General features: G+C 45.3%; 1 protein-coding gene across 1 annotated transcript; it reads left to right on the plus strand.

Annotated features, from left to right (window-relative positions):
• The first annotated feature begins 158232 nt into the window (after window positions 1–158232).
• LOC144769040 (glycine N-acyltransferase-like) lies at window positions 158233–462378 on the plus strand. Its single transcript, XM_078653036.1, has 6 exons — window positions 158233–158359; window positions 241531–241644; window positions 250256–250363; window positions 254272–254398; window positions 404606–404786; window positions 461013–462378. The coding sequence occupies exons 2-6, from the start codon at window positions 241564–241566 to the stop codon at window positions 461533–461535; spliced, it is 1020 nt and encodes a 339-aa protein (XP_078509162.1). The 5' UTR covers window positions 158233–158359; window positions 241531–241563; the 3' UTR covers window positions 461536–462378.
• The last annotated feature ends 114338 nt before the right edge of the window (window positions 462379–576716 follow it).

Genomic DNA, 576716 nt, shown 5'->3' on the forward strand with positions numbered 1-576716 from the left:
AAAAGAGGAACCTCTGGTTATTCTAGTTAATGGTGTTCTGACAAAAAGTAAGAAAATCTGGCAAGAATTAGTGGATGTTAGGAAAGTCAACAAGGCAATGTTGTATTTCTTAAAAAATAATCAGTACTATAAAAATGTGTATGTGGGAGAAGAAGAAACAACTGTAGAAGAGGACACTGATGTCTCTGCTGGGCAAATAGAAAAAGTTGATGTCTCTAGAAGTGAAGAAATTTATGAACATTATAGTGTTCATCCATTGCATTCCAAAGAAGTAATGGGGAATGCTATTGACTTGTTTCAGATGAAAAAAGCCGAAGGAAGTTCCATTAGTGTATGGGAAGAAAGTTTGGAAGCTCGTTGTTTTCCACAGTTATTTCCAACAGGTGAAGGTGGACGATATGACGACCGACCTGTTCAAATTCCTGCATCTGAATACCGGACTTTAAGATTATATGCAGAAGATCCAAGGTTTCGTCAATGCATTCTATATTTGTTCCATCTACTGTTTGAGAGTGACTTGTCTGGACTTTCTTATGCAGTAAACCATATACTGAAAAGTGGAGCACATCTACAAAATGTTTCGGCAAGTTATTTTATGGATAAAGTCAAACTGCAAGACAGTGTTTTGGAATCTCAGCTAATTAATCTCATGGCGTGTCAGCGTGGTACTAACGAGTATTGGTACTGTCGTCATGGGGAATTGAAATGTATGCTAAGAAACTTAGGAACTCCTACATGGTTCCTCACTCTTAGCCGTTCTGAGTATGCTTGGGAAGACTTACTTGAATTTCTATGAGAGGCAAATAAAAACATTGAAAATATTGAATACAAGACACCTGGAGAACTGTGCTCTTTGGATCCAGTTAATGTATGCAGGTATTTCAATCATAGGTTTGAAGCTATGATGTATTTTATTACAAACAAAAAAATCCTCCGCTTGGAGAGGTGTTGGATTTCTTTTGGAGAAAGGAGTATCAAGCAAGAGGTGCTCCTCATATACATATGCTGCTATGGATTAAAGATGCACCTAAATTTGGAACAGATTCAGATGAGAAAGTGATGAGTTTCATTGAGCAGTATTCTACATGTGCTGTTTCAAAAAGTACAGAAGAAAACAATTTAAGACACCAAGTTTTACGTTTTCAAATCCATCGTTGTGTGAAATACTGTCGTCGAAAATACAAATTCAAGGACAAATTCTACACGAAATGTCGTTTTGCATTTCCACGTCCAGTAACATTGAAAGGAAGAGTCAACAATTTTATGTCTTCTCTGCGACATACTGTGACAAGGAAATCACCCAAAAATACATACAACCTAAGGAGAAATGAGGAATCCAGATACATAAATGACTACAACCCAGTCATTTTGTCCATGTGGAATGCTAACATGGATATTCAATATGTGGCTGACAACTCTATTGCTGTGGCTCGATATGTGACGTCTTACATCACAAAATCAGAAAAAACAGAACTGTAGGAAATGTGGGAGGAAATTTCACATGAAAAGAGTCTAAGCAAGAAATTATACAGTTACAGTCTGAAGATGTTGTTGCATCGAGAAATTGGAGCATATGAATGTTCTTATCGGTTGTCATCAGCAAGTCTATATGCCAAATCTAGAACCATCATTTGGGTGAGTCTAGGTCTTGCTGCAACACGAAACCGAGTTTTGAAATCTGTACAAGAAATTGAGTATGTGGCGGAGAAAGAACCAGACAGTACAGATATTTTGAAGACAAACATGTTGGATACATACTATCCAAATAGAAGTACTCACCTTGAGAACGCTTGTCTCTATGAAGTTCTGCAAACCTACATTTTTAAAAATGACATCAATAAAGGTGTATATGCTGTAATTGGATGTGAAGGCTGTCTAGTAAAACAAAGAAAAGGCCATTTGATTAATCATCGAAAACTGAGTTGTGATTCTCCAGACAAAAGGGCATTTTATTACTTAGCTCTTTTGCAACTCTTTAAGCCTTGGCGTAGAGAAGAGGAACTACTTGGAGATTTTCTTACTTATGAAGATTCGTTCAATGCAACCAAGGATACGATAGAATGTCCTGTTTTTTCAAATTATCTGCAAATGTTGAACGAGGAAATACAGCAAGAAGCTACAATTGCAGCAGAGATTGCTGGAGAGAGTTCTCAAGACAGTCAGTGTTCTGCTTCATTGAGTCAGGATCCACTAGGAGGACCAATTATACAAAATGAAGCTGCTACTGCCATGGATGAAGTTGAAAGAGCCATGGAACAAGCTCAGGAGGATGGAGTTGACTTAGACAATTTGGAAAAAGTACTAAACGTTGAGCAGAGACAAATATATGACCAAGTCACAGAACAAATTGAGCATGGTTTATCTCATTAGAAAAAAGAGTGCTCATGTACATAATTTGTACCTATCCGACTGTATGTGAGTGGAGAAGCAGGAACTGGGAAAAGTTTCCTGATTAAAGCGATTGCAACATATTTGCAGAAAACAACGGAGTCATCGCTCTCTTGTGTTGTTACTGCTCCAACTGGGTTGGCAGCACACAACATTAAAGGGATTACTTTACATCGCTTATTGATGCTGCCAGTGGAGAATGATAACAAATTACAATTCCACAAGGTATCTGGAGAAGCTTGTTGTGAAGTTTCAAGAGTCCTACAGAAAATAAAACTTCTTATCATTGAAGAAGTAAGCATGGTATCAAATGTAATGCTTGCTTTTGTGCATTTAAGAATGCAAGAAACTCTTAAAACAGACTATGATGTGTTATTTGGAGGCAAACACATCATTGTTTTTGGAGATCTACTGCAACTAACTCCAGTGAAAGGACAGCCAGTGTTTAAAATGCTTACGCATGAAGATACCAGGAAGTGCGTAGGAAGCATTGGAAATGTTAACATATGGCTAAATTTCAAATATGCAGAACTTCTTCAAATTATGCGACAGGCAAAGGATGAAGATTATAAAAAATAGTCTACAAGATGTAAGAATTAGGAAACTAACTGAGCATGGCAAAGAAGCGTTACATGGACGATTAATTTCAAATTTGTTTCCAAAGGAAAATATTCTCCTAGAGAATATTTTTAAGAAAATTCCTGAAAACAAATCTGTCATATGCTTGATGCCAACTCTGCACGAATGTTCAATCTTCAACACCAAAATGTTAAAGTTGGAAAATCAAGAAATTGTGAAACTGGAAGCTATTGATAAAATAGAACATGAAGGAGCAACTATTATTTTGTCAGAAAAGTTGAAATCAAAATTAGATTCTTTAGAGAAGACAATATCTATAACTTCTGGTATGGAAAAGACTCTGTATGCATCTTTTAATTGTCGAATAATTTTACGACGTAATTTACATGTGGAAAGAGGTTTAGTAAATGGAGCAATGGGTCATGTTATGGATTTTGTGAATTACCGAAATAGAGATGGAATTGAAATTATAAAAATAAAATTTGATGGTATTGAAGAAGTACAACAAATCAGTCGTTGTTCTGCTCGTTTTTTGCTAGTGAAATATTTATATGTACGCAGAAAACAGTTTCCTGTTTCTTTGGCATATGCAGTAACTATTCATAAATCTCAAGGTTTAAGTGTTGATAGAGCTTTGGTGAATATTGGAAATTCTGTGTTCAAGGAGGGCATGGCATATGTTGCTTTATCTCGAGTCAGAACTTTATCTGGATTGTACTTGATTGATTTTGATGAGACAAAGATTAATGCAGATCTAAATTGTGTAAAAGAATATAATAGGTTAAGAAGAGAGTATGCTCCAAATTTACCTCAATATCCTCTGTTTGAAAAGCGCGTGGTAGGCCGAAAAAGAAGAAATGAGAAAAATTGTAGTGAAGTTGTAGCAAAAAGAAAAAAAGTAGACGAAACAGTAATTGTAAGCAGAAACTAAATGGATTCAGTTAAAGATGTTGTTGGATTTCAGTTTGAAAATAGTTCTGGTGTCAACTGCAATGCTAATGTAGTGGTTAATGTTGTTTTTTTTCTCCAAACTGTAAAAGAACAGATTGCTGAAAATCGTGATATAACACTTTGTTGTTTATTAAATTCTGTATTAGGGAAATGTAGCAGTGATAGAACAAAAATACAAAGTGTTTCTGAAATTCAAAAGGTTTTAGACATATGTTCTGGTCTAAATCAATTTTCACAGAATATTCAGCAAGATTGTCAGGAATTTCTAATGTATATGCTTGTTGTTTTGCAAAATGAAGGAGTAGATGTAGAAAATCTTTTTGGCCTTTCTTATAAATGGCAACATGACTGTGACAATTGCTCCTTTTCAAGTAGTACTACAGTAGACACTGAACGATTTATATATTTGACTTTACCAGACTGCAAATCAGTGTCTTTTAATAATCTAGTTAGAGCAGCAAATCAAAACATGGTCTGTAGTCAATGTAAATCTGAAATGCTATCAACTTTATTTTTAATAAGATATGGACAGTATGTTATTTTAATGTTCCAACGATGTAGACCTGATGGAACTAAATTGACATTAATTAAAAATGTTGTGGCTTCTCAATTATCAATTTCAGGAAGAACCTTTACAACTGCAGCAATTATTTACCATGATGGTCCTTCAACAACATCAGGACATTACACATGTTATTTAAAATGACAAAAAGGTTGGAAGCTCTGTAATGATACTCAATTGACTTTCAAACAATGTTTGCCTTCTGACTTACTAAATTCTTACCTAGTGTTCTTACAACCGAAGTTTTAGGGAAGGTAATTGGCCTATGAAGATTGCAGCAGTTAATATAACTTAGTTTGCTCTTCAAAATTACTTTCTGAATGAGAGTGATGAAGATAATAAAAAACATGTAGTTCTCATAGAGATAGTATATGTTTATCATATAGTGTGCGCTGTGAGTATTATAGAAATTATTTATAAAAAGTAAGCAAGAGTTGGAAGTAAAACTCTTCTTTCATAATGTAAAAGATGTTGGAGCTTTTCTTTCAGAAAGTCGGGTAAATGAGACATTAAGAATACTCTGGACTAATTTCCATAGAAAAGGACTTTCCATATACTATTTGGCCTTGTGGAAAAGTGGATGAATCAAAAGTGAGTTTAGATATGGTTTTTAAAATTTTACATTATTTAAGAAATTATTCAATGGGTTTTTTAAACACAATCATTTTGATTGTGTTTTTTTTGCCCGCTGTTATATGATGAGTACTATTGACGTCACTGTTTTAAGTGAAATTCAATATATTCTGAGAACAGCAAAAATAAACCATTTAACATGATGTTGAAATTATTATTAAATATATATTACTTTCCCATTCTCTTATGCTCACTCACCTATTTCCACCCTCTATCACTCCTCTTAACTCACCCTCACTGGCCTTTTTTCAATCTCCCTCACCTCCCTTCCCATATTCCACTTTCCTCACGTATTCCTATTAACCACTCCTTCACTGCCCTTTCCCTCTCACCCATTCACTACTTTCCAGCTGTCAGTCACTCTACTTCACTCCCCTTCCCGTTGTTTTCTTTCGTTGTTTCCTCGATAATTCCCCTTCTCTCACTCACCTTATTACACTTCACTCACTCCTTCTCTCACTTCCTCTGTCCTCTCACATCCTCACTCCCTTTCCCTCACTCCCTGTCTCTTAGCTTCAGTCTTTCGATCCTGTTACTCTCTCACCCCTCTTCCATCACCCACACTCCCTTACTTATCTTACTTTGTCTCTTGTATTCTAAAATATATATTATAAATAATCTTTTTTTTTGTCTTTCACAGATATACATTTTAATGGAAATATCATATTAAATTTACATTACTTATAAGGTAAGTTTCATGTACAATATTTATTTTCACTATGCTGTTTTCCATAACCTCAGTACTCTTCTTTGATACTCCCACACCTCTGTTCCCTTATTGCGCTTGCCTCACTTATTCTGAATCCCCAAGTTTACTCTCTTTTTTCACATTTTTCTCTTACACTCACCTTCTTTCAGGCCTTCTCCTTTATTTTCTTTCCTCTCTCTTCTCTTACTTCATTGTTTTATTTTTCTCCCTTCTTTTACTCTCCTAACTCCACTTCACTTACTCCTTCTCTTTCTTTCTCTGTCTTCTTACTTCTACACTCCCCTTCCCTCAATCTCTTTCTGTTAGCCTCATTCTCTCCATCCCCTTAGTCTCTCACTTCTCTTCTGTCACGCTCACTGCCTATAACTCAGCTATACTCCCACACTCACCTTCTGTCAGACATTCTCCTTTAGTTTGCTTTCTCGCTCTTTCCTTCCTTTGCTCCTTCACTCGTTTCTCTTCCCTTACTTTCTTATTCCTCTGTATTAACTCCTTCTCTTACTCCTCTGTCCTCTTATTTGTACACTCCCCTTCCCTCATTCTCTCTCTGTTAGCCTCATTCTCTCTGTCCTCTTAGTCTCTCACTCATTTTCTATCACACTCACTCCCTATAACTCAGCCATACTCCTACACTCATCTTATTTCAGACCTTCTCCTCTACTTTCCTTCCTCTCTTTCCCATCCTTCACTCCTTCCCTCTTTTGCCTTCCCTTACTTCTCTTTCTGAAGTTCAGTAACTGCTTCTGTCAATCCCTCTGTCCTCTAACTTACTCACTCCCCTTTTCTCACTCTCTCTGTGTTACCCCCATTCTCTCTGTCCTCTTAGTCTCTCACTCCTCTTCTATCATGCTCACTCCCTATTACTGAGTCATACTCCCACACTCATCTTCTTTCAGACCTTCTCCTTTACATTCCTTCCTCTCTCTTCCCATCCTTCACTCTTTCACTGTTTTCCCTTCCCTTACTCTCTTTAATCCACTTCACTAATTCTTTGTCTTACTCCCTCTATCCTCTTACTTCTACACTCCCTTTACCTCATTCTCTCTCTGTTAGTCTCATTCTCTCCGTCTATTTAGTCTCTCACTCCTCTTCTGTCACGCTCACTCCCTATAACTTAGTTATACTCACACACTCACCTTCTTTCAATCCCCCTACTTCACTTCCCTTCCCCTCTTGTCCCTTTTTTTGCTCCCTCACTCATTTTCCTTTCCTCTCTCACTAAAATTAGGACTGGGGACGGCAGCGGTGGTTCTCTAATGCTCGAACAATGATCATAATACTTTGTTCCCCGTAACAAAGTAGGGCATCACAATGTTTGCATTTGATGGAGGCCTCATTAAAAACAGGCTGAATATTTGGGATCAGCTGCTCTGGTCACCCCCTCACCGATGCAGTTGTTCCTCCAGTTGAAGTAGAGGCACCATCTCTTGGAGCCTCTCGTGCCAGAGCCCTGACACTCTCCTGGGCATAGTTCTGGGGGTGCCTCCTCTGGACGTGCCGAATCATAGTTTAATTACCAAAACTGTACTACCTTCTGGGGTCTCCTCTGGAAAGTACAGTATGGCAGATCTTGCACTCCATTACATTTCACTGTCTTCTGAAAGTACACAAAATGGCGGCGATAGTGTACATTAGAGAGAGACAGTGAGAGAAAGAAGGCATGAGATGAAGTAGAGATGTGAAATGCACATTGGAGAAAATATAGTGGGAGAAGGGAAGTAACTGTGAGTAAACTTACTATGTAACACAGAAATGTTGCACTCTATACTATAAGTCTCACTTTATACTACAATCATTTCACTACTATCTCATAAATTACAAGTAGAATAATAAAAAATGTCTCAAACAATTTATAATATCTAAATATAAATTTATTCTTCAGAATTTTCATAATTTAGAAGAACTTCTAACATTAACTGATCAGGAATCTCCTCATCAGAAGTCTCCATACATGAGTCCTGGAACTCAATATAGTCCAAACATTCGATTAATTCAGCATCTAAAGTCTCATCAATAAAATCCCCCATTCCATCTCCTCTCAAAAAAAGGTCTTCTTCATGGATAGTGTTATCAACAGGATCATTCAAGACCTCAATAAAACTCGTCTCAACAAAAGTCACAGAAATTTCAAAATTAATATCAATGGTGTCCTCATTGAGATCCATATTCTTTTCAAATTTCGTGCTGTAAATTGCAGGGAAAAAAATCACTTTAATTTATCGTTTTTAGTAATAGATAATATAAAACTAGTTGCATCAAGTATTAAATTCCCCTTACAAATTAACAACTCACCTTTTAGAAAGCAGTAGAAGAGTTAGTACTGTGTAAATTTCACACCAGAAATAGAACACCAAAAATTCCTCACAAATGTACCTCAAAGAGTACTATCACAAAATGGCTGTTTCCCTCTAATTGTTCATGTATATTCATGTAGAAAACCAATGAAACTTCATCACACACAAATTCAAAACCAAAGAAACATTTTAATTGGTTCTAAATTTCAAAAGCTAATTGGCTCTTGGGTGTCTGTAAACATTCTAAATGGTCTGCATAGTCCGCCATCTTGTGACTCTGAAGAACAGACACACAAGAGGTGAAAAATAAAAGCGGAAAACGTTGATAGGGGGCAGGGTAGAGACACCCTGCCCCCCTTATGTTTTATCAGGGGGGCCTAGGAGAACTCCGAAGGGCAAAAAAAGTTTTAGTTTTGAAAAAAAAAATTCACGGAGTAAGCTCAGGGTGCGCGCACTTGGGCGCTTACCGGTACGCGTACCGTGAGCGCACCACGGGGAAAAAAAGTGTAAAAAATTAGAGTGAAAATACAGCTCTTTTTTGAGAATTGGAGGTAGTTCTGAAAATAACTTTTTTTTCTTCTTTTTTTAAATTTTTTTTATACTTTTTCATAACGATTTATATTTTTTTGTATTTTTTTCAGGGGAAAAACAAAAACAGGGATTCCAAAACTGCTCAACAACGGGGAGGGCAGCGGTGTTCCTGTCTCTTCATAGCAATGAGTTCAATAATCTGCTCCCCAAAACAGAGCAGTTCATCACAGTCCCCGCATAGAAATTGTATGCCTGCAAAGACCGGCTGCACGTTAGGGACCATTCTTGCACGTGGTGTTCCCGAAGGTGTTGCTCCACCAGTGGAGGTGCTGCCGCCATATCTTGGTAAATTCCGTGCCAGGTCCCTGACACTCTCCCTGGCAAAGTTATTTGGGTGTCTTCTCTGGTAATGCCTAATTAAAGTGGCATTTCCAAAGCTATATTTCCTATTAGGATTGCCTCTGGATGAAGTAGTGCCACATATCTTGCAGGTTACCTTAGCAGCATTAACCTTTTTTTCCCCCAGGGATGGAATTTTTTTTCCAAATGAAGTGGTCCTTTGTTTTGTGGTGAGGAGGGTCCTCAGGCAAAAAACCATCAGAATAACTGCTGGATGACTCCCTTGCAGCCATTGCTGTAGATCAGAAAACTTTGAGAAGCAGATAATGCACAGAACACCTCTTTCTCTCTCCAAGTACAAAGCAATAGTGAGAGAAATGGGTGGGTTTCTCAATATTTGGAAAAAAAAAGGTTCTGAACCAATGAAAAGTGTTATTTTAAGGTCACATGGCTTGACGCGCTTACGCTACGCGCGCTGGAGCGCTTCCGGGGCGCTTACGTGGCACATACGTGGGTGCTTCCTGGAGCACTTCCGGGGGCGCTTACGCATAGCAGTGACGTTTTGCTCTTTTTTCAGGAATGCGTTTAAAGTTCAAATACGGTTCTTAAATATTATAAATATTACTTTTATATATTATTATTTACTTTTAATACATGAATTAATTGTTTTTTCGATCGCGATAGGGCGCTCTCGCTGCGCGTACCGGTGCGTGCGCCAGTTCGCGTACCGTGAGCGCACCAGTGCACAAATAATAAAAAAAACATATATATGAAAAACATGTAAAAAAATAGCTTTTTATAAATATAGAATTAGGAAATAAATAGAAAAAAATTTAATAATTAATAGATATAATAATTACCTATCATTAAAAAACAATATTTTACTTAAAAATTGTAGTTTTCAAACTCGTTAAAGTTACGAATTAGCTTTTTAAAAAACTTGCAAATTCACTGAAAAAACCATAGGTTTCACACACGTTATAGTTAGGAATTAGCTTTTAAAAAACCTTTGAAATTCACAGAAAAAAAACCATAGGTTTCACACACGTTATAGTTAGGAATTAGCTTTTAAAAAACCTTTGAAATGCACTGAAAAAACCATAGGTTTCACTTTTGTTATAGTTAGGAATTAGCAAGTTAAAAACCTTTGAAATTCACTGAAAAAACCATAGGTTTCACACCATTTATAGTTAGCTGAACATTTTACTCATACAAAACCATTGAAATTCCCACGTTATAGTTAGTTGGACTCACTATAACTTGCGCGCCCGCAATCCACTGCTGATGACATCACTGATGTCATTTGAGATGTCATCAGTGATGTCATCAGTGATGTCACTGACCATGTCATGAATGATGTAATATGTGACATCATCACCAGTGGATTGCGGGCACGAGAGTTACAGTTAGTATAACTAACTATAACGGAGGAATTTCAATGGTTTTGTATGAGTGAAATGTCCAGCTAACTATAACACCCCTAATACCTATGGATTTTTCAGTGAATTTCTAAGGTTTTTTAAATGTAATGTAATGTATTGCGACTTAAATAGCGCACGTATCACCCGAAGGCATCAAGGCGCTTGCCTTGGGAACCCGTCCTGGCTTTTCCCTGTGAGATAACCCCTACTGGGTATCCCCAGGGTGAAAGCCAGGCATCCCGCAGCGGGTGGGCCGCCGTAGTGGAGATTAAGCAACTATTGCCCAGAGTTGCAGCGTGGGACCCCATGATTAGAATAGGCACCGAGGCGAGAATTATCGAGTCCGTGGACATTTTGGGCTCAGGACCCTGCCGCGTCGGGAATTGAACCCTTGTCCCGGGCCAGACCTCTGCATCAGGGTCTGCCGCTCTAATCAGTGAGCCACACTTCTCCATGTGTAACTGTAACCTGCCTGAAACCTATGTTTTTTTCAGCTGATTAAGCACCTGTATAGAGAATATGTGTAACCCGTACCTCACACCTTTAAAATCTGGCAGGGCCACCTCAGCATTTCATACTTTTGAGGGTGTGAAAACGAGAACCTTTGAGCAGCATGGTATAAACTCATTTTAAAGCAGTAGTTCAGTGTGTGAAGTGTGTTACAGATATTGCCAGTGATTGTATGAGTGAGCGACTACACATAATAGTTCATTATTACAGAAGTTGCTCTTTCTGTGTGCTATACTGCTTAATTTAAGGCAGGTAGTGTGCAGCACGAGGGATGTAAGCTTTGTGTTTGTCTATGGCAGGTGAATTGTTTGTTATCTTTGGTTACCAGAAGGCTCCGAGCAGTAGCAAGCAAATGTATTTAGGACCAACGAATGAATAGTCAGACACCATAATTGCAGACGTGCTTGTTATGCAATCTGTTAGCAGGGAACATGTTATCAATCAATCAGGGGCCAGTTACTGCTTGTCACCTGGCATATCAAGCACTTACAAACAAGGACTATGCTTCTGAATGCTTTGTAAAGCATATTATATTTAGGAATATTACTATTGCTATTATGAACATGAATAGATAAGTAAATATAGTTACATATGTACTGTATCTAGTCAGTGGGTGGTTTGTTGGCAGGTGAAGGCTTTATGGTTCAAATGGGCTGGGGAAGGACATTCCAATACACTTGAAATAATTGCTATCTTGTTATTATTATACATAATTTCTACAAAATCATAATGATAAATAGGTGTTTGTAGAGTGCACTTTGTAAATGTAATGGGCTTTGGTTTATCGACATTAGAAGGATGAAAGGCGAAGTTGACCCTGCCAGGATTCGAACTCCCAACATGTTGCAGGCCACCCCAAATGTCAGCAGGGAATGTTTAATGAGTCTTCAAGTGTCTTGAGTTCTCAGCGCTTCTCTGTATTGTTTTCATTACACTTAAGTCTCAAAACTCCTGGCGTTCTCTAGAGCAGGGCTTATCTACGCCCTTTGTAAGCCATATAATAAATTAATTGAATACACATCTCCGCACGCTTGTGCCGAGGCCGGCGCTTGTCGTTATCTTAATCCTGATACAACATCCTTCCATAACAAAGGGAGGCTGTTTATGTCTTCCTAAGTCGAGGACAAGTGTCCGTGGAGACGTTCTTTCTCATCAGCATCTTTAGCGCTTGTCTGTGTTCTGTTATGCACAGGTAACAGGATCCAGAAAGGACAGACACACTCTGATAGCTGGTGTGGTCACCGAACCTAGAGCATCAGGTTCTGGTTCCCTTTATTTAAAAACATCTAGTGTGGCCCCCTTCCACGCTTGACCAGTAACACCCGTGAACGGGGGGAGGTGGCCAAACATAACATTCCTCCTATATTATAAAAGGAGAAAAAGAAACAAAGAAAAGATAAACAGTAAATAGACAGGAAAAGAAAAAGAAATAAAAAAATGTCAAAAAAGAGAAAAAACCCATATACCATTAATACCAATATAGACTTCAAATCAATATAAAGTTTTTCAGACAAGAGGAGGCCACAGGAGGATACCTCCCATGCCTGCGCCGTCCAATGTTCTCCAGACCATCATGTCTTTGTGTCCCATTCATTATTTGACGATCATCAGGAAAATCCTTGGACAATTCTTATGCCGTAGTAGTAACAGCCTCAGAAACCCCAACAAGATCCACAACCACTCTCCGTCCATATTTTTCATTGGCTTCTGTCTTTGTCCTTTGTAAATGCTGGTGTGTCATTCCATAATACGCTTGTTAGTCCCGCCTTGGTAAGGCCATGATGTCATTTGTATCCTCACATTGACTACTGGCCCCTTTACTTCGTTGTTACACGGGGCGTGTACTTATTTCTTTCCCTATCCTGCTGCATTCCGGGTCCACGCTCAGTTTCTGGGGTGCGCTTGTTTCGTTATAGAACTGCTATGGGTGGCTGTGCCCGAGTCCAGCACCACCGCATCTGGACTCCCTGCTGCTGCAGCCCCTGAGGAGGCGCGGTAATGACCCATGCTCTCCTTCCTCACCAGCATCTCGCTGGACGGGCGGCCCCCGCAGGAGGACAAAGGCGCCCCTCTACCTGCAGCCCTGTCGCCACATCCCACGCTCCCTGAAAGCACCCTGCTGGAGCTCAAGGAAAACCACGCCCACGCCAGCTGCCTGCCAGCCCTGCAGGCTGTGGTGGGGATGCCGCTGGCCGTGGATGGCACCAAGGGCTGCATAAACTCATTCACCCCGGGCATGCTGCTGGCTACAACCGCGCTCTTCTGCAGGCAGCAGTTGGCGGGACCCATCGCCTGCTGGACCCCGGAACATCACCCTGGATTTGCAGCAGCAGTCTGATGATCATCAGGAAAATCTTTCTCTATCCTGCTGCATTCCGGGTCCACGCTCAGTTTCTGAGGTGCACTTGTTTCGTTATATAACTGCTATGGGTGGCTGTGCCCGAGTCCAGCACCACCGCATCTGGACTCCCTGCTGCTGCAGCCCCTGAGGAGATGCGGTAATGACCCATGCTCTCCTTCCTCACCAGCATCTCGCTGGACGGGCGGCCCCCGCAGGAGGACAAAGGTGCCCCTCTACCTGCAGCCCTGTTGCCACCTCCCACGCTCCCTGAAAGCACCCTGCTGGAGCTCAAGGAAAACCACGCCCACGCCAGCAGCCTGCCAGCCCTGCAGGCTGTGGTGGGGATGCCGCTGGCCATGGACGGCACCAGGGGCTGCATAAACTCCTTCACCCCGGGCATGCTGCTGGCTACAACCGCGCTCTTCTGCAGGCAGCAGTCGGCGGGACCCATCGCCTGCTGGACCCCGGAACATCACCCTGGATTTGCAGCAGCAGTCTCTGTGAGTTGCGCACATCCACATTTTATTTTACAGTTAGAGGTCTTCACAGTAATGAATTAATCCACAAAACATTAACTTGTTTTTACTCTTGCCTATCGTCTGCTTTTTCGTATATACATTTTAGCTAAAACAATAGCATTTGCATACTCCTATAATGGGTGCCCTACGTAATTTGCCTAAATGTTTCTAGCCTAGATATGTAGGTGTAACATGTATATGTGTGTATGTATATATATATATATTACCTACTGGCGGTCGCCAGTAGGTAGCTATAGTTAGGACCTAGTTTCCATGGGAAATCCACAACATTCTGTTTGGAATAACTTTGGCGCCGGTGGACGAATCTTTGTGAATTTCTCCAAGAAAATGGCCTGTTTTGTTTCGCTCCTTCCCTGAAACGTTGGGGGTGATTCGTCAAGTGGGGACTGAGAAAAAAGGGGGTCCCAAAATGTGTTTTCCCCATGCAATTTTCCATAGGGACCTTTAGCCAGGGCTACAGCCCCAGAACGGCTGAACGGAATTACACAAAATTTGGCAGAGATGTAGAGTTCTGTTTGCAGATTGTGCTTTTTGTTAAATGATGTAAATCCATTCAGTAGTTTCTGAGAAAATTGCAAGTAAAATCATAGCGATATCTAGAGACGGAGTTCAGCACGCATACGGAAATCTGTTCAATTACGAGAGCGAGCTGCATGCTGATTGGCTGTGAACTGTCTGTCAACACTTGAAACCAGGAAGTGTTGGCGCCCATCTTGTGCCTCGCTAGAACCGAGTCACAAGAAAACAGTAAAGCAAAGTTGAGAAATAAGGGAAGGGGGTAGGCAACAAACATTCTGACCCTCTAGGCTTGCTCCGGGGGTCGTAAATGGATGTTTAAGCTCTATTTTTTTTAAAGAAAATCGCGGCATACGCGTATGGAAATACGTACAATTATGAGCAAGAGCTGCATGCTGATTGGTTGTCAATATTCCAAAACAGGAAATGTTGGCAGCCATCTTGTTTGTCGCGAGAGTCGAGTCACAAGAAAACAGTAAAACAAAGTTGAGAAATAAGGAAAGGGGGCAGGGTGGAAACATTCTGACCCTACAGTCTTGGGCAGGGGGATAGTACATGGATCTTTAGGCTCAATTTTTATTTTAAATAAAATAAAAAATGGCGGGGTACTCGTGCAGTACTTGTACGCGGTGGAAAAGGTAAAAAAAACTAGAAGTCCGTTTTGTTTATTAGGTCCCATGGGGGGAAAATTACGGGGGCAATTTTTTGAGCTATATTTCTATGACAGTATGTAAAACTTTCCAGTTTTTTTTCCTGCATCAGTTGTACTCTCTACGCATGCAAGAGCCCTTTTTTTTCTTTATTTTTTTTTCCTTCAAGTTCGCCAAGCAAACCTCTCCTGATTTTAGGTATAAAATTTGCCGCTTTCTTTTTCCGGGTCATGTGTGTCATCCGGTGCTATACTTTTGTAATGTATAATAAACATATTGTATGTATATTTATTTAAAATGTAGTGTAGGGGCCCCAAACGTTGATTACATACTCCGCCCTACCGCCATTTTAGTAGTTTTTCTCCATTATTTTTATTATACCTGTTACTTTAATTTTACCCTGTGCATATTTTCTCTGTGATCGATGAGATTTCGTGCCACAGATACCACGGTGTTTGTCCTTGGTCTCCATTCTTATCAGACTTGGCCACACGTATAGCTAGAAACTAATTTGAAGGACGTAAGGCACAGGCATTACAACACATGTTGGTCAACAAAAAAACATTATTGAGATTATGCATTTTTCATGTGTGGTAAATGCATAAAAGTTGTAAAAGCATGTGTGGAAAAGCAATATGCGTGCTAATGGTTTTGTGGTGACGATCACGCGTGCTTATGAACCGGGTCTGGGCGTGGTGGAGTCTAGGGTACCAGGCGGAGGGGCACGCAGCTGCACTCATACAATATAGAAGTAATATAGGATTTTCAAAACTTAAAAAAAATTATTCCATAATTATCCTAGATTAAGTCTTCTGTTAGTGTGTTCAGTAAATACATGAATATATGTTTTTAAAAAATTTAAAACATTTGCGTCTTTTTTGCACCGGGCACAGTACATGACGTCACACGGAAGCTTTGATGCGACGTGTAACGTCAAAGGGTATTCGTAGCGTATGCTGAGAATGATTTGCAGTACAAACTATGGTGTGATCACTCTCTCACTGTCAAATTAGAGCACAGGGCGCGCTATGAGAATGGTTAGAAGTGGTCTCTCATTGGAGATCCAATTCAGGTGTGTGGCTTATCCACAGTATCATAACGTTATTTTTTAACCTGGTTAAGTTTGAGGTTTGCATGAAATACTATGCTATAGGCAGATATGGATGTTTAGGGAGCGCTTATCTGCATGAAGCTTGGTTATTACCATTTACATATAGGTGTCTGAGGGAGGGAAAAGAAGTCTATGTGAATGGCGAGGATTGCACAATAGTACCAGATCACTCTTTAATTTGTAGACACATACAATTGCATGGCCCCTGTATATAAGATGCACCTAATTTGGACTGAGTGTTGAAAGGTAGTCTGACACCTGCTATCATAACAACATTCACTTTACTGGAAATGGGAGTTATTTACTTTGAAATAAGAGAGATTGTTGTGCAATGTTAGCAGGAATCACTTACATGATTACGGTAACTGAACGTGTGGTTTGATAAAAAAAAGTTGTGTTAACTCCTCCGTTTAGGAAGCTGGATGTTTCCATCTGGCTGTCGATTTCGACCTTGAAAGCAGAGTTAACCAAATGAGTGGTATACGAGCGCTATTGTCTCGAAAAGAGGTCACTCTTTTATCTGTACAGAAACATTTGTCCTTCATGTAGCAAACACCCGCACAGAAGTGCATGATTTATTAAATACAGACGTGCTCTTGAATTTTGGGGAGTTAATTTAGAGTATCTTTAATGTGTTCTTGACTACGGGGTTACCTTACTTTTTTAAAGTTAGAAGCAGTGGCCTTGTGACTTCTGTAGAAAGTATATTTGGTGTCTTTTTGGGATTTTTTCATTCGATTTTTTCCAGCATCTTTGGTGGTTTGCGCTTAATACTCGCATTAGTTGCCGGTCTGCTTTTATTAATTTGTTTACACAAATATGGATGCACATCCTGCAGCAGACGATAATATGTCCCGGCTGTTGCTGCTTCGCAACCGAATGATTAGTTACTATGGAGCGCTGCCTCTTGCAACGTTGAGTGCAGCTTATGGATTATCGTTTCGATTCTCCTTTTTCACATGCGTTCAACCTGTCTTCCATTGCCTGAGCTGTGATTTCGACTGGGCCCTGGATTTGTTTATCTGCAGTACGGTGCCTCCCAACGCGGATTATGACCAGCTGATGAGCCCCTTACTGGTTCATGACGTGCTCTGTTCTGGTGGGGGATTATGGCCTTAGCAGCGACACATGGAATAATGGAACGTTGGAATGTTTTTGTAGCGGCGCTTGAGTTCTTGGTGCGCAGTTACATTGAAGATAACCTGAGTTTTCCTCCGATGGTGATAGAGGCTCCGGTCGTTGAGGAACATGTATGTTCATTCCCACTATTGAATTGGATGGCTGAAATGTTTTCAGATGAGAACAAGTAATATTATTATTATTATTAATTAATTTTATACAGCGCAACAGCTACCCGAAGGTTTCCTGGCGCTAAGAACGCTAAAGATATGTGGGAAAGGAAAAAGATAAATAGTGCAGGTATAGTCTATTGGTTAAAAAGCCATGTTTTTAAGTCCTTGCGAAACTTCTGATACTGAGGTTCGATACGCAACGAGAAAGGCATTGAGTTCCAAAGTACTGGAGCCAGATAGGAAACAGAATGTCCCCCCATTCTAGTTCTTTTGATCCTCGGAATTTGAAAGTTGTGCTGATTAGCAGATCGAAGGGATCTCGAGGGACAATATTGGTGCACTTGCGCCTGAAGATAGTGCGGTGCCACTCCTGCATTGATCCTATGCATGTAGCACAGAGTCTTTGAACTTAATGCGATTATCAATCTTCAACCAATGAAGATCGCTAATGCAGCTGAGACGGATGTTCTTACTGGGAGATTGCAAAGCATTCTGGCAGCAGCCTGTTGGACTACCTGTAACCTGTGTAACACCTCTTTTCCCACTCCTAAATATAGAACGTTACCGTAATCGAGCCTAGATGTAATGAGGGCTTGGACTACCGTTCTTTGAGTGGGCAAAGGAAGCATCCACAGGACTTTTTTCAGCCACTTCAGTATGACAAATGCCAAAACAATGACTTCCTGTTGGAGGCTGTTGCTACATACTGTGCTTACACGCTGTAGGATTTAGACTCTTTGATTTTTCTACGTATTCTTTATTATTTATTTACTGGTTTCTATCAAAAAGCGAATCACTTTTTTTGGGAAATGTGAACTTGACTCTGCTTTTTAGGCTTGGACTCTGCGTTTCTAATTCGCCCACGTTTATATCATGTGCTTTGATCAAGAAAGGGTGCCGTGGGGCTGAGCGTTGCACTCACACCCTGGTAAGTTAGCATGGGTTTATTAGGAGCTTATACGCTATTTTTGCTTTCCTGCTCTGCTTTGCATACGACAAGAACTTGTGATATTGTTTAGAGAAGGCTGAGTATTTTGCTTTATATGCCAATAATTTGGTATGCTAGATTTGTAAACTGCCTCGCTAGTTTTGTGTGTATAGTGAGAGCATGGAAAATCAAGGTTATCTTAAAAACTGTGTCTGTAATTCAGAATGATCCTCACACGTTCAAGAACATTTGTATCTTGACAGTTTGTGGAGCACTGAATGTGATCCACTACTGCTGAGTACCAGAGGTATCGGTCTGCCCATGTAATCCTATGAGACTTTCTGTAGTTATAAACTAATCTGCTAGGTAGGGAGGGTGAAATGTAGGTATATTTTAAATTTGTTTACCTTTAGCATTATAGGATGCTTTTTCCGTTTGTATTACATAGAATGGTAACAATGCTGACAACCTTGTTTCTGATAATATGTTTGGTTGTATTTTCTAAGGTACTTTGCATGAGATTATGGTGTTAGAAATAAACATTTCAAAGTTGCACGTGTCTTTATTTACATCTTGTTTTGGACTGGTGTAAGACTATATTGAACGAATGTTTTTGTTATCCACTTTACTTCATGTAATCTAAGTCGCATGTTCTGGGTTGACTAGTCATTGGTGTTTTTGCTCTAGGGCGAAGAACCAATGAGTCACTAATTGCTGGTTTGGTAGGGGGTATGTGTAGTAAGGTGGGTTTTGGAACACCGTAATTCACTGAGGTCCTAAGTCTTTATGCACAGTTCTGTGTATGAGCAGAATTCCTGAAACAGTAGTTACCACAAAAAGGCTCGATAAAGGGCTTGCACTTTGAATATGAATATAAAATAGAAGAATAGTTGATAATCACAGCTAAGGAATGCAGCAATTAGATGTGTGTATGTGTGGATGATGTGTAGATTGAGTGGAAGATGAAAAACGTGAAAAATAAGAAAGGTTGGAGAGACGCAAACTACCCACTGTCAGTGAAGTGGATCTTTGGATTTCCAGGTCATTGCACAGATAGGGTGTTGGATTTCGCAGTGGGAGCAAGAGAAACTAGTACAACAACTAAGGAAGAAAGCTAGTGCATAAAGTACACACAGTTGGGCAGATTTACAAGGTTGTGGGAAAAATGATGCAAAGTGGCGCAAGGGGCTTGTAAACCTGTCGCAGTGTGTGGTAGAAAAGACGCAAGAAAGAACGGAAGTGTGCAAATTACCCACTGCTATTCACTGTTAGTAGTTACCAAGAAGGCTGAATAAAGGACTTGCTATTTGGTTGTTGTGTTCATTGAGTGGAAGATGACTAAGGTGAAAAATTAGAGAGGTTACAGAGATGCAAACTTTCCATTTCTTTGTAAAGGAAGTGGGTGTTTAGTTTTCCAGTGCATATATATATATATATATATTCACTGAAAAAACCATATGTTTCAGGCACGTTAGTTAAGAATTAGCATATAAAAACCTTCGAAATTCACTGAAAAAAACATAGGTTTCAGCCACATTATAGTTAGAAATAAGAATTTAAAAAACCTTAAAAATTCACTGAAAAAACCATAGGTTTCACCCATGTTATAGTTAGAAGGACTTTTCTCTCATACGACACCTTTGAAATTTCCCCGTTATAGTTAGTTCAGCTAACTATAACTCGCGTGCCCGCAATGCACTGCTGATGATGTCACATATTACATCACTCATCACATGGTCAGTGACATCACTGATGACATCTCAAATGACATCACTGATGACATCACTGATGACATCTCAAATGACATCACTGATGAAATCATCCATGTGAAAGAGTGGCAGACCTCCTCTCACCCTAATATAACCTATAATAACCTATAATACACACATTCAAAAACAGATACTAAAATTTTCAAAAAATAGAGATACAAATCCCAGTTACAGCAACCTATTCAGTAATTCCAACATCTACATACACATCCACTCATCCACTAACAGTTCTATATAGTCACTTAAATGTGTACTCACTCATCATATGTACTCATACACCTATACATCCTGTTACACACCGATACTCATCCATACAGTTACTCACACACATACTCACACATGCAAATAAACTATCAAACATCCATTAGTTGGCATATACAGGTATACACACACCAGTACACTTACTTTTACAGAAACGTACACATATTTACTCTCTTAAACAATCCGTTATAGAAACACATACTTATTTATACAGGAACTTTTTCAATCTGTCACTGTCATATATCCATACTTACATACATCAATAATCACATACACTAGTTTAAAACATATGTACTTACTCATAAAGACACTATTGAGGCAGTCAATCACTCACTAGCACACCCATACACACATTCATTCACCCGTACAGTCCTGCACGCATGCTCTCTTCAAAACACATACAAACAGTGAGTCAGTCATTCATGCATCTGTGCCCTAAGTAATACCCGCCACCAAACCATACAGACACTCATTCTGATTCTCAAAAAACCAACTAATAACCCATATAGACACTCGTGTAGCTACTCACCAACCCATGCAGCCACTTATACACAAAGTGAGACACTGATACAGATATTTACTTATTTAAACATTACTCGCTAATACATGTATTTACTAAGATACACTTAATAAGTCAGTTATACAATGAAATTTACAAAAAAAACATCCATTTAGACACCTATATACCTATTTATTCTTCCATCGACCTTTAGATATACATATATAAAAATATTTATTTTTCAGAAAGACACACATTCAGTGAATGATGTCATCAGTGATGTAATCAGTGATGTCACTGACCATGTGATGAGTGATGTAATATGTGACGTCATCAGCAGTGCATTACGGGTATGCAAGTTATATTTAGCTGAACTAACTATAACGGGGGAATTTCAATGGTTTTGTAGGAGAGAAATGTCCAGCTAACTATAACATGAGTGAAACCTATGGTTTTTTCAGTGAATACAACATATATATTAAACGGCGATAATTTTCACACCGGTCCTTGATAATATGCCCCAGAATTCGAAGAAATTGTTAAGGGACATGTGAGAAGGGACTTTCTAGGATATTTTAGGGCATTACATTGAGAGATAAGTAGAAAAAGTGGCAAGAGAGGCGCATGCATAATTGGATAAGGTGGCAAATGAATGCGGAAATTGACATAACTCAGCAAAGGAAGCTGCACAAGAATGTTAGGATGACGATGGGTGACATTATTGAAGCTGAGATGGTCAAGGGCTCATGTAATAGAATTGATCGAGAATAGTCGGTAATGGAGTAATGCAAAGCTCAAGGTGAAGTGTCAGAATGAGAGTGCAAAGGAAGATGAGGAACGAAGGAGGAGCATCCTTTGAGACAAGTAGAGGAAGGAGTCCCATGGTTTTGATCAGACCTTTTTCACTTTGCAAACTCCCTTCCTTGAGTGGCACACACAGATGGAACAGATTGCGATCATTTCCAAGGTTTTGTGGGAAGGTTTTGATGTGGTATTTGAGATGGTGGTCCAAAAGATTGGCAAACACAAGAACCCTCTAGGGTGTTAGGGAAGAATGCACCTTTGCCCATCTCAAATCTAAATATGATGAAGTCATTAAATATCTGAAAACGTACGTCCTCCAAAAAGAAAGATATTGCCCCAAAATGTTCCGAACCTCCTAAAATCCGAAAGAGTTGGTACATGCCTACTTTGAGAGATTAATTCAGAGAGCAAAGGGGAATGAACACTCCGATTGGAGATATCATGGAAGGGTTTCTTGCCTCATATGTGCAGGGACTGAGGTTTGAGATCAGCAAAAGATTATTCAAGGTTTTGTCAGCTGGCAGAGCAAACCGGTTGACAACATTCTGCAGTACGTAAAATATTGTAGTGGCATGTTGGAAGCCAGAAGAAATAGTCTTAAAGAGAAATATATGATGGCCCAAACCCAGTTAGCACAATGTGGGGGGACAAAGGGATTTAAAATTACACTTCAAGGCCCTGAAGTAGATCCCAGTTGTGTAATGACAATACAGGGAGTTTCCATGTCATATGATGGGAATGCCCCTGGAATGGGAAGAGGTTGAGGTAATATGCCAGAAGCCAGCATAAGTTCCCTTGAGAATGTTGCCCTTTGCCGCATTTGCAAATTGGTGGGGAATTGGAAGCTGGACTGTCGTTATGACCCAGATCGAATCATGACCCACCCAAGCCGCAAATCTTGCGGGACCAGTAGAGCTTCCACCAGTACCTAGACACTCTATGTGAGCCCCAAAGATTCCCAAAGTCTGGCATGCTGCTGAACTCACTTAGCTCAATGCAGAGGCAGGGAGGGATTCCACATTCCCAACTGAGCAACATAGTACCCAGAACCCGATAAAGCCCTAAAGCAGTCTGATACCTATAATATTTGAGACTTCCACTGAATTTGATCAGGGCCAAAAATTATGCCTGTGGGTGGAGGAGGAGTGTGTACTTGGCAAGCCCTGAAAATGAACTAGAATTGACTATATACGGATGGAGAGGCTTAAACACATTCTGTATCTTACCTAATGGACACACATTCCACTCCTGTGATAGTTATAACAGTTGACTTCCTTAACTTACCCCTCTCTGCATACAAAGTTGAATTTGTAGGCATTACCAATCAGCAGCGTACTAACCAAATTGCCACCCCTGTTCCAGTAACAATGGGAAATAATAGAGAGCAACACCTGTTTGTGGTTTGTGATTCTAGTTGTGTAAAGTTGCTAGTTAAACACCTTCTTTGTAAACTCAACTGCGTCATTTACTGCATGCAAGAAGGAGTCAGAATTGAAACACATGCACCCAATTATGAGTTTGAATTAGAATTGTCAGAATCTGTTGTCAGGTTGTGTCCGGTCATTACAATGGAGGACCGACCAGTGAATCATCTAGAGACAGTTAAAGGGGACGTTTAGGATTTCACAAGGAGCTAAATTGGATTGATCAGAGGTGCCAAACCCCTAAAGATCAACATTCAACCAAATGCCATTTTCCTTCAGATGTATTCTTATAAAATGACCCCAGAAACTATTGCCAAAATTACCCCATGTTATTGAAAGCATTATAGAACATGGCATATTAAAGGCAATTATCAGAAGTCAATGTAACTCACCAATCATTGCCTCACAAAAAGCTAACAAAAAGGGGAGGATAGTTCAGGACCTCCGATAAATTAACCAAATTGTCATTTCATGCTATCCTCTGGTACCGAACCCATCTGTAATTGTGTTCCAAATTCCAAATGAGGGCAAATGGTTGAAGGTCATTGACCTCTGTCCAGCCTTTTTATTGGTTCCCTTACACAACGAGAGACAGTTTCTGTTTGCGTTTTGGTTTCAAATGAAGACCCTTGTATAGTGTTACGCCCAATAAGGGTATACTGAATCTCTGTTCTATTTCAAAGAGATACTAAGAACGAATCAAGAGCCTCATTTATGAGGCCCCTAGCACCATCGGAAGCCTCTGTGATATTTATCGGCAGCTCTAAGTCACTTTTTTTGGCTTAATGATGCCTGATAAATATCAGTCCCTTTAACGCAGTGTTCTGCATTAAAGGGGCGTGCAATATGTGTTGCTGGGGGCATTCCCAGCAACAGCCATGGCCTTTTGACACTGCCCCCAGATTAACGAGAACGGGGAGAAATATATTTAGGGGAGAAATATATTTATTTCTCCTCATTTTCCCTTTTTTTATGTGTGCTGCAGAATGAGGAAAAGCCTCTTCTGATTATTTTTGTGCAGGTTTCCCTTCCTGTACAAAAATAATCATCCCCACAAGGCAGGCACCCTTGCACCATTGTGCGAAGGGTACCTGCGCTGGCGCAAGCAGCCCGTTGTGGGCCGGCGCTGGGGAAAAGGACAGGAATGCACCGTATCTTATAGATACAGCGCATTTCTGCCCATTTCTTTTGCCATAGGGAAGCTCAGCAGGAAGGCCTGGGGCGCTGCCCTATGGCAAAACCTCATAAATGAGGCCCCAAGAGTCTCTGCAGCTAGCATACAGTTTCCCTCAGACCTATTCTTATAAAATGACCCCAGAAGCTATTGCCAAAATGACCCTATGTTATTGAAAGCATTATAGAACATGCCATTTTAACCCCTTCCGTGCTCAAGACGAGCTCAGCTCGTCATGAGGCACGGTGCTTGTGTGCTCATGACGAGCTGAGCTCGTCATGACCACACCCATTTACATTAAGGACCATCACAGGAGAAGGATCTGCCAAGCAGCCAAGGTGTTAAAGGCAGTTATCAGGAGTCAATGTAACTCACCAATCATGGCCTCACAAAAAGCTAACAAAAAGTGGAGGATAGTTCAGGACCTCCGATAAATTAATCAAATTGTCATTTTATGCTATCCTCTGGTACCAAACCAATCTGTAATTGTGTTCCAAATTCCAAATGAGGGCGAATGGCTGAAGGTCATTGACCTCTGTCCAGCCTTTTTCTTGGTTCCCCTACACAAAGAAAGACAGTTTCTCTTTGCGTTTTGGTTTTAAGTGAAGACCCTTGTATAGTTTTACGCCCAATAAAGGTATACTGAATCTCTGTTCTATTTATCAGGCAGCACTAATTCACTTATTTGGGCTTAATGCTGCCTGATAAAATCAGTCCCTTGAACGCAACATTCTGCGTTTAAGGGGCGTGCAATGGGTGTTGCTGGGGGCATTCCCAGCAAATGCCATGGCCTTTTGACACTGCCCCAGATGTACGAGAACGGGGAGAAATATCTTTATTTCTCCTAATTTTTTCTTTTTCTATGTGTGCTGCAGAATGAGGAAAAGCCTCTTGTGAATTTTTTGTACAGGTTTCCCTTCCTTAACAAAAATAATCATCCCCGCAAGGCAGGCACCCTTGCATCATTGTGCAAAGGTGCCTGCGCTGGCGCAGGCAACCCATTGTGCGCCGGCGCAGGGGAAAAGGACGGGAATCTGCCGTATCTTATAGATACAGCGCATTTCTGCCCTTTTCTTTTGCCGTAGGGAAGCGCAGCAGGAAGGCCTGGGGCGCTGCCCTACGGCAAAACCTCATAAATGAGGCCCCAAGAGCATCCGCAACTAGCATACAGTTCAGCCCTAGCACATTACATCAGTGATCTTTAAAATGTTCCAATGACAAGGACAACTTGCAAGCAAGACACCATCGCACTGCTCAACCACTTGGCACAGAATGGGCAGAACGTTTGACCAGAGAAACTGCAAAACTGCCAAAAAGAAGTCATGTATTTGGGACATCAGATTGAAAAGAGCTTGCTGCTCCGTAGAAGTGCCTATCCGGAGCTGTTATGATATGAAAAAGAAATTTGTACAGCGCACGTTCACCAGCAGCTTCTTGGCGCTTTAGGACAGGTCAGAACTGGCAGTAGAGCATGAAGATTTTACTCAAAAGCTAGTGAGAACAGCCACGTCTTTAGGGCTTTCCTAAATGCCTGATAGGAGGGGATAAGGCAGAGATCAAGTGGGAGAGAGTTCCAAAGGTGGGGGGCTTGTGAAGCAAATCGTAAGCCCCCAAGCCTTTTGCGCTTAAATGGGCATGTGGAGGGCAGTTTGAGGCCAGCCGATCGAAGTGCTTGGGTAGGGGTGTATCTGTGGAGCAGAGAAGCAATGAAAGAGGGACCTTGGTTGCTAAGTGCTAGGTAGGTAGTACAGCCCACCTTTAAGAGACTACGCTGGACTACAGGTAGCCAGTGTAAACTTCTCAGAAGCGGTTTCACAGAGCGGGACCTAGGTTGCCAAAAAACCAGCCTGCCGCCCTGGTTTTGAGCAAGTTGGAGTTGGTGGGACTGGTAGAGAGGAATCCCAATATAAAGAGAGTTCGCATAATCAATGCGAGACACTACTAGACCCAGTGTGACGTGGACCCGGGCATCATGGGTAAGGAATCTGCTAATCTTTCTGATGCGGCGTAGGTGGAAGAATCACGCCGACATCACAGATTTGAATTGATGTTTCATGGACAGATCCTTACTGATGGTAAAGCCAAAACTGTTAGCCAAGTCTGCTGAGCGGAGAGTGCAGCCCAGCGTGCGTGGCCAGAAGCTGGGATTCCATGGATTATTCAAAGGTCCAGTGAGACCCCCTCAGTTTTGTCTGGATTAAGCTTGAGCTGGTTAGCACTCATCCAGCAGCTAATGAACGTCATTTTGTTCTGGAAGTTCTCAATTGAGGCGGGGGAGGAGTCAATATTAAAGATGAGCTGCAGGTCATCTGCGTAATTGAAGATGACCACTGGTTTCTCCCTAAGTTTGGCACTCAATGGGAGGATGTAAGGATTACATAATAAGGGGGACAAGGAGAAGTCTTGGTGTACCCCACAAGTAAGGTCCTTTGCCTCAGACGTAAAAGGGCCCAGACGAACTGCCTGCTTGCAGTCTTGCAAGAATGAAGCAAGCCACCTAAGCGGGGAGCCCCTAATGCCGGCGTGCTCGATCCGCTGAATAAGAATGGAATGATCAACGGTATCGAACGCCGCCGACAAGTCAAGGAGCACCAAGGCCTGGGAGATGTTTTGATCCGCCACCTTTCTGAGTTCATCATGTACTGCCACCATGACTGACTCGGTAGAGTGCTGGGGTCTAAAACCTGCCTGATGCTGGTCCAGGAACTCTGAACTTTCAATGAAGGAGCCAAGGCAGCTGGAGACATGAGCCTCCAGTAATTTACCGAGGAAGGGAAGCAGGGATATTGGCTGAAAGTTGCTGAGGGTGGCAGGGTCCGCCCCAGGTTTTTTAAGGATAGGTGTAACAATGGCTGATTCAAAGGAGCTGGGGACCGTACCTCGGCAGAGGGAATTATTGAGCAGGTAAAGAGGGACCTCAGGGAGGCCAAGAAAAACCTGGCGAGTAATGTGGGCAGGGCAACTATCAAAGGGAGAGCCCGAGCGAACTCTGCAGAGGAGCGGATGAAAGGTATATTTTGTGAGTGGGGGAAGTTCAACAGGGAAACGGAGTTTATTGGGGGACACCCTGATTCGAATCCCGGGTCAGGTTTAGGGATGCTTGCTTTAATAAGAACTATCTTCTCAACGTAGTAATTGCTAAGGGATTCATAGAGGGGCTGAGAAAACAAGGGAGTCATCGTGACCCGGTCAGGTTTAGCAAGTTCATCCACTATCAAGAAAATCTCCCTTGATTTATTTGATGAGTTAAGAATCTTCTGCGAGAAATACTCCGTTTTGGCAGCAAGAATAGCAACTTTGTATTCTTTCAAGGCTGACAGAAAGTCAAGCTTCTTACAAGAACAGTAGTCGACTCTCCACTTGCGCTCTGCTTGCCGAAGGGCTAGTTTCATATCGGATAGGTATTTGGTGAACCAACGCTGGGCGTCGTGGGGGCGCTTAGTCCTAAGTCTCCTTAATGGGGCAAATGTGTCTCAGACGTCTGCCAGCCAGGTGTGGATATTCTCAGTCTGAGCATGGACCGACAAGGGGAGACTAGCCACCCCAATCAGAGGAGGAATCGTTGTGGCCAGCGAGGGACAGAGTGAGGGGAGGTCAACTCGGCCCCAGTTTCGAGTAGGTGTAGGATTACTTAGCGTGCTGAGGTTATTGAGGACTTGAGAACAGCAAAGGATATGAAGAAATGGTCAGACCAGGCACAAGGGGAGATCTGTACGTTAAGGACGTCCTGATTCAATGACCACATCTGGTCGAGGATATGTTCCTTGACATGGGTTGGCACGTGAATAAACTGGAGAAAGTTAAGACCAGCTAGTAGTTCAGTGAACTCATAGAGGGGGCACTTTCATGGAGAGCATTAGGCCAGTAGTTAAAATCCCCAATTACGAGGATACTGGCGTGGTTTATTGCCAGTTCAGCTATCATGCTGCCAAAGTGGTGCAGGAAGCTGGGCGACTGACCGGGGGGGGCGGTAGAATAAAACAAAAGTGAGAGGAAGGGGATCCAACTCCAGTTTAAAAATAACATAATCTGCAGAAGGTATAGGAAGCATAGTGAGAGACTAAGATTTGTAAGAATGAGAGATAATGGCTGGCACCCCCCTCCGATTTTCCATTGGGAGCTGTTTGCATGAAAGACATAGTAGCCGTCAGAGACGGCTGCCAGGATGTCAGGGGTGGAATCTGCTGTAAGCCAAGTTTCAGACAACAAAAGTATATCCGGCTTCACTGTGTCGAGAAGATAGAATATCTCAACCTGGTGTTTAACCAGCGAGCGGGTATTCAAATACCAAATAGACAGGCAGTCGTGTTTAGCAGCCGGGCCGTTTGGAGGGGGATTGGTTGGTAAAGGGTCCAAGTCAGGGACACTGGTTGGCAGCACAGCAACAGCATGGATGGGGAGGGGATGTTGCGCCGGGCTGGGGCAATCGCGGTTGTCTAGAGTGGGCATAGGCTTGGAAGGGAGCACTCTACCACGTAGAGAAAGCATCTCCTCTGCCGAGTACACCCAAGTGGATGGCCACCCAGCAGGGGGACTGGCCCCTGGTCCCGGCCGTGCATGGATGGGCGCAGACGGGCTTGCCTTAGGCGCGCCCGCTGCGCGTCGTGACCTGCATCGAATTATAAGGAGGGGGTGGAGGTAGGAGCGCTAGACCGCTCACCTCCCTTGACCGGAAGTAGGTAATCCCCAACAAGTGTCGCAGCCAATGGGCTCCCTCCACATCAAGAAGAGAAGATAGAATATCTCAACCTGGTGTTTAACCAGCGAGCGGGTATTCAAATACCAAATAGACAGGCAGTCGTGTTTAGCAGCCGGGCCGTTTGGAGGGGGATTGGTTGGTAAAGGGTCCAAGTCAGGGACACTGGTTGGCAGCACAGCAACAGCATGGATGGGGAGGGGATGTTGCGCCGGGCTGGGGCAATCGCGGTTGTCTAGAGTGGGCATAGGCTTGGAAGGGAGCACTCTACCACGTAGAGAAAGCATCTCCTCTGCCGAGTACACCCAAGTGGATGGCCACCCAGCAGGGGGACTGGCCCCTGGTCCCGGCCGTGCATGGATGGGCGCAGACGGGCTTGCCTTAGGCGCGCCCGCTGCGCGTCGTGACCTGCTTCGAATTATAAGGAGGGGGTGGAGGTAGGAGCGCTAGACCGCTCACCTCCCTTGACCGGAAGTAGGTAATCCCCAACAAGTGTCGCAGCCAATGGGCTCCCTCCACATCAATCGAGCTCGTAATCAGCTCGCGGTGGACCGGGGACTCCAGCGGCGCAACCACCCAACAGGGATGGTAGGGAAGGAAATGTGGAGTGAAGTAAAAAGCAGCACACAGCTATTTCATCAGTTTGAATAAAAGTAAAGTGCAAAAGATTAACATAAAATCACCGCACAGCCGTAAGCAGCAGCGCGTCCAACGCGCGTCCTCCCTGCGCCTGTTTTTGAAGAGGAGGAGGTAGAAGCGCTAGGCCGCTCACCTCCCTCGACCGGAAGTAGGTAATCCCCAACAAGTGTCGCAGCCAATGGGCTCCCTCCACATCAATCGAGCTCGTAATCAGCTCGCGGTGAACCGGGGAGTCCAGCGGCGCAACCACCCCACAGGGAAGGTAGGGAAGGAAATGTGGAGTGAAGTAAAAAGCAGCACACAGCTATTTCATCAGCTTGAATAAAAGTAAAGTGCAAAAGTTTAAAAATTAAATCACCGCACAGCCGTAAGCAGCAGCGCGTCCAATGCGCGTCCTCCCTGTGCCTGTTTTTGAAGAGGAGGAGGTAGGAGCGCTAGACCGCTCACCTCCCTCGACCCGAAGTAGGTAATCCCCAACAAGTGTCACAGCCAATGGGCTCCCTCCACATCAATCGAGCTCGTAATCAGCTCGCGGTGGACCGGGGACTCCAGCGGCGCAACCACCCAACAGGGATGGTAGGGAAGGAAATGTGAGTGAAGTAAAAAGCAGCACACAGCTATTTCATCAGCTTGAATAAAAGTAAAGTTCAAAAGTTTAAAATAAAATCACCGCACAGCCGTAAGCAGCAGCGCGTCCAACACACGTCCTCCCTGCGCCTGTTTTTGAAGAGGAGGAGGTAGGAGCGCTAGACCGCTCACCTCCCTCGACCGGAAGTAGGTAATCCCCAACAAGTGTCGCAGCCAATGGGCTCCCTCCACATCAATCGAGCTCATAATCAGCTTGCGGTGGACCGGGGAGTCCAGCGGCGCAACCACCCAACAGGGAAGGTAGGGAAGGAAATGTGGAGTGAAGTAAAAAGCAGCACACACCTATTTCATCAGCCCGAATAAAAGTAAAGTGCAAAAGTTTAAAATAAAATCACCGCACAGCCGTAAGCAGCAGCACGTCCAACGCGCGTCCTCCCTGCGCCTGTTTTTGAAGAGGAGGAGGTAGAAGCGCTAGGCCGCTCACCTCTCTCGACCAGAAGTAGGTAATCCCCAACAAGTGTCACAGCCAATGGGCTCCCTCCACATCAATCGAGCTCGTAATCAGCTCGCGGTGAACCGGGGAGTCCAGCGGCGCAACCACCCCACAGGGAAGGTAGGGAAGGAAATGTGAAGTGAAGTAAAAAGCAGCACACAGCTATTTCATCAGCTTGAATAAAAGTAAAGTGCAAAAGTTTAAAATAAAATCACCGCACAGCCGTAAGCAGCAGCGCGTCCGATGCGCGTCCTCCCTGCGCCTGTTTTTGAAGAGGAGGAGGTAGGAGCGCTAGACCGCTCACCTCCCTCGACCCGAAGTAGGTAATCCCCAACAAGTGTCGCAGCCAATGGGCTCCCACCACATCAATCAAGCTCGTAATCAGCTTGCAGTGGACCGGGGACTCCAGCGGCGCAACCACCCAACAGGGAAGGTAGGGAAGGAAATGTGGAGTGAAGTAAACATCAGTGCACAGCTATTTCATCAGCTTGAATAAAAGTAAAGTGCAAAAGTTTAAAATAAAATCACCGCACAGTCGTAAGCAGCAGCGCTTCATGAAGCTGTTGTGAAGTCAGGCTGACCAGCCATGCACCTTGGGTAGATAGGCGGCAGGTTGGTCCTGGTTTCCTCTCAGATGAGAGGGACCGTAGCCAGGGAGTTGTCGGCTGAACAGTGGTTTATATTCAGGGCATGGTTGGAGAGGCGGTTTTTGAGGTATTGTGGTTCGATTTTGTGGAGGTCCTTGTATGCGTGAGTGAGCAGCTTGAAAGTTATTTTTTTTCTGATGGGGCACCAGTAGAGTGTTGGGTGATATGGTTGTGCCAGGGCATATCGAGGATTAGTCTCGATGGTCTGGACCCTTCAGAGGATTCTTTTTTTCATTCTGGTGTAGAGGGTGTTGCCGTAGTCCAGTCTGCTGGTGTTGAGGGTGTGCATGCCCACTGTTTCTAGATTCGGAGGGGATCCATCTGAATGTTTTACAAAGTGTGCGTAGGGTGTTAAAGCAGGCTGAGGATCTGGCTGTTCATAGTGAGCAATGAGTCCAATATGAAGCTGAGGATACATGCATGGTCTGTCGGGGTGGGTAGGTTTCTGAGGGTAGGGGGCCACCAGGGAGTTGTCCAAAGCTGTGGGGGTTGAGCTGAGGATTAGGACTTCTGTTTTCTCTGAGTTGAGTTTCAGGAAGATGTCCGTCATCCAGGTGGCAATGGCTTTCATCCCTTTTTGGAAGTTGTGCCTGGTGATGTTGGGTTCCTTAGTGTTGGAGAGGATGCACTGGGTGTCATCGGCATAGAAAATTATGTTGAGCCTATGGTTTCTGATGATGGTTGAAAGGGGGGCCATGTAGATGTTGAAGAGGGTTGGGCTGAGGCAGGATCCCTGGGTACTCTGCATTGCGTCTCTGTTGGTTCTTAGAGGTAGGGCAGGAGTCTTGCTCGCTGTGTTCTGGCTGCGAAGAATGAGCATATCGAGTCTAGGGCACTTTCTCGGGTGCCGGCATCATTGAGTATGGTGTCTAGTGTGCGGTGGGAGACGGTGTAGAAGGCTCTTTATAGGTCTAGGATGATGAGGGCTGTTGTTTTGCCCTGGTTCAGGAGGGTGCGGATGTTATCAGTGGTGGCGAGGAGGGGGGTCTCAATGCTGTGGTTGCTCCGGATTAGGAAATGTCTAGGACGTTGTTGGCTTCGATGAAGTTTGCTAGTTGGGTAGAGACGACCTTTTCGATGACCTTGGCTCTAAATAGAAGCAGCGAGATGGGCCTGAACTTCTTGAGGTCCGTTGGGTCTGCAGAGGGTTTCTTCAGGATGGGTTTGGCTTCAGCGTGCTTCCAGTCATCTGGAATTGTAGCAGTCTCAAGGGAGACGTTGATTGTTCGACGTAGATTCGGTGCGATGGATGTGACAGTCTGTAGAACATTTGGGGTGGACAGGGGTCTGAGGGTGCTATGGAGTGGATGCTCTTCATGGTCTTTAAGGTGTCTTCTGTCGTGAACAGGGCCCACATGAGTAGGGTCTGTTGGGTGGCGTCACTGGGGTAGAGTGCTAATGATGGCCGAGGTGACAAGTGTTTTGGTGACTTTGTTTCAGCTTCTACGTGGGAGGTGGCATGTGTGCTTGTGGGCGGTTCATTTTCTAAAGGAGAAATGGATGCAGTAGTGATTTGTCCAAAACAATTCCGTGGTCTGGCTGACGAAAATGCTGTTTCCTCCTGAGAAGACACAGTTGAGCGTGTGTCCTGCTCTGTGAGTGGGAGTGGGGAGAAGTTGCTCCAGTCCTATGTTGGTGAGGTTCTCTAGGAGGCTGGTGTTGTTGGGGTCGTTGTGGTTGTCCAGGTGGAACTTTAGATCTCTGAGTAGTATGTAGTCTGTGGAGGTGAGGGCATGGGGTGCAATGAGGTTGGCAATGATTTTGGTGAAAGAAGTGCACGGCAAGGCGGTCTGTAGATGAGGGTTCCAAAGAGCATTGTTTTGGAGTTGGTCTGGATGTGTAGATGTTGCATGGGGGCGAGGAGTCATCCGGGTAAGTGGTTGTCATGTGGAGGGGTTTTTTGTGGATGATGGCAATGCCTCCTGCTGGGCGGGTGGGCTGGCCTTTTCTCAGGCTCTTGTATCTGTCTGAGATGGCTGTTGCAATGTTTAGTGCGGAGTTGGCATTGGTCCCGGTCTCTGTGAGGAAGGCAACATCAGGTGCGTGAGTGTTGAGGAGGTCCCAGCTTTCTATGCCGTATCTGTGCAGTGAGGGCACATTGAGGAGGATGCAGTTCAGTAGCTGGTGTGCACTGGTGTCTGGTGGGCTGGGGGCTGCTGCCGGGGTCCAGAGGTGGGTGAATGTACGGCAGGATTGTCATAAGGAGATCAGGCCTTGGGTGTTGCTCTGTGTCAAGAGCTGGCTGGTGTTGCTGTGTAGGAGGTTTAAGGCATGGAGGGTGTTGGGGTTATAATGGTAGAGGGTCGGGGGACCAAGATCCCTGGCGAGGGTCAGGTCAGGTCACAGGCTTGCCTTTGGTGCACCTTCAGCTGGGTGGCAGGAGCAACACGGGGAGCGTGGGAAGAAGGATCAGAAAAGAGGGGCAAAAGACAAAACAGGAAAGCAGAAAAGAAAAAAGCAAAGACAGAAAGTGCAAAACAGACAGAACAAAATAGAACGAGCAAAAAACAGAAAGAGCAAAACAAAAGGAGCAAAAAACAGAAACAGCACAGTAGAAAGAACAAAACATAAGGAGCAAAGAGAAAGAGCACAATAGAAAATGAAAAAAGAGAAGAATGGGCTCAAGGGATACAGAACAGAGCAGACCAGCGGAAGAGCAGAGTGCACTTCACTAGACCACCAGGGATGGGGCGCAGTGAGGATCCTGCGGGTGGAGGAGGGCCTCGAATACCTACCTGGCACCGAAGTTCTGGGCTCAGAGGACAGACCCTCAATGGTGGAGCTGCACAGGGGTAAAGCAGTGACACTAATCCAGAAGGTCAGAGGATTTGCTCTTCTTGGAGTGCAACTGCTGCCATTAGGCAGGGGTCGTGGAGGGCGGTCAGCTGGGAGGCTGGAAAGACATGCTAGGGGGTAGAGCGGGGGTAGCAACGGCAGGGAGCACGGGAATAAGTATCAGAAAAGAAGGGGCAAAAGAGAAAATGGGAGAGCAGAAAGGGAAAATGCAAAGACAGAAAGAGCAGAACAGACAGAGCATAAAACAGAAAGAGAAAAATAGACAGAGCTAAACAGAAGGTGCAAAAAACAGAAAGAGCAAAACACAAGGATCAAAAAACAGAAAGAGCAAAAGAGACGGAGCAAAACAGAGGGAACAAAAACAGAAAGAGAACTATAGAAAGAGCAAAACAGAAGGTGCAAAAAAATAGTAAACAGTCATAATATTGAGGTTTTTTTCCGACCTACAGTAATATCGAGTTTTTTATATCAAGTTACAAAAATATCAAAAAGAAGAATATTCTGGACTAGAATATCGACAGTAAGGTACGAAATATTGAGTCGCTTAATATCGAAGACATTAATATTGTTTGTAAAAATATTGTTGTTAATAATATCGAGGTTTATATTAGTGTTATTTATTTTTGATTGTATTTTAATTGCATGTATTCTATATTTTTGTTTAAGTATTGTATTTAGTTTTTTAAAATATGTATTACATTTTTAGAAGTAATTAATTATTTTTTAAGCACATTTTGCGTTTTAGTACCGTAGCGCGCTGTGGGTTTATAGGGGAATAGGGTGGGAAGTAATTTCAATATACTATTTGTAAGGGATTTTACCGAATCGGAATCGGCCCCTTTGTGTTTTTATTCTGTAGCGGGTTGTGGGTTTATAGGGTAATAGGGTGGGAAGTAATTTAATTATAATTAATTCATTAATATATGGTATTGATTAATATTTATGTATTTAATATTGTATTTGTTAATTGTGTTAATTAGTGTATTATTAATTAGTTATTAATTGGTTAAATATTAATAATTAATTGGTATATATTAATAGATTTTTAGTGGATTGTGGGTTTATAGGTGAATCGGGTGGGAAGTAATTTATTCATAATAAAGTAATTATTAATTTGTATTTATTGGTTCTGATAATTAATGTATTGTTCAGTAATTATTAATTGGTAATTATTGTTTATTAATTGGTTAATTGAAAATTATATTAATTGTGTTCTTTTTTTTAGGGGCGGGTTGTGGGTTTATAGGGGAATAGGGTGGGAAGTAATTTAATTTTAATAAAGTAATTATTAATTTGAACTTATAGGTATTGATAATTAAATTATTGTTAATACAATATTAATTTGTAATTCATTTTTATTAATTGATTAATTGATAATTATATAAATTATGTTATTTTTTTAGGAGCATGTGGATTTATAGGGGAATAGAGTAGGAAGTAATTTAATTTAAATAAAGTAATTATTAATTTTTATTTATAATTGATAAATAATGTATTGTTACTTAAGTATTAGTTTTTTTATTTAAATATTTATTTAATTGATAAATATGTTAATTTTAACCCTCTGCTATGTTGTGTTATGTTATAAGAGATTTATTAAGCGCACGTACACCAGTTGGTTTCATGGCGCTGAGTCTAGGATTAGCCGAACCCAATGGAAAGATTATTCATAGGCCTGCTCAAACAACCATGTCTTAACCTTTTCCATGCTCATGAAAATCCTTGTGTTGCTGTGTGGGGTGAATTTTTGAAATATCTTGTATCATTGCTTGTTCGAAGTCATTGAATATTTTTTTGGGTAGTAATTATTAGTTTGTTCTTTAATTTGTGTTAGGAGGTCTCTATAAGTTGTATATTGTTTATTAGGTAGAAATATGTATATAATAGGGATATTGGTGTTGTGGAATTCACCATGGATGGTGTATAGTTGGTAAAGTGGTTGGGACATATTTTAAATGTTCCATCCATCATTCATGTTTTGCATTGTTCCAGTCTTTGTATATTAGTTGAGGTGACAAAGATAATAATTATTTTTTCATCACTTTTTTGTGTGTAATTGTGAATTCAGGTAGGATTACTACTTCTCTTTGGTCTAGTGGCATTTGGGTGGTGGATTGATTGTTTCAGGCTATTAGGTGTTTTAGTATTTATTGGGATAGCAGGTAACTCGCCAGTTACATGCTCTGGAACATTGGTTAAGATCTTTTTTAATATTTCTGTACTTGTTTGTAGGGAGCTAGTTTTTGCTTCTTTAATATTTTTAAAGATTTTTCTGACATCTATTTTAGTGACGCTGGGGGGTTGGTTATGTTCTTTTACATTTATCACTGTAGTTTCCCAGGTTGTTGCCCTCCCATAGTTGAAATTGGCGTAGTATTTGGTATATTGCCAATAAATATGGCTAGATGATGTTTTTTACTGGCTGTAAGTGCAGCCCATGTAACAGAGCAAAAGTTTCCCTTTTTGAGAGGATATGAATTTAGCCCCTTCTGTCATTTTAAGGGTTATAATATAAATGTATATATAAATATAAATTAGTAAATTCAATGGTTATATTGCCACTGTTACATTTTTATTTCTTTAAATACTTACATATATGTTGTGCTTGTATTTTCTTTGAAGTTATTTGTTGCTTTTTCCTGCTTTAAAGTGAGTGGTTGGACCTTTTGGGGGATGGGATGTATTTATTATTCAGAGTTAAATGTTATTCAAGTTTACTTAAAGATAGTTAATGTTTATTTGCTTTTTTCAGTTTATTTTAAAAAATACAATTGTTGGTGGCTATTTCTGTTCATTTAATGTAGTTTGATTCTTTGCAGTTGGTGAAGGCTTTAGAAGAGAAGAAAACAGTCAGAACATGTTTATTTGTTTTATTTGTTAAGAAGTTTTGTTTTGGAGATTAGTTAGCAACATTTCTAAATTATTTAGATGTTATACTTACTTTGTTTTTATAGATGATTAGTTTATTTTCTTGTGTCAGTAATATGTTGTTGGTAAAATGTTACACAGTTTTTTTCTCACAGGGTTTCTTGTTAGTTAGGTGTGTTAGTTTAAGTTGTTTAGATCTGTAGAAACAAAAAAATATTGATAACAATATTCTTTTTTAAAATCAATATAACTAATATTGAATATACAAATATTGTAAACTAAAACATTGGAATAATGAAAGAAACATAAAATTTAACCAAAATATTGAAACTCACAATATCGACATCATAGATATTGTTTAAAAATAATAAATGTCTAACGAAACATAAACTACACTCATTAAAATATATATCGAAACCTACTAAAACCTACCACATATAAAAAATTATAAATTAAACAAAACAAAACATATATAATTTTTTATTATAATAATATTGATAAAATATAAATTATTATCAAATATGCAAACACATTTATAAATGTCAATTAATAACAATTTAACAAATAGCATTCGCTAGAGTGAAAAAATTATTAAAACTATATTAAATCCAATTAACTTATTTTAAAACATATTGAAGCATGTATATTTCTTAACATATATACATTTAATACAAAATATTATATTTGTTTTCTAAACACACACATAACTTCCAAAATAACAGATGCTATAACGAACAATAAAATAAAAGTATGAACAGCAAAAACCAATAGAAATGTTCAACTAAATAAAACAACAGCATTAAATAAGCCAATTAATTAACAAAAAAATTACCTCACAACCTACAGAGATAGGAAAAGGAAGAAACTTGCAAGATTGCTGTCCCAACTGAAGACCTTTACAACCTCTACATCAAGCAACCTAACTACAAAGTAAGTACAATATCTAATATATCTAACCTTAAAACAAGTAACATTGCCAAATTAATTTACTGTTGTCCAGTATGATTCTGAGGTTGTGGGCATGGTCCATTGAGGTGGGAGCGGGTCTGAGTTTGGGTGGCGATCAGGAGGCATACGAGGGTGAGGTGTTTTTCCCGAAGATCAGAGCTTCTGACTTGTCCATGTTGAGCTTCAGCCACTTGTACCTTTTCCAGCAGGTGTTCATTATCATGGCATTTCAGTAGTTTGTTGTGGTGATGGTGGGGTATTCTGAGAGAGAGGAAATGTTAGGTGTTGTTTGTGTAGGAGAAGTGGTCAAGTTCATGGGCTGGGACGATGTCGCCCAGTGATGTTATGTAGGTTTTAAAAAATGTGGGTGGAGAGAACAACCTTGGGGGATACCATAGATCATGGATACCCACAAACTTTTTCTCTGGGCCAAATTTACAGTGTGGTTGTAGCCGAGGGCCGCAATGGTGCGGGCGGGGTCAGTGGGTGGCGGGGCTAAAGCAAAAATAAAACATGTGACCATGAGGTTGGACACAGTCCCCTGCAGCGGATGCATTCGTTCACTGAGCCGGTGAACAACACTTACAATGCAACTTTTACAACGTAGTGCCTTTACAGCGTGGTATTTACAACGCAAACCATTACAACGCATTGCGCGGGGGGCGCTCTAGGATAGGGAATAGATTTAATTTACTATCCAACACCTTCCCAACTATCCACGGGGGACTGGAGTTGGAAAAGTAAATTAAACTATTCACTATTAAACTATTCACTACCCAGCGCCCCAAAGCACTATGCGTTGTAATGGTATGCGTTGTAAAACTCGCGTAAAAGCATGCGATGTAAAAGCATGCGTTGTAATGTCATACATCCACTGAGCCACCAGACCTGGCATACACACACCTATCTATTGTCTCTCCCTCTCTCTCTCTCTCTCTCTCTCTATCTCGATATATATCCCTCTCTATCTCTCTCTTTCTCTCTCTCTATCGCTCTATCTATCTCTCTCTATCTCTCTATATCGCCCTCTCTATCTCTCTCTATCTATCTATCTATCTCTCTATCTATCTATCTTTATCTCTCTCTGTTCAGGTAAGCGCTAGTGCAGGCGAGGCATTATTTCATCACGCTGCTGCTGCGCTTGCTAATCTAGAAACTTAGTTATTGCCACTTGCTGGTGGACACCTAATTTCAATTGTGGACTGGAAACTGAATTGTTTTAGCTGTCATATGCTCGGCGCTTAAAGCGCGAGTCTGTGCATTTTAATCTCTCGCATTTTATAGAGAACACTTCACCATTTGGAATCGTGGTGCTTAGCGGGCTTCTTAGGACATACCTGCATGTAAAATCTGCAATCTCCACCGCTGTTTGGCGGCCCGTTAGCTGGTCTGGGGGTAGGCGCCATCTTGGGAGGGGAAGTGCCGGCAAGGGACGCCATCTTTGTTGCCGCTCTAGTTGTCGCGGCAGACATAGCACGATTGGGTGCTACTTAAGCCGGTCAGAGCAGGCGCTCGCTCTGTTCAGGTAAGCGCTAGTGCAGGCGAGGCATTATTTCATCACGCTGCTGCTGCGCTTGCTAATCTAGAAACTTAGTTATTGCCACTTGCTGGTGGACACCTAATTTCAATTGTGGACTGGAAACTGAATTGTTTTAGCTGTCATATGCTCGGCGCTTAAAGCGCGAGTCTGTGCATTTTAATCTCTCGCATTTTATAGGGAACACTTCACCATTTGGAATCGTGGTGCTTAGCGGGCTTCTTAGGACATACCTGCATGTAAAATCTGCAATCTCCACCGCTGTTTGGCGGCCCGTTAGCTGGTCTGGGGGTAGGCGCCATCTTGGGAGGGGAAGTGCCGGCAAGGGACGCCATCTTTGTTGCCGCTCTAGTTGTCGCGGCAGACATAGCACGATTGGGTGCTACTTAAACGCCCCCATGATGACGCGCAGCGGTGACGCGCAGCGGGCGCGCAATAGGCGCGCCGGAGGCTCGCCAGAGGCGAGCCCATCTTTGCCCATCAGTGACCATCCGGGACCTGGGGCCAGAACCCCTGGCCCATTTATGCGTTATTCTAGACGCGACCTTCTGGGGCTCAACTTGGGTAAGTCCCATCTCGCCCAGGATTGTCTAAATCTGCTAGCCCTAGAGGGGCTTCTTACTACAGCCAGGGACCCCAGAGAGGGGCTGCGCGATTCCAATGCGCATGCTCTAAATTATGGCCTGTTGAATACACGCTCTTTGCAGGCCCATAAGCTGGAGGTTTTCTCATTACTGGAAGACGGTGAGCTAGATGTTCTTGCGCTTACCGAGACATGGCTGGAGGACTGTTCGGCGCCAGATTTAGTGGCTGCCTTACCAGATAATTATCTGGCTCTCCATTTTAATAGGGAGGGAGCTAAGAAAGGAGGGGGAGTAGCTCTTCTCTATCAGGCCCATCTCCGTGCCGAAATGTTTCTATCTGAAACCTTAGGGGGCGCAGAGGTTATAGGGGTAAAACTCAGACGGGGGGCGGTCTGTGTGGTGTTTTTGGTGCTGTACCGACCACCATGGGCTCCGCCTGAATTCCCGGCTCTTCTCATTCGACTGGTTCAGGACCTGCGCTCGAGGTACGACAAAATGATTATTGTCGGGGATTTTAACTATCATTGGGAAAAATCCCCTAAAGAGGGACAAGCGCTGTAGATCGAGGAAGCATTCTCCTCTTTAGACCTCACTCAGCAGGTGAAGGGACCAACACATGAGAAGGGACATGTGCTTGATTTAGTCTGGACCACCATGCCAGCCCAGGGCTCTCTTGAAATCTTGCCATGTGCGTGGTCTGACCATTCTTTGCTAAGAGGAAGAATTCTACTGAATGGGCATTTGTCCAAACCGGGGGAAGGTTGGAAAATGGCCCGGAAGTGGAGAAACATCGATGGGGAGAAATTGGTGCATCTCCTGGAAGAATCCACCCCAGTGAGGGAGCAGGAGGGTAATATCGATGTTCTTTGCGGACAATTTCAGCAGAGACTGGGGAGAGTCATTGACTTGGTGGCACCCCTTCGGAGGATGAAGAAGGTGGAGAGAGGAGCCGGTGCCCCATGGTATAATGATACCCTACGGGATTTGAAACGTGCGGTGAGGAGGAAGGAGCGAGCATGGCGGAAGGAGTATGACGCCACTGCCAAGAAAGAATATATTTCTTCCTTGTCGACGTATAAATTAGCCATCCAATCTAGGAAGGCTGTTTTCTTTGAGGAAAGAATAGTTGCGGCTAGAAATCCGCAGAAGGAAATCTTTCGGGTCCTTGCTGAGCTCAGGACAAACAAAGAGCAAAGCACTGAGTTCGCCCAGGTGGACTGTCAGAGGTTCCAGGACTTTTTTGTGAATAAGATCTCCAATATTCTGGGAGAAATTGCCGCAACTACACCCCTCGTTTGTCCCTGCCCACCTGATCTTTCCATCTCATCAGACATTATACCGCTAGTTGAGTTCATCCCAATGGCAAAACAGGAGCTACGCACGATCATGGATCGAGTTAAATCTGGCTCTAAGGTCGATCTTTGCCCTCCGGATGTGTTCAAACTGGCACTGCCAGGTATTGAGAGTGAAGTTTTACATCTGCTGAACGCTTCTCTTCTCACAGGACAGGTGCCTCTAGCTTTTAAAGAGGCTCGCCTGATCCCTTTAATAAAGAAACCTGGATCAGACACGAAGTGCCTAAAGAATTTTCGACCCATCTCCCAGCTGCCTTTTCTGGCTAAAGTCATTGAGCAGCATGTGCTGGCGCTGCTCTCGGGACATCTGGAGAGCAATAACCTGCTGGAGCCCAATCAGGCAGGGTTCCGTGCTAATCATAGCACGGAACTAGTTATGCTCTCTATTTTGGATGAACTGAGGAGTCGCGCCGATATAAAAACACCAAGCGCCCTGGTACTATTGGATCTCTCCGCGGCATTTGATACCGTGTGTCATGAACAACTACTGTCGCGGTTGAGATCCTTTGGTATCAGGGGTACAGCGCATGCATGGCTCACATCATTCCTGCAGGGCAGGACACAGAGAGTACAGTTGGGGGATCTGCTTTCCACTTCCTCCCCGATTACTTGTGGGGTTCCACAGGGATCTGCCCTGTCACCCCTACTCTTTAATGTATATTTGCAGCCTCTAATTGCACTTTTGAACAGGATGGACTGCTTAGTGTACAACTACGCTGATGACACCCAGATAATCATCCGGCTGGATGATGGTCCGGGAGCGTCCACCAGGTTGCAGGATATACTTAAAGCTACCACTAACTGGATGTCCGAGAATTCTTTAAAAATTAACCCGGACAAGACGGAAGTGTTGCCTATCTCCATCTCGGGCAACCCTTGGAGTGAGAGATTTTGGCCTGTGGAGCTGGGTGCGTCGCCGGAGCCGGCGTCTGCAGTAAAAAGCCTGGGTCTATACGTGGACGATAAACTCTCCATGAAGAAACAAGTCACCACGGTAGTGGGCACTTGTATAGGCCTGCTGCGACAACTGAGAAAGATCTCTTCTCTACTCACCTTTTCCACCATGAGACACGTGGTCTCAGCCACAATTCTGGCTAGGCTAGACTACGGTAACTCCCTGTATATTGGCCTACCTCAACGGCTGTTGGATATGTTACAGGGGGTTATGAATGATGCAGCCCGGCTGATCTATAAAAAACCTAGAACTGCCCACTCTTCCCCACTGATGCAGGAGCTACATTGGCTCCCGATTCGGCAGAGGGTTGTTTTTAAAGGTCTGTGCATCGTACACAAGGTGTTGTATGGCAATGCACCGAGATATCTGAAATCTCGCCTGTCCCCTTATACACCGAGCAGGACTTTGCGTTCGTCGGATGCGACCCTCTTGTCCCAATCCCGTTTCAAACTGGCCACGGTGGGAGGACGCGCTTTTTCCAACACGCTTCCTGCACTATGGAATAAATTGGCCCCAGAACTAAGGAAGGAATGTAACTTGTTATCCTTCAGGAAAAAATTAAAAACTACTCTGTTTAGGCAAGCATGGTGTAGCCTGTAGGCGCTGTGGTAATATCAAGTAAAGGCTGAACCCCCACTACGTAATTCTGGACAAACAGCGCTTAGAGACCCCGGTGGTTATAACCCGCTATACAAATTAAATAAATAAATAAATAAATAAATAAATATCTGTCTCTCTATCTGTCTCTCTCTATCTCTCTCACCATCTCTCTAGCTATTTCTCTCTCTCGCTCTATCTCTCTCTCTCTCTCCCTCTCTCTCTCTCCATGTCTCTGTCTCTATCTGTCGGTGTCTCTAAATGTCTTTGTCTCTATCTGTATTTGTCTATATCTGTCTCTTTCAATCTTGATCTGTATTTGTCTCTATCTGTCTCTATCTCTGTCTAGCTCTATCTGTATTTGTCTCTCTCTGTCCCTGTCTCTATCTCTATCTGTCTCTCTGTCTCTATCTGTATTTATCTCTATCTGTTTCTGCCTCTATCTGTCTTTGTCTCTATCTGTCTCTATCTAGCTCTATCTGTACTTGTCTATCTGTCTCTGCCTGTCCTTGTCTCTCTCTGTCTCTATGGATCTTTGTCTCTGCCTTTGTCTCTATCTGTCTCTATCTATCTCTATCTGTATTTGTCTCTGTCTCTATCTAGCTCTATCTGTATTTGTCTCTGTCTTTGTATGTCCCTGTCTCTCTCTGTCTATATCTGTATTTATCTCTATCTGTCTCTGTCTCTATATGTCTTTGTCTCTATCTGTCTTTGACTCTATCTGTCCTTGTCTCTATCTGTCTGTCTCTATCGAGCTCTATCTGTCTTTGTCTCTATTGGTCTCTATCTGTCTGTCTCTATTGAGCTCTATCTGTCTTTGTCTCTATTGGTCTCTATCTGTATTTGTCTCTATCTGTCTCTATCTATCTGTATTTGTCTTTATCTGTCTCTGTCTGTCCCTGTCTCTCTCTGTCTCTCTCTGTTTCTATCTGTAGTTGTTCTAATGGAAGGTGCACCAGGAAAAGAGTCCAAACGCTACACAGGAAGTCCTTTAAGTTTCTTTTATTCTTTTTAGTAAAACATGCAGTGAGACATCAGCCAACGCCTTTCATTCTTTACAAAAGAACTTCTTCAGGGCAATGTAAGTCATTAGCAGGGGTCACGAAGATGTCAAATCGTGGTAGTGTATTAACTGAGTCTCTACTGGAAACTCTTTAGTAGGAGCTCCAGTACATAAATAGCGTGCACAATGATTTGAAGGGTCCTGGGAATGTGGATGGCAAGTGCAAGGTACACTCAAATCAGTATCCTCGCACCAGTGAGTAGGGAAGCAAACCCTTGCAGACCAGGGCAAAGGTCTCAAGTTGCACAAGACAGCTATTCTCATTGGCTTGCAATCATAATCAACTTAAACCTACTGAACCAAGCATAAGCATTCCCACAATGCAACAATCAGGCATACAAGCATAAAATTGCAAATGCACACAGAATTAACATTGGCAAAGCAAAACAGTATCGATTAACAAGGATTCTCACACTGCAGATGTTCTATACTCATGTTTTATCTGAGGGGGTAATCAACACCAAAAAAACCATGCCTACCAAGGAAATCTATGAGAATCAATGAAACAAAAAACCTGTAGACTTTAGTTCAGAGTAATAACAATTCAGCTTTAAATGCCTATTTATTTAATTTATGCTTTTTACAATCACAGTAACTTTACATAATAACAATGAGGATATAGCTTTTGTCATTACCTTGTCACCATAACCTGGTGACCACCCTGAAACCCTCAGCTACGGTCACTCCCCACGCAGCTCCCAGCACTGTACACTGTGGTATCGTAGCGCTCGCCTGCATTTATCGCTGTTTATCTATTACTGGGCTTGCCTATCTGCTTGCGCTCACCCGCATCGCCCCCTCATTACTCATTACTTTGTACTGGCTTGACTGTCTGCCGATAATTAATTGTAGCGTATGGCGGTATCATTTGTGGAAGCGTAGCGCGCCATTGCTGTAGTGACTTCGCAGTGCCTACGAGCATTACTACAATTACAGCTGTCCATCGGCATTATTCACTGCTCGTAGCGCTTGAGCTTGTTAAGGCGCTTTGGAACCTGTCTACTGCATAGTGAAATAATTAGCGTCGCGCCACTCTCTGAAAGCGCGCAGCCAGGAGGATTGTCTTGTGCTTGGCTACATCTGATTATATTGGGGCAAAAGTGCAATTGTGCATAGCGTACTTTTCAGGCTGTGCCTCCATTTCAGTTTCGTTTACTGTCCTGCTGCCATTTTGTGCTTTGTTGTTGTCCCTCCCTGCCCGGAAATCCGCCCCGCCTCCCAGCTGACCCTCCCTCGCCCCTCCCCCTCCACTATGCATATATGACAGATGCCTTAGCGCGCAGCGTTCACGCGCAGCGGTCGCGCCCCATACGCGCCGAAGGTGCGCCAAAGGTAAGCCCGTCTACGCCCATCCGCACCTGGACCGCGCCCAGCGCCAGACCCCCTGGTCCTCCCAAACCGCTCCTTTCCCGCATAACGTATGCCGCCTCCACCCTCCTAGCCCTCAACCCTGGACGCACCCCACCATGTTGCGTTGCGGCCCCAGGACACACTCACGGGCCATTCGCCTGCCACTCCTGCAAGTTCACCTGCACCAGATGCCTCACCAAACCCTCTAACCCCAAACACAGCCCCGATTCCAACCACCTGAAATGTATCTTGTTGAACACCCGCTCGGTCCACAGACACGCCACTGAACTCTGGGACCTACTCGACACTGCATCACCGGACGTCGCCTTCCTTACAGAAACCTGGATGAATGCTTCATCAGCGCCCGACATCGCCACAGCCATCCCGGACGCTTACAAGATCATCCGAAAAGACCGCATCAACCAAACTGGAGGAGGCATCGCCATCGTCCATAAAAACACCGTCCGAATCACGACCTGCTCCGACGATAACCTCCCGACCGCCGAACACCTCCACTTCCAGATACACACCGACCCCAGGACCACAATTAGAGGCACCTTCATCTACAGGCCACCAGGAACCCGTAATCAATTTAGCGAAGACATCACCGACTTCATCAGCCCACATGCCCTCGCCTCCGAGAACTACATTCTACTGGGACACCTCAACTTCCACCCGGAAAAGATAAACGACAGCAACACCACCACCCTTCTGGACAACCTGGCCAATCTCGGACTCAGACAACTTGTTGACACCCCCACCCACCTTGCCGGACACACGCTCGACCCTATCTTCACCTCCAGCAAACACATCTCCTTCAATCACACCACAACTCTCCATTGGACGGACCACAGATGCGTTCAATTCAGCTACAATACTACCAAGATCCACAACCCCCCACAACCTATTCCTCATAGAAACTGGAACAAAATCACCACCGACCAACTCTTCACCTCGCTCAACCAAAACCCTCCCGCCATCCCTTCGGACCCAAACGAGGCTGCCACCAAACTCAAACAATGGATCACTCACAGCATTGACGAATTAGCACCGTTGAAAAACAACCAGACCAAACAAGGTAACAAAAAGGCCCCCTGGTTCAACGATAACCTTAAAAAATCTAAGAAACTATGCCGTACTCTCAAAAAAACATGGAGAAAATACCCTACCACTGACAACCTGACCACCTTCAAGGCTGCCACCCGCAAACACCACCAATTGATCCGATCCACCAAGAAATCAGCATTCAAGGATCGACTCGACAACAACACCCATAACAGCAAGGAACTATTCAACATCGTCAAAGGATTTACCAACCCCACCGCAGCCTCAAACGACATCACTCCCTCCCAAGACCTCTGCGATTCGTTATCCTCCTTCTTCTACAACAAAATTGCCGACATACATAACAGCTTCGAAAACAGTTCCAACAAACAATCCTCTCCACCCCCCTCAGAACCTAAACCGCCCTCTAACAACCTCAGCGCCTGGAACCCAATCACCACTGAAGACACTATCCGCCTAATGAATTCCATCCACTCCGGCTCGCCAACCGACCCCTGTCCCCACCACATCTTCAACAAAGCAGACTCCATCATCGCACCCCATCTCCGTGATGTCACCAACTGCTCCTTCAACTCTGCTACCTTCCCAGAAAGCTGGAAACATGCCGAAGTCAGCGCCCTCCTGAAGAAACCCACAGCAGACCCCTCTGAACTTCTACCGCCCCATATCCCTCCTCCCATTCCCGGCCAAAGTCATCGAGAAAGCCGTCAATAGCCAACTCGCCGCCTTCCTCGAATCCAACAATTCCCTCGATCCCTCACAGTCCGGCTTTCGAGCCAAACACAGCACCGAAACCGCCCTCATCGCAGCAACAGACGACATCCGAACACTACTGGACAACGGAGAAACAGTGGCCCTCATTCTACTCGACCTCTCCGCCGCCTTCGACACGGTCTGTCACAGCACCCTCATACAACGCCTCAGCAACATCAGCATAAAAGGAAAAGCCTTGGACTGGATCATCTTGTTCCTAGCTGGGAGAACTCAGAGAGTCCGACTTCCCCCATTCAAATCAGAGGCCACCGAAGTCATCTGCGGTGTACCACAAGGATCATCACTCAGTCCCACCCTCTTCAACGTTTACATGAGTCCACTCGCTTCCATCGCGCGTCAACACAACCTTAACATCATCTCCTACGCTGACGACAGCCAGCTGATCCTTTCCCTCACCAAAGACCCCAACACCGCCAAAACCAATCTTCACGAAGGCATGAAAGAAGTAGCCGGATGGATGAAAAACAGCCGCCTAAAACTTAACTCAGACAAAACGGAAGTGCTCATCCTAGGATCATCCCCCTCTGCCTGGGACGACTCATGGTGGCCTTCGGATCTGGTCTCAGCACCCATACCCACAGACCACGCACGTAACCTTGGCTTCATCCTAGACTCCTCACTCTCGATGACCAAACAAGTCAACAACGTCTCATCCTCCTGCTTCAACGTACTTCGTATGCTCAAAAAAATCTTCCACTGGATCCCCGCCGAGACAAGAAAGACTGTCACCCACGCACTGGTTACGAGTCGACTAGACTACGGAAACACCCTCTACGCCGGAATTACAGCCAAATTACAGAAAAAACTCCAACGCATCCAAAACGCATCAGCGAGACTCATTTTGGACATCCCTCACCAAGATCACATTACCGGCCACCTGAAAGACCTCCACTGGCTTCCCGTCAACAAGAGAATAACATTCCGTCTCCTCACCCACGCACACAAGGCCCTCTACAAACTAGGGGCCGAACGCCTCAACACTCGCATGTCCTTCTACACACCCACCCAACTAAGATCCTCCAATCAAGGCCTCGCCGCAGTTCCGCGTATCCAAAGATCCACCATGGGAGGTAGATCCTTCTCCTACTTGGCGGCCAAAACCTGGAACTCACTCCCCACTCACCTCCGCCTTACACAGAACCACATCTCCTTCAGAAAAGAACTTAAAACCTGGCTATTCAATAAATAATGAACCCCCTCCCCAAGCGCCTTGAGACCCTCTGGGTGAATAGTGCGCTATATAAATTCTTGAACTTGAACTATAACCAAATTTATTCCATTGTACTGAAAAAAAGCTTTCCACATGGCAACCATCTGGCATACAGTCTTATAATGCCTTATAATGTAAAGATTACCGCTTTTAGAGAAGCCTAGTAAGGATTATTGTAGTGCATATCTTCTATCCCCACAGTTTGTTTGGGTCAATCGTCAACACCAAAACCCTCACAAACTACAGCAATCTGTAAAATTCTGTGTGAAAAAGTAACTGTCTACAGGCTTTAGGACAGTGTAATGACAATGCATTCCCTAAAAGCCTGTTGACATGCTTTTAACACTGAGGGGCCGATTCCGATCTGGATTGGAAAGCACTCTGACTGAGCCGGATCCGGAGTGTTTTCCGACTGATCTGGACTCCTGCAGTCCGGCCGAGCGAGTACGATGCGGCTGTATGCTGTCGGATTTGATTCGTTCAGACTCCCATAGAAGTCAAGGGGAGCTGGTCGTACGACACATACATGGGCTCCCATTGACTGAATGGGTATGCCATGGACGAGTGTGCCCCCTGCTGTGGGTACGCGTTGGTGTCATCTGCACCTTACATGCAGTCTCCCCCTGTGTCCAAGTTGTAAGGCTGCGGGTAACAGGGGGTCCAACGCGGACCCCTAACGTCCCACTCTGGGAGCTAATGTGAGCTGGACGCTCCGACTCGATCCGGCTTTCTGAATCGAGCATCGTACCAGCTCGGTCGTGAAACGTCTCCATTGCTTGCCACGCTTTGCTTGTGACCGAGTCGTACGGAGCAGTTTGGACCCGGAAACGATTTTGCGCTTGTTCACATTGTACTTTGACGTTCCGGACCCGTGTACGACTCGGACGGAAATTCAGCCTCCGAATCAGGTACGCTAATGCTGAACCCGATTCTGTGCCCTACCGACCGAGATCGGAATCGCCCACTAAGTAGGTCAGGTCTACACGTTTTATCAAAGTGTTTCATAATAAACAGATCAAACCAATGAAATCTGACATGCTTTTTTCAATGAACTGTTGAAGCAGTTACCCTTCAATATTATCCTTACACTTTACCCAACACCCTTCTAATCAAGTGCACAAAACCTAGGGGAAGCATCATGCATTATAAAATTACAAATATATAGAAACATACAGCTTTTGAACAATATACAGCCTCTCTCAACAGGGTCTAACAAGAATCATGTGATTTTTCAGAGCAAATGGCCAATGTATAAACCATTTCCTACTATGGTAACCTGTGAGATCCCATTCAACAAAATACATGTAGGTGTTAATAAAGAGTAATAATACATGATGCCTAAATGCCCATTGATTTTAACATATGCTCTTCACAATAAATATGTCAGGTCTTGTGTCTTTATCATAACATTTCATAATAAATGGATCAGACCTATAGCCATGATCATTGGCTTGCCATCATAACCAACTCAGTCCTGCTCCATAAAGTATAAACGTTGCCATATGTCAAAAAGTGCAATATGTGCTGTCTTGTTTGTGGACACTAATTCCGTCCGATCAAATACAGTCCTCAGGTGAACCATGATGTGAGTGTATCCTAAGCCCCTCTAACAGTAGGAGTATGAACGTTTTTGGGTTGATCACATAAGGTAATGTGACAGTTGCAGCGTCAAGTCACACTTAAAAATCCATGTATGTTAATGACTGCCCTGCTGTGCTGCTGCCAGAAAAAAACACTGTTAAGTATCCAGTTTTCTAAGACACTTTAATAGCATTACAATGTCATGTGTGTGTCTCTGAAAGTTCAAGCTCAGGTAGCTGGATAAAGAAGATGATCACAGCTTATGCTTTTTTGTGGAAGCACACAACTTCTGCCCAATCAAAACATGTATTACTGACTCCCAACTAATTGGTGATGCCAAAAGCCCTTTCCTAGGGCATCCCATAATTGTCTTATGACAGTTGCTCTGTCAAGTAAGAACCTAAAGACTGCTTAACTGACAAGGGTGTACATGCACTAAGCGGGTGACAAGCGTATACTGGCCTGTCTTCTTATATTTTGTATTGGTGCAGTTAAAGATAACAATAAAATGCAACGTTGTACATACTTTCCGAAATACATTGTAAACCCTGTCCTTTGGTTTTCTCTGGTGGAAATGGGTTTTTGTGGACAGGTTACCACAAATGCTTATATTATCTGTTATGGTGCAATGAAGTAAGAAATAAAAATAAACACAGATAACTAATTTTTCTGTTTTATGTATCCTTGTGTGTGAATCCTGCTCCTTACGGCAATTATTTGTTTAGTTTGTTTGTCCCTAGGGCATAGATTTGTCTGTAAAGTGTCTGTATTTTTTTAAATAGAGTTATTTTGTTGCTGCTCTTGGTTTGCATTCTATGTACCCATCTTTCTCCAGAAAAAATGTGTTTATCATTATTCCCTTCGTTGCTTTTAGCCCTGCAAAACAAAACGTGTCCCTCTCATTTGACTCTATATTTTGTTTTACTTATATCGTTGACTTTCAGCAGTGAGAAATTAAAAAAATGTGCCACTTTGAATTTCTTAAATAACAAACGCCTTAAGAAAGGCACTGTTGTGTTGTGTCTGCTGTTACTGCGCAGTCTACTTTGAGGGACGTTACATCACACATAACTACCTTAAGGGGCATATACTCAAGGATCTATCGCCGAGTTATCGGCACTTTATCACAACCAAAGTCGTGATAAAACTATCGCCCCATTCATCAATTTACCTGCCATAGCCGACGCAAAAAATATTGCCACAGATGACCCCCGCAACTATCACGTGCTGGTGCAAGCTCCAGTCCAGAGGCAACTACCTCAGACCATCACGGCCTCGGCGAGCAAGTCCTGCAGTACTCTTTTCTCGTTGATGTACTCTACCAGCAAACACAGCGGACTAGTAGGTCATATTTACACATTGTAAATGAGTCTTGATTACACTGTGGCAGAGAACATTATGTATGGCAGAGTTTAAATCACTATAATCCCTTCGATGTGGAGCCACCAAGTCTGTGGATAGCATTCCAACCACACGTGTGTGTGGGCCCACGCGGACCACTGCCCTCGGGCCACACTGCGCTCGAGTAGGTCACACATTTGGAACTGAGTCTTGATTTTTCAATGGCAGAGTCCGTATCATTTTACCGGCCTCATCCCAGTCTGTATCCCATCTCAGCCCCGGTGCCACTAAGTCTGTTTCCTGACATTTATGGACACTCTCTGGTTGAACTTGGGTGTCTGAGTCTATGGACTGGGGGTTGTCTTCATCCTCGTAGCTGACACAGACTTGGTGGTCGTAAAGAGGCGGTAGCATTCCATTCCTCAATTTTCCGCTTCCGGATGGCTTCTGCCCTCCGCATCTAGCTCTGGTGCACACCTTCCTCTGTCCCCCACAGTCCCCCGCAACATTCCCCTTGGACATCAACGAGGACCTGCTCAGTCCGTGGGGCCCTACCTCAGTGCACCGCAAGTCACCGTCCCGTGGGAGCGTGCCTGTGCCGGCCGCTCTGCATCCTGGGCCTCTAACTCTGTGCAGCTCAAGTCAGGGACCCCGTCTTCTGAGATATTGGATGGCCTCTGAGACGATGGCATTTGGTCATCAACGCAATGTGTCTGTAACCCTGTGCTGTCAGCTGCCTCTGGCCTACACTGCGGTCCACCAGGACTCACACATCAATTTGAGTCCTGACCGGCCCGGATGTTGTGTCATCACAGGAGGCACACGCCACCACCGCCAGAACCACCTCCAACCGCCAACTGCCAGAATCAAAACAGCTGTACTGGCAGACTAACAGAGGGTAAGACCTTGGACATGTAGCTTTGTCGTCATCCACTCAATACGTCAGAAGAGTGGACTGAGCTGTCGTACGGAGGTCCAGCCTGGATATGTTAATGGTAATTGCGCACACAATTACGCTGAGGTGGTTCTACAGTGTGTGTGTTGTACCCCCGTTTTCTGCTCCCCCTCGTATACATGCCCTGATGAAGGTGCCGTGGTAGAACGGGCCGGGCACCGAAACGCGCGTCGGCGTGGTGACCATCTGTTCTGCCAATAATATCGGGTGTCCCCCCCAGTGACCCACTGAGTGGATACTGCAGAACCACCTCAGCGTAATTGTGTGCGATGGGTGTTGAGGTTTTTGTATTGTATAGACAGAATGAATGGACTGAATGTTTGGAATGGTGTTGAGTGGAATTAGCTATTGAATTTGAATGAATGATGAGAGGGTGCGTTAGGGGGTCTATGTATTGAATTATTTCTATCTGATTTCATCACTGATTTGTACATATATGTAAAGCAAGATGTTTTTATATGTGTTTGGTATCACCTTTATATTTTGAAAAATGAAAATAAAAATGTATATTTATTCCTAAACGTTGTTGAGAAGTTAAATGTGGTGACCGTGGTCCAGTGAGCTCAAAGCTGTGCCCTCTTTGGTAATTTGGGACTCCATATGAGCCCGTAGATTGAAATATATAGGGCAGACTTCTTTTCCTCGAATTTGGCCCTGATGGGATTTAGACACCCCGTATGTGATGTAGTTCAGTTTCCAAGAGTTTTGACCCCACCCACACCTGTTTGGCCACCTCCTCTTGGCATTCAGACACCTGGCTTCTGAATTGCTTTCCCTTCCCTTCCCTCCGCACCACCACACCCTTCCCCTTCCTGCCTCCTGGACGAGATATCAGCTGGAGACGTGCCACCCTCGAGCACCCGGCAGCCTGGGGAGTTTGTCATGCTTGTTGTTGAATGTTATGAGGGTGACAAGTCCTCTTTAACATGCCCACGGGCATGGTTGAGTAATGAGATTATCTGCCACTGCCTGGGTTTCATCTTTTGTGCTTATGCTATGGCTGTTAGCAAAATCCAGCATCGCAGCATGTGGCACCGAAGTAGCCCCAAAGGGTATGCATGAAGGGGAGCTCTTTTGAGTGGAGGGGGCTTTCAAGGGCGCGCGCTCGGCCACCTTTGATTACCCCAACATTCCTCACGTCACAAACCGCGAGACTTCAAAGCTGCCGCTCCCCGCCCCTCTCAGCATGCCTGTGACCATATGAAGTGATCCAGGACAAGCCATTTAATCTCGACTACCCTTCATCCTTACCTCCGAAAAGCGCTACATAATACACTCGGCTTTTGTTTCATGCTCCAATCCTTCACCCTGCTTTGGCCTGTCTTTCGTTCTTGATTATATTGCTGCACAGCACATAAGTGCAAACAATTTCACATCTGCCAGTCTACCATCCACTATTTATTTATTTTACTAATTCATAAAGTGCAGACTAGATCCGATGGGTGTCAGAAGGCTTTATATAAAAATAATTAAAGTACATAAAAACAATTAAGTACATAAGCAACATTGTTGCTACGAACAACTTTGAAGACACAAGTTTAAAGTTCCAAACAAGCAAGAAGTGCATTTAAAAAAAAAAGTAAGTTCGAGTGCCAATGGAGGATGGTCGTGTGAAAAATATGGCAAAGGAAACGTGCAAAAAAGAGAAGTCGATGTGGCATTTAATTAAAGTATTTTAAATCTTTATGTCTATATTTCATATTGTAGCATTTTTTATTTGTGTGCAGATACGTGATTATTGATTAATGTTTGCTAAGCATTTGCAATGCAATAGGTCTTGCATTTATGCAAGTTTAAGCTATTGGCATTGTAAATGACAATGCCTTTTATTTATGTTTAAAAAAAGGCCTTTTAATCTACAATGCCAATAGCTCAAACTTGCGTAAATGTTGTATGTGCAGCTTGGCTCCTTCTATGATTGACCCTGGGCTTCATTTTATCGTCTATCGATAGGCGGAATGCTGTGTCTTTATTTCTTTTTATACCGCATCTCACATACTAAAGCAACCTAGCATTGTTAACACAGTCACATTTGTGTCTGCGGATAACTGATTGACTGCAGTGTAATCACACTTCAAAGGCTCCACTCCCCGCCCACTCGCTCGCACATCAAAGGCTGCTGCTAGTTGGGGCACGCTACCAGGTGCTTAGGAACTGATCATTCTAACGGCTTCCACAACCCCATTGCTCTTAATCTCGCTATATTGTGCAAAAACCCATGTTTGTAATTTACTAGTTCTAAATTAAAAGACCGCACTAAACAAAATGTTTACGCCAGACCGTTTGATGCATTTATTTCTCTGTTTTTCGTTCTTGCTTCGAGCTTTTTTTCATCAAAATCCCATGTGTGCCTGCTATCTTTTTTTCAACGCAGTGCATTCGCCATTGTTCTCTTGGAAGCATGCATTGTGATATTTCCCTACAGTCAGGTGTACATTCTGTGCCTTCTTTTTATCCAACATTTTCTCTGCGGTACAAGCAGCAAGTGGAGCATATGGGCTGCTTTCTCTGCTGGAGAAGATCATTCTACTGTAGATACAGATTCTGGCAGTTTATATGAGAATTCAAGTTCATGCTTTATTGCTGCAGATTCTAATTCTTCTGCAATATCCCCCGGTGTCAGATGGGGAACTGGAAATCTTTTCATATCCAGATTAGGTGCTGAATGCTTCCAGGCATGAATAGTGGAGCAGCTGGCATTGCTTAAAGCGAGACTGTGCTCCGAATGCACCTCATAAACTAGTATTTGAGTTTTGCAACTAGTTTAGTCAACTTATTATATGTTTTCTAGTATTGCTCATCCACGAGTATTCATTCTAGAGCTATGGGTACTATGGTTGGCTTGTATTCCTGATTGAGCTTCAAAATTAATTAATAATAGCGAGCATGACTCATTCATTACACTTTGAACCACTCAATGCCACAGCACCGCTCAACGCCACAGCACCACTCAAAGCCACAGCACAACTCAATGCCACAGCACCAATCAACGCAACAGCACCACTCAATGCCACAGCGCCACTCAACACCACAGCACCCCTCAACGCCACAGCACCCCTCAACGCCACAGCACCCCTCAACGCCACAGCACCACTCAAAGCCACAGCACCACTGAACGCCACAGCATCCCTCAACGCCACAGCATCAATCAACGTCACATCATTACTCAACGCCACAACATCACTCAGCACCACTGAACGCCACAGCATCACTCAGCACCACTGAACGCCACAGCATCACTTAGCACCACTGAATGCCACAGCATCACTCAGCACCACTGAATGCCACAGCATCACTCAGCACCACTGAATGCCACAGCATCACTCAGCACCACTGAATGCCACAGCATCTCTCATGACCACTGAAGGCCACAGCATCACTCATGACCACTGAAGGCCACAGCATCACTCAGCACCACTGAAGGCCATAGCATCCCTCAGCACCACTAAACGCAACAGCATCACTCTGTGCAACCATTCAACAACAACTGGTTCTAATATGTTCTCTCAATGTTTCAAACTTTATTACAAATGTCACAAAAAGATGTTAATATTTCACTTCAGTTCTTGGATTTTCATCACAATAAAATACATTAAACATAATCTTCCCAAAAGTTATTTACAAAAGTTAAAGCTATTGCCATTATAAATTACAATAACTTTTATTTAAGTATTAATTATTAAAAAAAATAAAACCCATTGTTATTTGTAATATTAATACATCTAAGTCATGTAAATAAAAGACATATTGCATTACATATGCTATATGTGTCACGTTTGCAAAAGTTAAAACTATTGGCATTGTAAATGACAAAGCTATTCATTTTGCTATTTTCAAAAACAACATATAAATAAAAAATGTGTCATTTACAATACTAATACCTCAAACTTTCCTAATGCGAGACCTATTGCATTGCAAATGCTTGTTTCAAGTTGACTCCTATTCTGCCTGTCTGTGCCTGTGACTTCACCTGTAAACACGGAGTTGGAGCTCAGCAACCTACACTGCATCTCAGCACAGAGGATTCTGCAAGGACAGGGGACTTAGAGCAGAAAGAATCTCCAAAAAGGAGGAGCTCCAGATCGGTCTCTTGGCCTATGAGGAGAACCAGCAGTTGCAAGACACAGCAGTGGCGGAGAAGGAGACTATAGAGGAGCAGGTGGAGAACCCAATCACAGATCCTATGCTGGATCACTCAGAGAAGGAGGAGGAGGACAACCGCCCTCAGGAGTGGATTGCCTTATCAAGGAAGAGAGCAGTATGTTTTCCCATGGTCTGTTCACAGAGGAGCTGGAGGGCAGAAAAGCTGAAAGGGACCTCAAGCTGCATATGGGCAAATTAACATTGGTGGCAGACAAGGAGGAGGCTGCTGCCAAGAGGGGCCTTGAGGAAAAGAAGTTGAGGCCAGAGGAAAGAACAATGGCCCATGAGCTCAGGCTCAGGCTCAGGCTCAGAGAGGAGTGGAGGAGTGTGGCTCACTGATTAGAGCGGCAGACCCTGATGCAGAGGTCTGGCCAGGGACCAGGGTTCAATTCCCGACGCGGCAGGGTCCTGAGCCCCAAAATGTCGATAATTCTTGCCTCGGTGCCTATTCTAATCATGGGGTCCCACGCTGCAACTCTGGGCAATAGTTGCTTAATCTCCACTACGGCGGCCCAACCGGTGCGGAATGCCTGGCTTTCACCCTGGGGATACCCAGTAGGGGTTATCTCACAGGGAAAAAGCCAGGACGGGTTCCCAAGGCAAGCGCCTTGATGCCTTCGGGTGATACGTGCGCTATATAAGTCGCAATACAATACAATACAATAGGGCAGAGCCAGTAGGGTCTAGCAACAATGATGGCAGCATACCCTCAGTGTCCCCTGGAGAAGTGAGAGTCCGCAGCTGTGGGATGGGAGATGACAGCTATGTGGTGGGAGATGACTTGGACAAATGGTTTCCTGATAATGAAGTAGCCCTGAGGCTGCACAGTGTCCCAGAGGAGTAATGGAGGACTAGCTTGTGGAAACACACATCTACAGTGGGAAGGGACACCCTTCTTACCTTCTTATACAAGAGGTGGTGGATCACCTAAAGTAGGTCCCTAGGATGACCTTCTAGTTTCCACGTGTGGGTTATCTCCTGAGAGGTACCACCCCAGGTTCAGGGACAGTCACTCACAAACCAGTCTTGGGTGGATTTATTGACCTATCTATGCAAGGCATTGAATAGTTGGCTGAGGGGCAGAAAAGTTGATGATTTCACTGGGCTGTACAACCTTATTCTGAGGGAGCATATGCTCAAGATCTGTTTTACAGAGCTGCCCAATACCTGGTTGACAGTTAGCTCACTGACACCTTGCAAAGGATACAGAACTCTGAAGGAGTACCAGGGTGTCTAAGAAGGTCCCTAGGAGAGGCCCCAAGAAGGGTGATTCATGTTCCCCCCAGCAGAATTAGGGTGTGGTCAAAGGAGACACAGACAAGTCCCAGAAAAACATGGAGGGAAATTATTACCATGTCCCTTCTGAGAAACTGGGATGAGTTGAGAGACAAGCAGGTATACTCTGACTTTCCTAAGAAGCCATCCACAAGTGGCCTGTGTGGCCTTCAGGGTATATAGACAGTCATGGGACAGGTGTTAGACCATGCCCTAATCTCCTTTAGTTGGGAGATAGACTCAGTGGTAGAGCCAGTGATTCCTGAGGGTGGAAGTCACCTCTTTGGCCACCAGGTCACAGTGAATGTATTCCCTATCATTGCCCTGGGGGATACCAGTGCCAGCCATTCCATGGTAGTGGAAAAGCAGGTTTCCCCAGAAAACTACACTGGACAGGTGTGTACAGTAACGAAGGTCCATGGGCAGGACTTTTTCCACCCCATGTTTCTGGTATCTCTGGAATGGGACGGGGATGTGATCCTATTAGTCATAATTAGCCACCAGATACCCATTGACTGAAATCTGGGGACCAGTTCCCACCAGCAGTAGAAGAGCTGGAAGGGCAGCCCTGGGAACCCTGGTAGCTCAGGATTCCCAGGGTACCACTCCCAAATGGAGTACATTGGCCCATATGGATGATCAGAGGCCCACTTCTGACCTCAGTTCAGTCTCAGGTGCAGACTAGTGGCTGAGTTGCCAGTCTCAGGCTACCATCCCTGGACTGGTGGGAAGGAAAGTAGAAGAAGGATGCCTTACACCTTGGGCTATAGACCCCCATTTTAAGAAACTTCAGAGGTATGAAAATCCTTGATGGCTGAGGACCTGGTTCTTGTCATCACTGACAGCTGTTAATGGGTTATGTTGGGTGCTGAATTTATGTGCACAGTTATTCTTGGATTGGAATGGGGCACATCACTTTGTTGGCCATAATGGTATCATTTGCCCAGTGGTATGCCTCTGTGAGAATATTATAGGTAGGTGCTGCACAGATGGGGTCGACAGATGAGGAGAAGGGTGGCCCTGGGTCAGTTCAGTGGTACCGGAGAGTTTAGAAAGAGGGATCCAACTGAGTTCAAAGGGGCAAAGCACTGGCAAAGACCTCTGAAGAAGAGGACTATTGCCCATGGTATATCCCCTAAGCAATGAAGCCCATCAATGTCTTGATTAGTCTCTCCTGACTTTTGTCCACAGTGGGATTGTTTTGGACTTAGCCTTATCTGTACGTTGAACTCCAAACTTTTGCCTTCACCCCTACCTGAATTGGGAGTTTAGAATTCAGCAAACAGGGGGGGTGAAGGCTCAACATTTGGAAGTGAACCTGCAGATAGGGCCAAGACCAATAGAAATTGTCTAAAACATGCCCTCTATCACAGTTGACATACCCTGTGCATTCAAGTCTTCCATGTTAAGGCTCACATTTTAGTTCACATTAAACATTAATTTATCTTGTGTTTGTTGATTTTTTAACATCAATCTCTATTTCTAAATGTATCAATGTTTTCTCTGAAATAGCCCCTAACAAATTTTCATTTTTGTGGCTTAATATCCTCCCCAAAGTCACAAAGCGTTTTTTTCATGGCCTCTTTAAAATTTACAATTAAGTCTTGAATCTCCTCACCCTGTGGTTTTCTATCTCTTTTACTGCCTCTCGATAATACTACCATGCATATTTAATCAGGATGCCCAGGAGGTGTATGGCATAGCTCTCAGTGTTCTGTGTTCACGTTTTGAAATTATCATTTTAGTGCTCCCAGGATTCTTCTGACTTCCACATATTTTTATAATGTGATTGCCTCCTACACTTATTGGGATTTCCTGTCTCTGTGTTTTTCTAGTCATTGTACTTTTTGTTGTGTGGACATGCTGGCGGTTGATGCCTCCAGGGGTGGTGTGCTGCTCGCCTGATGCTTCTTCAAACATGTTGATGGCAGGTCACACCGCTCTCACCTTAGCCTATTGTCTGGAGCAAGCATGGTATGCATCAGAAATCTCAGCACTGTCTGGGTATGAACAACAGAAAGGAGATGCTAGGGAATGGAATGGGGCTAAGATATAAAGACAGGACCTAGGAGAGGAAAATGTATGAGGCATTAAACACATCAACAAAGTGAACAATATAAGAGATAAAAATCAACAAGCTACTTCCACCACCTGGCCCCACTGTAATTTAGCAGATGCAGATCTACTACACATGCTGTGGTCCTGTCTTTCTCTACACCAGTGCGGGCAAGGGAACACCATACATCTATCCACCTGCCTGAGATACCTCTTGCCGCATACTTGGGAAGTCTATCTCCTGGGCCTACAAAATAGGGAAAAACATATAGAGATACATTCCATTTCATAGACCTGGGGTTGGCATCTTTAATTTACTTATAAGTCCCTAGTAAAATACACTACGTATGCCCAGGGCCTGTAAATTGCATGCTACTAGTGTGCCGCAGCACTTATCGTGCCACCCACTTAAGTAGAACTCTAACCATAGCTCAGGCATGCCATTGCAGAGCCTATCTGTGCAGTTTATATTGCCATGTCAACCTGGCATGATAAGCATAGCCAGGCCCAAACCTTCCATTCTTATACATATAAGCCACCATAAGGTAGGCCCTGGACAACCCAGAGGTCAGGGTGCAATGTATTTAAAAGGCAAGAAAGATACTTTAAAGTTTTACATGTCCTGGTGGTGAACAACTCTCAAAATATGTTCTTTACTACTGCTAGGCCTATCTCTCCTATAGGATAACATTGTGATTACCGTATTCCATTATATAAGTGTACAATCCAATTGTGAAGAGATAGACTTTCCAAGTATGGTGTCTTTAGAATAACAATTTAAAATAAATGCTTATGGTCAAGTCAGATTTCATATTGCATTTTTTAAAATTGCACTTTTAGAAATTTGACATTTTCTTACTTTAACCATTTGGTGCCTGCTTCCTGTCTCTGATCACATGTCTGAAGAGGGTGACAATTGGGCTTTGTATATTCCTCCTAGAGAGCCACACACAGAGGGAGTTTATGTGTGACATGATGGGCTATCCTGGACAGGATGGGAGGGAGGAACCAGCCCCAGCCCCATTTACATCTGAATAGGCTGTTTCCAGTACCCACACAAATTACTCCTCTGTGCCCCACAAAAGCATGCATTTGAATTATGCCCCATTTCAAAGGCACAACTGGGCATAACTGCTGGACTTCAGACACCGCCACTTCAGTACACTGCTGGACCTGTGAAGACTCTACCATGAGAAGGCCTGCTGTGCTGCTCTAGGACTGTCACTTTTCAAAACTGCTGATTTGCTGGACTCCTGACTTGCTGTGGTTCCCTGCTGCCTGCTTCTCCCTTGCCTGGTTGAAAAGAACATGGCCTACATCACTTGAACTCCAAGCGACTCCTAGGGCTAGCTGGCTAGCCTCTTGACCTGGAGTCTCAGGGACATAAAAGACTTCCAACTTACCTATTTCTGCACCTGGACTCTGCCATCTGTGAGTCTGTCCTGCCAAGATGCATCTACTGTTGAACCAACACATCTTTGCTGCTACGGTGCTGATCATAACCAAAGCATCGCCTCTGCCGCACAGATCAGAATTGGTGCATCACCACTCCTGCGTGGATTGGACCAGAGAATTTACATTCTGAACCACTACCACTTGCTGCACATCCCAGATCAAGGTTCTCACAACTCCATTGATGGTAGCTTCAACGAAAATGCTGTATCCTCCACATAGCAGCTCACTGGAGCCAAAACATGGCCATTGATGCACGTATTAGGACAAGGGCATCACCGCCACTGCAAAAATCGGCACTGACTAATCGCCTCGACTGTACCACGCATCCTCTATGACAATGATCCAGGGTTAAAATAATTTGGCCCAGCAAGCCCCACTGGTCCCTGTACATGGCCCATGCTCCATCCCAGTCAGACTGATCTTTGACTTTTTGTGTGGTGTTTTCACTGTTTTACTTTTTGAGGTGTTACACAAATACTTTACAAAAACAAATGAAGGAGTATCCCCAGGCCGCAGTGTCCTAGTGATCAAATGTGGAGGGAAAAAAATACAAGTAAAGAAAAAAAAAATTCTTTATACACCCCTCACTCACCAACCTGGTTGGTGACATGCTTCATCATCGCGGTCCACCCGAGTGACCAAGTGCCACTCAGGTGTGCTTCGACGCCTGCAACTGCAGCGGAGCTGGTAATTTTGTGAATTGCAAAAGTGATAGTGAATTTAAAAAGTGTACTACATGTACTCCCTATATTCTTTATTCTAGAGTCATGTGGCACAATTAAAAACAGGTGGAGTACTTCTACTGGTGTGGATTGACCAGAAAGTACCACAGTTATAGAGTGAATATGGTCAACATGTTTCAACCTTTCTGCTCTTTGTTAGATTTTCGTCAGGACCAAGTGAGTTGAGTCGGGAAGTCTGCACACGCTAAGGTGCACCCGTCCCAGACTCAGCTGAATGCCAGACCGTGTACTTACGGTTTAGCGTGCTTACATCCTTCTGAGTAAGACAAATCTGGAATAATAAAGCAGAACATAATAGTTGCACATTGGTGCATATTTCTTGAGTGATGTTGCTCCCCAAAAGAGTGCATTCCTTCTCCATCGGTTGTATTCTACGCCACCTACAATGTATAGGTGCACAACACGACTTCACCATCAGACAATTCTGCAACGCTATTTTGAAAGTGCAGAAAATGGCCTGACTTCAGTGTGTGTATTTGTTTAAACATCATACCCATTCCACAGTGCTCATTCATACAGTGGGTGTCATGCGTTCCTAGAAACTTCTTGGAGCACTTGCTCATAGTGAAAATTGTTAAGTGTTCACTACGTGTGATTCTGGCATGACATGTCGTTATTTATAATTCATACCCACTCAACATATCCTTTTTCAAAAGGTGGGTGTCATGCGTTCGTTCAATCTTATTAGGGCGCCTTGTGAATGAACTAAATTGTGATAAGATCAATGCCATTGGTAAAGGCATTACATGATACTACACGTAGTTACTGATATGGGTGAGGGAACCAAGACTGTCTTTGACCGGTGTTAAAAGGAAGTAATACACTCAAAAAAGTATCAGGACTTACTTTAAGCTAGTTGTAGCTGAACCCCATGGACACCGTGGGGGGGCCTGTTAGTGAGCATTCTGTGGGCGAGATAATTATAGAGGCGAGGTCCTTTTCTCGGCCTGGGTCGCACCGCGGGACCCTGTAATTCAATGTCGGTGTAAAGCATTACCGAATGCCACAAGAGCGGAGTCCCACCCCAAACCACTTACTTGTCAACTAATGGCGGCCCACTGGAAACCTGCCAAGCGTCCACATGTATTCCCGAGGATACCGGTGGACTCATTTCCGTCTGTTTAAAAAGGCAGGTTCACGTTGCTGGCGGCGGCCAATCACGAACCACGCATCGTGCTCAGCTGATCATAGTGGGAAATGGAAGGGGTGTGCGCACTGTCATAGTTAAGGGATCGTGTGGAAATGCACCAAATCACTTTATTGTGGCTCTGGGGTCTAGGGGAAAGTTCCCCATAGTAATGTAAAAAACGTTATTTAGTCCCCGATCTGGCACACATATTAATCGATATCGTGCGTGTTTGTTGATACGGGGCCAGAAGTTGAAGGCGGTTGTCTGACGTTGTCAGTATTATCCCCAAAGGTGGAACAAGTTGGGCTAGTGCCAGCGTTAAAAAAGGGGGAATGAAAACAGAGTCATGTATTAGTGTGTGGATAATGTACCTTCAGTGTTACCCAGGACAATGGTACATAGCTGACTCCAGTATTTTTCTTGTAGATAACTTTGTTAGTGTTATACCCAGGGGTTGAAAAGTGGGACTACAGAAAAAAGGGGACAAAGAATTTCTTAGTGTAAAAGATGAAGATAGTCATCCATAGTTGTAGATAGCTGCCTCTGCTGGTTCCAGAGGGTGTGTGAAAAGACTGGTGGGTCGCTGCTTCTGTTGTTACTCAGTGATTTTGCAGGGTCAAAGCGTTTTATTTTGGGCTGCAATGTAACATTCATCTTTGTCTGACAGTGTTCCAGGGTATGTTATCATTCAAGCCGGACACATTGGTGGAAAGTCTGTATACCCAGCGTTGCTTCTTTTCAAACAGGCATTGTGTCATATTTTCCCCTGGTTTTACCACTTCTATTATTGTCCACCGTATGTCATTGGTGGTTTGGTTCATGGTAAGAAAATGTTCAGTCAGTTTGGTGGTTACCTTTTTGCACCTGATCGTGCTTCTGTGTTCGCAAATGCGTTGTTTGACCTTTCTCCCTGTCATACCAACGTATTGTAGACCACACAGGCATGTGATAAGATATACCACATTGTTGCTGTTACAATTTGTGAGGGACCTTTGCGTCCAGATCCTGTTTTCCTCCAAATTGAGTGTTTTTGTTGACGTGGTCTAATGACTCACGCTACAGTTTCCGCACGGATAGTGCCCAGTGACTTTAGGTAGACCCCACACACTGAGTACAGTCGTGGGTTCCTCTGTTGCATAGTGTCTGGGGCAGGTGTTCACCAGTGTGTCCCTGATACTTCTTGCTCTCTTAAAAGAGAAAAGGGTTTTTTCCCAGTGTAGATGCCCGGTATTGAGTATGCTCCGGTGTTTGTTTATGGATTTTTTCATTGGATTTGATAGGGTATTTTATGTGGTTACACACGCTAATGGTGGTTCCTTTTCCCCTCTGACCTTATCCTCTAGGAGCGCCTCTCTGGGTTGGTTTCTTGCCCGCTTTTGACACTTATTTAGGATATGATCTGGGTAGCCTCTGTGTGAAAGTTTTTCAGTCAGGTCATTAGCCTGGGTGCGGTAATCTTGTAATTTATTGCAATTCCTTCATAGCAGGAGGAATTGGTCATATAGCAGATTCTCCTTCAATGCCATCGGGGGAAAGCTCTCGTATCTCAGGGAATTGTTCTTCGCAGTGGGCTTATGGTGAGTCCTAGTTTCCAGGCCCCCTTATTCCTTGGTGATGACTAAGTCAAGGAATACTATTGACTTTTTGTCCATTGCGTGGGTGAATTTCAAGTTGTTATCACAGGTGATGAATTCACTCAGCGTGTATTCTGGTCCTTGCCAAATAGCAAGGATGTCGTCAATGTTTTTTTTCCAAAATACAATATGTTGTGCAAAGTGGTTACCCTGGCCCAGAATGAACTACTTTTCAAAATCAAAGACGTACAACCCCGCTACACTTGGGGCGAAGGTGCTCCCCATGGAAGTACCTCCAGTTTGCAAAAATAGGCTGCCCTCGAACTTGAAATAGTTTTCTTTTAGCGCTAGGGTGGCGCACTCCAGAACACATTGTTTAGGTGCATGGTATGCCCATGTGGTTTCCTCTAGCACTCTACTTAAAACCTCTAGCATTTTATCCTGGGTAAGGCTAGTGTAGAGGCTCTCAATGTCGAAACTGACAAGGATTGTTGCGTCATTGACTTGGATGTCTTTGAGAAGGACTAAAAGGCTTTTGGTGTCACGTAGGTAGGTTTCAGTTTTCTGTACCTTCTCTTTAAAAAACACTCGCAGTACCTAGATAAAGACTCCAGCAGGGACCCCATGCCGGACACAATGGGTCTCCCTGGTGGTGTGATTTTGTTTTTATGCATCTTCGGCAGTACGTAAAAATATGGAATTTTTTCTTCGCTCGTGGTGAGAAAATCCGCCTCAGCTTGGTAATATAGCTGCATGATTCTGCCATATTCACCAATGTCCTTATCTCCTGTTTCAATTCCTGTGTGGGGTCAGTAGTCAGGGGTGAGTAATTTATAGTATCTGATACGAGGCTGAGACATTCAGTTTGGTAAGCTGTTCTATCCTGTACAACTATCCCTCCACCTTTGTCTGCTGGTTTTATGATGATCTCCCTGTAGTTCCTTAGGTTCTCCAGAGCTTGCATCTCGTTGTTGCTCATATTGTGGAAGGGTTTCTTTTCTTCCATCCTTTCAATGTCATTGTACACTGCTTGCTTGAAAGTTGCTATCTCAACACAATACTTTACACATTGCCTCTAATTTAAGCCTGACTGCTCTGTGCCAAGCTACCAGAGGGTTAGCATAGGTTAATTTAGACTTTTGCTGCTTCTTACCCTGATTAGGATTGTGGTTGCTGATTAACAAGGGCTTATACCCCAGTCAACCTACAACTCAATTTCTAACACAATGCAACTCAGAAAGAAGAAAACAGACAATCCAACGTGCTACATTTAATTTTCTTCATGTTGTTTTTACTGTTTCAGGGACTGTGCTTCTCATTCACTGATTCTCTCATAAATAGACTGTTTCTATTCATTTGTATTATGAAACTGCACACAGAACCTTGCAAGGGGAAAAATGTGGCAGTGTTCTTCCAGGCACAAAGGAAGGGATTATCATGGTTGACATTTGGAAATATTTATTTGTACACAGTTTATTATTTCTCCAAGACTGGAAACTGTCTCTTTTGCAAAATGGTAGGATTCTTCATTTTGTGAGGAAGCTGTAGGAAATGGCTAGTGTATTAGTGTTTCTTACGCAGTGCTCACCCGCCTCCCTGCCCGCATCGTTTATTTTTTTTAACATCTACCTAGCTCCTTTGTGCCAGTGTCTTTTGGAAGTTCGTACTAGAGCTAAAAAAAACCTTTGCAAATGTACATATGCAAATATATAACAAAAATTTAATACCCAGAATTCACACAGCCAGCCGGTTACACTGTTTTCTCCGAAGCGCGCATATCAGAGATGCAATTCCAGTAGCTGTAGCAACTTTATATGTCAAAGTACAAACAGCTCTAAGAAATAGATATGCACTGTTGCACCTATCAAGTGACTGACCACATTTAGTAAGATTGAAAAAGTCACCCATGGTAAAAGTCACACATCAAGAGAGACTACACGGCTCGTATAACAATTTAAGCAGGCCAATGGGACTAGAAACTAGAGAAAGGGTGACTAGAAACTAAAACCAGCACCAGGAACTCTGGATCTGCGACCATCCATCACTACGACATGACCACCCTTCTCACACTCAACCCCGAAAAACTCAGAGACTGCCAACAGGCCTCGCCAAACCCGACCCACGGCCAGATCTTCTGCCCCCATTGCAACCAGACCTTCACCACTACCCCGACCTCCAACACCGCCAAGGCCAGCACCAACGACAACCTAAGATGCATCCTCCTCAACGTGCGCTCCATACACAAACACATCATGGAAATCTGGAACCTACTTGACGCTCTCTCGCCTGACATCACCTTCTTCACGGAGACCTGGACCAACGCCTCCCCCACCCCTGACATCAACACCGCCATCCTGGACGGAATCAAGATCCAGAGGAAGGACCAACTCAACCAGCCGGGAGAGGGCCTCGCCATTGCCCACAAGAGTACCCTTCCCCTCACCACCTCCAGCGAAACCTTCACCTCTGCCAAACACCTGCACTTCCAGATTCAGACCAGCCCCAACGCCACACTCCGAGGAACCCTCATCTACAGACCTCCCGATCCTCGGACACCTTTCACCACCGCCATCACTGACTTCATCGCACCCCACGCAATCGCCTCAATGAACTACATACTCATCAGAGACCTGACCTTCCACCTCGACAACCTTAGCGACCCCAACTCCACCATCCTTCGTGACAACCTCACCAACATCGGATTTAAACAACTCATCAACACACCAATCCACCGTGCAGGACACACCCTTGTCCCCATCTTCGCCGCAGGAAACAGCGTCTACTTCAGCCACAAGACACAACCACCATGGACCGACCACCACGGCGTACACTTCACCATCGACAAACCCAACGCACCTCAAGCCAGCTGAACACCAACTACAAAGGAACTGGAGCAAGGTTACAGACGAGTAACTTAACTCCACCCTCACCCAAGACATCCCCCCTTGATCAGCTAACACTAACGTTGTAGCCAAAGGTCTCCACGCTTGGATCTCCAACTGCTCAGATGAGCTCACCCCGCTCCGTAACCCCAACAAACAGCGCCCCGGGAAAGTGGCCTGGTTCACCACCAATCTCCAAGAAGTCATGCGCTTAGAGAAGAACTGGAGAAACACCAAGACAACCCAAAATGTCTCCACCTACAAGGACGCCATGACGGACTACCACAACCAAACCAGAACCACGAAGAGGAACTTCATCCACAACAAAATCCTCGCCAACTCCACCAACTCCAAGCAACTCGTGTCATTCAGGAATTCACAAACCCACTCATCAAAGCCACAAACATTACCCCGTCCCAAGACCTCTACGATAAGCTTTAAACCTACTTCCACCTCAAGATCAAATATCTCTACAACAACTTCACTGACACTCCACCAGACTCCACAGCCGGCACCCTACCCCCCAGAGACACCAGCCAGCCCGATATCGCCAACTGGACACCGATCACGACAGAAGACACCGCCTCGACCATGAAAGGCATCCACTCAGGGCCCCCATGGACCCCTGCCATCCCCACATCTGCCACAGAGCCGCAGCCACCATTGCACCCGAACTACAACGCACAATCAACACCACCTTCCCAGTTGACTGGAAGCAAGCAGAAGTCAGGTCCCTGCTTAACAAGGCCCCAGCTGACACCACCGACCTCAAGAACTACCGACCCATCTCGCTCCCCCCTTCGCAGCCAAAGTTGCCGAGAAAACAGTCAACAGGGAATTGACATGATTCATCGAAGAGAACACCATCCTCGACCTCAGCCATCCCACCCTGTATTCTGAAGTAACGACAGCACTGAGACCACCCTACTCGTCGTCACAGTCAGCATCTGAACCCTCCTGGACCAAGGCCACTTTTCAGCCCTCATCCTGCTCAACCTATCAGCGGCCTTCGACACCGTCTCCCACCGCACACTAGCCGCCAGACTACACGACGCCGGCATACAAGGAACAGCCCTGGACTGAATCCGATCATTCCTTATCAGAAGAAACCAGAGGTTCAGACTGCCACCCTTCCTCTCCGAACTCACGAAAATCATCTGCGGAGTTCCACAGGGGTCATCACTGAGCCCGACCTTCTTCAACATCTACATGGACCCCCTAGCAGCCATCGTCTGACAACACAGCCTCAACATCGTATCTTAAGCTGATGACACCCAGCACATCCTCTCCCTCACCAAAGACCCCACCACTGCCAAATTCAGCTTCCAGAAAGGAATGCAAGAAGTCACAGTCTGGAGGACCAACAGCTGCCTGAAATTCAACACAGAGTAGACAGGAGTCCTCGTCCTTGGCACCACCCTTTCAGCATGGGATGACACCTGGTGGCCGACTGCCCTCAGAAGCCCACCCACCCCTTCAAACCAAGCCAAAAACCTGATTGATTGATTGATTGATTGATAGTGAAAGGGTGTAGAGTTGATTGGAGTAGATTCTTAGAGTGGAGTATAACACATGTGTATTAATTCAACCAAGCAAAAGCTTCTATTTTAGTAGGTTCGACTGGACACAGGAGAGCTACTTACAGGTATTGTAGGACTGACTGAAGCTCATGAGCTACTCGTTAGAGAAGGCTGAACTAAACCAACTGAACTTGCTTGTAAAATAAAAGCATTCTATCCATGCTTAGAAGCCAAGCTCCACTTTTTACATTTAAAATGAATGCTGGTCAAGCTTCATCCTAAATGTTTAACTCCAACCTCATCGCTCTCAACTCCGGCCGACTCCCAGAATGCCATCAAGCCACCCCAAGACGTACCCACGGACCCTTCAGCTGCCACGCCTGCAAGTTCTCCTGCATCCGGACCTGCCCCGCACCAGCACCCGCCAAGTCGAACACCAGCAGCACCCACCTCAAGTGCATCCTGCTCAACACCCGCTCCGTCCACCGACACGCCGTGGAACTCTGGAACCTCCTAGACACCACAGCCCCTGACGTTGCCTTCCTCACGGAGACCTGGATGAACGCCTCCTCAGCTCCAGACATCGCCATCGCCATCCCAGAGGGCTACAAGATCGTCCGGAGGGACCGAAACGCCAACCAGATGGGAGGAGGCATCGCCATCATCCACAGAAGCACCATCCGTCTCACGACCAGCACCGACAACACCCTGACCAGCGCCGAACACCTGCATTTCCAGATCCACACCAACCCGAACACCACCCTCAGAGGCACCCTGATCTACCGACCCCCTGGACCACGCACGCAATTCAGCGAGGACATCGCCGACTTCGTCAGCCCGCATGCCCTCCCCTCCGCTGACTACATCCTCCTGGGAGACCTCAACTTCCATCTGGAGAACAACAACGACCGCAACACCAGCACCCTGCTCGACAACCTCGCCAACCTGGGACTCAAGCAACTGGTGTCCACCCCCACCCACCGCGCCGGACACACACTCGATGCCGTCTTCTCATCCAGCACAGACATCGACTTCAGCCACACCACAGAGCTTCAATGGACGGACCACAGCTGCGTCCACTTCACCTTCAAGAGAACGACGACCCACCAACACCAGCAACAGGCCGCCCGCAGAAGCTGGAACAAGATCACAGCAGACCAGCTCGCCACCTCCCTGAGCCAGCACCCCCCTGCCAGCTCAGCGAACCCCAGCCAGGCCGCCGACAACCTCACGAAGTGGATCAGCAACTGCGTGGACGAACTCGCCCCACTGAGGACCCCGCCTAGCAGACACGGCAGCAAGAAGGCCCCATGGTTCACCGACGAACTCAAGAGCTCCAAGAAGAACTGCCGAGCCCTGGAGAAAGTCTGGAAAAGGGAACCGACACCGAACAACAGGACCTCCTACAAACTTGCCTCCCGGAAACACCACCAGCTGATCCGCGCCGCCAAGAAAACAGCATTCAAGGACCGGCTGGACATCAACGCACACAACTGCAAGGAACTCTTCAACATCGTGAAAGAGCTTTCCAACCCCAGCGCAGGAAACAACGACATCACCCCATCGCAAGACCTCTGCAACTCCCTCGCTTCATACTTCCACAACAAGATCACGGACATACACAGCAGCTTCAACAACCAACCAACGCACACCATGACCGAACAACCAACCCCCACCACCACCCTCCACGCCTGGACCCCGATCAGCACCGAAGACACCATCCGCACGATGAACTCCATCCACTCCGGATCACCGGCCGACCCCTGCCCTCACCACGTCTTCAACAAGGCCGACGCTGTCATCGCACCCCACCTGCGAGACATCATCAACACATCCTTCGACACCGCCACCTTCCCTGAGAGCTGGAAGCACGCCGAACTCAGCGCCCTACTCAAGAAACCAACAGCGGACCCCACCGACCTCAAGAATTACCGCCCCATCTCGCTCCTCCCGTTTCCAGCCAAAGTCATCGAGAAGACCGTCAACAAGCAGATGGCCGCCTTCCTCGAGACGAACGGATCCCTCGACCCCTCACAGTCCGGCTTCCGAGCCAACCACAGCACCGAGACCGCCCTCATCGCCGCCACCGATGACATCCGAGCCCTGATGGACAATGGAGAAACAGCGGCCCTCATCCTCCTAGACCTCTCCGCGGCATTCGACACTGTCTGCCACCGCACCCTAGTGCAGCGCCTCAGCGACGTCGGAATTCAGGAGAAGGCACTGGAATGGATCATCTCCTTCCTCGACGGAAGAACACAGAGAGTCCGCCTGCCACCGTACAAGTCAGAGGCCTCCGAAGTCATCTGCGGCGTCCCCCAAGGATCATCTCTGAGCCCCACCCTCTTCAACGTCTACATGAGCCCCCTCGCGGCCATCGTACGCAAACACAACCTCAGCATAATCTCCTACGCCGACGACACCCAGCTGATCCTCTCCCTGACAAACGACCCCGCCGCCGCCAGAGCCAACCTGCACGAAGGGATGAAAGAGGTAGCCGAGTGGATGACGACCAGCCGCCTGAAACTGAACTCAGACAAGACGGAGGTCCTCATCCTGGGCTCTTCACCCTCCGCCTGGGACGACTCCTGGTGGCCACCCGCCCTGGGCACCGCACCCAAACCGACAGACCACGCACGCAACCTGGGATTCATCCTGGACTCCTCCCTCTCCATGACCAGACAAGTCAACGCCGTCTCCTCGTCGTGCTTCAACATCCTGCGCATGCTACGAAAGATCTTCTGGTGGATCCCCACCGAGACCAGGAAGACCGTCACCCAGGCCCTCGTCACCAGCCGTCTGGACTACGGCAACGCCCTATACGCCGGTACCACCGCCAAGCTCCAGAAGAGACTCCAGCGGATCCAGAACGCCTCAGCCAGACTCATCCTCGACATCCCACGAACCAGCCACATCTCCGGACATCTGAGAGACCTTCACTGGCTCCCCGTCAACAAAAGAATCACCTTCCGCCTCCTCACCCACGCACACAAAGCTCTACACGATCGAGGCCCGAGCTACCTCAACAGCCGAGTCAACTTCTACACTCCCAAACGCCACCTCCGATCAGCCAACCACGCCCTCGCCGCCGTCCCCCGCATCCGAAGAGCGACTACAGGAGGAAGGTCCTTCTCCTACCTGGCCGCCAAGACCTGGAACTCCCTCCCGACCGACCTGCGCCTGACCCAAGACCACCTCTCCTTCAGGAAGAAGCTGAAGACCTGGCTGTTCGAGCAGTAGCGGCACCCCCCCCCCCCAGCGCCTTGAGACCCTACGGGTATGTAGCGCGCTTTATAAGTGTCACTGATTGAACCCTTCACACAAAAACAATGCAAATTAATTGTTTCGCTAGATAATGAAGCAAAAGATTAACACCTTACTAACAATTCTAATGTGGGCGAGGCACTTCTTCACAAAAGTTTAATAGTTACATGCCACTTACTACATCAGGTTCGTCACTGAAGAATACTGATTTAGTGCACTTTGTATTGTGAAAAACAAATTTGATGTAAGCAAAACTTGATCTGATGTGCATGAAGGAGCTGGATTGAAATATTCTACAATGGCTCTAGAACCTCGAGTCCTGTGGGGGCCAGCACAGATCTGGGGTGGTGGGTCGGGAGGGCGCAGGGTATGTAAGTAAAAAAAAGAAAAATTCACTACCTCCTTACCACTCTGTCCCAAGTTGTCTCACCAACAAACAAGAAGCGGTCAGGCTCCCCTGAGCCAATTACAACACTACAATGCAGTGTCTAAAAACAATAGAAAGTGAAATTATAATATTACAGGAAACCCATCTACAAAAGGAAGAATGGGCCAAAATAATTAAAAAACAAAGATGGGTGGATCCATGTGTGTGTACTGAGCAAGAATGCTGCATCAAGGGGGTGGCTGTTCTTTTAAATAAATCACTTAAAGTGAGGATACAGGGACACAAAGGGGAGATGGGTCATTATAAAAGTCAGAATGTATAATAAAACATATACTTTAGCAGGATATTATCACCCTAACGTGGATGACCTGGCACCCCTACAGAGGTTCCAACAGTTTTGGTTGGACATTTTATTTTAATAATAAACCCTAGATAGGATAGACTACTCATAAAAAAGACATCACATTTACCTAGAATGAGGGAGTGGTTAAAACTCCATATTGAGGATTTGGGCTTAATCGATGTTTGGAAAGTAAAGGGAGACAAAAATATTCTAATATACATTTTGAAATAAAAAATATGGTCACGTTTCTAGAATAGATTTTTTTCTAGTAGACAAGGTCTTAGTTAATAGCACTAAAAAGTTAGAATACTTACCTGCACATTTGTCTGATCATTATGCAGTTTTACTACAGATACAAATCGAGAATACCCCCTTGACCCCAAGATGGACAGTAGATCACACTACATCAATAGATCCACAAAATAAGGAAAAACTGAAAACAGAGTCAGAACATTTCTTTTACTAAATAGGGAACGGACTACCAAACTAATGGCATGGGATGCATAGCAAGTTGTCCTTAGGAGAAAATTACTTAGTCTAGCGGCCTTTAAGCACAAGAACACAAAGAACAAAATTAATCAACTAGAAAAAGAAATACAAAATTTAGACACGGCAATACCAAGGGGCATGAATCTACAAGATGTAAACAAACTACAGATAGAAATTAAAGGCAAAAAAGAGGCACCGTCTGGCATCCTAGACTTAATAGTTAAAAGTAAATGGGAAGCAATCAAACTATACCACTATTAGTATGGGGAGGGTTGCGGTAAGAAGCTTGCCTAGAAAAATTAAGACAGATCAAACTCTAAATAAGATCCCAATCATCCAGGATGAGAATGAAACTGCCCCCAGTATAGAAGATTCTGAGATTGAGAAGGCCTTCACAATTTTTTTAAAGACCTCTATACCGAACATACAGTTTCATCAATAGATCAAATAAATCTCTACTTAGAAAGGGTAGTGCTCCCAACCCTGTCGCAAGAGCAAAGGGATGAACTCAATGCCGATAGTACAACTGAAAAGTGCCAAACACAATAAGCAAGCTCAAAAAGAGGAAAGTTGCAGGTCCTGATGCACTACCTAATGAAATATACACTACATTATAAGAAACTTTAGTTCCTCCCATGACAGAGTTACTAAATGGCATCTTCCGAGAAGGGCAGGAGTTTCCAGACTCATTGACCGAAGCAACTATTGGCACAGTGTTGAAACCAGGGAAGGATCCAAAAAGATGTGGCTCGTACAGACCTATATCGCTTTTAAACAACAATTATAAAATCTATATCGAAAACTTAGCTAAGGGGCTGGCACTAGTGGCAGAGCACTTAATACATCAAGATCAAAAAGGCTTCATCAAAGGTAGACAAGATACAAGAATTGACAAAAAAGATGATCGGTGCAATTGATGTGGCAATACATGAGAAATTACCCCTTTCATTTATTACCTTGGATGCAGCTAAAGCCTTTGACAGAGTTAGATGGCCATTCCTACATGCCGTACTGGGGAAGTATGATTTAGGATAAAAACTTTTGGTGAGCCGTAAAATCCTTATGCAAAAATCCAACAGCCAGGGTCCTGGTAAATAGCAACCTCAAAGAGAAAATAAACATTAAGAGAGGTACCAGACAGGGTTTTCCCCTCTCCCTTTGCTTTTCAACCTATGTATTGAACCGGTGGCAAGTGCTTTAAGAGGCAACTGAGAGATAATTCCCTTCAAATATCGAGGATGGGAGAAGAAAGTGACCCTCTAGGCTGATGGTCTAACGATTTTTACTGACAACCTATTAGAGTCACTTCTGGCAACAGAGGACACACCGGCCAATTTGGTAAGGTGTCAGGCTATTTGGCTAATCAATCAAAAACAGAGATTATGAAATTGAACCACCAAAGAAACAATCCATTAGTAAAAGAAAAAAATACTATATTTGGGTGTGGAGATAGTGAAGGATATAAATAAAATAACTCACATACACTTCAACAAAACACTGCCAGAAGTTAGGAAATTACTTAAGGTTTGGGGGGTATTCCCCTGTCATTTAAGGGGCGATCTAATATACTAAAAATGACGATCCACCCAAACTTTACATATATTTTTAACTCCATACCACTAGAATTTAAGAAATAATGGTTAAACAAGTTGCAAGGGGAATTGAGTAGCTTCATATGGGCCTCAAAAGGGGTCAGGATAGCATGTAGAAAGCTTCAGAGGAAAATAGGACACGGGCATAGCTAGTCCAGACCTACTTGAATACCACAGAGCATTCCAATCTAAGAATATAAGAGCACTATTAAAAGAGCATCATACATACCCCACCTATTTACAAGCAATAACCAAGTTAGAAGGTAGCCACTTTTTATATAAATTTGGCTGGAACTAACTACATATAGTCCTTTCGTAAAGTTAGTTTTTGTTCGAACACTGTACATTTGCATATCGTCCAAACAAACCTGTCTTAATCGTCCTCACATAGTGCATTGTGGTCGAGGACTTGCTGGTGCTGATGGAGCAGATGAGCACTTACACGTGCAGTGGGAAGCGCTCAGTTGAGGGTGAGTCGCTGCTCTGCCGGCCGCACGGGTGGCTCTGCGAGGGGTGGGATGTGTCCAGGTCCCCACAAACTTGCATGTGAATGGTAAATGTTTTGTTCTGGTGGATGGCACAGCGCGGACATTTCACAGGCCACTTTTGATAAACTCATTTTTGATAGTCTCTTGTTTGGTTGAACACTTCTCACTCTCTGTATTGTATTGTTCAGTCCATCTACGTGAGACTTTTGAGGTCAAGTGAGGCAGCTGGAGGCGATGTGTAGGCCTCTTGAAGGGAATCTGACATGCAGTGTGCGTTTTGGGTATACGTAACGTAAAAGTCATGGTCAGAGTGTGAACCAGTCAGTGAGACTCCCTCAAGTTCAAATGATGTGGGAGTTTAAAGCCGGCCTAGAACGTCCCCAGTTCCACAGGGTCCGCATTTTTGTGGGGCTGTGACTCGAGTCGCTGCCAGTGTCTGCGCCCTGAGGAGGAACGGCCTGCGTGCACCACAGGAGGTGCAGAGGTGTGCATCACACCCCTGTTGAGCTGTCTCCAACTCCTGGCAAAGGCCTGCAGCGAGACCATTTCCAGGCTTGCAGGAGGTCCGGATCTGGGAAAACTGCCTTTGTTTCCGGAAGCTCTACACTTTTGAATTTCTCGGACTAGCGAGATTGAGGTTGTAATGCCCTGCGGGACACGTTCTAGTGTTCCGCAGGAAGCTAGACTTCCAACCACTCCCTTGAGGGCTGGACACACTACACCCATACACCCATCCATCACGGGTGTCACGAGTGACGTGACCCCGCTAATAAAAGGGCCGGGTGCATGTGCTCATGGCCAGTTCCTACACTACCTCGCCTTGATTCTGTGCCTACCACTTGCGTAATGCTGGCCAAAGGCCCAACACCACATTGACGACGAGGCGGGTAGCCAACCCTGCGTGCCTGCTGCTTTGTGCCTCATCGTTCCTCGTGGGGAGGGGAGGAAATGCGCCATGACAAGCGGCACCCCCACCGAGCCATCCACTGCCACCCGTGTCTGTGGTAATCTGCACGTCCAGGAAGCGAGGACCTAAGACCAGCCATGCCACATTTCCGCCGTCGTTTGAGGTGAAGGAGAGGACATGCTACCCTGGTTAAGGCGAGTGCACCGCGATGCAAACTACGCATCCGCTGGCAAGCTCACCGGTGCCTCCACAGGACCCAGCTACTGCCAGACCGTCATTCAGCAGCCCAGCCGACAGTGAGCCTGAGAACTGCACAAAGTTAGGAGAGGCCGCCCCACCACATGTGTGTGCCTCTGCCGCAATCCCATGCCATCATGACACTCACCCCGTAGGGGGGGGGGTGAGCGAAGAGCCTTGCGATCCTCACTGTGCAGTGCCCGAGAGTGGACCTGCCACCTCCCATCAAAGCACTGCTCCGCCAACTGTGCCCCCTGCGTCCTCTGTTCAAAAATAAAAGAGAGGTGCCACAGCGACACCGGTGTGCACACCCACAGCATACCCATATGCCCATGCAACTCGGCCCGCAGCAGCAGGAAACTTCCTGAAGTGGCCGCAGCGCCACATGACGAGAAGTGTACAACCTACGAGAGCAGTCCCATGAACAACACAAAGAAAACACAAAAGTAACAATAATATGCGCCACCTTTGCCCGAAAGGGGCAAAGACACTGTGCCTACCTCTGACACTCCACATGCCGGGTGAGCATGAGCAAACAGAACCCAACAGCAGCAGCACAAAAGGTACGCCCCCCACCTACTGAGGTGCTCATCGGCGGTTCGGCCTGCCACAATCTGCCCCGGGGTGAAAAGGAAGGAGCAGTGTGTTTCACATGACTTGCATTCAGACCCCCAGCGAGGCCTAGGCAAGAGTGGCTGCCTTCCGCCATACCTACGAGCTCTGGGCAACAGTGTACTGTACGAAAATAAGGGAAGAATGCAACTAGCATCAAGCGCCTGTACGCTAGGAGTGCCTAAAGGCTAACATCCCACAACGTTCCATACCCACCCCCTGAAGATGCGGTATCCTTAATGTGCTCTCTCCTGTGCCTCCAGCTACAGACGGCCAAGCAAGCAATTAGGACCATCGGTGTCTCAAAGTGAAGCTGCCCTGCTGCCCCCCGTAATGGGTGTGGTGCCCCAACTTACCTCTTCATAGTGCTGGTAGCAGGAAAGGTAACCTACCCTCTACACTGCATGTGAGAGCGGCACGCCCGCAAACTGCCATTGTTGGAAAAGAACAGTGCTGCAGTGCCACCTAGTGGCTATTCAAGTTACCGCACCTAAACATAGCACAAGTATAAAGATCACCAAAAGAACACTACTGCGTGCACAAACCCGTCCCGCTGCCCAGCGTGATATAGCAGGAAGTGCCTGTGACATTACCGCACACAACGGCCCCAAGACAGGACTAGGGATGCCCTGCAGTATCATCACACAAAAAGCCCTGCAATAGCTGCATTGAACAGGAAGCTGTTGGGCAAAAACATGTACCTCCAGGTCAAAAACTGCTTTTCATCTCCCATACTGCAGCAACAGACTGTACACCTCAATGAGAGCATCACATGCAGCCTGTACTTCCAAAGAGCGGTACAAAAGGGGGTGGTGATGGACGGAGCATCTGAATCAATCAAACACTCACACCCAGTCAAAAGATCTGGGTTTAATCCGTCACCGTTCTTTAGCCCACTCTGCCACCCCAGTTCAGACGTGGCTATATGCAAATCAGTCTGACCCTGTGCCTCATGGGAACAGTCCAGCCCGAACTGCCAAGCCATGTCTTCACTGGACCGGAAACAAGCTTCCGAGGACCCTTTTGTACCGTGTACTTCCAAAGAGGCACCTGGGAAAGAGACTGTATACTACAGCACTGAAGCCCCAAGCAGCAAGAGAGTGCTGACCCCCAGCAGGGAACTGCAAAGAGCACAAAGCTAACCTAGCCAAGGACACCGTCAAGTGGCCAGCTTAGCCCAGCACACCAAATGGGACCAAGAAAAGAAGAATACCCAACCTCAACTCAACTAACAAGTGAAACCAGGGTCGTCTACACCTCTGCACTGCCCTCGCTCAAGGGAAACCATCGATGCAACACAGGCCCCATCATCAAAGTGGAAGGCCAACCATAACTGCGTCCCCTCAAGCGAACTTTCCCCGTCGACAGCTCAAGAAAAGACTGGTGAAGACCACGCACCACCCGTGGCCGCTTAACGCCACCACCGAAAGCTTGGACATCGCGTCATTTGCTCCTCCCTGTGTACAGGCACCGCACGTGCCAGGAAAGCATCCAAGAAGGAGACTGAGCATTCAAAGTGAGAGGTGTGCGGAAAGCCATGCCAGTGAATCTGACGCACAGACAGGCATCCGAGAGATAGAGACATCTCAACAAAGAAGCACTGCTGAACGCAGCACAGAGAGCAACCACTTCTCTACTGCACGAGCGAAGCCCAGCGGTGGGCCGAAGACCACACCCAGTGTCCTCTCTCACACTGCCTCAAGACAGAGTCGGCCGTGACCCAAGACAGGCAAGAGAGGAGTCGCACACCACACGTGGCAAGCCGCCACAGCTACTTGCGCTCTAACAAACATTGACCGGACGTCACATCGCCCAGAAAGCAAAGAGCACGTCACAAAGTGACAAGCCGAGACAAGCACGTCGGAGCAAAGGCAGAAGCCGGCACTATGACTGCGCCGCCTCAAGGTCCAAGCACAACGCCCTCGAAGAAAAGAAGAGTGACAGCCCTGTCACCCCAAAAACCGGATGAGCACAGGTGGGCTGAACAAACCAACAAAGGGAGAAAACAAAGGACTCACAGCAAGCCAAGAGCACACCCTGACACACCAGACAGCCACCAAGGTGGATCGACGTCCCTGGATACAGCCTCATGGGTGAACCAAACGTAAGTCGCAGCCAGCGCCAACCGCGTCTCATCCTAACGCTTCCCCAGGCGACCGTCCATTCCGAGCATCAGCAGTCTAAGTCAAGCAGCATCCCTGCTCCTGTCCGCAGATGCCACGGGGGTAGATCAGCACAGAGTGTCCGTCCTCATACCGCCTCAAGATGGAGTTGGCAGTGGCCCCAAGCCAGGCAAGAGAGGATCCTCACACTCTACGTGTCAAGCCGTCACAGACACTCCACCTCAGCAAGGTGGAGGCACATGGCTGTCAAGTCCCTCCTAACATCTAACACTCAAGTCACCACCACCTGTCCCAGCAAGTCACCACATGGCTGGCAACCACTATTCATCAACACCTGCGTCAAACACCACTCACAGAACATCAATGGACTGGAGTCCTGCACCTTCGCCACACCAGCCGACAAAAGAAACCAGAGGCCACCTGTGAACCTGGCCTACACTGGAACCACGGCAGCGAGCGCAAGTCTCGGCCAAGACTCATCCACCCGTGGGAGTTGGGCATGGGACTAAGTAACGGCTCCTCGGTGGTCCTGCAGCTGCCCCCAGACTGCACACATGCTGCCCCCAGCGCAGCCCTCCTACACTTCTGCAGCAACCCCGACAACGGGCCTAACTATGGGCAAAATTTACGAATTCACGGTATGCAAATTTGCGCGAAAGCGAATTCACGGTCTGCAAAATCTGCAAATTTTTTGGGGCGTGTTCGCGGGGCGCTTTGCGTGTTCGAGGGTTTTTTGCAGCGCAACGACTGCGAAGTTACCCATGCGGTCGTACATGGGCTCGGCCATCTTGTTTTCACTGTTCGCATTGCGTATTTCCGTTTCTGGGCGCTCGTTGCATGCTCGCATTGGGCATTTCCTACATGGGGGGCGCAATTACGTGTTCGTGTGCGTTTTTGCGTGCTTACAGGGGAAATATCACGCGAACTTACCCACATGGTTGCAATGGGCGCGGCAATCTTGTTTTTCATTCATTGCTATGGTTCTGGGCATGCATTTTGAATACACCCCTAATCTTTGCAATCCTTTGTTTCTTTGAACTTTTTTTGGATCTTTTTTACTCATTAGCTATCCCTCTATTTTTCTACATATATATTTTCTGTTTTTTTCAACTTTTTGTTACTTTAAAAACTACTTTTTTTACCTCTTTTATTTTATTTACTTTTTCCCTATTCTTTCCTATTTTTTATTTAACTTTCCTGCCAGGACAATGGGAGAAGGGAAGTACCAGAAGGGGAAGGGTCCCGCACCCATGCGGGCGCTTAAGGGGGGAGGCAGTAATAGCCCGGGAGATTTTCAGCACGGTGGAGGTGGCCGCACTGGTTTTCTTCGTTCAGCGCCACCTCCCCAAGACCATCGCAGCAGGCAGCAGGCGGCAGGCCCGGTACCGGGTACGGGCTCCGGGAGCATCACAAGCTATGGGGGAAGGTGTGCCGGGCCATGTATCGGGAGTCTGGGGTCCGGCACACCTACAGCCAGGCGACGCACCGGTGGTCCAACATCCTGGACCGGGAACACGACCTGCTCGACCTGCTAGCCGTCGAGATCCCTGGGCTTGGTGAGTAGTAGTAGCTATTTAATCACTACTTTGTTTTCTCCTGCTCTATGTTATCATATTGCAAATGTTTTTTTTTTTCGAAGAGCAAGAATGCTGCCGATTACATTGCAGGTAAATTATGTTTTAAAATCTTCTGTGATTGCAGGTGATCGCCTGCTCAGTGGCGGTGCTACTATGCTTACTTGTTTTCAATTTTGTGCTCATTTGGCCTGAGTGATTATGTATGAGTGTACTTTACAGAACTGCGTAATGCTAGACAGTAGACATTACTTTGCAGGTAAATTATGTTTCAAAATCTTCTGTGATTGCAGGTGCTCGCCTGCTCACTGGCGGTGCTACTATGCTTACTTGTTTTCAATTTTGTGCTCATTTGGCCTGGGTGATGATTATGTATCAGTGTACTTTACAGAACTGCGTAATGCTAGACATTAGAGACTCAAGTCCAATCCTTCCTTTGTACTCCTGCAACTAAGAAGAGATAGTGGTGGTGATCATGACGGACTGTGTCTGTCACTTCGCGTGCTGCGGAGTGCTACCTGTAAGTCCTAGTAGAACCTTTTTGTAGTTAGTTTAGTGAGTTACACAACTTTCCAAGTAGACGGTCCACGAATCCAGCAATACTATATCCTAGTAGACCACATCAGATAGGTCAATCAATTTAGTGCAATTGTTGTCTATTTCCCCGAAATAATGTATTATTATTTTTTTTTAAATGTTAGATTTGGTTGACAACAATCATCCATGTTTGCATCTTTCTTTCATGTTGTCATCAGCTTCCCCCAGGGTCAAGAGGACACAGGAGGAGGTAGCTGCACCGGCGGAGCAGGAACAACACCAGGAAGGCCAGGATAGGGCAGCCGAGGGCTCTTCTGCTGGCCCCAATAAGTTTTCCTGTTAATATTAATAATTATACTTCCCTATCTTTTACAGCACCTATTTTTTCCAAACGTTCCTCATTCTATTTTTTTCTTATTTCGTCTTTGATCTTCTTGTAGACTGTTTCTAAATTCTTATCCTGCCTCTACTATGCCTCCCTGTGGTACTACTAGATTATTATTAGTCTGTCTGTGTAGCTAACTAAGCTTACACAGTTGACAAAAGGTGTTAAACAAAATTCCTATTCTATTCAGCAATAGCTCTATGCACTGAGTGCAGTCCTCTGGGTTGTCCATAATGTCTATTGAAGTCTTCTAAATGTTTATGCTCTGACAATTCCCGACAATAAAATGTCAAAGGCCACCAATAATAAGATTCTAGTTTACGTTTTGATTGAATAGGAGGACAATCCATACTACTACTGTTGCAGGGACTATTCTGTACAAACAGAACTAATGGACAAGAAATAGGGCATTGGTTATAAATTATAATAGGCGCAGTTAGCCTTCCACATACCTCAGTCATAACAGAAGTTGAACCCCTAATCTCCTTACTGACTAGCTAGTGTGTCAGAGACATTATTTAGCTCCCAAATGCAGCGATGATCCCCAATGATTATACAACCCAGAACATAAGACTACTCCTCTCAGAGCCACGGACTCATGCTTGCAAATTGCAAACCCTTTCGCTCACTCACTCATGACCAAAAACCAGAGTCTATGTAAGTTTTAAAGCTTTATTAAAAGTGGCTGATTTCACACATTAATTGTGGGAGAGCCCTCACCTGGTTGGAACTAAAGTCTTGGTGGGGATGAATCGTTGACGACTCCGTCCAACATGATATGATGATGATCTTGTTCTTGTTCTTAGAAGGGAAGCTTCTGTCTGTTATGAGAAAAATGGTGCGTGTTAAAAAGCAAGAATTCATCAGTTGTGCCAAAAAGTATAGCATCACATGTTATGGCTAAGCATAAATAAAAAACAACCTTCCCTGAAGAAAGGGAAATTTGTAGTTTAGACTAGAGTCACAAATTAGTAAATTTGTTTATGTAGTACTAGTAACATTTTTTCATTCCTAGACAAAATAGGGAGTGGTGTATATGGCATCTAAAAATATGAAATATATTTTCTAGGCGGAACATCGGCACAGCCAAGCACCAGTGCCGGGGCCAGCGCGGAGGTGGCCACTCTAGGGTCGGATGCGGTGCAAGAGCCATCAGGAACTGCTGTGGGGGATGCAACAGGAGTGGCGGGCAGTGGTAAGCAAAACTATTATATTCCGTTACTTATTGAGATTGCAGACTGCAGAGTGGGCTCTCTGCAGGGGTGTATATGTTGTACAGTACAAGTACACTTTACTGTTAAGAAGACTTACAAATTTAGAACTAAGTTTTTGTCAACCAGGTAGAAGACATTCACCCTTGACTTCTCATTAACAATAGCATTAGCGGCGCGAGTTGACGAGTAACCAATGGCCTCCTGTAAATTTGACTTCAACTCAGCTGTGAAAGTTTTATCGAGAAGCCAAGTCAGATCAGTGATGAACTTGATGGATGGGATGAACGAAAAGGGATAGAAGGGTGTAAGGAAGGACGAGCGAGTTAAAAGTAATGACTGGCAAAGAATGATACGTGTTTTTGAATGCTGCCCGAGGTGGCTGGGAATATGATGCATGGCCGTTTGAAGGCTGAAGCAAGGATGGGTGGAAGGAGAAAGGAAAGAGGACTGCATGGGTGGGTGAAACAGAAACTGTATGTGTGCGCAATATATCCTCTGGTTCAAATTCAAATGCGAGTCAAGCATGGATGTATGGCTGGCGGTTTCCAAAATAAAATAAAAAAATGTTTTTCCGTGAGAAAAAGTAAGGTTTGCCAGTTGAGACATTAAGGAATGATTGACCTTTACTTTGAATGGATGGATGCCTGGATCATGGTACTCGGTTGCAAGTTGACTGCGCTGGCATTATGCCGGCTTCCACAAGTTTACATAACAATTTCACTAAACAAGAGAGAAGAAGAAGAAGACTGGTTTACTGCCTGAGTCTAATGTAGTGAGTCCATATAGTGCTAGTAGAATTCCTGAAACTCCCATTAATGTTAGAGCAGAGGCCGACAAAGTGGGAGGCTAGATAGATACAGGCCACAAATGTTATGTACTGTGCTTGCAAGTTGCTAGTGCTACTGTGACACAACTTTCTGCTGAATTATTTTGGGTTAATCTTAAAGAGCATTGGTTACAGTTAGTTTTTCTTTCTTCATATAGATGCTCCTTCCAAACTAACATGGAAGAAGCTGGCTAGACGGGCACGGCAACGGAAGCTGGAGGTGATTGTCGCCGAATATCGGTGGCTGGTGGCCCAGGAAGAGGAGGAGACACAGTCTCAGTCGACATCTACAACATTCACGACAGCTACATCCTCCTCCGCTCACCCTGGGTCATCCAGTCAGTGCAAGCCTTCAGCAGTACGGAGTTGTGGTATCGCAGCCACCCGCCACCACCAAGCAGCAAAAAATCAGCTGCCCCCCACAGCAGGTCCAAGGCTCGTCTGCACCGCTTGACCCTCAGGGTGTCCAAGCTTGAGCAGGAGGTGGAGAGACTGAAAACCCTGCTCAAGAACCGCCGCAGGGAGCATCGAGAACACCTGGCCAAAGGACACTGACGGCGGCAGTAGAGGAGGCGAGACTCTCCCTTGCCCCTTTTTTAAAGACTTTTGGGGGGTGGGAATTTAGTGTTGGGGTTTTGGAACTTTTCTTCTGGATATTTCATGGACATTGGTTGGGGTTAGGGATGGGCGTGGGTTGGGTCTTGTGGGTTAGTTTATTTTTGTTAGGGTGTAAATAATTATTTATTTTCAACTTAAACATAGCATACACGTTTTTACTGTTTTGTGGGGGAGGCGGGGGGGAGGGGTTACCTCAACTGTACGTTTGTTTTCCTGAAACTTAACTGGCTGGTTGATTCCAATTTTCTAATCACCCAAATTTTTAGAAAAGTGCCACTGACAGAGTTAGTGAATTCACTTGTCCTACTACTTTACTAGTACTACCGTCAGTCTCTCCTCTCCTCCTACTCCATTATTCTTCCTCCTCCAAAATGCTCATCTTACCTGTGATTCGTGTTTGAGAATAGGGCTAGGCACAGGGCTGGGTGCATGGCAAATGGCGATTAAGGTTGAATCCTGGGTAGATGAAATGTCATCGTTGTGGTGGTGGTAGTGGTACACTACACGCTGGCAGTAGCAGCATATGAAAAAAAAGGAAATGAAACATTGAGTGGCCCGAGCGTAGCATTAGAACAGTTCGATAGATAGTACAGTACACAGTAAGAACATATCCTCCGATTCCTTCACCATTCTTGAAATTTATTTTCTGTTGCTTTGACCTTATTCTCCCCAGCAAGTGTGTGGAATTATTGTTGTCATTTAGTCACACCTCATTGAAACCACACAGCCCAGGGGAAGAGGGTTAGGGTTTGAAAATTGGATGGGAATGGGTTTTTTGGGAAAGTTTTGTGGAGAGAGGAACAAAAACACAGCTTGCACAAACAACAAATGAAGAACAACAAATCTTTGGATACGAAGATATCCATAAATCTTTTAAGGGAAATAAAGGAAGTGCATGCACTACTGCATGCATGAAGTTGTTTGCTAAATGGATGGTTATTTTACTGAAAAGTAGTACTTACTACAACTTACTAACTATGAAGAAACAATGTGACAGTACAGGGCTGCAGTAATTACACAATTTTACTTGCCTATCTGCCTCAGAGAGAATAAACACTTATTAATACATTAAATTAAGTTTTAAAAATAGCAAAGAAACTAATCAAACAGCTGGAGGGATGAATTTCAAGCAGAGAGCAAACAAACGCGTTTAAAGTTCACAAGCAATATCATTATTTAAAAGATAAGGAGAAGTGAAGAGGATACTGTAACTGTATGTTGTAGTTCTCCTGACACTTGTTCAATTTGGGAAGTTGCATGCATCCAGCCATTCCTCTTATTCGCAGTACTCCTCAATTAAATCTGACGCTCCGTCGATCAATCTTGGTGACCAGACACACTGTCCACTGCCGGCCTGGTGGATGCGGAATTGCGGATCGCCAATGGTAAGCCTGAGTTAATCGTTTTACCCATCGCACAGGGTAAAAGCCGGCCTGTAATTGTTTATGGAAAAACAGGAATTGATATTAAAACACCACGGAGAAAAAAATTATAAGGTACGGTGTTTAGTGCAAAAATAACACTTTCAGTTTCAGAGGCGACAGTATTACATACAAGCATCATTTCTAAAGTGCGTACTCTGAGATCTGAGTCTCCTTTTCAAGGATAGTATTTAGAACACAGCAGGCCAGGGCCATGCAGATGGTCAAGGCAGGCACCACTGAGTGAACCAACATGATGATGTATTATACCTCTTTGACACAGACAGAAAAAGCATATCTAATTTTATCTAGTAAGCCACATAGCCGCAATTTTACATGAACTGATGTCTGTTCTCTGACTCCCTGGCATAACACTACACTGGCTCGACCACTCCCATACCACGACTAGACAGACATGTAGGTCTGCTGTGGCTGTTGTTGACTTGTTTACCTGTTTGCCACTCACAAAACGGCTATAGTTCTTCCGTAAACCGATGAATGATGATCCATCCCTCCCACATTGATCATCAAGACTCATCATCATCATCATCATCATCATGTTATATTGACAAACTCAATGGTGTTCATGCAGTCACAGTCTACACACACAGCGAGTCCAAGGAAATTTTCCATATTGAAAAATGCAATGTATTAGCTGGCCTCTGCAGTAGAAGTACAATTTGTATTAAACAAGGTAAAAGAGTACACTTGAGTTACATTTAGTGTGTAAAACATTAAATAATAATAAGAGAACACATAGATAGGATTCACTTCATGCACAACAAACAAACAACAATTGCTTTCATCAGAGCCAGACAGCCTGTGTTGTCCACTGCATGCCATCTCATCATTCATTACCTGTTCTACTTGTCAGCATCTTATTCTTAAGTGAAGGGCCACAGGGCAGCCTCTCGTGTCAATTTCAGAAGGTGCAGTCAGCATAGTGAGTCATTCCAGTCTCACTTCTTTTGAGGGGACTCGTGTACGAACTGAAGCGACAGTTCCTAGATTCTGCGTCATCAGCCATCTGCCTTCAGGGAAATGGATAGGGGGAATCTGGAGGAGGAGGATAGAGCAGCATGACTGGGTTGTGAACTTGTGAACTTCAGGAATGCAGACAGCGGCACCTTCAATTTGGAAAATAGGATGAAGACAGTGCTGCTGATGGATTTGTTGTCTTTAAAGTTTTGTTGTGCTAAAAGTTGCAAATCAAAGAAAGACACACAGAAATAAAAGTCAATAAGGACGGAAGAACACAAAAAGTAAGTTTTTCAAGCCTAGTTGTCACTGTCAGAGAAGTAGAGCTCATCCTCAAACTCTGTGAATTGAACATGGATTAGGTCAGCTAACAGAGAAGAGCTTCAGTCACCTAAGTCAGTGTCCTCTTCTTCCTGCGTGGATTCACGTATTTTGTAATCTGGTGGTATGAAGTGCTGATTCATCTTGATCATTGTTAACCTCTCCACATTTATGGGTGAGAGGCGGGTCCTTTTTGAAGTGAGAATGGCACCAGCAGCACTGAAAACTCATTCCAAAGACACGCTTGTGAGTGGGCAAGCCAAATAATTTATAGCCAGCCTGCTGAGCAGTGGCCAGTGAGGCCTTTTTCCATACCAATACACCAATGGGTCACGATCAATGTAGACCTCTGTTGGGTCATCCAGATAGGCCTGCACCATCCACTAAAGGGCCTCCCTGGATGCTCCACTTTGCGTACCACGTATTGCCTTTGCGTCAACACTGGAGCGAGCAAACACTTGCTGAGGTATCCAATCCGCTTCGGACAATATTATGGCTGGGCCTGGCACAGGTGATGATGATACTGTTGCTGCTGTCGGTAACGGCTGTAAGGGAAAGTGACTGCCTTCGGCCACAGAAGTGGACCTTGACGCCGGATGGCCTGCCGCTTCAGTAGTACTTGTGGTGTTTCCTTCAATTTCCTGCCACTCTTTTTCGAACCGAGTGGCTGACAGAACTAGCCAATGTTTGTACTTTGAAACATCTTCTTCATCAAAAGGAATGAATAGTTTGCTGGTCAGTGCCTTTTTGTACCGTGGATCCATAATAGTGGCACAAATGTAATGTTGTTCTGAATGTATTTTTTAAGCCTTTCATTGACAAGTAGGCGGCTTAATAAGCTCTCCGCCAACTGATATGCGTCTTGTTTGTGAACATCAGCTCGGAACATTGAAGACACCGCCTTCAGTTGTTGCTCTAGCATGCACAACAATGGGATAGCTTTGCCCAAACTACAGTCCTCCCTGCTGACTTCACGGGTGAAGACCTCAAAAGGACGAAGCATGTCTGTCAGGCTTTTAAGTGGGTCCCATTCCTCCGCCTCTAGCCTCATGTCTTTAATAGCAGCAGACCGTATGTTAATAATAGTGACATATTCATTGATTACCAAGTACTGCTCAAACAGACGCTAAAGCATGTAGAAGGTTGAGTTCCAACGTGTTGCCACCTCCTGGATGAGATCTTTGACTGGCACTCTACGGCCACGTTGAATGATCCTCATCTGCTTCCGGGCCTTAAAAGAATGGCTGAAATGTGTGCAGATTCTTCGGCAGGTGATCAGTAACTCGCTGACTGTGTTTTCTCTTTTCAAGAAATCTTGAACAATAATGATAATTCTGTGTGCCAAACATGGCACTCTGAAGTAGCCACCATCATGAATGGCCATAACTATATTATCCGTGGAAACATAACCAATCATGCAACTTCTTGGCACCAGCCATTTAGAGACCTTACTGTTAAACTCCTCCAAAATGTTTACTGCAGTATGCGATTTCTCCATGGCAAACATGGCTACTGTTGCATGTTTCCGACTAGCTTGAAAAATTGTGGCAGGGTCAACACCTGCAGACATCTTTTCTCTAACCCCTGGGAAAGAGACCCAGTGTGAAGTGATGCACATGTAATCCACGGCTTGGCAACTGGTACACATGTCTGTTGTCAGGTGGATAGTGTGAATAGCACTCTTCTGCAAAGCTGACCCAATCACTTCCAGCACATCTTCATGTAGTGCTGGAACCGCAACTCTGGCAAAATAGGACCCGCTAGGAACCTTCCATTTAGGGCAGACTGTTGCCACAAATTCTGGAAAACCCACCCCTTCCACGAAAGAAAAAGGGAGAAGGTCCAGCGCTAGCATTTTGGCCAGCTTTGCGTTATACAGACGTTGGGTGGTTGCGTTCAAATGGTGCCTCCGACCAAAACATGCTTTTAATGGTGATCTGGACCGTTTTCATATGTGATGATGATGACCCAGACTTCTTCAACCCAGTTAGGCTCATTGATGTACTTTTTCGCATTGGTGTCGCTACCAGACTCTTACTGTGCCTCCTGGATGTTGCTGGGGTAGAGGAGCGAGTGGGCGCTACCACTGCATTGCTGCTGCCAGGGGTACTGTGTGTACCAGAAAAAATGTCTCCCGGTTCTTCAACTCCCCCCTGCACGATCAGCTCCTCGTCAACATCATATGCAATATCAGTGGATACATTTGGATTTGTAGTTTTGGCTTTTTTCCGGATATTACTTAGGTGTACCTCCCACTGGATAATGTGGTGTTTTTGGAGATGACCTCTCTGGCCTCCGGTACCATAGTTGGAACCAAGCTTTCCCCCACTAACTACTTGTTTACAAATCAAAAAAATTACTAGGTTAATCACCTTTTGGCTAATACTAAAGAAGTCCCAAACTAGGAAGTTGAGATTTCTGGGGGTGGTGGAGGTACTACTTTCAATGCCAGATGAAGTGGAGGATGGGCGTTGTGGAATTTGGCTCTGTTGTGCACTTACAGCACCACTACTTGAGGTGATGGAGGTCGAGCTGGATGGAGGTCCCTGCCGGTCCTTCTGACTAGAAAATATGGCAGCTGTAGGTCATGTTGGTGTAGTAGTTAGTACCTGTGTTCGTGGTGGTACCAGTGCCTCGCCGCCCACATCCTGCAGGGCAGCATTTCTGGATAGGGTAAAAATGTTTGTCTGCTGCATGCCCGCTGCGGCTGGAGTGACGACTGTGATGACTGCCTCGTCATCGTCAGACTGTTCATCAGCAGAAGAATAAACCACTTCTACTACTTCTTCGTCATCACCCATAAGTGGAAGCCTTGCGGGAACCTTCCTTTTACCAAACTTTGTCGGCTCATGGCGTGCCTCCCTCTCAGACTGCATTGGTGGGTGCCAATCACGATCGAGATAATCAGAAGGAAGGGGGCTTGAAGAAGAACTTGTACAACCCTCCGTGACCTTTTCCTTGCTGGGGATCTAGAAGACAACAACGGATCATCAGGACACGGAGGAGTGGCTTGCTCGGCTGATACCTCCGCATGAATCTCGATTTCCTCATGTGCCGCTACTTCTGGAGGACCAAGCATTGTGGGCAGTTGTGCCTCTCCATGCGCCTCTCCATGCACCTCTCCATGCACCTCTACTTGCGCCTCTACTTGCGCCTTTCCATGCGCCTATCCATGTGCCTCTACTTGCGCCTCTTCTTGCGCCTCTACTTGCGCCTCTACTTGCGCCTCTCCTTGTGCATGTACTTGCGCATGTACTAGTTGCACCTGTGGATGTCATTGCGGCTGTGGTTGTTGAACACTTATCAGATGAGTTACACCCTGCGTTGATTGGATGCTACTTTCTTGTGATGAGTCAACATCACTGGTCGATGGTGATTGAACAATGAAAGTGGCTGGCCTTGGACCTAACTTGGCATTGTGGCACTGAGCTCAATGAAGCGGAGGTGCTGCTCCCAGCTTGGTCCCCGGCGGACCCCGCTGCTGCCGGCGTAGTTTTTTTCCCCCAAAAAAGGGTCTGTGGGCACACCAGTCTCCTTGGTAAGTGGCGCCACTTGCTACTTCTGCTCCTTATTACTGGCAGTGGCACTGGCAACTTTCTTGGTAGAGGAGCTACGGCCACCTTTCTTTGGGCCCATCTTCTTCAGATGTCAGAACAGCAGGCTGCAGTGGCACGAGTTGCAGAGTTGTCTGTGGCCACAGGCGACGTCACGTGACGTTTTGCGGCACACACCGCAGCAGGACTTCTTCCTGGCATTGATGATGAACGATGACTGATTTGTGGTTCTCTTACGCACCTAAAAGCAAAGGAAGCCAGAGGAACATCAGTTAAATAAATGTTGCATTTGTCGTGCTTCAATTAATATTTGCAACTAGGCATTTATTTTTACAACACACCCAAAAAAGGAAAGACCCAAAATAAAAGTTGCAATTCTAATAAAAAATGGATGTTTACATTAATAGAAAAGAGACCACACAGAGAGAGTTGTTTCATGCACCACTGAGTACCCCTGGGCATAATGAATGAAAGCAAGTCAAACTGGGTGTGGGCCTGAGCACACTGCCTGGCTTCAAAATGGCCCCTTGACCCCCATCCACATGGCCAGGCCCTGCTTGTACCAGGCCTCAAAATGGCCCCCACCCCCATGGCCAGGCCCCAACAACATCCCAAAAAGTCGAAAAACACACACAAATCACCACAATCCAATGCCATCCATGCCCTCAATGATGTTTAAATTCAAGACACCCCACAGAAAGACTTGGTCCATGCACCACTGAGTACCCCTGGGCATAATGGATGAAAGCAAGTCAAACTGGGTGCAGGCCTGAGCACACTGCCTGGCTTCAAAATGGCCCCTTGACCCCCACCCACATGGTCAGGTCCTGCCTGTACCAGGCCTCAAAATAGCCCCCATCCTCATGGGCAGGCCCCAACAACACTTCAAAAAGTCGAAAAACACACATAAATCACCATAATCCAATGCCATCCATGCCCTCAATGATGTTTAAATTCAAGACACCCCACAGAAAGACTTGGTCCATGCACCACTGAGTACCCCTGGGCATAATGGATGAAAGCAAGGCAAACTGAGTGCAGGCCTGAGCACACTACCTGGCTTCAAAATGGCCCCTTGACCCCCACCCACATGGCCAGGCCCCAACAACACCCCAAAAACTCCAATAACACTCAAAAATCACCACAATCCAATGCCATCCATGCCCTCAATGATGTTTAAATTCAAGACACCCCACATAAATACTTGGTACATGCACCACTGAATACCCCTGGGCCTACTGGCTAGTGTGGCTTTACAGGCACCCCAAAATTGAAATAAAAAATCCACATATAACAGTGAGCTAAAATTCCATGACATAAATGAGATTTAAGTTCAACAAAACTCACAGAAACAGTTGTATCATGCTCCCATGACTAACCCTTGGCCTACTGTGGCTACCCACAATATGTTTTTTTTTAAGTTGTGAAAACGTTTTAAAATTGTAGTTGCAGCAACTGCAATGCCCCAAAGAAACACCAACTTACTTGTAAAATCTCAAATCCAAAAGTGATACAAAGTCCAAAAAGTCCTCAAATACAAATATCCAGCAGCATCCACAAAAAGTAATCCTTCCAGCTCCAGATCCAAATGAAAAGTGACCAGGACATGGATAAAGCACTGGGAGGAGCCTGCTGGACAGGAACAGGAAGTCAGACACTCCGGGGCACTTCTTTCCTCCCCCCCAAAAAAAAATGGACTCCTTGCACAAAAAAGTGCAACCAAATGTCAATCTGAGGATTTATTCTGATCAAAAGTCATCATTTTCAGAAGGTTTATGCTGCCTGCGGTGGATTTCTTGTGCAGAATTGCAATTTTTGCAAGTTCAGGAAAGCGAGCTGTTCAAATCTCCCACCGGAAGTCAGCTGCGCGCCGCATCTACGTGATCGCAATTGTTTACTCCCACAATGTGTGATCGCGGGCCCTTATGACCTACTCGCGTTGTCAAACTCTCACTGTGCAAGATGGCGGGCCGCGATGACGTACTCGAGGTCGAAAAACTCTCGCGCGATCACGAAGCAAGATCCAAAATGGCGCAGCGCACGCGAACCGGGAGGAAAAACAACTCGGAGGACTCAGAATCACGGTAAGTCAACGCCGCGCGCGCGAGATTGTATTTTTCAAACGCGACCAAGCATAAAAATCCGCCAGCTTGGGAATTGCAGATTTTTCGACAAATTTGCGAGATTCGCAGACCGCAAAATTGCCAAAAATCCGCAAATTCCGCGAGCGGAACGAATTTTCAGCCCACGCTTAAACGGCCCTCCCCAGGCAGGAGAGCAAGAAGAGACTTTGCCCCACCAACAGGTTTCCGGTCACAGCCAAGCGGTTCAATGGGGACAGTTGGTCCAGCAACACCTCGGTGAATTCCCATGTGGGACTCCACGATGCAACCCACTACAAGGAACTGCTACAACCCATCACCGACGTCAGCAAACTGGAAGTCAGGCAAGACATGTCATCGTCAGTGAACTGACGGTATGCAGCGGACATCTCCAAGCCTGCGGTTGTGTCCTGAGTCCCTCAGGTTAAACTATGGGTTCCCTCCGAGAAGGTTCTGCTGCAAGCAAAGTCACCAGCCCAGGTTTGCTATCGTCCTGCCACCTGACTCTAGAGACTGATGGACCCTGGGGTATTTAGTTATCCGTTTGTTTTGTCCCCACAGGTTGGACTAACACTTTGTTTGTTCCTCAATAAAGTGGGGGAGGAATGTAATGTCCTGTGGGACACGTTCTAGTGTTCCGCAGGAAGCTAGACTTTCAGCCACTCCTTTGAGGGCTGGACACACTACACCCATCCATCACGGGTGTCACGTGTGACGTGACCCCGCTAATAAAAGGGCCCGGGTGCACGTGCTCGTGGCCAGTTCCTACTCCTCGCCTGGTGTCTGTGTCTACCAATTGCGTAATGCTGGCCAGAGGCCCAACACCACAGAGGTCACTTGCACAACTGCAACATAAACAGATGCTAAAACAGACATAAACGAGGCAAGAAGCGTCTAAAATAAATTAGCAGATCTCTGACTGCTAATTAAAAGCTCTGCTTTCTCTCCACATGGTTAGCGTCGGGAGACCGAGAAAAAAATGATGCTTAATGCACAGGAGCGTCTGTCCAGCGTCTGCTGGACGACGCATGCCCAATCTAGCTGGCTTGACAAGTCAGGCAAAATAAAGTGTGCGACTCAGCCAGCCAATGAGAAAAAAAGCATTTCTAAATGCAATAGGACTCGTATTACTCGAGCCCTATTGCATTATAAACAAAAGTGTGTGACTCCAAGACAGCATAATCTGGAGTGGGGGGTGGGGTGGGGTGGCCAGAGAAGTTACAGACTGCAGGAGTGAAGGGGGGGCAGAGAAATAAAAGAGTTTGCAAAGTAAAGGGGCTGATCGCTATGTAAGGATTAAAATGATGACATGACCATCAGGAGGGGGGACAAACAAGCCAGAAACAAATCAGAATGAAGCATTTCTGATTAAAACCAATGAAAAACATGGAGGGAAAGTGGGCGGAGCTTCACCCACTATACTGTATACAGCATCTCCCTGACGAGACAGCTCATGCGCTCAAGACCTAAAAAGGGGGACCTGTGGCATGGTAAAATATCTCCCCAACCCCCTGCCCCCGCTTGTTGCGGTCTGATCTAAAGATCTAACAGGTAGGACCAGGACCCCTGATACCTCCAATTCCAGTTTTATTGCACAAGAAATTAAAAAGAAAACAACTGCATTACATCCAATTACTAAATAGTGCACACAATTAAAAAGCACACAAAATAAGAAGTAACAGTAGCCAATCATTTCATTTTCAATCTTTATTGGACCCTTAAAGATGTGCATCAAAATATTATAAAAACATCGAAATGCTAGATGATCAAAATACAAAATTCTTAAAAAACTTTCCAATTAACAATGTACATAAAAGTGCTAGTGCAAGATAAGAATCAGACTGCAAAAGAGCAAGAAAGGACACAATTAACATGCTTAATAAAATTGGTTGCAATGCATTCTAATTTGTGATTATCAGTGCATTAGACTTTTAAAGTGCCTGTGCAAGCTCGTTATCAGAGTTCGCAATATAGCGGGAGCGCTTGTGCCAAATCGCGGTCAGGAATTTAGCTACCGCAAAAACAATCGGAGGAGATAAATCAGTCTTGAGTATTCTATAAGCTGAGATACATTGCCTGCAGCCTACATTTTTATGAAGGGGGACAAGCCAATACTTTCTGAATTATTGGTAAGCATTGCAAAAGAACAGGACATGTAAATCAATTTCAAGCTGATATAAACATGCAGGGCATTGCTTGTTACAGGGGAGCTGAGACCAGGCACTTGTAAATGCTCTTAAAGGGAGGGTGCCATACCTCCACTGCAAGAATAGCTTCCTAGTCAGGACAGGGCAAATTCCATCGAGAACCTGTTCCAGATAGTAAGCGTCTTTAGATTGGGTGAATGAGTTAGTTAGGGACCCCATCTGTTCATTCCCTAGCTAGTTGTTTAGTTTAAAAGTATAATAGTCCTTTGTTAAATCTTTACGTGAGATCTTGCTGCAAGCATTATCTGGATCTATCCATAATTCAGGTTTTCCCAGACTTACAAATTACTTTTTTATATAATTTAGCCAGGGGATTTTCCCAGTGTTTGATAAACTTAAAATCTCTTCCAATTCCAACCTATAAATCCTAAGTCGGCGCCAGAATGTTAATGGTTTTAAACCCAGTTCTTCATCAATCGGTCTCAGGCCCAAGTCGAGTCTAAGAGGTAAAAGCTGGGTGCTTGCAGGCAAAGCTACCAATTGCCTAATAAACCTATTTTCCGTGATCACTAGGTTTCGGCCAGCTGTATGCCCCCACAGTTCCCCGCCATATGTGACTGCCCCCCTTGCTTGCATTTTGTAAATTTCGAGCAGGGGCGCGAGGGGTTTGAAGGTTGACCTCTTTATTACCCTGGAGATACCACCCGTTAACTGAACCAGTTTAAGATTTGCCTTTGTCTGATGTGTATCCCAGGTCATTTTCTGATTGATTGTCACCCCCAAATACTCGAATGTGTGGACCCTCTCAAGCCTCATTGAACCTATGGTTGGATTTGGGCGCGTCGTGGTTGGGGGGCTGAAAATCATGAATTTGGTCTTAAGAGCATTGATCTCCAGCCCCCTTTTCCCACAGAACGCCACGAAGCCATCCAGGACACGCTGTATCCCCATAGGAGATTTTGACAGCAGCAGGGTGTCATCTGCAAACATGATTGCTGGCACCCTGCTGCCGTTGAGCCTTGGGGCATCTATGTCCTTGATTTTAGTCAGATGGGCGATTACCCCGTTGACAAAGAGGCAAAACAGGGTCGGTGCAAGCACACAACCCTGTCTTACCCCTCCAGCAACTGGGAATCTCGCCGAGAGAAGCCCATTATTGCCACATCCGACGCGTGCAAAATTATCTTGATGAAGTCTCATCAGTATATTTAGAAAATCAGGTGGAATGCCCAACTCTCCTAGCACAGTCCACAACTTATCCCGTGGCACCAAATCGAAGGCGGCACGCAAATCCACGAAAACCGTATATAGGCTGCCACCCTCGATTGTTACGGTTTTGATATGATTTGTTACGGTTTTCCAGAATAGTAGGTTAAAACGGAAAATCTGGTCCGTGGTTGAGGTCTTTGTTGTAAACTATATACTTGCATTTCTCTATGGTTATAATTGTACTCTATGCTCTCTGTGCCCTGTTCTAGAATGGTTATGTGCTTGTGAAATCCAGGTTCTGCGAGGTCAGTTGGTTGACTGGTCAGCAGGCGCTGGGTCCTCTTCTGCTGTGCTAAGGAATAAACCTTTATTTACCTTTACTGGTTAATGGCATTTATTCTACAACAGTCTTCTTTCTAAAACCTGCCTGGTAAGGGCTCAGAATGGAGAACTCTTCAATCCAGTCCTGGAGGCGATCTAGTATCAGCCTCCCGAATAGCTTTTGCGACACGTTGATGAGGCTGATTGGCCTGTAGTTGGTTGGGAGCAGAGGTGAACCCTTCTTAAATATGGGGACAATCTCTGCACCCAGCCAAGTACAGGGAACCTCCATGCCCCTCAGGACGGCATTGAAGATCGTAGCCAATCACAAAGGTGTGTGTTGTGTAAACACTCTCCAGTTTTCTACCAGCTATTTTATTAAGTAATTTAGTGGACTTTTGTCAATTTATTTCCGCAATAAAAATTATGCTGCACTTCCATGGGCTGGTTTAAGGTCGGCGAGAAGCATACATAAAACTGAATGGAGAAATTCTTGTTAGCCCGGAGCTGACAGAGGCGGAGAGAAGCATAAATAAAACTGAATGGAGAAATTCTTGTTAGCCTGGAGCTGACAGAGGCTGTGAAGGAGGACTAGACACTAAAAGGGCACGTTGCTTGCATTCGTCTTCGGCAAGGCACCCACTGTGCTGGTTTTGTAGTCTACACCCGCTGGACACAGAGGAAGTGGCAGCATACACTGATGTATGCTCCATAAAGCCTTGCTGCTTCCTCATTCATACTGTGGGGAAGGGAAGGGAGAATACAAAATAAAACCAGGGGGGTCAGCCCATTGATACGGACCTGGGTCGCACAGTCCCAGTTGTTTTTATCCCTACTGAAAGTATTTGGTCCCTGTGCTAAGTGGTTGAACAGTCTGGGAGGGAAGCAAAGAAAAATCACTGCCTGGTAACAGAATTACAGAGACTCAGGCAGAAGAGGGTGGGTGGCATAAATGCTGCCATTGGGCAAAGGTCCACTGTCAGGGGTGGAGGGCTCAAGAGATGCAACTCTCTCACTAAGAGGGGGCATTTTGGTTAGATTGGGAGAGTGGGGTGAGGGAGGAGTAGAAGGTGACCCCAAAGTAATAGATAGAGGTGGGTGAGACACGCCGTGCAGAACAAAAGAAAGGCGCATCGCCTGCCAAAGCAACCACCATCCTTAAAGATGAATCGCGTAGCCTTGAAGAGGGTGCCACGCTGATCATAAGCAAAATATAACAAGTAGGGCATATTCAGGAAAAAAAGAAAGGTGTTCAGCCTCCCGAAGCGGTCGCCATGTTTAAAGATAAAGAGTGGCAGCTGTGAAGCTGGCGCTGCACTGATCAGGGGCAACGCACACACGCTTGTGTGAAGTGGCCTTTTGGAATTGACTCTGAGCCAGTAACTAAACTGGGACAAGTGGAAGGCTACAAGTAATGGGGTCCTGCTCCATGGGAAGGAACAAACAATGAAAAGGAGGGGCAAATAGGAATAAATAACCACTTGGAAGCAAGGATTATGAAATGACACTGAAACGAACATATGAAAAGCAGAGGCGAGCTGTAGCCCATAACATATTTATTACACACATTAAAAAAAACAAGTTTTATAACTGTAATAACCAAACAGCATGATTACTAATAAAAACTTTAAAAAGCAAGGCTCTACTATCGACTCAAATCTTTTGTTTCCTTTATTACCAAGCGAGATCCATTGGAATTGCCAATGCTTGTTACAAGCGTATCAAGAATTGCACTTTTTTTTTATATTTTTCTCAGCTTTTCCTCATTTGGTCTAAATTCACAGAGCCTATTTAACTTCCCATTAATCAAGATTGCAGGCATAACATATATATGAGGAGAAAGTGTGAAGCTAAATCACATTTTTTCCTCACAATTTCCTGATGAAAAACACATTTCAGCAGACTATATGAGGCATTCAGTAGATACGTTTCATGACCTTGTATGCCTACAATAGAAATCCAAGTAAGCCAAGGGCGCTTGCCCCGCAGCTGTTCAAGTGTTTTGTCAAGAAAAATAATTCGTCTCTCACGGCGCCTGCCGCTTGATGAGTCATTAAGGACTCTGTGCTGAATTAATAATGTGTCCCGTGCCTCTTGTGCCCTCCCTGAGCGCTGCACTCGCTCCCAGGACTCATCTCTCAACACCCCAAAGTGAGGAGGGGACGGTCGGGCCGAGTTCACGCTGAGGCTGGGGAAGGAACCAATTGCTTGTAAACACGGGGCAGGAGAGTCCAGTGGTGCTCAGACGACTCAAGATATCAAAGGTCGGTGGTCAGATATATTGAGAATACAATAATCCATTGTGCCACAGATCTTTCTCTCATGTTTCATTATCCCTTCCAGAAGTTCCATCTTCGCTCTCTTCCCTCCTTGTATGTCCTATCTCATACTTCTATTCTCCCCGCCCCCATTTCTCTTTTTCTTTATTTACTTCATTTCTTCCTTCCTTTCTTAGGTTTCTACATCCCCATCAAGTTTCTCCGCCTCTGACTCTCATTCTCTCTGCTTTGTGCTCGTGGACTCTTTTTTTGTTGCTGTTCACCCTTTCCTTTGTCTCCCTCTGTGTATGTTTCCTTATGTCTCTTTTTCCTAGCTCCCTGCCGTCCAGCCTCCAGCTCTCCTATCTCTTGCTTCCTCCTCACCATTTTGTCTCTCCTTGCACCTTTTGTCTCTCATACTCTCTCCCTCTTTTTTCTCGTCATTTCTCTCTTATGTCGACATCTGTCTTGATATTTGTATGTTTCACTTTGTTTTTTCTCTTCTCCATTATTCTTGTGTCGGTGATGGTACCATTTTCCATAAGAACTTGAATCACTGCACAAGTAAACCAACCTTTGACAAAGACGATAGGTTTGGATTTTGCATAGTGGATGTTTAGAGCAAATGGAATATGAAAATGTGGGCTTTCAGAGTCTGAAAAAGTGCCCAAAGTGCTAGGCTTCATTTCAATCTTTGACACACTCATTTCTTTCACCCTGCATTTCTGTAGGTTCTACTCTCTAAAGTAAAAATGAAAAGTTTCACAACTCAGAATATGTGACTATAAACAGCAAAACTATCCCTCAGACATTTCATGTATGACCTGGTTACTTCTCTTCATTACCCTGAGTCCAAGTCTTCTTGACAAAGTCCTCAAAGTTATGTTAAAAATTATTTATACTTCTGCTGACTTCCAGTGGGCTATTCCCGCTCACCAAAGGTGTTGGGTTTGCCTGGTGGCTCGTGGGTGGAACACGGAAGGTTGGAGGGAACGAGAACTGTAGTGGTGGAATGTGTACATTTGAATGTGGGAAGTTGTTTCTTACTGGCTGCCCTGCAGGTTCTACTATAATAAGCTCCAATTAAAGCTTACCTTTTTGGAGTCCTGGCTCCTGTGTTTATTGACCAGGCACATCCTTTCAGAAGGCCTTCAAGAAATCGGAGGAAGTGGACAGATACAACTACTGCTTGAGAGGGAAACATTCAGGTTTTTAAAACATTTCAGAATTTGCTGCAATTAGCCAACAGGTATTATTTGTCAGGGAGCTTGTTCCAGGGCCAGGCTTCAAGATAGAAGAATGAACTGGCACTTGCTCTAGCTCCATAGACACAACCAGGCTGGGCAATGACCAGGGAGAGAGAGGGCCCTAGACGGTATATAAAATGTAATTTTAACACTAAGGTAATTAGGACCTTTACCATGGAGAACCCTGTGAACATGGCATAAGAATTAAAAAAACATTAGCATGTGTATTGGCAACCAGTGGAGAGTTTTCAACATCAGGATGGAAGCAAAACTGGTAAGAAGCAGACATACTAGTCCCAGTTAAATGTGCTGGGCTGTTTGCAGACACATCAATAAGTGCTCATCCATGCCCGCATACAAGGCATTTGCATAGTCCAAACAGCTCATTATCAGAGCTTGAGTAAGGGATTTAGATCTTGGCGGATAGGATACTCCATCCCACATGTTACGGAAATCCCATCTGCCTTATTACAAGTGCATTATAACCTATTGCATTTGTAATACGGTGGAGGGAATATCTGCCATGTTTGTGACAAAGTATCCCATCCCCCAAGATGTAAATTAGGCCTTAACCTTTTCTGCAGCTCAAAAGCATCGAGTTAAAGACCTTGAAGAACATTCACAGGATGCCACAACATGTACTACACACTGCAGCAGCCTGTTCCTTCATGCAGAGATCATTGACATTTAGAAAACAGAGATTTCTGGCCACTTTTTTTGGGAGATGGAGCACATCCCCATTTTCTGGGCTACAAGTCATGGGTCCTGATGGTATTTGCCTGACAAAACAGAATTATCTAAATTTTCTCACCATTTAATTTCAGGGTATTCTTATTCATGCACATGGCCACTGAGCATAGGTTTTAATTAATTTTAGATTTTTGCATGCTCCAGATCATCAGAAATGTATAGTACTAACTATGTGGCATCAGCATAAGATAGAATGTCAAATCCAAACGCCTGCACTATGCTTCCAAGAAGGGCCATTTAATTGTTACATGGGGTGGTTCTTAATCACAATCCCTGTGCTACACCACAAGCTATGGATGTCAGCTTAGATTTATAAGGTGGCATGTGGATAGATTGTGCTGTATCTGATAAAAATGGTTGAAATCAGCCCAGTGCCAAACTCTTGTAGTCTTTTGATCATTTAGTCATGAGAAGCACTATTAAAAGCCACTGAGGGATTGAATAGGATAAGGACTGTGGGCTTGCTCATAGCTAGAATCTGACTAATCTTGTCTGAGACCGCAAGCAGGATTGTCTCTATACTTTGTTTAACCCTAAGGAGACAGTTCCAGGCGGTTGTCCTCCTCTAAGTAAGTAGTCAACTATTGATTAACCAGCTTCCCAGTTATTGTAGCTGGGAAAGGGATTAGGGAGCTGGGACGGGATAACAGGATCATCTAAAAGCTTTATAGGCTGTAGGAGCAGAATAACATGTTTACAGCCCTGCAGGATCGTGGCAGTGACAAAAACAAGTTGATTAACAAAAACGACTAAAAAGTTCCAAATAGGCAGTTATATGGTGTAATGTACAGGAATCACTTGGAGCCACTGAATGATTTGCATAATTTGTTTCACACTCGCTTAGTAATGTCCTTACAACTCAAAAGAGTGCACCCCAATCCTGGCTTCAATTGGTTTTGTAAGTCGTTCAAGATGCTAACCTTGTGGTGGCTTTCAAAGATGTATTTCATTTTTTTTCCTGAAAAAAAGAGAGTATAAAACATAATTTCACATGGCTAGTGATATGGGTTTTGCAAGCAAGAGGTTTTGAGAACTCTTTGACAAAGTAATTTTTTTTACTTAGGTCCCACTCTCCTCAATCCTTTCAGTAAGAATGTTTATATGGTCAGTGTGACTGTTTTTGTGATAACAGTCATGGGAGGATTTAAGCCTAACATTATCAGGTTTCAGTTTTAAATATCTCCAAATGCATTCTAATCTTGTATATGCTCATTTCTGCTCTTGTAACTAATTTGTATACCATATCACCGCAGGTGCTTTGCCAGATTAATCAAGCTTAAAAGGGGTGATCCTACCAAGTGTACCAGATATCCCTTTCTGGGTGTCCAACTTGAGACCAAGACAGGGTTCTTCATTCTCTCCCATCAGGTATTGGGGTTGGCTTTTTCCTAGGGGATTGTTGGCTTCACACCCACATACATGCTAGGTACACTTAGGTACGCTTAGATAGGGTCTGCGTTATAGGAGTATGCTTGATTATAACTATATGCCTGCATATACTCACTGTTTTAGCACCATGGTAGAATTCTACCTTTTATTTACTCTGTTGGTGCTTGTAATCTTATACATCTATTCCTATCTAATGATTGTTGCAGAAAACATGTTTATATTAGAATGACGCTGGTTCAACAAATAATTATTGAAAACGTCCCCATTGTTAATTCTGTGTATCTCTCTGAGACTAAGTGAGTATGAATGGCTTAGCGAAAAGTACTGTACTGTTCCACGATCCCTGAAGGATCAAGGGTTGTCATGTTAGATAGTTGCCAGAAACTATTTGCTCCTTGGTAAGGTTAGGGGGCTTACGGTGGCACTGTGAGCTAGCTGGTCTACAGGTTAACTTATCCTTTGTTGGTATCTGGAATCAGTCCGAACACCAATCCCTTAGTTCATGTTGTATAAACATGCAAATCCTATATAGATTTGTAGGAACTACACAATAAAAGGAGGGAAGCATGGGAGCATCGAGTCCACCTGGCCAAAGGACACTGCCGGCGGCAGTAGAGGAGGAGAGACTGTCCCTTGCCCCTTTTTTAACCACTTGGCTGCTAAGGGGTTTTCCCCTCCCGTGCTGCAGATTTATGTTTCCCATTATACATGACGAGTTGACCTTGTCATGAGCACAGATTCAGTGTGCCTCATGACGAGTTCACCTTGTCATTAGCATGCAAGTGGTTAAAGACTTTTGCGGGGGTGGGAATTGAGCGTTGGGGTTTTGGAATGGGGTGGGTTGGGTCTTGTGGGTTAGTTTATTTTTGTTAGGGTGTAAATAATTATTTATTTTCGACTTAAACATAGCATACGCGTTTTTACTGTTTTGTGTTCTGAAACTGTTTGTTGTCCTGAAACTTAACTGGCTGGTTTATGAAATTTTTCTAATCACCCAAATTTTTAGAAAAGTGCCACTGACAGAGTTAGTGAATTCAATTGTCCTACTACTTTAGTAGTACTACCGTCAGTCTCTCCTCTCCCCCTACTCCATTATTCTTCCTCCTCCAAAATGCTTATCTTACCTGTGATTCGTGTTTGAGAATGGGGTTAGGCGCAGGGCTGGGTGCATGGCAAATGGCGATTAAGGTTGAATCCTGGGCAGATGAAATGTCATCATTGTGGTGGTGCTAGTGGTACACTACACACTGGCAGTAGCAGCATATGAAAAAAAAGGAAATGAAACATTGAGTGGCCCAAGCGTTGCATTAGAACTGTTCGATAGATAGTACAGTGCACAGTAAGAACATATCCTCCGATTCCTTCACCATCCTTGAAATTTATTTTCTGTTGCTTTGACCTTATTCTCCCCAGCAAGATTGTGGAATTATTGTTGTCATTTAGTCACACCTCATCGAAACCACACAGCCAAGGGGAAGAGGGTTAGGGTTTGAAAATTGGATGGGAATGGGGTTTTTTGGGAAAGTTTTGTGTAGAGATAAAAAAACCACAGCATGCACAAACAACAAATGAAGAACAACAAATCTTTGGATACGAAGATATCCATAAATCTTTTAGGGGAAATAAAGGAAGTGCATGCACTACTGCATGCATGAAGTTGTTTGCTAAATGGATGGTTATTTTACTGAAAAGTAGTACTTACTACAACTTACTAACTATGAAGAAAGAATGTGACAGTACAGGGCTGCAGTAATTACACAATTTTACTTGCCTATCTGCCCTCAGAGAGAATAAACACTTATTAATACATTAAATTAAGTTTTAAATATAGCAAAGAAACTTATCAAACAGCTGGAGGGATGAATTTCAAGCAGAGAGCAAACAAACGCACAGAGTCACACTCATAGAAGTTCACAACAATATCATTATTTAAAAGATAAGGAGAAGTGAAGAGGATACTGTAACTGTATGTTGTAGTTCTCCTGACACTTGTTCAATTTGGGAAATTGCATGCATCCAGCCATTCCTCTTATTCGCGGTACTCCTCAATTCCATCTGACGCTCCGTCGATCAATCTTGGTGACTAAACACACTGTCCACTGCCGGCCTGGTGGATGCGGAATTGCGGATCGCTAATGGAAAGCCTGAGTTATTCGTTTTACCCATCGCACAGGGGTAAAAGCCAGCCTGTAATTGTTGATGGAAAAACAGGAATTGATATTAAAACACCACGGTGAAAAAAATATAAGGTACGGTGTTTAGTGCAAAAATAACACTTTCAGTTTCAGACGCGACAGTATTACATACAAGCATCATTTCTAAAGTGCGTACTCTGAGATCTGAGTCTCCTTTTCAAGTATAGTAATTAGAACACAGCAGGCCAGGGCCATGCAGATGGTCAAGGCAGGCACCACTGAGTGAACCAACCTGATGATTTAGTATACCTCTTTGACACAGACAGACAAAGCATATCTAATTTTATCTAATAAGCCACATAGACGCAATTTTACATGAACTGATGTCTGTTCTCTGATTCCTTGGCATAACACTACACTGGCTCGACCACTCCCATACCACGACTAGACAGACATGTAGGTCTGCTGTGGCCGTTGTTGACTTGTTTACCTGTTTGCCACTCACAAAACGGCTATAGTTCTTCCGTAAACCGATGAATGATGATCCATCCATCCCACTTTGATCATCAAGACTCATCATCATCATCATCATGGTATATTGGCAAACTCAATGGTGTTCATGCAGTCACAGTCTACACACACAGTGAGTCCAAGGACATTTTCCATATTGAAAAATGCAATGTATTAGCTGGCCTCTGCAGTAGAAGTACAATTTGTATTAAACAAGGTAAAAGAGTACACTTGAGTTACATTTAGTGTGTAAAAGATTAAATAATAATAAGAGAACACATAGATAGGATTCACTTCATGCACAACAAACAAACAACAATTGCTTTCATCAGAGCCAGACAGCCAGTGTTGTCCACTGCATGCCATCTCATCATTCATTACCTGTTCCACTTGTCAGCATCTTATTCTTAAGTGAAGGGCCACAGGGCAGCCTCTCGTGTCAATTTCAGAAGGTGCAGGGAAGAACCAGAAGGGGAAGGGTCCCGCACCCCGTACCCGGCTTCCATGCGGGCGCTTAAGGGGGAGGCAGTAATAGCCCGGGAGATTTTCAGCACAGTGGAGGTGGCCGCACTGGTTTTCTTCGTTCAGCGCCACCTCCCCAAGACCGTCGCAGCAGGCGGCAGGCCTGGTACCGGGTACGGGCTCCGGGAGCATCACAAGCTACGGGGGAAGGTGTACCGGGCCATGTATCGGGAGTCTGGGGTCCGGCGCACCTACAGCCAGGTGACGTACCGGTGGTCCGGCATCCTGAGCCGGGAACACGACCTGCTCGACCTGCTAGCCGTCGAGATCCCTGGGCTTGGTGAGTAGTAGTAGCTATTTAATCACTACTTTGTTTTCTCCTGCTCTATGTTATCATATTGCAAATGTTTTTTTTTTCTCGAAGAGCAAGAATGCTGCCGTTTACATTGCAGGTAAATTATGTTTTAAAATCTTCTGTGATTGCAGGTGCTCGCCTGCTCAGTGGCGGTGCTACTATGCTTACTTGTTTTCAATTTTGTGCTCATTTGGCCTGAGTGATTATGTATGAGTGTACTTTACAGAACTGCGTAATGCTAGACAGTAGACATTACTTTGCAGGTAAATTATGTTTCAAAAGCTTCTGTGATTGCAGGTGCTCGCCTGCTCACTGGCGGTGCTACTATGCTTACTTGTTTTCAATTTTTTGCTCATTTGGCCTGGGTGATGATTATGTATCAGTGTACTTTACAGAACTGTGTAATGCTAGACATTAGAGACTCAAGTCTAATCCTTCCTTTGTACTCCTGCCACTAAGAAGAGATAGTGGTGGTGATCATGACGGACTGTGTCTGTCACTTCGCGTGCTGCGGAGTGCTGCCTGTAAGTCCTAGTAGAACCTTTTTGTAGTTAGTTTAGTGAGTTACATAACTTTCCAAGTAGACGGTCCACGAATCCAGCAATACTATATCCTAGTCGACCACATCAGATAGGTCAATCAATTTAGTGCAATTGTTGTCTATTTCACCGAAATAATTTATTATTGTTTTTTTGAAATGTTAATTTGGTTGACAACAATCATCCATGTTTGCGTATTTCTTTCATGTTGTCATCAGCTTCCCCCAGGGTCAAGAGGACACAGGAGGGGTAGCTGCACCGGCGGAGCAGGAACAACACCAGGAAGGTCAGGATAGGTCAGCCGAGGGCTCTTCTGCTGGCCCCAGTAAGTTTTCCTGTTAATATTAATAATTATACTTCCCTATCTTTTACAGAACCTATTTTTTCCAAACGTTCCTCATTCTATTTTTTCCTAAATCGTCTTTGATCTTCTTGTAGACTGTTTCTAAATTCTTATCCTGCCTCTACTATGACTCCCTGTGGTACTACTAGATTATTATTAGTCTGTCTGTGTAGCTAACTAAGCTTACACAGTTGGCAAAAGGTGTTAAACAAAATTCCTATTCTATTCAGCAATAGCTCTATGCACTGAGTGCAGTCCTCTGGGTTGTCCATAATGTCTATTGAAGTATTCTAAATGTTTATGCTCTGACAATTCCCAACAATAAAATGTCAAAGGCCACCAATAATAAGATTCTAGTTTACTTTTTGATTGGATAGGAGGACAATCCATACTACTACTGTTGCAGGGACTATTCTGCACAAACAGAACTAATGGACAAGAAATAGGGCATTGGTTATAAATTATAATAGGGGCAGTTAGCCTTCCACATACCTCAGTCATAACAGAAGTTGAACCCCTAATCTCCTTACTGACTAGCTAGTGTGTCAGAGTCATAATTTAACTCCCGAATGCAGCGATGATCCCCAATGATTATACAACCCAGAACATAAGACTACTCCTCTCAGAGTCACGGACTCATGCTTGCAAATTGCAAACCCTTTCGCTTACTCACTCATGACCAAAAACCAGAGTCTATGTAAGTTTTAAAGCTTTATTAAAAGTGGCTGATTTCACACATTAATTGTGGGAGAGCACTCACCTGGTTGGAACTTAAAGTCTTGGTGGGGATGAATCGTTGACGACTCCGTCCAACATGATATGATGATGATCTTGTTCTTGTTCTTAGAAGGGAAGCTTCTGTCTGTTAAGAGAAAAATGATGCCTTTTAAAAAGCAAGAATTCATCAGTTGTGCCAAAAAGTATAGCATCACATGTTATGGCTGAGCATAAATAAAAAACAACCTTCCCTGAAGAAAGGGAAATTTGTAGTTTAGACTAGAGTCACAAATTAGTAAATTTGTTTATGTAGTACTAGTAACATTTTTTCATTCCTGGACAAAATAGGGAGTGGTGTATATGGCATCTAAAAATATGAAATGTATTTTCTAGGTTGAACATCGGCACAGCCAAGCACCAGTGCCGGCGCCAGCGCGGAGGTGGGCACTCCAGGGTCGGATGCGGTGCAAGAGCCATCAGGAACTGCTGTGGGGGATGCAACAGGAGTGGCGGGCGTGGTAAGCAAAACTAGTATATTCCGTTACTTATTGAGATTGCAGACTGCAGACTGGGCTCTCTGCAAGGGTGTATATGTTGTACAGTACAAGTACACTTTACTGTTAAGAAGACTTACAAATTTAGAACTAAGGTTTTGTCAACCAGGTAGAAGACATTCACCCTTGACTTCTCATTAACAATAGCATTAGCGGCGCGAGTTGACGAGTAACCAATGGCCTCCTCTAAATTTGACTTAAACTCAGCTGTGAAAGTTTTATTGAGAAGCCAAGTCAGATCAGAGATGAACTTGATGGATGGGATGAACGAAAAGGGATAGAAGGGTGTAAGGAAGGACGAGCGAGTTAAAAGTAATGACTGGCAAAGAATGATACGTGTTTTTGAATGCTGCCCGAGGTGGCTGGGAATACGATGCATGGCCGTTTGAAGGCTGAAGCAAGAATGGGTGGAAGGAGAAAGGAAAGAGGACTGCATGGGTGGGTGAAACAGAAACTGTATGTGTGCGCAATATATCCTCTTGTTCAAATTCAAATGCGAGTCAAGCATGGATGCATGGCTGGCGGTTTCCAAAATAAAATAAAAAGGTTGTTTTTCCATGAGAAAAAGTAAGGTTTGCTAGTTGAGACATTAAGGAATGATTGACCTTTACTTTGAATGGATGGATGCCTGGATCATGGTACTCGGTTGCAAGTTGACTGCGCTGGCATAATGCCGGCTTCCACAAGTTTACATACCAATTTCGCTAAACAAGAGAGAAGAAGCAGAAGACTGGTTTACTGCCTGAGTCTAATGTAGTGAGTCCATATAGTACTAGTAGAATTCCTGAAACTCCCATTAATGTTAGAGCAAAGGCCGACAAAGTGGGGGGTTAGATAGATACAGGCCACAAATGTTATGTACTGTGCTTGCAAGTTGCTATTGCTACTGTGACACAACTTTCTGCTGAATTATTTTGAGTTAATCTTAAAGAGCATTGGTTACAGTATGTTTTTCTTTCTTCATATAGATGCTCCTTCCAAACTAACATGGAAGGAGCTGGCTAGACGGGCACGGCAACGGAAGCTGGAGATGATTCTCGCCGAATATCGGCGACTGGTGGCCCAGGAAGAGGAGGACACGCAGTCTCATTCGACATTTACAACATCTACGACAGCTACATCCTCCTCCGCTCACCCTGGGTCATCCAGTCAGCGCAAGCCTTCAGCGGTACGGAGCCGAGGTACCGCAACCACCCGCCACCACCAAGCAGCAAAACATCAGCTGCCCCCCACAGCAGGTGCAAGGCTCTTCTGTACCGCTTGACCCTCAGGGTGTCCAACCTTGAGCAGGAGGTGGAGAGACTGAAAACCCTGCTCAAGGACCGCAGCAGGGAGCATCGATACCACCTGGCCAAAGGACACTGCCAGCAGCAGTAGAGGAGGAGAGACTGTCCCTTGCCCCTTTTTTAAAGACTTTTGGGGGGGTGGGAATTGAGCGTTGGGGTTTTGGAACTTTTCTTCTGGATATTTCATGGACATTGGTTGGGGTTAGGGATGGGGTGGGTTGGGTCTTGTGGGTTAGTTTATTTTTGTTAGGGTTAAATAATTATTTATTTTCAACTTAAACATAGCATACGCGTTTTTACTGTTTTGTGGGGGAGGCAGGGGGGGTTACCTCAACTGTACGTTTGTTTTCCTGAAACTTAACTGGCTGGTTGATTCAAATTTTCCAATCACCCACATTTTTAGAAAAGTGCCACTGACAGAGTTAGTGAATTTAATTGTCCTACTACTTTACTAGTACTACCGTCAGTCTCTCCTCTCCCCCTACTCCATTATTCTTCCTCCTCCAAAATGCTCATCTTACCTGTGATTCTTGTTTGAGAATAGGGCTAGGCACAGGGCTGGGTGCATGGCAAATGGCGATTAAGTTTGAATCCTGGGCATATGAAATGTCATCATTGTGGTGGTGGTAGTGGTACACTACACACTGGCAGTAGCAGCATATGAAAAAAAAGGAAATGAAACATTGAGTGGCCCGAGCGTAGCATTAGAACTGTTCGATAGATAGTACAGTGCACAGTAAGAACATATCCTCCGATTCCTTCACCATCCTTGAAATTTATTTTCTGTTGCTTTGACCTTATTCTCCCCAGCAAGTGTGTGGAATTATTGTTGTCATTTAGTCACACCTCATCGAAACCACACAGCCAAGGGGAAGAGGGTTAGGGTTTGCAAATTGGATGGGAATGGTTTTTTTTTGGGAAAGTTTTGTGGAGAGATGAAAAAAAACACAGCATGCACACACAACAAATGAAGAACAACAAATCTGTGGATACGAAGATATCCATAAATCTTTTAAGGGAAATAAAGGAAGTTCATGCACTACTGCATGCATGAAGTTTTTTGCTAAATGGATCGTTATTTTACTGAAAAGTAGTACTTACTACAACTTACTAACTATGAAGAAACAATGTGCCTATCTGCCCTCAGAGAGAATAAACACTTATTAATACATTAAATTAAGTTTTAAAAATAGCAAAGAAACTTATCAAACAGCTGGAGGGATGAATTTCAAGCAGAGAGCAAACAAACGCACAGAGTCACACTCATAGAAGTTCACAACAATATCATTATTTAAAAGATAAGGAGAAGTGAAGAGGATACTGTAGCTGTATGTTGTAGTTCTCTTGATACTTGTTCAATTTGGGAAGTTGCATGCATCCAGCCATTCCTCTTATTCGCGGTACTCCTCAATTCCATCTGACGCTCCGTCGATCAATCTTGGTGACCAGACACACTGTCCACTGAAGGCCTGGTGGATGCGGAATTGCGGATCGCTAATCGTAAGCCTGAGTTAATCGTTTTACCCATCGCACAGGGTAAAAGCCGGCCTGTAATTGTTGATGGAAAAACAGGAATTGATATTAAAACACCACGGAGAAAAAAATATAAGGTACGGTGTTTAGTGCAAAAATAACACTTTCAGTTTCAGAGGCGACAGTATTACATACAAGCATCATTTCTAAAGTGCGTACTCTGAGATCTGAGTCTCCTTTTCAAGGATAGTAATTAGAACACAGCAGGCCAGGGCCATGCAGATGGTCAAGGCAGGCACCACTGAGTGAACCAACCTGATGATGTAGTATACCTCTTTAACACAGACAGACAAAGCATATCTAATATTATCTAATAAGTCACATAGCCGCAATTGTACATGAACTGATGTCTGTTCTCTGATTCCCTGGCATAACACTACACTGGCTCGACCACTCCCATACCACGACTAGACAGATATGTAGGTCTGCTGTGGCTGTTGACTTGTTTACCTGTTTGCCACTCACAAAACGGCTATAGTTCTTCCGTAAACCGATGAATGATGATCCATCCATCCCACTTTGATCATCAAGACTCATCATCATCATCATGGTATATTGGCAAACTCAATGTTGTTCATGCAGTCACAGTCTACACACACAGTGAGTCCAAGGCAATTTTCCATATTGAAAAATGCAATGTATTAGCTGGCCTCTGTAGTAGAAGTACAATTTGTATTAAACAAGGTTAAAGAGTACACTTGAGTTACATTTAGTGTGTAAAAGATTAAATAATAATAAGAGAACACATAGATAGGATTCACTTCATGCACAACAAACAAACAACAATTGCTTTCATCAGAGCCAGACAGCCAGTGTTGTCCACTGCATGCCATCTCATCATTCATTACCTGTTCCACTTGTCAGCATCTTATTCTTAAGTGAAGGGCCACACGGCAACCTCTCGTGTCAATTTCAGAAGGTGCAGTCAGAATAGTGAGTCATTCCAGTCTCACTTCTTTTGAGGGGACTCGTTTACGAACTGAAGCGACAGTTCCTAGATTCTGCGTCATCCAGCCATCTGCCTTCAGGAAAATGGATAGGGGGAATCTGGAGGAGGAGGATAGAGGAGCATGACTGAGTTGTGAACTTGTGAACTTCAGGAATGCAGGCAGCGGCACCTTCAATATGGAAAATAAGATGAAGACAGTGCTGCTGATGGATTTGTTGTCTTTAAAGTTTTGTTGTGCTAAAAGTTGCAAATCAAAGAAAGACACACAGAAATAAAAGTCAATAAGGACGGAAGAAAAGAAAAAGTAAGTTTTTCAAGCCTAGTTGTCACTGTCAGAGAAGTAGAGCTCATCCTCAAACTCTGTGAATTGAACATGGATTAGGTCAGCTAACAGAGAAGAGCTTCAGTCACCTAAGTCGGTGTCCTCTTCTTCCTGCATGGATTCACGTATTTTGTAATCTGGTGGTATGAAGTGCTGATTCATCTTGATCATTGTTAACCTCTCCACATTTATGGTTGAGAGGCGGGTGCTTTTTGAAGTGAGAATGGCACCAGCAGCACTGAAAACTCATTCCAAAGACACGCTTGTGAGTGGGCAAGCCAAATAATTTATAACCAGCCTGCTGAGCAGTGGCCAGTGAGGCCTTTTTCCATACCAATACACCAATGGGTCACGATCAATGTAGACCTCTGTTAGGCCTGCACCATCCACTAAAGGGCCTCCCTGGGTGCTCCACTTTGCGAACCATGTGTTGCCTTTGCGTCAGCACTGGAGCGAGCAAACACTTGCTGAGTTATCCAATCCGCTTCGGACAATATTATGGCTGGGCCTGGCACAGGTGATGATGATACTGTTGCTGCTGTCGGTAACGGCTGTGAGGGAAAGTGACTGCCTTCGGCCACAGAAGTGGACCTTGACGCCGGATGGCCTGCCACTTCAGTAGTACTTGTGGTGTTTCCTTCAATTTCCTGCTGCTCTTTTTCGAATCGAGTGGCTGACAGAGCTAGCCAATGTTTGTACTTTGAAACATCTTCTTCATCAAAAGGAATGAATACTTTGCTGGTCAATGCCATTTTGTACTGTGGATCCATAATAGTGGCACAAATGTAATGTTGTTCTGAATGTATTTTTTTAAGCCTTTCATTGACAAGTAGGCGGCTTAATAAGCTCTCCGCCAACTGATATGCGTCTTGTTTGTGAACATCAGCTCGGAACATTGAAGACACCGCCTTCAGTTGTTGCTCTAGCATGCACAACAATGGGATAGCTTTGCCCAAACTACAGTCCTCCCTGCTGACTTCACGGGTGAAGACCTCAAAATGACGAAGCATGTCTGTGAGGCTTTTAAGTGGGTCCCATTCCTCCGCCTCTAGCCTCATGTCTTTAATAGCAGCAGACCGTATGTTAATAATAGTGACATACTCATTGATTACCAAGTACTGCTCAAACAGACGCTAAAGCATGTAGAAGGTTGAGTTCCAACGTGTTGCCACCTCCTGGATGAGATCTTTGACTGGCACTCTACGGCCACGTTGAATGATCCTCATCTGCTTCCGTGCCTTAAAAGAATGGCTGAAATGTGTGCAGATTCTTCGGCAGGTGATCAGTAACTTCCTGACTGTGTTTTCTTTTTTCAAGAAATCTTGAACAATAATGTTAACCCCTTCGACGCTCATGACGAGCTCAGCTCGTCATGGAGTTTCCATTGACTTCAATGGAAATTACATTGGAGCACAAGCACAGGCTCAGCATCCAAGTGGTTAATGCTGTGCGCCAAACACGGCACTCTGAAGTAGCCACCATCATGCATGGCCATAACTAAATTATCCGTGGAAACATAACCAATCATGCAACTTCTTGGCACCAGCCATTTAGAGACCTTACTGTTAAACTCCTCCAAAATGTTTACTGCAGTATGAGATTTCTCCATGGCAAACGTGGCTACTGTTGCATGTTTCCGACTAACTTGAAAAATTGTGGCAGGGTCAACACCTGCAGACATCTTTTCTCTAACCCCTGCAAAAGAGACCCAGTGTGAAGTGATACACATGTAATCCACGGCTTGGCAACTGGTCCACATGTCTGTTGTCAGGTGGATAGTGTGAACAGCACTCTTCTGCAAAGCTGACCCAATCACTTCCAGCACATCTTCATGTAGTGCTGGAACCGCAACTCTGGCAAAATAGGACACGCTAGGAACCTTCCATTTAGGGCAGACTGTTGCCACAAATTCTAGAAAACCCACCCCTTCCACGAAAGAAAAAGGGAGAAGGTCCAGCGCTAGCATTTTAGCCAGCTTTGCGTTATACAGACGTTGGGTGGTTGCGTTCAAATGGCGCCTCCGACCAAAACATGCTTTTAATGGTGGTCTGGACCGTTTTCATATGTGATGATGATGATCCAGACTTCTTCAACCCAGTTAGGCTCATTGATGTACTTTTTCGCATTGGTGTCTCTACCAGACTCTTACTGTGCCTCCTGGATGTTGCTGGGGTAGAGGAGCGTGTGGGCGCTACCACTGCAGTGCTGCTGCCAGGGGTACTGTGTGTACCAGAAAAAATGTCTCCCGGTTCTTCAACTCCCCCCTGCACGATCAGCTCCTCGTCATCATCAGATGCAATATCAATGGATACATTTGGATTTGTAGTTTTGGCTTTTTTCCGGATATTACTTAGGTGTGCCTCCCACTGGATAATGTGGTGTTTTTGGAGATTACCTCTCTGGCCTCCGGTACCATAGTTGGAACCAAGCTTTCCCCGACTAACTACTTGTTTACAAATCAAAAAAATGACTAGGTTAATCACCTTTTGGCTAATACTAAAGAAGTCCCAAACTAGGAAGTTGAGATTTCTGGGGGTGGTGGAGGTACTACTTTCAATGCCAGATGAAGTGGAGGATGGGCGTGGTGGAATTTGGCTCTGTTGTGCACTTACAGCATCACTACTTGAGGTGATGGAGGTCGAGCTGGATGGAGGTCCCTGCCGGTCCTTCTGACTAGAAAATATGGCAGCTGTAGGTCGTGTTGGTGTAGTAGTTAGTACCTGTGTTCGTGGTGGTACCAGTCCCTCGCCGCCCACATCCTGCAGGGCAGCATTTTGGGATAGGGTAAAAATGTTTGTCTGCTGCATGCCCGCTGCGGCTGGAGTGACGACTGTGATGACTGCCTTGTCATCGTCAGACTGTTCATCAGCAGCAGAATAAACCACTTCTACTTCTTCTTCGTCATCACCCATAAGTGGAAGCCTTGCGGGAAACTTCCTTTTACCAAACTTTGTCGGCTCATGGCGTGCCTCCCTCTCAGACTGCATTGGTGGGTGTCAATCACGATCGAGATAATCAGAAGGAAGGGGGCTTGAAGAAGAACTTGTACAACCCTCCTTGACCTTTTCCTAGCTGGGGATCTAGAAGACAACAACGGATCATCAGGACACGGAGGAGTGGCTTGCTCGGCTGATACCTCCGCATGAATCTCGATTTCCTCATGTGCCACTACTTCTGGAGGACGAAGCATTGTGGGCAGTTGTGCCTCTCCATGCGCCTCTCCATGCACCTCTCCATGCGCCTCTACTTGCCCATCTCCATGCGCCTCTATTTGCGCCTCTACTTGCGCCTCTACTTGCGCCTCTCCTTGTGCATGTACAACAACATCCCAAAAAGTCGAAAAACACACACAAATCACCACAATCCAATGCCATCCATGCCCTCAATGATGTTTAAATTCAAGACACCCCACAGAAAGACTTGGTCCATGCACCACTGAGTACCCCTGGGCATAATGGATGAAAGCAAGGCAAACTGGGTGCAGGCCTGAGCACACTGCCTGGCTTCAAAATGGCCCCTTGACCCCCACCCACATGGTCAGGTCCTGCCTGTACCAGGCCTCAAAATAGCCCCCACCCTCATGGGCAGGCCCCAACAACACTTCAAAAAGTCGAAAAACACACAAAAATCACCATAATCCAATGCCATCCATGCCCTCAATGATGTTTAAATTCAAGACACCCCACAGAAAAACTTGGTCCATGCACCAATGAGTACCCCTGGGCAAATGGATGAAAGCAAGGCAAACTGGGTGCAGGCCTGAGCACACTGCCTGGCTTCAAAATGGCCCCTTGACCCCCACCCACATGGCCAGGGCCTGCCTGTACCAGGCTTCAGAATGTCCCCCACCCACATGGCCAGGCCCCAACAACACCCCAAAAACTCCAAAAACACTCAAAAATCACCGCAAACCAATGCCATCCATGCCCACAATGATGTTTACATTCAAGACACCCCACAGAAATACTTGGTCCATGCACTACTGAATACCCCTGGGCCTACTGGCTAGTGTGGCTTTACAGGCACCTCAAAATTGAAATAAAAAATCCACATATAACAGTGAGCTAAAATTCCATGACATAAATGAGTTTTAAGTTCAACAAAACTCACAGAAACAGTTGTATCATGCACCCATGACTAACCCTGGGCCTACTGTGGCTACCCACAATAAGTTGTGAAAAAGTTTTAAAATTGTAGTTGCAGCAACTGCAATGCCCCAAACAAACAACACCCACTGACTTGTAAAATCTTAAATCCAAAAGTGATACAAAGTCCAAAAAGTCCTCAAATACAAATTTCCAGCAGCATCCACAAAAAGTAATCCTTCCAGCTCCAGATCCAAATGAAAAGTGACCAGGACATGGACAAAACACTGGGAGGAGCCTGCTAGACAGGAACAGGAAGTCGTAGACTCTGGGGCACTTCCTTCCTCCCCCCCCCAAAAAAATGGACTCCTTGCACAAAAAAGTGCAACCAAATGTCAATCTGAGGAGTTATTCTGATCAAAAGTCATCATTTTCAGAAGGTTTATGCTGCCTGCGGTGGATTTCTTGTGCAGAATTGCTATTTTTGCAAGTTCAGGAAAGCGAGCTGTTCAAATCTCCCACCGGAAGTCAGCTGCGCGCCGCATCTACGTGATCGCAATTGTTTACTCCCGGGATGTGTGATCGCGGGCCCTTATGACCTACTCGCGTTGTAAAACTCTAACTGTGCAAGATGGCGGGCCGCGATGACGTACTCGAGGTCGAAAAACTCTTGCGCGATCACGAAGCAAGATCCGAAATGGCGCAGTGCACGCAAACTGGGAAGATAAACAACTTGGCGGACTCAGAATCATGGTAAGTCAACGCCGCGTGCGCAAGATTGTATTTTTCAAACGCAACCAAGCATAAAAATCCGCCAGCTTGCGAATTGCAGATTTTTTGACAAATTTGCACGATTCGCAGACCGCAAAATTGCCAAAAATCCGCAAATTCCGCGAGCGGAACGAATTTTCAGCCCACGCTTAAACGGCCCTCCCCAGGCAGAAGAGCAAGAAGAGACTTTGCCTCACCAACAGGTTTCCGGTCACAGCCAAGCAGTTCAACGGGGACAGTCGGTCCAGCAACACCTCGGTGAATTCCCATGTGGGACTCAATGATGCAACCCACTACAAGGAACTGCTAGAACCCATCACCGACGTCAGCAAACTGGAAGCCAGGCAAGACATGTCATCGTCAGTGAACTGACGGTTTGCAGCGGACATCTCCAAGCCTGCGGTTGTGTCCTGAGCCCCTCAGGTTAAACTACGGCTTCCCTCCGAGAAGGTTCTGCTGCAAGCAAAGTCACCAGCCCAGGTCTGCTATCGTCCTGCCACCTGACTCTAGAGACTGATGGACCCTGTGGTATTTAGTTATCCGTTTGTTTTGTCCCCACAGGTTGGACTAACACTTTGTTTGTTCCTTAATAAAGTGGGGGAGGAATGTAATGTCCTGTGGGACACGTTCTAGTGTTCCGCAGGAAGCTAGACTTTCAGCCACTCCTTTGAGGGCTGGACACACTACACCCATACATCACGGGTGTCACGAGTGACGTGACCCCGCTAATAAAAGGGCCCGGGTGCACGTGCTCATGGCCAGTTCCTACTCCTCGCCTGGTGTCTGTGTCTACCAATTGCGTAAAGCTGGCCAGAGGCCCAACACCACAGAGGTCACTTGCACAACTACAACATAAACAGATGCTAAAACAGACATAAACGAGGCAAGAAGTGTCTAAATTAAATTAGCAGCTCCCTGACTGCTAATTAAAAGCTCTGCTTTCTCTCCACATGGTTAGCGTCGGGAGACCGAGAAAAAAATTATGCTTAATGCACAGGAGCGTCTGTTCAGCTTCTGCTGGCCGACGCATGCCCAATATAGCTGGCTTGACAAGTCAGACAAAATAAAGTGTGCGACTCAGCCAGCCAATCAGACGAGAAAAAAAGCATTTCTAAATGCAATAGGACTCGTATTACTCGAGCCCTATTGCATTATAAACAAAAGTGTGTGACTCCAAGACAGCATAATCTGGAGTGGGGGGGTGGGGTGGGCTGGGGTGGCCAGAGAAGTTACAGACTGCAGGAGGAAAGGGGGGCAGAGAAATAAAAGAGTTTGCAAAGTAAAGGGGCTGATAGCCATGTAAGGATTAAAATGATGACATGACCATCAGGAGGGGGGACAAACAAGCCAGAAACAAATCAGAATGAAGCATTTCTGATTAAAGCCAATGAAAAACATGGAGGGAAAGTGGGCGGAGCTTCCCCCACTATACTCTATACAGCATCTCTCTGACGAGACAGCTCATGCGCTGCAAGACCTAAAAAGGGGGAGCTGTGGCATGGTAAAATATCTCCCCAACCCCCTCCCCCCGCTTGTTGCGGGCTGATCTAAAGATCTAACAGGTCGGACCAGGACCCCTGATACCTCCTATTCCAGTTTTATTGCACAAGAAATTAAAAAGAAAACAACTGCATTACATCCAATTACTAAATAGTGCACACAATTAAAAAGCACACAAAGTAAGAATTAACAGTAGCCAATCATTTCATTTTCAATCTTTATTTCGGTCACTTGAACCCTTAAAGATGTGCATCAAAATAATATAAAACATCGAAATGCTAGATGATTAAAATACAAAATTCTTTAAAAACGTTCCAATTAACAATGTACATAAAAGTGCTAGTGCAAGATAAGAATCAGACTGCAAAAGAGCAAGAAAGGACACAATTAACATGCTGAATAAAATTAGTTGCAATCCATTCTAATTTGTGATTATCAGTGCATTAGACTTTTAAAGTGCCTGTGCCAGCTCGTGATCAGAGTTCGCAATATAGCGAGAGCGCTTGTGCCAAATCGCAGTCAGGAATTTAGCTACCACAAAAACAATCGGAGGAGATAAATCCGTCTTGAGTATTCTATAAGCTGAGATACATTGCCTGAAGCCTAAATTTTTAATAAGGGGGACAAGCCAATACTTTCTGGATTTTTGGTAAATATTGCAAAAGAACAGGACATGTAAATCAATTTCAAGCTGATATAAACATGCAGGGCATTGCTTGTTACAGGGGGGCTGAGACCAGGCACTTGTAAATGCTCTTAGAGGGAGGGTGCCATACCTCCACTGCAAGAATAGCATCCTAGTCAGGACAGGGCAAATTCCATCGAGAACCTGTTCCAGATAGTAAGCGTCTTTAGATTGGGTGAATGAGTTAGTTAGGGACCCCATCTGTTCATTCCCTAGCAAGTTGTTTAGTTTAAAAGTATAATAGTCCTGTGTTAAATCTTTAGGCGAGATCTTTCTGCAAGCATTATCTGGATCTAACCATAATTCAGGTTTTCCCAGACTTACAAATGACTTTTTTATATAATTTAGCCAGGGGATTTTCCCCGTGTTTGATAAACTTAAAATCTCTTCCAATTCCAACCTATAAATCCTAAGCTCTGGAGTAGTCCAAAGTCGGCGCCAGAATGTTAATGGTTTTAAACCCAGTTCTTCATCAATCGGTCTCAGGCCCAAGTCTAAGAGGTAAAAGCGGGGTGCTTGCAGGAAAAGCTACCACTTGCCTAATAAACCTATTTTCCGTGATCACTAGGTTTCGGCCAGCTGTATGCCCCCACAGTTCCCCGCCATATGTGACTGCCCCCCTTGCTTGCATTTTGTAAATTTCGTGCAGGGGCGCGAGGGGTTTGAAGGTTGACCTCTTTATTACTCTGGAGATACCACCCGTTAACTGAACCAGTTTAAGATTTGCCTTTGTCTGATGTGTATCCCAGGTCATTTTCTGATTGATTGTCACCCCCAAATACTCGAATGTGTGGACCCTCTCAAGCCTCATTGAACCTATGGTTGGATTTGGGCGCGTCGTGGTTGGGGGGCTGAAAATCATGAATTTGGTCTTAAGAGCATTGATCTCCAGCCCCCTTTTCCCACAGAACGCCACAAAGCCATCCAGGACACGTTGTATCCCCATAGGAGATTTTGACAGCAGCAGGGTGTCATCTGCAAACATGATTGCTGGCACCCTGCTGCCGTTGAGCCTTGGGGCATCTATGTCCTTGATTTTAGTCAGATGGGCGATTACCCCGTTGACAAAGAGGCAAAACAGGGTCAGTGCAAGCACACAACCCTGTCTTACCCCTCCGGCAACAGGGAATCTCGCCGAGAGAAGCCCATTCTTGCCACATCTGACGCATGCGAAATTATCTTGATGAAGTCTCATCAGTATATTTAGAAGATCAGGTGGAAAGCCCAACTCTCCTAGCACAGTCCACAACTTATCCCGTGGCACCAAATCGAAGGCGGCACCCAAATCCACGAAAACTGTATATAGGCTGTCACCCTCGATTGTTACGGTTTTTCAGAATAGTAGGTTAAAACGGAAAATCTGGTCCGTGGTTGAGGTCTTCTTTCTAAAACCTGCCTGGTAAGGGCTAAGAATGGAGAACTCTTCAATCCAGTCCTGGAGGCGGTCTAGTATCAGCCTCCCGAATAGCTTTTGCGACACGTCGAGAGGCTGATTGGCCTTTAGTTGGCTGGGAGCAGAGGTGAACCCTTCTTAAATATGGGGACAATCTCTGTGCCCAGCCAAGTACAGGGAACCTCCATGGCCCTCAGGACGGCATTGAAGATCGTAGCCAATCACAAAGGTGTTTGTTTTGTAAACACTCTCGAGTTTTCGACCAGCTATTTTATTAAGTAATTTAGTGGACTTTTGTCATTTTATTTCCGCAATAAAAATTATGCTGCACTTCCATGGGCGGGTTTAAGGTCTGCGAGAAGCATACATAAAACTGAATGGAGAAATTCTTGTTAGCCCGGAGCTGACAGAGGCGGAGAGAAGCATAAATAAAACTGAATGGAGAAATTCTTGTTAGCCTGGAGCTGACAGAGGCTGTGAAGGAGGACTAGACACTAAAAGGGCACGTTGCTTGCATTCGTCTTCGGCAAGGCACCCACTGTGCTGGTTTTGTAGTCTACACCCGCTGGACACAGAGGAAGTGGCAGCATACACTGATGTATGCTCCATAAAGCCTTGCTGCTCCCTCATTCATACTGTGGGGAAGGGAAGGGAAGGGAGAATACAAAATAAAACCAGGGGGGTCAGCCCATTGATACTGACCTGGGTCGCACAGTCCCAGTTGTTTTTATCCCTACTGAAAGTATTTGGTCCCTGTGCTAAGTGGTTGAACAGTCTGGGAGGGAAGCAAAGAAAAATCACTGCCTGGTAACAGAATTACAGAGACTCAGGCAGAAGAGAGTGGGTGGCATAAATGCTGCCATGGGGCAAAGGTCCACTGTCAGGGGTGGAGGGCTCAAGAGATGCAACTCTCTCACTAAGAGGGGGCATTTTGGTTAGACTGAGAGGGCCCGATTCACAGAATGAACTTAAGACTCAATCCTAAACTTACTACTATTTTGGTATTCACAGAATGCACTTACTACTTTTGGCATTCACAGAATGAACTTACTACTTTTGGTATTCACAGAAGTTAGGATTTTGTCTTAAGTTTGTCTTAAGACAGACTTAAGACAGACTTAAGACAGACTTAAGACAAAATCCTAACTTCTGTGAATACCAAAAGTAGTAAGTTCATTCTGTGAATGCCAAAAGTAGTAAGTGCATTCTGTGAATACCAAAATAGTAGTAAGTTTAGGATTGAGTCTTAAGTTCATTCTGTGAATCGGGCCCAGAGAGTGGGGTGAGGGAGGAGTAGAAGGTGACCCCAAAGTAATAAATAGATGTGGGTGAGCCACGCCAGTGCAGAACAAAAGAAAGGCGCATCGCCTCCCAAAGCAACCACCATCCTTAAAGATGAATCGCGTAGCCTTGAAGAGGGTGCCACGCTGACCATAAGCAAAATATAACAAGTAGGGCACATTCAGAAAAAAAGAAAGGTGTTCAGCCTCCTGAAGCGGTCGCCATGTTTAAAGATAAAGAGTGGCAGCTGTGAAGCTGGCGCTGCACTGATCAGGGGCAACGCACAAACGCTTGTGTGAAGTGGTCTTTTGGAATTGACTCTGAGCCAGTAACTAAACCGGGACAAGTGGAAGGCTACAAGTAATGGGGTCCTGCTCCATGGGAAGGAACAAACAATGAAAAGGAGGGGCAAATAGGAATAAATAACCACTTGGAAGCAAGGATTTTGAAATGACACTGAAACGAACATATGAAAAGCAGAGGCGAGCTGTAGCCCATAACATATTTATTACACACATTAAAAAAAACAAGTTTTATAACTGTAATAACCAAACAGCATGATTACTAATAAAAACTTTAAAAAGCAAGGCTCTACTATCGACTCAAATCTTGTGTTTCCTTTATTACCAAAGCGAGATCCATTGGAATTGCCAATGTTTGTTACAAGCGTATCAAGAATTGCACTTTCTTTTTATATTTTCCTCAGCTTTTCCTCATTTGGTCTACATTCACAGAGCCTATTTAACTTCCCATTAATCAAGATTGCAGGCATAACATAAATATGAGGAGGAAGTGTGAAGCTAAATCACATTTTTTCCTCACAATTTCCTGATGAAAAACACATTTCAGCAGACTATATGAGGCATTCAGTAGCTACGTTTCATGACCACCTTGTATGCCTACAATAAGAATCCAAGTAAGCCAAGGGCGCTTGCCCCGCAGCTGTTCAAGTGTTTAGTCAAGAAAAATAATTCATCTCTCACGGCGCCTGCCGCTTGATGAGTCATTAAGGACTCTGTGCTGAATTAATAATGTGTCCCGTGCCTCTTGTGCCCTCCCTGAGCGCTGCACTCGCTCCCAAGACTCATCTCTCAACACCCCAAAGTGAGGAGGGGACGGTCGGGCCGAGTTCACGCTGAGGCTGGGGAAGGAACCAATTGCTTGTAAACACGGGGCAGGAGAGTCCAGTGGTGCTCAGAAGACTCAAGATATCAAAGGTCGGTGGACAGATATATTGAGAATACAATAATCCATTGTGCCCCAGATCTTTCTCTCATGTTTCATTATCCCTTCCAGAAGTTCCATCTTCGCTCTCTTCCCTCCTTGTATGTCCTATCTCATATTTTCCCCGTCCCCATTTCTCTTTTCCTTTCTTTCCATCTTTGCTTCCTTCCTTCCTTTCTTAGGTTTCTACATCCCCATCAAGTTAATCTGCCTCTGACTCTCATTCTGTCTGCTTTGTGCTCGTGGACTCTTTTTTTGTTGCTGTTCACCCTTTCCTTTGTCTCCCTCTGTGTATGTTTCCTTATGTCTCTTTTTCCTAGCTCCCTGCCGTCCAGCCTCCAGCTCTCCTATCTCTTGCTTCCTCCTCACCATTTTGTCTCTCCTTGCACCTTTTGTCTCTCATACTCTCTCCCTCTTTTTTCTCGTCATTTCTCTCTAATGTCGACATCTGTCTTGATATTTGTATGTTTCTCTTTGTTTTTTCTCTTCTCCATTATTCTTGTGTCGGTGATGGTACAATTTTTCATAAGAACTTGAATCACTGTACAAGTAAACCAACCTTTGACAAAGACGATAGGTTTGGATTTTGCATAGTGGATGTTTAGAGCAAATGGAATATGAAAATGTGGGCTTTCAGAGTCTGAAAAAGTGCCCAAAGTGCTAGGCTTCATTTCAATCTTTGACACACTCATTTCTTTCACCCTGCATTTCTGTAGGTTCTACTCTCCAAAGTAAAAATGAAAAGTTACACAACTCAGAATATGTGACTATAAACAGCAAAACTATCCCTCAGACATTTCATGTATGACTTGGTTACTTCTCTTCATTACCCTGAGTGCAAGTCTTCTTGACAAAGTCCTAAAAGTTATGTTAAAAATTATTTATACTCCTGCTGACTTCCAGTGGGCTATTCCCGCTCACCAAAGGTGTTGGGTTTGCCTGGTGGCTCGTGGGTGGAACACGGAAGGTTGGAGGGAACGAGAACTGTAGTGGTGGAATGTGTACATTTGAATGTGGGAAGTTGTTTCCTACTGGCTGCCCTGCAGGTTCTACTATACTAAGCTCCAATTAAAGCTTCCCTTTTTGGAGTCCTGGCTCCTGTGTTTATTGACCAGGCACATCCTTTCAGAAGGCCTTCAAGAAATCGGAGGAAGTGGACAGATACAACTACTGCTTGAGAGGGAAACATTCAGGTTTTTAAAACATTTCAGAATTTGCTGCAATTAGCCATCAGGTATTATTTGTCAGGGAGATTGTTCCAGGGCCAGGCTTCAAGATAGAAGAATGAACTGGCACTTGCTCTAGCTCCATAGACACAAACAGGCTGGGCAATGACCAGGGAGAGAGAGGGCCCTAGACGATATATAAAATGTAATTTTAACACTAAGGTAATTAGGACCTTTACCATGGAGAACCCTGTGAACATGGCATAAGAATTAAAAAAAATTAGCATGTGTATTGGCAACCAGTGGAAAGTTCTCAACATCAGGATGGAAGCAAAACTGGTAAGTAGCCGACATACTAGTCCCAGTTAAATGTGCTGGGCTGTTGGCAGACACATCAATAAGTGCTCATCCATGCCCACATACAAGGCATTTGCATAGTCCAAACAGCTCATTGTCAGAGCTTGAGTAAGGGATTTAGATCTTGGCGGATAGGATACTCCATCCCACATGTGACGGAAATCCCATCTGCCTTATTACAAGTGCATTATAACCTATTGCATTTGTAATACGGTGGACGGAATATCTGTCATGTTTGTGACAAAGTATCCCATCCGCCAAGATGGCATCAGCATAAGATAGAATGTCAAATCCAAATGCTCGCACTATGCTTAATTGTTACATGGAGTGGTTCTTAATCACAATCCCTGTGCTACACCACAAGCGATGGATGTCAGCTTAGATTTATAAGGTGATACAAAAGGGGATGATGGACGGAGCGTTTGAGCAAATCAAACACTCACCCCCAGTCAACTGATCTGGGTTTAATCCATCACCATTCTTTAGCCCACTCAGCCACCCGATTTCAGACATGGCTATATGCAAATCAGTCTGACCCTGTGCCTCATGGGAACAGTCCAGCCCGAACTGCCAAGCCATGTCTTCCATGGACCGGAAACAAGCATTCTGGGACCGGTTTCGGATTCATAATCCTCATCAGCCAGGCTATCTTGAATCCAGTGGCCAAGTGAGCAAGGGACTCACGTCTGAGCATACCCTGCCACACTTAGGGCGAACAAAGCGATACAAAAGGGGATGATGGACGGAGCGTTTGAGCAAATCAAACACTCACCCCAGTCAACTGATCTGGGTTTAATCCATCACCATTCTTAGTTGTTCGCCCTAAGTGTGGCAGGGTATGATCAGACGTGAGTCCCTTGTTCACTTGGCCACTTGGCCACTGGATCCAAGATAGCCTGGATGATGAGGATTACGAATCCGAAACCGGTCCCAGGATGCTTGTTTCCGGTCCAGGGAAGACATGGCTTGGCAGTTCGGGCTGGACTGTTCCCATGAGGCACAGGGTCAGACTGATTTGCATATAGCCATGTCTGAACTGGGGTGGCTGAGTGAACTAAAGAATGGTGATGGATTAAACCCAGATCAATTGACTGGGGGTGAGTGTTTGATTTGCTCAAACGCTCCGTCCATCATCCCGTTTTGTATCACCTTACAAATCTAAGCTGACATAGCTTGTGGTGTAGCACAGGGATTGTGATTAAGAACCACTCCATGTAACAATTGAGCATAGTGTGAGCGTTTGGATTTGACATTCTATCTTATGGGTTGAGCACCGAGTAGTAGAAGACTCGGGCGCTTTTTGGAATACCTGTGTCGGTCGAATCTTCAGGCGGACTCAGTGAGACTTTGAAGATTCTTATAAGCGGTGAGCAAGGTGTTTGGATTACCAGGTTGGTGAAACATAAGAAATACGGATAAGCACAGGCGGTGCCTAGCAAAGGAATTTCATCCTGCCTGAAGCAATTTATTTCCGGTACTAAAACTGTAGCCCCTGATCACCCTAGCTGAAATCGGCTTGAAAATTTGTGATACTATGCTGTGGTTTATTGTTATGATTTTTGTTGCCCATTGTCCTGATGAGGCCTGAAACTGCTTGACAGGCCGAAACGCGTCGACAGTTATTACCAATTTCGACACCTCCTTTGATTTGGAAATTGCTTTGATATAATCCCTAGGAGCATTATTGTGGTTAGAAGCCAGAAAGACATTGATTATTGCTTCTTATGCCCCTTTTTACTTTGGTGTTTGAAAAGGAAATAAGGCCAAGAAAAGACATTGCCACTATTGTCCTTGTATATAAATTATTGGGCTTCTTACACAACACATGGATTAAGGGTTCACAACAAAAAGATATTGCGTTTCTTGGATCTTGAAAAGTACTTTCACACAAAATTAAATAATGCGTGATGAGTTGATTTGTATTTATGATGTAAAAATGAAAAAGGATTTCTAAAAGAAAATTACAATTCATAATTATTGTTTGTGTGTTCTTTTTCTTGTTTTAGTTGGTGTTAATAGCCACTAGATGAACGTTATAAATTGACAATAGATTGATACAATACAATTTATGATGTGATGAGACAGATAATTAGTAGTATCTGTCCCTATAAATAACCTTCCTTAAGAAAATACCGTTGGCATCCTCTTTTCTTTAGTTAGCTGTATTCACCCAGATGCCAATTGGTTTACCGGGTACCCCCTGTTGTTAATAAGGACTGTTCCCATGAGGCACAGGGTCAGACTGATTTACATATAGCCATGTCTGAACTGGGGTGGCTGAGTGAACTAAAGAATGGTGATGGATTAAACCCAGATCAGTTGACTGGGGGTGAGTGTTTGATTTGTTCAAACGCTCAGTCCATTATCACCCCCTTTTGTATCGCTAGATTTATAAGGTGGCATGTGGATAGATTGTGCTGTATCTGATAAAAATGGTTGAAATCAGCCCAGTGCCAAACCCTTGTAGTCTTTTGATCATTTAGTCATGAGAAGCAGTATTAAAAGCCACTGAGGGATTGAATAGGATAAGGACTGTGGGCTTCCTCATAGATAGAATCTGACTAATCTTGTCTGTGACCGCAAGCAGGATTGTCTCTGTACTTGTTTAACCCTAAGGAGACAGTTCCAGGCGGTTGTCCTCCTCTAAGTAAGTAGTCAACTATTGATTAACCAGCTTCCCAGTTATTGTAGCTGGGAAAGGGATTAGGGAGCTGGGACGGGATAACAGGATCATCTAAAAGCTTTATAGGCTGTAGGAGCAGAATAACATGTTTACAGCCCTGCAGGATCGTGGCAGTGACAAAAACAAGTTGATTAACAAAAACGACTAAAAAGTTCCAAATAGGCAGTTATATGGTGTAATGTACAGGAATCACTTGGAGCCACTGAATGATTTGCATAATTTGTTTCACACTCGCTTAGTAATGTCCTTACAACTCAAAAGAGTGTGCCCCAATCCTGGCTTCAATTGGTTTTGTAAGTCGTTCAAGATGCTAACCTTGTGGTGGCCTTCAAAGATGTATTTCATTTTTTTTCCTGAAAAAAAGAGAGTATAAAACATAATTTCACATGGCTAGTGATATGGGTTTTGCAAGCAAGAGGTTTTGAGAACTCTTTGACAAAGTAATTTTTTTTACTTAGGTCCCACTCTCCTCAATCCTTTCAGTAAGAATGTTTATATGGTCAGTGTGACTGTTTTTGTGATAACAGTCATGGGAGGATTTAAGCCTAACATTATCAGGTTTCAGTTTTAAATATCTCCAAATGCATTCTAATCTTGTATATGCTCATTTCTGCTCTTGTAACTAATTTGTATACCATATCACCGCAGGTGCTTTGCCAGATTTATCAAGCTTAAAAGCGGTGATCCTACCAAGTGTACCAGATATCCCTTTCTGGGTGTCCAACTTGAGACCAAGACAGGGTTCTTCATTCTCTCCCATCAGGTATTGGGGTTGGCTTTTCCTAGGGGATTGTTGGCTTCACACCCACATACATGCTAGGTACACTTAGGTACGCTTAGATAGGGTCCGCGTTATAGGTGTATGCTTGATTATAACTATATGCCTGCATATACTCACTGTTTTAGCACCATGGTAGAACTCTACCTTTTTTTTACTCTGTTGGTGCTTGTAATCTTATACATCTATTCCTATCTAAAGATTGTTGCAGCAAACATGTTTATATTAGAATGACGCTGGTTCAACAAATAATTATTGAAAACGTCCCCATTGTTAATTCTGTGTATCTCTCTGAGACTAAGTGAGTATGAATGGCTTAGCGAAAAGTACTGTACTGTTCCACGATCCCTGAAGGATCAAGGGTTGTCATGTTAGATAGTTGCCAGAAACTATTCGCTCCTTGGTAAGGTTAGGGGGCTTACGGTGGCACTGTGAGCTAGCTGGTCTACAGGTTAACTTATCCTTTGTTGGTATCTCAATCAATCAATCAATCAATCAATCAAAGCATTTATATAGCGCACTACTCACCCGGAGGGTCTCAAGGCGCCGGGGGGTGTGGGGTCCGCTACCGCTCGAACAGCCAGGTCTTGAGCTGCTTCCTGAAGGCGAGGTGGTCTTGGGTCAGGCGGAGGTGGGCCGGGAGGGAATTCCAAGTCTTGGCGGCCAGGTAGGAGAAGGACCTTTCTCCTGTGGTGGCTCTTCAGATGCGGTGGACGGCGGCGAGGGCGGGGCTGGTCGATCGAAGCTGGCGTTTGGGAGCGTAGAAGTTGAGGCGGCTGTTTAGGTATCCTGGGCCTTGGTTGTGTAGGGCTTTGTGTGCGTGGGTGAGGAGCCGGAAGGTGATTCTTTTGTTGACCGGGAGCCAGTGCAGATCTCTCAGGTGTCCGGATATGTGGCTGCGGCGGGGGATGTCCAGGATGAGTCGTGCTGAGGTGTTCTGGATCCGCTGGAGTCTCTTCTGGAGTTTGGCGGTGGTTCCGGCGTAGAGGGAGTTGCCGTAGTCCAGTCGGCTGGTGACGAGGGCCTGGGTGACCGTCTTCCTGGTCTCGGTGGGGATCCACCGGAAGATCTTACGTAGCATGCGCAGGATGTTGAAGCACGACGAGGAGACGGCGTTGACTTGTCTGGTCATGGAGAGGGAGGAGTCCAGGATGAAGCCCAGGTTGCGTGCGTGGTCTGTTGGTTTGGGTGCGCTGCCCAGGGCAGGGGCCCACCAGGAGTCGTCCCAGGCGGAGGGTGAGGATCCCAGGATGAGGACTTCCGTCTTGTCCGAGTTCAGTTTCAGGCGGCTGTTCGACATCCATTTGGCTACGTCTGTCATCCCTTCGTGCAGGTTGGCTCTGGCGGTGGCGGGGTCGTTGGTGAGGGAGAGGATCAGCTGGGTGTCGTCGGCGTAGGAGATGATGTTGAGGTTGTGCTGGCGTGCGATGGCTGCGAGGGGGCTCATGTAGACGTTGAAGAGTGTTGGGCTGAGCGAGGATCCTTGGGGAACGCCGCAGATGACTTTGGTGGCCTCCGATCTGAACGGGGGGAGGCGGACTCTCTGTGTCCTTCCGGCGAGGAAGGAGATGATCCAGTCCCGTGCCTTCTCCTGGATGCCGACGTTGCTGAGGCGCTGTACTAGGGTACGGTGGCAGACAGTGTCGAAGGCCGCGGAGAGGTCCAGGAGGATGAGGGCCGCTGTTTCTCCGTTGTCGAGCAGGGCTCGGATGTCATCGGTAGCTGCGATCAGGGCGGTCTCGGTGCTGTGGTTGGCCCGGAAGCCGGACTGCGAGAGGTCGAGGGAACCATTCGTCTCGAGGAAGGCGGCCAGCTGCTTGTTGACGGTCTTCTCGATGACTTTTGCCGGAAACGGGAGCAGCGAGATGGGGCGGTAGTTCTTGAGGTCGGTGGGGTCGGCTGATGGTTTCTTAAGTAGAGCGCTGAGTTTGGCATGCTTCCAGCTCTCCGGGAAGGTAGCGGTGTCGAAGGAGGTGTTGACGATGTCCCGCAGGTGGGGTGCGATGACAGCGTCGGCTTTGTTGAAGACGTGGTGAGGGCAGGGGTCGGTCGGAGATCCGGAGTGGATGGAGTTCATCGTGCGGATGGTGTCTTCGGTGCTGATCGGGGTCCATGTGCGGAGGGTGGTGGTGGGGGGCGGTGGTTCGGTCGTGGCGTGTGTCGGTTGAGTGCTGAAGCTGTTGTGTATGTCCGCGATCTTGTTGTGGAAGTAGGAGGCGAGGGAGTTGCAGAGGTCTTGTGAAGGGGTGATGTCGTTGTTTCCGGCGTTGGGGTGGGAGAGCTCTTTCACGATGTTGAAGAGTTCCTTGCTGTTGTGTGCGTTGTTGTCCAGTCGTTCCTTGAATGCGGTTTTCTTGGTGGTGTGGATCAGTTGGTGGTGTTTTCGGGTGGCGAGCTTGAGGGCAGTCATGTTGTCCGGTGTTGGGTCTCTGCGCCAGGTTTTCTCGAGTGCTCTGCAGTTCTTCTTGGAGCTCTTGAGTTCGTCGTTAAACCATGGGGCTTTCTTGCTGCCGGGTCTGCTCGGCGGGGTCTTCAGAGGGGCGAGGTCGTCTGCGCAGTCGCTGATCCACTTCGTGAGGTTGGTGGCCGCTTGGCTGGGGTTCGTTGAGCTGGCGGAAGGGTTCTTGCTCAGGGAAGAAGCGAGCTGGTCTGCAGTGATCTTGTTCCAGCTTCTGCGGGGAACCTGTTGCTGGTGATGGTGGAGCGTGGTCCTCCTGAAGCTGAAGTGGACGCAGCTGTGGTCCGTCCAGTGGAGTCCTGTGGCGTGACTGAAGGTGATGTCCTTGCTGGAAGAGAAGACCGGGTCGAGTGTGTGTCCGGCGTAGTGGGTGGGGGTGGTCACCAGTTGCTTGAGCCCGAGGTTGGCGAGGTTGTCCAGCAGGGTGGTGGTGTTGCGGTCGTTGTTGTTCACCAGGTGGAAGTTGAGGTCCCCCAGGAGGATGTAGTCGGCGGAGGGGAGGGCGTGTGGGCTGATGAAGTCGGCGATGTCTTCGCTGAATTGGGTGCGTAGTCCCGGGGGTCTGTAGATGAGGGTGCCTCGGAGGGTGGTCTTGGGGTTGACGTGGATCTGGAAGTGCAGGTGTTCGGCGGGTGCGAGGGTGTCGTCTGTGTTGGTCGTGATGCGGATGGTGTTCCTGTGGATGATGGCGATGCCTCCTCCGGTCTGGTTGATGCGGTCTCTCCGGATGATCTTGTAGCCGTCCGGGATGGCGATGGCGATGTCGGGCGCTGAGGAGGTGTTCATCCAGGTTTCCGTGAGGAAGGCGACGTCTGGGGCTGTGGTGTCGAGCAGGTTCCAGAGCTCGATGGCGTGTCTGTGGATGGAGCGGGTGTTGAGCAGGATGCACTTCAGGTGGGTGCTGCTGGAGGTCGGCTTGGTGGGTGCTGGTGAGGCGTGAGTCCGGTTGCAGGTGAACTTGCAGGCGTTGCAGCAGAAGGGTCCGTGGGTGCGTCTCGGGGTGGCTCGGTAGCATCCCGGGGATCGGCCGGAGTTGAGTGCGTTGAGGGTGGCGGCGTCGTATGTCTGGCGGGTGGGCTGGGGTCTGCGAGGGCCAGGGGTCCTGGCACTGGGCGCGGTCCAGGCGCGGACGGGCGTAGACGGGCTTACCTTTGGCGCACCTTCGGCGCTCATTCGGTGCTCCCGCTGCGCGCGTCCGCTGCGCGCGTCCGCTGCGCGGTCGCTCTGGGGGCGTCATAAGAAGGGGGACGTGAGGGCGGGTCAGCTGGGCGGCGGCAGGAGTGGCTCGGCCAATGGGCCGGTGGTGGGCGGGGCCTGGGCAAGCGGCGGTGGAATCAGTCCGAACACCAATCCCTTAGTTCATGTTGTATAAACATGCAAATCCTATATAGATTTGTAGGAACTACACAACAAAAGGAGGGAAGCATGGGAGCATCGAGACCACCTGGCCAAAGGACACTGCCGGCGGCAGTAGAGGAGGAGAGACTGTCCCTTGCCCCTCTTTTAAAGACTTTTGGGGGGTGGGAATTGAGCGTTGGGGTTTTGGAATGGGGTGGGTTGGGTCTTGTGGGTTAGGTAATTTTTTTTAGGGTGTAAATAATTATTTATTTTCAACTTAAACATAGCATACGCGTTTTTACTGTTTTGTGGGGGAGCAGGGGGGGGTTACCTCAATTGTACGTTTGTTGTCCTGAAACTTAACTGGCTGGTTGATTACATTTTTGATTACATTTTTCCAATCACCCAAATTTTTAGAAAAGTGCCACTGACAGAGTTAGTGAATTCAATTGTCCTACTACTTTACTAGTACTACCGTCAGTCTCTCCTCTCCCCCTACTCCATTATTTTTCCTCCTCCAAAATGCTTATCTTACCTGTGATTCGTGTTTGAGAATGGGGCTAGGCATAGGGCTGGGTGCATGGCAAATGGCGATTAAGGTTGAATCCTGGGCAGATGAAATGTCATCATTGTGGTGGTGGTAGTGGTACACTACACACTGGCAGTAGCAGCATATGAAAAAAAAGGAAATGAAACATTGAGTGGCCCGAGCGTAGCATTAGAATTGTTCGATAGATAGTACAGTGCACAGTAAGAACATATCCTCCGATTCCTTCACCATCCTTGAAATTTATTTTCTGTTGCTTTGACCTTATTCTCCCCAGCAAGTGTGTGGAATTACTGTTGTCATTTAGTCACACCTCATCGAAACCACACAGCCAAGGGGAAGAGGGTTAGGGTTTGAAAATTGGATGGCAATGGGGTTTTTTGGGAAAGTTTTGTGGAGAGATGAAAAAAAACACAGCATGTACAAACAACAAATGAAGAACAACAAATCTTTGGATACGAAGATATCCATAAATCTTTTAAGGGAAATAAAGGAAGTGCATGCACTACTGCATGCATGAAGTTGTTTGCTAAATGGATGGTTATTTTACTGAAAAGTAGTACTTACTACAACTTACTAACTATGAAGAAACAATGTGACAGTACAGGGCTGCAGTAATTACACAATTTTACTTACCTATCTGCCCTCAGAGAGAATAAACACTTATTAATACATTAAATTAAGTTTTAAAAATAGCAAAGAAACTTATCAAACAGCTGGAGGGATGAATTTCAAGCAGAGAGCAAACAAACGCACAGAGTCACACTCATAGAAGTTCACAACAATATCATTATTTAAAAGATAAGGAGAAGTGAAGAGGATACTGTAACTGTATGTTGTAGTTCTCCTGACACTTGTTCAATTTGGGAAGTTGCATGCATCCAGCCATTCCTCTTATTCGCGGTGCTCCTCAATTCCATCTGACGCTCCATCGATCAATCTTGGTGACCATACACACTGTCCACTGCCGGCCTGGTGGATGCGGAATTGCGGATCGCTAATGGTAAGCCTGAGTTATTCGTTTTACCCATCGCACAGGGTAAAAGCCGGCCTGTAATTGTTGATGGAAAAACAGGAATTGATATTAAAACACCACGGAGAAAAAAATTATAAGGTACGGTGTTTAGTGCAAAAATAACACTTTCAGTTTCAGAGGCGACAGTATTACATACAAGCATCATTTCTAAAGTGCGTACTCTGAGATCTGAGTCTCCTTTTCAAGGATAGTAATTAGAACACAGCAGGCCAGGGCCATGCAGATGGTCAAGGCAGGCACCACTGAGTAAACCAACCTGATGATGTAGTATACCTCTTTGACACAGACAGACAAAGCATATCTAATTTTATCTAATAAGCCACATAGCCGCAATTTTACATGAACTGATGTCTGTTCTCTGATTTCCTGGCATAACACTACACTGGCTCGACCACTCCCATACCACGACTAGACAGACATGTAGGTCTGCTGTGGCTGTTGTTGACTTGTTTACCTGTTTGCCACTCACAAAACGGCTATAGTTCTTCCGTAAACCGATGAATGATGATCCATCCATACCACTTTGATCATCAAGACTCATCATCATCATCATGGTATATTGGCAAACTCAATGGTGTTCATGCAGTCACAGTCTACACACACAGTGAGTCCAAGGACATTTTCCATATTGAAAAATGCAATGTATTAGCTGGCTGGTTTTGCAGTAGAAGTACAATTTGTATTAAACAAGGTAAAAGAGTACACTTGAGTTACATTTAGTGTGTAAAAGATTAAATAATAATAAGAGAACACATAGATAGGATTCACTTCATGCACAACAAACAAACAACAATTGCTTTAATCAGAGCCAGACAGCCAGTGGTGTCCACTGCATGCCATCTCATCATTTATTACCTGTTCCACTTGTCAGCATCTTATTCTTAAGTGAAGGGCCACAGGGCAGCCTCTCGTGTCAATTTCAGAAGGTGCAGGGAAGAACCAGAAGGGTAAGGGTCCCGCACCCCGTACCCGGCTCCCATGCGGGCGCTTAAGGGGGGAGGCAGTAATAGCCCGGGAGATTTTCAGCACGGTGGAGGTGGCCGCACTGGTTTTCTTCCTTCAGCGCCACCTCCCCAAGACCGTCGCAGCAGGCGGCAGGCCCGGTACCGGGTACGGGCTCCGGGAACGTCACAAGCTATGGGGGAAGGTGTACCGGGCCATGTTTCGGGAGTCTGGGGTCCCGCGCACCTACAGCCAGGCGACCTACCGGTGGTCCGACGTCCTGGACCGGGAACACGACCTGCTCGACCTGCTAGCCGTCGAGATCCCTGGGCTTGGTGAGTAGTAGTAGCTATTTAATCACTACTTTGTTTTCTCCTGCTCTATGTTATCATATTGCAAATGTTTTTTTTTTTCGAAGAGCAAGAATGCTGCTGATTACATTGCATGTAAATTATGTTTTAAAATCTTCTGTGATTGCAGGTGCTCGCCTGCTCAGTGGCGGTGCTACTATGCTTACTTGTTTTCAATTTTGTGCTCATTTGGCCTGAGTGATTATGTATGAGTGTACTTTACAGAACTGCGTAATGCTAGACAGTAGACAATACTTTGCAGGTAAATTATGTTTCAAAAGCTTCTGTGATTGCAGGTGCTCGCCTGCTCACTGGCGGTGCTACTATGCTTACTTGTTTTCAATTTTGTGCTCATTTGGCCTGGGTGATGATTATGTATCAGTGTACTTTACAGAACTGCGTAATGCTAAACATTAGAGACTCAAGTCCAATCCTTCCTTTGTACTCCTGCCACTAAGAAGAGATAGTGGTGGTGATCATGACGGACTGTGTCTGTCACTTCGCGTGCTGCGGAGTGCTGCCTGTAAGTCCTAGTAGAACCTTTTTGTAGTTAGTTTAGTGAGTTACATAACTTTCCAAGTAGACGGTCCACGAGTCCAGCAATACTATATTCTAGTAGACCACATCAGATAGGTCAATCAATTTAGTGCAATTGTTGTCTATTTCCCCGAAATAATTTATTATTGTTTTTTTTAAATGTTAGATTTGGTTGACAACAATCATCCATGTTTGCGTCTTTCTTTCATGTTGTCATCAGCTTCCCCCAGGGTGAAGAGGACACGGGAGGAGGTATCTGCACCGGCGGAGCAGGAACAACACCAGGAAGGCCAGGATAGGTCAGCCGAGGGCTCTTCTGCTGGCCCAAGTTAGTTTTCCTGTTAATATTAATAATTATACTTCCCTATCTTTTACAGCACCTATTTTTTCCAAACGTTCCTCATTCTATTTTTTCCTAAATCATTTTTGATCTTCTTGTAGACTGTTTCTAAATTCTTATCCTGCCTCTACTATGACTCCCTGTGGTACTACTAGATTATTATTAGTCTGTCTGTGTAGCTAACTAAGCTTACACAGTTGGCAAAAGGTGTTAAACAAAATTCCTATTCTATTCAGCAATAGCTCTATGCACTGAGTGCAGTCCTCTGGGTTGTCCATAATGTCTATTGAAGTCTTCTAAATGTTTATGCTCTGACAATTCCCAACAATAAAATGTCAAAGGCCACCAATAATAAGATTCTAGTTTACTTTTTGATTGGATAGGAGGACAATCCATACTACTACTGTTGCAGGGACTATTCTGCACAAACAGAACTAATGGACAAGAAATAGGGCATTGGTTATAAATTATAATAGGCGCAGTTAGCCTTCCACATACCTCAGTCATAACAGAAGTTGAACCCCTAATCTCCTTACTGACTAGCTAGTGTGTCAGAGTCATTATTTAGCTCCCGAATGCAGCGATGATCCCCAATGATTATACAACCCAGAACATAAGACTACTCCTCTCTGAGCCACGGACTCATGCTTGCAAATTGCAAACCCTTTCGCTTACTCACTCATGACCAAAAACCAGAGTCTATGTAAGTTTTAAAGCTTTATTAAAAGTGGCTGATTTCACACATTAATTGTGGGAGAGCCCTCACCTGGTTGGAACTTAAAGTCTTGGTGGGGATGAATCGTTGACGACTCCGTCCAACATGATATGATGATGATCTTGTTCTTGTTCTTAGAAGGGAAGCTTCTGTCTGTTATGAGAAAAATGGTGCGTGTTAAAAAGCAAGAATTCATCAGTTGTGCCAAAAAGTATAGCATCACATGTTATGGCTAAGCAAAAATAAAAAACAACCTTCCCTGAAGAAAGGGAAATTTGTAGTTTAGACTAGAGTCACAAATTAGTAAATTTGTTTATGTAGTACTAGTAAAAAAAATTCATTCCTGGACAAAATAGGAAGTGGTGTATATGGCATCTAAAAATATGAAATGTATATTCTAGGCGGAACATCGGCACAGCCAAGCACCAGTGCCGGGGCCAGCGCGGAGGTGGGCACTCCAGGGTCGGATGCGGTGCAAGAGCCATCAGGAACTGCTGTGGGGGATGCAACAGGAGTGGCGGGCAGTGGTAAGCAAAACTAGTATATTCTGTTACTTATTGAGATTGCAGACTGCAGACTGGGCTCTCGGCAGGGGTGTATATGTTGTACAGTACAAGTACACTTTACTGTTAAGAAGACTTACAAATTTAGAACTAAGTTTTTGTCAACCAGGTAGAAGACATTCACCCTTGACTTCTCATTAGCAATAGCATTAGCGGCGCGAGTTGACGAGTAACCAATGGCCTCCTCTAAATTTGACTTCAACTCAGCTGTGAAAGTTTTATCGAGAAGCCAAGTCAGATCAGAGATGAAATTGATGGAAGGGATGAACGAAAAGGGATAGAAGGGTGTAAGGAAGGACGAGCGAGTTAAAAGCAATGACTGGCAAAGAATGATACGTGTTTTTGAATGCTGCTCGAGGTGGCTGGGAATATGATGCATGGCCGTTTGAAGGCTGAAGCAAGGATGGGTGGAAGGAGAAAGGAAAGAGGACTGCATGGGTGGGTGAAAGAGAACCTGTATGTGTGCGCAATATATCCTCTGGTTCAAATTCAAATGCGAGTCAAGCATGGATGCATGGCTGGCGGTTTCCAAAATAAAATAAAAAGGTTGTTTTTCCGTGAGAAAAAGTAAGGTTTGCTAGTTGAGACATTAAGGAATGATTGACCTTTACTTTGAATGGATGGATGCCTGGATCATGGTACTCGGTTGCAAGTTGACTGCGCTGGCATTATGCCGGCTTCCACAAGTTTACATACCAATTTCGCTAAACAAGAGAGAAGAAGAAGAAGACTGGTTTACTGCCTGAGTCTAATGTAGTGAGTCCATATAGTGCTAGTAGAATTCTTGAAACTCCCATTAATGTTAGAGCAAAGGCCGACAAAGTGGGAGGTTAGATAGATACAGGCCACAAATGTTATGTATTGTGCTTGCAAGTTGCTAGTGCGACTGGGACACAACTTTCTGCTGAATTATTTTGAGTTAATCTTAAAGAGCATTGGTTACAGTATGTTTTTCTTTCTTCATATAGATGCTCCTTCCAAACTAACATGGAAGGAGCTGGCTAGACGGGCACGGCAACGGAAGCTGGAGAGGATTCTCGCCGAATATCGGCGGCTGGTGGCCCAGGAAGAGGAGTACACGCACTCTCATTCGACATCTACAACATCTACGACAGCTACATCCTCTTCTGCTCACCCTGGGTCATCCAGTCAGCGCAAGCCTTCAGCGGTACGGAGCCGTGGTACCGCAACCACCCGCCACCACCAAGCAGCAAAACATCAGCTGCCCCCCACAGCAGGTGCAAGGCTCGTCTGCACCGCTTGACCCTCAGGGTGTCCAACCTTGAGCAGGAGGGGGAGAGACTGAAAACCCTGCTCAAGGACCGCTGCAGGGAGCATCGAGACCACCTGGCCAAAGGACACTGCCGGCGGCAGTAGAGGAGGAGAGACTGTCCCTTGCCCCTTTTTTAAAGACTTTTGGGGGGGTGGGAATTGAGCGTTGGGGTTTTTGAACTTTTCTTCTGAATATTTCATGGACATTGGTTGGGGTTAGGGATGGGGTGGGTTGGGTCTTGTGGGTTAGTTTATTTTTGTTAGGGTGTAAATAATTATTTATTTTCAACTTAAACATAGCATATGCGTTTTTACTGTTTTGTGGGGGAGGCAGGGGGGGTTACCTCAACTGTACGTTTGTTTTCCTGAAACTTAACTGGCTGGTTGATTAAAATTTTCTAATCACCCACATTTTTAGAAAAGTGCCACTGACAGAGTTAGTGAATTCAATTGTCCTACTACTTTACTAGTATTACCGTCAGTCTCTCCTCTCCCCCTACTCCATTATTCTTCCTCCTCCAAAATGCTTATCTTACCTGTGATTCGTGTTTGAGAATAGGGCTAGGCACAGGGCTGGGTGCATGGCAAATGGCGATTAAGTTTGAATCTTGGGCAGATGAAATGTCATCATGGTGGTGGTGGTAGTGGTACACTACACACTGGCAGTAGCAGCATATAAAAAAAAAGGAAATGAAACATTGAGTGGCCCGAGCGTAGCATTAGAACAGTTCGATAGATAGTACAGTGCACAGTAAGAACATATCCTCCGATTCCTTCACCATCCTTGAAATTTATTTTCTGTTTCTTTGACCTTATTCTCCCCAGCAAGTGTGTGGAATTATTGTTGTCATTTAGTCACACCTCATCGAAACCACACAGCCAAGGGGAAGAGGGTTAGGGTTTGAAAATTGGATTGGAATGGGGTTTTTTGGGAAAGTTTTGTGGAGAGATGAAAAAAACACAGCATGCACAAACAACAAATGAAGAACAACAAATCTTTGGATACGAAGATATCCATAAATCTTTTAAGGGAAATAAAGGAAGTGCATGCACTACTGCATGCATGACGTTTTTTGCAAAATGGATGGTTAATTTACTGAAAAGTAGTACTTACTACAACTTACTAACTATGAAGAAACAATGTGACAGTACAGGGCTGCAGTAATTACACAATTTTACTTGCCTATCTGCCCTCAGAGAGAATAAACACTTATTAATACATTAAATTAAGTTTTAAAAATAGCAAAGAAACTTATCAAACTGCCGGAGGGATGAATTTCAAGCAGAGAGCAAACAACCGCACAGAGTCACACTCATAGAAGTTCACAACAATATAATTATTTAAAAGATAAGGAGAAGTGAAGAGGATACTGTAACTGTATGTTGTAGTTCTCTTGACACTTGTTCAATTTGGGAAGTTGCATGGATCCAGCCATTCCTCTTATTCGCGGTACTCCTCAATTCCATCTGACGCTCCGTCGATCAATCTTGGTGACCAGACACACTGTCCACTGCCGGCCTGGTGGATGCGGAATTGCGGATCGCTAAAAGCCGGCCTGTAATTGTTGATGGAAAAACAGGAATTGATATTAAAACACCACGGAGAAAAAAATATAAGGTACAGTGTTTAGTGCAAAAATAACACTTTCAGTTTCAGAGGCAACAGTATTACATATAAGCATCATTTCGATGAGGAGCCAGGCTTTCTCGAGGGTGCGGCAGGTCTTCTTGGAGTCCTTGAGGTCGTCGGTGAACCAGGATGCCTTCTTGCTTCTGGGTCTGCTGGGAGGGTTCTTTAGTGGCGCGAGGTCGTCGGCGCAGGCGGCCAGCCACTGTGTGAAGTTGCGGGCTGCTTCGTTGGGGTCTGTTGTGTTGGCGGGTGGGCTCTGGCTGAGGGAGGTGGTGAGCTGGTCTGCGGTGATCTTGCTCCAATTCCTGTCAGGTACCTGTTGCGGGTGGTGGTGGGTCGTGGATCTTTTGAAGCTGAAGTGGACGCAGCTGTGGTCGGTCCAGTGGAGTCCGGTGGCGTGGCTGAAGGTGATGTACTTGCTGGAAGAGAAGACGGGATCAAGCATGTGGCCGGCGTAGTGGGTAGGGGTGTTGACCAGTTGCTTGAGTCCGAGGTTGGCGAGGTTTTCCAGCAGGGCGGTGGTGTTGCGGTCCTTGTTGTTCTCCAGGTGGAAGTTGAGGTCCCCGAGGAGGATGTAGTCAGTGGAGGGGAGGGCGTGCGGGCTGATGAAGTCTGTGATGTCTTAGCTGAATTGTGTGCGTGGTCCCGGGGGTCTGTAGACGATGGTGCCTCTGAGGGTCGTCTTAGGGTCGGTGTGAATCTGGAAGTGGAGATGTTCGGCTGCGGCGAAGGAGTTGTTGGCGTCGGTCGTGATGCGTATGGTGTTCCTGTGGACGATGGCGATGCCACCTCCGGTCTGGTTGATGCGGTCCCTCCTGATGATCTTGTACCCGTCCGGGATGGCGATGCCGATGTCGGGTGCAGAGGAGGCATTCATCCAGGTTTCCGTGAGGAAGGCGACGTCCGGTGATGTAGCGTTGAGGAGGTTCCAGAGTTCCACGGCATGTCTGTGGACGGAGCGGGTGTTGATCAGGATGCACTTGAGGTGGTTGCTGCTGGTGTTTGTCTTGGTGGGTGCGGGGCAGGTTCGGAGGCAGGTGAACTTGCAGGTGCAGCAGGTGAAGGGTCCGTGGGTGCGTCTCGGGGTGGCTCGGCAGCAGGCGTTGGTCCGGCCGGCATTGAGTGCGTTGAGAGTGGCGGCATCGTAGGTCAGTCGGGTCGTCTTGCCTCGGCGGGGAGGGCCAGGGGTCCTGGCGCTGGGCGCGGGCCAGGCACGGACGGGCGCAGACGGGCTTACCTTTGGCGCACCTTCGGCGCTCAATCGGCGCTCCCGCTGCGCGCGTCCGCTGCGCCGTCGCTCTGGGGGCGTCATAAGTAAGGAGCCGGGAGGGAGGAGCAGCTGGGTGGCGGGAGCGGGGCGGCGAACGGAATCACAGGGGGGCGGGGCCGCAGGGAGGCAGCGGCGGGAAATTCCAAGAAGCAGCGAGCGGCACCTTCAATATGGAAAATAAGATGAAGACAGTGCTGCTGATGGATTTGTTGTCTTTAAAGTTTTGTTGTGCTAAAAGTTGCAAATCAAAGAAAGACACACAGAAATAAAAGTCAATAAGGACGGAAGAAAACAAAAAGTAAGTTTTTCAAGCCTAGTTGTCACTGTCAGAGAAGTAGAGCTCATCCTCAAACTCTGTGAATTGAACATGGATTAGGTCAGCTAACAGAGAAGAGCTTCAGTCACCTAAGTCGGTGTCCTCTTCTTCCTGCATGGATTCACGTATTTTGTAATCTGGTGGTATGAAGTGCTGATTCATCTTGATCATTGTTAACCTCTCCACATTTATGAGTGAGAGGCGGGTCCTTTTTGAAGTGAGAATGGCACCAGCAGCACTGAAAACTCATTCCAAAGACACGCTTGTGAGTGGGCAAGCCAAATAATTTATAACCAGCCTGCTGAGCAGTGGCCAGTGAGGCCTTTTTGCATACCAATACACCAATGGGTCACGATCAATGTAGACCTCTGTTAGGCCTGCACCATCCACTAAAGGGCCTCCCTGGGTGCTCCACTTTACGAACCATGTGTTGCCTTTGCATCAACACTGGAGCGAGCAAACACTTGCTGAGTTATCCAATCGGCGTCGGACAATATTATGGCTGGGCCTGGCACAGGTGATGATGATACTGTTGCTGCTGTCAGTAACGGCTGTGAGGGAAAGTGACTGCCTTCGGCCACAGAAGTGGACCTTGACGCCGGATAGCCTGCCACTTAAGTAGTACTTGTGGTGTTTCCTTCAATTTCCTGCCGCTCTTTTTCGAATCGAGTGGCTGACAGAGCTAGCCAATGTTTGTACTTTGAAACATCTTCTTCATCAAAAGGAATGAATACTTTGCTGGTCAGTGCCGTTTTGTACCGTGGATCCATAATAGTGGCACAAATGTAATGTTGTTCTGAATGTATTTTTTAAGCCTTTCATTGACTAGTAGGCGGCTTAATAAGCTCTCCGCCAACTGATATGCGTCTTGTTTGTGAACATCAGCTCGGAACATTGAAGACACCGCCTTCAGTTGTTGCTCTAGCATGCACAACAATTGGATAGCTTTGCCCAAACTACAGTCCTCCCTGCTGACTTCACGGGTGAAGACCTCAAAAGGACGAAGCATGTCTGTCAGGCTTTTAAGTGGGTCCCATTCCTCCGCCTCTAGCCTCATGTCTTTAATAGCAGCAGACCGTATGTTAATAATAGTGACATACTCATTGATTACCAAGTACTGCTCAAACAGACGCTAAAGCATGTAGAAGGTTGAGTTCCAACGTGTTGCCACCTCCTGGATGAGATCTTTGACTGGCACTCTACTGCCACGTTGAATGATCCTCATCTGCTTCCGTGCCTTAAAAGAATGGCTGAACTGTGTGCAGATTCTTCGGCAGGTGATCAGTAACTTCCTGACTGTGTTTTCTTTTTTCAAGAAATCTTGAACAATAATGTTAATGCTGTGCGCCAAACACGGCACTCTGAAGTAGCCACCATCATGCATGGCCATAACTATATTATCCCTGGAAACATAACCAATCATGCAACTTCTTGGCACCAGCCACTTAGAGACCTTACTGTTAAACTCCTCCAAAATGTTTACTGCAGTATGAGATTTCTCCATGGCAAACGTGGGTGCTGTTGCATGTTTCCGACTAGCTTGAAAAATTGTGGCAGGGTCAACACCTGCAGACATCTTTTCTCTAACCCCTGCAAAAGAGACCCAGTGTGAAGTGATGCACATGTAATCCACGGCTTGGCAACTGGTCCACATGTCTGTTGTCAGGTGGATAGTGTGAACAGCACTCTTCTGCAAAGCTGATCCAATCACTTCCAGCACATCTTCATGTAGTGCTGGAACCGCAACTCTGGCAAAATAGGACCCGCTAGGAACCTTCCATTTAGGGCAGACTGTTGCCACAAATTCTAGAAAACCTACCCCTTCCACAAAAGAAAAAGGGAGAAGGTCCAGCGCTAACATTTTAGCCAGCTTTGCGTTATACAGACGTTGGGTGTTTGCGTTCAAATGGCGCCTCCGACCAAAACATGCTTTTAATGGTGGTCTGGACCGTTTTCATATGTGATGATTATGATCCAGACTTATTCAACCCAGTTAGGCTCATTGATGTACTTTTTCACATTGGTGTCTCTACCAGACTCTTACTGTGCCTCCTGGATGTTGCTGGGGTAGAGGAGCGTGTGGGTGCTACCACTGCAGTGCTGCTGCCAGGGGTACTGTGTGTACCAGAAAAAATGTCTCCCGGTTCTTCAACTCCCCCCTGCACGATCAGCTCCTCGTCATCATCAGATGCAATATCAATGGATACATTTGGATTTGTAGTTTTGGCTTTTTTTCGGATATTACTTAGGTGTGCCTCCCACTGTATAATGTGGTATTTTTGGAGATGACCTCTCTGGCCTCCGGTACCATAGTTGGAACCAAGCTTTCCCCAACTAATTACTTGTTTACAAATCAAAAAAATGACTAGGTTAATCACCTTTTGGCTAATACTAAAGAAGTCCCTGGGGGTGGTGGAGGTACTACTTTCAATGCCAGATGAAGTGGAGGATGGGCGTGGTGGAATTTGGCTCTGTTGTGCACTTACAGCACCACTACTTGAGGTGATGGAGGTCGAGCTGGATGGAGGTCCCTGCCGGTCCTTCTGACTAGAAAATATGGCAGCTGTAAGTCGTGTTGGTGTAGAAGTTAGTACCTGTGTTCGTGGTGGTACCAGTGCCTCGCCGCCCACATCCTGCAGGGCAGCATTTCGGGATAGGGTAAAAATGTTTGTCTGCTGCATGCCCGCTGCGGCTGGAGTGACGACTGTGATGACTGCCTCGTCATCGTCAGACTGTTCATCAGCAGCAGAATAAACCACTTCTACTTCTTCTTCGTCATCACCCATAAGTGGAAGCCTTGCGGGAACCTTCCTTTTACCGAACTTTGTCGGCTCATGGCGTGCCTCCCTCTCAGACTGCATTGGTGGGTGCCAATCATGATCGAGATAATCAGAAGGAAGGGGGCTTGAAGAAGAACTTGTACAACCCTCCTTGACCTTTTCCTTGCTCGGGATCTAGAAGACAACAATGGATCATCAGGACACGGAGGAGTGGCTTGCTCGGCTGATACCTCCGCATGAATCTCGATTTCCTCATGTGCCGCTACTTCTGGAGAACGAAGCATTGTGGGCAGTTGTGCCTCTCCATGCGCCTCTCCATGCACCTCTACTTGCGCCTCTACTTGCGCCTCTCCATGCGCCTCTCCAAGCGCCTCTACTTGCGCCTCTACTTGCGCCTCTCCTTGTGCATGTACTTACACATATACTAGTTGCACCTGTGGTTGTCATTGCGGCTGTGGTTGTTGAACACTCGTCAGATGAGTTACACCCTGCGTTGATTGGATGCTACTTTCTTTTGATGAGTCAACATCACTGGTCGATGGTGATTGAACAATGAAAGTGGCTGGCCTTGGACCTAACTTGGCATGGTGGCACTGAGCCCAATGAAGCGGAGGTGCTGCTCCCAGCTTGGTCCCCGGCGGACCCCGCTGCTGCAGGCGTAGTTTTTTTTTCCCCAAAAAAAGTGTCTGTGGGCACACCAGTCTCCTTGGTAAGTGGCGCCACTTGCTTCTTCTGCTCCTTATTACTGGCAGTGGCACAGGCAACTTTCTTGTTAGAGGAGCTACGGCCACCTTTCTTTGGGCCCATCTTCTTCAGATGTCAGAACAGCAGGCTGCAGTCGCACGAGTTACAGAGTTGTCTGTGGCCACACGTGACGTCACGTGACGTTGTGCTGCACACACCGCAGCAGGACTTCTTCCTGGCACTGATGATGAACGATGACTGATTTGTGGTTCTCTTACGCACCTAAAAGCAAAGGAAGCCAGAGGAACGTCAGTTAAATAAATGTTGCATATGTCGTGCTTCAATTAATATTTGAAACTAGGCATTTATTTTTACAACACACCCAAAAAAGGAAAGACCCAAAATAAAAATTGCAATTCTAATAAAAAATGGATGTTTACATTAATAGAAAAGAGACCACACAGAGAGAGTTGTTTCATGCACCACTGAGTACCCCTGGGCATAATGAATGAAAGCAAGTCAAACTGGGTGTGGGCCTGAGCACACTGCCTGGCTTCAAAATGGCCCCTTGACCCCCACTAACATGGCCAGGCCCTGCCTGTACCAGGCCTCAGAATGTCCCCCACCCACATGGCCAGGCCCCAACAACACCCCAAAAACTCCAAAAACACACACAATTCACCACAATCCAATGCCACCCATGCTCTCAATGATGTTTAAATTCAAGACACCCCACAGAAAGACTTGGTCCATGCACCACTGAGTACCCCTGGGCATAATGGATGAAAGCAAGGCAAACTGGGTGTAGGCGTGAGCACACTGCCTGGCTTCAAAATGGCCCCTTGACCCCCACCCACATGGCCAGGTCCTGCCTGTACCAGGCCTCAAAATAGCCCCCACCCTCATGGGCAGGCCCCAACAACACTTCAAAAAGTCGAAAAACACACAAAAATCACCATAATCCAATGCCATCCATGCCCTCAATGATGTTTAAATTCAAGACACCCCACAGAAAGACTTGGTCCATGCACCAATGAGTACCCCTGGGCATAATGGATGAAAGCAAGGCAAACTGGGTGCAGGCCTGAGCACACTGCCTGGCTTCAAAATGGCCCCTTGACCCCCACCCACATGGCCAGGCCCTGCCTGTACCAGGCCTCAGAATGTCCCCCACCCACATGGCCAGGCCCCAACAACACCCCAAAAACTCCAAAAACACTCAAAAATCACCACAATCCAATGCCATCCATGCCCTCAATGATGTTTAAATTCAAGACACCACACCGAAATACTTGGTCCATGCACCACTGAATACCCCTGGGCCTACTGGCTAGTGTGGCTTTACAGGCACCCCAAAATTGAAATAAAAAATCCACATATAACAGTGAGCTAAAATTCCATGACATAAATGAGATTTAAGTTCAACAAAACTCACAGAAACAGTTGTATCATGCATCCATGACTAACCCTGGGACTACTGTGGCTACCCACAATATGTTTTTTTTTAAGTTGTGAAAACGTTTTAAAATTGTAGTTGCAGCAACTGCAATGCCCCAAACAAACAACACCAACTTACTTGTACAATCTCAAATCTAAAAGTGATACAAAGTCCAAAAAGTCCTCAAATACAAATATCCAGCAGCATCCACAAAAAGTAATCCTTCCAGCTACAGATCCAAATGAAAAGTGACCAGGACATGGACAAAACACTGGGAGGAGCCTGCTGGACAGGAACAGGAAGTTGGAGACTCTAGGGCACTTCCTTCCTCCCCCCCCAATAAATGGACTCCTTGCACAAAAAAAAACCTGCGGTGGATTTCTTGTGCAGAATTGCAATTTTTGCAAGTTCAGGAAAGCGAGCTGTTCAAATCTCCCACCGGAAGTCCGCTGCGCGCTGCATCTACGTGATCGCAATTGTTTACTCCCGCGATGTGTGATCGCGGGCCCTTATGACCTACTCGCGTTGTCAAACTCTCACTGTGCAAGATGGCGGGCCGCGATGACGTACTCGAGGTCGAAAAACTCTCGCGCAATCACGAAGCAATATCCAAAATGGCGCAGCGCACGCAAACTGGGAGGAAAAAAAACTTGGCGGACTAAGAATCATGGTAAGTCAACGCCGCGCGCGCGAGATTGTATTTTTCAAATGCAACCAAGCATAAAAATCCGCCAGCTGGCGAATTGCGGATTTTTGGACAAATTTGCTCGATTCGCAGACCGCAAAATTGCCAAAAATCCGCAAATTCCGCGAGCGGAACGAATTTTCAGCCCACGCTTAAACGGCCCTCCCTAGGCAGGAGAGCAAGAAGAGACTTTGCCTCACCAACAGGTTTCCGGTCACAGCCAAGCGGTTCAACGGGGACAGTCGGTCCAGCAACACCTCGGTGAATTCCCATGTGGGACTCCACGATGCAACCCACTACAAGGAACTGCTAGAACCCATCACCGACGTCAGCAAACTGGAAGCCAGGCAAGACATGTCATCGTCAGTGAACTGACGGTATGCAGCGGACATCTCCAAGCCTGCGGTTGTGTCCTGAGCCCCTCAGGTTAAACTACGGGTTCCCTCCGAGAAGGTTCTGCTGCAAGCAAAGTCACCAGCCCAGGTCTGCTATCGTCCTGCCACCTGACTCTAGAGACTGATGGACCCTGTGGTATTTAGTTATCCGTTTGTTTTGTCCCCACAGGTTGGACTAACACTTTGTTTGTTCCTCAATAAAGTGGGGGAGGAATGTAATGTCCTGTGGGACACGTTCTAGTGTTCCACAGGAAGCTAGACTTTCAGCCACTCCTTTGAGGGCTGGACACACTACACCCATCCATCACGGGTGTTACGAGTGACGTGACCCCGCTAATAAAAGGGCACGGGTGCCGTGCTCATGGCTAGTTCCTACTCCTCGCCTGGTGTCTGTGTCTACCAATTGCGTAATGCTGGCCAGAGGCCCAACACCACAGAGGTCACTTGCACAACTGCAACATAAACAGATGCTAAAACAGACATAAACGAGGCAAGAAGCGTCTAAAATAAATTAGCCGCTCTCTGACTGCTAATTAAAAGCTCTGCTTTCTTTCCACATGGTTAGCGTCGGGAGACCGAGAAAAAAATTATGCTTAATGCACAGGAGCGTCTGTTCAGTGTCTGCTGGCCGACGCATGCCCAATCTAGCTGGCTTGACAAGTCAGGTAAAATAAAGTGTGCGACTCAGCCAGCCAATCAGACGAGAAAAAAAGCATTTCTAAATGCAATAGGACTCGTATTACTCGAGCCCTATTGCATTATAAACAAAAGTGTTTGACTCCAAGACAGCATAATCTGGAGTGGGGGGGTGGGGTTGGGTGGGGCTGCCAGAGAAGTTACAGACTGCAGGAGGAAAGGGGGACAGAGAAATAAAAGAGTTTGCAAAGTAAAGGGGCTGATAGACATGTAAGGATTAAAATGATGACATGACCATCAGGAGGGGGGACAAACAAGCCAGAAACAAATCAGAATGAAGCATTTATGATTAAAGCCAATGAAAAACATGGAGGGAAAGTGGGCGGAGCTTCCCCCACTATACTCTATACAGCATCTCTCTGACGAGACAGCTCATGCGCTGCAAGACCTAAAAAGGGGGATCTGTGGCATGGTAAAATATCTCCCCAACCCCCTTCCCCCGCTTGTTGCGGGCTGATCTAAAGATCTAACAGGTAGGACCAGGACCCCTGATACCTCCTATTCCAGTTTTATTGCACAAGAAATTAAATAGAAAACAACTGCATTACATACAATTACTAAATAGTGCACACAATTAAAAAGCACACAAATTAAGAATTAACAGTAGCCAATCATTTCATTTTCAATCTTTATTTCGGTCACTTGGACCCTTAAAGATGTGCATCAAAATATTATAAAAACATCGAAATGCTAGATGATTAAAATACAAAATTCTTAAAAAACGTTCCAATTAACAATGTACATAAAAGTGCTAGTGCAAGATAAGAATCAGATTGCAAAAGAGCAAGAAAGGACACAATTAACATGCTTAATAAAATTAGTTGCAATCCATTCTAATTTGTGATTATCAGTGCATTAGACTTTTAAAGTGCCTGTGCCAGCTCGTTATCAGAGTTCGCAATATAGCGAGAGCGCTTGTGCCAAATCGCAGTCAGGAATTTAGCTACCGCAAAAACAATCGGAGGAGATAAATCCGTCTTGAGTATTCTATAAGCTGAGATACATTGCCTGAAGCCTAAATTTTTAAGAAGGGGGACAAGCCAATACTTTCTGGATTTTTGGTAAGCATTGCGAAAGAACAGGACATGTAAATCATTTTCAAGCTGATATAAACATGCAGGGCATTGCTTGTTACAGGGGGGCTGAGACCAGGCACTTGTAAATGCTCTTAGAGGGAGGGTGCCATACCTCCACTGCAAGAATAGCTTCCTAGTCAGGACAGGGCAAATTCCATCGAGAACCTGTTCCAGATAGTAAGCGTCTTTAGATTGGGTGAATTAGTTAGTTAGGGACCCCATCTGTTCATTCCCTAGCAAGTTGTTTAGTTTAAAAGTATAATAGTCCTTTGTTAAATCTTTAGGTGAGATCTTGCTGCAAGCATTATCTGGATCTAACCATAATTCAGGTTTTCCCAGACTTACAAATGACTCTTTTATATAATTTAGCCAGGGGATTTTCCCCGTGTTTGATAAACTTAAAATCTCTTCCAATTCCAACCTATAAATCCTAAGCTCTGGAGTAGTCCAGAGTCGGCACCAGAATGTTAATGGTTTTAAGCCCAGTTCTTCATCAATCGGTCTCAGGCCCAAGTCTAAGAGGTAAAAGCGGGGTGCTTGCAGGCAAAGCTACCACTTGCCTAATAAACCTATTTTCCGTGATCACTAGGTTTCGGCAAGCTGTATGCCCCCACAGTTCCCCGCCATATGTGACTGCCCCCCTTGCTTGCATTTTGTAAATTTCGAGCAGGGGCGCGAGGGGTTTGAAGGTTGACCTCTTTATTACTCTGGAGATACCACACGTTAACTGAACCAGTTTAAGATTTGCCTTTGTCTGATGTGTATCCCAGGTCATTTTCTGATTGATTGTCACCCCTAAATACTCAAATGTGTGGACCCTCTCAAGCCTCATTGAACCTATGGTTGGATTCGGGCGCGTCGTGGTTGGGGGGCTGAAAATCATGAATTTGGTCTTAAGAGCATTGATCTCCAGCCCCCTTTTCCCACAGAACGCCACAAAGCCATCCAGGACACGTTGTATCCCCATAGGAGATTTTGACAGCAGCAGGGTGTCATCTGCAAACATGATTGCTGGCACCCTGCTGCCGTTGAGCCTTGGGGCATCTATGTCCTTGATTTTAGTCAGATGGGCGATTTCCCCGTTGACAAAGAGGCAAAACAGGGTCGGTGCAAGCACACAACCCTGTCTTACCCCTCCGGCAACAGGGAATCTCGCCGAGAGAAGCCCATTCTTGCCACATCTGACGCATGCGAAATTATCTTGATGAAGTCTCATCAGTATATTTAGAAGATCAGGTGGAAAGCCCAACTCTCCTAGCACAGTCCACAACTTATCCCGTGGCAACAATTCGAAGGCGGCACGCAAATCCACGAAAACTGTATATAGGCTGCCACCCTCGATTGTTACGGTTTTTCAGAATAGTAGATTAAAACGGAAAATCTGGTCCGTGGTTGAGGTCTTCTTTCTAAAACCTGCCTGGTAAGGGCTAAGAATGAAGAACTCTTCAATCCAGTCCTGCAGGCGTTCTAGTATCAGCCTCCCGAATAGCTTTTGCGACACGTCGATGAGGCTGATTGGCCTTTAGTTGGCTGGGAGCAGAGGTGAACCCTTCTTAAATATGGGGACAATCTCTGCGCCCAGCCAAGTACAGGGAACCTCCATGCCCCTCAGGACGGCATTGAAGATCGTAGCCAATCACAAAGGTGTATGTTTTGTAAACAATCTCGAGTTTTCTACCAGCTATTTTATTAAGTAATATAGTGGACTTTTGTCATTTTATTTCCGCAATAAAAATTATGCTGCACTTCCATGGGCGGGTTTAAGGTCGGCGAGAAGCATACTGTGGTGATATGCATTGCGCAACATGGAACCTTTCCATGTCATTGTGAATGTTCCACGTTCAGTGTTCTCTTTGGGACAGTTATTACTTAGACTTCCACCTGCCTGCTGGGACGGCTCTCTCTTTCTACAATAAACTACATTTGAAGAATATATTTCCTGTGTTGAATCGACTTCATTTCACTGGCGACTGAGGACGGGATCTACTCTACGACCCTACCGATCCACCAGGAAGAACTTTCCATTTGTGCCGTTTTTTTTTTTTCTCCAATTCTACAGTCACTCTGCCTACATTTTAAATAAGCAACACAAAACCGTGAGTACATTCTTAAACCTATTTTACAAGGAGTCGTTCGGGAGAGCCGTACCCATTCAAAGACTTTTGTTAACACGACCTACTTCTCAATTTACTCATTTACCATTAAGAAATAAAGAAGAGAAAACCTGAGGAAATCTATCTGCTCCTCTCTAAGATCTCCCTGGAGTAAATAATCCTTAGAAGAGTTTCCCCGGTCCTGAAAGCGCACGCAATTGCTAAATGCGTTAAAATACGTTATTTTCCTCACCGTGTTTCACGAAGTTTACGGGACGCTGCGTTCATAACTATGATGACGTGGTCGAACCTTGAGTGAGTGACGTGACCATCTGCTGCGCATTGTCGACCAATTACAGGAACGTCTTCACGCATTCACGTACTGTGCAAGCGTTCAATCTCCATAGCAACTGACTCCAATGAAACCTCATACCAACCGAAGCTAGCGCTGGACTGTCATCTGCGCCTCGCTACGTGAAAATACCAGCTTAAGAGAGAATTAATGTTATTACACATCAGACACTTCTGCAATTCTCTCGTTTTTGACAAAGATAAAACTCTAAGTCAATCCTCGTGCTGGTTACTGGCTACACATTGGATAATTTCTTTATTTTCACTCGTAATCTAAACCTGCGCTGACACAGATGTGTTTGTCAAGCATTCCTTTTTCCATTTTACAGTGTTAATGTACAGTGTTCGTTTATTCAAGCAATTCACACACTATCTCAAGAGACATAGAAAATACTCGCACTGCCATCTAGTGACAGAAGTTGGAACTTAATCTGAATTGAACATTTTTCTTCATAATTCATTACTTCTGTGATACACACACAATTTTTGCAGTGTGTCACTTCTGTGATACACACACAATTTTTGCTGCATATTACTTCTGTGATATGCTCACAATTTTCTGAAAATAAGTTCAGAGTGTTTTAGAATACATTCTTCTTCACAACCAACGCATATTTTTTTTTGGCGAACAACTATATTATATCTGGATTTTACATATTTATCTTCAAGCAAATTTAACCTAGCAAATTTAATCTACATTCCATCTATACATAAAATCTTTTCTATCTCAATATGCAAAGTGTCACTCCACCTGCACCATTTTTACAAGTACCTGGTAATCTCCCATTAGAATGGAAATTATGGATTAGATCGTTTATGGCTTACTTGGGTGCTATTGATGGCCAAAGATATAGACCGGAAAGAAAAAAGAACCTTATGTACTACCATTTGGGGGTCGAAGGTCAAAATGTTTTTGACCATTTACCTCCATATGATCAACCTGAAGGTCAAGATCCTGATGACTTTGAAATAGCTAAAGCAAAATTAGAAAAATATTTCACTAAAACAAAAAAATGGTTGTGCATAGGTATAAGTTTTTCACAAGAACACAAAAAAGTGATGAGAGTATTGATACTTTTATAACTGCTTTAAAAATGTTGGCCGCAGATTGCGATTTTGACAATTTCACATCACAACTCATTAGAGATCAACTTGTTGCACGTTGCTATTGTAAAGAAATTCAAAAGAAGTTACTTACGTGCAAAGACCCCACGTTAAATAAAGCGGTCGATATAGCTAAAAGCATAGAAACCTCTATGGATGATGTTAAACAACTGGAAACAGCCATGTCTAATACCACAGTATCTGGTGCTGTTTCTAGTTCTTCTTCAACCAAAATTCCTTTCGTTCCACGTAGTAATTTCAGAAGGCCCAATTTATCTAGAGGTGGTAGATTCAGACAATTTGACTCTAGAATGTTCTGTTATAGATGTGGTTCTTCTTTTCATGTTTCTTCTTTTAAGAATTGTCCTGCTGTCAATCAACAATGCGGGCAGTGTGGTAAAATGGGGCATTTTGCTAAGATATGCATGAGAGGCAGGAGAGGAAGTGTAAGAGGAAATTTTCGATGTGTCATTAATTATGAAGGTATTGACGAGAATGGCAACAATTTTTCAAATGAAAGTGATCTTTCACATGAGGACATCATGCATCAGGAATACGTACTGGTAGTCAAGGATTCCCATGATAAAAGTGTCTCTCACCATATTCCTGATCCCGAAGTTGATGTTATCATTGGAAAAAATCACGTTCAGTTGCTGGTTGACACTGGTGCACGCATCGCCATTATTTCACAAGATAAATACACCAAGTTTTGGCCTGATAAAAGTTTATTGCCTCCAGATATTCTTACTGTAGCCTTTGAAGGCAGTAGGATCAATTTAATCGGATTTTTCTGGGCTGACATTAATGTATTAGGAGTAACTATAAAAGGGAAGGTGTATGTGGCCAAGAAAGGAATTAATGTTCTTGGTCTTATCCACCAAGCTGAAATTGGTTTGACTATTAAGCCAGGATTAGCTAATCCGGTTTTCATTGACAAACAGATTAGAGAAGACATTTCTGTTATCATGATAACTGTCACTACACCCTGTACTCATGTTCATAATACTTGGGAACAAAAGTTTAGTAAAATTTTCGAGGACCGTCTTGGAAAAATCACCGACTTTCAGCATTCTATCAGAGTAAAAGACAATGTCGTTCCTACCAAGCACAAATTACGCAATGTTCCTTTGAGCATCAGAAGTGATCTGTCTAAACATTTGAAGTCTCTGTGTGATCAAGGGATCATTGAAAAAGTTGAATCCACCCTATGGCTTTCCCCCATTGTCTTAGCCAAGAAGAGATCAGGCGATTTGAGAATGTGTGTTGACTTACGCACTCTCAATGAAGCCATTTGGGTTGATGGGGTTCCTCTGCCACGAATTGAAGTCCTTATTGCCAAAGTGGGGTCATCTTCGTGGTTTACGAAACTTGATCTTAAAGCTGCCTATCACCAGGTAGAATTGCACCCTCAATCCAGACACCTCACTGCCTTCGTCACTCCAGATGGTGTTTTTCAATTCTGTCGTCTTCCTTTTGGACTGGCGTCAGCCGCAGCAGTCTTTCAAAGACTCATGTCGGAAATGTTTGCTCACAATCCCAATGTAGTTGTCTTTCAAGATGACATTCTCATCTTTACTAAAACAGAGAGTGAGCACGACCAAGCAATTAGTGAAGTTTTCAAAGTTCTCGAGAATAGAGGTTTAACCCTGCAGAAAAGTAAATGTATTTTCAAAGCCAAAGAAATAGAGTATCTAGGACATATCATTTCGGAAAAAGGTATTAAACCTAGACCTGGTTTAGTTAAGAGCATTATTGAAGCACCGGCTCCCCAAAATAGAGAACAACTCTTGTCCTTCCTCGGTTTGTGTGAATGTTATGCAAAGTTTATGAAGGATTTTGCAAAAACCACTGAGTGCTTCAGGTCTTTGTTAAAGAAAGGGGCTGTCTTTGTTTGGTAGAAGAATGTAAAAAAGGTTTTCAGATTATCAAAGATCATATACTTTCAGCTCCAGCTCTACAAGCGTTTGTTGAAGGAAGACAAACGTTTGTCACGGTTGATGCATGTGAGTACGGATTGGGTGCAGTTCTTTCCCAATATTCTGGCGGGAAGGAATACACAGTTGGGTTTGCCTCTCGCACTCTCCGTCCCGTTGAACGGAAATATTCCGTCATTGAAAAAGAACTTTTAGCCTGTACATGGAGCTTGGAGAAGTTCAAATCATATTTATGGGGCAGGTCATTTGTTCTCAAAACGGATCATCGACCTTTAGTTGATATTTTAAATGGAAAAAATGTCAAACGCACGACAGCTCGTTTAGCAAGATTGTCCACGAAATTACTTGAATTCTCCTTTAGCGTGGAATACATACCAGGGGAAAGAAACAGCAGGGCTGACTGTCTTTCTAGGCTTCCCATTCCCGATAATGATGAACAAGATTGGGAGACTGAAGTAGAGGAGTGTTTTGTAGCTAATGTCTGTCAAGAGTCCGTATCTTTTCTGGAAGATGATTGGATCAAAGAACTAAATGATGATGTGGTCCTTAAAGAAGTTTCCTCTCTTATTAAAAAAGGATGGCCGAAGGAGAAATGTCTTTCTCCTGATCTCCAAATGTTTTGGAAGATTAACGCTGAACTTTCAATGGAAAATGGTATAATTGTCCGAGGTGACAAATTGGTCCCTCCATCATGCTTTAGGGAAAAAATTATTTTAGCAGCACATTCTGGCCATCTTGGTGCCACCATTACTAAAGGAAAAGTGAGATCTGATTTCTGGTGGCCAAAAATGGATTCTCAGATAGATGAAATTGTCAGACTATGTTCACGTTGTAATGCCAGTGACAAGGTATTAGTTTTGGAAGGCCTTGTGGAATCTAAGGTTTCTATTCCTGGTCGAGCTTGGCATAAGTTAGGAATGGACTTTCTGGGACCGTTCCATGTTCTCCCCAACAACTCAAAATACTTTTTGGTTATCATTGATCATTTGTCAAGGTGGGTCGAAGTTGAACCAATTAGTATACCAAATTCAAAAAGCGTTATTGATTGCTTGAATAGTATATTTTTGAGAGAAGGTTATCCAAAGGAGATCTTAACCGATAATGGTGTTCAATTAATCTCTCATGAAATGAATTCCTTTTTGAGGTCGTGTGGTATCAAACACACCAGAACTCCTCTCTATCATCCGCAAAGCAATGGCAAGACAGAAAGATTCAACAGAGTTATTGTGGAGTGTGTTCAAGCAGCTTTCATGTCTAGAAGTTGTGTATTTAAAGCAGTCAAATATCTTGTATGGTCTTACCGCACTTTCCCCCATTCTGCTACCAACTACACTCCATTTGAACTCATGAGAGGAAGAAAAGCTTGTTCACGAGTATATCCTTTCTGGATGGTAAGAAATGTTTGTCAAGGTGGCAACATGAGCAATATGTGGGATGCTGCTCACAGAAAATCCTCGGAAGTGTGTTCTAAACATGTTAAACCTGGAAAGAAAATTTCTCACAACATTCAGATTGGAGATTGGGTCAAGGTTAAAAATCCTGTTTTAGTTAGAAAAGGTCTTTCCAAGTTTTTAGATTCTCAGCAAGTAGTGGATACTCGTAAGAATGCGGTTAGATTGACCAATGGCAATTGGTGGTGCACTTCTCTGATTGCCAAAGATCCCTCTGGTTATTCTAGTAATGTTAATTTCAACAATGTTTCAGAGGGGAATGAGGTTAGGAAAAGTACCAGAGTGTCAGTCAAACCTAGCAAACTGCGAGATTATGTTTAACCCTTTTGTACTTTTCATTTAACTTTTCATGAGTTGTATTTTCCTCTCACTGTATTTATTGTTTTTGTGTTTCTCTTATTAAAAGAGGGGAGGTGTGGTGATATGCATTGCGCAACATGGAACTTTCCATGTCATTGTGAATGTTCCACGTTCAGTGTTCTCTTTGGGACAGTTATTACTTTGACTTCCACCTGCCTGCTGGGACGGCTCTCTCTTTCTACAATAAACTACATTTGAAGAATATATTTCCTGTGTTGAATCGACTTCATTTCACATACATAAAACTGAATGGAGAAATCCTTGTTAGCCCGGAGCTGACAGAGGCGGAGAGAAGCATAAATAAAACTGAATGGAGAAATCCTTGTTAGCCTGGAGCTGACAGAGGCTGTGAAGGAGGACTAGACACTAAAAGGGCACTTTGCTTGCATTCGTCTTCGGCAAGGCACCCACTGTGCTGGGTTTGTAGTCTACACCCGCTGGACACAGAGGAAGTGGCAGCATACACTGATGTATGCTCCATAAAGCCTTGCTGCTCCCTCATTCATACTGTGGGGAAGGGAAGGGAGAATACAGAATAAAACCAGGGGGGTCAGCCCATTGATACTGACCTGGGTCGCACAGTCCCAGTTGTTTTTATCCCTACTGAAAGTATTTGGTCCCTGTGCTAAGTGGTTGAACAGTCTGGGAGGGGTGCAAAGAAAAATCACTGCCTGGTAACAGAATTACAGAGACTCAGGCAGAAGAGGGTGGGTGGCATAAATGCTGCCATGGGGCAAAGGTCCACTGTCAGGGTGGAGGGCTCAAGAGATGCAACTCTCTCACTAAGAGGGGGAATTTTGGTTAGACTGAGAGAGTGGGGTGAGGGAGGAGTAGAAGGTGACCCCAAAGTAATAAATAGATGTGGGTGAGCCACGCCAGTGCAGAACAAAAGAAAGGCGCATCGCCTCCCAAAGCAACCACCATCCTTAAAGATGAATCGCGTAGCCTTGAAGAGGGTGCCACGCTGACCATAAGCAAAATATAACAAGTAGGGCACATTCAGAAAAAAAGAAAGGTGTTCAGCCTCCCGAAGCGGTCGCCATGTTTAAAGATAACGTGTGGCAGCTGTGAAGCTGGCGCTGCACTGATCAGGGGCAACGCACAAACGCTTGTGTGAAGTGGTCTTTTGGAATTGACTCTGAGCCAGTAACTAAACCGGGACAAGTGGAAGGCTACAAGTAATGGGGTCCTGCTCCATGGGAAGGAACAAACAATGAAAAGGAGGGGCAAATAGGAATAAATAACCACTTGGAAGCAAGGATTTTGAAATGACACTGAAACAAACAAATGAAAAGCAGAGGCGAGCTGTAGCCCATAACATATTTATTACACACATTAAAAAAAACAAGTTTTATAACTGTAATAACCAAACAGCATGATTACTAATAAAAACTTTAAAAAGCAAGGCTCTACTATCGTCTCAAGTCTTTTGTTTCCTTTATTACCAAGCGAGATCCATTGGAATTGCCAATGCTTGTTTTAAGCGTTTCAAGAATTGCAAATTTTCTTTTTATATTTTCCTCAGCTTTTCCTCATTTGGTCCACATTCACAGAGCCTATTTAACTTCCCTTTAATCAAGATTGCAGGCGTAACATAAATATGAGGAGAAAGTGTGAAGCTAAATCACATTTTTTCCTCACAATTTCCTGATGAGAAACACATTTCAGCAGACTGTATGAGGCATTCAGTAGCTACGTTTCATGACCTTGTATGCCTACAATAGAAATCCAAGTAAGCCAAGGGCGCTTGCCCCGCAGCTGTTCAAGTGTTTTGTCAAGAAAAATAATTCGTCTCTCACGGCGCCTGCCGCTTGATGAGTCAGTAAGGACTCTGTGCTGAATTAATAATGTGTCCCGTGCCTCTTGTGCCCTCCCCGAGTGCTGCACTTACTCCCGGAACTCATCTCTCAACACCCCAAAGTGAAGAGGGAACGGTCGGGCCGAGTTCACGCTGAGGCTGGGGAAGGAACCAACTGCTTGTAAACACGGGGCAGGAGAGTCCAGTGGTGCTCAGACGACTCAAGATATCAAAGGTCGGTGGTCAGATATATTGAGAATACAATAATCCATTTTGCCACAGATCTTTCTCTCATGTTTCATTATCCCTTCCAGAAGTTTCATCTTCGCTCTCTTCCCTCCTTGTATGTCCTATCTCATATTTTCCCCGTCCCCATTTCTCTTTTCCTTTCTTTACATCTTTGCTTCCTTCCTTTCTTAGGTTTCTACATCCCCATCAAGTTAATCTGCCTCTGACTCTAATTCTGTCTGCTTTGTGCTCGTGGACTCTTTTTTTGTTGCTGTTCACCCTTTCCTTTGTCTCCCTCTGTGTATGTTTCCTTATGTCTCTTTTTCCTAGCTCCCTGCCGTCCAGCCTCCAGCTCTCCTATCTCTTGCTTCCTCCTCACCATTTTGTCTCTCCTTGCACCTTTTGTCTCTCATACTCTCTCCCTCTTTTTCTCGTCATTTCTCTCTTATGTCAACATCTGTCTTGATATTTGTATGTTTCACTTTGTTTTTTCTCTTCTCCATTATTCGTGTGTCGGTGATGGTACCATTTTTCATAAGAACTTAAATCACTGAACAAGTAAACCAACCTTTGACAAAGACGATAGGTTTGGATTTTGCATAGTGGATGTTTAGAGCAAATGGAATATGAAAATGTGGGCTTTCGAAGTCTGAAAAAGTGCCCAAAGTGCTAGGCTTCATTTCAATCTTTGACGCACTCAAATTTCTTTCACCCTGCATTTCTGTAGGTTCTACTCTCCAAAGTAAAAATGAAAAGTTACACGACTCAGAATATGTGACTACAAACAGCAAAACTATCCCTTAGACAATTCATGTATGACCTGGTTACTTCTCTTCATTACCCTGAGTCCAAGTCTTCTTGACAAAGTCCTAAAAGTTATGTTAAAAATCATTTATACTCCTGCTGACTTCCAGTGGGCTATTCCCGCTCACCAAAGGTGTTGGGTTTGCCTGGTGGCTCGTGGGTGGAACACGGAAGGTTGGAGGGAACGAGAACTGTAGTGGTGGAATATGTACATTTGAATGTGGGAAGTTGTTTCTTACTGGCTGCCCTGCAGGTTCTACTATACTAAGTTCCAATTAAAGCTTACCTTTTGGAGCCCTGGCTCCTGTGTTTATTGACCAGGCACATCGTTTCAGAAGGCCTTCAAGAAATCGGAGGAAGTGGACAGATACAACTACTGCTTGAGAGGGAAACATTCAGGTTTTTAAAACATTTCAGAATTTGCTGCAATTAGCCATCAGGTATTATTTGTCAGGGAGCTTGTTCCAGGGCCAGGCTTCATGATAGAAGAATGAACTGGCACTTGCTCTAGCTCCATAGACACAAACAGGCTGGGCAATGACCAGGGAGAGAGAGGGCCCTAGACGATATATAAAATGTAATTTTAACCCTAAGGTAATTAGGATCTTTACCATGGAGAACCCTAAGAACATGGCATAAGAATTAAAAAAACATTAGCATGTGTATTGGCAACCAGTGGAGAGTTTTCAACATCAGGATGGAAGCAAAACTGGTAAGAAGCCGACATACTAGTCCCAGTTAAATGTGCTGGGCTGTTTGCAGACACATCAATAAGTGCTCATCCATGCCCACATACAAGGCATTTGCATAGTCCAAACAGCTCATTCTCAGAACTTGAGTAAGGGATTTAGATCTTGGCGGATAGGATTCGCCATCCCACATGTGACGGAAATCCCATCTGCCTTATTACAAGTGCATTATAACCTATTGCACTTGTAATAGGGTGGACGGAATATCTGTCATGTTTGTGACAAAGTATCCCATCCGCCAAGATGTAAATTAGGCCTTAACTTTTTCTGCAGCTCAAAGGCATCGAGTTAAAGACCTTGAAGAACATTCACAGGATGCCACAACATGTACTACACACTGCTGCAGCCTGTTCCTTCATGCAGAGATCATTGAGATTTAGAAAACAGAGATTTCTGGCCACTTTTTTTGGGAGATGGAGCACATCCCCATTCACTGGGCCACAAGTTATGGGACCTAATGGTATTGGCCTGACCAAACAGAATGATCTAAATTTTCTCACCATTTAATTTCAGGGTATTCTTATTCATGCACATGGCCACTGAGCATAGGTTTTAACTAATCTTAGATTTTTGCATGCTCCAGATCATGAGAAATGTATAGTACTAACTGTGTGGCATCAGCATAAGATAGAATGTCAAATCCAAACGCTCGCACTATGCTTCCAAGAAGGGCCATTTAATTGTTACATGGGGTGGTTCTTAATCACAATCCCTGTGCTACACCACAAGCTATGGATGTCAGCTTAGATTTATAAGGTGGCATGTGGATAGATTGTGCTGTATCTGATAACAATGGTTGAAATCAGCCCAGTGCCAAACCCTTGTAGTCTTTTGATCATTTAGTCATGAGAAGCACTATTAAAAGCCACTGAGGGATTGAATAGGATAAGGACTGTGGGCTTGCTCATAGCTAGAATCTGACTAATCTTGTCTGTGACCGCAAGCAGGATTGTCTCTGTACTTTGTTTAACCCTAAGGAGACAGTTCCAGGCGGTTGTCCTCCTCTAAGTAAGTAGTCAACTATTGATTAACCAGCTTCCCAGTTATTGTAGCTGGGAAAGGGATTAGGGAGCAGGGACGGGATAACAGGATCATCTAAAAGCTTTATAGGCTGTAGGAGCACAGTAACATGTTTACAGCCCTGCAGAAGCGTGGCAGTGACAAAAACAAGTTGATTAACCAAAACGACTAAAAAAGTTCCAAATAGGCAGTTATTTGATGTAATGTACAGGAATCACTTGGAGCGACTGAATGATTTGCATAATTTGTTTCACACTCGCTTAGTAATGTCCTTACAACTCAAAAGAGTGTGCCCCAATCCTGGCTTCAATTGGTTTTGTAAGTCGTTCAAGATGCTAACCTTATGGTGGCCTTCAAAGATGTATTTCATTTTTTTTCCTGAAAAAAAGAGAGTATAAAACATAATTTCACATGGCTAGTGATATGGGTTTTGCAAGCAAGAGGTTTTGAGAACTCTTTGACAATTTTTTTTTTTTACTTAGGTCCCACTCTCCTCAATCCTTTCAGTAAGAATGTTTATATGGTCAGTGTGACTGTTTTTGTGATAACAGTCATGGGAGGATTCAAGCCTAACATTATCAGGTTTCAGTTTTAAATATCTCCAAATGCATTCTAATCTTGTATATGCTCATTTCTGCTCTTTTAACTAATTTGTATACCATATCGCCGCAGGTGCTTTGCCAGATTTATCAAGCTTAAAAGGGGTGATCCTACCAAGTGTACCAGATATCCCTTTCTGGGTGTCCAACTTGAGACCAAGACGGGGTCCTTCGTTCTCTCCCATCAGGTATTGGGATTGACTTTTTGCTAGGGGACTCTTGGCTTCACACCCACATACATGCTAGGTACACTTAGGTACGCTTAGATAGGGTCCGCGTAATAGGAGTATGCTTGATTACTGCCATGTAACTATATGCCTGCATATATTCACTGTTTTAGCACCATGGTAGAATTCTACCTTTTATTTACTCTGTTGGTGCTTGTAATGTTATACATCTATTCCTATCTAATGATTGTTGCATCAAACATGTTTATATAAGAATGACGCTGGTTCAACAAATAATTATTGAAAACGTCCCCATTGTTAATTCTGTGTATCTCTCTGAGACTAAGTGAGTACGAATGGCTTAGCGAAAAGTACTGTACTGTTCCACGATCCCTGAAGGATCAAGGGTTGTCATGTTAGATAGTTGCCAGACACTATTCGCTCCTTGGTAATGTTAGGGGGCTTACGGTGGAACTGTGAGCTAGCTGGTCTACAGGTTAACTTATCCTTTGTTGGTATCTGGAATCAGTCCGAACACCAATCCCTTAGTTCATGTTGTATAAACATGCAGATCCTACATAGATTTGTAGAAACTACACAACAAAAGGAGGGAAGTCTCCAAGCCAGTGAAGTCCAAAGTATATGCTCAGGAATGCCTTGATGTGAAAGGATTGCTCAGTGATGTTGGTTTTGCTGAAGCCCTACTATGTTAGAACTCAGAACATTTTCTTAAAATCATATCTTCTTCAGTGGGGCAAACCAGCAAGCTGAATCTGCCTGGCAATTCAACGTCAACAGCTTTGGCTCAATGGCAGTCCTCATTTACCACTGGTTAATCAAGGACAAGCTACCAAAAAGTTTGTAAGTCCCAGCTTTTAGTTTGGACAGGAGGAGTACACACTAACACCAGTCAAGGGTTCAGGCCAAGGGAGGCACCACTTAGCGATTAGCACTCACTCCAGTGAAGGCCAGTACCAGGGTCCATGGCAGGTACAGTTAAGACGAATCAGTTGCAGTAAAACACATTTATTAGCTTGTTGGGTGCTTATAGCTCAATCAAGACTGACCCTTGGAGTCACTTCTAAAGTCCTGAGTGCAAGGGATGCACGTCCAGTCTTCTTCCAGGATTCAGAAAGCAGAGCAGTCTGACTTTCAATCTTCACAAGTCCAGGAGTGTTCTGAGAAGAGTACAGAGGAACCCACGTTATGCCAACTACCAGCCTGTGGATGGGGGGAAATCCTGGCCACTCCCTTACCAATGGGGTACGAGATCCCAAGGGTGACCAAAACCACTTTTGCAGCACTACTATTGTGTTTTTCTATACATTATGCCAGAGTGCCCTTCTCTACCTAAAGGGAGAAAACCTTTTTCCTGACAGAGTGCCCTATGCCCACCCAGAGATGTGGCAGTGATAATGGGGAAACCCTTCTTTGTGGTCACTCCAAACAAGTTCTAGAGCAGCTTCCCCTCCCACTGGGATTAAAGCTAAGCTGACTAGGAAGATAAAGAGAAGGGGACCCTATGTGTGAGCTACATATGCCAATGGCAGGGTAGATCTTTGAAGCTCAGGAAGGGGCGGGGCATAACCTCGGGCCATGCTGCTCAAGGATGAAAAATACCTCTCCACACTCAAGCCTTTTGTCCACCATCTGGGAGTAAACCACATCTCATCACAGAGGAGTCATTCACTAGTCATGCAACAAAGGACACTGGAAGAAAGGCACATTTCACTTAGGCAGGAAAATGCCAACTTTCTAAAAGTGTTTGTTTCAAAATAGTGATTAAAAATGTGACTTTACCTTTAGGTTGGATTTCATATTTCTATTAGAAATACATACTCACATAATGTTGCTAGCTGCTCCCAAACCGTGTTTAAGTGTTACAAATAGTTATATTGTGGCACAGTGTTTCTCTACGAGAAAGCCAGCTCTTCTACAGTGAAAAATTACTTTGGACATTTTTCACTGCCAGGACATGTAAATGTTTAAATATACATGTCCTGCTTATTAAACACCATGCATCCTGCCCTATGAGCATTTAGGGACTACCTTAGCTGAACAATATAAGTAGTCATAGGGAAGGTTTAGGCTGCCAAAAGGTTTATTTTTTCCAGGTGGAAATAGCAATTCAAAACTGCCCACCTAGGCTGCAATAGCAGACCTGTTGACATGTTTTACAGTGCTACTTTAGTGGGTGGTACAATGAGGGCTGTGATCCACTAGTAGTACTCTATTACATGTCCAGGGTGCATGCTGTACCGTATAGAATGGGCTTACAAGTAAATTAAAAGGGCCAATTAGGTATATGCTAGTATTATCATGTTTAAAATGGAGAGCACAAGCACGTTGCCACTGGTTAGCCAGAGTAAAGTGCGTGCAGTATTATTGCTAGTAAAAACAGGTTCAGCTGAAGAAGGAAAAATCTAGTGGAATATCACCCAAAAGATGGTCATTTACATCAGTCTTTTGAGGCAAACAGAGAGATCCATGGAGGCTGAAAATGGTATATTATGAGCAAGCTAGGAATAGTTGCCTCACAGGTTGTGATGTGCAGGAAATCTGCCTTTCTGCATGGTCACCCTATTTTATTCACCTTATGCTGGACCCTATATTGTTGCTGAATTTAGAACTCTGTGCATGTTACCCCTGCTATCCAGTAGTAAAGGGTTTGTGCTCTCAATTTTAACATGGTGGAATTAGCATTTTCCTAATTACTATATTTAATTTACCTATAAGTCCCTTATTTTACAAGCTGTACCCAGGGCCTGGGAGTTAAATGCTACTAGCGGACTGCAAAACCTATTGTACCATTGACTACAAGGGCAATGCAAACATGGCTTCAGAAATACAAGTGTAGTCTTACTGTAATGGTGCAAAACATACACAGTGACATGCCAAATTAAGCCGCCTTTAATAGGTAAACTCCTTTATTTTAAATATTAATGTCAACCCCTAGGAGACCTTGTAGCCTACAAGACAGGTTAACATGCCCTTATGGTGACTAGCCTCCAATAGCAATTTTCACCTTTGGAAGGCTGGCCGGCCCCTGATAGAGACATATACTGCTTCAATGTCTAATCCTGATTGACAAGTCTGCTGGGTTGGCACATAACCCTTATTGCACACTTGAAAGTGAGAACAAGATGCCAAGACAATTCTTGTGGATCCACTCTCTGATTTCTTTGGGGCTCTCACTTTGTCCTACCAGACTTCTATCTCTGTGTTTACTTATAACCTTTAGGGCAGACTTGATAGGAGACCAAAACAATTCTTGTGAACTACTATCTGGTTGCTGAAGGACTCTGCTTTTGTTCTACCAGGCATCTGTCTCAGTGTTTATTGTGGGTTCAGAGGCTATCTTGAACTGGATTTTAGTGTTAGATGTGGGAGAACACTGGGATTATCAAAGTACACTGCCAACATGCATCCTCGAGCACTCAGGGCCCATGTGTAGTGTGGTTGAAGAGTTTTGGCATATTGAAAATGTCCTAACTGGGTAGGGTAGGCTCTAGAAACATTTAACTGTTGCTTACAGTGGGACCAGGAGTTATTCCTACCCACTAGCTAGTGTGAGGAATACATGTGGCACCTCCAGACACCCACTTCAAAAACACTTCTAATTCTGCTCCCTCTTGTAATCAGGGAAAATAAATGGAATCCAAGGGTCATAAGTCTTACCTCCTATTCAATATACAGGGATACAAGAAGCTGTAAGAACTACAGGGGAGGCACCTAAGTGCCTCCCCTGTAGTTCTGGGAGGTTTTAGAATTGTACTCCTGTGATTAATTGGAACTTAAAGCACTAAGTCAGAAAGTGAAATCTTTGACCACAATGAATATGGTATGTGTATCGGTCTACATTTAACCTCAGGCAGCTTTAAATTGCTCCCAGGTTGTGGTCTATCATGACCATTGAATGTCATTGGCACTTTGTGCTTTTTGGTGCTATTTCTACCTAAATCTTTAAAAATTAATATTACCGGTTCTATTTATTGGAGTTTAGTCATTTTGGTGCCTTTATGTTTTTATTTAATTTTACTGTATGTTTCTAATTCAGTTTGGGATTTGCATTGTTTAACATTTGACTTCATTACTGTTTTGGTACAACATATATACTTTCTACATTGCCATAAGGTAAGCCTGGCTGCTCCATGTCACAGATGCCAGGTGGTGGAGCTCAAGTTAATTTAGTGACTTTGAGGGTTCACCCTTACAAGGGATGTGATTGTTCATTGAGGCAAAAGAGGCAATTAATAATAAAATTTCTTACAGATATGATTCTGGACACCTAGCTTGCCACTTGCCTGTGGCCCCCAGTTTATGCTTGTTCCAGACTGATCCAGTGACAACGCAGCCGCCTCGGTTTTCCTGCTGGTGTTTTCCTGACAGGGCTTGCCTACTCACCGTTGGTCTCGCCAACAGAAGCCCCATCTACTCCAGGACCTCCTTAATGTGGGCAACAGTGCAACCACGTGCAGCGTCACTCCTCTGGCATGCCAAAGGCGAGTCTGTCTGCTCCCATCCATGCCTGGACCGGATCCAGCTCCATGACCCTTGGCCCGCCCGCACCCTAAAGATTCAACATCACTGAGCTCTACGCCCTCAACCGGGACAGAGCAACAAACATTGCCACTGCACGGACCCATGCTCCATGGCAGGACCTTTCACCTACACCTACTGACACTTCACCTGCCACTGCACACACAAAGGCTCAACAACCAGGCACATCCCAAACTCACCACAGATACCACCTCAACAAAAACACCAACTTGCATGCTCCCTTCTCAACACACAGTCAATATGCAAGCATTCAACTGAATTATAGACCCTCATCCTCACCCTTGCACCCAACATCGTCTTCCTCACTGAGACCTGGCTCACCCCCATCCATCCCAGACATTGTCACAGTTATCCCCGATGGATATTAAATCATGTACAAGGACCGCACCAACAAGCAGAGAGGAGGAACAGCAATCATCGGCAAAGAGACCTTACAGTGTACCCCCACCAGCGACAACACCACCACCCCCATGGAACATCTCAACTTCAGTATCCACATGGATGACAAGACATCCATCATGGGTACTATTGAATACCTACACCCAGGTCCATGCTCTATCTTCTGCAACACCATTGCAGACTTCATTGCACCCCTAGCCTTAGAATCCAAGGACTACATCTTACTCAGTGACCTAAATTTCCATATCGATGAACTCAAAGACAAAAGCACTGCACTCCTAATCGGAGCAGCCTTGGATTGCCCCAGATCATCCACAACCCTACATACACTGCAGGACACATTCTGGATCAAATTTCCACCTCCAGCAACCGTGTCAAATACAACCATGTCACAGAGCTCACATGGACCAATCACTCCACCGCCACCCCCAAGATGACCAACGACCCCTGCCGTAGGTAGAACAAAATATCATAGACCAGCTATGTGAACATCATAAACACCTCAAATCTGCCACCACCACCAACCTCAAACAGTGAGTGAAAAACTGCAATGGCTGGATCACTAATTGCGCAGACGTCATTGCCCCAATCAAGTGTAACATCCAGAGAAAATCCTCCAAAAAGGCCATTTGGTACACTCAAGAATTCAGAACAGTGAAACAAGACTGCAAACAGTTGGAGAAGATATGGCACTCCAGCAAGGACATCTCCGACAGGGCAGCCTTCAAGACCTCCCTCAACCTCTACCTCCGCCTGCTGGGGGCAACAAAGAAGACAGACCTTGCTGCATTCATAGAAACCAGTGTCATCAACACCACGGAATTTTTCAGCATCGTTAAGGAATTCTCCAACTTGGCTGTCAGCGAAAACAACATCATACCCTCACAGGAGCAGTGCAACAATCTTTGCCCATTTTTCCATGAAAGGATCGTGACCATATACAGAAACTTTGAATCCCAACCCACACCTATGTACTTCATAATAGATACAACACCACCGTAATTGTCACAAACCACACACTGACCACCTGGAACATCCTCTCCATCCAGGACACCACCTCCACCATGAAATTAATTCATCCACCCAGGAGCTCCCACTGACCCATGTCCACATCTTCAACCTTGGAAACCAAAAGACTGGCCAGGGACTCACCACCCTACTCAGCACCTATATCACCACTGCATCATTTCCCATGACCTAGAAACATGTCAAAGTCAGACCACTACACAAGAAACCTTGCGCTGACCCCAGCGAACTCAAAAACTACTGGCCAATCTCCCTGCTCCCATATCCAGCAAAGGTACTGGAAAAGATTGTCAACAATCAATTCATGGCACACCTGGAGCAGAGCCAGCAACTCAAAGCCTCCCAATCTGGCTTCTGCAGCAATCACAGCATTGAAAACACCCTGATCGCAGCCACCAATGACATCCAAACCCTCCTTGACTGAGCGGAAGCAGTAGCTTTGATCTTCCTCGACCTCTCGGAAGTCTTTGACACCTTATCCTACCACACACTGATCAAGAGACTCTACCACATTGGCATCCAAGGGGACGCGCTCAGATTGATCACCTCATCCTCACAGAAGAACTCAAAGTATCCACCTCTCACCTTTTACCTCTGAACCTGCGGTGTCCCCAAGGGCTCATCCCTTGGCCCCACCCTCTTAATATAATTCCCTACACAGACTCAAAGTTTCACTCACCGATGACCCAACCACCACCAGAACCAACTTCCGCAGATGCATGACAAACGTTGCAGACTGGATAAAGAACAACTGCCTGCAAATGAACACAGACAACAAAGACGTACTGATCTTTGGCAACAGCAGCAACACGTGAAAGGACTCCTGGTTGCCATCAGACCTAGGACCCACATCCACTCCCTCCAGCCATGCCAGAATCATCGAAATCATCATTGAAAACAAGGCAGCACCAACACTACACCACCAGCAGCACTGGGGCAGCCAGGTGCAGCATGTCAGCACAGCATTGGGACCTAATACAAAGCAGTGGAGCCTGCCAAAATTAGAAACAGGCTGCATGCTCAAACCAGGAGGCTAGTCGAAGGGAACCAACAGCTGCGGAGCTAAGTTGCGGGGAGCTAGGGATGTAGAGACACCTTTGGTCTTCTTCACCAAGGCCCAGGGTGGGCAGGTGCAGGGGTGTCTTTTGGCACCTGAAACAGCTTACCAGGGCAGATCGTGTTTTGAATGGGTCTCTGCACAGCGGCTGCAAGCTACGTTGGGGTGTACAGAAGAGGTCAGTCATGGTAGACTCAGGCTCTGGAGCACTGGGGAACCTCTCTGGAACTAGTAGGCCATTTTCACTCTGACCAGAGGTATAGGGTGTCGAGGTGGAACCGGGGGCAGTCTTTGTAGTTCTTAGGGTCACAGAGTCTATGCTTTAAAGATGAATACTTTGCGAACAGCTCCACTTTTATCAGGAGATCTTGGGGCATATTATCAAGGGGGTTGTTAGACCCAGCCTCGTGGCGTGGTCCCGCTCCTCCCCACATGGCGAGCCCAGGACAGCCATGACCCCTGTCCTCCCCGATGACGCTACCCTTCACGAGAGCCGCCCCTCCTGGCGACCCCTGGCTCTCTCCCTCCAGAACCCGGCGACCCCTGTTCGCCCCACTCTACGGGTGCAGACCCTACCCGGACCACCATCTCAGGTCCCGACTCCATCTTGGACCCTCCATGTCCTGACCACGTGGCCTCGGCCACCCCCGGCCGCCACCCCAGCGAAGCCCCGACATCGAGGCACCACGATCCGACCAGGTGGTAAAGTGGCAACTTGACGGATCCAGGAGGAGGGGAGTTTCGATGGCCCTCCAACCCTCCTCGGACGCCGGGTTTCGATCTCCCTCCGGCCTCCCTGGGCGCTGGCTCCACCCCCCTGCTGGGTGTCTGGACACTCTCATCCCGGCCCCTCTGACCCGCAGGCGCGAGGTCTGGTTGCTCCAGACTGGCCCTTGCTCCCTTCCAAAGGAGGGGCACCCCGGACTCTCCTAGTCCGCACCAGACGCTTTCTTCACTCACCGCGTGGGTTGCCTTTGCCAAGGCCTGTTGAGTCCAATCCCGGATCCGACACCGCCGACAGTGAGAGCCTGCGTGGGACAGCTTGTGCCTCCATCCTGGTTGTCAAAGACGCCTCCTGGTCCACGTGGCTGCAGAGTCAAGCATCCACTCTTCACCTGATCGCGACGACGACATCTGGTTCCTTCCTGGTTCCACTCCAGTCACTGGCTAGTGACTGTGAACATTGTCCCCTCTGCTTTCAGGTCTCCTTCTTCAACAATCCACCCTTGGATTGCACCGGACATCTTCCTCCTGGTCGCCTGCAGCATCTTTTCTTTCAGGCTCCATTGACTTCAACGCGAGAACCCGACGCACTTTGACACCTATGCACCGCGGCCCGTGGGTGAGGTAACAGGAGCATTTCAGTGCTCAAGGGTAGTTTAACTGTCCTAGTGTCCAGTTCCACAGTCTTTTTAGTCCTACCTAGTCAGGATTGTCCGTACTCACCTTTAACTCGAACTGTACTGTCCATAGACGTTGTTACGCATCTCGCGTGTGAGTTCACACTCTGCACACGCGTTCCGTGGGCCTCCTATTACTTACCTGAAGTTAGTATAGCGTGGTCCCATCGATCCTACATCCTCTGGACAGCTCCATTCCTTTTATTGACTTTCACATTCCACTTACTTAGTATATGGTTTGTCGTGCCCCTAGGGCACCATTGTAATTTTGTGCAACTTGTAGTGTTTTTCGTAAGAGATTGTCATGTGCTTAGCCCTCTGACCTCATAAAGAGTTCAGAGGTGTTGTTATTAATAAATATACTGTTTATTTTCATAACAACCTGTGTGGTGTCCTTTCACTTGGTATTCAAGGGGATACATTGTGGTAAAACAGCTGGCTTCACATGCCAAAAGAGTTTAGCCCAAGACTGCTTTGTCCATGCTACCATTAGGATAGCTGGTCTATAAGGTTGACTTACAACCAATCACCATAAGGGTTGTTTGGTCTGATACAAGGTGATCACTAGAACTAGTGAGCATCATATATCAGGCCAACTTCTTACATTGGTGTGCAGCGGTTGGGATTTGAGCTTGCTGTTGTTTTTACCACGTATAATCTTGAAATATCATTTGAAAGATCACATAAAGTACCTAGGTACATATAACAAGCTTAGAAATACTCTGAGTTCTACTGAACCAGCTGTTGTAGTAGAAAGGGCCTAGCACACCCTGACTACAACTCTTAGCAAGGGATCAATAGGAAAACCCATAGTGTAGGTAAGTGCATCACTTGCACCTCACTAGAAAGCATGTCTACCCATGGAGAGTCTTCAGAGACTCCCCAAGTGGTTAGTGACCCTCCACAGGTCCTTTCCAGATATGCAGCTCTCAGTTTCCAGGAGATGAGACAATTGTGTACCTCCAGGAAATTGAAACAGGGTTCTAGCCCTACCACTCCTTTTCTGTTAGGTCTCTTAGAGACATATGATGCCAGAAGGGCTTCTAACACAGATGTGAGCATGCCAGTCTTAGAGGGTACCCTTGGAGATCCAGACCTCCCTGAAACAGAGAATGTAGAAGAGGAGGAGGAGGAAGAAGAGGACACCTCTGGGGATGAGGCAGACAAAGGTCCTGAGTTAGTCAGCAGACTTACTAGGGCCAACTTAGACCTACATAGGGAAGGATCTGGGGGACCCCCAGTACTGACCCTGAGCAGGCCTAACCTTGGAGTTAGAAGAGATAGGTCTCATTCTAGGGACTCCAATAGATCTGTGCACTCTCATGCATCTGCTCAGAGGAGAATGACTTCCCCTCAGAGGAGAGAGCATGAAGCAAGGATGAGACAGGCTAATCTTAGGATCCAGAGGGAAGAACTTGCCCTTGCCAAAGAAAAGCTTGCCTATGCTAGAGAGCAACCGTTAAGTGGGGTAGTCCCCACTGGTGGCAGCACTATCCCTAGGGATAGAGACAGTAGTTTTGATAATAGACACCTGAGTAAAATAGTGCCCCCCTATAAGACAGGGGATGATATCCACAAGTGGATAACTGCTTTGGAGAGGGCCTGCAAAGTACAGCAGGTACCCCAGAGTCAGTGGGCAGCTATATTGTGGCTCTCCTTTGAAGGTAAAGGTAGAGACAAGCTCCTCACTGTTAGAGATGAGGATGCAAATGATTACCAAGTCTTGAAAACTGCTCTGATTGATGGGTTTGTCTTAGCCACTGAACAGTACAAGTTGATGTTCAGGGATACCCAGAAAACACAGGCTCAAGATTGGACTGACATTGTTGATTGTGCCACTAAGGCTCTGGAGGGCTGGTTACTGGGAAGTAAAGTTACTGATTACACAGGATTGTATAATCTAATTATGAGAGAGCAAATCTTAAATAATTGTCAGAACCAGTTGTTGCATCAGCACTTGATTGACTCAGATCTGACCTCTCCCCAAGAATTGGGAAAGAAGGCAGACAGATGGGTCAGGACAAGGGTCAAGCAGCAGAACCAGGGTGGTGACCAGAAGAAAGCAGACCAGAAGGGTAATGAGAATAAGCAAAATTACCAGAAGTCTTCAACAGGGCCCCAACAACCTAAGGAGGGTGGGTCCCAAACTTCCCAAAAGAAGAAGAATGATGGTCCTAAGAAACCATGGTGCCAATACTGTAAAAGTAAGACTCACTGGTTTAGTGAGTGCACCAAAAAAGGCCAAACTCCTACCACTACTGTCCCTAAGACACCTGCACCCCCTAGTACAGTTAGTAGTGGTAGATGTTCCTCCCAAGGCTATAGTTGGGTTAACCCTGGGAACTGAGGTGGGTTCTGACTTAGTTAGTATTCCTACTCAGGCAGTTCTTGTTTGTACTGGGGATATGGATATGACCCCTACTGTAAGTCTTAGTACTCTGGGCAAATACAGACAAACGCCTTTAATTAATGGAAAAATGGCTCAGGCCTACAGGGACACATGTGCCAGTGTCACCATGGTGACACCAACATTTGTGGACCCTGACCAGATCATGCTAGGTTCAGATTACCTAGTGACCAATGCTAGCAATGTCACTACCAATCACAGTATGGCAATTGTTAATTTCTCCTGGGGAGGGGTAACTGGCCTCAAAAAGGTTGTAGTTAGTTCAGACCTCCCAGTAGATTGTCTTTTGGGCAATGATTTGGAATCCTCACTGTGGTCAGATGTGGAGTACAGGACTCATGTAGAAATGCTAGGTCTCTCCTCACATGTCCTTGCTGTGACTAGGTCACAGGCCAAGAAATGCCCAGCTGAACAAGTGCTGGATCCTGGAAGAATGGACTAGACACTACCCAAGAGAAGGAATGGTAGGGTTAAGGCAGAGCCTTCTCCCTTGCCTCAGGTTGAGGATCAGCCCTCTCAGGAGGCTGACCCAGAGACCCCAGAAGGAACTGTCCTTGAAGAGCTTGAACCTGAACAGGTTGAGTTTCTTGGGACAGGGGGACCTTCCAGGGCAGACTTGAGGGAGGCCCAATTAGATTGTTCCTTTCTTGAACCCCTCAGACAGCAGGCTGCTGCTGAGGCTGCAGGGAATGCTACAGGTGCCCATAAAGTATATTGGGACGATGGACTCCTATACTCTGAGGCAAGAGACCCCAAACCTGGTGCAACCAGGAGGCTGGTCATCCCCTTGTCTCTTAGAGGTTTCCTTCTCACCTTAGACCATGAGATTCCCCTTGCAGGTCACTTAGGCCAGAACAAGACTTGGGACAGGCTTGCCCTACACTTTCACTGGCCTCATATGTCTGAGGACACTAAAGAGTTTTGTCGCTCCTGTGTCACCTGCCAAGCCAGTGGCAAATCAGGTGGCACAACAAAGGCCCCCCTTATACAACTACCTGTGGTGGGGGTTCCCTTTGAAAGATTGGGGATTGACATTGTTGGACCACTGGACCCCCCAACAGCATCTGGGCACGGATTTATACTGGTGGTAGTGGATCATGCCACCAGGTATCCAGAAGCTATTCCCCTTAGGACCACTACAGCTCCTGTTGTGGCCAGGGCCCTACTTGGAGTTTTCTCCAGAGTGGGGTTTCCTAAGGAGGTTGTCTCTGACAGAGGTGCAAACTTCATGTCAGGATACTTGACTGCTATGTGGAAGGAGTGTGGAATCAATTATAAATTCACCACACCCTATCACCCACAATGCAATGGGCTTGTTGAGAGATTCAACAAGACCCTCAAAGGGATGATAAAAGGATTAACCGAAAAGCTCAGGCGAAGATGGGATATCCTTTTACCCTGCCTCCTGTTTGCTTACAGAGAGGTCCCACAGAAGGGGGTTGGTTACAGCCCTTTTGAGCTTCTGTTTGGGCATCCTATAAGAGGACCCCTATGTCTTGTGAAGGAAGGATGGGAGTTACCTCTCAAAAAGCCTAAGCTTGACATAGTGGACTATGTACTTAGTCTCCGCTCCAGGATGGCAGAGTACATGGAGAAGGCATCTAAAAACCTTGAGGCCAGCCAAGAACTCCAAAAAGCTTGGCATGACCAAAAGGCTGTCCTAACTGTTTACCATGCAGGACAGAAGGTGTGGGTGTTGGAGCCAGTGGCCCCAGCAGCTCTCCAAGACAAATGGTCTGGACCCCATACCATCATTGAGCAAAAGGGAAAAGTCACCTACTTGGTGGACATGGGAACTCCCAGGAGCCCCCACAGGGTGCTTCATGTAAACAGGCTCAAAGCATTTGTCAACACGGAGGACATGGGCTTGCTCATGGCCACAGATGAGGGGAAGGAGGAAGAGAGTGACCCTCTCCCAGACCTGCTCACTCAGAACCCTGATGATGGGTCAGTAGATGGTGCAGTCCTTTCTGACAGCCTCTCTGCCCATCAACAAGAGGATTGTAAACAGGTTCTTCAATCCTTCAGGCAAATGTTTTCACTGACCCCCAGTCAGACAAACTGGTGCACCCATGAGGTGGACACTGGTGACAGTCTGCCTGTCAAGAGTAAAATCTACAGGCAACCTGACCACGCCAGGGACTGCATAAAGAAAGAAGTCCAAAAGATGTTGGAATTGGGAGTCATTGAATCCTCAGAGAGCCCTTGGGCTAGTCCTGTAGTTCTAGTGCCTAAACCTCACACCCAGGATGGTAAGAGAGAGATGAGGTTTTGTGTAGACTACAGGGGTCTCAATGCTGTCACTAAGACAGTTGCCCATCCAATACCTAGGGCAGATGAACTGATAGACAAGTTGGCTTCTGCAACTTTCTTAAGTACATTTGACCTAACAGCTGGTTATTGGCAGATCAGGTTAGCGGAGGATGCCAAGGCCAAAACAGCATTTTCTACCCCAGGAGGTCATTACCAATTTGTGGTGATGCCCTTTGGTTTGAAAAATGCACCTGCCACTTTTCAAAGGTTGGTGAACCAAGTTCTCACTGGGTTGGATGACTTCTGTGCAGCATATCTAGATGATATTGCTGTCTTTAGCTCCACCTGGGAGGATCACCTGATCCACCTGAGGAAAGTTTTGCAAAAGGCAGGCCTCACTATCAAGGCTACTAAGTGCCAGATAGGGCAGAGTCAGGTTGTGTACCTGGGCCACCTTGTGGGTGGAGGCCAGGTTCAACCATTGGAGAGCAAGATACAGGCCATACAGGACTGGGCTCCTCCAACCACCCAGACACAGGTCAGAGCTTTCTTGGGCCTGTCTGGTTACTATAGGAAGTTTGTCAAAAATTATGGGTCCATTGTGACACCACTTAATGACTTGACAAGCAAGAAAATGCCAAAGAAAGTTCAGTGGACAGTTAGCTGTCAGAAGGCATTTGATGACCTAAAGCAGGCCATGTGTACTGCACCCATTCTCAAGAGTCCTGACTACTCCAAAACCTTCATTGTCCAAACAGATGCATCTGAGTTGGGTGTGGGAGCTGTTCTTTCTCAACTGAATATTGATGGTCAAACGGAGGCCTTTGCTGTGGTTTGGGCCCTGAAGAAGTTGAGGCCATACTTGTTTGGAACTCACTTCAAGATTCAGACCGACCATAAGCCCCTCTTATGGCTAAATCAGATGAAGGGTGAAAACCCCAAACTTCTTAGGTGGTCCATTTCCCTACAGGGGATGGACTTTACAGTGGAGCACAGACCAGGGACTGACCATGGCAATGCAGATGGTCTCTCCAGGTATTTCCACTTAGAACAGGAAGACTCACCTGGTCAAGGTTAGTTTAATGTCCCTAAGTTTGGGGGGGGGGGTTATGTAGGAGAGTGGGGTCTGCAATCCTATGGTCACCCCATATTTTTGCTTTTTGCTTCACTGGTTTACGACTTTCCCTGGCTGTGGGCCTGCTAATCAGACCCACAGCCTAGCTGTTCTCTCTCTAAATTGACAAGCATGTACTTTAGGTGTATTTACCAATTGGTACTGGGCCACCTTATCAGTCCCTGTACACAGGGCATAGGTGTACCCAGGGCCTACTAGGGGCTGAAGCATGTATTATGCCACCCCTGGCTGGCCATCTAAATCTGACACAACTGGCCGCACGACAGCTGGGGCAAGGTGGTGTAAACACCCTTTGCTGTAGATATAGTATACCTATATCTAACCCTAAAATGGACACATATATTCCTATCAGTCACTCCTATGGAAGGCCTTATCAATCCTGAAGGCAGAGTGCTTGGAATTATGTGAGATGGTGCTCTAGCATGAGCTGAGCCCGTTTGCAGCTTGCGGAACCAAGTCCTAATAGCTGTTCCATGATAACGCTATACCATATACTCTTAAGTGCATTATCAACCTCGCGGTTAAATGCTAACTCTGGTATAACTTTATCAAAACATGTCGAGTAAGGTGTCATACGATTTGGAATACTACCCCCTCGCCAATTCTGGCAACGGGGGTAGCATTCCACCCTTCTAGAGGGACACGACATGTATGTAACTGTGAACCCCGGTTAAAGTTAACTCGAGCCTCAGCATCACAAAATGGATGCTGCCACCACAGACACAAGTCTGACCTCCTGCTGCTGGGATCCTTCCAGCGAGGATGGCCTGGACAAAGGGTTTCCTGCCTTGGGAGGTGCTAGCACCACCCCAGACAGGATTTTGTGTATTGAGGTAGGGAGGCCTGAAAGGAATGAGACATGCCTGGGGCACACAAGGTGCCCTGTGCATACACCGGTTCAAACCAGTTGCTGGGGCATCCCAGCCCCAGCTCTGGCGGGAAACCGGACAAAGGATAGGGGGTGTAACCACCCCCCTTCCTGGTCCCACCCAGGGGAGGGACCTAGTTAGTAGTGCAGCCCCCTTTAAGAGAATAAAGGTAGAAGCTGGTCCCATTCCAAATTAGATTATCCTGAACTATAACTCTGGCCTTCGACGTTCTGCTCCACAGAAGACTGAAGAATCTCCCTTGTGGACAAGGAGTGTCCACCCTGCAACTGCAGGCACCATCAAGCGTCCAGCAGCTTCACTTTGTAGTCTTCCCTCGAGGATCCAGACTTCAGAGCCCGACGAGACCCGGATTCCCAGACCTCTCCGACCTCAACTCACAACTGCAGCAAAGCTGAGACCCGTGGGTGCGACGAGACACGTGGGACCGGCCATCTTGAACGAACCTGCACTTCGCTTCCAGCACGACTCCCGAGGTAAACTCGACCAATTGCTTTGGGGACTGAGAAGCCCCAGCCCTGAGCAGCCCCTGCACCGAAGATCAACCCTCCAGCATCCGCGAGATCTGCGTGGGGCCCTTCTGCTTTGTTGCTGCTCGACGCATTGTCTGGTCACTTGCCGCCTGGCTAGTGGCCTCCCAGACGACGAACCTTTGAATCTTCACTGCTGGTCTGGTTGCTCCAGACTGGCCCTTGCTCCCTTCCAAAAGAGGGGCACCCCGGACTCTCCTAGTCTGCACCAGACGCTTTTTTCACTCACCGCGTGGGTTGCCTTTGCCAAGGCCTGTTGAGTCCAATCCCGGATACGACACCGCCGACAGTGAGAACCTGCGTGGGACAACTCGTGCCTCCATCCTGGTTGTCAAAGACACCTCCTGGTCCACGTGGCTGCAGAGTCAAGCGTCCACTCTTTACCTGATCGCGACGACGACATCTGGTTCCTTCCTGGTTCCACTCCAGTCACTGGCTAGTGACTGTGAACATTGTCCCCTCTGCTTTCAGGTCTCCTTCTTCAACAATCCACCCTTGGATTGCACCGTACATCTTCCTACTGGTCGCCTGCAGCATCTTTAATTTCAGGCTCCATTGACTTCAACGCGAGAACCCGACGCACTTTGACACCTATGCACCCGCGGCCCGTGGGTGGGGTAACAAGAGCATTTCAGTGCTCAAGGGTAGTTTAACTGTCCTAGTGTCCAGTTCCACAGTCGTTTTAGTCCTACCTAGTCAGGATTGTCCGTACTCACCTTTAACTTGAACTGTACTGTCCATAGAAGTTGTTACACATCTCGCGTGTGAGTTCACACTCTGCACACGCATTCCGTGGGCCTCCTATTACTTACCTGAAGTTAGTATAGCGTGGTCCCATCGATCCTACAGCCTCTGGACAGCTCCATTCCTTTTATCTACTTTCACATTCCACTTACTTAGTATATGGTTTGTTGTGCCCCTAGGGGACCATTGTAATTTTGTGCAACTTGTAGTGTTTTTCGTAAGAGATTGTCATGTGCTTAGCCCTCTGACCTCATAAAGAGTTCAGAGGTGTTGTTATTAATAAATATACTGTTTATTTTCATAACAACCTGTGTGGTGTCCTTTCACTTGGTATTCAAGGGGTTATATTGTGGTAAAACAGCTGGCTTCACATGCCAAAAGAGTTTAGCCTAAGACTGCTTTGTCCATGCTACCATTAGGATAGCTGGTCTATAAGGTTGACTTACAACCAATCACCATAAGGGTTGTTTGGACTGATACAAGGTGATCACTAGAACTAGTGAGCATCATATATCAGGAACGATTAGAGGACTATAATCATAAAGAATTGAAACAATTCTGCAAAGACCTGGGCATCGCTACCAATGGACTAAGCACCAAGGAAGACCTCAAGCTGGCCCTACAAGCATGGGTGGAGGCAGGAGCGACGCTGGCCCTACAAGCATGGGTGGAGGCAGGAGCGACGCCACCCCAGGATGAAGAAAACACGGTCCCAGATGGGCACCGAGAAAACCTCACAACCGCAGCGGACGAAAGAAAAACTAACTGAGACACGGGCCTCTCCCGCGAAGACACCCAAGAGCGAGAGAGGAGCCGACTCCACAAATTGGAGCTCGCTCGACTCCGTCTGGACGGAGAACTAAAACTAGCTGAAAAAAAATAGCCCTGGAGCAACTACGACTGCAAGGAGACCTCGAGGAGAAACGAAGGCAAAGAGACTTGGAGGAAAAGAAGATCACGTTCGAGCACGAGCGGGGCTTGAAAGACCTTGAAATCAAGGCCAAAAATGGGGAAGCCAGCGCCTCCGAGAACCGGGGCCCGCCTCCCCCTATAGACAATAAGGTCCACATTCCCAAGGATGTCGTCAAAGAATATTACAAAAACGACGACATCCAACAATGGTTTAAGGCTTACGAAGTAGCCATGACCTCCCATCGAGTACCCACCAAAGACTGGGGCACCGGCTTGTGGGGGAAGTTCGTCAACGAAGGAAGGGACGCCCTGCTAGAGCTCCCCGACACCGAAATGACCTCTTATGAACACATGAAAGCCGCCCTCCATACCCGCTATGGGCTCACCCCCGAGATGTACCGGCAGCGATTCCGAGACTGTAAAAAACTCCCCAGTACCACATGGGTGGAGTACGTGAACTTCTATAGTGGAGCCCTGGAAGGGTGGATCAAGGGCAGACAGGTCACCACATACGAGCAGCTGTTCAACCTCATTGTATGGGAACACCTCTCTAATAACTGCTTTATCGAACTCCGACAACATCTCCTCGACAGCAAACTGACCGAGCCCCGGAAACTCGCCGTCGAGGCCGATCGATGGGTAAGCAACCGGATCCCCTGCAACCCGATGGGAGACTTCGGCCGAGGTCCCCTGGGGAACCACCGGCCGCGGGCCGGCGGAGGAGGCCAGAACAGGCCTAGGGACTTCCCCGCAGGGCTGCCCCCGACCCCCGCTTCACCATCCCTGGCCGGAAGGGGGGCCCCCCTACACGGCCGGGGCCCCACCCGAACATTACCTGTCACAGATGCCAGCGGCCTGGTCACTATGCTAATGACCCCCTCTGCCTCATGAACCAACGACCCGGCTCCACCGGTCCTCCCAACCGCCAGATTGCTGCCGCTGTCCCGGGAGAAGAGAGGGACGAGGAAGAGAACTATGACCACGAGCAGACCGCTATGTCCCTAGTATGCCTAGGAGAAAGGGACATGATTCCCCGGGCCCCGATCCCGGGCAACACACAGAAATATCGCCAATGGGTCACATTAATGGATACCGGGCCGAAGCCCTCCGCAACACCGGAGCCAGCGTGACGGCCGTCCGTTGCCACTTGGTGACTCCCGACCAAATCCTACCCAATGTATTGTGCCCAGTACGGTCGGCGGACAACTCCGAGAGCCTGTGCCAAATGGCCCGTATTCCCTTCGAGTGGGGAGGGGTGTCGGGCATGCGGAAAGTAACTGTCCGAGATGATGCCCCCGTGGACTGCCTCCTTGGGAACGACCTAGAAAGTTCCCCTTGGGCCCACGTCGAGCGGAAAGAGCATCTGGGGATGCTAGGCCTTCCCGAGTGGGTCTGTGCGACCACCCGCTCCATGTCCACCCGAGCCTCCATGGAGGACGCCCGAGTGGCCCGCACCTCCGCCGCCCGCAGTAGCAGAAGACGCCGAGCCTGACCCCGAGCCCCTGGGGCCCCCGGGGGAGAAATCGCTGAACTCGGCAACATCCCGGAACTGGCCCAATGGCGCCAAGAAGGTGGCCCCACCCGAGAACAGTTCCGGCAGGAGCAGAAAACCTGTCCCTCCCTCGAGGGAATCCAAAAACAAGCCGCCACTCAAGCCGCCGGAGATCAATGGGGGTCCCACTGGGTCTATTGGGACCACAACCTCCTCTATAGCGAACAAAAGATTGCCGAACTTGGGGCCGGCCGGGTGCTGGTGGTCCCCCTCCGATTCCGAGACTTCCTCCTGAACCTAGCACACGATGTACCTCTCGCTGGGCACCTGGGGCAGGACAAGACATACAGCCGCCTGGTGACCATTTTCTACTGGTCAAATATGAAGAACGATGTGAGCAATCACTGCCGGACTTGCCCCACCTGCCAAGCCAGCGGGAAGAGTGGAGGGAAGCACAAGGCCCCCCTCCAACCCTTCCCAGTCGTCAACACCCCCTTCGAGCCGGTAGGGATAGACATTGTAGGGCCCCTGGAGCCGCGCACCTTCCAAGGACACCGGTTTATCCTCGTCCTGGTGGACCATGCCACCCACTATCCTGAAGCCATCCCCCTCTGGACGGTGACGGCCCCTGTGGTGGGTCGGGCGCTCGTGCGGTTCTTCTCCAGGGTGGGCTTTCCTCGAGAGGTCGTAAGTGACCGGGGTACGAACTTTATTTCTCGCTACATGAAGTACCTGTGGCAACAATGCGGGGTCACCTATAACTTTACGACCCCCTACCACACCCAAGGGAATGGATTGGAAGAACGCTTCAACAGAACTCTTAAGGGGATGATTATGGGCCTGGAAGAGCCCCTGCAACGCCAGTGGGACGTGCTGCTGCCCTGCCTCCTCTTCGCCTACCGGGAAGTCCCTCAGAAGTCCCTGGGGTTCAGCCCCTTCGAACTATTGTACGGACACCCCTTCCGGGGTCCCCTCAGCCTGGTCAAAGAAGGCTGGGAGGTTGCAGTCCGAGATGCTCCCCCGACGTCTACAGGTACCTCCTGACCCTCCGAAATCAGACTCGAAAGTTCCGAGCCTTGGCCAAAGCCAACCTCAAGGCCAGCTAGGAGGAGATGAAACGCTGGTATGACCAAAACGCCTCTTCCATTGAGTTCGAGCCGGGCCAACAGGTCTGGGTCATGTCCCCGGTCGAACCATGTGCCCTCCAGGACAAGTGGACGGGGCCCTTCAAGGTAGTGGAGCGCAAGAGCCCTGTTACTTACCTGGTGGACATGGAATCCTCCCGGAACCCTCTCCGGGTTCTCCACTCCAACCGGCTCAAGCCTCACTTTGTCCGCACGGAGCTTAGCCTGCTGATGGCTACGGATGGCGGGGCCGAAGAAGACTCAGAGCCCCTACCAGACCTCCTGAGCACCTCCGAGAAAGACGGCTCCGTCGAGGGGGACACCCTCTCCACCACCCTGACCCCAGAACAGCGCCTGGACTGCCGCAACTTGTTGGGACAATTCGCAGACTTATTTTCCCTCACCCCCGGAGTCACCCAGTGGTGCGTGCACGATGTCGACACCGGGGACAGCCCGCCTGTGCGACACTGGGCCTACAGAGTTCCCGACCGAGTTTGGGCCTGCATCCAATCCGAGGTCTCCAAGATGCTGGCCCTGGGGGTAGTCGAACCCTCTAACAGTCCGTGGGCTAGTCCTGTCATCCTGGTCCCCAAGGCCGCCACCCCTGGCACCACCCCTGAACTAAGGTTTTGTGTCGACTACCGGGGATTGAACGCCGTCACCCGGACGGATGCCCATCCCATTCCTCCAGGCCGATGAATTGATCGACCGCCAGGGGGCGGCCCGCTATCTGAGCACCTTCGACCTCACCGCCGGCTACTGGCAGATCGGGCTCAGACCGGGTGCCCAGGAGCGCTCCGCCTTCTCAACGCCCGATGGCCACTACCACTTCAGGGTGATGCCCTTCGGGATAAAGAACGCCCCCGCAACGTTCCAGAGGCTGGTGAATAAGGTGCTGGCGGGGCTAGAAGAGTTCAACACCGCCTACCTGGACGATATTGCGGTATACAGCCTCCACTGGGCCGAGCACCTCAAGCACCTCTGGGAGGTCCTGACGGCCCTCCGACGGGCCGGACTGACCATAAAAGCCAGCAAATGCCAGATAGGCCAAGGTTCCGTGACCTATCTGGGACACCAAGTGGGAAGCGGCCAGGTGGCTCCCCTCCAACCCAAGATCGATGCCATCATGGCCTGGAAGCCCCCGGCCACCCAGACAGCAGTCTGAGGCTTCCTGGGGCTTACTGGGGCTTACTGGGTATTACCGGTGCTTCGTGAAAGACTATGGGAGCATTGTGGGCCCCCTCACCGAACTCACCTCCAAAAGACAGCCCCAGAAGGTGCACTGGACACCTGAGTGTCAGGCCGCCTTTGGGACACCAAAGACAGCGATGTGCACCGCCCCTGTGCTCCAAGCCCCCGACTACAGCCAGGAATTCATAGTACAGACAGATGCCTCGGAGCACGGTGTCGGGGCGGTCCTGTCCCAACTTAACGCCGAAGGAGTTGACCAACCTGTGGCCTTCCTCAGTCCACGTCTGCTGGCCCGAGAACAACGCTGGAGCACCATCGAGCGAGAGGCCTTCGCCGTGGTGTGGGCCCTCAAGAAACTCCGGCCCTACCTCTTCGGCACCCACTTCCGGGTACAGACTGACCACCGGCCCTTGCGGTGGTTGATGCAGATGCGAGGAGAGAACCCCAAGTTGCTGCAATGGCAGGGGCGTAGCTAGAGCTTGTGGCGCCCGGGGCTATCCCTCAGATTGCCGCCCCTGGGGAGAGGGGTAGGGGGGGGTGGAGGGGTGCTGGGGAAAAACGACAGAGACACGTAGTATCGCCGCTAATAGTTACCTCGATCATGCAAGTTACATGCACAATACATGACACGGTCCAAGGCTACACAGTTTAATACACCGGTGACCGGCAGTACAAAGAAGAACACACTGACTGCCACCCTGCAGGATTTCAGGAAGGGCCTAAAAACATGGTTATTCAATTAACGTCCCTCATCAGGAGCACCCCTCCACCCCCCAGTGCCTAGATACCCACACAGGTGATAAGTAGCACTATGCAAATCCTTTTTGTTTGATTGATTGACACCCGATTTCCACACATCGCTTGTGCACTATATTAGTTTTATCTGTAAAACTGGATGTCTTTGCAAGTTAAGTGACCCCTTCAATGGAGATTGTGCTGTCTATAAATGACAATGCGCGAACACACCATGCTTTAATGATATATGTACAACATTGTGAGTTCAGTGATGAAGCATTGATGGCAGCGACACCACTCTGAAAATTATTCGAGCACCACCGGGTGTTCCCAATCCTTGGTTATTTCTCTTGGTTATTACCTTCTCTGAAAATGCTCTGACGTCATCCTGAACATTTCTTTGTAAATATGTATGATTATTACTTGAAATCATTTCTCACATTTTTTTTGTAAAAAAAAAACTGTAGAGTACTTTGTCGTCTGCGTATAGTATAACATTTTAAATAAAGAAATAAAAACGTAGAAAAGACCAGCATTTGCAGGGTTCTATACTTTATGGAATGTTCTGCGACACCCCACTGTACAACCGGCGACCATGTCTAAGTTTCTGCAATTGTAGGGTAATGCCTGCAATGTTCAGCTCATGGTTTGTGCACGTGGAGGGGCGCAGCTGGCACCGGATGTACAGCTAACAGCAGGCCGGGCATAAAGGAAGGAAGAGTTAGTCACATCTGAACTAGGGAATGGTGGAGTGAAAAAGGTGGGAGTGACACACCCCCGCCCCCACCTTCCCGCCAGTCTTCTGCCGCGGTTGGGAAGGCTTTGACTGCTTGATCTGCCATCTGTCCCTCTTCTCTCTCTGCTGTACTCTCACACAGGATGAAGAGCCCACTAGTCTCCCTTATGCTACCGATCCTCGACCTCATCCATCAGTCAGGTTGCTCAGGCCTAGTCCAAAAATACTCCCCCCTCACCACCATAGCTGCCAAGGTTTCAGAATGCTATGTGTGACACTTTCATAATGTCAGTGTGATTATGAGTGGCATTTCCACAAATATGAGTGACACTTTATAGCAAGCAAATCAAGCAATGAAGACAAGGGAAACATATAAATATTAGACATTACACCCATTTAAGCACAGCTGCTAATGTTTCAAATTGCTTGTGTGTGAAATGTTTATAGATTCAGTGGATTTGTGAGAGATATTCAGTGAATAAATGTATGACACTTAAAGTGACTCTTTCTTGCAACCAAAATTATGCAATGAAGTCCCTGGAAACAGACAAAAATCGGAAATCACACTCATTTGTGCAACAAGAAAGTTAAACTCTGCAGCAGATGCTTTCAAAGCTATTATTTATTTTTAAAATAATCAACACCCTCCACCCCGACCTCAGCTCCAGGTGCGGCTGAACCACAAGTAAGAAAGGGATCTCTGTCACAAAAGCAGAAACCCACTGAGCTATCCACATACAATACAGTTCTGTAATGGTGGCAGACTTTCTTTACATCAGGCATATTAACCCTTGGCAATATAAGATATAGTGGGCCAACGAGGCACAGTTCTACTTTAGCTGCATACTGAACAAACCTCGTAGGCAGGTCAGGGGAACAGTGTGGCACTATGGTCGGTCTCCTCCCCACCCCCGCCCCGCACTGTCCGATGGTCCGGGCAGCGCCCACGGTGCAGGACCCCCTTGTGGCTCTCGTGGCATTGATTGATTGTGGTAGTGGAGCCCTACTGTTGCAGGTAATCAACAAACACGCTCATACCAGAATGCTTTATTTTTGACCTCTCTGCAGTTGTGATGCACCATGGGAAAGGATTTGGGTCTGGACAGTACACTGCTTTTTGCTACAATCCTGAAGGACGATTCTGGGTCGGTTCACTGCAACGATTCTAAACAGGGCAGCGCAGCCAAGCCGCCTGCTGAGGCCGCACCACCACTCTCTACTGCAGCAGCTTGGTCCGGACTGGCCATGGGTCACCAATGTACGTCGGGCGGCGCGCTCCCAAAAACCACTTAAACTATGCCACGGGCAGCAGGGCTGACCCGCCTAGAGATGTGTGTGTCACGGAGTCAGTGTACGCCCTGGCTCTTTCAAACAGTTAAAAAAAACATATGATTACATCTGACGGGTAAAAGAAAAGATAACAGGCTGGCTCACCGGAATCTGAACTTTTCTGCAGTACATCGGTGTTCTGCAGACGGCACGCACGCACCTCACGTTTGCAGTTGCCTGCAACGGTCTTGCGCATTTCGGCCTGGTGACGTCAGGCGTAGCTGTAGGGAGACCCGGTCGCGACTCGCGTGCGTGCAGCAATTGCAAGCAGCTTGCTTTCACTTCAAATGGGGGCGTTGCGGCGGCCTTTATAATTTATTTGGGGACACTCACTGAGTGTACCCAAATAAATTATAAAGGCCGCCGCACGTGCGCCGCCCCCGAAACAGTGCCGCCTGGGGCGGTCCGCCCCCCTCGCTCCCCCCTAGCTACGCGGGTGTGCGATGGTCCATCTCCCTCCAAGGGATGGACTTCACTGTGGAGCATCGCCCCGGCAACGACCACGCCAACGCCGACGGCCTGTCCCGCTTCTTCCGCCTCGATGAGGAGAACCCCCAAGAAGATGGGTGACTCTCCCCGCCTTCAGCTGGGGGGGACGCGTGTTAGACCCGGCCTCGTGGCGTGGTCCCGCTCCTCCCCACATGGCGGGCCCAGGACAGCCATGACCCCTGTCCTCCCCGACGACGCTACCCTACACGAGAGCCGCCCCACCTGGCGACCTCCGGCTCTCTCCCTCCGGAACCCGGCGACCCCTGTTCGCCCCACTCTATGGGTCCAGACCCTACCCGGACCACCATCTCAGGTCCCGACTCCATCTTGGACCCTCCACGTCCTGACCACGTGGCCTCGGCCGCCCCCGGCCGCCACCCCAGCGAAGCCCCGACATCGAGGCACCACGATCCGACCAGGTGGTAAAGCCACTTGACGGATCCAGGAGGAGGGGAGTTTCGATGGCCCTCCAACCGTCCTCGGACGCTGGGTTTCGATCTCCCTCCGGCCTCCCTGGGCGCTGGCTCCACCCCCCTGCTGGGTGTCTGGACACTCTCATCCCGGCCCCTCTGACCCCCAGGCACGAGGGTCCGGACATCAAAGGACTCCAGACCTATATCTGGGGCAGCTCTGGAATGGGTCGGGAGTTGTATCCTGGAGTCGAAAGCCCTGCTGACGCTGTTGCGGCTGACCCCGAGAAGAACTCGTTGCTTGAACCCTGAAACCATCTTGGAGTCCTGCTGGCGCTGCCGCGGCCCAACCTTGCTGAAACCATCGTGGAGTCCTGCTGGCGCTGCCGCGGCCCAACCTCGCTGAAACCATCTTGGAGTCCTGCTGGCGCTGGCGCGGCCCAACCTCGCTGAAACGATCTTGGAGTCCTGCTGGCGCTGCCGCGGCCCGACCTCGCTGAAACCATCTTGGAGTCCTGCTGGCGCTGCCGCGGCCCAACCACACTGAAACCATCTTTGAAGCCTGCTGGCGCTGCTGCGGCCCGACCTTGCGGTCCTAAGACTGTCCCGATACCCCTTACCCTCAAGATACCAAGACTTTACGGATCCTCGATCCGCTTGTACATTTTGCCAAGAGCACCAATCGTTATTACTGATAAAGATTCTAAGAAGTTATCCTCTTGTGTGGTATCCCTTTGTAGTGGTGTGACTGCTCTGCTGTCTACGATTTTAGGAGAGGAGCCTCACCCAGGAGGCCTCTCGACGGCGCTCGGCCAACTCCATATGGAGAGGTGGGTCTCGGGGTGGTCAGTCAGACATCTTCTGCCTCCCCAGGGACTGCCTTTCCAACAGGGGTTTATCTCCGTTTTTTTGGCTTTAAAAGCATGGGGATTCAAGGCTGATATATGTGTTCTGCAGATCAGGTATCCTCACTACAGTCTGCCATTAAGGGCACCTGCAGGAGCCAAGGACCAGCTCTGCTGCTGATCTCCCAGAGTGCGGTTGGCTGGCCATGTCCCAGGGGGAGAGCAGTCTGACACCGGGGTGGCTCCCAAACAAAGTACCTAAAAAGAAGGTACCTAGATCCCCGCATCCAAAGTCAAATGAGACGGGTACGAATAACCAGATCAAATGGTCCCCATTCTCAAGCATGGAATCCATGCTTTTTGGTATGACGTATAGCTCCAACAACGTTCCCCAAAAATCAGAAGCCTCTATGGGAGCCTGTGCTGCGGGCGTTAACTAGCCATAGCACAAGCTCCCATAGAGAAATGGGTGATTGTGTTAGTCCCTGCACCATGTGGTAGGCACCTCAAGGTTCCTGCCACACTGTGCATTGATTAACAGGCTTCTCAGCCCCCAATCAGAGGCTGCAAGGAGAAGGGGGCTCTGCTAGGGGCCAAGCATGGAAAGCCTGTTGGTAACCGAGCATCATAATCCCAACAGGGGAAACGCCACTTATTGTAATTAGGTGGTCCGAATTGAAGCTTTGATGAGGCCCTGAAAGCGTCCTACTGAAATCGGGCACTAAATATGTTTATATGCACATATATAATATAAAGCTATTTAAAGATAATAATTGTAACTTATATTATAATTTTATACTCGTCCTTAAATTTACCAAAAAATCTGGAACCCTGAGGGAGCTTAAGGGTTTTTATCCCTGCGGAAAATGCAAGGCCTGTATGGGTAGTAAGAGGACCCTGTCTTTTCAAGTAGACGGTCTGGAAAAGCCTAAATTGATTAAGAAGTTTCTCACATGTACCACAAGCTATGTGGTTTATTGCCTGCAATGCCCATGTGGCTTACGCTACGTGGGGAGTACGATTCATTCAGTTAAAATTAGAATCTTAGAACATATGCGGGCAATTGCCAAGGGGGATGTCACCTACCCTGTGGCTAGACATTTTTCTGAGAAACAGTAATAGGGATCTATTACGTTATTATGGCTTAGATTTTGTGCCTGACAGCGTAAGAGGTGGCGACAGGATCAGAAAGCTCCGTAGGCTTGAATCTAGATATATCATAGACCTTGGAACAAAGAACCCGAAGGGGATGAAGGTAGGGGAGGAATTGTCTGTACATCTGGGGGATTGAATACTTGGGGGCTCCTGACATTCAAAAGTTGGAACACTTTGATGGTGCAAAGTACACATGTGGCTAGTTCATTTCTTTACAATGTTTAGTTTATTATTTACGGACATGTCTAGTTCGAGACTTTTGGTGTTAACTGTATGCAAACATTGTCTGCTACATAGCCGATACACGGCGTAATCCTTGGCAAATCAAGAATGTTTGCATTGAGCCAATATATGGCGCAATTCTTTGTTGTATTTATGTCCTTGTTTTTCAATTAGTTAAACAGAACATAAGTTTTAATGTGATTTGATAAATGTCATGTTAATATGAACATTGATGTTGCCATTATTGTATGAATTGGTGCAGTAATACATTATACTGTAGCATGCAGTTCGCAAAGAGTTTTATACTCGATAAAGTTTTATTGAGAGACTTTAAGATGGCACTTGAAACTGCAAATAGATAGTCCGTTCTTGATTTTTATGAACGATTGACCATGTGATCTGCTTTACCCTGGTTTTAAAATGGCCGTATCGTGGCAAAAACAATGTAAACATACGACTAAGGCATCGCCGAAACGCGCCATGTTATACTTGTCCCTGAATCATGGATTAAAGTAATTTATGGCAACTGCTGTTCCTGTGGAGTGCTTTCCTGATACCTGAAAGAAGAAAGGAGTGAGTGTGATATATATATATATATTTATATATATATATATTACCTACTGGCGGTCGCCAGTAGGTAGATATAGTTAAGACCTAGTTTCCACAGGAAATCAGCAACATTCTATTTGGAATAACTTTAGCGCTGGTGGACGAATCTTCGTGAATTTCTCCAAGAAAATGGCCTGCTCGGCTCCGCTCCTTCCCTGAAAGTTTGGGGGTGATTCGTCAAGTTGGGGCTGAGAAAAAAAGTTGGTACCAAAACGTGTTTTTCCCACGCAGTTTTCCATACGGACCTTTAGCCAGGGCTACAGCCCGAACGGCTTAACGGAATTACGCCAAATTCGGCAGAGAGGTACAGTTCGGTTCACAGATTGTGCTTTTTGTTGAATGATGTAAATCCGTTCAGTATTTCCTGATAAAATCGAAAGTAAAATCATAGCGATATCTAGGCACAGATTTTAGAAGTCTGTACAGTAAGCGTACCTTCCCGAGCACGAGCTGCATGCTGATTGGCTGTCAACTGTCTGTCAACACTCCAAACCAGGAAGTGTTGGCAGCTATCTTGTGCCTCGGTAGAACCGAGGCACAAGAAATCAGAAAAAAAACCGCGAAAAACGCGAAAAGGGGGCAGGGTAGAAACACCCTGACCCCCCAGGCCTGCTTAGGGGGGTCCCACAAGGACCCCCAAGGCCCCAAATGTTATTTTGTTTGTTGAAAAAATCACGGGGTACGCGTACCTTGCCGATCCCCTCCAAAAAATTAAGGCACCACTCTGCAAATGCGCCCCCTGGCGCATTTGCAGAGGGGGAAATAATTCCCCTTGAATACTGGGGGTCCCTGGGGGCCAAGTAGCCCACCAGGAACCTCCAATATTTCTTTGAGAAATTCGCGAAGATTCAACAACCGGCGCCAAAGTTATTCCCAATAGAATGTTGCGGATTTCCTATGGAAACTAGGTCCTAACTATAACTACCTACTGGCGACCGCCAGTAGGTAATATATATATATATATATATATATCTGGGCGGAGCCTAACCACACATCTCATGGTGAGATCTGATTGGCTGTCAGCACTTCATCCAAGAAGTGTTGGCAGCCATCTTGGGACCAATATACATGATAGCACCTCATCAAAAAGTATTGCAGTTAATAGAAGGTTTTAGGACTTTAGTTACATTATAAATCATTTGTTGATGGTACCATACTCATTTTAGGAATTGTGGTGTGTTCTAAGGTGATTTTACCATGTGAAAAAGCCTTCTGCTGGGATATCATGAATCATGTTTGAAAGAAAACTATTATCTCATGCTTTTCCCACAGTGGTTTGGAAGGGGATCTATAAGCTAAACTGAAAGCATATTTTCTGTAAATTCACATTATCTTTCTCAGTCATGTGAGATTGAAGTCTGACATTCTCATTAAAACATGTACATCCAACAAGGACAGAGACTGTCAGTTGATTCCTATGTGTTCTACTGCAGCTACTCAGAGTGTTCTAAAGAACAACTAGAGCGCTAACAGTCCTACTTACTACAACGGTATGGCACACCTGAAGCCATCTTGATTGGAATAAAGTGGTAACTCTTAAAACATTTAATTTAAAAAGGAACAAAATGAGGGGGTTCATTTTGCCATAAAAAGTATGATTAGTGCTGCAGAAAGAAAAATAGGGCACATTTTGAGTGACTTCTCAAATCCTCTTCTATTTCATTAAAACATTCTGACATGCAGTCTCCCAAGATGGCCACCAGAGTGAAAAGAGCCCAAATGTAGCCCAAATATCACCCAGATGTAGCCCAAGTATAGCCCAATGGCAGAATGTCCCAGAGTGTTCTAAAGAACAACTAGAGCGCTAACAGTCTTACTTATGACAAAAGTATGGCACACCAGAAGCCATCTTGATTGGAATGAAGTGGTAAGTCTGAAAACATTTAATTTTAAAAGGAACAAAATGAGGGGGTTCATTTTGCCATAGAAAGTATGATTATTGCTTCAGAAAGAAAAATTAGGGCACATTTTGAGTGACTTTTCAAATCCTCTTCTATTTCTTAAAAAAATTCTGACATGCAGACTGAAACATGCACTTTCAATACCAGCAGCAGACTTGCCTGGCGAGCAGTAGCTTTACTACAGTGATCTAATAAGCAACTAGCGTGCTAACATTCTGAATTTATGGCAAATGTGTGTCACATCTAAATGCCTTCTTGATGGAATCAAAGTAGAAAACTGAAAGTATTTCCTACTGAGGAGACTGTAGTAAATGAGGAAATTAGGAAACTTCATAACAAATAAGTCTCCCAAGATGGCCACCAGAGACAAAAGAGCCCAAATGTAGCACAAATATCCCCCAGATGTAGCCCAAGTATAGCCCAATGACAGAATGACCCAGAGTGTTCTAAAGAACAACTAGAGTGCTAACAGTCTTACTTATGACAAAAGTATGGCACACCTGAAGTCATCTTGATTGGAATAAAGTGGTAGCACTTAAAACATTTAATTTGCAAAGGAACAAAATGAGGGGGTTCATTTTGCCGTAGAAATTATGATTAGTGCTGAAGAAAGAAAAATTAGGGCACATTTTGACTTCTCAAATCCCCTTCTATTTCATTAAAAAAATTCTGACATGCAGGCTTTACTACAGTGATCTAATGAGCAACTAGAGTACTAACATTCGGAATTCATGGCCAATGTGTGACACATCTGAATGCCTTCTTGATGGAACCAAAGTAAACAAGCATTGACAATGCAATAGATCTTGCCCTCGTTTAAGTTAAAGCCATTCTGTTTGTAATGAGGTGGCTTTTTAGCTTTGCTTTTATTAGTGTTTTTCAAACTTTCATGTAAATAACATGCATATGTATGCATATATGTATATGTATGCATGCATTTATATTTGTATTTATATAGATATGCAGATTATATATGTTTATATATGTATGTATATATATATTCACTGAAAAAACCATAGGTTTCAGGTCATATATAGTTAGGAATTAGCATTTAAAAAACCTTGCAAATTCACTGAAAAAACCATAGGTTTCAGGTCATATATAGTTAGGAATTAGCATTTAAAAAACCATTGAAATTGCTCCTATATAGTTGGTTGTACTAACTATATTTCACGCACCCGCAATCCACTGCTGATGATGTCACATATTACATCATTCATAACATGGTCAGTGACATCACTGATGACATCACTGATGACATTTCAAATGACATCACTGATGACATCACTGATGACATCATCCAGTGACTGTGTATTTCTGTAAAGTTTAAATATGTTTTCAATATTGAAGAATGAGTGGATGTATAAGTGTGTGGATGAAAGATTTAGTAGGTAGATGACTGAATTTATGAGTGAGTGATTAAATGTGTCTTAATGATTGCATGGGTTAGTGACTAAACTGTCTGAATGTGTGCATCAGTATGTATGTTGTTGTGTAAGCTACTTCATGTGTTGATCAGTAGCTATATGAGTGGCTATATGTGTTATTGATTGGTTGCCCGAGTATTTGTATGGGAGACTGAGTGTGTGTGTGGGTAGCTGGCATACATAAATGACTATACATAAGAGCCACTGATTGTGCGAGTGGCTGTATGGATCATTGTGTACTTGTATTAGTAATTGTATAACAAAGTAAGTATGTGCTTGTATATGTTTAAATAAGTAAGGTGTTGTGTGTATAACTGTATAGTTGAGGAAATGAAACTGTGATTGATTCTTTGCATGACTGACTAGATGTGTGAGTAACTCCATGGATGAGTGGCAGAGTGTGAGTGTATGTATAGGTGTTTGAGTGCAGATGATAGTGTTGTATTGATGAGTGACTGTATGTATGAGTGATTCTATGGGTAAATGATTGGATGTGTGTATAGATCTAACAATCAGTGTGTACGTATGTAGTAACTGGTATTAGTGTGCCAATGGTTTCAAGAATGGTAGTTTGTGTTTAACACTGGGTGTATCAAAGGTTATATTAGAGTGTGAAGAGGTGCATCGTATTATCACATGAATGATATCATCAGTGATGTGATCAGTGATGTCAATTGAGATGTCATCAGTGATGTCATCAGTGATGTCATTTGAGATGTCATCAGTGATGTCATCAGTGATGTCACTGACCATGTTATGAATGATGTAATATGTGACATCATCAGCAGTGGATTGCGGGTGCGTGAAATATAGTTAGTACAACTAACTGAAACGAAGGGGTCAAAAAGAGCACATTCCTAACGGACATATGTACATTAACAGACTAATAGGTCTCCTAGTTGTTTCACAATATATGGAGATTATCCAATAATATCAACATTTGGACATGACAAACAGGCAAAAAAGTTAAAATTGTCATATTCTTTATTAGGAAATCCATAGGAGTAGACTTGACAAGAAACAGCCGACACGTGTTTCGTCAGTACTGCAGATCAGTACTATGACTTTTTCAAGGCTAAGCGAAGCGAAATAGTCACGGCGTATCCCAAATTAGAGCATGTCCACGTTGCAAGAATTAAAAGTCAGGAACCATAGCCAAAAGGATTCAAGACGGTCATGTAACATCAAGAAACAGAAGTCCCAATATTCGTAGTCAGATCGTTCAAGGTAGTAGCTTTCAGGTCAATGCACCAAAAGCATTCCACTAGAGTCTCGTGGAAGAATGACCTCAGTATATATGTTGTGAGTCATACAAATTGTCTGAATAAAGAGCCCTATGGCCCAGCCCCACAGCAGATAAGGAGCAGTGGCGTGTAAATTGGACTCCACGTGATAATGAAATCAGGGAAACGGAGTCGCTCATCAAAGGCGCAGCAGTGGATTGCGGGTGCGTTAGTACAACTAACTATATAGCAGCAATTTCAATGGTTTTTTAAATGCTAATTCCTAACTATATATGACCTGAAACCTATGTTTTTTTCAGTGAATTTGCAAGGTTTTTTAAATGCTAATTCCTAACTATATATGACCTGAAACCTATGGTTTTTTCAGTGAATTTGCAAGGATTTTTAAATGCTAATACCTAACTATATAGGACCTGAAACCTATGGTTTTTTCAGTGAATTTGCAAGGTTTTTTAAATGCTAAGACCTAACTATGTAAGTCTTGAAACCTATGGTTTTTTCAGTAAATATATATATATTTAATATATTATAAATGTAATTTTTATTTTCAAGTTTTTTTTTATATGATTACAGGGCCCACGCACCGTGAGCGCTCTGAGCTCTTACCCCGACACATTTTTTTAAGTTTCTAAAACATAATATCTACGTTTTTAACGTAGATTTTAAAGGTAGACAATATCTGCTTTAATGTAGAAAATGATTTTTTTAAACTTTTAACAACAGTATATTACTTTTTGAAGTAGTAACAAATCTCGCGAGGGTACGTCGCACGTGCACACAACGTAAGAGCTCCATCCGCGCACCGTGAAAGCTTCGAGCTCTTACCCACGAAAGTTTTAGAAACTTTAAATCGTTATATCTACGTATTCATTGCACAATGTAAAGGTACACATTATCTGAGATAATAAAGAACATGTTAATTTAAACTTTTAAAGACCATATTTAACTTTATTCAAGCAATTATAAATCTCGCGAGGGTGCGTACTACGTAAACGCTCCGTAAGATGACGTAAGCGCCCGTAAACGCAACGTAAGCTTATGTAAGCGCCCGTAAACGCAACGTAAGCGCTCCGTAAGCTTACGTTCAACCATGTGACCTTAAACCAAAAGATTTAATTGGTTTATAATACTTCCTACTCCAATTGTTTAAAAACTCTCCCATGTTCATCATTCTTCTTTGGCTTTCAGAGAAGCAACACCTTTTTACTACAGCTCCTAGCTACAGAAAAATACTTCCAAATGGCTGAACATCCAGAGTCTGACCATTCTTCTAATGAAGAGTTTGTTGAAGAGCACCCTCACCCAAGTAAGAAGAAGGAGCCCATAGTCTGGAAATTTTTCAGTTTTCCAGAACATCAAAAGAAGGTAAATGCACCACTGGTCACCTGCAAGATCTGTGACACAGTGTTATCAAGAGGAAATCCAAATAAGAAATATTCATTTGGAACCCACACCATGGAACGCCATGTAAAAAATATGCACCCCAACAATTGGAGTAGAGCTGTGGTGCAAAGACCTCAGGAGGAGGACTCTTCTCCTAGTACATCTACAGCAAGAACCGGAGTACCACCAATGTCATCTTCAATGGTGGCGAACATTCAGCCAGAACTGAAAAATGTAATGATGCAATGCATAAATTGCAGTAAATTAGTAGCCTTCAGACAACAGTCCATTGAAATAATTTTACAGAACAACAGGACCCACCAAATAATTTTTTTCTTTCAATTTCATAGTTTGTTCCTGTTGAACAATTATTTTGTGTAAAAAGTACATTTTTCTACGTTTTTCAAGCAAAAAAAACAAAAAAAACCAATTCTTTTTAGAACTACCTCTACTGGTTAAAGAAAGAACTACATTTCTATGTTTGTATGTAAAAGTTTGTCATAGTGAATGTCAAAGTGCAAAACTATAAGAATGTGGTACAGCATAAAAATATAAGGTGTTTACCTATAGTATACTGTACTACTTCCAAAGCACTGAAATGTAACATATGTATATAAATATGTTACAACTCAATGGGCCAGATGTACGTAATCTCGATTTACCTATTCATAAATACTGAGGGCCCAATGTAGGTAATCCCAGATTACCACTTCTTAAATACCGAATCATACCGATTCGGTATTTAAGAACTGGCAATTGGGATGTAGGTATTTTTACCGAATTACTACCGATTCGGTAAAATTCGGTAATTACCGACTTGATAATTACCGAATCTGTTTTTGCCATTGATTCCTATGGGCCTGAAGCCCATAGGAATCAATGGCAAATACTGATTCGGTAATTACCGAATCCTGCCAGGGGGAACAGGGTGTCACTTTGACACCCTGAAGCACCCCTGTTTTTGACTTGTGTGCAATGTGACACACATACATGCCCTTAGGGAATGTATGTGTGCCACATGGCACAGGTGTACATGCACAGATGTGCTTGTACACAGGAATTCCTTATTTACCACCCAATTGTATTGAGTGGTAAATGACGAATTCTTAGATGCCTCTAGCACTATCAACAGTGCTAACTACATTAGAATTTACAGATTTGGTATTTTTACCGAGTCTGTATTTACCGATTCGGTAATTTTACCGATTCGGTAAATACAGAATCGGTAAAAATACCAAATCTGTAAATAAATGCCTCCAGCATAGGAAAAGGCATTTACCGGTCAGTAACGGCCAAATTCAGCCATTAACGACCGGTAAATGCCTACCTACATCGCGTCCCAAATCATACCACTTCAATATTTAAGACTAGGTAAATGGGATGTGTTAGACCTGTCTGGATTTTTTGCGCAGTCCCTCCTCATTATTATTTATTTTGTCCCCTTTTTGCCCCTCATACCCTTAATATTTTTGTGTCTACTACTTTTTATAGGTGTTGGTCAAGGGGATAGGTGTTCTTTTTCCCCCCATAATCTTTTACCTCAGGCCCAGTGGCCTGTTCTGACAGGGAAAAGTTGGAGCCACAAAATGGTGGCTACCAACTGCCCTAACTGCCAAGTCCAGAACTCACCCATAGACCAGCATAGGGTATTCCAGAACCTTCTGGTCCATTCTGGACCACTGAAGGGCAGCCTATAAAAGGCGGAATGCGGGGCAGCCATTTTGTCTACCTGAGAGAGTCAGCTGGAGGACAGGCTGTAGCTAAGGGTGGGAAGAGGCTAGACTTAGGGTTGACCTCCTGGATAGGGAAGCTGCCTGACTGAATCACCTCACTATCCCCTTTTGGGTTACTGTCCTGACCCCGCTGTTAAGGGTTACTGGAGACCCTGGGCGCCTAGCTTGCCCCTTGTCTAAACCACATAGGGGAAGTCTTGAGGAGAAGGAGACTGCAGCGCTGCGGAGCGCAGTCCTCTGCCCAGTGAAGGGAATTCTGCTGTGATTTCCTTACTCAGGGAAGGGTTAGATCTTGTGGCCCTCCCCCTTTAATTTGGCCCTCAATTCCAGTCAGCCCTAGATTCAGCGCCTGTTCCCTCATTCAATCATCCCACAGGGAGTCACCTCTCACCTGCTGTGGAGCAGTGGCCAGGAGAGATCGGCGCCGGATTGTGTCTGAGGCGCTTTGGAGGAGAAGGGTGCCAGTTTCATTGAGGCAGCGCCACCTTGGCCGGGACCCCTGGGGCGCCTTCCGCGTTTTAGACGCGTTGCCTGCAGCGACCCGGTTGAGGAGGAAGTGAAGGCGCCTTCGCGCATGCCCCGTCTGTTGTCGATATCCCAGGAAGGAGGGGCACAAAAGAAAGCGGGCCCGGAGGAAGCAGCGTCTTGACTGTGGAGCCTGCGCGGGAAAAAGCGGAAGCGGAGGCGAGCTGTGAGGCGGAGTATTCTGTGTGTGCCTCGCGCATGCCCAGGTGATTAGTGCAACCCTCAGCCCCAGCGAGGAGTAACTGAGGAGGAGCGCCGAAGGTTTCTCTCGGCGGCGGAGACCGGCAAGAATCCCTTTCCCCGGCTCGAGCGCCCACTGTGAGGCTGGCGCGAGCGGGAGGGGGTACAGAGGAATCCGGCGGCCTACAGTCCTCTGAGATCTCTTTTCCCCGCTGAAGCGCAACCAGAGAAGCCAGCGCTAGCGGGAGAGAGGAGAGAGGGGCACCACGTGAGCTTGTTCAGCGCTGAGTCCCCTGTCCCCTGATAAGTGGATTTTCCCCTTTGCACTGACACCACAAGAACCTGCCTGCAAGTAAGGAGAGGTACTCGAAGGGAGGGGAGTAAGACTGCACGAGTAGGGGAATAAAGAATCCCTTCCAGAGGGTGGGGTTACCTCGGTTAGTTCATGAGAGGTGTAACTGATACGTGGCTCTGCTGGGAAAAGCACCTTCACAATTGTCAGCAGTGAGGGAGGTTGGTGCTGAGGGATACTGGTATTGTGCACAGTATAGTAACCATTTGAAATTGCTGATTCTAAGGTATCTTGAAATGTCCTAAGCTGTATATTTTGAAAACAAAGAGTATATTATTTTTATAAAGCAGTACTTATTTTTCCACATTTTGGTGTAGCGTTATTTTTGTGTGATATTGCGTGGTTTTACTGTTGAGTGGTCTGCAACCTTAACACTGTGCCTCTGAAATGTATGTCTTGCCCTAGGCCAGGCTACCCCAGGTTCTAACATTTGGTGCCTAGCGGTGGGATACTGACTTGGTTGCAGCTACTCACTAGTAATTCAACGCAATACACTGACCTACACCAGGAGTTTTCTCCTTGCGGCCCTCCTGATTTGAATTTTGTTTTTTCTAAATTTATTTCTGGTGGTGGGTGGAGGTTAACCTCAGGTCACTTCTTGGTTTTCTCCTGTGAGTGATTTTATTCCATGGCAAAGATGGAGTTGAATTTTAAAGAGCTGGAAGCCAATACTGTGGCCCAACTCAGAGATTGGTGTCAGCATCAAGGGGTATTTTTTAATAAAGGTGCCAAGAAAGGAGAGTTGCTGACAAGCATAAGGGCATGGGTGGAAGCTCATTTAAGGGAGGAACCAGAAACTGAAGAGGGTGACGGGGACACTGTCACTGAGGCTGCATTGTTGAACCAAGTGGGAAGTGGGAATCTGCTGACAGGTCCCAGGATACCTTCAAGGGCAAGCAGCAGCGTCTCAGACAGGGGTTTAACTGAAGCCGAGCTAGAAGATAGGAGGGAGGAGAGGAGAATGAAGTTGGAATTAGCTAGGATGGATATGGAAAGGGAGGAAAGGAGGTTAGCTCATGAGCGAACCATCAAGGAGATGGACCTACAAGCCTTAATACAAAGGCCTCCCAATCCAGACAATGGTGGCAGCGAAAAGAAAGTGGACACCAGGGAATCCAGACCCTATTTACCCAAAGATGTCATCGCTAGCTACACCCCAGGTGATGATATTGCCAAATGGTTGGCCGCCTACGAAGTTTCTTTAAGGGCTCACGGGATCTTAGAAACTCACTGGGGAGGTGGGCTGTATAAATACATGCCACCTGCTGGCAGAGACACCTTGTTGGCTCTGGAGCAGGATGAGCAAACCCACTACCCTGCAATGAAGGTGGCACTGGTGAAAAAGTTTGGACTTACCCCTGAAAGGTACAGACAGAAATTCAGGGGAAGTCACAAAATGAGTACCCAGAATTGGGTAGACTTTTTAGACTACGCCAAGAAAGCTTTGGAGGGTTGGGTCAAGGGCAGCGAGGTGAAAGATTATGAGGGGCTGTACAATCTATTTTTGAAAGAACACCTCCTCGAGAAATGTTTTCCCGAGTTGCGCCAACACCTGGTGGACAGCAAGCTGACCGATCCCCGGAAGCTTGCAGAGGAGGCGGACACTTGGGCAAGTACCCGGGTGTCCTCAAAGGGGACTGGAGGGGATTCTCAAAAAGCCGGACAGGGCGCCCCCCAGAAGAAGGAGGGGGGAGATAAAAAGAAGGAGTTCTCCAAAGGTCCCCAAAATAATTTCCAAGGTAAGGGAGCAGGTTTCACCCCTAGGGCAAACCCGCCCAGAAACCCTAATCCTGGCCAAAGCCAGCAGCCAAGGGTTCTCCACTGTTTTGAATGTGGTGGTGTTCGACATTATAAGGGAGATGTCAAATGCCCAAAGAGACCACCCCCTCCCACCGGAGGAAAGTCACCGGGAGTAGCTAGTATAGCGCTCGGGGAGGAGTTGCCCTTAGATAAGGGGGGTGAGTGGGCGGGTGTCACCTTAGTGTCCCTGGGAGAGCGGGAGATGGTACCAAAGATCCAGGTGCCCCCAAATACTACAAAGTATGGGCAATGGGTTACCATCAATGGCCAAAGAGGGGAGGCTCTGAGAGATACAGGAGCCAGTATGACTATGGTGAGAAGTCAACTGGTGTCTCCAGAGCAGGTTGTTCCTAATGTACTCCACCCCGCCGCGATGGCTGACGGCAGAATGGGCCACTATCCAGTGGCTGAGGTTCCCTTTGAGTGGGAAGGGGTTGCAGGTTCACTTCGAGTTGCCGTAAGCCCTGCCGTGCCAGTTGATTGTCTGTTGGGGAATGACATGGAGCACAACACTTGGAGAGAGGTGGAATACCGGACGCATTCTGCGATGCTGGGTACACCTGACTGGGCCTGTGTAAGCACACGGTCTGCGACTGCCCAGAAAGGGAGTTCGCCTGGGTTGGAGCCTGGAACAATGGCCCAACCCGCTGCCAAAAAGGGACAGAAACGGAGACAGGGACAGCCTGCTTCGGCTTCCACGCCCCATGGGACAGATCGGCCACCTGCGGTGGTAGGCCAGGAGTCCATGGAGGGGGGAGTATACTCTCTGGAGGATTTACCCATCCCTGCTGAATGGCATGTGGAGGGAGGTCCTACCAGAGAGGAATTCTGTAAGGGGCAGAGGGAGTGCCCTACCCTTGAGGGACTGAGGCGTCAGGCTGAAGCCCAGGCAGCAGGTGATGCTACGGGACACCACCATATTTACTGGGAGGATGGCCTCCTCTACAGTGAACCTAAGGTACCTCTACCTGGCTCATCAAGGGCCTTGGTGGTCCCGCAGCAATACCGAGCCTTTCTGCTGGAATTGGCTCATGCGATACCACTGGCAGGACACTTAGGCCAGGACAAGACCTTTGCACGGCTTGTCCTCCACTTTTACTGGCCTCAGATGAAAGTGGCGTCCAACACATACTGTAGGACATGTGTATCCCGCCAGGCCAGTGGGAAAACAGGGGTAAAGCTAAAGGCTCCCCTGGAACCACTTCCTGTCGTTAGCACCCCCTTTGAAAGGGTGGGCATCGACATTGTAGGGCCATTGGATCCACCAACAACAGCTGGTCACAGGTTCATCCTGGTTCTGGTGGATCATGCCACACGGTACCCAGAGGCCATCCCTCTGAGGACTGTTACTGCACCTGTGGTGGCTAGGGCCCTGATGGGAATCTTTACCCGGGTAGGATTTCCCAAGGAGGTTGTGTCTGACAGGGGGACCAACTTCCTGTCAGCTTACATGCGGACAATGTGGAAGGAGTGTGGAGTGACTTACCGGTTCACCACTCCTTATCACCCCCAGTCCAATGGACTGGTTGAGAGGTTTAATAAGACCCTGAAGGGCATGATAAGAAGTCTGCCGGAGAGCTTACGGAGGAAGTGGGACGTCCTCCTACCTTGCTTGCTGTTCTCTTACAGAGAGGTGCCGCAGAAGGGAGTGGGCTTCAGCCCGTTTCAATTGTTGTATGGGCACCCTGTGCGTGGGCCTCTCAGCCTGGTGAAGGATGGATGGGAGAAGTCTCCCAGAAAACCTCCCCAGGATGTGGTGAGCTACATGCTGGCCTTCAGAAGCCAGATGGCCAAGTTGTGGAAGCAGGCTGCTGACAACTTGGAGGCCAGTCAGGCAGTCATGAAGGAATGGTACGACCAAAATGCTCACCCGGTGGAGTTGGAGCCTGGCCAGAAAGTATGGGTGATGGAACCTGGAGAGCTAAGTGCCCTTCAGGATCGTTGGACAGGCCCATTTGAGGTGTTGGAGAAGAAGGGTAAGGCCACTTACTTGGTGGATCTTAAGACCCCGCGGCAGCCCCTACGGGTGCTACATGCCAATCGCCTCAAACCCCACCATGAGAGGCCAGAGGTCATCCTGATGTTGGTGACTGATGGTGCTGAGGAAGCAGAAAGCGAGCCTCTCCCAGACCTCTTTTCATGTCAAGAGAAGGATGGGTCGGTGGAGGGAGTGATTCTCTCCCCATCCCTAACTCCTGAGCAGTGAGAGGATTGCCGCCAGGTATTGGGGCAGTACTCTTCGCTGTTCTCCCTTGTCCCGGGAAGAACCCACCTGTGTACCCATGATGTGGACACAGGAGACAGCCCCCCAGTGAAGTCCAAGACCTACAGGCTGTCGGACAAGGTGAAGGCTAGCATCCATGGCGAAGTTGCCAAGATGTTGGAGCTAGGAGTGATAGAACCTTCCAGCAGCCCTTGGTCCAGTCCGGTGGTGCTAGTGATGAAGCAAAGCTTCGCATATTTTGCGACTTGCTGTATTTATGAACCTCGTCTGTGTGTAACAAGGTAATAATTCGTACGTCTTACTAACGTTATTTTATGTTTAAACGAGGTTCCCCGACGCTTGCATATGTGTTTTACTAAAATAATTTACTCGAGTTATTTAAAATGTCCGCCGCTTGTATTTAGTTACTGCGCATGCGTCAGCCACACTCACGTGTCCTGACGTGTTTGCAGAGTTGGAGGGAAATTTATGCGCATGCGTAATACATAGTTTTGCCAATAATGTGGTACTGCTCGTGCCACTGCTCTTGTGTCTGTTGATATGTAGCTAACATTTAGACTGCATAAGTATATTTCTTAGTGATAAGTTGAAAGTATAAACCCTGTGATGTGTTTTCATAATGTTATTTCTATGTATTAATTTGTTTTCGCTTACTTTTCATGTACCGCGGGGAATGGGGGTCTGACTGCACCAAAAGCCATCTTGGAGGTCCCTTCTACGCATGTGCGACTTTCTGGGGCACCTAAAACCTTGGCTGATGGAACACCGCCAGTTGGCAGTGATGGGCAAGATGCTCCTGAGAACTGACCTGCAACCTCAGCAGGACGGAGTCACATGTCCCTATTCCGAAACAATGTTATATCTCTATTGTATTTCTCTGAGTTTTCTCATGGGAACCCCAATCTTGCTAGGCGGTACCCAGATATGTAAATTAGGCATCCAAATAGTGTGTTATGATTGGTGTGTTACCCAAATCCTACCTTAGGACCAATCAAAATTGGGGATTCTGACACTTTGCAACATTTGGGGGGTGGTACCCTGTCCCAAAACAGTATATCTACCCTGGGTTCACCTAGGGAAATTGTCCGACTTGTCTGGTTTAGCTGACCTGTCACTGACCCATCGTACTCAATAGGTGACTGAAGACACAGAGCGCTGCGGAGCACTCTGTCCGAAATTGACCATAGACTAAGGTTCTACTGAACCTTAAAGTGCTGGCGAAGCACTTTGCTGGGAGTTCGCTGACCCAATCGGGGTCTTGATCGATAGCTGCAGAGAGGGTGGAGCGCAGGCGTTGCTTCCAAACTGCGGGTGCGGTCCTGTCCTGAGCGGTCCTGTCCTGAGGGTTTGCTGTCCTGTCCTGAGGTCCTGTCCTGATTCCTAATCTGAGGGTATCCTGTCCTGTCCTGGGTGTCCATTCTGCACCTGCTGTCCTTTGAAGGGTATCCTTCCTTGAGGGTTTCCTGTCCTTAACTGACCCGTGGCCAGGGTTTGGTTTCCACACCAGTCTAGGTAAATACTGCTCTAAATTCTTTAAACTTGCACCTTTCTATATTTCTGACTTTTGCTTCAATAAAGAGACACCTTGCACATGTTGACTTTTCCATGCTTTTGCTGCAACTATTGAAACGTAAAGTCATTTGCATATTTCTTGATATGTTCCCATGTTACCCTACCTTTTAGAAATCATATTTTGCATTGCAGTTTGTCATTTCCTGATATGGTCTAGAACGGCCTTACTTAAGCTGTCTAAAGAGTTGTTGCCTTAAATGCATAGCATTCCTTTTTTCATCTTATATTAGCATTTAAATGATTACCCTGACTTTATTTCTCTATAGTTATGTACTTTTCATTATCTTGGTTATTGATTGCCTTATTCTTGTAAGTTTGATGCTTGATGAAAACGAACTTTAGATAAAGCTTTTAAACTTCCAGTTGTCCGTGGTCATTTTACAACAGTATTGAATGTCATTTGAATTTGCATTTGCTGCCTTTCCTTTTACAGCTAGGCCCCTGATCCGTTGAGGTCATAGGTACCCATGTCGGTGGATGGTAAGTCAGGTACACTAAGTAATAACAGTAGGAAACACACACAAATTGGTAGCAGCCCGTGAAGTCGCCTGGTCAATGAATAGTGTGAATTGAAAGTATATGAGCCCTGAAGCCGGAAACGGCGAAATCATTGGCTGGGTGACCTCGCGCGCTCTATCACTAGTCCCAAAAGCCGCCCCACCGGGTACCACACCAGAACTGAGGTTCTGTGTGGATTACCGAGGACTGAACTCAGTTACAAAGACTGATGCTCATCCAATCCCTAGGGCGGATGAGTTAATTGACCGGCTAGGAGCTGCCCAATACCTAAGTACCTTTGACCTCACTTCAGGGTACTGGCAGATCTCCTTGACAGATGGAGCAAAGGAAAGGTCAGCCTTCTCCACGCCTGAGGGACACTTCCAGTTCTGTGTGATGCCCTTTGGGCTCAAGAACGCCCCTGACACATTTCAGCGACTGGTGAACCAGGTCCTCTCTGGAATGGAGAGCTTCTCTGCTGCTTACCTGGATGACATTGCTGTCTTCAGTAGCAGTTGGGAGGACCATTTGCAACATTTGCAAGCAGTTCTCCAGGCCCTGAAACAAGCTGGATTGACCATCAAAGCCAGCAAATGCCAGATTGGGCAGGGGTCGGTTGTGTACCTTGGACACTTGGTGGGTAGGGGGTCAGTGCAGCCCCTGCAGGCGAAGATTGAGGCAATCATGGCCTGGGAACCCCCCAAGACACAGACTGAGGTCCGAGCTTTCCTGGGCCTCACAGGTTACTACCGTCGCTTTGTGAAGGGGTATGGCACTATTGTAGCGCCCCTCACAGAGCTCACCTCTAGGAAACAACCTCGACGGGTAGTTTGGACAAAGGCTTGTCAGCAAGCCTTTGAAAAGTTGAAGCAGGCAATGTGTGAAGCACCGGTCCTGAAGGCTCCCGATTTCTCCAAGGAGTTCATTGTTCAAACAGATGCATCCGAACATGGCATTGGGGCAGTGTTATCGCAACTAAATGAAGAGGGCCTGGATCAGCCTGTAGTCTTCTTATCCAGGAGACTCCTTCCCCGGGAACGGAAGTGGAGTGCAATTGAGAGGGAAGCTTTTGCGGTGGTGTGGGCTCTGAAGAAGCTGCGGCCATACCTCTTTGGCTCGCACTTCCTGGTTCAGACTGACCACCGCCCCCTTCGTTGGCTGATGCAAATGAAGGGGGAAAATCCCAAGCTGTTGAGGTGGTCCATCTCCCTACAGGGAATGGACTTCCGGGTGGAACATCGGCCTGGAGTGGACCACGCCAATGCAGACGGTCTCTCCAGGTATTTCCGCCTTAGTGATGAGGACTCCCAAGGGGTTGGGTAGTTCTCCCCACTTTCAGCTGGGGGGGACGCGTGTTAGACCTGTCTGGATTTTTTGCGCAGTCCCTCCTCATTATTATTTATTTTGTCCCCTTTTTGCCCCTCATACCCTTAATATTTTTGTGTCTACTACTTTTTATAGGTGTTGGTCAAGGGGATAGGTGTTCTTTTTCCCCCCATAATCTTTTACCTCAGGCCCAGAGGCCTGTTCTGACAGGGAAAAGTTGGAGCCACAAAATGGTGGCTACCAACTGCCCTAACTGCCAAGTCCAGAACTCACCCATAGACCAGCATAGGGCATTCCAGAACCTTCTGGTCCATTCTGGACCACTGAAGGGCAGCCTATAAAAGGCGGAATGCGGGGCAGCCATTTTGTCTACCTGAGAGAGTCAGCTGGAGGACAGGCTGTAGCTAAGGGTGGGAAGAGGCTAGACTTAGGGTTGACCTCCTGGATAGGGAAGCTGCCTGACTGAATCACCTCACTATCCCCTTTTGGGTTACTGTCCTGACCCCGCTGTTAAGGGTTACTGGAGACCCTGGGCGCCTAGCTTGCCCCTTGTCTAAACCATATAGGGGAAGTCTTGAGGAGAAGGAGACTGCAGCGCTGCGGAGCGCAGTCCTCTGCCCAGTGAAGGGAATTCTGCTGTGATTTCCTTACTCAGGGAAGGGTTAGATCTTGTGGCCCTCCCCCTTTAATTTGGCCCTCAATTCCAGTCAGCCCTAGATTCAGCGCCTGTTCCCTCATTCAATCATCCCACAGGGAGTCACCTCTCACCTGCTGTGGAGCAGTGGCCAGGAGAGATCGGCGCCGGATTGTGTCTGAGGCGCTTTGGAGGAGAAGGGTGCCAGTTTCATTGAGGCAGCGCCACATTGGCCGGGACCCCTTGGGCGCCTTCCGCGTTTTAGACGCGTTGCCTGCAGCGACCCGGTTGAGGAGGAAGTGAAGGCGCCTTCGCGCATGCCCCGTCTGTTGTCGATATCCCAGGAAGGAGGGGCACAAAAGAAAGCGGGCCCGGAGGAAGCAGCGTCTTGACTGTGGAGCCTGCGTGGGAAAAAGCGGAAGCGGAGGCGAGCTGTGAGGCGGAGTATCCTGTGTGTGCCTCGCGCATGCCCAGGTGATTATCGCAACCCTCAGCCCCAGCGAGGAGTAACTGAGGAGGAGCGCCGAAGGTTTCTCTCGGCGGCGGAGACCGGCGAGAATCCCTTTCCCCGGCTCGAGCGCCCACTGTGAGGCTGGCGCGAGCGGGAGGGGGTACAGAGGAATCCGGCGGCCTATAGTCCTCTGAGATCTCTTTTCCCCGCTGAAGCGCAACCAGAGAAGCCAGCGCTAGCGGGAGAGAGGAGAGAGGGGCACCACGTGAGCTTGTTCAGCGCTGAGTCCCCTGTCCCCTGATAAGTGGATTTTCCCCTTTGCACTGACACCACAAGAACCTGCCTGCAAGTAAGGAGAGGTACTCGAAGGGAGGGGAGTAAGACTGCACGAGTAGGGGAATAAAGAATCCCTTCCAGAGGGTGGGGTTACCTCGGTTAGTTCATGAGAGGTGTAACTGATACGTGGCTCTGCTGAGAAAAGCACCTTCACAATTGTCAGCAGTGAGGGAGGTTGGTGCTGAGGGATACTGGTATTGTGCACAGTATAGTAACCATTTGAAATTGGTTCTGAAGTCTGATGAAATGCACAATTGATGTTGGTCACTGATTTGAGATAGAAAGTCTGAAGTGCTATTATTAATTTATTGACAAGTGTACTGTATTATTGAAACAGGTTAACATCTCTGGAAGTGGAATTTCTGATTTGAAGACAACTAAATGTAATGTACTGAAGAAACTAATTGAAATTGCTTAGTAGTTTAAAAGGTATAATTGCTGATTCTAAGGTATCTTGAAATGTCCTAAGCTGTATATTTTGAAAACAAAGAGTATATTATTTTTATAAAGCAGTACTTATTTTTCCACATTTTGGTGTAGCGTTATTTTTGTGTGATATTGCGTGGTTTTACTGTTGAGTGGTCTGCAACCTTAACACTGTGCCTCTGAAATGTATGTCTTGCCCTAGGCCAGGCTACCCCAGGTTCTAACAGAATGTATGTAATTTGTCTTTTGAAACTACCGAATCTGTATAATTCAGTCATTTTACCGAATCGGTATTTACAGATTCGGTAATTGCCATTGATTCCTATGGGCCTTGAGGCCGTATATTATTCGATGGTAACTAACGAATATTTAAGGGCCTGTGGCACTGTTTTCAAAACAAAGAAGTGTAAACAAAAGTGAACACAAAAGGGAAGAGGTGTGAGAAACAGAGAGAAGGACGTGCACTAGAGGAAGTGCAGTGCCAATAAATGAAGGTTTACTAACAGGTAAGAAATGGATAACAGAGTGAAGGAAGGAGAATAAGATCAAACCTAACAAAATAAAGAAAGAGGGAAACTGACTGAGGTAAAAAGGAGGAGTGGTAGAAAGACAGAGCAAAAAAGATTAACAGTAAGGCAGACACATGTAGAGAGAGAGGGAGCAAGAGACTGAGAAAGAGTGAGGCAGTTATTCTGTCACAATAAGAGAGTGATAACAAACTTATTTTTGATTCTCATACTTACCTTATAAATAATGAAAACTTAGACACTGATGCGAAAAAAGATTTTTATTTCTTATACTTACCTTCTAAGATATAAAAAAACTTAAAGACATTTTTTTTTTTAAATATAATATCTGTAAAACACAAGAAACAAATAAAGTATAATGCATACAATGTATATTTCACAATACAAGCGAGAAGGAAGGAGATTAAGAGTCAAGAAAGATAGATGGCACATGCAGAGGGACACATGCCACAGGTAGAGAGTAAGATGGTGCAGGCAGAGAGTGAGATAGAACAAGTAGAGGGTGAGATGGTGCAAGCAGATGGTAAGATGACACACACACATGCATATATTGTGCAGACAGAGGGTAAGAAGGCACACACACAGAGAAACATGGAACAAGCAAAGGAAGACATAGCACAGTCAAAAGAGAGATGGCAAATGAGCGTGAGACAAGGGGAGCGAGGACACAGAGGGAGTGAAGGAAAGAGTGAGAGAAGGGGACTGAGTGAGGGAGCAAAGAAAGACAAGTGATGGAGTGTGGGTGAGTTAAACAGAGTGAGTGTAAGGGAAGGGCAGTGAGACAGTGAAGGGACAGAGGAAGTAAGGCTAACAGAGAGACAGTGAAGAAAGAGAAGTGAGGATGTCAGAGTTCAAAGGGAGTGACAGAAGGAGTAAGTGAAGTGGAGCAAGGTGAGTGAGGGAAGGTTAATGAGTAAGGGAGCAAAAGAAGGAAAGAGAGGTGAAGGGGAGTAAATCAGATGAACTGAGAAAAGGTAAGTGAGGGAAACAAGAAAGGAGAAGCGGAGTGAAGGATAGGAATAAAGGGTACTGACGGAAGCAGCCTAACGAAACAAGGGTGAGGTGAGTGAGAGAAGGACAGTGAAGTTGAAGAAAGACAAATGATAGAGGGTGGATAAAGTCTAGTGAGTGTGAGACAATGGGAGTGAGTGATTGACTACACACAGGGAGTGAATGAAGGAGTGATAGAAGGACACTCAGTGAGGGATCAAAGAACGGAAAATGAGGTAGTGTTGGTAAGGGAAAAGGAGTGACAGAATGAGGTGATGAAGAGAGTCACGCTAAGACACAGGGAGCGATGGAAGGATAGACAAAAAGAGAAATAAAAAAGTTTTTGGGGTCAGTCGTACTTACCTTATGAATGAAATATCTGTGGAAACGAAAAAATAAATCAGTTATAATACATTATTCACAATACAAGAGACAAAACAGGAGAAAAAGGAAAGAGGAGTTAGGGAAGGTAAATGAGGGATAGGGAAGGTGGAATTAGTGCAGGTGCGTTAACAACAGTGAGTATAAGAGAGAGGGAGTGATGGAAGAGTACAGAGAAAGTAAGAGGACATAGGGAGTTTTATGAAGGTGTGTTTGAAGTACAGTTAGGTGAGTGACAGAAGGGAAATTAGTGAGTGAGCAAAGGAAGGAAGCAGAGGTGAAGGGGGTGAAACAGAGGGACTGACTTAACATGAGTGGGTGAGAAGACTTAGAAGAAGGGGAGTGAAGTATAGGGAATGAGGAAAAGTAAGGGAAGCAAAATAAAGGGACAGGGGTGACGTAGGGTAAAAGAATGACAGTAAGTTTGGCGAAACAGAGGTGATAGAGGATGAATAAAGGTGAGTGAGCATGAGACAAGAAGAGTAAAAGAGTGAGGAAATAGAGGGAGTGAAGGAAACAGTGAGAGAAGGGGACTGAGTGAAGGAGCAAAAAAAGTCAGTGACAAAATGTTGATGAGTTAAAGGGAGTGAACATAAGAGAAAGAGAGTGAGAAACTGAAAGGATGAAAGCAGAGAGGTTAAGAGAGAGGCAGTAAGGGAAGGATAGAGAGAAACAGAAATAAAAAAGTAATGAAAATTTATTTTTTATTAGTCGTACTTACCTTATAAATGTAATATCTGTAGAAGAGAGTAAAGAAATCAGTTATAATATATATTTCACAATACAAAATGCAAATTAACTTGTACAACATGTTATATGGTTTATTTTTGCTGTTCTCAGAATATATTGATTTTCACCAAAAACAGTGAGTTCAATACTATTCATCATATCACAGCAGGCAAAAAAACACAATCAAAATGATTGTGTTTAAAAAACCCATAAAACTTAGAAAAAACATATCTTAAATGTTTTCTTCCAAACAGCAATTTCTAAGATACAGTATCTCATTATTATACTCTCAAACTAAAGTCATATAGAAACATATATTAACCACATTTACCCGAAATACGTATTCTACATACCTTTCCACATGGCCAAATGGTATACAGAAAGTCCTCTTTTTTGAAAGTACTTAATAGTAGTTTTAAACTTCCATTTACCCGACTTTCGGAATGAAAAGTCCAACATCTATTTCATCATCTAACAATAATTATATTTGCACCTCTGACTTACTCTTGATAAACATTTCCTATAATACTGATATCACTCACTATGTGATACACTTATACTACCTCTGTGACAACTACCAGTTTACTAATTATCTTGATCACTTTCACTCACAAACTAATTTTGAACAACACACTTACTTTTATTAACTGCTCCAATCTCCATTGTTCAATTACTTTCACAAAAATGTGGGTTCTAAAAACACTAGGTAAGAATTTGTTAAGTCAAAAGGCAAACGTTGTTTGAAAATCAATTGAGTATCATTACAAACTTATGATTTACTTTCCCACATGGCCAAATAGTACGTAAAAATTCCTTGTTTTGGAAAATAATTAATAATACTCTTGACCTTCCAGTTCCCGACCTTCTGCATGAAAAGCAGAAGGATGCACACATTGAATCAGAATACACTCATAGGCATTTAAACCCATCAATTCAGACGGAATCTTTACCAACTCAAGATTATTATGTACAGCTCTAGCAGGCATTCTGTTTTCATTTAATTTATTATAAATATTTACAAATACGCAGATCAGAACCCAAATAAAAACAATTATCAACCAACAAAAACGTTGCAAAATCCTTGCATTCATTAATATTTTCCATTTCACTTTTAACATATAAATCAACTAACCGAGTCTGATTCTTATAATGAGTTCGCCGACAACACACACAAGAAAAATTTGGCCTTTCACTTGAAATAACCTTAAACTTTGTAATTTCATGATCAAAATTTTGAGTACTTACAATCTGTACATTCTCTTCCACATTACTTTCTATTACTGTATCATTTTCTGCAGTGTCCTCTTTTTCACCAAAGTAACAAAACTCTATTTCTTCACAAATCTTCTTCATATCTAATTCAGATCCATGCAAAAGAGCACTGTTTAACTGTTTTAGCTTAAGTGCTGGACTTTTTGCATAATACAACCTTCTCACTATTTTCCTCACTTTGGTTTGATGCACTCCTAACATCCTAAAATGGTGAAAAGTACTCTGACATACTTTTCTAGAAAGACAAGCCAGTGAATGACCATGTGTTGGAACTGGGTAGCCTGGCCTAGGGCAAGACTAGCATATCAGAGGCACAGTGTAAAGGTTGCAGACCACCCAAAAGTAATTCCACGCAATAGCACTCAAAATGAAAACACTACACCAAAAATGTGTGAAAATACGCACGGCTTTATAAAAATAATATATATATCTTGGCTCTTTTGTGTTCAGAATATACCACTTAATACATTTCAGATTGTCTTGGATTTAGCACGTACTTCTTTTAAACTGCAACGCAATTTAGCACCTATTTACAACATTACAGTACATTTGTCATTAAATCAGTAATAACCACCAGCAATTATAGGATAGATAGATCACTTAACCAAAACTGGTAGGTAATTCCGACACTTGTTCTAGTTCACTTAGGCATCTACTGTACTCTATTTACTGCATCATTACTTATCACAGTATTACTTCATTCTTGGCAAGATCAGCACTCAACACAGATTAGAACAACACTTTCTTTTACAGGGATGACATTACAGTCCTCTCTCTAATCCTGTTCAGGAAGAAATTCTTTAAACACCACTTAAGTTACCTTTATATAGAACTGTTGTCAGTAGAATGAACCCTGTCAGGGATTTCTCATAGACGCTGTACTCCCAGAGTCAGAGTCTCAATTTATAACCACTTAACCCTGGGGAAGACAATCCCCCACGTAGCTACCTCCTTACTTGTGGCTGATGTGTAGATAGTTCTGCGCCAGGGGACTTGGATTATCCGGCGTGAGGGGCTGGGGAAACGAGGCTAGAGAGGCTCCCACGTCTCACCAGACTCCTCGGCTCGAGCCTGCTCCTCCGCGCTACCCTCGCGCTGAAATTCACTCAGGGCAGACACCAAACCCCTTCACCGCTGCCGGGCCTCCTCACTCTCCCTCCCTGCTCAGGCCGGCTCCTCAACGCGGCGCACGAGCAGGAGGAAGCGACCGGTTTACACGGCCAGCTGCAGAACCCTCCGGCGCCTCTCCTCAGCGCTGCGCTAGGGATACACTCCTCCGGCGGGCATGCGCAGTAGCGCTCCTGTCGTTTCCGCCTCACCCGGCTCTCCCCAACGTCGGACACTGATCCGGGCCTGCTCACCTCGTTGCCCCTCCTTCCGGGGACATCCGCAGATGACGGGGCATGCGCGAGCCTGACGCTGGAAGCGTCTCTTGCAGGGGCCGACTCACTTCGTCTCACAGAGGCAGATTAAGGCAGCGCGGGCGCGAGGGACCAGTGTTCCCGCTTGGCGCCGCGCTGTCACCACTCTTTCGCCCACAGTTCCTCCCCTCACCTGGCTTCGGGGGAAAACGCTGCACAGAGAGGAACGCTCTCTCCTCAGGGTCACAAAGGCTCCGCCGCCGCTTGCCTCTTCCACAAAGCTTCGGGGACACCCCAGAATTCACACCTGGCTGGAATCTGCTCCCTGCTCAACACTGGTAGGTGAAGCTCTTATCCAGGGAAATTAGGAAAGTCTCCCAGCAAGGGCGTTCCACTAGGGATCAATGGGGCCAAGGCTTAGAGGGGGGCTTCCACCTCAATCAGATTGATCTCTTCAGCAGAAGAAGATGGTTGGGAGGGATTGGTCAGGGGTTGAAGGGGGAACGTCTCCCTGTAGTGGCTGTCTGTCACAGGGACAAACTAACTGCTCCCAGTGCGTCCTCCTCCTCTCACCACTGCCTCACTCCTCCACTCTCTGGTCAGCATAAAATGGCTTCCCCGCATTCCGCCTTATATAGGCTGCCCTTCAGTGGTCCAGAATGGACCAGAAGGTTCTGGAATGCCCTATGTTAGGCTATGGCCAAGTTCTGGATGTGACAGTTGGGGCAGTTGGTGGCCACCATTTTAGGTGGTGCCAACTTTCCTGTCAGAACAGGCCTCTGGGCCTGAGGTAAAAGACTAAGAGGGGGAGAAAGAACACCTATCCCCTTGGCCAACACCTACAAAAAGTCAGTAGACACAAAAATATTAAGGGGATGAGGGGCAAAAAGGGGACAAAATAAATAATAATGAGGAGGGACTGCGCAAAAAATCCAGACAGGTCTAACACGCGTCCCCCCCAGCTGAAAGTGGGGAGAACTACCCAACCCCTTGGGAGTCCTCTTCACTAAGGCGGAAATACCTGGAGAGACCGTCTGCATTGGCGTGGTCCACTCCAGGCCGATGTTCCACCCGGAAGTCCATTCCCTGTAGGGAGATGGACCACCTCAACAGCTTGGGATTTTCCCCCTTCATTTGCATCAGCCAACGAAGGGGGCGGTGGTCAGTCTGAACCAGGAAGTGCGAGCCAAAGAGGTATGGCCGCAGCTTCTTCAGAGCCCACACCACCGCAAAAGCTTCCCTCTCAATTGCACTCCACTTCTGTTCCCGGGGAAGCAGTCTCCTCGATAAGAAGACTACAGGCTGATCCAGGCCCTCTTCATTTAGTTGCGATAACACTGCCCCAATGCCATGTTCGGATGCATCTGTTTGCACAATAAACTCCTTGGAGAAATTGGGAGCCTTCAGGACCGGTGCTTCACACATTGCCTGCTTCAACTTTTCAAAGGCTTGCTGACAAGCCTTTGTCCAAATTACCCGTCGAGGTTGTTTCCTTGAGGTGAGCTCTGTGAGGGGCGCTACAATAGTGCCATACCCCTTCACAAAGCGACGGTAGTAACCTGTGAGGCCCAGGAAAGCTCGGACCTCAGTCTGTGTCTTGGGGGGTTCCCAGGCCATGATTGCCTCAATCTTTGCCTGCAGGGGTTGCACTGACCCCCTACCCACCAAGTGTCCCAGGTACACAACCGACCCCTGTCCAATCTGGCATTTGCTGGCTTTGATGGTCAATCCAGCTTGTTTCAGCGCCTGGAGAACTGCTTGCAAATGTTGCAAGTGGTCCTCCCAACTGCTACTGAAGACAGCAATGTCATCCAGGTAAGCAGCCGAGAAACCCTCCATTCCAGAGAGGACCTGGTTCACCAGTCGCTGAAATGTGGCAGGGGCGTTCTTGAGCCCAAAGGGCATCACACAGAACTGGAAGTGTCCCTCAGGCGTGGAGAAGGCTGACCTTTCCTTTGCTCCATCTGTCAAGGAGATCTGCCAGTACCCTGAAGTGAGGTCAAAGGTACTCAGGTATTGGGCAGCTCCTAGCCGGTCAATTAACTCATCCGCCCTGGGGATTGGATGAGCATCAGTTTTGGTAACTGAGTTCAGTCCTCGGTAATCCACACAGAACCTCAGTTCTGGTGTGGTGCCTGGTGGGGCGGCTTTTGGGACTAGCACCACCAGACTGGACCAAGGGCTGCTGGACGGTTCTATCACTCCTAGCTCTAACATCTTGGCAACTTCGCCATGGATGCTAGCCTTCACCTTGTCCGACAGCCTATAGGTCTTGGATTTCACTGGGGGGCTGTCTCCTGTGTCCACATCATGGGTACACAGGTGGGTTCTTCCCGGGACAAGGGAAAACAGTGAAGAGTACTGCCCCAATACCTGTCGGCAATCCTCTCGTTGCTCAGGAGTGAGAGACGGGGAGAGAATCACTCCCTCCACCGACCCATCCTTCTCTTGACATGAAAAGAGGTCTGGGAGAGGCTCGCTTTCTGCTTCCTCAGCACCATCAGTCACCAACATCAGGATGACCTCTGGCCTCTCATGGTGGGGTTTGAGGCGATTGGCATGCAGCACCCGTAGGGGCTGCCTCGGGGTCTTAAGATCCACCAAGTAAGTGGCCTTACCCTTTTTCTCCAACACCTCAAAGGGGCCTGTCCAACGATCCTGAAGGGCACTTAGCTCTCCAGGTTCCATCACCCAGACTTTCTGGCCAGGCTCCAACTCCACCGGGTGAGCATTCTGATCATACCATTCCTTCATGACTGCCTGACTGGCCTCCAAGTTGTCAGCAGCCTGCTTCCACAACTTGGCCATCTGGCTTCTGAAGGCCAACATGTAGCTCACCAAATCCTGGGGAGGTTTTCTGGGAGACTTCTCCCATCCTTCCTTCACCAGGCTGAGAGGCCCACGCACCGGGTGCCCATACAACAATTCGAACGGGCTGAAGCCCACTCCTTTCTGTGGCACCTCTCTGTAGGAGAACAGTAAGCAAGGTAAGAGGACGTCCCACTTCCTCCGTAAGCTCTCTGGCAGACTTCTTATCATGCCCTTCAGGGTCTTATTGAACCTCTCAACCAGTCCATTGGACTGGGGGTGATAGGGAGTGGTGAACCGGTAGGTCACCCCACACTCCTTCCACATGGTCCGCATGTAAGCAGACAGGAAGTTAGTCCCCCTGTCAGACACAACCTCCTTCGGGAATCCTACCCTAGTAAAGATTCCCATCAGGGCCCTAGCTACCACAGGTGCAGTAACAGTCCTCAGAGGGATGGCCTCTGGGTACCGTGTGGCATGATCCACCAGAACCAGGATGAACCTGTGACCAGCTGTTATTGGTGGATCCAATGGCCCTACAATGTCGATGCCCACCCTTTCAAAGGGGGTGCTAACGACAGGAAGTGGTTCCAGGGGAGCCTTTAGCTTCACCCCTGTCTTCCCACTGGCCTGGCAGGTTACACATGTCCTACAGTATGTGTTGGACGCCACTTTCATCTGAGGCCAGTAAAAGTGGAGGACAAGCCGTGCAAAGGTCTTGTCCTGGCCTAAGTGTCCTGCCAGTGGTATCGCATGAGCCAATTCCAGCAGAAAGGCTCGGTATTGCTGCGGGACCACCAAGGCCCTTGATGAGCCAGGTAGAGGTACCTTAGGTTCACTGTAGAGGAGTCCATCCTCCCAGTAAAGATGGTAGTGTCCCGTAACATCACCTGCTGCCTGGGCTTCAGCCTGACGCCTCAGTCCCTCAAGGGTAGGGCACTCCCTCTGCCCCCTACAGAATTCCTCTCTGGTAGGACCTCCCTCCACATGCCATTCAGCAGGAATGGGTAAATCCTCCAGAGAGTCTACTCCCCCCTCCACGGACTCCTGGCCTACCACCGCAGGTGGCCGATCTGTCACATGGGGCGTGGAAGCCAGAGCAGGCTGTCCCTGTCTCCGTTTCTGACCCTTTTTGGCAGCGGGTTGGGCCATTGTTCCAGGCTCCAACCCAGGCGAACTCCCTCTCCGGGCAGTCGCAGACCGTGTGCTTACACAGGCCCAGTCAGGTTACCCAGCATCGCAGAATGCGTCCGGTATTCCACCTCTCTCCAAGTGTTGTGCTCCATGTCATTCCCCAACAGACAATCAACTGGCACGGCAGGGCTTACGGCAACTCGAAGTGAACCTGCAACCCCTTCCCACTCAAAGGGAACCTCAGCCACTGGATAGTGGCCCATTCTGCCGTCAGCCATCGCGGCGGGGTGGAGTACATTAGGAACAACCTGCTCTGGAGACACCAGTTGACTTCTCACCATAGTCATACTGGCTCCTGTATCTCTCAGAGCCTCCCCTCTTTGGCCATTGATGGTAACCCATTGCCCATACTTGATAGTATTTGGGGGCACCTGGATCTTTGGCACCATCTCCCGCTCTCCCAGGGACACTAAGGTGACACCCACCCACTCACCCCCCTTATCTAAGGGCAACTCCTCCCCGAGCGCTACACTAGCTACTCCCGGTGACTTTCCTCCGGTGGGAGGGGGTGGTCTCTTTGGGCATTTGACATCTCCCTTATAATCCAACACCACCGCATTCAAAACAGTGGAGAACCCTTGGCTGCTGGCTTTGGCCAGGATTAGGGTTTCTGGGCGGGTTTGCCCTAGGGGTGAAACCTGCTCCCTTACCTTGGAAATTATTTTGGGGACCTTTGGAGAACTCCTTCTTTTTATCTCCTCCCTCTTTCTTCTGGGGGGCGCCCTGTCCGGCTTTTTGAGAATCCCCTCCAGTCCCCTTGGAGGACACCCGGGTACTTGCCCAAGTGTCCGCCTCCTCTGCAAGCTTCCGGGGATCGGTCAGCTTGCTGTCCACCAGGTGTTGGCGCAACTCGGGAAAACATTTCTCGAGGAGGTGTTCTTTCAAAAATAGATTGTACAGCCCCTCATAATCTTTTACCTCGCTGCCCTTGACCCAACCCTCTAAAGCTTTCTTGGCGTAGTCTAGAAAGTCTACCCAATTCTGGTTACTCATTTTGTGACTTCCCCTGAATTTTTGTCTGTACCTTTCAGGGGTAAGTCCAAACTTTTTCACCAGTGCCACCTTCATGGCAGGGTAGTGGGTTTGCTCATTCTGCTCCAGAGCCAACAAAGTGTCTCTGCCAGCAGGTGGCATGTATTTGTACAGCCCACCTCCCCAGTGAGTTTCTAGGATCCCGTGAGCCCTTAAAGAAACCTCATAGGCGGCCAACCATTTGGCGATGTCATCACCTGGGGTGTAACTAGCAATGACATCCTTGGGTAGGTAGGGTCTAGATTCCCTGGTGTCTACTTTCTTTTCGCTGCCACCATTGTCTGGAGTGGGAGGCCTTCGTATTAGGACCTGTAGGTCCATCTCCTTGAGGGTTCGCTCATGAGCTAACCTCCTTTCCTCCCTTTGCATATCCATCCTAGCTAACTCCAGCCTCATTCTCCTCTCCTCCCTCCTATCTTCTAGCTCGGCTTCAGTTAAACCCTTCTCCGAGACGCTGCTGCCCGCCCTGGGAGGTGTCTTGGAACTTGTCAGTAGATTTCCCCCCTCCCCTTGGTACAGCATTGCAGTCTCAACGACAGTGTCCCTGTCACTCCCCTCTGACACTGGTACCTCCCCGGAATGAGCCTCTACCCATGCCCGTATGCTTGTCTGCAGCTCGCCTTTCTTGGCACCCTTGTTGAAAAACACACCTTGCTGCTGACACCAGTCCTTTAGTTGGGTCACAGTATAGTTATCCAGCTCTTCCACATTTATCTCCATTTTTGCTAGAGTATAAACTTTTCACACAGGAGGAAACCGAAAGTGTCCTAGGGTCAACCTCCACCCACCACCAGAAATAAATTTAGAAAAACAAAAATGTAAATTAGGAGGGCCGCAAGGAGAAAACTCCTGGTGTAGGTTTAGTGTATTACGTTGAATTACTAGTGAGTAGCTGCAACCAAGTCAGTGATCCCACCGCTAGGCACCAAATGTTGGAACTGGGTAGCCTGGCCTAGGGCAAGACTAGCATATCAGAGGCACAGTGTAAAGGTTGCAGACCACCCAAAAGTAATTCCACGCAATAGCACTCAAAATGAAAACACTACACCAAAAATGTGTGAAAATACGCACGGCTTTATAAAAATAATATATATATCTTGGCTCTTTTGTGTTCAGAATATACCACTTAATACATTTCAGATTGTCTTGGATTTAGCACGTACTTCTTTTAAACTGCAACGCAATTTAGCACCTATTTACAACATTACAGTACATTTGTCATTAAATCAGTAATAACCACCAGCAATTATAGGATAGATAGATCACTTAACCAAAACTGGTAGGTAATTCCGACACTTGTTCTAGTTCACTTAGGCATCTACTGTACTCTATTTACTGCATCATTACTTATCACAGTATTACTTCATTCTTGGCAAGATCAGCACTCAACACAGATTAGAACAACACTTTCTTTTACAGGGATGACATTACAGTCCTCTCTCTAATCCTGTTCAGGAAGAAATTCTTTAAACACCACTTAATTTACCTTTATATAGAACTGTTGTCAGTAGAATGAACCCTGTCAGGGATTTCTCATAGACGCTGTACTCCCAGAGTCAGAGTCTCAATTTATAACCACTTAACCCTGGGGAAGACAATCCCCCATGTAGCTACCTCCTTACTTGTGGCTGATGTGTAGATAGTTCTGCGCCAGGGGACTTGGATTATCCGGCGTGAGGGGCTGGGGAAACGAGGCTAGAGAGGCTCCCACGTCTCACCAGACTCCTCGGCTCGAGCCTGCTCCTCCGCGCTACCCTCGCGCTGAAATTCACTCAGGGCAGACACCAAACCCCTTCACCGCTGCCGGGCCTCCTCACTCTCCCTCCCTGCTCAGGCGGGCTCCTCAACGCGGCGCACGAGCAGGAGGAAGCGACCGGTTTACACGGCCAGCTGCAGAACCCTCCGGCGCCTCTCCTCAGCGCTGCGCTAGGGATACACTCCTCCGGCGGGCATGCGCAGTAGCGCTCCTGCCGTTTCCGCCTCACCCGGCTCTCCCCAACGTCGGACACTGATCCGGGCCTGCTCACCTCGTTGCCCCTCCTTCCGGGGACATCCGCAGATGACGGGGCATGCGCGAGCCTGACGCTGGAAGCGTCTCTTGCAGGGGCCGACTCACTTCGTCTCACAGAGGCAGATTAAGGCAGCGCGGGCGCGAGGGACCAGTGTTCCCGCTTGGCGCCGCGCTGTCACCGCTCTTTCGCCCACAGTTCCTCCCCTCACCTGGCTTCGGGGGAAAACGCTGCACAGAGAGGAACGCTCTCTCCTCAGGGTCACAAAGGCTCCGCAGCCGCTTGCCTCTTCCACAAAGCTTCGGGGACACCCCAGAATTCACACCTGGCTGGAATCTGCTCCCTGCTCAACACTGGTAGGTGAAGCTCTTATCCAGGGAAATTAGGAAAGTCTCCCAGCAAGGGCGTTCCACTAGGGATCAATGGGGCCAAGGCTTAGAGGGGGGCTTCCACCTCAATCAGATTGATCTCTTCAGCAGAAGAAGATGGTTGGGAGGGATTGGTCAGGGGTTGAAGGGGGAACGTCTCCCTGTAGTGGCTGTCTGTCACAGGGACAAACTAACTGCTCCCAGTGCGTCCTCCTCCTCTCACCACTGCCTCACTCCTCCCCTCTCTGGTCAGCATAAAATGGCTTCCCCGCATTCCGCCTTATATAGGCTGCCCTTCAGTGGTCCAGAATGGACCAGAAGGTTCTGGAATGCCCTATGTTAGGCTATGGCCAAGTTCTGGATGTGACAGTTGGGGCAGTTGGTGGCCACCATTTTAGGTGGTGCCAACTTTCCTGTCAGAACAGGCCTCTGGGCCTGAGGTAAAAGACTATGAGGGGGAGAAAGAACACCTATCCCCTTGGCCAACACCTACAAAAAGTCAGTAGACACAAAAATATTAAGGGGATGAGGGGCAAAAAGGGGACAAAATAAATAATAATGAGGAGGGACTGTGCAAAAAATCCAGACAGGTCTAACACCATGCAAACCTGTTTTTTCCCTCACTCTGCAAGGATCTAAGTCTTGTAACATCTTAAACTTTTGTTTTAGACTTTTCTTACTATATGTACGTAAGAAATTGCAAAACAAATTAATAGAATCCTGTCGCACACTACAAATACTACTACAATTCCAAGTATACACCGGAGCCTTAGCACGTCTCCCTAAAACTTCATCAGCTAACACCTCATCTACATTTCTAGGCACAATGTTTTCTTTTTCAACTGGACAACCGTCCTTCACCTCATATGCTCGACCACTGGTGTCAACTGCATGCACCAAAACATTACCTTGAAAGTAACTCTCTTCATTAAAAAATGGCTCACTACTTGAACTATGCTTCCATTCTTCCGAAAAAACATCACAAAAATTAGTTCGATTGATTACACTTTTCCACTTACATTTTGATTTCAAATCATTGATTGCCTTATCTAGTGTACGAACTCTATTGATTACTAAAATATACAGCTTTCTCTTCACTTCAAAAGCCTAATCAACAAACTTTTCTATTCTTTTCTTTTTCTTGTAAAAAGTTGTTTTCCTATTATACTTCTTAAGATTTTTTAATAAATTCAAAACTACTCTGTTACGAAACATTCGTCTACGAATGTCAATAAACTGATTTGTCCTACGATTACCAGCCATTATGATCTCCTTGTACCATTATACCATTTTTTGGTGACCTCTGCTTTTTATTTCTAGTTACACTTTGTTTTTTTTTCCGTAGAAACACTTTCCTGACTTTTTCTGCATTTTAACAATTTCATTAAAAAATCCTTGATTTGCTTACCAGGAGCATTTTTTCTTTTCTCTGAAGATTGTCCTTTGCATGAATCTTCTAATTGAGTCCTCTTGGTCGATAAAGCTTTCTTATAAAGTCTTTTTGGCGGTCTTTCGTAGGCATAATCTATTATGCCTCTGTAGATATTTACAATCTGTTGAAAAGAAAAATCTGATATATTATAGACCACTACTAACATAGCACATAGCAATTACATTAACTAAACATTATAAACACTAGTTCACATCTCTCTTTGTGTGTCTCATATCACTCTCTGCTTGCACTATCTTCCTCTTTGCATGCCTCATTTCACTCTCTCCTTCTACCATCTCTCTGTTTGTATGTGGGTGTCATCTCAATCTCTGCCTACACCATCTGTCTGTTTCTGTGAATGTGCATCTCACTCTCTGTGCCTAAAACGATTTACCATGCTAAATGTTTTTGCTGCAATGACTAGCTTTAAGATTTTTGACAAGCATCACTCTGAGTGTGTATGTGAATTAAGAAATTATATTTATTCTTTTTCCTTAATGTTAGCTGTGTGTGCTTACAGTTTGTATCTTTTACCTTATACAGTAGACTTCTTTTTAAAGTGTTTCTCATGCTTGAATTCAATGCTGGTATAGAGATAGTGCTAATGGTTTCATTGGGCTTGTAAATATGCTCCTTTTTTACAAGCGCTTTGCGCTACCTTTAACATGGATGCAAGCAGTAAATGTATGCAGAGGGATAGGAATAGCAGATAGAAAACAATATGAAATGCTGTGAGAGATGCGTAAAGGATTTTACTAATGGCATCAATTGAGTTACAATATACAAAAAAGAGGGGCATATTTAGAAGCCCCTTGCGCAATGTTTAACATGGATGCAAGCAGAAAATGCATGCAGAGTAATACAATTGCCATTATACTATCTCTATACCAGCATTAATGTTAAACATTGCACAAGGGGCTTGTAAATATGCCAATGAAACCATTACACTATCTCTATACCAGCATTAATGTTAAACATTGCGCATAGGGGCTTGTAGATATGCCTCTCTTTTTTGTATATTCTATCTCAATGTATGCCATTAATAAAATCCTTTACACATCTCTCACAGCATTTCATATTCTTGTCTGTGTGCCAGTTTTATTACTCTGCATGCATTTTCTGCTTGTACCCATGTCAAACATTGTGCAAGGAGCTTGTAAATATGCCTCTCTTTTTTGTATATTCCATCTCAATTTATGCCATTAGTAAAATCCTTTACAGGTCTCGCATTTCATATTCTTGTCTGTGTGCCAATTTTATTACTCTGCATGCATTTTCTGCTGGCACCTATGTCAAACATTGCGCAAGGGGCTTGTAAATATGCCAATGAAACCATTACACTATCTCTATACAAGCATTAATGATAAACATTGCGCAAGGGACTTGTAAATATGCCTCGTTTTTTTTTTATATTCTATCTCAATTAATGCCATTAGTAAAATCCTTTACGGATCTCTCAAAGCATTTCATATTCTTTTCTGTGTGCCAATTTTATTACTCTGCATGCATTTTCTGCTGGCATCCATGTCAAACATTGCGCAAGGGGCTTGTAAATATGCCAATGAAACCATTACACTATCTATATACCAGCATTAATGTTAAACATTGCACAAGGGGCTTGTAAATATGCCTCTCTTTTTTTGTATATTCTTTCTCAATTTATGCCATTTGTAAAATCCTTTACGGATCTCTCAAAGCATTTCATATTCTTGTCTGTGTGCCAATTTTATTACTGTGCATGCATTTTCTGCTGGCACCCATGTCAAACATTGCGCATGGGGCTTGTAAATATGCCAATGAAACCATTACACTATCTCTATACCAGCATTAATGTTAAACATTGCCCAAGGGGCTTGTAAATATGCCTCTCTTTTTTGTATATTCCATCTCAATTTATGCCATTAGTAAAATCCTTTACGCATCTCTCAACGCATTTCATATCCTTGTCTGTGTGCCAATTTTATTACTCTGCATGCATTTTCTGCTGGCACCCATGTCAAACATTGCGCAAGGGGCTTGTAAATATACCTCTCTTTTTTTGTATATTCTATCTCAATGTATGCCATTAGAAAAACCCTTTAAGCATCTCTCACGGCATTTCATATTCTTGTCTGTGTGCCATTTTTATTACTCTGCATGCATTTTCTGCTTGCACCCATGTCAAATATTGCACAAGGAGCTTGTAAATATGCCCCTCTTTATCTTATATTCCATCTCAATTGATGACATTAGTGAAATCCTTTATGCATCTCCGACACCATTTCATATGGTTTTCTATCTGCTATTCCTATCCCTCTCCATACATTAACTGCTTGCACCCATGTTAAAGGTTGCACAAGGCGTTTCTAAAAAAGGAGCATATTTACAAGTCCAATGAAACCATTACACTATCTCTATACCAGCATTGAATCCAAGCATGAAAAACAATTTAAAAAGAAGTCTACCTTATAAGCTAAAAAATACAAACTGTAAGCACACACAGCTAACATTATGGAAAAAGATGAAAATATAATGCCTTAATTCACACAGACACTCACTGTGATCCTTGTCAAAAATCTTTAAGTCACACATTTTATCAAAAAACATTTAGCATGGTAAATCATTTTACACACAGAGCACAACCCATTTAAATGAACACTACACTACAATGCAGAAACCTGACTCATTTTCAAAATACAAAAGGAATGAAGCCCAATATGCTTGTTATGCTTCCCAATACTGCAAACAGCACTGTCTCTATTTTACTCACCTTTAAAATCGCTTTTGAAAATATAGAACAGTGTCAAACACACAGCAGATTTTCTTAAGCAGAATCTCTGAAATGAACCTCAGACACTGGAACCAGAAATGGCACACTTTCCCACTCATTCTTCACACATATTTCAGGTCTTAACCAATGAAATCTCTTCCCACACTATTTTAAAACTAAACTAACATTTCAATTGGTTCTACTTTCCCACACTTTCAAACTCACATAATATTCACCCATCCCCCTAGTGCTCATTCACCCTGTTACCATGGTAACTCCCACCTAAGGAAGAACAGAGTTTAAAAGTTCATTATACTATATTGCAAATGAATCCAGCAAGGTTGTTAGAGCTTTCAAAATAACAGCTAATCGTGTGCAATGTTCCTTTCAATTACCTTTTCTGAACCATTAGAATTAATTCTTTTAAAAAACAAAACTATGCACCCTAATATGCTCTTTTCCATTTTCAGAAAGCACCAATCATTTATTAAGCTTCAAGTGCAGTGAATGTCCTCCTCTTTTTTTCTAAACTGCAATCTTTCCAACTGCCACTTCATTTACAGCCCTCATGGAGAAGTGTGGCTCACCGATTAGAGTGGCAGACCCTGAGGCAGAGGTCTGGCCTGGGACCAGGGTTCAATTCCCGACGCGGCAGGGTCTTGGGCTCAATGTCCACGGACACGATAATTCTCGCCTAGGTGCCTAATCTAATCATGGGTCCCACTCTGCAACTCTGGGCAATAGCTTGCTTAATCTCCACAACGGCCCTGAAAGCGCTAGGATTCCTGGCCTCGACTTGGAGGTGCCCAGTAAGGAGGCATCTCACAGGGAAAGCCAGGAAGGGTTCCACAGTGGTATACAGCACCAAGATACCTTTCAGGTGATTGTGCGCTTTACAAGTATACACACATTTACACACACACATCTGAGTACAACCAGACCTGCCTTGAAGATGCCTTCAGTATGGTTGGTAGGACACCGTTTTGTATTCTGGTCTAAAAGGTATGCAACAAATAGAGGAATTTTAAACCTTGATTTACCAAATGTGGATATTTTATGGATTGGCCAGAGAGGATTGAGATGTCACCAATTGATATCATTGGTGAAATTCTTCATGCATCTCCCACATCATGACCTCATAATTGTGCACTCTGGTGGAAATGACTTATGCACTTTGACTGGGGTTGATCTGGAAATGCTATTTAAGGACATCTTTGGACAATTGATGTCACTTTTTCCTCAAACTGCCTTTGTCTATTCCAATATATGCCAAAGGCAAAAATGGAATTGGTCCAATCAATTTTGTCCACAGATTGAGAAAGCAAGGAAACATGTAAATAAATCTGTTTCTGCATACATGAGAGACTATGGAATGGGTTGTATATACCACAACAACTTGCGTTACAACATGCAAGGCATCTATAGGACAGATGGTGTACATTTCACTGATGAAGGGAACAAAGTCTTTCTCTGTAACATCAGACTCTGCATTGGTACTTACTTGTAGGTACCAAAAAAAACACAATGAACACAACGGCTCTTTTTAGAGCCAACTAACATGTAAACACTCAAATATGATTTTTAACTTAATTTTTTTTATAAATTTTTACCGAGGTCCGCGCACCGAGCACTCCCCGAGCACTCCCCGTGCGCAGACGTATCGTGTTTTCTGATATTTAAAAAATATAAACATTATTTTTAACCTTAGGAGTCCTTGAAGGACGCCCTGAGAAGGCCTAAGGGGTCAGGGACACTCTACCCTACCCCCTTCCCACATTTTTAAGTTATATTTTTCACTCTCTTCTGAAACCACAAAATGGCAGCGATAGGGTCCGCGCACCGTGCATTTACCGCGGTACAAAAGGGGGCGGTGATGGACGGAGCATCTGAACCAATCAAACACTCACACCCAGTCAAAAGATCTTGGTTTGATCCATCACCGTTCTTTAGCCCACTCTGCCACCCCAGTTCAGACATGGCTATATGCAAATCAGTCTGACCCTGTGCCTCATGGGAACAGTCCAGCCCGAACTGCCAAGCCATGCCTTCCCTGGACCGGAAACAAGCTTCCGAGGACCGGTTTTTGGCATTCCAGCCGTGTTCAGCCTGGCTTGCTTGAATCCAGTGGCAAAGTGAGCAAGGTACTCACGTCTGAGCATACCCTGCCACACTTATGGCGGCCAAAGCAGTACAAAAGGGGGTGGTGATGGACGGAGCATCTGAACCAATCAAACACTCACACCCAGTCAAAAGATCTGGGTTTGATCCATCACCGTTCTTTAGCCCTCTCTGCCACCCCAGTTCAGACATGGCTATATGCAAATCAGTCTGACCCTGTGCCTCATGGGAACAGTCCAGCCCGAACTGCCAAGCCATGCCCACACACGGTGCGCAGACCTATTGGAATTTTTTTTAGAAAAAATAAAACTAAATCGAAATGGACATCATCTCCTCTGTAGATACCTTGTATGTTGTAATGCAAGTTATTGTGGTATATTGAATCCATACTGAAATCTTTCAGGAAAGCAGAAACAGATTTGTTCACATGATTCCTTCCTTTCTCAATGTGTAGTCAGAATTGGCGCAGGGGGTCATGAGTTACTTGCTGTTCTATATACTTACTTATGATGTAAACTAGTGCATCAGAGACAGTCAGTGACAGAAAGGATACAGGACATGAAGAACACAAAATTGTATCACTTTGCTCCTAACTCATAAATTACATTTAAATAAGTATAATTTTCAAAACAATTTTTCTTTACTAAATTAAAATTTATTTATCAGAATTTTCAAAATCTAAAAGAACTTGTAACATTTCTTCATCAGAAATTTCATCCATCAAAGTGTTTGAAAATGATTTGTCAAACTCAACGATTTCTACACATTCCATTAATTCCATATCTAGTGTTTCATCAAAAAAATCTGCCATGGTATCTCCTTCATGTTCTTCGTGATTTGTTTCATCTATAGGATCAATATACACCACAGAATACGTTGCCTCAATAAACGTTGCTGTTACTTCAAAGAAGATGTTCGTAGGCTCCTCATTTTCATTCATCATTTTATGTTAGTGTACTATTAAAAGAAAGAGAAACAGCGCTTACTGCATGATTTCCTGCTGTGGTGAGACACACTTGCTGTTCTTTAAACTTACTTATGTTGCAATCTTGTGCATCAGAGACAGACAGTGAGAGAAAGGATGCAGGACATGAAGTAGAGATGTCAAATACACATTTAGGAAAATTTTGGGGGAGAAGGGAAGTATTTATGAGTAAACTTACTATGTAACACAAAAAATTATCAGTTTGCTACTACCTCATAAATTAGATTTAGTTAAGTATAAATTCTCATACAATATTTATTTACTAAATTTAAATTTATTGTTGGGAATTTACAAAATTTAAATGATCTTCTAAGATTGCATCATCAGCAATGTCAATATTGAAAATCTCCCATAAAGAATCCTCAAACTCAATGAACTCCAAAGCTTCCATTAAATCTGAATCCAAGGATTCATCATAGAAATCGGATTACTCTCATCAACAGGAACATCCTCAATAACAGTCACAAAAATGTCTATAACGATGTCAAATGACTCTTCATTTTCAACCATTATTGATGTTAGTGTACTATTAAAAGAAAGAGAAAGACAGTGAGATGTTGCAGGGTAAGAGTGAGATAGGGCAGAGAAAAACTATTAAATTCTATAAGAAGAGTTACTACTGTGTAAATCTCACACCAGAAATTGAACACCAAAATTTCCACACAAAAGTACCTCAGACACTATAGTCACAAAATGGCCGTGTTTCCCTGGACAGTGTATAGTATCAAGCAAGAATTAGAAATATAAAGCACTGCATCTGATGTTGCCCTACTCAATCCATAAGTATAACAGAAAAACATTAAATAACTAACAGAAAACATTTTTCCTATTAACTTAAAGTGAACCACAGAGTTCTTCTTACAAATTAACAACTCACCTTCTAGAAAACTGTTGTACAGTAAATTCTGTCTCAATCTCACACCTCAGAAGTATACCTCAAGCACTAAAATCTCAAAATGGCTGTGTTTCCCTCTCATTTTCATACATATTCAAATACCCAGCCAATCACATTTCATCACACAAAAAATCAAAACCAAAGTAACATTTTAATTGGTTCAAATTATCAACACTTTCAAACTCACATATTCTTCAACCTACCCCCAATGCTCTCTACCGATTACCATACTAACTCTCCTCAAAACACCTACCTAAACCCAAAGGTGAAAGAGTCATCACTCAATGTTGCACTCAACCAACATCTAAACACTGAAACTTGTTATTTTAATGTATTTCTTTTTTGTCTTTTTGAGCCGCAGTGCGCGCATGGTGCGCGGACCCCGCGATTTTGTTTTGGGGATTTTTTTTCCAACCTTGGGGGTCCTTTACAGACCCCATGACAAAACCTACGGGGCTCAGGAATCTCTACGCTGCCTCCTTGTCAACTATTACACTTCTGTTTACAACCACTATCATCTGCCACAAAAACAAGATGTCGGACAACACTTCCTCATTTCCACTGACTGGAATGTTGACAGACGTCAAACAGCCAATCAGAATTCCGCGCACGCACGCTAAGGTCCGCGCACGGTGCACGGACGGTGCACGCCCGTGCGCGCACCGTGTCCCGCATATAGATATATAATTTGAAAGAAGTCAATTTTCTCAATAATTACTGAAGGGATTTTCACCAAATATACAAAAGGCACTTCTGCATACCAGGCTCTACCATGTTGCCAAGTTTGCAGTAATTCCATTCAGCCGTTCGGGCTGTAGCTGTGTCTAAAGGTCCTATGGAAAATTGCATTGGACTCAATTTCACATTCAGTTTCCTCAACAATTACTGGAGGGATTTACACCAAACATACAAAAGGCACTGCTGTATACCAGTCCCTACCATTTTGCCAAATCTGGTGTAATTCCGTTCAGCCGTTCGAGCTGTAGCCTTGTCAGAATGTCCCTATGGAAATTAACATGGGGTAAACACGTTTTGGGACCCCCCTTTTTCCTCGGCCCCTGCTTGACGAATGCCCCCGAAACTTTTAGGGAAGGAGCGGAGCGCAGCGAGGCAAATTTAAGGAAAATTACAGGCAGATCCCTCAATCAACGCGAAAGTTATTCCCAATAGAATGTTCGGAATTTCCTATGGTAACTAGGTCCTAACTATATATACCTACTGGCGACCGCCAGTAGGTAATATATATACACATACATATATATAAATGCATATGCATATATATGCATATATATGTGTATGTGTGTGCGTGTAGAGCGAGGTAGAGAGGTAGAGGTGTAGAGGTAGAGAGGTAGAGGTAGAGAGGTAGAGACTAGTAGAGAGAGAAGTAGAGAGAAATAGAGAGGTAGAGAGTGAGTAATAGAGAGTAGAGAGTGAGTAGTAGAGAGTAGTAGAGTGAATAGTAGAGTGAGTAGTAGAAAGTAGTAGAGAGTGAGTAGTAGAGAGTAGTAGAGAGCAGTAGAGAGTGAGTAGTAGAGAGTAGTAAAGAGTGAGTAGTAGAGAGTAGTAGAGAGTGAGTAGTAGAGAGTGGGTAGTAGAGAGTGAGTAGTAGATAGTGAATAGTAGAGAGGGAGTAGTAGAGAGTGAGTAGCAGAGAGAGAGAATAGTAGAGTAGTAGAGAGTGAGTAGTAGAGTGAGTAGTAGAGAGTAGTAGAGAGAGTAGTAGAGAGTGAGTAGTAGAGAGTAGTAGAGAGTGAGTAGTAGAGTGAGTAGTAGAGTGAGTAGTAGAGAGTGAGTAGTAGAGAGTAGTAGAGAGAGAGTAGTAGAGAGTGAGTAGTAGAGAATAGTAGAGAGTGAGAAGTAGAGAGTGAGTAGTAGGGAGTAGTAGAGAGTGAGTAGTAAAGAGTGAGTAGTAGAGAGAGAGTAGTAGAGAGTGAGTAGCAGAGAGTAGTAGAGAGTGAGTAGTAGAGAGTAGTAGATAGTGAGTAGTAGGGAGTGAGTAGTAGAGAGAGAGTAGTAGAGTAGTAGAGAATGAGTAGTAGAGAGTGAGTAGTAGAGAGTAGTGGAGAATATTCCAAAGTTTGGCACAGCACCACTTGCACAACAAGTCCAATCAAATCATATCACTTAGAGTCCTTATTGAAGCGCTGAATCTTGGTGTATATTCAAATGCTTTTATTTTCCTTAAGTTTATGCACCACAGCTAGCCGACGCGTTTCGTTCTGTACAACAGAACTTCTTCAAGGCGTTCTTATTTCCTTCAAGTTATGTCGGTATCCTGTTGTCATATAACTAGATATTTCTTCCAAATGTTATTCGAGTCGTAAGTACATTCTTATTCAACATGACTAGGTATCAATTTTACCCACACAATTCGGGCAGACTTGAGTAATTTATAGCATCCTCAAAGTCAGTCTTTCAAAAATTCCAAAGTATAGGACATGATAATCCAAATCCAAATGTTTCTCAAGAAAAGTCATTTTCAATTGTTCGGAATATAAGCGTTTGGGCAGATATGACCCACGGACACGGTTGATGCAACAATAGGGAAAGCATTGGACTCAGGAGGGGTAAAATGTGCTATTCGCACTCCATTCAGTGCAACAGTTGTTAGAGAATAGTTCACTCCAAACAAATACCATATTTTATTAACTCTATTAAATAACAACAATTATAAATATTTAAATGTAACAATTATATGTCTAAATTTGAACCAAAATTAAACAAATTACATGGGGGCTGATTACGATGAGGGTGAACCCGCCATCTACAGTCTGGTGGTGGCGGTTTCACCTCCATCGTGAGGCCATTCCCGGTCCACCAGATTTTGGTGGCGGGCGGTGTGCTGGTACCACTCCGCATCCCCAGAATGGTGGCGGTGCCTGTGGATTAGGATGATCCATCCCCGCCAGCCTTTCCATGGCAGTTCCCCCGCCATGGAAAGGCAGGGATGGACTTTGGGGGCCCAAAGTGGGCCCCCCTTAAGCAAGGCCACTCCAGTTTTGCACTTGGGGTGCACCCTACATTTCACTGCACCATGTGGCAGGCACCGCATTGGGTGCTGCAGCTAGCAGGACACGCCACAATGGGAAAAATGGTACTTGAGGCCACCGTGGTGGTGGCCACATTGTAATCTCACCTGTGGGACCACCGTCTTGTAGATGGACGGTCCACATCCCTGGGACAATGGTGGACAGACAGAAGTTCATCCGCCATCGTAATCAGCCCCATAATTATCATAACTTTTTATAATTGTTATCAATTAAACAAATATAATTAATGTCATTAAAATACCAGACTATATTCTTATAATCATAACAGCCAACAATTAAAATGTACTAGAAATTAAAAAGCATAACACAATTAACAGATTGCATAATAAATAACACAATTTTTGATAAATGAATAGCCATGGATAGGCTGGCAGGGATGGACTTTGGGGGCCCAAAGTGGGCCCTCCTTAAGCAAGGCCACTCCAGTTTTGCACTTGGGGTGCACATAGGTGTCCACCCTACATTTTCCTGCACCATGTGGCAAGCACCGCCACCATAGTGCAAGGCAATGCAAAAAATGTTTTTTTCCATTGCGGTGGGTGCTGCAGCTAGCAGCACCCGCCGCAATGGAAAAAATGGTACTTCCACCACCGTGGTGGCGGCCACATTGTAATCTCACCTGTGGGACCGCCGGCTTGTAGGGGGACGGTCCACATTCCCGGGGCAATGGTGGACAGACAGATGTCCATCCGCCATCGTAATCAGCCCCATAATTATTATAATTTTTAATAATTGTTTTCAATTAAAACAAATCTCATTATTTCAATAAAATACCACACTATATTCTCACAATCATAACAGCCAACAAATAAAATGTAGTTGAAATTAAAAAGCATAACACAATTAACAAATTGCATAATAAATAACACTATTTTTATTAAATGAATACATAATTTTAACTGTATTATTACTTGAATAACTTTCCACTCTATACCTCTACAAACAAAACAACACACATCTAAAATATAACTATACAAATATGATAATCCCACAATTTATCATAGATATCAATTAAGAAATTATTAAACCATTAATAATTAATTATAAATACATTATTTCTTAATTAACTTCCCACCCTCTACCCCTAGGAATCCAACAACCCATGCATAAAATATATATACAAATTATAATAATTATAATAACTACACCATTTAATAATTAAGTAATAATCAGTTATATTTGATTAACTTCCCACCCTTTATCCCTACAAACGCAACAACCCACACCTGAAATATAACTATAAAAACATCGCAATTACACATTTTTACATAATTATCAATGAAATAATTCTTAATAATTAACATGAATTATTAATTAATTATGATTAATTACTGTTCCACCCTTTACCTCTACACACTCAGCCCACTCTGAAAATATAAATGACAAATTAATGACACAATTTGCATAATATAAATTACATAATAAAAAATGCTTCTGAATTCATTATAAGTACTTTACTTCCCACTGTGTACACTACAAACCGCACCTAAAATATCACTTAAAAATACATTAATTACACAATGTACATAAATAATTATCAATTAAATAATTCATATTAATATTAAATAATTATAATTCATTTACTTCCCTCCCTTTACCCCTACAAATCCCACAATCTGCTACAACATTAAAAATTGCAATTGAAATTGTAATTAAAATATTTATAAAGCGCACATACACCACGCGGTTTCTTGATGCTAGGAACACAGACCATGGGACAGTGGGGGGGCCGGACAGCTAGCGTGGGAAGGCTTGGACAAAAATAAATGTTTTCAGAGCTTTCCGAAACTCTGAATAATGGGGAGAAAACCTGAGGAGAGGGGGAAGGGTATTCCAGAAAGTGGGCACAAGCGTGGAGAATTTTACGCCACCTGACCTCTTCTTCTTAAAACGAGGGACAGCCAAAAGGGATTGTGAAGAAGAACGCAACTCTCTGCTAGGGCGTTATGCCTTGATCTCAGAAGAAATAAAACCTGGGGCTGTCCCTGCCCCGGCCTGGAAGGTGATGCAACCCATCTTAAACAGGGCACGTTCCCGGATGGGTAACCAGTGCAGAGCTTTGAGCAGCGGGGTGACATGATGGGACTTGAACAGGTTGTACACAAGTCGGGCTGCCTGGTTCTGCACCAGTTGGAGTCTCCGAAGGTTGTAAGTGGGGACACCGTTGTACAAGGCATTGCCGTAGTCTAAACGGGAGATCACCATCGCAGACAGAATGAGTTTGAGGGCACAAAATGAGAAAAAACGGGACACCTTACGAATGGTGCGAAGAGTGAGAAAACACGAGGAGACAACTGAACTGATCTGAGAGTGCAAGGTGAGGTAGACATTAAATTTAATCCCTAAGGTTTTGACCGAAAAAGAGGGAGTAGGAGGGGAACCCAGGGAAGGAGGCCAAAACAGGGGGGTCCAGGGACTGGAGGAGCCACCCGTCAAAACCATCTCGGTTTTGTCGGGGTTAAGTTTCAGATGGTTGAAGCTCATCCAGTCCCTAATAAAAAGCATGCTAGAGTGAAAGTTGTGAATGGAGTCTGGAGAGGAGGATAAATTAAAAACCAGTTGAAGATCATCAGCATAGTTGTAGGTGGTAACATCCATCTGCTGCAGTGCAAAAATAAGAGGGGAGATATACAAATTAAACAACAAGGGAGACAAAGAAGATCCTTGTGGAACTGAGCAAAGCACCATTTGAGAGGGAGCAGAAAAATTGGCCAGATGGACGGCCTGAGTGCGATCCCTCAGAATGGATGCCAGCCAAACCAGGGCGGTCCCCCTGATGCCAGCCACCTTGACACGGGAGAGGAGGATGGAATGGTCCACCGTGTCAAAGGCGGCGGACAAATCAAGGAGAACCAAAGCTTGGGGCCGGCTAGCATCCATGCCCTCTCTGAGGTTGTCCATCACAGAGAGGACTACGGACTCCGTGGAGTGCGCTGGACGAAAACCAGCCTGTCGGGGAGTTAAACAGCCGTTCTCCTCCACAAAGACACTGAGTGTTCCATTGATATGATTCTCCAAAACTTTGCCTAGAAAAGGGAGGAGGGAAATGGGACAGCACCGGGCTTTTTTAAAATCGGAATGATGATTGCCGATTTGTGAAACTGAGGGACAATACCATGAACAAGGGAGTTATTGAGGAAAGTGAACCGGAGGGGAGGGACAGGCCAAATAAATTTATTTTAGAATGTGTGCAGGGCAAATATCAGATGGGGAACCTGACTTAACCAATGAGAGGAGGGACAAGAAAGATTCTTTAGGCAAAGGGGGAAAGTGTTCCAGATGCATCTGAGGAGAAAAGGGCTGTGGATCCGAATAAGAGGGAGAAGGGGGGACAACGTTAGACTTAATAGCTGTACTTTTATCTGAGAAATATTTATTGAGCGAATCGCAAAGGGTCTGGGATGGGGAGGGTTTAAGGGTAACTCTGTCCGAAAAAGCCAGATCTTGCAAAATAAAAAACATTTCTCTCGGCTGATTTTCGGCGAGCAAAATTTTGGAAGAAAAATACTCGGTTTTGTCAAGGAGAATGGACTTCTTATATTGGTTCAGAAGTGTGGTATACTGAATTTTAAGAGTGAGACAATAGGCACGTCACCAGGCACGCACCGCTTGCTGGAGAGCCAGTTTTTCCTCTTTGAGTGCGGTATTGAACAACCTATTAGCGTCATAATTGTGCCTGGCAGAAACTCGCCTGAGTGGATCCACCTGATAGCAGCCTCTGCTGAGCCAATTGTTTAAGGAGTCCATTTGAGAATGAAAAGGAAAGTCTTGAAGATTAGGACAGGAGACAGAAAGGGAGGAAGGGAGGAACAGAGCGATGGCATGTCCACATGAGTCCAATTACGGGCCCAAGTGTTCCTAGGAAGGGGAGGTTGCTTGACAAGGCTAGGGTGCAAGGAAAAGGAAATTAAAAAATGATCAGACCAGATACATGGGGAGACCACCAGGGAGGAAACCGGACAATTGAGCGACCAGACCTGGTCTAAAATATGACCGTGGATGTGAGTGGGGATGTGAACATGGGACACAAAGTTAAAAGAGCAGAGAGAGTCAAAAAATTCTTTAGATGAAAAATCCTCAGCTGGATCAGCGGGCCAATAGTTAAAATCGCCAAGCACCAGGATGGAGGAGTTATTCACTGCTAGAGTAGCCAGCAGGTCCTGGAAGGCATGGAGGAAGTGCACAGTAGTTTGTGGGGGACGATACACAAGCAAACAAGTAAGAGGTGGCGAGAAGGAGGCAGAGCGGACGACTAAATAGTCGACCTTTGCAATGGGAGAGGCTGGTAATATCTGGAATTGAAAATCCGCCCGGGCAATGAGAGCCACGCCACCACCAGCCTTGCCGGTCGGTCGGTCGGCGCGGATGGCGTAATAGGGGGAAGGAAGGGCAGCCAAGAGAGTTGGAAGGGAATCCGGGCAAAACCAAGTCTCTGTGAGAAAACAATGAATCAGGTTGGCGCGTGTCAAGCAAAACAAAGAGTTCATAAAAATGCTTGACCGCCGATCTAGTGTTCAAAAGGAGGATGGAGGTCACAGGGGTCTCAGGGAAAGGAGGGGGCGGCTCTGGAAGACCAGAGGAAGGAAGGACTGGGGCCAGACTGTGGGGAATAGGAGTCGGCATAAGGCCGAGTTTGGAGATCTTGGCAATGATGGAATCTGCCAGAGTCCACGGACCCTGCATAGATCGGAGCTGGGCTGATGAAAAGGTACAAAATTGGGCAGAGTGGAGTGCCCCTAGCCCCGGCCGGCCGCGGACGGGCGAAGACGGGCTTGCCTTTGGAGCGTCTTCGGCGCGCCGCCTGCGCGCCCGCTGCGCACGTCCGCTGCGCGTGCGCATGGGGCATCCCTTTTGAGGAAATGGGAGCGCGATGGCTGCAGCGCTCACCCGTGACCCACCACTGCTCCACCAAAGATGGAGCCTGCAACCCCGTCAGCCCTCCGGAACAAGCGGCACTCAGCCGTGCCGGACCGGGGCTAGGGGAGCGGGGAGGCGGCAGCAAGCAGCGGCGGCAGGTAGGGACAGAGACAGCACAAAAAGTAATATTTAAAAACGATTCAATTGTAAACCCAGGCACAGCCAGCATCCGCGAACCCACTGCCACTGGGTTTGAGCATCTGCTGCGCGTGTGCGTGTTAACAATAACATTACTTTTAGAAGCAACTAAAATGTACAAACTATATTCAAAAAGTTAACAGTACTTATACAAACAATTTATACCATATACAATTAACACATATATTACACTACATAAAGATAATTAAACAAGGATATTCTTTACAACAATATTTTTGTAAACGATATTAACAACACAGATATTTTTGTTATCGATATTAACAACATAGGTATTTTTGATATCAATGATATGAAAAACATAGATATCTTTGTAAATTATATTTACAACGTACTACCTTACCTTAGTAAATCAAAATTATAGTCAACGATATTCCTGCATCACAATATTTGTGTGGCATGATATTAAAAATGCAATATTTGTGTAACTCGATTTTTTTTACTCAATATTTTGTCCCAATGTCCAATCACAAGTTATGTATTTTTTTTCTTCCATGTACCCTCCGTCTAGTTTGGGTGCTGCCAAAGAACCGCCTGACCAAATGGAGTCTGTTCGGAAACTATCACAGTGCTTGTGTAGTGATCTCTCCCTTGACACTTATAATATAACAAGTGAAACTTTTATACAACACGTATTATCAGCTCATGACAGCAGTGGGCTCTAAGACATCAGCCAGGTCACATTACGTATGTTCAATGATACTGCATGCAGTAGGTGCAGTTAGACTTAACTTGTCCCAAGAGGTAGCCCCGAAAAAGCAAAATGCGTTCTCTACTTATACCTATGCAGAGTCAGGGCCAAAATACAGCCCAACAAGGTAGAATCCCACAGAGTGGTAGTGAATATGATCCTATAAAAGACCATCCCAATGAAACTTTTTCACAGAGCCTAGCGTTATTCAAACTTAGCTAGACAAGATGCGCAGGAAGGGCACCATAGGAGACGATACTGTTTGGTTCCAAGACTTCCCAGAGAAGAGATTCCAACAGGTAGAAAAATCCCCAACTCAATTCATAAACACATCTGCTCCTGCCTCTATTTGTGGCCCCAGGGTGGCCCGTAGCATGTCCAGTGTAGTATTCATCATGAGCTTGACAATAAGTGGACCCATGACATGGAGTTCCTGTGTAGGGTCATCCAGCGGTTCTCATGAGGGGGGGGGGGTGTTTGAAGGAAACAATAAACACCCCATGTGAGGAAATTTGGGATACCGAGGTGGGTGGATATACTTGGTTTGGAGGGAATTGGCAACCCCTATTTGCATGGTAACTTACTCTGTATAACTTAATGTTCAGTTGTAAAGCAACACTTCCACTGGGCATAAATGAAAATAGGGGCATAATGCTAAATATTTTGGATATGCAATGGGGTACCTTCACACTGATGGATATGTACAGGCAGTGCGGTGAGTTTGCCTACACTCAGCTCATCCCTGGAAGGTGCAGACTTTGCTTTCTTGTCACAATACACACCACATACGCTGGTCATTCCTAGAGAAGAACTATTGGACTTGCTTCAGCACCCACTAAGGAAGAAAACAACCTTGATGTATCAGGCTCATGAAAAATGAACTGCTGATTATTTTGGGTGGGGTTAGCACAATGACATTCCAGAAGAATTTAGACTGTTCTTGTACTCACAAGTATCAGTGGGAGGGTCTATACTTTTCTTCACCAGGCAGATGAAAGCCAATGCCTGCTGGCTTCAAATCACCAGATAGGAAATGCTTAAAATGATGAACAGCACTGAGCTCGGCCTTAATTAAAACAACTAGGAACTGAGAGCAATCCGCCTCATAGTGATGCAGCATTGGCTCTTGCCATCCAAGCACTGCACCAGTTACAAAGAGACATTTGTGAGGAAGGACGTGCCCCTGAACAGGATTGGTTCCCAAATTGGTTCTCCTGGCAGCCCTAGTAGCTTTCCAGATTGTGCACATCATTGCTACCTTTTCATGATATTCTTGTTTGTGTGTGGCTCTGTGCAATCGGAGAGTTCTTGCTGTAATAACACAATCTTCAAATTGGGTAGAATGTAAATAACTAGGAAAGTAATAATTGTCAAAACCGAAGAACAACAGTCATACAATAGAGTAATTGTCATGAGGTATGGGTTAGATAGTGTGGTTGAAAATTCAACTGGGGGGGATTTTAATATTGAAAATGTTATGTTAATATGGATAACGATCCATTCATGTATTAAAATGAAATTGCATCTATTTGATGAGTTCGCCCAATGTGAACTCCACGTCAACCCAACTCAGAAGTATGTAGTTAGGCAGGTCATGAGACCCACGCCCAAGGTCACTGATTGACAGATCACAGGTGGGGTGGCACGTAGCCAGCTGACAAATGTGAGAGCTGTAAATCCCAGATCTATCCTGCAACTAGGTGCTGAAAAATCAAATGGTCAATGGAGATTGGCCCCAATAAAGCACACATGGCTGGAGGCGTGAGCCTGTGTTCTTGAAACACCATAAAGTCAGATGCCACATGAATCTAGGAACACTTAGCCAATCAAGACACAGCACAGAGTACATGCAGCGATCACACTCTCCCAATGCCGGACAGCTGGACACAATATCTACTGGCCGCCTTGTGTCCACGCAAGGTCGATACCCTCCTGGATTCCTCATCCAATACCTTCATTTATGCCCCCCAATTCAGAGGTACATATTCCTTACCAAAAAACAATTGCCGGAAACATCTTATTGCATTTAATGAACTGTATAAAAGTCTATGTTAGACCAATTGTATATTCAGACAGTCCTCAGTCCCTATGCCTCTGACTGTTCTCCCAGCAGCATTGTTTATTTACACAAACTGTTCTTGTTTTGCCACTCGCCTCGTGTCTTATTTATATCAAGGTATTTCATGTTTAAGCAACAAACTGGTCCCAGGATGCTTGTTTGTTGTCCAGGGAGGATATGGCTTGGCAGTTCGAGCTCAACAGTTTCCATGGGGAGGAGAGCCAAGATTGATTTGCATATAGATAGGTCCAAACTGGGGTTGTGTGGTGAGCAAGAAAAAACAATGGATTATTCCCAGATCTGTGACTGGGGTGAGTGTTTAATTTGTTCAGCATTCAGTCATTTGTCTGTTCTTTTTTAATGTTGTTGTCCTAAGTGGGAAGGTATGCTAAGATATGGGTCCCGTTCTCACTACACTTATTCAACCTGCTGCAGCAATGAAAAGAGAAGATTCCACATACCAGATTCAAGAGCTAAATCAATTTTCTGAAGTTTCCTCTTGTATACCTCTTGCAATGACACAAGGTTTATATCACGAGTTCTTTAGCAGTGAGAGCGCATATTTATTTTTGAAACACTATTCAACGTAGTTTCACTGTTGGTTTTGGTGACGTTTCATGTCAAGGATGAGAGGTATATAGAGATATAGTGATTAACATAAGCTCTCTAGAAGCTGCAACTGAGTCACACATGCAAAAGGGCTGTGCAGGCAAGTTCATGAGGGCCCACTAAATGATGCTGGGGAAAATATGGCACACCAAATGCTTTATGTCACAACACACATTAATATCTGAAAGCGCACCATACTGCTGCAAAATGAGGAGAGGGAAGTGTGGAGTAAAATTAGTGGTCACCACCTTTTATAAACCAGGTCTTCCCCTGAGTCAATTCAAAGACAAAAAAAGAACAATAAGCAAACAAACCCCGAGAGCTTTGTAGAGAGTTATTTCCTTTTTTAACTTGAATATCGATCTTTACACCCCCATTGCCAGCCTGGATTCATCCACAGACCCAGGCTTCTGGACTCTTCAAGTCAATAACGACACTGCCTGAGCACCGACGTGATTGGTCTGAGAGGCCTTTTTGGCTGCTCAGGCAGTGCCTGGGGAGGCATGGCATGTTCTCTATGGGGCTGTGCAACACAGCCCCATGGAGAACATGGCTAGTGCTCATGACGGTCCTGCTCCCTCTGCTGCGAGTCAGCCCCGCACGACCTGGCTGGAGCAAAAAATAATTAAATGATAACTTCTTGTTGTTATCATTTTATTTTTATTTTGCACTGCTTTAGGAGCAGTGAGGTGAAGCTCCTCTGCCGTAGTGGAGGAGCCGCCACTGTTAGTAATCGCACCCTGAATCACACTCTGGCCAGTTGATGAGTCAATATCAGAGTGCTATCTACACTCTTTCATGATATATAATATGGCTCGGCCATTCCAGGATGCTACAAAAACACTTAGGGCCTCATTACGATGTTGGTCGGAACAGCTCCGAACGGCATTCGGTTTGTCCGAATCTGTGTCGGAACCCGCATTTCTGACTGACTCGGAAACATATCCGACTGACCACTTACGATAGTCAGAAACCATTCGGACTTTCAGACTCGGTTCCGACTAGCATTCTGAGAAACTGAGTGGGTCGAGCTGACTCTTACAGGTCTACGGACCACGTTTCTGACCGACGTATTACGATGACGAATTCGAACAGCCTTTCCGACTCAGTTTGTCCGAAACGAAGCGGCTGTCGGAAAACCATCTTTGGGGGCCCGTAGCAGGCTCCCCTTCACCCAGATTCCTCTGGTTGGGGCCCGTGAGGGTACACATGGGTCCTCTCTTTCCAACCATCCACAGTGTGGCAAGCACCATGGGGTGCCCACAACAGGGTGCAAGGTTTTCCGCAACCACACCTTTCTTTAATGGGAACCTGTGTTGTCCATCGGAACGCAGGCTCCCATTGAAGTCATGGGAGTCCGACCAAATGGTGTTCGGTAGCATCATAATCAATCGGTCGGGCTCCCTGAATCCGATCCGGTCACAAACCAATCTGCCAAGGAGACAGTTGGAATGCTTTCCGACCTACATTGTAATAAAGCGCCAAATTAAAATCAAGGAAAAGCTGCCAAAACAGACAGTCTATTAGTAACAAAACTAACTTTCAAAGTATAGTGAGATAAAGGATATCCCGTCTAAATCCACTGCACATCCTATTTAAAACTTCCATAACCTGCCTCACAGTCTAAATATAGTGACAAAACCATGCCGTTCCTCAATTGTAAAACCACTTAAAATTAATCTGCTCTGTATCATAATGGGTTAGAAAATAGTGGTCCCCATAGGGGAAAGCTATTTACCTTTGTAAATGTGATGGAAGTCCACATAATCTTTTGAACTTAGAGCAAACAGGGTCTGAACTTCACATAGTTACCTTGCTCTTTAGTGACCTGTCTAATCTTTTTTTCAGAAAGCTTCATTGTGCTGCATTGGTTCCAGATTCATGATGCTGGCTTTAGAGAGTTCTGAGGATCGCAAGAAGCTAGAGGAGCTTCTTGCACAGAGCGTCCCAGAGTCTATGAAGGTAAGGCAAGAAAGGATTCCTTCTTTATTGCTGACTATCCATTTCACTATCATTGACCGGCCAAACAAGCTACCAGATAAGAGCAATTAGAGTGCAAGGAGACCATGAGAAAGATTACAGGGAGAAGAGAGCAATCTGGGCTGAGGAGGTTAAAGGGAAAATGTATCAAGTGGAAGAAGATATTGAGTAAAAGAGGAAATACAGCAAGTTGAAAACATGGCCATAGAAGAGCAACAGGAGAGCCAGGAGGAGGAGATGGCAAAGCTTGTAGAAGTGACACAGTCAAGAGGGGAGGTATGGATGTTGATACACTCAATTGCAATGGCTTAACGGGAGTGACTTCTATGACCGTTTGACCCCTTATGTTGATCACTTGCTCCATACTTGGCCCTAGAAATAGCATGTGAAATAAATTGAAATCTATCTTATATTCCTTGTAGATGTAAGCTACCACTGCCTTAGGTTATCAGTAAATCAGTCCAGGATATCTGTACCTCATAAAAGTTCCTATCCATGCTGCTATCATGTTGGTGAGACACTCAATGCATTCATTTTTTGTAAAGCAACACAGTGCTATTGTTAGATAAACTTAATGTGCACATACATTTTCAACAGACAATCAAGTCATGCTTTTGCACTACAAAAGATATGTGCTGCTACAACATTCTGTTAGTGAATTGAATCAGAGGGACAGTATTATGGATACAGCGTACAATCCCACTCTGCACAACGGAGCACAGGCTGTGACATTACATTGGATCACAACCAATCCCCTGTCCTCAGTGCAGTCGCAAATCTGTGCTGCAATGTGGAGATCAAGACGAAGGCTGTCTCAAGCTGCTCTTCCGTCTTTCACAGTGCAGGTAGCAGCACAACCTGCTTTTGAAGGGGCTGAGGTCCCTCGCCAGAACGGTGCAGTGAGTGACTGCACTAGTCTGCAGGGAAATGTCGGTGGGGTGCATGGGACTGTCTTAATTCACTTTCAAATGGCGCCTGGGGGAGGAATAGGGTGCACAGATTGGATGCCACCTCAATCTGGCACATAGTTAGTGCTCCTTTGCACCTATGTCTATAATACTTAAATACAACAGTGGCAGCCTAAATACCTGTTATTTATTTATATATTTATTGATGTTTTGTATACCGCTAGCTGGACCCGAGGGTATCAGAACGCTTCACAGCATGTACAGTTATGAACAAGAAGATTTGGGCGGCAAACAAGAGCAAAGCGCAAAAAGGGAAATTCTGTTGTTAGAATGGGAACAATCACATTTAAAATTGAATATCCATCAGAAGATCAATGGATGATAGTAGCTAGGAGACTGGGCACACAAATTAACTTATTTTTTGAAAAAAATCTATTTACAATGGTATTTACAGTTTGATATATATGTGCTCAGTACTCAGGTGATGACACAGTGAGTGCAAAATAAACAGTGCAATAGTGTGTTTGAAAGAACAAATAACAATGGAGCACGTAAGTAATTTCTATAGTAAGTAAAATGAGTCAACTCTTAATGGTACACTCTCTTTAAGGTCCACAAAGATGCCAGACACACTCAGGAAGGACAGTTGTATCTGGCTGTGGGTCAGTTCTTGAACTCTTGGGAGAGTATATTGATTGCTTTTTCAAAAAGTTTATGTGATCCACTGGAGGTTATTTACATGTCAGTGCCAACGTGATCAATCAGATTGATGAAGTGGATTTTGATCGTGAAACTGAGCTATTAGTGTGCTTGGATAGCAGTATTGATGTCCTCATTTATACTGAATTCTGAATGTGTATGGTCTCAGTCTCACTACAATGATTCCATGCTGAACCTCTGTTGCACATTTATGCATTTTAATATGGTACAGACAAAATGAGGAAATGCACTGTTGTGATATAAATAAAAGATGCAATCCAATGGTAGTCTTCAAATAGATTTATTCCTCAAAGAAAGACCTGAACTCTTCATGCCAGACAAAGCTGGACCAACTGCTCACTGAAGCTCAGACCTGACATCATCATGGAACCATGTCAAGCATCATAGGGATGCAACATTCTAATCAGAGAGACATGAAAATCAGACAAATAGATGAAGCAGATAACATATACATATAACACATCTCCCCCCTTTATCAATACAACATAAAAAAAACTATAAAATTAGGCTAAAACAAAACAAACAAAAAAGTACGAAACATAATCGTTCAAATAAGCAGGTAACCTTCTCTCACTGGACATTGTTCATTATCATGTCCACCCTCCAATTCCTCAATCTGCTTGTTTCCACCCCTCTGGTACAATGCCACCCTCCTTAAATTCCACACTTGCCCATTGGTCAATCTAACCCAATTTCCTCCAAAAGCCTTTATTTTAAACGGTCCACTAAACTTGTTTACCAAATTTAAAAATACTCCACGTTTTACTTTCACCCAATCTCCAACTTGGTAAAAGCAGTTTTCCTTCACAGACTGTTTCTCACGCCGTGACTCACCCCTTACTGTTTGCCCACGCATCCAAGAAGGAAGCAATTTTGTGCCAGCCTTTCTCCCACGCATCATAACAAAAGGACTTTTCCCTAGATCATTGTTGACAGTTGTGCGATACGCCCAAAGCATGTCACTCACAGACTCAATTACAGACAAACCAGATCCATGAGCTAACTGCATTGTGCCCTTAACCATGCGGTTGATGCGTTCCACAAGTCCATTTCCTTGCGGGTTGTACAACGCACAACACGTATGTTTTACACCAACTGAATCTAAAAATTCCTTCATCTCCAATGATGTGAGTTGTGTGCCATTATCAGTAAGCAAGATATCTGGAAAACCTTCCCTCTTGAAAATCTCACTCAAAACAGCAATGGTGGCTTTTGTCGTAATGCTATTCATGAAAGCAACCGCTACCCATTTAGATTTAGCATCAACCAAAACAACTGCATACCTCTCATTGGGCCCGAATCACAGAATGAACTTAATACTCAATCCTAAACTTACTACTATTTTGGTATTCACAGAATGCACTTACTACTTTTGGTATTCACAGAAGTTAGGATTTTTTCTTAAGTTTGTCTTAAGACAAACTTAAGAAAAAATCCTAACTTCTGTGAATACCAAAAGTAGTAAGTTCATCTTGTGAATGCCAAAAGTAGTAAGTGCATTCTGTGAATACCAAAATAGTAGTAAGTTTAGGATTAAGTCTAAAGTTCATTCTGTGAATCGGGCCCCATTGTCCTTCAAAAATGAAAATGGGCCAATAAAATCCAAGCAAACCTTTTCCCAAACCCTATCAGCCAACGAAACATGCTGTTGCTCACCAGACGACCCAATACCTACCCTTAACCTTTTTTCTGATTCCTTACAAGTCGTACACCTTTCCACACAAACCTTCACCTGCTGATCCATGGAGGGCCACCAATAAAACTCTCTCAACCTCCTTATAGTCATCGTTTGTCCCATATGACCCTCATGCGCAAGTCTTACCAGCTTATCCCTCAAACCTTGTGGCGGCACAAATTTATCTTCACGCACGACGACACCATCCTTGGTCACAGACAACTGATCCACGATCTTTAAAAATGGACGCACACCAAGTGGGACTGAACTTTCCCTTCTAATGTCACCCTTCACCATTCTACAAACACCCATGAGTGTTGCAGCCCCCTCCATTTCACTAATCCATACTTTCCTTTGAATAGCACCACCCAAGTTCTCTAAGGCATCGTCAACACTCGCCACCACCTCCTTTGTTGAAAAATCAGAAACAATGTCTTCTTTGTCCGGCAGTCTTGACAAGCAATCAGCAACCTTGTTCAGCCAACCTGGAACATACTCTACTCTACAATCACAATCTTGCAATTTAACAGCCAGCCTAGCCAACCTACCCGAACAATTGCTAATCCCTCCTGGCCCTAACACCTTCAACAATGGTTTGTGATCAGTTCGTAACCTAAATCGACTTCCCCACAAAAACACTCTAAAATGACGTGTTACCCACGCCGCAGCCAAAGCCTCCCTCTCTATAACTGAGTAGTTACACTCAGACTCTGACAACGAACGTGATGCAAACGCAACAGTCCTTTCCACTCCACCACGCACTTGTGCCAGAACTGCTCCAATACCTACCCCACTAGCATCCACAGTAAGTATATTCTCCATACCACTCTGAAAGGGAGTCAAAACACCCGCATGAACAATCTCCTTCCTGATCAAATCAAAAGCAGATTGTTGCATCTTATCCCACGAAAACTTCTTCCCTTTCCTTAAAAGTTCCCTCAAACACTCTGTTTTCTGTGAAAAATTCATCCCAAATTTTGAGTAGTATTCTACCAATCCCATGAAGGATCTCAATGAATCCCTATCATGCGGCACCCTTGCATTTGCAATGGCACTGACCAAGTTTTCCTTAGGCCTTATACCATCTTTAGTGACCAAATGACCCAAATACTCCACATATTGTGTCCTGAACCTACATTTTTCACGCTTCAACGTCAAACCAGCCTTTGCAATCCTTTCCGGCACTTCTGAGTGTGCAAGAATATGTTCCCTCTCATCCTTACCAAACACTAAAATATCGTCTTGAAAGACAACAGCCTTATTATTGCCGGATAACACTGAGTTCATCAAGCGCTGAAACACACTCGCAGAGGAACACAGCCCAAAGGGCAGTCTACAAAACTGGAATGTACCCTCCACTGTGATGAACGAAGTGAGTGTTTTAGAACTAGGACTGAGTTCCACCCGATGATAAGCACTCCGCATATCTAATTTACTAAAAACTTTAGCCCCATCCAGCATTAATATTAACTCATTATTGTTTGGTAATGGATACCTATCCGGTATCACACTCTCATTCAAACTCCTCAAATCCACACAGAATCTGAGAGAGATGTCCTGTTTGCTCGTGATCACAACCGGACTTAGCCATTCCACCACTTCCACAGGCTCAATCACCTTGTCATCCAACATTTGTTGTATTATATCTTTTACCTTAGCTCTAGCTGCAATGGGAACTCTTCTGGCAAAGTGCTTTACTGGGATAGAATTTTCCTTTAACTTAATCACATGTTGATAATTCTTGTACTTTCCCAGTCTTGGTTCAAATACAGCACCAAACTTATCCAACACATCCTCCAGATTTTCAGCACTAGCTGCATTCACACTCATGACTGGAAATTCCGCTGTGGGGTCTACTTTAATTCCTAAATCAAATTGATGTGGCCACCCTAAAATTGGTGGTCCTCCCCTGGCCACATAGACTTTCCCTTGGGTTTTTCTTCCTTCAAACCTTATTTTTGCATCCATGCATCCTACCACATCAATGACATTCCCTTGATACGATTTAAGCCTTGCATCAGACCTAGATAAAGACCCGCTCCCCCATGTCTTATCATAAATCACCTGAGGTATGATAGTATACAGTGAACCTGTATCTACCATCAATGAAACTATTTTCCCATTTATCTCGAAGTTTGCCTCAGGCCATGTTCTTCTTCTCTCTATACCAGCAATTTCCATAACATCCACATCACCATCAACAACCACAACTCTTTAATTGGATGTTGAGTCGATCACACATCCCACTTTCTCACACTGTTGCTTGCACATGCGTGCCAAGTGACCTCTTTTGCCACACTTCAAACAGTCTTTACCAACTGCATAACATTGTTTTGAGTCCGCCAAGTGGTATGTACTCCCGCATCTTAAACAATGCTGCTCCCCATTTTTTCCTGACGTTCTGTTAAAATTCCTATTATAGTTGCTCTGAGTGTTGTTCTTTATAGCACATACACTTTCACCATTGTCTTCCACAATTGAGACTTCTTTACTGCCGCTTGAACTTATCTTCATCTCCTCGTTGCATTTTTCTGATTCTTCAACTACTTTCGCAATAGCTATGGCCTCTTTCAGCGTCGGGTCACTCGAGGCACACAGCCTTTCCTGAGTTTTTTTACAGTGGCATTGCACAGTTGGTCACGAATCATTTCTTCCTGCATAGCGCGAAATTTACACTTAGCTGATAGTTCCCTTAACCTGGCAACAAATTCGTCAATACTTTCATTCTGTCTCTAGGGCTGAGTGTAGAACTTATGTCGTCGCATAACCACATTTACATGCTTCGCAAACCTTTTTTCTAGCTTCATAACAGCTTCCTTATAGACATCATCCAAATCCTCTCCATCAGGCAGGTATTTGAAAATGTGTTGCCCTTCTTTCCCTAAATTACCTAACAGTAATACCTTCTTTCTTGCAGAAGAAAATTCCGTGCCATCTAATGCCACTAAATAATTCTCATAACAGTCTATCCAATCCTCCCATTCAACATTTGGTTCACCTGGTGACATCAAGAAAGCTGGTGGAATTACTATTGCAGTGCTAACATCCCTTTTTTAATTGTACTTCAACTTCTCAGCACAAGGTGGCAGCAGAATCCTAGATTTTTTTTTTAGAATGTTCACAACCATCCAATAGGAGCGTATGTGACAAAATGCTCACAAATGAGCTTGTTCACTTCAATCTGCACACTTCCAGGGTATTGTTTACTCCACACTCAACAAAAGTAAGTATTTTTTCTGTTACATATTGTCCAAAAGCATTCCTGACTTTTCCTGCCTTAACCATTGTTTTTGTGTCACCTTCCTCCTTTCCTTCCCTTCGTTTCGAATATAGCACTTTAATGTCCCTTTTTGTTCCTCCAGATCGCCGTGTTATTTATTTAAAGCCTTTATTATTTTGATAATAAGCACATTCTCGCTCTTGTTCGGTCTAAATCTTCGAGACAAAACAGCTGGTTTATAATAGTTTCACGCTTCTTTTAATGTAAATACTCCTTGCGCATTGACCTCGCGCTGCGTGTTTTAATTGTCAAGACTCGAATGCTCTTTACCACCACGCGCTCTCCCACGCGCCTGGCTGCTTCTGCTCTTGTTTGTTTTCAACACACATAAGGAGATTAATTACACGCGCGCTGCCTCTGTGATCTGTTAATTCTCAACAGAGCTGCGCGCTCTGCCATGCGCTTCGCCGCTCGTGCTTTGTTGATATTTGAACAACAGGCACTTAATCACACTCTGTCTTTCAAGTCTATGGCGCATGAATAACTGTCAGTTCATATCGCAATTTCATCCACAGTTGTGCTTTTAAGATAATAAAGCTTCTATACTCGCCGTTCTGCACCTTCTGTGCATTTAAATAAATTTCTCCAATAACGTACAATTGCCTCTGCTCAGACTTGCTCTTTGAGTTGAAATAAAATATTTTGTCACGTCAGGCAGATCTCCTCTAACTAAAATCCTCACTCTTCTTGCGCAGATTATATAAACGGTGTTATTGATGCTTCACATTCTCATTCTTATTCTTTCTATAAAACTTGTTTAAACACAACTTGCAGCAGTCTATCAATTCCATGACTGAAAGAAATTAGTCTAATTACTTTCCTTCTCTTTTTAGACAGAGGATAGCGAACAAAAGTTAATGTCTCTTACCAGCACATGTTCCTTCATAAATAAGCTTCCACGCCTTTTCCTGTTTATATATATATATATATATATCCTTCCATTCCAGCTCATTCTTCTCCAATTTTTTTTAAAACAATCCTAAATTTTCAATGAGTTGGGTTCTTTTCCCTCAGTCCAGGATGACTATCTTCTTTGATAAAATACTTACATCCAACTGCCTGGCCAAACTTAAACGTCACCAAATTTGTTGTGATATAAATAAAAGCTGCAATCCACTGGTATTCTTCATGTAGATTTATTCCTCAAAGAAAGACCCGAACTCTTCATGCCAGACACAGCTGGACCAACTGCTCACTGAAGCTCAGACCTGACATCATCATGGAACCATGTCAAGCATCATAGGGATGCAACATTCTAATCAGGGAGACATGCAAATCAGACAAATAGATGAAGCAGATAACATATAAATATAACATGCACCTCCTGAGATAGCTTTGACACATGTAGCAATTGTGTGATCTATATCACAAAAGCAGCCATGCAAGCCTTTGCGGGCCTTTATTAAATTCCAAAGTGCCAATGGGGCCATTTTACTTTCAGTCCCCTCTGGGAATTTAGGGGAGGAACGGGCATGTGCCCCTTCTTTCTTTACCCCGTGGCACTTTAGTTGTACAGAATGGGCTGCACACGCTTGTGTGTTGCCTCCTATAATGCAGTCCATAACAGAGCTCCGTATTACAGATAAAGGCTCACAGGCAAAGAGGCAGTCTGGAGGCCCACGTCTGTGTGCTTCATTTAGGCGTCCCACGGTCAGCAGTGACCTCTCCGAGTGTGCCCCTTGAAAAAGGGGAAAAGGTCTCCCGGCCTTTCATGAATGCATTTTCCAAGTGCAGACACATGTTCACAGCTGCACTTCGGACAGCACACTTGCTATAATACAGTGCAATGTCCCACTCGGCTCCAAATTCACAGCTGTAAGTGTGCACCACTGGAAAGAGTGAGAGAATGCCACTCCATACTGTGGCCAAAGTGCATCTGTCCACATGAATTGGCTTCTAGCTAGTGAAATAATTTTTTGAAATATTTGCTATGATTTAGGTTTTTTTTCTGTTCCTGCAATGTCTATGAGATACAACTATTGCATTTACTTTTTTAAATCTTAATTCCAGGTCTATGGCTCGATTTTCTACATAAACCGTGGTAATCCTTTAAATATGGAGGTTCTCGTGGATTCCTGGCCTGACTTTAAAACTGTGATTTGCAAAAAACGGCCAGAGGTGAGTAATAGGATAGAGCTTCCTATGAATAGGACCTCACAGTGCCTATTTGTGTTTTAAACAATTATTAAATATGCATTAATGAGAGCTGGTCCCTGTCCCTGTTTGGTAGGTAATAAAATACACTACCATCAGACATCTCCTTGATAGACAATGTGACATGTTTGGAAGCCTTAGCTACAACATGGATGACCGAAAACAACATATAGGTACAACATTGTTGACAGTCTCAATACGGTGTTCTAGGTCAATGGCTGTGAATGATCGTTTCCATTCAGACTTTCCCTCAGAGTGATGGCTGTTGGTTACTGGGATGTTGTTCCAGATCCTGGGCACATCAATGCAAAAGGCCTGCAGCCTTTTATTTTATTTTGTATGCTTCTTATTATGCAGTCAGATTATGTCCTGGCTGCAGGTGTGCCAAGACCCATTACAAATGGTGAACCTGTCTGCAAGATAAGCGGGTATGTTGGTTGTGAAGGCGTCATAAATGATGCAGCTGGTTTTGATGATGATGCTGGCCGGCAAGTGAAACTAATGGAGCTCCATCAGGATAGGCGTGATGTGATCATATATCTTCAAGCCCTGGATGAGGCATGCTATGGCATGTAAGATGTCCTTCGTGGGTGGCAGTGTGGAGTTTAGAAGCACATGTGGCATGGCGTTACTTCCATCCAGATGCAACAATACAAGGGCTTGAAGAGCAGTTCTGAAGCAGAGGAGCCATCCCTGGATGAACTAGAAAAGGCATTTCTTAGGAGACTCCTGTCACTCCCACCCGGCACTATGGTCCAGGGCGTAAGGAGGGAGTTCAACATCACCCTGTGAAACCTGTTGGCGCCCACCCAGGCTTTAAGGTTCTGCAATAGACTCTCTGAGGAGGACGGAGTGGGAAAGATATCCAAACTTTGTTGGGATGAGATTCCAGGCAGTGTAAGAAAGTAGGCAAGGGAAGTAAGGAATAGACTAAGTTGTATTAAGAAACTGCATTTCAATCATGGCACAATTACGTCCTGGTCCCCTTTTCCATGTAAACAAGTATTGAAAGAGTCTGCAGCAAAGGTGGCCGGGACTCTTGACCTAGCCTATCTAATTTAGAAATCTTCCATCAGTTTTTCTGTATCAACTCTAAGCCATGATCTTGTCTCTCCATACCTGACACACTTACCTCATCCCTGCCTACAGAATTATATTTCAAGTGCAAGAGTACGATGTAATCCAATCCACTCATTCGGCTCTAGTTGGGCCAGGGTCCAGGATATCAGCCATCTCTGCCCCTTCCCCTAATGTGATATGTTCTTTACGGCATAAATTGATGGACGGTGCTTTTTATCTTTCCAATCGCATTACGTTTTAAGACCTCTGTTTTTTTAAATATCAAATTGTTCAAAGCATGAATACTGTAGAAATGCTGTCAGAAATGTGTTACTTAGATGTGACAGTAGGAATTGCTCGGTTTTTGCACTCTGTCAAACAGAGTTTTAAAAATAAATTCTAGTAGGGGGATTGGGTTAGTCAGACAGGCTTAAAATCTATGTTACACTGTAACTGTGATTTAGAATGTTTTATGAACAATTGTCCAAATAAACTTATTTTTCTACCTACCTTTTTGAATTTTCACGGGCACACCCCTAGCATAGGTGGAATAGGAGGAACATAATCTGTGATCGCTACAATGGGAGGCAAACCTATGGCTAGGGGCTTAAATGTGTTTGTGGTACCAGACATATATGTATATTGTGGCAGTCTAGGTATGACAAAACTTTCCTGTCTTTGCAAGTGTTATTTAATCCACAAATGTTCTATATCAGTAAGTTCATATGAACTGAACAAGGCTGCTTTTTCTGTTGCACAGTTGGTGGACTGCTTAACCTGCAGCTGTGTGCATTCATGGGGGATTGGTGTCTAAGACAGCAACTGTTCTTACTGGTGTAGTGTTTCTAGTAATAAGTCAAGTCCCTTTTCTCACTGGACAGAGCACTGTCTCAGCAATATTTCATTACAGTTGGCTGTGATAGCGATCTTAGCCATGCATTAGCAATCATGAACTGGTATGTGTATCCTATGCTGCATCTAATTTATATGAGGTACGGTGAGGTGGGCAAGGCGGCCGGGTTAGCATGCAATCTACCTAGCCAAGTGTGCAGCATCCTGCCAGAGCAGCAACCACCTGGGCTGCCAAGCAAGCATCAGCTGTTGAGTATAGTATCACACCTTCCTAGTCTGCACTCGACTTTCTTTGGTCCAAGCATTACCATGCCTTCACTCTACCATTTATGAGGGTCCAGCACTCACTAGCCATTTACAGAGTGCAATGCTTCGCCAGGCTCAGGCATGATGCACAGCTTCCTCTGGAGTGACCTCTCCTTCACCAGCATCTCCTAGGCCAGCCATAAGTCATCAGCATGGAAATTGCCCTGGAGCAAGCTTCCTGGATCTCTTCCACTTGTGCAGCGCAGTGTAAGGTCCTCTCTATATTCCCCAGTAGACTGACCTCCAGTCAGTGCAGTTCAGCTCAGCAAAAGCCTGCAATCCACTCATGCCACGAGTATGCCTCTCCACCAGCAGCAGGTTTACTGTTTAATGGAGCAGAGTTGGCAGCTCCTTTGCGGAATTTTTATGTCCATAGCTGTTGTGCTGGCCAGACATTGTCACTGATGATAATTTTCAGTGTGCCATCCTGAGGTTTTGAGTGGATTTTCAGCTAAATCACAGGAGCTTGAAACTATACAGCCATCTTGGGCTGCATTCCTCAAGCAGCCCCTCAACTATCCACTCTTAAATGCCCCTAGATTTTAACATGCTTTTTACAATAAATATGACAAGCCTACTACCTTTATTGTGATTTACCAAAATAACTAACCCTGGGCGAAGCACTACGCTACGCTCGCGTAGTTTGTGAAGTTTGCGCAACTTCGCACTATGCGATCTGCACGTAGCACAGTGCGAACATGCATAGCGCAGCATAGCGTAGCGTAGTGCAGCGGTCATTTTTTGCTTGTTCGCGGTCCTCAACGTCATGTTTGCGACCGCAAGCAAGCAAAATGACATCCTGGCGAGACTCCCAACGCGGGAAGGTCAGGTTTCTCATTGCGAGTGGTCGTGCATGCTCGCGACCGCTTGCGATGAGAAACTACCAGTTCGCGTTGAGATAGCTGCCGCTCGAGTAAAAATCTACTTGAGCGGCAGAAAATATCTTGCACAGTGCGAACATGCTACTGCGCAGCTCGCGTAGTGCCAAGTGAAGTTTGCGTAGTGCGAAGTGCACTTCGCGTAGCGCTACTTCGCGAACTACGCCCAGGGTTAAAAATACCAAGATCAGGCTTATAGCATTCATCATTGGCACTGCACCACACGCAACACATTTCTCTTATATTGAACACAAGCTTTTCCACAAGGCAAAAAGTGTCAGTGAAAGGACACAAGTTTTGCCCAGTCAAATGGTGTAATCATGAAAAGCAACATGTGTCATGCGTAAAATGGCCTATATGTAACCATCCCATCTTACTGCTGCAAGTGCAAGAAGGGACCATGCATCCACATGTGTTTTTAATGCAGTGCATCATAATTCACAATTGTCAGCAGCCAAGAAAACATTGATGGTTCTCTATGTTTGCTGCTATGTCATACTCATTTCAAAGTTTCTGTATCAAAGGGTCAGCTTCTAGCATATCTTTCTTCTACTTTTCCAGATCTCAATTTTGTTGTTGTTGTAATTTTAACTAGAAATTGGCAAATTTAAAGACCAACCTTTCTTGAAAGGCAACTGCTTAGTGGTTGATGCACAGAGTGTTGGTAGCTCCATCGCCGTTGGTGTTGGAGACTCAAAACTTGAAAGCTGAGGTTCTCAGGAGCACAGCAGTTGTCAATCACTAAGTGCCATATGTGGTTTTCCAATGTTTGTTTAGGAAATGATGGATGATACTAACATCTACATAAACACCTACAATGTCTTCACTAAAGATCCAGAGAACTTTAGGGCAATGCTGTGGACCACCGATGTCATCAACTGGAATCAATGCCTGCTGATACAAGGTATTATTATTATTATTATTATTATTATTATTATTAAAAGAGATTTGGTACCGCGCACATACACCAATTGGTTTCTTGGCGCTCGAGACCGGATGGGAGAAAACAGTCGGGATCAGGCAGCTAACCATGCGCAAGACGGAACAGGTGGGTCTTCAGTAAAGTGCGAAAACAGCGATAGTCAGTGGACAGACGAATAGAAAGAGGAAGGGAATTCCAGGTGGCGGGAGCAAGAAAAGAGAAACAGGCACCCCCGTGTTTCTTGCGGTTGAACCTGGGAGTGATCAGAAGATTGTGGGCAGAAGATCTGAGGTGACGGGAAGGAACATAAGCGTGCAAACAAGAAGAGATAAAGACAGGGGCACAGGTGAACAGGGATTTAAAAATGGTGCAGGCCATCTTAAAAACACACCGTTGCGCAACTGGGAGCCAGTGTAAGGTCTTCAGCAGAGGGGTGACATGCTGGTGTTTAGGCTGCTGGAAGATTAATCTGGCTGCCTGGTTCTGAACCAGTTGAAGTCGGGAGAGGTGACAGGCAGGAACCCCCACGTATAGACAGTTGGCATAGTCTAGACGTGAGGTGATGAGGGCCAGGACAACAAGAATAAGGGCCTCTTGGGATAAAAACCTGCGGATCTTCCCGATACGGCGAAGATGATAAAAGCAGGCCGAGGTGACGGTGTTAATATGTGGCCGCATCGAGAGGTCACTAGAAATGGTAACCCCCAAGCTCTTCACAGTATTCACTGGACAAGGAGGGGAACCCAGAGCGGTAGGCCAAAAGTTGGGAGACCAGGGGGTGAGGGGGCCGCCGGTCACCACCAGCTCCGTTTTACTTGGATTGAGCTTTAATTGGCTAAGGTTCATCCACTCATAAATAAAGAGCATGGCATTTTGAAAATTGGAACAGGAGGAAGGGGAAGGATTGATGGGAAAAATAAGCTGCAGATCATCTGCATAATTGAAAGCAGTAACTGAGAACTGACGAAGAGAAACAAGGAGGGGCTGCATATAAAGGTTGAACAAAAGCGGGGACAGAGCAGAACCCTGGGGAACACCACAGGAGAGTGAGGATAGGGGGGCAGAAAAGGAGGAAAGGCGAACAGATTGAGAACGGGATTGGAGAAAGGACACCACCCATGACAGGGCCAGCCCAGAGATGCCAGCATTTCTGACACGGTCGACCAGGATTCCATGGTCGACCGTGTCAAATGCGGCTGAAAGATCTAGAAGTACAAGGGCCTGGGCCAAGTTCTTATCAGCTCCCTGTTTCAGCGTGTCCATAACTGCCACCACCACTGCCTCAGTGGAGTGAGCAGGTCTAAAACCAGCCTGTCGATCCTCGAGGAAGTGTGTTTCCTCGATAAAAGCACTGAGGCAGCGGGTGACGTAAGTCTCCAAGACCTTTCCCAGGTAAGGGAGGAGGGAAATGGGACGATAGTTTGCCAACGTGGTAGGATCAAGCCCAGGTTTTTTTAAAATGGGGACCACCACAGCGCTTTTGAAAGCCTTGGGGACAGAACCTGACAAAAGAGATTGGTTAAGGAGGTCAAGAGGGGGGCCGGGGCAGGCCACAAAGGCAGCTCTTAAAATGGATGTAAGTTAGTAAGTAGAGTTGAACTTGTGAAACTGGATTTATGGACTGCACTGACTATATTGAACACAAATATGTCTAAATTATCTCCTTTAAAAACTGATGTCCAATATTCTTTGGTACACCGTGTATGTACAATGGATACATATAAATGGAAATATTACAAAACGAAAAGTAACAATTTTCACAAACTGTGTCCTGTGCACCGTGTTCTTTTTCCTGTGCTTGCAATATATATGGATTTTGAAATACGCATCTTGAAGCTCCAAGATGATCAGGTAATTCTGGAGATACATGAAGGCGCCTTGCAATGTTACCATTTTTCATATTTTTTTTTAAAGAAATTCTTCAGTTCTGTCAGTCCTGTCTTCTTCTTTACAAGAAAGAATGAGGAATAATGATTTCACCAGCATGTTGGGATCATATTCACCACTCCTTTGAGAAGACATAGGAGAATGTCCTATTGAAGTTCGCTCAAGTGATGACGTTCCGTTTTTGGGTGGACAGTGTAGAAACTCCAGTGTAGGACCTGAATGTATAAAATGCCTCAACCCATTTAGGTACTAAAAAGGGTAATTCTCTCCCTTATCCTTGGAGATGAGATTGCTGGACTGGGGTAGCTGTGAGGAGTTAAGCTTGTCTTGGTTGTCCTCAAAGGATGCATTAGAGGCGCTCCTTTTTCATCCAGAATATCTACCATATTCTTGTCTTTGGTTCCCATTGAGTGCATAGACCTGGGCTACCTGGGTTGCTTAGGGGATAATATGGCCTGCCTAGACCTCATACGGATTGAAGCTTCTCCAGTAAGCCTGGAATCTTTGTGAGACACGAAACACTGTTAAGCCAGGACAACCATACTGCAAGACACCCAGTGATTTTGCCATATCTGAATAGGTTGTAATATTCTACAAGCCATCATCAGCATGCATTCACAGCAGTACATCTATTATTTTGTTTGGACTTCTGAACATAAGCTTTCTCCCTTAATCACCAGACACTTAATATGGCTGCTCTAGCCAATAGACTGTGTTTGAAACATCCATTACAATGCCAATGATTGCGTCTGATCTTGTTGTACTCTCTTTGATGACAGCTTTAGCAGCCTCACTCTCAGAGACCTACTCTTCCCCCGGCAACTCCGCTGGTAAGTGCCGCTGCCTGTGCTGTGCTCTGTACAGGTAGGGGTTTTAGGCCCTTCTCTACCCACTGGCTCCTGCCTGTGCCTCATCCCTTTTGGTCCAGTGGGAGAGTCTTGCTCTTCTACTGGTTCCACTGCTGTCTGCGCCGTATTGTGCCTGTTTTCTGTCTTTTTCTGCGTTGTAACTGTATTGTGACTGAGCCTGTTTTCAGTCTTCTGCTCTTGCACTTTTGTCTTTGGTTAGCTGTTTTGCCCTGTTTTCCCATTCCTGCCTTTTTTCCCTTCCCACTGCTTCTGACCCCACGGCCTCTCTCCCCTGCCAATTTCCGTCTACCACGTCCCAGCTGTGATTCCCTCCCCCTTCCCTACTTAATGGCGGCAGTGCCCAGCAGGTGCGGTGCCGGCACAGCAAAGGCATGCCAAAGGCAAGCCCATCCACGCCCGTCCATGACCTGACCGGGACCAGCGCCAGGGCCCCTTGATCTCTGACCTCCCACCGCTATGACCCAGCTGCTTTCCACGCACTCACCCCCGAAAGGAACAACAAGTGCCAGCTGTCTACGCCGAGCACCACCCATTGCCAGTTCTCCTGCTGAAACTGCTGAGATTCCTTCACCATCCACAGCACCCCCATGACCTCCACACCCACACCGGACATCCACACCAAATAAGCACTAAAATGCATCCTCCTCAACATACGCTCTTTGCACAGACATGCCATAGAGATATGGGACCTCCTCAACACCTTCTGGCCAGATGTCGCTTTCATCACGGAAACCTAGACGAACGTTGCCACTACCCTACATCACCACCGACATTCCTGACAGCTACAAGATCCAGATGAAGGACCGCCCCCACGGCCCAGGAGGAGGACTCGCCATTGCACACAAGAGCACCCTCCAACTCTCCACCTCCAGCATGAGTGACTCCCTCTCCAACTCCTCTTCCAGATCCAGACCAGCCCCGTAACCATGCTATGGGGAAACCTCGCTTACAGGCCCCCTGGGCCCCACGCCCCTTTCACCACCGCCGACCTCACCTCACCCCACACCATCACCTCCAGGGACTATGCACTCATCATAGACTTGACCTTCCACCTGGATATCCGCAGTGACCCTGGCTCCACTGCCCTCCTGGACAACCTTGCCAATCTCTGTCTGAAGCAGTTCATCACCACCCTTATATACTTCTCCTTCAGCACCACCACTGCACACAAGCCAGCCACGTGTCCGTCATTAAGGAACTGGAGCAAGGTCACAGAGGAGCATCTCAACTCCACCCCGTCCACGACCCCCCTCAGCCATGATCAACGTCAACTCTGCAGCCATGGAACTACACTGCTGGATCACCAGCTGCGCAGATAAGCTTGCCCCCTTCAGCAACCCTGACAGACAATGGCCAATGAGGCCACCTTGTTTACCACCGACCTCCAAGAAGCCAGATGCTCCTGCAGACATTTTGAGAAATGATGGAGAAACAGCAACACCACCGAAGACCTGTTCACCTACAAACATGCCATGACAAAATACCATCAACTCAGAGCCACCAAGAGGACCTTCATCCGAGACAAAATCCTCACCAACACAAGCAACTCAAAGGAACTCTTCAACATCATCCAGAAGTTCACCAAACACCCCAGAGAAGTCACAAACATCACACCATCCGAGGACCTTTACAACAATCCGGCTCCTACTTCCACCTGAATATCAAGGCCCTCTACGACAACTTCAGAGAACAGACTCCAGAAGCCACCCTCTCCTCCAGAAATGACAGCCATCACACCATCACCACCTGGACACCGGTCACCACCGAAGACACTACCACAACCATGAAGAGCACTCAATTAGGAGCCCTCGTGGATCCCTGCCACCTCACATCTTCCACAGAGCTGCCTCTGCCATTGCAACTGAACTACACCCCACCATCAACACCACCTTTGAATCCGGCGTCTTCCTGGATGACTGGAAATGGGCTGGTGTCAAGCTCCTCCTCGAGAAACCCTTTACTGATCCAACTGACCTGAAAAACTACCAGCCCATTTCTCTCCTTCCCTTCACAGCCAAAGTCACCAAGAAATTTGTTGCACAACTGACCACCTTCATCGAGGAGAACGCCATCCTTGACTCCTCCCAGTCTAGATTCCGCTGCAACAACAGCACCGAGACCACCTTCCATGCCTCCATGCTGCCACCGACAACATCCACATGGTACTCGACCAGGGACACACCATGGCCCTCAACCTGCTAGACCTTTCCACTGCCTTCGACACCGTCTGCCACCACACTCTTGCAGCCAGACTCCACGACACAGACATACAGGTAACCGCCCTCGACTGGATCCGCTCATTTCTTGCTGGCAGAACCCAAAGGATCATCCTCCCACCCTTCCTCTCTGAACCCACAGAGATCAACTGCAGAGTACCTCAAAATCATCCCTTAGCCCCATGCTCTTCAACATCTACATGCCCCCCTCGCCGCCATAATCAGACAGCATGTGCTCAGCATAGTATTCCATGCTGATGACACCCAGCTCATCCTCTCCCTCATGAAGAACCCCGATGACACCAGACTCAGGTTCCAGGAAGGTATGAAAGACGTAGCAGTCTGGATGAGCAACAGCTGCCTTAGGCTGAACTCGTAGACAATGAGGATCCTTGGACCCTCCTACACCACTTGGGACAACTCCTGATGACCCCCTGCCTTAAGAAGCCAACCTACCCTGACGGACCATGCCCGAAACCTCGGCATCATACTGGACTCTTCACTCAGCATGACTCGCCAGATCAACGCCATCGCCTCCACCTGTTTCAACTCCCTCTGCATCCTCCACAAGACTTTCAAGTGGATCCCCCTGAAGCCAGAAAGATCGTCACTCATCTGGACTATGGAAATGCCGTCAATCCAGGAATCAACAAATCCCTGCTTCACAAACTCCAGACCAACACCGCAGCCAGACTCGTCCTCGGCACCCCACGTCATGAGCACATGACCCAACACCTGCGAGATCTCCACTGGCTGCCTGTAGAGAAAAGAGTAACTTTCAAGCTACTCACCCATTTTTTTTTTTTTTTTTAAGACCAACGGTCCCAAACTTTATTTAGTTTCACAGATAAGCCAGTAGTTATTCATACAGTGTCATAACAATGAAGTATTGCCACAAACGGTATACAGCAAATAGCACATGTTGACATGTCAGTTGTACATGAGTGAAAATAAACAGTTGCTGGTGGAAGTGCATTAGTCCATAGGTGACGTTGCCAGGAATTGACTCATGTTGCAGTGCTCGCAGTTCGTAGCACTGCAGAAAGGGACCAGTGTGGTCACAAAAGTCAACAGTCATTGTTTGAAGTGGAGTCCCCTGATGAATGTGGCAGCGGGTAGAGGCAGCATCATACCCTCCATTGTCGCATGGACCGCTGGGTGCCCGCTTCCTGGTCACGGGCGCAGCCAATCAGCCTTATGTGAAATGCAAATGAGGAAGGGTGATCGAGCATTATCAAGTGTACAGTATGAACAGCCTCTGTGTCAACCAAAGGGAATAACTGGGTGGATTAACGAGGGGGAGAGGGAAACATTTCAATAACTGTTGGACTAGCATTCGTGTGTGTGGTGTAATGTATCTAGAACCCTAGCTGCGTGTGGTGCATCCTATGTGGGTCGTGCAGGGGCGGGGACAATAGGGGAGGCGGGGGTCGCTGCGGCCGCAAGGCGAGGGAGGGGGGGGGGCGAGCGGCGGGGGGGAGAGAGCGGCGGGGGACTTCTCCGTCGTGTAAGGCCTCAGTCATCGGGGGGGAGGGGGGAACGCGCGCGGGGCGGGGGGAGGCGGGGGGGGCAGGGGGGGCGGTAGAGCCCGCGCCAGGTATGGACAGCAATCAAGTGGGCCTCCTCTATTCTGTGTCGGGACGGTACTCTATGCCGGCTTGGGCGCACGCTCGGTGATATGTGATCAGGGCAGCATCCCAATCCTGGGCGATCGGGTATTTCCGTAGGCCAGCGGCTTCCTCCCTGTGTAGTGACACACTCTCCGCACAGGCCCAGTTGGCAAAAGAGCGACGCCAGTCCGTGGGGCGCGGCGAGGCAGCGCTTTTCCAACGTCGTGTGATAAGACGCTTGGCCGTAATGAGGCCTAAGTCCCAAAAACGTGCCCGCAGTTTGGTCTGCTTGGTCCTCTTGTAGAGTCCTAATAGGCATACTTCCCATGTCTTGGGGAGGATATCGCCTGTGGCCGCCGTCAACATGTCCGGGACCGCCGACCAGTACGAGGTAAGATGAGCGCAGCTCCAGAGCGCATGCAGGAAGTCCGAGTCCAGGAGTCCGCATCTGGGACACGCCGACAAAGCGAGTCCGAAGTAGCGATTCAGTTTGTCCGGAGACAGATATGCGCGGTGGATGATGTAATATTGGATGATCTTGAATCGCGCATTGCGGGGAATAACCCTGGCGCCTGCTAGAATAGCGGCCCACTGTTTGTCCGTCCAGTCTGCGCCTCGGTCGGTCGTCCATTTTTCCCTCAGTCTCTGAGAGGAAAATTGCGTATGACTGTGCAAGGCTTGTGCAAGCCAATGCACAATGTGGGATCCATCGCCCATCACATGTAGGTACTGGACGAGTAGATGAGTGGACGGTTCATGGCTGAGGTCGCCCCACGCCTTCGTCAGCTCATGGAGGAGTTTGGCGTGCGTCAGAAATTGACCCACTGGTAGTTCTGTGTCCGCGGCCACGGCCTCGAAGGGCAACAGCTCTCCGTCATTGTACAGGCCGCTCAGGCCGTCTATGTCTGCCGCAGTCCAGCTGCGCAGCTCGGTCGAGGACAGCGTGCCAGCGCCCAAGGGGGTCCCCAGTAGAGGTAGGTTCGGAGCATAGGGCACCATATGTTTGGTGAGTCTGAGGCTCCGCACGTAGCACCGCCGTGCCACCGCCACGTGGAGCTGTGCAGGGGGGCGGCCCTGCGTCAGTGGGTGGAAGAGTGTTAGCACCTGTACGGGAGATAGGATGGTGACGGCTGTGGCCGTGTCCACTAGGTTCTTGCCGCTCAGCCAGTAGGCGACCCACTGCAGCTGCGCTGCTAAGTAATAGAGCTCCTGATTGGGAACCGCTAGGCCTCCAGCGTCTGTGGCTGCATACAGGGTCTTCAGTGCTACCCGGGGTCTCCCCTTATTCCAGATGAGGCGTCTGGTGAGGGTTTCCAGACCCTTGAATATGCGCGCCGGCACTTACACTGGCAGATTAGTATAATAATAGAGGAGCCGGGGAAGCATTATCATTTTGGTTAGTGCCACTCTGGCCGGCACATTCAGTGGGAGGGAGTTCCAGAACGTGACCTGGGCCGTGAGCGAGGATATGGCTCTCACTAGGTTCCCCTCCAGGAGATCCACGGGGTCACGATATATGAAGATCCCTAGGTACCTGAATACCGTCGGGTGCCATCGGAGCGTCTCCCCCATCATGCGCACATCACACTGTGGCATCTCGCCATCGAACGCATAGACCCCTGATTTGGCCCAGTTAACGTGGAGTCCTGACATGACTCCAAACGTCCGAAAGATGTCTGTGATCGCCGCTGGTATGTGCGCGAGATCTCTGACATATAACAACAAATCGTCGGCGTACAGAGACACCGAGTGAATGCCATCTGCTAGCGGGATGCCCCAGGCGTCTCCGGAGGTGCGGAGCATCTCCGCCAATGGCTCCATCGCCAAGGCGAATAAGATAGGGGAGAGGGGGCAGCCCTGTCTGGTACCTCTCCCGATGCGGATCCTGTCAGAGAACAATCGACCAGTCCGGACCCGGACCTCGGGAGCTTGATAGAGGAGTCCCACCATCTGGACGTAGGCATCGCCCAGCTCGTACTTCTCTAAGACTCGGAGGAGATATGGCCATTCCACCGAGTCGAACGTTTTTTCCAAATCGAGCACGATGCATCCCGAGCGTGGCCAGGTCGGGGTTGCATATCGTTGGACCCTGAAAAAATGGCGTAGGTTGTAGGACGTGCTCCGGGTGGGTACGAAGCCATTCTGATCAGAGTGAACCAGAGTGGGGACCAATGGTGCAAGCCTCCGGGCCAGCGCCGCTGCAAGTATTTTGTAATCTGTGTTGAGGAGCGCTAACGGCCTGTATGAGCCGAGTTCGTTCGCTTCTCTACCAGGTTTCAGCAGGGAGACCACGTTAGCTTCGTTCAGGGACGCCGGGAGTTCAGCGTCTTCCAACGCCGCCTTGTACACTTTCAGCAGTTCCGGTATTAACACCAGTGAGTAGGCTTTATAGAACTCCGCCGGGAGCCCGTCGGGGCCCGGCGCCTTGCAATTGGAGAGGGAGAAAATCACCTCCCGTAGTTCCTCACCAGTGAGCGCAGCTCCTAGCTCCTCTTGTTGGGCAGCGGTAGCAGTCGGGAGTCGCAGTGTCGCCAGGTAGTCCGCGATCTCCACCACCGTGGCCCATAGCCGTGAGCTGTACAGGGACGGGTAATGCGATGTGAACGCTTCATGGATCTGCTTCTGGGTGTAGACCTCAACGCCCTGGGTCGTGCGGATGGACAGGACCGATGCGGATTGCGTGTCTTGTCGTACCAACCATGACAGTAGCCTGCCGGGCTTGTCGCCTGCGCTGTGGGTGCGCGCGGAGTATGCTGTGAAGTTAATGTTCTTTAGGCGCTCCATCAGAGCAGCGTGGTCTGCCCTGGCCGAGATCAGTAGGGAGTCATCGCCCCCTGTCGCCTCCCGTTCCTTATCTAGTAGTGCCTCCTCCGCCCGTGTCAGATCTCTCTCCACTCGTCTACGTAGGCCCGCTTGTACACCGAGGCAGCTTCCCCGGGTCACCGCTTTAAAGGCGTCCCATTCAATTCTCGGGGAGGAGGTCGAGTCAACATTGTTCTCGAAGTACTGTAAGATCTTCCCGGAGATTTCCTCTCGGAATGGGGTGTCAAGCAGGAGATCCGGCTGTAAGCGCCACGTAGGTACGGGTGGGTGCGGGCGCTTCCATCCATATACCAGCGTGTGTGGGTTATGGTCCGAGTGCGTCCGACCTAGGTAGTCAGTGTCGGACACGGAGGGGAGCAGGTCACGGGACATCATGTACCTGTCCAACCGGACATGTAGAGAGTGGGCTCCCGAGTAGTAGGAATACACCCGGGCGGTGGGGTTTCTGACGCGCCAGGCATCTTGCAAGTTCCACTGAGTTGCCCAGTCAAGTAGGGCCCTGGAGGTCGCCTGCACTGGGGCGATTGCCGCTGGGGGGGACGAGCGGTCAAGGGAGGCATCTAACACGCAGTTGTAATCCCCACCCATCATCAAGGGTACGTCTGGCCATGGCGCTATTACTGCTGACAATCGTGTGAAGAATTTCCCCTGTTCCACATTGGGTGCGTATATGGAGGCTATGACGATCTGCTGCCCGTCAAGTCTACCCTGTATGAAGACATATCGTCCCTCAGTGTCAACATGGCTGTGTGTCAGTGCAAACGGGACCCCGGGCCGAACCCAGATCAGGGTTCCTCGCGCAAATGCTGAAAAGGTTGTGGCAAATATCTGTCCCCTCCACTTACGGTGAAGTGTGGCCACCTCAGCGGCAACTAGGTGTGTCTCCTGTAGTAGTGCAATTTGAATCTGATGTCTCTTAAGATAGGAGTATACCTGGTATCTACGGGAGGGTGTGTGCATGCCCCTGACATTCCAGGTACAAAATTTAAACGTAGCCATCACAATGTTTATGGCGTTCAAGCACCCACCCCTCCCCCCCGGCCCCCAACCGGCCCCACCCACACCCGCACAGCAGCAGCGAACAGTGAGCATTTTTACCCTACGCTCTCTCCCACAGACCCAGGGATGCACGTTGCAGTATTTCAGCACCAACACTAGTCTCAATATGAAGAACTTGAACATAAACATAATACCAAAAGGGCAACAACAAAACTAGTCGCCGCCCAAACGCTCTATCGAGCTCAATCAATCCGTAAGTTCAATGGGGGAGTGTCTGAGTACAGCACTTGAATAAGACAAGGTAGTTCGTTACGCCAAAAAAAGCCGTAGTGGCTCCCCTCCACGGGCAATGGGCCAGAAGGGCGCCAGGAGTCAGTTACAGCGTCCTTAGACAGGTCGGAGTTCCCAATGTCACTGGACCCAGGCAGTTGTTCCCATGGTGGGATCTCATCCTCCATCCCCCCAGGGGGGGGGGCACTCACCTCTAGGGGTCCGTCCACCCCTCCAAAGTTATGGTCCCGGTGATGCTCCAGCGGGACAGCTCAAGCTCCCCACCCGGTACCACGGCGGCTCCGCGGCAATCCGGTAGGTGGGGGGGGTTTGGGAGCAGGGCACAGACCCCGGAAAAGGTGGCGTTCATGACTGCCGAGGCCTCTAGGAGCGTTGGTGTGGGCCCCTGATCGGGCCATCTTTGGAAGTGAGCTGACTATTCCGTTATGCGAGTTGCAGTAGTCCAGCCAGGGCCGGGCTGGGGAGGAGTGTTCATGCTATCAGATCCGATGTTTGGGGCGTGACATCTGGCAGGCCCTCTGGGTTCGAGTCATCCGGTAGTCCGTACATGGAGTCGTCGTCCGCGCTTCCGCGTGAACGTGGGCTAGCGTTGGAGATCAGGATAGGCGATTGAGACCCGCTAATCTCCGCAGTCATGCGGACGGCATCCAGTTGTTCATTCTGAATTTGCTCCGGGGTGGGGCCGAGTTCCGTTTCCACGGCCGGTGACCCGGCCCTCGAGGTGCGCCGTTGTCTCCGCCTGTGTGTGCCCTGATTCTGGCGCCGCTCCATTGGCACGGGCCCGGGGTTCGTGTCTACTCCCGAATCCAGCCAGGCCACTGCCACCTCTGGGGTGTCGAAGAAGTGGGTCTTGTCCAGTGCCACCACTCTGAGGCGTGCTGGAAACAACAGTGAGTATTTGAGAGCCAGGCGCCTGAGCCGCTGCTTCACTGCGAGGAAGGATTGACGTCTTCGTTGAACTTGTATGGTGTAATCAGGGAAGAACATCACCTTGGCGTTGTCTACCTGTATATTCGACAGCTTCCGTGTTTCGCGGAGGATGGCGTCCCGGTCGCGGTAGTTCAACACCCGCATGAGCATTGGCCTCGGGTTGGAGCCCTCCGGAGGTGGACGGGATGGTACTCTGTGTGCCCTTTCCACTACAAAGTGTGGCGACAGCGTGCCCTCAGGTAGTAGCTCTCTGAGCCAGGTCTCCATGTGTTCCGCCGTCTCTCTCCGCTCCCATCATTCCGGTAGGCCCACTATGCGCACATTGTTCCTTCTGGCCCGTCCTTCCGCGTCCTCTGCTCTATCCTCAAGGAACTCCACCCGGTTGAGCAGGTCACGGACATGTTCGTCTGTCTGCGCCAGCTTGGGAGTGGTCTCCGCCATCGTATGCTCCAGAGTCGTGGTGCGGTCGGACAGTTTCTTGTGGTCCGCCCGGAGGAGTGTCAGATCCACAGCCACCTTATCGATCCTGTTCTCCAGTGACGTACGGGTTAGTTGCATGGATTCTTCCAGGCGCTCCATGGCCGCCAGCATAGTGTCCAGTTTGGAGGCCGTTTGGTCAGCCTCTACGGTCTTCACCATTTTACCTTTGCCTAGTGTCCCTCCGGTGCCAGTCCTCGCCCTGGTCCCCCCTGACATGTGAGTGGCCTTTGCAGCCGGTCAGTCGAGTGGGTATGCTCTCGCAATGTGCAGTGGTGGGACCGGTGCGTGTGGGTCTCCCGGTCAGGCTCTCCGTGCCGCCCGTGGCAGATTGTGCGTGGCTGCGGGCGAAGGGGAGGACTGCTCCACCGCAGGGCTCCGGGGTTCCGCGCTATACTACCATCCGGGGAGGACGAGGTGGTTGCGCAGTGGCTGGTATGAGATCTCCCAGGTGCGTCAGTCTATGCCGTGAAAGTCCTGTTTGCAGAACACCTCTCGTCTGCGCTATGCGGTGGCTCGCCAGGCCGGGTCACTAAGTCTCTCCGGGTGTGTCCGTCCACTGGGCTCAGGAGGACGCACCTTGCCTGACGATGCTAGACGCCACCAAGCGTCGCGTGGGGATCTGCGTGGTCCAGCACAAGTCCGGTGGGGGCGGGGTGTGCGATCCGTGCAATCTCCGCACTTGCGCCGGCCCGGGAGAGTCCCTCAGTGCTGGGCCGGCCGTCAGTGGGGGCCGATGTGACGCGGCCTCAGTTTGTGTGTGGCACGGTCTAGGCCTCTCGGCGCCAGGCGGGTCCGGTGTTGATCCGTGGCGGCATCCAGGTGGCGGACGGGTACAGAGGCCCAGGAGATAGGGCCGTGCGGTCTCCGGTGGTGGTCTGCTGGGCCCAGGGGTGACGGCGTCTGTGTGGATCTCACGGTGGCCAAGCTCGGAGACCCTCCGATGTCCGTCAAGCCCGGCTGGGCGACTCCAGTGTCAGTAGGTGGGACGGGGTGGTGTCACAGTCCGCCACGGGCTGGCGTGACTTGGATACGTGTAGCTCTCGGGGCCCTCGAGTGGCTGGGCCGCCGGGGGTGTTGGGTGCCGTATCGTGGATTCCTACCCGTGGCCGGGCCTATGTCAGGGCGGCCGGCGGGCCTGGGGGGCCCAGGGAACTGTGCTGGTCAGCGTCCGTATTAGGCCGGCAGGGCCTAGGGGCGATGGTGCCAATGTGGGTCCCCAGCCAGTCCCGCGCACTCCCCCCCGATGTTCACGGAGCCCGGCGGGATGTCCCCAGTGATGGCGGGCAGGGCGGGTTGGTGTCGTGACTCGCCGTGAGTCCAGGCGGCGAGCCTTTTGCTAATGTCCGGGGCCCCTGTATAGTTGGGTCTTCAGGGAGTGTCCGGTTTGCGGGACGTGGGCTCTGTTCCCCGCAGGATTGCGCTTTGGAAACCACACGCTCTGCGGCCCACCTCGCAGGGCCAGATCCCCGGCCTCAGGTGGTTGGGGTCGCCGACCGGAAGTGCACTCAGGGCGGTCAGCTGCCAGGGTCGCTGTCGGTCGGATGGTCAGGTGTTCCGATTCGCCTGAAAATCGCCCAGGTGGTGGATCGGGTACCCGGGTACACTCGGTTCGAGTTTGGGCCCGGTTCCACCAGAAATGCAGGATAAATGGCCCGTGGTAGGGGAGCTTCACTCGGAGCTCAGCCCGGGCACGTCTTTTCACATCTCGTGCTTGGCCACGCCCCCTTCAAGCTACTCACCCATGCCTACAAATCCCTACACAACATCGGACCCCAATACCTCAACAAAAGATTCTCTTTCCGTGCACCCAATAGAAGCCTCCACTCCGCCAACCTCACCCTAGCATAGACCCAGCGCATCTGCAGACCCAGAGCAGGTGGTAGAGCCTTCTCCTACATCTCAGTTAAAGCCTGGAATGAGCTCCCAGTCAATATTGATGCTCCTCTATCGTGCACACCTTCCAGAAGAGCCTCAAGACCTGGATGTTCAGCTGACCTGGAACTGCACCCCCCTAGCGCCTTTAGATCCTCACGGGTGAGAAGAATACTTTAATAGCCCCTGATTAATTGATTGATGTCTTGAGACAACTTGAGATCGTAATGGCCCAAAATTGCCACAGTATGTGTGACTTTGCTTGATGTTGCCACCACGGAACACACTTTTGGTCAAAATTATCCAAGCACATGCCATCCCTATCTGAGTGCAGATGATGGCGTGATTGGGTTCTTTGATCTGCAATGGAACCACAAACATGATAACAGAATCTCATTTGGAATGGCACGTGAGGCAGTCAGGGGCAGACTTTGAAGTCCTGTATTTCTTTTCTAAATAGGTCACCACCATTGAAATTGTGGCTAGCATTTCATCAGTTTTACACCTTCTGACCCAACAAAGTACAGTGTAGGTATGGATCTAATAGCATTACTCAGCTACTCCTTCCAGTTCCACATGAAGCATTACTTCTCCAACTGATATGCTTTGGAGATTGACTTTTTTTGCCTGTATTTCCTTCAGTGCATGGAAATGGGCTGTGTTGTCCAGAGGTGAGTCTGAGTGAACAGGTGATTCTGTCACCTTCCATTGGTATGATAAAATCATTCAGATCCTCATTAGCTCCATCATCTGGTAGTTCACCTTCTTTTTCCAAATCAGAAAACACTGAATCCAATTAATACTTACTTGAAGGGGAAGAGGTGGCAGAGAAGGCATTGATAGCAGAGGATGTAGCGGAGGTGAGGCATGCAGATTGGCTGTCGGGCTGCTACTGAGGGAGCAGTCCTTGAAAGGTGTCTATCATCTGTTGTAAGGTTAGTAGAAATGCAAAAGGAATCTGCTTTTATGAAAGCCTTTGACTGACAGCCATACTCCTGGTAAGGATCCTCTTCATATAATGTTAGTCTATAAAGCTCTAGGACATAACGCACAACCAACTGCATAAGGTCATATTGAGTATCAGAGGAGTCCTGGGTGCCTAAATCCCTTTTTATGTCAGAATCCAGAATTTGGGTGGCAAGTCTTGCAGTCACCTTTATAGATAGAACAGTGAATGGTATAGAAAAGAGCACCTGACGGTGATGTTGTAGACAGGGACGATGGTGTAATGGTGGAGGGGTAGGTGTTTATGTTGTTGAAGTCAATTATAGGAGTAGATATATCCTTGGTGTTGTTGTTGATGGCAGTCTTGTCGCCGAAGGTGCTGTTGCCATTGACAAAGTCCTGGTTGTTGACAGCGACAATGATCTCTTTATAGACATCAATAAGACCTGTCTCATAGATTGCAATGGGTGTGCCGACGATGACTGCATTTTTTCTTGGTCGTGGGCGATGACAGTGAAGCCACTGTGGGTCTTGAATAAGCATTGGCGTAAAATCCGTTCCGCTCGCGGAATTTGCGGATTTTCGGCAAATTCGCAATCCGCGAACTCTAGCGAATTTGCCGAAAATCCGTAAATTCGCACGCGGCGGATTTTTTCTCTTGGAGATACAATTTTGCGGCGAGCGGTGTTCACTTACCGTCATTCAGCGTTTGCCGAGTTGTTTTTCTCGATATTTTGCTAGTGCTGCACCATTTTGGATCTTGCTGCGGGATCCCGCGGGAGCTTGTCGACCGCGATTATGTCATCGCGCCTTGCCACCTTGCACAGCACGCATCGCGAGAGTTCGCAATTGCGAACACGTAGGTGCGGCGGGCAGCAACAATCTCGCACTCGCGAAATACAGATTTTGCAATTTCGCACAAAAAATCCACCAGCAAACAGCATAAACCTTCAGAAAATGATGATTTTTATCAGAATCACTCCTCAGGTTGACATTTGCCTCCACTTTTTTTAGCAAGGAGTCCATTTTGGAAGGAAGTGCCCCACAGTCTCCAACTTCCTGTTCCTGTACAGCAGGCTCCTCCCAGTGCTTTCTTCATGTGCTGGTCACTTTCATTTGGACCTTGACCTGGAAGGATTACTCTTTGTGGATGCTGCTGGATATTTGAATTTAAGGCCTTTTTGACTTTCTTTGGATCACTTTTGGATTAGAAATCAACTTTCACAAGTAAGTTTGTTTGGGGCATTACAGTTGCTGCAACTACAATTTTGGAACTTTTTCAGAACATTAAATAAAATATATTGTGGGTAGCCACAGTATCCAGTAGGACCAGGGTTAGTTATGGGTGCATGATACAACTGTTTTGTTGAATTTAAACATCATTGAGGCCATGGATGGGCTGGGATTGTGCTGAATTTTGTGGTTTTTGTCGATTTTTTGGGGCTGCTGGTGGGGCCTTTTGCCCAGGGGTAGTGAGTGGTGCATGACTGAGTCTGCCTGTGGGCTCTCACTCTCTTTAATGTAAACATCCTGGATGGCATTGGATTGTGGTGATTTTTGTGTGTTTTTCGTTTTTTTGGGGTGTACTGTTGATGTGGACTGTCCATGTGGGTAGTGGTGGCCATCTTGAGTGCTGGTACAGGCAACATGTGCTTGGGGTGCACCCATTTTGCATAACTTTCATCCATTATGCCCAGGGGTAGTGAGTGGTGCATGGGCCTAGTCTTTCTGTGGGGTGTCTTCTTGAATTTAAACATCATTGAGGGCATGGGTGGGCTGGGATTGTGCTGAATTTTGTGGTTTTTGTCAATTTTTTTGGGTTGTATAACTGATGTTCCTCTGTCTTCCATTGCTTTTAGGTGCACAAGAGAACCACCAGTGCCAGGAAGATGTCCTGCTGCGGTGTGTGCAGCACAACGTCACGTGTGGCCACAGACAACTCTGCAACTTGTGCAACTGCGGCCTGCTGTTCTGAGTGACATCTGAAGAAGATGGCCCCAAAAAAAGTTCCCCGTAGCTCCTCTAGCAAGAAAGATGCCAGAAAGGAGCAGAAGAAGCAAGTTACCAAGCAAACTGGTGTGCTGCCTGCCACATTTTTTGGGAATAAACAAAAAAGTACGCCTGCAGCAGCAGCGGGATCTGCTGGGGACCAAGCTGGGAGCAGCACCCCCGCTCCATTGGGCTCAGTGCCACCACCCCCACGCCAACTTAAGTCCAAGCCCTTGAGTGCTGCAGAGGCAGCCAGTCTACTTGTTCAATCACCATCGACCAGTGATGTTGGCTCATCGCAAGAAAGTAGCAGCAATGTCCCTCAATCAACACAGGTTGTTGTAACTCATCTGACGAATGTTGAACAACCACAGCCGCAACAACAACCACATGTGCAAGTACAAGCCCAAGTACATGTGGAAGGAGAGGCGGCGCAAGGAGAGGAGCAAGCAGAGGTGCATGGAGCGGCACAAGTGCCCACAATAGTTGTTCCTCCCGAAGTAGGGGCACATCTGGAAATCGACAATCAAGCCGAGGTATCATTCGAGGAAGCCACTCCTCCTGATGATCATTCATTGTCTTCCACATCCCGAGCAAGGAAAAGATCAAGGGTGGTGGTGTCTACATCTTCTTCAAGCCCACCTCCTTCTGATGATATGGATCTTACTTGGGAACCAGCACCACTGCGGTCTGAGAGTGAGGCTGAGGCACACCATGATCTGACAAAGGTAGCTAAGCGTAAAAGGAAGGTCGTCGAAGCTCTCATAGTTATGGAGTGTGATGACGCTCAACAAGAAGTGGCGTATACTCCTGCTGCTGAAGACTCTCACGACGACGATGCAGTCATCACTTAGCATGAGCGCAAAATCCGCTACGCTCGCGGATTTTGCGAATTTTCGGTAAATCCGCGATCCGCGAACTCTCGCGAATTTACCGAAAATTCCCAATCCGCGAGCGGCGGATTCCGAGGCCAAAAGTTCAAGCCTTGCTGGCCTGTTGTTGTAACTATTTTACGATGGCGCCGGCAAGCTGCCAGCGCCATCGTAAAATAGTTACTAAATTAGCTTCAACAGGAAGCACTAATAGATAAAATCAAGCAGGCGCTCGTGCATCTGCTTTATTTTATCTATTCGAGCTTCCTGTTGAAGCTAATTTAGTAACTATTTTAGGATGGCGCTGGCAGCTTGCCGGCGCCATCGTAAAATAGTTAACAGGCCAGGCAGCTGTGCCCTCTTCCCAAATATACCATCGAAAATCGGCTGTGATGCTGGACAGAGGCCTTTGCATCCTTGACTTTCACGAGCGCAATCCTCGTGCTGTTCCTGTGGCCAGGAGCTTTTATAGCTCACTCAAGGGACCCCTGCGCCCTTCGGCGCTATTGCATAGTAACACACACCTGGTCGCTGTAGACAACTCTCTGGCACTTTAGGCAGCTGTAGTGTAGTGTAGTGAAAGCAATATACATTTAGCCAACGAGGTATGGCACAAAACGGTGGCGTCTTCTTGAATAAATGTGAAGGGCAGGGTTCATTCTGGCACGATGGTCCTGGCACAAAAATTAAACCTCAATCAGAAGCACTTACAGATATCATTTAAGCATGTGCCCTAGTTGAAGCAAAAATTCAGTGACTCATTCATCGGCACAAAAAACAATCGTGAGCGTTGTCAAGGCTGGGCAGCTGTGCCCTCTTCCCAAATGTACCATCGCTAATCAGCTGTGATGCTGGACAGAGGCCTCTGCATCCTTGACTTTCACGAGCGCAATCCTCGTGCTGTTCCTGTGGCCAGGAGCTTCTGTATCTTCTTCATCCGCTGCTCTGATCGGTCTCTGACCTTTTATACACACAAGAGGCATGTGCACTCGCATGGAAGCCCCGCCCCAAATCCGCTAATCCGCAAATACGCGGATTTTGCGGATCCACGATCCGTGAATACGCAAATCCGTGAATCGTGGATCCGCAAAATCCGCCCATGCTTAGTCATCACTAACGTCACTGAAGCCCCAGCGGGCATGCAGCAAACAGACATTTTGACCCTAGCCCGACAAGCTGCTGAGCGTGATGATGAAGTCGACGAGGAGGCAATGGGAACACCACAATCATTGAAGTTAACTAGTACACCACCACCTACCGCTTCCATATTTCTTCCTCGCCAGAAGTGACCTCCATCCACCTCGACCTCAATTAGTGGTGGGCAAAGTGCACAACGTAGTACAGTTCAGCAATACGCATCCTCCACTTCATCTGGCATTAGCAGCATGACCACCACCAGTATCGCCTCCTCTGGCCCCCCCAGACATTTCAAGTCCGCAGTTTGGGACTTCTTTAGTATTTGCACAAAAAAGAAAAACCGAGCCATTTGTAGCATTTGTAAGCTTGCAGTTAGTCGTGGTAAGCTTTGTACCAACTATGGGACTGGAGGCCAGAGAGGTCATCTTGAGAGACAGCACACTGTCCAATGGTTTGCGCACCTAATGGAGATCAAGAAAGCCCGAATTGCAAGTCGAGAAAACGTTGATGTTCCATCTGATGATGACGAGGAGGAAGAAGTGTCACACGCTTCACGTACACCCAGTACCCCTGTCAGCAGACCCCCTGTGAGCCACACTAAGAGTGTGGGACAGAGTGAGACACCAATGCGAAAAAGTTCATCAGCGAGCGTAACTGGGTCGAAGAAGTCATCATCATCATCCCGTAAAATGGTCCAGGGCAACATTAGAACCATGTTGTTTTCAGACGCGCCATATGAACGCAACCACCCAACGGCGCGTCTGTATAACACTAAGCTGCCAAAAATGCTAGTGCTGGATCTACTCCCTTTTTCTTTTGTAGAAGGGGTTGGTTTTCTAGAATTAGTGGCAGCGCTCTGCCCTAAATGGAAGGTTCCTAGCCGGTTCTATTTTGCCCGAGTTGGGGTTCCAGCACTACATGAAGATGTGCTGAAGGTGATTGGGGCAGCTTTGCAGAAGAGTGCTGTTCACACTATACATCTGACAACAAACATGTGGACCAGTGGCGCAGGCACTGATTACATGTGCATCACTGCACACTGAGTCTCTTTTTCAGGGGTTAAAGCAAAGCTAAACGCAGGTGCTGACCTGGACCAAGTTTTTAAAGCTGCTCGGAAACATGCAACACTAGCCATGTTTGGCTTGGAGAAACGTCATACAGCAGAAAACATTTTGAATGAGTTTAACACAAAGGTCTTTGACTGGCTGTCCCCAAAAAAACGCGAGATTGGTTATGTTTCCACGGATAATGGCGCCAATGTAGTTAAGGCCATGGATCTGGATAACTATTTCAGAGTGCCGTGTTTGGCGCACTGTATCAACCTGGTTGTTAGAAAATTCTTGGATAAAGACAGTCCAGCATGCGAGTTAGTGGTCACCTGCCGAAAAATGTGCAACCATTTCAGCCATTCTTTTAAGGCCCAGAAGCATCTGAGGCGCCTGCTACATGAACGTCGAATGCCAGTGAAAGCACTCATCCAGGAGGTGCCAACACGTTGGAACTCAACCTTCTACATGCTTGAGCGTCTGTATGAGCAGTTTACGGTACTCGATCAGTATTTCTTAACACTGGGTACAGCTCAGAAGGACCTGAGGCTAGATGCGGAGCAATGGGAGCTAGTTAAAAGCCTGACAGACATGCTTCGTCCTTTTGAGGTCTTCACGCGTGCAGTCAGCAGGGAGGACTGTAATTTGGGAAAAGCTATCCCATTGTTGCGCATGCTGGAGCACAAACTGAAGGCGGTGTCTTCTAAGTTTCAAAAAGATGAAGAAAAGCAAGAAGCTTTTGTTTTGGCGGAGAAATTATTAGAGCGCCTACTTGGCGATGAACGTCTTCAAAATATCCACTCAGAACAGCATTACATTTGTGCTACTATTCTGCATCCACGCTACAAAAAGGCGCTGGCAGGCAGTGCATTATTTCCTTTTGGTGATGAAGATGTTACAAAGTACAAACATTGGCTAGCCTTGTCAGCCATGAGGTTTGAAAGAGAACGGCAGCAAATTCAAGGAAGAGGCAGTACATCAGCATCAGCAGGCCATCCCCAGTCAAAAGACTCCACTTCTGCACCTGTGGCTGTGGCAGAAGTGACCTCTCAGCCGTTAAAGACACCGGCAACCGGATCATCTGCACCAGACACAACAGAAATATCGAGTGATGAAGAGGATTGGCAAGCTGAGATTGGGTTTGGTTCTCAAAAGGTCCGAGCAAAAAGTAAGCAAAGTGGAGGAAACGTGGAGAACCTTGAGTCGATGGTGCAGGACTATCTGAATGACTCAACAGAGGTCTATGTTAATGCTGACCCATTGGTGTATTGGCATGGGAAAAAAGAATTGTGGCCAGAGATCACCAACCTGGCTATACATTACTTGTCTTGCCCACTTGCAAGTGTGTCTTCTGAACGTGTTTTCAGTGCTGCTGGTGGCATTGTAACTTGCAAACGGACCCGCCTCTCGCCCAAAAATGTGGAGAGGTTAACAATGATCAAGATGAATGAGCACCTCATACCATCAGATTACAAAGTACCAGATTGCACGGCGGAAGAAGACAAGGAGGACAGCAACTTAGATGAGGGAATTTCTTCTGTGTTAGGTGACACTGACCTACTCCTGTCTGAATTTGCAGAGTATGAGGACGAACTCTTCTTCCCTGACACCGAGCCCTGAAAATGAGCCAATGAATCAGAAATTTTCTTTTTCGTACTTATTCACTTTTATTCCTGTGTTTCTGTCTTTCTTTGTTTTGCACAGTTAATATAATTAAAACTTTAATCACCTGTACTTTTGCTTTTTGGTTGTTTGGGGGTCTTCTACTTGTTTTCGCCTGGGTTGACGGCTCTGGGGCCAGTGCTGGGAAGGTCTAATACCGAATAAAACTGGTTTGGACAACATCCATGAGGAAAAAGTTTTTGCATTTTCTGACATTTGGCTCAATGTAGCGTTTTCGGGGGCCTGTTTGGGGGGCTTCCTGGTGTTTGTGGGTGGGTTTCGGGGTCTGGGAGCAACGCTGGGTATGGATAGTTTTGATAGCAAGAGGTTTGAAGGAAATCCATGGAGGCAGAGGGGAGTTAGTGCCTAGATGCAGAGCGCGCACTGAGTGATTTTGGAAATTTTCAGGAAAGTGACTAAGTCCACATTTTGGTACTTTTGCTTTTTGGCTGTTTGGGGGTTTTCTACTTGTTTTCGCCTGGGTTGACGGCTCTGGGGCCGTTGCTGGGAAGGTCTAATACCGGATAATACTGGTTTGGACAAGATCCATGAGGAAAAAGTTTTTGCATTTTCTGACATTTCGCTCATTGTAGCGTTTTTGGGGGACTGTTTGGGGGGCTTCCTGGTGTTTGTGGGTGGGTTCGGGGTCTGGGAGCAACGCTGGGTATGGATAGTTTTGATAGCAAGAGGTTTGAAGGAAATCCATGGAGGCAGAGGGGAGTTAGGGCCTAGCTGCAGAGCGCGCACTGAGTGATTTTGGAAATTTTCAGAAAAGTGACTAAGTCCATATTTTGGTACTTTTGCTTTTTGGCTGTTTGGGGGTCTTCTACTTGTTTTCGCCTGGGTTGACGGCTCTGGGGCCATTGCTGGGAACGTCTAATACCAGATAAAACTGGTTTGGACAAGATCCATGAGGAAAAAGTTTTTGCATTTTCTGACATTTTGCTCAATGTAGCGTTTTCGGGGGCCTGTTTGGGGGCTTCCTGGTGTTTGTGGGTGTGTTTCGGGGTCTGGGAGCAACGCTGGGTATGGATAGTTTTGATAGCAAGAGGCTTGAAGGAAATCCATGGAGGCAGAGGGGAGTGAGGGCCTAGATGCAGAGCGCGCACTGAGTGATTTTGGAAATTTTCAGGAAAGTGACTAAGTCCACATTTTGGTACTTTTGCTTTTTGGCTGTTTGGGGGTCTTCTACTTGTTTTCGGCTGGGTTGACGGCTCTGGGGCCATTGCTGGGAAGGTCTAATACCGGATAAAACTGGTTTGTACAACATCCATGAGGAAAAAGTTTTTGCATTTTCTGACATTTCGCTCAATGTAACGTTTTCGGGGGCCTGTGTGGGGGGCTTCCTGGTGTATGTGGGTGGGTTTCGGGGTCTGGGAGCAATGCTGGGTATGGATAGTTTTGATAGCAAGAGGTTTGAAGGAAATCCATGGAGGCAGAGGGGAGTTAGGGCCTAGCTGCAGAGCACGCACTGTGTGATTTTGGAAATTTTCAGAAAAGTGACTAAGTCCACATTTTGGTACTTTTGCTTTTTGGCTGTTTGGGGGTCTTCTACTTGTTTTCGCCTGGGTTGACGGCTCTGGGGCCATTGCTGGGAAGGTCTAATACCGGATAAAACTGGTTTGGACAAGATCCATGAGGAAAAAGTTTTTGCATTTTCTGACATTTCGCTCAATGTAGCGTTTTCGGGGGCCTGTTTGGGGGCTTCCTGGTGTTTGTGGGTGGGTTTCGGGGTCTGGGAGCAACGCTGGGTATGGATAGTTTTGATAGCAAGAGGTTTGAAGGAAATCCATGGAGGCAGAGTGGAGTTAGGGCCTAGCTGCAGAGCGCGCACTGAGTGATTTTGGAAATTTTCAGAAAAGTGACTAAGTCCATATTTTGGTACTTTTGCTTTTTGGCTGTTTGGGGGTCTTCTACTTGTTTTCGCCTGGGTTGACGGCTCTGGGGCCATTGCTGGGAACGTCTAATACCGGATAAAACTGGTTTGGACAAGATCCATGAGGAAAAAGTTTTTGCATTTTCTGACATTTTGCTCAATGTAGCGTTTTCGGGGGCCTGTTTGGGGGCTTCCTGGTGTTTGTGGGTGGGTTTCGGGGTCTGGGAGCAACGCTGGGTATGGATAGTTTTGATAGCAAGAGGCTTGAAGGAAATCCATGGAGGCAGAGGGGAGTGAGGGCCTAGATGCAGAGCGCGCACTGAGTGATTTTGGAAATTTTCAGGAAAGTGACTAAGTCCACATTTTGGTACTTTTGCTTTTTGGCTGTTTGGGGGTCTTCTACTTGTTTTCGGCTGGGTTGACGGCTCTGGGGCCATTGCTGGGAAGGTCTAATACCGGATAAAACTGGTTTGTACAACATCCGTGAGGAAAAAGTTTTTGCATTTTCTGACATTTCGCTCAATGTAACGTTTTCGGGGGCCTGTGTGGGGGGCTTCCTGGTGTTTGTGGGTGGGTTTCGGGGTCTGGGAGCAATGCTGGGTATGGATAGTTTTGATAGCAAGAGGTTTGAAGGAAATCCATGGAGGCAGAGGGGAGTTAGGGCCTAGCTGCAGAGCACGCACTGTGTGATTTTGGAAATTTTCAGAAAAGTGACTAAGTCCACATTTTGGTACTTTTGCTTTTTGGCTGTTTGGGGGTCTTCTACTTGTTTTCGCCTGGGTTGACGGCTCTGGGGCCATTGCTGGGAAGGTCTAATACCGGATAAAACTGGTTTGGACAAGATCCATGAGGAAAAAGTTTTTGCATTTTCTGACATTTTGCTCAATGTAGCGTTTTCGGGGGCCTGTTTGGGGGCTTCCTGGTGTTTGTGGGTGGGTTTCGGGGTCTGGGAGCAACGCTGGGTATGGATAGTTTTGATAGCAAGAGGCTTGAAGGAAATCCATGGAGGCAGAGGGGAGTGAGGGCCTAGATGCAGAGCGCGCACTGAGTGATTTTGGAAATTTTCAGGAAAGTGACTAAGTCCACATTTTGGTACTTTTGCTTTTTGGCTGTTTGGGGGTCTTCTACTTGTTTTCGGCTGGGTTGACGGCTCTGGGGCCATTGCTGGGAAGGTCTAATACCGGATAAAACTGGTTTGTACAACATCCGTGAGGAAAAAGTTTTTGCATTTTCTGACATTTCGCTCAATGTAACATTTTCGGGGGCCTGTGTGGGGGGCTTCCTGGTGTTTGTGGGTGGGTTTCGGGGTCTGGGAGCAATGCTGGGTATGGATAGTTTTGATAGCAAGAGGTTTGAAGGAAATCCATGGAGGCAGAGGGGAGTTAGGGCCTAGCTGCAGAGCACGCACTGTGTGATTTTGGAAATTTTCAGAAAAGTGACTAAGTCCACATTTTGGTACTTTTGCTTTTTGGCTGTTTGGGGGTCTTCTACTTGTTTTCGCCTGGGTTGACGGCTCTGGGGCCATTGCTGGGAAGGTCTAATACCGGATAAAACTGGTTTGGACAAGATCCATGAGGAAAAAGTTTTTGCATTTTCTGACATTTCGCACAATGTAGCATTTTCGGGGGCCTGTTTGGGGGGCTTCCTGGTGTTTGTGGGTGGGTTTCGGGGTCTGGGAGCAACGCTGGGTATGGATAGTTTTGATAGCAAGAGGTTTGAAGGAAATCCATGGAGGCAGAGAGGAGTTAGGGCCTAGATGCAGAGCGCGCACTGAGTGATTTTGGAAATGTTCAGGAAAGTGACTAAGTCCACATTTTGGTACTTTTTCTTTTTAGCTGTTTGGGGGTCTTCTACTTGTTTTCGCCTGGGTTGACGGCTCTAGGGCCGTTGCTGGGAAGGTCTAATACCGGATAATACTGGTTTGGACAAGATCCATGAGGAAAAAGTTTTTGCATTTTCTGACATTTTGCTCATTGTAGCGTTTTTGGGGGCCTGTTTGGGGGGCTTCCTGGTGTTTGTGGGTGGGTTCGGGGTCTGGGAGCAACGCTGGGTATGGATAGTTTTGATAGCAAGAGGTTTGAAGGAAATCCATGGAGGCAGAGGGGAGTTAGGGCCTAGCTGCAGAGCGTGCACTGAGTGATTTTGGAAGTTTTCAGGAAAGTGACTAAGTCCACATTTTGGTACTTTTGCTTTTTGGCTGTTTGGGGTCTTCTACTTGTTTTCGCCTGGGTTGACGGCTCTGGGGCCAATGCTGGGAAGGTCTAATACCGGATAAAACTGGTTTGGACAACATCCATGAGGAAAAAGTTTTTGCATTTTCTGAAATTTCGCTCAATGTAGCGTTTTCGGGGTGTTTCCTGGTGTTTGTGGGTGGGTTTCGGGGTCTGGGAGCAACGCTGGGTATGGATAGTTTTGATAGCAAGAGGTTGAAGGAAATCCATGGAGGCAGAGGGGAGTAAGGGCCTAGCTGCAGAGCACGCACTGAGTGATTTTGGAAATTTTCAGAAAAGTGACTAAGTCCACATTTTGGTACTTTTGCTTTTTGGCTGTTTGGGGGTCTTCTACTTGTTTTTGCCTGGGTTGACGGCTCTGGGGCCATTGCTGGGAAGGTCTAATACCGGATAAAACTGGTTTGGACAAGATCCATGAGGAAAAAGTTTTTGCATTTTCTGACATTTCGCTCAATGTAGCGTTTTCGGGGGCCTGTTTGGGGGGCTTCCTGGTGTTTGTGGGTGGGTTTCGGGGTCTGGGAGCAATGCTGGGTATGGATAGTTTTGATTGCAAGAGGTTTGAAGGAAATCCATGGAGGCAGAGGGGAGTTAGGGCCTAGCTGCAGAGCGTGCACTGAGTGATCTTGGAAATTTTCAGGAAAGTGACTAAGTCCACATTTTGGTACTTTTGCTTTTTGGCTGTTTGGGGGTCTTCTACTTGTTTTCGCCTGGGTTGACGGCTCTGGGGCCATTGCTGGGAAGGTCTAATACCGGATAAAACTGGTTTGGACAAGATCCATGAGGAAAAAGTTTTTGCATTTTCTGACATTTCGCTCAATGTAGCGTTTTCGGGGGCCTGTTTGGGGGACTTCCTGGTGTTTGTGGGTGGGTTTCGGGGTCTGGGAGCAATGCTGGGTATGGATAGTTTTGATAGCAAGAGGTTTGAAGGAAATCCATGGAGGCAGAGGGGAGTTAGGGCCTAGAGGCAGAGCGCGCACTGAGTGATTTTGGAAATTTTCAGGAAAGTGACTAAGTCCACATTTTGGTACTTTTGCTTTTTGGCTGTTTGGGGGTCTTCTACTTGTTTTCGCCTGGGTTGACGGCTCTGGGGCCGTTGCTGGGAAGGTCTAATACCGGATAATACTGGTTTGGACAAGATCCATGAGGAAAAAGTTTTTGCATTTTCTGACATTTCGCTCATTGTAGCGTTTTTGGGGGCCTGTTTGGGGGGCTTCCTGGTGTTTGTGGGTGGGTTCGGGGTCTGGGAGCAACGCTGGGTATGGATAGTTTTGATAGCAAGAGGTTTGAAGGAAATCCATGGAGGCAGAGGGGAGTTAGGGCCTAGCTGCAGAGCGCGCACTGAGTGATTTTGGAAGTTTTCAGGAAAGTGACTAAGCCCACATTTTGGTACTTTTGCTTTTTGGCTGTTTGGGGTCTTCTACTTGTTTTCGCCTGGGTTGACGGCTCTGGGGCCAAAGCTGGGAAGGTCTAATACCGGATAAAACTGGTTTGGACAACATCCATGAGGAAAAAGTTTTTGCATTTTCTGACATTTCGCTCAATGTAGCGTTTTCGGGGTGTTTCCTGGTGTTTGTGGGTGGGTTTCGGGGTCTGGGAGCAACGCTGGGTATGGATAGTTTTGATAGCAAGAAGTTTGAAGGAAATCCATGGAGGCAGAGGGGAGTTAGGGCCTAGCTGCAGAGCGCGCACTGAGTAATTTTGGAAATTTTCAGGAAAGTGACTAAGTCCATATTTTGGTACTTTTGCTTTTTGGCTGTTTGGGGGTCTTCTACTTGTTTTCGCCTGGGTTGTCGGCTCTGGGACCATTGCTGGGAAGGTCTAATACCGGATAAAACTGGTTTGGACAACATCCATGAGGGAAAAGGTTTTGCATTTTCTGACATTTCGCTCAATGTAGCGTTTTCGGGGGCCTGTTTGGGGGGCTTCCTGGTGTTTGTAGGTGGGTTTTGGGGTCTGAGAGCAACGCTGGGTATGGATAGTTTTGATAGCAAGAGGTTTGAAGGAAATCCATGGAGGCAGAGGGGAGTTAGGGCCTAGCTCCAGAGCGCGCACTGAGTGATTTTGGAAATTTTCAGGAAAGTGACTAAGTCCACATTTTGGTACTTTTGCTTTTTGGCTGTTTGGGGGTCTTCTACTTGTTTTCGCCTGGGTTGACGGCTCTGGGGCCGTTGCTGGGAAGGTCTAATACCGGATAATACTGGTTTGGACAAGATCCATGAGGAAAAAGTTTTTGCATTTTCTGACATTTCGCTCATTGTAGCGTTTTTGGGGGCCTGTTTGGGGGGCTTCCTGGTGTTTGTGGGTGGGTTCGGGGTCTGGGAGCAACGCTGGGTATGGATAGTTTTGATAGCAAGAGGTTTGAAGGAAATCCATGGAGGCAGAGGGGAGTTAGGGCCTAGCTGCAGAGCGCGCACTGAGTGATTTCGGAAGTTTTCAGGAAAGTGACTAAGTCCACATTTTGGTACTTTTGCTTTTTGGCTGTTTGGGGTCTTCTACTTGTTTTCGCCTGGGTTGACGGCTCTGGGGCCAATGCTGGGAAGGTCTAATACCGGATAAAACTGGTTTGGACAACATCCAGGAGGAAAAAGTTTTTGCATTTTCTGAAATTTCGCTCAATGTAGCGTTTTCGGGGGCCTGTTTGGGGGGCTTCCTGGTGTTTGTGGGTGGGTTTCGGGGTCTGGGAGCAACGCTGGGTATGGATAGTTTTGATAGCAAGAGGTTTGAAGGAAATCCATGGAGGCAGAGGGGAGTTAGGGCCTAGCTGCAGAGCACGCACTGAGTGATTTTGGAAATTTTCAGAAAAGTGACTAAGTCCACATTTTGGTACTTTTGCTTTTTGGCTGTTTGGGGGTCTTCTACTTGTTTTCGCCTGGGTTGACGGCTCTGGGGCCATTGCTGGGAAGGTCTAATACCGGATAAAACTGGTTTGGACAAGATCCATGAGGAAAAAGTTTTTGCATTTTCTGACATTTCGCTCATTGTAGCGTTTTTGGGGGCCTGTTTGGGGGGCTTCCTGGTGTTTGTGGGTGGGTTCGGGGTCTGGGAGCAACGCTGGGTATGGATAGTTTTGATAGCAAGAGGTTTGAAGGAAATCCATGGAGGCAGAGGGGAGTTAGGGCCTAGCTGCAGAGCGCGCACTGAGTGATTTTGGAAGTTTTCAGGAAAGTGACTAAGTCCACATTTTGGTACTTTTGCTTTTTGGCTGTTTGGGGTCTTCTACTTGTTTTCGCCTGGGTTGACGGCTCTGGGGCCAATGCTGGGAAGGTCTAATACCGGATAAAACTGGTTTGGACAACATCCATGAGGAAAACGTTTTTGCATTTTCTGAAATTTCGCTCAATGTAGCGTTTTCGGGGTGTTTCCTGGTGTTTGTGGGTGGGTTTCGGGGTCTGGGAGCAACGCTGGGTATGGATAGTTTTGATAGCAAGAGGTTTGAAGGAAATCCATGGAGGCAGAGGGGAGTTAGGGCCTAGCTGCAGAGCACGCACTGAGTGATTTTGGAAATTTTCAGAAAAGTGACTAAGTCCACATTTTGGTACTTTTGCTTTTTGGCTGTTTGGGGGTCTTCTACTTGTTTTCGCCTGGGTTGACGGCTCTGGGGCCATTGCTGGGAAGGTCTAATACCGGATAAAACTGGTTTGTACAAGATCCATGAGGAAAAAGTTTTTGCATTTTCTGACATTTCGCTCAATGTAGCGTTTTCGGGGGCCTGTTTGGGGGGCTTCCTAGTGTTTGTGGGTGGGTTTCGGGGTCTGGGAGCAATGCTGGGTATGGATAGTTTTGATAGCGAGAGGTTTGAAGGAAATCCATGGAGGCAGAGGGGAGTTAGGGCCTAGCTGCAGAGCGCGCACTGAGTGATTTTGGAAATTTTCAGGAAAGTGACTAAGTCCACATTTTGGTACTTTTGCTTTTTGGCTGTTTGGGGGTCTTCTACTTGTTTTCGCCTGGGTTGGCGGCTCTGGGGCCATTGCTGGGAAGGTCTAATACCGGATAAAACTGGTTTGGACAAGATCCATGAGGAAAAGGTTTTTGCATTTTCTGACATTTCGCTCAATGTAGCATTTTCGGGGGCCTGTTTGGGGGGCTTCCTGGTGTTTGTGGGTGGGTTTCGGGGTCTGGGAGCAACGCTGGGTATGGATAGTTTTGATAGCAAGAGGTTTGAAGGAAATCCATGGAGGCAGAGGGGAGTTAGGGCCTAGCTGCAGAGCACGCACTGAGTGATTTTGGAAATTTTCAGAAAAGTGACACATTTTGGTACTTTTGCTTTTTGGCTGTTTGGGGGTCTTCTACTTGTTTTCGCCTGGGTTGACGGCTCTGGGGCCATTGCTGGGAAGGTCTAATACCGGATAAAACTGGTTTGGACAAGATCCATGAGGAAAAAGTTTTTGCATTTTCTGACATTTCGCTCATTGTAGCGTTTTTGGGGGCCTGTTTGGGGGGCTTCCTGGTGTTTGTGGGTGGGTTCGGGGTCTGGGAGCAACGCTGGGTATGGATAGTTTTGATAGCAAGAGGTTTGAAGGAAATCCATGGAGGCAGAGGGGAGTTAGGGCCTAGCTGCAGAGCGCGCACTGAGTGATTTTGGAAGTTTTCAGGAAAGTGACTAAGTCCACATTTTGGTACTTTTGCTTTTTGGCTGTTTGGGGTCTTCTACTTGTTTTCGCCTGGGTTGACGGCTCTGGGGCCAATGCTGGGAAGGTCTAATACCGGATAAAACTGGTTTGGACAACATCCATGAGGAAAACGTTTTTGCATTTTCTGAAATTTCGCTCAATGTAGCGTTTTCGGGGTGTTTCCTGGTGTTTGTGGGTGGGTTTCGGGGTCTGGGAGCAACGCTGGGTATGGATAGTTTTGATAGCAAGAGGTTTGAAGGAAATCCATGGAGGCAGAGGGGAGTTAGGGCCTAGCTGCAGAGCACGCACTGAGTGATTTTGGAAATTTTCAGAAAAGTGACTAAGTCCACATTTTGGTACTTTTGCTTTTTGGCTGTTTGGGGGTCTTCTACTTGTTTTCGCCTGGGTTGACGGCTCTGGGGCCATTGCTGGGAAGGTCTAATACCGGATAAAACTGGTTTGTACAAGATCCATGAGGAAAAAGTTTTTGCATTTTCTGACATTTCGCTCAATGTAGCGTTTTCGGGGGCCTGTTTGGGGGGCTTCCTAGTGTTTGTGGGTGGGTTTCGGGGTCTGGGAGCAATGCTGGGTATGGATAGTTTTGATAGCGAGAGGTTTGAAGGAAATCCATGGAGGCAGAGGGGAGTTAGGGCCTAGCTGCAGAGCGCGCACTGAGTGATTTTGGAAATTTTCAGGAAAGTGACTAAGTCCACATTTTGGTACTTTTGCTTTTTGGCTGTTTGGGGGTCTTCTACTTGTTTTCGCCTGGGTTGGCGGCTCTGGGGCCATTGCTGGGAAGGTCTAATACCGGATAAAACTGGTTTGGACAAGATCCATGAGGAAAAGGTTTTTGCATTTTCTGACATTTCGCTCAATGTAGCATTTTCGGGGGCCTGTTTGGGGGGCTTCCTGGTGTTTGTGGGTGGGTTTCGGGGTCTGGGAGCAACGCTGGGTATGGATAGTTTTGATAGCAAGAGGTTTGAAGGAAATCCATGGAGGCAGAGGGGAGTTAGGGCCTAGCTGCAGAGCACGCACTGAGTGATTTTGGAAATTTTCAGAAAAGTGACACATTTTGGTACTTTTGCTTTTTGGCTGTTTGGGGGTCTTCTACTTGTTTTCGCCTGGGTTGACGGCTCTGGGGCCATTGCTGGGAAGGTCTAATACCGGATAAAACTGGTTTGTACAAGATCCATGAGGAAAAAGTTTTTGCATTTTCTGACATTTCGCTCAATGTAGCGTTTTCGGGGGCCTGTTTGGGGGGCTTCCTAGTGTTTGTGGGTGGGTTTCGGGGTCTGGGAGCAATGCTGGGTATGGATAGTTTTGATAGCAAGAGGTTTGAAGGAAATCCATGGAGGCAGAGGGGAGTTAGGGCCTAGCTGCAGAGCGCGCACTGAGTGATTTTGGAAATTTTCAGGAAAGTGACTAAGTCCACATTTTGGTACTTTTGCTTTTTGGCTGTTTGGGGGTCTTCTACTTGTTTTCGGCTGGGTTGACGGCTCTGGGGCCATTGCTGGGAAGGTCTAATACCGGATAAAACTGGTTTGTACAACATCCGTGAGGAAAAAGTTTTTGCATTTTCCGACATTTCGCTCAATGTAACGTTTTCGGGGGCCTGTGTGGGGGGCTTCCTGGTGTTTGTGGGTGGGTTTCGGGGTCTGGGAGCAATGCTGGGTATGGATAGTTTTGATAGCAAGAGGTTTGAAGGAAATCCATGGAGGCAGAGGGGAGTTAGGGCCTAGCTGCAGAACACGCACTGTGTGATTTTGGAAATTTTCAGAAAAGTGACTAAGTCCACATTTTGGTACTTTTGCTTTTTGGCTGTTTGGGGGTCTTCTACTTGTTTTCGCCTGGGTTGGCGGCTCTGGGGCCATTGCTGGGAAGGTCTAATACCGGATAAAACTGGTTTGGGCAATATCCATGAGGAAAAAGTTTTTGCATTTTCTGACATTTCGTTCAATGTAGCGTTTTCGGGGGCCTGTTTGGGGGGCTTCCTGGTGTTTGTGGGTGGGTTTCGGGGTCTGGGAGCAACGCTGGGTATGGATAGTTTTGATAGCAAGAGGTTTGAAGAAAATCCATGGAGGCAGAGGGGAGTTAGGGCCTAGATGCAGAGCGCGCACTGAGTGATTTTGGAAATGTTCAGGAAAGTGACTAAGTCCACATTTTGGTACTTTTTCTTTTTGGCTGTTTGGGGGTCTTCTACTTGTTTTCGCCTGGGTTGACGGCTCTAGGGCCGTTGCTGGGAAGGTCTAATACCGGATAATACTGGTTTGGACAAGATCCATGAGGAAAATTTTTTAGCATTTTCTGACATTTCGCTCATTGTAGCGTTTTTGGGGGCCTGTTTGGGGGGCTTCCTGGTGTTTGTGGGTGGGTTCAGAGTCTGGGAGCAACGCTGGGTATGGATAGTTTTGATAGCAAGAGGTTTGAAGGAAATCCATGGAGGCAAAGGGGAGTTAGGGCCTAGCTGCAGAGCGCGCACTGAGTGATTTTGGAAGTTTTCAGGAAAGTGACTAAGTCCACATTTTGGTACTTTTGCTTTTTGGCTGTTTGGGGTCTTCTACTTGTTTTCGCCTGGGTTGACGGCTCTGGGGCCAATGCTGGGAAGGTCTAATACCGGATAAAACTGGTTTGGACAACATCCATGAGGAAAAAGTTTTTGCATTTTCTGACATTTCGCTCAATGTAGCGTTTTCGGGGTGTTTCCTGGTGTTTGTGGGTGGGTTTCGGAGTCTGGGAGCAATGCTGGGTATGGATAGTTTTGATAGCAAGAAGTTTGAAGGAAATCCATGGAGGCAGAGGGGAGTTAGGGCCTAGCTGCAGAGCGCGCACTGAGTAATTTTGGAAATTTTCAGGAAAGTGACTAAGTCCATATTTTGGTACTTTTGCTTTTTGGCTGTTTGGGGGTCTTCTACTTGTTTTCGCCTGGGTTGTCGGCTCTGGGGCCATTGCTGGGAAGGTCTAATACCGGATAAAACTGGTTTGGACAACATCCATGAGGAAAAAGGTTTTGCATTTTCTGACATTTCGCTCAATGTAGCGTTTTCGGGGGCCTGTTTGGGGGGCTTCCTGGTGTTTGTAGGTGGGTTTCGGGGTCTGAGAGCAACGCTGGGTATGGATAGTTTTGATAGCAAGAGGTTTGAAGGAAATCCATGGAGGCAGAGGGGAGTTAGGGCCTAGCTCCAGAGCGCGCACTGAGTGATTTTGGAAATTTTCAGGAAAGTGACTAAGTCCACATTTTGGTACTTTTGCTTTTTGGCTGTTTGGGGGTCTTCTACTTGTTTTCGCCTGGGTTGACGGCTCTGGGGCCGTTGCTGGGAAGGTCTAATACCGGATAATACTGGTTTGGACAAGATCCATGAGGAAAAAGTTTTTGCATTTTCTGACATTTCGCTCATTGTAGCGTTTTTGGGGGCCTGTTTGGGGGGCTTCCTGGTGTTTGTGGGTGGGTTCGGGGTCTGGGAGCAACGCTGGGTATGGATAGTTTTGATAGCAAGAGGTTTGAAGGAAATCCATGGAGGCAGAGGGGAGTTAGGGCCTAGCTGCAGAGCGCGCACTGAGTGATTTTGGAAGTTTTCAGGAAAGTGACTAAGTCCACATTTTGGTACTTTTGCTTTTTGGCTGTTTGGGGTCTTCTACTTGTTTCGCCTGGGTTGACGGCTCTGGGGCCAATGCTGGGAAGGTCTAATACCGGATAAAACTGGTTTGGACAACATCCATGAGGAAAAAGTTTTTGCATTTTATGAAATTTAGCTCAATGTAGCGTTTTCGGGGTGTTTCCTGGTGTTTGTGGGTGGGTTTCGGGGTCTGGGAGCAACGCTGGGTATGGATAGTTTTGATAGCAAGAGGTTTGAAGGAAATCCATGGAGGCAGAGGGGAGTTAGGGCCTAGCTGCAGAGCACGCACTGAGTGATTTTGGAAATTTTCAGAAAAGTGACTAAGTCCACATTTTGGTACTTTTGCTTTTTGGCTGTTTGGGGGTCTTCTACTTGTTTTCGCCTGGGTTGACGGCTCTGGGGCCGTTGCTGGGAAGGTCTAATACCGGATAATACTGGTTTGGACAAGATCCATGAGGAAAAAGTTTTTGCATTTTCTGACATTTCGCTCATTGTAGCGTTTTCGGGGGCCTGTTTGGGGGGCTTCCTGGTGTTTGTGGGTGGGTTCGGGGTCTGGTAGCAACGCTGGGTATGGATAGTTTTGATAGCAAGAGGTTTGAAGGAAATCCATGGAGGCAGAGGGGAGTTAGGGCCTAGCTGTAGAGCGCGCACTGAGTGATTTTGGAAGTTTTCAGGAAAGTGACTAAGTCCACATTTTGGTACTTTTGCTTTTTGGCTATTTGGGGTCTTCTACTTGTTTTCGCCTGGGTTGACGGCTCTGGGGCCAATGCTGGGAAGGTCTAATACCGTATAAAACTGGTTTGGACAACATCCATGAGGAAAAGGTTTTTGCATTTTCTGACATTTCGCTAAATGTAGCGTTTTCGGGGTGTTTCCTGGTGTTTGTGGGTGCGTTTCGGGGTCTGGGAGCAACGCTGGGTATGGATAGTTTTGATAGCAAGAAGTTTGAAGGAAATCCATGGAGGCAGAGGGGAGTTAGGGCCTAGCTGCAGAGCGCGCACTGAGTAATTTTGGAAATTTTCGGGAAAGTGACTAAGTCCATATTTTGGTACTTTTGCTTTTTGGCTGTTTGGGGGTCTTCTACTTGTTTTCGCCTGGGTTGTCGGCTCTGGGGCCATTGCTGGGAAGGTCTAATACCGGATAAAACTGGTTTGGACAACATCCATGAGGAAAAGGTTTTTGCATTTTCTGACATTTCGCTAAATGTAGTGTTTTCGGGGTGTTTCCTGGTGTTTGTGGGTGGGTTTCGGGGTCTGGGAGCAACGCTGGGTATGGATAGTTTTGATAGCAAGAAGTTTGAAGGAAATCCATGGAGGCAGAGGGTAGTTAGGGCCTAGCTGCAGAGCGCGCACTGAGTAATTTTGGAAGTTTTCAGGAAAGTGACTAAGTCCACATTTTGGTACTTTTGCTTTTTGGCTGTTTGGGGTCTTCTACTTGTTTCGCCTGGGTTGACGGCTCTGGGGCCAATGCTGGGAAGGTCTAATACCGGATAAAACTGGTTTGGACAACATCCATGAGGAAAAAGTTTTTGCATTTTATGAAATTTCGCTCAATGTAGCGTTTTCGGGGTGTTTCCTGGTGTTTGTGGGTGGGTTTCGGGGTCTGGGAGCAACGCTGGGTATGGATAGTTTTGATAGCAAGAGGTTTGAAGGAAATCCATGGAGGCAGAGGGGAGTTAGGGCCTAGCTGCAGAGCACGCACTGAGTGATTTTGGAAATTTTCAGAAAAGTGACTAAGTCCACATTTTGGTACTTTTGCTTTTTGGCTGTTTGGGGGTCTTCTACTTGTTTTCGCCTGGGTTGACGGCTCTGGGGCCGTTGCTGGGAAGGTCTAATACCGGATAATACTGGTTTGGACAAGATCCATGAGGAAAAAGTTTTTGCATTTTCTGACATTTCGCTCATTGTAGCGTTTTCAGGGGCCTGTTTGGGGGGCTTCCTAGTGTTTGTGGGTGGGTTCGGGGTCTGGGAGCAACGCTGGGTATGGATAGTTTTGATAGCAAGAGGTTTGAAGGAAATCCATGGAGGCAGAGGGGAGTTAGGGCCTAGCTGTAGAGCGCGCACTGAGTGATTTTGGAAGTTTTCAGGAAAGTGACTAAGTCCACATTTTGGTACTTTTGCTTTTTGGCTATTTGGGGTCTTCTACTTGTTTTCGCCTGGGTTGACGGCTCTGGGGCCAATGCTGGGAAGGTCTAATACCGTATAAAACTGGTTTGGACAACATCCATGAGGAAAAGGTTTTTGCATTTTCTGACATTTCGCTAAATGTAGCGTTTTCGGGGAGTTTCCTGGTGTTTGTGGGTGGGTTTCGGGGTCTGGGAGCAACGCTGGGTATGGATAGTTTTGATAGCAAGAAGTTTGAAGGAAATCCATGGAGGCAGAGGGGAGTTAGGGCCTAGCTGCAGAGCGCGCACTGAGTAATTTTGGAAATTTTCAGGAAAGTGACTAAGTCCATAGTTTGGTACTTTTGCTTTTTGGCTGTTTGGGGGTCTTCTACTTGTTTTCGCCTGGGTTGTCGGCTCTGGGGCCATTGCTGGGAAGGTCTAATACCGGATAAAACTGGTTTGGACAACATTCATGAGGAAAAAGGTTTTGCATTTTCTGACATTTCGCTCAATGTAGCGTTTTCGGGGGCCTGTTTGGGGGGCTTCCCGGTGTTTGTGGGTGGGTTTCGGGGTCTGAGAGCAACGCTGGGTATGGATAGTTTTGATAGCAAGAGGTTTGAAGGAAATCCATGGAGGCAGAGGGGAGTTAGGGCCTAGCTGCAGAGCACGCAGTGAGTGATTTTGGAAATTTTCAGAAAAGTGACAAAGTCCACATTTTGGTACTTTTGCTTTTTGGCTGTTTGGGGGTCTTCTACTTGTTTTCGCCTGGGTTGACGGCTCTGGGGCCATTGCTGGGAAGGTCTAATACCGGATAAAACTGGTTTGGACAAGATCCATGAGGAAAAGTTTTTGCATTTTCTGACATTTCGCTCAATGTAGCGTTTTCGGGGGCCTGTTTGGGGGGCTTCCTGGTGTTTGTGGGTGGGTTTCGGGGTCTGGGAGCAACGCTGGGTATGGATAGTTTTGATAGCAAGAGGTTTGAAGGAAATCCATGGAGGCAGAGGGGAGTTAGGGCCTAGATGCAGAGCGCGCACTGAGTGATTTTGGAAATGTTCAGGAAAGTGACTAAGTCCACATTTTGGTACTTTTTCTTTTTGGCTGTTTGGGGGTCTTCTACTTGTTTTCGCCTGGGTTGACGGCTCTAGGGCCGTTGCTGGGAAGGTCTAATACCGGATAATACTGGTTTGGACAAGATCCATGAGGAAAAAGTTTTTGCATTTTCTGACATTTCGCTCAATGTAGCATTTTCGGGGGCCTGTTTGGGGGGCTTCCTGGTGTTTGTGGGTGGGTTTCGGGGTCTGGGAGCAATGCTGGGTATGGATAGTTTTGATAGCAAGAGGTTTGAAGGAAATCCATGGAGGCAGAGGGGAGTTAGGGCCTAGCTGCAGAGCGCGCACTGAGTGATTTTGGAAATTTTCAGGAAAGTGACTAAGTCCACATTTTGGTACTTTTGCTTTTTGGCTGTTTGGGGGTCTTCTACTTGTTTTCGCCTGGGTTGACGGCTCTGGGGCCATTGCTGGGAAGGTCTAATACCGGATAAAACTGGTTTGGACAAGATCCATGAGGAAAAAGTTTTTGCATTTTCTGACATTTCGCTCAATGTAGCATTTTCGGGGGCCTGTTTGGGGGACTTCCTGGTGTTTGTGGGTGGGTTTCGGGGTCTGGGAGCAACGCTGGGTATGGATAGTTTTGATAGCAAGAGGTTTGAAGGAAATCCATGGAGGCAGAGGGGAGTTAGGGCCTAGAGGCAGAGCGCGCACTGAGTGATTTTGGAAATTTTCAGGAAAGTGACTAAGCCCACATTTTGGTACTTTTGCTTTTTGGCTGTTTGGGGTCTTCTACTTGTTTTCACCTGGGTTGACGGCTCTGGGGCCAAAGCTGGGAAGGTCTAATACCGGATAAAACTGGTTTGGACAATATCCATGAGGAAAAAGTTTTTGCATTTTCTGACATTTCGCTCAATGTAGCGTTTTCGGGGTGTTTCCTGGTGTTTGTGGGTGGGTTTCGGGGTCTGGGAGCAACGCTGGGTATGGATAGTTTTGATGGCAAGAAGTTTGAAGGAAATCCATGGAGGCAGAGGGGAGTTAGGGCCTAGCTGCAGAGCGCGCACTGAGTAATTTTGGAAATTTTCAGGAAAGTGACTAAGTCCATATTTTGGTACTTTTGCTTTTTGGCTGTTTGGGGGTCTTCTACTTGTTTTCGCCTGGGTTGTCGGCTCTGGGGCCATTGCTGGGAAGGTCTAATACCGGATAAAACTGGTTTGGACAACATCCATGAGGAAAAAGGTTTTGCATTTTCTGACATTTCGCTCAATGTAGCGTTTTCGGGGGCCTGTTTGGGGGGCTTCCTGGTGTTTGAAGGTGGGTTTCGGGGGCGGGGAGCAACGCTGGGTATGGATAGTTTTGATAGCAAGAGGTTTGAAGGAAATCCATGGAGGCAGAGGGGAGTTAGGGCCTAGCTGCAGAGCGCGCACTGAGTGATTTTGGAAGTTTTCAGGAAAGTGACTAAGTCCACATTTTGGTACTTTTGCTTTTTGGCTGTTTGGGGTCTTCTACTTGTTTTCGCCTGGGTTGACGGCTCTGGGGCCAATGCTGGGAAGGTCTAATACCGGATAAAACTGGTTTGGACAACATCCATGAGGAAAAAGTTTTTGCATTTTCTGAAATTTCGCTCAATGTAGCGTTTTCGGGGTGTTTCCTGGTGTTTGTGGGTGGGTTTCGGGGTCTGGGAGCAACGCTGGGTATGGATAGTTTTGATAGCAAGAGGTTTGAAGGAAATCCATGGAGGCAGAGGGGAGTTAGGGCCTAGCTGCAGAGCACGCACTGAGTGATTTTGGAAATTTTCAGAAAAGTGACTAAGTCCACATTTTGGTACTTTTGCTTTTTGGCTGTTTGGGGGTCTTCTACTTGTTTTCGCCTGGGTTGACGGCTCTGGGGCCATTGCTGGGAAGGTCTAATACCGGATAAAACTGGTTTGGACAAGATCCATGAGGAAAAAGTTTTTGCATTTTCTGACATTTCGCTCAATGTAGCGTTTTTGGGGGCCTGTTTGGGGGGCTTCCTGGTGTTTGTGGGTGGGTTTCAGGGTCTGGGAGCAATGATGGGTATGGATAGTTTTGATAGCAAGAGGTTTGAAGGAAATCCATGGAGGCAGAGGGGAGTTAGGGCCTAGCTGCAGAGCACGCAGTGAGTGATTTTGGAAATTTTCAGAAAAGTGACAAAGTCCACATTTTGGTACTTTTGCTTTTTGGCTGTTTGGGGGTCTTCTACTTGTTTTCGCCTGGGTTGACGGCTCTGGGGCCATTGCTGGGAAGGTCTAATACCGGATAAAACTGGTTTGGACAAGATCCATGAGGAAAAGTTTTTGCATTTTCTGACATTTCGCTCAATGTAGCGTTTTCGGGGGCCTGTTTGGGGGGCTTCCTGGTGTTTGTGGGTGGGTTTCGGGGTCTGGGAGCAACGCTGGGTATGGATAGTTTTGATAGCAAGAGGTTTGAAGGAAATCCATGGAGGCAGAGGGGAGTTAGGGCCTAGATGCAGAGCGCGCACTGAGTGATTTTGGAAATGTTCAGGAAAGTGACTAAGTCCACATTTTGGTACTTTTTCTTTTTGGCTGTTTGGGGGTCTTCTACTTGTTTTCGCCTGGGTTGACGGCTCTAGGGCCGTTGCTGGGAAGGTCTAATACCGGATAATACTGGTTTGGACAAGATCCATGAGGAAAAAGTTTTTGCATTTTCTGACATTTCGCTCAATGTAGCGTTTTCGGGGGCCTGTTTGGGGGGCTTCCTGGTGTTTGTGGGTGGGTTTCAGGGTCTGGGAGCAATGCTGGGTATGGATAGTTTTGATAGCAAGAGGTTTGAAGGAAATCCATGGAGGCAGAGGGGAGTTAGGGCCTAGCTGCAGAGCGCGCACTGAGTGATTTTGGAAATTTTCAGGAAAGTGACTAAGTCCACATTTTGGTACTTTTGCTTTTTGGCTGTTTGGGGGTCTTCTACTTGTTTTCGCCTGGGTTGACGGCTCTGGGGCCATTGCTGGGAAGGTCTAATACCGGATAAAACTGGTTTGGACAAGATCCATGAGGAAAAAGTTTTTGCATTTTCTGACATTTCGCTCAATGTAGCATTTTCGGGGGCCTGTTTGGGGGACTTCCTGGTGTTTGTGGGTGGGTTTCGGGGTCTGGGAGCAACGCTGGGTATGGATAGTTTTGATAGCAAGAGGTTTGAAGGAAATCCATGGAGGCAGAGGGGAGTTAGGGCCTAGAGGCAGAGCGCGCACTGAGTGATTTTGGAAATTTTCAGGAAAGTGACTAAGCCCACATTTTGGTACTTTTGCTTTTTGGCTGTTTGGGGTCTTCTACTTGTTTTCACCTGGGTTGACGGCTCTGGGGCCAAAGCTGGGAAGGTCTAATACCGGATAAAACTGGTTTGGACAACATCCATGAGGAAAAAGTTTTTGCATTTTCTGACATTTCGCTCAATGTAGTGTTTTCGGGGTGTTTCCTGGTGTTTGTGGGTGGGTTTCGGGGTCTGGGAGCAACGCTGGGTATGGATCGTTTTGATGGCAAGAAGTTTGAAGGAAATCCATGGAGGCAGAGGGGAGTTAGGGCCTAGCTGCAGAGCGCGCACTGAGTAATTTTGGAAATTTTCAGGAAAGTGACTAAGTCCATATTTTGGTACTTTTGCTTTTTGGCTGTTTGGGGGTCTTCTACTTGTTTTCGCCTGGGTTGTCGGCTCTGGGGCCATTGCTGGGAAGGTCTAATACCGGATAAAACTGGTTTGGACAACATCCATGAGGAAAAAGGTTTTGCATTTTCTGACATTTCGCTCAATGTAGCGTTTTCGGGGGCCTGTTTGGGGGGCTTCCTGGTGTTTGAAGGTGGGTTTCGGGGGCTGAGAGCAACGCTGGGTATGGATAGTTTTGATAGCAAGAGGTTTGAAGGAAATCCATGGAGGCAGAGGGGAGTTAGGGCCTAGCTGCAGAGCGCGCACTGAGTGATTTTGGAAGTTTTCAGGAAAGTGACTAAGTCCACATTTTGGTACTTTTGCTTTTTGGCTGTTTGGGGTCTTCTGCTTGTTTTCGCCTGGGTTGACGGCTCTGGGGCCAATGCTGGGAAGGTCTAATACCGGATAAAACTGGTTTGGACAACATCCATGAGGAAAAAGTTTTTGCATTTTCTGAAATTTCGCTCAATGTAGCGTTTTCGGGGTGTTTCCTGGTGTTTGTGGGTGGGTTTCGGGGTCTGGGAGCAACGCTGGGTATGGATAGTTTTGATAGCAAGAGGTTTGAAGGAAATCCATGGAGGCAGAGGGGAGTTAGGGCCTAGATGCAGAGCGCGCACTGAGTGATTTTGGAAATTTTCAGGAAAGTGACTAAGTCCACATTTTGGTACTTTTGCTTTTTGGCTGTTTGGGGGTCTTCTACTTGTTTTCGCCTGGGTTGATGGCTCTGGGGCCGTTGCTGGGAAGGTCTAATACCGGATAATACTGGTTTGGACAAGATCCATGAGGAAAAAGTTTTTGCATTTTCTGACATTTCGCTCATTGTAGCGTTTTTGGGGGCCTGTTTGGGGGGCTTCCTGGTGTTTGTGGGTGGGTTCGGGGTCTGGGAGCAACGCTGGGTATGGATAGTTTTGATAGCAAGAGGTTTGAAGGAAATCCATGGAGGCAGAGGGGAGTTAGGGCCTAGCTGCAGAGCGCGCACTGAGTGATTTTGGAAATTTTCAGGAAAGTGACTAAGTCCACATTTTGGTACTTTTGCTTTTTGGCTATTTGGGGTCTTCTACTTGTTTTCGCCTGGGTTGACGGCTCTGGGGCCAATGCTGGGAAGGTCTAATACCGGATAAAACTGGTTTGGACAACATCCATGAGGAAAAAGTTTTTGCATTTTCTGACATTTCGCTAAATGTAGCGTTTTCGGGGTGTTTCCTGGTGTTTGTGGGTGGGTTTCGGGGTCTGGGAGCAACGCTGGGTATGGATAGTTTTGATAGCAAGAAGTTTGAAGGAAATCCATGGAGGCAGAGGGGAGTTAGGGCCTAGCTGCAGAGCGCGCACTGAGTGATTTTGGAAGTTTTCAGGAAAGTGACTAAGCCCACATTTTGGTACTTTTGCTTTTTGGCTGTTTGGGGTCTTCTACTTGTTTTCGCCTGGGTTGACGGCTCTGGGGCCAAAGCTGGGAAGGTCTAATACCGGATAAAACTGGTTTGGACAACATCCATGAGGAAAAAGTTTTTGCATTTTCTGACATTTCGCTCAATGTAGCGTTTTCGGGGTGTTTCCTGGTGTTTGTGGGTGGGTTTCGGGGTCTGGGAGCAACGCTGGGTATGGATAGTTTTGATAGCAAGAAGTTTGAAGGAAATCCATGGAGGCAGAGGGGAGTTAGGGCCTAGCTGCAGAGCGCGCACTGAGTAATTTTGGAAATTTTCAGGAAAGTGACTAAGTCCATATTTTGGTACTTTTGCTTTTTGGCTGTTTGGGGGTCTTCTACTTGTTTTCGCCTGGGTTGTCGGCTCTGGGGCCATTGCTGGGAAGGTCTAATACCGGATAAAACTGGTTTGGACAACATCCATGAGGAAAAAGGTTTTGCATTTTCTGACATTTCGCTCAATGTAGCGTTTTCGGGGGCCTGTTTGGGGGGCTTCCTGGTGTTTGTAGGTGGGTTTTGGGGTCTGAGAGCAACGCTGGGTATGGATAGTTTTGATAGCAAGAGGTTTGAAGGAAATCCATGGAGGCAGAGGGGAGTTAGGGCCTAGCTCCAGAGCGCGCACTGAGTGATTTTGGAAATTTTCAGGAAAGTGACTAAGTCCACATTTTGGTACTTTTGCTTTTTGGCTGTTTGGGGGTCTTCTACTTGTTTTCGCCTGGGTTGACGGCTCTGGGGCCGTTGCTGGGAAGGTCTAATACCGGATAATACTGGTTTGGACAAGATCCATGAGGAAAAAGTTTTTGCATTTTCTGACATTTCGCTCATTGTAGCGTTTTTGGGGGCCTGTTTGGGGGGCTTCCTGGTGTTTGTGGGTGGGTTCGGGGTCTGGGAGCAACGCTGGGTATGGATAGTTTTGATAGCAAGAGGTTTGAAGGAAATCCATGGAGGCAGAGGGGAGTTAGGGCCTAGCTGCAGAGCGCGCACTGAGTGATTTTGGAAGTTTTCAGGAAAGTGACTAAGTCCACATTTTGGTACTTTTGCTTTTTGGCTGTTTGGGGTCTTCTACTTGTTTTCGCCTGGGTTGACGGCTCTGGGGCCAATGCTGGGAAGGTCTAATACCGGATAAAACTGGTTTGGACAACATCCATGAGGAAATTTTTTTTGCATTTTCTGAAATTTCGCTCAATGTAGCGTTTTCGGGGGCCTGTTTGGGGGGCTTCCTGGTGTTTGTGGGTGGGTTTCGGGGTCTGGGAGCAATGCTGGGTATGGATAGTTTTGATAGCAAGAGGTTTGAAGGAAATCCATGGAGGCAGAGGGGAGTTAGGGCCTAGCTGCAGAGCACGCACTGAGTGATTTTGGAAATTTTCAGAAAAGTGACTAAGTCCACATTTTGGTACTTTTGCTTTTTGGCTGTTTGGGGGTCTTCTACTTGTTTTCGCCTGGGTTGACGGCTCTGGGGCCATTGCTGGGAAGGTCTAATACCGGATAAAACTGGTTTGGACAAGATCCATGAGGAAAAAGTTTTTGCATTTTCTGACATTTCGCTCATTGTAGCGTTTTTGGGGGCCTGTTTGGGGGGCTTCCTGGTGTTTGTGGGTGGGTTCGGGGTCTGGGAGCAACGCTGGGTATGGATAGTTTTGATAGCAAGAGGTTTGAAGGAAATCCATGGAGGCAGAGGGGAGTTAGGGCCTAGCTGCAGAGCGCGCACTGAGTGATTTTGGAAGTTTTCAGGAAAGTGACTAAGTCCACATTTTGGTACTTTTGCTTTTTGGCTGTTTGGGGTCTTCTACTTGTTTTCGCCTGGGTTGACGGCTCTGGGGCCAATGCTGGGAAGGTCTAATACCGGATAAAACTGGTTTGGACAACATCCATGAGGAAAAAGTTTTTGCATTTTCTGAAATTTCGCTCAATGTAGCGTTTTCGGGGTGTTTCCCGGTGTTTGTGGGTGGGTTTCGGGGTCTGGGAGCAACGCTGGGTATGGATAGTTTTGATAGCAAGAGGTTTGAAGGAAATCCATGGAGGCAGAGGGGAGTTAGGGCCTAGCTGCAGAGCACGCACTGAGTGATTTTGGAAATTTTCAGAAAAGTGACTAAGTCCACATTTTGGTACTTTTGCTTTTTGGCTGTTTGGGGGTCTTCTACTTGTTTTCGCTTGGGTTGACGGCTCTGGGGCCATTGCTGGGAAGGTCTAATACCGGATAAAACTGGTTTGTACAAGATCCATGAGGAAAAAGTTTTTGCATTTTCTGACATTTCGCTCAATGTAGCGTTTTCGGGGGCCTGTTTGGGGGGCTTCCTAGTGTTTGTGGGTGGGTTTCGGGGTCTGGGAGCAATGCTGGGTATGGATAGTTTTGATAGCAAGAGGTTTGAAGGAAATCCATGGAGGCAGAGGGGAGTTAGGGCCTAGCTGCAGAGCGCGCACTGAGTGATTTTGGAAATTTTCAGGAAAGTGACTAAGTCCACATTTTGGTACTTTTGCTTTTTGGCTGTTTGGGGGTCTTCTACTTGTTTTCGGCTGGGTTGACGGCTCTGGGGCCATTGCTGGGAAGGTCTAATACCGGATAAAACTGGTTTGTACAACATCCGTGAGGAAAAAGTTTTTGCATTTTCCGACATTTCGCTCAATGTAACGTTTTCGGGGGCCTGTGTGGGGGGCTTCCTGGTGTTTGTGGGTGGGTTTCGGGGTCTGGGAGCAATGCTGGGTATGGATAGTTTTGATAGCAAGAGGTTTGAAGGAAATCCATGGAGGCAGAGGGGAGTTAGGGCCTAGCTGCAGAACACGCACTGTGTGATTTTGGAAATTTTCAGAAAAGTGACTAAGTCCACATTTTGGTACTTTTGCTTTTTGGCTGTTTGGGGGTCTTCTACTTGTTTTCGCCTGGGTTGGCGGCTCTGGGGCCATTGCTGGGAAGGTCTAATACCGGATAAAACTGGTTTGGACAAGATCCATGAGGAAAAAGTTTTTGCATTTTCTGACATTTCGCTCAATGTAGCGTTTTCGGGGGCCTGTTTGGGGGGCTTCCTGGTGTTTGTGGGTGGGTTTCGGGGTCTGGGAGCAACGCTGGGTATGGATAGTTTTGATAGCAAGAGGTTTGAAGAAAATCCATGGAGGCAGAGGGGAGTTAGGGCCTAGCTGCAGAGCACGCACTGAGTGATTTTGGAAATTTTCAGAAAAGTGACTAAGTCCACATTTTGGTACTTTTGCTTTTTGGCTGTTTGGGGGTCTTCTACTTGTTTTCGCCTGGGTTGACGGCTCTGGGGCCATTGCTGGGAAGGTCTAATACCGGATAAAACTGGTTTGGACAAGATCCATGAGGAAAAAGTTTTTGCATTTTCTGACATTTCGCTCATTGTAGCGTTTTTGGGGGCCTGTTTGGGGGGCTTCCTGGTGTTTGTGGGTGGGTTTGGGGTCTGGGAGCAACGCTGGGTATGGATAGTTTTGATAGCAAGAGGTTTGAAGGAAATCCATGGAGGCAGAGGGGAGTTAGGGCCTAGCTGCAGAGCGCGCACTGAGTGATTTTGGAAGTTTTCAGGAAAGTGACTAAGTCCACATTTTGGTACTTTTGCTTTTTGGCTGTTTGGGGTCTTCTACTTGTTTTCGCCTGGGTTGACGGCTCTGGGGCCAATGCTGGGAAGGTCTAATACCGGATAAAACTGGTTTGGACAACATCCATGAGGAAAAAGTTTTTGCATTCTCTGAAATTTCGCTCAATGTAGCGTTTTCGGGGTGTTTCCTGGTGTTTGTGGGTGGGTTTCGGGGTCTGGGAGCAACGCTGGGTATGGATAGTTTTGATAGCAAGAGGTTTGAAGGAAATCCATGGAGGCAGAGGGGAGTTAGGGCCTAGCTGCAGAGCATGCACTGAGTGATTTTGGAAATTTTCAGAAAAGTGACTAAGTCCACATTTTGGTACTTTTGCTTTTTGGCTGTTTGGGGGTCTTCTACTTGTTTTCGCCTGGGTTGACGGCTCTGGGGCCATTGCTGGGAAGGTCTAATACCGGATAAAACTGGTTTGTACAAGATCCATGAGGAAAAAGTTTTTGCATTTTCTGACATTTCGCTCAATGTAGCGTTTTCGGGGGCCTGTTTGGGGGGCTTCCTAGTGTTTGTGGGTGGGTTTCGGGGTCTGGGAGCAATGCTGGGTATGGATAGTTTTGATAGCAAGAGGTTTGAAGGAAATCCATGGAGGCAGAGGGGAGTTAGGGCCTAGCTGCAGAGCGCGCACTGAGTAATTTTGGAAATTTTCAGGAAAGTGACTAAGTCCACATTTTGGTACTTTTGCTTTTTGGCTGTTTGGGGGTCTTCTACTTGTTTTCGGCTGGGTTGACGGCTCTGGGGCCATTGCTGGGAAGGTCTAATACCGGATAAAACTGGTTTGTACAACATCCGTGAGGAAAAAGTTTTTGCATTTTCCGACATTTCGCTCAATGTAACGTTTTCGGGGGCCTGTGTGGGGGGCTTCCTGGTGTTTGTGGGTGGGTTTCGGGGTCTGGGAGCAATGCTGGGTATGGATAGTTTTGATAGCAAGAGGTTTGAAGGAAATCCATGGAGGCAGAGGGGAGTTAGGGCCTAGCTGCAGAACACGCACTGTGTGATTTTGGAAATTTTCAGAAAAGTGACTAAGTCCACATTTTGGTACTTTTGCTTTTTGGCTGTTTGGGGGTCTTCTACTTGTTTTCGCCTGGGTTGGCGGCTCTGGGGCCATTGCTGGGAAGGTCTAATACCGGATAAAACTGGTTTGGACAAGATCCATGAGGAAAAAGTTTTTGCATTTTCTGACATTTCGCTCAATGTAGCGTTTTCGGGGGCCTGTTTGGGGGGCTTCCTGGTGTTTGTGGGTGGGTTTCGGGGTCTGGGAGCAACGCTGGGTATGGATAGTTTTGATAGCAAGAGGTTTGAAGGAAATCCATGGAGGCAGAGGGGAGTTAGGGCCTAGCTGCAGAGCACGCACTGAGTGATTTTGGAAATTTTCAGAAAAGTGACTAAGTCCACATTTTGGTACTTTTGCTTTTTGGCTGTTTGGGGGTCTTCTACTTGTTTTCGCCTGGGTTGACGGCTCTGGGGCCATTGCTGGGAAGGTCTAATACCGGATAAAACTGGTTTGGACAAGATCCATGAGGAAAAAGTTTTTGCATTTTCTGACATTTCGCTCATTGTAGCGTTTTTGGGGGCCTGTTTGGGGGGCTTCCTGGTGTTTGTGGGTGGGTTTGGGGTCTGGGAGCAACGCTGGGTATGGATAGTTTTGATAGCAAGAGGTTTGAAGGAAATCCATGGAGGCAGAGGGGAGTTAGGGCCTAGCTGCAGAGCGCGCACTGAGTGATTTTGGAAGTTTTCAGGAAAGTGACTAAGTCCACATTTTGGTACTTTTGCTTTTTGGCTGTTTGGGGTCTTCTACTTGTTTTCGCCTGGGTTGACGGCTCTGGGGCCAATGCTGGGAAGGTCTAATACCGGATAAAACTGGTTTGGACAACATCCATGAGGAAAAAGTTTTTGCATTCTCTGAAATTTCGCTCAATGTAGCGTTTTCGGGGTGTTTCCTGGTGTTTGTGGGTGGGTTTCGGGGTCTGGGAGCAACGCTGGGTATGGATAGTTTTGATAGCAAGAGGTTTGAAGGAAATCCATGGAGGCAGAGGGGAGTTAGGGCCTAGCTGCAGAGCACGCACTGAGTGATTTTGGAAATTTTCAGAAAAGTGACTAAGTCCACATTTTGGTACTTTTGCTTTTTGGCTGTTTGGGGGTCTTCTACTTGTTTTCGCCTGGGTTGACGGCTCTGGGGCCATTGCTGGGAAGGTCTAATACCGGATAAAACTGGTTTGTACAAGATCCATGAGGAAAAAGTTTTTGCATTTTCTGACATTTCGCTCAATGTAGCGTTTTCGGGGGCCTGTTTGGGGGGCTTCCTAGTGTTTGTGGGTGGGTTTCGGGGTCTGGGAGCAATGCTGGGTATGGATAGTTTTGATAGCAAGAGGTTTGAAGGAAATCCATGGAGGCAGAGGGGAGTTAGGGCCTAGCTGCAGAGCGCGCACTGAGTGATTTTGGAAATTTTAAGGAAAGTGACTAAGTCCACATTTTGGTACTTTTGCTTTTTGGCTGTTTGGGGGTCTTCTACTTGTTTTCGGCTGGGTTGACGGCTCTGGGGCCATTGCTGGGAAGGTCTAATACCGGATAAAACTGGTTTGTACAACATCCGTGAGGAAAAAGTTTTTGCATTTTCCGACATTTCGCTCAATGTAACGTTTTCGGGGGCCTGTGTGGGGGGCTTCCTGGTGTTTGTGGGTGGGTTTCGGGGTCTGGGAGCAATGCTGGGTATGGTTAGTTTTGATAGCAAGAGGTTTGAAGGAAATCCATGGAGGCAGAGGGGAGTTGGGGCCTAGCTGCAGAACACGCACTGTGTGATTTTGGAAATTTTCAGAAAAGTGACTAAGTCCACATTTTGGTACTTTTGCTTTTTGGCTGTTTGGGGGTCTTCTACTTGTTTTCGCCTGGGTTGGCGGCTCTGGGGCCATTGCTGGGAAGGTCTAATACCGGATAAAACTGGTTTGGACAAGATCCATGAGGAAAAAGTTTTTGCATTTTCTGACATTTCGTTCAATGTAGCGTTTTCGGGGGCCTGTTTGGGGGGCTTCCTGGTGTTTGTGGGTGGGTTTCGGGGTCTGGGAGCAATGCTGGGTATGGATAGTTTTGATAGCAAGAGGTTTGAAGAAAATCCATGGAGGCAGAGGGGAGTTAGGGCCTAGATGCAGAGCGCGCACTGAGTGATTTTGGAAATGTTCAGGAAAGTGACTGAGTCCACATTTTGGTACTTTTTCTTTTTGGCTGTTTGGGGGTCTTCTACTTGTTTTCGCCTGGGTTGACGGCTCTAGGGCCGTTGCTGGGAAGGTCTAATACCGGATAATACTGGTTTGGACAAGATCCATGAGGAAAAAGTTTTTGCATTTTCTGACATTTCGCTCATTGTAGCGTTTTTGGGGGCCTGTTTGGGGGGCTTCCTGGTGTTTGTGGGTGGGTTCGGGGTCTGGGAGCAACGCTGGGTATGGATAGTTTTGATAGCAAGAGGTTTGAAGGAAATCCATGGAGGCAAAGGGGAGTTAGGGCCTAGCTGCAGAGCGCGCACTGAGTGATTTTGGAAGTTTTCAGGAAAGTGACTAAGTCCACATTTTGGTACTTTTGCTTTTTGGCTGTTTGGGGTCTTCTACTTGTTTTCGCCTGGGTTGACGGCTCTGGGGCCAATGCTGGGAAGGTCTAATACCGGATAAAACTGGTTTGGACAACATCCATGAGGAAAAAGTTTTTGCATTTTCTGACATTTCGCTCAATGTAGCGTTTTCGGGGTGTTTCCTGGTGTTTGTGGGTGGGTTTCGGGGTCTGGGAGCAATGCTGGGTATGGATAGTTTTGATAGCAAGAAGTTTGAAGGAAATCCATGGAGGCAGAGGGGAGTTAGGGCCTAGCTGCAGAGCGCGCACTGAGTAATTTTGGAAATTTTCAGGAAAGTGACTAAGTCCATATTTTGGTACTTTTGCTTTTTGGCTGTTTGGGGGTCTTCTACTTGTTTTCGCCTGGGTTGTCGGCTCTGGGGCCATTGCTGGGAAGGTCTAATACCGGATAAAACTGGTTTGGACAACATCCATGAGGAAAAAGGTTTTGCATTTTCTGACATTTCGCTCAATGTAGCGTTTTCGGGGGCCTGTTTGGGGGGCTTCCTGGTGTTTGTAGGTGGGTTTCGGGGTCTGAGAGCAACGCTGGGTATGGATAGTTTTGATAGCAAGAGGTTTGAAGGAAATCCATGGAGGCAGAGGGGAGTTAGGGCCTAGCTCCAGAGCGCGCACTGAGTGATTTTGGAAATTTTCAGGAAAGTGACTAAGTCCACATTTTGGTACTTTTGCTTTTTGGCTGTTTGGGGGTCTTCTACTTGTTTTCGCCTGGGTTGACGGCTCTGGGGCCGTTGCTGGGAAGGTCTAATACCGGATAATACTGGTTTGGACAAGATCCATGAGGAAAAAGTTTTTGCATTTTCTGACATTTCGCTCATTGTAGCGTTTTTGGGGGCCTGTTTGGGGGGCTTCCTGGTGTTTGTGGGTGGGTTCGGGGTCTGGGAGCAACGCTGGGTATGGATAGTTTTGATAGCAAGAGGTTTGAAGGAAATCCATGGAGGCAGAGGGGAGTTAGGGCCTAGCTGCAGAGCGCGCACTGAGTGATTTTGGAAGTTTTCAGGAAAGTGACTAAGTCCACATTTTGGTACTTTTGCTTTTTGGCTGTTTGGGGTCTTCTACTTGTTTCGCCTGGGTTGACGGCTCTGGGGCCAATGCTGGGAAGGTCTAATACCGGATAAAACTGGTTTGGACAACATCCATGAGGAAAAAGTTTTTGCATTTTATGAAATTTAGCTCAATGTAGCGTTTTCGGGGTGTTTCCTGGTGTTTGTGGGTGGGTTTCGGGGTCTGGGAGCAACGCTGGGTATGGATAGTTTTGATAGCAAGAGGTTTGAAGGAAATCCATGGAGGCAGAGGGGAGTTAGGGCCTAGCTGCAGAGCACGCACTGAGTGATTTTGGAAATTTTCAGAAAAGTGACTAAGTCCACATTTTGGTACTTTTGCTTTTTGGCTGTTTGGGGGTCTTCTACTTGTTTTCGCCTGGGTTGACGGCTCTGGGGCCGTTGCTGGGAAGGTCTAATACCGGATAATACTGGTTTGGACAAGATCCATGAGGAAAAAGTTTTTGCATTTTCTGACATTTCGCTCATTGTAGCGTTTTCGGGGGCCTGTTTGGGGGGCTTCCTGGTGTTTGTGGGTGGGTTCGGGGTCTGGGAGCAACGCTGGGTATGGATAGTTTTGATAGCAAGAGGTTTGAAGGAAATCCATGGAGGCAGAGGGGAGTTAGGGCCTAGCTGTAGAGCGCGCACTGAGTGATTTTGGAAGTTTTCAGGAAAGTGACTAAGTCCACATTTTGGTACTTTTGCTTTTTGGCTATTTGGGGTCTTCTACTTGTTTTCGCCTGGGTTGACGGCTCTGGGGCCAATGCTGGGAAGGTCTAATACCGTATAAAACTGGTTTGGACAACATCCATGAGGAAAAGGTTTTTGCATTTTCTGACATTTCGCTAAATGTAGCGTTTTCGGGGTGTTTCCTGGTGTTTGTGGGTGGGTTTCGGGGTCTGGGAGCAACGCTGGGTATGGATAGTTTTGATAGCAAGAAGTTTGAAGGAAATCCATGGAGGCAGAGGGGAGTTAGGGCCTAGCTGCAGAGCGCGCACTGAGTAATTTTGGAAATTTTCAGGAAAGTGACTAAGTCCATATTTTGGTACTTTTGCTTTTTGGCTGTTTGGGGGTCTTCTACTTGTTTTCGCCTGGGTTGTCGGCTCTGGGGCCATTGCTGGGAAGGTCTAATACCGGATAAAACTGGTTTGGACAACATCCATGAGGAAAAGGTTTTTGCATTTTCTGACATTTCGCTAAATGTAGTGTTTTCGGGGTGTTTCCTGGTGTTTGTGGGTGGGTTTCGGGGTCTGGGAGCAACGCTGGGTATGGATAGTTTTGATAGCAAGAAGTTTGAAGGAAATCCATGGAGGCAGAGGGTAGTTAGGGCCTAGCTGCAGAGCGCGCACTGAGTAATTTTGGAAGTTTTCAGGAAAGTGACTAAGTCCACATTTTGGTACTTTTGCTTTTTGGCTATTTGGGGTCTTCTACTTGTTTTCGCCTGGGTTGACGGCTCTGGGGCCAATGCTGGGAAGGTCTAATACCGTATAAAACTGGTTTGGACAACATCCATGAGGAAAAGGTTTTTGCATTTTCTGACATTTCGCTAAATGTAGCGTTTTCGGGGTGTTTCCTGGTGTTTGTGGGTGGGTTCGGGGTCTGGGAGCAACGCTGGGTATGGATAGTTTTGATAGCAAGAGGTTTGAAGGAAATCCATGGAGGCAGAGGGGAGTTAGGGCCTAGCTGCAGAGCGCGCACTGAGTGATTTTGGAAGTTTTCAGGAAAGTGACTAAGTCCACATTTTGGTACTTTTGCTTTTTGGCTGTTTGGGGTCTTCTACTTGTTTCGCCTGGGTTGACGGCTCTGGGGCCAATGCTGGGAAGGTCTAATACCGGATAAAACTGGTTTGGACAACATCCATGAGGAAAAAGTTTTTGCATTTTATGAAATTTCGCTCAATGTAGCGTTTTCGGGGTGTTTCCTGGTGTTTGTGGGTGGGTTTCGGGGTCTGGGAGCAACGCTGGGTATGGATAGTTTTGATAGCAAGAGGTTTGAAGGAAATCCATGGAGGCAGAGGGGAGTTAGGGCCTAGCTGCAGAGCACGCACTGAGTGATTTTGGAAATTTTCAGAAAAGTGACTAAGTCCACATTTTGGTACTTTTGCTTTTTGGCTGTTTGGGGGTCTTCTACTTGTTTTCGCCTGGGTTGACGGCTCTGGGGCCGTTGCTGGGAAGGTCTAATACCGGATAATACTGGTTTGGACAAGATCCATGAGGAAAAAGTTTTTGCATTTTCTGACATTTCGCTCATTGTAGCGTTTTCGGGGGCCTGTTTGGGGGGCTTCCTGGTGTTTGTGGGTGGGTTCGGGGTCTGGGAGCAACGCTGGGTATGGATAGTTTTGATAGCAAGAGGTTTGAAGGAAATCCATGGAGGCAGAGGGGAGTTAGGGCCTAGCTGTAGAGCGCGCACTGAGTGATTTTGGAAGTTTTCAGGAAAGTGACTAAGTCCACATTTTGGTACTTTTGCTTTTTGGCTATTTGGGGTCTTCTACTTGTTTTCGCCTGGGTTGACGGCTCTGGGGCCAATGCTGGGAAGGTCTAATACCGTATAAAACTGGTTTGGACAACATCCATGAGGAAAAGGTTTTTGCATTTTCTGACATTTCGCTAAATGTAGCGTTTTCGGGGTGTTTCCTGGTGTTTGTGGGTGGGTTTCGGAGTCTGGGAGCAACGCTGGGTATGGATAGTTTTGATAGCAAGAAGTTTGAAGGAAATCCATGGAGGCAGAGGGGAGTTAGGGCCTAGCTGCAGAGCGCGCACTGAGTAATTTTGGAAATTTTCAGGAAAGTGACTAAGTCCATATTTTGGTACTTTTGCTTTTTGGCTGTTTGGGGGTCTTCTACTTGTTTTCGCCTGGGTTGTCGGCTCTGGGGCCATTGCTGGGAAGGTCTAATACCGGATAAAACTGGTTTGGACAACATTCATGAGGAAAAAGGTTTTGCATTTTCTGACATTTCGCTCAATGTAGCGTTTTCGGGGGCCTGTTTGGGGGGCTTCCCGGTGTTTGTGGGTGGGTTTCGGGGTCTGAGAGCAACGCTGGGTATGGATAGTTTTGATAGCAAGAGGTTTGAAGGAAATCCATGGAGGCAGAGGGGAGTTAGGGCCTAGCTGCAGAGCACGCAGTGAGTGATTTTGGAAATTTTCAGAAAAGTGACAAAGTCCACATTTTGGTACTTTTGCTTTTTGGCTGTTTGGGGGTCTTCTACTTGTTTTCGCCTGGGTTGACGGCTCTGGGGCCATTGCTGGGAAGGTCTAATACCGGATAAAACTGGTTTGGACAAGATCCATGAGGAAAAGTTTTTGCATTTTCTGACATTTCGCTCAATGTAGCGTTTTCGGGGGCCTGTTTGGGGGGCTTCCTGGTGTTTGTGGGTGGGTTTCGGGGTCTGGGAGCAACGCTGGGTATGGATAGTTTTGATAGCAAGAGGTTTGAAGGAAATCCATGGAGGCAGAGGGGAGTTAGGGCCTAGAGGCAGAGCGCGCACTGAGTGATTTTGGAAATTTTCAGGAAAGTGACTAAGTCCACATTTTGGTACTTTTGCTTTTTGGCTGTTTGGGGGTCTTCTACTTGTTTTCGCCTGGGTTGACGGCTCTGGGGCCGTTGCTGGGAAGGTCTAATACCGGATAATACTGGTTTGGACAAGATCCATGAGGAAAAAGTTTTTGCATTTTCTGACATTTCGCTCATTGTAGCGTTTTTGGGGGCCTGTTTGGGGGGCTTCCTGGTGTTTGTGGGTGGGTTCGGGGTCTGGGAGCAACGCTGGGTATGGATAGTTTTGATAGCAAGAGGTTTGAAGGAAATCCATGGAGGCAGAGGGGAGTTAGGGCCTAGCTGCAGAGCGCGCACTGAGTGATTTTGGAAGTTTTCAGGAAAGTGACTAAGTCCACATTTTGGTACTTTTGCTTTTTGGCTGTTTGGGGTCTTCTACTTGTTTTCGCCTGGGTTGACGGCTCTGGGGCCAATGCTGGGAAGGTCTAATACCGGATAAAACTGGTTTGGACAACATCCATGAGGAAAAAGTTTTTGCATTTTCTGACATTTCGCTCAATGTAGCGTTTTCGGGGTGTTTCCTGGTGTTTGTGGGTGGGTTTCGGGGTCTGGGAGCAACGCTGGGTATGGATAGTTTTGATAGCAAGAAGTTTGAAGGAAATCCATGGAGGCAGAGGGGAGTTAGGGCCTAGCTGCAGAGCGCGCACTGAGTAATTTTGGAAATTTTCAGGAAAGTGACTAAGTCCATATTTTGGTACTTTTGCTTTTTGGCTGTTTGGGGGTCTTCTACTTGTTTTCACCTGGGTTGTCGGCTCTGGGGCCATTGCTGGGAAGGTCTAATACCGGATAAAACTGGTTTGGACAACATCCATGAGGAAAAAGGTTTTGCATTTTCTGACATTTCGCTCAATGTAGCGTTTTCGGGGGCCTGTTTGGGGGGCTTCCTGGTGTTTGTGGGTGGGTTTCGGGGTCTGGGAGCAACACTGGGTATGGATAGTTTTGATAGCAAGAGGTTTGAAGGAAATCCATGGAGGCAGAGGGGAGTTAGGGCTTAGCTGCAGAGCACGCACTGAGTGATTTTGGAAATTTTCAGAAAAGTGACTAAGTCCACATTTTGGTACTTTTGCTTTGTGGCTGTTTGGGGGTCTTCTACTTGTTTTCTCCTGGGTTGACGGCTCTGGGGCCATTGCTGGGAAGGTCTAATACCGGATAAAACTGGTTTGGACAAGATCCATGAGGAAAAAGTTTTTGCATTTTCTGACATTTCGCTCAATGTAGCGTTTTCGGGGGCCTGTTTGGGGGGCTTCCTGGTGTTTGTGGGTGGGTTTCGGGGTCTGGGAGCAATGCTGGGTATGGATAGTTTTGATAGCAAGAGGTTTGAAGGAAATCCATGGAGGCAGAGGGGAGTTAGGGCCTAGCTGCAGAGTGCGCACTGAGTGATTTTGGAAATTTTCAGGAAAGTGACTAAGTCCACATTTTGGTACTTTTGCTTTTTGGCTGTTTGGGGGTCTTCTACTTGTTTTCGCCTGGGTTGACGGCTCTGGGGCCATTGCTGGGAAGGTCTAATACCGGATAAAACTGGTTTGGACAAGATCCATGAGGAAAAAGTTTTTGCATTTTCTGACATTTCGCTCAATGTAGCGTTTTCGGGGGCCTGTTTGGGGGGCTTCCTGGTGTTTGTGGGTGGGTTTCGGGGTCTGGGAGCAACACTGGGTATGGATAGTTTTGATAGCAAGAGGTTTGAAGGAAATCCATGGAGGCAGAGGGGAGTTAGGGCCTAGATGCAGAGCGCGCACTGAGTGATTTTGGAAATTTTCAGGAAAGTGACTAAGTCCACATTTTGGTACTTTTGCTTTTTGGCTGTTTGGGGGTCTTCTACTTGTTTTCGCCTGGGTTGACGGCTCTGGGGCCGTTGTTGGGAAGGTCTAATACCAGATAATACTGGTTTGGACAAGATCCATGAGGAAAAAGTTTTTGCATTTTCTGACATTTCGCTCATTGTAGCGTTTTTGGGGGCCTGTTTGGGGGGCTTCCTGGTGTTTGTGGGTGGGTTCGGGGTCTGGGAGCAACGCTGGGTATGGATAGTTTTGATAGCAAGAGGTTTGAAGGAAATCCATGGAGGCAGAGGGGAGTTAGGGCCTAGCTGCAGAGCGCGCACTGAGTGATTTTGGAAGTTTTCAGGAAAGTGACTAAGTCCACATTTTGGTACTTTTGCTTTTTGGCTGTTTGGGGTCTTCTACTTGTTTTCGCCTGGGTTGACGGCTCTGGGGCCAATGCTGGGAAGGTCTAATACCGGATAAAACTGGTTTGGACAACATCCATGAGGAAAAAGTTTTTGCATTTTCTGACATTTCGCTCAATGTAGCGTTTTCGGGGTGTTTCCTGGTGTTTGTGGGTGGGTTTCGGGGTCTGGGAGCAACGCTGGGTATGGATAGTTTTGATAGCAAGAAGTTTGAAGGAAATCCATGGAGGCAGAGGGGAGTTAGGGCCTAGCTGCAGAGCGCGCACTGAGTAATTTTGGAAATTTTCAGGAAAGTGACTAAGTCCATATTTTGGTACTTTTGCTTTTTGGCTGTTTGGGGTCTTCTACTTGTTTTCGCCTGGGTTGTCGGCTCTGGGGCCATTGCTGGGAAGGTCTAATACCGGATAAAACTGGTTTGGACAACATCCATGAGGAAAAAGGTTTTTCATTTTCTGACATTTCGCTCAATGTAGCGTTTTCGGGGGCCTGTTTGGGGGCTTCCTGGTGTTTTTGGGTGGGTTTCGGGGTCTGAGAGCAACGCTGGGTATGGATAGTTTTGATAGCAAGAGGTTTGAAGGAAATCCATGGAGGCAGAGGGGAGTTAGGGCCTAGCTCCAGAGCGCGCACTGAGTGATTTTGGAAATTTTCAGGAAAGTGACTAAGTCCACATTTTGGTACTTTTGCTTTTTGGCTGTTTGGGGGTCTTCTACTTGTTTTCGCCTGGGTTGACGGCTCTGGGGCCGTTGCTGGGAAGGTCTAATACCGGATAATACTGGTTTGGACAAGATCCATGAGGAAAAAGTTTTTGCATTTTCTGACATTTCGCTCATTGTAGCGTTTTTGGGGGCCTTTTTGGGGGGCTTCCTGGTGTTTGTGGGTGGGTTCGGGGTCTGGGAGCAACGCTGGGTATGGATAGTTTTGATAGCAAGAGGTTTGAAGGAAATCCATGGAGGCAGAGGGGAGTTAGGGCCTAGCTGCAGAGCGCGCACTGAGTGATTTTGGAAGTTTTCAGGAAAGTGACTAAGTCCACATTTTGGTACTTTTGCTTTTTGGCTGTTTGGGGTCTTCTACTTGTTTTCGCCTGGGTTGACGGCTCTGGGGCCAATGCTGGGAAGGTCTAATACCGGATAAAACTGGTTTGGACAACATCCATGAGGAAAAAGTTTTTGCATTTTCTGAAATTTCGCTCAATGTAGCGTTTTCGGGGTGTTTCCTGGTGTTTGTGGGTGGGTTTTGGGGTCTGGGAGCAACGCTGGGTATGGATAGTTTTGATAGCAAGAGGTTTGAAGGAAATCCATGGAGGCAGAGGGGAGTTAGGGCCTAGCTGCAGAGCACGCACTGAGTGATTTTGGAAATTTTCAGAAAAGTGACTAAGTCCACATTTTGGTACTTTTGCTTTGTGGCTGTTTGGGGGTCTTCTACTTGTTTTCGCCTGGGTTGACGGCTCTGGGGCCATTGCTGGGAAGGTCTAATACCGGATAAAACTGGTTTGGACAAGATCCATGAGGAAAAAGTTTTTGCATTTTCTGACATTTCGCTCAATGTAGCGTTTTCGGGGGCCTGTTTGGGGGGCTTCCTGGTGTTTGTGGGTGGGTTTCGGGGTCTGGGAGCAACACTGGGTATGGATAGTTTTGATAGCAAGAGGTTTGAAGGAAATCCATGGAGGCAGAGGGGAGTTAGGGCCTAGATGCAGAGCGCGCACTGAGTGATTTTGGAAATTTTCAGGAAAGTGACTAAGTCCACATTTTGGTACTTTTGCTTTTTGGCTGTTTGGGGGTCTTCTACTTGTTTTCGCCTGGGTTGACGGCTCTGGGGCCGTTGTTGGGAAGGTCTAATACCAGATAATACTGGTTTGGACAAGATCCATGAGGAAAAAGTTTTTGCATTTTCTGACATTTCGCTCATTGTAGCGTTTTTGGGGGCCTGTTTGGGGGGCTTCCTGGTGTTTGTGGGTGGGTTCGGGGTCTGGGAGCAACGCTGGGTATGGATAGTTTTGATAGCAAGAGGTTTGAAGGAAATCCATGGAGGCAGAGGGGAGTTAGGGCCTAGCTGCAGAGCGCGCACTGAGTGATTTTGGAAGTTTTCAGGAAAGTGACTAAGTCCACATTTTGGTACTTTTGCTTTTTGGCTGTTTGGGGTCTTCTACTTGTTTTCGCCTGGGTTGACGGCTCTGGGGCCAATGCTGGGAAGGTCTAATACCGGATAAAACTGGTTTGGACAACATCCATGAGGAAAAAGTTTTTGCATTTTCTGACATTTCGCTCAATGTAGCGTTTTCGGGGTGTTTCCTGGTGTTTGTGGGTGGGTTTCGGGGTCTGGGAGCAACGCTGGGTATGGATAGTTTTGATAGCAAGAAGTTTGAAGGAAATCCATGGAGGCAGAGGGGAGTTAGGGCCTAGCTGCAGAGCGCGCACTGAGTAATTTTGGAAATTTTCAGGAAAGTGACTAAGTCCATATTTTGGTACTTTTGCTTTTTGGCTGTTTGGGGGTCTTCTACTTGTTTTCGCCTGGGTTGTCGGCTCTGGGGCCATTGCTGGGAAGGTCTAATACCGGATAAAACTGGTTTGGACAAGATCCATGAGGAAAAAGTTTTTGCATTTTCTGACATTTCGCTCAATGTAGCGTTTTCGGGGGCCTGTTTGGGGGGCTTCCTGGTGTTTGTGGGTGGGTTTCGGGGTCTGGGAGCAACACTGGGTATGGATAGTTTTGATAGCAAGAGGTTTGAAGGAAATCCATGGAGGCAGAGGGGAGTTAGGGCCTAGCTGCAGAGCGCGCACTGAGTGATTTTGGAAATTTTCAGGAAAGTGACTAAGTCCACATTTTGGTACTTTTGCTTTTTGGCTGTTTGGGGGTCTTCTACTTGTTTTCGCCTGGGTTGACGGCTCTGGGGCCGTTGTTGGGAAGGTCTAATACCAGATAATACTGGTTTGGACAAGATCCATGAGGAAAAAGTTTTTGCATTTTCTGACATTTCGCTCATTGTAGCGTTTTTGGGGGCCTGTTTGGGGGGCTTCCTGGTGTTTGTGGGTGGGTTCGGGGTCTGGGAGCAACGCTGGGTATGGATAGTTTTGATAGCAAGAGGTTTGAAGGAAATCCATGGAGGCAGAGGGGAGTTAGGGCCTAGCTGCAGAGCGCGCACTGAGTGATTTTGGAAGTTTTCAGGAAAGTGACTAAGTCCACATTTTGGTACTTTTGCTTTTTGGCTGTTTGGGGTCTTCTACTTGTTTTCGCCTGGGTTGACGGCTCTGGGGCCAATGCTGGGAAGGTCTAATACCGGATAAAACTGGTTTGGACAACATCCATGAGGAAAAAGTTTTTGCATTTTCTGACATTTCGCTCAATGTAGCGTTTTCGGGGTGTTTCCTGGTGTTTGTGGGTGGGTTTCGGGGTCTGGGAGCAACGCTGGGTATGGATAGTTTTGATAGCAAGAAGTTTGAAGGAAATCCATGGAGGCAGAGGGGAGTTAGGGCCTAGCTGCAGAGCGCGCACTGAGTAATTTTGGAAATTTTCAGGAAAGTGACTAAGTCCATATTTTGGTACTTTTGCTTTTTGGCTGTTTGGGGGTCTTCTACTTGTTTTCGCCTGGGTTGTCGGCTCTGGGGCCATTGCTGGGAAGGTCTAATACCGGATAAAACTGGTTTGGACAACATCCATGAGGAAAAAGGTTTTTCATTTTCTGACATTTCGCTCAATGTAGCGTTTTCGGGGGCCTGTTTGGGGGCTTCCTGGTGTTTTTGGGTGGGTTTCGGGGTCTGAGAGCAACGCTGGGTATGGATAGTTTTGATAGCAAGAGGTTTGAAGGAAATCCATGGAGGCAGAGGGGAGTTAGGGCCTAGCTCCAGAGCGCGCACTGAGTGATTTTGGAAATTTTCAGGAAAGTGACTAAGTCCACATTTTGGTACTTTTGCTTTTTGGCTGTTTGGGGGTCTTCTACTTGTTTTCGCCTGGGTTGACGGCTCTGGGGCCGTTGCTGGGAAGGTCTAATACCGGATAATACTGGTTTGGACAAGATCCATGAGGAAAAAGTTTTTGCATTTTCTGACATTTCGCTCATTGTAGCGTTTTTGGGGGCCTTTTTGGGGGGCTTCCTGGTGTTTGTGGGTGGGTTCGGGGTCTGGGAGCAACGCTGGGTATGGATAGTTTTGATAGCAAGAGGTTTGAAGGAAATCCATGGAGGCAGAGGGGAGTTAGGGCCTAGCTGCAGAGCGCGCACTGAGTGATTTTGGAAGTTTTCAGGAAAGTGACTAAGTCCACATTTTGGTACTTTTGCTTTTTGGCTGTTTGGGGTCTTCTACTTGTTTTCGCCTGGGTTGACGGCTCTGGGGCCAATGCTGGGAAGGTCTAATACCGGATAAAACTGGTTTGGACAACATCCATGAGGAAAAAGTTTTTGCATTTTCTGAAATTTCGCTCAATGTAGCGTTTTCGGGGTGTTTCCTGGTGTTTGTGGGTGGGTTTTGGGGTCTGGGAGCAACGCTGGGTATGGATAGTTTTGATAGCAAGAGGTTTGAAGGAAATCCATGGAGGCAGAGGGGAGTTAGGGCCTAGCTGCAGAGCACGCACTGAGTGATTTTGGAAATTTTCAGAAAAGTGACTAAGTCCACATTTTGGTACTTTTGCTTTGTGGCTGTTTGGGGGTCTTCTACTTGTTTTCGCCTGGGTTGACGGCTCTGGGGCCATTGCTGGGAAGGTCTAATACCGGATAAAACTGGTTTGGACAAGATCCATGAGGAAAAAGTTTTTGCATTTTCTGACATTTCGCTCAATGTAGCGTTTTCGGGGGCCTGTTTGGGGGGCTTCCTGGTGTTTGTGGGTGGGTTTCGGGGTCTGGGAGCAATGCTGGGTATGGATAGTTTTGATAGCAAGAGGTTTGAAGGAAATCCATGGAGGCAGAGGGGAGTTAGGGCCTAGCTGCAGAGCGCGCACTGAGTGATTTTGGAAATTTTCAGGAAAGTGACTAAGTCCACATTTTGGTACTTTTGCTTTTTGGCTGTTTGGGGGTCTTCTACTTGTTTTCGCCTGGGTTGACGGCTCTGGGGCCATTGCTGGGAAGGTCTAATACCGGATAAAACTGGTTTGGACAAGATCCATGAGGAAAAAGTTTTTGCATTTTCTGACATTTCGCTCAATGTAGCGTTTTCGGGGGCCTGTTTGGGGGGCTTCCTGGTGTTTGTGGGTGGGTTTCGGGGTCTGGGAGCAACACTGGGTATGGATAGTTTTGATAGCAAGAGGTTTGAAGGAAATCCATGGAGGCAGAGGGGAGTTAGGGCCTAGATGCAGAGCGCGCACTGAGTGATTTTGGAAATTTTCAGGAAAGTGACTAAGTCCACATTTTGGTACTTTTGCTTTTTGGCTGTTTGGGGGTCTTCTACTTGTTTTCGCCTGGGTTGACGGCTCTGGGGCCGTTGTTGGGAAGGTCTAATACCGGATAATACTGGTTTGGACAAGATCCATGAGGAAAAAGTTTTTGCATTTTCTGACATTTCGCTCATTGTAGCGTTTTTGGGGGCCTGTTTGGGGGGCTTCCTGGTGTTTGTGGGTGGGTTCGGGGTCTGGGAGCAACGCTGGGTATGGATAGTTTTGATAGCAAGAGGTTTGAAGGAAATCCATGGAGGCAGAGGGGAGTTAGGGCCTAGCTGCAGAGCGCGCACTGAGTGATTTTGGAAGTTTTCAGGAAAGTGACTAAGTCCACATTTTGGTACTTTTGCTTTTTGGCTGTTTGGGGTCTTCTACTTGTTTTCGCCTGTGTTGACGGCTCTGGGGCCAATGCTGGGAAGGTCTAATACCGGATAAAACTGGTTTGGACAACATCCATGAGGAAAAAGTGTTTGCATTTTCTGACATTTCGCTCAATGTAGCGTTTTCGGGTGTTTCCTGGTGTTTGTGGGTGGGTTTCGGGGTCTGGGAGCAACGCTGGGTATGGATAGTTTTGATAGCAAGAAGTTTGAAGGAAATCCATGGAGGTAGAGGGGAGTTAGGGCCTAGCTGCAGAGCGCGCACTGAGTAATTTTGGAAATTTTCAGGAAAGTGACTAAGTCCATATTTTGGTACTTTTGCTTTTTGGCTGTTTGGGGGTCTTCTACTTGTTTTCGCCTGGGTTGTCGGCTCTGGGGCCATTGCTGGGAAGGTCTAATACCGGATAAAACTGGTTTGGACAACATCCATGAGGAAAAAGGTTTTGCATTTTCTGACATTTCGCTCAATGTAGCGTTTTCGGGGGCCTGTTTGGGGGGCTTCCCGGTGTTTTTGGGTTGGTTTCGGGGTCTGAGAGCAACGCTGGGTATGGATAGTTTTGATAGCAAGAGGTTTGAAGGAAATCCATGGAGGCAGAGGGGAGTTAGGGCCTAGCTGCAGAGCACGCAGTGAGTGATTTTGGAAATTTTCAGAAAAGTGACTACGTCCACATTTTGGTACTTTTGCTTTTTGGCTGTTTGGGGGTCTTCTACTTGTTTTTGCCTGGGTTGACGACTCTGGGGCCATTGCTGGGAAGGTCTAATACCGGATAAAACTGGTTTGGACAAGATCCATGAGGAAAAAGTTTTTGCATTTTCTGACATTTCGCTCAATGTAGCGTTTTTGGGGGCCTGTTTGGGGGGCTTCCTGGTGTTTGTGGGTGGGTTTCGGGGTCTGGGAGCAACACTGGGTATGGATAGTTTTGATAGCAAGAGGCTTGAAGGAAATCCATGGAGGCAGAGGGGAGTTAGGACCTAGATGCAGAGCGCGCACTGAGTGATTTTGGAAATTTTCAGGAAAGTGACTAAGTCCACATTTTGGTACTTTTGCTTTTTGGCTGTTTGGGGGTCTTCTACTTGTTTTCGGCTGGGTTGACGGCTCTGGGGCCATTGCTGGGAAGGTCTAATACCGGATAAAACTGGTTTGTACAACATCCGTGAGGAAAAAGTTTTTGCATTTTCTGACATTTCGCTCAATGTAACGTTTTCGGGGGCCTGTGTGGGGGGCTTCCTGGTGTTTGTGGGTGGGTTTCGGGGTCTGGGAGCAATGCTGGGTATGGATAGTTTTGATAGCAAGAGGTTTGAAGGAAATCCATGGAGGCAGAGGGGAGTTAGGGCCTAGCTGCAGAGCACGCACTGTGTGATTTTGGGAATTTTCAGAAAAGTGACGAAGTCCACATTTTGGTACTTTTGCTTTTTGTCTGTTTGGGGGTCTTCTACTCGTTTTCGCCTGGGTTGACGGCTCTGGGGCCATTGCTGGGAAGGTCTAATACCGGATAAAACTGGTTTGGACAAGATCCATGAGGAAAAAGTTTTTGCATTTTCTGACATTTCGCTCAATGTAGCGTTTTCGGGGGCCTGTTTGGGGGGCTTCCTGGTGTTTGTGGGTGGGTATCGGGGTCTGGGAGCAATGCTGGGTATGGATAGTTTTGATAGCAAGAGGTTTGAAGGAAATCCATGGAGGCAGAGGGGAGTTAGGGCCTAGATGCAGAGCGCGCACTGAGTGATTTTGGAAATTTTCAGGAAAGTGACTAAGTCCACATTTTGGTACTTTTGCTTTTTGGCTGTTTGGGGGTCTTCTACTTGTTTTCGCCTGGGTTGACGGCTCTGGGGCCGTTGCTGGGAAGGTCTAATACCGGATAATACTGGTTTGGACAAGATCCATGAGGAAAAAGTTTTTGCATTTTCTGACATTTCGCTCATTGTAGCGTTTTTGGGGGCCTGTTTGGGGGGCTTCCTGGTGTTTGTGGGTGGGTTCGGGGTCTGGGAGCAACGCTGGGTATGGATAGTTTTGATAGCAAGAGGTTTGAAGGAAATCCATGGAGGCAGAGGGGAGTTAGGGCCTAGCTGCAGAGCGCGCACTGAGTGATTTTGGAAGTTTTCAGGAAAGTGACTAAGTCCACATTTTGGTACTTTTGCTTTTTGGCTGTTTGGGGTCTTCTACTTGTTTTTGCCTGGGTTGACGGCTCTGGGGCCAATGCTGGGAAGGTCTAATACCGGATAAAACTGGTTTGGACAACATCCATGAGGAAAAAGTTTTTGCATTTTCTGAAATTTCGCTCAATGTAGCGTTTTCGGGGTGTTTCCTGGTGTTTGTGGGTGGGTTTCGGGGTCTGGGAGCAACGCTGGGTATGGATAGTTTTGATAGCAAGAGGTTTGAAGGAAATCCATGGAGGCAGAGGGGAGTTAGGGCCTAGCTGCAGAGCGCGCACTGAGTGATTTTGGAAATTTTCAGGAAAGTCACTAAGTCCACATTTTGGTACTTTTGCTTTTTGGCTGTTTGGGGGTCTTCTACTTGTTTTCGCCTGGGTTGACGGCTCTGGGGCCAATGCTGGGAAGGTCTAATACCGGATAAAACTGGTTTGGACAAGATCCATGAGGAAAAAGTTTTTGCATTTTCTGACATTTCGCTCAATGTAGCGTTTTCGGGGGCCTGTTTGGGGGGCTTCCTGGTGTTTGTGGGTGGGTTTCGGGGTCTGGGAGCAATGCTGGGTATGGATAGTTTTGATAGCAAGAGGTTTGAAGGAAATCCATGGAGGCAGAGGGGAGTTAGGGCCTAGATGCAGAGCGCGCACTGAGTGATTTTGGAAATTTTCAGGAAAGTGACTAAGTCCACATTTTGGTACTTTTGCTTTTTGGCTGTTTGGGGGTCTTCTACTTGTTTTCGCCTGGGTTGACGGCTCTGGGGCCGTTGCTGGGAAGGTCTAATACCGGATAATACTGGTTTGGACAAGATCCATGAGGAAAAAGTTTTTGCATTTTCTGACATTTCGCTCATTGTAGCGTTTTTGGGGGCCTGTTTGGGGGGCTTCCTGGTGTTTGTGGGTGGGTTCGGGGTCTGGGAGCAACGCTGGGTATGGATAGTTTTGATAGCAAGAGGTTTGAAGGAAATCCATGGAGGCAGAGGGGAGTTAGGGCCTAGCTGCAGAGCGCGCACTGAGTGATTTTGGAAGTTTTCAGGAAAGTGACTAAGTCCACATTTTGGTACTTTTGCTTTTTGGCTGTTTGGGGTCTTCTACTTGTTTTTGCCTGGGTTGACGGCTCTGGGGCCAATGCTGGGAAGGTCTAATACCGGATAAAACTGGTTTGGACAACATCCATGAGGAAAAAGTTTTTGCATTTTCTGAAATTTCGCTCAATGTAGCGTTTTCGGGGTGTTTCCTGGTGTTTGTGGGTGGGTTTCGGGGTCTGGGAGCAACGCTGGGTATGGATAGTTTTGATAGCAAGAGGTTTGAAGGAAATCCATGGAGGCAGAGGGGAGTTAGGGCCTAGCTGCAGAGCACGCACTGAGTGATTCTGGAAATTTTCAGAAAAGTGACTAAGTCCACATTTTGGTACTTTTGCTTTTTGGCTGTTTGGGGGTCTTCTACTTGTTTTCGCCTGGGTTGACGGCTCTGGGGCCATTGCTGGGAAGGTCTAATACCGGATAAAACTGGTTTGGACAAGATCCATGAGGAAAAAGTTTTTGCATTTTCTGACATTTCGCTCAATGTAGCGTTTTCGGGGGCCTGTTTGGGGGGCTTCCTGGTGTTTGTGGGTGGGTTTCGGGGTCTGGGAGCAATGCTGGGTATGGATAGTTTTGATAGCAAGAGGTTTGAAGGAAATCCATGGAGGCAGAGGGGAGTTAGGGCCTAGCTGCAGAGCGCGCACTGAGTGATTTTGGAAATTTTCAGGAAAGTCACTAAGTCCACATTTTGGTACTTTTGCTTTTTGGCTGTTTGGGGGTCTTCTACTTGTTTTCGCCTGGGTTGACGGCTCTGGGGCCATTGCTGGGAAGGTCTAATACCGGATAAAACTGGTTTGGACAAGATCCATGAGGAAAAAGTTTTTGCATTTTCTGACATTTCGCTCAATGTAGCGTTTTCGGGGGCCTGTTTGGGGGGCTTCCTGGTGTTTGTGGGTGGGTTTCGGGGTCTGGGAGCAACGCTGGGTATGGATAGTTTTGATAGCAAGAGGTTTGAAGGAAATCCATGGAGGCAGAGGGGAGTTAGGGCCTAGATGCAGAGCGCGCACTGAGTGATTTTGGAAATTTTCAGGAAAGTGACTAAGTCCACATTTTGGTACTTTTGCTTTTTGGCTGTTTGGGGGTCTTCTACTTGTTTTCGCCTGGGTTGACGGCTCTGGGGCCAATGCTGGGAAGGTCTAATACCGGATAAAACTGGTTTGGACAACATCCATGAGGAAAAAGTTTTTGCATTTTCTGACATTTCGCTCAATGTAGCGTTTTCGGGGTGTTTCCTGGTGTTTGTGGGTGGGTTTCGGGGTCTGGGAGCAACGCTGGGTATGGATAGTTTTGATAGCAAGAAGTTTGAAGGAAATCCATGGAGGCAGAGGGGAGTTAGGGCGTAGCTGCAGAGCGCGCACTGAGTAATTTTGGAAATTTTCAGGAAAGTGACTAAGTCCATATTTTGGTACTTTTGCTTTTTGGCTGTTTGGGGGTCTTCTACTTGTTTTCGCCTGGGTTGTCGGCTCTGGGGCCATTGCTGGGAAGGTCTAATACCGGATAAAACTGGTTTGGACAACATCCATGGGGAAAAAGGTTTTGCATTTTCTGACATTTTGCTCAATGTAGCGTTTTCGGGGGCCTGTTTGGGGGGCTTCCTGGTGTTTGTGGGTGGGTTTCGGGGTCTGAGAGCAACGCTGGGTATGGATAGTTTTGATAGCAAGAGGTTTGAAGGAAATCCATGGAGGCAGAGGGGAGTTAGGGCCTAGCTGCAGAGCGCGCACTGAGTGATTTTGGAAATTTTCAGGAAAGTGACTAAGTCCACATTTTGGTACTTTTGCTTTTTGGCTGTTTGGGGGTCTTCTACTTGTTTTCGCCTGGGTTGACGGCTCTGGGGCCGTTGCTGGGAAGGTCTAATACCGGATAATACTGGTTTGGACAAGATCCATGAGGAAAAAGTTTTTGTATTTTCTGACATTTCGCTCATTGTAGCGTTTTTGGGGGCCTGTTTGGGGGGCTTCCTGGTGTTTGTGGGTGGGTTCGGGGTCTGGGAGCAACGCTGGGTATGGATAGTTTTGATAGCAAGAGGTTTGAAGGAAATCCATGGAGGCAGAGGGGAGTTAGGGCCTAGCTGCAGAGCGCGCACTGAGTGATTTTGGAAGTTTTCAGGAAAGTGACTAAGTCCACATTTTGGTACTTTTGCTTTTTGGCTGTTTGGGGTCTTCTACTTGTTTTCGCCTGGGTTGACGGCTCTGGTGCCAATGCTGGGAAGGTCTAATACCGGATAAAACTGGTTTGGACAACATCCATGAGGAAAAAGTGTTTGCATTTTCTGAAATTTCGCTCAATGTAGCGTTTTCGGGGTGTTTCCTGGTGTTTGTGGGTGGGTTTCGGGGTCTAGGAGCAACGCTGGGTATGGATAGTTTTGATAGCAAGAGGTTTGAAGGAAATCCATGGAGGCAGAGGGGAGTTAGGGCCTAGCTGCAGAGCATGCACTGAGTGATTTTGGAAATTTTCAGGAAAGTGACTAAGTCCATATTTTGGTACTTTTGCTTTTTGGCTGTTTGGGGGTCTTCTACTTGTTTTCGCCTGGGTTGTCAGCTCTGGGGCCATTGCTGGGAAGGTCTAATACCGGATAAAACTGGTTTGGACAACATTCATGAGGAAAAAGGTTTTGCATTTTCTGACATTTCGCTCAATGTAGCGTTTTCGGGGGCCTGTTTGGGGGGCTTCCCGGTGTTTGTGGGTGGGTTTCGGGGTCTGAGAGCAACGCTGGGTATGGATAGTTTTGATAGCAAGAGGTTTGAAGGAAATCCATGGAGGCAGAGGGGAGTTAGAGCCTAGCTGCAGAGCACGCAGTGAGTGATTTTGGAAATTTTCAGAAAAGTGACAAAGTCCACATTTTGGTACTTTTGCTTTTTGGCTGTTTGGGGGTCTTCTACTTGTTTTCGCCTGGGTTGACGGCTCTGGGGCCATTGCTGGGAAGGTCTAATACCGGATAAAACTGGTTTGGACAAGATCCATGAGGAAAAGTTTTTGCATTTTCTGACATTTCGCTCAATGTAGCGTTTTCGGGGGCCTGTTTGGGGGGCTTCCTGGTGTTTGTGGGTGGGTTTCGGGGTCTGGGAGCAACGCTGGGTATGGATAGTTTTGATAGCAAGAGGTTTGAAGGAAATCCATGGAGGCAGAGGGGAGTTAGGGCCTAGATGCAGAGCGCGCACTGAGTGATTTTGGAAATGTTCAGGAAAGTGACTAAGTCCACATTTTGGTACTTTTTCTTTTTGGCTGTTTGGGGGTCTTCTACTTGTTTTCGCCTGGGTTGACGGCTCTAGGGCCGTTGCTAGGAAGGTCTAATACCGGATAATACTGGTTTGGACAAGATCCATGAGGAAAAAGTTTTTGCATTTTCTGACATTTCGCTCAATGTAGCGTTTTCGGGGGCCTGTTTGGGGGGCTTCCTGGTGTTTGTGGGTGGGTTTCGGGGTCTGGGAGCAATGCTGGGTATGGATAGTTTTGATAGCAAGAGGTTTGAAGGAAATCCATGGAGGCAGAGGGGAGTTAGGGCCTAGCTGCAGAGCGCGCACTGAGTGATTTTGGAAATTTTCAGGAAAGTGACTAAGTCCACATTTTGGTACTTTTGCTTTTTGGCTGTTTGGGGGTCTTCTACTTGTTTTCGCCTGGGTTGACGGCTCTGGGGCCATTGCTGGGAAGGTCTAATACCGGATAAAACTGGTTTGGACAAGATCCATGAGGAAAAAGTTTTTGCATTTTCTGACATTTCGCTCAATGTAGCATTTTCGGGGGCCTGTTTGGGGGACTTCCTGGTGTTTGTGGGTGGGTTTCGGGGTCTGGGAGCAACGCTGGGTATGGATAGTTTTGATAGCAAGAGGTTTGAAGGAAATCCATGGAGGCAGAGGGGAGTTAGGGCCTAGAGGCAGAGCGCGCACTGAGTGATTTTGGAAATTTTCAGGAAAGTGACTAAGCCCACAATTTGGTACTTTTGCTTTTTGGCTGTTTGGGGTCTTCTACTTGTTTTCACCTGGGTTGACGGCTCTGGGGCCAAAGCTGGGAAGGTCTAATACCGGATAAAACTGGTTTGGACAACATCCATGAGGAAAAAGTTTTTGCATTTTCTGACATTTCGCTCAATGTAGCGTTTTCGGGGTGTTTCCTGGTGTTTGTGGGTGGGTTTCGGGGTCTGGGAGCAACGCTGGGTATGGATAGTTTTGATGGCAAGAAGTTTGAAGGAAATCCATGGAGGCAGAGGGGAGTTAGGGCCTAGCTGCAGAGCGCGCACTGAGTAATTTTGGAAATTTTCAGGAAAGTGACTAAGTCCATATTTTGGTACTTTTGCTTTTTGGCTGTTTGGGGGTCTTCTACTTGTTTTCGCCTGGGTTGTCGGCTCTGGGGCCATTGCTGGGAAGGTCTAATACCGGATAAAACTGGTTTGGACAACATCCATGAGGAAAAAGGTTTTGCATTTTCTGACATTTCGCTCAATGTAGCGTTTTCGGGGGCCTGTTTGGGGGGCTTCCTGGTGTTTGAAGGTGGGTTTCGGGGGCTGAGAGCAACGCTGGGTATGGATAGTTTTGATAGCAAGAGGTTTGAAGGAAATCCATGGAGGCAGAGGGGAGTTAGGGCCTAGCTGCAGAGCGCGCACTGAGTGATTTTGGAAGTTTTCAGGAAAGTGACTAAGTCCACATTTTGGTACTTTTGCTTTTTGGCTGTTTGGGGTCTTCTACTTGTTTTCGCCTGGGTTGACGGCTCTGGGGCCAATGCTGGGAAGGTCTAATACCGGATAAAACTGGTTTGGACAACATCCATGAGGAAAAAGTTTTTGCATTTTCTGAAATTTCGCTCAATGTAGCGTTTTCGGGGTGTTTCCTGGTGTTTGTGGGTGGGTTTCGGGGTCTGGGAGCAACGCTGGGTATGGATAGTTTTGATAGCAAGAGGTTTGAAGGAAATCCATGGAGGCAGAGGGGAGTTAGGGCCTAGCTGCAGAGCACGCACTGAGTGATTTTGGAAATTTTCAGAAAAGTGACTAAGTCCACATTTTGGTACTTTTGCTTTTTGGCTGTTTGGGGGTCTTCTACTTGTTTTCGCCTGGGTTGACGGCTCTGGGGCCATTGCTGGGAAGGTCTAATACCGGATAAAACTGGTTTGGACAAGATCCATGAGGAAAAAGTTTTTGCATTTTCTGACATTTCGCTCAATGTAGCGTTTTCGGGGGCCTGTTTGGGGGGCTTCCTGGTGTTTGTGGGTGGGTTTCGGGGTCTGGGAGCAATGCTGGGTATGGATAGTTTTGATAGCAAGAGGTTTGAAGGAAATCCATGGAGGCAGAGGGGAGTTAGGGCCTAGCTGCAGAGCGCACACTGAGTGATTTTGGAAATTTTCAGGAAAGTGACTAAGTCCACATTTTGGTACTTTTGCTTTTTGGCTGTTTGGGGGTCTTCTACTTGTTTTCGCCTGGGTTGACGGCTCTGGGGCCAGTGCTGGGAAGGTCTAATACCGGATAAAACTGGTTTGGACAAGATCCATGAGGAAAAAGTTTTTGCATTTTCTGACATTTCGCTCAATGTAGCTTTTTCGGGGGCCTGTTTGGGGGGCTTCCTGGTGTTTGTGGGTGGGTTTCGGGGTCTGGGAGCAACGCTGGGTATGGATAGTTTTGATAGCAAGAGGTTTGAAGGAAATCCATGGAGGCAGAGGGGAGTTAGGGCCTAGATGCAGAGCGCGCACTGAGTGATTTTGGAAATTTTCAGGAAAGTGACTAAGTCCACATTTTGGTACTTTTTCTTTTTGGCTGTTTGGGGGTCTTCTACTTGTTTTCGCCTGGGTTGACGGCTCTAGGGCCGTTGCTGGGAAGGTCTAATACCGGATAATACTGGTTTGGACAAGATCCATGAGGAAAAAGTTTTTGCATTTTCTGACATTTCGCTCAATGTAGCGTTTTCGGGGGCCTGTTTAGGGGGCTTCCTGGTGTTTGTGGGTGGGTTTCGGGGTCTGGGAGCAATGCTGGGTATGGATAGTTTTGATAGCAAGAGGTTTGAAGGAAATCCATGGAGGCAGAGGGGAGTTAGGGCCTAGCTGCAGAGCGCGCACTGAGTGATTTTGGAAATTTTCAGGAAAGTGACTAAGTCCACATTTTGGTACTTTTGCTTTTTGGCTGTTTGGGGGTCTTCTACTTGTTTTCGCCTGGGTTGACGGCTCTGGGGCCATTGCTGGGAAGGTCTAATACCGGATAAAACTGGTTTGGACAAGATCCATGAGGAAAAAGTTTTTGCATTTTCTGACATTTCGCTCAATGTAGCATTTTCGGGGGCCTGTTTGGGGGACTTCCTGGTGTTTGTGGGTGGGTTTCGGGGTCTGGGAGCAACGCTGGGTATGGATAGTTTTGATAGCAAGAGGTTTGAAGGAAATCCATGGAGGCAGAGGGGAGTTAGGGCCTAGAGGCAGAGCGCGCACTGAGTGATTTTGGAAATTTTCAGGAAAGTGACTAAGCCCACATTTTGGTACTTTTGCTTTTTGGCTGTTTGGGGTCTTCTACTTGTTTTCACCTGGGTTGACGGCTCTGGGGCCAAAGCTGGGAAGGTCTAATACCGGATAAAACTGGTTTGGACAACATCCATGAGGAAAAAGTTTTTGCATTTTCTGACATTTCGCTCAATGTAGCGTTTTCGGGGTGTTTCCTGGTGTTTGTGGGTGGGTTTCGGGGTCTGGGAGCAACGCTGGGTATGGATAGTTTTGATGGCAAGAAGTTTGAAGGAAATCCATGGAGGCAGAGGGGAGTTAGGGCCTAGCTGCAGAGCGCGCACTGAGTAATTTTGGAAATTTTCAGGAAAGTGACTAAGTCCATATTTTGGTACTTTTGCTTTTTGGCTGTTTGGGGGTCTTCTACTTGTTTTCGCCTGGGTTGTCGGCTCTGGGGCCATTGCTGGGAAGGTCTAATACCGGATAAAACTGGTTTGGACAACATCCATGAGGAAAAAGGTTTTGCATTTTCTGACATTTCGCTCAATGTAGCGTTTTCGGGGGCCTGTTTGGGGGGCTTCCTGGTGTTTGAAGGTGGGTTTCGGGGGCTGAGAGCAACGCTGGGTATGGATAGTTTTGATAGCAAGAGGTTTGAAGGAAATCCATGGAGGCAGAGGGGAGTTAGGGCCTAGCTGCAGAGCGCGCACTGAGTGATTTTGGAAGTTTTCAGGAAAGTGACTAAGTCCACATTTTGGTACTTTTGCTTTTTGGCTGTTTGGGGTCTTCTACTTGTTTTCGCCTGGGTTGACGGCTCTGGGGCCAATGCTGGGAAGGTCTAATACCGGATAAAACTGGTTTGGACAACATCCATGAGGAAAAAGTTTTTGCATTTTCTGAAATTTCGCTCAATGTAGCGTTTTCGGGGTGTTTCCTGGTGTTTGTGGGTGGGTTTCGGGGTCTGGGAGCAACGCTGGGTATGGATAGTTTTGATAGCAAGAGGTTTGAAGGAAATCCATGGAGGCAGAGGGGAGTTAGGGCCTAGCTGCAGAGCACGCACTGAGTGATTTTGGAAATTTTCAGAAAAGTGACTAAGTCCACATTTTGGTACTTTTGCTTTTTGGCTGTTTGGGGGTCTTCTACTTGTTTTCGCCTGGGTTGACGGCTCTGGGGCCATTGCTGGGAAGGTCTAATACCGGATAAAACTGGTTTGGACAAGATCCATGAGGAAAAAGTTTTTGCATTTTCTGACATTTCGCTCAATGTAGCGTTTTCGGGGGCCTGTTTGGGGGGCTTCCTGGTGTTTGTGGGTGGGTTTCGGGGTCTGGGAGCAATGCTGGGTATGGATAGTTTTGATAGCAAGAGGTTTGAAGGAAATCCATGGAGGCAGAGGGGAGTTAGGGCCTAGCTGCAGAGCGCGCACTGAGTGATTTTGGAAATTTTCAGGAAAGTGACTAAGTCCACATTTTGGTACTTTTGCTTTTTGGCTGTTTGGGGGTCTTCTACTTGTTTTCGCCTGGGTTGACGGCTCTGGGGCCAGTGCTGGGAAGGTCTAATACCGGATAAAACTGGTTTGGACAAGATCCATGAGGAAAAAGTTTTTGCATTTTCTGACATTTCGCTCAATGTAGCTTTTTCGGGGGCCTGTTTGGGGGGCTTCCTGGTGTTTGTGGGTGGGTTTCGGGGTCTGGGAGCAACGCTGGGTATGGATAGTTTTGATAGCAAGAGGTTTGAAGGAAATCCATGGAGGCAGAGGGGAGTTAGGGCCTAGATGCAGAGCGCGCACTGAGTGATTTTGGACATTTTCAGGAAAGTGACTAAGTCCACATTTTGGTACTTTTGCTTTTTGGCTGTTTGGGGGTCTTCTACTTGTTTTCGCCTGGGTTGATGGCTCTGGGGCCGTTGCTGGGAAGGTCTAATACCGGATAATACTGGTTTGGACAAGATCCATGAGGAAAAAGTTTTTGCATTTTCTGACATTTCGCTCATTGTAGCGTTTTTGGGGGCCTGTTTGGGGGGCTTCCTGGTGTTTGTGGGTGGGTTCGGGGTCTGGGAGCAACGCTGGGTATGGATAGTTTTGATAGCAAGAGGTTTGAAGGAAATCCATGGAGGCAGAGGGGAGTTAGGGCCTAGCTGCAGAGCGCGCACTGAGTGATTTTGGAAATTTTCAGGAAAGTGACTAAGTCCACATTTTGGTACTTTTGCTTTTTGGCTATTTGGGGTCTTCTACTTGTTTTCACCTGGGTTGACGGCTCTGGGGCCAATGCTGGGAAGGTCTAATACCGGATAAAACTGGTTTGGACAACATCCATGAGGAAAAAGTTTTTGCATTTTCTGACATTTCGCTAAATGTAGCGTTTTCGGGGTGTTTCCTGGTGTTTGTGGGTGGGTTTCGGGGTCTGGGAGCAACGCTGGGTATGGATAGTTTTGATAGCAAGAAGTTTGAAGGAAATCCATGGAGGCAGAGGGGAGTTAGGGCCTAGCTGCAGAGCGCGCACTGAGTAATTTTGGAAATTTTCAGGAAAGTGACTAAGTCCATATTTTGGTACTTTTGCTTTTTGGCTGTTTGGGGGTCTTCTACTTGTTTTCGCCTGGGTTGTCGGCTCTGGGGCCATTGCTGGGAAGGTCTAATACCGGATAAAACTGGTTTGGACAAGATCCATGAGGAAAAAGTTTTTGCATTTTCTGACATTTCGCTCATTGTAGCGTTTTTGGGGGCCTGTTTGGGGGGCTTCCTGGTGTTTGTGGGTGGGTTCGGGGTCTGGGAGCAACGCTGGGTATGGATAGTTTTGATAGCAAGAGGTTTGAAGGAAATCCATGGAGGCAGAGGGGAGTTAGGGCCTAGCTGCAGAGCACGCAGTGAGTGATTTTGGAAATTTTCAGAAAAGTGACTAAGTCCACATTTTGGTACTTTTTCTTTTTGGCTGTTTGGGGGTCTTCTACTTGTTTTCGCCTGGGTTGACGGCTCTAGGGCCGTTGCTGGGAAGGTCTAATACCGGATAATACTGGTTTGGACAAGATCCATGAGGAAAAAGTTTTTGCATTTTCTGACATTTCGCTCATTGTAGCGTTTTTGGGGGCCTGTTTGGGGGGCTTCCTGGTGTTTGTGGGTGGGTTCGGGGTCTGGGAGCAACGCTGGGTATGGATAGTTTTGATAGCAAGAGGTTTAAGGAAATCCATGGAGGCAGAGGGGAGTTAGGGCCTAGCTGCAGAGCACGCACTGAGTGATTTTGGAAATTTTCAGAAAAGTGACTAAGTCCACATTTTGGTACTTTTGCTTTTTGGCTGTTTGGGGGTCTTCTACTTGTTTTCGCCTGGGTTGACGGCTCTGGGGCCATTGCTGGGAAGGTCTAATACTGGATAAAACTGGTTTGGACAAGATCCATGAGGAAAAAGTTTTTGCATTTTCTGACATTTCGCTCAATGTAGCGTTTTCGGGGGCCTGTTTGGGGGGCTTCCTGGTGTTTGTGGGTGGGTTTCGGGGTCTGGGAGCAATGCTGGGTATGGATAGTTTTGATAGCAAGAGGTTTGAAGGAAATCCATGGAGGCAGAGGGGAGTTAGGGCCTAGCTGCAGAGCGCGCACTGAGTGATTTTGGAAATTTTCAGGAAAGTGACTAAGTCCACATTTTGGTACTTTTGCTTTTTGGCTGTTTGGGGGTCTTCTACTTGTTTTCGCCTGGGTTGACGGCTCTGGGGCCATTGCTGGGAAGGTCTAATACCGGATAAAACTGGTTTGGACAAGATCCATGAGGAAAACGTTTTTGCATTTTCTGACATTTCGCTCAATGTAGCGTTTTCGGGGGCCTGTTTGGGGAATTCCTGGTGTTTGTGGGTGGGTTTCGGGGTCTGGGAGCAACACTGGGTATGGATAGTTTTGATAGCAAGAGGTTTGAAGGAAATCCATGGAGGCAGAGGGGAGTTAGGGCCTAGAGGCAGAGCGCGCACTGAGTGATTTTGGAAATTTTCAGGAAAGTGACTAAGTCCACATTTTGGTACTTTTGCTTTTTGGCTGTTTGGGGGTCTTCTACTTGTTTTCGCCTGGGTTGACGGCTCTGGGGCCGTTGCTGGGAAGGTCTAATACCGGATAATACTGGTTTGGACAAGATCCATGAGGAAAAAGTTTTTGCATTTTCTGACATTTCGCTCATTGTAGCGTTTTTGGGGGCCTGTTTGGGGGGCTTCCTGGTGTTTGTGGGTGGGTTCGGGGTCTGGGAGCAACGCTGGGTATGGATAGTTTTGATAGCAAGAGGTTTGAAGGAAATCCATGGAGGCAGAGGGGAGTTAGGGCCTAGCTGCAGAGCGCGCACTGAGTGATTTTGGAAGTTTTCAGGAAAGTGACTAAGTCCACATTTTGGTACTTTTGCTTTTTGGCTGTTTGGGGTCTTCTACTTGTTTTCGCCTGGGTTGAGGGCTCTGGGGCCAATGCTGGGAAGGTCTAATACCGGATAAAACTGGTTTGGACAACATCCATGAGGAAAAAGTTTTTGCATTTTCTGACATTTCGCTCAATGTAGCGTTTTCGGGGTGTTTCCTGGTGTTTGTGGGTGGGTTTCGGGGTCTGGGAGCAACGCTGGGTATGGATAGTTTTGATAGCAAGAAGTTTGAAGGAAATCCATGGAGGCAGAGGGGAGTTAGGGCCTAGCTGCAGAGCGCGCACTGAGTAATTTTGGAAATTTTCAGGAAAGTGACTAAGTCCATATTTTGGTACTTTTGCTTTTTGGCTGTTTGGGGGTCTTCTACTTGTTTTCACCTGGGTTGTCGGCTCTGGGGCCATTGCTGGGAAGGTCTAATACCGGATAAAACTGGTTTGGACAACATCCATGAGGAAAAAGGTTTTGCATTTTCTGACATTTCGCTCAATGTAGCGTTTTCGGGGGCCTGTTTGGGGGGCTTCCTGGTGTTTGTGGGTGGGTTTCGGGGTCTGGGAGCAACGCTGGGTATGGATAGTTTTGATAGCAAGAGGTTTGAAGGAAATCCATGGAGGCAGAGGGGAGTTAGGGCCTAGCTGCAGAGCACGCACTGAGTGATTTTGGAAATTTTCAGAAAAGTGACTAAGTCCACATTTTGGTACTTTTGCTTTGTGGCTGTTTGGGGGTCTTCTACTTGTTTTCGCCTGGGTTGACGGCTCTGGGGCCATTGCTGGGAAGGTCTAATACCGGATAAAACTGGTTTGGACAAGATCCATGAGGAAAAAGTTTTTGCATTTTCTGACATTTCGCTCAATGTAGCGTTTTCGGGGGCCTGTTTGGGGGGCTTCCTGGTGTTTGTGGGTGGGTTTCGGGGTCTGGGAGCAATGCTGGGTATGGATAGTTTTGATAGCAAGAGGTTTGAAGGAAATCCATGGAGGCAGAGGGGAGTTAGGGCCTAGCTGCAGAGCGCGCACTGAGTGATTTTGGAAATTTTCAGGAAAGTGACTAAGTCCACATTTTGGTACTTTTGCTTTTTGGCTGTTTGGGGGTCTTCTACTTGTTTTCGCCTGGGTTGACGGCTCTGGGGCCATTGCTGGGAAGGTCTAATACCGGATAAAACTGGTTTGGACAAGATCCATGAGGAAAAAGTTTTTGCATTTTCTGACATTTCGCTCAATGTAGCGTTTTCGGGGGCCTGTTTGGGGGGCTTCCTGGTGTTTGTGGGTGGGTGTCGGGGTCTGGGAGCAACACTGGGTATGGATAGTTTTGATAGCAAGAGGTTTGAAGGAAATCCATGGAGGCAGAGGGGAGTTAGGGCCTAGATGCAGAGCGCGCACTGAGTGATTTTGGAAATTTTCAGGAAAGTGACTAAGTCCACATTTTGGTACTTTTGCTTTTTGGCTGTTTGGGGGTCTTCTACTTGTTTTCGCCTGGGTTGACGGCTCTGGGGCCGTTGTTGGGAAGGTCTAATACCAGATAATACTGGTTTGGACAAGATCCATGAGGAAAAAGTTTTTGCATTTTCTGACATTTCGCTCATTGTAGCGTTTTTGGGGGCCTGTTTGGGGGGCTTCCTGGTGTTTGTGGGTGGGTTCGGGGTCTGGGAGCAACGCTGGGTATGGATAGTTTTGATAGCAAGAGGTTTGAAGGAAATCCATGGAGGCAGAGGGGAGTTAGGGCCTAGCTGCAGAGCGCGCACTGAGTGATTTTGGAAGTTTTCAGGAAAGTGACTAAGTCCACATTTTGGTACTTTTGCTTTTTGGCTGTTTGGGGTCTTCTACTTGTTTTCGCCTGGGTTGACGGCTCTGGGGCCAATGCTGGGAAGGTCTAATACCGGATAAAACTGGTTTGGACAACATCCATGAGGAAAAAGTTTTTGCATTTTCTGACATTTCGCTCAATGTAGCGTTTTCGGGGTGTTTCCTGGTGTTTGTGGGTGGGTTTCGGGGTCTGGGAGCAACGCTGGGTATGGATAGTTTTGATAGCAAGAAGTTTGAAGGAAATCCATGGAGGCAGAGGGGAGTTAGGGCCTAGCTGCAGAGCGCGCACTGAGTAATTTTGGAAATTTTCAGGAAAGTGACTAAGTCCATATTTTGGTACTTTTGCTTTTTGGCTGTTTGGGGGTCTTCTACTTGTTTTCGCCTGGGTTGTCGGCTCTGGGGCCATTGCTGGGAAGGTCTAATACCGGATAAAACTGGTTTGGACAACATCCATGAGGAAAAAGGTTTTGCATTTTCTGACATTTCGCTCAATGTAGCGTTTTCGGGGGCCTGTTTGGGGGGCTTCCCGGTGTTTTTGGGTGGGTTTCGGGGTCTGAGAGCAACGCTGGGTATGGATAGTTTTGATAGCAAGAGGTTTGAAGGAAATCCATGGAGGCAGAGGGGAGTTAGGGCCTAGCTGCAGAGCACGCAGTGAGTGATTTTGGAAATTTTCAGAAAAGTGACTACGTCCACATTTTGGTACTTTTGCTTTTTGGCTGTTTGGGGGTCTTCTACTTGTTTTTGCCTGGGTTGACGGCTCTGGGGCCATTGCTGGGAAGGTCGAATACCGGATAAAACTGGTTTGGACAAGATCCATGAGGAAAAAGTTTTTGCATTTTCTGACATTTCGCTCAATGTAGCGTTTTCGGGGGCCTGTTTGGGGGGCTTCCTGGTGTTTGTGGGTGGGTTTCGGGGTCTGGGAGCAACGCTGGGTATGGATAGTTTTGATAGCAAGAGGCTTGAAGGAAATCCATGGAGGCAGAGGGGAGTTAGGACCTAGATGCAGAGCGCGCACTGAGTGATTTTGGAAATTTTCAGGAAAGTGACTAAGTCCACATTTTGGTACTTTTGCTTTTTGGCTGTTTGGGGGTCTTCTACTTGTTTTCGGCTGGGTTGACGGCTCTGGGGCCATTGCTGGGAAGGTCTAATACCGGATAAAACTGGTTTGTACAACATCCGTGAGGAAAAAGTTTTTGCATTTTCTGACATTTCGCTCAATGTAACGTTTTCGGGGGCCTGTGTGGGGGGCTTCCTGGTGTTTGTGGGTGGGTTTCGGGGTCTGGGAGCAATGCTGGGTATGGATAGTTTTGATAGCAAGAGGTTTGAAGGAAATCCATGGAGGCAGAGGGGAGTTAGGGCCTAGCTGCAGAGCACGCACTGTGTGATTTTGGGAATTTTCAGAAAAGTGACTAAGTCCACATTTTGGTACTTTTGCTTTTTGTCTGTTTGGGGGTCTTCTACTTGTTTTCGCCTGGGTTGACGGCTCTGGGGCCATTGCTGGGAAGGTCTAATACCGGATAAAACTGGTTTGGACAAGATCCATGAGGAAATTTTTTTTGCATTTTCTGACATTTCGCTCAATGTAGCGTTTTCGGGGGCCTGTTTGGGGGGCTTCCTGGTGTTTGTGGGTGGGTTTCGGGGTCTGGGAGCAATGCTGGGTATGGATAGTTTTGATAGCAAGAGGTTTGAAGGAAATCCATGGAGGCAGAGGGGAGTTAGGGCCTAGATGCAGAGCGCGCACTGAGTGATTTTGGAAATTTTCAGGAAAGTGACTAAGTCCACATTTTGGTACTTTTGCTTTTTGGCTGTTTGGGGGTCTTCTACTTGTTTTCGCCTGGGTTGACGGCTCTGGGGCCGTTGCTGGGAAGGTCTAATACCGGATAATACTGGTTTGGACAAGATCCATGAGGAAAAAGTTTTTGCATTTTCTGACATTTCGCTCATTGTAGCGTTTTTGGGGGCCTGTTTGGGGGGCTTCCTGGTGTTTGTGGGTGGGTTCGGGGTCTGGGAGCAACGCTGGGTATGGATAGTTTTGATAGCAAGAGGTTTGAAGGAAATCCATGGAGGCAGAGGGGAGTTAGGGCCTAGCTGCAGAGCGCGCACTGAGTGATTTTGGAAGTTTTCAGGAAAGTGACTAAGTCCACATTTTGGTACTTTTGCTTTTTGGCTGTTTGGGGTCTTCTACTTGTTTTTGCCTGGGTTGACGGCTCTGGGGCCAATGCTGGGAAGGTCTAATACCGGATAAAACTGGTTTGGACAACATCCATGAGGAAAAAGTTTTTGCATTTTCTGAAATTTCGCTCAATGTAGCGTTTTCGGGGTGTTTCCTGGTGTTTGTGGGTGGGTTTCGGGGTCTGGGAGCAACGCTGGGTATGGATAGTTTTGATAGCAAGAGGTTTGAAGGAAATCCATGGAGGCAGAGGGGAGTTAGGGCCTAGCTGCAGAGCACGCACTGAGTGATTCTGGAAATTTTCAGAAAAGTGACTAAGTCCACATTTTGGTACTTTTGCTTTTTGGCTGTTTGGGGGTCTTCTACTTGTTTTCGCCTGGGTTGACGGCTCTGGGGCCATTGCTGGGAAGGTCTAATACCGGATAAAACTGGTTTGGACAAGATCCATGAGGAAAAAGTTTTTGCATTTTCTGACATTTCGCTCAATGTAGCGTTTTCGGGGGCCTGTTTGGGGGGCTTCCTGGTGTTTGTGGGTGGGTTTCGGGGTCTGGGAGCAACACTGGGTATGGATAGTTTTGATAGCAAGAGGTTTGAAGGAAATCCATGGAGGCAGAGGGGAGTTAGGGCCTAGATGCAGAGCGCGCACTGAGTGATTTTGGAAATTTTCAGGAAAGTGACTAAGTCCACATTTTGGTACTTTTGCTTTTTGGCTGTTTGGGGGTCTTCTACTTGTTTTCGCCTGGGTTGACGGCTCTGGGGCCGTTGCTGGGAAGGTCTAATACCGGATAATACTGGTTTGGACAAGATCCATGAGGAAAAAGTTTTTGCATTTTCTGACATTTCGCTCATTGTAGCGTTTTTGGGGGCCTGTTTGGGGGGCTTCCTGGTGTTTGTGGGAGGGTTCGGGGTCTGGGAGCAACGCTGGGTATGGATAGTTTTGATAGCAAGAGGTTTGAAGGAAATCCATGGAGGCAGAGGGGAGTTAGGGCCTAGCTGCAGAGCGCGCACTGAGTGATTTTGGAAGTTTTCAGGAAAGTGACTAAGTCCACATTTTGGTACTTTTGCTTTTTGGCTGTTTGGGGTCTTCTACTTGTTTTCGCCTGGGTTGACGGCTCTGGGGCCAATGCTGGGAAGGTCTAATACCGGATAAAACTGGTTTGGACAACATCCATGAGGAAAAAGTGTTTGCATTTTCTGACATTTCGCTCAATGTAGCGTTTTCGGGGTGTTTCCTGGTGTTTGTGGGTGGGTTTCGGGGTCTGGGAGCAACGCTGGGTATGGATAGTTTTGATAGCAAGAAGTTTGAAGGAAATCCATGGAGGCAGAGGGGAGTTAGGGCCTAGCTGCAGAGCGCGCACTGAGTAATTTTGGAAATTTTCAGGAAAGTGACTAAGTCCATATTTTGGTACTTTTGCTTTTTGGCTGTTTGGGGGTCTTCTACTTGTTTTCGCCTGGGTTGTCGGCTCTGGGGCCATTGCTGGGAAGGTCTAATACCGGATAAAACTGGTTTGGACAACATCCATGAGGAAAAAGGTTTTGCATTTTCTGACATTTCGCTCAATGTAGCGTTTTCGGGGGCCTGTTTGGGGGGCTTCCCAGTGTTTTTGGGTGGGTTTCGGGGTCTGAGAGCAACGCTGGGTATGGATAGTTTTGATAGCAAGAGGTTTGAAGGAAATCCATGGAGGCAGAGGGGAGTTAGGGCCTAGCTGCAGAGCACGCAGTGAGTGATTTTGGAAATTTTCAGAAAAGTGACTACGTCCACATTTTGGTACTTTTGCTTTTTGGCTGTTTGGGGGTCTTCTACTTGTTTTTGCCTGGGTTGACGGCTCTGGGGCCATTGCTGGGAAGGTCTAATACCTGATAAAACTGGTTTGGACAAGATCCATGAGGAAAAAGTTTTTGCATTTTCTGACATTTCGCTCAATGTAGCGTTTTCGGGGGCCTGTTTGGGGGGCTTCCTGGTGTTTGTGGGTGGGTTTCGGGGTCTGGGAGCAACGCTGGGTATGGATAGTTTTGATAGCAAGAGGCTTGAAGGAAATCCATGGAGGCAGAGGGGAGTTAGGACCTAGATGCAGAGCGCGCACTGAGTGATTTTGGAAATTTTCAGGAAAGTGACTAAGTCCACATTTTGGTACTTTTGCTTTTTGGCTGTTTGGGGGTCTTCTACTTGTTTTCGGCTGGGTTGACGGCTCTGGGGCCATTGCTGGGAAGGTCTAATACCGGATAAAACTGGTTTGTACAACATCCGTGAGGAAAAAGTTTTTGCATTTTCTGACATTTCGCTCAATGTAACGTTTTCGGGGGCCTGTGTGGGGGGCTTCCTGGTGTTTGTGGGTGGGTTTCGGGGTCTGGGAGCAATGCTGGGTATGGATAGTTTTGATAGCAAGAGGTTTGAAGGAAATCCATGGAGGCAGAGGGGAGTTAGGGCCTAGCTGCAGAGCACGCACTGTGTGATTTTGGGAATTTTCAGAAAAGTGACTAAGTCCACATTTTGGTACTTTTGCTTTTTGTCTGTTTGGGGGTCTTCTACTTGTTTTCGCCTGGGTTGACGGCTCTGGGGCCATTGCTGGGAAGGTCTAATACCGGATAAAACTGGTTTGGACAAGATCCATGAGGAAACATTTTTTGCATTTTCTGACATTTCGCTCAATGTAGCGTTTTCGGGGGCCTGTTTGGGGGGCTTCCTGGTGTTTGTGGGTGGGTTTCGGGGTCTGGGAGCAATGCTGGGTATGGATAGTTTTGATAGCAAGAGGTTTGAAGGAAATCCATGGAGGCAGAGGGGAGTTAGGGCCTAGATGCAGAGCGCGCACTGAGTGATTTTGGAAATTTTCAGGAAAGTGACTAAGTCCACATTTTGGTACTTTTGCTTTTTGGCTGTTTGGGGGTCTTCTACTTGTTTTCGCCTGGGTTGACGGCTCTGGGGCCGTTGCTGGGAAGGTCTAATACCGGATAATACTGGTTTGGACAAGATCCATGAGGAAAAAGTTTTTGCATTTTCTGACATTTCGCTCATTGTAGCGTTTTTGGGGGCCTGTTTGGGGGGCTTCCTGGTGTTTGTGGGTGGGTTCGGGGTCTGGGAGCAACGCTGGGTATGGATAGTTTTGATAGCAAGAGGTTTGAAGGAAATCCATGGAGGCAGAGGGGAGTTAGGGCCTAGCTGCAGAGCGCGCACTGAGTGATTTTGGAAGTTTTCAGGAAAGTGACTAAGTCCACATTTTGGTACTTTTGCTTTTTGGCTGTTTGGGGTCTTCTACTTGTTTTTGCCTGGGTTGACGGCTCTGGGGCCAATGCTGGGAAGGTCTAATACCGGATAAAACTGGTTTGGACAACATCCATGAGGAAAAAGTTTTTGCATTTTCTGAAATTTCGCTCAATGTAGCGTTTTCGGGGTGTTTCCTGGTGTTTGTGGGTGGGTTTCGGGGTCTGGGAGCAACGCTGGGTATGGATAGTTTTGATAGCAAGAGGTTTGAAGGAAATCCATGGAGGCAGAGGGGAGTTAGGGCCTAGCTGCAGAGCACGCACTGAGTGATTCTGGAAATTTTCAGAAAAGTGACTAAGTCCACATTTTGGTACTTTTGCTTTTTGGCTGTTTGGGGGTCTTCTACTTGTTTTCGCCTGGGTTGACGGCTCTGGGGCCATTGCTGGGAAGGTCTAATACCGGATAAAACTGGTTTGGACAAGATCCATGAGGAAAAAGTTTTTGCATTTTCTGACATTTCGCTCAATGTAGCGTTTTCGGGGGCCTGTTTGGGGGGCTTCCTGGTGTTTGTGGGTGGGTTTCGGGGTCTGGGAGCAATGCTGGGTATGGATAGTTTTGATAGCAAGAGGTTTGAAGGAAATCCATGGAGGCAGAGGGGAGTTAGGGCCTAGCTGCAGAGCGCGCACTGAGTGATTTTGGAAATTTTCAGGAAAGTCACTAAGTCCACATTTTGGTACTTTTGCTTTTTGGCTGTTTGGGGTCTTCTACTTGTTTTCGCCTGGGTTGACGGCTCTGGGGCCAATGCTGGGAAGGTCTAATACCGGATAAAACTGGTTTGGACAACATCCATGAGGAAAAAGTTTTTGCATTTTCTGACATTTCGCTCAATGTAGCGTTTTCGGGGTGTTTCCTGGTGTTTGTGGGTGGGTTTCGGGGTCTGGGAGCAACGCTGGGTATGGATAGTTTTGATAGCAAGAAGTTTGAAGGAAATCCATGGAGGCAGAGGGGAGTTAGGGCCTAGCTGCAGAGCGCCCACTGAGTAATTTTGGAAATTTTCAGGAAAGTGACTAAGTCCATATTTTGGTACTTTTGCTTTTTGGCTGTTTGGGGGTCTTCTACTTGTTTTCGCCTGGGTTGTCGGCTCTGGGGCCATTGCTGGGAAGGTCTAATACCGGATAAAACTGGTTTGGACAACATCCATGAGGAAAAAGGTTTTGCATTTTCTGACATTTTGCTCAATGTAGCGTTTTCGGGGGCCTGTTTGGGGGGCTTCCTGGTGTTTGTGGGTGGGTTTCGGGGTCTGAGAGCAACGCTGGGTATGGATAGTTTTGATAGCAAGAGGTTTGAAGGAAATCCATGGAGGCAGAGGGGAGTTAGGGCCTAGCTGCAGAGCGCGCACTGAGTGATTTTGGAAATTTTCAGGAAAGTGACTAAGTCCACATTTTGGTACTTTTGCTTTTTGGCTGTTTGGGGGTCTTCTACTTGTTTTCGCCTGGGTTGACGGCTCTGGGGCCGTTGCTGGGAAGGTCTAATACCGGATAATACTGGTTTGGACAAGATCCATGAGGAAAAAGTTTTTGTATTTTCTGACATTTCGCTCATTGTAGCGTTTTTGGGGGCCTGTTTGGGGGGCTTCCTGGTGTTTGTGGGTGGGTTCGGGGTCTGGGAGCAACGCTGGGTATGGATAGTTTTGATAGCAAGAGGTTTGAAGGAAATCCATGGAGGCAGAGGGGAGTTAGAGCCTAGCTGCAGAGCGCGCACTGAGTGATTTTAGAAGTTTTCAGGAAAGTGACTAAGTCCACATTTTGGTACTTTTGCTTTTTGGCTGTTTGGGGTCTTCTACTTGTTTTCGCCTGGGTTGACGGCTCTGGTGCCAATGCTGGGAAGGTCTAATACCGGATAAAACTGGTTTGGACAACATCCATGAGGAAAAAGTTTTTGCATTTTCTGAAATTTCGATCAATGTAGCGTTTTCGGGGTGTTTCCTGGTGTTTGTGGGTGGGTTTCGGGGTCTAGGAGCAACGCTGGGTATGGATAGTTTTGATAGCAAGAGGTTTGAAGGAAATCCATGGAGGCAGAGGGGAGTTAGGGCCTAGCTGCAGAGCATGCACTGAGTGATTTTGGAAATTTTCAGAAAAGTGACTAAGTCCACATTTTGGTACTTTTGATTTTTGGCTGTTTGGGGGTCTTCTACTTGTTTTCGCCTGGGTTGACGGCTCTGGGGCCATTGCTGGGAAGGTCTAATACCGGATAAAACTGGTTTGGACAAGATCCATGAGGAAAAAGTTTTTGCATTTTCTGACATTTCGCTCAATGTAGCGTTTTCGGGGGCCTGTTTGGGGGGCTTCCTGGTGTTTGTGGGTGGGTTTCGGGGTCTGGGAGCAATGCTGGGTATGGATAGTTTTGATAGCAAGAGGTTTGAAGGAAATCCATGGAGGCAGAGGGGAGTTAGGGCCTAGATGCAGAGCGCGCACTGAGTGATTTTGGAAATTTTCAGGAAAGTGACTAAGTCCACATTTTGGTACTTTTGCTTTTTGGCTGTTTGGGGGTCTTCTACTTGTTTTCACCTGGGTTGACGGCTCTGGGGCCGTTGCTGGGAAGGTCTAATACTGGATAATACTGGTTTGGACAAGATCCATGAGGAAAAAGTTTTTGCATTTTCTGACATTTCGCTCAATGTAGCGTTTTCAGGGGCCTGTTTGGGGGCTTCCTGGTGTTTGTGGGTGGGTTTCGGGGTCTGGGAGCAACGCTGGGTATGGATAGTTTTGATAGCAAGAGGTTTGAAGGAAATCCATGGAGGCAGAGGGGAGTTAGGGCCTAGATGCAGAGCGCGCACTGAGTGATTTTGGAAATTTTCAGGAAAGTGACTAAGTCCACATTTTGGTACTTTTGCTTTTTGGCTGTTTGGGGGTCTTCTACTTGTTTTCGCCTGGGTTGACGGCTCTGGGGCCGTTGCTGGGAAGGTCTAATACCGGATAATACTGGTTTGGACAAGATCCATGAGGAAAAAGTTTTTGCATTTTCTGACATTTCGCTCATTGTAGCGTTTTTGGGGGCCTGTTTGGGCGGCTTCCTGGTGTTTGTGGGTGGGTTCGGGGTCTGGGAGCAATGCTGGGTATGGATACTTTTGATAGCAAGAGGTTTGAAGGAAATCCATGGAGGCAGAGGGGAGTTAGGGCCTAGCTGCAGAGCGCGCACTGAGTGATTTTGGAAGTTTTCAGGAAAGTGACTAAGTCCACATTTTGGTACTTTTGCTTTTTGGCTGTTTGGGGTCTTCTACTTGTTTTCGCCTGGGTTCACGGCTCTGGGGCCAATGCTGGGAAGGTCTAATACCGGATAAAACTGGTTTGGACAACATCCATGAGGAAAAAGTTTTTGCATTTTCTGACATTTCGCTCAATGTAGCGTTTTCGGGGTGTTTCCTGGTGTTTGTGGGTGGGTTTCGGGGTCTGGGAGCAACGCTGGGTATGGATAGTTTTGATAGCAAGAAGTTTGAAGGAAATCCATGGAGGCAGAGGGGAGTTAGGGCCTAGCTGCAGAGCGCGCACTGAGTAATTTTGGAAATTTTCAGGAAAGTGACTAAGTCCATATTTTGGTACTTTTGCTTTTTGGCTGTTTGGGGGTCTTCTACTTGTTTTCGCCTGGGTTGTTGGCTCTGGGGCCATTGCTGGGAAGGTCTAATACCGGATAAAACTTGTTTGGACAACATCCATGAGGAAAAAGGTTTTGCATTTTCTGACCATACGCTCAATGTAGCGTTTTCGGGGGCCTGTTTGGGGGGCTTCCTGGTGTTTGTGGGTGGGTTTCGGGGTCTGAGAGCAACGCTGGGTATGGATAGTTTTGATAGCAAGAGGTTTGAAGGAAATCCATGGAGGCAGAGGGGAGTTAGGGCCTAGCTGCAGAGCGCGCACTGAGTGATTTTGGAAATTTTCAGGAAAGTGACTAAGTCCACATTTTGGTACTTTTGCTTTTTGGCTGTTTGGGGGTCTTCTACTTGTTTTCGCCTGGGTTGCCGGCTCTGGGGCCGTTGCTGGGAAGGTCTAATACCGGATAATACTGGTTTGGACAAGATCCATGAGGAAAAAGTTTTTGTATTTTCTGACATTTCGCTCATTGTAGCGTTTTTGGGGGCCTGTTTGGGGGGCTTCCTGGTGTTTGTGGGTGGGTTCGGGGTCTGGGAGCAACGCTGGGTATGGATAGTTTTGATAGCAAGAGGTTTGAAGGAAATCCATGGAGGCAGAGGGGAGTTAGTGCCTAGCTGCAGAGCGCGCACTGAGTGATTTTGGAAGTTTTCAGGAAAGTGACTAAGTCCACATTTTGGTACTTTTGCTTTTTGGCTGTTTGGGGTCTTCTACTTGTTTTCGCCTGGGTTGACGGCTCTGGGGCCATTGCTGGGAAGGTCTAATACCGGATAAAACTGGTTTGGACAAGATCCATGAGGAAAAAGTTTTTGCATTTTCTGACATTTCGCTCAATGTAGCGTTTTCGGGGGCCTGTTTGGGGGGCTTCCTGGTGTTTGTGGGTGGGTTTCGGGGTCTGGGAGCAATGCTGGGTATGGATAGTTTTGATAGCAAGAGGTTTGAAGGAAATCCATGGAGGCAGAGGGGAGTTAGGGCCTAGATGCAGAGCGCGCACTGAGTGATTTTGGAAATTTTCAGGAAAGTGACTAAGTCCACATTTTGGTACTTTTGCTTTTTGGCTGTTTGGGGGTCTTCTACTTGTTTTCACCTGGGTTGACGGCTCTGGGGCCGTTGCTGGGAAGGTCTAATACTGGATAATACTGGTTTGGACAATATCCATGAGGAAAAAGTTTTTGCATTTTCTGACATTTCGCTCATTGTAGCGTTTTTGGGGGCCTGTTTGGGGGGCTTCCTGGTGTTTGTGGGTGGGTTCGGGGTCTGGGAGCAACGCTGGGTATGGATAGTTTTGATAGCAAGAGGTTTGAAGGAAATCCATGGAGGCAGAGGGGAGTTAGGGCCTAGCTGCAGAGCGCGCACTGAGTGATTTTGGAAGTTTTCAGGAAAGTGACTAAGTCCACATTTTGGTACTTTTGCTTTTTGGCTGTTTGGGGTCTTCTACTTGTTTTCGCCTGGGTTGACGGCTCTGGGGCCAATGCTGGGAAGGTCTAATACCGGATAAAACTGGTTTGGACAACATCCATGAGGAAAAAGTTTTTGCATTTTCTGAAATTTCGCTCAATGTAGCGTTTTCGGGGTGTTTCCTGGTGTTTGTGGGTGGGTTTCAGGGTCTGGGAGCAATGCTGGGTATGGATAGTTTTGATAGCAAGATGTTTGAAGGAAATCCATGGAGGCAGAGGGGAGTTAGGGCCTAGCTGCAGAGCACGCACTGAGTGATTTTGGAAATTTTCAGAAAAGTGACTAAGTCCACATTTTGGTACTTTTGCTTTTTGGCTGTTTGGGGGTCTTCTACTTGTTTTCGCCTGGGTTGACGGCTCTGGGGCCATTGCTGGGAAGGTCTAATACCGGATAAAACTGGTTTGGACAAGATCCATGAGGAAAAAGTTTTTGCATTTTCTGACATTTCGCTCAATGTAGCGTTTTCGGGGGCCTGTTTGGGGGGCTTCCTGGTGTTTGTGGGTGGGTTTCGGGGTCTGGGAGCAATGCTGGGTATGGATAGTTTTGATAGCAAGAGGTTTGAAGGAAATCCATGGAGGCAGAGGGGAGTTAGGGCCTAGATGCAGAGCGCGCACTGAGTGATTTTGGAAATTTTCAGGAAAGTGACTAAGTCCACATTTTGGTACTTTTGCTTTTTGGCTGTTTGGGGGTCTTCTACTTGTTTTCACCTGGGTTGACGGCTCTGGGGCCGTTGCTGGGAAGGTCTAATACTGGATAATACTGGTTTGGACAAGATCCATGAGGAAAAAGTTTTTGCATTTTCTGACATTTCGCTCATTGTAGCGTTTTTGGGAGCCTGTTTGGGGGGCTTCCTGGTGTTTGTGGGTGGGTTCGGGGTCTGGGAGCAACGCTGGGTATGGATAGTTTTGATAGCAAGAGGTTTGAAGGAAATCCATGGAGGCAGAGGGGAGTTAGGGCCTAGCTGCAGAGCATGCACTGAGTGATTTTGGAAATTTTCAGAAAAGTGACTAAGTCCACATTTTGGTACTTTTGCTTTTTGGCTGTTTGGGGGTCTTCTACTTGTTTTCGCCTGGGTTGACGGCTCTGGGGCCAATGCTGGGAAGGTCTAATACCGGATAAAACTGGTTTGGACAACATCCATGAGGAAAAAGTTTTTGCATTTTCTGAAATTTCGCTCAATGTAGCGTTTTCGGGGTGTTTCCTGGTGTTTGTGGGTGGGTTTCAGGGTCTGGGAGCAATGCTGGGTATGGATAGTTTTGATAGCAAGATGTTTGAAGGAAATCCATGGAGGCAGAGGGGAGTTAGGGCCTAGCTGCAGAGCACGCACTGAGTGATTTTGGAAATTTTCAGAAAAGTGACTAAGTCCACATTTTGGTACTTTTGCTTTTTGGCTGTTTGGGGGTCTTCTACTTGTTTTCGCCTGGGTTGACGGCTCTGGGGCCATTGCTGGGAAGGTTTAATACCGGATAAAACTGGTTTGGACAAGATCCATGAGGAAAAAGTTTTTGTATTTTCTGACATTTCGCTCATTGTTGCGTTTTTGGGGGCCTGTTTGGGGGGCTTCCTGGTGTTTGTGGGTGGGTTCGGGGTCTGGGAGCAACGCTGGGTATGGATAGTTTTGATAGCAAGAGGTTTGAAGGAAATCCATGGAGGCAGAGGGGAGTTAGGGCCTAGCTGCAGAGCGCGCACTGAGTGATTTTGGAAGTTTTCAGGAAAGTGACTAAGTCCACATTTTGGTACTTTTGCTTTTTGGCTGTTTGGGGTCTTCTACTTGTTTTCGCCTGGGTTGACGGCTCTGGTGCCAATGCTGGGAAGGTCTAATACCGGATAAAACTGGTTTGGACAACATCCATGAGGAAAAAGTTTTTGCATTTTCTGAAATTTCGCTCAGTGTAGCGTTTTCGGGGTGTTTCCTGGTGTTTGTGGGTGGGTTTCGGGGTCTAGGAGCAACGCTGGGTATGGATAGTTTTGATAGCAAGAGGTTTGAAGGAAATCTATGGAGGCAGAGGGGAGTTAGGGCCTAGCTGCAGAGCATGCACTGAGTGATTTTGGAAATTTTCAGAAAAGTGACTAAGTCCACATTTTGGTACTTTTGCTTTTTGGCTGTTTGGGGGTCTTCTACTTGTTTTTGCCTGGGTTGACGGCTCTGGGGCCATTGCTGGGAAGGTCTAATACCGGATAAAACTGGTTTGGACAAGATCCATGAGGAAAAAGTTTTTGCATTTTCTGACATTTCGCTCAATGTAGCGTTTTCGGGGGCCTGTTTGGGGGGCTTCCTGGTGTTTGTGGGTGGGTTTCGGGGTCTGGGAGCAATGCTGGGTATGGATAGTTTTGATAGCAAGAGGTTTGAAGGAAATCCATGGAGGCAGAGGGGAGTTAGGGCCTAGATGCAGAGCGCGCACTGAGTGATTTTGGAAATTTTCAGGAAAGTGACTAAGTCCACATTTTGGTACTTTTGCTTTTTGGCTGTTTGGGGGTCTTCTACTTGTTTTCACCTGGGTTGACGGCTCTGGGGCCGTTGCTGGGAAGGTCTAATACTGGATAATACTGGTTTGGACAAGATCCATGAGGAAAAAGTTTTTGCATTTTCTGACATTTCGCTCATTGTAGCGTTTTTGGGAGCCTGTTTGGGGGGCTTCCTGGTGTTTGTGGGTGGGTTCGGGGTCTGGGAGCAACGCTGGGTATGGATAGTTTTGATAGCAAGAGGTTTGAAGGAAATCCATGGAGGCAGAGGGGAGTTAGGGCCTAGCTGCAGAGCGCGCACTGAGTGATTTTGGAAGTTTTCAGGAAAGTGACTAAGTCCACATTTTGGTACTTTTGCTTTTTGGCTGTTTGGGGTCTTCTACTTGTTTTTGCCTGGGTTGACGGCTCTGGGGCCAATGCTGGGAAGGTCTAATACCGGATAAAACTGGTTTGGACAACATCCATGAGGAAAAAGTTTTTGCATTTTCTGAAATTTCGCTCAATGTAGCGTTTTCGGGGTGTTTCCTGGTGTTTGTGGGTGGGTTTCGGGGTCTGGGAGCAACGCTGGGTATGGATAGTTTTGATAGCAAGATGTTTGAAGGAAATCCATGGAGGCAGAGGGGAGTTAGGGCCTAGCTGCAGAGCACGCACTGAGTGATTTTGGAAATTTTCAGAAAAGTGACTAAGTCCACATTTTGGTACTTTTGCTTTTTGGCTGTTTGGGGGTCTTCTACTTGTTTTCCCCTGGGTTGACGGCTCTGGGGCCATTGCTGGGAAGGTCTAATACCGGATAAAACTGGTTTGGACAAGATCCATGAGGAAAAAGTTTTTGCATTTTCTGACATTTCGCTCAATGTAGTGTTTTCGGGGGCCTGTTTGGGGGGCTTCCTGGTGTTTGTGGGTGGGTTTCGGGGTCTGGGAGCAATGCTGGGTATGGATAGTTTTGATAGCAAGAGGTTTGAAGGAAATCCATGGAGGCAGAGGGGAGTTAGGGCCTAGCTGCAGAGCGCGCACTGAGTGATTTCGGAAATTTTCAGGAAAGTGACTAAGTCCACATTTTGGTACTTTTGCTTTTTGGCTGTTTGGGGGTCTTCTACTTGTTTTCGCCTGGGTTGACGGCTCTGGGGCCGTTGCTGGGAAGGTCTAATACCGGATAATACTGGTTTGGACAAGATCCATGAGGAAAAAGTTTTTGTATTTTCTGACATTTCGCTCTTTGTAGTGTTTTTGGGGGCCTGTTTGGGGGGCTTCCTGGTGTTTGTGGGTGGGTTCGGGGTCTGGGAGCAACGCTGGGTATGGATAGTTTTGATAGCAAGAGGTTTGAAGGAAATCCATGGAGGCAGAGGGGAGTTAGGGCCTAGCTGCAGAGCGCGCACTGAGTGATTTTGGAAGTTTTCAGGAAAGTGACTAAGTCCACATTTTGGTACTTTTGCTTTTTGGCTGTTTGGGGGTCTTCTACTTGTTTTCGCCTGGGTTGACGGCTCTGGGGCCGTTGCTGGGAAGGTCTAATACCGGATAATACTGGTTTGGACAAGATCCATGAGTAAAAAGTTTTTGCATTTTCTGACATTTCGCTCATTGTAGCGTTTTTGGGGGCCTGTTTGGGGGGCTTCCTGGTGTTTGTGGGTGGGTTCGGGGTCTGGGAGCAACGCTGGGTATGGATAGTTTTGATAGCAAGAGGTTTGAAGGAAATCCATGGAGGCAGAGGGGAGTTAGGGCCTAGCTGCAGAGCGCGCACTGAGTGATTTTGGAAGTTTTCAGGAAAGTGACTAAGTCCACATTTTGGTACTTTTGCTTTTTGGCTGTTTGGGGTCTTCTACTTGTTTTCGCCTGGGTTGACGGCTCTGGTGCCAATGCTGGGAAGGTCTAATACCGGATAAAACTGGTTTGGACAACATCCATGAGGAAAAAGTTTTTGCATTTTCTGAAATTTCGCTCAGTGTAGCGTTTTCGGGGTGTTTCCTGGTGTTTGTGGGTGGGTTTCGGGGTCTAGGAGCAACGCTGGGTATGGATAGTTTTGATAGCAAGAGGTTTGAAGGAAATCTATGGAGGCAGAGGGGAGTTAGGGCCTAGCTGCAGAGCATGCACTGAGTGATTTTGGAAATTTTCAGAAAAGTGACTAAGTCCACATTTTGGTACTTTTGCCTTTTGGCTGTTTGGGGGTCTTCTACTTGTTTTTGCCTGGGTTGACGGCTCTGGGGCCATTGCTGGGAAGGTCTAATACCGGATAAAACTGGTTTGGACAAGATCCATGAGGAAAAAGTTTTTGCATTTTCTGACATTTCGCTCAATGTAGCGTTTTCGGGGGCCTGTTTGGGGGGCTTCCTGGTGTTTGTGGGTGGGTTTCGGGGTCTGGGAGCAATGCTGGGTATGGATAGTTTTGATAGCAAGAGGTTTGAAGGAAATCCATGGAGGCAGAGGGGAGTTAGGGCCTAGATGCAGAGCGCGCACTGAGTGATTTTGGAAATTTTCAGGAAAGTGACTAAGTCCACATTTTGGTACTTTTGCTTTTTGGCTGTTTGGGGGTCTTCTACTTGTTTTCACCTGGGTTGACGGCTCTGGGGCCGTTGCTGGGAAGGTCTAATACTGGATAATACTGGTTTGGACAAGATCCATGAGGAAAAAGTTTTTGCATTTTCTGACATTTCGCTCATTGTAGCGTTTTTGGGAGCCTGTTTGGGGGGCTTCCTGGTGTTTGTGGGTGGGTTCGGGGTCTGGGAGCAACGCTGGGTATGGATAGTTTTGATAGCAAGAGGTTTGAAGGAAATCCATGGAGGCAGAGGGGAGTTAGGGCCTAGCTGCAGAGCGCGCACTGAGTGATTTTGGAAGTTTTCAGGAAAGTGACTAAGTCCACATTTTGGTACTTTTGCTTTTTGGCTGTTTGGGGTCTTCTACTTGTTTTTGCCTGGGTTGACGGCTCTGGGGCCAATGCTGGGAAGGTCTAATACCGGATAAAACTGGTTTGGACAACATCCATGAGGAAAAAGTTTTTGCATTTTCTGAAATTTCGCTCAATGTAGCGTTTTCGGGGTGTTTCCTGGTGTTTGTGGGTGGGTTTCGGGGTTTGGGAGCAACGCTGGGTATGGATAGTTTTGATAGCAAGATGTTTGAAGGAAATCCATGGAGGCAGAGGGGAGTTAGGGCCTAGCTGCAGAGCGCGCACTGAGTGATTTTGGAAATTTTCAGGAAAGTGACTAAGTCCACATTTTGGTACTTTTGCTTTTTGGCTGTTTGGGGGTCTTCTACTTGTTTTCGCCTGGGTTGCCGGCTCTGGGGCCGTTGCTGGGAAGGTCTAATACCGGATAATACTGGTTTGGACAAGATCCATGAGGAAAAAGTTTTTGTATTTTCTGACATTTCGCTCATTGTAGCGTTTTTGGGGGCCTGTTTGGGGGGCTTCCTGGTGTTTGTGGGTGGGTTCGGGGTCTGGGAGCAACGCTGGGTATGGATAGTTTTGATAGCAAGAGGTTTGAAGGAAATCCATGGAGGCAGAGGGGAGTTAGGGCCTAGCTGCAGAGCGCGCACTGAGTGATTTTGGAAGTTTTCAGGAAAGTGACTAAGTCCACATTTTGGTACTTTTGCTTTTTGGCTGTTTGGGGTCTTCTACTTGTTTTCGCCTGGGTTGACGGCTCTGGGGCCATTGCTGGGAAGGTCTAATACCGGATAAAACTGGTTTGGACAAGATCCATGAGGAAAAAGTTTTTGCATTTTCTGACATTTCGCTCAATGTAGCGTTTTCGGGGGCCTGTTTGGGGGGCTTCCTGGTGTTTGTGGGTGGGTTTCGGGGTCTGGGAGCAATGCTGGGTATGGATAGTTTTGATAGCAAGAGGTTTGAAGGAAATCCATGGAGGCAGAGGGGAGTTAGGGCCTAGATGCAGAGCGCGCACTGAGTGATTTTGGAAATTTTCAGGAAAGTGACTAAGTCCACATTTTGGTACTTTTGCTTTTTGGCTGTTTGGGGGTCTTCTACTTGTTTTCACCTGGGTTGACGGCTCTGGGGCCGTTGCTGGGAAGGTCTAATACTGGATAATACTGGTTTGGACAAGATCCATGAGGAAAAAGTTTTTGCATTTTCTGACATTTCGCTCATTGTAGCGTTTTTGGGGGCCTGTTTGGGGGGCTTCCTGGTGTTTGTGGGTGGGTTCGGGGTCTGGGAGCAACGCTGGGTATGGATAGTTTTGATAGCAAGAGGTTTGAAGGAAATCCATGGAGGCAGAGGGGAGTTAGGGCCTAGCTGCAGAGCGCGCACTGAGTGATTTTGGAAGTTTTCAGGAAAGTGACTAAGTCCACATTTTGGTACTTTTGCTTTTTGGCTGTTTGGGGTCTTCTACTTGTTTTCGCCTGGGTTGACGGCTCTGGGGCCAATGCTGGGAAGGTCTAATACCGGATAAAACTGGTTTGGACAACATCCATGAGGAAAAAGTTTTTGCATTTTCTGAAATTTCGCTCAATGTAGCGTTTTCGGGGTGTTTCCTGGTGTTTGTGGGTGGGTTTCAGGGTCTGGGAGCAATGCTGGGTATGGATAGTTTTGATAGCAAGATGTTTGAAGGAAATCCATGGAGGCAGAGGGGAGTTAGGGCCTAGCTGCAGAGCACCCACTGAGTGATTTTGGAAATTTTCAGAAAAGTGACTAAGTCCACATTTTGGTACTTTTGCTTTTTGGCTGTTTGGGGGTCTTCTACTTGTTTTCGCCTGGGTTGACGGCTCTGGGGCCATTGCTGGGAAGGTCTAATACCGGATAAAACTGGTTTGGACAAGATCCATGAGGAAAAAGTTTTTGCATTTTCTGACATTTCGCTCAATGTAGCGTTTTCGGGGGCCTGTTTGGGGGGCTTCCTGGTGTTTGTGGGTGGGTTTCGGGGTCTGGGAGCAATGCTGGGTATGGATAGTTTTGATAGCAAGAGGTTTGAAGGAAATCCATGGAGGCAGAGGGGAGTTAGGGCCTAGATGCAGAGCGCGCACTGAGTGATTTTGGAAATTTTCAGGAAAGTGACTAAGTCCACATTTTGGTACTTTTGCTTTTTGGCTGTTTGGGGGTCTTCTACTTGTTTTCACCTGGGTTGACGGCTCTGGGGCCGTTGCTGGGAAGGTCTAATACTGGATAATACTGGTTTGGACAAGATCCATGAGGAAAAAGTTTTTGCATTTTCTGACATTTCGCTCATTGTAGCGTTTTTGGGAGCCTGTTTGGGGGGCTTCCTGGTGTTTGTGGGTGGGTTCGGGGTCTGGGAGCAACGCTGGGTATGGATAGTTTTGATAGCAAGAGGTTTGAAGGAAATCCATGGAGGCAGAGGGGAGTTAGGGCCTAGCTGCAGAGCATGCACTGAGTGATTTTGGAAATTTTCAGAAAAGTGACTAAGTCCACATTTTGGTACTTTTGCTTTTTGGCTGTTTGGGGGTCTTCTACTTGTTTTCGCCTGGGTTGACGGCTCTGGGGCCAATGCTGGGAAGGTCTAATACCGGATAAAACTGGTTTGGACAACATCCATGAGGAAAAAGTTTTTGCATTTTCTGAAATTTCGCTCAATGTAGCGTTTTCGGGGTGTTTCCTGGTGTTTGTGGGTGGGTTTCAGGGTCTGGGAGCAATGCTGGGTATGGATAGTTTTGATAGCAAGATGTTTGAAGGAAATCCATGGAGGCAGAGGGGAGTTAGGGCCTAGCTGCAGAGCACGCACTGAGTGATTTTGGAAATTTTCAGAAAAGTGACTAAGTCCACATTTTGGTACTTTTGCTTTTTGGCTGTTTGGGGGTCTTCTACTTGTTTTCGCCTGGGTTGACGGCTCTGGGGCCATTGCTGGGAAGGTTTAATACCGGATAAAACTGGTTTGGACAAGATCCATGAGGAAAAAGTTTTTGTATTTTCTGACATTTCGCTCATTGTTGCGTTTTTGGGGGCCTGTTTGGGGGGCTTCCTGGTGTTTGTGGGTGGGTTCGGGGTCTGGGAGCAACGCTGGGTATGGATAGTTTTGATAGCAAGAGGTTTGAAGGAAATCCATGGAGGCAGAGGGGAGTTAGGGCCTAGCTGCAGAGCGCGCACTGAGTGATTTTGGAAGTTTTCAGGAAAGTGACTAAGTCCACATTTTGGTACTTTTGCTTTTTGGCTGTTTGGGGTCTTCTACTTGTTTTCGCCTGGGTTGACGGCTCTGGTGCCAATGCTGGGAAGGTCTAATACCGGATAAAACTGGTTTGGACAACATCCATGAGGAAAAAGTTTTTGCATTTTCTGAAATTTCGCTCAGTGTAGCGTTTTCGGGGTGTTTCCTGGTGTTTGTGGGTGGGTTTCGGGGTCTAGGAGCAACGCTGGGTATGGATAGTTTTGATAGCAAGAGGTTTGAAGGAAATCTATGGAGGCAGAGGGGAGTTAGGGCCTAGCTGCAGAGCATGCACTGAGTGATTTTGGAAATTTTCAGAAAAGTGACTAAGTCCACATTTTGGTACTTTTGCTTTTTGGCTGTTTGGGGGTCTTCTACTTGTTTTTGCCTGGGTTGACGGCTCTGGGGCCATTGCTGGGAAGGTCTAATACCGGATAAAACTGGTTTGGACAAGATCCATGAGGAAAAAGTTTTAGCATTTTCTGACATTTCGCTCAATGTAGCGTTTTCGGGGGCCTGTTTGGGGGGCTTCCTGGTGTTTGTGGGTGGGTTTCGGGGTCTGGGAGCAATGCTGGGTATGGATAGTTTTGATAGCAAGAGGTTTGAAGGAAATCCATGGAGGCAGAGGGGAGTTAGGGCCTAGATGCAGAGCGCGCACTGAGTGATTTTGGAAATTTTCAGGAAAGTGACTAAGTCCACATTTTGGTACTTTTGCTTTTTGGCTGTTTGGGGGTCTTCTACTTGTTTTCACCTGGGTTGACGGCTCTGGGGCCGTTGCTGGGAAGGTCTAATACTGGATAATACTGGTTTGGACAAGATCCATGAGGAAAAAGTTTTTGCATTTTCTGACATTTCGCTCATTGTAGCGTTTTTGGGAGCCTGTTTGGGGGGCTTCCTGGTGTTTGTGGGTGGGTTCGGGGTCTGGGAGCAACGCTGGGTATGGATAGTTTTGATAGCAAGAGGTTTGAAGGAAATCCATGGAGGCAGAGGGGAGTTAGGGCCTAGCTGCAGAGCGCGCACTGAGTGATTTTGGAAGTTTTCAGGAAAGTGACTAAGTCCACATTTTGGTACTTTTGCTTTTTGGCTGTTTGGGGTCTTCTACTTGTTTTTGCCTGGGTTGACGGCTCTGGGGCCAATGCTGGGAAGGTCTAATACCGGATAAAACTGGTTTGGACAACATCCATGAGGAAAAAGTTTTTGCATTTTCTGAAATTTCGCTCAATGTAGCGTTTTCGGGGTGTTTCCTGGTGTTTGTGGGTGGGTTTCGGGGTCTGGGAGCAACGCTGGGTATGGATAGTTTTGATAGCAAGATGTTTGAAGGAAATCCATGGAGGCAGAGGGGAGTTAGGGCCTAGCTGCAGAGCACGCACTGAGTGATTTTGGAAATTTTCAGAAAAGTGACTAAGTCCACATTTTGGTACTTTTGCTTTTTGGCTGTTTGGGGGTCTTCTACTTGTTTTCGCCTGGGTTGACGGCTCTGGGGCCATTGCTGGGAAGGTCTAATACCGGATAAAACTGGTTTGGACAAGATCCATGAGGAAAAAGTTTTTGCATTTTCTGACATTTCGCTCAATGTAGTGTTTTCGGGGGCCTGTTTGGGGGGCTTCCTGGTGTTTGTGGGTGGGTTTCGGGGTCTGGGAGCAATGCTGGGTATGGATAGTTTTGATAGCAAGAGGTTTGAAGGAAATCCATGGAGGCAGAGGGGAGTTAGGGCCTAGCTGCAGAGCGCGCACTGAGTGATTTCGGAAATTTTCAGGAAAGTGACTAAGTCCACATTTTGGTACTTTTGCTTTTTGGCTGTTTGGGGGTCTTCTACTTGTTTTCGCCTGGGTTGACGGCTCTGGGGCCGTTGCTGGGAAGGTCTAATACCGGATAATACTGGTTTGGACAAGATCCATGAGGAAAAAGTTTTTGTATTTTCTGACATTTCGCTCAATGTAGCGTTTTCGGGGGCCTGTTTGGGGGGCTTCCTGGTGTTTGTGGGTGGGTTTCGGGGTCTGGGAGCAACGCTGGGTATGGATAGTTTTGATAGCAAGAGGCTTGAAGGAAATCCATGGAGGCAGAGGGGAGTTAGGACCTAGATGCAGAGCGCGCACTGAGTGATTTTGGAAATTTTCAGGAAAGTGACTAAGTCCACATTTTGGTACTTTTGCTTTTTGGCTGTTTGGGGGTCTTCTACTTGTTTTCGGCTGGGTTGACGGCTCTGGGGCCATTGCTGGGAAGGTCTAATACCGGATAAAACTGGTTTGTACAACATCCGTGAGGAAAAAGTTTTTGCATTTTCTGACATTTCGCTCAATGTAACGTTTTCGGGGGCCTGTGTGGGGGGCTTCCTGGTGTTTGTGGGTGGGTTTCGGGGTCTGGGAGCAATGCTGGGTATGGATAGTTTTGATAGCAAGAGGTTTGAAGGAAATCCATGGAGGCAGAGGGGAGTTAGGGCCTAGCTGCAGAGCACGCACTGTGTGATTTTGGGAATTTTCAGAAAAGTGACTAAGTCCACATTTTGGTACTTTTGCTTTTTGTCTGTTTGGGGGTCTTCTACTTGTTTTCGCCTGGGTTGACGGCTCTGGGGCCATTGCTGGGAAGGTCTAATACCGGATAAAACTGGTTTGGACAAGATCCATGAGGAAACATTTTTTGCATTTTCTGACATTTCGCTCAATGTAGCGTTTTCGGGGGCCTGTTTGGGGGGCTTCCTGGTGTTTGTGGGTGGGTTTCGGGGTCTGGGAGCAATGCTGGGTATGGATAGTTTTGATAGCAAGAGGTTTGAAGGAAATCCATGGAGGCAGAGGGGAGTTAGGGCCTAGATGCAGAGCGCGCACTGAGTGGTTTTGGAAATTTTCAGGAAAGTGACTAAGTCCACATTTTGGTACTTTTGCTTTTTGGCTGTTTGGGGGTCTTCTACTTGTTTTCGCCTGGGTTGACGGCTCTGGGGCCGTTGCTGGGAAGGTCTAATACCGGATAATACTGCTTTGGACAAGATCCATGAGGAAAAAGTTTTTGCATTTTCTGACATTTCGCTCATTGTAGCGTTTTTGGGGGCCTGTTTGGGGGGCTTCCTGGTGTTTGTGGGTGGGTTCGGGGTCTGGGAGCAACGCTGGGTATGGATAGTTTTGATAGCAAGAGGTTTGAAGGAAATCCATGGAGGCAGAGGGGAGTTAGGGCCTAGCTGCAGAGCGCGCACTGAGTGATTTTGGAAGTTTTCAGGAAAGTGACTAAGTCCACATTTTGGTACTTTTGCTTTTTGGCTGTTTGGGGTCTTCTACTTGTTTTTGCCTGGGTTGACGGCTCTGGGGCCAATGCTGGGAAGGTCTAATACCGGATAAAACTGGTTTGGACAACATCCATGAGGAAAAAGTTTTTGCATTTTCTGAAATTTCGCTCAATGTAGCGTTTTCGGGGTGTTTCCTGGTGTTTGTGGGTGGGTTTCGGGGTCTGGGAGCAACGCTGGGTATGGATAGTTTTGATAGCAAGAGGTTTGAAGGAAATCCATGGAGGCAGAGGGGAGTTAGGGCCTAGCTGCAGAGCACGCACTGAGTGATTCTGGAAATTTTCAGAAAAGTGACTAAGTCCACATTTTGGTACTTTTGCTTTTTGGCTGTTTGGGGGTCTTCTACTTGTTTTCGCCTGGGTTGACGGCTCTGGGGCCATTGCTGGGAAGGTCTAATACCGGATAAAACTGGTTTGGACAAGATCCATGAGGAAAAAGTTTTTGCATTTTCTGACATTTCGCTCAATGTAGCGTTTTCGGGGGCCTGTTTGGGGGGCTTCCTGGTGTTTGTGGGTGGGTTTCGGGGTCTGGGAGCAATGCTGGGTATGGATAGTTTTGATAGCAAGAGGTTTGAAGGAAATCCATGGAGGCAGAGGGGAGTTAGGGCCTAGCTGCAGAGCGCGCACTGAGTGATTTTGGAAATTTTCAGGAAAGTCACTAAGTCCACATTTTGGTACTTTTGCTTTTTGGCTGTTTGGGGGTCTTCTACTTGTTTTCGCCTGGGTTGACGGCTCTGGGGCCATTGCTGGGAAGGTCTAATACCGGATAAAACTGGTTTGGACAAGATCCATGAGGAAAAAGTTTTTGCATTTTCTGACATTTCGCTCAATGTAGCGTTTTCGGGGGCCTGTTTGGGGGGCTTCCTGGTGTTTGTGGGTGGGTTTCGGGGTCTGGGAGCAACGCTGGGTATGGATAGTTTTGATAGCAAGAGGTTTGAAGGAAATCCATGGAGGCAGAGGGGAGTTAGGGCCTAGATGCAGAGCGCGCACTGAGTGATTTTGGAAATTTTCAGGAAAGTGACTAAGTCCACATTTTGGTACTTTTGCTTTTTGGCTGTTTGGGGGTCTTCTACTTGTTTTCGCCTGGGTTGACGGCTCTGGGGCCGTTGCTGGGAAGGTCTAATACCGGATAATACTGGTTTGGACAAGATCCATGAGGAAAAAGTTTTTGCATTTTCTGACATTTCGCTCATTGTAGCGTTTTTGGGGGCCTGTTTGGGGGGCTTCCTGGTGTTTGTGGGTGGGTTCGGGGTCTGGGAGCAATGCTGGGTATGGATACTTTTGATAGCAAGAGGTTTGAAGGAAATCCATGGAGGCAGAGGGGAGTTAGGGCCTAGCTGCAGAGCGCGCACTGAGTGATTTTGGAAGTTTTCAGGAAAGTGACTAAGTCCACATTTTGGTACTTTTGCTTTTTGGCTGTTTGGGGTCTTCTACTTGTTTTCGCCTGGGTTGACGGCTCTGGGGCCAATGCTGGGAAGGTCTAATACCGGATAAAACTGGTTTGGACAACATCCATGAGGAAAAAGTTTTTGCATTTTCTGACATTTCGCTCAATGTAGCGTTTTCGGGGTGTTTCCTGGTGTTTGTGGGTGGGTTTCGGGGTCTGGGAGCAACGCTGGGTATGGATAGTTTTGATAGCAAGAAGTTTGAAGGAAATCCATGGAGGCAGAGGGGAGTTAGGGCCTAGCTGCAGAGCGCCCACTGAGTAATTTTGGAAATTTTCAGGAAAGTGACTAAGTCCATATTTTGGTACTTTTGCTTTTTGGCTGTTTGGGGGTCTTCTACTTGTTTTCGCCTGGGTTGTCGGCTCTGGGGCCATTGCTGGGAAGGTCTAATACCGGATAAAACTGGTTTGGACAACATCCATGAGGAAAAAGGTTTTGCATTTTCTGACATTTTGCTCAATGTAGCGTTTTCGGGGGCCTGTTTGGGGGGCTTCCTGGTGTTTGTGGGTGGGTTTCGGGGTCTGAGAGCAACGCTGGGTATGGATAGTTTTGATAGCAAGAGGTTTGAAGGAAATCCATGGAGGCAGAGGGGAGTTAGGGCCTAGCTGCAGAGCGCGCACTGAGTGATTTTGGAAATTTTCAGGAAAGTGACTAAGTCCACATTTTGGTACTTTTGCTTTTTGGCTGTTTGGGGGTCTTCTACTTGTTTTCGCCTGGGTTGACGGCTCTGGGGCCGTTGCTGGGAAGGTCTAATACCGGATAATACTGGTTTGGACAAGATCCATGAGGAAAAAGTTTTTGTATTTTCTGACATTTCGCTCATTGTAGCGTTTTTGGGGGCCTGTTTGGGGGGCTTCCTGGTGTTTGTGGGTGGGTTCGGGGTCTGGGAGCAACGCTGGGTATGGATAGTTTTGATAGCAAGAGGTTTGAAGGAAATCCATGGAGGCAGAGGGGAGTTAGAGCCTAGCTGCAGAGCGCGCACTGAGTGATTTTAGAAGTTTTCAGGAAAGTGACTAAGTCCACATTTTGGTACTTTTGCTTTTTGGCTGTTTGGGGTCTTCTACTTGTTTTCGCCTGGGTTGACGGCTCTGGTGCCAATGCTGGGAAGGTCTAATACCGGATAAAACTGGTTTGGACAACATCCATGAGGAAAAAGTTTTTGCATTTTCTGAAATTTCGATCAATGTAGCGTTTTCGGGGTGTTTCCTGGTGTTTGTGGGTGGGTTTCGGGGTCTAGGAGCAACGCTGGGTATGGATAGTTTTGATAGCAAGAGGTTTGAAGGAAATCCATGGAGGCAGAGGGGAGTTAGGGCCTAGCTGCAGAGCATGCACTGAGTGATTTTGGAAATTTTCAGAAAAGTGACTAAGTCCACATTTTGGTACTTTTGATTTTTGGCTGTTTGGGGGTCTTCTACTTGTTTTCGCCTGGGTTGACGGCTCTGGGGCCATTGCTGGGAAGGTCTAATACCGGATAAAACTGGTTTGGACAAGATCCATGAGGAAAAAGTTTTTGCATTTTCTGACATTTCGCTCAATGTAGCGTTTTCGGGGGCCTGTTTGGGGGGCTTCCTGGTGTTTGTGGGTGGGTTTCGGGGTCTGGGAGCAATGCTGGGTATGGATAGTTTTGATAGCAAGAGGTTTGAAGGAAATCCATGGAGGCAGAGGGGAGTTAGGGCCTAGATGCAGAGCGCGCACTGAGTGATTTTGGAAATTTTCAGGAAAGTGACTAAGTCCACATTTTGGTACTTTTGCTTTTTGGCTGTTTGGGGGTCTTCTACTTGTTTTCACCTGGGTTGACGGCTCTGGGGCCGTTGCTGGGAAGGTCTAATACTGGATAATACTGGTTTGGACAAGATCCATGAGGAAAAAGTTTTTGCATTTTCTGACATTTCGCTCAATGTAGCGTTTTCAGGGGCCTGTTTGGGGGGCTTCCTGGTGTTTGTGGGTGGGTTTCGGGGTCTGGGAGCAACGCTGGGTATGGATAGTTTTGATAGCAAGAGGTTTGAAGGAAATCCATGGAGGCAGAGGGGAGTTAGGGCCTAGATGCAGAGCACGCACTGAGTGATTTTGGAAATTTTCAGGAAAGTGACTAAGTCCACATTTTGGTACTTTTGCTTTTTGGCTGTTTGGGGGTCTTCTACTTGTTTTCGCCTGGGTTGACGGCTCTGGGGCCGTTGCTGGGAAGGTCTAATACCGGATAATACTGGTTTGGACAAGATCCATGAGGAAAAAGTTTTTGCATTTTCTGACATTTCGCTCATTGTAGCGTTTTTGGGGGCCTGTTTGGGCGGCTTCCTGGTGTTTGTGGGTGGGTTCGGGGTCTGGGAGCAATGCTGGGTATGGATACTTTTGATAGCAAGAGGTTTGAAGGAAATCCATGGAGGCAGAGGGGAGTTAGGGCCTAGCTGCAGAGCGCGCACTGAGTGATTTTGGAAGTTTTCAGGAAAGTGACTAAGTCCACATTTTGGTACTTTTGCTTTTTGGCTGTTTGGGGTCTTCTACTTGTTTTCGCCTGGGTTCACGGCTCTGGGGCCAATGCTGGGAAGGTCTAATACCGGATAAAACTGGTTTGGACAACATCCATGAGGAAAAAGTTTTTGCATTTTCTGACATTTCGCTCAATGTAGCGTTTTCGGGGTGTTTCCTGGTGTTTGTGGGTGGGTTTCTGGGTCTGGGAGCAACGCTGGGTATGGATAGTTTTGATAGCAAGAAGTTTGAAGGAAATCCATGGAGGCAGAGGGGAGTTAGGGCCTAGCTGCAGAGCGCGCACTGAGTAATTTTGGAAATTTTCAGGAAAGTGACTAAGTCCATATTTTGGTACTTTTGCTTTTTGGCTGTTTGGGGGTCTTCTACTTGTTTTCGCCTGGGTTGTTGGCTCTGGGGCCATTGCTGGGAAGGTCTAATACCGGATAAAACTTGTTTGGACAACATCCATGAGGAAAAAGGTTTTGCATTTTCTGACAATTCGCTCAATGTAGCGTTTTCGGGGGCCTGTTTGGGGGGCTTCCTGGTGTTTGTGGGTGGGTTTCGGGGTCTGAGAGCAACGCTGGGTATGGATAGTTTTGATAGCAAGAGGTTTGAAGGAAATCCATGGAGGCAGAGGGGAGTTAGGGCCTAGCTGCAGAGCGCGCACTGAGTGATTTTGGAAATTTTCAGGAAAGTGACTAAGTCCACATTTTGGTACTTTTGCTTTTTGGCTGTTTGGGGGTCTTCTACTTGTTTTCGCCTGGGTTGACGGCTCTGGGGCCGTTGCTGGGAAGGTCTAATACCAGATAATACTGGTTTGGACAAGATCCATGAGGAAAAAGTTTTTGTATTTTCTGACATTTCGCTCATTGTAGCGTTTTTGGGGGCCTGTTTGGGGGGCTTCCTGGTGTTTGTGGGTGGGTTCGGGGTCTGGGAGCAACGCTGGGTATGGATAGTTTTGATAGCAAGAGGTTTGAAGGAAATCCATGGAGGCAGAGGGGAGTTAGGGCCTAGCTGCAGAGCGCGCACTGAGTGATTTTGGAAGTTTTCAGGAAAGTGACTAAGTCCACATTTTGGTACTTTTGCTTTTTGGCTGTTTGGGGTCTTCTACTTGTTTTCGCCTGGGTTGACGGCTCTGGTGCCAATGCTGGGAAGGTCTAATACCAGATAAAACTGGTTTGGACAACATCCATGAGGAAAAAGTTTTTGCATTTTCTGAAATTTCACTCAATGTAGCGTTTTCGGGGTGTTTCCTGGTGTTTGTGGGTGGGTTTCGGGGTCTAGGAGCAACGCTGGGTATGGATAGTTTTGATAGCAAGAGGTTTGAAGGAAATCCATGGAGGCAGAGGGGAGTTAGGGCCTAGCTGCAGAGCATGCACTGAGTGATTTTGGAAATTTTCAGAAAAGTGACTAAGTCCACATTTTGGTACTTTTGCTTTTTGGCTGTTTGGGGGTCTTCTACTTGTTTTCGCCTGGGTTGACGGCTCTGGGGCCATTGCTGGGAAGGTCTAATACCGGATAAAACTGGTTTGGACAAGATCCATGAGGAAAAAGTTTTTGCATTTTCTGACATTTCGCTCAATGTAGCGTTTTCGGGGGCCTGTTTGGGGGGCTTCCTGGTGTTTGTGGGTGGGTTTCGGGGTCTGGGAGCAATGCTGGGTATGGATAGTTTTGATAGCAAGAGGTTTGAAGGAAATCCATGGAGGCAGAGGGGAGTTAGGGCCTAGATGCAGAGCGCGCACTGAGTGATTTTGGAAATTTTCAGGAAAGTGACTAAGTCCACATTTTGGTACTTTTGCTTTTTGGCTGTTTGGGGGTCTTCTACTTGTTTTCACCTGGGTTGACGGCTCTGGGGCCGTTGCTGGGAAGGTCTAATACTGGATAATACTGGTTTGGACAAGATCCATGAGGAAAAAGTTTTTGCATTTTCTGACATTTCGCTCATTGTAGCGTTTTTGGGGGCCTGTTTGGGGGGCTTCCTGGTGTTTGTGGGTGGGTTCGGGGTCTGGGAGCAACGCTGGGTATGGATAGTTTTGATAGCAAGAGGTTTGAAGGAAATCCATGGAGGCAGAGGGGAGTTAGGGCCTAGCTGCAGAGCGCGCACTGAGTGATTTTGGAAGTTTTCAGGAAAGTGACTAAGTCCACATTTTGGTACTTTTGCTTTTTGGCTGTTTGGGGTCTTCTACTTGTTTTCGCCTGGGTTGACGGCTCTGGGGCCAATGCTGGGAAGGTCTAATACCGGATAAAACTGGTTTGGACAACATCCATGAGGAAAAAGTTTTTGCATTTTCTGACATTTCGCTCAATGTAGCGTTTTCGGGGTGTTTCCTGGTGTTTGTGGGTGGGTTTCGGGGTCTGGGAGCAACGCTGGGTATGGATAGTTTTGATAGCAAGAAGTTTGAAGGAAATCCATGGAGGCAGAGGGGAGTTAGGGCCTAGCTGCAGAGCGCGCACTGAGTAATTTTGGAAATTTTCAGGAAAGTGACTAAGTCCATATTTTGGTACTTTTGCTTTTTGGCTGTTTGGGGGTCTTCTACTTGTTTTCGCCTGGGTTGTCGGCTCTGGGGCCATTGCTGGGAAGGTCTAATACCGGATAAAACTGGTTTGGACAACATCCATGAGGAAAAAGGTTTTGCATTTTCTGACATTTCGCTCAATGTAGCGTTTTCGGGGGCCTGTTTGGGGGGCTTCCCGGTGTTTTTGGGTGGGTTTCGGGGTCTGAGAGCAACGCTGGGTATGGATAGTTTTGATAGCAAGAGGTTTGAAGGAAATCCATGGAGGCAGAGGGGAGTTAGGGCCTAGCTGCAGAGCGCGCACTGAGTAATTTTGGAAATTTTCAGGAAAGTGACTAAGTCCACATTTTGGTACTTTTGCTTTTTGGCTGTTTGGGGGTCTTCTACTTGTTTTCGCCTGGGTTGACGGCTCTGGGGCCATTGCTGGGAAGGTCTAATACCGGATAAAACTGGTTTGGACAAGATCCATGAGGAAAAAGTTTTTGCATTTTCTGACATTTCGCTCAATGTAGCGTTTTCGGGGGCCTGTTTGGGGGGCTTCCTGGTGTTTGTGGGTGGGTTTCGGGGTCTGGGAGCAATGCTGGGTATGGATAGTTTTGATAGCAAGAGGTTTGAAGGAAATCCATGGAGGCAGAGGGGAGTTAGGGCCTAGCTGCAGAGCGCGCACTGAGTAATTTTGGAAATTTTCAGGAAAGTGACTAAGTCCATATTTTGGTACTTTTGCTTTTTGGCTGTTTGGGGGTCTTCTACTTGTTTTCGCCTGGGTTGTTGGCTCTGGGGCCATTGCTGGGAAGGTCTAATACCGTTTAAAACTTGTTTGGACAACATCCATGAGGAAAAAGGTTTTGCATTTTCTGACAATTCGCTCAATGTAGCGTTTTCGGGGGCCTGTTTGGGGGGCTTCCTGGTGTTTGTGGGTGGGTTTCGGGGTCTGAGAGCAACGCTGGGTATGGATAGTTTTGATAGCAAGAGGTTTGAAGGAAATCCATGGAGGCAGAGGGGAGTTAGGGCCTAGCTGCAGAGCGCGCACTGAGTAATTTTGGAAATTTTCAGGAAAGTGACTAAGTCCACATTTTGGTACTTTTGCTTTTTGGCTGTTTGGGGGTCTTCTACTTGTTTTCGCCTGGGTTGACGGCTCTGGGGCCGTTGCTGGGAAGGTCTAATACCGGATAATACTGGTTTGGACAAGATCCATGAGGAAAAAGTTTTTGTATTTTCTGACATTTCGCTCATTGTAGCGTTTTTGGGGGCCTGTTTGGGGGGCTTCCTGGTGTTTGTGGGTGGGTTCGGGGTCTGGGAGCAACGCTGGGTATGGATAGTTTTGATAGCAAGAGGTTTGAAGGAAATCCATGGAGGCAGAGGGGAGTTAGGGCCTAGCTGCAGAGCGCGCACTGAGTGATTTTGGAAGTTTTCAGGAAAGTGACTAAGTCCACATTTTGGTACTTTTGCTTTTTGGCTGTTTGGGGTCTTCTACTTGTTTTCGCCTGGGTTGACGGCTCTGGTGCCAATGCTGGGAAGGTCTAATACCGGATAAAACTGGTTTGGACAACATCCATGAGGAAAAAGTTTTTGCATTTTCTGAAATTTCGCTCAATGTAGCGTTTTCGGGGTGTTTCCTGGTGTTTGTGGGTGGGTTTCGGGGTCTAGGAGCAACGCTGGGTATGGATAGTTTTGATAGCAAGAGGTTTGAAGGAAATCCATGGAGGCAGAGGGGAGTTAGGGCCTAGCTGCAGAGCATGCACTGAGTGATTTTGGAAATTTTCAGAAAAGTGACTAAGTCCACATTTTGGTACTTTTGCTTTTTGGCTGTTTGGGGGTCTTCTACTTGTTTTCGCCTGGGTTGACGGCTCTGGGGCCATTGCTGGGAAGGTCTAATACCGGATAAAACTGGTTTGGACAAGATCCATGAGGAAAAAGTTTTTGCATTTTCTGACATTTCGCTCAATGTAGCGTTTTCGGGGGCCTGTTTGGGGGGCTTCCTGGTGTTTGTGGGTGGGTTTCGGGGTCTGGGAGCAATGCTGGGTATGGATAGTTTTGATAGCAAGAGGTTTGAAGGAAATCCATGGAGGCAGAGGGGAGTTAGGGCCTAGATGCAGAGCGCGCACTGAGTGATTTTGGAAATTTTCAGGAAAGTGACTAAGTCCACATTTTGGTACTTTTGCTTTTTGGCTGTTTGGGGGTCTTCTACTTGTTTTCACCTGGGTTGACGGCTCTGGGGCCGTTGCTGGGAAGGTCTAATACTGGATAATACTGGTTTGGACAAGATCCATGAGGAAAAAGTTTTTGCATTTTCTGACATTTCGCTCATTGTAGCGTTTTTGGGGGCCTGTTTGGGGGGCTTCCTGGTGTTTGTGGGTGGGTTCGGGGTCTGGGAGCAACGCTGGGTATGGATAGTTTTGATAGCAAGAGGTTTGAAGGAAATCCATGGAGGCAGAGGGGAGTTAGGGCCTAGCTGCAGAGCGCGCACTGAGTGATTTTGGAAGTTTTCAGGAAAGTGACTAAGTCCACATTTTGGTACTTTTGCTTTTTGGCTGTTTGGGGTCTTCTACTTGTTTTCGCCTGGGTTGACGGCTCTGGGGCCAATGCTGGGAAGGTCTAATACCGGATAAAACTGGTTTGGACAACATCCATGAGGAAAAAGTTTTTGCATTTTCTGAAATTTCGCTCAATGTAGCGTTTTCGGGGTGTTTCCTGGTGTTTGTGGGTGGGTTTCAGGGTCTGGGAGCAATGCTGGGTATGGATAGTTTTGATAGCAAGATGTTTGAAGGAAATCCATGGAGGCAGAGGGGAGTTAGGGCCTAGCTGCAGAGCACGCACTGAGTGATTTTGGAAATTTTCAGAAAAGTGACTAAGTCCACATTTTGGTACTTTTGCTTTTTGGCTGTTTGGGGGTCTTCTACTTGTTTTCGCCTGGGTTGACGGCTCTGGGGCCATTGCTGGGAAGGTCTAATACCGGATAAAACTGGTTTGGACAAGATCCATGAGGAAAAAGTTTTTGCATTTTCTGACATTTCGCTCAATGTAGCGTTTTCGGGGGCCTGTTTGGGGGGCTTCCTGGTGTTTGTGGGTGGGTTTCGGGGTCTGGGAGCAATGCTGGGTATGGATAGTTTTGATAGCAAGAGGTTTGAAGGAAATCCATGGAGGCAGAGGGGAGTTAGGGCCTAGATGCAGAGCGCGCACTGAGTGATTTTGGAAATTTTCAGGAAAGTGACTAAGTCCACATTTTGGTACTTTTGCTTTTTGGCTGTTTGGGGGTCTTCTACTTGTTTTCACCTGGGTTGACGGCTCTGGGGCCGTTGCTGGGAAGGTCTAATACTGGATAATACTGGTTTGGACAAGATCCATGAGGAAAAAGTTTTTGCATTTTCTGACATTTCGCTCATTGTAGCGTTTTTGGGAGCCTGTTTGGGGGGCTTCCTGGTGTTTGTGGGTGGGTTTGGGGTCTGGGAGCAACGCTGGGTATGGATAGTTTTGATAGCAAGAGGTTTGAAGGAAATCCATGGAGGCAGAGGGGAGTTAGGGCCTAGCTGCAGAGCATGCACTGAGTGATTTTGGAAATTTTCAGAAAAGTGACTAAGTCCACATTTTGGTACTTTTGCTTTTTGGCTGTTTGGGGGTCTTCTACTTGTTTTCGCCTGGGTTGACGGCTCTGGGGCCAATGCTGGGAAGGTCTAATACCGGATAAAACTGGTTTGGACAACATCCATGAGGAAAAAGTTTTTGCATTTTCTGAAATTTCGCTCAATGTAGCGTTTTCGGGGTGTTTCCTGGTGTTTGTGGGTGGGTTTCAGGGTCTGGGAGCAATGCTGGGTATGGATAGTTTTGATAGCAAGATGTTTGAAGGAAATCCATGGAGGCAGAGGGGAGTTAGGGCCTAGCTGCAGAGCACGCACTGAGTGATTTTGGAAATTTTCAGAAAAGTGACTAAGTCCACATTTTGGTACTTTTGCTTTTTGGCTGTTTGGGGGTCTTCTACTTGTTTTCGCCTGGGTTGACGGCTCTGGGGCCATTGCTGGGAAGGTCTAATACCGGATAAAACTGGTTTGGACAAGATCCATGAGGAAAAAGTTTTTGTATTTTCTGACATTTCGCTCATTGTAGCGTTTTTGGGGGCCTGTTTGGGGGGCTTCCTGGTGTTTGTGGGTGGGTTCGGGGTCTGGGAGCAACGCTGGGTATGGATAGTTTTGATAGCAAGAGGTTTGAAGGAAATCCATGGAGGCAGAGGGGAGTTAGGGCCTAGCTGCAGAGCGCGCACTGAGTGATTTTGGAAGTTTTCAGGAAAGTGACTAAGTCCACATTTTGGTACTTTTGCTTTTTGGCTGTTTGGGGGTCTTCTACTTGTTTTCGCCTGGGTTGACGGCTTCGGGGCCATTGCTGGGAAGGTCTAATACCGGATAAAACTGGTTTGGACAAGATCCATGAGGAAAAAGTTTTTGCATTTTCTGACATTTCGCTCAATGTAGCGTTTTCGGGGGCCTGTTTGGGGGGCTTCCTGGTGTTTGTGGGTGGGTTTCGGGGTCTGGGAGCAATGCTGGGTATGGATAGTTTTGATAGCAAGAGGTTTGAAGGAAATCCATGGAGGCAGAGGGGAGTTAGGGCCTAGATGCAGAGCGCGCACTGAGTGATTTTGGAAATTTTCAGGAAAGTGACTAAGTCCACATTTTGGTACTTTTGCTTTTTGGCTGTTTGGGGGTCTTCTACTTGTTTTCACCTGGGTTGACGGCTCTGGGGCTGTTGCTGGGAAGGTCTAATACTGGATAATACTGGTTTGGACAAGATCCATGAGGAAAAAGTTTTTGCATTTTCTGACATTTCGCTCATTGTAGCAATTTTGGGAGCCTGTTTGGGGGGCTTCCTGGTGTTTGTGGGTGGGTTCGGGGTCTGGGAGCAACGCTGGGTATGGATAGTTTTGATAGCAAGAGGTTTGAAGGAAATCCATGGAGGCAGAGGGGAGTTAGGGCCTAGCTGCAGAGCGCGCACTGAGTGATTTTGGAAGTTTTCAGGAAAGTGACTAAGTCCACATTTTGGTACTTTTGCTTTTTGGCTGTTTGGGGTCTTCTACTTGTTTTTGCCTGGGTTGACGGCTCTGGGGCCAATGCTGGGAAGGTCTAATACCGGATAAAACTGGTTTGGACAACATCCATGAGGAAAAAGTTTTTGCATTTTCTGAAATTTCGCTCAATGTAGCGTTTTCGGGGTGTTTCCTGGTGTTTGTGGGTGGGTTTCGGGGTCTGGGAGCAACGCTGGGTATGGATAGTTTTGATAGCAAGATGTTTGAAGGAAATCCATGGAGGCAGAGGGGAGTTAGGGCCTAGCTGCAGAGCACGCACTGAGTGATTTTGGAAATTTTCAGAAAAGTGACTAAGTCCACATTTTGGTACTTTTGCTTTTTGGCTGTTTGGGGGTCTTCTACTTGTTTTCGCCTGGGTTGATGGCTCTGGGGCCATTGCTGGGAAGGTCTAATACCGGATAAAACTGGTTTGGACAAGATCCATGAGGAAAACGTTTTTGCATTTTCTGACATTTCGCTCAATGTAGCGTTTTCGGGGGCCTGTTTAGGGGGCTTCCTGGTGTTTGTGGGTGGGTTTCAGGGTCTGGGAGCAACGCTGGGTATGGATAGTTTTGATAGCAAGAGGTTTGAATGAAATCCATGGAGGCAGAGGGGAGTTAGGGCCTAGATACAGAGCGCGCACTGAGTGATTTTGGAAATTTTCAGGAAAGTGACTAAGTCCACATTTTGGTACTTTTGCTTTTTGGCTGTTTGGGGGTCTTCTACTTGTTTTCGCCTGGGTTGACGGCTCTGGGGCCGTTGCTGGGAAGGTCTAATACCGGATAATACTGGTTTGGACAAGATCCATGAGGAAAAAGTTTTTGCATTTTCTGACATTTCGCTCATTGTAGCGTTTTTGGGGGCCTGTTTGGGGGGCTTCCTGGTGTTTGTGGGTGGGTTCGGGGTCTGGGAGCAACGCTGGGTATGGATAGTTTTGATAGCAAGAGGTTTGAAGGAAATCCATGGAGGCAGAGGGGAGTTAGGGCCTAGCTGCAGAGCGCGCACTGAGTGATTTTGGAAGTTTTCAGGAAAGTGACTAAGTCCACATTTTGGTACTTTTGCTTTTTGGCTGTTTGGGGTCTTCTACTTGTTTTCGCCTGGGTTGACGGCTCTGGTGCCAATGCTGGGAAGGTCTAATACCGGATAAAACTGGTTTGGACAACATCCATGAGGAAAAAGTTTTTGCATTTTCTGAAATTTCGCTCAGTGTAGCGTTTTCGGGGTGTTTCCTGGTGTTTGTGGGTGGGTTTCGGGGTCTAGGAGCAACGCTGGGTATGGATAGTTTTGATAGCAAGAGGTTTGAAGGAAATCTATGGAGGCAGAGGGGAGTTAGGGCCTAGCTGCAGAGCATGCACTGAGTGATTTTGGAAATTTTCAGAAAAGTGACTAAGTCCACATTTTGGTACTTTTGCTTTTTGGCTGTTTGGGGGTCTTCTACTTGTTTTCGCCTGGGTTGACGGCTTCGGGGCCATTGCTGGGAAGGTCTAATACCGGATAAAACTGGTTTGGACAAGATCCATGAGGAAAAAGTTTTTGCATTTTCTGACATTTCGCTCAATGTAGCGTTTTCGGGGGCCTGTTTGGGGGGCTTCCTGGTGTTTGTGGGTGGGTTTCGGGGTCTGGGAGCAATGCTGGGTATGGATAGTTTTGATAGCAAGAGGTTTGAAGGAAATCCATGGAGGCAGAGGGGAGTTAGGGCCTAGATGCAGAGCGCGCACTGAGTGATTTTGGAAATTTTCAGGAAAGTGACTAAGTCCACATTTTGGTACTTTTGCTTTTTGGCTGTTTGGGGGTCTTCTACTTGTTTTCACCTGGGTTGACGGCTCTGGGGCCGTTGCTGGGAAGGTCTAATACTGGATAATACTGGTTTGGACAAGATCCATGAGGAAAAAGTTTTTGCATTTTCTGACATTTCGCTCATTGTAGCAATTTTGGGAGCCTGTTTGGGGGGCTTCCTGGTGTTTGTGGGTGGGTTCGGGGTCTGGGAGCAACGCTGGGTATGGATAGTTTTGATAGCAAGAGGTTTGAAGGAAATCCATGGAGGCAGAGGGGAGTTAGGGCCTAGCTGCAGAGCGCGCACTGAGTGATTTTGGAAGTTTTCAGGAAAGTGACTAAGTCCACATTTTGGTACTTTTGCTTTTTGGCTGTTTGGGGTCTTCTACTTGTTTTTGCCTGGGTTGACGGCTCTGGGGCCAATGCTGGGAAGGTCTAATACCGGATAAAACTGGTTTGGACAACATCCATGAGGAAAAAGTTTTTGCATTTTCTGAAATTTCGCTCAATGTAGCGTTTTCGGGGTGTTTCCTGGTGTTTGTGGGTGGGTTTCGGGGTCTGGGAGCAACGCTGGGTATGGATAGTTTTGATAGCAAGATGTTTGAAGGAAATCCATGGAGGCAGAGGGGAGTTAGGGCCTAGCTGCAGAGCACGCACTGAGTGATTTTGGAAATTTTCAGAAAAGTGACTAAGTCCACATTTGGTACTTTTGCTTTTTGGCTGTTTGGGGGTCTTCTACTTGTTTTCGCCTGGGTTGACGGCTCTGGGGCCATTGCTGGGAAGGTCTAATACCGGATAAAACTGGTTTGGACAAGATCCATGAGGAAAACGTTTTTGCATTTTCTGACATTTCGCTCAATGTAGCGTTTTCGGGGGCCTGTTTAGGGGGCTTCCTGGTGTTTGTGGGTGGGTTTCAGGGTCTGGGAGCAACGCTGGGTATGGATAGTTTTGATAGCAAGAGGTTTGAATGAAATCCATGGAGGCAGAGGGGAGTTAGGGCCTAGATACAGAGCGCGCACTGAGTGATTTTGGAAATTTTCAGGAAAGTGACTAAGTCCACATTTTGGTACTTTTGCTTTTTGGCTGTTTGGGGGTCTTCTACTTGTTTTCGCCTGGGTTGACGGCTCTGGGGCCGTTGCTGGGAAGGTCTAATACCGGATAATACTGGTTTGGACAAGATCCATGAGGAAAAAGTTTTTGCATTTTCTGACATTTCGCTCATTGTAGCGTTTTTGGGGGCCTGTTTGGGGGGCTTCCTGGTGTTTGTGGGTGGGTTCGGGGTCTGGGAGCAACGCTGGGTATGGATAGTTTTGATAGCAAGAGGTTTGAAGGAAATCCATGGAGGCAGAGGGGAGTTAGGGCCTAGCTGCAGAGCGCGCACTGAGTGATTTTGGAAGTTTTCAGGAAAGTGACTAAGTCCACATTTTGGTACTTTTGCTTTTTGGCTGTTTGGGGTCTTCTACTTGTTTTTGCCTGGGTTGACGGCTCTGGGGCCAATGCTGGGAAGGTCTAATACCGGATAAAACTGGTTTGGACAACATCCATGAGAAAAAAGTTTTTGCATTTTCTGACATTTCGCTCAATGTAGCGTTTTCGGGGTGTTTCCTGGTGTTTGTGGGTGGGTTTCGGGGTCTGGGAGCAACGCTGGGTATGGATAGTTTTGATAGCAAGAAGTTTGAAGGAAATCCATGGAGGCAGAGGGGAGTTAGGGCCTAGCTGCAGAGCGCGCACTGAGTAATTTTGGAAATTTTCAGGAAAGTGACTAAGTCCATATTTTGGTACTTTTGCTTTTTGGCTGTTTTGGGGTCTTCTACTTGTTTTTGCCTGGGTTGTTGGCTCTGGGGCCATTGCTGGGAAGGTCTAATACCGGATAATACTGGTTTGGACAAGATCCATGAGGAAAAAGTTTTTGCATTTTCTGACATTTCGCTCATTGTAGCGTTTTTGGGGGCCTGTTTGGGGGGCTTCCTGGTGTTTGTGGGTGGGTTCGGGGTCTGGGAGCAACGCTGGGTATGGATAGTTTTGATAGCAAGAGGTTTGAAGGAAATCCATGGAGGCAGAGGGGAGTTAGGGCCTAGCTGCAGAGCGCGCACTGAGTGATTTTGGAAGTTTTCAGGAAAGTGACTAAGTCCACATTTTGGTACTTTTGCTTTTTGGCTGTTTGGGGTCTTCTACTTGTTTTCGCCTGGGTTGACGGCTCTGGTGCCAATGCTGGGAAGGTCTAATACCGGATAAAACTGGTTTGGACAACATCCATGAGGAAAAAGTTTTTGCATTTTCTGAAATTTCGCTCAGTGTAGCGTTTTCGGGGTGTTTCCTGGTGTTTGTGGGTGGGTTTCGGGGTCTAGGAGCAACGCTGGGTATGGATAGTTTTGATAGCAAGAGGTTTGAAGGAAATCTATGGAGGCAGAGGGGAGTTAGGGCCTAGCTGCAGAGCATGCACTGAGTGATTTTGGAAATTTTCAGAAAAGTGACTAAGTCCACATTTTGGTACTTTTGCTTTTTGGCTGTTTGGGGGTCTTCTACTTGTTTTCGCCTGGGTTGACGGCTTCGGGGCCATTGCTGGGAAGGTCTAATACCGGATAAAACTGGTTTGGACAAGATCCATGAGGAAAAAGTTTTTGCATTTTCTGACATTTCGCTCAATGTAGCGTTTTCGGGGGCCTGTTTGGGGGGCTTCCTGGTGTTTGTGGGTGGGTTTCGGGGTCTGGGAGCAATGCTGGGTATGGATAGTTTTGATAGCAAGAGGTTTGAAGGAAATCCATGGAGGCAGAGGGGAGTTAGGGCCTAGATGCAGAGCGCGCACTGAGTGATTTTGGAAATTTTCAGGAAAGTGACTAAGTCCACATTTTGGTACTTTTGCTTTTTGGCTGTTTGGGGGTCTTCTACTTGTTTTCACCTGGGTTGACGGCTCTGGGGCCGTTGCTGGGAAGGTCTAATACTGGATAATACTGGTTTGGACAAGATCCATGAGGAAAAAGTTTTTGCATTTTCTGACATTTCGCTCATTGTAGCAATTTTGGGAGCCTGTTTGGGGGGCTTCCTGGTGTTTGTGGGTGGGTTCGGGGTCTGGGAGCAACGCTGGGTATGGATAGTTTTGATAGCAAGAGGTTTGAAGGAAATCCATGGAGGCAGAGGGGAGTTAGGGCCTAGCTGCAGAGCGCGCACTGAGTGATTTTGGAAGTTTTCAGGAAAGTGACTAAGTCCACATTTTGGTACTTTTGCTTTTTGGCTGTTTGGGGTCTTCTACTTGTTTTTGCCTGGGTTGACGGCTCTGGGGCCAATGCTGGGAAGGTCTAATACCGGATAAAACTGGTTTGGACAACATCCATGAGGAAAAAGTTTTTGCATTTTCTGAAATTTCGCTCAATGTAGCGTTTTCGGGGTGTTTCCTGGTGTTTGTGGGTGGGTTTCGGGGTCTGGGAGCAACGCTGGGTATGGATAGTTTTGATAGCAAGATGTTTGAAGGAAATCCATGGAGGCAGAGGGGAGTTAGGGCCTAGCTGCAGAGCACGCACTGAGTGATTTTGGAAATTTTCAGAAAAGTGACTAAGTCCACATTTTGGTACTTTTGCTTTTTGGCTGTTTGGGGGTCTTCTACTTGTTTTCGCCTGGGTTGACGGCTCTGGGGCCATTGCTGGGAAGGTCTAATACCGGATAAAACTGGTTTGGACAAGATCCATGAGGAAAACGTTTTTGCATTTTCTGACATTTCGCTCAATGTAGCGTTTTCGGGGGCCTGTTTAGGGGGCTTCCTGGTGTTTGTGGGTGGGTTTCAGGGTCTGGGAGCAACGCTGGGTATGGATAGTTTTGATAGCAAGAGGTTTGAATGAAATCCATGGAGGCAGAGGGGAGTTAGGGCCTAGATACAGAGCGCGCACTGAGTGATTTTGGAAATTTTCAGGAAAGTGACTAAGTCCACATTTTGGTACTTTTGCTTTTTGGCTGTTTGGGGGTCTTCTACTTGTTTTCGCCTGGGTTGACGGCTCTGGGGCCGTTGCTGGGAAGGTCTAATACCGGATAATACTGGTTTGGACAAGATCCATGAGGAAAAAGTTTTTGCATTTTCTGACATTTCGCTCATTGTAGCGTTTTTGGGGGCCTGTTTGGGGGGCTTCCTGGTGTTTGTGGGTGGGTTCGGGGTCTGGGAGCAACGCTGGGTATGGATAGTTTTGATAGCAAGAGGTTTGAAGGAAATCCATGGAGGCAGAGGGGAGTTAGGGCCTAGCTGCAGAGCGCGCACTGAGTGATTTTGGAAGTTTTCAGGAAAGTGACTAAGTCCACATTTTGGTACTTTTGCTTTTTGGCTGTTTGGGGTCTTCTACTTGTTTTTGCCTGGGTTGACGGCTCTGGGGCCAATGCTGGGAAGGTCTAATACCGGATAAAACTGGTTTGGACAACATCCATGAGAAAAAAGTTTTTGCATTTTCTGACATTTCGCTCAATGTAGCGTTTTCGGGGTGTTTCCTGGTGTTTGTGGGTGGGTTTCGGGGTCTGGGAGCAACGCTGGGTATGGATAGTTTTGATAGCAAGAAGTTTGAAGGAAATCCATGGAGGCAGAGGGGAGTTAGGGCCTAGCTGCAGAGCGCGCACTGAGTAATTTTGGAAATTTTCAGGAAAGTGACTAAGTCCATATTTTGGTACTTTTGCTTTTTGGCTGTTTTGGGGTCTTCTACTTGTTTTTGCCTGGGTTGTTGGCTCTGGGGCCATTGCTGGGAAGGTCTAATACCGGATAAAACTGGTTTGGACAACATCCATGAGGAAAAAGGTTTTGCATTTTCTGACATTTCGCTCATTGTAGCGTTTTCGGGGGCCTGTTTGGGGGGCTTCCTGGTGTTTGTGGGTGGGTTTCGGGGTCTGAGAGCAACGCTGGGTATGGATAGTTTTGATAGCAAGAGGTTTGAAGGAAATCCATGGAGGCAGAGGGGAGTTAGGGCCTAGCTGCAGAGCGCGCACTGAGTGATTTTGGAAATTTTCAGGAAAGTGACTAAGTCCACATTTTGGTACTTTTGCTTTTTGGCTGTTTGGGGGTCTTCTACTTGTTTTCGCCTGGGTTGACGGCTCTGGGGCCGTTGCTGGGAAGGTCTAATACCGGATAATACTGGTTTGGACAAGATCCATGAGGAAAAAGTTTTTGTATTTTCTGACATTTCGCTCATTGTAGCGTTTTTGGGGGCCTGTTTGGGGGGCTTCCTGGTGTTTGTGGGTGGGTTCGGGGTCTGGGAGCAACGCTGGGTATGGATAGTTTTGATAGCAAGAGGTTTGAAGGAAATCCATGGAGGCAGAGGGGAGTTAGGGCCTAGCTGCAGAGCACGCACTGAGTGATTTTGGAAGTTTTCAGGAAAGTGACTAAGTCCACATTTTGGTACTTTTGCTTTTTGGCTGTTTGGGGTCTTCTACTTGTTTTCGCCTGGGTTGACGGCTCTGGGGCCAATGCTGGGAAGGTCTAATACCGGATAAAACTGGTTTGGACAACATCCATGAGGAAAAAGTTTTTGCATTTTCTGAAATTTCGCTCAATGTAGCGTTTTCGGGGTGTTTCCTGGTGTTTGTGGGTGGGTTTCGGGGTCTGGGAGCAACGCTGGGTATGGATAGTTTTGATAGCAAGAGGCTTGAAGGAAATCCATGGAGGCAGAGGGGAGTTAGGGCCTAGCTGCAGAGCATGCACTGAGTGATTTTGGAAATTTTCAGAAAAGTGACTAAGTCCACATTTTGGTACTTTTGCTTTTTGGCTGTTTGGGGGTCTTCTACTTGTTTTCGCCTGGGTTGACGGCTCTGGGGCCATTGCTGGGAAGGTCTAATACCGGATAAAACTGGTTTGGACAAGATCCATGAGGAAAACGTTTTTGCATTTTCTGACATTTCGCTCAATGTAGCGTTTTCGGGGGCCTGTTTAGGGGGCTTCCTGGTGTTTGTGGGTGGGTTTCAGGGTCTGGGAGCAACGCTGGGTATGGATAGTTTTGATAGCAAGAGGTTTGAATGAAATCCATGGAGGCAGAGGGGAGTTAGGGCCTAGATACAGAGCGCGCACTGAGTGATTTTGGAAATTTTCAGGAAAGTGACTAAGTCCACATTTTGGTACTTTTGCTTTTTGGCTGTTTGGGGGTCTTCTACTTGTTTTCGCCTGGGTTGACGGCTCTGGGGCCGTTGCTGGGAAGGTCTAATACCGGATAATACTGGTTTGGACAAGATCCATGAGGAAAAAGTTTTTGCATTTTCTGACATTTCGCTCATTGTAGCGTTTTTGGGGGCCTGTTTGGGGGGCTTCCTGGTGTTTGTGGGTGGGTTCGGGGTCTGGGAGCAACGCTGGGTATGGATAGTTTTGATAGCAAGAGGTTTGAAGGAAATCCATGGAGGCAGAGGGGAGTTAGGGCCTAGCTGCAGAGCGCGCACTGAGTGATTTTGGAAGTTTTCAGGAAAGTGACTAAGTCCACATTTTGGTACTTTTGCTTTTTGGCTGTTTGGGGTCTTCTACTTGTTTTTGCCTGGGTTGACGGCTCTGGGGCCAATGCTGGGAAGGTCTAATACCGGATAAAACTGGTTTGGACAACATCCATGAGAAAAAAGTTTTTGCATTTTCTGACATTTCGCTCAATGTAGCGTTTTCGGGGTGTTTCCTGGTGTTTGTGGGTGGGTTTCGGGGTCTGGGAGCAACGCTGGGTATGGATAGTTTTGATAGCAAGAAGTTTGAAGGAAATCCATGGAGGCAGAGGGGAGTTAGGGCCTAGCTGCAGAGCGCGCACTGAGTAATTTTGGAAATTTACAGGAAAGTGACTAAGTCCATATTTTGGTACTTTTGCTTTTTGGCTGTTTTGGGGTCTTCTACTTGTTTTTGCCTGGGTTGTTGGCTCTGGGGCCATTGCTGGGAAGGTCTAATACCGGATAAAACTGGTTTGGACAACATCCATGAGGAAAAAGGTTTTGCATTTTCTGACATTTCGCTCATTGTAGCGTTTTCGGGGGCCTGTTTGGGGGGCTTCCTGGTGTTTGTGGGTGGGTTTCGGGGTCTGAGAGCAACGCTGGGTATGGATAGTTTTGATAGCAAGAGGTTTGAAGGAAATCCATGGAGGCAGAGGGGAGTTAGGGCCTAGCTGCAGAGCGCGCACTGAGTGATTTTGGAAATTTTCAGGAAAGTGACTAAGTCCACATTTTGGTACTTTTGCTTTTTGGCTGTTTGGGGGTCTTCTACTTGTTTTCGCCTGGGTTGACGGCTCTGGGGCCGTTGCTGGGAAGGTCTAATACCGGATAATACTGGTTTGGACAAGATCCATGAGGAAAAAGTTTTTGTATTTTCTGACATTTCGCTCATTGTAGCGTTTTTGGGGGCCTGTTTGGGGGGCTTCCTGGTGTTTGTGGGTGGGTTCGGGGTCTGGGAGCAACGCTGGGTATGGATAGTTTTGATAGCAAGAGGTTTGAAGGAAATCCATGGAGGCAGAGGGGAGTTAGGGCCTAGCTGCAGAGCACGCACTGAGTGATTTTGGAAGTTTTCAGGAAAGTGACTAAGTCCACATTTTGGTACTTTTGCTTTTTGGCTGTTTGGGGTCTTCTACTTGTTTTCGCCTGGGTTGACGGCTCTGGGGCCAATGCTGGGAAGGTCTAATACCGGATAAAACTGGTTTGGACAACATCCATGAGGAAAAAGTTTTTGCATTTTCTGAAATTTCGCTCAATGTAGCGTTTTCGGGGTGTTTCCTGGTGTTTGTGGGTGGGTTTCGGGGTCTGGGAGCAACGCTGGGTATGGATAGTTTTGATAGCAAGAGGCTTGAAGGAAATCCATGGAGGCAGAGGGGAGTTAGGGCCTAGCTGCAGAGCATGCACTGAGTGATTTTGGAAATTTTCAGAAAAGTGACTAAGTCCACATTTTGGTACTTTTGCTTTTTGGCTGTTTGGGGGTCTTCTACTTGTTTTCGCCTGGGTTGACGGCTCTGGGGCCATTGCTGGGAAGGTCTAATACCGGATAAAACTGGTTTGGACAAGATCCATGAGGAAAAAGTTTTTGCATTTTCTGACATTTCGCTCTATGTAGCGTTTTCGGGGGCCTGTTTGGGGGGCTTCCTGGTGTTTGTGGGTGGGTTTCGGGGTCTGGGAGCAATGCTGGGTATGGATAGTTTTGATAGCAAGAGGTTTGAAGGAAATCCATGGAGGCAGAGGGGAGTAAGGGCCTAGCTGCAGAGCGCGCACTGAGTGATTTTGGAAATTTTCAGAAAAGTGACTAAGTCCACATTTTGGTACTTTTGCTTTTTGGCTGTTTGGGGGTCTTCTACTTGTTTTCGCCTGGGTTGACGGCTCTGGGGCCATTGCTGGGAAGGTCTAATACCGGATAAAACTGGTTTGGACAAGATCCATGAGGAAAAAGTTTTTGCATTTTCTGACATTTCGCTCAATGTAGCGTTTTCAGGGGCCTGTTTGGGGGGCTTCCTGGTGTTTGTGGGTGGGTTTCAGGGTCTGGGAGCAACGCTGGGTATGGATAGTTTTGATAGCAAGAGGTTTGAAGGAAATCCATGGAGGCAGAGGGGAGTTAGGGCCTAGATGCAGAGCGCGCACTGAGTGATTTTGGAAATTTTCAGGAAAGTGACTAAGTCCACATTTTGGTACTTTTGCTTTTTGGCTGTTTGGGGGTCTTCTACTTGTTTTCGCCTGGGTTGACGGCTCTGGGGCAGTTGCTGGGAAGGTCTAATACCGGATAATACTGGTTTGGACAAGATCCATGAGGAAAAAGCTTTTGCATTTTCTGACATTTCGCTCATTGTAGCGTTTTTGGGGGCCTGTTTGGGGGGCTTCCTGGTGTTTGTGGGTGGGTTCGGGGTCTGGGAGCAACGCTGGGTATGGATAGTTTTGATAGCAAGAGGTTTGAAGGAAATCCATGGAGGCAGAGGGGAGTTAGGGCCTAGCTGCAGAGCGCACACTGAGTGATTTTGGAAGTTTTCAGGAAAGTGACTAAGTCCACATTTTGGTACTTTTGCTTTTTGGCTGTTTGGGGTCTTCTACTTGTTTTCGCCTGGGTTGACGGCTCTGGGGCCAATGCTGGGAAGGTCTAATACCGGATAAAACTGGTTTGGACAACATCCATGAGGAAAAAGTTTTTGCATTTTCTGACATTTCGCTCAATGTAGTGTTTTCGGGGTGTTTCCTGGTGTTTGTGGGTGGGTTTCGGGGTCTGGGAGCAACGCTGGGTATGGATAGTTTTGATAGCAAGAAGTTTGAAGGAAATCCATGGAGGCAGAGGGGAGTTAGGGCCTAGCTGCAGAGCGCGCACTGGGTAATTTTGGAAATTTTCAGGAAAGTGACTAAGTCCATATTTTGGTACTTTTGCTTTTTGGCTGTTTGGGAGTCTTCTACTTGTTTTCGCCTGGGTTGTCGGTTCTGGGGCCATTGCTGGGAAGGTCTAATACCGGATAAAACTGGTTTGGACAACATCCATGAGGAAAAAGGTTTTGCATTTTCTGACATTTCGCTCAATGTAGCGTTTTCGGGGGCCTGTTTGGGGGGCTTCCTGGTGTTTGTGGGTGGGTTTCGGGGTCTGAGAGCAACGCTGGGTATGGATAGTTTTGATAGCAAGAGGTTTGAAGGAAATCCATGGAGGCAGAGGGGAGTTAGGGCCTAGCTGCAGAGCACGCAGTGAGTGATTTTGGAAATTTTCAGAAAAGTTACTACGTCCACATTTTGGTACTTTTGCTTTTTGGCTGTTTGGGGGTCTTCTACTTGTTTTTGCCTGGGTTGACGGCTCTGGGGCCATTGCTGGGAAGGTCTAATACCGGATAAAACTGGTTTGGACAAGATCCATGAGGAAAAAGGTTTTGCATTTTCTGACATTTCGCTCAATGTAGCGTTTTCGGGGGCCTATTTGGGGGGCTTCCTGGTGTTTGTGGGTGGGTTTCGGGGTCTGGGAGCAACGCTGGGTATGGATAGTTTTGATAGCAAGAGGTTTGAAGGAAATCCATGGAGGCAGAGGGGAGTTAGGGCCTAGCTGCAGAACGCGCACTGAGTAAGTTTGGAAATTTTCAGGAAAGTGACTAAGTCCACATTTTGGTACTTTTGCTTTTTGGCTGTTTGGGGGTCTTCTACTTGTTTTCGCCTGGGTTGACGGCTCTGGGGCCATTGCTGGGAAGGTCTAATACCGGATAAAACTGGTTTGGACAACATCCATGAGGAAAAAGTTTTTGCATTTTCTGACATTTCACTCAATGTAGCGTTTTTGGGGGCCTGTTTGGGGGGCTTCCTGGTGTTTGTGGGTGGGTTTTGGGGTCTGGGAGCAATGCTGGGTATGGATAGTTTTGATAGCAAGAGGTTTGAAGGAAATCCATGGAGGCAGAGGGGAGTTCGGGCCTAGCTGCAGAGCGCGCACTGAGTGATTTTGGAAATTTTCAGGAAAGTGACTAAGTCCACATTTTGGTACTTTTGCTTTTTGGCTGTTTGGGGGTTTTCTACTTGTTTTTGCCTGGGTTGACGGCTCTGGGGCCATTGCTGGGAAGGTCTAATACCGGATAAAACTGGTTTGGACAAGATACATGAGGAAAAAGTTTTTGCATTTTCTGACATTTCGCTCAATGTAGCTTTTTTGGGGGCCTGTTTGGGGGGCTTCCTGGTGTTTGTGGGTGGGTTTCGGGGTCTGGGAGCAACGCTGGGTATGGATAGTTTTGATAGCAAGAAGTTTGAAGGAAATCCATGGAGGCAGAGGGGAGTTAGGGCCTAGCTGCAGAGCGCGCACTGAGTAATTTTGGAAATTTTCAGGAAAGTGACTAAGTCTATATTTTGGTACTTTTGCTTTTTGGCTGTTTGGGGGTCTTCTACTTGTTTTCGCCTGGGTTGACGGCTCTGGGGCCATTGCTGGGAAGGTCTAATACCGGATAAAACTGGTTTGGACAACATCCATGAGGAAAAAGTTTTTGCATTTTCTGACATTTCGCTCAATGTAGCGTTTTCGGGGGCCTGTTTGGGGGGCTTCCTGGTGTTTGTGGGTGGGTTTCGGGGTCGGAGAGCAACGCTGGGTATGGATAGTTTTGATAGCAAGAGGTTTGAAGGAAATCCATGGAGGCAGAGGGGAGTTAGGGCCTAGCTGCAGAGCACGCAGTGAGTGATTTTGGAAATTTTCAGAAAAGTGACTAAGTCCACATTTTGGTACTTTTGCTTTTTGGCCGTTTGGGGGTCTTCTACTTGTTTTTGCCTGGGTTGACGGCTCTGGGACCATTGCTGGGAAGGTCTAATACCTGATAAAACTGGTTTGGACAAGATCCATGAGGAAAAAGTTTTTGTATTTTCTGACATTTCGCTCAATGTAGCGTTTTTGGGGGCCTGTTTGGGGGGCTTCCTGGTGTTTGTGGGTGGGTTTCGGGGTCTGGGAGCAACGCTGGGTATGGATAGGTTTGATAGCAAGAGGTTTGAAGGAAATCCATGGAGGCAGAGGGGAGTTAGGGCCTAGCTGCAGAACGCGCACTGAGTAATTTTGGAAATTTTCAGGAAAGTGACTAAGTCCACATTTTGGTACTTTTGCTTTTTGGCTGTTTGGGGGTCTTCTACTTGTTTTCGCCTGAGTTGACGGCTCTGGGGCCATTGCTGGGAAGGTCTAATACCGGATAAAACTGGTTTGGACAACATCCATGAGGAAAAAGTTTTTGCATTTTCTGACATTTCGCTCAATGTAGCGTTTTCGGGGGCCTGTTTGGGGGGCTTCCTGGTGTTTGTGGGTGGGTTTCGGGGTCTGAGAGCAACGCTGGGTATGGATAGTTTTGATAGCAAGAGGTTTGAAGGAAATCCATGGAGGCAGAGGGGAGTTAGGGCCTAGCTGCAGAGCACGCACTGAGTGATTTTGGAAATTTTCAGAAAAGTGACTAAGTCCACATTTTGGTACTTTTGCTTTTTGGCTGTTTGGGGGTCTTCTACTTGTTTTTGCCTGGGTTGACGGCTCTGGGGCCATTGCTGGGAAGGTCTAATACCGGATAAAACTGGTTTGGACAAGATCCATGAGGAAAAAGTTTTTGCATTTTCTGACATTTCGCTCAATGTAGCGTTTTCGGGGGCCTGTTTGGGGGGCTTCCTGGTGTTTGTGGGTGGGTTTCGGGGTCTGGGAGCAACGCTGGGTATGGATAGTTTTGATAGCAAGAGGTTTGAAGGAAATCCATGGAGGCAGAGGGGAGTTAGGGCCTAGATGCAGAGCGCGCACTGAGTGATTTTAGAAATTTTCAGGAAAGTGACTAAGTCCACATTTTGGTACTTTTGCTTTTTGGCTGTTTGGGGGTCTTCTACTTGTTTTCGGCTGGGTTGACGGCTCTGGGGCCATTGCTGGGAAGGTCTAATACCGGATAAAACTGGTTTGGACAACATCCATGAGGAAAAAGTTTTTGCATTTTCTGACATTTCGCTCAATGTAACGTTTTCGGGGGCCTGTGTGGGGGGCTTCCTGGTGTTTGTGGGTGGGTTTTGGGGTCTGGGAGCAATGCTGGGTATGGATAGTTTTGATAGCAAGAGGTTTGAAGGAAATCCATGGAGGCAGAGGGGAGTTAGGGCCTAGCTGCAGAGCACGCACTGAGTGATTTTGGAAATTTTCAGAAGTGACTAAGGGCCAGATGTAGGTAGGACTCAGTTACCGATTCTTAATTACCGAATTTTACCGATTCGGTAATTAAGAATTGGTAAATAAGAATGGGGGACATGTAGGAACATCCAGATGTTCCTTTTACCGAATCGGTAAAAATCTGTATTTACCGATTCGGTAAATACCGACCGGTAATGCCCATTCATTCCTATGGGCATTACCGATTCGGTATTTACCGAATCGGTAAATACCGAATTCCACAAGGGTGCAGGGGGTGTCACTTTGACACCCTCTGGCACCCCCAAAAGAGGCTCAGGTGCCATGTGGCAGGCATACCTGCCCTAAGGGCAGGTCTGCCTGTCATATGGCACAGGTGTGCACGCACACATGTGCATGCACACCGGAATCGGTATTTTACCATCAAATATATTTGATGGTAAAATACAGATTCAGTAAGGGTTGTGGGACTCAGAAGAGTCCCACCTACATATCAAATTTATCGAATAGGTAAAAATACCGATTCGGTATTTTACAGATTCGGTAAATTTACCGATCGGTAAATGTACCAAATCTGTAAAATATGTGGCCCTACATACCATTTCGTAAATACCGGTCGGTAACGGCTGAAAATACAGATTTTCGGCCGTTACCGACCGACCTACATCCGGCCCTAAGTCCACATTTTGGTAATTTTGCTTTTTGTCTGTTTGGGGGGTCTTCTACTTGTTTTCGCCTGGGTTGACGGCTCTGGGGCCATTGCTGGGAAGGTCTAATACCGGATAAAACTGGTTTGGACAACATCCATGCGGGAAAGCTTTTTGGCACTTTTTGTAACTTAGGGTTTGTTAGGGTTAGCCCTAGCAGCAGGATTGCATGTGTTTCGGGGTGTTCTTGATTTTTGCAACTGAGTTCTGGGGTCTTAGAGCACTCGTGGGAATGTGTAATTTTGGTTGCAAGTGATTTGAAGAAAATCCATGGTGGGAAAGGGGGGATCACCTACTCTGTGGGAGGCACTTAGTGTTGAAAACATTTAGCCATTCACACTTAAAGGAAGAAAATGACACAGACTTAAGTTTCAGGAAAACAAACTTACTGTTAAACCCCCACCCACCAGACTCAAAAGCAGTAAAAAACAGGTATGCTCAGATTAAGTTTCAAAAAGTATATTTCTGTTGCCCTAACAAAATAATCTCCCGCAAGACCCTCCCTAACCCCAACGATTGTCCTTCAAAAGTCCCAAAAAGACTCCCAATTCCCACCCCCCAAAAGTCTCTAAAAAAGGGGCAAGGGACACTACGGCAGGATGCTGTTCACTGTAGCGGCCAGGGCATCAAACTCCTTGGGGAGGGTGGCATGGTCGGAGCGGAGGCCCTCCACCAAGTTCTTATAAGTTAAGACCTCCTGCTCCAGGTAGGACACTCTGAGGGATAAGCGGCGCTGGCGTGCCTTGCAACTCCTGTGGGGGGCAGCTGATGTCTTTGCTGCTCGGCGGTGGCGGTTGGCTTTGGTAGCCCGGCTCCGTACCGCTGGAGCACTGCGCTGGCTGGCAGCCCGTGTGGGCCCAGAGGAGGATGCAGTTGTCGCAGTAGATGTAGTAGTAGACTGCGTGTCCTCCTCCTCCTCCAGGGCCAGCAGCCGCCGATATTCTGCGACAGTGGCATCCAGCCTCCGTTGCCGGGCCATTCGACCCTGCTCCTTCCTTGATGGTTTTTTGGATTTGGAAGGAGCAACTATATAAAGAAAGAAAGACATAGTCTGTAACCAATGCTCTTAAGATTAACACAAAATGATTGAGCAGAAAGTTGTGTCACAGTACAACTAGCAACTTGAAAGCACAGTACATAACTATTGAGGCCAGTATCTATCTAACCTCCCACTTCTTCATCCTTGCTCTAACATTAGTGTGAGTTTAAGGAACAAATTCTACGAGCACTATGGACTTCCATTACAGTCGACTATGACAGTACACCAGTCTTATTATTCTTCTTCTCTCTTGTTTAGGAAAATTGGTACGTTATCTTCTGCAAGCCGGCATAATGCCAGCGCAGTGAACTTGCACCCGAGAAAAACAGACGCACACCATGATGAGTGAGACAGACTTGCGTTATTGTACCGGTACAGTACATGCAGGTGGTGAAGCTCATATTTTTCCATTACAGGTGGCACTGAGAATACTCTGTTAAAAGGGCTACTGCTTAATTAATTTAACTTTTACCCTACAGTGCAAATGAGTACTAGAGAAGGAAAAAGAAGAAACTAAATAATCTGATTATCTATCACTTCACATGGGATGTATTTGATTACATATGGGATGACTTTAGGTGCTTTGCTTTTTATTGAGTGAACAGTGATACACCCACACATGAATGACGTACTACTACTAAACTAAAATTATTAAGAGAGGTAGGGAGGGTTGAGGTGCCGGGTTTTTAGAGACCCGGTGGTGCCAAGGGATAACATCCGAAGACCTCTGAGTTCTCCCTTGTTCCGGACCACAGAAACGCTGAGTCTTCTAGTCACAGTCAGAGATCAAGTTTATTGGTAGCTACCAAGTAACACATGTCCTAGAAGCACGACAAACACGGGTCATGTGTTCTCAGGAGACTGTTCGTTTTTACAGAACCAGCCTTCTCTTTATATACAGAAATAATAGCTGCAAGCAAGAATTCTTGAGTTTATGATACGGCTGTAAACATATTTCTACAATAATACAAAGAGCGAAGTCATGTAAGCAAGCCCACATTTTAGATGTCCAGTTCGTGATAGATTACCAGCCAGACCCGGAACTCCCATCAGATATCGATGAAACACCAATAAAGGAAGGTACCACCCATTCATAAAACTGGCCATAAACAAGGGATATGGACAGGTGCATGTTTGTAGAAAGCATGGTCTGTATGTAGTGAATGGTTTGAGGAATGTTATGTATTGATGCTATCGTATTTGGCCACTGGGCGAGGGGCTGCCCAAACAGGTTTGGCTAAAGGCAATGGAGTCGGTTGGGACAGGTCAGGGGGAAGTCAGGGAAGGTGGACGTGTCCTTTTAGATCAAGCTCGACCTTTAATTGACTTATCATGAGGGCAAGACGTAAGATGGATGTCGTTCACAAAATGGAGTCTAAGGGGTCGGGACGGAAACTACGATTTAGGGGCGTTGGCGACCCTCGATTATGACGCAAATGTATAGAAATGATGTCCTAATCATTATCGGTTCGTGGATACCAAATTCGTCATGGTACGTTGATATTTTGTGACACGGGTATTGGACCTCGATATCGGGATAACAACAGGGTCCAGATTTTCAGAACCACAGACCCTCCTTTTGCCCTTATGTAAGGCAATAATTCATGTTAATCTGAGTCCAAATCTGTATGAAGGAATTCGTGGAGATGCTGCTGTAACATCATTCTGTTGCTCAGTTCGTCCCTTGACACAGGCTTCCGTACACATGAAGTAGCATAGAGGCCACAGAGTGCAGGAGCGCACTGTACACACAGGCAGAACATAAACAGAAGTGCTAAGATCATCCCAATGAAGATCAGTGTTTTCCATCCCTAGGCAGTGATCAGTCCCCAGAACCACCCTAGCAAGGACCAATCTCCTTTTTCCACGTGAAGGGAACCAGATATTTCGTGTAGTTTAGAGATGGCTTGGTACACTGTTGGTGCGTTATCAGGGATGAAAATGCAACAACTAGATTGGATCACTCTACACACACCACCACGATCGGCGAGTATGATATCTAGGGCAACTCGGTTCTGAAGGGTCATAAGTCGATCCGACTGAAGCTCGGTCGTCAAATTGCCAAGTGCTCCGGCCGTTGTGATCACGGCGGATTCGACTATCCTTGATAACCTGCGAATATTCCTGCTGTTCACCATAGGCCCCCAAAATGGCAGAAAACCCTTTGCGAAGTCAGTGAATTCCTGACCCGCGGTGTCGTCGTTACTCACGACACCTCTAGCTGTCCTTGTCCGATGGTAATCTGCTCGGGCCGTGTAGGTGGGAGGCAGCAGAAATGAGATGAAACACGTGCCTGAGAAGTCAGGGGGCAACCATGTATATGCTTGGTCGTGGCAAACGAAATACGTGCCTTTGGCTGCTAGGAGTATAGGGGAAGTTCGAGAAGCGAACATGTATGTTTCCGTGCATATGCTCTTTCCCAATTGTGCTTTGGGATCCCTACCAATACCTTGTAAACATAAGTGACCTCGGTGGGGTACTATCCAAACTGGGCGGGATTTATTCGCTGTCTGGCTCTTACTCAGGTAAACCCCATATTTAGTTACGTTCCAACGAGTGTATGGAGTGAGTTCATCTTTGGGGATCGTTAGATATGTGTCGAACTCTCTAGTCATGTTTCTTATCCCTGCCACTAGTGCCTTGTTGTTAGAATCGCTTTCAATGGAACCGGTTGGGTATGGTTCTAGGGCGAACAGGAACATGGTCTGGAAAGCCCACAGAGAACCATAATAACTAAACGGCAGGATGAAGTATGGGATACCCTTATCAGTCGTGTGCGGCATGAGTCCGCATATCCAACAGTTTGAAGTGTTCATTATGGACTGGTGTTGGTGTAGGAGTTGAATAAATGAGTTATTTACAAATTCGAGTCTTCTGGCAGACTCGTGTTCAGGTAGATGGTGAAAGGAGTGTGGAGAGAGAGTGGGAGGAGGCGTTGGCCGGGTGTCATTTTGGAATAAGGAAACTTGAAATACGAATAGAGCATAACCAGTCAAGAACATTACTATGCTACACAGCATTAAAACACATATTATTAAAAATCTTCTTCTGGACAGTATTGTACACAATTGTCTTTCAAAGTTCGTGAATCTGGCAGGTCTCTCTACCCTTGGAAACTCCATCCTCTACTTGCTGCCCGCGGTGGTAGGTTGATTCTGCCAGGGAGTGCGCTCCGTTCAGTCCAGGGTAACTCCCTCGGACCAACCAGAACCGTTGACCTAAAACTTCCCCGGTTGCACTCCCCACACTTCAACCGCGGCCCTAGCAGCGGAACCGGATGGCGGTTCGAAAATCAAAAATGAGCTAGTTCCCTGAGACGAGAGAGCTGAAAAAATCAAAAAATAGTTCTTAGGGGAAAATAAATCACATTAGTTTGCTCTTTTATTAGTCTCTGGGGTTAGATCTCAAGTTGTACCGTCGTTTCCCAGGTACGGAAGTGTCTTCAAACAAATCTCAGGTTCGGTAGTGTCCAACTGCATAGACGGTGACACAAGTCCTTGCAAAATACGATCACTCTCCTTTTCGGTGCCAGTCTCTTTTAAACGTGCATCGCTGAAAGGGATGAAACGAGGTATGGATTCTGTTTCAGAGTCGGCAAGTCCTTTATTGACCCACCGGTCGTATGGAAGGGGCAGAGGGACCCGTTTACAATGGGTCCCGTGCACCCAGTTCTTTTTGCCTTCCACCCGAACAGCAGACCTCGTGGAAAGAAGTACCAGGTATGGTCCGGTCCACCTCGGCTGTCCATTGTTGGTGCGCTGGAAATTCCGCACCAGGACCCACGATCCGGGTTTGATGGTATGACCTGGATCGTCAGAGGCTGGCGGAGAGGAACTGTGAACCTGTTGGTGTAAAACACGCAATTTAGCTGTCAATTCGCACAAATAGTCAAGCAGTACGGGGTGTTCTATTTCGCTAAGTTTCTTTGGTCTTGGCACGCCCCAGACGTTGGCTGGGCGGCCAAACACTATCTCGTGGGGGCTAAGTCCTAATCTGGAATGGACAGTCATTCTCGTTGACAAGAGTGCTAGGGGCAAGGCGTCAGGCCATTTATGACCTGTACTGGCTTGGATCTTGGCTAGCTTGAGTTTCAACGTGCCATTGTAGCACTCTACTAATCCAGCTGATTGGGGGTGATTTGCAGCGTGGAATTTCTGGTGTATGCCTAGACACTCACACACTCTCTTCATCACGCGTCCTACGAATTCACTTCCATTATCACTCCAGACGATTCTAGGCATACCAAATCTAGGGAAGAACTCTTTGACAAGGGCTTTGGCAGTTGTCAAGGCGGTATTGTCCTTAAGGGGGTACGCTACCACCCACCTGGAAAAGGCGCAAACAACAACGAGCACATACTTTAGATTGTTGCACCTCTCCATGTGGATGAAATCGAGCTGCAAAACCTCGAACGGATACGTTGGAGGCGCAAAATGACCAGCTGGAGTTGGAGTTCCCCTACCGGGATTGTGTTTTAGACATATCATACAGTTTCTGACCACATTCTCTGCATATTTTGGGATATTGCTATTCTGCCATACTGGGGCCAATAGTTTACATATTCCTTTCGAACTGATGTGCGCAATGCCGTGAGCCATCGTTACTACTGCAAGTACGTATGCATTAGGTAATAGCCATCGCTGGTGTTCCGACAATTCGACCCAACAACCATTCGCATCTAGTCTACCCTTACTTTCTCTCCACTCATTCAACTCTTTCTCAGTTGCCTCGGCTTGTATAGATTTCACGCTTTCAATGGTGTCTTCACACATTCCCACATCAGCAATCCATCTAGCGGGACCCGCAACATACATCCGACTCATTGTGTTCCTTGCAGTCTCTTTCGCAACCTCGTCTGCAAATGCATTCCCGCGGCCAACATCGTCCTGAATCTTTTTGTGTGCACTGCATTTCATAACGGCAACTTGTAGGGGCAAGGTCAGTGACTCAAGGAGTTCATTAACTAGCTGACCATGTTGTATCTTTGCACCATGTGATGTAAGGAAACCACGTTCTCGCCACAATCTCCCAAAACTGTGAGCCACACCAAAGGCGTACTGGCTGTCAGTGTACACATTCACTCGCTTTCCTTTTGCTAACACACATGCTCTGGTAAGTGCAATAAGTTCTGCCGCTTGTGCAGAATGGTGGGAAATACGCGCGGTCTCTATAATGGTGTGTAATGTTGTTACGGCATATGCTGCAGTCGTGTCACCATTCGGCAGCTTGAAACATGAACCATCAACCCATAAATTGTCATTGCATTCAAGGAGGGGAGTGTCCTGTAAGTCTACTCTCCCTTTTGTCTCTTCTTCTGTCCTAAAGCAGCAGTCATGTTTATCCATCTCGTCTGTTTCTGTCGGGATGGGTAATAGCGTGGTGGGGTTAAGTGTATCACACCTCTTTATGTGGATGTGACTTGCTAACAGTGTAAGTTCGTAACTCGATAGTCGAGCGCTAGTAAGATGTTGTGTCTTCGTCCTGTTTAGCAAAATGTCTACTGCATGTGGAACCATAACGATCAGAGTATTATTCATGACTAATCCAGGAGACTGTCGAATGCAGACAGCTGCTGCGGCGGTAGCCCTCAGACAACTTGGTAGGGCTTTAGCCACAGGGTCTAGAGTTGCCGAAAAATACGTGCATGGGCGCTGTTTGTCCCGAAAGTGTTGTGTTAAGACTGATAATGCACAACCTTCCTTCTCATGGACGTATAATGTAAAAGGCTTACTGTAGTTGGGGTTTCCCAACACAGGAGCCGAACACAATGCATCACGCAACTCGTGGAAACTCGTCTGACAATCTTCAGACCAGGGCATAGGATTGGGCGTGTCTTTACAGAGTAGCGCCAGCAAGGGTTTAGCTAGTAGTGAGAAATTCGGTATCCATTGTCTACAGTACGATGTAATGCCCAAGAAGGCTCGAACCTCTCTCTGTGTCTTTGGGGCACTCAGTTCTTCTATTGCCTGTATTCTTTCTGGCATCAGTCTCCTTCGATAAGATGTGACCTAGGTAGGTTACTTCTTGTCGACAAAATTGTAGTTTGGAGAGAGAGACTTTGTGCTTCATGTCACATAAGTGACGCAACAATGATAATGTAGCTTGTTTGCAAATTTCTTCAGTGTCTGCGGCGATCAGCAGATCGTCGACATACTGAATCAGAGTTGACCCATCTGGTAGAACAATGGTGTCTAGTTGTGTTTTCAGGGCATGACTGAATATTGATGGGCTTTCGCAGTAGCCTTGAGGAGCGCACTTGAAGCGGAAGCTTCGTCCTCCTAAATTGAAACCGAAAAGATCTCTACTCTCCTCGGCAATCGGGATGCTGAAGAAAGCGTTCTTCAAGTCGATCACCGAGAACCAATTTGCTGAAGCTGGAACCATTGTCAATAAAGCAGTAATGTCGGGGACAACTGGAAACTGTGGGATAACTACCTTATTCACTTCTCTGAGGTCGATCACGAACCTGTATACAGGCGGTTGTGAAGGATCAGTACGTTTTAAGACGGGCAAAACTGGACTGTTACAAACATTTCCTGTTGTTTCTTCGATGACGTCTTTATCAATCAGGTCATAAACAATCGTCAATAACGCTCTTTCACATTCACCAGATATCTTATATTGGGGAATACGTGGCAACCTAACGTTGGCTCTCAAAGTTATGACATACGGTGCTATTTCCAAACGACCTACATCATTAGAACCATTAGCCCAAAGTATATCAGGAAGTGATAACAATTCAGTTGGAGTATTTTCCTTTGACAAATACATTGGAGAAACGACCTTCTTGCCTAAAGTGAGTTGTACTCCCAAGGGGGAACAGTACAAAGTCGCATACAACCTTTTTAGCAAATCCAAACCTAACAAGTTTTCACCGCAACCTGTCGTCAAAATGAGGGGTGCTTCTAATTCGCATGGGCCAATAGAAAGGGATATAGGACTAGAGATCGGGTTTCTAACAGGGGCGCCAGAGAAACCTACTGAGACATTCATTTCGCCAGACAAAGGTGCGCCAGGAAGTTTTGAGTGCATAATAGAACTTTTTGTAGCACCAGTATCCAGCAGAAATGGCTCTGACACTCCTGAGGTAATCACCTCGACATAAGGTCCATTCTGATCTACTGGAACTGAAACAACTCCCTCTCTTTGTCCATGGCTGTCCTAGCAATCGTTACCCTAATTTTCGTGTTCGGTGTAATAGTCGTCAGCAAGTACTGGGCTGACTTGGACGATGCATTATTCTGTTGGTCAAAGCTGTTCATGGAATTCTGAGGTGGAAAAGAAGTTGTATTCTGAGTGAGATTTCCACGGCCCCTACCTCTAGGGGCATGCGGAACACCTCTTCCCCTTACACCTGAAGAACCGTTTAAACGTCGCGCAAGAGCCGGACAATTACCTTTAAAATGACCCTCTTCCTTTCAATACGCACATTGATTCGGGCCATACGTAGGACGCTGATGGGAAAACTCGTTTCCTTGCGCGTTTCTCGAATACTGCTGTTGTTGTTGATAATTGGGCTGACTAGCCGTGCGAGGCGGATAGGCCTGCTGGAGAAGAACCTTAGTTTTCAAATCTTTCGTCTTCTTATCTGCTTTATCTAGCTCGTCTTTACGCCTATTTTCGTAGTACTGGGCTGTAGCTAAAATCTGCGCCGACGTAGAGACAGCCCAAGCACTCTCCGAATCTTTCAGTTTGTTACATAGTTCAGGAAGCAAAATATGTACGAACTTGTCTACAAACAATCTTTGGCCACCTTCGGTAGCCATATCTTGACCACTATGATCGGTGAAAGTTTCCTCAAATCTCGTGAAGAAGTCAGACACATTCTCATCTTTCTTTTGCTTACATGCGGATAGCTTGCCCCAGTTTACGCGTACTTCAGGCATTATTGTTTTCATGTACGCTATAATCCTACCGGGAAGTTCAGCTATTAACGGCTCAGGTTTAAAACCACCGACTTGTCTAGCATCTGTAGTCGCAATGTTCGCCCACGAGTCACCTAGTTCCTGATCGTGATCCGTATGACGGATTTTGCTCCATAAAGGATGTGGAACAACGTTCCCAAACAACATGTCTACATCCGCTAAATTCATTATACATGAGCTTGCAGTTTGCGATAACTCCTTATAATACCCAGTCGGGTTTTTACGAGGGTCAATCAATCAATCAATCAATCAAAAGACATTTATAGAGCGCACTACTCACCCGGAGGGTCTCAAGGCGCTAGGGGGGGGGTGCTGCTACTGCTCGAACAGCCAGGTCTTGAGCTTCTTCCTGAAGGAGAGGTGGTCCTGGGTCAGGCGGAGGTGGGTCGGAAGGGAGTTCCAGGTCTTGGCGGCCAGGTAGGAGAAGGACCTTCCTCCTGTTGTCGCTCTTTGGATGGGGGGGACGGCGGCGAGGGCGTGGTTGGTCGATCGGAGGTGGCGTTTGGGAACGTAGAAGTTGAGGCAGCTGTTGAGGTATCCTGGGCCTTGGTTGTGTAGGGCTTTGTGTGTGTGGGTGAGGAGCCGGAAGGTGATTCTTTTGTTGATCGGGAACCAGTGCAGGTCTCTCAGGTGTCTGGAGATGTGGCTTCGTCTGGGGACGTCGAGGATGAGTCTCGCCGAGGCGTTCTGGATACGCTGGAGTCTCTTCTGGAGCTTGGCGGTGGTTCCGGCGTAGAGGGCGTTGCCGTAGTCCAGACGGCTGGTGACGAGGGCCTGGGTGACCGTCTTCCTGGTCTCGGTGGGGATCCACCTGAAGATCTTACGTAGCATGCGCAGGATGTTGAAACAGGACGAGGAGACGGCGTTGACTTGTCTGGTCATGGAGAGGGAGGAGTCCAGGATGAAGCCCAGGTTGCGTGCGTGGTCTGTTGGTTTGGGTGCGGTGCCCAGGGCGGGGGGCCACCAGGAGTCGTCCCAGGCGGAGGGCGAGGAGCCCAGGATGAGGACTTCCGTCTTGTCTGAGTTCAGTTTCAGGCGGCTGGTTGTCATCCAATCGGCTACGTCTTTCATCCCTTCATGAAGGTTGGCTCTGGCGGTGGCGGGGTCGTTGGTGAGGGAGAGAATCAGCTGGGTGTCGTCGGCGTAGGAGATGATGTTGAGGTTGTGTTGGCGTGCGATGGCCGCGAGGGGGCTCATGTAGACGTTGAAGAGGGAGGGGCTCAGCGAGGATCCTTGAGGGACGCCGCAGATGACTCCGGTGGCCTCTGACTTGTACGGTGGTAGCCGGACTCTCTGTGTTCTTCCGTCGAGGAAGGAGATGATCCATTCCAGTGCCTTCTCATGGATTCCGACGTTGCTGAGGCGCTGCACTAGGGTGCGGTGGCAGACAGTGTCGAAAGCCGCGGAGAGGTCTAGGAGGATGAGGGCCGCTGTTTCTCCGTTGTCCATCAGGGATCGGATGTCATCAGTGGCAGCGATGAGGGCGGTCTCGGTGCTGTGGTTGGCTCGGAAGCCAGACTGTGAGGGGTCGAGGGATCCATTTGTCTCGAGGAAGGTGGCCAGCTGTTTGTTGACGATCTTCTCGATGACTTTGGCTGGAAACGGGAGGAGCGAGATGGGGCGGTAATTCTTGAGTTTGGTGGGGTCCGCTGTAGGTTTCTTGAGTAGGGCGCTGAGTTCGGCGTGCTTCCAGCTCTCCGGGAAGGTGGCGGTGTCGAAGGAGGTGTTGATGATGTCCCGCAGGTGGGGTGCGATGACAGCGTCGGCCTTGTTGAAGACGTGGTGAGGGCAGGGGTCGGTTGGAGATCCGGAGTGGATGGAGTTCATCATGCGGACGGTGTCTTCGGTGCTGATCGGAGTCCAGGCGTGGAGGGTGGTGGTGGGGGGCGGTGGTTCGGTCGTGGCGTGCGTCGGTTGAGTGCTGAAGCTGTTGTGTATGTCCGCGATCTTGTTGTGGAAGTAGGAGGCGAGGGAATTGCAGAGGTCTTGCGAAGGGGTGATGTCGTTGTTCCGGCGTTGGGGTTGGAGAGCTCTTTCACGATGTTGAAGAGTTCCTTGCAGTTGTGTGCGTTGTTGTCCAGCCGGTCCTTGAATGCAGTTTTCTTGGTAGCGCGGATCAGTTGGTGGTGCTTCCGGGTGGCAAGCTTGAGGGTGGTCATGTTGTCCGGAGTTGGTTCCCTTCTCCAGTCTTTCTCGAGGGCTCGGCAGTTCTTCTTGGAACTCATGAGTTCGTCGGTGAACCATGGGGCCTTCTTGCTGCCGGGTCGGTTGGGCGGGGTCCTCAGTGGGGCGAGTTCGTCCGCGCAGTTGCTGATCCACTTCGTGAGGTTGTCGGCGGCCTGGCTTGGGTTCGCTGAGCTGGCGGGAGGGTGCTGGCTCAGGGAAGCGGCGAGCTGGTCGGCTGTGATCTTGTTCCAGCTTCTTCGAGCAACCTGTTTCTGGTGGTGGTGGATCGTCGTTCTTCTGAAGGTGAAGTGGACGCAGCTGTGGTCCGTCCAGTGTAGTCCGGTGGTGTGGCTGAAGGTGATGTCTTTGCTGGATGAGAAGACGGCGTCGAGTGTGTGTCCGGCGAGGTGGGTGGGGGTGGACACCAGCTGCTTGAGACCGAGGTTGGCGAGGTTGTCGAGCAGGGTGATGGTGTTGCGGTCGTTGTTGTTCTCCAGGTGGAAGTTGATGTCCCCCAGGAGGATGTAGTCGGCGGAGGGGAGGGCGTGCGGGCTGATGAAGTCGGCGATGTCCTCGCTGAATTGTGTGCGTGGTCCCGGGGGTCGGTAGATCAGGGTGCCTCTGAGGGTGGTTTTGGGGTCCGTGTGGATCTGGAAGTGCAGGTGTTCGGCGGTTGTCAGGGTGTCGTCGGTGTTGGTCTTGATGCGGATGGTGTCCCTGTAGATGATGGCGAGGCCTCCTCCAGTCTGGTTGTCGCGGTCTCTTCGGGTGATCTTGTAACCCTCTGGGATGGCGATGGCGATGTCGGGCGCTGAGGAGTCGTTCATCCAGGTTTCCGTGAGGAAGGCGACGTCAGGGGCTGTGGTGTCGAGCAGGTTCCAGAGCTCAACGGCGTGTCTGTGGACGGAGCGGGTGTTGATCAGGATGCACTTCAGGTGGGTGGTGCTGGTGTTCGGCTTGGTGGGTGCTGGTGTGGCGTGTGTCCGGTTGCAGGTGAACTTACAGGAGTGGCAGCTGAAGGATCCGTGGGTGCGTCTCGGTGCGGCTCAGTAGCAGCCCGGGGTTCGGCCGGAGTTGAGTGCGTTGAGTTCGGTGGCGTTGTAGGTCCGGCGGGTCGGCTTCTGTCGGTGTGGGCCAGGGGTCCTGGCACTGGGCGCGGTCCAGGCGCGGACGGGCGTAGACGGGCTTACCTTTGGCGCACCTTCGGCGCTCAATCGGTGCTCCCGCTGCGCGCGTCCGCTGCGCGGTCGCTCAGGGGGCGTCATAAGAAGGGGGACGGGAGGGCGGGTCTGCTGGGCTGGCCGAGCGGCTGGGCCAATGTGCCGGTGGTGGGCGGGGCCGCAGGGGGCCAGCGGCGGGAAAAAGTGGTGAGCGGCCGGCTCAGCTGTGGCTGGGCCGCTCGGGGGTGCTGGGGGGCGATGGAATCGGCAGGCAGGAGCAGCAGGCGAGGCGGCAGGCAGGATCAGCAGGCGAGGCGGCAGGCAGGATCAGCAGGCGAGCAGGTGAGGGGGTAAAGGGGTGACCCGGCCTCGAGAGGCACAGTGGTCACTCCCGCGGCAACCAGGCTCTCCCCTTAAGAAGGGGGACGGGAGGGCGGGTCTGCTGGGCTGTCCGAGCGGCTGGGCCAATGGGCCGGTGGTGGGCGGGGCCGCAGGGGGCCAGCGGCGGGAAAAAGTGGAGAGCGGCCGGCTCAGCTGTGGCTGGGCCGCTCGGGGGTGCTGGGGGGCGATGGAATCGGCAGGCAGGAGCAGCAGGCGAGGCGGCAGGCAGGATCAGCAGGCGAGGCGGCAGGCAGGATCAGCAGGCGAGCAGGTGAGGGGGTAAAGGGGTGACCCGGCCTCGAGAGGCACAGTGGTCACTCCCGCGGCAACCAGGCTCTCCCCTTAAGAAGGGGGACAGGAGGGCGGGTCTGCTGGGCTGGCCGAGCGGCTGGGCCAATGGGCCGGTGGTGGGCGGGGCCGCAGGGGGCCAGCGGCGGGAAAAAGTGGCGAGCGGCCGGCTCAGCTGTGGCTGGGCCGCTCAGGTAGTGACTGCTTGAGTGCCAACACTTCCGATCTTTTCCAGGGGACATGTACCCATACACGCTGGAAATGGGGCAGAATTGGCGGTACTGCATTCGCATCACCTTCCCTCCAAACCGGAGGAACCTCTCTCATGGGGTACTGTCTCGCTCTCTTCCTACTAGACGTACCACATTCAGATGATGACCCAGAATTACCACCCGAACTTCGATATGATAATAGTATCCCAACTGCTTTTTCGACATCGGGACCTATGATCATGCCTTCCCCAAATTTAAATCGTACATTACACAACTCTCGAGCGTTGCTCTCTTGACCATTATCTTCCAAATCCTCACACAGAAAAACACACATCTGTTCAAAAACATATCTTTGCGTCGGTTCATCCCATTGACGGAAGACGTTCACGACAGACTCTACGTCATATCTCGCTGTATCCATAGCCCAATTCCGTGCTAACTTATTCAGTGATTCCCTCTCTTGATAATCAGGCATTTGGCTTCGTAATTGTCTTGGTCCCGTATTAGGGGTCGTTTTAGGCGACCGAAAAAGTGGTGAAGGAATGTTAGTAGCAATGCTGGCTATTTTATGCCAGACGAAAGGTGAAAGCGGAGGAATAACTGGTGGCAGAACAGAGTCACGCAAAGTAGGAACAGAAGCATTCGTAGAGCGAGTATCAGAAGAAATAGAAGGTGTGCTAGGCGAAGTTGTAGGAGGAACAGTAGGAGAAATAGATGTAATGGGTGAGCCTTGAGGAGGCTGCACCAGAGAAATAGAAGCCAGTTGAAGAGCAGCTGGTGAGTGCTGTAAAGGAGCTGGCATAACAGCTACCAGAGGTGCAACTAAAGGTTGCGGAGGTGCTGTGGCATTTTGTGCATAGGGCGGTGGCGAACTTAGCAGATGTGCCATTAATGGATCCTTTTCACGCTCTTTTATTGTTTCTCGCTGAGGAGATTGTAAAACAGGATAGCATTTATCTATTGCCATTTTACGTTGCCTGTGCAACTGCTCACTTATTTGTTCTTCTTCATTGTCTTTAAATTTTATCGCGGCTTGCATTACTGAAATACCTCTTTCTCTCTTATTTTTCTTCTCTAATTTAATTTCCTTTTGTTTGGCCTCTTTACGCCATAAGCGGAAAGAGGCAAACATCGCCGGCCGGGCTTTCTTCTTGAACAATTTGACCTCTAGATTATCTAAAATTTCTGAGTCGAAACTACCATATTGGGGCCACTTTAAAACACCATCCTTACGGGTGTATTTTACCCACACTTCATTATATGTGATAGGACCTACGCCATGCTTCACATAGAGCTCATACGTTGGAGTTCCAATCGGAGGAACCGGACAGGAATCCTCTAATCGGGAGTCCTTACTATAACCAAGACAAAACAAGTTTCCAAGTCTGCTAAAACCAGGCATCTTCGCTCACTAGTCTAGATTCAAACTTCAAAAGATTATCTATTACGATATTTCTCGTGAAAACACGAGTCCTTCGGCTTTGGGGCTTGCAAGTACCAAATCAAGTCGTATCTCAAGGATACCAAAAACTAAGGACAAACTAAGGACTGGGAGACGCTCCACTTATACTTAACTGAAGTATTTGAAGATCTGTGACGTCGCTAGAAGACTCGTCTATCGTTTCGCTCTACCAAGGATCACTGGGTCCAAAACAAGGCGATAGTCAGGGCAGCAGTCCTTCGTAGCCGTCGGGACGCGGGGCACCTCGCAGCAAAGACCTTCGGAACCACGTCGACATACAGGGGTCGCTGAAGTGGCTGGCCGTCCTCCGGAATTTTCACACGAAGCTCCTCACGAACATCTGGCTTGGACCGTCGCCGCTTGATACCGCCCCGAGTTGGGCGCCAACTGAGGTGCCGGGTTTTTAGAGACCCGGTGGTACCAGGGGATAACACCCGAAGAACTCTGAGTTCTCCCTTGTTCCGGACCACAGAAACGCTGAGTCTTCTAGTCACAGTCAGAGATCAAGTTTATTGGTAGCTACCAAGTAACACGTGTCCTAGAAGCATGACAAACACGGGTCATGTGTTCTCAGGAGACTGTTCGTTTTTACAGAACCAGCCTTCTCCTTATATACAGAAATAATAGCTGCAAGCAAGAATTCTTGAGTTTATGATACGGCTGTAAACATATTTCTACAATAATACAAAGAGCGAAGTCATGTAAGCAAGCCCACATTTTAGATGTCCAGTTCGTGATAGATTACCAGCCAGACCCGGAACTCCCATCAGATATCGATGAAACACCAATAAAGGAAGGTACCACCCAGTCATAAAACTGGCCATAAACAAGGGATATGGACAGGTGCATGTTTGTAGAAAGCATGGTCTGTATGTAGTGAATGGTTTGAGGAATGTTATGTATTGATGCTATCGTATTTGGCCACTGGGCGAGGGGCTGCCCAAACAGGTTTGGCTAAAGGCAATGGAGTTGGTTGGGACAGGTCAGGGGGAAGTCAGGGAAGGTGGACGTGTCCTTTTAGATCAAGCTCTACCTTTAATTGACTTATCATGAGGGCAAGACGTAAGATGGATGTCGTTCACAAAATGGAGTCTAAGGGGTCGGGACGGAAACTACGATTTAGGGGCGTTGGCGACCCTCGATTATGACGCAAATGTATAGAAATGATGTCCTAATCATTATCGGTTCGTGGATACCAAATTCGTCATGGTACGTTGATATTTTGTGACACGGGTATTGGACCTCGATATCGGGATAACAACAGGGTCCAGATTTTCAGAACCACAGGGTCCACCGTAATAACCGGATATATGCTGTGCTTGCAGTTGCAATACAAACTACTGCTACTAGTTATGGTAGTATTTGGACAAAATTACAACTTCTTTTCCTTGCCTTTCCTACACTGGAACGGACGTGCGGGTGTGGTGTTACATGATCTTCAAAGTAACACTTTGTTCATCCAGTGACCATCTACTCTCTCTAGATACACATATGCTATCTAAGAGTCAGATAGTACCATGATCCAGGCATCCATCCATTCAAAGTATATGCACACATACAGTTTCTGTTTCACCCACCAAGGCTGTTCTCCTTCCACCCATCCTTGCTTCATCATTCACCCAGCCATGCACCATACCATATTCTTTCCTTCCCAGCCACCTCGGGGACCAAGCAAACACATATCATTCTTCTTTGCCAGTCATCATTAAATTTCTCGTCCTTCCACACTTACTTACACCCTTCTTTCGCTTTTCGTTCATCCCATCCATCAAGTTAATCTCAGATCTGATTGAGATTCTTCTCGCCAAAAACTTCACAGCTAAGTCGAAGTACATTTAGAGGAGGCTACTACCTGGTTGATTTATAATACACCCGTGCAGAAAGCACACTCTGCAGTCTTCAATCTCAATAAGTAAGGAATATATAGCTTACCTCTGCCCGCCACCACCGTGTGAACCCTCACAGGCACATTGGTGTTGTCCGGCACTTGCACCGCCTCCTCCCCAGAAGTGTCCTCCTCATCCACTACCACCACCTCCGCGCTGGCCCCGCCACCAGATGTTCCACCTACAAAGTACATTTAAGATTGTTAGAATACACCACTCACTACTATATAATATTTGGTCTAGGAATAAAGAAATGTGAACAAAAACAGAAAACAATGTAATAATTTGTGACTGTCTAATCTAAAGTAAAAATGTTCCTATTTCCAGGGAAGGCTCAGTGCATAGAGCTATTGCTGACTAGAATGGGAGTCCAATGGAATTGCCAAATGTGCAATCTTAGTTAGCTACATAGACAGACTAATAAGAATAATCTAGTAATACCACAGGGAGTCATAGTCGAGGCAGGATAAGAATTTAGATACAGTCTACAAGAAGATCAAAGACGATTTAGAAAAAATCGAATGAGGAACGCTAGGAAAAAATAGGTACTCTATATTAAAATGAAAACTTACTGGGGCCAGCAAAGGAGCCCTTGCCTGGCCGATCCTGCCCTTCTACAGCAGCAGCAGCAACCACCTCCTCCTCTGTCCTCTTGCCCCTGGGGGGTGCTGATGTACAACATGAAAGAAAGAAAGACACGAAAACATGGATGATTGTTGTCAACCAAATGAAACATTTCAAAAGAACAATAACAAAATATTTTGGCGAAATAGCAAATAGACAACTATTCCACGGGATATATTGACCGATCCCATGTGGTCTACTACGTTATTAATATTGCTTGATTTGCGGACCGTCGACTTGGAAAGTTCTTATGTAACTCACTAAACAAACTACTAAAAAGGTTCGCCTAGGACTGGCAGGCAGCAGTCCGCAGCACGCAAAATGACAGACAAAGTCCATCGTGATTGCAGATCAGCGACAACACTAAAAAGTTTCCTAATACATTAACCAGTCATTAAAATACTCAAACTATCAATCCTCCACCACTATTTCTTCTTATCGCCATGTGTACAAAAGAAGGACTAAACTTGAGTCTGTAGGGGCTGATTTAGAAGCCCCTTGCGGCTCTTTTGCTCCATTGTTGCGTGACTTTTGTGACGCAGCGGCAGGATAAAAGAGGCGCCATGGTGCGGCGTATATTAACAACGTGACGCATATGGGAGATGCATCACGTTGTAAAGCCCTGCGCCATCAGGGGGCGTTCCGGCGCAAGGGAGGGCGTTCCTGCGCAGGAACGCATCCTAAAAGTGGCTGAGTGACATCTACAAGATTTTAATCGGTCACTTTGAGGACAATGATGCGTGACTCAAACCCTGCGCCTGCTTGAAGCAGACGTACGGCTTGACGCAGCATTGGGGAGATAGAGCACCCCAGAGCATTGCTGGAGCTGCACCATCGTTGCGACGCAACTCCAGCAATGCGCCGCCTTTACGGCACAGAAGCGTAACGCTTCGGTGACGTTTTGGGCACATGGTGCGCCGCATTGTAAATACGGTGCACCATGGGTGGTGGTGGCGTGGCGCACAATTACTGGCGCATCCCTGCTACTTTGCAGGGATGCGCCGGTAATTAAATATCTGACCCTTAGTGTCTAGCATTACACAGTTCTTTAAACTACACTCATGCATAATTTCACAGGCCAATGAAATGAACACAAAATCGAAAACAAATAAGCATAGTAGCAGCGCTACTGAGAAGGAGAGCAGTGCACCTGAAATGCACAGAAGATTTTGAAATATAATTTCCCTACAATGTAATCAGCAGCATTATTGCTCTTGGTAAAAAACAAAAATTTGCAAGATAATAACACACAGAGCAGGAGAAAACAGAGTAGTAAAGAAATAGCTACTACTACTCACCAAGCCCGGTGATCTCAAGGCCGAGCAGGTCCAACAGATCGCGTTCCCGGTCCAGGATATCCGTCCAACGGTGGGTGACTTGGTTGTAGGTGCGCCGGACCCGAGATTGTTGGTACATGGACCGGCATACCTTCTCCCACCGCTTCCGGCGCTCCCGGAGCCCGTAACCACTAGCGATCTTGCCGCCTGCCATGATGGTCCTGGGGAGGCGGCGCTGAACATAAAAAACTAGTGCGGCCACCTTCTCCTCGCTAAAGATCTCCCGGGGCGCGACATTCTCCCCCCTCAAACGCCCGCACGGGAGCCGAGCACGGGGTGCGGGACCCTTCCCCTTCGCGGGCTGCTTCCCGACTCCCTTTACCATGGTCTGGGCAGAAAGGAAGCTAAATAATAAAGAAGAAATAGAATAGGGAAGAAGAAAAGAAAAGAGTTTAAAAAAGTAGTTTAAAATTAACAAAAAGTAGCAGAAAAATATAGAGCTAGAAAAATAGAGGGATAGATAATAAGTAAAATAGATCAAAAAAACTTCAAACAAGCAAAGGATGGCAGAGATTCAGAGAGGATACAGATTCAGAAAGCATGCCCAGAACCATAGGAATGAACGAGAAACAAGATGGCCGCGCCCATACACGACCGCGTGGGTAAGTTCACGCGAGATTTTCCTCGCGAGCACACGCGAAATTGTACTAGCAAGCCGCACACTTTGCGAGATTACACATAGCGCCCGGAAACGGAATTACGTCACGCAAACAAGATGGCCGCGCCCATGTACGACCGCTAGGGTAACTTCGCAAACCTGTGATGATGAACCAGATGTAGAAACAACATAGTCGCGGCCGTTACGAGCCGACAAGTAAGTTCGCAATTGCGAACTGGTACACAAACCTCGCGAACTGGCAGAAACCCTTGCGAACAAAAAAAAAATAATTCGCGGGAGTTCGTGGATTTTGCGGATTGCCAATCCGTAAATACGCAAGTTCGCGGTTTGCCAATCCGCAAAATCCGCCCATGCTTAGTCTTGAATTAAGTCAGGGCGTCAAGAGAGCTGGATCTTTATGCAGGGGTTTTTGTATGCATGTGTTCCTCCTTTCTGGATCATTTCTCTGAACAAACTCCAATCTTTTTGTGAGGGGGCTGCACATGCCACAGGGTTCTTCTTTAGTGCCGCCTTATTCGAAGTGCTTGGAGGAGCACATTTTACACAATATTCCTCAGATGAGGGGGATCCCCTTAGAAGGAAGGCATTTCTTCCTTTCTAGTACATAGAGGGCAAGGTTTTTAAAATGTTGCCGCATGAAACCATGTGTGTTGAATATAGGAAAAGTATGCATTGCTCATGTAGGTCATCTGTGTAGATCTTTCTCAGGCCATAGGTAGAGCAGGATTTGAAGAGATTTTTTTTCTCTTTGACAGTCATGATCAAAGTGTATGACAGAGAAGAGCTGACCCTGGTCCCAAAAAAATAGATTTCTGGGAAAGTCACCCCAAAAACTGAAAGCTGTAGGGGCAGGGTATATTCCAGGGCAGACCATAACATTACTAGGACAAGGTCAGCAAAAGTTTAGAGAATCGTTATGATTAGCTCCCTGCGCTCTTGTACCAACCACTAGGCGGCCTACTTGTGAGACTTTCCGGTGTTCGCATAATCTTCCAGACCTTTGGACTTTATTCTGAAATTCTCATTCATTCCAGATCCATTCTGGGTTAAAGGAAGTCAGTTTGCTCTTGCTAAAAACTCCAATACCTATTATTCCCTACTCACTGCTTCGCCATGCCAAGCACGGGAGGAGGAATTTGCCAAACCTGTGGCTGGCTGGTGTTAACCTGCTCACACCGAAGGCAAGTGATCATAGTGACCTGTTTTAATCCCCAGTTTCCTTCAGTCCAGTGTTGATCATTGTGACAGTGCTCCTGTTTCCTGAGCTTTTGATTTGCTTGTTTCTAGAGTTCCTAAGCAATAGTTCATCCTTATTTCCTTATTCCTGAGTTGTCGCGGATTCCTAGTTCCTTGAAGTAGCACTGTCTGCAGTGCTTCCTTGATTCCTGAGCCTGCACTATTTAGTGCATCCTCGTTCCTTGAACTAGCACTGCCTACAGTGCTACCTTGATTTCTGATTTATGAGCCAGCACTATTTTAACATATCTTTGACTTTTGAACATTTTCTATTTTTGTGGTTGCCTTTTTCCCAGTCCCTTATTTTCTTTCTATTTATCTTAGTTCCAGGTTCCTTTCTGTTACCTTCCTGTTTCTGCTGTCTGAGCATCCAGTTTCCTTACATGGTTTGTGGCTGTGTATTTTGTTCTACACCCTTGCTGTTTCTGCCTTACATGTTCCTGTCTGATCACCATGATGCTTTCTCACAAATGACAACTTAGTTGGTGTTTCTTGTCCACAGTGAGTATTGTCTTTGAGTTACTTTTATAAAATCACTATAGGTATCAGCTCCACCTACCCTTCCTTTGCCTGCAAATCCTATATGTCGGTATTTAAAGCCAGTATCTGTAACAACATTGTTGGTGAGGAGCATTCTGAGCTTCAGTCTTATCATGTATAGTTTGCAAGTGCTTTCTCACATTCCGATTATTGTTAATATATATATATATATATATATATATGTCTTGCAAGCCTGACCTGGGTGTTAGAAGTCTGAATTACCACTTGACTGTCTGTTTTGTCTGAGCTTTGACTTTCTTGTTTCCTTGTGCCAGGATTCCCCTTTCTCTCTGTCTTCCTGTGTGATTTTGGGTGGCACTGTATCAAAGATTATGTTTACTTTTTCTACTCTGCCACCAGGTCCTGGTCAGGATTCTTGACAATAAGACCCTTCTCAGGGACTCCCTTTCGCATGATAGGCGGTAGAATTATAACAATATAAGCTATTGTGGCCTCCAGCGTGAGTAGGAGAGCTTAACTTTTCCACCTAATTGGTCAAAGATCGCATTGTTTCAAATAAGGTGAGGGTGCTACTGAACAAATGCTGTTGCTAAGGCTTAGGACCATTTTAACATTACTTGCTACTATTTATAATTACCAGGGAATTCCAGCACAATGATGGGGAACGAAGTTAGCAAATATATGAAAGATTCAATAATGAGGACTAGCCTACTATAAAGCAGAAAGCAGTGCTAACATTTTCTCACCTCCATATTGCTTACGTGACATTAACTCAAACACAATTACGTTTCTATGTATTCATATTTACATACCACAAACTTCAGCTGTTATGCAGCAGAGGCTGTACATTAACGGAAGGGTTGGGAACAGTTGTAGATTGTGTAAATTGAGCAGGGATTATACGAGCACATTTTACCCACATTTAGGCACAGGGAGATTAAGCGATTTGCTTGGTATTACATCATGTTGTGCCTAGCATCAAGGCCAGCATTCAAACCTGCGTCCCCCGGTTCCAGAGGCAGAATCAGGAATCAGATATCCTGGTAGGATAATGCACGTCTACTGACCAGTGAAAAAATAGAGGGCCCGATTCACAGAATGAACTTAAGACTCAATCCTAAACTTACTACTATTTTGGTATTCACAGAATACACTTACTACTTTTGGCATTCACAGAATGAATTTACTACTTTTGGTATTCACAGAAGTTAGGATTATGTCTTAAGTTTGTCTTAAGTCTGTCTTAAGTTTGTCTTAAGACAAATGTAAGACAAAATCCTAACTTCTGTGAATACCAAAAGTAGTAAGTGCATTCTGTGAATACCAAAATAGTAGTAAGTTTAGGGTTGAGTCTTAAGTTTATTCTGTGAATCGGGCCCATAAACATTTACTGGATAAGGCAAATAAAATTCTCCTGTCCTAGATCCAAGCCAACATAAAAATGTAAAAAACATGTGAGTTACTGAGCATCAGAAAAATAATAGTGAAGATGGGATTGCAATTATTAGTAGGACAAACTGTACAGATGAGGTCTATACTAGAGTGAAAAAACATACACGTTGAAGCCCAAGTGGAAAAAAGACATTTTTTTAATAAAATGTCACACAGGTTTATTTTAAGAACTTAAACATGTCCCAGAGAAGTCTGAAGACCTAAATGTTGTAAGTTAAGGCCCACATTTACTAAAGTTTGTGTGATTGCAGCACAAAGGTTAGTGTCTATATACTTTCCATTCTAAAGCCTGTGTTGTGCCTCACAAGCGACAGCAAAAACTTCTGAAAAGGTGAAGATAAGACTCTGTTACTTATTATGTAGGAAATTAGGGGCATATTAACAAGGCGGTGATATAAAATTATCGCTGCTTTTGTGGCCGTTTTAGGCCGAAAAGTGGCGATAATTTTATCGCCTTATCAGCAAAGACACGCTATCGCGTGCTTTGCTGATTTTGCTCCCGTTTCCAGCATGCCTCACTTTGCATCGCTAATGAGATGCAAAGTAGGCGTGTCTGTGGAAACAACATGGGCAAATATCGCAAAGGCAGCTTCGCAATATTTACAACGCGGGGAAGCAATTATTTTAATCGCGCTAAGTATGCCTTAACACAGGAATTTAACGTCTGTTAAATTCCTGACTAAGGCATACTTAGCATGGGAGGTGGATTCATGTAATGCGACCACAGGGTCGTAATATCAAGCATATCGCCGTTTTACATGGAACATCGCTGAAAAACCAGCGATGTTTCATGGAAAAGAGCGCTATCGCTGGAATATTCATCGCCATGGCGCTAAACGTTGTTAATACAACGCTAGCCTGGCGAAACATACCAGCGATAGAAAATAATGAGGTATGCAAGGTCAGCGATAATTATCGCTGCCTGTTTCAAGTATGCCCCTAAATACTGGCGCCCTGTTTTACAGCAGTCAACTCCAGAGTGCTGGGATTCGGGTCAATATCCAAGTTTTACTTTTGTTTAGGGATTAGCACTAGGTACAATTTGCTCATGTCCAGATAGTAAATAGGCACCTACTCACTAATTACCAATGAGTATTGACCTTGAGTAAAGCATTCCTTTATGATGTCTACAGAAACAGGAAGCAGCTTTTTTCTTGCACATTGTTTGTCAGAATGGTATTCTCATGTACTGACTCTTCAGTGTGTATGAGGAGGCAGTTCCACATTTTCAGACACATTGTCGTTCTTGATGTCCTTGCTGTTTTTGAGCAAAGGGTAATGTACTGCCTGTGCATTCTTTTTTTAATGTTGGCTTGATGTATCTATAGTACAATAACTTTGAGGAATGTTTTTAATAGGTTTACAATTAATATGAATAAATAATACTTTTCAGTATCATTATTATTTCTTTCTAGGACTACAGCAGTGCCTAAATGATGTAATTATGAGCATTGCTGAATCTAAAGGGATAGAGGTGGAAAGTGAGCCAGGAGTCCTGTTTGTCAGGAAGATACATGCAAAAGTCTGTGAGAAGAGTCCAAAGGTGAACTTGGAAGAGGAGGCATCTGCCCAAACCAGCAGTCACCTCAAAGCAAGGCGAGTGTGTCATGAAAAGACATGATAGGTACAGAATGTCACATCAATCTGAGTGATCAATTCCAGTGCTAGCACAGAGGTAAAACAGCAATGTGTAGGTCCCGGCAGCTGTTGCACTTTTTTTCATGACCTACTTCTGGGTTATAAGCTATAGAGAGGTGCCTTCTTCTAACATATAAGCATTTGATGAATGCCCTTAAGACTGATGGCTACTAATTCTAAGCCAAAGGCTTATGAGAATGATGATATCACTGTGCAATTATATTAATTTATTGTTTTCATGGCGCATCATACCACAGTATTTCTATTCTCTTAGCACTGTAAATTACTGGAGTTGCTACTACCCATTTCAATAGTCTTTTAAATATCTCGAGGCTTCTTGATTGGCCTGGGAAGCTTGGAAGTTTGAGTTAGTCTTGCTGGAATTCACACATGGAATAAAAAAAGAAAAACATGAGTTCAAATGACTGAGGATTGTCTGATCATGATGGTGATGTTCAAATTTACTGTGTTGTCTGCAGCTGTGTCTTTAGTCCTGACTGCATAAAGCGTTTAACTAACAGCACCCAAATGCTAAATACTGCCAACCACAAAGCATCTTTATAACATGTTGCATGGTTATTGGTGCTTTTTTTAACTCTTCAAACTGTGTATGTACAGCGCTGCAACCTGTCATCCAATTCCAGTCTGCTCTTCACAAAAAAGCACAGGATTTTCTGACTAGCATCTGGGTGCGTGTTAACTATATGCTTTATAAAATCACTTTAAGCTGTGGTCTATACTCTCAAGCTCTGTCCAATGCCTTTTTCCACCAGAGCTCCTTTATAACTATGTTCTACTCTCTGAGTTCTCCTCCCTAAGCACAGTGCTTCCACCCTTGAAGACTTTGTTGAAAAGGGACCTCCCTCTATCTCATATACAAAGCCACCACCTTTGCTCCTGTCCTATTCTTGAATAACTTATGCTTCCGGGTGGGTTCAAAGCTTGCTTGGGCCCAAGATGGCCGTGCTCTGAGTGAGCTCTGTGAGTCATCGTTATGATCTGGTAAATATCCTGCATTTATGCCCCCTCTGTGAGCTCTGACAGACGGCTGGAGGTGGCCCGAGACAGACTGCAGCCAGATATGATTGTTGATGGAATCCGTACGCTCGTGACGGCAGAGGCGGTGTGGCCTTCGTTTGTGGCCCACGTGCCAACCCATCTGTCGGCATCCCCGCCTGGGCCTGCCTATTTGAAGCTGGATCAGAGGTACGCTGTGCTTCTGGTCGCATTCAGCACCTCTACGTGCCTGTGGGAGTGATATCTTGTCCTGAACCTCCTTGGGCGCCCATGGGAGCCCGCCGGAGAGCTGAGTGCGGACTCTGGACTGACTAGCCTCTGTGTGCGTGGCTCGACAGGGCTTCGGCTGCAGTGCTGTGGACAGATTCTAGAGACTGTTGCGTGACTGCTACGTGCCTGCCTGGGGCGTTAATGTGGCCCTGTGGGTCGAAGAGTGGACCGAGCCGCCATTCGCTGGGCTGAAGACACCACCCAGCCATATTGGAAAGCCTTGTGGTGAGGAGCCGGGGTGAGCCTGGGCTTTGCGCAGCTGTGTTGCTGGTTGGCTCCAGCTCTGCCAGCCAAGTGAGCCAGGCAGCTGGCGCCCTGCCACGTGGTTCTGCTGACGCTATTCCTGGATACCCTGTCGCCCATCCAGAACATCTGTTTGAGACTCTTGTGTCGTCATGCGGCAGAGCGCTGCTGCAGAGACAGGTATGCGGAGGTCTCCAATGTTAAGCCGTGGAGCTCTATAAATCTGATTATCCTGCTGAGCGGCCTAATGTGTGCGTCCTCCTGGGGGAGTTTGGACTCTTAGTTCACCTTGCTTGGCTTGCTTCTGCACTGCTGCCCCACGAGGCCCTACTTGCAATCTGGATTGGATACAGCGCCCTGCTTGCCTGGAATGCGCCTCCTTGGCGATAGACATATTGGAGATCTGGTGGGTGCTACACCTCTGCTGCGTTGGGGGGATCCCCTTGACTGCGTCACCCAGTTTGAGAGACGGGGCGCCCAGCGGGCCAGTAGAAAAGTGAGAAGACTGTGCTGTTCCCTAACCTTGTGGCTGCATTAGAGCGAAATTGGACAGGGCATTTTTGGGTTCCCTCCACCCCAGTAATGCAGCATGGGCAAGGTGGGCAAAACCCAATTCAAGCTGAATATCGAGCAGCGAATCTAGATCAAAGGAAACGGAGTGGACCCCTCCCCCTTAGGACAAAATGCCAGAAGATGCTGCAGGGGATCTTAAACAGATTTTTGTGGCAATGCAGAAAACCCTACAGAAAAGCCTCACTACTAGTGATGGTAAGATCTATTCCCTAGCATACCTGATAGACAAAATGTCTGAGCGCCCAGACAAACATGCTGAACGCATCAACATGAGCGAGAGGAGAGAGTTGCTGAAGTCGAGGAGATGCAGTCAGAGATTGGCACAGCCCAAAAGCAGTTTGCAAAAACACTGTCCGTGCTGCAGGAGACAGCAGAAGATTTGGAGGCGAGATCTAGGAGAAGCAATTTACATATCATGGGGCTGCCAGAATCCACTTCAATTGGCAATATGGAGGTGTTTATCGAAAAGATGCTGGTCACACTTCTAGGTCAAGAAGTCTTCTCCGATATGTTCATGGTAGAGCGAGCCCATTGATCGCTTGGCCCCAGGCCCCCCAGGGAGCCCTGCTGCATCCAGTAATTGCAAAGCTCCTAAATTATAGGGATAAGGATGCAGCCCTGAAGCAAGTGAGAGCAAAAGGAGCCCTGCAGTTCGAGGGATCTGCGATCTCCCTGTTCCCAGACTTCACCATGAATGTCAGGAGGCCAGGCGCCAATTTGCGCCTTTGAAACTGCATCTATGCGATCAAAACATCGATACCCCCAATATGAATGGCCACTCCAGGATTTCCCTTGATCCTAAATCGCTCCAGAAAGCCTTGTAGGACCTTCCGAAGATGCCAGGCTCAGCCAGGAAACTGTGGGACTAGATGAGGCAGCTGGTGGCACAGCCGGTGACGAGGAATAACACAACCTTCACTGCGCTCCTTTGGACTGGGACTTACTGTGATGTCTGGCACTACCCTGACCTATTCCCCCTCTCTTGTTTCCATTAGTCTGTGAAACTGACCCTGATTCTTGATCCTGTTCTTCATCAGACACAAAGCCAGCGTTTCGCAAGTATTGTTGTAATTTTCATGTTGGTTGGTGAGACTGAGATTTGCTTGGTCTACAGATTTGCATTTGATGGCAGTACTAAGTTTCCTAACTTATAAAGGTTCTTTTGTGGTAATCAGGTAACATCCACCCGTGTGTTGCCCACTGCTTTGTTCTTGCGGTATTATGGTCTTTGTTCAGGTGGGTGGGGGGTGGGGCTTGCTAGAAATGTTTGTCTTTATATTGTTTTTTTTCTGTCACAGAGTGTACTTTGTGCTCACCCAATTCAGCAGGGGCATCCACAAGTAGAGTGCAGAGCTGGAGGTTTTGCCTATCTAGATATAGGAGGGAAGCTCATGCTGTGATGATTCCTTATGTAGACAACTGGGCGACAGACCAAAGCTCTTAACTTGGAAAATTAGGGGCCTCAACGATTTCGGGAAGACTAGGAAAGTGATTGCCTACTTCAATAGACACAATAAAGATGTTGCGTGTCTGCAAGAGACTCATTTGCCTACTGACTCCCAGATGCTTACTTAGAGGCGACTACATGGTGCCTTTCATGCTGTTGGCTATTCAACCCATGCCCAAGGGGTGCTCACATGGGTTAACCCTAGAAGCGGTATATCCCTTGAAGCTTTAGAGACTGACAGGGAGTGAAGGTTTGCACTCTACAAAGTCAAAGGGAAAGGGATGGAGTTTATTATTATTGATGTAAACGGTCCCAATTTTGACAACCCGCAATTCTTTAGAGACCTGCTAGTGCGGTTGCTGTGATTGGCATTGTTCCTATTGGTTTGGGGAATAGATTTTAATTGCACCCTCAATCCTGCTTTGGATCGCTCTGGGGGCCCAATGCACAGACAATCGTTAATGCCTAGAACCGTTGGGGATGCCATTGCAGAACTAAATATGATAGACATTTGGCGCTCCAGAAAAAGGGGTCCTGAGGGCTCCATGCACTACTTGGCCCCATACAACCTGTATACCTTGATCGATTATTGGCTCATTCTCCAATGCGATTAATGGTTGTGAGTTTCACCCACGCTCATATTCAGACCACTCTCCTGTCCAAATACACCTCAATACCCCATCAAAAAAGCCAGCTCCCTTTACCTGGCGGTTCCCACCCTGTGCCCTGCTCGACAATGTGTTTAAGACTCAAATGGGCGAAGCCATCAAGGTCTTCCTTGACACTAATATTGGCTTGTTTTCCCCATTCGCCATGACATGGGAAGCCTTTCATGTTTATTTTAAGAGGGATTGCTATGTCCAGGCATTTGGGGGTATTCCATTTCATCAGGGACTCTCTGTAATTCTGGAAAAGAAACTTGCTGCCCTTGTGCGGGAGGTACTCGAAGTGGGAACAGGTGGCGGCAGGATTAAAGACCACACTGGACGAATATCATGATAATGTCGCTAGGGAAGTCACATTTCTCAGGGAGTTTGCCGGCGCCATGACTTATGGCGAAGGTGAATGCCCGGGTGGCACACTTGCGGCAGTCCTGAAAAGTAGACGTGAAAGGACTGGAGTCACAGACCTCCGTGCAGACAGCGATGAGGTACTGCATGACCTAAATGCCATTGCCGATTGGTTGAGGAATTATTACTCCGAGCTCTATCAATCCAGACCGACAGGGAGTAGAGACCTAGCCTTGAGCTACTTGCAGCACATAAAGCTCCCCTGGTTGGTGGATGAACACAGGGAGTACTTGATGAGGCCCCTCGAGCATGGGATATCCATGAGATGTTAAAATCCATGCGAGCAGGGGAAGCTCCTGGACAAGACAGCCTAACTGTGGCCTTCTACAAGGAGAGCTCCTGGTACCCCACTTGATTTCCTTATTTGAAGAAATGGGGGAGAGTGGTATGATGATGCCGTTTATGCAGGAGGCCCTACTGGTCACCCTCCCGAAGCCAGGCAAGTCACCAGATGAGTGATCTTCATATTGACCGCTCTCACTGTTGAATGTTGACACCAAGCTATTTACCAAAGTGCTTTCCAACTGTTTAGCCCCGTTGGTGTCGACATTGGTCAGTCCTGAGCAGGCAGGTTTTGTACCAGGGCGTTCCCTCATCCATAACTTACGCAGTGTTCGGAGCCATCCAACACACCAATCCCGAAGTCAAGGCCGCTGCAATATTCTTGGATGCCGAGAAGGCTTTTGATTCGGTTGAGTGGGACTTCATGATGCTGGTCTTACGGCGGATGGGAGTTGGCGATCTTTTCTCCCAGCTAGTGTGTTTTGTATAACTCCCAAACAGCCAGAGTCAGGGTGGGCAATCTGGTCACATCACCTTTCAAAATTTCCGGAGGTACCCGTCAGGGATGTCTGCTATGACCACTCCTCTGTGCCATTGTTGCTGAGCCATTGGTGTGCACCCTCAGGGAGTATCATAGCCATAGAGGGATTTGTTTTCTAGGTAATAACCTAATTATTTCCACTTACGCTGATGACACTCTCATCTATATCAGAGACCCTGAGACCAACCTGTCCCCGGTTCTGAGGGAAGTGGTATGTTACGGCGAGTACTCAGGTCTTTGGATTAACTAGACCAAATTAGCAATTTTCCCACTCGCGCCAGCATTGGAACTATTGAGCTGGAGTTCCCACTTCAATCGGCTACTAAATCTGTGCACTATTTGGGCATTCAAGTGCACACTAATTCCGAAGTGTTTAATGAGAACTGCGGCAGGGCGATATCTAAACTTGAAGACGATGTCAATAGATGGCTGCGCTTACCAGTATCCCTCTTAGATCGGATGTCTTTAATGAAAATGGTAATCCTCCCACGGTTCTTGTTCTTGTTTTGTAACAAACCGATGATTCTTCCAGCTCCTGTCTTTAAGCGTATTAGGTCTCTGCTGATTCACTTAGCATGGGCCAGTAAACATCCCTGGGTCAGATAGGATATTATGATGTTCCCTTACTCTATGGGTGGCCTCGGTGTCCCAGACATGGAACTTTAATACTATGCGGCACAGTGCTTGCCTGCTTTTTACTGACTGCATCAACAAACCCCTCTTGCCAATCTGCATATAGAGAAGATCACCAGGGCACCCTCCCCGCTGGCTACATTTCCGTTTCAAGCCCCCTATGGATGTGCTGGTACACTCCATTAATGCTACTGCACATGCATGGTACACCATACTGAAGCGGCAGGTGGCCTCTATCCTATATTCTCCACTCGCTCCAGTCAAATTGTGTTTTTGGTTGCCAGTGCTCTCTGAGCCGGAGGTGCTACGCGCACTTTTGTTACTTGATATTTTCTGTATTGGTGACAGATGGAGATGGACAGGGATGGGAAGATATTGTCTTGGACGGGTGAAGTACTAAAAAATATACCATAGAGCTATACTTACCAATAGCCCATATACCTTATTTACCAAGAATAAGTCAGTCGGCAATGGAGAAGGTTCAAACGTTTATTTTGCAAAGCGCCTTATATAGGGAAGCCTAACTCTCGCCTTCACCCTCAAAGGTGCGCAGAGGAGACTACTGGATTACATTTAAAATAGTGCATATATACTTTCAGCATACCTCATGAAAACCCCGTACATGGAAAAGTACCACTTCTCGTGAAGCCAACAGGAAAACCCATATAAGGCACAATTGATTGATTCAAAACTCAGCCTAAACTATTTCGGGGGTAGGTCAGTAAAGGTGCCTCCCTTACGTTCTTGGGCATGGGAGTACAGGCACGGTGTCTGCAAGAATGTACTCATCCCACAAGAAAGGCAGATGCGACCTTGAGTTTCCTAAGTTAGAATCAATGGTCCATTCATAGCCCAGGCCGACCTCTCAGACTCGCTCTCTGCACAGTAACAGGTCACGTGTTTTCCTAGCAAGAGCAAGAGGTACAGGGAAATTAAATCAACATGGCGTTTGTTCAGTCAAGGCCCGAATCTTAATGTATGGATGGTTCGAGTATATTCACTAGGGGGGGGTTCCTAAGGCGGCATGCTATTATATTGGATACATTAGGCCAACATTATACAATATCGATTTATATTTCTTCAGACTGCCCTTTTGGCATGATGTAGCCAATATAAATACAAAGAAATGACAGGTTTTAATCTAAAAACACACCTTCATCTATTTGCATTAGATCTGTAACTTCCTTCTGCACTGTTTCTCTATTTTCACCTGGCGCGAACCTGTCAACGAGGAAGTAAAATTGGCAGCGCAATAAGAGCAACATGCTGGTCCACAATGTAGGCACAGGCAACAAGTAAATACCACCCCAATTACTCCTGCCAGGATCAAAAAGATCTTCCAACCCCAGGTGGACAAGAGGTTCCAGAACCACCGTGTTAAGGACCAAGTACCAGTGTCAGCATGAACTTCCTCAGCCAAGCGATGTAAATTCTGAATGTCTAAGTGTATAGTTGGAGCATAATCAGGGATATACACACAACAGGAACTGCCGATCACGCGGCATGCTCCTCCTCGATCGGCTAGGATGATGTCAAGCACCATCCGATTTTGAAGCGAAACGAGCCTCTTAGCCTGAAGCTCTACCGTCAGATTAGTCAAAATTCCAGCAGTGGTTTGAACTACGTTTCCCACCACTCTGGAGAGACGTCTAACATCTCTGCTAGTAAAAATAGGACCCCATATAGGAAAGAGACCCTTTGCTATGTCCACAAACTGCTGTGATGCGGTGTCAGTCTGATCAATACTATCAGTATCGATACTTCTATTGGCTCGGAAGAGATCTGAATTTCGTTTAGTCAGCTGGTGATTCTTATGATAATTAGAAGGGGCTATATATACTGGAGGATAAAGGAAAGACAGGTAACACTGCCCTACCCATCCTCGGGGAAGCCAAGTTTAAGCGTTTTCACTGCATACAAAATACACATTAGGCGGAGTTATCAAGGGCGGGATGCTGTTGGTATGCAAAGTGTAGGTGTAGTTACATCTAATGTCTCCTACCTTAACATGACTTACCTTGAATACAAAAGGAAGCAGTACTATTTAAAATGGGAACTGGCATTGCCTTATCATCTGTGACATTACGATCTTGGAAATACTGAAAATATTGTGTGGAGTTAATGTGCTCAAAATCCAACATTTCTTCCTTCAACCACGTAGCATTCTCATAAGTGGTACACATTTTCATACAGGCATCTGGGTCTAAAGATCCCTCTCTTTGGTTTCCCAATGCATCAAATCCCTGATGTTGTTCTATATACCTTAAAACAGCTTCATAATCTTTTTCGGTATATCTTTTGGGGTCCGCTACATAATGTAGATACATAAGGGATAGCAACTGAAACCAGGCCTCACAGCTCGCTAAGTGTGATAATGGCAGAGAAATGAATAAATCATGACAATGCATTACAGAGGGAAAAAGGCCACACACCCAACAGTTTGTCTTATTTGTAGTGCTATGAGCTTCATGCAACATTTCAATAAAAACATTTTAAGCATACGTTTCTCGATGTCTTTCCTTATGGGGAGGCAAAGTATAAAAGAAATGCTCAGGCGGAGCTGTTGTAGTACCTAATACCTTGTGCATTGGATACTTAAATTCTAAATACACAAACACACTCATTAATATTATCATGATTACTGCAATAATTATTACAAAGGCTATCTTCACTCTGGTAGCCCAACCGGAAAACATGGGAATATTTTCAGAGAAAGGTCGGGGAGCAAGGGGTCGCTCGTCTTCAAGGGCAAATCGGGCAAAGGGGTACATCCTAACTAAAAGTCCAGACTAAACTCGGAAAAAGGGTGCAAGCCAACTGCCAGAGGGTTTCTTCTCCCTGTGTCCGCCTAGAGCCTCACAAGCAGGTTCCAATTGTTCATCAAAAAGGAATAACTTCACTTTAATACCACTGTTGCAATTTAGGCTCTTAATGTAACACAGTCTTTCTTTCTGAACAGAGCAATGTGACAGTTCCAAGCTCTCAACGGGTTCAGTCCAGTGTCTTGCTCAGTACCCCAGTAAAGAGCTATCTCCAACCCTACAGCTCAAGTCTTTCCCTATCTCCTAAAATCCGAAAGTGGGGTACCGCGTTGTTTTCGGGGCCGTAAATTGTATTGAAGATGGCCAGCTTGCTCCTGGTCATGAAACAACACAGCAGCAGGGACATTCGGTGCAACAAGGTTTTCAGAAGCCTCTGAGGAATCAGCCTTATCACAAGATTAAGGGACTGGGGCTGATTCGTCTCCTTGCGGTATGAGCAATCCTTCCTCTTGCCCGATTTCAAGGGCAAATGAGAAAGGCACAAAACTCAGCCTCCGCTCTCCCTCTTGTGTTAGAACTCTGTCTCGTTTCTGCTGATAAAAAGGGAGGGGAAGGGGCAATTTATTCACGTGGGAGACATGAATTCAGTGCTTCTTCCCGTCCACTTTCACTGCTGTCCCTGTTGCCAAAAGAATCTGGTAGGGACGCCTCCACCTTGGTTCCAAACTCGATTTCCGCTGATAATTTCGGACGAGAACCCACTGTCCTGGCTCCAAACGATGTCCGGGACCCTCCGGCAGCGGCTGCAATACAGCTGACACCTGTTGATGAATGGAACGCAAATCTTTAGTCAAAGCGTACAGATAATCTGTCATCATAGGGTAATCAATATCACGGAAGGACCTAGGTCTTGGAACACCCCACACATTAGCTGGTCGACCAAAAACGACCTTATAAGGTGACAGCCCGGCTCTTGAATGAGGGGTTACTCTTAATGACATTAACGCTAGGGTAAAGTATCAGAGCAGCTCAAGCCCGTGCTTTCTTGAATTTTTGCCATCTTTAATTTCAGTATGCCATTATATTTCTCAGCCAGTCCTGCAGACTGCGGATGTCGTGCTGCATGAAATTTATGTTTTATCTGTAAACCATTACAAATAAGTTTGACAAGGTCTGTATTAAAGTGTACCCCGTTGTCTGTCCAAATGACCTGAGGCAAACCAAATCGGGGCAGGAACTCTTTGATCAGGGCTTTTGCAGTGGCCATAGCGGTGTTATCTTTAGTAGGATATGCTTCAACCCATTTACTAAAAGCGCATACCACCACCAGCACATATTTGAGGTTATTCACCCTTTCGAGTTGAATATAATCCATTTGTATTACTTCAAACGGTAAAGAAGGAGGTGCAAAATTCCCACTAAGAACTGTCTCCCTCCCTCCAGGTTTATGCTGTAAGCAAGCAAACCATGCAGTATTTAACCACATGGGCAGCAATTTTTGAAATATTCAGGTTATTCCACACAGGGTCTAACAATGCACAAATACCTTTTGCACCAATGTGAGCGGGGCCATGGGCCATCACAACTACTGCATGCATTGGGCAAAAGCCATCGCTGTTTTTCAGTCAAATCAATCCAACAATTGTTCTTATCCAACTTCCCTATTTACGGTTCCCATTTCATTATTTCATCAGGAGTAGCTTCTTTCTGTAGTTCTTTAACACTTTCAATAGTATTGTCAAACACTGTTGTCTCCGCCACCCATCTGGCTGATACACTGGGTAACATACCAGACATTTTAGTTTGCGCTGTATCTTTTTCTACTTGATCAGCAAAGGCATTTCCCTCCCCTGTAGTATCAATGATTTTCTTGTGGGCACTACACTTAATGATGGCCACCTTCTCTGGTAAGGTTAATGCATTCAACAATCTTTCGATCAAAGGGCCATGTTGTATTCTCTGACCATGGGAGGTAAGAAATCCTCTTTCCCTCCACAGCCGCCCAAAACTATGGGCCACGCCAAAGGCGTACTGGCTGTCTGTAAAAATATTTAAACCTTCGCTCAGTTCACATGCTCTTAATAACGCTATTAGTTCAGCTGCTTGTGCTGAGTGATGGGAAACCCGAGAGGTCTCCACTACTGTTCTGAGGGTAGTTATAGCATAAGCAGCTGTTGTCGTGCCATCTGGTAACTTAACTGCTAAAGCTTAAGGAGTTAGGTCCCGGGACGTGGGGGGGGGCTGGACCCTCTCAAATTACAATAATATACAACTTGCTCCCCTCACACTTCTTTGTTGCTTGATAGTACAAGTACATGAATCAGGACTGCTTCTGATTATGTAGGTTTATTTAGTTTCACCCTTTACTTTTCAATTTCAAATACAAAAGGTTTTTCATTGCATGTATGAGAAACACGAAACATATAACACGTTATGACAAATATGAAAACCATGAATGACAACACAATAATTTCAAAAACATCAAATTCAACAAAAATGAAACAACACATTGCACATTATTTTAGTATTGCAGCATTTGTTCAAAATACTCAAATTGGGAAAAAAATGCTGTATCAAAAATACTCTTTTTCATAAGATCATTGAAGGACAAAGAGTCTGAAAGAGGGCTAAATGGATACAAATCAATGAGTCCAGATCGCTGTAAATCCTGTTTGTTTTGTAGCCTTCTTTATGCCGATGCGTTTCGAACCCGTTAATTGAATGAACGGGGTCTCATCAGGGCCTTGTCACTTCTATATCTATATGTTATGTGCAAAAAGAGAAAATAGAGAACAACATCTTAGTTCTGTTGTTCTGACCCATTTCGCTTCACTTTACCTCTGCCTTTAAACAAATTCGTACCTGCCGCTTTACATGTAGCCGGATTCAAAAGGTTCAACAGCCTTCTAGCTCTGTGACTGTCTCTGGGAATTCTGTAAGAATAGTTATGACTATTTAGAAAAATGGAGACTGGGGGGTGATCTCCCTAGCTCGTGAACGGTGCTTCCAATTCATACCTGTTTGTAGCACCGCTGCTCATAAAGTGTGTCTTCGTCTCCCCCTTGTTTTCTGTCATCTGTTTTTGTCTTCTGGAACTGCGATATGGCTTGTGCTCCCTATTTACAAGAAGTCGGGGTTATTTAAAAAATACATATTTGGGCGTGCTTATTTTCAACGTTTGTGGATGCTCAAGGTCAATCTACCTTCAAGGGAAACGTCCCTCGGCAGGCGTGAGTCTGCTCTCTTGGCGTTGCGGTTCCGTTTTTCTTCAATCTATCGAAAAAGCGGGGATTTGAGTCACTCTGTGTTATGCTTGCGTTTGTATCCACAAGAGCCTAAATGATCCACCAGGCCGACCGATCGTTTCCGGGTGCGATTCGGGCATGGAACCGATCTCTAAATATGTAGACTTTTTCCTGAAGCCGTTTGTGAGTCAGGTAAAATCGTACCTCAGGGATACCACCAACTTTTTGGTTAAAGTTGAGGGAACGGAATTCAACAATAAAACTGAGATCATGGTGACCATGGACGTCACGTCACTCTACACGCAAATACCACAAGATGAGGCGTTAGAGGTTATGGAAATGTACTTAGATACCAGAGAGAGACCCCATCGGGTCCCCACATCGTTCATTCTAGAAATAGCTGAACTGACATTGAAGAAAAATTATTTTCGTTTTAATGATCAGTTCTTCATTCAAATCAAGGGCACGGCCATGGGTTGTCCCTATGCGCCTGAGATGGCAGTTTTGTACATGGCAGAATATGAGCACAAATTTGTGGATAACAATAATCCATTTAAGACACATATCAAACAGTGGTTGCGATACATTGATGACGTGTGGCTCCTGTGGCAGGGGAGCCACACGGAGTTGATGGCATTCCATCAATGGTTGAACAACAGACACCAGGATATTAAATTCTCTATCGAACAAAGCAACAGCAAAATGACGTTTCTCGATGTAGAAATTTCCAATGATGAGGGTCACTTAAAAGCGTCCCTCTATAAGAAAAAGACCGACAAAAATAAAATCCTACACCATAGTAGTGACCACCCTAGAAATCTTAGAGCGAACCTTCCCTATGGGCAGCTCCTTAGGATAAGGAGAAACTGCTCAGAAGTTGCGGAATATGACTAACATGCCCAGACATTCTGTGGTGAGATGATCAACAGAGGTTACCCTAAAAAACTACTTAAGCATTCGTTCAAACGGGCACGATACACTCCCCGTGAGTGCCTGCTAACACAGGATAAGCAAAAACCAGAGCTTGACAAGATGGTCTGTGTGACCACATATGGCCCCGACACCCACAAAGTCAGACAAATGATCCTGAAAAACTGGCATCTCCTAGAGGAACTTGAATGTCCTTTCCCGAGGCCAATATTTGCATACAAAAAGAACCGAAGCATAGGTCAGCAACTGGTACGTGCTGATGTGCGAATCCAAAAACCAAAAAGCGACCTGCTCTCCCAATGGGGCCTCAAACCCATAGAGGGACACCATAAGTGTGGGAACTGCGTATCTTGCGATACCACAATGGAAGGTATTGAATTTACCCATAAAAACATCAAATGGAAGAATGTAGGATTTTCTAATTGCCGGACACGAAATGTTGTGTATGCAATTGTATGTCCGTGTGACAATTTTATATTGGGAAAACCAACCAACAAGTGAATACCCGCATTACGCAGCACAGATCTAGAATAAAGAATAAGGTAGCAAATGCGCCTATGGTGCAGCATTTTAAGAGGCTAACCATCGAGAAACTGAATTTAAATGGACAGTATTATACAGCATCAATCAGATGAAATGTCCTCCGGACACTGAAAATGTGCTTCTAACAAAAGAGGCATATTTAATTTTGAAATTTAACAGTACCCAAAGTGGGCTAAACACATTGTCAGAAGTCTCCAGGCTCTAACTCCCTTCAAAAACGTAATGGTTAAATACTTGAATAGTGCTTCGTGTGAGTCAGCTTAACAATGGGTCGTCTTCATAAGAGCCCAGATCACTTTGGCAAACAATTTTCATGTAAGGTGGCAGCCTAATTAATTTGAACTACAAGTCCCACAATCCCTGGACTGCGTCACCGAAAGTTCCTTATGACGGCGGCAGTCAGATGGCTGTTGCCAATGAACGCCGGTTGGAACGCGGAAGCACAGAACGACCGAGCGCTTAAGACTGCTAGATGCTTCAACTCCGAGCTCCACATTTTTATGACTAAAGGTAGGAGCCACGGGCTGAAATAAATTAAAATATGCCATACAAACGCAAGCATAACACAGAGTGACTCAAATCCCCGCTTTTTCGATAGATTGAAGAAAAACGGAACCGCAACGCCAAGAGAGCAGACTCACGCCTGCCGAGGGACGTTTCCCTTGAAGGTAGATTGACCTTGAGCATCCACAAACGTTGAAAATAAGCACGCCCAAATATGTATTTTTTAAATAACCCCGACTTCTTGTAAATAGGGAGCACAAGCTATATCGCAGTTCCAGAAGTAATCCAAAAACAGATGACAGAAAACAAGGGGGAGACGAAGACACACTTTATGAGCAGCGGTGCTACAAACAGGTATGAATTGGAAGCACCGTTCACGAGCTAGGGAGATCACCCCCCAGTCTCCATTTTTCTAAATAGTTATAACTATTCTTACAGAATTCCCAGAGACAGTCACAGAGCTAGAAGGCTGTTGAACCTTTTGAATCCGGCTACATGTAAAGCGGCAGGTACGAATTTGTTTAAAGGCAGAGGTAAAGTGAAGCGAAATGGGTCAGAACAACAGAACTAAGATGTTGTTCTCTATTTTCTCTTTTTGCACATAACATATAGATATAGAAGTGACAAGGCCCTGATGAGACCCCGTTCATTCAATTAACGGGTTCGAAACGCGTCGGCATAAAGAAGGCTACAAAACAAACAGGATTTACTGCGATCTGGACTCATTGATTTGTATCCATTTAGCCCTCTTTCAGACTCTTTGTCCTTCAATGATCTTATGAAAAAGAGTATTTTTGATACAGCATTTTTTTCCAATTTGAGTATTTTGAACAAATGCTGCAATACTAAAATAATGTGCAATGTGTTGTTTCATTTTTGTTGAATTTGATGTTTTTGAAATTATTGTGTTGTCATTCATGGTTTTCATATTTGTCATAACGTGTTATATGTTTCGTGTTTCTCATACATGCAATGAAAAACCTTTTGTATTTGAAATTGAAAAGTAAAGGGTGAAACTAAATAAACCTACATAATCAGAAGCAGTCCTGATTCATGTACTTGTACTATCAAGCAACAAAGAAGTGTGAGGGGAGCAAGTTGTATATGGTATACATCCATTACAACGCAACTTTTACCACGACCTACCATTACCACGCATTTTTTACAACGCAGGATCCATTACAACGCATACCATTACCACGCATGTATTTACAACGCAGGTACTTTTACAACGCATACCATTACAACGTAAGTATTGGTAAGTATATTATTTTATTAAAAATATTATTTGGGTTTTTGGGTAAAGGGGTATTTTTAAGGTTCAGGGTCAGTTTTCAGTTTTTTGGGTAAAGGGGTATTTTTAGGGTTCAGGGTCAGTTTTCAGTTTTTGGGTAAAGGGGTATTTTTAGGGTTCAGGGTCAGTTTTCAGTTTTTGGGTAAAGGGGTATTTTTAGGGTTCAGGGTCAGTTTTCAGTTTTTGGGTAAAGGGGTATTTTTAGGGTTCAGGGTCAGTTTTCAGTTTTTGGGTAAAAGGGTATTTTTAGGGTTCAGGGTCAGTTTTCAGTTTTTGGGTAAAGGGGTATTTTTAGGGTTCAGGGTCAGTTTTCAGTTTTTGGGTAAAGGGGTATTTTTAGGGTTCAGGGTCAGTTTTCAGTTTTTGGGTAAAAGGGTATTTTTAGGGTTCAGGGTCAGTTTTCAGTTTTTGGGTAAAGGGGTATTTTTAGGGTTCAGGGTTAGTTTTGGGTTTTTGGGGTACAGGGGTATTTTTAGGGTTCAGGGTCAGTTTTGGGTTTTTGGGTAAAGGGGTATTTTTAGGGTTTAGGGTCAGTTTTGGGTTTTTTGGGTAAAGGGGTATTTTTAGGGTTCAGGGTCAGTTTTCCCTGCTCCCTTTTCCGGTTAAAATTATGGAAAAGCTGGTCACCCGTGCTCTGTCCAGTTTTCTAGAAGGGAACAGCTGGTTGGATGAGACGCAATTCGGCTTCCGCCCAGCGCATGGGACGGAATCCGCGTTGGTGACCGTGTTAGACAATCTGCGGGCGCGAGTCGACAGTGGTCGGGCAGCATTTTTGGTGCTGCTCGACATGTCGGCCGCGTTCGACACGGTCAGCCATCCAACCCTGATTTCTAGACTGGAGGAATGCGGGGTCAGGGACAAGGCCAGGGATTGGTTAATCTCCTACTTGGACTGCCGTCAGCAACGGGTTTCGCTACCCCCCTTCAGTTCAGAGGAGCGGAGAGTGGGACAAGGAGTACCTCAGGGCTCGGCCATCAGCCCCATACTCTTTAATGTCTACCTCCGCCCCCTAGTCCAGCTCATTAAAACCTTCGGTATCTCTGCATTTAATTATGCAGATGATACCCAGCTGGTCTTCTCTCTGGAGGGACAGGATGCAGTCACACTGGAGACCTTTCATCGGTGCATGCAGGCGACAGCGGAATGGCTCCGGTTGAACTCGTTACAGTTCAACGGAACAAAGACGGAGGTTTTACATTGTTCCACCGATCGAGTTCCTCGCGACCTCCCAGTAGACTTCTGGCCTCCGTCCTTTTCAGAGACGGTGTCTGCGCACAATCAGCGCGCAATTTAGGCGTCACTTTTGGGGCTAACCTGCAGTTGGATCTACATGTGAATAAGATCTCTTCAACATGTATGATGCTGATTCGTATGCTGCGCAAGGTCCTTCCTCTCCTCCCTGTGCAAGCCAGACCAGAAGTAGTGCGTTGTACCATCCTAAGTCGACTTGACTATTGTAACGCACTACTTCTGGAGGCCCCGGTAACACTCTTGGGCAAGTTGCAAAGGGTGCAAAATATCGCTGCTAAACTCGCCCTCTCTCGCCCCTATCACAGTTCTTCTACGGCAGCACTGCAAGAACTTCATTGGCTGCCAGTTCATCTACAGGTGCGCTACAAAGCAGCGTGTATTGTGTTTAGGGCTATTCATGACCTGGGCCCCATTCCTTTGCGGCGAATGTTTGCCTGGTATTGTCCATCTAGAGCTTACGCTCCGCGTCTTCCAGGCTACTGGTAGTTCCACGATTCCAGAGAGTGAGGATGGGGGGCCGCTCTTTCAGAGTAGCGGCAGCCAAACTCTGGAACTCTCTGCCTATATCCTTGAGAAGCCTTGGAGATCTTTTATCTTTTAGAAAGGCTCTAAAAACTCATCTTTTTCCCAGGATAGGCTGAGTTACTGTTTTCATTGAGTACGGGTCAAAGCGCCAGGATGCCCTTGGTGGTGATAGGTTGCGCTATATAAGTATGCCACAATACAATTTTGGGTTTTTGGGTAAAGGGGTATTTTTAGGGTTTAGGGTCAGTTTGGGGTTTTTGAGTAAAGGGGTATTTTTAGGGTTCAGGGTCAGTTTTGGGTTTTTGGGTAAAGGGATACAGGGTAAAAAGTAAATATAATTAAATTTAAATTACATTAAATTAAATTGATTAAATTAAATTAAATTACATTAATTAAATTAAATTAAATTAAATTAATTAAATTAAATTAAATTACATTATATTAATTTAATTAAATTACATTTTAAAAAATATTATATACTTACCAATACTTACGTTGTAATGGTATGCGTTGTAAAGGTACCTGCGTTGTAAATACATGCGTTGTAATGGTATGCGTTGTAATGGATCCTGCGTTGTAAAAAATGCGTGGTAATGGTAGGCGTGGTAAAAGTATGCGTTGTAACGTCATACATCTGTTGTATATTATTGTAATCTGGTAACTTAAAACATGAGCCATCCACATACAACTCCCCTTGGGGTTCAGATAAAGGGGTGTCAGTGAGGTCTACTCGTCCCTTCGTTTCTTCTTCAGTCCGAAATATACAATCATGGACATCGTCCTTTTGATCACTCGAAGGGAGGGGTAGTAACGTGGCTGGATTCAGAGTGGCACATCGATTAATAGTAATGTGGGGTGCAAATAGAGTTAATTCGTAACCAGTCAATCGCGCACTCGTAAAGTGCTGGGTTTTTGTTCAAATCAATAATATATCCACAGCATGCGGTACCATCACTGTGAGGTCAGTATTCAAAACAATCACCACCGACTGTTGAATGGCCACCGCCACAGCAGCAGTAGCCCTTAAACAGCTAGGAAGGGCTCTGGCAACATTATCCAATACTGCCGAAAAATATGCGCAAGTTCGTTGCTTTCCGCCAAAACCCTGCGTTAGCACGGAAAGTGAACAACCGTCCACCTCATGTATGTAGAGTACAAAAGGTTTTCGGTAGTCCGGAGTACCCACGACCGGTGCAGAGCAAAGAGCAGATTTCAAAGAATCAAAAGCATCCTGCCATTCATCCGTCCAGGGCAAGGGCGTTTGTTCAGTCAAGGCCTGATTCTTAATGTATGGATGGTTCGAGTATATTCACTGGGGGAGGGGGGTTTCCTAAGGCGGCATGCTAATATATTGAATACATTAGGCCAACATTATACAATATCAATTTATATTTCTTCATGGGGAGACGTCACCCCACTGACGACATTCTATTACTATAGGGTCAGGTATGCGCTCCGCGATATGTTGGGAGATGAACTGGCTAAACCGCCGGAGGTTGTCCCCTTCTCTCTCCTGTTGTGGGGTGATTCCTCTCGGAGAGCTGTCTCAAATATTTACACCCTAGCTCAATACTATCGGAAAAATCACTTCACTAAAGCCAGCTTCAACTAGCAAACCGATCTAGACGTCGTAATAGATGATGAATCATGGCGTTAATGTTGTGAGAATCACTAATAGACTATCGACCTACAGAAATATCGATGGAAGAATATCGAAGTCAAGAATATTGACATACTATCTGTATTATGATAAGTACAAAAATAGATATCGATGTCAAAATTATCGTTTTTTATTTAAGTTAAAAAAATGATGTAAAATAAAGCAAATAATACATATAATTAAAATAAACATAGTTAACAATATTTTAAAATGTTTAAAAATGATAAGTAATATATATATATATAATGTAAAAATAAATTAAACATATTACCTACTGGCGGTCGCCAGTAGGTATATATAGTTAGGATTTTTTCTCTATGGGTTTTTTGAAAATTCTATGTCTAATAACTTTGGCGTTTGTGGACGGAATTGGCTGAAATTTTCAGGAAAATGGCACATTTTGTTTCTGAGCAGCCCTTGAAAATTTGGGGGGGGTTCGTCCAGTGGGGGCCGAGAAAAAAGGGGGGTCCCAAAACGTGTTTTTAACATTGAGTTTTCCATAGGGCGGTTGGCCTCACTTTTAGCCCGAACGGCTGAATGGATTTGCACGAAACTTGGCAAAATTGTAGGGACTGGTAGCCCGATGTGCCTTTTGTAGGTCTCAATATATGTGCTCCAGTGGATTTTGAGAAATTAACGTTTAAAAAAAGATATATATCTGTAACAGCGGACCAGTTAGCGCACTGGTTCGCGGACTTTTCGCGCAACGGAGCTTTGTGAAGCGAAGCTGATTGGTTCTCTGGCGTCTGTCAACATTCCAAAAAGTCCGTAGCGGCCGCCATCTTGTCTCTCGGTAGGATCGAGAGACAAGAGGAGGCCAAAGCGAAGGGGCAAATGACCATAAGGGGGAATAGTAGATCCTCGCTGACCCCCTAGGTTTGATGTGGAGGTTTTAAAAGGGCCCCGCGGGGCAAAAAAAAAAAATTATAATAATAATCTTACGGCTGAATGGATTTGCACGAAACTTGGCAAAATTGTAGGGACTGGTAGCCCGATGTGCCTTTGCTAGGTCTCAATATATGTGCTTCAGTGGATTTTGAGAAATTAACGTTCAAAAAAAGATATATATCTGTAACAGCGGACCGCTTCGCGTACTTTTCGCGTTACGGAGCTTTGCGAAGCGAAGCTGATTGGCTCTCCGGTGTCTGTAAACATTCCAAACAGTCCGTAGCGGCCGCCATCTTGTCTCTCGGTAGGATCGAGAGACAAGAGGAGGCCAAAGCGAAGGGGCAAATGACCATAAGGGGGCATAGTAGATCCTCGCTGATCCCCTAGGTTTGATGTGGAGGTTTTAAAAGGGCCCCGCGGGGCAAAAAAAAAAAATTATAATAATAATCGAACGGCTGAATGGATTTGCACGAAACTTGGTAAAATATTAGGGACTGGTAGCCCGATGTGCCTTTGCTAGGTCTCAATATATGTGCTTCAGTGCATTTTGAGAAATTAACGTTCAAAAACAAGATATATATCTGTAACAGCGCTCCGCTTCGCGGAGATAAAATTATATCTGTATTACGTAGCTGTTGCTAACACCAGCTAGCGACGGCTAGTAGGAGATAGCGACCATCTTGGGCCCCACTTTGCATGTGAGTGATATTTATCACTAATGACATGCAAAGTGGGCATGCCAAGATGTTAGCGACTGGAAACAGTCGCTAACATCGCTATCTCCTATTATCAACTTTTGGAAATATTCGAGATAAGCGCGAATATCTCCAAAAAGTAACAGCTGCCCTGAGCAGTTCTTAGCCATGTTATCCAATGGGAGGTGGATAACATGGCTAAGAGCATTAGCTCGGTAATGCATGAATATCGCGGAGTTTTCAGCGATATTAATGCATTGCGCTCGTTTTTTATCGTATTTGCGATAAACCTTGATAATAGCAAGGTTTATCTGCGATAATTTCTGACGGTAAAAAAATCTTTGCAATGCATCGTTAGGGATAAATATCGCTTAACTTTGGTAATATGCCCCAACGTCTGTTAACGTTCGATTCGAAGGAAATCAGGAATTGTTGAAAAACATTGTGTGCGCCATCTTGTCTTTTTTCAAATGCCACACTTTTGTCGTGCACGGCAGCCATTTTAGATGCCTTGACCAGATCCACTCTGTGCACGCTGTCGATCCTTAGCATGGCTCCCCACCCTCGCAAGCATCTCCCCCAGGCAGTGGTCACCCCCGCTCTCTGTTTTATGCATGGGTAATAAACCTCCCCCCATCTGCGCTGTTCTTCCCTGAGAATCACACCCTGTGCCCGCCCGACACCTCCCTTTCGCCCTATTCACTACCGCACCCTCTGACACTCCTTTTCCTCTGTGTCCGATTGTCCAGGCCGGTCCTAGGCTATCAGCTAGCCCTGCAGATGTAGTTTATGGCCACAGCTGTAAAGAATCACCCGTCTTCAAAGGAGTTATAGTAGATCAAGGCCCACACTCGATGAGATCCGTCACAGCAGAAGCGTTGCTATTATCTGAAAACCATCCTGTATTGTGATTGGGGAGGGGACCGAGCGTGAAGCGGAAGATTCCAGGGATGACTCTTTGTACATCAAAGTTTTTACAATTATGTGTCACATTAAAAATATATAGCACTCCGACAAAGTAGTAAGATTATAAAACTTTAATAATTTATAAATATATACAAGAAAACAAAAATAGTAATAACATATAAACATTTTTAGAGAAAAACAACGAAGTAGCGGTCGGCTGTGCGAATAGTCCCAACGCAGCACAACGTCCAGATTTCCGGCGTGGGGCGTCGCGGGGGGTGGGTGATCAGTAGCAAACTGTTGTGCGAATAGTTCCAAGGCAGCAGAACGCGCCGAAATCTAGATGACACAAAAGTGATGTCTAGTAAGTTGCCACCCAGCAAATAACGGCGTGGGGCGTCGCGGGGGGTGGGTCATCAGTAGCAAACTGTTGTGCGAATAGTTCCAAGGCAGCAGAACGATGGCACCAAGGTGATGTCCAGTAAGTTGCCGCACTGGTTTTGGTATCCTACAATGCTGCTCCGAATAACGGCGTGGAGCGCCCCGGGGGAGGCGGCGTGAACGGGCCTCTCCAGGTGGAGTCTCGTCTGTTGTAGTGGGGCGCCCCTTTACCGTTTCAGTTGCCATTGCGTCCGCTTTTGGTCCACTGTGTCAAAATCCGCCATTCAGCTGAGTTGCGCCCACTCTTGCGGTGCAGCGATAGGCGGCTGTCACAGGACTCTCAAAATGGCGGCAGGCTGTTTCCTTTTTGGGCCTGGTCCACTGAAATGGCCCTGGGACACCTTGGAAATCGGACGCTTGTCTGCTAGGTCTTGGACCCCATTCTCGAAAGCGTCCCCTCCGCCTTGAGAATTCATCAAAAGTTTTGGGGGCCCCGACTCCTGCAGGCTTCTGGTGGGGAGCGGCTGCCATGATTGCTCGCGGAATGACCACGACGGAGCTACGAGATGGTGGTGCTCTCATGGTGACGCCAGCTTCAGTCTGAAACATCCAGAAACAAGGTGGGGCTTTCATCGTTTGGGGGAAAAAAAAAGTTTTCATCCAATGAAAAGTGTTGTTTTTAGGTCATATGATCAAGCCTTCCATCATTAGGAAACCAAAAGTAAAATGAACCAATGAAAAGTTTTATAAACAAGTCACATGACCTGTTATGCGGCATAGGGTATAAAATGCGGAGAAAATACGTTGGCACGTGAGGCGGCGTCAGTAGCGGACCGATGTGCGAATAGGCCGAAGGCAACACAACGCGCCAAGATCCGGATGGCATCGAGGTGGTGTCATAGTTGAGAGTTCTGAGCAGCGGTTGTAACACTGTCTGAAGCTTATTTGCAGCTGCTGCAGGTTCACTACGCGCCAAGATCCGGATGGCACCGAGGTGGTGTGTAGGAAGTTGCCGCACTGGTGTGGCCATCCTACAATGCTGAAAGTCGGCGTGGGGCGCCCCGTTGGCCTGTGAGTTTGCGTCAGTAGCGGACCGATGTGCGAATAGGCCGAAGGCAGCACAACGCGCCAAGATCCGGATGGCACCGAGGTGGTGTCTAGTAAGTTGTCGCACTTCTGTGGCCATCCTACAATGTTGAAAGTCGGCGTGGGGCGCCCCGTTGGCCTGTGAGATGGTGTCAGTAGCGGACCGATGTGTGAATGGGGCCGAAGGCAGCGCAACAATATTTTCTACTATATTTCCGGTGTAGAAGAGACCACAAGGCGCTGAGATGCCAAGATCCGGATGGCACCGAGGTGGTGTGTAGCAAGTTGCCGCACTGGTGTGGCCATCCTACAATGCTGAAAGTCGGCGTGGGGCGCCCCGTTGGCCTGTGAGATGGCGTCAGTAGCGGACCGATGTGCGAATAGGCCGAAGGCAGCACAACAATATTTTCTGACTGACACCACAAGGCGCTGAGATGCCAAGATCCGGATGGCACCGAGGTGATGTCTAAGTTGCGGACTGATGTGCGAATGGGGCCAAAGGCAGCGTAACAATATTTTTTGTATGGAAGATACCACTAGGCGTTGAGATGCCAAGATTCGGATGGCACTGAGGTGATGTCTAGCAAGTTGGTGTGGTCATCCTACAATGCTGAAACTCGGCGTGGGTCACCCCATTAGCCTGTGAGATGGCGTCAGTAGCGGACCGATGTGCGAATAGGCCGAAGGCAGCACAACGCGCCAAGATCCGGATGTCACCGTGGTGGTTTCATAGTTGAGAGGCACTTCATCTGCAGTGGGGCGCCGAGATCCGGATGGCACCGAGGTGATGTCTAGCAAGTTGCTGTACTGGTGTGGTCATCCTACAATGCTGAAAGTCGGCGTGGGTCGCCCCATTAGCCTGTGAGATGGCGTCAGTAGCGGACCGATGTGCGAATAGGCCGAAGGCAGCACAACGCGCCAAGATCCGGATGTCACCGTGGTGGTTTCATAGTTGAGAGGCACTTCATCTGCAGTGGGGCGCCGAGATCCGGATGGCACCGAGGTGATGTCTAGCAAGTTGCTGTACTTGTGTGGTCATCCTACAATGCTGAAACTCGGCGTGGGTCGCCCCATTAGCCTGTGAGATAGCTGTTCTTTGGATTTGGGCCTGGCTCGTCTGCTGTAGTGGGGCGCCCCTTTACCGTTTCAGTTGCCATTCAGCTGAGTTTCGGCTGCTCTTGATGCTACAGCGACAGGCGGCTGCAACAGGACTCTCAAAATGGCGGCCTGTTCTTTGGATTTGGGCCTGGTCCACTAAAATGGCCCTGGGACACCTTAGAACTCGGACGCTCGATTTTTTTTTCCTTTCCTGTACATGCAAAAAAAGGTAAATGCCCGGTACGTTACACGCTTCATCTGCCACGATGAACTCTCCAGAGGAACCGAAAAAAAATATAGTTGTGGTAACTATACCATGCATCGTCATATGGAGAGGTGGCACCAATTAATTATAGTGCTGCATAAAAGAGAGATTTGGAGGAGAACCCCTGACCTGCTAGTACATTCATCAAAGAAGTGGCACTGAGAGCTTCAGAGGCAAGGGAAACGGTCCCAAATATTTAGAAGAACTTTGGAAAGATTAAAATGACATGTTTAGATTGTGGCAAATTAATTTCATGTGGACAGATGAGTGTTACTCTAATAAATACAGCATATGAACATCATCATAGTCGATGGTTGGTAGAGACATTTTGACTATATCCTGGACCTGCCCGTCCTCGCCCAAAATGGCGCCAGAATAAATGGGACTCGTAACTCCTTGTTGTGTACTGGTTGCAGAACCTTGAAATCACGAGATACGTATGCAGTTTTGAAGCAAATGGCGGGCGGGGACGAGAATTGATTGAATATTTCGACATCCCTATTGATATTAAGTTCTGATGTGTTATTGATTACTGTACTGTTGAAAGTTCGAATTAACGTCACCCATGGTACTTGCCCGCAAATGTATATCTAGATAATTTTATTGTAACTGGCCCTGTCGTATTTTAATTATAAAATGTACGTCCACCGATTCCGTAACTGTTAGACACCTTAGTTCTTGCAACGTAATGGCCCGCCCGTTACGTTCCTCTACAGTGTAAATGTCTATTCATCATATACGATTACAGTTTGCTCCGTGGCCGGCCCACGTGGTTATAGGCTCGTATTTGTATAATGAAATTTTCACAATAAAGGTTTTTAAAAGAAAACATGGTAGTAGTATATACATTGGTAAAGTTTTTAATAATAGTCACTGTTTTAGTGGAGAAGTCACTGGTGGAGAAGTGTGGCTCACTGGTTAGAGGAGGCAGACCTGGAAGCAGAGGTCAGCCCGGGACCAGGGTTCAATTCCCGGCTCGGCGGGGTCTTGAGTCCTAAAATGTCCATGGACTCGACAATTCTCGCTCCGGTGCCTACTCGATTCATGGGTTCACACTCTGCGACTCTGGGCAATAGCTGGCTTAATCTCCACAATGGCCCCTCGCGGCGGGATGCCTGGCTTTCACCTTGCGGATACCCTGCCAGGGTTATCTCACAGGGGAATACCAGGACGGGTTCCCTAAGCAAGCGCTTAGAAACCGCTTGGTGATTTGCGCTATATAAATTCATTTACATTTACATTTACATTTACATTTAGAATCATTAAAAGGCAAGTGAAATAAAGCAGACCAATTACATGAAGGGTAAAAGGTATAATACGAAGGAACGCAGTAAAGATAAATGGTCAAGGGCTGTTGTGTTTTCTATTCCTGCAACATAAAGTGATCGATAAGAATCTCATATTCAGGCGTATCGGCGACTAAGACAGCAGGTCGACCCTCTTTTGCTCAACGGCTCCGTCATGGGACGAAGAAACGCTCTTTTTCTCGAAAAAAGAATATATTTTACTTGCAGGACAGTTGTAAAATTTCCGGGAAAGTACATTAGCCTGGAACATTATAACATATATTTAAGAAAAAATAATGTTCGGAAGTAATGAAAAGCGTAATTTTTAGGTCATATGACCAAGCCTTTCATCATTACAATAAGAAAAGTAAAATGAACCAATGAAAAGTTTTATTAACAAGTCACATGACTTGTTATGCTTACGTTACGCGCTGCGCGCCCCGGATGACTTCCGGATGCGCTAACGCGGCGCGTCATATGACGCATTACGCGACAACGCAGGTACAGAATATAGTCAAAATGTCTCCACCAACCAGCGGTCGGAACACAACCCCTTTCAGCAGGCTAAATAGTTCTGTTAAATGACAACAGAAGGGACAGGCAACAAGAACCATCAGTCAAAGAGGGGAGGGCTAGTTCTTCTCTACCGGGTTACATTGGGGCGCTACCGGAACTGATCGAATTGGTAGTCTACAGTGTTTCTGGATGTTTCAGACTGAAGCTGGGGTTAGCATGAGAGCAGCACCATTTCGTAGCTCCGTCGTGGTCATTCCGCAACCAATCATGGCAGCCGTTCTTTATCGTTATTTTGGGCGGGGTGGGTGGCGGAGCCGAGCTGTTTTGCAGCCATCATTGTGTGGAGTTCAGTTCATCTCACTAGTTTTGTATTTGTCATGAGGGGTTGTTCCTAATGTTTCTATTTTAGCGAGGTCAAAAAGAGATCCCATTAGTGGCCTACTGATTTTGCTCGATTCCTTTTCTTTTTTTTTTACACGATTTTTCGTTATCTGCAAAGACTAAACAGAGTATTGCGACTCTGTGTTTGTTTGTAAATAGAGAATGAACCAAAGAGAACTAATTCTAAAACAGTAAATACTTGGATAACAATGAATCAAATGGAGAGAGAAGCAGGCACGACGGATTACAATGGGGGCAAAGACCTGCGTTAACTACCTTTCACTATCTGCAAAGAGAGAGTACTCCTAATAGAAATGAGGGGGGGGGGCACCATTCAAAGCAGATCAGTGTGCATAAACACGAAAATGTTTTCACTTACCACGTACTTGACATTCGACAGCTTATGATATTTGCTATTAAAAAACCATTGAAATTCACTGAAAAAACCATAGGTTATAGACCATATATAGTTAGGAATTAGCATTTACAAAACCTTGAAAATTCACTGAAAAAACCATAGGTTATAGACCATATATAGTTAGGAATTAGCATTTAAAAAACCTTATTTTACTCACACAAAACCATTGAAATTCCATATATAGTTAGTTGCACTAACTATATATCGCGCACCTGCAATCCACTGCTGATGATGTCACATATTACATCATTCATGACATGGTCAGTGACATCACTGATGACATCACTGATGACATCTCAAATGACATCACTGATGACATCACTGATGACAACATCCAGTGACTGTATGTTTCTGTAAAGTTAAAATGTGTCTTACATATTGAAGAATGAGTGGAAGTATAAGTGTCTGGACAAAGGATTTAGTAGGTGCATGACTGAATGCATGAGTGAGTGATTAAATGTGTCTCACTGAGTGCATGGGTTAGTGACTAAAGTGTCTTAATTTGTGCATCATTATGTCTGTTGTTCTGTAAACTGCTGCATGTTTTGATCAGTAGCTATATGATTAACTATATGGGTTACTGATTGATTGTCCAAGTATTTGTATGGGAGACTGAGTGTGTGTGTGGCTGGCTGGGAGGTGTGTGACTCTGTGCAGATCAATGTGTACTTGTATCAATGATTGTATAACAAGGTAAGTATGTGTTAGTATATGTTTGAAAATGTAAGGTGCTGTATGTTTAACTGTATAGACAAGAAAATGGAAGTGTCATTGATTCTTTACAGGACTGACTAGGTGTGTGAGTAACTCCATGGATGAGTGGCAGACTGTGAGTGTCTGTATAGGTGTATGAGTGCATATGATAGTGTTGTAAAGATGAGTGATTGTATGTATGAATGATAGTATGGGTGAATGAGTGAAGGTGTGTGTAGACGTAGGAATCAGTGAGTGCGTATGTAGTAACTAGTATTGGTGTGTCAATGGTTTCAAAAATTATATTCTGTATTTAACACTGGGTGAAACAGAGGTTATATTAAAATGTGAGGAGATGCATTGTATTGTCACATGAATGATATCATCAGTGATGTGGTCATTGATGTCAAATGAGATGTCATCAGTGATGTCATCAGTGATGTCATTTGAGATGTCATCAGTGATGTCATCAGTGATGTCACTGACCATGTCATGAATGATGTAATATGTGACATCATCAGCAGTGGATTGCAGGTGCGCGATATATAGTTAGTGCAACTAACTATATATGGAATTTCAATGGTTTTGTGTGAGTAAAATAAGGTTTTTTAAATGCTAATTCCTAACTATATATGGTCTATAACCTATGGTTTTTTCAGTGAATTTTCAAGGTTTTGTAAATGCTAATTCCTAACTATATATGGTCTATAACCTATGGTTTTTTCAGTGAATATAATATATATATACATATATACATATATATATTTATGTACTTATTAATATTTTTAATAATTATTTTATAACTTATACAATGTTAAAAAATATCTTATAAAGTATAAATGCATATATACACATAAAACAATAATATAAATAATTTAAAAAAATCTTTTTTTTTAATTAATTATATACTACAGTAACTAAAGAAATACAAAACATATTAGATAGCGGAGGGAATAAAATTACTATTCCAACTCCAAACAGAGCAACACTAGGGAAAGTGTTGGATAGAGTAGGGGTGAAAGTTTGTATTCTCACTGCAGTAATTGCAACAGTAGGGAAAGTGTTGGATAGCGTAAGGATAAAAATAATTTTTCCAACACCAAACAGTGGAACAGTAGGGAAAGTGTTGGATAGCATGGGGGAAAAATTACTATTCCCACTCCAGTGAGAGAAACAGTAGGGAAAGTGTTGGATAGCGTAAGGGTATCAATTACTATTCCCACTCCAGGGACTGCAACAGTAGGGAAAGTGTGGGATAGCGTAGGGTTTAAAATTACTATTCCCACTCCAATGAGTGCAACAGTAGGGAAAGTATTGGTTAGGGTAGGGGTTAAAATTACTATTCCCACTCCAGTGAGTGCAACAGTAGGTAAAGTGTTGGATAGCGTAGGGGTAAAAATTACTATTCCCACTCCAGTGAGCGCAACAGTAGGGAAAGTGCTGGATAGCGTAGGGGTTAAAATTATTATTCCAACTCCAGTGAGTGTAACAGTGTGGAAAATGTAGGGGTTAATTAACATAATTATTAATTAAATAATTTTTGTAAAATAAATAATATGTTAATACTTAAATACAAAAATAATAATAATAAAGACCAATAAAATAAAACTAATATTTACTTAAATAACATTAAATTTCTTCCCACCCTATTCCCCCATAAACACACAACCCACTACACATAAAAAAAGAACACAATTCATTTAATTATCAATTAATCAATAAATAAAAATGAATTACCAATGAAAAATTAACTAACAAAAGATTAGGGGGCGTGGCCAAGCCGGCGGCGAAGATGGCCGCCTGCTAGAGAAGCTCCGTAGATCGGCCATGCCCAGCGGAGATTTCCCCTACATAATGTGAAATCTGCTGTTGCGATGCCAGTGGTACCAGTAACATGCAACCACTAACCTGAGAAGGTCATCAGCAGGAACGATGATACGCAGAAGGCCCCCCTTCTTCCCCTGGATGCACCCACACACAGAGTGATACCAACACAACTGTGCGTCAATTCACCCTGGAGAAAAGGGAAGTGGATAAAATAAGAAACACTGCTAGATAGACAGCTCTTCTAGTCCTGCTTCTGTTTCATCAGATATAGACGTTCATCACAGGAGTGTAGGAGTCTTCTACAAGGTGGAACTGCATATAAGGATGAGGCAAGGTGGTGTTAGGTGTCAACAGAGAGAAACCTTTCACACCACACTAATGCAGAATATCCTCACAACTCACAAGCTTAACATAGCAGTTTTTCGTTGAATGCGGAGGAGAATTCATAACCAAAAAGGATACATTCGGAAACCTCCAGTTGATCTCCCTGAAATTGACCAATGTAATGCTGTGTTTGAAATGTGCAGCAACCAGGAACAAAGGAAACGACAAAATGCAAAGCCTCACAGCAGTAGTGGTGAGATGAAAATACCAAGATCAGCAAGGTAGCATTCCAAAACAAAAGCGCTCCTGCGCTTACAATATTATAGCAAAATCAGCAAGGTTATTTTCCAAAACAGAAGCGCTCCTGCGCTTACATTGTAAAAGGCAAAATCATCAAGGTTATGTTCCAAAACAGAAGTGCTCCTGCGCTTACATTGTAAAAGGCAAAACAGCAAGGTTATACACCCAAAACAGTTACGGAAAAGCAGAGAACAATAAAAGCGGTTCTGAGCGGTTCTCCCTTTTTCAGAACCTAAAAACCTGAGGTGGGCATTCAACCAGGCTTCCCGCTCATGGACTGGGAAACTTGCAGCGCCCTGTAGTGCTTGAGGAAGGCTCCGGTTTCCTTTCAGCCCGTGGGAGGGCTGAAATGCCACAAAGTAATGTGGTTTGGCAAACAAGCCGGGAAAATACCTTCTGTTTGCCGAACTCAGAAATGCAGATTGCTCGGTGAGGGAAGGCGAACAGGGACAAACGAGGAAACAGTGTCTCGCTACGAAACGCCTTCTGCGGGCAAAAGCTCGAACAGCATCGATTCAATTTGTCAAGCCCTGATCCTGTAGACAAGAGGGGCTTTGTAGCTTCGTTCGGAGCTTCTGCTTTTGGTCCGAGGAACACAAGGCTTCTGGGAGTTGTAGTGCCTTGTGTTCCATTCGCCTCCAGGTGGCATCCGGATGGTATTGCAGTTATACTCATTCATTCTGTGACCTGAATAGGAAGGGAAAGGAGTGCCTAATGTTCTGCCTCTAAAGGGATGGACTGTAATCGCTACACCTGCACACCAAGATTGGTGTGTCTGTCAGTGGAAGCGGCGCTGCATGAATAGACCTGGTCGCTGTTCGCCAGTTCCCTGCAGAGCTGGAGAAACATCGCACCGGAGGAGGCAGGGTTCCAGCCTAGGCCTCCATGCCCTGAGCCCCAACACACTGGCATGGGAGAGAGGCCTGCGGATGGGCGACAGCACTGCAGGAGATAGCCAGAGGGAGACAGGGTGAGTCACGGCCACGCTGGTGCAATCGGGGTTTGAGCGCCAGCCGGGCACGATTGCGGGCGAAGAGGCGGCAGCCCGGCTAAGAAGATTGGCCTGGTTACCTGAGGGCCTCCCGAGATGTACAGAGCCCTTCTTGAAGGCTGGGGGCCAGTGGCAGGCCCTATGGCCCGTTACTAAAGTGCGCTACTTCACTGCCCATAATACGCCATTGAATGGAGACACACAGCACTGCCTAACCAGCTTATAAGCACACAATTGGTATTCACAGCCCATCTGCCTCATCGAGCATATGCAAAGCGCCCATACAAGATGCCACCATTTTCGATTCCTGGCTGCCACGCCACACCTGTAACCGGCAGGCCACATGTTGGTACTGGCATACTATACTGGGTGCCTACAGTTTATAGGGCTCTGGTTGACTGTATTGTTGTACAAGTTAGACCATAAGGTTAGTGTCCGATCCGGCCCCTCTTCACCAGTGGTGCCATCGCTGCGGAATGAGATGTAAGGATCCCAGGCAAAGAACCCTCCCTTTTGAAAAAGTGGGAGAGGGTACATCATCGCATTCCTCTGACATGGCCCACAACATGCATACTACGGAACCACATGCAACATCAGAGGCCTTTGTCACCTCCCTGCTGCTTGAGATGAAGGCTGGATTTAAGGCGTTAGACTCCCACTTTGACACTCTTGACCCGACCATTGCATCTCTGGTTGCTAAAATACAGGTGCATGATAGGTGCCTAGACATGGCAGAAGCTCGTGTTTCTGACGGACCAGCGCAGTCCCTGAAGAGGCTGGAGCAGGCAGAATGCCTGCTCAAAGAAGTAGCCATAAAAAATGTGGACTTGGAAGCTCGCGGACGCCGCAACAACATCCGCATCATGGGGTTCCAGAGATGACATCCACTGGTCGGATGGACCTTTTCATGGAGAAGCTGCACGCAGACCTGTTTGGCAGTGAGGCCTTAACACCAGGCTTTGTGGTTGAGAGAGCCCACAGGTCTCTGGGCCCCAGGTCTAATACTGGACTCCCCCCCGACCCATCATGGCGAGACTCCTGAACTTCAGGGACCGAGACACTGTGTTGCATCTGGCAAGGGAGCGCGGTACAGTTGAATGGCAAGGGTCACAGCTGTTCTTCTATCCAGATTTCAAACCGATGGTTCAGGAGGCCTGACGCAGTTCCGGGGGGTGAAAGCTACACTATGCAATCTTGGGCTCAAGTATGGCCTGGTATACCCTGCCAGACTCAAAGTGGACGTAGGCAGCAGATCCCCAATATTTGACTCTCCATCAGAGGCTCAGTACTTTTGCCATACACACAAGCTGCGGAACAGGCAGAATACGGTGGAGGGAGCACTCGCTTCCCCACCTCACAGCGGCTCCGATGCCAGTGCAGAGCTCTTTTCTAACACTGGCGCTGGGTGTTGACTTTGATTGTTTACACATAACCAACATTGTTCATACGGGAAATCAGATGGTTTAGTATTATTCATAGATTTGTCAATTGGCTGACTTGATCCCGGACTGTCATACCCCCTGGTGTATCTACTGAGTTGGTTCATTTCCATCTAGGGGCCCACTTCTTAGACCTCATTGCTAGCCCGGTGGCCCTATTACACCCGGGAGGGTATGTTTGCTTAGGGATGGCCTCCTTGGGGTTGGAAGGTGGCTGGGTGGGGGGTGGAGGGCAGGGGAAGGGATTTCAACGTATGCTTTTTGTTGTTCACACGTTAACTTAGCATTGCCAGACAAGTTTCCGATGCATCACAGTTCTGACAGGAGAGTTCATGTACTATGCTTAGATGGCACAATTAGGTAACATACAGGGGCCCTCGGCCATCACCCTGATGTCCTGGAATGTCAGAGGCCTCAATGGCACCTGTAAGGTCGGCATAGCTTACTTGCAAGAGACACACATCCTCCCCACAGACTCGGTTTGATTTGGCGCCAGCTGGGGTGCACATAGATTCTTTGCTAATTATAGCAATTATGCCAGAGGCACTGCAATCTTGATCCATAGAAGAATCCCATTCACCCTCATAGACGACAGCCGAGACCCGGCGGGTAGGTATGTAATAGTCACGGGCAATCTGCATGGCCACAAAGTCACCTTGGTCAATGGGTATGCTCCAAATGTGGACCCCCTGAGTTTTTCCGAGACCTGTACACCCGGATTGCTAAACCTGATCCTCATGCACTCCTTCTGAGAGGAGACTTGAATTTTTTATTAAACCCTACACTAGACAGCACTTCTATTATTATTATTTTTTTTAAACGCAGGGTACGCGTTTTGGGCGAAAAAGAAAAAAAACACGAAGCCCGCTTTTTTGTCAATTAGCCTCCGGGGGGGGGGCAAATCCCTGGGGCAATTCGTTTTTCATAATGGGGGGGCCTAGGGGGTCTCCCTGCGCGGGGATCGCCACCCCTGGATCTTTAACTATATGTATGCGGGAGGGCTCATGGCCCCCGGAGTTCTGGGGACCGCCTCCTCCTCCACTCGAGCCCCCCCCCGGGCCTCATTTTATTAAAAAAAACTGTGCAAAGGGGTTGTAAATGTGGTATTTTGCTTTTGTTTCTGTCTTGTAGAGGACCAGGGTAAATATACAGTTTTTTTGTACAGCCACTTCCTTTCTGCCTGTTACCATAGTAACAGTTTATTGATCACTTGCGTGAGTACAGTTGTTAGAAGTTCATCACAATATGTTGCTAATTAAAATAGTTACTGTGCTGGAGATTTATATTTATTTTTTTCATAGGAACCGTTAGTCGTAGAAGTAGTCAGTGGAAAAGTTTTGTTAGGGATTCCTTCCTGTTCGGGGAGTATTGGGGTAACGTGCTCCAAGCGGGAGTTTACAAAGTTTAATGTTCATTGGCTGTAAAGTATTAAAAGGAGAAGGTTTAGCAGTCATTCCTTGCTCGTCTGTGGAACAACATGGACATTTTATTGGCTAAAGTGTTTCGAGCACAAGTTTGCTCCTTATTGGGTGGGAAAAGTTCACTGTTGTCAGTGATATTGTGATGCATTTTCCAAAGGAGTATGGGGAAAGAAAGTAGTAGAGGGCAGGTTAGGAACACTATTAACTCTGTGCAGTGCCCATAAGGTGGTGGAGAGGAATTATGAGGGAAACAATTTTTTTTATATGTTTCAAGGGCCATTTATATAATTGCCGTGTGGTGTATAAATCACGGCGGAAAAATACAGTGTCTTGCGCTGTTTTCTTTTATCAAGTTTGTAGGTGACATACTTCTTAGTAGTACTATTTACTTATAATATAGTGTTTACTTTCCTGATGGGGAGGTGTTGTTGTGCAGCAAAAAATTCAATCAAGGTTTGAAACTGTTTTTATTAAGCAAATACAAATAAACTTTCTTCAGAAACTGTCGCTGTATATATGAAAGGGCTGACAATTAAACATGGAATTTCATAAAATATCAGTTAAGCGTAGCTATATACTTCTTTTTTTGATGATGTAAGAGGGCATCAGTTACTTTTAGATAAAGTAGATTAGAAGTGCTACAACAAACAGTCTCGCACTACATTATCTCAGATCAAGAGAACAAGTAAAACAGTTAAATATAAATTATTTCATATTACATGGAAATGCATGCATTATTATTTTTCAAATTTGTATTCTGTACGATTCAGAAACGTGCAGTCATAGTGTTTACAGGTTGCAGACTGTTCCGCTAATAAATCACATACTCACCAAAGAATATATAGAATGGTACTCTTATAATAATAATGGTACTCTTATAATATAATAATATATAGTACAGGTCCTATATATTCTCTAGGGAGAAGGTGAAAAGGAATCGCAAATAAGAATAGAAATGAGAAAATAACATTCAGAAATGTAGGGCTTATTAAAATATTTAAAGTAACAAAGTATGCATGATAGTTATATTTTAATATATATAAAAATATCTGATCGAGTACTTATAAATATTTGATAATTATAATACAGATGACGCTGAAAAATCTCCCATTCCTCTTTTGTAGCAATAGGATAATCTATTATAATATAACGATTGATACCATTGTTACAGTAAAAAGAAAAGGAAAATAAAGTTATGTATTTAACAGAACATCCATAATGAAATACTGTTGAGCGGTAATTATTTACTGAACTGAAATTTGATAATCGTGGCGACGGGTCATAAACTCCTCTGAGATCATGACGGTGAGAATAATAATATGTATATATTCTCACAGCATATGATCACAAGGGGAAAATAGACTGAAATCCGCAAGCCGGTAACGTTGCTTACTTATCGTTACTGTTTGTGAAGTGAAGTGAAGTGGTGTGGCTCACTGGTTAGAGGTGGCAGACCCGGGAGCAGAGGTCGGCCCAGGACCAGGGTTCAATTCCCGACGCGGCAGGGACGTGGACCAGGGTCAGCGGACTCGACAATTCTCGCCTCGGTGCCTAATCTAACCTGGGGTCCCACTCGGCAACTCTGGGCATTAGCTTGCCTAATCTTCACAACGGCCCCATCAACGCCGGGGATGCCTGGCTCCACCTTGGGGATTCCCAGTAGGGACCATCCCACAGGGAAAGCCAGGACGGGTTCCCCAGCGGTATACAGCGCCAGGACGCCCCTTTGCTGGGGCAGCTGTGCGCTTTACAAGTATAGGACATTTAACATTTGTGACGACGGATTTTGGATTCCACTAAGATCACCAAGACTGTTAATGTTATAATATACATATTAACAGTATGTGATCTCTAGGGGAAAACACAATAACAAGTGTAACATTGTGACGTAGATTCTAAATGTTTAGGGTTTGCGTTGACGGGTCAGCAACACCTCTCGAGCGAAGTACAGTATCAATATTATAATATAAAAAGTCACTATATATAAGGTGAAAGGATCCAGAAAAAGAGCAATATTTGCTATAATCTATCTGTTTCTAAAAACAAGCTGCTGACGTTACAAAGAAAAAGCGAAAAACATGCAATAACATTTTTTTCTACAAATAAATGTTTAAATATTGACAAATAGCCACAATTTATAACTAAGTACTATGCCTATGCCATATTGAAATAACTTACAACTCCGGAATATGTTTGTTGACGCAAAAAGAGAATCCGATGCTAGAGAACGGAACCTGCAACAGAGATTGGCGATTCAGAAATAACTCGTGAAAACTAAATTAATTGCACAGTATGTGTAGTTTATATAGTTTTTTGTTGTTTAGTAGTCTATGGAAGGAAGATATGGCTCCACCTATTTAGATGGCACGTTTCTGAGTTTACACTTGCTCATGTTTTAACTTTTTTTCTTCTGCACGTGTTCGGAAAAGTTACAAACTGTGAAGCTGTAAAGGTTTCGATTTTGATAGTAACTCGTATAAGGTATTATTATCTACATACGTTGGAGAGTAAAAAGGGTTACTCAGTAAAATGTGTTCTTTGCATTTTCATGATTAAAAGCATCTAAATAGAAGACGTATAAAAAATATCGTTATCATTAGAAGAAAAAAAAAAGATCTAATATTTGTTATTTTTATGGTTCTTAATTTAAAAAATGTGCTAGCATTTGTAAATCGTAATAAAGGTGTGCTGGCGCTTGGGGCTTTGGGAAGGTTAATAAATAATAAATGCCCTTTTCTATGCACCTACAAACTTGGCTTTTAAACTTTCAATTGCCCAGTCTGTATCTTTACACTTCATCCAAACATTTTGGTACTGCTATTTTAGTATTGTAGTGAACCATTCAGCAGTATGTGTTTATGTATACACTGTTCTAAAGAGAAGCTGATATACATTTTGCCAGACACTCTCCTTGCAGAATTGTAATAATTCAGCCAATACCCAAGTAGTCATGGTGCAAAGTGGGCCTTAGGGCATGTACTGCTTCAAACTCCTATACACTATGCATGCACTCTTCTATGCACAGGCAAACTTGTCTTTTATAGCTTTTATTATCCAGTCTATATTCTGACACTTCCAGCAAACTCTCTGTGATTGCTGATTCAGTATTGTACAGAGCTATTCAGCAGAATGCCCTTATGTATGCACGGTGCTAAAAATTAAGCTCTTTTAAATTCAGACAGACACTCTCCTTGCAGAACTGTAATTATCCAGTCAGTACTCAAGTAATCATGGTGCAAAGTAGGCCTTAGGCCATGTACTGCTTTAAACCTGTATAGACTATGCATGCAGTCTTCTATATAGCTGCACATTTGTTTTATACATTCAACCTCCCAGTCTGTATCATTAGACTTTCAAAATCACTCTCACTCTACTGTTTCAATATTGTAGTGAGCCATTCAGCAGTATTTCCTTATATATGTACTGTGGTAAAACTGGAGCTCTTATAAATTCAGTCATGCACTCTCTTTGCAGAACTGTAATCATGCAGTCAGTACCCAAGTGATTATGGAGCAAAGTAGGCCTTAGTATATGGACTGCTCAAACTCCTATTTACTATGCATTTACTGATCTATGCACCTGCAAATTTACCTTTTATATTTTGAATTCCTCAGCCTTTATTTTTACACTTCACCAAGCACTCTGTCATTCCTGTTAAAGTTTTGTAGTGACTCATTGATCAGTGTGTAGTAATCCATTCACTACATTCAAACAGTAATCAGCAGATGTACAATAAGTGGTACATTCCCAGAGATATGCCAGTTAATGTGCACTGTGATATCACAACAATAGATGCACCGTATTTACAATGTGGTGTATTATAGAGCAAAAACGGCACAGATATGTGATGTATTTGTGTTGTGAAGGTGGTGCATTGCTTGACTTGCGTTCCAAGCGCAACGCAGCTCCAGCAATGCTCTTGGGGTTCTATGCTCACAATGTTGTGTCAATCCTTACACCTGTTCCAAGCAGGTGCAGGTTTTTGACGTAGCATAGGCCTAAAAGTGACTGAATGAAATATTATAGAGTTCACTCAGTCACTTTTAGGAGGCGTTCCTATGCCTTAACACCTCCACTCCCTCCCCCCTCTCTGCGCAGGAAAGCCTCTTTCTGGCGCAGGGCTTTAGAATGTGATGCACCTTCCATATGCATCACATTGTAAATATCAGACACCATGGCACATCTTTTGCACCACCGCTGCATCACAAAAGTGACGGAAAAGATGTGTAACAGAGGCACAAGGGGGTTGTAAATCTGCTCCTAACACATACAAATTCACCCAGGCAGTTTTACTAGCAGTGCAAATTGAAGCATAGATTTGTAACATATTTATATGGATATGTTACATTGAAGTGCTTCGGTGGTACTACAGTATACTATAGGTAAACACCTTATACATTTATGCTGTAGCACTCCCTTATAATTTTGCACTTTCACATTCACCATACACTACTAATTTATTCATTCATTTATGCACTACACATTCATTCTGACAAACTTTTACACACTAATATAGAAATATAATTCTTTCTTAAGCCAGTGGAGGTAGTTCTGAAAAGAACTGGATTTTTTTCTTTTTAGTTTTCTATTTTCTTTTAATTTTTTTCAGCAAGTTTTTAGTTGTTTTTTTTTTTTAAATCAAAAAAATGAAACTGGAAACAAAAAAATGGTGGAACAGGAACTAAAACGGTGCTCTTCTTTCCTCTTCACAATGAGGTCAATAGACTGCTCACCGTAACAAAGGAGTTCTCTGTAAAATTTACAATGAATTGTAAGATCCGCAAACTGAGGCACTATAATAGGATGCGGACTGCTCGGAGGAGGTGGTGGTGCAGTTGAGGTAGAAGGAACTGCAGGTTGAGGGTTCTCCTTGAACCTTTGTGTTGCCATCCTTGCATAATTATTTGGATGGAAATTTTTGACATGACGAACCATTGAGGCTGTCCCGAAAGAGTACTTTTTAGTGGGGTCACCCCTGGAAAGTGTCACCTCACAGATCTTGACCGTTACTTTCAGCGCATTCACCTTGTTCTGTCCCTCCGGATATGATTTTTTTTTACAAATTAAAGCTTCTTTTCTCTTTTTCTGAGGTGGCTCAGTAACAAAATCTTCCTCAGAGGAATGTACTGATGAACTCTCAAAAAGAGCAGCCATTGTAGAGTTTGGTTCTAAAAGACTACAGCTCCACAGAATAGATGTTTCTCCTGGGAAAGTCCAAGTAGGATGATAGAAATGAGAGGGGTCTTTCAACAGTTGGAATAGGAAGTATTATGAACCAATCAAAACTCTCCTTTTATGGTCACATGACTTTGGGTACGCTTACAGTGCTCTTACGGTGCACTTACGGTGCTCTTAAGATGCAAGTACGTATGACGTACCTCTGCGATTTGCGTAATTGCTTTTAAAAGTAATAATCTCTTATTAAAAGTTTTAAAAAACTATTTTCATGATTGTCCTAGATAATATTTTCCCTTAATATGTACATTAAATACATAAATATATGTTTTTGAACAATTAGAGACTTTTGTACATATCACGCAGAAGCATTGATGCAACGCGCAAGGTCAAAGCGTATCCGTAACGAGTGCGCGGCTATGCGCAGAGGACCATTTACCGTACAAAGTGTGGTGCAATCATTGTAAGCGTACGGTGCGATTACCAAAAAAAATATGAAAAAGGAAATATACAGAATTTAATTGGAGAAAAAAAATTAATTTATAAAAAAAATGGGATTTAGTTTTGTTATTATTTTACATTAAGAATATAACATATAACTTTAAAAATAAAATAAATATAAATATTTATAATAAAAATTAAAGAAATTAGTATAAAAAGAAAGAAATAATAATAATAATTTATACATTTAAAAATTATCATTTACAATACCTTTGAAATTCACTGAAAAAACCATAGGTTTCAGCCACGTTATGGTTAGGAATTAGCATTTAAAAAACCTTAGAAATTCACTGAAAAAACCATAGGTTTCACACATGTTATAGTTAGCTGGACATTTCACTCATTCAAAACCATTGAAATTTCCCCGTTATAGTTAGTTCAGCTAACTATAACTCGCGTGCCCGTATTGCACTGCTGATGACGTCACATACTACATCACTCATGACATGGTCAGTGACATCACTCATGACATCACTGATGCGGGACATCTGGTGACGACTAGGTGAACTGCAGCTCTTTGTAGAATTATTTTGATATTGGATATTATAATATTCACTGCCCACTACTAATCTCGTCCCATAATGATTTGCAGGGCCTTTGGTTGGGATTGTTTTTTTGCCAATAACTGTGCTTGGGGTAGTCCTAAGACGATGGGACCACCACCAAAGTTCCACAAGATGTGCTTTTTGTTTATGCTCTTTGTGTTCAAGGCATCTGCTTGGTCCTTCCCCTAGGTTAGGGAGGACCCCAAAATCATAACCTCTCTCATTGCCTAATGTTTTCATTGAAAAAGTTCACTTTTGTGAATTGGTTATATGCTTTTTAGCACGTAAAATTGCTTTATCAACGCATCTGAGGATGTTGTTGATTTAACTGCTACGCTACGTGATTAAGTACAGTTTTGGTACTGTGCTACGTGCAATTTGCGGAGTGGGGTTTAGATCAAACTACGAATGCTCCGTTAGCATAGCGTAGTACTATGCCCAGGGTTATAAATGACTATATGTGAGAGGGAGTGATTGTGAGAGTAGCTGTATTGATCAGTGTGTGCTGGTAATAGTTATTGTATTAGAGTGTAAGTTTGTGTTAGTATATGTTTAAATAAGTGAGGTGGTGTGTGTATAACTGTACAGGTGAGTAAATGGGAGTGGGATTGATTATTTCCATGACTGACTAGGTGTGTGAGTAACTCTATGAATGAGAGGTGGTGTGTGAGTGTCTGTATAGATATGTGAGTACATATAATAATGCTATATTGATGACTGATTGCATGTATGAGTGACTGTATGGGTGAATGAGTAGATGTGTGTGAAGGGCTAGGAATTAGTGAGTGGATGTGTACTAACTGGTATTGGTGTGTCGATGGTTTCGAAAATTATATTCTGTATTTTAGAGTGGGTGTATCAAGGGTTATATTAGGGTGTGATGAGGTGCATCAGATTTTCCCATGGGTGATGTCCTCAGTGATGTAATTTGAGATGTCATCAGTGATGTCACTGAACATGTCATGAATGATATAATATGTGATGTCATCAGCAGTGCATTGTGGGGGTCTGAGTTATAGTTAACTCAACTAACTATAACGGCTGAATTTCTATGATTGTCTGTGAGTGAAATGTCCAACTAACTATAACCACCCTGAAACCTATGGTTTTTTTCAGTGAATTTCTAAGTTTTTTTAAATGCTAATTTCTGACTATAACGTGCCTGAATCCTATGTTTCTGTCAGTGAATTTCAAAGGTTTTTTAAATGCTAATTTCTAACTATAACGTCCCTGAAACCTATGTTTTTTTCTGTGAATTTCAAAGGTTTTTTAAATGCTAATTTCTAACTATAATTTCATTAAACCAATGTTTTTTTCAGTAATTTTCTTTTTTTTTTAGAAATGTTGTAAGTTTAGTATCCTAAAAATAGTTTTTGTTATTTCTTTTGTAATTAACATTATATCATTTTTTTTTCTTTCATATTAATATTTTTGGGGGAGAAAAAGTGGAGTCGCGCACCCATTGTGTACCTATCTCGGTGGGTGTGCAGATTCAAGCCGCCATATTGCCAAAGTCGTGAAGGATGCGCATTTGGTTAGCGATGGGTGTGCAGTGCCTGGCCCCCTCGTAACATCATATACGTATGGGATCGCATCATGTGTGCGTTTGGTATGCGACGGAGCGTGGTTCCCCGCCCTGCGTAACGTAATGAATGGGTGTGGTCCCACGGAAACATTTTTATGTTGAAAACTATATGTATACTAGTTAAGTATGTATATTAGACCAAGAAATTATGTACACTAATTATGAAAATGATATATTTCTAATTGCAATAAGATTATATCACTGTTAAATATACATTCACCAAGTCGCGTCGGGTACGTGCTGGGTGCACGACTCCCATGTGACTTTAAAAGTTTGTAGATTTCTTTGGTGTTTTCCTTTTTCTTCTGATATGGCTCCTTCTACTCTTGTGGTGGATTTTCCTTTGGAAGAAGAGGAAGAGGACATTCCATTAAGAAAAAAAAAGGAAAGCATTGTCTGGAAATTCTTCACAATTCCACCTGGAAAAAAGAAAGTGAATTCAAGAAAGGTCACTTGCATTCTATGATCAAGAGTACTGTTGAGGGGGAGAGAAAAGAAATACTCCTGTGGAACATCCAGCAGACCATTCACCCTCGTCCATTTGCACGGGAACAACTGAGACGTGCGCAAGAACAAAGGCAGCACGTGACCAGGGAGCTGGTCCAAGCACATCTGGAGTCTCAAGCTCCTCATCTCGAGGCCCGGATTATCATCCTGAATTTGGAAATCTAAAACAAGTTGGCATCAAGTGCAACACTCTTGTTTGCTGCGAGTAGCAATCCATAGATGCTGTGGTTTCTGCGGCAAGATACCAGCATTGTTAAAAAAAAATTATGGTTGCAATGACTGGTTAATTGCAAAGTTGAAACTTACTTCTTTTGTTTTTCCTGTTTTTAAAGAAAACACCCAAAAACATTCAAAATTGTTTAAAAACACAAAAAAGTATAAAACCTAACAAAAAAAAAGAAAAAAAAAGTTTTTTTCAGAACTACCTTATCTGGTTAAATAAAGAGAAATAAATGTGTGTGCTAATATGTGGTTGATTGCATGAGTATATCTGTAGATGTTGATTGATTCAAACAGTGCATGGGTAGTGCATGGATGATTGTATGACTGTATGAGTAGTGCCTATTTAATTTGATGATTACAGTACTGTAAGGAGAGTGTATGGTGAATTTATAAGTGCTTGGGTTGTGATGGAGTTATTGGATTAGTATATGGTACACGGGTGTGGCAGTGTGATTGCTGGACTGCATGAGTAGTACCTGTGAAAATGAAGGTGTGAATGAGCAGCGTGTTGGGTGTTAACGGACTGCATGGATAGTGCACATGTGACTGGATTAGTATATGTTACTGCCTGGGTGACTGGACAACTGCACGGGGAGTGACAGTGTGATTGCTGGACTGCATGGGTAGTACCTGTGAAAATGAACGTGTGAATGAGCAGCGTGTAGGTGGTTAGACAACTGCATGGATAGTGCACATGTGAGTGTAGCACAGCATGGGTCATTGCATGAGAACATGGGTAGTGACTGGATGATTACAGTACTGCAAGGAGACTGTATGTTCAATTTGTAAGTGCTTGGGTATTGGCGGAGTGATTGGATTAGTATATGTTACTGCCTGGGTGACTGGAGGAGTGCAGGGGGAGTGATAGTCTGATTGCTGGATTGCATGGGTAGTACCTGGGAAAATGAAGGTATGAATGAGCAGTGTGTTGGCTGGTAACGGACTGCATGCATAGTGCGCATGTGAAAATAGCACAGCATTTGTTAGTATCTGGGACATTGCATGAGTACATGGGTATTGACTGGGTGATTACAATACTACAATGAGAGTATATGGTGAATTTGTAAGTGCTTGGGTATTGGTGGAGTGTTTGGATTAGTATATGATACTGGCTGGGAGACTATAGGAGAGACGGGGAGTAACAGTGTGATTGCTGGACTGCATAGATAGTACCTGGGAATATAGAGGTGTGAATGAACAGCGTGTAGGTGGTTAGAGGATTGCATGTATAGTCCACATGTGATTGTAGCACTGCATGTGTTAGTGTCTGGGTCATTGCATAAGAACATGGGTAGTGACTGGATGATTACAGAACAGCAAGGAGAGTGTATGTTGAATGTGTAAGTGCTTGGGTATTGGTGGAGTGATTGGATAAGTAGATGATACTGGCTAGGAAACTGGAGGAGAGGACAGGGAGTGACAGTGTGATTGCTGGACTGCATAGATAGTACCTGGGACAATAGAGGTGTGAATGAGCAATGTGTAGGTGGTTATAGGATTGCAAGTATAGTGCACATGTGATTTTTTAGTTGGTATGTAAGGGGTTGCAAGGGTTGGTGAGTAGCAGAATGAGGATCTATATTAGTTAATGTTTGGTTGTCTGAGTATCTGTATGGGTGCCTCAGTGGCTGTGTCTGTGGGTGGTGTGGGGTGATTGATTATGTAAGGACAAGGTACTGGCTGGATAATTGGAGGAGTGGAAGGAGAGTGATAGTGTGATTGCTAGACTTCATGGTTACTACCTGGATAATCGAAAGAGTGAATCAGTACTGTGTAGGTGTTTAGGGGCCTGCATGGATAGTGCACATTTCATTGTAGCACTGCATGTCTTAATGCCTCAGTCATTATACAAGTACATGGATAGTTGACAGCATGGTGAATTTCTAAGTGCTTGGGTTTTGACGCAGTGATTAGATAAGGACATGGTACTGGCTGGATGATTGGAGTAGTGCACAGAGAATGACAGTGTGATTCCTGGACTTCAGGGTTACTACCTGGGTAATTGGAGGAGTGAATCAGTACTGTGTAGGTGTTTAGGGGACTGCATGGAACGTGCACATTTCATTGTAGCACTGCATGTCTTAATGCCTCAGTCATTATACAAGTACATAGATAGTGAGTGGATACATAGAGTTCTGCAAGTTGACAGCATGGTGAATTTATAGGTGCTTTGCTTTTGTCACAGAGATTAGATAAACATGGCACTGCATAGATGATTGGAGGAGTGCACAGAGAGTATCAATGTGATTCCTGGACTTCATGGGTACTACCTGGGTAATTGGAGAAGTGAATCAGTACTGTGTAGGTGGTTAGGGGACTGCATGGATAGTGCACATTTCATTGTAGCACTGCATGTGTTAATGCATCAGTCATTATTCAAGTACATGGATAGTTCACAGCATGGTGAAGTTATAAGTGCTTGGATTTTGGCTCAGTGATTAGATAAGGACATGGTACTGGCAGGATGACTGGCGGAGTACACAGAGAGTGACAGTGTGTTTCCTGGACTTCGTGGCTACTACCTGGTTAACTAAAGAAGTGAATCAGTACGGTGTAGGTGGATAGGGGACTGCATGAATAGAGCACATTTCATTTTAGCACTGCATGTCTTAATGCCTCAGTCATTATACAAGTACATGGATAGTTGACAGCATGGTGAATTTATAAGTGCTTGGGTTTTGATGCAGTGATTAGATAAGGACATGGTACTGGCTGGATGATTTGAGGAGTGCAAAAAGAGTGACAGTGTGATTTCTGCACTTCATTGGTACTACCTGAGTAATTGGAGGACTGCATCAGTACTGTATAGGTGGTAAGGGGACTAAATGGATAGAGCATGAGCCTTTGCATGAATGCATGGGTAGTGCTTGCATACTAACTGGGTGATTGCACAATATAGAATCAGTAAATCATTTCTCTTGTACTTATAAAATCACATATTCACTACTTTTGCACTCCTGTAATCATCAATCAAGAACCTCTCAGTAATTCACTAAATATACATACAACTATATAAATACCATTTCAACACATAAATGAGTCATTACATACTATCTAGTTAAGTAGATAACTACAACATATACAATACCTCTCAACAGACTTAAGGAACAAAACTAATAAACAACACCTTTTATGAGAATTTCTAAAACCACACTTTTATTATACATCTTTAGCATTATATCTAAAATTATGTGGCATCATTCTGCTAGAGATCGCGGGTCACCCGACCAATAATTTCGCCACTTCTGGCTTCGGGCCCATATACTTTACTTTATCATATACATAGGCTTTCCTGTTTTCAGTTTCTATTTTTGGTAAATTCTGGTGGTGTTTTCTCAGTGTTTTCCAGTGATTTCCATACCTTAAAAAAACAGTGCTTTTCAGTGGTTACTCATTTTCGCGCCAAAAAAATCAACTGAAACAGTGTTTTACCGGTGTTTGTGGAACGCTTTGCTTTTATTATTGCTTTTTCCGTTTTCTTCGGAAATGGTATCATGCTCTATATTTCAGAAGTTAATACAGTCATGAAATACTTTACATTGTCCTTTGATTCTGCAGCTCAGATTTAACAATCATTTGCAATGCAATAGGTCTCGCACTTATGCGAGTTTAAGCTATTGGCATTGTAAATGACAAAGCTTTTTATTTATGTTTTAAAAACAAAAACAAAAATAAAACGCATTGTTATTTGCAATGTCAACAGCTCAAACTTGCGTAAATGCGAGACCTATTGCATTGCAAATACTTGTTTTAAATGTAAGCTTGAATTGGTGACTCAGAGTTTGTCAATAAATATACGTAGAGAATTTTTTTTAATGCTATAATGAAATTGCAGTGTGGCCGAAGAGGCATATGCAAGTCAAAAAATGGGGTTAAGAAAAACACTTCCTGTAGCAAAAAAAATAATAAGTATTTGGGGCTTTGTTTTTTGCACTTGATTTTTTTTGTCCGACAGTGATAGTAGCAATTGCTTTTTTGACTGCTCTCCAACAGGATTGTGTGGCAAGTGCTGAAATGCAATAAGGTACTGTTAGGTGCACCATGACAATAGGTCTCGCCTTTGGGACCTTGTTAGTATTTAGTTTTGCAGCACAATATCTTTGGTCAACAACATTAACTGTTGCTTGCCGAGTCGTTTTCTGGCTGCCTATATACGCTGAGTGTTATACATGGAGATGTTACTTTTGAGCCAAAGTCAAATCTGATGTAACACAACATACGTATAAAATCCCGCTGCCTACCTCATTTGCTCCCAACACTAATCTATCAATAGCACATTCGTTTGTGAATCTCAGAAAGAAAAAAACAAAATAATGTATAATTGTACACAAATAAAACTACTTGAATGTTAAAATAAACAACAACACATTGCAATCTACGTGGTGCTTGTTTGTGTAATTAACGGCTGAAATGCCAGAAACTGGTCCTAGGATGCTTGTTTCCGGTCCAGGGAAGGCATGGCTTGGCAGTTCAGGCTGGACTGTTCCCATGAGGCACAGGGTCAGACTGATTTGCATATGGCCATGTCTGAACTGGGGTGGCAGAGTGGGCTAAAGAACGGTGATGGATTAAACCCAGATCTTTTGACTCGGTGTGTTTGATTGGTTCAGATGCTCCGTCCATCACCACCCCCTTTTGTACCTATTTGTGAAATTAGCCATTTTTTTAAAGTGGAAAGTAGCCAATGTAATCACATCGGCCCAACTCAACAATGCTCATTTTATCGACTTTATAAGGATGAAGGATGTAATCTGCCTTTTGGTGGTTGCTGCTGTGGCCTGCAGGCTAACTCAGGAACCCGCGTGGGAGCGTTTAACTGAGCTTTCTTTCTTGCCTGTTTGGCAGTTTGCATTCCTATCAGTAACAATTACAATCCCTTAAAATGTTATTTACATTTAAACACTCACACTTAGAGTTGCAGGAGCACTGTTCATTTGATTCCAAATGTGACCATTTCTGTTCAATCATAAAGCAAACCCTCTTTATTTTTAAGTCCTCTGCTCACGGTCCCAAGACGGGAAGGAGGAAGGGAAGTTGATCGGTGCTTTTTTTCCAGAGTTTTATACAGCGCGAACTTGAACCCGGTATCGGTTATCAGAGCGCCTAACATAGCACCAGTTGCGTTACATGAGGACATATTCATCATTTTGTTAGGCACGGGGAGATTAAGTGATTTGCACAGACTCACAGGATTTTCAGTGTAGAGCAAAATGTGGAAACCACAAAGTATGGTCAAGGCTTCTGCCATGACCCTGCTCTAGTACGCTACTACCGGCTCGCTATCACAGATGCTCAAATGTTCTCACTGCCAACACATTAGCTGCAGAAATTGGGAATTTTACTGAAACCTATAGATATTGCAGTTGTTAACTTCTTTTTGCTCTGGTTGTGCTGTGTAGTTGTTTTGGAGGCAGACTGACCATTGCACTCCAGAAATCTAGTATCCAATGCTCCTCTCTATGAAAACGGAATTCTCAACATTGGAGCAGAGAGTATCTTGATTTCACACAAACCAGGCATGGACTTAAAACCACTTCAACCCCTAGGGACAAGAAAATGCAGGCAGGGATTGGCTGAAACTATGAAATTAGATTAACAATAATCAACTGTTTGGCTTTTCCATATCAAGAAAATGACAAAGAAAAAGGCCATGTCTGGAGGTTTGGGCCAAAAGGGGAGATAAGCAGCCTTGACTAAGTACATATTCACAGAAGTGAAATTCTAGCTGACACAGAGCTCGGAGGTACTTCTGGAACTGAAGCATGGAAAAGGAACACGTACTGAACACACATCTTTTCTGACAATGCATTGTTCTCTGAATACACGTAAACGCTGCCACTACCCCTTCATCCCCCCAAAAAGGCAATGATGTGTTGAAATGTGCTACACTATGGTAACAAATAAAAAAGGCACAACAATAAAAAGTTTTTTCTATGTAGGAAGCTGCTTTGATAAAGGTCAATAATGCAATAGAAATGTTCTGGTGTATCATTGGGCGGCAGAAAAATCACAGCAACCATGGACAAGAAAGATATTATAGCAATGTGATAGCTTCAACAGTAGTTGCTGGAGTGGAAAATGTTCAAGAAGTAAAACAGAAATGAAACGCAATAAAAGAAAGAGCTTACACAGACTAGGAAAAGGTGACATAAATTACCAGCAAACAACGATGCTCAGTGCTTGTTAAGTTCAAAGCAGCCCTCGATGTGACAACAGCCTCAAGTCTCCTCAAAGCGGCCACATCTCTTAATAAGCATTTTCCTTCGGAATCACAATGGTTTTCAGGTCGGACACAAATTTGCCTTCACAAAAAGGTATTCTGGGTCTGCTTTAAGACACCTCGGTGCTCTCCGTGACCCCCAACACAGCTGCAGTTTAGCCTAAAGGGGTGGGAGTGCGTGAAAGGGAGTGAAGGTCGGGTTGGATAGCAGAGCCACACATCGAAATGGGCGCGCTTTTATTCCTGCCTCTGATAGGTATGCGCAAATACTTCGCCTTAATAGCCCCCCTGCCAGGAAGTGTTAAAACCTGCCAAATGAGACAATTACAGGCTAGCTCACCCGCGAAATGCAGGCAGGGCGATGACTGATGCAAGGCCTCCGAGCTAAAGGGGAAGCGCTTGCATTTCTTTTGGCTTGCAAATGTTTATTCGATAACACCAACAGAGCACAGAAAGGGAGAGAGGTAAAAGTGTCTGGTGTGCATGTAAGCGGAGAGAGACTGGATAGCAAAGCGCGAGAGGGAGAGAACGTGTGTCAGGAGAGAGAGGTTATAAAGCTGCAGGTGAAGAAAAAGCTGGGCCAGAGGAGACGAGTGAGAGACCAGATATGACAAGCGTGCCGCCTCTTTCCCCGGTGCCCATCCCTCTTGCCCACTCCTTTGTTAGCAACATCAAAGCCCTGTTAAGTAAACGGTCTTTTTAAAGACCTGTGAAATAGTCGGGTGCGGCTGGCCCCAGTAAGACAGCAGAGCACAACAGCTCCTCTCCCCCCAAGTGAGCCAGACAGGGGAGAGGGCCTGGTGTTGCTCTGCCCTGGGGGCATTCACAGCAGGGTTCCCCACGTGTGTGTACCGGCCCAGAAGCAGTGTTTGCGCCTGACACCTCCGCGTCAGGCACCACAATTTATTATGCGTTGGCTCCCCCAAGTGGCCAAAACCTGCAACAATGATGAAAATCAGTGACACTCGGTTTAAACCAGGTCAGCTAATTTTCATCCGGTAGTGTACTGTCGTTTAGAGTCAGTTTAAACCGAATTCCGGACAGACTACATATACATTGATCTGGTGACCACACAATCTACTACCAATAATTGTGAGTTCCTTTTCGATATTTCCAGTGTACCCAACCTACCATCCACTGTTATGGGTACCTATGACCACGATGGGTCAGGGAGCTAGCTGTAAAAGGAAAGACAGCAAAGTACAAAACCCAACACTAAAACCTTCACTTTATGAAATGACCACGGACAACTGGAAGTTTTGAAAGTTTTATCTTAAATTCAAATAAAGGGCAGTCATACAGTTTATCAAAAGAATGCTAGTGCGACAGGGAACCCGCTAAGTGAGAGGAAAACTAAGATAAGGGCAAAGTGAACACGCTATAAATCTGAGTTACTTAGTCAGTTTTATGAGAGAAAAACCAAGACCATATCAGGAAGTTACAAACTGCAATACAGAAAATGATTTCTAAAAGGTAGGGTAACATAGGAACACGCTATGAAATCAAATGCAAATGACTTTATGAAATGCAATGGTTGCAGGAAAAAGCATGGAAAATTATTCACGTGCAAAGGTATGTCTTTATTAAAGCAAAGACAGAAAAATAGAAAGGTGCAGTTTAAGAATTTCAGAGCAATATTTACCTAGACTGGTGTGAAAACCAACCCTGGCCACGGGTCAGTTAAGGACAGGAAAACCCTCAAGGAAGGATAACCCTCAGTAGGACAGCAGGTGCAGAATGGACACCGCAGGACAGGACAGGAAACCCAGATTCGGATCAGGACAGGACCACCAGGATACGACCAGCACCCGCAGTTCGGAAGCAACACCTGCGCTCCACCCTCTCTGCAGCTATCGATCAGGACCCCGATTGGGTCAGCGAATTTCCAGAAAAAGTGCTCCGCCAGCACTTAAGGTTCAGTAAAACCTTCAGAGTCTATGGTCAGATTTCAGACAGAGAGCTCCGCAGCACCTCTGTATCGAGTCACCTATTGAGTGCGTTGGGTCAGTGACAGGTCAGCTATTCAGACAAGTCGGACAATTTCTCTAGCTAAACCTAGGCTAGTTATACTGTTTTGGGACAGGGTACCACCCCCCAAATGTTGCAAAGTGTCAGAATCCCCAATTTGGATTGGTCCTAAGGTAGGATTTGGTTAACACACCAATCAGAACAGACTATTCTAAGGCCTATTTTGCATCCTAAGGTGCCGCCTAGCAAGATTTGGGTTCCCACGAGAAGTCGCACTGAATACAATGAAAAATTATACATTTGTAACAACATAGGAACATTGGCTCCATCCTCCTGGGTCAGAGGTAATTCTCTCAGGAGCATCTTGACTGTGGCTGCCAGCTGGCTGAGTTCCACGGTCCAAGGTTGTCTTTGGCCTCGCATTTTGAGCATGCGCAGAAAGGACCTTCAAAATGGCTCACGACCCATTCGGACCCCCATTTCCCGTGATACATGAAAAGTAAGCGAAAACAAATTAGTACATAAAAATAAATGAATGTATTACATGTCATGATTTCACATTTTAGGTTCATCATTATAAAAATATACTATGCATTAATGATAAGTGCAACGAACAATTTCACAAGAGCAGCAGCACAAAGCTTCACCACGTTATCAAGGCACAGCCATCTTATTGCTTATTACGCATGCGCACCCTTTCCCTCCAAAACTATCTCTACACGAAGTCACGTGAGTGTGACTGACACATGCGCAGAAGAGGAAAGTCAAGCAGCGGCCATTTTAGGAACAAGGATTAATCGCATTAGTAAAACACATAGGCAAGCATCTCTATGATACCCACGCACATTCAAAATTCATAAAATTAGTAAAACGAACAATTTAAGTTACGAGATTATAATAGATTTTCGAGGTTCTTGAATCGAGCAAGTCGCGATGCGAAATCTTGCTCTATCAATTCAACTATACCTTAGCTCAAACTACTATAAAGAACACATAATTAACAACACCTTATTTCACCATTCTATCTTAAAACATATGGCAACATTTAACTTTACCTTCTGTACAAACTAATAACAGAAATGTAATTAATAACACCTTATATGATCATCTTTCAAACAGCACAGATGTGCTACATTTTACCAAACTAACTATAATTATGCAGTATCATTAAACTACACCTTTGTAGAAAGAATAAAAAAGGATGACTAATAAACTACACCTTATATGAACATCTTTGAAAATATCACAATTATAGAGTGGAGTGCACTCAATTTCATCCATATATTCAATGTCATCAGTATTAGCAATAGAATGCGTGCATTCCCAGAAACGCGGTCTGCCCTCCAACCGCCTGAAAAAGTAAATGACAATGGATTAGGGAACGTAATCTCACTCCCTTACCGGAAGCACTGCTGAAAGGCTTTGTCGCACAAAAGATTCCATAAATTGATCCAGTTTTGTAGTTTTAATCCATTAATGGGGATTTCCTGAAAGATGTTATGCTATGTTATATTAGGTAATTTTGTATAGCGCACAGCTGCCTCAGCGGAGAGGCGTCCCGGCGCTTGCATGATAGGGTTTAGCAGTTGGGATTGACCATCTGCAGGGGAGATATTTGCAGAGACTGATGGGGGGGGGAAAGGTGGGGTAAATATCTTCAATTTTCTTGTAGAAGAAGTGTGCCAACTTATTACAACGTCCTAAGGTGTCCCCTGGAAGCAAGGGGGACTCAGAGGGCTTAAGGAGGGATTTCGCAATTTTCAACATTTCACGGGGGACTTGGAGGCTGAAATAATCTTCTTTTCATAGTAACCGGATTGGGCCAATCTAATTTATGCCTTGTAGGCTTTAAAAGCTTCTCAATACTTAGATTTTTCAATAATGGAGAAGTTCTTTCTTCAACTTCTCTCCAAGCATTTACATAATTGTTTCAGTTCTCTAAGTTTGGGTGAGTAGACAGGTTGAACAATGCCTATCTTTTTTACTGGTCATCCATTTTTTGGGGATTAGCGTGTCTAACGATGATTCCAGCAATTGATTAACTTTGTTGTTAGCAATTTCAAGGTCGGTATCTAAGACAGGACTGGTGTTCTCAAGAGTAAATTTCCAGGACTCAATAGACAGTCTAGACCAGTTCCGACTGTTGGAGAAGAGCGGGTCAAGTAGATGGCCTTTTTAGTGAGTTGGATGCTTTGCCACTGGATTAAGCTAGCCTGGCTGATGAGGGCTGTTCGACCAAAACCAGTCCCAGGATGCTTGTTTATAGTCCAAGGTAGACATAGTTTGGCAGTTCTGACTTGACTGTTCCCATGAGGCACAGGGTCAAGACTGATTTGCATATATCTGTGTCTCAACAGGGGTGTTGAAGTGAGCTAGAGAATGATAATGGATTTAACCCAGATCCGTGTCTGGGGGTGAGTGTCTGAAAAGTTTCAGCGCTCCTTCCACCATCTCCTTTTGTTTGCTTTGTTGGCCCTTAGTTGGCGGGGTCTGCCCACACTTAAGTCCCTTGCTCACTTTGCCACTGGAGTCAGGCTGATGAGGGCTGATAGCCTAAAATCCGTCCCAGGAGGCTTGTTTCCGGTCCAGGGAAGACATGGCTTGGCAGTTCAGGCTGAACCGTTCCCATGAGGCACAGGGTGAAGACTGATTTGCATATAGCTGTGTCTGAATTTGGGTAGTGATGTGAGCTAAAGAACGATGATGTATTCAACCAGATCCATGACTGGGGGTGAGTGTCTGAAAAGTTTCAGTGCTCCGTCGATCATCTCTTTGTGTTTGCTTTTTTCACCCTAAGTTGGCAGGGTATGCCCAGAGGTGGGTCCCTTGTCACTTTCGCACTGGATTCAAGCTAGCGTGGCTGAAGAGGGCTGTTAGCTCGAAACTGGTTCCTGGATTCTTGTTTCAGGTCCAGGGAAGACATGGCTTAGCATTTCGGGCTGGGCTGTTCCCATGAGGCACAGGGTCCAGACTGATTTGCATATAGCTGTGTCTGAATTGGGGCGGCGAAGTGAGCTAAAGAACGATGATGGATTCAATGCAGATCCATGACTGGGGGTCAGTGTCTGAAGATTTTCATCTCTCCGTCCATCATCTCCTTGTGTTTGCCCCATTTCCACTAACTGTCAGGTTGCAATAGGCCCATAATAAGTGGTTGTGCTATGTGGGGAGGAGGAGTGTTTGTCATTACTCCAACTTTCATCAGGCTCTGCCATACACACACTCTTTCAATCCAGCCCAAAAGCGCACCTGGAACTCTTCTTTCCTGACAGTGAGTGGAAATGTCCTGGCAAGATGGCTGACACTGAGGACTGATGTCTCACTTGAAGCTAACACCCATCAAGGCCTTGTGCTCCAAACACCAGTCCCCAGTGTCAGATGTCTTGCCAGTATATTTCCACTCACTGCCAGGAATGCATTGTTCCTGGTGGGCTTCCTGGGCTGGGTGGTAGGAGGAGTGTTTGCAATGACTACATATCCCATCAGGCCCCATCCTCCACACACCTTCCCATCCATCCCAACCAGCCTACCTTGGACTCTGCTTTCCTGACAGTGAGTGGAAATGTACTGGCAAGATGGCTAACACTGGGGACTGGTGTTTGGAGCACAAAGCCTTGATGTGAGTTTGGAAGAAAGTGTGTACATGGCAATGATTTTAATCTTTTCATTTTCATTGCAGACATGTGGTTTATCTGTATTACATACACATCACATGTGTTTTAACTAATAGTTTGTTTGAATAAAAAATCTAACATTTATATTACTGTGACCATTGCGGAGATGTCTGCAGAAGCGCAGTTGCTAACTTGAGTGGAATGTGGAGTACCTACTTGCCAGAATATATTCCTTCTGGTAATTCATACATGCTCTCCGGAAGAAGGTTGGCACATTCCTACTCATCCCAGGAAGTAAAGTGCACAGGTAGTTCAGGAGGGCCACCACCAGTCACGTTTTCATGTGCTTCTGCAAACAGTTTTTTACCCTCCTTCTCACATCATACCACCTTCTCTTCATATCATCCAGTGAGCACAGGACAAGTGCTTCAGCCTTCACCTTGTTGACTATCCTGTTCCACATCTTATTTTTCTGGCTGAGGGGGTCTGTTGGACTAGGGTCCGGAATACATGTGGCTCAACTTTGATGATTTCATCTACAAGCACTATCAACTCCTTATCTTAAAAACGTGTGAGCTTCTTCTTGGGCATGGTGAGGGATATGTGTGAGGGTGGGTGTGAGGGTGATTGTGAGGGTGAGAGTGAATGTGAAATAGAGGGTGTGCTTAAGAAAATGAATTTAAAAAAGTGATATGGGTAAAGTGGTGGTAATCCACTGTGTGAGTGTGTGCAAGGTTGAGAGCAGGGAATGAACGAGGTCTCATCTCTTGGGCTTCCAGCAGTATTGTGGAAGTAAAGGATCATGCTAATTTTTTGGGTCTTTATATGGGTGGATTGGTGGGCGTGCCTACTATTCAAAGGTTTTTTTGGGCACTGTCAATGCTTATTGTTGTTACTGATTTTCGTATTTTACACTTGCCATGTAAAACAGAAACCGACACGGTTCTGCAACTGCATCAGATGCATCCTAATCTGTTCGGCAGGATAACCGAAATGCCTATGTGACAACCTTTCCGACCTACTCAGTCCGATCAGCCTGGTTTCCACCCGACGCGGTTGGGCAGAATGGTTTCTGACTGACGAGGTTGAATTTTTACCTGCTGTGGATCATAAAACGGCAGTTGGAGAGGTCACAGTTGAGTTGGTTGTAATGTTTCCGAGGACGAGTCGGTCGAACGATCTTTATGACCGACATTGTAATGAGGGCCTCAGAAACCTGCAAAGTTGCCAGAACAGTGTGTGAGTAATTTAGCTTTGGACACTTCTGGTTTGTTTGGAGCGAGATGGAGAATACCAAAGAGTTTCATTTTGTAGTTGGATTATTAGTCCAAGAAAGTGCTTGAATTCTTGAAACACATCTTAAGTTGATAATTAAATGCTGAGTAATTAGTCACCAGCAATGAACTCAGCTGGTACCTAAAGAGATGGACAATTATCTTTTACAATTTGGTGTAAAACATTCAAGAACATTGATTTGCCACCCCAGTAGTAATGGTCTGGTGGAGTACTTTTACAGGTTGGTGAAAGGACCATTTACAGTTAGCATTAGTGAATGATTTGGAGTGGGGGATAGCATTTGGAGTGATCCAGTTGATAATGTGAACCCTCCTGAGGTCAGTATGGGGAGTCACCCCTTTCATGTTGCTGAGAGGAAAAGTATATGAGAGTTTGAATTATGAATGACTGTAAATGAAATGTATTCATCCCACTATGCTGAAGAACGCCTGTGATATGCGGAAGGGGATGCAGAGGAAATGTGAGTGTGTGGGGAAGGAGGGTGTTTCTGTTTTTTAACACCCACATGCGGATTAGAAGAATGAGTGTAGGGGGTCACAAAGGAAAGGGCAGGTATCTCGCCTAGAGCATGTGAAGGAGGTAAAAAGGTATGCAGTAGTATCTCCATCAACTTCACTAGAGTTGTCTACCCTAGGATGGCTTTAATTGCACATAACGTATGTGGTCATGTTGATTCAATTGACTGGGACTTGTAATACATATCAACTTGGTTGTGGTACTATTCTTGCTCTAATTAAGTCTCTAATTAAATAATTATTTTTACGTAACAAGGAAGAATATTGATTTGTGATTGACAGCAATGCATGTTGAATTCTTCGTATATATTACTTTGTCTTGTTTCTGCAGGGATGATCAGCCAACATTTCAATATTCTGCGATCAGTGCTGCTGAAGCTGAGATGGTGAATGCCTTCTGGATAAATGGGGGGAATCAGAACAGTCTTAAAATAGTCCGCCAATGCATCCAGCACCTTCCCAACTTGTGCATGCGTGACCCAGGAGGAAAACCCATCTCCTGGTTCGTCATGGACCAGACAGCAGAAATAAGGATGGGATACACTGTGCCAGAATATCGAGACAGGGGGGTCTTAACTAGCCTCTTCATACCCTTCATTGTCTCTCTCCATCTGCAGTGGGATGATTTCCCATATCACTTTATCACCCGCAAGCAGAATGTCCAGATACACAGTGTAGCACAAACAGTGGGTTTACGCATAGCACCTTGTGAATACTTTAAGTCGATTTGTAGGCCTCAAGGGAGGGAAACACATATTTACCACAGGAGAGGTTTTCCTAAAAGTACTCCAACTGTGTCATCTCGCATGTGTTCACACCTCCCCTTTACCATATTTAGATATTTCATAAAATAGGATGCTGGGAATTAGGCTTTACTGACAACACTCAGAAGCAGCCTGCAAGCAACAAATGGTCCCTTGGAAAACATCAAAAAACTTAAAGCACATAGGACTGATATGTCAAAAAGAGACAATAAGAGGAAACATCAGCTAAATCAGGGTCACTGTCATTTTATCATAAAGATGAAATCCTGTTGGAACATACATGAAGATTGCTTGATGTATGAAGACTGTTTGATAAATGCTGAGGCTGCCTTAAGGCTTGTCAGTCCTCCAGGGATTGTGGCACATTTCTTTTTCAGGTGCTTCTGATGCTTCCAAGCAGGCCAACCCTTCCACCCTTGCAATTTGTGGGCAGTGCTGGAGGGGGATGTAAGTGAAGAGGCCTGCTAATGGGTGTGTGCTTGTGCGTATGTGTGGTGGCTGCTCACATAATCTCGGATGTGTACCTTTTTACCCCCTCTTGTGACATACCTAATGCAAGCACCATGACAAATAATGCAATTTCATAAAACAAATAAGAGCATATGATTGCAAAGAAAGAGACTAAGCGTTTTTACTGAGAGACAGGAGTGACACCACGGGGTCTCTTGCCCTAAGGGAAAAGGATACACTGAGAATCCACTGTGATCGCTTATCAGGATAAAACTGTTTTCCTGGAGACCCCTTACCCACCAGGGTTGCCCCTAGGTGGCATGCTTCATCATCGGGGTTCATCTCAATCCTCTATGGATTGAGGCGTGCTGCGACTAAACTATTATTCAGAAGCCCTACTGGTATTTACTTGAAATCGGGGGAGTAGGAAAAAAAGAAGTTAAAAATACCTAACTAGTGGGCTACTGTTTTATTATCCTCCCCCTACCCCAAGCTGGTAAGGTTAAAATCAGGGGCTATTACTGAAAACTGAGATTACAATGAGTATAGGTGTCACAGTAATAGGCAGTCAACATGTTTCGAGCTGTTCCCCTATTGGCTCTTCCTCAGGACCACACAGGAACTAGTCCAGTTTTTTCCACTCCAAATGAATCCTTAAATAAAGACACTCACATACATACCCACTGTACATGCACTTAATACACATACGGTTGTCTCAGAAGAACATCTTGTATCTGTTAAAAAAAAAAGTAAAATGCATTAAAAGGACACATGCCTGTCAGCATAGCTGGCAGGTCACAAAGTCCATCTCGAACCAGGTTTGTGTTTCACCCAAATATTGGGTGTGCAATAGGTCTAACAAGTAACCACTCTTTAGCGTGTAGAAAAAGAGAGCATGGCTGCGTTAAACCTTGCGCAAAGCCAATCTTTACAGTAGGTCCTATAGTAAGTTGCTTAATGGAACAAAGGGAAAATGGCCACTTACGTCCCCAATAATCCTTTATGTGAACACAAAGAATACAAGCACAATAAATTATTGTCCCCGAGCACAGCACAGTAAGTAATAAGTCTGAGAGAAAAGAAAACTAGATCAAGTTAGTTCTTTCTGTATTCAAAAGTTCATTTAGTCAGTTCCATTTATTTTATTTTATTTTTCTCTTCACAAGGGTGAAATTTCCATCATATAGTCAGTCTTCATACAATGTTCATTGGGGTCATACAAATTGTAGCCAGAGAACCGAGCCGACACGTGTTTCGTCACGGGAAACAATCACCCAATGACTTCATCAGGGCATAAAGATTCCTTGCAAAATCATACACCACATTCCAGGTATGACCTGTTTGTGACCCAAGGCAATACAAGACTAGGTATAATCGTTTTCTTCAAAAGTTCATGTCACCGTCCCTCATTTATAAATTCTGTATCTCTATATAGTACGTGTATCCGGTGAAATTTCAAGGAAGAATAAACAAAATTTCCTGGGCGAGTACTCCCGGCATCATCATCCGTACTTCCAAAATTGTGGCAAAAAATACACTTGTGAGACAATATGAGACAAGACAATACTTGAAACATAAAGGAAATAAAGTTAAATACTCCTTCACATAATTAAAATACACTATGCTATAGCGTCTTGGTCTATACCAGGGTCGAGGGGTCTGTAGTCACAACCTGTTGGTAAAGAAAGTAATATCTCAATCAAGGAACTGTACCACAGACGGCCATACAACGGGGTATTTCTAAACCCAGGCAGCTGCCATTTTTAGGAAAACATATCTCATAAAGGCTTTCTAGTAACTTACTTCATCAAGACCGCCTCAGGCAATACGCCTAATCTCTATCCTGGGGACCACATCTTAGCGTGTTGCTGCCTTGGTCCTTGTTTTATGACGTGGATCATGCCTGTGCGGTATGAGCGTGTCAGGACCCGTTTCGAAAATCTAGAACGCATGTTTTCCAACATGGCCGCTACTGGTGGCATAGCGTAGGAGCCCTGTTGGGGGTATGACTTCAGGGGAAAAAGAAAGTAAATTATCTATGCTTCAATCATTTTATGAAAAAAATCCTATGACAATTGCGGCTCAAGGAAGGCTAGAGGTACCAACTGACAGAGCAGGGCCTCATATCCTGAGCCGTAGCCAGGTGAGGTGAGGCTGCCTTCTCGTGAATTGTGGGTGCCATTCACTGTGAACCTTGTTGTAATTCTATCTAGGACCCTAATTCGATATTCCTGATTCATGCCCTTATGTGGTTATAATAAATAATATCCTCATGAAGGCATAAGAATCATATCCATATTTAGTAACAACCCATGCGGTCCAAATACAGCATGGCTACTCCTCTAGACTCTTAGAAAGTACAACGCGTTCTTTAAACAAACCAAGCCTCCAGCAGCCCGGGAAATCCCCCTGCTCTTGTTTTGATTTACACAGGAACTCCTAGAGTCAGAAAGAACTGTTAGTTCTTGGTGACGTCTCATGTCCAACCTTACGTCAAAGCCGGCACCTTTCAGGTATAAATATACCAACGTTGCCTTAAGCAAACACACGGTGGTTTGGAGCAGAGCGGCTATCTATTTGCCCGAGAGCCCAGCTGATGCGGAGAGCCCACGGACGCCGCCCCTCCCTTTTGACGCACTGAGAGAGACGCTGTCTTTTCTCCTGCCGAGAAATCCAGCTCCGGTGTTCTCAGCCGCCCTTGCGGGTTGCTGGGATATCGAGTCCTGAGAAAGAGATACCAGACCTCCTGCTTTCTATTACCCAGGTACGGAGCTGACAAAACCCTTAAAGAGAATTTTTGATTCAGATTCTTGGCAAAACCAACTTAACTTAAACTGCTACTTATTTACTCCTTCCCATGTATTAGGCTTAGGTCAGGTACACCGGGGTAGGCGTATTTAGAAGCACCAGTTGAGTACGTTAGTCAATGTATATTTGTATGTATATATTTTATCTATTTTAAAGTATCATATGGCTAAGAAATCATATCAATGCTTTTACAGTATTATTTTATAATACTCCTTTTACTGTACGCACTTTACTTTATACTAAGTATTGCAATTGTGGCAATTCATTTCTCTTGCATGAGAAAGAAGACTGCTCAATAAATAACACCTTTTATTGAAAATGCCCGTCTCTCTATTCTCTGCACTCTGGTGAAACTAAGTATGCACGATTGACTGAGTAAAATAGTTGTCTATTGTTTTCACACGACTCTAGAGATACACTCTTATTCTGAGGGAGCAAAGTTGTCATGTCAGAAGCTAATCCCTTCTTGTCTATCCAGGGAAGTTAAACTCCTCCTTGTTTATTCGAGAAAGTTTCTAGTGACCTCTGAGCTAGCTGGCAAAACTAATTAAGTCTAATATAGTCAGTAGAGACCTAGTCGACCTCAGTCCTACGTCTACACTACTGTTTATATTATTCCAATGCGCAGAGCCTATTGGGAATATAGGAACTACACTACATGGCACCCAACGTTTGGTAAGGCGATAATCTAACGCAAGACACTAGAGTAACTCAGTCGTGCTTTTTCACACAGAACCCTTTTTCCCGTAAATACTCCAAAAGACGTCTGGAGTGGGTAAAAGGTTAAAATCCACCGGAATTTAGAAGGATAAGAATCCTATGTATAGTTTTGGGTTTATTCAACGTTGAAGGATACAGAGTTCCAAAATATTGTGCACCTAATCTTTGTTTCCCTTGAAACTTGATCTGCAACAAAAAGCTTTTTGTTAGTAAAAATGACGGAAAGTGAAGACGAAAGGGAGACAGCTACAATAGCAGCTCGACTCCTAGCGGAAGACACAGGTCTCCAAGAAAATGACCCGAATGCTATATTCATTCCGGTCAACATAAGAAAACTATAACTATTAAACTTATAGAAAACGGACTGACATCACGAGGTGGTACAGTCATATTCGTGGTAGAGGCCCATGAATATCGGCAGACAGAGGTATTCTAATCATGGATAAACTTTCCAGCAGCAAACGCTGTAACACACGAATTCCACTATCATAAAATAGAGGAACCTCCGGATGAATACACTCCTTTCGAGGAGGTTGAAATCCCATTAAATTACCAAGAGCACCTGCTCTGGTTTAAAGGCGCCCTAAAACATAAAAATCACATCACCAGGCTCGGTCCACTAGGTAGACCAGGAGCAACGAGGCAGGTTCTAGCCAGCTACACACCACACCCAGACATTGATAAAATGTCAAACCAGGAACTTTTAGCCCAGCTAAAACAACTAATTAAAATACATAGACAATTGGTCCAATATGTAATGCCGACTTCAACAGTCCAACCAGCAATTAACATTCCACAGCTGACCGCTCATCAGGGGAACACAAACAAAATCACACCACAGAACATACAATCATGTCTTGGTAAAACACCCGCAAAACGGGAACAAATTCCATTCTGGTTAGCACAAAAAAATCACTCAAATAGAGGCAGTATTTCCTGATACTACACCTACTGAGAAACACAGAATTCTGACTATCTGTCTTCCAATGGGGATCACACCACATGTGGAGGACTGTGACACTTGGGGCACAGTCTTTGCTTCCATTTACACCAAAACACATGGTGTTCCGTCTATGGCGGTAATACCAGATGTGCTAAGACAGATTCAAAATGAATATGGTCCAGAACCTGCTTTAACTCTGGGTATGAAATTACTGAAAGACTTCAAGCAGGTCTCGGCTATATTACTAGCCAACATAAAAGGAGAAGCAGCATCTGTGGCGATCCGCCAGAAATTGAAAGAAACAGATATAGCAGAACAACCTTTTGAACTTGCCAGAATCATAGAAAAATCCTATGAAGAACTAGGTAGAGATAGTTTGGGTGGGAAACCAGTAAAACCCCAACTAACTGAAAATCTTGAAAAAACATTTATTAAAAATAATCTAAACACTCCAAAAAAGAGTTGGGATGGAAATAAACAATCCACTCCCAGAGAAAAACGTTTCCAGTCCAGAGGAAGGTCTCCTCAATGGAGAGAAAGATCTCCTGACCGAGGTGACAAGTCTCCCCAGAGGGAGCCCTCTGAGAAAAGATACAACCTTAGAGATAGGGATAAATTAAGAAAACCTGATAGATATCAAGATATTGATACAGACTTCAGACTTCCTCACAGAAATCGGAAAGAAGAGGACGGTCAGAACACAAGGAAGAGCACGTCAAGTCCAAAGACAAGGAACCTGCTCATCAAAGTAAAATGTTACAATTTCCAAGAAAGAAGGTAGCCAGTATTAAAATAATTAAACATTCCGAGGATACTGAGGACACAAATGAAAAACGGAGAGTGGGCCCAGACAATGCTAGACAGCGCAGCAGAAGTGACCATAGCTCACAAGATCTTGATGAATCTTCTGGAGACAGTGGACACGAATGAATACATTCAGGTGGAAACTGCAGACACCAGGGTCAGCAAACCTCATAAAATATACAAAATAAAATTGCGTATAGAGGGAGACAAGACCAGGAAAGTAAGGGGTCTCTTTTGGGATAACCTTTCGAAAGGCTGTGACATCCTTTTAGCTGAAAAAGACTGGCCACCAGAGTTTGTCAGGGAGTGCCCTCATGGCGAAGAAATGATTATGCCTGCCTTCTCAAATCATATTTCAATTCATAAAAAATATACATATGCAAGAAAATGGGCAGTAGCTCAAGGTCCTGCATTGTACAAAAATCATGTAGGATGGGATGAGGACTCTCCCCCTCACAAAATCCAGTTAAAATGTAAACCCACTGCACAAAGGCAGTACCCAATTAAACAAGAAGCTAAAAAGCAAGTCAGGGAGATCTTAGATAAACTTGAATACCAGGGGGTGATTGAAACATGCACCTCACAAATGAACAATCCTTTGTTTCCTGTCTCCAAGCCACACGATTCATATCATCTAGTTTTGGACTACAGACACCTTAACTCATGTTGTAAAATATTTGCAGTACAAAACTCACACAATGCAGCACTAATGAATAACACTGTGCGCAAAAAATACAAAACGACATTAGACGTCTCTAATGGATTCTTTTGTCAAAACATTGCACCCGAGAACAGGTATTTGACTGCGTTCTCAATAACGGGGTCGCAAAAACACTTATGTCGACTCCCACAGGGATTCAAGAATAGCCCAGGATTATTCTCAGCAAGGGTAACAGAGTTACTACAAATATATGATGATGAAGCATTATCGTATGTCGATGACATCTATCTAACAGATGATGACCTGGATACTCACTTGAAAAGAGTGAACACCATAATACTTGGGTTCGCAGCTGAGGGTTACAAATTCCACTTTAAGAAGTCAAGAATTGCCCATCTAACTGTCCTATTTTTAGGATATGAATTATCAAGTGAAGGCAAAAGCCTAGCAGACAACTTCTTAGAGAAGGGCGCTGTACTCCAAGCACCTAAAACGCTGAAGAACTTAAATCAATACTAGGTTTCCTGAATTTCGGAAGAACATACATTCTAAACTATGCGGAGAAGGTCAAACCTCTCTATGAATTAATAAAACCTGATTTCAAACCAATCAATTGGACTCAGAAACACACAGAAATTTTAAGATCATTGCAAACAGACATGTTAGCTAAAAAAAAACTGCAAACACGCGAAAACATACGCAACCTTGTAATCCGAGTCATCCCAGGAAGATGCGGATTCACGTACCTGACCTCTAATGAGAGAGAAAAGGTACCAGTAGCTTACAAATCACACTTGTACTCACAAGCTGAAATGAAATTCAGTCGTACTGAAAAAATTCTCATAGCGGTTCAAACTGCTGTAGCAAAAGAAAGAGCCCAAACCCAAGGCAGAAGAATAACTGTATTAACAGCAGAATCTGCCCTTGATGCATTAACAAGCCCACGCAATTTGACTACCGTGGCATTAGATCCAAAATGGATACAATGGGAAAATTCTCTTGCTGCAGAAGACGTGAAATACTATTTTGACCCGAAACTGAAAAACTAGAAAATCTAGAATATGAAGAAGAATATCCTCTGCCAATCGAAATTCTGCCTCTCGAACAGTACACATGTGTAATCTACATGGACAGATTTGCACAACACTACGATGTAGAGAAGAAATCCTACAACGCAGCGTGCGCGATTGTTAAAGGTCGCTGGCGCTTTGGTAAATTCAGACCAATAGTCACCAAGACTGAATCACTGAGAAACTGTTCAGCTCAGCGAGCTGAAATAAGGTCTTTAAAGATGGCGCTTGAAAATGCTGATCAGGAATTCCCCACACTAATAGTGTGCGATTCGCATTACTGCGTCAAATCTTACAACAATAACTAGCAGATCTGGGTTCAAAACGATTACAAAGATGACACAGGTGCCACAATAAAGCATAAAAAGCTTTGGGAACAGGTAGTTCTTTTGCAGAAAGAACTACAAAAGACTCACGTGATACATACACTGAGTCATCAACGTGATGGCGTTCACGTTGCAGGGAATTCATTGGCTCACAGAGCCACAGCGGAAGCAGCTCAACCGGCTTCCGTAGCCACAAAAAAGCGTTCAGAAAAATACATAGAAGGGGAAACAATGCTGGCGGTAGAAACTTCTTTGCAAGGCGACTGTGCAGCATTAACTCTGAACTATCCACTCACTTATACATACATAATTGATGCAAACTCCGTTCCTTTTGCTCGAATCACTGGAGTGGGGGATAGAGTAATTCCAAACACGAACAGGAGAGTCTTCTTGATTCAAGAAGCCCATATGGGAGAGGGTCTAATGCACCAAGAGATCTTGAAATCTCTGAAAGAATTACAATCAGAATACTGGTGGCCGGGGATGAGCCTGCAAAACTACAAATTTGCAATGGGTTGTCCAAACTGCAACAGAGATCGCAGTGGTGAACCGACCGGAGTAATGCCAGGACCCTTCTTTTAGAAAGCATAAGGCTATCTATACGCAAAAATCCAGCAGGAGAAATGCGTCCCATTATATTCAAGACTATATTCACTTAAAATGTAGACACCAGCGCTCGGCTGACATCAGAACTGTTATAAAAGATTTGTGAGTCTTTATCGGCACATACGCTATTGGCATGCTACATTCTGACCAGGGTCCTGCTTTTAGCTCTAGGGCTTACAAGGAGGCCATGACCAGCATGGGCTTTGCATTGCGGTACTCTTGTCCATTCCATCCTGAGGGAAATGCGGTAGTGGAAAGAAAAAAACGGGACATAAAGCAATCTATAACGGCGAGGGTATTAGGTTCTGGTGATGGGTGGGTCCAACATTTAACAAGTGTCCAACGTAGTCTTAATAATCTGCCAAGAAATTCTCTAAAAGCTCTCAGTCCGTACGAACTATTGTTCGGTACTAGAATGCACATTCAGGACCTTGATAGTCAGACTTCAGTGGTAGAAGAAAAATGCTTTGATATCAAAGACCGTTTGGCTGTTTTACAGGACTTAAATGAAACAAGACGAAACCTGAACAACGTAAAGTTAAAGCAACAGCCAACAGCCACTGAAGAAAAACCAAGACCAAGACCTGTCTGGATTCCAAAGATTGGGGATCTGGTCAGAGAGAAGATCGCGGTAAAAGAAGGAATTTGGGCCTTCTTACAGAAAAACAGTACCTGTCTTAGCTGTCAGCGGAACAAGATCAGTTGTACTACCGCGCCTTGCTGGTAAAAAGGAGAACCGAGTTGTATCCATCGACCTGGTAAAACCACAATCATGTGGCCAATAATAAGTAGTAGGCCCAGTGGACTCCCAAGAAATAGCAGAATACCAAAATTTGCTACAATACAAGAGGTTCAAACTGAGAGACTAATTACATTCGATAAAGCTGCAATGAATAAAAAAGGACTATGCAACAATGCCATGGAACTTGTGCCTCTTGAAACCCAAATTGCAACAGTTCGTCAAGAAACACCAGTCTAAAACGATGTAGCCTCAGACTATGCTAATGAAACAAAGAAAAATCCAAAAGCAAATGAAAATCCGGAAGCAATTCCTACAATTGACAGAACTGCATCTTGCTACTTCATCAATTTCGATGACTTTTCTGATGATCCAAGTGAACATGAAGAAACGCCAGCAGAAAAAACTTTCAAAGACAAAGTAACAGAACTCTTTCATCAACTCAAAGAAACCTATCTGATTTCTCCATGGATTGAATTTTGGATTGTGTTAGGTGTACTTTTCCTCCTGCTTTGGCTCATCATGGTTCTTTGTTTGGGAAAATTCATTGAAGGAAAATACAGTACAATGGACACAGCAAGTCAGAACATCAACTTGGTCCTAAAGCCTCACAAGTCATCTCACATCGAGAAAAGAGAACTATCATCAGTGAACGTCACAGCCGATCCAATACCCGGTGGGGTAGCATGGGACAGAACTGACTTTGACATTTTTGGCCTGATTGAGCTCTTGAAATATCCACATCAGTTCAAGGTTTCATTAAGTGACTTTGTAACACCAAGTACTTTCTCTGATGATTGGACTTTGAAAATATAAATAATATGATGTCAGATTTAGTAATGTCTGGAAAATTTACAGAACATGATTACTTACAGCGTTCATCAAATTATGAAGAAATGTGCTGTTATAACCACTTTGGCCATCACTATTTACATAAATCGGCTCAACCTAGAAATGTATTTAGTTATAATCAATAGGAACATTGTGCAACTCCACCAAAAAGCAGCTCGAAAACATTTTATGAGAATTTCCCAGACTTCTCAGGGTTTAACCGAGTGATGCAGAAACGTTTTATTTTAAAATATTAAATAAGACAGGAATGAAAACAATGTTTACAAATACTAAATTGATTTATTCTGAAACATTTTATGAAAAAATTATTACATTCGGTTTTGATTTCTGGAAGAACAACATTGAAACAAAAACCACCTGGGGTACAAAAGAATGGCAGGTACAAGGTTTAGAAGCATTGTTTAGAACCTGCATGATCCCAGAACAATTAATATTCTTGAATGACACCATTCAACAGACTACATGTCTTGGCCTAGCCAGAATTTAAGACTTAAACCGTCTATTCCAAAGCATATACCTGATAGTAATAGCACTACTGATATGGAGATAGACGTATCCCATATTTTATACCAAAACAGAACACATCCTGATTGGAAGAAATGGTTGATCTGGCCCACAGACACAAATAACTGTCAAGATAGATTACTGAACAAAACACAGGGGTTCAAAATGACCAGGCCAGACCCTAGATACTCCCAGAGACAACATCCAGGGATAGTTACAATATACAGTGTAGGGAAACTATGCCTCGAATGGCTACAAAAATCCACACTGGCAGAAATTAAGCAACACTTGACTTTACTTAAAGACGGTGCTGACTTGCGTGATTTCATTCTGGGACCACGCAAACAGCGTCAAAAACGTTTCATAGCGGCCGGTATATACGCTGCATACAACGAAGCTTGGAAAGTAATGCAAATTGAAACAGCAGAAAAAATACGAGAAATTGATCGTATTAATTTGGAAAAATCACTTTCTGTTGTGGACAATGGGTTAATGACTCTGTCCTCCAGAATATATTCACTGGACAGTATCGTATCATCTGCTATTGATATAATAGAGCAGGACTTACTAATTTTACAACATGGTCAGTCCCAATTGCGTTCTATTGTACAGCTTGGCTGGACGTTGCAAAATCTGCGTTCAGGCTACGTACCATGGCATTTAATCAACACAACGTCATTATTCTCTATCTTTAACCTTACTGATAAACAAATCAGTTTGGCACAAAAAGGAGCAGACTATACGAATCTGAGCATTGAAAAACTTGAGAGATTACCATTGACAATGTCAGAAAGACCTGTCATTGAATAGATAATACACGGAATAATCACAATTCCGATAACAACTTTCCAATTTACATACTGCCAAGAGTATATACCAGCGGGCCAGTATGAAAGGTTGGGTAAAGGGTACATCAAGTCAACATGGAAATTACCTTCTACACACACATGTTACTGTGAAAAGAAAAAAGAGGTATTTCTTAGTGGTAAAAATTGTAAAAGATCACTAGGCGGTACACTTCTTTGTCAAGGTATTAACCTGCATGGAGCATGCAAAGGGTCTTCAAATAACCTTTCATGTCACCAGCAAGGCACACCTGCAACACAGATAGAGCCATTCTTTTGTTTGCTTTCTAACAGGAGCTATGTTCTAAAAGTGGACCACAGCTGTTGTGGCATGGTGCCAGTGAAAGTCTATCTCATATGCGTTAGTTCCATGGTCACTTGCTGTATGCAAGTATTGTATCCAAACAGCAATCCAGATTTGGAGGCGGCAATATGGCCTAGTTTGAATATCTCTTCTATTCGAATTGATACTTTAAGCAGAATGAAGTCTATTCTTTTACAGACGACTGTGCCTTTGACCTCGTCCAGAGAAACTTATGATCTGCAAGTTGCAAGGACAACGGCAGAGATACATACTCTTTTATCAACAAATTGCCCAGTGCATTTCGTAGAAATACTGAGCCAAATCCTAAATATGTCTGATACCAGTGGCATCACACATGTATTTAAGACAATTTTTCCAAGACTGTTAACACCCTTTGGAACAGTTCTGGGCATCTTCCCCAATTTTATCCATTCTGTCTTTGGTGGCCTCCCTCTACTTTTGGGGCTCGTAGCAGGAATTTTATTTTTGATTCTTCTGCTCCGATATGGCAAGCCAAATCGCAGACAAGACTCCAGCAACGATGGAAGAAACGATCCCAGCAGTACGCTGAGGTTCCGTGACGATTTTACTCATGTTTGTAACATTGTCGTAAATACATAATTTTGGTATCAGTGAACCGCAAATGATCCATTTAGTATATCCTGGTGTTTTCGCTATGCTACGAGCAAGAGCACTCCAGTTACAAACACATTTCTGTTCTACCCATGGCATCCATCTTAGAACACGGAAGCCATTTTGTATTCCTTGCCCTCACATAGTCAATGGACACGCAATGACCTCTTTTCATTTAAGGACACGTAGGCTTTAACCGGCGACTCACCTTGCTAGTGACACGTGCACCTTAGGCCAGCAACACTGTAGCAGCATGACTCGGCAAGAACTGCCTCCCCAGCCTGAGGCCAGTCCTGCTATACTGGTTCTTGTGTTCGTTGGCCTGATCATGATTAGGCGGCCGAAGCTGGTAACCGTGCCCATTTACGACCCACAAACATCTCTTATCCTGTCTTTCTATCTTCCACACCTGGCTCTGCTCCTTTCCTTCTGGGCCTTTATTAGGGGGAGGTAACGAAATTTACGATGAGGCGGTCCGGGTCTTGAATGAAGAATTGACATGGGATTATGATGGACTAGTGGGAACCCCTCATTCGTAATGTTTTGACATCAGATACTGTTGACGATTCCTGTGCAACGCCAAATATTTATTGTATAAGACACAAATGTTTAGAACTGTGGTAACATGTAAAGAATTTGCCCCGAGCAGAATATTTAGTATATAAGGAACAACCCTCTTTGTGCAAATTGAACAGGCTCCTAGACACTGCCCGTGTGCAGTTTCTGTGACTTCTGTGTCCCTGCAGTAATAAACCTTTGGTCTTTGACGCCACCATCGAGAAGCCCGTGTTTCTGTTTGTTTGTGCACCGAGACAGGTTGAACTCCGGGGTCTTCGGGTGTTTTCCCTGACACCTCTGGACGGAACCAAAAAGTCCAGAACTCCAATTGGCGCCCAATGTGGGGCGACGTCATTCGGTACCGGTCCAAAAGCCTGAAGAGTTCGAGGAGCTTCGTGTGAAGATTTCAGAGGGAGGCGCCCCACTTCATCGATCCCGGCATATCGCAAAAGTGGCCCCGACGTTCTCTTCCGCGAGGGTTCCCGTTCAGACGGCTGCAGTGGTCCGTTGCCTTGACCGTCGCCCTGTCTTGGACCCGAGGTGCAGTCCTTAGTACGGCGAGACGTGACGGGTTTCTCCTTGGTGACGTCTTCAGTACCTCAGTTAAGTATTTTGTGAGGGTTGCTCCTGTTTGGATAATCCTTTTAGTTCTCAGTTCAGTTCAGTTCTGTAAGATTATCACTGGTTATTCTGGTTACGATAATCATTCGGTTCAGTTCAGGTATCGATACGTTTATCAGTTCTGGTAGGCCTAAGTTCTTGGTTCGAGTGCGCGTCTTTTCTGTTTGTGTTTTGTTTGTTTTGTGTTCCGGATTATAAAATGGTAAGTCGGAAAAATTGTACGTTGTCTTGTTTTAGTTGCAACAGTGATTCCCAGTTGGAGGACTCGTGTTTGGTTCCTCCGATTGGAACTCCCCTTTATGATCTATATTGCAAATTTGGTGTGGGCCCTATCTCTTATAACGAGGTATGGATCCGCTTCACAGAGAAAGATGGTGTCCTTAGTTGGCCACTACATGGTAGTTTTGAACCTGAAGTTCTCGATAATCTAGAAAGAAGGTTGTTTAAGAAGAAAGCCCGGCCGGCAATGTTTGATTCTTTCCGTTATTGGCGAAAAGAATCTAAACAGAGAGAAATTAAAAAGTTGAAGAAAGAACAGAAAGAGCAAGAGTTGACTTTAGAACAGTCTGCTAGGCAGCTGCAACTCAACGAGTCTGAGAAAGCGATGGAGGTGGCCAATAGAGAGCGTAATTTAGCGATAGACAAGTGCTATCCTGCTTTACCATCGAGTACGGCTAAGATAGTAGAGGACCCTGAAAAGGATCCCCTGTTGTCTTACTTGTTACGATCACCCCCACCGTATGCACAGGGTGCTACGGCTCCACCTATACCGAATGTTCAATTACCGGTTGCTGGACAACTCGGTGTCCCTGTTCCCGCTCCCCTGAATCAAGTTCCTGTACCTCCTGTGGTCAATATTAATGTTCCTTCGACAACCCCTCTTCTAGGGTTGCCGGCTTCTTTACCTATGCCTGTGTCGCTCACACCTGCTAGTTCACAAGTTATTTTTCCTGCTACTCCTACTGTTCCTAATCTATCTGTTCGAACTGCTACTCTATTTACTGCTTCTGCTAATATTATGACTCCACTTTCTGTTCGTCGGAGAATCACTGATTCTGTCTCTAATATTCTATCTCCCTTCTATAAAACTCTGATTAAGACTCCTACCTCTGACTCTGTGCAGAGGCGTAGTCAGCTTCCCAGTACTGAAGAAAGAGGAATATTAGATTCCACTGCTCTTAGATGGGTTTCAAAAGTTGAAAGATATAATGTACAAAATGTATTAGATACATTTGTGCAATGGAATGAACCGACACAACGATATGTGTTCGATGAAATGTGTTTCCTTCTACGTGAGGAATTGGAAGAGGATGACCCTGAATCAAATCTAGGAGAATTAATTAATGTTCAGAAAGAGTTTGCTGCAGGTATGATAGTCGGTCAAAATATAAAAAAAGCGATGGAACTGGTTCTAAGTTATAGGACCGACTCATCCCTTCGTTCACCGAGAGAGTTAGAGAAACGCAGTACAAAACAAAATCGTCAATACCCAATGAGAGAGGTTCCACCAATTTGGCGTGAAGCTGTGCAAGCTAATGTAAACCTTGGTATTGCAGCCGCTCCGGCCCAATTCCAGAGAGTATGGATACATATTCCATGGAAGCGAGCTGAAGTATTAGCAGTGAAACAGGCCTTGCCAGATCCGCGTAAAAATCCTGCAGGGTACTACAAAGAGTTGGCTCAAACAGTTGACGCTTGTGTATTGAATCTTGCTGACATAGATCTGCTATTTGGTAATGTAGTACTGCAACCAATTTGGGCTAAAATTCGTAAAGAGAATCATCCAGTTGCCCTAGGTGGTGACTGGGCGGCTATAATTGCAGCGGATGGTCAACAAATAGGTGGTTCCAAACCAGAACCCCTAATTGCTAATTTGCCTGGTAGGATAATCGATTTAATGAAAACCTTGATGCCAGCATTACGCGTTAACTGGGACAAATTGTCCGCGTGCAAACAGAAGAAAGACGAAAGCGTCTCCGACTTTTTCACAAGATTCGAGGAGACTTTCGTGGATCATAGTGGTCAGGATATGAGCACAGAAGGAGGCCAGAGATTATTTGTTGATAAATTTGTGCACAATCTGTTGCCAGAACTTAGTGGTAAATTAAAGAATTCTGAAAGTGCGTGGGCTGTCTCTACGACTGCGCAAATACTTGCAACTGCCCAGTACTATGAAAATAGGGATAAAGAAGAGAAGGAAAAATCAGATAAAAAGACAAAAGATTTAAAAACTAAAGTACTTTTACAGCAAGCTTATCCGCCTCGCACGAATCAGACTAATATGCAGCAAGGGTCATATCAAAGAACGGAATATAATTTTCAAAGACCACAATACCAATGGAATCAATGTGCTTATTGCAAAGTGGAAGGTCATTACAAAAATGAGTGTCCAGTTCGGGCACAAAATAATGCTGCGGCAGCTCAGAGAGGTCGTGGTAGTTCCATGCAAAACTCTAGAGGTCGAGGACGAGGTGCTATGCCTCCGCAGACGAGTGATCGCCCTTCTAATTATTTCGACCAGCGAAATGGACAATCTGCCCAACAGAATAGGTCTCCACAATATCATGTTGAAGACTATTATGAAGCTAGTGAGGAAGTTCAGCAAAGTGAGTACTAGGACAGCCATGGACAAAGAGAGGGAGTAGTATCAGTTCCAGTAGATCAGAGTGGGCCTTATGTCGCAGTAGCAACATCAGGTATAGTCGAACCGTTTCTGTTGGATACTGGTGCAGCAAAAAGTTCTATCATACATGCGAAACTCCCTGGCGCACCTTTGTCTGGCTCAACAAACGTTTCAGTAGGTTTTTCGGGCGCCCCTGTTCATAACCCTGTTTCTGGTCCTTTATCTATTTCTGTTGGACCCTGCCACGTGAAAGCACCCCTGATTTTGACGACAGGTTGTAATGAAAATCTGCTTGGTTTAGACTTGTTAAAACGCCTGTACGCGACATTGTACTGTTCTCCAGCAGGAGTACAGCTTACGTTGGGTAAAAGAATAATCTCTCCGATGTACTTGTCGATGGATGCGCTCCCACCAGAGCTGCGTTCACTTCCTGATACTCTTTGGGCGACTGGTCCTAATGATGTAGGTCTATTGGAAATTCCACCCTATGTAGTAACTTTGAAAGCAAATGTCAAACTTCCACGAATTCCACAATACAGAATCTCTAGTGAAGGTGAGCGTGCGCTCCTACTGATAGTGCATGATCTGATTGAGAAAGACGTTATAGAAGAAACTAGAGGTAATGTCTGTAATAGTCCTGTACTGCCTATTTTGAAACGAACTGACCCTACAAAACCTCCAATATATAGGTTTGTAATTGATCTTAGAGAGGTTAATAAAATTGTGATTCCACAGTTTCCTGTGGTTCCAGACATTACTGCATTGTTAACGTTGATTCCTGCTACAGCAGCATGGTTTTCGGTTGTCGACTTGAAAAATGCCTTTTTCAGCATTCCGATAGCCGAAGAAAGCAGAGATATCTTCGGTTTCTCTCTAGGAGGACGAAGCTTCAGGTTTAAACGCGCTCCACAAGGCTATTGTGAAAGCCCATCCATTTACAGTCAAGCATTAAAAAGCCAGTTAGATTCCTTCGTACTTCCTCTTGGTTCTGCTTTAATACAATATGTTGATGATCTTCTAGTGGCTGCTGATGACAAGGAAACTTGCAAAACAGCTACGATTTCTTTATTGCATCATTTGTCAAATTTGAATCACAAGGTGTCACCTTCAAAAATGCAATACTGCTGCCAAGAAGTGACCTACCTAGGTCATCTCTTGTCAAAGGAGGGAAGGATGTTGACCCCAGAGAGAATAAAGGCAATTACACAGATGAATGTTCCTAGCACGCAGAGAGAAGTACGTGCCTTTTTAGGTATTACCTCATATTGTAGGCAATGGATCCCAAATTTTTCTCTTTTAGCAAAACCATTGGTAGCCTTGACTGGGAAAAATGTTCCGAGTCCGGTACCATGGTCTGCAGAATGTCAGCAGAGTTTTTCTGAGTTACGAAATGCACTGTGTTCAGCACCTGTATTGGGTACACCCGACTACAGTAAGCCATTCACGCTCTATGTCCACGAGAGAGAAGGTTGTGCATTGAGTGTGTTGACGCAGAAATTTGGTGATAAACAACGCCCTTGTGCGTATTTTTCATCAACATTAGATCCAGTAGCTAGAGCGTTGCCTAGTTGCTTGAGAGCTACAGCCGCAGCTGCAGCTTCCATTCGACAATCTGCTGGTTTAGTAATGAACAATATGCTAGTGGTTATGGTTCCTCATGCGGTGGATACACTCATGAACCGAACCAAGACGCAACACCTTACCAGTGCTAGATTATCAGGTTATGAACTGACACTGTTAGCTAGTCATATTCAGATCAAAAGATGCAATGTATTGAATCCAGCAACATTGTTGCCGACTAGCCAAGAGTCGAGTGATTCCGAACCACACGACTGTTATTTCAAAACTGAGGAAGAAACAAAAGGACGAATTGATCTAAAAGACACTCCGTTGTCAGATCCAGATGGCACGCTGTATGTTGATGGGTCTTGCTTCAAATTGGAGAATGGTGATGTGACTGCTGCCTATGCAGTAACGACTTTGAGTACGATTGTGGAGACTGCAAGAGTGAGTCAGAATTCTGCCCAGGCCGCAGAATTGATCGCGCTAACAAGAGCGTGCGTTTTAGCTAAGGGAAAGAGAGTGAATGTGTTCACAGATAGTCAGTACGCGTTCGGCGTGGCCCATAGTTTTGGCCGTTTGTGGAAAGAGAGAGGTTTCATTACGTCCCATGGGACTAAGATTCAACATGGCCAGCTAGTTAATGACTTGTTGGAATCTCTAACCTTGCCGACTGAAGTTGCGATTGTGAAATGCAGTGCTCATAAAACAATCACGGATGATGTTGGTCGTGGGAATGCTTTTGCTGATGAGACTGCAAAACAGACAGCTAGAAATATGATGAGTAGAATGTATGTTGCAACGTCTGCAAGATGGATTTCTGAGTCTGGAATGTGTGAGGACACAGTGGAAAGCGTGAAGGAAATTCAGAAAGAGGCGACTGAGGAGGAAAAACTTGCATGGAGAGAGAGCACGGGTAAATTGGACTCGAGTGGGTGTTGGATTGACTTGTCGGAACAACAGCGTTGGATGTTGCCTGATGCGTATGTGCTTGCAGTAGTAACGATGGCACATGGAACAGCACACATCAGTTCAAAAGGGATTTGTAAGATGTTGGCTCCGGTCTGGAAGAATGATGGGATTAGTAAGTGTGCAGAGAGAGTGGTGAGAAATTGTATGGTATGCTTGGTGCATAATCCTGGCAAGGGAATCCCCACACCTGTAGGTCACTTCGCTCCTCCTTCCTGCCTCTTCGAAGTGATCCAGCTAGACTTCATTCACATGGATCGTTGTAATAATCTGAAATACGTCCTAGTGGTAGTTTGTGCTTTCTCCAGATGGATCGAAGCATACCCGCTAAAGGACAATACTGCCTTATCCACTGCCAAAATTCTTCTTAAAGAATACTTCCCCAGATACGGAATGCCACGGATTGTATGGTCAGATAACGGAAGTGAGTTCGTAGGGAAAGTTATGCAGAGTGTGTGTGCCGGCCTAGGGATTAGACAGAAGTTTCATAGTGCGAACCATCCCCAGTCCGCGGGTTTAGTCGAGGGTTACAATGGCACCCTTAAACTGAAACTTGCTAAGATACAAGCATCCACGGGTTTGTCCTGGCCAGACGCATTGCCTTTGGCTTTGCTATCAACAAGAGCAACTGTACATTCTAGAGTAGGGCTTAGTCCTTATGAAATAGTTTTCGGTCGTCCTGCAAATGTTTGGGGGGTACCTAGACCAAAAGAATTCAAGCAGCTGGAATACCCAATGTTAATTGATTACCTTTTCGACTTGACTGCTAAATTGAGTCTTATTCACCAACAGGTTTTCGATGCATTGCCAAAGCCACCGGAGAGTCCAGGCCATCAGCTGAAACCGGGTGATCAGGTGGTCATTAGAAATTTTGCAAGAACGAAAAATCTTCAGCCCAGATTCATTGGCCCTTTCCAAGTCCTACTAGCAACGAGAACTGCTATTCGTGTGGCCGGAAGGAAGAACTGGATCCATACGACACATGTCAAACGTGTGCCTTTGCCACTTCCTTACGACAACTGGGTAAAGAAAGGAATCGGTGCCTCTGAAACGGAACAAGTCCCCAGGTTCATACCTTTCAGCGATGCAGAACTGATCACTGATTCACCAAATTCTGACTCTCCTCTTGAAACTGCTCTTTTGAACCCTGAACATTTGTCATCCACACCCAACGAACATTTGCCATCTGCACCAAAAGAACATTTGTCATCTGAAAACGTGAACATTGCAACGTCGGCTGAAAATACATTGTTTCCAGACCAGACAGCTCCTGCAAAACTGAGATACAACTTACGTTCTCGCAATATGGACAAATAAAGCAGGAAACTGCCTATTTTCAGATTTGAATTTCCTATACATTGCCTCCAGCCAGGAAGTTTGCTAAAACTTTGTATTGTTTCTTTTTGTTTTAAAAATTGCCTTGCCGTCTGGGTAGCCGTAGGGTCGTGGCTGTGTGCCTAGTTGAATCTGCGGGGGTCAGACACAAGGTCGATCTTTCTGTTAGTTCTGGGAACTCCCAGGGCTGATAGAGGCATTTTCATCTACGTACACATCATCAGTGGTCGCGAACGGTCGTAGAAGATGGAGCTTCCTGTGCTGCAACGAGAAAATGTAATTTATGTTCGCAGAAATAGACTGTACAGAATACTTCACAGCAAATGCTTTCTAATGCAATGTGCAGTTACATTTTTTATTGTTTTGATAACGTTGGTGGGTGGAATCGTCTTTGGTGTACATTTGATTTTTATGCCAGTAACTACAGTACCTCCCCTTGATCCTACTACTTCTACGGTTTCTTCTATGCATTCTTTTCACTCATTTCCTGAACACGAACAAGCTCGACGCTCAGAATTTATTAACAATACATTTGTACAGCTCTTGCATCAACACCAACTGGTAGTTAATACTACAGACTGCTGGGTGTGTGGCTTGATACCTCACACTATGGATAAAGGCATTCCCTATCTAGTCTTGCCTTTTAGCTACAATGGATCATTTCAGGCCTTCCAGACCATTTTTTCATATGCCCTTGAGACCTATCCTCCGCGTCCACCACGGTCCACTAAATACAACTCAGCCAACAAAGCTTTAGTCCAGGGAATTATTGATATGATTAAAGACGTCAATAATACTCCATCTTACCCTAGAGATGAATTACGGGTGTATTTGAGTTGGAACTCTACAGAGTATCGCCTTAGTTTGGGATAAAGCAAGCGTAAAAGCTCCACTTCAGTTTGGGTCGTGCCTCACCGAGGTCAGGTCTGTTTGCAAGGAAATGGGAGAAATCTGAGAGCTCAGCTAGGGAGGAGTGAGTGCGTTGAGACTTACGTATTTCCGTCTAACTCCTCCCCTGCCTTTTTGACTGCTAGGGGTACCTACTTCATCTGTCAGGACAGAGCATATACATGGCTGCCTGCTGACTTTTCAGGTTCATGTTATATTGCTCGATTGTTACCTCCGACATACACTGCTTCTTCAGATTATCACAAGACCAGAGTAGCAAGAGGTGTCTTCAGCAAGGAAGATACCGCTGGTCAAGAAGCTGGAGACTTTTTCAAAGGTTTCCTTCCGTTTTGGGGGCCTATGGCCAATAGTAGAAATCTACGTCAACTAACACGGGTAGTTGAATTTACTATTACAGAAACTGCTGGTGCCCTTAGTAACTTAACAGCTGAGCTTCAGGCGGATCGTCTCATGACGTTGCAGAACCGTATGGTTCTAGACGTAATACTTGCAGATCGAGGTGGGGTATGCAGAATGATCCAATCGAGCTGCTGTGTCTTTATTCCAAATAATGCTCCAACAGTCTATGAAGCGATCTCTAAGCTTCACAAGATTTCCGACTCCATACACGTAGATAAGGGAAACTGGTCCTTCATGGAGTGGTTTTGGACTCTGGTATCAGCGTGGGGATGGAAGGTTCTGATGGTCATTGGTGTCATCCTAGTATTTCTGTTCTCGTGCTGTCTTATTATCCAATGTGGTCCCGCTCTGTGTAGTCTCTGTGTTGCAACCTGTTTCAGAAAACCACCTGCATTAGGAGAAAAGGCACGAGACAGGATGATGATACAACAACATGTCACTGACCTAATGAGCATAGAATTAGACTCTGACTCTGATATAGACTGAGTAATTGCCTATGTAAGGGCAAAAGGAGGGTCTGAGGTTCCGTGACGATTTTACTCATGTTTGTAACATTGTCGTAAATACATAATTTTGGTATCAGTGAACCGCAAATGATCCATTTAGTATATCCTGGTGTTTTCGCTATGCTACGAGCAAGAGCACTCCAGTTACAAACACATTTCTGTTCTACCCATGGCATCCATCTTAGAACACGGAAGCCATTTTGTATTCCTTGCCCTCACATAGTCAATGGACACGCAATGACCTCTTTTCATTTAAGGACACGTAGGCTTTAACCGGCGACTCACCTTGCTAGTGACACGTGCACCTTAGGCCAGCAACACTGTAGCAGCATGACTCGGCAAGAACTGCCTCCCCAGCCTGAGGCCAGTCCTGCTATACTGGTTCTTGTGTTCGTTGGCCTGATCATGATTAGGCGGCCGAAGCTGGTAACCGTGCCCATTTACGACCCACAAACATCTCTTATCCTGTCTTTCTATCTTCCACACCTGGCTCTGCTCCTTTCCTTCTGGGCCTTTATTAGGGGGAGGTAACGAAATTTACGATGAGGCGGTCCGGGTCTTGAATGAAGAATTGACATGGGATTATGATGGACTAGTGGGAACCCCTCATTCGTAATGTTTTGACATCAGATACTGTTGACGATTCCTGTGCAACGCCAAATATTTATTGTATAAGACACGAATGTTTAGAACTGTGGTAACATGTAAAGAATTTGCCCCGAGCAGAATATTTAGTATATAAGGAACAACCCTCTTTGTGCAAATTGAACAGGCTCCTAGACACTGCCCGTGTGCAGTTTCTGTGACTTCTGTGTCCCTGCAGTAATAAACCTTTGGTCTTTGACGCCACCATCGAGAAGCCCGTGTTTCTGTTTGTTTGTGCACCGAGACAGGTTGAACTCCGGGGTCTTCGGGTGTTTTCCCTGACACCTCTGGACGGAACCAAAAAGTCCAGAACTCCAACGCTACCGGGACCGCATAACTAAACTCCTCGGATTAGCCCGGCTAAGAGATCTGAATATGACCTGGTTTCTTTCATTCAAACCCATCTGGTTAAACTGCATCTTACCTGTGCTGCGATGTATGCTATGCGGAGAGGAATGCGTGTTGGACATCTGTCTTGCACTACCATCAGCAGTACCAATGGATACAGATACCTTGCTAGGTCCGGTAATGACTCATGCATCGTGTTGTCCCCAGCAGCTACCTATTCTGATGACGGCATTCGTTGAGACTTCACCACTACAAGTATGTGGCAGTGGAGTACGAGATGAGATCAGCATCACCCAGGTTCAACCTTCAGTGAGTATTGCTGATCCTGACATTGATGATGGCAATCATTCTCACGACTGCACTGTTGCAGCATTTTTAAACTTGGTCGAACTTTCACCTGATGTCGTAGACCAATTTTTTTTGCGAGTCTGTCTGAAATGATGTTCTCCCCAGAACAGAAAGAATACCTTTCTAAAAACAAACAAGCACTCAGCGTTCCCTGAACTCTGAATTCAGCCTTCAGCTTTGATAAACAAAAGCTACTGAAAACATTTGGAACTATTTTTTTCCCCTGAAAGCGGAATTATTTTTTTCCACTTCCAAAATATTTACCTTTTTCAGGCACATGCACTCTGCTTAAAGTAGAACTATTCTTAGAGAACAGAGCTTCTATTTTAGGAACTCTAGAGACAATATTTTACCTCAGCCTCTAGCACATGTACAGCATTTTGTATTAATATGTGATGGAATGGTCTCAACCTTCTTTTCGGTATTCAGAGCCATTTCATGTGTAAATTTTCGCAATTCATTCAGCTGATATATATATGCATTTTTTAACTGAATGATACCTCTGCTTGATAAGCGTACAGTGCCAATACTCATTTTCATGTATTTACCATATACCATTTCAAATGCGAATTTTGTATTTTGGGGTGGGTTGGAAAACACATGCACCATTATATGTTTACTATTGCTTAGTTTTAAGTAATGAGGGACATTAGATCGTGGAGTGGGTGTTGTAATTCTATCTAGGACCCTAATTCGATATTCCTGATTCATGCCCTTATGTGGTTATAATAAATAATATCATTATGAAGGCATAATAATCATATCCATATTAAGTAACAACCCATGCGGTCCAAATACAGCATGGCTCCTCCTCTAGACTCCTAGAAAGTACAACGCGTTCTTTAAACAAACCAAGCCTCCAGCAGCCCTGGAAATCCCCCTGCTCTTGTTTTGATTTGCACAAGAATTCCTAGAGTCAGAAAGAACTGTTAGTTCTTGGTGACGTCTCATGTCCAACCTCACGTCAAACCCGGCACCTTTCAGGTATAAATATACCAACGTTGCCTTAAGCAAACACACGGTGGTTTGGAGCAGAGCGGCTATCCACTTGCCCGAGAGCCCAGCTGATGCGGAGAGCCCACGGACGCCGCCCCTCCCTTTTGACGCACTGAGAGAGAAGACGCTGTCTTTTCTCCTGCCGAGAAATCCAGCTCCGGTGTTCTCAGCCGCCCTTGCGGGTTGCTGGGATATCGAGTCCTGAGAAAGAGATAACAGACCTCCCGCTTTCTATTACCCAGGTACGGAGCTGACTAAACCCTTAAAGAGAATTTTTGATTCAGATTCTTGGCAAAACCAACTTAACTTAAACTGCTACTTATTTACTCCTTCCCATGTGTTAGGCTTAGGTCAAGTACACCGGGGTAGGTGTATTTAGAAGCACCAGTTGAGAACGTTAGTCAATGTATATTTGTATGTATATATTTATCTATTTTAAAGTATCATATGGGTAAGAAACCATATCAATGCTTTTACAGTATTATTTTATAATACTCCTTTTACTGTACGCACTTTACTTTATACTAAGTATTGCAATTGTGGCGATTCATTTCTCTTGCATGAGAAAGAAGACTGCTCAATAAATAACACCTTTTATTGAAAACGCCCGTCTCTCTATTCTCTGCACTCTGGTGAAACTAAGTATGCACGATTGACTGAGTAAAATAGTTGTCTATTGTTTTCATACGACTCTAGAGATACACTCTTATTCTGAGGGAGCAAAGTTGTCATGTTTTATGGTTGTCAGAAGCTAATCCCTTCTTGTCTATCCAGGGAAGTTAAACTCGTCCTTGCTTATTCGAGAGAGTTTCTAGTGACCTCTGAGCTAGCTGGCAAAACTAATTAAGTCTAATATGGTCAGTAGAGACCTGGTCGACCTCAGTCCTACGTCTACACTACTGTTTATATTATTCCAATGCGCAGAGCCTATTGGGAATATAGGAACTACACTACAACCTAAATATCATGTTATGAGGTTGTATTTGTTCCAACCTTTTTCAGAACTTTGCACTTTTCACACTATAACGCAGTAGCTTTAACAACTATAAAGATCCTGAGGAAGGTCACAATTCTATCTGAATCATAATGGCTAAAACATGTAGACCATGCTTTTGGACATATGCAGTTATTATTTCAAAACTGCAGCTGCACTCTTTTAAAGAGGCCAATAATATGCATGTTCAAAATTCCTCTAAAACTCTCTGTAACACATTTTCCACATGTTTAAACTATAATTTTTTTAAGTTGAATCATTTGACTAATCAGCTGCCTTCATAATGCCACTCAGACTGGAACCTCAAAAACCCCAAAACACTCCCATCCACACTGGCCTTACTCATCACCTCCTTAGCCCAACTTGCTCAGGTCGGTGCAAAAACTGCCCTATACAGCTTCCTGAAAGAAATGAACAATTGTGAACAACCCCACTCTCTCAAATCAACCGTTCTCTTCTCATACTCTCTCAAACAATGTACCACACAAAAATTACGAAGAGATGTGTTGCAGGCCACCACAATATGGCATCTCTTTTGTGCCTTTATAGCACCACTCTTTGCTTTTATAGCAACGTCATTAGCATGAACCTTACATTCAGACGGATGTATGACATTACAACGCATGCTTTTACCACGCATGCCTTTACAACGCGGTTTTTACATCGCAAACCTTTTTCAACGCATATCGCTTTGGGGCGCTGGATAGTGAAAAGTTTAATTTACTATTCCAACTCCAGTCCCCGTGGACACTAGGGAAGGTGTTGGATAGTAAATTAAACGTATTCCCTATCCTAGAGCCCCCCCCCAGCGCAATGCGTTGTAATGGTTTGCGTTGTAAATACCGTGTTGTAAAGGCACTGCGTGGTAAAAGTTGCGTTGTAAAGGTTGTTCACCCATTCAGACACCTTCTCCATCTTCTTTCTCTCCAAATTCTTTCTCTTTTGCATTTTCTTTACACATCCCTGACTTGACTCACTGGCTACAACCTCCACTTCTTCTGTAGTCCAAAAACTTTCACCTTCCACAGACCTCTTCATAGAGTCTTTTGCAATTAAACTTTTTTCAACAATACTCTCTATCTTCTTATCTAAAGTATCTGCCATTTCTCCAAACATCTTGTCCATACATACCTTTAATCTCTCCTCAAAACCTGCTCCATCCTAAAATACTTTATCCACTCTATTATTCATACTACACTATGAAAAAACTACTCTCTATATTCACGACCACACAATATTTACCATATAAACGTCCTTAATTAATTCTCAAATCCTTTCCTCCTTTTCCCACACTTGATCAGCTCCTGAACTGTATTCGACCCTGACAGAAAACTGACTAAAATTTCAATTCTTGCCGGTTGTTAAATTGCCCAAAATATGGCTGTCACAAACTCCTTAAAAAATATATTCACTTTCCCATACTTTCAAAATGGCCGCCCCATGTTGCGTGACTTTGGCAACCTCTTCGTGTCAAAATAAAACTGCACTCCACATGAAAGGAGAAAAGGAGACGCGACCCACACAAAGCACAAAACACAAAACAATGTGCTTGCCGGGCATCAGCTTTAGCATGCTGAAGCCCGCTCGAGCGCAGCGCGATATACCTTCATGCGCCTGGACTGCTCGTGAGCAGCGCATTTCCTCTCCCACTCGCTTTGCTTTGAATCATAGACCCCCAGCGGTAAGAACAAACCTCCGCACACAGCCTGATCTATATCAAGAACCGAATCATTAACATCACCAAAAAACACATGCCATTGCTTCAAATTGATCAATTTAAAAAATATTTTAGGTATGTCAACAACATGAATTAAACTTTCAAATTCATCAATATAGCCATATAGCCCTCCGTAGAGGGCTATACCGGCTATTGGAGGCCCTCTCCAGTGTTCGGCTGGGAGAGGGACTTTAATAGCAGGTATGGCCCCGCTACGAAGGGCTATAAGGCTATTAGAACATTCTGCCACTAGAGGGTAGAATGTTCTAACAAAAATGAAGAAAGCCTTAAGGGAGCGTGAGGGGATTGAAATCTCCTCAAGTTCCTTGAAGCCTATGTTCACAGCCAGAGCTGTGAACAAAGAAACATTCGAATGTTGGAGCACCAGGCTTATACCAGCCATTATAAGCCCGGAGCACTCCATTGTTTTCAATGGAGCTCCCAACATTCCAATGTTCTAAAAAGCATTAACATCATGTAAACCATTCAGACATACTAAATACTTGATAAATTAAACATCTTGTAAAAGACACTCTATTCATAAATTACTCTTACAAATCATAACTCTCATGCCTCATACAAACACCAAGTTCATTTAAAACTGTACTTATCTGTGAATGAGCAGCAACAAAAAGAGGAAGATGGCTGACTGTTCTTGTGTTATAGACATGCTAAGTGTTCTAGAGTTCTATTGTGTTCTAATTCTAAGTTTGATGTTGCTGCTGTGTTTGAGAATCAATAAAAGATAATAATGGCCTCCGGGTCTTGCCATAAAATCATCAAGTAAAGTGGCGGCATCATGTAAGGTGACCACATACTGTTGTTGGTATAGTTGTTGTTAGCACTATCTTGAAGGAATAATTACTCAGGACTTTATAGAAGTCATCATGGTTTGGCAGCAATTTCATTCACATTGTGTAATCATGGGCGTGTGGCCATCATGGGTCTAGTTTTTGGGCTTTCATCCTGGGAGGCTTCTCTATCTGATCCTCACTTCAGGAGTTGTGGTGAAAACAGTGATGACAAGCACACCGTACATTGGTAAAGTGCACACCTTATTTTGAGGAGAAAACATTGATTATATGCACACCTAATAGCAGGGAGGCACACTCCAGATTTTGTGTATGCAGAGCAAATCTTTCTTCATAAAACAGCACACATATGAATTTGTGAGAACAAGCAACTTTCTGTCAGAAGTGTTCACCACTGGTGATGCGCATACCAATTGCTAATGCTTTTACTATTGGTGTCTGGTCATCATATCGTAAAATAAGTAACTTTTATGCACTTCGCAATGAAACAATATTACGTACACATGCTGAATTTTCCTCAGTATGTCATGCAGAGAAATGGTGGCACACACTTATATGATTCTTTGTATATTGTTCTTTGGTGCATTTCTACATTGAGTTTTTCAGTTGATACTGCAAGAAAAGGGTGATACGCACACTGTTACATTTTGTGTGACTTCTAAAATGATATTCAATCTGTAGGTGATGTGCACACCTTTTCTTTTGCTTGTGTAAGTTATTGTGTGCACATATTTTATCTAATAAATATGTATAATACTGAAAGATGTATTTTTCTTCTGTGCTATGCATACCTTATTTAGACTTCTTGTTTAATATTGTATTTTGATTTTAGAGTGACTATATTCTCCATAGGGCAATATATTCTTGGTAGTCATCCACAAGTGACTTCTAAACTGTTCTATTTTGCTTTATTCTATTTTTATTTAGCATTACTTTTTGTGCATCATGCAAGCAGGCATGCCTCCCCCATTGTTCTTTGATACGCCAGGGGAGCCCCTGGTTAGGTGGGTAATTTGGATTCATGCCTTTGAACCCTATTTGGGGGCAATATGAGCCTCAAGGTTCAGGTCATAGAGACATCTTTTTTACTTCTCCAATCCCTAGGTTGTGAAGATAGATATATCTTCAAACAGTTACCAGATTTATTGCAGGAGGAAGCAGAATATGTAGATGAATACCTGTACAGGAACTCCAAACCAGGTTTCACAAACAGCCTAGTTCAATGGTATTCAGACACAAATTCTTCAAAAGAAAGCAGAATGCTGAAGATGTTGACACAAATGTTTTGTGTAGATTGATGTCTGACTACCAGTTGATGTCCGACTACCAATTTGAGAACTTCATGGACCAACTTATAGAGATCAGTTTGTTTGTCATTGTAAAGACAAACATATATGTCAGAGGATGTTGGCTATAGGTAATCCCTCACTGGATGAAAGATCAAGGTAGCAAAAAGTTTTGACATTTCTCAGATATCTTTGAGGGAGCTGGAGGACAAACTGGTGGAGGTACGTAATGGTATAAATGCAGGAAAACCAATACAAAATGTTATCCAGAATAGAAATGTAGGATCACCCAAGCCTGTCAAAGGGGAGAGCTCTTTCTCAGGAAATGCTAATGTATTTTTCCACTGTGGCAAGCTCCGTATACCAAAGGGGGGAAATGTCCTGCAGTCAATGTAACAAGTAATTACGGCAAAAAGGTTGGTGATGTTGCAAATGTTTGCTTAAAGAAGAAAAATAACAAAAACAATTGCGTGTGTGGTTTAGTTGGACATCGAGTATGATACTGAAGTAAGAGGGATGAAAGATTATGGGCCAGATGTAGGTAGGCTTTTATCGGACGGTAACGGCCGAAATCGGCCGTTACCAACCGGTAAAAGCTTTTTCCTATGTAGGAGGCTATTTTACCGATTTGGTAAATAACGAATCGGTATTTACCGATTCAGTATTTAACGAATCGTTATTTACGATTCGGTATTTACCAAATCATCATTTACCGATTCGGTATTTACCAAATCGGTACATGAGTTGTAGGAAGCACTGTAAACAGTGGTTCTGGGCTTTAAGAGTTTGTTATTTACCACCAACTACTAGTTGGTGGTAAATAAGGAATTCCTATGTAAATGCATAAATGTGCATTTACACCTGTGCCATGTAACAGACATACATGCCCTTAGGGCATGTATGTATGCCACATGTGCACACCAGCACTAATCAGGGGTGCAACAAGGTGTCAAAGTGACACCCTGCCACCCTTGAATTTTTCGGTATTTACTGAATCGGTAATTACCGATTCGGTAAATACCGAATCTTAACGATTCGATATTTTTTACCGATTAATTACCTACATAGGATTTACCGATTCTAAAATACCGAATCGGTAAAATTCGGTATTTTAGAATCGGTAAAACCTATTTACCTACATCTAGCCCTAATTTCTTGCAGTTGGGGATGAGCAGTCTTATTCTCAAGTGGCTTGTGACACTGTCACAGAAAACTAACCCAAGGTAGGTCATCCCTGTTAGAAATGGGAGTCTCTAGTTGGCAGAGGTAAGTACCTTTGTCCAAATAGGGACCCTCGCTTCTAGTAAGGGTAAAGCGTATACACTCTTTAGATTACCCCTGCTCACCCCCAGGGTAGCTTGGCACAAGCAGACAGGCTTATCCCAAAGGCAATGTGTAAAGTGTTCATTCTCAAAACATACAGTAATAAAGTGATAATACCACAAATCAACACCACACCAGTTTAGAAAAATTAAGTATCTTTATCTAAATTCAACAAAACTACAGAAATCTGACATGCATTTTAATAGGAATATGAGTTTTCAAAGGTTTCAAGTAACTGGGTCCATAGAAAACTATGGATGCATGATGCTACACAAAGTACATCAGTTCCTGAGTCTTTGGGGACGTGATGCAACAGTTCTGCTGTACGCAGGAGAAGTGATGTGTCAAATCTGTACCATAGGGGGCAGTGTTGCATCGATTCCAAGACAGTTCAGGATCACGGGTGATGATTCGGGAAAACGTGCCACACAGGTTTGATATGTGGAAATCCGGGATGCAGCGGCGATCAATGCGGTGGCTACAAGCGGCACTGCTTTGGTTTCTTCTGCCATGACCCCAGCAGTGTGGCGATATGTGGAGATTCTACTTGCATGGCGGTGCTGCGTTGGCAGAAATAACCCAAGAAGAGCGATGCACCAGTTTCTTCAGTTCTTTAGTTTTGTTCCACCTCCCAACAGCAAGAACAACCTCCAGAGGCCTAAAACTGGAACAGGAGCCTCCTGGCAGGTCACAACTCTCAGCAGCAGAGTTCAGGCGAGCTGGGGGTGAAGCAGTTTTGTCCCTGAGACTACAGAACAGGAGGTCACCATACACAGGCCCTTGGAGATCTTCTTCAAGCAGGTTCAAAGCAAATTCCAATCCTTTCCTTGTTAGAAACCGCAACTGCAGGCCAACACCACACAGCAACGGGTCAGTACTCCTCCTCACAGCGTCAGCTCTTCAGCTCTTCCTCTAAGCAAAAGTTCCTCTTGAGACCAGAAGTGATCTAAAGCTCTTGTGTCTTAGGTCTAATTCTTCTACCCCATTTTGTCTTTGTTCTCTTTGTGCAAGGGTCTCTGAGCCCATCCAGACCAGTTCTGTCCACACTGGTGCAGTATGACCACATGGGGTAGATACAGCATTGTGCAGGGGGACAGACCCTATGCAGGTGCAAGGCAATCAAATTTCACTATCTGAATGCAGTTAGGGCCCATTCAGCTCAGCTCTGAGTCATCCAGGAAGGGCCATGTAACCATAACCACCCCCAGTGGCTGTCTACAGTGAATGCACATCCCCAGCCCCTGTTGATCCAAAACCAGGTATTCTATTCACAAACAGGCAGAGGTGCACATAATGGTTAGACAAGAAAATGTCCACTTTCTAAAAGTAAAATACACAAAGATGATGGATGGATTGCTGAGCAAATCAAACATTTACCCTGAGTCAATAGATCTGGGTTAAATCCATCATTCTTTTGCTCACCATGCAACCCCAGTTTAGACCCTGCCATATGCAAATTAGCCTTGACCCTGTACCTCATGGGAACAGTCCAGACCAAACTGCCAAGCCAGGTTCTCGCTGGACTGGAAAGAAGCATCAAAGGACTGGTTTCGGAGCATCACTTCTCATCAGCCAGGCGAGCTTGAATCCAGTGACACAGTGAACCTGGGACCCACATCTGGGAATACTTAGGGTGAGAAAGCAAAAGACACAAAGATGATGGACGGAATGTATTTGTCACCCCCGAGTGGGAAGGGTAGGTACCCAGGCACAGGTCCTGTGTCCCCCATGCCACTGGAGTCAAGCTATCCTGGCTGGTGAGGGGTGAAACTCTGAAACCATTCCTAGGATGCTTGTTTCTAGTCCAGGGAGGATCTGGCCTGGCAGGTCCAGGTGGACTGCTCCCATTGGACACAGGGTGAAGACTAATTTACATATGGCTGGGTTCAAACTGGAATGGCATGAGGAGCAAAAAAACGATGGATTTAGGCCCAGATCTCTGTACTAGGATGAATGTATGTCATTGTTCTGCATTCTGTCCATTTATTAGTTTTTTTGCATTTGTCACCTTGAGTGGAATAGGTATGCCCAGATGTGGATCCAGTGCTCCCCATGCCACTCGAATCATGTTATCCCTGCTGATAAGGGGTGAAACCCTAAAGCCGGTCCTAGGATACTTGTTTCCAGTCTAGTGAGGACCTTGCCTGGCAGTTTGAGCTGAACTGTTCCCATTCGGCGCAGGGTCAAGACTGATTTACATATGGCTAGGTTCAAACTGGAATGGCATGGGGAGCAAGAAAACTATGGATTTAGGCCCAAATCTCTATACTGGGGTGAATGTAAGACATTGTTCTGCATCCTGTCCATTAATCATACTTTTTGCACTTTATAGTGGTATTTTGAAACAAAAAATTAAAAAAAACATCTTTACCAAAATATGTGTTATTAAATTCTGAGCCTAAACTTTATTTCTCTATCTTGTCCCAATAGGAATTTATAATTGTAAGATGTTACAAAGCTTTTCCCATTTTATTCTGTGGGACAGATTGCCTTCAACAGTGAAGAATGAAATACGCAATGTTTCACTATCAGGACATGTCACACACACCAGTACGTGTCCTACCTTTCACATACACTGTACCCTACCCATGAGGGTGACTTACATGTAAGAAAAGGGAAGGTTAGGACCTGGCTAGTGGGTGCACTTGCCATGTCAACATGGCAGTTAACAAACTGTGCACAGACACTGCAGTGGCAGGGCTGATATACCTTTGCAGGGCTACCCATGTGGGTTGCACAATCAATGCTGCAGGCCCAGTATTAGCATTTGATTTACAGGACCTGGCACACTCAGTGCACTTTACTAGGGACTTGATAGTAAATCAAATATGCCAATCAAGGAAACACCAATCCATAAACACAATTTGCACAGAGATCATATGCACTTTAGCACTGATCAGCAGTGGTAAAGTGCCCAGAGTCCTATAGCCATTAGCCAACAACAACAGGTCAGGAAAAAATAGGAAAAAGAAGCTAAAGGTTTGGGGATAACCCTACAAAAAAGTTCCAAGTCCAACAATCCCTATATGTGAGAGGATCTTATTGCTAATATTTATGTTAGTGATGAGGTTGTGCAACAGTCAGTGGATTCTGGTATCCGAATCACAATGATTACACATCATCTATTTGCATGAGCATGGGACAATAGATCTTTGATGCCTACTGACCATTCCCTTGGTTCATCTGAAAGGCACAAGATTGTGCTTCTGTTGAGGATGTATTGGAGGTCAAAGGAAAGATTTATGTGGCAGTTAGGAGCTTTAACATTCTAGGGCAATTTCATCAAGGGCTGTTCAGGATTTTTTTTAAACTGGGAGCCAAAGAATAGTTGCTTGTGTTTGATTGCGATGATGTGGCTCGGGAGTAGAGTGAGAAATATCCTGCTGTTTTCAGTGATGATATAGGCAAAAAGTGAGGATTTAAACACATGATCAAGATAAAGGAATGGATGGCGCCCATTAACCACAAGTTAAGGGGAGTACCCTTTAGTGTAATGGAAGATCTTGAAAATGAATTTAGATACCTATGTGAGAGAAGTATCATTGAACCAGCTGAGTCTTCATTTAGCTTTCTCTCTTAGATGTGGCACAAAAAAGGGGTGGTCAACTATGTGTGTTTGTTTGTGGACATTAGATCTCTAAATAAAGAAATAAAGATAGATTCACATCCTTCACTGAAGATCAATGATCTGTTTGCTTGTACAAGGGGAGCTATTGCATTCTCTTCATTTAATCTAGCCTCTGCCTACCATCAGGTAGAACTTCACATTGATTCAAGGCGCCTTTTTTTCACCTATTGGCACTTGCACTACTTTTACATGCCTTTTGGTCTGGACGCTGCCGCTCAGTTTTTCAGAGAGTAATGTACCACTTGCTGAAAATGTTGGAAGGTGTTCTGGTTTTCCAGGACAATGTTTTAATATTTGCAGAGGACGTTAGCTCTCACAGTGCCATTCTCCAAAGAGTTTTAAAAGATCACAGAGTTGTTCTAAAAAAGGAAAAGTATACATTTCTAAGCAGTGAAGTGGAATATTTAGGACACATGGTGTCAAGGGACAGAACTTTACCCAGACCTGGGTTAGTGGAATCCATTGTAGATTTTACTCCACCCACTTACAAAGTGCGAGTCAAGGCCTTTCTCAGTTTGTGTGGGTTTTACTCTTATTTCATTCCGAATTTTGCCACCAGAGTGTGTCCCATCAGCAATCTGCTTAAACAGGGTTCTCAATTTTTGTGGTCTACTGATTTTGCCATTGCATTTGAAGATATACAGTCATTATCAAGTCAGAGCAAGTCTCTTTAGCATTTTGACCCAAGGTTTCCATGTTGTTTCACTGTTGCGTGCCAGACAGATTAGGCTGGGGGCTACTGTCATACATAAGGCTGGGGAAGCTGAAAACATTGCAGCATTTGTATCAAGAGCGATACTCTGTCATTGACATGTTGGTAGGCCAATGAGAGGTTTCGACCATATGTGTGGGGAAGGTGTTTTGTGCTACAACCTGATCATAAGTCATTGGTTAGCATTCTGGCATTTGGGGAGGGCATGTGTTGCACTCCCAGAATATTGGGAATGTCCACTAATCTGATGCAATATCAATTTTAATGTGGTTCACATTCCAGATGGTAAGAATAGCAGAACAGATTTCCTTTCTCATTTCCTGTACAAAGGTGATGAAGACAGTGATGTGAAGTTGTCAGATCTTATTGACAAAGATTTCGAAGACTGTTTTGTGGCTTCTCTAGAAATACCAGAATTGAAAGTCTGCTCCAAAGAGGAATGGTTGGCAGCTCTAAAGGGTGATCAAGTGGTTGACCTAGGTAAATTAAGTTGGTCCAGAGAGAAGAGTCTAGCTCCTTTAGTATAATCGTACTGTAAGGTGAAAAATAAGATTTCTTATGAAGATGGTTTTCTTCTGCGATCAGATAAGTAAATTCCTCCTCATTTTGTGAGAGATGGTATTATTAGGAATGCCCATGTGGGACATTTTTCATCATCACTCAAAAAGCTTTTCATTCTCAAACCTTTTTGGTGGCCAATAATGAATGCTAAAGTTGATGAAGTGGTTGAAAACTGTTCTGTGTGCAAGTCAGCTGACAGAAGCCTGAAAGTGACTACACCGCCCCTCATACCAATTGAGTGTCCCTCTGGGACATGGGTCATGCTTGATATTGATATTATAGGGGCACATGCATCAAGCTAGGCAATTGTGACTCCTTAATAGTGAATATTAAGGAATCGCTATTAAGAAATCGCAATTGCCTGTACATGTAGGTTTTGCACAAAAAAATAGCGATTCCTGCACATTTACTAATAGCCACTCGCAAATTGTGATTCGCTATTAGTATTACATATGTTTATTGGGGGTACAACAGGTGGTGATACATATTGGTAGTTCCAAAAATGATAAAACCGTTTGGGCGCAGACCCACCCTACAGTGCTGAGGAGTGCCCAAAAACCTAACCACCTGATAAGAATGCAAACTAATACACAGCAAGCCCCCTACAACCCAACCTGGGCCGGCCGCGTCATTAACCTAAGGTGGTTGGTGCGTTTTCCTGATGCATAGCTTTCCCCCCTTCCACTGAGAGGCCAGAGTACTTGATGACCTGCGTCACCGTCGTTGAAAGTCTGGAGCCACGTCTGCAAGCTCTGGTAACTGTCATTATTGCTTGCTCGTCACCTGAGGCCCCCCGTCCTTAAGAGTGATTCGCTATTAGGAAGTGCCTTCCCATTCATTCCTATGGACCTAGAGGGCCATAGAAGTGAATGGGAAACCATTCGCAATTTGGAATTACCAAATAGGTAATCGCAAATTGCAAATGCAATTTCAAGGGTGATACGGGGTGACAAGGCCACCCTGATTCCCTCTCAAAATGGGCATGTGTGCACCACATGGCACTTAGAAAAATGCAAATTCTAGAATTTTTCTAAGGAATTGCAAATTGACACCAACTGGAAGTTGGTGGTAATTGAGATTCCTTAATGCCAAATCGCAATCTCAGATTGCTTCTTGCATTGCATTTAAGGAATCGAAAATTGCGATTACCTAAATGCATTAGCAAAATAAGTAATCGCAAATTTAGTGATTACCTATTTTGCAATAGGGTTTGAGCTTGATGCATCCCAAATGGCTAATTACCGGTTGCAAAGGGGCTGATTCAAGAATCGGCTCCTTTGCGACCTATAATTAGCTTTATGCATGTGCCTCATAGTTCCTTAAGATTCCCTTCCAGGTGGAATCGGGTACATTATTGACTTAGTGGATTATGGGTCAAAATGGCCTGAGCTCAAGATGGTTAGAGAGACAAGTGAGAGTGTCATAGTAGAATTTCTCAGAGAAATCTTTATTAGGGAGGGATTTCCTGAATTTCTCGTTTCAAGCAATGGCACACAATTTACTAGTAATGAACAGCATGCTTTTCTTGAATCTTGTAGGGTCAAAAATCTAAGAAGTTCCTAATGCCACCCACAGACTAATAGTCCTGTGGATAGGATGAACCATGTGGTGGGTGAATGCATCAAGTGGCACAAAAGTGCGATTCATGGTGCTGTATAGGATGTGCGTAGCATATTATGGTTCTACAGAAGGACATTGCATTCAACCACTAGAGTTTCTCTTTCTGAACTCCTGCGGGGCAGGAAGGCCAGTACTAGCTTCCTACATGCATGTATTGCAAAATGGCTCAAGAGTGAGTCTGATGTACAACAATTAACAGCCTTGTTGAAGAAGAATGTGAGTCAGACTAAGGAAAAGCAAAAAAGGCTGGTATAATAAAAAAGAAAGATGTAAAATTTGTCACACTTAGGGGTGGTGACATAGATCTCATAAGTCTTCTGTCTATGTGCAAGTTTAGTGAACCTGTTAGAAGCTAAAAGAAAAGTGGTAATATAATTTATGTTAATGTTGGACTCTGATGGAACCTAGGAAAAGTTGTCAAGGTGGGAAATCCATGTGAGCATGTTCGGCATAATCTTTGGCCCAAAATGGATCCTGAATGTAATATTCAGCAATCCAAGGGAACTTTTGTTAGCTTGAATACTTGAAAATAAACTTGAAACTTGTTAGCTCTGGGAAATCCCCGAGTAAGGTTAGAATAAAACTTTTGAGTCATGATTACTACCAGCAGGTTTCAAAACCTGATGTGTTTCTTTTGTGTTGGTATTTGTCCTTTAGTGTGCTTTTGTGTGTTTTTAGTCAAGGGTTATTGTGTGTTTTTAGTTGTGTTGTTGTTTGAAGAAGGGAGGATGTGTAGTACATTATGTGCTTATGTGTGGGTTTGCTTGCTTCCTAGAACTTTACTGCTTTGATACTCTAAATGTCAATGGCATGATGTAAAGGGGTGTTACATGTTGATCTATGAATAGTGAAATTTGTTGACTTGCCGTGGAAAAGCTTCTGTGTGAATGTGTTCTGCGACCATGTAGCTCTTTTGTAGTATTAAATGTACCTGTCAAATCTGCTTGTCTCCAGGCTACTTACTATGTTATGTTATGTTATGGGTGTCTTATATAGCGCTCGGCTACTCCGAAGAGTGTCCCGGCGCTTTCAAACCCACAACAGACTGCATAGGGCAAGCACAAGGAGATAAAGAGCAAACAAATTACTGACCATAAAGACCCTTTCTGAAGGCCAACAGATTAGATGTACTGCGAAGCGGCAAAGGCAGGGCATTCCAAAGCTGGGGCGCCAAGCGTTTAAAAGAACGTCCCCCCACCCGTACTTTCCTGATAACAGGAACAACGGCAAGGCAGAGAGATTCCGATCTTAAGGCTCTAGCCGGTTTGTAAAAGGCAAGCCATTTCTGAATATATTCCGCTCCCACAGCAGGAAATGCCTTATCCGCCAGCATAAGTGCTTTAAAAACAATCCGCTTCCGGATAGGCAGCCAATGTAAAGAGTATAAAAGGTCCGAAGCTCTAGCTCGGCGATAGAGGCCAAAAATGGCCCGGGCCACCGAGTTCTGGACCACCTGTAGTCTTTGGAGAAGATATTCGGGTAAACCCAAATATAAGGCGTTTGAATAGTCCAGCCTCGAACCAATAAGGGCCTGGACCGTAATCTTCCTATGCGCCAACGGGAGCAGGGGAAGGAACTTACGTAACATTTTAAGGAGGCCATAACAGGTGCCGGTCAGCCCAAGAATCTAGGACTTAAGTGTCAAGCCGTTGTCAATCCTGACCCCCAAGTTCGTGGCAATCAGAGAAGATGACATAGGAGGGAACATATTCACCGGCCACCACTCCTGCCAATTCGGGTCAGACTGACACCCGAAGAAGAGCACCTCTGATTTATCAGGGTTGCACTTGAGGCTGTTTCTCAAAAACCAGTCGAAAACAGCCCCAAGACAACCCCGGATGCCCTCTTCGTCAAACTCAGTCCCCTTCCTACAAGTGAAAAGGAGCTGAGTATCATCGGCGTATGACAGGATCTGAGCCCCAAAAGACTCCGCCAGCACTGCCAAAGGGGTCATAAAGATATTAAAAAGAGTCGGGCTCACCACCGAGCCCTGCGGGACTCCGACCTCCAGAGGTGGTACTTTGGCCGAGTACGGAGGGGCCCAGACCACCTGGCGGCGACCAGCCAAATAAGATCGAAACCAGCTCAACACCGTCCCTCTCAGACCAATCTCATAAAGCCTGCTGAGGAGACCCTCGTGAGGGACGGTGTCGAAGGCCGCCGACAGGTCTAACATAACCAACATGGCTCTTCCTCCTGCATCCAGCACTTCCTTTATGGCCTCATTGACCTCCAAAAGCACCGTCTCGGTGCTTAGGTTGCTCCGGAAGCCAGACTGGGTGGGGTGCAGCAGACTGTGGGTTTCCAGAAAAGTAGAGAGCACAGTGTGCACATGCTTCTCCACTATCTTTGCGAAAGCAGGCAGGAGAGAAATCAGCCTATAGTTGGCATGTAGCTCAGGGTCCAGACCCGGCTTTTTGAGTAATGGGACAACCATCGCCTGCTTCCAGGCCATAGGCACTACGCCCCTAGTCAGAGACAGATTAAGGATGGGATTAATCAGAGGGTTCGAAACTCCCGCCACCCTAGCCAAAAATTTTGCCGGGCAGGGATCTAAAGGTGAGCCGATTTAAGTTTAATCAGGAAGTCCTGAGATGCGGAGTCAGAGAGAGATGGAAACTCCGAGAGAGTGGGTCCAGATCCAGCTATCCGGCTCAGCTGATCTCCCGGGCTGATGGCATCACCCGGGCCCGAAGAAGAAAAAGACTCCTGGATCCGTTTGATCTTAGAAGTAAAAAAGCTAGCTAGCGAGATCACCCACGTCTCAGAGAGCTCATGACGCACCGCATTTGCATTAGGGGTCACAAACTCCTTCACAATGGTGAAAATTTCCCTACAGGAGCTCGAAGCAGTCTCGATTCTCGCAGAGAAATAATTCTTCTTTGCAGACAGGATGTCTACATGATAGGCTTTAATGGCCGCCCTATAGGCTGCCTTCGCCCCAGGATCATACTGCTGCCCCCAGAGCCTCTCAGCCACCTTACAGTTGCGCCGAGACAAAGCCAAAGCCTCCGTATACCAAGCAGCAGAGGTTCGTCTAGATGTTTTCCGAGAAGCAGTCTCAGGTGCTAATTCATCAAGTCGCTCCACTAACCACCACTGCAGCAAATCGAGATCCCTCTCTAGGTCTTCTGACATCAGGCAGGGATGATCCAAACTAGCATGAGCCAGACTTTCTGGAGTCACCCGATGAAATGCCCGACACGTGTACCTAAGGTGACTCGGCATTATACAAGGTGATTTGCTCATACCCAAAATCTAAAACCTCATCAGAAAATGGTCCGACCAAAGGACAGGGACAGGGCTAGCCATATCGAGTGGAATGGTGGAGAACACTTATCAAGGGTGTGACCCTTGATATGAGTCGGCACTAACAGGTAAGGTGTGAGGCCCAAAGGGGAGGTGACATCATTGATTTTAATCGTGTCACCATCCGTCCCCACATCCATATGAATATTGAAGTCCCCAAGCACAATGCAGTATTCTGTCTTCAAGCAGAGCTCCGATGCCTGCGCCTGCAACTCCTCGTGAAAAGACCCCAATTGGCCAGGTGGTCTGTAGACCAGGAGCCCGGTAAAAGATTGATGGGGAGATAAGGTTATAGAGAACGCCAGGGATTCGCAGCCTGAAATGGCCTCCATAGGGACAACCACACAGGGAACAGTTCTCCTGACCACAATCGCCACCCCTCCACCCCTCCCAGTCAATCTGTAGTGCCTATAAATTGCATAATCAGGGGGAATAGCAGTCACAACATCCGGATTAGAGGCCTCCCCCAGCCGAGTTTCAGTAAGCATGAGGCAAACAGGTTTTTCAACCGCTAAGAGCTCATAGATATCGAGAGCATGCCTGCTTAAAGAGCGGGCATTAAGTAAGAGGCACAAATGTTTAACAATGGCCTTAGTGCAAGCAGCCCCCCCCACCGAGAGATGGCCAGGTAACCAGCCACATCCCTGACACCGCCGTTTCCCTCTATATCGCCCCGGAAAGACCACAAGACACGCATCCTTACCTTCCCTGTATGAAAGTAGGTCTGCTGCCGAATACCTAATCCGCGAGCCAGCCCCTGCCGCCACTCCGTCCACCTCCGGGACGCTGACGGGCGCAGACGGGCTGAACTCAGGCGTAACTCCGGCGGAACAACGGCTACCTCGCTGCGCGTGCCCGCTGCGCGTCAGCATGACCGCCTTAAATTCAGGTTAAGCGTCCGTTCGAGCGACTAGCCCGACAACCAAAATGGTGCCGCCAAACGTCCCACTATCCCCCCAAGAAGTCCGCCGAAATGGAGGCGAAGGAACAGGGCCCGCCAAAGAAGCGGTGGGTAATCACAATTAAAGTGCAAGTCAGAGGTCTAATTTAAAAACAGGGGGCAACTACGAACCCAACTAAAAAATAAGGAATAAATCAAGATAATGATAAAATTCACGCCGCTAAATGCACAAATGCTCCTCCAGGCGCAGCGCGCTAAGCAATGCACTGCAGGTTTTCAATTCAGTAGGCGCAGCCTGATTTACCTGCCTTAAATGCAGGTTAAGCGTCCGTTCAAGCGACTAGCCCGACAACCAAAATGGCGGCGCCAAACGTCCCACTATCCCCCCAAGATGTCCGCCGAAATGGAGGTGAAGGAACAGGGCCCGCCAAAGAAGCGGTGGGTAATCACAATTAAAGTGCAAGTCAGAGGGCTAATTTAAAAACAGGGGGCAACTACGAACCCAACTAAAAAATAAGGAATAAATCAAGATAATGATAAAATTCACGCCGCTAAATGCACAAATGCTCCTCCAGGCGCAGCGAACTAAGCAATGCACTGCAGGTTTTCAAATCAATCACATAGCTTCTTCTTGTTGCTAACTGCAGCTCCAGTCCGGGCAAAGATGAGGGAGACAGGAAGCTGCTCCTGATGCTGCAGTTAATGGGTTAGTTGGGAGGAGGTGCAGCGGACTTTTGCTCAACTGAAGGCCTCTCCGCGAAGCGTGGCCTCTAAGGGCAGTGTCTGTAACTGGTCCTTTCTAAGCCTGGGCGTAATTTGCGTAGCAGCACTACACATAGCTTCACGTAGTATACTTTAAACTTTGCATAACATAGCTGAAGACACTGAGTACTTGTCTGTACTGTACAAAAATTGCAAAATAATTGCAAAAAACTTCCTGTACATGACCAAATAAGGATTTCTATCTTTATATGCTAAAATGCATATAGTACTTTCACAATGGTGAAACTAAAAAAGTCGCAAGCAGTGGGAGATGTGATTATTTTGGGATCCTCCCTAACCTAGGGAGAGTACCAAACAGATGCCTTGAAAACAAGAAAAGCACATCTTATTGAACGATTTAGTTGTGGTCCCATCCTCTTAGGACAAACCCAAACACAGTTATTGGCAAAAAAACATCCCAACCAAAGGCCCTGCAAAGCATTATGGGATGAGATTCGCAGTGGGCAGTGAATATTATTGTGGGCCCGATTCACAGAACTAACTTAAGACAAAATCCTAAACTTACTACTAATTTGGTATTCACAGAATGCACTTACTACTTTTGGCATTCACAGAATGAACTTACTACTTTTGGTATTCACAGACGTTAGGATTTTGTCTTAAGTTAGTCTTAAGACCGACTTAAGACACACTTAAGACAGACTTAAGACAGACTTAAGACAGACTTAAGACAAAATCCTAACTTCTGTGAATACCAAAAGTAGTAAGTTCATTCTGTGAATACCAAAAGTAGTAAGTGCATTCTGTACCAAAAGTAGTAAGTGCATTCTGTGAATACCAAAATAGTAGTAAGTTTAGGATTGAGTCTTAAGTTCATTCTGTGAATCGGGCCCATAGTATACAATATCAAAAGAATTCTACAAAGAGCTGCAGTTCAACTGGTGGTTACTAGATGTCCCTCACGAGTCAAATGCAAATCATTGAAATTATTCTTACATCAAGCTGCAGTTCCACTGGTCGTCCCTCACAAGTCAAATGCAAATGCTTGATGAAAGGGTTTCAATGGTTTTGCATTTGACTCGTGAGGAACATCTAGGGATGTCCAGTGGAACTGCAGCTTGATGTAAAATTAATTTCAATGCTTTGCATTTGACTCGTGAGGGACATCTAGGGACGACAAGTGGAACTGCAGCTTGATATAAGAATAATTTCAATGCTTTGCATTTGACTCGTGAGGGACATCTAGTAACAACTAGGTGAACTGCAGCTCTTTGTAGAATTATTTTGATATTGGATACTATAACATTCACTGCCACTGCTAATCTCATCCCATAATGCTTTGCAGGCCCTTTGGTTGGGATTGTTTTTTTGCCAATACCTGTGCTTGTGGTGGTCCTAAAATGATGGGATCACCACTGAAGTTCAACAAAATGTGCTTTTTGTTTATGCTCTTTGTGTTCAAGGCATCTGATTGGTGCTCCCCCTAGGTTAGGGGGGACTTAAAATCATCAGCTCTCTCATTACCTAATGTTTTCATTGTAAAAGTTAATTTTTGTGAATTGGTTATATGCTGTTAAGCATGCAAAATTGCATTTTCAAAGCATCTGAGAATATTGTTGATTTAGATGCTATGTGATTAAGCACAGTTTTGGTACTGTACTACTGCAATTTGCAAAGTGTGAATTAGTACAAACTTTGCATGCTCCGTCAGCGTAGCGTAGTTTTAAACCTAGTGTTAGTACTTTCTCTTTCTTGCATCGAGCTACTTAAAGTAGGTGGTGTTTATGCTTTCCTGTGGTGGTAACAAGCAAGAAGGTATTAGAGGAACGACACCGCATTAAAATAATTTGAACCAGTTTGCCAGTGGGGCATACAAGGACTCATTCATGGGGCCTTGCACTTATGTTTCCTTGCAAACACAAGGAGATGATAGACAGCGTGCTGAAACTTTTCGGACACTCACCCCGAGTCACAGATCTGGGTTGAATCCATGATCATTTTTCAGCTCACTTCGCCACCCCAGTTCAGACACAAATATATGCAAATCAGTCTTGACCCAGTGCCTCCTGGAAAATGTCCAGCCCGAAATCCCAAGCCATGTCTTCCATGGACCGAAAACAAGCATCCTGGAATGGGTTTTGGGGTAACACCCTTAATTAGCCAGGCTAGCTTGAACCCAGTGGCAAAGTGAGCTAGGGGCCCACGTCTGGGCATACCCGGCGCACTTAGGGTGAGAAAGCGAAAGACACACAAATCATGGACTGAATGCAGAACAAATCAAAACATTCACCGCCAGTCAAGAGATCTGGGCTAAATCCATCATTCTTTTGCTCACCATGCCACCCCAGTTTAGACTTGGCCATATGCAAGTCAGTAGCATCTAATTTCCCAACCCTGGATAAGAGGTATGCACTGTACGAAAGATGCATAGGTACATTTAATATGCCAATTAAGTGTAAGCTAAGTTTACCACGTTTTGAGGAGTTAGCACAAGCACTTTAGCACTGGTTAGCAGTGGTAAAGTCCTAAGGCCAACAAAAACACGTTCAGTAAAACAGGAGGGTTGAAGGGGTTAGATCATTGTAAGAAATTGGGTTATAGATTTAGGGGGTAAGACCCTTTTCAGGCAGCAACCACAATCCTTGTGATAATGAAGTGATAACCAGACCCTAGATTAACCTCTGCTCAGCTCTTTGAGCGTTTGATACAGAGCAGCAGGCTTAACTTAGAGGACATATGTAAAGTAATTATGCAGCACTTTCGAAAATCCCCCAGCAATTTATAATAGTAGAGTAGGACTTAATAAAAACAAGACCAAAATGATGATAATAAAATCAGTAGAACTGGAGATATGCAATTTTAAATATCTAAGTGAAAATAGTGCCAAAGGCAGAGAGAAACCCTTCAGGGGCAAAAAGTACTGCCAGGGGAGACACTGCCCACATTTAGAAAGTTGCCATTTTCTTGTCCTATCCATTTGATGCTTGCAGCCTGTGTCCTCGGTGGAGTTTTTAATTGGCCTTTGTGTATTACTCCCTGACAGCCACCAGGAACTTGATGTTGGCAGGATGGGCCATCCAAGTAGGATGGGGTGGAGCTGTGCACAGACACACTTGCACTTCAAAGTCACTGCCTCACCTCAGACATAAAAAACTTCACACTAGCTTATTGTGAATGCAGATAAACTGGGAACAGAAAAAATATGGGGCCGTATTATCAAGATCGGCGATAAAAATTATCACCGCTTTCGCGGCAGGAAACTGCAGCTATAGCAGCGATAAGGGGCTTGATAATATGACCTTGTGAATTCCCATAGAAGCCCATGTTGTGGTGTTAACATGGGCTTCTATGGGAATTCTCAAGGGCATATTATCAAGCCCATAATCGCCGCTTTAGCTGCAGTTTCCAACCTCTAAAGCAGCGATAATTTTATCACCGGTCTTGATAATATGGCCCATGGTTTCATGAAGAGAAAAGGTAAGGATGCTGCACAACCAGGCATCGGGCGGTGCTGCATCCTAGAATGACCAGCAACGTAGGTGTAAGGAAAAATGTCCTTCTACTGGCCATGGTGAAATAATGCACTATTTTGGCCTGTGAAACTAAACAGGAACCAACTAAACCCAAATATTTTTAACACTAAACACCTAAGGGACTCCAGAGTGAAAGAAGAAGAGGGTACCATGCAAACAATATAAGACTGTATTAACTTGGCATTTATGGCTTATCTAATGAACTATATGCACAGAATGAACCATTGAACCCTGAGGGGACACAATTATACTTTAATGAAGCTAATCTGCAGAGACAATTCCTGGATACCAAGAGGTCTTGGACCTACCCTTAACAGCAGAGGCGTTGAAGGAACCACTGGGTGAAATGTAGACTGTGGTTGGCTCCCAATTTTTACAAATTCACTCATGCATAAACTATTAGAGGTCATAGAAAAAGCCTACCAAATTAGAGGCTTCCAGGAGACACTGCATGAATCATCAGTAGTTGTGAGGGCAAAAACAGATAAAGACCCTGAAGAGATGGGTTCCTCCTGCCCCTTACCCATGATTAACATGAAACAATAGGATTGTAAGTAAGGTACTGCAATGAAGGAACCTTAAAGTGATACCTGACTTAGTATTTTGATGATAAATGGAGGCTTATCCTATACAAGAGCAATATCCAATTGATGTAGATTGGCTCACGTAAAACATTTTGCAAAACTTGATGGCCAAAACTGAGGGGCGGGTTCTCCTGACAATGAAAAAGCATTCAACACTGTCATCTGGGTTACATGTTTTGGATTCTAGAAAATATGAACTTTGGGCCGTAAATAATGCGCTGGATCACACTTTTATACACCAGCCTTACTGCAAGGGCTAAAACACGGGAATCATCTATGGGAGATGGGAACTTTAGCAGGACCCACAGGTGTCCACTATCGCCCTTCTTGTTTGCTCTTGTTGTTAAGTCACTGGCTGTGGTACTTAGGGGTTATATGTTTAATGGACATTAAAATAAGTGCTCAAACATATGTGGCATCCGTCTGTGCAGACAAAACACTAATATATGTGAAGCATCTGATGGGTGCTTATGTTTCAAATTCTACATGATTTTAGACAGTAATCTGTACTGAGTAACAAATGGTCGAACTCAGGTCTGTTTTGATCAGGAGTGATAATCTAGAGACTGTAATAATTGGGGATATAATGCAGCAGGGGTCCCTGAAACACCAAGGGATAAATGTGGCCCATTCCCCTGCAGAAGAAACAGAAGTGAATGTAGGCAAAATACTGCATAGAGCATGGAATGCTCTTCCTTTCTGATGAGGATAGTGCCTCCTCTGGTAGGTACAGTGTCTCTTGTTAAAATTATCCTATTCCAGGTATGCCTCTCTGCATTCCAGGGAGTAATGGGTTTACTCCCCACTTTAATATTCAAGAATTGATATGATATATTGCTGCTTTGTAGTAGGGTGGAGGATGCCCCAGAATTAAACTCACTACACTGAAATTGCATTTGAGTAAGGCAGGCTGGTCCTGCCAGATATTGAGTGATACTGCTGCAATTATTACTACGGTGGATGAATGGGATCTCCAGCTGGGAGAAAGCATTTTTTTCATCGTGGTACTCAGATGTTGAGCTGCATATTGATTCAGAAAAGGGGGTGGTGATGAACAGAGTGTCTGAATTAAGCAGACCACTCTTACCCAGTCCAAAGATCAGGGCTTGATCCATCACCGTTATTTAGCTCACTGCCCATCCCAGCTCAGAACCTGGCTATATGCAAATTAGTCTGTTCCTGGCCCAGTGCATCATGGGAACAGGGCAGACCAAACTACCAAGTCAATTCTTCACCAGAAAGGAGACAAGCTACCGGGGACCGGTTTCTGGTATTTCAGCCTCGTCGGCCCGGCTTGCTTGAATCCTGATGGAGCAGTGAGCAAGGGACTCATGTCTGAGTATACCCTACCACACCTATAGTGGCCAAAAACAATTCAGAAAAAGGGGTGGTGATGAACAGAGTGTCTGAATTAAGCAGACCACTCTTACCCAGTCCAAAGATCAGGGCTTGATCCATCACCGTTATTTAGCTCACTGCCCCATCCCAGCTCAGAACCTGGCTATATGCAAATTAGTCTGTCCCTGGCCCAGTGCATCATGGGAACAGGGCAGACCAAACTATCAAGCCAATTCTTCACCAGAAAGGAGACAAGCTACCGGGGACCGGTTTCTGGCATTTCAGCCTCATCGGCCCGGCTTGCTTGAATCCTGATGGAGCAGTGAGCAAGGGACTCATGTCTGAGTATACCCTGCCACACCTATAGTGGCCAAAAACGATTCAGAAAAGGGGGTGGTGATGAACAGAGTGTCTGAATTAAGCAGACCACTCTTACCCAGTCCAAAGATCAGGGCTTGATCCATCACCGTTATTTAGCTCACTGCCCCATCCCAGCTCAGAACCTGGCTATATGCAAATTAGTCTGTCCCTGGCCCAGTGCATCATGGGAACAGGGCAGACCAAACTACCAAGCCAATTCTTCACCAGAAAGAAGACAAGCTACCGGGGACCGGTTTCTGGCATTTCAGCCTCGTCGGCCCGGCTTGCTTGAATCCTGATGGAGCAGTGAGCAAGGGACTCATGTCTGAGTATACCCTGCCACACCTATAGTGGCCAAAAACGATTCAGAAAAGGGGGTGGTGATGAACAGAGTGTCTGAATTAAGCAGACCACTCTTACCCAGTCCAAAGATCAGGGCTTGATCCATCACCGTTATTTAGCTCACTGCACCATCCCAGCTCAGAACCTGGCTATATGCAAATTAGTCTGTCCCTGGCCCAGTGCATCATGGGAACAGGGCAGACCAAACTACCAAGCCAATTCTTCACCAGAAAGGAGACAAGCTACCGGGGACCGGTTTCTGGTATTTCAGCCTCGTCGGCCCGGCTTGCTTGAATCCTGATGGAGCAGTGAGCAAGGGACTCATGTCTGAGTATACCCTGCCACACCTATAGTGGCCAAAAACGATTCAGAAAAGGGGGTGGTGATGAACAGAGTGTCTGAATTAAGCAGACCACTCTTACCCAGTCCAAAGATCAGGGCTTGATCCATCACCGTTATTTAGCTCACTGCCCCATCCCAGCTCAGAACCGGGCTATATGCAAATTAGTCTGTCCCTGGCCCAGTGCATCATGGGAACAGGGCAGACCAAACTACCAAGCCAATTCTTCACCAGAAAGGAGACAAGCTACCGGGGACCGGTTTCTGGCATTTCAGCCTCGTCGGCCCGGCTTGCTTGAATCCTGATGGAGCAGTGAGCAAGGGACTCATGTCTGAGTATACCCTGCCACACCTATAGTGGCCAAAAACGATTCAGAAAAGGGGGTGGTGATGAACAGAGTGTCTGAATTAAGCAGACCACTCTTACCCAGTCCAAAGATCAGGGCTTGATCCATCACCGTTATTTAGCTCACTGCCCCATCCCAGCTCAGAACCTGGCTATATGCAAATTAGTCTGTCCCTGGCCCAGTGCATCATGGGAACAGGGCAGACCAAACTACCAAGCCAATTCTTCACCAGAAAGGAGACAAGTTACCGGGGACCGGTTTCTGGCATTTCAGCCTCGTCAGTCCGGCTTGCTTGAATCCTGATGGAGCAGTGAGCAAGGGACTCATGTCTGAGTATACCCTGCCACACCTATAGTGGCCAAAAACGATTCAGAAAAGGGGGTGGTGATGAACAGAGTGTCTGAATTAAGCAGACCACTCTTACCCAGTCCAAAGATCAGGGCTTGATCCATCACCGTTATTTAGCTCACTGCCCCATCCCAGCTCAGAACCTGGCTATATGCAAATTAGTCTGTCCCTGGCCCAGTGCATCATGGGAACAGGGCAGACCAAACTACCAAGCCAATTCTTCACCAGAAAGGAGACAAGCTACCGGGGACCGGTTTCTGGCATTTCAGCCTCGTCGGCCCGGGTTGCTTGAATCCTGATGGAGCAGTGAGCAAGGGACTCATGTCTGAGTATACCCTGCCACACCTATAGTGGCCAAAAACAATTCAGAAAAGGGGGTGGTGATGAACAGAGTGTCTGAATTAAGCAGACCACTCTTACCCAGTCCAAAGATCAGGGCTTGATCCATCACCGTTATTTAGCTCACTGCCCCATCCCAGCTCAGAACCTGACTATATGCAAATTAGTCTGTCCCTGGCCCAGTGCATCATGGGAACAGGGCAGACCAAACTACCAAGCCAATTCTTCACCAGAAAGGAGACAAGCTAACGGGGACCGGTTTCTGGCATTTCAGCCTCGTCGGCCCGGCTTGCTTGATTCCTGATGGAGCAGTGAGCAAGGGACTCATGTCTGAGTATACCCTGCCACACCTATAGTGGCCAAAAACGATTCAGAAAAGGGGGTGGTGATGAACAGAGTGTCTGAATTAAGCAGACCACTCTTACCCAGTCCAAAGATCAGGGCTTGATCCATCACCGTTATTTAGCTCACTGCCTCATCCCAGCTCAGAACCTGGCTATATGCAAATTAGTCTGTCCCTGGCCCAGTGCATCATGGGAACAGGGCAGACCAAACTACCAAGCCAATTCTTCACCAGAAAGGAGACAAGCTACCGGGGACCGGTTTCTGGTATTTCAGCCTCGTCGGCCCGGCTTGCTTGAATCCTGATGGAGCAGTGAGCAAGGGACTCATGTCTGAGTATACCCTGCCACACCTATAGTGGCCAAAAACGATTCAGAAAAGGGGGTGGTGATGAACAGAGTGTCTGAATTAAGCAGACCACTCTTACCCAGTCCAAAGATCAGGGCTTGATCCATCACCGTTATTTAGCTCACTGCCCCATCCCAGCTCAGAACCGGGCTATATGCAAATTAGTCTGTCCCTGGCCCAGTGCATCATGGGAACAGGGCAGACCAAACTACCAAGCCAATTCTTCACCAGAAAGGAGACAAGCTACCGGGGACCGGTTTCTGGCATTTCAGCCTCGTCGGCCCGGCTTGCTTGAATCCTGATGGAGCAGTGAGCAAGGGACTCATGTCTGAGTATACCCTGCCACACCTATAGTGGCCAAAAACGATTCAGAAAAGGGGGTGGTGATGAACAGAGTGTCTGAATTAAGCAGACCACTCTTACCCAGTCCAAAGATCAGGGCTTGATCCATCACTGTTATTTAGCTCACTGCCCCATCCCAGCTCAGAACCTGGCTATATGCAAATTAGTCTGTCCCTGGCCCAGTGCATCATGGGAACAGGGCAGACCAAACTACCAAGCCAATTCTTCACTAGAAAGGAGACAAGTTACCGGGGACCGGTTTCTGGCATTTCAGCCTCGTCAGTCCGGCTTGCTTGAATCCTGATGGAGCAGTGAGCAAGGGACTCATGTCTGAGTATACCCTGCCACACCTATAGTGGCCAAAAACGATTCAGAAAAGGGGGTGGTGATGAACAGAGTGTCTGAATTAAGCAGACCACTCTTACCCAGTCCAAAGATCAGGGCTTGATCCATCACCGTTATTTAGCTCACTGCCCCATCCCAGCTCAGAACCTGGCTATATGCAAATTAGTCTGTCCCTGGCCCAGTGCATCATGGGAACAGGGCAGACCAAACTACCAAGCCAATTCTTCACCAGAAAGGAGACAAGCTACCGGGGACCGGTTTCTGGCATTTCAGCCTCGTCGGCCCGGGTTGCTTGAATCCTGATGGAGCAGTGAGCAAGGGACTCATGTCTGAGTATACCCTGCCACACCTATAGTGGCCAAAAACAATTCAGAAAAGGGGGTGGTGATGAACAGAGTGTCTGAATTAAGCAGACCACTCTTACCCAGTCCAAAGATCAGGGCTTGATCCATCACCGTTATTTAGCTCACTGCCCCATCCCAGCTCAGAACCTGACTATATGCAAATTAGTCTGTCCCTGGCCCAGTGCATCATGGGAACAGGGCAGACCAAACTACCAAGCCAATTCTTCACCAGAAAGGAGACAAGCTACCGGGGACCGGTTTCTGGCATTTCAGCCTCGTCGGCCCGGCTTGCTTGATTCCTGATGGAGCAGTGAGCAAGGGACTCATGTCTGAGTATACCCTGCCACACCTATAGTGGCCAAAAACGATTCAGAAAAGGGGGTGGTGATGAACAGAGTGTCTGAATTAAGCAGACCACTCTTACCCAGTCCAAAGATCAGGGCTTGATCCATCACCGTTATTTAGCTCACTGCCCCATCCCAGCTCAGAACCTGGCTATATGCAAATTAGTCTGTCCCTGGCCCAGTGCATCATGGGAACAGGGCAGACCAAACTACCAAGCCAATTCTTCACCAGAAAGGAGACAAGCTACCGGGGACCGGTTTCTGGCATTTCAGCCTCGTCGGCCCGGGTTGCTTGAATCCTGATGGAGCAGTGAGCAAGGGACTCATGTCTGAGTATACCCTGCCACACCTATAGTGGCCAAAAACGATTCAGAAAAGGGGGTGGTGATGAACAGAGTGTCTGAATTAAGCAGACCACTCTTACCCAGTCCAAAGATCAGGGCTTGATCCATCACCGTTTTTTAGCTCACTGCCCCATCCCAGCTCAGAACCTGGCTATATGCAAATTAGTCTGTCCCCGGCCCAGTGCATCATGGGAACAGGGCAGACCAAACTACCAAGCCAATTCTTCACCATAAAGGAGACAAGCTACCGGGGACCGGTTTCTGGCATTTCAGCCTCGTCGGCCTGGCTTGCTTGAATCCTGATGGAGCAGTGAGCAAGGGACTCATGTCTGAGTATACCCTGCCTCACCTATAGTGGCCAAAAACGATTCAGAAAAGGGGGTGGTGATGAACAGAGTGTCTGAATTAAGCAGACCACTCTTACCCAGTCCAAAGATCAGGGCTTGATTCATTTTGTCCACCATAAGCGTGGAAGGGTATACTCAGATGTGAGTCCCTTGCTCATTGCACCATCAGGATTCAAGCAAGCCGGGCCGACGACGGCTGAAATGCCAGAAACCGGTCCCCGGAAGCTTGTTTCCTTCCCAGTATAAGAATTGGCTTGGTAGTTTGGTTTGCCCTGTTCCCATCATGCACTGGGACAGGAACAGACTAATTTGCATATAGCCAGGTTCTGAGCTGGGATGGTGCAGTGAGCTAAAAAACGGTGATGGATCAAGCCCTGATCTTTGGACTGGGTAAAAGTGGTCTGCTTAATTCAGACACTCTGTTCATCACCACCCCCTTTTCAGAATCATTTTGTCCACCATAAGCGTGGAAGGGTATACTCAGATGTGAGTCCCTTGCTCATTGCACCATCAGGATTCAAGCAAGCCGGGCCGACGACGGCTGAAATGCCAGAAACCGGTCCCCGGAAGCTTGTTTCCTTCCCAGTATAAGAATTGGCTTGGTAGTTTGGTTTGCCCTGTTCCCATCATGCACTGGGACAGGAACAGACTAATTTGCATATAGCCAGGTTCTGAGCTGGGATGGTGCAGTGAGCTAAAAAACGGTGATGGATCAAGCCCTGATCTTTGGACTGGGTAAGAGTGGTCTGCTTAATTCAGACACTCTGTTCATCACCACCCCCTTTTCTGAATCATTTTGTCCACCATAAGCATGGAAGGGTATACTCAGATGTGAGTCCCTTGCTCATTGCACCATCAGGATTCAAGCAAGCCGGGCCGACGACGGCTGAAATGCCAGAAACCGGTCCCCGGAAGCTTGTTTCCTTCCCAGTATAAGAATTGGCTTGGTAGTTTGGTTTGCCCTGTTCCCATCATGCACTGGGACAGGAACAGACTAATTTGCATATAGCCAGGTTCTGAGCTGGGATGGTGCAGTGAGCTAAAAAACGGTGATGGATCAAGCCCTGATCTTTGGACTGGGTAAGAGTGGTCTGCTTAATTCAGACACTCTGTTCATCACCACCCCCTTTTCTGAATAATTTTGTCCACCATAAGCGTGGAAGGGTATACTCAGATGTGAGTCCCTTGCTCATTGCACCATCAGGATTCAAGCAAGCCGGGCCGACGACGGCTGAAATGCCAGAAACCGGTCCCCGGAAGCTTGTTTCCTTCCCAGTATAAGAATTGGCTTGGAAGTTTGGTTTGCCCTGTTCCCATCATGCACTGGGACAGGAACAGACTAATTTGCATATAGCCAGGTTCTGAGCTGGGATGGTGCAGTGAGCTAAAAAACGGTGATGGATCAAGCCCTGATCTTTGGACTGGGTAAGAGTGGTCTGCTTAATTCAGACACTCTGTTCATCACCACCCCCTTTTCCGAATCATTTTGTCCACCATAAGCGTGGAAGGGTATTCTCAGATGTGAGTCCCTTGCTCATTTCACCATCAGGATTCAAGCAAGCTGGGCCGACGACGGCTGAAATGCCAGAAAAAGGTCCCCGGAAGCTTGTTTCCGTCCCAGTATAAGAATTGGCTTTGTAGTATGGTTTGCCCTGTTCCCATCATGCACTGGGACAGGAACAGACTAATTTGCATATAGCCAGTTTCTGAGCTGGGATGGTGCAGTGAGCTAAAAAACGGTGATGGATCAAGCCCTGATCTTTGGACTGGGTAAGAGTGGTCTGCTTAATTCAGACACTCTGTTCATCACCACCCCCTTTTCTGAATCATTTTGTCCACCATAAGCGTGGAAGGGTATACTCAGATGGGAGTCCCTTGCTCATTGCACCATCAGGATTCAAGCAAGCCGGGCCGACGACGGCTGAAATGCCAGAAACCGGTCCCCGGAAGCTTGTTTCCTTCCCAGTATAAGAATTGGCTTGGTAGTTTGGTTTGCCCTGTTCCCATCATGCACTGGGACAGGAACAGACTAATTTGCATATAGCCAGGTTCTGAGCTGGGATGGTGCAGTGAGCTAAAAAACGGTGACGGATCAAGCCCTGATCTTTGGACTGGGTAAGAGTGGTCTGCTTAATTCAGACACTCTGTTCATCACCACCCCCTTTTCTGAATAATTTTGTCCACCATAAGCGTGGAAGGGTATACTCAGATGTGAGTCCCTTGCTCATTGCACCATCAGGATTCAAGCAAGCCGGGCCGACGACGGCTGAAATGCCAGAAACCGGTCCCCGGAAGCTTGTTTCCTTCCCAGTATAAGAATTGGCTTGGAAGTTTGGTTTGCCCTGTTCCCATCATGCACTGGGACAGGAACAGACTAATTTGCATATAGCCAGGTTCTGAGCTGGGATGGTGCAGTGAGCTAAAAAACGGTGATGGATCAAGCCCTGATCTTTGGACTGGGTAAGAGTGGTCTGCTTAATTCAGACACTCTGTTCATCACCACCCCCTTTTCCGAATCATTTTGTCCACCATAAGCGTGGAAGGGTATTCTCAGATGTGAGTCCCTTGCTCATTTCACCATCAGGATTCAAGCAAGCCGGGCCGACGACGGCTGAAATGCCAGAAAAAGGTCCCCGGAAGCTTGTTTCCGTCCCAGTATAAGAATTGGCTTTGTAGTATGGTTTGCCCTGTTCCCATCATGCACTGGGACAGGAACAGACTAATTTGCATATAGCCAGTTTCTGAGCTGGGATGGTGCAGTGAGCTAAAAAACGGTGATGGATCAAGCCCTGATCTTTGGACTGGGTAAGAGTGGTCTGCTTAATTCAGACACTCTGTTCATCACCACCCCCTTTTCTGAATCATTTTGTCCACCATAAGCGTGGAAGGGTATACTCAGATGTGAGTCCCTTGCTCATTGCACCATCAGGATTCAAGCAAGCCGGGCGGACGATGGCTGAAATGCCAGAAACCGGTCCCCGGAAGCTTGTTTCCTTCCCAGTATAAGAATTGGCTTGGTAGTTTGGTTTGCCCTGTTCCCATCATGCACTGGGACAGGAACAGACTAATTTGCATATAGCCAGGTTCTGAGCTGGGATGGTGCAGTGAGCTAAAAAACGGTGATGGATCAAGCCCTGATCTTTGGACTGGGTAAGAGTGGTCTGCTTAATTCAGACACTCTGTTCATCACCACCCCCTTTTCTGAATCATTTTGTCCACCATAAGCGTGGAAGGGTATACTCAGATGTGAGTCCCTTGCTCATTGCACCATCAGGATTCAAGCAAGCCGGGCCGACGACGGCTGAAATGCCAGAAACCGGTCCCCGGAAGCTTGCTTCCTTCCCAGTATAAGAATTGGCTTGGTAGTTTGGTTTGCCCTGTTCCCATCATGCACTGGGACAGGAACAGACTAATTTGCATATAGCCAGGTTCTGAGCTGGGATGGTGCAGTGAGCTAAAAAACGGTGATGGATCAAGCCCTGATCTTTGGACTGGGTAAGAGTGGTCTGCTTAATTCAGACACTATGTTCATCACCACCCCATTTTCTGAATCGAGCTGCATATTGTGCACATGATCTTGAAATACGTGAATTAAGATAATGTCTATTTTAAATCATCGATGTCACAAATATCGGATCACATCTGTGTAATGATTATCAAAGAGTCAATTTTTACACAAGATGCTGAAATGGGGGATTACCTGCACTTTTAGAATTTGAAGAGGGAGTCTGAGACCGCCGGGTGTATCAAGGGTGAGAGAAGAAGGCTGGAAAAGTGTGGCTCAGGGGTTAGAGGCAGCAGACCCGGAAGCTGAGATCGGTCCTGGACCAGGGTTCAATTCCCGCCTCGGCGGGTCTTGGGCTAAAAATTCCACGGACTCGATAATTCTCGCCCCGGTGCCTCCTCGACTCACGGGTTCACACTCTGCGACTCTGGGCAATAGCTTGCTTAATCTCCACAATGGCCCCTCGCGGCGGGATGCCTGACTTTCACCTTGTGGATACCCTGCTATCTCACAGGGGAATACCAGGGAAGGGTTCCCTAAGCAAGCGCCGGGAAACCCACTGTGGGTAGCTGTGCGCTATATAAGCTCAACTACATTTACATTTACATTTACAAGGGTGGGTGCCTCACACTGTGTGATATGTATAAAGGAGAGTCTCTTAACATTTGAGGAGGGCAGACAAATATTTGCAATAGATGCTGGACAGTGTCTGACTTTTGCTGAATTAACAAGCACAGCTAGGCTGATATAGGGTGGATTACCTGGAGACCCTCCTGAATCCACAACAATGACTGTTATGACTAAGATTACCCAGGGTGGACAATCCATGTTTTATAATTATAAGGAACTGTTGGGAGAGAGAGTGGCTTGTCCACTGAACATCAGTCACCCTTTACTGACATTGAATGGGATAAAATATTAAAATATCACAAGACAATGGCTAGCAATACACAGTTTTGTCTCACTCGGTTCTCACTTCTCACCCCAACCATTCTACAAGGGATATACCCAATTAGTCAGGGGACCGCTCATGCTTCCGCTGGAATGGTGCAAATTTCCTACGTTTGGTGTGGTCTTGTCCCGTGTTCAAGGACTACTGGAGACAGGTGGTCACCACCTAAACAGAAGTAGTGCCAAGAGTTGCGTACTTAGGTTACATTCTAAGAAGAAGAGAAAAGTCAGGCATACATTTATTGCTGTTTTGTTATTGCTGGGAAAGTATCATATATTGCTAACACTCATTTTACCAGCTTGTGGGAGTGGGATGGAAAGGAGTGGCTACTGATAGAATAATTCCATTCGAAGCTAGCAAGATAGAGTTGGCCTTGATTTGATAGTATATAGTCATACTTCGCTTGCTACCATCTGAGTTTGTTTTCATATTTTTGTTTGGTCTTGTTCTAGTCATGATTACTTTGGTCATTTTGAACATTTCTAGAAATTGTCATAATGCTGGGTGGCAAGTGCCAAGTGTTCCTTGGAAATAATTATGCCACTCTTACACTGCATTGTAAGTTTTTGTATTTTGAGAAATGGTGGTTATAGACATGCCACCATGGTATGTGAAATTTGAGTTGGCACATTGGTCCCTGATTGCTGTAGGCGACCAATCCACATCTTCAAAAAAGTCAATTAGTGTTGTAAATTTGTTTTAGGATTTTGGTATCATATTGATTCTATTCATATGTTCCAAAGTTGGTTTACTCCTCTAATATAGACATAGTCTAATGCTTTTACGTTTTTTACTTCATAGACTATTTCATAATTTGTGCGATATTCTATGATAAGTGTACTATATATATATATATACATCTTCTCCAATTTGGTTTAAGCGGTAGTGGAAGTTCTGCTTCTTATGGTTACACCAAATTTTTGCTGGTGTAATGCTGTTTTCGACTAGTCTGACTGGGAACCCCAGTCTATCTGCTTTCTCCCTAAACTGATGTGACATGTACTTAGGTACACCCCAGATTGGATACTGGGATACCCTTGTCAGTCCCTAGTATATGGTACCCATGTACCCAGGGCATAGGTACCCCAGAGGTATCCCATGGGCTGAAGCATGTATTATGACACCCATGAGAGACAATTCAGAACAGAGCTACCAGACTGCCATTGCAGCCTATGTAAGTTGGTGTATGCACCACTTACTAAAGATATAGTTTTACTATATCTTACGGTCACTACACTTAAAACCTTTAAGTCACCTCTATAGCAGGCCCTAACAATCCTGAAGGCAGGGTGCTTGGTTGTAAGAGGGCACCCCTGTACGAGCAGGATACCCCTGCAGCCTACAGAGTCCATTCTCCCAGGCTGTTAGTGAAAAAGCCATATTCTATATATAGATGGGCATTATGCGACTGCATGATGACCAACTCTAAAACAACTGAAACAAACCCAATGATGGTTGCTGTCAAACATGGAATCATACCCCTACACTGGTAACTGGTTTGTAGGTATTATTCCGCCCCTCAGAAGCAAGCTTTGTACGGTACTTGATGTCCCCGGTACCAGTCTTCTAACTCCGGACAGCACAAAATGGTTGCGTCCGACCAGAGACACATTTCTGCTGTCCTGCTGCTGAGGCAAGCGCGAGCAGGGACAAGAAGAACACTAGGAATCCTGTCTTAGGGAGGTGTGACCACCTCCAAAACGGGATTTAGTGTATTAGGGCTGAGTGAGTGCACTTGCCAGTGACCGAAAGTCTGCATGAGGGGCACATTTGCTGTCCCTGTGCATAGTCCAGTTCAAACCAATCCTGGGAGCTGTTGGATCCTGCTGAGCGCAAACCTGGACAAAGGACATGGGATTAACCTTCCCCTGTCCAGACCCTCCCCATGGATGGTCCCCTGAATCTTTCCAACCCTCTCTTGTGGGTACTTAAGGGTTTACCTGGCTGTAGGACCTTCGATTTGCTGTAGACAAGATTCAGAATGGAAACCACTGTACTTCAACCGTTTGAGCACTTTGTACTTTGCTGGACCTTGTTTGGGCCTGACTTCATCTCCCTCTCAGTCTGCTGTGTCATCTGTGCCTGTGCACCATACAGGATCCATGTAGGACCTGTGGCGCTTTCAAGACACCTGAAGATAATCTCCTTTGGAGTGAAGCAGTCACACCCCTGCTGATCCTGAGCTCCTCCAGACTCCGAAAGGCTCAGCAACACCGGAGATAGGTTTTTACATCCCTCAAAGCCCGAGCTGCCCTCTCACCAAGTTTGAGGTCAGACGTGGGGGTTGCAATACCCGAAACCCTGTGCACCACATACTTGTGCAAGTACATATGCTTGTTGGCAATTCTGCTGCAAGTGCATTAGGCTCCAAGTAGCCCTAACCTCTGCACCTCTTCCACAAAGATCCTGAGCCACTTCACTCCGAGTGCTCAGAGGCTTGTTGTTTTGTAAAGCTGCTTGAGGTCCTCTTGCGACTCCTGTGCCCCCGGCCTGTGGGTTGAATTGAGGGTCACATTTGTTTTCCTTGGGCTCCCCTGGTTGCTCCCGGCTTGCCCTGACTCCCCGGCTTGTGGTGAGTCTCCTAGACCTTGCTGGTACAAACTGTATCTTTCCTTGACCTTCTGCATTGGTTGCTTTTGCCAAAGCTTGTTTGTGCTCCCGTCGGATACCGATCGCTCAGCACTGGACATCCTTTGTGGGACAGCTCGCATCCGGCTGCTGGTCGTCCGCAACATCACCTGGTCCCTGCAGCTGCAGAGTCAAATGTCTCCATCAACTATCCTGAAGCATATGACATCGATGGGCATTTGTATACCAAGCCCCCTGGTCACTCTCAAGTGACAGAGACTCTGTCCCCTCTGCTTCCTGGTACTCTATGACAAGAATCCACATTTAGATTCCACCGGAAATTCTTATCCCATCCAGCAGCGGGACTTTCTCTAAGTCCTCCATTAAGTTTGGCTGCAGCTTCCAATTCACTTCATCAATATGCACCTGGATTCCTTGGGATAGGTAACTTGGGTACTCCGGTATCCACGAGTGGGGTGGATCTCCAATCTTCTGTCTTCCACTGGGTTTCTTCGATGGGCACTGGGAAGGGTCCCTAATCTTTAAAACTCCAACTGCGACTTTCACATAAGTTACACTGCACCCTTCCTCCGTGGGGTCCCTATCTACTCTGCTGGGGTGGTTCCTTGGGGTCCCAGTGATTCTAGGTCCTCTCAACATCGTCCTGACTTTATAATAAATAAATATCTTTATAAATACCTTGCGTGGTTCTTTTTCATTTAATCTATACTAAAAGATTGCATTCTGGTAAAACTAGCTGCTTTACACTCCTTCAAGACTTAACCTAAAGGATGCTCTCCACAGCTACCACTTGGATAGCTTTCTAAGGTTGTCTGAGACCTCCTATATTACCATAAGGGTTGTCTGGACTGGTGCACAGTGCCCACTTTAATAAGTGGACTGGCCAGCTTCTCACAGCAGCTACCTTGTATTGCTCTGCGTGGGTAAACTCTATGGCCCAGATTCTGAAAACCTTAACAGAACGCAGCTCACAAAGAGACTGTGCAGCATTCGGTGATAGGGAGAGAGCAGGAGTGCACCATATTTCCAGACATATGGAACCCTCCTCCCCTCTCCCAGCGCTGGTGCTTATTTTAGCTGTGGTGCACCAGGCACACGCCTTACCGCCATATTGTAGGGTGCATGCCTAAGTCTAGCAGAGGTTTTATACAGGAAGGGTATCCTTCATGTACAAAATACTATGCCTAGACACACTTTAAAGCTTTTTCTACTCCGTATGTGTGCTGCACAGTTCAGCACTTATGGAAAGTCAGAAAACAAATAAGAAATGAAAACATTTCTCCTTATAATACCTGCTTTATAGTGGTGTTAATTGTTGGCACTAAACTCTATCTACTAATGTTAGTAGATAGGGTTTAGCGTCATAAAGCATGGGTGGTTGCATGGGAAACCCATGCAATACCCCCTCAAAAGTAACACTAACCCGATGCTGAACCTGGGACTAAGCATTGTAGCAAAGATAACTTATTCAAAATCAACAATGATTTTTGGGGAATTGTTATTATTTGTTTTCAGTTTGATTAGTGTTAAGAATTGTCATAGGTTGCACTTTATTGTGTGGTAGCAGTGCACATAATAAAGAGAAATTCATGTTGTTGTATTTCCAATGTGCATTGTGTCCTTGTTGAGCTGTAACTAATCGGCGGCACAGTTCAAATTCCACATCCATCATCAATGTGTTGCACTGAGTAAGGATTAGGCCATTTGTTTTTAGTTGCACAGACAATTTGTCTTTTGCCATTATTTTGTAATAAAGTTAGAATTCTTGGCTAGTATTTTTTCAACTATTTGGGTATTTGTATTTCATTATATGTTCTGAGTGATTTTAGTCTTTTAGGATTTTGTTTGTGAGGGAGATGTCCAGTCTATTGTTTAGAGACTTGGGGAATCATGGGTCTGATATAGAGTTTGGTGGAAGGAGTACTCAGTCACAAATGTAACAGACATCCTGGCTACCTTACTACAAGTGAATAAGGTTCTAATGCAAGTGTAATAAGGTAAATAGGATATCCATCATGTTTGTGAAAGAGTGTCCATCAGACAAACTTGAAATCAGGCCCTGTATGTTTTAATATGATTATTATTATTATTAACTTCCAGTAATAGGGGGCTAAGTGGAAGAATGTTTTCCCACCCAAGCGGAATTTTTTAAAACACGGACCAAGGAGCAAAGGTTTGGCTCCTGTGCATAGAGGTCCAGTTGGCTGATATTGAGTATGTTTTTCTGCTGAATAGCCAGGACCTTTACCGTTTCGTGCTTCCTGCACAATGCAACATATCTTGAATTTGAACCTCTTGCATATTGGAAGCCAGTGCAAACATTGTAATAGAGCGAGAGAAGCTGTTCTGCCAGAGGAGTTTGAGACAAGGCGCGCTGTGGTGTTTTGAATGACCTGAAGCCTACTTAGTGAGGACTCACTTTCTGAAATCAGGAGAGCAAAACAGTAGTCCTGGCGGCGTATCACCAGTGTCTGGATGAGAGTTTTCCATACTGTTAAGGGAAGAAAGAGAAATACCCTGTGGGCTCCTGGGAGCTTGTTCTTGCCTCTCCGAACTCCTGTGTGACATTTGTATCTTGAAATTCAGTCAGTTATGAAAGTTATTGTGTTCATAGCAAGCATTGTACTCATATTCAGTGCATTTCCAATGCATCTGTTCACTAGATACACATCGAGCTTTCTTTGCTCGATGTGTATCCCTTTGTATTTTCATGCGATGCTTTTGTATGAATGTATGCACACTTGTTCATAGTTTAATGATAGGCAGAAAGCTAAAGCATTTGACAAAAGTTACAACTTCCTGGGAATGGTAAGTTTGAATTGAAGAAACTTGCTTTAGCTTTTGACTTTGAACTGCAACCAAGGCCTGTGCAGTTTGAAGCAATGAACGAATGGGATATGATTGCCAATACGAATGCTCAACAGAAAATACCTGTTGGTAAGGCTGCCCACGATTTTACTGACACTAAGTTGTGTTTGCAGATAAACAAAGAGTGTACTCAGAGATTGGAAATAGTGGGAGCATTCCCTGTGATTGCCAATTAACAAGTAAAGGACAAATAAAAAATAAAAAAAATTAGAAAAAGAGTGATCTGGATGAAGAGAATATTTTGATAAATGGATGGATTATTGATATTGACTACTCCACCACCTTACAGTGAGGTTGGTGAATTGGAGTTGTGTCCGGAGATTGGAATTTCAATGTATGAATTTTGATGAGGAGTGGGAGAGCAGTTGCTCAGGATGGTACTTCAACAAGAAAATGGAATTGTCATAAATTATGGATTTAAAATCTGATCAAAATAGCGTTCTGAAATTGAGGTTTGACAAATTTGTGCACATAAATTTAGAAGCAGGAATGCAAGCTTGTCCTGCACAAGAAACTTGAATGTGTGGTAAATGAGATAGGCATAGATTTCAACAAAATAATTTGTAAGCGATATGTAATTGAACAAACAGAAAAGGAAATGTGAAGCAGATTTAAGAATTGATGAAATGATTAGATGTTGTAAGAATGTGGAACTGTACACGTTTGAATGGATTAAAAGTAATTGAAGACTTAAGGAAGATTTATAATTGACTGAGTGTGATACTGTGGAAGGAGAAATTGCATTGAGATAAGTGCTAGGAGAAGCTTATGTTCATGTACTATGAGCAAATAGTAATTGTGGACTTTCTCAAAATATTTTCCAAAGCTTAGAGAAGAAAATGAGAAATGATATACTGAAGTGGAAGGAATTGTAATTGTGTTGAAAGGGAAAGACTTGAATACAGTGTTTCCAGTCCTTGTACTGAAGGATTTGTGGATTAGAAAGTTAGAGGGTATTGAAGTGTCCAGATGAAGAAACATCTTTGAGTCCACCTAGTTATAGCCTGTATTTGTGGTGCTGGAAAAATATGATGAGGTTATTCAACAGTGATGGGAAATGTTCCAATGAAAGAAGGTTATTTGGTCATAAATTATGACAGCGACAGAAAATAAAGATGGGTCCGTCCATGCATATTCAGAGAGACAGATACAGATTTCAGTGGAATGGAAAATCCAGTGAAGGAAGGCGCATCAGATTTTGTTTCAGATTTTGTGTTGTATTTGCATGCGAAGCCGAGTTCTCAGCTTCAGTAATGTGATGTGTGGGCAAGTAAAGTCCCTCTATAAACTCTTATCCACGGAATTTCGAATTTCAACAAGAAAGCAGTTGAGCCTCAAGTAAGACAAACAGTGATTAGTGATTGGTTTCAACAATTTCAGGCTTCTGTTGAGCTCTTCAAGGGCCGAATCAGGCACAATGATGGTGCTTACGAAAGGGGGAGGCTTGTAGCAAGGGCGTAGTCTTAGATGTATACCAGAATGACCCATTTGTATAAGTAGTAGTTAATGGACATCCTGCATAATTATTTGTTGATACTGGTCCTACACAATGCACAATTGGATCAGTGAAAGTTCCTAACCTACCCTTCTTGGGAAAATAAGTGCATGTAGTAGGCATTTCAAATAAGGAAGTCGGCATAAGGTTATCAGCAAATGTTCCAGCAAACATAAGTTTAACATTAACAAATATACATTTATGATTAATAAAAACCATGTCCAAAATACTTTGGGTCTTGACTCATTGTTAAATTGTATTGTGTCATTAGTTGAATACTGGCCGAGGTGTACATTTTTCAAAAAGATATTACGTTTTACTTCAAGGTTAAATCACAAGAAGTGAGAAATTGTATATTCCCTTTTCTCACAGTAGAGGACCTACTTCCAGATTTAAGGCACATAGGCCCAGATTCATCAAACAAAAATCTGGTCGCAAAGGGCCAGATTCTGAGAATCTGGCCCTTTGCGAGCGGTATTTTTGCATTTGGGATGCATCATCCCAAATGCAAAAATCGCAATTCTAGAAATCGCTAAATTGCGATTATTTGCATTTAAGGAATCTCAATTTGAGATTCCTTAAATCCAATGCATTAAAATTGCGAATTCGCAAATAGGGCACGCAAATGACATGAAGTACAACCTCGTGGTAATTTGCAAAAACTTTGAAAAATGCACTAAAGTGTATTTTTCAAAGTTCCTTTTTGCGCACACACATGCCCTAAGGGCATGTGTGTGCGCAACATATGTGCACATATCAATTTCAGGGGTGCAACAGGGTGTCCTTTAGACACCCCTGCACCCTTGAAATCGCAATCTCAATTTGCGAATCGCTAATTGCGATTCGCAAATTGAGATTGTCTTCCATTCATTCCTATGGGCCTCTAGGCCCACAGGAATGAATGGGGAGGTATTCCTTAATTGCGAGTTGCAATTTGCGAGTCACAATTAAGGAATTCTAAGAAATCGCTATTTTTAAGTGATTTCTTGATGCATTCCATTTTGCAATTCCTCAATAGCGAATCGGTATTTTCGCTATTAAGGAATCGCAAATTGGTTTGTTGATGCATCTGGGGGATAGTGAAAGGGGAAGTTTTGGAATTTTACCGAAAAAGGGTTCATAAATAGTGCAAAAGCAGTGTTTGTTGCTTTGCAGCCAGATGTTGTGGATCCACATTGCTTAATAAAGACTTTATTTCAAAGTGGAGGAAGGGACTGTAATTGAAAAGAAGTTAGGACAAGGCATTTAAAGGTAATTTTGTTATTTATCAATAATGGGTCAAGCTTAATGGGGAATTGAGAAGAGTTCGAGATCGTAGAAAGATCAATCAGGTATCAGTTGAATGTTGTCCTGTGGTACCTAATGCAGAAGTGACTTCACAGTGACTGATTTGTGTTCTGCTTTTTGCTCAATTCATCTTCATGCTGATCGTCAACATCTAGTCTCTTTCAGGTTCTGAGAAAAAGTCCTCATTTCGGCCAGGATCCCTCTAGTGCACACAGATAGTCCTTCCGTTTTCTCCTAAATACTTAAAAAAGATTTGAAATCTTTAAAGCTACCTTGTGATACTGTTGTGGTGTAATACATTGATGGTTGCTGCAAAAACAAAAGAGAGCTGTAAGTTGGACCCCACTGTATTATTGATTCATTTTGTTAAGAAGGGGCTTGCACTTTCTTCCTAAAAGTTACAGTATTGTCAGACAAATGTTACTTATCTGGGACCTCAAATTCAGAAACGAGTGAAGAAGGTGTCCCAGGACTGAGGAGCATATTACCAAGGAATAGCGATATTTATCGCAAAATGCGCCAAGCGCATTTTTTTTTATCGCTGCCTATCGCTGGATATGTTAGCAGAGAAAACATGCTATTAGCCACGTTTTTCTCCATTGTGCTAAAATATCCAGCGATAGCGGCGAAATGCGTGAATATCGCTGGGAATACAGCGATATTCACGCATTAGCGACAAAATGCTATTAGCCATGTTATCCACCTCCAATTGAATAACATGGCTAAGAACTGGTCTGGGCAGGTGTTAGTATTTGGAGATATTCGCGCTTAGCGCGAATATTTCCATCGCTACGCCTGCCTTGCTAATAGGCGATAGTGATGTTAGCGACTGCTTTCAGTCGCTAACTATTTGGTTACGCCCACTTTGCATGTCATTAGCGATAAACATCGCTGACATGCATAGCGGGCCCCAAACCGCTCGCTATCGCCTAAAAGCTGTCGCTAACATCAGTTAGCGACAGCTTGCTAATAGGGCGATAGAATTATCGCCGCTTAACGGCCGAAAACAGCCGCTAAAGCGGCGAAATTGCCTATCGCCATGCTTGATAATATGCCCCTGAATTTCTTCAATTCTGAGAATAAATACAGACAAACAACACAGAGGGAAGTGAAAGTGTTTCTAGGAATGGGTGTTTCCTTGTATTTGATTGCAAAACCATTATTGAGATTCACACATGGTGATGTCAAAGATCTGGTATCTTGGAATGACACATGTACAAAAGCCTTCCTGGACGGAAAGCTTTGTCTACGGCACCCTCCATTGGAATGCCTGATTACGAAAAGGAGTTTTATGTAAACTGTCATGAAAAAGAAGGGTGCTCGCTTTCTGTTCTTGCAAAATAGTGTTGCTTATTTTTCTGAAACCCTCACCCCATTTGCTACTGCATTGCCTGGATGTATGACATTCATACCGGTGACAGCCATTGTCACTGATCAGAATAAATTAATTGTTAAGAGTCACACTTTAAGTGTGTTAGTATCTCATTCAGTGGAGGTACTTTTAAGTTGCAAACTGAAGATTAACAAAATATGGCAACTAATATTAGGAGCTCAGAATGTAGCAATCAAAAGATGTGATACTATGAATCCAGCTACTCCTTTACCATTGCCAAGAGGTGTAGGAGATAACAGGGTGAATGATGTTGACCATCATTGCATTGCATTGATGTACAGAATTAGGTACCAAGCAAAGTCCTGATATTCAGGATGCAGCCCTCAATTTGAGTGACATTTTTTTTATTGGATGGATTATGCCTGAGGGATAGCCAAGGACATTTACCAGCAGCACTTTGACATGCTATGGAGGCATTATACTTGTGCAATGTAACTTCAGCAAAAATGGCTGAATTGTTTAAAGTCAAGAGAGCTTGCTGCAAAGCCAATACATTAGGTGTTCACAGGCTGAACTGATAGTCAGCATTCTTTTAGAGTAGTGCTTCTTAATTATGGGTGGAGCATCAGCAAAGGCATATAAAATATGTTAAGAACAAACAATGACACCTAGTCTGCTAAGGCAATCATTTTTTTTTTACTTCATGAGTAGGAATGGAAGTATATTTTCTTCCTCCTCAACAACCCTTTACTTTTTATTGGTTGTGTCCCAACTCAGAGTTGCTTTAAATCTTTTCATTTAAAAGAACCAACATCAAAATCACCAGTCAGTGTGTTCAATAGGAATACCCCATACTTTCACAGGTGTATATATCACTCAAATGTGCACCAATGTGAAAAAAGGTGACAAACGAGGTAGCACCTCACATGCGCAACACCAAAGGGGCTGACTGGTTAATAATCACCAGTTATGCCCACGTTTCTCATCATAGGTTGCTACCCCGGAAAAACGAAAAAATATATATAATATCGTAGTAAGTGTCCAGAAAAACAATAGATAACGGTGAACATATGTGTCAAAATAACACAATTCAACCCTGTGCAGTTAAAATTGAGATAAGCTACACAGTCACCTCGGAACCACTTTTATTCTAGACTCACACCCGCTGGTGAAACTGCAAGGCAGATGGCTTCCTAGCTGGATGAAGACAGCTACCAGCCACTGTGCCACGAGAAATAGAGGGAGTAGAAACCTCTCCCCTTGACTTCACCCAGGATGGCAGTCCAAAAAACGTGGAAACTGTATATCCACTCCGAGTCTCCGTAGCTACTAAAGAGAGACTGGAAACCGCTCCGTATTGAATAAAGTGGGCAAGGCGGCGGGCATAAAAAACACAAGCCACTCCTGTGAAGAGACAGAAGAAGATAAAGTACTACAGTGACGAAATGCTGAAATGACACCTCTCCACATGGAGGAAACATGAAATTGAAAGGTCCTTTGAAGACTGCTGTAGACTTGAACCGGACCAGCACCCGTTCCTCCAGGCGACCAGCAAGACAAATTTCAACAGGGGAAAGTACAGCGCTGTCCCTGTCACAGCATCCTCGTCGCGAAAAATTAAGTAATGATCCACACAGAAGGTGATGATTTCTTTATTAGGTAGAGTAAATAGCTGTACCCTCAGCTTGTCAGTGCCAGTATGTCACATAGAAGTGCAGACTGTCAACATTCCAAAGCTGCCTTCACCTGAGGGTTCTAAAGATGAACCAAAAGGGGAACGAGGAGGGGGGTGGGGGAATGTACCAACTTTGAAGAAGATAACAGTGCGCTTATTCAAATTAAAACATACTGCATGTGTGCAAACTACTTAATGATGGGCCGACATGTTTCATTGCCTGTCAACTGTAGCAGCAATTTCTTCAGGGCTCGGGGACTTTGTCCACCTATTCTGGACCCTTATTATGGACACAAAGGGACTGTTAAAAATAGAGGCGGTTCATTAAAAGCACGTCCAACCAGTACAGAATTCATATCACTGCATTAGACCAATGATTACTTGCATCCACACAAACATTTTTACCCGGTAGTAGCCAGGCCCCCTGTACCAGCTAGCCACCACGTCACACAGGGACCGTGAATTCCTTAATAGCCCTGTTCCATCAAAAAGACACTTATGTTGTCCACTTTCTGCAAAAATAAATACATATTAACACCTTCCTGAGAGAAAGTTTTTCAGCAAGCTGTTCGTGAGAATACCTGCCAACAACTTTAAATCTGTGACAGGATTTTAAGATGCCTCAACCCAGATTTGCCTTCAGAAGGGCGGTAAATTTAAAAGATAAACTGGTACACTCCCGCACAACATCATGTTCCAAAGAATCAACACTCCCTGCTGGACATTACCCATGTGGCTCCTGTTCGGTGTGTGAATAGACAACGAGGACAAATAAAGTGGAGTTAGTTGATGGGAGGGTTTGGCATTTGACAAAATTCACAAACTGTAAACACAGTGAATGTGATTTATCGGCTGACATGTGTATGCGGTCTTCATTATATAGGATTGACATCTAGAAAAATTAAGATTCGAATTCAGGAGCATCTTAGCACGATTAGAGCAGGGAAACTCACGACAAGGCTGGTGCAACATTTTAAAAGTGTAAATCATGATGCGAGATCTTTGACTTGGGTTGTTTTGGAGAAAGGGGTGGGAGATACCTGCAATATGGAAAAAAGCTAGCTGGTACGAGGGGCCTGGCTACTACCGGGTAAATATGTTTGTGTGGATGCAAGTAATCATTGGCTAAATGCTGTGATATGAATTCTGTACTGATTGGACGTGCTATTAATGTACCTCCTCTATTTTTAACAGTCCCTGTGTGTCCATAATAAGGGTCCAGAAAAGGTGGCCCAAGTCCTCGAACCCTGAAGAATTTGCTGCTACAGTTGACAGGCAATGAAACATGTCGGCCCATCATTAAGTTGTTTGCACACATGCAGTATGTTTTAATTTGAATAAGCACACAAGCGTAGAATAAAAGTGGTTCCGAGGTGACTGTGTGGCTTATCTCAATTTTCACTGCAAGGGGTTGAATTGTGTCATTTTGACACATATGTTCACCGTTATCTATTGTTTCCTGGACACCTACTACAATATTATATATTTTTTTTGTTTTTACGGGGTAGCAACCTATGATGAGAAACGTGGGCATAACTGGTGATTATTAAACAGGCAGCCCCTTTGGCGTTGCGCACGTGAGGTGCTACCTCATTTGTCAAATTTTTTCACATTGTTGCACATTTGAGTGATATATACACTTGTGACAGTATGGGGTATTTCTTTTGAACACAGTGACTGGTGATTTTGAGGTTGGTTCTTTTAAATGTAAAGAATTAAGGCAACTCTGAGTTGGGACAATACCAATAAAAAGTAAAGGGTTGTTGTGGAGGAAGAAAATATACTTCCATTCCTACTCATGAAGTAAGGAAAATGATTGCCTTAGCAGACAATGTCTCATTGTATGTATTTATGATTGTGAGTGGAGGGCGACCTATTCTGTACTTTACAACTGTTGCTCCTTATTGTATTGAAGATATAAAATATGTTGACAAATAGATGCAGGAGACATTAAGGCTCTAGTACAGCCACTCTAATCATTTTAATCTTGTTGGAGGAGAACCAAATAGATAAGTATAGGATTATTCCTCTGAGTAATTTTAACCTCACTCTTCTTCCTACATATAGTTCTAAATGCTTTCTCATTAGAGGTTTAGCCCAACCTCAATTAATGTCACCATGGTGCACCTCTATTGTGCAGGGTTCCAAAATAAATGAAATGGCTTTTCCTTCCCCTCTCAGCTCAAAGAACACTGAATTTAGGAAGGTTTTGTTGGGTCTGGTAGATTTCAGTGTGTGACAACATGCATTTGGGAGGATATCCATTTGGAACTAATTTCATCAATCCCCCACTAGATGTCTGTGGAAATCGAAATATGTATTCATCAGTAGAAGAATATTGATGTGATAGGTATATCAAAGGATAGAAGTTCACCTTCCATGGCCAACTATATTGAGTCTCTGAGAGAGGGGACGCTTCAAAGTATATAAACAAACTATAGAGAGTGAGCAGGGGGTTCAGGCAATAGGACATATACGCAAAGAGTGAATTGGGATTTCAGTCTCAAGGGATTATCAGCAACAAACAGATAGTGTGGGATTAGTTCAGTTTGGCGACATTGGTAGGGTGGCATAAAGTTAGAAGGAGTACCTACAAACAGCGTGAGCGGCAACCACCTGGATTGGAAAGTGGAGGGATTATCGGACTTATCCTATTCTTTCCCACAGACAGGTTCTTATTGCTTACACATATGAAATGCATGCTATGTAATTTATCCTTATCATGGATGACAAATTTGGGTGACAAAAGTGGCATTATGGCTATCCTATATCCTATAGCGTTCATGGGCTTCAATCTGATAGAGAATAGATAGACTGTGTCAGGAGGCTTCAAACAGAAGAGAAAACTTTCAGGGAGTATGAGAGGATTTATTATGATGGATGATCTGCCAAGATTGTGTGAGAGCATCATTCTAGATGTAAAACCTACAGAGTGGGAAAGACTTCAGTTTTTAGGGTCATCAGCTCGCTCATACAAGGATCTGGGCATACACTTGCGGAGCCATATGTTGATTACCAAATATATTACCACAATACAAGCAAAAGCCCATTATTAATATTTGCTTTCAAACATTTAAAAAAGAAACTAAGTTGCCCTTCATATAGCCAACTGCTGATGGCTATGGTGGCACAACTCTTACCCTCCCTAAATACAGACTGGAAATATGGCCCGCCAAGAAGATAGCTACCTTAAATGAGCTACAAACTAAGGTGTACAAAGCAGTGTTCTACATCCTCGAAGCAGCATGATCAGTCTAGGTGAGTCTAAAAAACAGCCTCCAAAACCAAGAAACCACAAAGAACTGTAAAACTGCACTTGAAACTTTGCGCCCTAGATAGAGAAAATGCAACCCAATTCATGAGGCGCCCATCTGCTGAAGGCACTTATTGATTCGGGAATTAAAGAAGCATGGGATAGCAAGACGGACCAAGCTGCATTTGCCCAGATAAGCCATGCAACAGCAAAGAAATTGTCCCTTTTGAAAGATAAAAGCATCCTGTCTAAGCAGCATCATTCTTTGACCATAATAAACTCATACACCAACTTAAGGCCGCAAGAATATGTCTCAGCGCACTTCCACTTTGTCATAAATAACGTTTTATACTGAATCACTTTGGATCTCCAACATGGAAGGGCAGGATGCAAGACACAAACCGACTTTTGTGCAGCTACACAACTGAATCAATGTCACCTATGTGCAAGTGCCCAACAGTTACGGACCAAAGGAAGACACTATTTAAATCAAGCTTCTGGGAATTAAACATTTGTACCTTCAGGCAAGCCGTTATCAGCTGGTTGGGAGGCACCACCATCCAACTGGCATGTTGAGGAGTGAACATTTTTTTTTACTGATGATCGAACTGCTCCGAAAAGCGGATCCACAACAGCAACTTTTGCCCAAGGATATGCCAGCTTAGGAAAAACAAGCATTTGCAATACAATAGGTCTGACATTTGGGAGAGTTTAAGTTATTAGCATTATAAATGGCAATGCCTTTTATTTCCCTGTTTTGAAAATCAACACATAAGTAAAAGGCATTGTCATTTGCAATGCTAATTGCTCAAACTCTCGCATATGCGAGACCGATTGCATTGCAAATACTTGCTGTTAGATTGTTATCCGGGATCTCTGTAATTAAGTCTTTGATGTGGGGATAACAAGGGCAGGACGCTCAAACTGCAGCACAAATTAGTCACCACAGTAACAAGGTTACCAGCGCTTTATTAACTCACTGGTCTTCTCAGATGGGCTGAGGAGGCCTCTACCACAGCCAACTCACTGCAGTTTTGGTAATGGAACTCAAAATAACGTCCATAGTCAAACGGCTATGTGTGCCAAACATTATCTCCAATTTGTATTTGTAAAAATAGCGTTTTATGGGGGAGCTGGTGGGGAAGGCGGCGGGGGCTTGGGCTGGGAATTGCTACATTGTGCTGCGTGGCCGGTTCTCCTATCCTGTTTGGGCTCCATCCTGTGCTCTTAAGTGCCCTTTGGCTTTCCGCCTTTGAGTGTATCTCATCATAAATTGGCTAAATGTCTGGACCACCCTTCAACCCCACCCACTCCTCCACCATCGAACGCCCCCACCCCCTGGCCAGTAGCCAACTGTGAGCAGTAATCAACATATGTCGTTTGAGGCAGTCAAAAATCCACACTCAGTCCCTGCCTGGTAATAAACAAACCAGCAGGGCGATGCCATATGCTACTGGCAGGGACAGTGGAATTATGCATTTCTGTGGCCTGAGGTTTTCTACCTAATTATAGAATTGCCAAATTTAAATGTAAATGTAAATGTGTTTCGATTTATATAGCGCACTAATCACCCAGGGGTCTCAAGGCGCTTGCTTAGGGAACCCGTCCTGGTATTCCCCTGTGAGATACCCCGGCAGGGTATTCACAAGGTGAAAGCCAGGCATCCCGCCGCGAGGGGCCGTAGTGGAGATTAAGCAAGCTATTGCCCAGAGTCGCAGAGTGTGACCCCGTGAGTCGAGTAGGCACCGGAGCGAGAATTGTTGAGTCCGTGGAATTTTTTGTGCCCGAGACCCGCCGAGGCGGGCAATCGAACCCTGGTCCACGGCTGATCTCAGCTTCCGGGTCTGCCGCCTATGGATTAAATTTACCATATAATCCATAATCTTCTGCGCAATTTGCAGATTTTTTCAAAAACAAAATAGTTGCTTGTGCAAACGGATCACACATGTCACTAAAAATGCTAACAATTGTGCCACCTCAGAAGCAGGTGACCTCTCAGTTGCTGATTTAAGGTGTTATAATGATAATAATGAGGTGAAATGTTTGCACATACATGGTTAAGATGTGTAAAAAAGCAAATAAGTAACGAAAAGCCGAGACACGAATGCGCTGCGCTACTGAGCTTAACTAGCCTTTTCTTTCTGCATTATTTACTCTCCCTGGTCCCTGCTGCATAATTATTACAAATATTATTTTTAGAGCATCTTAAAGTGACTTGTGCATTAGGTAGAATCGTGAACGTTTTCTCGCCTAAACCTCCACATAACCCTCTGATTGAACTAGGCTATTACAAATGTTTTACAATATAGCACATGTAAGCACACATTTCATGTTTTATAAAAGTTGATAACAGGTTGTATTATCAACTAAGTGGCCCTCGTTTTTTCGACCTCAGAAGGATGAAAGGATGAATTTGCTCTTTCAGGATATAAACATTCAACCTTCGCAGCAAGCTCTTAACTCCCTCTGCTTTGATTACAGCGCAATTACTTTATATGTGTGTGCTGTATTACAGTATATACAGCAGCACTGTTTTGAGTAACCTGTCTTTTGTGCACCATGAAGACTGATCCCACAAAAAGGTCAGTGGTTATGGGAGTGTGGGCGAGGAGTTCATCTTGTCTCCTTCAGAGGTTCATTTTCGCTTTGTTCCTGCTGATTGAATTCCAGTTTACTTCAGACTACCTCTAAATTCCTCAGCAGTTCCATTTTGCTAAATGCATGTAGGGGAATGGTTGATTGATTGATTGATTTATTATTAACTGTACGATTAGTTAAAATCATTACAGTAAAAAGCTAAAATTAGAATCCCACCCCCTTACACACCCACCCTTTCCACCCCCTCCCAGTGCCTCCTGTGAGATTAAAAAGCCCCATTCCAGCAGTCAATCTTATGTTGCAAGCATCTTTCAGCTTTCTATCTGGGTCCTTAATTTTAATGCAGCAAGGTTTCAGAGAGAGCACTTGAGTTAGCGGGCGTGGTCTTCTTTGCCCAGTGGTGTTTGCGGAAACCATTTGTTGGCGCATGTATCAACACTGATTTTGAGAGATTATGGAATGTCCTTCATACTCTAGCATCTAGAGCTTGACAAATCTGGTAAATAAATGTTGCGGCTCTTGCGTGGTTGTGGTGTTTTTGTTTCCGAGAAGCACCAATCTGATGCCGGATCACTGAAACAATATTGATGACACAAATATAGAACTACCTAAATATCGGGTAAGAATATAGAATACAAAAATATCGACTTCCTATCTCCAAACAGGTAAGTACAAAAATATTGAATCAAAAATATTGTTGTAAAAAATATAGATAGTCAAAATATCGATTTTTTTGAATGCTTTAAAGTAATTACAAATTAATGAAATAATAAATATAATTAACTTAAATATACTTAAAATACTTAACCTTAAAACTAATAAATATTTAATGTAAGTTAAAAAAACATACAAATTGATTTATTAATACATACATATATATATATATATAACACGGTACAACCAAAAGTTATATCGGCTGTGTACCGCGTTTACTGTGGTAACGCTTTGACAATCAGCTGTTCCTGCCGAAGACGAGGGGGAACTCCGATCTTACGGAGGGGTACATCTTCCACGCCACTGTTGCAGTGCCTGTCAAGGGATTGAAGTCTCAATCCCAGGTTTTCAATGGAGGAAGAGAAGGAGAGAAGGGAAGCTGCACTGTCCTTGTTCGCTAGAGCGCCGGGCAAAGGCGTCTCTGCAGTAACACCAGCTAAAGCAAACAAACCCATCATGGACTTATTAAGAAAATACGAAAAACTTCATAAACAGGAGGTATCCAAATGGTGGGAAGCCACCTCCCTGGAGGATTATCTGGAAAAGAATATGGTACCGAGGGGACTGCGTATTTACATCACCCCCTCGTACGAATCACGTGACCCTCAAATGATGGATGATTGGGCTGCAAACTCAGCGCAAAGCTCTAAAGTGATGATGCAAATCCTTGTGAAATATGCCTGGGCAGACAGAACAAAAATCAAAAAAGAAATTGAAGAAATTGCAAGTGAGCTGAATAAACACCAAGATCAAGTAATAATCATGGAATATATCAGTGAAATGAAAATAAGACTTAAGACTCTAGAAGATGACATTAAGAAGCGCAAACAGTACAAACTCCACAGGGACTGTGGAGATTACGAGTCAGGGAGAATACTGACACATGCTAAGAAATATGATCATCTTTATGACCAGATACAACAACAAGGTCAAACCAATGGAGCGGATAATGCAGAACTGGACGAAGATGATGAATATACCAGCGCATCACTCACGGACAACTCAGACTCCATCGACAGTACAACCAGCTCACGCAGTGGAATGGCAGCAGAAGGAGTAACCCAAAAATCAAAGCCCAATTTTTTAGAAATGTATCGGCTCATGAACCAGAGCCGACAAGCGACCAGGGCGTCTGCACGACTACAGGCGAAAAATCAACAAAATCCGACACCCATAAGAGGAAGGCCAAGAGGTACCAGGACAAGAAGAGGAAGAAATACAAACAGAGGAGGAAACAGAACAAGAGGCCAAGTGGGAAACAAGAAGGGCCAAAACAAGAAATATTAAATATGGATGAAGACCAGGTAAATTGCACTGTTATTAATCTTTCCTCAAGAAACATCAGTATGAAAGACAAACGTACTCTTTGTTTAGGTCTTTCATTTTGTCCCTCTGTACCTATGAATTATGTGAATAACAAGATTGATGTATTCAAGTTTTGCCGTAAATTAAAACTTAAAAAATGGCATATACTTAAACCATCTAGAAGTAGGAATATGGGCACCAGTGATACTAGGGAAATGGATGACAATATGATCATTGGGGATATAGACAATCTATTGGCCTTGGATGAAGTGAATGAAGAGATGGATGATCATGATATAAGTCTGGAAGCTAAACGTATCTTAGAAGCCCTTGAGATACAACATGACAACAGTACTAGGAGCAATTTCAAACCCAAATCCACTTTTTCCCCGAAGTTGTATCATGATAACATAGACACCTTTCAGGAGATGGTAGGGAAGGAACTCCTTCACTACAGGAGCCATAATTGGCAGAAAAAAATGAAAACTTTTAAGCATAACCTCACATCGGCAGAAAAATCAGCCATGATTGAGCTATCGGAAGATGACAGTATTACCATCCGTCCTGCAGACAAGGGAGGTAATATTGTAATTCTACCCAAAGAGATGTATATAGGGGAAGCGATGAGACAACTGACGGATGGAAAAACATACAGAAAAAGTAACAAAGTGGAATACAATCTGAGTATTACCAGTATTTGGGACAAGCTGTCAGACTGGAAAGATAAGGGATGGATCGAGTGGGAGGAATACTGTTATTTAAAACGAGACTTTCCTATTCTTCCTATTCTATATCTACTGCCAAAAGTCCATAAATGCAAGTACAATCCACCAGGCAGACCCATCATTTCGTCCAGAGGGAGTGTACTGGAAAACATCTCCAGATACGTGGACTACTTCTTGCAGGAATATGTAAAAAATCTACCCACATATGTACGTGACACGAAGGACTTTCTTGATAAGATCAAGGACATCAAGTGGGATAAAGATCTACTGCTCATAACACTCGATGTTAGCTCACTGTACACCTCTATAGAACACAATCAGGGCATAGAGGCTTGTGCGAGATTCCTGAAAACCCGTAACATCAAATACTTGGGGCATACCACTATGATTTTAGACATGATAAGATACTGTCTAGTCAACAATTTCTTCTTGTTTAATGATGACATCTATGTCCAACTGCATGGTACCGCGATGGGCACATGTTTTGCCCCGAGCTTTGCCAACTTGTTCATGGGCGCATGGGAGGCAGACATGAGAATTAGACCAGATGTACAAGAAGGATTCCAGAATGTCACTATGTGGTTAAGATACATAGATGACATTTTTGTGATCTGGAAAGGCAGTAAAACCATGGCCATTGATTTCATCTCCAAACTGAATAATAACAACAACAATATCACACTAACAAGTAACATCAGTGACAGGGAGATTGAATATTTGGACATCAAAGTGCAAGTACGGAATAATAAACTTAAAACTATATTATTCCGGAAAGAAACAGCAGGCAACACCTTACTGCATGCCCTAAGCAGTCACCCAGAGCCCCTCAAGTGGAGCATCCCGTATGGGGAGCTTCTAAGGGCAAAACGGAACTGTAGCACCATGGAGGACTATATTAAAGAGGAGGCTTCTATGGTACAAAGGTTCACCGACAGGGGCTACCCTAAATGGGTGATCAAAAGGGCTACGGAGAAAGTAAAATCAGTGGAACGCAAGAACTTACTAACCAATGAAAGGAATGATGATGTAACAAATGAGAATAATGAAGTCACCCGTATCATCCTTGACTATAATGGTAACTACAAGGCAATAAAGAAAAGCATCATGAAGAACTGGGATATTCTTAAAAATGATCCCATTATAGGTAGTACCATACCAGCAAGACCTAGCATCACCTACCGCAGGGGACACAATCTAAGTGATTTATTGGTACACAATATGATCAGTGAAATAGTACCACGGGGGGTGGATCTCCCTGGATTTTTTCCTTTGCGGGCACTGTAAAGCCTGTTCGAATAGCCATATGGTCAAGGAATATTGGAATCCTAGTACCAACAAAATGGAAACCATAAAACAATTTTTGACATGCACGACCATATTTGTGGTGTACGTACTCATTTGTCCTTGCGAATTGAGGTACGTAGGGAGTACCACTAAAATGGCCAAACAACGCATATTGGAACATACTAGAGCCATTACGAACAGAGACAAACAGTACCCTATAGCCAGGCATTTTGAAAGTTACCATTTCTCCAACGCCAAACTGTTAAGATACTATATTATTGAACAGGTATCCATATCCGGAAGAGGTGGCAATCGTGCTTTAAGACTCAGGCAACGTGAATCGAGACACATTATTGGTCTCTGCACACGTTTTCCAAACGGACACAATATTGATGAGGAATATAATGTACATTTACATTAGGAATGAAAAATATATATTGTTTGTAAGGTACTGTATTATTGAACATTTTCCTCATTTTGATACAGGTGCTTATGTACTTTTCCCTACAGGTTGAAAGGTCAGGACTTATTCACAGGCTTGTGATGCAAGCACCCGAGTCCTTTCAACTTGGCCTTCTCCACTCTCCGCTTCAAGTATGTTATATATTTGTTTGTATCACTGTACACTGTAACACTGATGGGTTTTTGGAACAGGGGTTTTTTCAAAGCTGATCCTTTGCAGGATGCTTTTTGCTGTACCGTGTTTGGATTCATGACTGTGTCAGACCTTTGAACTGTAAAACTACCCATGCCACACGTGAACTCCCCCACTAGCCAGGGAATACCATTCACTCGATTCGCCAATGTGTTTTTACCCACTAACCAGGGGATAGTAACGAAGATCACAATGTTGATGCTTTACAATGGGACCTCATTTACCTAGGTCACCAAGGAAACCGCCTGTGTTTCCAGTGCCGATCACGTGTTAACAACACTGGCATTCATTGGGATGCTCGAGCGTGTGTTTTGCTAACAGACTACACTCTGCTCATTCATATAGAGTCCCCGTTTATATATTTGTACTAACGTATATAAGTACGCTCACGCACAGTGCTATTGCAACGAGAGTGGGACTCCGGCACATTGTTGACGTATTGTCACCATGGTTATGGACGTATGCCGATCACGTGTCAACACTCCGACAGCTGATTGGCTGTACGTGTTTGGCGCTTATATACAAGTACGAGTGGGTGCCTGACTACTTATATACTTATATAGTTATTTTCTTCACTTTGTGTGTAAATTTTGACATATAAAGTCCACCTGTTCAATTAGGAACACAATTATAATTTTGGGTTCACGTGGTTCAGATTCAAGAAATATGAATTGATTGCACTATTATTAATTATTTATGTTTACAAAGCCAGTTATTTGTAATGCGATTTATTACTATTATGCACTAGGACTGACGACCATCAATGTAAGACTTATATTGCTATTACAAGATGGCGCTTTCATAATGCTGTATACACAGATAGTCCTATGTTTATGTTCATGTATGCACACGGTAAATACAGCAAACTTTTCTAGCATCATTGTGTGAACAAGCACTCATGGAGTGCGAAACGCGTCACGTAGGGCTTATGGCGTGAATAAACCCTACCTACTTGACAGACCTGCTTGTTGGTGTGGACTCTTTTGGTACCTGAGTAGCGCGCTTGGAACGCCGTTTTGTTTGAATATATATATATATATATATATATATATATATATATATATATATATATACATATATACATATATATATATATATATATATATATATCTCGAGCAAACTTTCTCCACAGGTAAGAAAGAGAAGCCACACAGGGGAAACACAGGAGGTTCCTTTAATGCCAAAAACCAAACTTTCCAGGTGAATGCATTTCGGCTATAGTGTAGCCTTCCTCAGCGCCAAAGTGGTTTGAGCAGGAAACGGGAAATGTCACGGTGTGCATACCTTCTTTTAAACCCCATCCTGCCAGGTGCAAACAAGCTCCGCCCCCCCAGGACATCGGCACAGGTTGTAATTCGCTGTGAGTCCGGTCATGTGGGACGCCCAGTGCGTCAGTACTACATGACCCAGAATGCTGCATGGTGTCCCCTCACAGCACCGGGGGTAGATGTACAGTATTTGCGGGCAGAAAACACCAAGTTGTGGCAAAGTCAGGACCTCCTCCGCTCCCCAAACCACACCAACCTCAATGTCCCAGCAGTCCAATTGGCAGGGGTGAAACGGAAATCCACTTCGCCCGGAATGGAGTACAGTGACTCCAGAACTGCCGCTATCACAGCCGAGTCAAAGGGTGGACCCCAGTCGTTCCCAATACCTTGGGTGCAGATAACTCCAACAGAAGATGCCAGTGTGACCGGGGCCAGCTTTGCAGTGCGGGGGCTTCTTAAAGCGCATCCTGGCAGTCGCGCTAATAGTATCCAGCAAACTTTCTCCACAGGTAAGAAAGAGAAGCCACACAGGGGAAACACAGGAGGTTCCTTTAATGCCAAAAACCAAACTTTCTAGGCGAATGCATTTCGGCTATAGTGTAGCCTTCCTCAGCGCCAAAGTGGTTTGAGCAGGAAACGGGAAATGTCACGGTGTGAATACCTTCTTTTAAACCCCATCCTGCCATGTGCAAACAAGCTCCGCCCCCCCAGGACGTCAGCACAGGTTGTAATTCGCTGTGAGTCCGGTCATGTGGGACGCCCAGTGCGTCAGTACTACATGACCCAGAATGCTGCATGGTGTCCCCTCACAGCACCGGGGGTAGATGTACAGTATTTGCGGGCAGAAAACACCAAGTTGTGGCAAAGTCAGGACCTCCTCCGCTCCCCAAACCACACCAACCTCAATGTCCCAGCAGTCCAATTGGAAGGGGTGAAACGGAAAACCACTTCGCCCAGAATGGAGTACAGTGACTCCAGAACTGCCGCTATCACAGCCGAGTCAAAGGGTGGACCCCAGTCGTTCCCAATACCTTGGGTGCAGATAACTCCAACAGAAGATGCCAGTGTGACCGGGGCCGGCTTTGCAGTGCGGGGGCTTCTTAAAGCGCATCCTGGCAGTCGCGCTAATAGTATCCAGCAAACTTTCTCCATAGGTAAGAAAGAGAAGCCACACAGGGGAAACACAGGAGGTTCCTTTAATGCCAAAAACCAAACTTTCCAGGCGAATGCATTTCGGCTATAGTGTAGCCTTCCTCAGCGCCAAAGTGGTTTGAGCAGGAAACGGGAAATGTCACGGTGTGAATACCTTCTTTTAAACCCCATCCTGCCAGGTGCAAACAAGCTCCGCCCCCACAGGACGTCAGCACAGGTTGTAATTCGCTGTGAGTCCGGTCATATATGAACGTAATATTAAGAAAAAATATAAAATATTTTTACCATAGGGTAGCGGAAAGAGTAAAATTTACCATTACAACTCCAGTGAGTGCAACAGTAGAGAAAGCGTTGGATAGAGTAGGGGTACAAATTACTATTTCCACTTCAGAGAGGGCAACAGTAGGGAAAGCGTTGGATAGCGTAGGGGTCAAAATTACTATTCTCACTCCAGAGATTGCAACAGTAGGGAAAGCGTTGGATAGCGGGAGGGTAAAAATTACTATTCCCACTCCAAAGAGTTCAACAAGAGGGAAAGCGTTGGATAGTGTAGGAGTAAAAATTACTATTCCCACTCCAGAGAGTGCAACAGTAGGGAAAGCGTTGGATAGCGGGAGGGTAAAAAGTTACTATTCCCACTCCAGTGAGTGCAACAGTAGGGAAAGTGTTGGATAGCGTAGGGGTAAACATGACTATTCCCACTCCAGAGAGTGCAACAGTAGGGAAAGCGTTGGATAGCGTAGGGGTAAAAATTACTATTCCCACTCCAGAGAGTGCAACAGTAGGGAAAGTGTTGGATAGCGTAGGGGTAAAAATTACTATTCCCAGTACAGTGAGTGCAACAGTAGGGAAAGCGTTGGATAGCGTAGGGGTAAAAATGACTATTCCCACTCCAGAGAGTGCAACAGTAGGGAAAGCGTTGGATAGCGGGAGGGTAAAAATTACTATTCCCACTCCAGAGAGTGCAACAGTAGGGAAAACGTTGGATAGCGTAGGGGTCAAAATTACTATTCCCACTCCAGAGAGTGCAACAGTAGGCAAAGCGCTGGATAGCGGGAGGGTAAAAATTACTATTCCCACTCCAGTGAGTGCAACAGTAGGGAAAACGTTGGATAGCGTAGGGGTAAAAATTACTATTTCCACTCCAGAGAGTACAACAGTAGGGAAAGCGTTGGATAGCGTAGGGGTAAAAATTGCTATTCCCACTCCAGAGAGGGCAACAGTAGAGAAAGCGTTGGATAATGTAGGGGTCAAAATTACTATTCCCACCCCAGAGAGTGCAACAGTAGGGAAACCGTTAGATAGCGTAGGGGTAAAAATTACTATTCCCACTCCAGAGAGTGCAACAGTAGGGAAGGCATTGGATAGTAAGAGGGTAAAAATTAATATTCCCACTTCAGTGAGTGCAACAGTAGGGAAAGCGTTGGATAGCGTAGGGGTAAAAATTACTATTCCCACTCCAGAGATTGCAACAGTAGGGAAGGCGTGGGATAGTGGGAGGGTAAAAATTACTATTCCCACTCCAGTGAGTGCAACAGTAGGGAAAGCGTTGGATAGCGTACTAGTAAGAATTACTCTTCCAACTCCAGAGAGTGCAACAGTAGGGAAAGCGTTGGATAGCGTAGAGGAAAAAATTACTATTCCCACTCCAGAGAGTGCAACAGTAGAGAAAGCGTAGTATAGTGTAGGGGTAACAATTACAATTCCCACTCCAGTGAGTGCAACAGTAGGGAAAGTAAATACTTCATATATTAATTGAAAAAATAATAATAATAATACCAATTAAAAATTATTTAAAACTAATAAAAAAATTAATATAATATAATAATTAATCAAATCAAAATACAAATACAAATTATTTATTAATAATCATTACCTAATAATAGAAATTAATTAACAATTTACAAATAATTAATTAGCTAATGAAAAATAATTAACAATTAATTAAAAATAAATACCAATAAATAAATGAAAACAATTAATCAATTATAATTAAATTTCTTCCCACCCTATTCCCCTATAAGCCCACAACCCGCTACAGGATTTTTTTTTACATAATTACCAATTAATCAATTAATAAAAATTAATTACCAATTATAATTTAATTAATTACCAATTGAAAATTAATTAACAATTAATTCAAGATAAATACCAATAAATAAATTAAAACATTTAAACAATTATAATTGAATTAGTTCCCACCCTAGTCTCCTATAAACCCACAACCCGCTACAGAAGAAAAACAAAAATAACATAATTATTAATTAATCAATTGATAAAAATAATGACCAGTTATAATTTAATTAATTAACAATTACAAATTAATTACTTCCCACCCTATTCCCCTATGAACCCACAACCCGCTACAAAAAAAACATAATTATCAATTAATCAATTAATAAAAATTAATTACCAATTATAATTTAATTATTTACCAATTACAAATTACTTTACAATTAATTTTAGATGAATACCAATAAATACATTAAAACATTTAATCAATTATAATTAAATTGCTTCCCACCCCATACCCCTAAAAACCCACAACCCGCTACAGAATTAAATTACGCAAAAATTAAATACCATAACATTTATTACTTCAAATAAATTATTAAATAAATATACACTTTTCACACATATACTAACATAAAAAACACTTTAAAAAAGTTGATATTATTAAAAAATCGATATATTTTACATCTATATTAAATACTTCGATATTTTGACTTTCTATATTTATGTAAATCGATATTAACTTACTTACCTCAAATTCAATATTTTTGTCGACTATATTCTGTACATTCGATATTTTGTCCATTACATTCAATAATTTTGTTGGCTATATTCTGTCCATTCGATATTCTGTCCATTCTATATTTTTAACTCGATAGTAATGTAATTCTATATTTTTTACTCAATATTTTGACTGTATACCATCTGATGCCTCCTTGCAAGTTCTCATGCCAAGGGCTCTTAAAATGGGACGAAGCAGCCTCTGTCGTTCATTGATGAGTTTTGGACAACAGCACAGTAAATGAAGCCAAGATTCCCGTTAGTAGTTGCATAGGCGCCATGAAATGGCTCCATCTGTTTGTGCCCATGCTGGATTAAAGTCCCAAATTCTTAGGGCGGTTAGCCTCATAAAAAGGATTTTCTTACGGGCCTGGGCCCCTAATGCTTCCATTAGGTATGGTTGGACTTTCCCCAGGGTGTAAGATTTGTCCAGTGCCTTCATATAGATGTTATGTCAGAGTGCAGTTAGATCCTTTTCATAAGAAATGGAGCGGACCTACGATGTCATGGTGTTCAGCCAGGCCTTATGCAGGATTTCTGTTAGGGGCAGACTGTTTCGATCTATGTTTAGGGTCTCTATTGCTTTACCCAGCTTGGTGTGCCAGGGGGATACCTCTTCTTTGAAGATTGTTGTCAAATGATTTTTTAGAGAGTAATGCAGTGCTTTAAGGACTCCAATATATTACTTTATTAGGTCTCCCTGCGGGGCCAGTTCCCACCTGGCGAGCCCTAGTTCCAGTGTCTTGTTCCTAGCATTCCTGGGTACTTGCAGTATGATCTTGTGAGCTTTGACCTGCGCTGCAGCTATAAGTTTGTCTAACGCTCCTGGAAATGCCAGGTCCCCCTAGTTGATAGCTGGAATCAATTTTGCCCTGAGAACCTTCAGCATGGGTTCAGCTGTGGGGCTGGACAAGCGTTGGCTTAGTTGTCTTATTGAAAAAAATAATCTGTTGATTTTGGCAGTTAGATGTTTTGTATGAACTGCCGATGTTGCCCTCTCGTTTAGCCGAACTCCTAGATAGTTGTAGGCTGCAGTGGTCCCAATTTGGTGGTCTCCCATCTTCCAGACCGCTTGTTTTTTGTGCGGGTACCTGCCAAATATCAATATCTTCGTTTTAGCTTGATTAACTGTCGGGTGATTTTCCTTGTTGTAATTCCCCGGCTCTGTAAGGGCTCTTTGGAAACCTACCCTTGTGTGGTCCATCACTACGGTGTCATCTGCGTACTGTAGGATTGTCATTCTTGCCTTGCCCAGTCTCGGTGGAACTAGACTTGCCTCTTTCAGGGCTGACCCCATATCTGCTGTATAGAGGTTAAATAGTAGGGGGGCCAGAACGCAACCCTGCTTCAATACGTTGTTGGATTCAACTTTTGTTGATATAGCTGTGGGGCTTGTCTTGACTTGTACCAAGGACTCCTCATGGAGGGATATAATGGGCATCAGTAGCTTAGGAGGTACCCCCCAGGATGACAATTTTCTGCAGAGTTTGCCCCTGTTGATTCTATCAAAAGCTGTGCTATAGTCAATGAAACAGCAGAACAGCAGCGGGTGCCTGACTTTCACACCACGTTTTGAGAAGTAGGCCAGGGCCTTGATGTTATCTGTTGTTGCGCTATTTTTCCTGAAGCCAGTCTGGTAGAATGGGAGTATGTCGTTGTTGTTAACCCAATCCTCTAGATCTCTCAGTAGTAGTTTGGCAAAAGCTTTGACTTCTACATCCAGCAGGGCCACTAGCCTATAGTTTGCGGGGTCGCCTTTCTTGTGAATAGGGAAGAGGATAGATCCTTTCCATGAGAGTGAAATTATTGCCGTTGCATGTTAGAAGTTGTATAGGGGGGTGGGGACTGTGGAGAAGAGTGTTTGAGCTGTTTTAAAGACCAGGGCTGGAATGCCTTCTGGGCCAGGTGCCCCGTCATTTCTCATTTTCCTAAACTCCAAAGTTATTTCAGCTTTCGTAAAGACTGCGCCCTCCAACTTCATTTGTCCTGCTTCATCTGGGTTCTTGAGGAGAGTGGCTGTCTTGTTGCCTACTCCCCAGATGTTCTTCAGTGGGGCTTGCTCAGTAGCTTGTGTACCTCTGGTATATAGTCCCATTACATATTCTTCCCACTCGTTGCTTGCAATGTTCTTCTCCTTGCTCCTGGGTAGGGAGGTCAGGTTGATGTGCCTCCATAATTTAGCATTGTTCCTTTCCTTTAGCAGGGCAAATACCGTGATCCATTTTTGTTCCACCTCTTTCCTCTTTTGCTCACCTACTTTCCTCCTAAGGGTGGCTCTCAATGCAGCCATAGAGGCCCCCTCTGCCGGTGTTCCTCCTTTCTTCCTACTTCTGAGCGCCTTCCTTAGCCTCCTTTGCATTGTCTCAAGCACTTCCGTGGCTGTGGGTTCTTTAGTGAATTGGCCTTGTGACAGAAGGTTTTCTTGCAATGGTTTTTATCCCGGTTTCTGCAGTAGGTCTTCTGTCAGTTCTTCACAGAGTCTGATCACCTCTGATTTGGTCTCGCATGGTCCACGGCCCTGCCACATTGATGCCCACTCCTGCATTTTCCCTTTGAGAGAGGTTGTCCATTTTGTTCTTCTAATGGCTCTGAAACATTCGTACCCTGTGCTTTATCCCAACATTTTCAGAAGGTCTGCAGCTTCCGTTCCTAAGTTAAATCTTGTGTGTAGAGGTCTGTGGTAGGGGAATGGTTCCTCATGCTACAAATACACCAGACAACCTCCTTTTCTGAAAGTGGCAGGAGGTTTCTGGCAATCTCTTCCACTGGCACTTTCATCTGTCCTAGTCATGGTTCTGTTAGAGAAGATTCCAGGGTCTAGTAATAACAATAAATAATGAATTTCCACTTTTGATGTGACATAGAAACACCGGATTCTCTAGCAGAGTTGTTTTAGGAGGGGCTTTAATAAATAGTCCATTGCTGCCAAAACACAAGAAAGTGAACGAGTGGTGTGCGCTCGATAGGGAAAAAAACACAAGACTGCTCTGTCTCAGAGTCTGGGAGGGCTGCTTGCTTGGCGGGTTTAATGACGTGGATTCAGGTGGTCAGGAGTGAAAGATTGCACCGGGTCTGCTTGTTATGAGCCTTTCATGCGTACCTATCAAATGGCGGTTTACATTCTGCTGTTTTGCTTTTCAAGTACAAATGAAAATGCTTTGTAAAAATGCATTTAATGTCAGTACAAACCAAACAGCAATTCATTCCTGTTTCAACACAAATGCAGAATGCCTACCAACAAACACTTGAGCCGATGCAGGAAATAATTAACAAGCTTTGGGAATCATTTATGTGGAAATGCCTGAGAGAGCCTCATGAATGTTTGGAAGGGAAGGGAGAGGGACATCAGAGATATATGGTTGCAGGAGCAAGGGGAGAGAGATGGGAAGGAAAGCAAAAGCAGCACTGATAAACAGAGCCTGCCTGCTGGAAGATAAATATAAAACAAAGAACTTGCCTATCTGTGTAGACACCTGAGCCAGTCCACGGCCACGACAGCTGCGAGGAGCAGGGCAGGCACAGGCAGCAGTACCCCCTGCTTTGATGCCTGGCTCTACTGTGAGGTGGCTAGAGCCCCGTGACTGATTGTGAGGGGGGAGGGAGAGCAGAGAAATTGGAGCCAGGAAATACACAATTAACGTAGCCAGCACAGTGCTGTTGAAATGCTAGCAGTGCTGATCGATAATTCTGATAGATAATGTTGACAAGTATTAAGAAGCAACCAAGTGGGAGGCAGGGCAGGGGAGGCAGCAGTAAAACAACTGTGGTGTTAAGAGGAGGTGGGAGGAAGAATGCTATATTTAAATGTAAACAGCTCGGGTGCTGAAGTTGAACACAGACAAACACTAACAGAGCAGGAAACCAAGAAAGAAAAGAGTTCCCCAGAGAACAGATAAAGAAAATAGTGGAATGAAACAGTACTTAGTCCCATCTGCATGGAAGGAATGGAAGAGAGAAAGGAGGGTCAAAGCGGCAGGACTAACCACTGGCAAGGTAGGATTTTTGAAGGACACTGACATAGACAAACTGGGGGATGGCTTTAACCCAACATAAGAAATGATAATATGTCTTGAATGCTCAATCTAACAATGGACCATAGGTTTTTATGAAATAATACATAATCGTAGTAAAACTGAGAGACTTAACCTGGGAAATGGATTGCTTCATAACAATTTTCATTAATCAGTATGATTTATGGTAAACTTAGAATGTGAGATTTAACACAGGGTATGTTAAATTTATTTTAGTATATCGAAATGTACTTTGGGGTTAGGAATTACCATACCGTTTTGGTATTTTAAGAGAGTGAGATTTTACTTTGTGAAAAAAATGCATATTTTAACATTTAAGAAATGCAATTTATGGTTAGGAATAACCAAATAAAGTTTATTTTGTCTTGACTTGATGGTCTGAGGGATAACCAACAGGCAGAGTGAAGGGCTTCCTTTCAAAGGATAACTTACTGAGAGTGAGCTGAGGCTTCAAACTGGAGGTATATTCTACAGTGGTAGAATGCTTCATATTAAAGCAACAATTTACAGTAAATGAAGGGCCTATAGAGCAGGCGATGCTATTTTTGTATGGAGGGTTCAACTATGCAAAATTCAAGGGTAGTCTGTTGTCCTACCCCAGTCCGTCTCTGTCACCTTAATAGGATTCTTCTTGGTTCAGAGGCAACAGAGTGCACTAGTGCACATGAACACACTGAGTCACTGCACTGTGACGGAAAATTAACAACTACCATATTCAATGTGACAAGCTTATATGCTTATGACATTTCTAAAAAACTGTATTTTTCTAGAAGTAATAAGCAGTAATACGGTTTGATTTGTTATTATCGGTTTGACTGCTGTAGTCTGTAAATATGATGTTGTCCCATTTCTGCATTATTTTCAGATGCTCGTCTCAGTGGTACTAGTGCTGCGTTTGTGAATGGCATTCAGGCAGACGTGGTACTTAGGTCAGCCTCTTATCTGTTTGCCAGAACATCCCCGAAATATCCACACTTTGCATGTGGGATCTAGAAAGGAAACGGATCACATGCTACACGTGAATATAAAAATCTAATAACCAATGAAATACAAAACAATAAATACATTGTAATTTAAAAAATACATTGGAATTTACAATGTATTTAATTTTAAAAGCAAATTATTTAAAAATCTCCCAAAAACCACTGCAAAATATATATACATATATAAATATAAATATATATACATATATATATATATATACATCACCAAGGTTGCCCCTGTGAGAACGGCCCCAAGGAAGGTATTCCTCTAATTCCCTCTAATTCTGGGGATTGCAGCACAGACCGTTTCCAACGTCAATCCTGAAACTAGCGGCTCGACGTGTTTCGAACCTTCATTCTTGTTCACAAGCCTGATGACAAAGGACAAAGTGGCAGCAACGTGGAACACCAATTCAAATTTTATTTAAAGTCCCACCTCAGTGGGCGTGTACTTCTGCCTGATTAGGCACATTAAAGTCTGGTATTTGTAGTGCTCTACCAAATATTAATCCAAGTGGATGCTGCTGCATGCCCCAATAATAATAACATCTAAAATGAAATCTAAAAGTGGGTTGATCTGACTTTGAACGCAGAAAGTGCTGTCTGTAACAAATTCCTCTGGCAATTCTGAGCTGGCACCCGGGAGTCCGAGCACCACAGATTTGCCTCGACGGCGTGCTATCCTCATGGCCGAGCAAAGCCGCTACAAATCCATCACCATCAGTGTTGGTTCCAGACAAAAACAAGCCTGTAAATTATGTACTTATCTAACACACTTTGAAACGCATTATAGTGTTCTGCATGTGCTCCTGAAAGCTCATACATACTACTGATGGCACAGACGGCTTGATAAATATACAAAATGGTCACAACTGCATGGAGGTCAAACATGTTTTGTGCCAAAGCAAATAACTTCTGCCCAATTATGTGGGTGGAGCCAAAGCCCCTCTCAGGGTAGTGCTTCCTAAAGGCCTTTTTTAGGTAAATAACTTACGGGCACATTAATAAAAATAGTGGAGCAGCACAGTAAGTCACCGTGCTGACCTGCCCGGCGTCACTGGGAAAGAGCAGGAATGCACCCTATTTATCCAACACAGCACATTCCTGTCCTTTCTCAATGCACTTCCACCATTTTGGCAGCCTGTCATCAACACAGGCATCCTTGCATGCAGGATTGTTTTTGCACAGGAATGGGCACATCATGATAGTCTTTCTCCTCTTGTTATAAGCCGCAGAATGCAGAACAAGGAGAAATAAATACATTTCTCCTCAATATGCCTCGCCCAGGGAGGCATACCATTTTGGTGTATTTAAAGGTTCACAAGCCCTAGTAAATCCGGAAATGCAACCAAAACTATGGGAATTGTGTGGGAACAACCACCACAATGCCTACGAAGCACCACTCTAGCACAGAATAAAGCAGTACAGAGATTTCTGCTGTGCTGCCTTACTCTAGATATTTCAAGCCATGCAAAGCCACACAAAGTGGCTTTAAGTGGCTTTATAAATCTTACTTAGCAGCTGTGTCACACATGTACCACTTTGCATGGCGCATAGGTGGTGCAAGCCTCTCGTAAATTGCACCCTTATGTCCTTATTTGTGGGGTATGGGCATAAGGTAGTGCAGCAAGTGAAGGAAGTGGCCCTTTAGGGGCCACTCAGGTTACTTACCACCTCCTGCTATGCCTTCCCAAGAATGAAGAGTGGGTCAGACAGTAGAGAATACAACAATACTTTTATTAGCAATAGTCTGCAGAGGAGTCCAATCTGAACTGCACACTAAAATGTCCACCAAGGGACTTACCCCCCAACAGTCTGGAACACGTAATGATTCTCCAAGAACGCCCAACCCCTCCCACAGTGGAAAGTTACCAGCCTGGACCGTAAATAAACAAAGGAGGAACAGAATGATGGGCTACCACCTGCCAGATGGGTACATGTTATCTGCAATCAAGGTTGCCGCACTGAGTCTCAGCGTCTCCTAATGTTGGAGTTGAACTACACACTCGGATAGGTATGCAAGGGCAGAATGGCCTATTCATTAGTAAGTCAGGAAGCAGCCTTGAACAGAAGAGAAAATAATAATGAAGTACAGTGTTCTGCTGAGGCAAGCAATACTAAATAATGAGGCCTAGTTTGTTCACAGCCTAAGCAGCCCAATAGGGATTACGAAACACAAAATGTTGTCACAATCGCTAACTGAAGCCGGCATGCTACGGGGATAACTCAGTGGGTTGCATAACGTGAATACAAATGGCATCTATTTAGCCACACACTGCTAACCTAATATAGCATGAAATGAGTACATTGCAGGAATGGTATTTTCAAACCTAACAGACCCTCCTTTCAGCATGGTTAGCTAAAGGCTTTATTGAGGCTATCTGGTAGGGTCTATACAATTCTAAGTGAGGATATTAAAAAATGCCCTCATTGATGAGCATCATGTCCTGGATATTCCGCATCATCATAGTAGAGAACTTGTTATCACGTCCTGAAAAGTTAGGGGTAGGTGTGAGCTTGCTCACACAATAGGTGCAACATGTTGGAAGGCAATTAATATATATGCAACATGTGAAGATGTCACCTGCGATAGCTATTAGGACAAGTAGTATCTTCTAACCCCATGATGTCAGCAGGGCCACCCTGTGAGGGACCATGAACCCTTATCCTGATGGATATCTAAAGCAAGTCTAGGTAATTTCTGCATTGCAGAGTACATATTAGGGGCATTATCAGTAATGTACATACAGCAGCTACTGCCGATTACGCGGCAGTCTTCACCCCTATCAGCAAGAATGACTTCTTAAACCATCCTGTTCTGAAGAGCAACGATCCTCGTAGTCTGAAGCTCGACTGTAAGATTAGTCAGTATACCTGCAGTAGTATTAATAACTCCCTCAACTACTCTGGCAAGGAAACAAATAGTACTACTATTGAACATGGGACCTCAGAACGGCATAATGCCCTTCATTATGTCAGTAAATTGCTGTAGGGGGGTATATGTCTGATCAAAATGCAAATGCTTGATGAAAGGGTTTCAATGGTTTTGCATTTGACTCGTGAGGGACATCTAGTAACAACAAGGTGAACTGCAGCTCTTTGTAGAATTATTTTGATATTGGATACTATAATATTCACTGTCATCTGCTAATCTCGTCCCATAATGCTTTGCAGGGCCTTTGGTTGGAATTGTTTTTTTGCCAATAACAGTTCTTGGGGTGGTCCTATAGAGGATGGGACCACTACTGAAGTTCAACAAAATGTGATTTTTGTTTATGTTCTTTCTGTTCAAGGCATCTGCTTGGTCCTCCCCCTAGGTTAGGGGGGACCCCAAAATCATCAGCTCTCTCATTGCCTAATGTTTTCATTGTAAAAGTTCACTTTTGTGAGTTGGTTATATTCTTTTAAGCATGTAAAATTGTTTTTTCAAAGCATCTGAGGATGTTGTTGATTTAGCTGCTACGCTACTGATTAAGCACAGTTTTGGTACTGTACTATGTGCAATATCTGAAGTGCGAAATAGTACAAACTTTGCATGTTGCTTTAGCGTAGCGTAGTATTATGCCCAGAGTTATTGAAAACAATGCGCCCATAGTACTATTAGCGCTGACATATGTTCAAGCGGTACAAAAGGGGGTGGTGATGGACTAAAGAACGGTGATGGATTAAACCCAGATCTTTTGACTGGGTGTGAGTGTTTGATTGATTCAGATGCTCCGTCCATCACCACCCCCTTTTGTACCGACATATGTTCAAGAGCATTCTGCTGTAATAAAGACTCATAATCTTTCATCACACTCCACACATCTTCCACACTATAGATCGCATTCCGGGCCCACTGAGCTGCTTGATTCGCCACAATTTGCTTTTCCTCATCACCCAGAGCAGAACGCACCAACACTTTCTCCATGCGGTCTCACACTGCTGTCCAATTTGCTTCATGTATCCCACACACAGGCGTTTCAACATTTGACAGTGTTTGAGGTATCACACGCAAGGGGGAAAGGGCAGAAGCAGAGACAGGTACCATCATGTCAGGGGACAGTGTTGTAGGGGTGAAAGGGGGTGAAGCAGACAAAACAGAATCAGTAGAGAGGACAGGAGAGCTAACGGTTCCGGCCCCTGAGGCTGGTGTGGGTAGAGGAGAAGCAAGTGGGGTGGGGGCTGAGGCAGTAGTGCTAGAAACAGAAACACTAGAAAGGGCGGCACTAGGGTCCAAAGACTGGGACATCGGAACTGTCTGGTATATCCGTTCAGGGGCATAAGGAGGTGGGCGAGAATCTAACAACCCTTCAAACAAAAACGTCTTCCTCCATTCAGGGACATAACATTTATCATTCTGTAATCGAAACTTCCTATCAGCACATTCTTTGCCTTTCTCTATCTTTTCCCTTTCATAGGCCACTGCTTTCTGCGTTATCGTTCGCGTCTGTCTTTTCTGGTATTCTTTCTCTGCTCTCATACGTCGCTGCTTCGCTTTCTTTTGCCTTACTCTTAGAGAATCAAACATCGACTCCCTACTCTTTTTGCCAAACGATTTGTCCTGCAAGAAATTCAATTTCTGTTCATCGAACGAGCCAGTAAGCGGCCATTGTAACTCATCATTGTACCTCTTATATTTATTCCACAATGTGCTAAATATAATAGGGCCAATACCGTGCTTGACATATACATCAAAATTTGGGGAATACTACGGAGGCGCAGGCTGGCTCTCTTCCAGTCGGGCATCAGTGGAACAACATCGACATCCAAAACACGCTAACTTATTTAAACAAGGCATCTTAATATAAGACACATACGCTGTCCCCAACGGACAAGTATAACAACAACAAAAATAATAAAAGGAAAAATAGACAAGAGAGAAATTCTTCAAGAACCAAACCAAAAAGGTCCGAAAACCGCTCACTGCAGTACGGAGACTGTACCAAGTTCAAGAAGAAGGCTCTAGCCCCAGACCTTTTCAAGACTAGACAAAATAACTAGCTGGCCTGACAGATTGTTCGCAAACACTCTGTGTCTTTTAAAAGGGTCCGGAAACCCACCAGGTGCAAAGCAAGACAACCCAGAGACCTACCAAGACACAGCCCGTAGGCTCGTGCCGTTCAAGCAAGGCAGTCTGAAAATTGCACCAAGACAGTCAGGAGACTGTACCAAGACACAGCCCGCAGCCTCGTGCCGTTCAAAAATGGCACAATTTTTCCAAGAATCAAATCACTCACTTGGTGGACCAAGCGGTCAACTCCAAGGTTTCGCATTCTCAGGAGCCCAGCCGGTAACCACTAGATGAGGAGTCACCTGTTCAGATGGGTGGGGCAGCTGCGAGAACCATGCTGGATCGTGTGGGGTACCCCGATCTGCCCGACCAACCGGACGCAACCCCGACCCACCAGCCCATTCGTGGGTGAGTCATGTTACCTTGCGGAGTTCCTGTTCAGGCGCCAACTGAAGGAAGTGGCCGTTAGGGGCCACTCGGTTTCTTACAACCACCTGCTATGCCTTTGCAAGAATGAAGAGTCAGTCAGACAGTAGAGAATACAAACATGCTTTCATTGGCAATGCAGATGAGTACAATCTGACCTGCACCCTATAATGTCTGCCAAGGGACTGACCTCCCAACAGCAGTCTGTAACACGAAATGATTCTTCGAAGAGCCCCCAACCACGCCCACAGTTGAGGTTACTGGCCTGGGCCATACATGAACAAAGGAGGCACAGAATGATGGGCTACCACCTGCCAGATAGGTACATGCTATCTGCAACTCAATGTTGTCGCACTGAGTCTCAGCGTCTCCTAACGTGGGAGCAGAACTACACACTCGGATAGGTATGCAAGGGCAGAATGGCCTATTCATTAGTAAGTTGGGAAGCAGCCTTGAACAGAAGAAAAAATAATAATGAAGTACAGTGTTCTGCTGAGGCAAGCAATACCAAATAATGAGGCCTAGTTCGGGCACAGCCTAAGCAGCCTAATAGGGATTATGAAATACAAAATCGAGTCACACTTTCTAACTAAGGCCTGCACATTAAGAGGATAACTCAGTGGGTTGCATAACGTGAATACAAATGGCGTCTATTTAGCCACACACTGATAACCTAATATAGCATGAAAAGAGTACATGCAGGAATGGGATTTTCAAACCTAACATAAGGCATCTTGCTGCACTGCCCTACCCCAAAGTGAAATGGCAGGAATGCACCATATTTTTGCAATACAGTACATTTCTGCCCTTTCACCCTGCACTGGCACTATTTCAGCAGCCTAGTGCCAACGCAGGCACCCTTGCACCACAGTGCTAGGGTGCCTGAGTTGTTGGCAGGTTTATTTTTTAGCAGGAAGGCGCACCTTTGTGCACGGAAACAATAGTGGGGGGGCCTTTTCCTCTTTCTTTGTGTGCTGCAGAATGCAGCACCTATAGAAAGGGGAAAACACTAGGAGAAATAAACCTATTTATACTCATTATGGCTTACCTCGGGTTGCATGAGTATTTGGTGCTTCCCCAGGTATACATGCTCTTGTAAATCTGGGGCACCATCAAAATCCATAGGTGCTGCATTGGAAAAGCCACAGCAACACCCATGGAATTCCTCCTGATTGCAGAGTAAGGCAACACAGCAATTTGCGCTGTTTTGTCTTGCTCCATATCTATGAGGCCTTTAAAGCCATGCACAGTGGCTACGCATGACCTCATAGTTATGAATTTGTAATTTGCAGCACCGGACTATCACAAAAGTGACCCTCTGGGGGTACAAGGAGCTCATAAATATGCCCCTTAATTTTAGGTGAAAATTAAAAGTGAAAAAGACAGAAGGTAGAGATATTGCACAGGGGAAGAGAAACCTAGGCCCTCAGCTATGTGGATTTGGTGAAAGGCAGCTCAGCAAGTCAGCTTGCTGCACTTACGAACGCTAAAGTAAAAGGACCTGTCTGCGCTGGTGCCCTTTCTGCAGCCTACCGCCAACACAGGCACCCTTGCACCATGGTGCAATGGCGCATGTGTTGTCAGCAGGATTGGTTTTGTGCAGGATGGGGCATCTTCCTGCATAGAAACATCCTAAGAGGCATAATGCAGCACACATAGAAAGAGGAAAAAACTAGGAGAAATAAAGATATTTCTCTTTGTTATGCCTTACCTTGGAAGGCATGAGGATTTGGCACTTTGCACTTTGGCACCTTAGGTTTACATGATCTCATAAATCTGGGGAAGTGTTGTAATCTATGGGTGTTTTTTTGAGAAACCCCACCAAACCGCCTATGAAAAGTGCAGAGTAAGGCAACGTAGAGATCTGCGCTGCCTTGCAAGGCTCCATATCTATGAGGCCATTCAAAGCCATACATAGTAGCTTTGTGTAGCTTCAAAGATATGATTTTGTCATTTGCGCTGCCGGAGCGTCATAAAAAGGGGCTCTCCAGCAGTGCAAGGTGGTTGTAAATAGGCCCCTTAATGTTTTTACACTGCATTTAGAGGTGAATGAAAGTAACTCCAACAGCTTAGTTGTGACATGGGAAACGATTGTCTTGCTCCAGTGATTCTTGCTCGTCTAACCAGAGGAATATCTAACAAAGATCAGAAATCAGGTTTAAGGTTCCAATGGGCCTGGTTCTACCGAAACCACGTATGAAGAGAAATACCACCGATGTGGTATACGAGTTTATGGGACACATATAGGTTTGAATGTTGTGTTCTAGAATGCAGGGACCCAGCGCAGGGAGGCTACCAGCAATGTTAGGTGCAAAAGGTGCAAACATAGTTAAAGCAAGTGAACATTTACATACCTAGCCGGGAGGGCAATAGATCAAGCAGATAAATGTAGTGCAGGTTGCGCATTGCCTTTCATTAAAGATCAAAATCTCAGTATAGCTAACGGGAGAGTAGACGAAATAGCAGTATCAATATATGGCTTGCAGACAATGGGGAGAAAATAGGGAGATGATGGAGAGATAATGGGGGAGATGGTGGGGAAATGTGGAGAAAATGGGGGGATGATGGGGTGATGATGGGGAGATCATGGGGAGTAGTTACCAAAAGTTGCTGGGCTGTTCCTTAAGTTTGCGGAATGTACGTGTGCCCTGCGGCGTGAAGGATGTTGTGGGGTCCCAAGGGATCTTACAGTTGGGCATCCATTGTGTTGGATGTAATGCCCTCACACACCCTTTCAGGTGTCATGCTTCATCATCTGGGCTTGCTCCTCGTTGGGTCGGCGGTGCAATACCCAATGGGCAACACCTCAAAGAGGGGCTCTTTAGCGGAGATCTTTTATCCAACTGCCGTTTAGATGAAGTTCGGGTGTGGGGCATGAGGTGCGTAGACATGATGGTGTGGGTTGAAATAAAGCTAGGAGTACCAAAAATTACTTTATTCAGGTGGTCCCCTGCTCTAATTAAAAGGAGACTATCCAGTACTCATTGGAGTATTATGCATCCTATTCACGAGTCACGGATTAGTAAGTGCTGTGTTTGGTCGACCAGTTTCTCGCTTTAAAGCTAATGGCTAGCGATTCTTCAGGACCTATCAGTAGAACGTGTATCTATGTTATTAACTATCTACGTCAGTGTATTGTGTGTCTTGTATTCAGACAAACATTCAGGTGTGTGTAGCTCACAGAAAAAGGTTGTTTCCTGCGCGTTATCATTGTCAGATTGCATCTACCTATTAGGCTAAGTTTACAGACCCCCAACAGTGTCCTTGGAACACCTATCTCTCGCCGCTGGGCCCGGGTCCGGCGGTGAGGGGTAGGTGTTCCAAGGAACGGCGCGTGACTAACCAAAAACCAGAAGGTTCTACATGCGATACAACCCGCCGGACACTGTTGGGGTCTGTAAACGTAGCCTAATTGGTAGACGTACTAGCTCCCAGTACGTGTGCTTGAACATTGAGAACTCAGACGTTACTGCTCCTAAAGAAGCCTCAACGTCCCACAATACTCATGGCTCAGTGGTTACCAAGGCCTCTACAAAGAGACTGAAAAAGGATCCTCCCACCCCTCCCAAGCAATCCAATTCAGTGACAATGGACTTACTACTTGAAGAGATTAGAGCCTTAAAGCCGTTTATAGAGGACACTAAATCTACACAAAAGTTTACATTTTACACTTCAACTTCTCTTTGATAAATGGTCCACCATAGACCAGCGAGTAACTGTACTAGAACAGAATTTTGACTCTATTTCTTCTTCCACCTCTAAAATGGATTCGATCTCTTCACAAGTCTCGGCACTTCATAAGCAGATCGAGAATTTGGAAAATAGAAATAGAAGACATTATTTGCACATTTATGGTCTTCCTGAAGCTACGGAAGGGCCAGATGCCCCTCTTTTCTTCAAAACATTTCTTCCAAACCTGCTTAAGTTACCTGAGGACACTAATTTAAACATTCAAAGAGCGCAACGGCTGTGGCCACCCCACGTTCTACCACTTCTCTACCGGTACCCAAACCGAGAGGAGTTATTTTGTATTTCCTTGAACACACCCACCTGCTCAAGGTCCTGATGGCTGCCAGAGCAATGTCTCGCATTACATGGTCAGGTAACCCCCTATACATTTCACAAGACTATGCTAAATCGACTGCTGATTGCCGCAAGGAGTTCTTGTCTTTGAGACCACATTTGCATTCAATTGGTGCAAGGTACATTCTTTTTCACCCCTGCTTGTTTAAAGTCCCCATCAATAACAGAACCACTACTTACAAGGATCCTTGTAAGCTGAAAAGTTTTCTCAACTCCTATCACGCTGAGACCATGGAAACGGCTCCGCCATAGTTTTTCCCCTGATTGCCTGTGACATGTTTCATGAAAATGTTTGTTCTCCACCCCTTTCTATGCTTTGAGAACTGTATGTATGCCTTTGGAATGGTTGTTCTATATGTTCCTTATGCTAAATATTTATTTTGTTTATCCTTTTTTGTTCCTATCAGGTTGTGTTCATGTCTAGTCCCTTCCCTTCATTATGCGACTCGTTCGTTCTGTGCTCCTTTCTCGTCCTCCCTTGTAGTCCTCGGATTTGTCGCTATTCCGTGTGGCCTTCCACCCCTCCACCCTCCGTATGTTTTCGATTCTACGTAAGTTTCTTTTTTTAATTGTTATTTTTTTCTTCTCTCTGTTACTCCTCTCCGTTTCTCATGCTTTCCTTACTTGATTGCTGTACCCTCTCTTCTATATTGTTCATTATTCCCTTTTACTTCATTTCAGAATCTATTTTCTTGCTTTTTTCCTTCTCCTTATTTTTCTTTCTATCTTGCTTTCATTCTTCACACTTTCTATAGATGGTTGCTTATACATTGCTTCCTATTTGACCTAAGATGTTCTTTTTATTGGATTCATTCAAGTTGTTGTAAATATGTTCTCTGCATTTAAAAATTGTTTCATGGAAGGTCAGAGGCTTGCATTCTCCCATTAAAAGACAGAGGGTATTGTCACACCTAGCTAGATTAGACACTGACGTTGCATGCATACAAGAATCACATTTCACACATGATGAATCTCTGAAACTCAAAAAGGGTTGGGTGGAGAAATCTTTTTTCACCTGGGGATGGTAAGCGTAATGGGGTAGTTATCCTTTTTCGCAAATCTCTATCTATTAAAATGTTGTCCCACTCTATTGATCAAGTAGGCAGATGGGTATTTGTTAATTTTATGTTGGATAACATACCAGTTTCCTTACTAAATATTTATGCCCCCACAACCGGAGACTCTTCCTTCTGGACTTCATTGTCCCAACAAATCACTCAATGTGACGAGGATAATTTTATTCTCATAGGTGATAGAAATGACATTTTTGACCCCTTTTTAGACCATAACTCCTCAACCTCCTTTGTGCCTCATAAATCTCATAAGTCATTTATAAACACTATCAAACAGCATAAACTTATTGACGCCTGGAGACTTTGCAACCCGGAGTTAAGAGAATATTCCTCTTACTTTCCAACGCATCATACACAGTCGCGCTTAGATTATATATTTCTCTTCCACAATATTACTCAATCACTAATGAAAGCTGACATTGGCTCTATTTTGATTTCAGATCATGCCCCTGTCACCGTACACTTAGACGTTTTGCAGAAGCCTAATTTGACCCTTAAATGGCATTTCAATAATGCTGTCTTCTTGGATACTGCATTTACTTCCTTCTTTAAAGAATATTTCGAAATTAATCAGACGAACGGTGTATCTTTTTCCACAGTTTGGGATGCATTTAACGCATCTGCTAGAGACTTCATCATCCATTATGTTTCTAGCAAACGTAAATTAGCACGACAAAAAACTAATGCTCTGCTCACCAAAATCAAGACTTGGGAGCATTCCTATTACTCCTCTAAGTCAAAAGATTGCCTATCCGAACTTTTGAAGAACAAATTTCAATTTAATCGAGATACCACTAATAATGCATCCAATTATCTATTGAAGTCGAGTGCGAAATTTTACGGTGGGCAAAACAATGTTATTGGCTAATTACATGAAAAGCAAGGAAAACAAACTCAATATAGAATCTGTATTCAGTTCCGATAATTCATTGAAATTCAAAGAAGAGGAGATTCTACAGGAATTCCTTCAATTTTACACAACATTATACACCTCTGAAACTTTGGCGTCTGATCCTAATATATCTCATTTCCTATCCCAACTTAACCTTTCACCTGATTCTCGTCCTGACTTTTCTTCTTTAGAATCTGATATCACCCAAAAAGAACTTCACAATGCTCTAACCACTCTTTTGAAGGATAAAGCTCCAGGACCAGATGGTTTTACGGTGGAATTTTTTCTTCATTTTGCGTCCCTCTTACTAACCTTCTTGCACTCTGGAGATTCTGTTGGTTCCTTCTCTGACGCTCTCATTTGCCTCATTCCTAAAGCTGGTAAAGACTCTCAGCATTGGTCAACGTCGATTATAAAATCTTTACGAAAGCCTTGGCACTACGTTTAGAATCTCATTTACCTGAATTATTAGGGACTGAACAATCTGGTTTCGTCAAGGGAAGGCTTAATTACGGACAACACTCGTCTATTTTTTTATATCCTCTCCAAAGTTTCTCACATGTCTCACCCTTTGGCTGCCATAGCTTTGGATGCGGGGAAAGCATTCGATAGAGTTGAATGGCCCTATCTCTTTCATACACTCAAATGGTTTGGTTTGGGCCCTAAAATTATCACTTTAATTTCCATCTTATATTCCAACCCGAGAGCTGATGTTACCGCAAATGGACAGATCTCTTCCTACTTTCATCTTGCAAGAGGAGTTAGACAAGGCTGTCCTTTGTCTCCATTCCTCTTTAATATCGCCCTGGAACCCTTATTGCTTAGAATTAGACAAAACGCAGATATACACGGCTTCACCTTCCAAGAAACCAACATTAAAATGGCAGCGTATGCTGATGACATACTCTTATTCTTATCATAGCCCCAAACTCCCATACCTCCTTTTCTGGATGAGGTAGAGACTTTTACGTCAGTGTCTGGCTATAACTTAAACAAAGACAAATGTGAAATTCTGCCCTTGACAAAGTATACTTTCAGTGCTGATTTTAATGTTTCAGGTTTTTCATGGAGCCCCCATTCCATTAAATATCTAGGCTTAGATTTTACTCCATCTATTGCAGGAACAATATCACGGTGCATGGACAAATGCGTCGACAGATTATCTTCCTTAACAGCAAAGTGGCATCCCTTATATTTATCTTGGTGGGGTCGATTGGATAATATCAAAATGATGCTCTCCCCCATTGTCCTATATACCATTTCTAACAATCCATTAGCAATTCCTCTCAAGTATTTTAAGAGAGTTAACTCCATTTTGTCTTCCTTTCTGTGGGGGGAAAAGAAATCACGCATGTCTATTTCTAAACTAATTCGCCCAAAATCAGAAGGTGGAGTTAACTTCCCTGATTTCCCCCTCTACCACAAATCCTTTATACTTACCCAATCCTCACGTTGGTTCCTAGATTCCTCTAAAATTGCCCTCTTTGGACTACGCTGGAACAATCTTTTATCTCGCCTTTTTCCTTCCACGAATATTTATCTTTCACATGCAAGCCACAATCTATTTCTACCCCTCTTCTTAGACACATTTCTAAACTTCTCCCCACCCTCTCTGATATACCCTTTCTTGATTTCCCTATATGGCACAATACAAACATTCTCATTAATAACAAACCCTTCTTTTGGAAATCCTGGAGACATCGGGGACTAATATGGGTTCATCACTTATATTGTCAAGATGAAATTATGTCCTTTGCACAAGCAAGTACTGCTTTTGATCTTCCTCATTCCTTCAGTGCTAAATACTCTCTTCTAATACGTGCCATTGAATCCGCCTTCTCACATCATGTATCTTCTCCCTCTGCTGCTTCTTCCTCCCCCACTCATGCAGATAATTTACGTTCTTTGTTGCTTCGTAATTCTAAAGCCTCTGTGATCTATACATTTTTGCACTCTCCTTTGAATCCAAGAGCTAAAACCAAAACAGAGCTATCCTGGGAGAAAGATTTGGATATTTCTTGGAATGTGGAGCTATGGGACAAAATATGGCTTCGTCTACGCAAATCTTCTAGAGCTGCTAATACGACACAGACACTTTTCTTTATATATAATAGACTTTTATTTACTCCTTTTGCCCTCCATAAATACTGTTCCACCACTCCTCACACTGGTTGGTCTTGCTCGTCACGGCAGGCTGATCTACTTCACATGCTTTTTAATTGTAAATTTGTTTGGAACTTTTGGATAAAGGTGTGGTCCCAAATAAATTCAATTTTCCACTCTAATCATCCCTTTTGCATTTTGCATATATTTTTAGGCAGTCTATCTCCAATTTGGATATCCGCTACTACATATATGAAAATAATTGATTTACTAATTGCAGTAGCATTTCAGCAAATAACCAAAAATGGGAAAAACTTTACCAAAATTTAATATCAATCATGGTGGTATGCTGTTTGTTACAATCATAGATTATATACTCTATTTGTTTATCCCCCAACATTTAGCATCCAAACGTTTAGATTTACGGGAACCGGTTATATCATTCATTGACATTAGTGCTAGGCACCCCCCCCTCTCCAACACCTCTGAAACAAGAAGTAGCTAAGCCTCCATGACTTCCTCTATGTTATTATACAGTTAGACCTTTCTTATACATTGTTACTATATTTCATGCATTCTTACTTCCTTTTCTTTATTTTTTTTATCTGTTTTCTCTCTATTGTATAACATTTATGATATTGATACTCTGAATGTCTTACCAGCCTAAACTGCTTTTTTTTACCTATGTATAACCTTTACCTCAAATAATACAGATTGTATACTTTTTATTATTTTTATTGCTCTTATATATTGTAACTTATTACGTTCTTTTTCCCAATAAATATTTTCTGAACTTAAAAACTAAGAAGTATCGGTTGCTTATTGGTTGGGCTCACTAGGCATCATCTGGACAGAGCAATGTAAGGAATGCTTTTTTAAATGGGGACATCATCACGGTCCAGCAGGAGTCTCACAGGACCGAGTGCATCCTCTTTGTTGTTCAGTGGACTTCTCCAAAAATGTATACGTGAGGCATGGAAGGGGTGCAAGTGATTGTTAGGTCAGTACACTATAACTGGTGAATTTCAGTAGTTTTTACATTTAAAACTCAACATTATGACTGACAATAACACCTAACTGAGGTGCATATTATCAAGAACAGGCGATAAAATTATCGCCGCTTTATCGGTAGGAAACTGCCACTGAAGCGGCAATAATGGGCTTGATAACATGCCCTTGTGAATTCCCATAGCAGCCCAGGTTAACACCAGAACCTAGGCTGCTATGGGAATTCACAAGGACATATTGTCAAGCCCATTGTCGCCGCTTTAGCGGCAGTTTCCTGCCGATGAAGCGGCGATAATTTTATCGCCTGTTCTTGATAATATGCCCCTAAATGTCACTTTAAGCTTTGTTTTTTTAAGTGAATATACATATGTATGTATCAAAAGGAAAGAGACCCGGAACTCAGGGCAGAAAATTCTGCCTTTTACTAACACTTTTGAGCACACAATTACGGAATAGATGCAAGCGGCACTCTTAATTAGCAGCAGTTCTCGTTTCAAGATGCGTTTCGACTGATTAGACAGCCTTTATCAATTGAAACAATCGTCATTTTTAGCCTAATATATGCTTGCAAAAATAATTAAAATAAATGACCTCCTTACAATGCAGCAAGCAATTAGTACCTACATTCAATAGTCATTATTTTCACTTTGCGCATTATTTTGCTAATTTCCTTTCATTTCAATATTAGTGTAATTCAATAATAAATGCAGCACAAAAGTAATCTGCCTAATCATTATTTGGTTCAATTTCACGGCCAGTCACATATTTAATTACTTTGATTTCATTTCTTACTGTGAGTATTACTCCTTCAGTGCCACTTTAGTTCCGAATGTAATCCCTGCTTCTTGGTGCCCTCTAGTAAACCAATGCCAGAAGTAGGGCACCGAGGGCATTGGCCTATGGTGAGTGCAGACACCAGATCATGAGGATGTGGGGTACTCATTTTAATTGTTTACAGCTCCATGAACGAGCCCCCCATAATGCCCTAGAAGGGCCATTGTTTGGTGGTGTCACTACAAGGGGCAGGGGCAGAGCCCCAACAATAATAAAAAAAAATCTGTAAGTATCCAGGGTCAGTAACTCAATGACCCAAGGAGAACTTCCCATATTTTTTAAAGCACTACTAGCTGGAGCTTAATGCTGTTCAGCTGGAGTGTGAAATGAAAAGTGTAAAAAAAAAGACTCAGAGACATGTTGGTTTTGTTTAAAAAAATAATCTCTGAGTTTTTCTTTTAGTATGTTTCAGTCTACAAAACACAATATTGAAATAACAATTAAGCTGCTTGAGTGTGGAGACTTCTATGCCATTGACTCTGACTTCTAGGCTGTACTTTTGTAAACATTTACTACCTGATATGTAAGTGTGGCTTCTTGATACAAAATCTGTTTCTACACTGCCTCCTAACAAACACCTGCTTCTCATTCCAACAACAATACATTAAACAAATGAAAGACTGAATTACAGCCGTGGAAAAACTGCAAGATTAGAAAAAGATTACAAACATATCGATTTGAAGCACTTGGTAACAACCAAAAGCACAAAGTGAAAATATATTTGTCAAGGAGAGAAATCTGAATTACAATTGATTTTAATGGCCGGTCTAGATGCCTGATACTTTTTTCTATTGGTTAACATGTATTAAATGTGGATTGAAGACTCATTGTGGAATAATTATGACCCATGCATGCACAGATTTCATTGTCTGAGAGTCCCTGCTTGAAGCTTTTAAAAATACCACAGCAGACACATATCAAAGAAATTAAATTCACTAAGGAAATATAGGCAGAGCTAGAGACTTTGCTCCAGTGTTTTGCATACACTATGAACCTTTGAAATGTATCAGGTTACTGGGCATAGCCCTCAGGCCATCCTGGCAAGGCAAGATCAACATACCAGCCACACTCAAAGCCTTTTTCTTCAAGTCCTTGGAGTACTGCACAGTCACCAAGGACTATCAAGCTGCCAGGTGGTTGTTGTAATTCACTCAAAAAAGTCCTCTAGAGGCTTTAAGCAGGAAAGAGATAACTTTCTAATGAATAGGCAAGGGCCATTGTTTGATGGTGTAACTGCAAGGGGCAGGGGCACCGCCAAGCATTATTTTGTGTGTGGTTTGGAGCTGCACGGAGTGTAGCAAAACCCCTGCAATATTTAAAAAAAAAACAGCAATCATCGAGGGTCATTAATTCCATGACCCAAGGAGAACTTACCATAGTTTTTAAAGCACTGATAGCTAGAGCTTAATGCTCTTCAGCTGGAGTGCAAGGTTCTCTTATGGTTGTTCATGAGATTGATTGCATTTTGTGGGATGAAAAATGTTAAAGAAAGACTCAGAGGCAAGAGTTTTTCTTTTAGTATGTTTCAGCCTTCAAAACACAATATTGAAACAAAAAGGAAGCTGGTTGAGTGTGGTTTCCTATGCCATTGACTGTTACTACTAGGCTTTAAGCAGGAAAGAGATAACTTTCTAAAAGGGCCTATTCCTTCATAGTTCTATTTTATCCATTACAATGGATTTTGAATAACTATTAAAATGAGTCCTAAAATCATTTCTCCAGCTGATATCAAACTGAAAAAAGCATTCGTTAAATGATTGTGTTTTTATCCAGGAGCCTAAATCGATATTCCTATTTTATGCCCTTGTCCGGTTATAATCAATAATATCCACACAACGGCATAATAATCATATCCATATTCAGTCATAGCACATGCTGTCACATTAAGCAAGGCTACTTCCCCGGCCCCCTAGAAAGCACAACGAGTTCTCTAAACAAATCCAAACCTCCAGCAACCTGGGAAATCCCCCTTGCTTTTGTTTTGATTTCATCCTGGAACTCCTGTAAAGCACTGTAAGAACGGCCAGTTCTTAGTGACATCTTTATTGACGTCTTATGTCCAACCTTACGTCAAACCCGGCACCTTACAGGTATAAATATACCAACAATGCCTTAAGCAAACACACGGTGGTGAGTTGGAGCAGAGCAGCTAACTACTTGCCCGAGAGCCCAGCTGATGCGAGAGCCCACGGACGCTGCCCCTCCTCTTTGACGCACTGAGAGAGAAGCTGTCTTTTCTCCTGCCGAGAAATCCAGCTCCGGTGCTTCCAGATACCTTCGCGGGTTACTGGGATATCGAATCCTGAGAGAGAGATACCAGACCTCCTGCTTTCTAATACCCAGGTACGGAACTGACTAAAACCTTAGAGAGAATTCTTGATTCAGATTCTTGGCAAAACCAACTTAACTTAAACTGCTACTTACTTACTCCTTCCCATGTATTAGGCTTAGGTCAGGTACACCGGGGTAGGCGTATTTAGAAGCACCATTTGAGTACGTTAGTCAATGTATATAAGTATGTATATATTCTATCTATTTTAAAGTATCTTATGGCTAAGAAACCATATCAATGCTTTTACAGTATTATTTCTTAATCCTCCTTTTACTGTACGCACTTTACTTTACTATGAGTATTGCAATTGGGGCAATTCATTTCTCTTGTATGAGGAAGAAGACTGCTCAATAAATAACACCTTTTATTGAAAACGCCCGTCTCTCTTTTCTCTGCACTCTGGTGAAACTAAGTACGCACATTTGACTGAGTGAAATAGCTGTCTATTGTTTTCACACGACTCTAGAGATACACTCTTATTCTGAGAGAGCAAAGTTGTCATGTTATATGGTTGTCAGAAGCTAATCCCTTCTTGTCTATCCAGGGAGGTTAAACTCCTCCTCGTTTATTCGAGAAAGTTTCTAGTGACCTCTGAGCTAGCTGGCAAAAACTTAAGTCTAATATAGTCAGTAGAGACCTAGTTGAACTCAGTCCTACGTCTACACTGCTGAATATATTATTCCAATGCGCAGAGCCTATTGGGACTATAGGAACTACACTACATGGCGCCCAACATTTGGTAAGGCGATAAATCTTACGCAAGACGTTAGAGTAACTCAGTCGTGCTTTTTCACACAGACCCTTTTTCCGTAAATACTCCAAAAGACGTCTGGAGTGGGTAAAAGGTTAAAATCCACCGGAACTTAGTAGAAAGAGATTTCTATGTATAGTTTTTGGTATAGTCAACGTTGAAGGATACAGTGTTCCAAAATATTGTGCACCTAATCTTTGTTTCCTTGAAACTTGATCTGCAACAAAAACCTTTCTGTCAGTAAAAATGTCAGAAAGTGAAGACGAAAGGGAGGCAGCTAGAATAGCAGCTCGACTCCTAGCGGATGACACAAGTCTCCAAGAAAATGACCCGAGTGTCATACTCATTCCGGTCAACATAAGGAAAAATATCACTCTTAAACTTATAGAAAACGGACTAACACCAAGAGGTGGAATAGTCGTATTCGTAATTGAGGCCCATGAATATCGGCAGACAGAGGTATTCTTTTCATGGATAAACTTTCCAGCAGCAAACGCTGTCACACATGACTTCCACTATTACAGAATAGAGGAACCTCCGGATGAGTAGACCCCTTTCGAGGAGGTGCAAATCCCACTAAAATACCAAGAGGACCTGCTCTGGTTTAAAGGTGCCCTAAAACATAATAATCACATCTCCAGGCTCGGTCCACTAGGTAGACCAGGAGCAACGTGGCCGGTTCTAGCCAGCTACACACCACATCCCGACATCGAAAAAATGTCAGTACCAGAACTTTTAGCACAGCTAAAACAACTGATTAAAATACATAGACAATTAGTCCAATATGTAATGCGGACTTCAGCAGTCCAACCAGCTATTAAAATTCCACAGCTGACCCCTCAACAGGGGAACACAAACAAAATTACACCACAGAACATACAATCATGTCTGCGTAAAGTACCCGCAAAACGGGAACAAATTCCATTCTGGTTAGCACAAAAAATCACTCAAATAGAGGCAGTATTTCCGGATACTACCCCTACTGAGAAACACAGAATTCTGACTATCTGCCTTCCAATGGGGATCGCACCACATGTGGAGGACTGTGACACTTGGGGCACAGTCTTTGCTTCCATTTACACAAAAACACATAGTGTTCCGTCTATCACGATAATACCAGATGTGCTAAGACAAATTCAAAATGAATACGGTCCAGAACCTGCTTTAACTCTGGGTATGAAATTACTGAAAGAATTCAAGCAGGTCTCTGCTATATTATTAGCCAACATAAAAGGAGAAGCAGCATCTGTGGCGATCCGCCAGAAATTGAAAGAAACAGATATAGCAGACCAACCAATTGAACTTGCCAAAATCATAGAAAAATTATATGAAGAACTAGGAAGAGATAGTTTGGGTGGGAAACAAGTAAAACCCCAACTAACTGAAAATCCTGAAAAAAAATGTATTAAAAATAATTTAAGATACAAACAAATAGAGGGGGAGAGAGAGAGTCAGTGGATTCAGTCTCCCTTGGTAATGCGAATAAACAGAATGGAATCCACTCAAGGTGGTGGTGGTCCCTAAAGTGATGGGGAACACACGGTGTTGTTTAAATGCCCCTCACACACCAACAGGCCCCTTGGTGTCATGCTTCATCATCGGGGCCTTCGCACCCCTCTACGGGATGCGGCGTGCTACGACTCACAACTACGTAGGAGCACTAAATAGTGAACTATGTGAGGGGGTGTGTTACTAAAGGAAAAAGTGAGTGAGGTGAGGTGAAAGTGAATTACTTAAAAAATACCTGGCACGTAGGGAAAAAATTTATTTTATTAAGTCCTTGGCTGGTATTATTAAAAAAAGGGTGCAGAGTGGGGTTGTAAGTATACGTGTTAGGGTATTACAACCAATTCAGAACTTGCCAGAATCATAGAAAAATCCTATGAAGAACTAGGAAGAGTTAGTTTGGGTGGTAAACCAGTAAAACCCCAACTAACTGAAAATCCTGAAAAATATTTATTAAAAATAATTTAAACACTCCAAAAAAGAGCTAGGATGGAAATAAACAATCCACTCCCAAAGAAAAAAGATTCCAGTCCAGAGGTAGGTCTCCTCGGCGGAAAGAAAGATCTCCGGACCAAGGACACAAGTCTCCCCAGAGGGAGCCCTCTGAGAAAAGATACAACCTTAGAAATAGGGATAATCTAAAGAAACCTGATAGATATCAAGATATTGATACACATCCCTCTCGATCTTTTCAGACTTCCTCGCAGAAATCGGAAAGAAGAGGACGGTCAGAACAGAGGGAAGAGCACGTCAAGTCCAAAGACAAGGAACCTGCTCATCTAAATAAAAATTACAATTTCCAAGAAAGAAGGTAGCCAGCATTAAAATAGTTAAACATGCCGAGGATACGGAGGACACAACTGAAAAACGGAGAGTGGGCCCAGACAATGCTAGACAGCGCAGCAGAAGTGACAATAGCTCGCAAGATCCTGATGAATCATCTGGAGACAGTGGACACGAATGAATACATTCAGGTGGAAACTGCAGACACCAGAGTTAGCAAACCTCATAAAATATATGAAATAACATTACGTATAGAGGGAGATAAGACTAGGAAAGTAAGGGGTCTATTTTGGGATAAACTTTCCCAAGGCTATGACATCCTTTTAGCTGAGAAAGACTGGCCACCAACGTTTGTCAGGGAGTGCCCACGTGGCAAAGAAATGATTATGCCTGCCTTCTCAAATCATATTCCAATTCATAAAAAATATACATATGCAAGAAAATGGGCGGTAGCCCAAGCTCCTGCATTATATAAAAATCATGTAGGATGGGATGAGGACTCTCCTCCTCACAAAATCCAGTTAAAATGTCAACCAACTGCACAAAGGCAGTACCCAATTAAGCAAGAAGCTAAAAAGAAAGTCAGGGAGATCTTAGATCAACTTGAATACCAGGGGGTGATTGAAACATGCACCTCACAAATGAACAATCCTTTGTTTCCTGTCTCCAAGCCAGACGATTCATATTGTCGAGTTTTGGACTACAGACACCTTAACTCGTGTTGCAAAACATTTACAGTACAAAACTCACACAGTGCAGCACTAATGAATAACATTGTGCGTAAAAAATACAAGACGACATTAGATATCTCTAATGGATTCTTTTGTCAAAACATTGCACCTGAAAGCAGGTATTTGAGCGCTTTCTCAATAATTGGGTCACAGGAAATATCTGTCGACTCCCACAGGGATTCAAGAATAGCCCAGGATTATTCTCAGCAAGGGTAACAGAGTTACTACAAATGTATGATGATGAGGCGTTATCTTATGTCGATGACATCTATCTCACAGATGACGACTTGGATACTCACTTGAAAATAGTGAACACCATAATACTTGGGTTCGCAGCAGAGGGTTACAAATTCAACTTTAAAAAGTCACAAATTGCCCATCTAACAGTCCTGTTTTTAGGATATGAATTATCAAGTGAAGGCAAAAGCCTAGCAGACAATTTCTTAGAGAAATGTGCTGTGCTCCAAGCTCCAAAAACGCTGAAGAACTTACAATCAATACTAGGTTTCCTGAATTTCGGAAGAACTTACATTCTAAATTACGCAGAGAGGGTTAAACCCCTCTATGAATTAATAAAACCTGATTTTAAACCAATCAATTGGACTCAAAAACGCACAGAAATTTTGAGATCATTGCAAACAGACATGTTAGTTAAAACAAAATTGCAAACTCGCGATAACACACGCAACCTTATAATCCGAGTCTTCCCAGGGAGATGCGGATTCACGTACCTGACCTCTAAAGTTTTAAAGAACATTTTATTGGGTATAAGAATGCAGCAAGAAAAAGATATACAAATTTTATACGAAACATTGTAAGCAATCAAAATAATATATAGGAAAAGGAAAAGTGAGAAAGAGAAAAGGGGGGAGGGGAAGAGAAAGAAAGGGGAGGAGAGAAAGAAAAGCAGAAAGACAGAGACTCAGCAAAGAAAATACAATTGCAATTCAAATCACATTATTAGAAATTAAACATTCTAAAATTTAGAAGAAAGATGTATAATCATAAAGAAAAAATACAGAAGTTGAAAATGTAATAAAAAAGTAAGCAAGAAACACATCATGGAGGCTTGGGTACTTCCTCAGTACGAGGGGAATGGAGTGTAGAGGATGCGGCTGAGGAATCTAAGAAGGAGGTAATAGGTAACCACAGTAAATCACGTTTGATAGCAATTGCAACAGGAGAGGCATATGCTCTATCTAATCTATGATTAAAACAGACACCATACCACCAAGCTTGATATGATATGGATGAGGTATCTTTCCATGCTTTGGTAATTTGTTGGAATGCGATCGCTAGAAGGAGATCAATAATAGAGGTGTTGAAGGGAGATGAGGACCATATATCGGAAAGGCTACCCAGGAAAACATGTGTAAAAGAAAAAGGAAAATTGGTGGAAAAAATAGTATTAATTTGTTGCCAAACTTTGGACCAAAATGTACGAACAAGAGGACATAGGAATATCATGTGTTTGAGATCCGATCGTGGTTCTAAACAAGACCAGCATGTGGAGGGGATAGTGGAATCCACTTTATGTAATCGAGCAGGAGTAAGCATGAGACGATTATAAAGAAAAAATAAAGTTTGGGTAGTGTTAGCAGCTCTAGAGGATTTCCGTAACTTATTCCAAATATCTTGCCACAAAGAGAGAGAGAATGGCTCACCCAAATCTAATTCCCACGCTAGTTCGACGGTCGATTTTTTTCTAGTAGGAGAAGATTCATGTAATTTTTTATAAATCTGTGAAGCAGAGGAAGAAGATAAGAGGAAAGATAGGGTAAGAGGAGAGGAAGAAGATGTACAAGAGATAGAAAGGGGAAGAGAGTCATAGCCCGTCTGAACAGCAGCAGTCAAAAGAGCGTATTTAGAGAAGAAGGAGAGAGGAAGAGAAAAACGAAGTTGGAGAAGAGGGAAAGGGATACAAGCACCATGCTGAAAAATTTGATGTACCCAGAAAAATCCTTGATCATACCAAGCCTTCCAGAAAAGAGTCCTATTATTGACCTTAATAAGAGGATTGTACCAAAGAGGAGACTGTAAAAAACGTGAATGGCTATCAAGATTCTTCTGAAGTAGTGGAAGAAAAAGTTTTCTGGAGTTCTTGAGGATAGGTAAGGACATTTGCTTTGGGACACGGGGTAGGGAAACAAATTCTTTAAAAGAGAAGGGATGAAAAAAGGCGGATTCAATGTCAACCCACAGGGGGAGAGACGCATCATCCAGTAATGCATCGGATAACAAGGAAACCGAGTGGGAAAGAAAAAAGGAAGTATGATAAGAGGAAAAATTGGGAAAGTTAACTCCTCCCAAGTGTTTGGGGCGGCTAAGTTTAGAAAACGACATTCTAGCTCTCTTATTTTGCCATAAGAAACGGGATAAAATAGAATAAATAGTTTTATAACAAGACTTTGGGATATTAATAGGGAGATTAGAAAGGAAAAATAAAATAATAGGAACAAGCATCATTTTAATTGAGTCCAACCTTCCCCACCAAGATAAAAACAGTGGATGCCATCGTGACGTAGAGTCTGTAAGAGTAGTATGTAAGTGTTTAATATTAAGAGCTACCGTCTCTTTAATGGAGGGAGCAAACCAAAGACCTAAATATTTAATTTTGGAAGGGTTCCAATGAAAAGAGGATATTACGAAGTCCGCATGAAAACAGAATTTATTAAGAGGAAGAATCTCGCATTTATCGACATTCAGTTTATAACCTGAAACAGCTGCAAAAGCAGAGACTTCAGGAAGGAATGCAGGAACAGAAATTTGAGGGTTAGAAATAAAAAGGAGAATGTCATCAACATAGGCGGACAACTTTATTTGTTTATCACCATAAGAGAATCCTGAAATATTTGCATTAAGTCGAATTTTTGTTAGGAAGGGTTCCAAAGCAAGACTAAAAAGAAGGGGTGAAAGAGGACAGCCTTGACGGACGCCACGGAACAAAGGAAAAGAAGAGGAAACAAGGCCATTAGCAAAAATAAAAGATCTAGGAAAAGAATATAATAAAGAAACATAAGAAAGAAATTTAGACCCAAAACCAAACCTTTTAAAGGAGGACAAAAGAAAGGGCCAATTAACTCTATCAAAAGCCTTCTCCGCATCCAAAGCTATAGCAGCTAGAGACTGAGGAGAAGTTTGTGATTTACTAAGGACATTGAAAAATAAACGCGTGTTATCTGAAAGATGTCGACCCTTGATAAACCCACATTGTTCCCTACCAATAAGTTGAGGTAAAATTTTGTCTAAACGTAAAGCTAAAATCTTTGCAAAAATGTTGTAATCAAGGTTAATCAAGGAAATAGGTCTATAATTTTTACATAAAGTGTGATCCTTAATATCCTTGGGAAGAAGGCAAATTAAAGCCTCCTGAAAAGAACCTTCAGACTTTTGCGAGGAAATAAAGAAAGAAAATAATTGAAGTAATTTAGGAACAAGAAAGGAAGAAAAATGAGAATAAAATTCAATAGAGAAGCCATCCGGACCCGGCGCCTTCCCTCTCTTAAGAACACGAATGGCATCTAAAATATCAGTAGATGTAATATCTTTGCCTAAGGAAGAAAAGTCCACATCAGAAACTGAGGGAGAAGGAATGGAAGACAAATAATGATCAATGTCTGACGACAAATGGGGAGATTCAGGAGTGTAAAGAGTCTGATAAAAATTAGAAAATTCACCCAAAATATCCTCGTCTTTATGAAGAATGGTATTAGTGGAAGAAACTATCGATTCAATCTTGGTGCGCTCTTTTTTAACCTTAAGATAATTTGCCAACATATTACCAGCCTTATTTTGTGATGAATAGTATTTAGCACTTGATTTAAGCAAAATTAAATTTGCGGATTCGGTGGATAACTTATTAAAGGATAATTTGACGGAAATAAGATTATTAAGATCAAATTGAGATTTGGATGAATAATATACCTGTTCTAAGTGTTTAATACGAGAAGTAAGCGTAGAGATAGATTGTGAGTTTAAACGTCTCTTTTTGGCAATATATGAAATGATGAAATCTCTAGAGGCAGCTTTAAATGTATCCCATAACAATTGAGGGGATATGTGAGGGGACTCATTTTCTGTAAAGAAAAGAGAGGCAAAATCAAGAAAGGAAGTAGAAAATGAAGTGTCAAGGAGTAGGGAATTGTTAAATCTCCATCGTTTAGTCCCCTTACTAGGAGGGAGCAAGTCAAGTTGAAGAGAGACTGGGGCATGATCGGAGATTAAAATGGAACCTATATCCGAGTGAGTGATGAGTTGTGTGAGAGCTTTGGAAATGAAAAGATAGTCTATACGGGATTGGGAAGAATGGACTGGGGAAAAATATGTGTATTCTTGTAAAGTAGGATTACAAAGTCGCCATGAGTCAACTAGGGATCGTTGGGCAATAAGGGAGGTGAATTGAGCATGGGTTGGAGACGGAGAAAATCGGGAGTTAGATCTACGATCAAGGAAAGGGTCCATAATTGTGTTACAATCCCCGCCAAAAATAAAATAATCATCAGTATACTGCATTGTAGATGAGAGAATTTGAGGCCAAAACAACTTATCAGGAATAGTAGGTGCATACACATTAAAAATGGTTAAAGGAATTTTGTTAACCAACAACGATGTAACAACCCATCTGCCCTCCGTATCATTATCTTGTTTAACAAGTTGAACATTCAAACGTTTATGAGTCAGAATAGCAACCCCATTACGTATTCCCGTCCCCGGAGAAGCAAAAACTTGACCCACCCAATTACGTCGTAATTTAGAAACTTCAACATCTTTAACATGTATTTCTTGTAATAACACTATATCTGCTTTCAAATGAGCTAAGTGGGAAAGAACACGTTGTCTCTTGATAGGAGACCCCAAACCTTTAACATTCCAAGAGATTATATTAATTGACATTTAGAAATCTAAAAAACATTTAAAACATATGAATAATCATGTATAAATGTAATAGTACAACAAGTGAGAAGAGGAAAAAGAAGCGCAAGCAACAGCTGAAAGCGGAGAAAAGAAAAAGAAGACGTAGTATATAAAGAGTAGCAAGAGAAAGATGTGATAAATGAAGAGGGGAAAGAAAAAGGAAATAGAATGAGTGACGAAGAAAAATGAGAGAAGATAATGGAAGAGATAAGAATATATTTGAAGAGAAAGAAGAGTGCTGAGGAGAAAAAAGGAAAAGAAGAAGAAAGAGGTACAGAAAGGTAACAAATACACAAGATCATAGGAAAAAACAAAATCCATACCGTAAAAATACAAGAGTATTGGGGATGGAGGAACCATGAAGGAAGGAGGCACGGCTGGGCGGGAACTCCACGAAGACGCGGCAAAGGGAGAAACCATCAG

The sequence above is a fragment of the Lissotriton helveticus genome, chromosome 1_1, assembly GCF_964261635.1.
Source record: "Lissotriton helveticus chromosome 1_1, aLisHel1.1, whole genome shotgun sequence".
Classification (NCBI taxonomy): Eukaryota; Metazoa; Chordata; class Amphibia; order Caudata; family Salamandridae; genus Lissotriton; species Lissotriton helveticus.

Coding starts and splice junctions, on each gene's coding strand:
- LOC144769040 (XM_078653036.1), top strand. CDS start 241,564: ATGATGCTGGCTTTAGAGAGTTCTGAGGATCGCAAGAAGCTAGAGGAG. Junction 241,645..250,255: donor GCGTCCCAGAGTCTATGAAG/GTAAGGCAAGAA, acceptor TCTTAATTCCAG/GTCTATGGCTCGATTTTCTA. Junction 254,399..404,605: donor TCAATGCCTGCTGATACAAG/GTATTATTATTA, acceptor ATTTCTTTCTAG/GACTACAGCAGTGCCTAAAT.